Source organism: Solea senegalensis, linkage group LG6 (genome assembly GCF_019176455.1).
Source record: "Solea senegalensis isolate Sse05_10M linkage group LG6, IFAPA_SoseM_1, whole genome shotgun sequence".
In the NCBI taxonomy this organism is placed as follows: Eukaryota; Metazoa; Chordata; class Actinopteri; order Pleuronectiformes; family Soleidae; genus Solea; species Solea senegalensis.
Window position 1 is genome coordinate 14,314,556 of NC_058026.1, and position 576,716 is coordinate 14,891,271.

Below are 576,716 nucleotides of genomic sequence, written 5' to 3' on the forward strand. Positions count from 1 at the left end.
AGTCAAAGAACTGTTGTTGAGTACCTGTTGCTTCAGGGAGTGCAAGTCTCCCAGCATGCCATTCTCACACTTTTTGGCCGCTGCCTCCAGTTGTTCCCTTGTGTAAGAGTGGTGTCTGTTTTGGATTCTACTCACAATCACATCACTCATTCTCATGGATTGTTCCACTTCATCCACACGTCTTTCACTTCCTCTTCATAAATAAATAGAAATTAAACTGCTACACTGGCTCAATCTAATAAAAAAAACAACAACAACAACAACATCTGCCTAACATTAGAAAATCGATTGTACAGAAACAAAAGTGCAAAAATACCTGTTTCTGGTTTTCTGGTAATTATAACTATTATACAACTCTTGGCTTCATAACAATAACATCAATTGTCTTGACTCTCAACATGAATTCACAGGATTAATTAGTATGTTCCCTCAAATTTTGGCAATCTACAGACAAAGATTTTTTCCAAATCTGATCCAGATTACGGATTTAAACTTAACATGGAAGGTCCCATTTAACAAGATTAAAAGCATATATCGCAGCAATATCTTCACAGAGCAGGATGAATGTTGTTATGCTTGTGTAAGACGGTAAAAGATTCTACACAGATAAAGAAAGTCTTCTAGATGCAGTGGGTCAAAATGTTTAAACTACAGGTGCCAGTATGTATGTATGCAGGCACCTGTATGTATTTCTTGTCATAGTGATGTAAACATACAACCAACTACAAAACATTTGCAGCTCACAATGACATGATTCTTATTGACTCGTCAGCTTGAGGCTCCTTGTGGCTACAGCATATTTAACACTTCCAAAATAAATGTTAATCCATATATAGCTCGTCACAGAGCAAGATGTATGTCTGCAGGCTTTTCCTGTGTTGGCCTGACAACAATAACCATTGCTTGTGTTTTTGCAGGTTGTCACAGTAAAAGCTTCTGCCTTCTCACTGGTCATGGAGTCTTTCACAGGAACAACCTTTACAAATTATTCATGTTTGTTTCTTTCAGCACATTGAGGGGGAAGCAGAGTGCACACTGCACCGAGTTGCACAGCTGATGGGTGCTAAAGTGAGTTACTTACGTAATCCCATTTCTAGAGATGCAGAAAAATCCTCTAATAACCACGAGTGATGGGGAAAGAGAGTGAAGTGCAGTTAAAGTGTTTGGCCTCAAATGGCCACACTGCAAACCCCCCACTGGTAGAATTAAAAGTTCAGTGTTTTTCCAAAGTAAATTGGTGGAATAATTTCCTTGCTTCTCTCTCTCTCTCAACACTGAAAGTGTAAAACCCCACTTGTTTGAGTTTAAAGCCAGAGTGTCTGCTTTCTTCCTTTCTAATTTCCTGTTAAAAAACTATACTCTTGACATATAGCCTTACTTTATCTGTCCAGATTTGACTGTTTTCAGAAAAAGAGGTAATGCAACAAGGATAGACCTGTATCGTCACCTCACCTCATCTTGTCACTTTCACAGCACCTCAGCATGAGCTTATTGCACTTGACTGGAAAGCCGCGAGCTGGCTGTGAGTCTGTGGTGATTGTAGGCAGGTGTGTCTGGCTGTGTTTTCCACTCAGTTGCCTTTTCAAGTTCTGTGACAATAAGACTGTGGTGGGTTTTCTGTGAGCTCCTGTTGTGCAGGCTAAGGTCTGCTCCTGTCACGTCTTATTTATTTATTTATTTATTTATTTCGGTCATGACATTTAGATCACTCATCACATAACAGTGCAGTTCACAATTAAGACGAGAGTCGGGCTCCCTTAAAGCTGAAGGTGTCCCAGCAAGAGTATTTGCAACTAGATGAGACGTGGACTCTTAATGGAGCATCCGACCTGCGGCACAGCTGACATTTGGCTTTGGATTTAACCTTTTGGGCAAGATTAGTACAGAGACATGCTTCCCCCAAGTTCCCCTTACAAAACCTTTTAGCCTTATGGACACTTAAGACGTTTTTATTTAGTTTTAGCTTTGTATCAAATAAACCAAAGACCTTCCCAGTCGTGTGATCGTTTCCTTGTGCAGAAACTGATCAGATTTTGTTAAGATGCACGTTTCAAACATGAAGATATTTGTTAATGTCACTTTTGAAGCTTGTGAACTCCACCTAAAACATCCTAAAGTAAGACTATGGTTGACAAAGCACTTTGCCTCCTACTGATTTGGTAAAGAAGAAAATTACATTTGCATAAAAATAGGGATAATAGCAGCCTGTGTGTTTCTGTGCCAGGATACTTAAAGGCATAGTTGAGATGTTGTTTTTTAGTGGTTGCTGACACATTAGCTATATTTACATGGACACATGTAATCGGAATGATTTGACTGCATGTATACGCACACCACAACCGGATCATTTAAATTTTGCGTCCATGTGAACCATGGAGTAGTAGATTCCAGTTAGATTGTGCACATGTACACGTAGCTAACGTCAGTGCTGACCGCTGACTTTGCCAAGGCTGCTGCTGAGTGCACCGTCGTCACAGAGAAGCAGCCGAAAACCAGCCGAAAACGCCAGACACTCGCTCTCACTCACAACATGGCTGCCTGCAGTGACACGAGGAAATCCAGAATTGAGCTACAAATCTGAACAAAGGATTTTATATCTGAATATAATATAATATCTGAACACAGATATTTTGTAGAGGAACTTAGGCGCAGGGAGTGAGTGGTTTACATAGTGACACAAACTTCACTTCCCTGTTTCCAGTCTAACAGGAAAGAGTGGCAGACACAGTCCTAAGATATGAGCAGACTGAAGCTGAGATAGATTTTTCTTTTTATTTTGGGGGCCTTTTGATAATGACTAAACTCAATTTTCCTTGTGTCCCCCCTGGCAGTCATGTTTTTTTTTGGAGTAAGCCTCCATTTATCAGTCTGGTTCCTGGTGCAGGTGGATTGCTCGGGGTGTAGACCTGTGTCATACCTCGTAAGTCTGTATCGTCCCTACCTTGTTTGCTTATCTGACCTGTTCCTGGCCTGAAACCTCATGATCCTCTTTGTGTCTTATTGTGTCCCTTGTATGGGGATCTGTGTTAGTCTGTCTGTGTCATTACTCTCCTCAGTGTCCTTCACCTGCTCCGAGGCTGTCATTCTGTGATAACACACAGTCACTGTGGTGTTCCCGCTGTCCTCGCTCCCCCTGGTCTTGGAGGAGCAGGAGACGCCCAGCTTTAAGTTTGGCGGGTGATCGTGCCTGAGGGTCACCGCCTTGTTGTTCACTATCACAGTCTCTACCTCCGAGGCCCAGCAGCCTCGATCGGGGCAGCGCAAAAGGCGCAGGAAGGCGTCTCTAAAATCGGCGTTGAATGCATAAATGACTGGGTTGAGGGATGAATTGCTCCAGCCGATCCACACAAAAACATCAAATGTTTTTTCATTGACACAGTAGGGGCCCCGCTGTGACCCCGGGGCCCCTGGTCCGGGACAGAACGGCATTGCACAGTTCAGGATGAAGAATGGCAGCCAGCAGCAGACAAAAACACCCATGATGACGCTCAGAGTTTTCAGGACTTTTGTCTCTTTTCTGATGGAGACTCTGAGCTCCCGGTGAGACTCACTTGTCCGCTCTTGCAGGCTGATATGAGACTGCAATGAGTTGGTATTGATTTCCGCGCACACATGAGGACAAAGGTCACGCGCATTCGAGCGGCAATTCTGAGCGTGCTCCGCCGCGCGCTCCAAGGAGGAGATCATCCGGATCTGCATCTGGGCTATCTGGTAGATGCGGCTGTATGTGACGATCATGATAGCGACGGGGATGTAGAAGCTGATGAGGGAGGACGAGATTGCGTAAGTGCGGCTCAGACTGGAGTCACAACTTCCGTCAACGCTCTTACCGTGAAGTTCAAAGTCCTCCTCCTCAATCCGGTCATCGATCTCCGCTCTGTGCCAGTTTAGCTGCACGGGCACGAATGAGATGACCACGGACACGGTCCACGTCACGCCGATCATGACACAGGCCACTCTCTTGTTCATACTCCTCTCGTAGCGGAAGGGGCTGGAGATGGCCCAGTACCTGTCCACGCTGATCACGCACAGGTTGAGGATGGAGGCTGTGGAGCACATGATGTCGCAGGACAGCCAGGTCTTACAGAATCCTCCAAACGGCCAAAAACCGGCCACCTCAGACACAGCCTTCCACGGCATCACCAGCACGGCCACCAGCAGGTCCGAAAGAGCCAGGGACACGATGAAGATGTTGGTCACTTTTGCGCGCAGGTGCCGGTAGCGATACACGGCAGCGCACACCGTGAAGTTGCCTAAAAGCGTCCAAATGATAAGCAGCGCCAGGATGCAGCCCGTTAAAGCTCGGTGGGCTGTAAACTCCTCCCGAACCCCACCTCCATCTCCCACCAGTGCCACGCTGCTCGTGTTATTCATCGCCTGCTCCTGCGCTCAGCCATTCAAAATAAAAGGACCACAATCACAAGAGGGGGAATAGTCAGTGAGCCACTGAGCCTGCTGTCGCTGCTCCTGACAAATCTGTGCTGCTGCTGCTCCAAGTGCAGAGCAGACTTACTGATGCACCAGCAGCTGACCACAGATACTCTGACCACAGAGCGCAGAGGCGCGCAGAGGCGCGCAGGACGCACGGAGTAGTTTTTTAAAGCACTGCTGTGATGTCCCATCTCTTATTTACTTATTTTTCCCATTATAATCCCACTCCGAATGGGAATAAACATAAGGAGGTGGGGAAGAATTGTATACCACCAGAACATCACTATAACATATATACAAAAGTAGAACATCATGTACAATCACATAAGAGCATGCTGTCCCCAAATCAGAGAAGTCTTTACTGAAATGTACAGTCAAGAAGCTGTAGATCAATAGTTATATACTTCAATTTCAATATATGATCTTATGGATGTCCTTGGTCCATTGCCTCGATAATTATAGTAAACAGTATAGAGTTTTGAAAAAGTGAAAACACAAAGCATATGCAAAGTTCTTGATCTTCTTTTTTTCTTGTGAACTGCTTTGGTTAGTTGCATTTTCATAATACCATAAGTGGGATGATTTCGTCTTGAATTGTACAAAGTTGTATGTTCATTTCTTGAGTATATGGGCCACAGGTTTGTGCACAAATGCAGAAAATTCCTGTTTGAATAGATTTAAGTGTTTGCAGGGCAAACAGCTCTGTTACTGGCTGAAATATTTTAGGGTTTTTTCTTCCCTCATTCATGCAACACAGTTTATTTAGGCTGTTTAAACGTGCAAATGTGTTGGCTTTAATTCAAATTTCACAAGCACACACATGAATACATTATTACACAATGTGGTGTATTCTCTTTTAAGAAGCCATGGTCTCCCTTTCCTTCTCATCGTCTTGTTCAGTGGCTCCCAGCAGGCAGGTTTCGAGCAGAGCCTTTATTACACTGAATGGGTCACAGTTGGCAGCAGGACGTCTGTCCTCAAAGTACCCACAGCCCTTGCGAAACACATGGCCTGGGATGCGCACACTGACATCACGACGGCCTACAGCTGAAGAGAATTTATTGAATTCTGAAGTAGTCTTCTGACCGGTGAGGCGTCGTTTGTTGTCAGCGCCACCATGTGGATCGTAGACAGACAGGTGCTGAGAATGATGCTTGCTCAGTCTGCTGATCGCCCCCTCGATGTACCTGCAACATCGACAGATTTAATCTATGCATCTAGTTCCCAGTCCTCTCCACAGCCAACTCTGCCTCAAGCCTGATTTTGAAAAAGAAGTGGGCTGAGAGTTGAATGAGGGAGAGGGGGAGGGAGGGAGGGGGTGTGGTCTAGTAGTAAAATATGTTACAACTGTCAAATGGTGCTTTTACATTATATTTCAGTTCAACATTGTTCAGTTTGATTCCTGTGTCGGACGTCGTGCTCATGACTCTTCCAGTGAGCTGAACCAATACTGTGTCTGTCAACGTCAGACACAGTATTGGTTCAGCTCTCTTGGAACCTTTTAGCAGGTACTAAAAAAAAGCACCAGATACCAGGTACTATGAGCCGAGCCGTGCTAGAACTGTATAGCAGAAATGCTCCACATGAAAATGCTGCTCACACTGTGCTTCATGTGGTGGAAAATGTATAATTTCAATTCTTGCATAAAATAAAATCAGTTTAGAGGTTTAGATACATCATTACATTACTCCACATTATGGAGACTTGTATTGCTAATATGGACGAAGACCAAGTGTCCATAAAACAAATAATTCAGTTGTAATTAAAAAGACAACATTTAATGGTTAGAATTATTCAAAGCTATGAAAACCCAATTGTTTTTATTTTAAAGCAATCGTTCACTCATAAAACGCCATTTCTGAACAAAAGCCCTCGTAAACAGGACCCTTGAGGTTAGGTCTGTGTCCCCTGTAAACTTACTGAAGTCCCCCTTCACTCCTCATCTCCTTAGTGCTGAAGTTGATGTGGCAGCCTGATGTAGCGCTGCTTTCATCAGCAGGTTTCACATCTAAGGAGGCAACAGCATCAAAATCTTCACACACGCGGTGCAGAATGTAACGGGCCATCCACAGATGGTCCCCCAATTCGGTGCCTTCACAAGGGCCGACCTGGAACTCCCACTGATCAGGCAAACAGAAATACAGTGATCACATGGACCAAATAAGACATTCTTCATTCTGGTTTTGTGCAGAATCAACAATGAGGCCTTGAGGTGAGGTTTATCTAGTGATTTGTTTATGCTGGCCTTTATTTGGATCCTTAAAGTGTAATTACAGGCAGGAAATACATAGATGGGTAAGTTACATGTAAAGGCTCTGAGCCAGAATCAGACACTGAGGTGCATATGTTTATAGATCTTAACCACTGCAATATTAAAAACTAAACACAGTAAAATATAAAATGTTGATGTCATATGAATTTAGGGATTGTACCAGTTGACTATGTTCGAATAGCCAAAACTTTTATTAAACCTAACTTTTTGTATTTGTCAAAATGTTGTCTGAGCAGCAGTTTTTGGCGACTCGTGTCTCTTTGGCTGAGAACAATTACCATGATGGTTAAAGAGCAACACTAGAAAAAAAAAATTCATACCTGGGAGCCTAATGTCTCTGAATTGGTGCCACCGATCTTTACACCTGCATACAGACAGGCTCTGTAGTGACAGATAGAGATGTCTCTACCATACACGTTGTCACTGCCCACAGCACAACTGACTGAGAGTAAAACCAGCACAAAAGAGGTTTTGGTGAGGAAACTGTTTCAATCAAAAGTCACAGTCATGATTTGAACTGTTCTACTGAATTTGAATTACAAGTTTTATCATTACACTTAAACTGCTAATAGGTTTTTCTTGTATAACTTGAGTATTCTTAATTTCACCTCCTCTAAACTTCCACCCTTGAGCTGGCTGACCGTACGGCTTTCCATCCGAACCACACAGCATGTACTCCTGCTCCATTCCAAACCAGGGCTCAAACTCTTTCACTTCCTCCCTCACTTTAACACACGGCGAACGCTGACTATTTCCTGTCATTAGAAAAATAAAAACAGTCAAACACGAGGCTAAGAATCATCAGGAGCTGTTAAGTTGATTTTGTGCAGTGATCTCTTACCTGTTGGAACATATTTATCAGTGAGCACTTCACACAGCACCAGTTTATTCGGGTCAAGCGTGAAAGGATCTCGAAACATTCTGACCGGGACCAAAATTTGTTCATTTAAAGCATTCGAGGCAGTGTCCCACTCAGGTATATCTTTAAGAAAAAGAGTCATGTAACAGAAACATGTCTGACACCATATCTGTATAAAGCATGTTTCAATGTTCAGTCTTCTACTGTACCTCTGATTCCTGCTGGCTCTTGTTGTAGAGTCCTGGTTTTACTCAGTAGATTTTCCTTGTCTTCATTAATCCAAACATATGTGACCTGGGACTCTGCACCAAGGGTAAGAGACAGATAGTGCTTTCTGGTTGTCTTGTGAAGACTGAGAGTTTCTGGAAGGAGCGACATGATGATTTTTTTTTTTTCTTCAGACACTTTGAACAGAGCAGTCCTGCTTGCAGACAGATAATCACCCTGGTGTGATTTGGTTCCTAGACATGTATTATTATATATCCTAGATTCATATATTAACATCATTTCTGATGGTAATGATTTTAAAACCTTATCTTAATCTTGCTGTAGGGCTTCATAGTAGTAATGTAGTAATTTATGTTAAGATGACAGGGAAAAGGGGACATATTCTTCACACCAAATTTTTTCAATGACGTACATTAAAACCCAGAAAAATCTCTGGGTAAATGTGAGAAAAGATCAAATTAAAAAACAATCAATTGTCGTCTTGTCGACTTGTCGTCACAATGCTTATCATAAATATCCTAAAGAGAAATTTAAAGCAAAAGTTCAAAATTCATAGTTTCTAATGCCCTTTATGCACTCCCTGAATTTTAACAGCTTGTGGCTGTAACTAAGCACTACATGAATGTTTTCCAACTCAATAGCTCGACAAACCTAATGCCTTTTGAAATTGATACCGTTCAAATCTATAGAAACACAAGATATAAAATGATTATACTCAAATATTTTATTTATTTATGTGTGAAACAGAAACTGGTGGAATCTGTCTCAATTTTTGATATGAATGCCTCTGCTTATTGTACGACAGACATTCATCACAGAGTGTGCTTATTTTACTCACCCCTGTGTATTCTGTTCTGAGTGAAATGGTCATCGTTACGTGGTCGTCTCCTCAGTCAGTCAGTTCATCTATAAAACCATGCTGGGCAAAATTCCTTCATACTTAACTTATTTTTATATACAATGGAAACATGGAGATCATCACTTTTGGTCTTTGGTCTGATTGTGATTTGTTGTTCCTAACGTTCATACTGAAATGAAATGGAACCATTTGCAGTCTGATCTAAACCTTCAAACCCCAGACGCCCAGTGTTTTGCATGAGCAGTGTTTTAATGTATTCTAACTGGAACTGCTGCAACTGTCTTGGCTTCCCTTGTAAAATGATTTACATGCATTTTGACTGTTAAAATATGCTGCCACCACAGTGTAAATATAACACTATTCTTCCTTCAACACCTGAGGAGATAGTGTAGTGTGTGGACAATGGATACATTCTCTACTGTGAAGACTTCCTTGAATGATGAGTGCATCAGGAATCATTTACACGTCAGGCTTTCATGTCAGTGTCAGCACAGAAGAGGAGGATTTTCACTTATACACAGAATCCATTAATTCAGGAGATATTATATTTATTTACATCTCATATCCAGTACATGTCTTTATATTACCTTAACCAAAACCTAATTGTAACCTATGCCATAAAAACTTAGCCTTAATCTTAAAGTCTAACGATATACATACTAGCGCATTGCCTGTGTTCCTCTAAGTAAGATAAACCACCTTAAAATGTTCTTATTCAGGTCCCCACAACATGAGTAAAACACACACACACACACATTTATGGGCACATATGGCTAACGTTACAGCATCAGCGAGGAAGACTGAAATTGTAATGGTAAAAAGTGTTTTGTGTAAATACAGGTTTAGATGATGGAGTCAGAGGCAGAGTCTAAAGCAGAAGGCGGGGAGCTCATAATCAGATTATCTCCCACTATTTTTGTGGATTTGCTGATCTAGGACACACTGGAATTACATCCATTTGTTGAAATGAAAATTGCTTTTCATGTGGCATTCATTTATTTCCTCTCCTTAACTGTGAGTTAGTGGTTCAATGAAATAATAATTGTAATTTTACAATCACAACAGAGTAAAATACTGTAAATGCTGGCAATATAAATATTCATGCCATTACTGCAAACAAATGTGAACTCCAATACTTCCTAAAGCTGCGTTCAGGCCCACCAGCCCCATCGCTTGTGCATATCCAGTCACAGTTGTCAACACGCTGTGTTTCTTTGCAGAACACATGTTGTCTGTCTGATCGCACATCTCTGGACACTTTTTGTCACACTGTTTTTGCAACATAGAGATTTCTTTGAAATATCTTTCTCTCACGCACTGTAGTATCTCCTCCAGCTGTTGCTTGAGACTTTCTTTGTGTGCTTTATGTTTCTCCATCTTCATCTTGATAAGTTTTAGCTCGTTGCTCAGAGCCTCGGTCTTCCTTTTCTCTGCTCTGTGGTTTTCCGTGTGTTTGTCCAGTTCTCGCCGATTCTTAACCCTTTCATTCCTGAGCATGTCCTCCATTCGCTTTTTTTCCTCCTCCTCTTTCCGTCTCTGCTCCTCCAAGCTAATGATGAGTTTCTCCAGCTGTTTCTGCAAAGCTTCCTCTTTCATCAGGTTTTCCACTCTATCCTTTTGCATCTTCTCCTCCATTGCTCTTCTACTTTTCTCCTCTTGCTTAGCTTGCTCCTCCAGGAGTTTTGTAACCATGTCAAGCTTTTTTTGAAGAGCTTCCTTCTTCTTCTCCTCCTCTTGACGTATCTCTGTTATTCTAATCATATCCTGTATCTCTCTCTCCTCCTTCTCCTTCCTGTTATTTTCCTCAATCTCTCGTTTAAAGGCCTCCACTCGTTGTCTTACCAGTTTCTCATCTTCTTGCTTCTCCAGCTCCCGTTTTTTCTTCAGCTTCTCTATCTCTCTTTTCGTATTTTGCAGAACAACTTCCAGCTCTCCTTCATACCACTCTTTTATTGCAGCCTCCTGTTTCTTTTTTTCAAGCTCCTCCTTCTCATTCTGCAGCCTCCTCTCCTCCTGCAGCTCCAGCACCAGCTCTTCCTCTGCTTTTTGGAGAACCTTGCTGGTGTAGTAACTTCCTTCATTACTCTGCATCAGGGCGTCCACTATGGTGAGCAGCTCATGCACCTGCCCCTTGTCCTTGGAGTTGTGGTTGTTGAAGACACAGTACCTGCCCCCACATTCATCCACCAACTCAGCCAGATCTTTGCACCTGTCAATCAGACACTCCTTCACAGATGTTCCTTTCTGCAGAAGGTCGCCATGGGTGAAAACCACAACTGTAAAATGCAGAGCCTTAGAGCCCAACGCCTGTTTGAACTGTCGCACTGCCTCCTTCTCCTCCTGAGTGAACCTCCCAATGTGAATAACAAGTAGGAATACATGGGGCCCAGGATACAGGAGGCTGACACTTCTCCTTAGCTCCCTTTGCACATCCTGCAGAGTCTGATGAGTGTCCAGCAGGCCTGGGGTGTCCACGAGTACCAGGTGCTTCCCACGAACATCTCCATTGACACTGCGACAGTGCTGCGTGACGGAAGAGCTGTAAACCATTGAGTCAAAGGCCTTACGACCCAAGATGGAGTTGGCAGTGGAGCTTTTTCCACTGCCGGTCTTCCCAAGCAAAACTATTCTGAGCTGAGTCGTGGACGGAGGTGGCTTCCTGGCTGAAGAGGCAAAAAATCAGAAAGATTGTGAGAAAAATAAGGTGAAGTTAACATTGTTTCCATAATGTGGACAACTGCCTTTGGCTCCATATGAAAGCACAGCATATACACACAAACACTTCATTGTACTTGACTTAACCCTAACCCTCTTTTAGGCATTTTTTGTGGACCGTAACTAACATTGGTTTAACAAGAAAGAAAGACAGAAAAAAAGAGACATTTACCTGCAAAAGTGTTGGTAGACAGTTGCTTGCCGATGACTGACATTTTGTTTCTGTTCATTCTGCTCCTTGAACTGGGAACAAATGACTGCAGTTCGTCTCTATTTAGATTCTGGCATGGTGGGCGTGTCTGTCTCTGTGAAACACTAAATCCCGTCTAAATTCTAATATCATCATCATTCTCTAAATCCACATGCTCTGCTGCACTGTCTGAAGATAGATCGATAGATACTTTATTGATCCCAAAGGAAATTCAAGTCAAAGACTTTAAATTTAGCCTTGTGGGAGGGGGCTTATCTGAGCAGTGATCAGTGTAATCAACATCCAACAGACTATTCACGGGACGGTTGTATTGTTTGATCTTAGAAGGAAGTTGATTAGTTGTTGATCAAGAGCCGCCAGGTATTAATGCCCCTTTTCCTGCCAGTGTCACATGACTGGACAATAATGCTGACAGGCAAGCACTTGACACTGCTGAAGGATAAAAAATAAGCAATGATGCAAATTTCAAGGATTGAGGAAACTTCCTGAGCAAAAACGACTATTTGACTCCAGACCAGTGTGTACAGATATGTACTGTATGTATTCCACTAGATGGAGGCAAAGTTCAATTCAACTAATCTGACGTGTGATTTGGGGAGAGTCACAAACAAAAATGACCTGACAAACTTTGTTTTACAGAATTTATCAGTTCTTAAAATATACTTTGTACTTTGCTGATATTGAACAATCTCCCCGTATTTTGTGTCCCTTGTGAATAACTGCTTACACTGTACTGTTTGCACTACCCTAGTCCCACTGTATACATAATGTATACACACGTGGATGTCTCTATATTATTTTATATTGAATGCGATGAATTAGGATGTATCTTTTTTTTTAATGAGCAAAGCGAAATAACACCTTGTATGCACTAAAGCAATACTTTTTTTTTCAGAAAAAGCATGTAGACATAAATGAACAATTTATAAGCAAAAGCATTATCGTGTCGTGAATAAAACATGTAAAACTCTGGATACAAGCTTTAAGGTCTAAATGTTGCATTATCAGTGTAGGGCTCTTTTCAAACACACATGAAAATGCCTCTTTTCACTAAATATGTCACATTCACTACTCACAATCATAAAAGACAGAAAAATCGCATACGCTATCACCTGGCTTTAATGTCTAAAGCTTGTGGCGTGATTCACTATTTGGTTACAGCCGGTAGAATGTCTCACTGACCTTTGCCCTGTTTGTTAAATGACCTTCAAGGTTGTTTTACAGGTATTTAGGTTATTCAACTGATGCTATCATTGTAACTGTCTCTGGAAAACAGTTTCTTCTGGTTGCTTTAAATGTAATGTAAATAATGAAATGCCTATAGCTGGATTTCTGGCTGTTGGCTCATCAATAATAGAAAGATCATGCATGTTCAAGGCGAGGCCCAGATTGTCTTACCACTCCAGTGCTCATGACACATGGAAGTAGATCTGACTTTAACTAACTGAGAGCCTTGTGTGATTCTGTTTGTAAATGGATGTGTTGTGTGCAGTGACCTTGTGTCAAAGCAAAAAACAACAACATGTAACCCACACAAGCACACAACACAACACTGGTGTATCAATTGCAAGCTTATTTTAGACAAAAACAGTTTTAGAGTTTTTAAAGTAGAAATGAGGTAACTCTGGAGTAACACTAAGGTCCAGCAACGTCCGGGAATAAATGTTTCAATGAAGGTCAAAAGGAGAGGATTGGGATGTCAGGAGGCCTTGGCAATGATGAGGATGCTCATGAGGAAGACCATAATGAAGAAGATCCACATGAAAAAACGATCCATCACCTTGGCAACCTTCTTCCACTCTGCTACCTTGACACATGTAGCTCTCTGCTCACGGAAGCAGTTGGCGATATATTGGATGTTGCTCACCACCTAAGGTAAAATCAGGCAGATAGGACTTAAAGGACTTCAATTAACTGTGATCAGAAATGTAGGTAAAGCAAGCAGTGGTAATTTCATGTACCTTTTCATGCTGGCGACAGGTACAGCAGCAGGGACAGGCAGGGATTTGATACTTCTCTGTTGGATAAAGGAGCTGCTCCTTCAGCACCTGATTGAGGTGCTGCAGGTTTTGTGGATGAGAAGGGACCTGATGGTCCAGTTCATCTTGTCTGATGTGATGGTAGTGCTTTCTCTCACCCCTCTCCAGTCTGGAAGCGTGGTTGTTATGGTTGTTGTAATGATGATGATTCTTGTTCTTGGCAGAGCCATTCACTTGACTTTTGTGATGCACATTGTTATGATGCACACTGTGGCCATTGCTGTACTTGTATTGGTCATGATTGTGGCTACTTTCATGGAAATTGTCCTCATAGTAACAGCCTTTATCGCCTAAGGGTTCCTCAGGGTACAGTGGTGTCCGTTCAGTCTCTGGTGTGGTGCAGTTCTCCCCCACCTCATAGACGAAGAAGATTTTGGACATGTAGTCGATGATGAGCACCTTGGCCCAGTGAGGCACCGGCTTGGCCTCAGCACCACAGAAATGAATGTTCATAATGAAGATGGTCAGAGAGGTAGAGGCTGTGATCATAGTCATGGTGGCGATGTAGTATTTTCCTTGGGGGAAGAACAGAGAGAAAAAGGTTCTATGAAAGGGAATGGGCCCTTTGCACAGCAGCCATTTTAAACAGCTGACAGTTAGAATAATCGAATGCTAGCTTCCACAGTTTCTGGGTGTGTGTTGTTTCACTGTCACACTGTCCTGCCTGACATTAATCGAACAGAGCCATTGTTATATGATCAGTATCACCTATGCTTGGCCTGCTAAAACATCAGATAACATTTGTATTCTATTTGTATGTGGCCTTATGTGACCCCTTAGCTGAGTGATAACAGCACATATCACATGGGTGATAAGCCCTGAGCAGTTGGTCACTCCTGCTTTCAGAGATCTATTGCATGTCTCTTCCCAATTCTTTCACCCTGTGTCCTGTCTCTATCCCTCTATCTCTCACTGTCTCCATGCAAATAAGTGCAGCAACGAATAGAGCTACAAAAATGTTGGCCTCAAAGCAAGAAAACTCCTAATCAAGAGCTTTTCTTTGTGGAGTTTGCAAGTTCCACTGTGTTCGGGTGGGTTTTGCCTGCAATATGTTGTCACTCAATGTCAACTGCAGCCCCCTCCCCTTCAAACTTCATACAAATACACAAAGTACAATGTGTGTGGATTGATATTACCTCAAAAATATGAGCTACTCAGTCAACATTATTAGATCATTAATCAGTATTACAAGCTTTTAAATCAACGTCATGAGACAGGGCGTAGACATTATGAGCTTTTAGGCCAAGATGGAGATTCATTCTTTACAGGTAGTGTAGAGTCACCAGGTAACCTGATGTTCATGTATTTGGGCCAAGGAAGAAACTGAATACCCAGAAAAAAATAACACGGACACAGGAAGAACATGCAAACTCCATATAGAAGGGCGCGGCCAAGCCTTCTTGCTTTGAGGCAAACATTATGTTTGCTAACAACATCTGGTATATCTGACTTCTTCATGCTTTTCCTGGTACAAGAATAATTCAACAAATATACCAAGACAAATGCAAACCTATATATGGCATGCTTTCTGCAGGAGGCATGCTCTCAGCCACCAGCAACTGGAACACAGTGAGTGCCAGCAGCACCGTGACTCCAAGGGATACCTTCTCCCCAGAGTCGGCCGGCAGGTAGAAACCCAGTGGGGCGAGAAATGAGATGAGGAAGCAGGGCAGGAGCAAGTTGAAGATGTAGAAAGAGGAGCGGCGCTTCAGGAGCAAGGTGTAGGTGATTTCAGTGTAGGGGTCAGAGCAGCAGCCATACATCATAACATTTCTGACTGCAGGCATGCCATGGCACTCCCATTCCACATTGTCCACAAAGTCAGACAAGTCTCCACTGTCCATGCCCAAACTGATGTCCACCTGTATGGAGGATACACAGACAGTGACAGTTGAGGACTTTTCTATTGTATTTAGCAAATATATGTAAACGAGTAGAATGTGACGCTCACAACGCGCTAAAAGAAGTTGGGACAGTTTGCAAGACTCATACAAGTAACACTGTTCTGGAAGGTTCCACAGGTTAAATGGCAGAGAGAAAGGGTGTCGAATGTGTGTGAACATTGAGCCCAAATGTATAACACAGACGTATTCAAGGTCATAAATCCATAATCGAATTTAAAAAAAAAACGCATCTGGGAAATTTCCCATATTTATATTTCAAAATATTTAGAAGACCATTGTAGTAATCCAGAGGCTGGTATGTCCTGTGTGGTGATAAATACTCTGAACGAGTAATGCAACATGGAAACCAAGAAAAGCAACCAAAAAAATATATTGGTTCGCTCTTTTTAGAAAACAAGTGTGTCAGAAAATTGGATTGGTATCTGTCATTAATATACCAAGTTTCAGCAATATACTAAGTATTTCATGGACAGCACAAAAGTCAATCAAGGAGTAAAATGTCATGAAAGTAAAGTTATTTGAGGTTTAGTCATGATTTCCTCTAATTCTCTCCCCACATTACACTGTTTATACGCACTTGGTTGCCATTATAGGTCCAGGAGCCAAAGGTGAGGTTACACTGCTGCCAGTCAAAGGGGAAGTAAGCGACATCCACAACACATGTGCTCTTTGTGATGGCAGGAGAGTCCCAGATGATCTCTCCATTATAACGCAGCTTTACATTAGTGCTGGATGGATCTGACGAGTCCTCATCTGCTCTACACAGACATCGAGTGAAAAAGACACATTTGAAGGTATTTGTCTGCACCACATCACTCTTGTTATATATATACTGTCTATGACTGTCTCATGACTGACTTGTTGTAGAGGACAATGTCCGGCTTCCAAACCAGGTCACTGGGGATGTTGATCATCTCCAGGTCATCATAGTCCTCCTTTTCCCACTTCAGGTAAGCATCGTACCAGACCTTCCTGATCCACAGGTATGTGGTTAGAACCTGGTTCCTCTCATCCTGCACAGAGAGAGATCACGATGATTAAACTGAATAACTTCATATTCCAGTACAGTGAGTGTGATGATAGATAAACTATAAAAACTTTAAACTATGAACTTAAAACATTAAAAATGTTAAAGCTTTACGGAAGGATGGGTTATGATCAAATGAATGGGTTATGATAGAGAGAAAGATATATGAATGATGACTTTATGACAATAATATCCTGTTCTACACAGTGGTGCAGTGATAAAACGTGCAATAGATTTAAAACAGGTGCAGAATATTGAGTGTTTGTAACCTATATTTTTAACCAGAGTTGAATTATCTAAAGAGATATGGAGTAGCATCTAAAGACAGTTGGTATAATATGGATTCAATGGGTAAAAAGCGGTATGTAATTACAAGTATAAATCACAGAGATAACAAATAAGTACTTGTTTCTGATCTATGTTAGTCCGTGAAATGCACAGCATTAAAGTTTCCTCTCTATTCACCATGTCTTTGATCTGTGACAGCGTGATCTGCAGCGAGACGTTCAGGGCTTTGTCTGTATCATCCACGGGTCTCAGAGCATTGGAGTAGTTCTCCATCAAGTCATTCAGGAGTTTGTAGGCATAATGACCCTGGGCACCCTGGGACACTGAGTGAGCAAGAGCAAGAGCAGAGCGGAGCAGAGGGTGGGTACAGCACGCAAAGACCAAACATCAAACTCAAACATCACGCAGAACTGACCTTGCACCAAAAGACTGATCCAAACCATCAGCACTGCCTTCCTCATTTTCAGCCTGACACGAGCTGAGGGATCAATTATTCAGCAAAGCACTCACTGACAGAGCTGGGGCCAAAATCTTCTGTCACTCTATTCTGATCTCCATTTTCTTCCTGTGAGGTTGAGCAAGATGAGGCCACAGAAAATGCTCAAACTCTTACATCCTCTCAGACGCTCTGAATGCTTGAGTGGTTGTTAGTCGCCGGTAGTCTCTGTCACCATGTCTCTCTGTGTGATCGCTGCTCTGGAACAGGACCTGGGGGCTATCATTCACACACAAACACACACACATATAGGTAAAGTGCAGTATCGAATAGCCCACAGGCAGCACAGGATGAAATGTGATGCCTGATGCTCTATCCTCTTGTGTGCTTGACCAGCTGTACAGCACACACACAGGTTTGCACAGCTATCCTTTCAAGGACTTGCACTGACTTGCATTCATTTGGACAACCTAAACAAAGCATTATCCCTGATCTTAACCATATCCGGGTAATGACTAACCCTAACTTTAATCGAACCACAATTCAAATCTTAGCACTAGACTTAACCAGTTCCTCAGAAATTAGGTTCTGCCTCATAAAGACCAGGTTTTGTTTTTCTCCATAGGGTATACTGGTCCTGACAAGGTCAGTGTTTTTGCCAGAAAAGCTCCCTAAAGTTAACAAATACAAGTACACACACACACACACACACACACACAGTACAACACATGCACACACCTTACTGCGTTACACAGTCACACAGTACAGTGACACTTACTTACCCACACACATGTGTCAATGATGATGTGACACATGTCAAACATATCACATGATAATGAACATAACACAGACCTGGGGTCAGGTTTCAGGGGTCAGGTTTCAGGGGTCACGTACACAAACAGAGCTCCTTGATGAAATATGTGGGTCAACTAATGTAATACTGTCCAGCCATGATGACATCACTAAGGTTACAAAGTATCAAACTAGTGTGTGACCTTTTGGGGCTGTGTTGAGTCAGTAGAAAACATGGCTGCCACAGGGACACCACATGCAGTTTACAGTTTAAAATAAATGGATCTGATCTAACCGATGGGAATCTGCATCAACAGGATACATGACTGGATACTCATAACAGCATAATTGCTGTGTCTATAGAGTATTTGTTTACTGTAACTTCACCGTTGTGCCATGTATTACTGTGATAAAGCAGTATTTTCTTAGAAATACTGTGAAAAAAGAAAAAAAAAGTGATAGCCACACATGTGGTGATTTCAAAGAAAAGCACAATTTTGAATTCTCAGATAAAGCCTGTGAAATAATAAAATGTCTACTCATAGCCTGTAAAACTCTGGAAATAATTTCAAGTGCAGCAAAAACGACAAGACAAACAAAAAACAACTAATCTTTTATTTTATAACAGTTTTCTTATACTAATCATTTCAGTGACTACAAAGAATAACTTAAAATCAAAACTTTAAACCTTTATATAGCAAGGAAAAAGTCCCAGCAAGATTAAGAACCTTTTGTCAGTTTAACATATATATGTATACAGTATATATATATATATATATATATATATATATATATATATATATATATATATATATATGTATGTATGTTTATATACTGTATATATACATATGTATCTGCAACATAAATAAGAAATGTTACTGACTTTGTTCACCACTGCAGAGTGAGACACGCAGTGATGTGATAATTTGTCATAGTTTCTGTGGTAGTGAGTGTGCACATAAGACAGGTGTTTCCTGTGTGTGCGTGCATGTGTGTGAGAGAGAGCGATAGAACCAAGTGAAAGAGTTAAAGTTGTCTGTTACATGTGCAGGTTATGTGCAAGACGGACTGAACTATTGTGTTTTTTCTCAAACATTAAGAAAACTAACAACAATTTAAATGTGTCCACTATGAACGAAAGAGACAGTGTGAGTTTGTGATAGATCAGATAGATCAGAACTGTGTGATCTGGTGTTCTTGCAGTAAATGGGGGAGAGATGGGGGCACAAAGGAAGGAAAGCATGTGAGAGTTTCAGAATCGGAGACCGTGTGGGAATCTTACCTACAACTACACATACGATAAAGAAACACATACACATAGGTTAAAGAAAGTTATTAAAAAAAATAATTCCTGGACTCATATCCCATCCATTGATCATAAAGTTTTGTCAAATCTACTTTATTTAAGGTTGTATTTAAGGTTTTTACATTAAAATAAGTACACAAACCAAGCATCTGTTAACTAAATTAATTGAAAGGTAAGAGATTGTTAAATCAACCCCTGTATAGCTTATTAAGCCATCAAAATAAACAAATACATAAGGAAAGAATACTCTCATCTACCAGAAGAGTCATACACAATCAAACAAGTATGCAGAGGAAAAACTAAATCAAATCTATAATCTTCTATAATCTTGATGAGAAATAAAGCAACAGTTGGCTTTGTGGGAGGCCATTATTGAGAGGACAACACATTGTTAGTTTTAGTCTTTAGTCAACCCACCATGAGTGGTACAAGGCTGGGAAGTATGACATGAGAAGTGGCTGCAGAGTCTTTGTTACCAACAGGCAGGAAAAACACAGGTATAGGGAACGATGATGGCTCATTTCAGTTTATTTCTCCATAAATGTGTCCGTAATTCAGTGTGTACGGAACCAGAGCCTTGACTCCTCAATGAACTGCAACAGTTGACAATGTTATTGGTTATAAATGCTCTTCATCTTCTTCTGCTGTGTCAAAATGTCTACTGTTCACTGTACAACACGTCAAAGGTCCTTGAGAATGAAGTGACTTGCTGTTGACTGTCTGTGTGTGTGTGTGTGTGTGTGTGTGTGGGATAAGACATTGTGGTAGGTGTGGGAGAGAACACAGTGATGAGACATGACAGATGTGACCACAGTAGAGGTAGGCAGTCTAACTTGCTGAAGTTTTAAAAGTGTTACATCGCAGAAACAACAACATTTTAAGAGAAGTAAAAATGATTTACTTTTTTACTTTTTATACTGCCTCAAGCTGTACAAAGTTTTTTCGAGGTATCCAAGGTTGCGTAATTACACAAAATGTGTAAGTGTCACACGTATTGAACTCACGAGTGTGTGTGTGTGTTTGCACAAGGATCACTATTTAATCTACATATTGTGTGTGTGTTTATGTGTGCTGGGATGTGGTTTGGTGTTTTTCAGCATATCCTTGAAAAGCCTGTGCTGTACCTCTCATCCTCAGCAGCTCTGAACACCACATGACAATTCGTAGAGAAAGAGCGGGACAACATGTGAGGGGGGAAGGAACAGCTTCTCTAAGAAGAAGGGGTTTTTTTTCTTTGCCAGGCTCCTGCTCATCTTTCAATATCTTTCACTCATTGCGTTAAATAGATTACCTCAAACGGCTCCTTATTTCCTGATGCTGTGCTTTAACATGTTAAACACGTGTCACATACGTGGACACACAATAAATAGTGAACAGCCGGTTCAAGGAGGCTGAGGAGGAAGAGAAAGCATGGCCTCTTAATTACTCACACCAACGCCAAAATCTAAAATGATCATTTCCTCCTAAATCACAACCACATTTACATCAGAATCTTTTACGCTGCTCACAAACAGACATGCGTGGCCTAAAACATGGCCTGTAAATTTGCTCTGAATTATTGAAACCTTCAGACTCCTCTCTCATTTAGGCGTGGAGCACAGCACACATATATATTAAAAAAAAGCATATAATGTTTGATAACGGCATGAAAAACTAACAATCATTCAAGAACCAGTTTGGAACCAATGAAAGTCAGCGATGTGACACTAAAGCCGACGTGCATCCTAGCGTCTATGAGAATCACATGGACAATTTGGATTATTTCGATACAAACCTTTTTGATAGTGCTTAGAGTTCCAGCCTGCTACCTCCACTGTAACGTCTATACTGTCAGTATAGTATATAAACTCAGTATCAGCACACAGCAATTACAGTATATGCTCCTATAGAACAGGAGGTGACGAGGGTGAGGAGGTGAACAATAGACTGAATGAAAGAAAGACAGTATTAGTGGCCGACTGTATCCACATTTTTCTTCTCAACGCAAAGATGCTTCCCATTGTTTCAAAAAGCCTAAAGACTTGTACATGCATATACATACATACAAATATAAATATATATATATATATATATATATATATATATATATATATATATATATATATATATATATATATATACATATACATACCCAAAAAATATACAGTAGACATTACTGTGCAAAAGTCTCAGGGCACCACCAGCTCTGTTGTTTCTATGTCTGTCGAATTCTGTGATCACTGACGTTTGGAGTGAAATAATGTGTCTCATATGTTAGCAAACAATGAGTTTAACTTGTACAACACGTGTATGTGATGCTCAGGCATGTCTTGAATAAACCTGGGATAATTGATCACAACAGATATTTCTGTACAAGAAATAGTCAGACAAACACAGGCTTTACCACTAATGTTAATTAGGGATCCACTCCAGTTTTGAGAGTTTTGACAAGTTTGTGCTATTCACTTTAACTTGAACACTTGAACAATAGCTGTTTTTTTTCCTAAGAAATTGTTATTTATTAGTTATTTCTTCTCCTGGGCATCTTTTTGATATATCATTTCATGGACTTCTCCCCTCATTGTGGATTTCCCTCTCTTTTATTCCTGTTTATTCTTATTTCTAAATTGCATTTTAGTGATTTTAAATGATTGTTAGTGTTTTTAAGCTGCCAATAAATGTAAAAGAACAATGTGCCCATTTCATGTTTTTGGTAATATGGAGATTCTGTTCTATATATAATATACTATATTTCTATGTGTGTATATGAAACAAACGTTTAATCAAAATTAGACAATACACACAAAGTAGACCATATATTCACAAACAAAAAGTATAAATTAGAAGGGAACGCTGAAAGACAACACATCCAATGCAAAAGGTCGCGCACTAAGTTAGTTTGAAATCCACGGCATAAAAAACATCTCTCCCTGTAAAAGACGACAACAGTGACAGTCGCAAATCATATCTTGCTATTCATTTAAGAAAAAAAACAAAACAAAAAAAAAAGGTTTACAGTTCACTGAAAAAGTCCAATGACATGTTTCTATTGGGATGGCTCAAAATTTCATACGACATTATCCATGCGCCGTTATTTCAGGTTCCTCTAACTACAGAGTATATTTCAAGACAAATCTCGAGAAAGTATTTGTTTTTATGAATGATATGTGTTGTTGACAGTGATAACATTTCATTTGAACGTACAGGCACGTTTGTCTGTTCTTGGATGAGTTTATATCAATGTCATCTGTCTAAAATGACTCTTACCCTTGGACTCTTTGTGAAGATAGCCACATTATTGGATTCTTAAGAGCTGACAAACTGCAGCACTTGACTTGAGCTTCTTAGTTCATTAATAGTGATGTATTTTTTAAAAGTATTAGAGCTGAGTGACAATAATTGTCATGGTGTAATTTTCTCCGGTATCAGTATAACAAAGATTCAGTAGATATCGATGCGTTTATGCATCGTTTAAACACAGTTTGAGAAAAACAAGTGTTTTTCATTTTCCACCAACAAAGTTCAAGACCACAATTAACTTGTTTCGTTTCCTCATTGCCTCTTAGATATTGATAATTACAAAAATAGACAAACAATGTACTTTATACATCAATATTAAAGCTTCAATTGTTTCAGTTGTCTGGATGTAATGTATCGATCATGACAAAGACTTATATAAAACATATACAACTCTGATTTCTTAAACCTCCTCATGGCTTCGCTGAGTTGCAACAGCAAGTCACATCATGACAGTTCAAAGCAAGCCCCCAAGTCAAAGGTCAAAAGACTTTGCACTGGTTTATGCTGAACATGCGTCTCCTGGCCTGCTTCCTCACATGGTTAACAGCCATCCGCACAGCGTACTCAAACACCTGCTGCACACCTCGGTTGCTCAAGGAGGAGCACTCCAGATATCCTTTAGCATGGAGTTCCTGAGCCACACGTCTGCCCTCAGCAGCAGAGATGCAGCTTCCCCGATAAGCCCCCACTTCCCGCAGGTCCGTTTGGGTGGCCACGACCAACACTGGCACCTTGGGCAGGTTCTCTCGAACCTCGGCGATCCACTTGTGCTGAGCGTTGGCCAGAGAATTAGGGTTGGCCACAGAGTAGCAGATGAGGACGACGTCGGCCTGCTGGTACGATCTTGGCCGGATTTGTCTGAAGTTGTCGTTACCTGCTGTGTCCCACAGCCCCAGGCTGATCTGAACGCCGTCCATGTACACCTCCACTCCTGTGTTGTCAAACACTGTAGGCTTGTAGGAGTCTGGGAAAGTCTCTGAGGTGAAGCGGACCAGCAGGGCTGTCTTTCCTACGGCGCTGTCTCCGACCAGGACACACTTCACCGCCATCTCTTCTATGCCATTCATGTTTGCCATTGGTAAACTGTAGACGTGATTATTCGATTAAAAGTCTTACTGTACGTTGTTGACGCGGAGAGACACCGGATTAACGAGGGAGTCAAAACCAGCACTGACTCTGTGTTTGCTGTTCTTCCATGTTCTGGTGGTAATTATGGTAAACACTCTTCACATTAGGCTCGCTCGGCTCACTGCACTTTGCGACACAATCATGATGGTGGTCATGTTTTGCTCCTTCTCTCTGTTGGTCTTCAATACTGACATTCTGTCCGGTCTGGTCTCACCTCCCACCATCCAAGAAGTAAATCTGTTTCGAAAAGATAGACAAAGGAAGAAGATGTCAACCGAACAGCTCTTCTGAAGCAGCAACATTTGATTTTGTTAATGTTTTACACATGAATGTGACAGAAAGATCATTCCAAAAAGAACTTGAATTGAATACGGAAGTAAAGATTCATGTGTTTGGGTGTGACCCAGAATTCACAGCTTGATCCTGAAGGCATTAATAACAACACATGTCCATGTGCATTGTTGTCAAGGTCATAGTCATATAAAAGACAAGTCTCCCATCACTTAAATATTTATCTTTAAACACATGAATAACGATCTGGTAGTAGGTGCGCTTTAATGGCAATGATATAGTTTGAAACAAGAATATTATAATGATAAAAACAAACTCCAAAACGATGGTTTCTTACCATGATTTCTTTGGTGCAATAAACAGTTTGATAACTGTATTAAATTATTATCTAAGAGAATAAGACCTGGCCTCAGAACTGCTTGTTAGTCACAGCACAGCCTTCTAGCTGAAATGAGACATTCTCACTTTCCTCGATTGAAGTTTCTACTAGTTTCCTCACGAGAAGAACATGCACTTTAATATTTTCAATCTATTTACAGAAATTAAAAATACAAACATTGATGTAAATGTATAATGTATTATCGATCAGATTTCTGATTATAAACGGATCCAACTCCTCTAGCACAAACCATATGTTATTCCATTTTAAATATTATTGGTAATCGGTTTATTCTGATGAAATACGATAAAGTAAGTGCGGAGAAAATAAAATAAAGACAATTACCTGATTCTCTTGTCAGTGTCAAAGGTTTCAGTCTTCAAAAAGGACGCACGCCTTCAAAAAGAAAACCTCCTTCAAAGTCCTGACTGAGGTTTGCGATTAATTGATGAATAAATTAATTCTTTATTCTTCTGCCGACGATGCCACAACCCTCCATATCCATCTCCACCGTAGTCCAGTTATTAATTAGACCAAAAAAGGAGGCGAGTTGTGTCTGCACCTGCCTGACAAAGCTGAAGATGGAAGGAAGACGAGGGAAGTGAGAGAGAGAGAAAAAAAAGAGCCAAACACATCCGCTCGTTTTAGTGTGAAGGTGTGAATCACTCACTCGCTCACTCGTTTTGTTCGCCTCCCCCACAGCAGATGCGCTTTAACATACGACTGTAATGTTCTGTGTGCGCATTGTGCCATTTTGTTTGCAACTTTACGCAGCAGCAGCAGAGCGCGCAGACACAAGCCCGTGACGACGACAATAGACATGAGTTAAGTTCACAGAGAAGTGAGACACTTTTGTCCTGTGAGACACAAGTTTGGTTTACTTGAAGCTCTTACTTACTTCTAGCTCTTATTTGTACCCTAATGTTTAAATGCACTTATTGTAAGTCGCTTTGGATAAAAGACATGTAATGTAATGTAATGTAACTTTACAAACCACCAAGTTCAGCAGTCCTTGGGTTATCCACACTGACTGAGCACATATGGATGCTTAGTATAGGGGCTACCTATGATAATTTACTGATGATAGTCAATCATAGTCATTAAATAGTCATATATTACATCATGGGGCCCATTGCACTGCAGCCATTTTGATAGTGTGGTAGCAAACCTATATACATGAAAGGTCAAAGTTCAGAGAACAAAAACAAGGAGCCAAACTTGGCTCCGGTGAGCTGGACACACTGGAGACAGGAAAACATGTTCTTAGTGTTCAAGTCGTCTTGGGGAAATGATCCCCCTGAACTTATAGGAAGGTGTTTTGAGTAGAAAACATCTGGCAGAAGATCATGCTGACCCTGTGAAAGTGATGGAGTGGCTTTAGATGTGAGGAATTCCAAGTGACACACACACATCCTCTCACACATGTGCACAAGCTAATGCCATACAAACGCTCACATGGGTGCACTATCATTGAGCTGCAGTATGTGTGTGGAAGTTCAGGAGAGGCTATTTGACTGTTGCTCCACTGCTGTGTAAATTGTGCTGTAAATACTTCACATCTGTCTGCATTGTCTATCATTTTTTCCACAATAGGTGTTACTGAAAATAAGGAAGATAAACAGCCATCATTCATTTGATGATTTACACTCGTCCCTCTCCCACTGGGACCTGTCAAACGGCACACACAGGTATTCATTGGTGTCAGAGTTAAGGTCATGGGTACACATACAAGTCCCTCACTCTGCAAACCCTGTGGTGATCATGTCATCAACCTTCTAGACTTGTGTTTAGATAATCACTCAATTTAAACACTTTTTAAGAAATGGGAAACAGGATTAAGGATAAAAAAAAAATGTCTCAGGCATCTCATCTTGAAACACAACTTCACGCTGTTGTGAGTGAAAAAAGCCCACAAGATAATTTATATCGTCACAAACTACAGATTGGTCCCAAATAATTATGTACACCTACACAATGTAAACAGTAAATAAATCGTTTTATTCAACAACATAGCTTTCTCAGTAAAACCATTTGAACAAATGAATAATAACAATACTTATAAAAAAAATACAATCTTCTCTTTACAAGTCATATACAACCAATAACATCTGCCAACACTACTGTTGTACCACTGATAAAAGCATCACAGGGAGGAAGACAAAGGTGAGTTTTAAGCATCCAGTATAGGCTGGGAATAAAATTACCTGAGTTTAAATACAAATGTACAGTATAAGCAGTTTATCTTGGCCTTTGGCACTGGGCTAAAATATGACAATTGCATGAGTGACTAATGTTAATTAATTGATCATGTGAAACATTTTGCAATGATGGAAAAATCCCTAAAGCAATGCTAAAAGTGTTTCAAAAAAGATCAAACTGTTTAGAATTCTCAAGAACAACAACATGGACCAATCTAAATGCAGGGATCTTTTAAATGTAATTACACCACAGTATAAATCATTTTGAATATAAAATATACTGTACATACATTCTAGCAGACGCATAAAAATACCCTGGCTGTGTTTAACAACAATGCAGCTCTGTTTCATGAACACAAATGAAAAACTATGTTCAATTAAAAACAATTTCACAATATTCACAATTAAGATTATATTTCTGGAATTTATGTGGATGTCTAAGAAGAGAGATGAGTATAAAAAAGTATCATACCTGACTACCTAAGAAACAAGTGTAACACACCGTTCACTGTATATCATAATTACTGTAAATGTGGATGAGTTTAAGAGACATAGTGTTGTTCGTCATAGCAGCTTTAGTTTGGATCCAGTAAACCAGACTCTTTTCACTTCAAAGAGACCAACACGAGGCCTGGCTTCGGCTCAGTGAACCTGGGAGATAAGCAGATAGCAGGAGAGAAAGAGGGAGACGATGAACACATCACGTGTGTGTATATACACACTGTATATGTCTTGAGTGTGTGTACCTGTAGTGTTTGTTAGTGAGGTAGTCTATAACGGCGGGGCGGATGCGGGCCACGCCCCCCTGGCTGTGGTTCCCTCTTCCTGTGATGACAGAGAGCTGAGGTCGACACAGACCCTGCTCACAATCTACACAGAAAGAAGCCATAGAAGAACAAAACACATAAAACACAGAATACGGTTAACACAGGTGTGTATGTACAAACCTTTAAATGGTGCAAAAACAGACTTAGAAGACGATTTTTGGCTGTTGTGAGTGTCCACAATCATTCGGATACACATCACCCACCCTGACAGGAGTCTGGACTCATGCCAGGGATACTTTTATTAGTTGTAAACATCATGCTCAGTATACTCATCATAAAGAGTGATGCACAGAGGTGTGTAGTGGAGAAAGAGAGATTTGGTTAACTGGAGAATACAATTATATAAGTCGATGTTGGACATAAAATACATAGCGCTAGTTTCATCTACTGTAGCTGTTAAAGTGATTGATTTTGTTATTCAGACAGACAGGTAGTAGTGATCTTTCTATGTCCAGTCAAGTGAGATAAGATCAAGTAAGCAAAGTTAGTTGACATTAAAGTATTCATACAGTATCTTCTGAGACATGAGACTGATTTCTTAAATGTTCAATTCTGCCATCTAATAAACAGTGCAAGCAAGGAAGACACTATACACTACATTGTTAAATACCTGTAACTTTCTCCTCCAAGACCTGATCCAGGTGCTGCAGAGCCTCATCTACATGAAGCCCATGGAGGTCCAGAATGTTCTGGGGCAGCAGTGACGAGTTAACCCTCTCAAAGATCTGAACCGCTGCACGGTGATTGGCATCACGCATCTGCTGACCATGTAAGTGTCCCTGAGAAAAAGTTGATCAAAATTAATTCTTTAGTAGAGCATTTGTAACCATGAACAACTGGATGGAAGTACAAAACAAAGAAAGAGGACAATTATACTCAACAAAAAAAATAAACACAACAGTTCTTTTTTTCTCCCATTTTCCATTAATTGAAGTAAAAGACTTTCTAATTGCAAACAAAAAGCCTTATTTCTGTCCACTAATCTGTTCAAATCTGTATAAGGAATTAGTTGACATCAACATGCAAAACACTGACAAGTTTTGAGATGGTCAGAGATCATCCACCCAGACAGCTGATCAAACAGTTTTTACTTCAATTCATTGAAAATGGGAGCAAATTCAATTTGGAAAAAATGTGATGTGGGTGAAAATAGAGCTGCAAGATAGAATCCAAATTGAAAGTGTGTTCCTCAGTGTAGCTTGCCTGCTGTGCGTAAAATGAAGCCACTTCTTTGCGTCCTTGTTTGTAGGCCTCAGCAGCCTTGGCAAAGTTCTCGAGCTGCCTCTTCCTCTGCAGGCAGGCCTCAGCCCTGAAGTCATCATATTCTGGGTCCTCTACATCCTGATAGTTAGGAGGGGGTCGCTCTGGAGGTTTTTGCTTCTGACAAATTAAAGGGACAGAGTTAAACTGATTCAAATCAAATATACATTCTCTTAAAGTACTTTCCATTGTCAATATTTGAGAGAGGAGCAGAGACACAGCACAATGATCAAGCACTGGGCATCAGTGGAGAGAACCAACTACCTTAAGAGGAAGAAATCTTGTGGAAGAACCAAACTTAGCTATTAACTTCTGTCAGAATATTTATCAAGATGGTTGCAATATTGTTTATAGTAGTTTTATATTATAGTCTCCTGTTAGTGTTGTTTGTAAAGATAGTGATTCTTCCTTTTTTACTGCACCTTTTCCCTCTCCTTGCTTGCTGCTCTGTGGTGATCAGACCGAGGAGCCTCCGGGGCGACGACTGTCTTGACAGGTTGTTCATCCAATAGAGAGCGAAGGAACAGCTCAGTCTGGGTCAGGTTGTAACTACACAAGTAGGAGCACACACAGAAATGAGTCTCTCGCATATCTTTTTTGAACCAAAACTAAACTGAAATCTAAATCCGTTTCAGCTAATGTCGGTTGACGTGGATAAACAACTCACTTGTGGTCTCTAAAGATGTCCTGAAGGAAATGTCTGTCAATGTTGGGAAAGAGGGAGAACAGTTTGTTCTCTTTCAACTTGGCAGATCCATCTCGCAGATTGAGGTCTGCACTGCTTTGTCTGGTCTGAAAGGGAAACCGTTGGTGAGTAGTGAAGTTGACAGACAAACAAAGAAAAACAAACAAGATAAGTATTATTCAACCACAGCAGGTACATTAGATGTCTTTAATGTATTACCCTCTCCACATTCTTCTGTAAAGCCTGCTCCTCTTTTATAATATCTCTTAGAGACACACGCTGAGGGGAAGCATTCCAGTGGTCCATGAATGGCAACTGACTGCATTGTTCTCGTGAACCTCGCTTGGCCACCTGTGATTCACCCCTGTGGTCTGGACCTTCAAATTTAAAGTTGAACATTTCATTGTAGTGAAACAAAGCCATTATGTCTCTATTCTCTCATTTATTGTACATATTTGATTAACATATTTAATACAGGCAAACATATCCCCGTAGTAATTTTGCAAGAGATTTAATGTAACTAACGTAACTATCTTGCAGAAGGCAGACATGGATAAAAGAACAAAAATTCACATTTAAACAACTCTGCAGGTTTGTGCTTTAAATTGGTTCTTGTGAATGCAAGTACTACATATTAGTTATGTAACACAGCATTGATCATATATACTATACTATATAAATGCTCTGTGGATCTTAATTTTGTTTCAAGTGTGTGAACTTACTTTCCTGAAGCAAGTGGAACGGAAGTGTTGCTTGGGTATGCCTTTCCTGTAAAACACCATTTAAAGTCAGATGAAGCAACAGAGTCCATCCCGTTACAAGATGTATGAAGAAATCAAAATATCAGAATGGATTAACATTTTGATTAATTATTGATGGTACTGTATCCCCGTCAGACATTTAAGAACTTACCTGAATTGTTTCCTTCCACTTCTCGTGGAGCAGTTTAGCCAGGTTCAGGTCCATCTGCACTGCATAGTCGTCAGTGGAGCATGAAGCTGAATTTCATGAACCAGAGAAAACGAATACACCAGGATAACAGAAAGAAAGATAAAGAATTATTACTGTTACTGGTTCAGCAATTGATTAAGGAACAGCAGAGGCCTGACTTTGCTTTGTCAGATGACCAGAGAGCATACCTTTAGAGTCATCTGGTAAAATGACATTCATATCAAACAGTGACTTGCCAAATGAGAGAAGCTCATGTACAGGCTTAAAAAAACATAAGCAAATCATTTTGTGGCATCTAGTGTTGAAGCTGCAGATTGCAACCAACTAAAAGAAGTATTAAGAACTGTACTGAGGCAGAAAACGTGACCCTTCATGTTAATATGAAAGACTCAGTCTAAAATAATATAAACCATGATTCTGTTTCAGGCAAATGTTCAATAACTAAAACATACTTATCAATATAGTATTCAGTTTCAGTCTTTTAATCCAGTACAATGGTTATTTAAGAGTTGCATTGTATTTAACCATTAAATGTACATTTATTTTCGAGTGAGTTACCTGGGTCTACTCCCACAGGACCAAAAAGTTCAGTTAGCTGTATTGCCAGCTCCGTGGGAAGTTTCAGCTCCACACTTTGAACCTCAGCCAGGCTGGCAATCTCATCCCTGAAATATTCACTGTTCATATCATCATCTTCGCTCCAGCCACAAGCTCCGCCTTCTGAGTCAGGTGCAGATATCACTTTGTGTTCAGTGTCATCACTTTCTCTTGTGTCTTTCTGCAGATCCGTTTCAGAGCATGATGTTGTATCAGGATCATTTCCTTTTCTACCTGGAGCAGCTTCATCTTCATAAGTTGGTAAGTCCACATGATTGGAGCTCTCGTTTGGCTCACTAAGTGCCGCAGAAGGTGACCGCTCAGTTTCCTCTTCCAATCCAGCTGGCCTTCCTTCTGCCAAGTATTTAGAGTGGCACTCATTTGACACATTAGGATATGTGCTCGTTTCTACATCTCCTAAAACACCACATAGATCAGATGTGCCCTGGTCATCTTCATTTTGAGCACCATCATCATCCTCCTGCTCCTCCCTCTCCTCCTCACCATCCTCATCTTTAAAGAACCGCTCCCCAGAGTCCAGCAGCAGGTTGGTGGTCCATTCTAGGTCCTGATGGCATTTGTCATACAGATCTTCTAATGTATCAAAACTAACTAGTTTAAAGTGACGGCTGAGAATGCATAAGCTTTCAAGTCGGTCGTGAGTTCCTCCAAGCTCCTTCTCCTCCACTTGTGTGCCTTTCTCGTGCGCCACTCGATAGAGTATTTCTTTGTGGCTAAAGGGGTGAACTGCAACTGCTGCAAAATCTGCAGAGGTCTGCGCCGGCACAAAGCGAAAGGAGTCGCTATACAGGACAGTGAAGTCACTGGATTGGCTGTGTGCACCAAGGTTGTTCTCATCACAGCTATCTCGACGATTGAGACGCCAAAGAACGGCAAAGTCTTGCGGTTCTGTCTGGGTGAAGCAGCCTACGTCTTCTAGAGGAAGAGGGGGTGAAGGAGGTTGCACCTGTGTGTCAGATTTGGACTCGGTGAACATCTCAAAGTCTGGTTTGAGGTTTAGGCTGGTGTTACAGTTGGGACTAAGGCTGGGTGTGATGTCTATGTTTATGCTATCCAGACTACTGTCCATGTTGTGAGCTGTGGTATTGTGGGATTCATTAGTATTCAATGAAGCACCAAGACAATTTTGAGTGAAGGTGAGGGCGAGTTTGCACTGCTTGCCTGATCGACGACGCTGCTGCTTTCTCTCCTGAGAGGCTCCACTGGCAGTACTGCCAGTGCCTTCTGCTTCCAAAGAACCTTCACTTATCAGACTCTGACACACCTCACTAATATGGCTGCCATCACCCTTGATTCCAGTCTCTCTCCAATCCGGCGTACAGTTATCAGTGTCTAAATCAGCAGGACCTGAAAAAACACCACCTTCATCATTGTGGCTTGTTACTGCATCATGGTATTTACTTATCTCTGGAGTTGTCAAGGTAACAAGTGACTCAGCTGAGATAGCATTTGTACTACTGCTGGTTTCTCTGCCATTGTCTGGCACATAGCCATTCCCCTCTGGTGTACTACTTGCTTCCTTTTTCATTTTTAGTTCCTCTTCATCTCCATAATCAATTCTTGACTCACTGACTCTACAAGAGTCAGCTAGCTTCCAGTCTAACACACAGTCAGGCAATTCACCTCTGCTGTTATTAACGCAACTCACGTCTTGCTCTCTTTCTTCACTCCCAGAGTCCTCTGTCCTGCCACATGCCTCCACTTCTTTTTCCTCTTCAGATTTCAAAGAGAGGGGAGAAGAATGGGTAGAGCTGGACTCAACTGCACTTACACCTGTCTGAATTATATCAAGAGCCTTCTGAAACTCTGATAAATCAGGTCCAGACTGCATTTTCTTTTCATGTTCATTTACTTCTTGAGACACACAGTCATTTTCCTTCGCATTTCTTTCTTTGTGCCTTTCTCTTCTTATTTGTCGCTGATCAAGGGATCCTTGGGAAGGCCAGTCACCTACAAAGTCCAGAATTGTACTCATTTCCCTTTCTTCCTCATCTCTCAAAATCTCAATTGTTTCACCTCTCTCCATTCTCTCATTCTCCGTTTGGTTAGCATCTTTCACCAGATCTGAAGGCTCCATCCTGTCAAAACCAGACACCCTCCTGGGCCTTTCTCTCCTCACCCTCTGTCCAATAGATTGTGAAAAAGCCACAGGTATTTCATCACCTCTGTGATCTTCATTCATCACCGATTCCACAATACAGTCTGGGATTCTTTCATCTCCTACTGTATTATTCATCTGTAAAAGAGCATTCAGCTCACAATCTATTTCCCCAAGATACAGGTCATCATCTCTATTGGATATTTCAGCATTTTCTGTGGGTCTTCCAGAAAGTTGGAAATTGAGTGACTCAGTGGATCTGTAGGTGTCATCTTCCAGCTTTCCCACCTCACTGAATTGACCAATAGATGACACATCAGGCAGGGAGGAACACAGCTGAGAGCGGGATTTTTTACTGCCCTCAGTTAATCCAGGTTCCCCTACCAGATCTGGGCAAGGTGCTTCAGAGGACACCAGCCTGGAGAAAAATGGAAGTATGAATGGTACAAATGCAATAATCAATTACTAAGTGTCTAATATATTGGTCCATAATTTACATTTTTTTACTATAAATGTATTGGACACAACAAGAGAGCTTTATTCTGCAGTAATAATAATAAAAAAAGGAAGGAATTTTTTAATTTTAGTTTATACAGAGGCAAGTCTCCATAAATAAGATAAAAGTAGATCGGTATCAAGAAAAAAGTTGACATTGAAACTAACTGTGAGCTTTTGTTCTCCAGGAGCAGTCGCTGTTTGCTCTCAGGCATGTGTGAACCCATAATAGACTGGACTGTGACAAAGCGCTCATATCCATTAAGCATGCGGCGAATTGTTTCCACTGGCACCCTATGTGAGGAACGTCTGCACATGCACGAAGAAAAAGAAACAAACAAATGAATGAATAGAAAGGCATAAAACTGGAATATACAACCTTTCAACTCTAAAAAAAACACAAAAGGTTTACTTCATAATACTATCATAAACTTGTACTACACTAATGCATCTCTCACCTCTCCAGTTCTCTGGGCTTGTTCTTCCACCAAGTGTCTGGTTCTCGAAACAACACTTTGTATCTATGTTTCAGTGCCTAGGAGAGATATGACCACCAATCATTATTTGCAGTGCATACCTAAATTATGTGAACCAGCAGCATTACATAAAGAAAGTAATGAGTAATAAAATGTGTATAATCCTAACTTTTACAATTAGGCAAGGGCCGAGGTATTAAAAAAAAACGAAAACAAAAAAAATCCGTCATACCATGTCTAACGTCTAATGACAGAGCTGTTTTAATGAGTCAAAGTGAAGGAATTACTCAACCCAGGGTTGGGGCTGTTTTTCCAATGGTAAATGGCTAACGGGGGTATTGTTTTAAAAACTGCAATCACAATATCATACAGTTGAAAGCTCATAATGTCCCAGGCCTATTCACAATGTAAAGTAATCTCAGTTCTTTTGGGTTAATGTATTTATTTTGATTGGCCAGTGCAGCAGGTTGTGGGATGACATGGCATTGCATTTGAATTGCAGTAAAGGGTGAACCAGGTTTTTGCAGGAGGTCCTGCATGATTTACCCCAAGTCACATTTACATTCAAATTAATAGGCAGGTGGTGTTTTTGATTAGTGGATGTTAGTTTGAGCACTGCCAAAACCATTTGCAGTGCTGTGCATTCACAGGATTAACTCTTCTCCAGGGTAATTAGTGTAACAGCAAATTGCATGAGTTATTACCCTGCTGGATGGATTTCCTGAAACCAACTAACCTGAGCCACGTAGGGTTTCATCTCCCAGCCCTGCATGTTGGTATTGTCAATGATGATGGGATTACTGCCTCTCTCAAAAGCGTCCTTCGCTATGTGATAACATTTGCATAAGAGACAAGACAGGGGTCGAACAGATTGCATCCAGAGGGAAACCACAGCAATCAGTTACAGAGATGAAAAATCTTTACAGGTCACAGTGGAATGTTGACTTGCTAGTGCTGCATCATTTTCTTATCAAAAGGTGTGTGTGTTTTATTCACCTCGTTTATGATTCCACTCATGGGCCTCTCCCAGAACAGTGGGGTCAAACCGATATTCTCCATTGCGAGTAAAATAGTCATCAGTGCTCAGTATAATTCCACCTGGGTTATGCTCTAACAAGGCTCTGCAAAAAAGTGGTATACATGCGCCTTTAAATGGTGGACCTGTGGATGCGCTTGCTGCTGTGGTATGTCAATGACGATGTAACACTGTCAATATTTACCTTGCCATAGTTGACTTGCCAGACCCTGGAGCACCACGTATCATCACAAGCACATTCCCTTCCAAATGAAAACGATGGGCAGGAAGCCGTGGAGCAGCAGACAGCGCCAAGGACTTTGGAATAGTTGCTGAAGGTACAAGAGGTGCTTCACTGTAAGGAGCATGGATCAGCCATGGAGAAACTTGCCTAGCTTGGGCATGCCAGTTGGAAGTTGTTTGAGCCCGAGGAGTAATGAAGATAGGACCTTGGTTTCCGGGATAATGTGGAGAAAATGCTGGTGCCTCCAGGTTCCAGGACATATAGCCATGTGATTCCCGACTAAACATGGTCCCCTTAGATCTCGCTCCTCCAACTATCACATCAGAGGGCAAAACCCCTGCAGTCTCTGGCAAACTATGTGACAGGTCTTGTTTTTTATACACCTGGAAAGCTGAGGGACGACCCGAAGCTGCCAAGTCCAAAGGAGGATTTAGCTTGTCTGCTGGCATTGGTGTCATCAGATGTGTGAAATCCACCTCTAACTTCTGCTTCTCAACAGTTCCAACGTGGCTGAGCTGGTTAACTGCAGACGGAGCAGACTCTTCCACACTTCTTTCTGCACATGGCTGCTCGGCCGAGAACCCTGTCGATCTGGGTGTCAGGCTGGACTGAAGAAGCTCGGGAAGAGGCTGCTGTAGAAAAGATGGTGGAGGAAAAGATGAAAGCGGTACACCAGCAGAAACATACTTGCCGCTGTGGTGCTCTTCCATAACGCCATGCGTTGCATTAAGTGTCTCCATCTCCTGATCAACTAGAATGTCCAGCTCATCAGTCAGCAAGTTAACCAAGGGAGGAGAAGAAGGAGGCTGCTGTGATGGTCTGGAGGAGTCTGGGTCTGGTCTTGGTTTATGGAGGTGTGGTGCACTGAGGAGGGCTGCAGCAGTACGATCAAAGCCAGAGATGGGAGAGGGAATAGGGGCTACAACTTCAGCAGCCTCAGACAGCTGCAAGAGGGAGTCCATTGCATTTTCAACTACATAACAAACAGAGAAAACAAACATGAAAATAGGTGAAAAACAACCATTTCTATATCTAACCCAAAAGACTGATGATTCTTGTTTGACTGATGACTGATGATACACTTTAAGACATTCAGCAGGGTTCTTTCATGCAGAAGATGGGAAATATTGAGAATAGCTTTCATGTTGTACTGTTTTTGATTTGTTTTTTGCCTGACTTCCGTCAATCAGGTAGTGATAAACAATAGGAGACAAGACAGACAGACAAATTAATTTAAAAGAAACTAGAGAAAATGGGACACAGAAATTGATGGAGCAGATTGTAAAATACAGCTGAGGTTTGCTATTATGATCATATAGGATCATCTTGTCTTGTGCCAATTACTTTGGACATTTGAATAAAATTGCCCTGTTATTGGATGATTTCAATTTCATCATCTCTTGTATTGATAATCAATTTTACTGCACTTATTTATGAAGGTTGATGTAAAATACAATTGTAAAACACTCTAATTTCAGGGACTTTTTAAAAGATAAACATAAAATTGTTGCAGGAGGAATGTACCCGATGACACTATTGATTTCATGGAGTGTATAAACCTGAATTAATAAAACAGAAACACAGGGAGACACATTTTTAAGTCGTAGATGGTATAAAATACAAGTCTGTTATATGTAATGGGGATCAGGTATTAGTGTTTTCAAAGGCACAACAGGTGGATGGTCCGCGGGCAGGTGAAGTTTTACTGTTAATATTTGCTGGTAATATTGTTATTAATACACACGAGACCTTAACGGAGCAGGAATCTCGTGGTAAAAAAAATACTTATACCTTATCGGACATATACCTCAAACAAGGTACCTGCTCACTTCAGTGAAGGCAAAACAGTATGCACAAAAAAATAAAATCACACAGCAGTTGTTGTTTGTTGGTCAGTTTCCCGTGTTTGGTGCTACCTTTAAAGTCACACTCGGACAGCACGATGTAAATAACTTCTGGGTCCAGGTGTGAGAACATCTCCTGCATGCTTTCAGCGATATGCTCCCTGGTGCCCCTGTCATGACCGCGCGGGAGTATGTTGCCCGTGTTGTAGCCGAGGCTTCCCTCTTCTGACCCGGGCCCGCCAGGACCTCTTGCCGGGCTCTGACTGCTTTTCTTTCTGCGAGGCATTCTGTCGCTAAAACGTCGCAGCCGGTTACTCTCATGGGAGGCTACACGGAGCTAACTTAATAGCCGGGGAGCTACAGAGGGTTGAAAACCTGCTAATGTTATGGCGTTGACATTAGTAAAGTGAAACAAGTAAAGGTAGTGATACTAACCGACAGCACTCCAAGTGGTGGAAATGCAACGGAAACACAAATAATGCTACTGTGTCTTCTTCTTCCTTTCTCTTTGCGGCTCAACCTACTTGAGTTGCATTACTGCCATCTTGTGGTGTCAGCCTACTCTTCAGTCAGTTACAATTTCCATAATGTACACTCACTAGCCACTTTATTAGGTCCCTGTTCGACTGCTTGTTATCGCAAATATCTTTTCAGCCAAATTGTAAGGCAGCAACTCAATACATTTAGGTGCGTAGACATGGTCAAGACGACCTGCTAAAGTTCAAAGCATGCATCAGAATGGAGGAAGAAAGGTAATTTGAGTGGCTTTGAATGAGGTATTTCAGAAACTGCTGATCAACCATCACTAGGGTTTACAGATAATGATGTAAAAATAAGAGAAAAAATATCCAGTGAGCAGCAGTTATCTGGGTGAAAAATGATGATGAGACCAGAGAAGAATGGCCAACATGGTTTTAACTGATAAAAGGGCAACAGTAACTCCTTCACATTCAAGGTCTCCAAAAAACACAAAAGACTCTGAACACACAACCTTGACCCAATTCAATAAATTGTGACACAAGCAAATTTGTGTGTAACATTTCTGACTATTTTACAACAATTTCTGCTAGGAGACAGAGTACATGTTTCATAAATAAATGTTGTGTGTACGGTGACAAATCTTAACAAATTCTGGGGGAAAATTCAACAAATTTATGTGGCAACCAAAACAAAATACCAGTGAAGTCAGACTCCAGTCATCTTAGTAAAATCAACAACATGAGTTTAGCCATTTTAATATTTAATAGCTAAATGGTCTGGATATGTATTCCAGATATCCATAATTAAATTCTTCTTAAGATATAGACTATTGATATTATGGATGGTCATAATTTAATTACAGATAATCATAATTTATATGCATATCTGCAAATGAATTACAGATAACTGTAATGACAAACCCTTAAAAACTGCTGTGTCCTATTTGTAGTCTGCATGCTATCGCCTCCTTTTTCCTCCTCTCTATCTCTGAGTCCCCATTCTGTCATGTCTATAAGGTAATGTATGTATGTATATTTGTATGTATGTTCTACTGCCACTCATTCTCTTTATTGCTCCATTCTTCTCCTCTGATTGTGAAAGTTTCGTTTTGGTGTCTACTCATTTTCACAAAACCTGTCCAGCCGGTTTATCTGCTCTTTTATTTCCTGTGATGCACATGTGGGCAAGAATCCAGATGCATGTATGATAACAGTACCTTATCTATTCACAAAAACTCATGCTTTGTCCATCACAGGGCCTAACACTGGAAATCAAGACAGAGATTTCAAAGTAAATGTATTTCAAAGTAAATGTATTTCAAAGTACTACAAAGTAGAAGAAATTCTATTTAATTGAAACCCCCATTTCTCTCTAAAAAAAACACCAAAAGGATTTTGACACCTGCTACTTGTTCTATTCTTTGTTTGTTTTGTTTGTACCTGCTTTCTTACAATATAAATATTATGTCTGCTTTATTAATGTTTAAAGTTTAACAAAAATGTAACATTTCAAAATGCTGAACATGGTGTAAAATGTGTGACTGTAGACCTTGAGGCATGCACAAACTGAGCTGCCCTTTTGTCCACAGCAGGCAAATTTCATGATCAGATGGACTTTTTTTGGAAGACCCCATATGATTACAGTGACTTTAGTCTCTGCATTTGTGCTGGGTGTCTCAAAATACATACAACTGTATAAAACTACAAATAAACACTCAAAATACAGATAAATATAGCTTATTATTGGAATACATATCAGAAATGTATTGGTAAGAGAAGTGGGTTTGAAAGATTTTAACTTGAGCTATTTTAAAAATTAAATGTTTAACTAATACAGTCATCATGGTGATAATTCTGATGATTAATATTAGTATGAAATATATTTTAAACATTATAAACGGCATACTGCCACATTTACACAATTTATATCTATATATTGGACATTATTAATTGTATATACTGCTGTATTTCTGTATTTATATGTCATTTATTCAACATTGTACCAACATTTGGTGCCCATTCTTATTCGTCCTGTTTGTTTTTAGTGTTATTGCAGTTTGCTGTTAAATTCCGTGCTGCTGTGTCAATTTAAAATGTCCCTGTACTTAAATTAAAGTAATGTAAGGTATTTTTTCCTAGATAAATGAGCATACACGCATAATACCATCATAAAATAACTAAAACTTTATAATTACTTTTAATAAACAAAGGGGGAGAAATGTGCATATGCGGGCGATAATTTAATAATATTATACAAGCAGAGTGGTGAAGACATGGAGATGAAGGAAGACGGTTTTCCTCCCGCCTGAAATGTGGTGCTGCAGTACTCCTAAGAAACCGAGGGGGGCGCTCTGCACCCAATCTTCACACAGACAGAACTGACTGAACGGACAGAGAGCTTTGTGCCGAAAACTAAACCTAACCTGTGTCAGACAAATGAATTAAAACGGCCCACTTGAGAGGTAAATACTAACGAGGATGCATTTGGCAAACATTTTTGAGGTTTCCGCTGCAGTTGTGTATCTGAAAGCAGATCCATTTTGCATTTGCTAGGGTGTTTAAAATCTTCCGTGGGGGCAAGTTGTTGGTGAGAGGAGGGTTCAGGGCGACGGTAGCAGCAGCAGCAGCAGCAGCAGCAGTAGTAGTCCTTCGCCTGTGTGAACTAGCGGCAGTACGGAGCGATGCGTTGAAGTTGAGAAAGACAGTAACAAGTAAACAAGCTTTATTCTTAAACTTTACAAAGTAGTTGCATTTGTGGAAAACCACAGAAACTAACCAGGGACTTGGCTGTTTTATGTGGAGATGTTTGGACTCTTCACTTCCTCTGTGATTGTCTGTAGAGATGTGATGGGTACCAGAGTAGTTTGCGGCCTAGGCTAATCTGTTAGCATGTACGGCTAACGTGTATTAGCCGCTCGCTGCTGGCTATCACGACTTCCCGCAAAATGCTAGCCGCTAGCCAATGATGTTTGCACTGCAACAACTAGCTAGCTGATTTGATAACCTGTGTGACAGTAGACGTTCACACCAGATGCTACCATGTTGATTTAAAGTGGCTTTCCAGCGGTTTAGTTGTCCAAATACACGTAAGGATACCGACAGTGCTGCTGGTCTTGTTTGTGTACACACACAGTGTTCGCTTTGAGAAATGTACGAAAAATAATGGAGCTGGTGTTTAGCTGGGACACTTTAGCATGCAAGCTAATAATATGCACAGTAGAGCTTTCAGTTTGAAGAGTCTTCTGGATGAGGTTGTTATCACATGTTGACGAACAGTTTGCGCCCATTCTGGCGATCGAAACGGACGGTTGGCAAATGGGAAAAGTGTTTATTAGGAGGTTTTTGGAAAGTGCGGTAGCATCGGTGTGTTGAACTTTTGTTTTCCGACCCATAGAGGCCAGTAGAAGACCGTGTGGACTGTACATCAACAAGCATGGAGTTCCCGCAACAGCAGAAACCGGCGGGGGACGCAAAAATCGTCTATCCTCCTGGAGTAAAAGAGATTACAGACAAAATCAGCAATGATGAAGTGGTCAAACGATTGAAGGTATGTTGACGAGGATTCTTGCTGTCATCAAATGTCTCAGTCTGGTTTATGAACCCCTGCCACGATGACATAACCCTTCTAACGTTGCTCTTATTAATACATGTAGATTGATTAATAGTCAGTTCTCTGAAACTTGATAATTATTGTTTTCACGCAGTAGTTCATCTGACGTAGTTATTTGATTACCATGTTTCATGTGTTTTATAGCTAGTTCAGGGGTGTCAAACTCAAACGACCTGGGGGCCAATGCTGTCCAGTCTGGTCATGTGAAAAAAAGTTGTACTATGTGAGAAAGTCATTTAACAAAATGTAGAAGTGTTTCTTGTGATATGGAACAATACATAGTTCACAATAAAAACCAACATATTTTCGATGCAAGATGAAATAAAAAAGTAAAAAAACCTGTTAGGGCTAAATGATTTTGAATAAATATCTAATTGCGGTTATTTTGATAGGAATTGCGATTGCGATATGATTTGCGATATCGGAGGGAGTAGTGCGTGTATATATGTATATATATATATATATATACATATATACATATATACATATGTATGTATATATATATATATATATATATATATATATACATATATACATATCTATGTATATATATATATATGTGTGTGTGTATATATATATATGTGTATATATATGTATATGTGTATATATATATATATATATATATATATATATATATATGTGTATATATACATATATATAAATACATTTAAAACTGTGATTCATATAACCGTAGGTACTATTATTGTTATTATAATAAAAGTATTGCTTACTGTTCATGACAATAGCTAACAATCATATTTAGAATCTAGATACAGTTGACGGAGGTCATGGGCCAGTTCTCATTATAATTTGATCGGGGCATGTCAAATAAAATTAAGTGGGGGGCTGCATGTGGCCTGCAGGCCGTGCGTTTGAGACCTCTGAGTTAGTTTGCGCTGCAGTGTATACACAAAATGCAGAGACAAAACATAAGAAATGGTTATGTTTTGTATTTATGTAGCGCTTTACTTGTCTTTATTTACACTCAAAACTGCTTTTACACTACATGTTTTGCCATTCACTCACACTTTCATACACAGTTTGTATGTGCAGTGCAGTTTTTCTATCATTCATCCTTCATACCCATTCACATGTTGAGTGTCTAGCCCAAGGACACATCTGCATGTAGTTGGGAATCAAACCTGCTAACTTTGCATTATTAATTTTTGTATCTTATTCATCCTTTATTTAGCCTGGAAGATCCCATTGAGATACACGATCTCTTCTTCCAGGGAGTTCTCGTCAAGATAGCAGCATAGATAGTACAGAGAGTTACTGAGACAAGACAATTTCAGAAAGGTAACAAAAGAGAGTAGAAGAGATAGATATAAAAGTGCAGAAGTATGCAGGCCATACCAACAAGATCCTCAATCCAAACCCCTCAAAAAGGTTATGTAAAACATGTTTCTTTCATGACAGTCCATAAAATGCCTTTGAATGTTAAAAGAAGGCAGTGTCTGTCATGAAATTATGTTTTGCAACACATTCCATTTCCATGGAGTATAGAAGGAGAAAGCAGTTTTACCAAATTCTGACTTAATTCTGGGACTTAATGCATTGAAAGACAACTCTCTCTAAATACCATTGAGCTACCGTCGCCTCTCCTGATGTTTCAATAAATCTTGAATGCAGTTATGCAATATTGTGTATCAGATGGCATTATTTAACTGTCATATATTTTATTGGATGAAGGGGAAAACACTATCCCTAGAAATGCCCTATTGGTCGACCTCTAGTTATTAAGTAATGGGAGAAAGGCAGTTTTCCCATTCCTTCATCTTCTCATAGTCTATACAGCAACACAATTACATTATCGCTGCCAGAGTATTTTGATGTTGTCAAACTGTAGGTTAACATATTATAAAATATAATTCATAAATACAAACTTTGAAGGCTTCAGCTTTACCATCTCTTCATCATATTCCCCTGAGCTGTGAAAAGTGGGACAATCCTAAAATGTGATTACATAAAGGAATCATTTCAGCAAGTCATGTTTTTAGAGATTGAGGAAAACATGCAATTCAGTTCCAGTTGATTTTTATTTTTGTAATAAAAGCAGGATTCAATAATTTAAGAGGATGATTAATTGGAGTGTACCAGCTTTTTCAATATTAAAATGTTCATTGGAGAAAGCATTGGGATCACAGCCCTCCACCAATGCAGAAGTTTTGGTCTTTGTCAATCCACTCCTGAATCCAGATACGGATTGCCACCAAAGTCTACTTGTTTCTTTTTTTGTTCATAACTTATATTTCCAGAAAACTTTATTTAATCCATCTGTTAAATGCTTTTGAACAGATGTGTTATACTGTACTCTCTCCCACCATCATCAAAAGGAATATTCTTTGGAAGAGAGTTAGTGTTAAGTGACAAGGAATCAAGGCATATGAATCAATGCTAGGGCACACTGAGGCTGCTCTTGCCAGCTGTTAATGGTTTTTAAGGTCCCTTTTATTGTTGTTGCTTTAATTAAAATTGTCTCTGTCTGTGTTTAATATATCAGTGTCCTGAAATTAGAATCATGACTTGTAAAGGGAGGGAATGGAAAATAGATTAAACATATGTGGTGATATTATATGGCTTTTGAGACCCCAAGTATTTATTTTGTTTTTTAGCATAATATAATTTTTTAACTGATATTACAAATAAAAAGAACTTTTTGTGGAATAGCATAAAAAATATTGACATTTTCACTCTTGCTTACTTTCACTAGAGCTGTTGTGTGAATATATTGCATGATTTTAATACTCAATATTTTTGCAATTCTGTATTGTGGCTTAAATATCTTGATTATACTATATCATGGTGTCTCCGGCGATTTTTCTCAAATGTATGTTATTTCACTGCATTCATCAGCCATCAGCTGCCCTTATTTTGAATTTCTGAAAATTGGCATAGCGAACTTGTTAGCAAGTTACTTAAGGCACAATTCATGCAATTACAGAGAAATTGAATTATTTATTTGGAGTTGTGTTTCTGGGCTTCTAGCTTTTAGCTTTATTAGCCCTGAGGGAAATATCTGGCTTTTTTGTCTGCTAAATGTTTCCCATGTTCACAGTTAGTCACAGCTGTGTTTTTCTGTTAATAAGTGCTGGCCAGGCAGCATACATTGTGTTCACAGGAAAAAAAACAATGCAATGAGAGCAGTGGGAGTGCACCTTGTGGAAGTTGTGATGGAGTAGTTGTTAATTTGTATGATTATTTTGTGAAGTATCCTTTCACAATACAATTGGTTTGATTAACCTCTGCCGTTTACTATCTTGCTGTAATTTGTACACATGAGATCTGTGTCATACCTATTGATCCAAGAAGATTTTTCTTCACTACTTTTGTTGTAAAAACCTTCCCTGATTAAAGGGTTTTAAAGATTTTTTTCTTATCCTGTTTGAGAGTCTTGGATAGAGTGTATATTTTAAACCCCCCTGCTGTGGGGTTATAGTAGTGATATAAAAAGATTGACTTAACAACTTTTTTTTTTACAGTCTGCTATTTTACTTCAGAAAGTCATTGCATTTGGAATCCATTTCTTCTGCAAAGATGGCTTTCAATAACATTTCAAGCAAAGGCCTGTCGATATACAGGTTCAAAGGTGATATAAGTTGCTTGTATGAATTACACATGTTAAGGACAAGTACAGTCGAACAATTTGCAAACAGTGAAAAACATGCCACTCATACATTGTGTTAAAAGTCTTCTTTTGTAAGTCGCTTTGGATAAAAGCGTCTGCTAAATGACATGTAATGTAATGTAAAAAGTGTTTCCCAGATCAGAGATGCATGCACAGCATTACTCTGCAGCTCAACAAGCCCACACACTAGTCTCTGTAGTCTGTGCTGGCTGTGATGTGACTGTTGCTCGTAAGACCAGCAGAAGAGTTTGTGTGTGATGTGTGTGTGCAGGCAGAGTGTGGTGTTATGCAGTTCTGTTGGAGCTGTTGACCCATCCCCCACCCCAGCTGGCTGCCTAGCAGTTCAGCCTGCTCCACTGCTGTGTTTTACCTCTCTGGGTTTATCCATGCTAATACATATCAGACTACATTGACTCTACTTTGTTTTCTCTTTAAAATGCATGCATTCTGTTGGTGCTAGACCTGTCATCTCTATGATCATGGTGTTATACACCAAAAGGGAAACTTCTGAAAATACTGCTATCTTCCTCTTCATTTGAAAAACGAAGGGACTGCTTTTACAGCCTGACCAGGTGGAAACAGAGACCTCTCGTTCACTTGTCGGTCATATCTTGCCTATTAACTGTGAAAGAGAAGCTCTGTTAAAACATAGTTTTATTTTTACAGAAGCATTCACTTTAAAACATTTTTGCCTCTGTTTTTCTGAATTAATGAAATGATTTTTGCTGATTTGTTTCCCTTCTCTTGGTTCTGTTTTTCTGAATGATATAATTTACCAGAAAGATTTTTTGGCCCTATATTTCTGAGCTAATGTGAAACATTTTCTACAAACTCTTCAAGTCCAAAGGTCTTTTATCAGTTTATCATTGAATCTAGAGCTGAAACAATTAATCGATGACTCGATTACTAAATTAATTGACAACTATTTTGATAATCGATGAATCAGTTTGAAGCTTTTTTTCATGACTAAAACAAGATTTCCGATCTTTTAAGCTTCTTAAATGTGAATATTTTTTTTTTATTATTTCTTTGCCCTGGATAACAAAGAAATCATTGAGTGAATCATTTTGGTTTGTGGATAAAACAAGACCTTTGAGAACATCGTAATTTCCGGGTTTGACGAACATAATCAACATTTTTTAAGGTTTTCTGACATTTTGTGGACCAAATTATTAATTGAGAGATTAATCGATTATGAAAAAAATCGTTAGTTGCAGCTCTAATGGAATCTACGTGCCACAGAAATGTTGTGGCATGTCCACAATGTGTGCATGATGCAAGTCTATCTGTCCCTCTTGTTTATACATGGTTGAAAACATAGCCAATTTTTTTAAATCCCTAATTATCAACATCTATAGCAGTATGTCAACCAATCGAACATGAGACATAATAGGAACAACCTTGATAAGAATCTTATCATCTTATTAATATTTCTTTTCAGAATGCTACCCAAAGTACGTAGTTTTCTTTTTTATAAATTGAGAATTCACTGTGTCACAGATCAAGATACATTTTATATTAAATTATATTAGATTAAATCTGCTAATTTATGAGTTAAGTGTGAGTTGAAGACTTTGTAATAATGAAGCTATTTAAAGATTTAAAACACCTGTCCCTGAGGGTTAATGGTTAAAAATAATTAAAAAGAAACTGAAAATGGTTGATTCCTTTTTTAATTTTTCTGTACTTTCTTCACAGGAAGACAACATATCAAAGGACACTGGACAGAATCATATGATTTTATTTAAGCTGTTAAATTGTCTTTTTTGATTCCACCTCTTAAGGTGCTGCTTTTTTCATCTCACCTCCTTTCTTGTTCCTGTTTCCCAGATGGTGGTGAAGACCTACATGGACATGGATCAAGACTCTGAAGAGGAAAAACAGCAGTATCTCAGCCTAGCACTTCATCTCGCCTCAGAGTTCTTCCTCAGGAATCCAAATAAAGATGTACGGCTACTAGTAGCCTGCTGTCTGGCTGACATCTTCAGGATCTATGCTCCTGAGGCCCCTTACACCTCCCACGACAAACTCAAGGTGAGGAAGTTGGGGGAACTCTATAAAATTCTCAAATGACTCAACACTGAACCCACGGAGTTACTATTCAGTAGCTGAGCTGTGTAAATGTGCCATGTGGTCATTGGGTCATTGAAAGTGCTTGCATTTTGTGCAAGAAAGAAGTTCAGTTGATATTTAGGAAAATGTCCCACCACCATTGTGCCTTATGACGCCACCAACTGTTTCATGTGCCCTGTATTGCTTTATGTACATAGACTAGGCCTACGCAGAACAAACATTGAGTCATAATTACTAGTGGTGTTGACACTACACGGCCTCTGGCATGAGATTCCATGCAGAACAATGAGCGAGGAACATTAAGAACATTAAGAGCACAAATTACATGATGTCTGTAAAATGATCTCTGGCTCGCCAAAGGAAATTACAAAGACTGAAGATTATGAAGACTTGCCCAAGATCCCAAGGACAATTCACTTGTCCAAATGCAGATTGCGATGCTACTCAATTAAAGGGGCAAAATGGCTCTTACAAGTTGCTCTCCCATCTTAAGCTGTGTCAGCGCATTCGTTCCTTGAATTTGAGGAAATTGGTCCTGAAAAGTTCTTAAAAGCCAGTGAATTTTATGTCAACCAAGGTGTGGGAACACTGTAGGTAGTTTGAATTGTAACTTGTCATCACCAGGTGCTATACGCTGAAGTTTCAAAGCAAGGTTACTTTATATTTTTTGGCTTGTTTGCAACAGGATTACCATGTGAAGGTGCTGTCCAGAAACTAACTGTAAAACAACAGTGATCCATTGCTTTACTGCAATGTGCATGTGCTGTGCTGGGAGCTTTCCAGAGAGCCAATTTGTTTTTCGAATCTCCATTAACTTGATTACATTCCCAAATGTTCCCCTGTCTCTTTCCTCAGGACATCTTCTTGTTCATCACCAGACAACTAAAGGGGCTAGAAGACACCAAGAGTCCTCAGTTCAACAGATATTTTTACCTACTGGAAGTAAGAAAAAATAAGATAAAGATGTCCTTATTCATCATGTGTCAGAATGTGTTCTCTGTTATTTATCAAAGTATTACAAACCCCTGGTCAGAGAAAAGACATTTTGGGACTTGGGCTCTGTGGGGTAGTTGTTTCCACAATTTTAACCCTTTTTGACATTTTATAAATAAAGCAATTGCAGAATGGAAGCTACATAGTGATTAGAATGAAAATGATAACTGAATTGTTGTCCTACCCGTGTTTTATGAAACGTAGCATGAAAATGCACTTGTCAGCTTATTGAGGAATCACATTTTCTGTTTCCACAGAACCTGGCATGGGTGAAGTCGTACAACATATGTTTTGAACTGGAGGACTGCAACGAGATCTTTATTCAGCTGTTCAAAAGCCTCTTCTCCGTTATCAAGTAAGTCCCCTGTTATCTGCTGCTGTGACCTTGTGTATTCTCCTAGTTGTATGTGATCATTTTCCTTCCACATTCTAAAATATAAATGAATCAGTCATTATGGTCCACCACTGTTCTTCTAGTAGCCCTTGAATCTGTCACACACCTCCTTTTTAACACCTGATGTGTCAGTTGGAAACTGATTGGTTTATTTAAAATGTATTTTGTAACTTTTCCTCAGTAATAATTACATAACACAATTTTTTTTAAATACATGCATTTGCAGGATTTGCATACATAAATTCTTAATATATGTAATCAAACATGAAACTATGGAATATGAATGAGTAGTATTCATTAATATATGCATTAGATAAAAGTAGTAAAAGTACTGTGCAAAGGTTCTAGGGCACCTTTTAGATTTTGTTGTTTTAACAACGCGCTGTTGACCATACAGTATAATTATTTCTCAATCACTTCATTGGAACACATCCAGAAACTAGGGGAAATGTGTTTGCAGTTTTAAAATAACATATTTTTTAGAAAAATGTTATAGTGTCAAGTATTTATGTGACCTACCCTTACACTTGAATAATAGCACAACCCTGTCTCTTAAAACTGGACTGAAACCCTAATTCCTGTTACTGGTAAAACTTGTGTTTTTCATGTGCAGGAATATCTGTTGTGAAAAAGGTCTGTTATACCAGGTTAATTCATGACATGTTTGAGCATTACACACCCGTTGTCTAACTTAAGCTCATTGACATCTTACTAATACAAGACCAATTTTCTGTCACATTATTCCGATCCAAATGCCAATGATCACAGACTTTGACGGACCTAAAATAACAAAGGTGGTGGTGCCCTGAGAGTTTTGCATAGTACTTAATATTTTCAATTTCATCACCTAGCACTTGAGAACAAAATGTTCCAGTCTCAGACTCTCTGTCCCTCTCTCTCCACAGTAACAGCCATAACCAGAAGGTTCAGATGCACATGATGGATCTGATGAGTTCAATCATCATGGAGGGAGATGGAGTAACACAGGAGCTGCTGGATACCATCCTCATTAACCTCATTCCTGCACACAAGGTAAAACACATGCGTACATTCTGAGTTCCACGTGTACAGTGTAAGAGTCACTATGGTTTCAGCCACACCATTCTCAAGCTAATTGTAGGTCTGGCTACACAAGACTCTATCTTACAGACTGAAGATGTTGAAGTTCTATGCATCTGTTCTGACAGTTTGAGTTAAATATCTGTGATTAACTTTCCTCGGAACAGAATTTGAACAAGCAAGCGTACGACCTTGCCAAGACTTTGCTGAAGAGGACCGTTCAGACCATAGAGACATGTATCGCAAATGTGAGTAGTATCCTTTTTATTTTCCCTCCATATCTCAGTTATTCATTTGTACTTTGGTTTCCAATATTGTCTTCAGATGAGAATATATTCCTGTCTTTCTCACAGTGTTTTTTTAATTATTTTCCCCTAGTTCTTCAATCAGGTTTTAGTGATGGGCAAATCATCAGTCAGTGACCTATCAGAGCACGTCTTTGACCTGATCCAGGAACTGTTTGCCATTGACCCGATGCTGCTTACCTCCGTCATGCCACAGCTGGAGTTCAAACTCAAAGTAAATATCACACACAATGATAGCAGTACACCTCACACCTTCAAGCATAGGTTTCTGTGCATGGCTTTACAATATTAATATCGACTATACGACTGCTGAAATACTTGCCGATCGTGTTTATGCCTCTGTGCCTCAGATAATCATTTGTCCTGTTGTTGTGGATGTTTGTTTTGAATTCACTCCTACAATAAGATTAATGGACTTGAATTTCATGGTCAAAGTCACTGTGACCTCTTAAAAATGTTTTTTGCCTCTTTGGTACCACTTTTTTTTTATGTTCACAGAACATAAAAAGTGTAAACTAATGAAATTTGTGATCTTTACTGGTTTGCTAAAGCCCATTGTTATCGGAACATGGACTCTTGCTAATGTTAATACCACTGTAAAACACCAAAGAGTTGACTTACTTGTATTTCTCAGTGTGTTGTTTTTATTTGGAGTTTAATCATGACTGAAAGACTGAAAATAATCATGGCGTGCATAAAATATAGTAAAGCATCCAGTCAGATATAAGAGAATTGTATGTGTATGGTGTTTGCAGAGCAATGATGGCGAGGAGCGTCTTGCTGTTGTACGGTTGCTAGCTAAGCTGTTTGGGGCCAAAGATTCTGAGCTGGCCTCACAGAACAGACCTCTGTGGCAGTGCTTCTTAGGACGGTGAGTTACATGACTGTTGAATTAAAAAAATGTTTTTAATTACAACAGCAATACAATGTGAATTAAATATCAAGTGAAGAACATACCAGCAACAAGCTTAATAGATTGTGTGCCACAACATGATTGTAATGGAGGATCATTTGAGGTAACCAGAGGGGAACTCCCATAATCAGCTCACTGAGTTTACATTGCGAGGAGTGTTCTTATTCAAAAAGAGAGCAAACAAATTTAGAGTTGTCTTCTGAGATGTTTATTTTTTGTGTGGGGGATGGGGGGGACTGTATTATCATCTTTATTATTATTGCTATTTTTATTATTGTTATTATTTATTATTTTGTTTAGCTTTCTCATTAACCGTTTAACCGCTTTTGTTCCAGTTTTAATGACATCCATGTTCCAGTGAGACTAGAGTGTGTTAAGTTTGCCAGCCACTGCCTCATGAATCACCCAGACCTGGCCAGAGACCTGACAGGTGTGCTTTTACTTTACTTCCACTGCACTGCCGTCTTCACTCTCTCCCCCTCGAATCTGGTAATCTTGTATACATTATTGTCTGGGTAATATTGTGATAACTTGTCTATGTCTTCTTTATGCAACCAGAATTCTTAAAGGTACGTTCCCATGACCCAGAGGAAGCCATTCGTCATGATGTCATTGTTACCATCATTAACTCTGGGAAGAAAGACCTCAACTTGGTCAATGATCAGCTGCTGGGCTTTGTGCGTGAAAGGACTTTGGACAAAAGGGTGAGACAAATGTGTACTCAGCTGTGGTACAGATTCAATTATCTGCAAAAGTGATTTTTGTGTCGTCGTAGACGTTTTTTCATTCATATCAGGATTTAGATCTAAATCTAAATCATTAAGATTTAGATTTAGATATTATCAGCAGTCTTGGACATCTAATCTTATTCATAATTACATCTCACATACATTAACTTGTGTACAGTTTTAATCTTTGTGTTTGTCTGTAACTACAAACTGCACAGGAATTTCCCTCAACACTTGACTCCTTCGTCATAAAACAAGTAATTTGATCATCCTCCACCCTCGTTTTCTCTCCTCCTACAGTGGCGTGTGCGTAAGGAGGCCATGATGGGCCTGGCTCAACTTTATAAGAAATACTGTCTGCACCATGAGGCCGGAAAGGAGTCTGCCCAGAAGATCAGCTGGATCAAAGACAAGCTGCTGCACATATACTATCAGAACAGTATTGACGACAAGTGAGAACATTAATATTGAATTTTCCAACTCATTAGCATGCAGTTTGTAGAGAAATCAAACTAACTTTTCAGAACAGAAACTTTCAAAATATCTTCTCTTATATGTAGAATGATACAAAGGATCAATGCACAAATCTTTATCAATAATACATTTGAGTTTATTTTGCAATTCTGTTAGGTTTGTGTTATTTCGCTCTTCATTGACGCATCATTTATTGTAAACTTTTTTTTTTTCCTACAGATTATTAGTAGAGAAGATCTTTGCCCAGTTCATGGTCCCTCACAGTCTTGACACGGAGGAGAAGATGAAGTGTCTCTACTACTTGTATGCCTGCTTGGACACAAATGCTGTCAAGTTAGTAAACCTGCAATTTGACACCACTCTTTTGAAGCAAACGCAACCACACACTTTATACTGTACACATAAATACTGGTCTGTTTATTGACCAGTTTCTCGACACAACATGAAAACAAATGGTTGGCAAATATGCATCACAAGGACAATGTATTGATTGCTTCCTGTGCCTTTGCCCCCTCTCACTCTCTTGTTTCTTATCCCATTGTGTAATTGGTCTTTCAGAGCTCTGAACGAGATGTGGAAGTGTCAGAACATGCTCAGAGGCCTTGTCAAAGAGCTGCTGGACCTTCACAAGCTGCCAGTGGTGTGTTCACACAAATACACATACAAAACACAAAAAAATGCCACTGCTATGTTTTTAATCCGGATATCTCAACATACCTGTGACTCTTTTTCTTTTTGTCATTGTAGTCTGAGGCCAATAACACAGCCATGTTTGGGAAACTGATGAGTATTGCCAGTAAGTTGGGAACTCACTAACATAAACAACCTTCCACTCATAAATTCTTAAAAATAGTAGTAATGCCAGAGGCATCCTGATGCTAGATGGTAAAACCTGATCCTATCTTGGATTTGTCTTTCCAGAGAATCTGCCAGATGCAGGAAAGGCCCAGGACTTCATGAAGAAGTTCAACCAGGTTCTTGGGGAGGATGAGAAGCTCAGAATCCAGCTGGAGATGCTCATCAGCCCGACCTGCTCCTGCAAACAGGCTGAGATCTGTGTGGTGAGAGGATACTGAACATCACACTCACCCATCTGAGCGTTTACAGTCACTCACACTTGGACAGAAAACTCAGCGGCTTTTTCCAAGTGGCAGTTGCATAAAATTTGTATTCTCTTTGTATGTTAGTAGTAGTAGTAAATTATATCATGCTATTAAATTGTCTAAAATTAGGGAAAGTGTCTGAAAGTAGATAATTTATTCACAAATAATTGACACTTGAGCCCCGGCTCACATAAAGCAAATTAAGCAGCATCTATTTTAATTTTAATTTTCAAGTAGGTTATTCAGCTGTTACATCATCATGGTGAAGTGGGTTGATCATTATCTCTGTCCAGTGAAAAACAACATCTACGAAGGCACCTCGTGTTGTGTTAAAATCTAGTTAGTGGAATATGAAACGGCACACATTGGTAATACAATGCCTGGCAAAATCTAATACCCTATCCTAAATCCAGTATAAACACAAGTCCATGAATGTTGGTATTAATACCATTTGTGCTTTCATTTGTGTAGAGAGAGATCACCCGGAAGTTGACGTTTCCTAAACAACCCACCAACCCCTTCCTGGAGATGGTGAAGTTCCTGCTGGAGCGCATCGCTCCCGTCCACATCGACTCTGAGGCCATCAGGTCAGTTATATATATTTTTTTTTTGGTTTAATTTTTTGAGCTTGCTCCTGTGTGTGGTGGTTTTGGATTGTTCCATCTGATTTCAGTGTACTTTTTTAAAATACACCAGAGGCAAACAAACTGTGGGCATTTCCCTTTCTCAGTAAAAGAGAGTTCTAAGTACTCTGTATGTATTATCATTGTGTAATACCATGAAACAGGCTTTTCTCATTCACTGAGACACCTAGTGGGGGAGAGTTGTAACTACAGGCCTGAGTTGGAGCACATATTTAACCCATTGTGCTTTGTGGAAAAATACCATGACAGAGAGGAACTCAAACAAAATCCTTTTTGCTTATTAGTGTTTTGTTGATTTTTTTTCTTCAAAAAGAGGTTTTATGATATTCTGTTAATTTTTCCCTAGTGCTCTGGTCAAGCTGCTTAACAAGTCCATTGAGGGCACAGCAGATGATGACGAGGAGGGTGTAACCCCTGATACAGCCATCCGCTCTGGTCTGGAGCTACTCAAGGTAACGTGTCATAGACCAAGCATAGAGGCTTGAAGATGGCAAAATATTGCTAAGTCATTAAAGCATGAATAACGTACCTCTGTAGAGCTATTCTTTCTAATAGATAATTATTTCTATCTAATCGTATTCCCTCTAGGTCCTGTCATTTACTCACCCCACAGCATTCCACTCAGCGGAAACCTACGAGTCTCTGCTCCAGTGTTTGAAGATGGAGGATGACAAAGTCGCAGAGGCAGCCATCCAGATTTTCAGAAACACTGGACAGAAGATCGAGACGGAGTTACAACAGATAAAATCGTAAGATTGCTTATAAATTATATATAATATATTATTGTATAGTGATATGGTGAATGTTTAGTCTGTATTACTTTTTCTATTACACACACATATTAAACAGTGTGTGTAATGAGAACCAGAATGTCGAAAACCAAAGCAGATGTAGTCTTTGCTTTGTGAAAGTCTCCTTCATTACTGCTGTATCCATTAGGACCCTGATTCCCGTCCTGCATCAGAAAGCTAAGCGAGGGACACCTCACCAGGCCAAGCAGGCTGTCCACTGTATCCATGCCATCTTCAACAACAAAGAAGTGCAGCTGGCGCAGATATTTGAGGTAGGTGATCATTTCCTGATGTAAAAATGTTTTTGTTTTTTTCTTGTTAGCTAGCATTTATTTATTTATGTTTATTTCGGTCATGTCAGTTAGATCACTCATCATCACATCATCTTAGTGTAGTTCACACAATACACATAACCGAAAGAAGCAAAAGCTTATCTAGTCCCGCCCCCATTACCCACAGAATATATATTTTCATTGTACAATACATCATTTTTCTTTTTCTTATGACATTTTGACCAAAACATGTTTCAGCATCAGGTAGCACTCAGAGATGCAGTCTAGAACATACCGCATCCCAAGGAGAGCATTCCAATTGTCATGAATGTGAATATGTACACATCCTCGACATCCTCTACATCCAGTGTGGCAAGGCACATGACTTTCCACTTATCCCATCCGTCCCGAATGTAGCCAGCCATGAAGGTCCCATCTGGGCAACTAGGTTCACCAGAACCCGCACTTCTTGTTGAGAACACTCTGTCGATCGCATTCAGTGACCAGCTTAGCAGTTCCATCTTGGATCAATTGATTCTCCGTAGTGACTCGATTCACAGGGGCAGCTAAATGCTTCTCATGTGTTGACATTTGTGCTTATCAATGTCAGCTGTTGTTTGGGTACATTTGCTTCTTGTTTTTGTACAGTTGCTGCATTGTACAGTATGTCCTTATCTCCTGTTTTTTCCACCACTTTTTAATGACGTTTGTGTTGCTCACATGCCCCTCCTCTGTTTTACCTCACTCCCAGCCTCTGTCACGTAGTCTGAACGCAGATGTCCCAGAACAGCTCATCACTCCCCTCGTGTCATTGGGCCACATCTCCATGCTGGCCCCGGATCAATTTGCTTCACCAATGAAGTCCATCGTGGCTAACTTTATCGTGAAGGACTTGCTCATGAATGATCGAGTATGTGTGGATCAAACTATACAGACACATGTAGTCTTGCCTATTTAATTGCCCACTTTGCATATCTATTTTTATTGTCATACCAGTGTCATGGGAAAGGTTGAGAAATGACTATATCAAGGATTTAACAAATTGGGGTTATTCACATTAAGCAGCATTAAGAAAGCAGTGATGTGGTGCATAATATGTGATGCATGTCTTTGTATCTACAGTCGGTGGGAAACAAGAATGGCAAGCTGTGGACTACCGATGAGGAAGTCACTCCAGAAGTTCTAGCGAAAGTAAGATGCAACTACATTTGGGATTTATTCCTCTTCAGTTTGATGAGATTTTTCCTCTCATGCACAATCATGTGTTGATTCAAAAATTCCAGCTTTGGTGGTGGTTGTAAAGAAAAAGTTAAGGTTGTTTATAAGGGAAAAGAGACCCCGCTTTCAGTAATCATTCATCACCCGTTTTCCATAGGTACAGGCCATCAAGCTGCTGGTGCGGTGGTTATTAGGAATGAAGAACAACCAATCCAAGTCGGCTAACTCCACCCTGCGCCTGTTGTCAGCCATGTTGGTCAGCGAGGGCGACCTCACAGAGCAGAAGAAAATCAGGTAATACTCTGTGATTACTGTGCTGGTTTAGAGCTGGCGAAACTGACAACTCTATAGGGAAATAAATGCTGTCCACAATGTTTGTTTGTTAACACTTTGGAAGTCATAAATATATTCAAATATTTAATTTTCCTTTTGTTTTTCCTTCCTTCCTCCCTCCAGTAAATCAGACATGTCTCGCCTGAGGCTGGCCGCAGGTGGAGCCATCATGAAGTTGGCCCAGGAGCCCTGTTACCATGACATCATCACACCTGAGCAGTTCCAGCTCTGCGCCCTTGTTATCAATGTTAGTCTTACTTTTGCATCCTTTTTTTTCCTTGGCCTGATTAAATGAAAAGAAATATTCTCATACACTCTCCATTTGTATGAGATGTGTGAACTGAGTGTCTTCCTTCATACGTGCAGGATGAGTGCTATCAGGTTCGTCAGATCTTTGCTCAGAAGTTGCACCTGGCTCTTGTCAAACTGCTGCTGCCTCTGGAGTACTTGGCTGTCTTCGCCCTTTGTGCCAAAGACCCAGTGAAGGAGCGCCGCGCCCACGCCCGACAGTGCCTCCTTAAAAACATCTCCGTCCGCAGAGAGTACATCAAACAAAACCCACTCGCTCAGGGTTAGTGTTCCTGTCTTTTGCAAATATTGAAAATGCTCAGACTAAAAACTGTAAGGTGGAAACATAATTGTGGACTTTAAAATGAAATTTTCTGTCCATCAGAAAAACTTGTCTCCCTCCTTCCTGAGTATGTTGTTCCCTATATGATCCATCTGCTGGCTCATGACCCAGACTTCACAAAACCACATGAATATGATCAGCTCAAAGACATCAAAGAGTGAGTTTTGACATCCTGTGTTTTGTGTCTTGAACTTTCCCTGACATTTTACAGCAATGACACTAAAACAACTCTCACATGTAGTCGCATGTATGATCATGACACGTTTATGTTCTGTAGGTGCCTGTGGTTCATGCTGGAAGTACTAATGACCAAGAATGAGAACAACAGTCATGCTTTTCTTAGGAAGATGGTTGAGAACATCAAACAGAGTAAAGATGCACAGTGTCCTGAAGATGCCAAGGCCAATGAGGTACACACACGAAACATGCATGAATACATCAAACCACACAGAGGTTAAAAGAGTTGCTAATGTTAAAAATGCTATGAAATTTCCCTGATTTTTTTTTTTTATATTTTATTTTAACTTTTTAAACTTATACAAAAAATAGAACAAACCTACATACAAGATGGTATACAGCACTTGACATTGCTACATGAAGTAGTTTAAGCAATAAAAGAAAAAGATAGGGGCTATATGAGAATATATACAATAATCAGTAGTCCAGTGAATTTCCCTGATTTTTAACAGCAGACTGTAAAAATGTGACACTTTTTTTTCTAAAAAAAAGGACACTCTATCCTAACAGTGTTTTTTGTGTTTACAGAAGCTTTATATCGTCTGTGATGTTGCTCTCTTTGTGATCGCCAACAAGAGCACTGCATGTCACCTGGATTCCCCAAAAGACCCCATCTTGCCTTCCAAGTTCTTCCTCACACAAGACAAGGCAATACACACACTCCCCATTGTATCACAGTCATAGTTGTTAGATTGGTAAATATCTCAAAGAAACCCCTATTAAACATAAAAACTTTACCTCCAGTCAGTGAACGTTTCAGTTCATGACTTGATCTTTTCAATGATCGATAAATATGAGTGCACACAATAATAGAGCCAGAATTGTGACATCATTGTTAGCGATGCACTCACTTATTAAAGTCTACTGAGAATAATCATTTTAACTAATAGTCAGTGCCAAGAAAAGTAGGAAATATTCATAATAAAAAAAAAAGTCACACAGTCAAAAGTTGGGCAGCCCGTGGCCAAGTGGAAAGTTTCACTACTATGTAGATATTTCACATCGAGCTATTCATGCTAATGAAATGATCTGTCGTGATTTTTCTCAACAGGACTTCAAAAATGATAAAGAATATTTGATGGCAGACATGAGACAAATGCTGCTCACTGGGAAGGTAAATACGCAACACTTTCTGCTCTCATAACCAGTGTGAACTACCCACCAGTGCTGAGAATCCATGTTGAGTTAATAATAATAAGGAGGTTATTTACATTGAATAGAACTGTGTCATTAACGGTTTTCCAGGCTCCATAGAAAAATATTTGTGTACTGTGTGATTGAATGCTGTTTATAAAATATTAATACAGACTTGAGTGAGTTACTGAAGTCCATCATTTTATATCACTATCATATCGCTTTGCAGCCTAAACCGGCTCCAGTGCTGGGAGCTGTGAACAAGCCCCTGACAGTACCAGGGAGGCGGATCTTCACCAAGACCACCACAGCTTCAGACACAGCCACTAACCCCAGCACCATCTCCTCTCCACTGAGCTCCTCCACCATCAACAAAAACAGGTAACAAGCACACGCTCGGAAAACAATGCCATTGCAACCAGGCAATTGTTTGGAAAATTTAAATGCGTCTTGTGTTCCTTAGCAATGCTGTCATTGAGTCGTCAGAGAGTCGGGTACAGGAAAACAACGAGAACCCTACGATCAAGAATGATGAGGGGAAGAAGGCAAGCTAATTTTTTTTGTTTGTTGTGTTTTGAAAAAGCATACAATTGTTTCAAAACATGTATTGAGAATTATAAAGTCTTTGTTTTCCTATTTATTTTCCAATCAAAACACATTTTCATTTTTCAGGAGGAGCCGAGTCAAAATAAGACTTCTGATGCTAGCACAGAAGCTTCGCCCGTCAAACGGCGTGGTCGTCCACCTAAGACGGCTGCCGCTCCTGTAGCGGCCGAAAAAGAGGGAACAGCGGCACCGACGGGGGGTGGAGCTGGCAGAGGCAGGAAGAGAGCAGCCGACCCCAACTCCAATCCATCTGCAGAGTCCGTCAATATCAAGATGTCAAAACAGCAGCAGCAGCAGAATGATGAAGGGACAAAGAGACAGATTGACTTACAAAGGTAAAGGAAACGGCTTTGGCTTGTCTTGACTTCTTATTGTTGGATAGATAAATAACGAGTGATCACTGACACCTTCACAATGGTGCTTTTAACCTTTTAGCTCCACTTTGGACCCTTGTTATTAGCACCTGTCCTCAGTGATCTGATCACATGTGGATAGACTTTTCACACCTACATTAAAATGTTCTATGATCACATATAATCAGATCTGGCTTCATGGCTATTTGCAAGTAAAACAGAGAGGGAAGAAAATATATAAATAACCATTAGAAAAAATAAATCATATGGTGATTTAATATTGTGGCAGTGGCTGCAAAATTTTGTATCGCCAACGTCAGCTGAGGAGGCGGTTTCCTGTCCTTCCTGAGGCTCAAGGATGTGCTCACTTGCGTCCTCCAAGCACCTCGGAGTGTGGTTTCTGTGATCAGATCTATGGTGGCCTTCAGGACACATTTTTCTCATTGTGATCGTCACACATAAATGAAGCAGCTGTTACAGCCAGGTCCAACACACACATTGTCCAGGGTGATACCAAGTACACCATGTAAAGCAAACTTTGTCTTTCAGGTAAAGAGAAAACCAGTGAAGGGGAAATCAAGACTGTAGAGAATGGGCCGGACTCTCCCCCGTAACGCTCCAAACCTGACGCACATGCTCCTGACTCTTAAAGCTTTCCTGTTTCCTGGACACATTATGGACCTTTCCTAAGACACACAAGTATGTATACACAAAGTATACATACATACAGTACATGTACACACACAAACACAAACCACTGACATCCTAGGTTTTAAACACCTTGTTGTCTTGATTTAAATCTCACTGTATGTAGGTGTTATATAAAAAAACGTTCCCCCTTTGTTTGTTGCTCTTTGCTTCTTTTGTGGAGCTGTTTTTTTTTTTAAGAACAGGTTGGACATTTTAAAAACATTTTAATCTGATTATGATTGTTGCTTATTAAATTCCCTGGGAAAAATATTTCTGTCTGCTTACCTCTTCCTCTTTTGTGTCTTACTGTCCTCTGTTGCACAATATTCTGACTTTAAGCTCACCCTTTTACTTAACATTGTTGATTTTTTTGTACATACATGTGTGCAACTTCCCAGATTAACTTTTTGAATATTCAAGACCGGTGACAATTGCAGCAGATAGCTAAAATATGGGAGCACCAATGCATTTAACAAAAGTACTGGCACCAAAATTTTATATATTTTGGTATGTTTAGGTTTCTAACTTTGGTATGTTTAGGTGCTTTAGCTTGGTTTTAGTGTTCAAAGCCAGGTAGAAATTGTCGGTGGCTTCCTTGCTGCCACTTGTAATGCTTTTTGAAGGCCTTCTGATTTATTTCCAGTGTGTTGATGGACAAATTTAATTTTTCAGACATTTCTGGATACTGTGTTCAACCTCTGGTTGCCTCCTTGTTCCTAAACTGGTCTCTCAGTTGTTTTTTTACTGCTCAAAGTCTTTGGAATGCGAACATGATATATTACAATATAAGTATGTGTTCAGGTTTTTGCTCATCTTTTACAATTAAATATTTTTTGTACTTTTCGTCAGTTTTGTTTTTAAGCATCGAGTGAGTGGAAACCTTGCAGGTTGTGTTAAACAACATTTTTTATGTAGTTAAAGTATGCCTATTCATGATCATATTTAATTTTTTTCCAGAAAATAAATGCTTTTTAGATGTAACTGTGTTCTGCGTTCTCTTTCCCCTGGGTTTTAAGTGCAGCAGCTTTGCAAGAGATGACAAACAAACCTGATATTGCCACTCTTTTTTTTTGTTTGTTTTTTAATCAAAGAAACATGACACTGTCACAATAAATAACCATGCTTTATATACTGCTGATGCTTGCTTCCAAGAAAACAAAAAAGGAAAATCTTTCAATCAAAATGGAGAAACTGAGATGCAACAGCCCCTTTTTTAAGTTGTCATCGTGCAATATTGTACATAGTGAGAACACCAGGAAGACGGGGGATGGGGGGGGGCGACTCTTTTTTGTTCTTTCTTTTTCTTACAAAATATAGATTCAGCCATCAATGGTGCACACTCATAACAAGACGGCTCTTAATCAAGGACCTGGCTATTTACACAAAGGGGATATTGTGTGTGTGTGCTCAACCCCCTGACGGACAGTACCTATTCATTTTTTGGTTCTGGCTGGGAACATGATTAAAGTCATATGAGGAGACTGCACGATTTCTCAGTGTCGTACTGTGATGTACCACTGTGTTGTTAGGGACTGAGCGGGGCAAGCATAAGGAAGTTTTTAAACCAAAGATCGACCACGTGTGAGGATGCACAGACACCCCACTTCTTAAGCATTAATTTACAGTTCATGAACCTCGGGTCAAAAACACTGCAGAGCTGCTATCTGCTTCACAGAAGAACAGAGGAGTTCCAGCCTCTTTCAGAAAACCTCAATGAGCACTTTTTTTTGGCTGTGTAGTAAAGCATGTCTGGTAATATAGAACATCACTTATAATGCCTGTACATATGGCCAAAGTTTTTGATTGGATTACGGCTGCACTACCGCTGTGATCAGTGATAACGCTCCTTGACTGAGACTGAGAGGATGAGCAAACCTTTATCCATGCCTGTGGTCGAAACCGACTACTCCGAAAATCCAGAAATAAAAAAAACCACTGCATTGCAACCTCAAATCCTTGGTGACATTCAGACACGCACGTTTGTTCTTGAAGCGTGTCGGATTAATCTGTTCAGAGCAGAGAGAATTTTCCATCAATAGAGAAGGCCGTTTCCCTATAGATGACACGACAAACTTGTGTGTGCTCGAGTTGTTCCAGGAGTCTGAAGGGACTTAAATCAAGCAGACACCTCATCACATATTGGCTCAACTCAATATAAAGGCCGCATAGGACACTTAAAGACGCGTGAAAAGGTTGGACTGTGGCATGTCATGACCTTTATGGGCCTGAGCTGGCGCTGAACTCCGGAGCCATAAGGGCCAGTGTTTTGGCTGTGCCACCTCTAAACATCAATCTTTAAAATAAAATAAAAATATTAAATAAAACTAAAAAAGTCAAAGGCATTTCTTATGGGTTCCAGAAGCATAAAAAGATCTCTTCCATATAACTGTAAACCAGGCATAGATTATATTTAAAATAATTTCTTTTACAATGCCATGTAAGAAAAAAAGTATATCCCCATTGTATTTTCAAATGTACACGCATCTATTTACAGATAACTTGTGTGTATGTATGCGGATGTTGGAGGATGTTGGCGAGATCTTTTTTTTCCCATTCCTACAGACATCTGCAGATGATTGATGCCTCTTAAAAAAAAAAAAATCTGTTACACTGCTCATACAGAACACAATACAGTCAAGTGAATCTAAATCCAGCAATAAATGTCCGTGAGAGAGAAAATAATCTTAACACAAGGTCCAACCTTCAGCTGAAGGAGTAAATGTTGACGTGGTGAGAGAGCAGTGTGAAGATTTCTTTCAAATGTTTCCGTGGGAACATCTACCAGGCAGCGACAGTAATTTGATTCTTCGTGATATTGTTTGACACATTTTAGGGGGAAAAATATTTCAGTTGCCAATGTGTTAAAATGGAATGGAAGACGTGATGCATGACTGAAAGTTTTCGGGGCTTATTATAATACACATTTTGATTATGTGACATCAGCAGAATGAAGGCAGGCAACAGTGTGGTGTGTGTGCATATTGGTGATTGAGGTGCTACCGCTGTCAAATTTGTAGCAAACAAAACGGCTTGGACTGCTGCGGTGAACAGGGTGTTTTTCTGTGCACTGAAAGGCGATGATGGTGGAATGTGCCCGGGGAGGAGCCGATGCTGTGACGAAGGGAGTTTTGTTAGGGATCCTCACGCCTGGTGGTCTCTCAGTTGCTGAGGAGCAGCTCTGTTGCAGTTTCCACATCCCAGGATCTTGAAGACAAGGCTGCTATTACTGCATTCTGTATGAGAGGAGAGAAGAAGCAAAGAAGTCATAATCTGTGTCAATCTGGAATATCAAGCTAGCAAAAAACTGAAGGGACAATTCGTCGTATGCCGGGGTTCTCAAACTGGTACAGGAGAAATACTGTTCTACTGTGTATACGCCAGAGTATGTGATCAGAGTGAAGCTGAGGAATTGTGTCTGAAGTATGTGTGCTGAAGATGATGATGAGAGAGCAAATTATGTTATTGGGAAGAAATCTGCCTCCTGTGAGAAGTCTGTTGCTGACTTTGCTTGGTCTATTTACACAACTGTATTTTAACATTTGTGATAACGGTTTTACTTTGAGAGCTCTATATTTTCTCAGGTGGTACTTGGTATAACACGGTTGAGAGCCACTGCTCTAATGATTAGTAAATATGCAAACTGTAAAAGCTTTTGTCAACAATGCCATCTTTTGGCTAAGTTTCTGTTTGTTGCTGCTATGAGCATTCATCTCATCCTCAGTGATCTGATCACGTCCAGATCCGAAGACTCCCAATCTATTCTGACTGTGTCCTCAGATCCAATGAGAACACCCTCTGTCCTCAGGATGGATTCGAGGTCGCCTCCTCAGCTGATGTCCTACTAATTCCTTAACCAATAACTGAAGCTGTGAGGGTAAGAAGAACTCTGATTCATTTGGGCTCCCCTTGTCTCTTTTCTCTCTCGGGCACTTACTTGCAGGTACACACAGATATTTTTGATATCTGTGCCAGTTTGGACCAGCTCTGCTCAATCTTGTTTTCTTTCTTCAAGGACAAAAGAAGTGCTCACACTTTGGTTCAATGTCACTCTCTCCTACAGACTGTTTACACACTTGGCATGACAGTTTGTCCTCTTTGCAAAGAACAAAGTCATAAAAGACTATTTGCTTCTCAAGCAATAAATTTGGATCTCACCAAGCAAAAATTTCCATCACACCTGTACAGTCGTCTTTGAAAGCATCATTTTCTTCTTCTTACAAACAGTCATAATGTCAGTTTGTATTTTAATACAGGGTGTAGATCCGATTATTTGTGGTCACAGGAGACGCATCCAAGATGTATTTTATTGCCAGGTGTGAACAGTCCTGCTAAGTGTTATCCACATACAATCAGATCTCTGAGGAAAAGTGTTAATTACATGTCCGCACCAAAAAACTGTTCAACTTCATCAGAACTGTTGATTGCTATTTTCTAACAAACTCACCATTTTTTTTCTGGCAAACCAAACCATAAAAACAATACACCTTTTACAATGATTTAGTCATTACATTATTGCAACAAAAACACACAGTGATTCTGACCTTATCAAAGCCCATGGCACAGAGTTTGTCTATTTTACGTGTGTAGTCGGGACTGGAGACAGGAGCGCCAGCATAGACGTGAGACCACAGCCTTGCAGTCTGTTTGAACATTTCTGGATTCTGCTTATACTGAGGATGCAGAGAAAGAAAGAAAAGAAAGATTTTTTTTCATTGACATTGTTTTGTTTTTGTATTTTAAACAAAAAATTACTGTCCCATCTGACTAACAATAGCTGGGGCAGAATTACCATAGATGTCCCTCTCACCTGATTGGCTACTACTGCATCCTGTGGGTCATCTGGTTCTGCTGCAGCAAGAAGAGCCTGTAGAGACAATAGCACCGTCCGCAGTGTCATAGCTGCTGCCCTGAGTGACACAGATGAAAAGTTGGAGCAGATAAGAGGGTGCTTTCACTGGTGTAAATGCTCGAGCACTACAGTTCAGAGAGTTCCAGCGTGTCTCACTCACCACTGGTCTTTTAAAATATCCAGACATATTGCTCCTGTCACAGAACTGATATTTGGGTGCCAGATCTTAGTGATGAAACGAACCTAAGATAGACACATGTGAGACGTTATCTCTAGGTAATTGAGGTCATGGAAAATCTCAGATACACAGGAGACATTTACATGCACATAAACATCCTGATTTTCACCCTCATCCTTATTTTTAGTATATCTGATGTAATCGGACAGTATGAAAGCCATAAAAAAATGTATCTACAGAGATGATTCTGTAACAACGTCTGCTCTCAGATCATCCAAAACAAGGAGCATATAACTGCTTAGACTCTGGCATCACCAATGTTCCAATGTTGCAATGTTGTTTTTGAGGGAACACTGGGATTTAGGTTGCTTTTTTTCTTCTTATTCTTGTTAAATAACAATTGCAGAAATAATAGACCACCTATAATGAAAATAATTGTTTGCTGCAGCCATAGCTGTGTCTTTGAATCCTCAACTTGAATATAAATCAAAGGATATTTTGTTTGTGTGTTTTTGCTGCCAGAAATTTGATTTGGATTTATCCATTTGGTCAACAGTAATCACCAAAGAGTTCAGAATCAATACTATCAACTGTTGGAACACATGATGTGATCAGATTTATGGGTTAACAGCCACAGCATCCTGCTTTCTGCGAAGAGTACATTTTACAAAAAATGGATTAAGAGCATCATATCATGGTTTAAAAATCACAAAACCAAATTGTAAACTCCAAAACCCATGCTTTTAACCAGGATAACAATGTACACGTAAAGGCACTGGTGTGAGAGGCAAAGGAATACAACAGGTACCAAAGAGATTAAGGATAGTGACTCACATACCTTTGGTGGGTTAAAAGGATATGTTTCTGGGATTTTTATTTCAAGCTGATACCTTCCACCTGGAAACCAAAAAATAAAAATTGAATGTTTCATCACAAGTAACCATACAATTAAAGTCTTGCGACAAACAACTCAGTCTTGATGCAGGTGTGTAAAAATACCTTCATATGGTGTATCTGGTGGACCTGCTATCTCCCCCCTCAATTCTGTGAAGTTCTCGTCCACCAAATCAACTTTTATCTGGTTTTTACTCGTCTATAGGTTGAGAAAAAGTGAGAGGGACACAGTGAAACATCTTGAACATAATGAACTCACAGTTCTGAGCCTTTGTCCTGACATGTTAGTGTCAAGCATGAAATCACATTCAAATGAGAAGCTACAGACTGTGCTAAAGGCACATTAGCATCACATGTTTATGACATGCCTGTAGGACATATACAGTGTGCGTATAGTAATGATAAAAACTAAAATAAATCAATTTGAACAGTATAGCATCAAATCAAAATATACAGTACATTACCTCAGTTTTTCGATATACATATGCTGAAGTATATGATGTTAACATTTTTCTGATTTTAATTCACTGCTAACACAGACCAAGACAGTCTGAGCAGCTTACGCAGACACTGGAATACAACACCATTTCTATTCCGACATGGTTCTATACTGGGGGAAAACCTCTTCTACTACTATCTTCTCTCAACAAAGATATCCTTTACTACCTGTAGAGTATAAAGAAGTAAAATCAAGCTGCAAAGTCTCTCACTGCACTTTCAAATCAATCATCTTCTCATTTCCCAGCCCCCCCAAGTCGATGAGCCATGAGGGGGATTTGTCAAGTGTCCTAGGCTGCCATTATGGGAGAAAATGAAACAAAAACATGTCTTCATGGTAAGTTACTGGCCTCCAATTATTACAGTTCAAGCTCTCTTTGGGATATGAATATTTACTGTATAGCGTAGTGTTGCTATAGGTTTTGATATATTGTGCAGCCTTCATTTATAATGACAACAATAATAATAATAACAATAATAACAATAATAATAATAGGGCATTCTTGGTTTTACATTTCTAACAGGATAACAAACTTTAAATTTTACCACTAACTTAAACTTCAATGATTTATGTGTCTGATGTAAGAAAATGTCCCAGTTTTGGAATTAATAAATAAATAAAGTATGTCTATCTATTTCTCAACCATGACAACAACATAGCTTGCTTGTACAGCCATGCTGGCAAAAGTTAACATGAAAAACCACCAAACTGGACACACCAGATACATTACACGCTTAAAAGATTATTTGTCCTTCCACATTAAAACCGACGTCTATTTGAATATAAATAAGTTTGTTTACTGAAAGATCTCACAGCTCAACAACACAAGCTAATGCTAGCTGTGGATGAGATGTCAAAAAAACATTAATGCTAGCGATCTTCTAAGAGCTGCCAAACCGACCTGACAGTCACTAAACGAGCGCCAGTACACATGACTAGTGTCGTCCTTACAGGGATACGGTTATTTTAAGCGAGGTTATTAAAAGCTAGGCGGTATTATTTGTTACAGAAACACTGGGCCTGTCAATATACATCCCCGGTGTTTCCTGCACACGCCCACCCGACATAAACACGGCAACTTCAGCCGCACGCTGCTACAAAGCTAACAGCTAAAGTTGTTGTGCTGCCTGAGGCCTGAGCTACTGCTGCTACACGGGACGTAAGCGAAGGTAATTCAAGTCTGCTGACACTTAAAATGTTCATAGAGTTCAAACAAACAACACAGAATTAGCTGCATTTGGGTGAAAAAACAAACAAATGTGTGATCGCACCTCTTCGCTTTTGAGAACTTCTTTGAACTCCCGCTTGATCCTTTGGACCGCGATGTTAGCCATGACTGTGTCCGCTGAGCTGCTGCTGCTGAAAGGAGTGATAGTCCGGGGGCCCTTCTGTCTCTCTCTGCCCTCAGTGTTGTCTGGCTGTATGGAGACTGCGAGGTCGGAGCTTTCACAATTATACGGTGTCCTTTTGTCACTTTCACATTAGTGGCAGCTTCACCGTGGCCGTCGACTACCTGCCTGCCTGCCTGCCTTCCAGCGGACAGCGTCAGTCAGTCAGTCCAGAACATGCACTCAGTGCTGCGGCTAAACGGAGCACCAACTGGAACTTTTCATTCATGAGCTCCGCAGGCTGGAAAAAAAACGTTTAGGTTCGTGTTCTTTTCAAACTTACCTTCAGGATATTTCATCATGTGACGAATACAATGCATTTACCACAGGCACATTTAAACGCCACGACCTTAAATCTATGTTAATTATTGATTTTAAAAAAAGAGGCAAAAGTTAGAGAAGCAGAATACAGAGCGGTACCACAAAAATATTCTTTGCATTGAATATAAAATGATGAAATCATCATCATCATCATCATCTTCCCCAAACTCTATGATCCAATTTGATTGCAACAGGCAAAGCACACATCACCATCAATACTTGTAAACAACACAGCACTATTAAATAAAATGTGCTCAAATGTGCAAATTTCTTTTGCCAGTGAGGCTTATACAACTGCCTATATCTGGATAAATGATGACCAAGCCAGGGCAAAAACTAAGTATATATTAAAATAAGAATAACAAAACAACAATAAAATAAGTAAAATTAGAGGTCAACTGATATGGGTTTTTAAATATACATTCATGTCTGTTGCATTGAAACGTTCACACACAATGCTGACTCAGCTCAACATGACTCTCTTTGTGTTCCTCAATAAAACTGTTTTGTTTTCGTGTCTGTGGAAGACAGATTAGCATAACAGATACACTAGTACAGTGAGATGGCAGCAGACTTTAGATTAATACATTATCCCCATCCCCGGTTCTCCAAAACATGAGTGAGGTAGTAAGATACTGAAACAAATTTTGAAAGAGAACAGTTCGATCAGAAACTGCTCTAGACTCACCTGAGGCATGGAGGGAAGCAACACTAGCAGTGTATTGGCAACAGAAATGACCCACTATAGCTTTACGATATCAGGGCAGCTGATGGCTGAAGAATGATTTTCATTTTTTTTCAAACATTTGATTATTTTTCTCTTCTTTTGGCTTTTCCCTCTCTACGTGATCTGATAAAATATGACAATTTACAAGAGTCCTTTGATGACTTTGAAGCAAGTGAAATTACTCACTGTCATAAGTAGTTGAATCCCAGGTATTATAACTGCAAATTTCATGGCAAGGTAAGGCAGCTTTATTTGTATAGCACATTTCATACACAAGGGCAATTCAATGTGCTTTACAAAAACAAACAAAATGACTTTGGAAACATTAAAATGTACAATAACCCTAATTACAACATAAATAAAACAAAATACAGAGTAATAAAAAGAATGAAAGAAAACAAAAACAGACTAAAATGGAGCATAGGATATGATAGCCCTGCATACAACAACACTTTTCACTTGTTAAAAGAATGTTAAGTGCAGGAGATTAAAATTTTAAAATATGCCTTAAAGAGTTACATTATAAACATATGACAAAAAACTGTTTTTAACCCAGATTTAAAAATATTCTCCTTTGGTGCTTTCAGTTTGTAGATTCAAAAATCAGGAGCAACAATAATACAAATGAGGATAAAGAATATAAAATAAGGGATAAAGGGAACTATAATGGGGAAGTTGGTAATTTAAACAAAATCATTTCAATTGAAAGAGCAAGTAACTTGGATATGATTTAATTTCACACCTGTTTGGGCAGACCATTCATGTAAATTATTTACTATAATATAATTAATTCTGGGCCACAGGGTGGTAAAGTGGTTAGCACTCTCCTGGAACAAGGGCCTTTCTGCATGGAGTTTGCATGTTCTCCCCGTGTGTGCGTGGGTTCTCTCCAGGTTCTCCGGTTTCCTCCCACAGTCCAAAAACATGCAATGTGGGGATTAGGCAAATTGGACACTCTAAATTGAGGAGTTATGAGATTAGACTATTAGGAGTAGCTGAGATTGTCACAGCACCCCTCGCGACCCTCTGGTGGAGGATAAAGCTGTAGATGATGACTGACTGACTGATAATTAATTCTTTATTAAAAAAAGAATTGATCCCGAGATTTAACCAGCTATATAAATCTTTCCAAAATTGCATTGTGAAGCCGCAAGGATCTACTTCCAACTTGAACCTTGAATTTACCACCATATCTGAGCAGCAAGACAGACGTTGGAAATCCTTTCTGTGACAAACAGTTGGACTGTTTGTTTACTAGGCAGGAGTTATAATCGTGCCTTATTGTGATTGGCTGAAAGTCCCGTTCATCAAACTCGTAGCCCAATCAGAAATGTGTAACCTCGCCCCTCACAGGAAGGTCCCGGATGTCCGTGGTGAAGAATAGCTGGTTCACGTGCACTTAACAAAACACTGACGGTTGACATGTTAGCTGTTTGTCGGTGAAGGCGGAGGACACCCGTGCGGCACCAGCAGCAGATGTTAAGACACAAAGGGTGTTTTTACCAACTACCAGCCTCAAGTAAGCGATGTACCTGTCTCTAATCATGGTTGTTAAGAAGACTACACACGGCTGTGTGTGTGTGTGTGTGTGATGGGGTGAGTTTGTGTACACTACAGGCTGCGTTAGCACGAAGCTACAGCTCAGGTGGTTTTAAATTATGTCGAGAACGTGACTGTGTATAATCTTAAACAAACTGGTTGCTTTATGAGGAGCGATGTTTTCTGTAGACTCGAATTCAAATGACAACTCGATTTGTTTGTCATTATAAAAATAGACAGGCCGCTGCCACCCATGGAAAATATAACGCCCCTAGCAAAACAAGGCAATGCTAATTTATTTGCATTACACTTTTTGTCATGGACAGCTCATTACATCACAAAGAGCTACACATTAAATTTAAAGAGTGGAAGAACATACAGATACTACAATTTATTTAAAACTAATCAATTTCATAAATGAAGGAATGAAAATAATGCTAGAATAACAAAACAACTTCTTTTTTTTTCTTTACAACACATGGGATTTGTTTATCCTTAATGTAAAATGCTATTTTTAAAAAGTTTAAAATACCTTTAATGCATTTATATATAATATATTGTGTGTGAATGTGTGTAGTGTAATATATATATATATATATATATATGTGTATGTATATCTATATATGTGTGTGTGTACAAGATAATGAAGTGAAAGCAGTAGCTTAAAGAGCAGTTTTTACCTATTTTTCAAAACATGTCTTTGTGGGCCAAATTGTAGTGTCCTAACTCAGTCTCCTCCCTTATAATCTATGCGCCAGTCAGACAACAATAGAGCGCAGCATTAGGTTTCTCTTTCTTGTTCAAGACTGTCCCAGTTAAAGACAGTACTTTTTGGCTTGGTTTTCAAGGTGGACTCCATCTGGTGAGAAATGGCAGAGGGAGGCTTTGACCCTTGCGAGTGCATTTGCACCCAAGAATATGCTATGAGGCGTCTCATCAACCTGGTAAGTAATGAAGCTTATCTTAAATCTAATTGACTTGATTATGACAAAGTTGAGGTGCAGTGACAGGTCAAAGTATTGGAGTTTGCTTAAGTTGCGAGAAGGAAGCACATACATTAACAAACAGCATGTAGATTTAAGTCTGTAGAACAGTGGGGAAGTGGAACAACCGCTGAATGACGGAGCCACCAGATCCTGGTTCCTGCTCAGTGTTTATCTTGAGTCAGTACTACCACACAAAGATGTTTCATTATTTCTGTTGTCAGGTTTTCTTTTCTTGGGAAATGTTATCTAGATTCCCTTAAAAAGTGTGTTGTAAAAGATTAAAAATCGTTAGCTTCAATGAAGGATTACAGCTTGTAGTTGTGTCAGTTTCGATGTGACCTCATTGGCTCTTTGTGGACAGGTGTAGCTTGCATGGCAAGCTGCAATTGGCTGACAGCCCAAAGCCACTGTTTTTTTCTTTTCTTTTGTTTTGTTTTTTTGCTTGCAGCAGGAACGGGTGTAGTCTAAATAACTAAAAGAATTTGAGCAGCATACCCATTATACTGTAAGGACGTGCCCTTGTAACCAGGATAACAAACTGAGGCCTCAGATACTGTAATTGTTATACACCATCCCCTTGTATATTGTGCATGATTCACATGTGTTCGTGTGTCTGATGTAATGACAAACACTTATTGTGAATGTCATAAAGTTTTATTTGCAGTGTGATTATAGGTTGGCCACCTGTATTTTCTCTCATGCCAGATGAGGGCAGTGGTACCCAGAGTAAATGAAGAAGTCGTTAATATGACTTTTCCTGCTCTTTATTTCTCCTTTTGATTTGTTCCCTCTGAAATGTCTCTTTCAGCTGAGGCAATCCCAGTCCTACTGCACAGACACAGACTGTCCTCTGGAATGTATGTATGACCACATTCGTCATGTAATAACTGTAGACTATAGCATAGCTTGTGGCAACTTGCCTATACTCAAGCATCTCCTCAAGTCAAGAATACTAGTGTAGGGTTACATTTTTGGCATACAAAAGATGTGTTTGTGTGCAGTGCCAGGTCCAAGTGGGTCAGTGGGTGGAGGTGACCTGACCTTCCCCATGGTCCTGATGGGATGGGTAGTCGTGGTTCTGGTCCTGTTCCTGCTACGCCCATCCAGTCTCAGGCGTTCTCTCCCCTTGGGGAAACCATCTGGGCCCCACAATGTTAGTACTGATCACACTCTCTTTACATCAGAAACAGTATCATCTCAGATGTGTAGCCACTTCCTCACCATGGTTTCTTCAAGGTTTACTAAGGTCAAAAATTTCTCTTTTCTTTTCTTTTTTAACGCTGTTTCCCGGTATACAGGATGCATTGCATTATATATTGATATAAAGCCAGACATAGGCTGTTTCTGTGAACTCATGAAATGTCTTTTTAGAGGCTTGTGCTTCTCACATGATGGTGACAGTACATTCTAAATACTGTGGCATACTCTAAAATGAAAGGGAATATCTACCTTCAACAATGAAATTGCTTATAAATATGGTCAAATTCTGTTGCAGCACAAGAAGGCTGCAAATTGATGAAGAATTGTATTTTTTCAGTATTTCATTTCATTTATTATCTGACATTATATCTATCTAAATAATGGAACAAGGCAATTGGCAAATTGTTTAAGTGTTCTATTTTTGATTTCTTCGACAATTCATACTTATAAGTTATAATCTAATTTTGGTTGTGTCCTTTCGTAATGCTCCATCTTGCTTTCAAACTATAACACAGTAAATAGTATACTTCTGCTTTACTTCAGCTTGAATTACGTCAAATTGCAGTCACAATATCTGTTAACAAAGGGAGTGTAGTCACTCTAATCACCTCCCAAATGCTGAGCCATTAACAACAGATACCTTCCATGATCCTACTGAGAGCTGCCTTCAATGTGTATAACCTTTTAACCTTAGCTGTGGTTCCGTGTGTATTCACTTCATTGTTTACTGTAGTCGGTAGCATCTTTCTCTAACCATATGATTGACTCAGACCCTATATGTATATATACTTAAACTAGATTTTTAGTATATACAATACAATACAATACAATACAAGCAAGGCCGCTCATTTGACTTGATGTCTGTTTGATTTGGGTTACAGGGCCATGGTAGAGAGCCCCCAGCACCTCCCATTGACTAGCATTGGAGCCTGACTACCAGCTCTCCTTCATCTGCTGTGACTGCAGCTGCACAGTTAAATACTAACTGTGACCAAGATGGCTCCATCTCCCTGTCAACCTTCATACACGTATTTTTTTTCTCTTTTTCTAATACCACAGTTTTGCTGGGTATATCTGTCTGTTGATTGTTGTTACTAGAGCCCAGCTGATACATGGTTGATGAGGCCAATGCAGATAGGAAATTTGAAAGTTTAACATTTCATAATAAACGATTGCATTACATCAAACAAAAATCTTAAAAATTGGTTTTGTATATCTGCATCAGTTGGGTTCTGCACTGTGCTTCACCATCAGATGGTGTGGTGCATTCTTCTGAGTCAGTTCCTGATCTCAGTTCTGGTGTTCAGAAAATGAGACGTGAGGTCAAACTAAATGAATGTGTCACATGGGTTGGAGTGTAAGTGTGAGCTAGCCGAGTTTCGTTTGGCAGGTAAATTGTTCCTCTTATTAATCGCTACCAAGTAAGTTTCTTCAGACTCTGAAACATTCCTCCATTTCTTCTTTGAAGTCTGTAAACGGTGCCAGTAATGATGTCATATCACATTTCATAGCACTTTCAAACCAGCACAATTACTTTTCAATTAATTTATTAATTCAGAATTAGGTTTGGTTACCATAACATTGCACATTGATTTCTCATCTCATCGCCTTCCGCTTATCCGGGTCAGGGTCGCAGGGTCAGTAGTTTCAGAAGAGAAGCCCAGACATTCCTCTCCCTGGCCACTTCCACCAACTCCTCTGGAAGGATCCCCAGGTGTTCCCAAACTAGCCCAGAGATGTAATCTCTCAAGCAAGTCCTGGGTCTGCCCTGGGGTTTCCTCCCAGACGCCCGGAATGCCTCCCAAGGGAGGCGTCCAGAAGGCGTCCTGGCCAGATGCCTGAACCACCTCAGCTGGCTCTGTGTGGAGGAGCAGCAGCCCTACTTTGAGCTCCCCCCGGATGTCTGAGCTCATCACCCTTGCATATTCTTTTTTACGCAGTAAAATCAAAAGAGGGCCTTTTCTCTGAGATGAGCTGGCTGTACAACAGCATCACAAAAGCAATGAGAGTGAACCAAAACAGTCAGGGTTTTGGCCAGATGGCTAAACTCTGAGCTGAACCTCGTCATAGCTACAGATTCAGGTGATCATTTTGTGTATGTTCATTACCAGAAACCTCTTTCACACTGTCTTAGTGTCTTATTTTTTGTTTCTCATTATAAGAATGCTGTAGGCACTTTTAAATATCAGATTTGGTTTATCTCGTACAAGTGATGTAGAGGGCAGTATATTTGCAGTACTTTTTATGTGCTATTGTATAAAATTTAAACATTTGATACACAAAACAGTAGAATCTCCTTTTACTTTTGCCAAAATTAAGAGTTTCAGGAAAGTCTGGTTTTAAGAAAGTACAACATATTCTAGTCATGTTAAGATGACTGTATTATAATACTATTACTTAATGAAGAAAATCATTATTGTATATGGACTTTGTAGTACCAGTAGTCAGGTGTCTTTGTTGGCACTTTTGTTGAAGGTGTGTTGTAGAAACTATCTGAAAATGTTGACCATGTGTGGATGAGGGCTTTTTGTCCTCACTGACAATCACAGCAATGTGATAATTGGTAGCAGAGTTACATTTTACCTCACAACTTCTGTATCATAACATGTCCAACAAATGAAAAAGACATTTTCAAATTGTGCCAAGTTATTTTTATGATTCTGGTCCAAGGGCCGATTGATAGAACCCTTAATGTTTGTGAATGAACAGCAATATTTTTACATACTTTTCATTTTATATTTAAGTTGCCAAAGGTACATGGTAAACCCCTAAATATTGTTAGCACTGTATATGTTACAGGATTATGTTATTGTGTTTGTTATTTAATTTGCTAAATATGTGATTTGACATCTAAATTCCAAACATTTCAGTGATGAAAGGTTTTCCTCCAATATGTACTGTATGTAAATGTGAGTATCAACCCCTCTTTGATACGATCTTAAGAAATGTCTCCTGTTTTGTTAGTCACTATTATGTGAAATTCTTCTATGCCCCCTATCATGGAAACAAAATCAACATGTATATCTGGTCTTTCTCTCAAAGGTGTCATTATATCTAATAACTAAAGGGTGTTTTTAAACATGGTCTTCAGTGGCTGACAACTCTTCATTTTCTTTTTTCTTTTTTACATCTTGCTTCTTGACTTTTTTCTAGACTCGGATATGACAGGGAGGAGATGAAGGAAGAAAGCAGTTGTAAATAATGAAGGGGGAAGCCATGCTAAATGGTTGAGATAAACAACTGGTCTAAATGATACCACAGGAGACCTTGATTTACTGTTAATGTTTTAGAGCGGAAGGGCTTCAACTATGCACTTTTCCTATAACAAAACAAAAATAAAAAGTCTTAACAGTGTCACTCTCTTGAGTGTGTTTTGTTTGGATCTTCATTGGAGATGGAGATATGTATCTTTTTTCACCTGCATCTGCAGTACTGAGGGGTTTTAAGTTTCAAAGCAGTTCAGAATATAAAATATATATAAAATATGAGCTGCTTCATACTTATATTGTAGTTTTCACTCTGCTATGCTGACAGCATAATTATTTTTGAGAAGTTGCTTTGCATATTATGATTTGATATATGTTTGTTTGTTTATTTATTTATTTATGTAACCTTGACTTACACATTGAGCTACCTTTCATCCATGATAACATGCTGCTTACAAGTGCAGTATATTCTACTGAAGCATTATTGTAGTACCCTATCAATGCGTGACATTAAATTAACGTATATTAATCTATTTTGAGTCAAAGGTATTGTTGCACATGAAAGTAACAGATAGATAGATATTGCAATGTATAACTTTAACTTGGCCATATCCAGAGAGAGAGAGATACTGAATTTTTATGAGAGACAGGTCTAATACGAGATCTCAAACTCACGGCCATGGCCCCCTAATCAATTTCATGCAGCCTGCAACTTAATAAGTTATGCTTTATTTCTAGCTTAATTTTGCTTCCTAAATGTTTGAAACAAACACTTTTACTTTGAAATGTTAAGCTTATATCACCCATCCCTACTGAACAGTTGTTTTTGTCACTTGACCAGCCACTTCCGATTTTGCATCATGGATTCATTGTTTTGTTCCATATTTGAAACTTTTATTTTGAAGTTAGGCAAAATATCATTACAAATATTGTTAAATTCCCTTAGATGATGGAATTATGTGATATAATGTGTCCCACTACTAAACAGTTGCTATTATCACCAGACCGGCCCCTTTCTGACCAGACTGGACGCTCAGTGCCTCCCAGGTCATTTGAGTTTGACCTCTGGTCTAATACAGCTTTGTTACGCTTCAATGGTTTACGCATGCGCAGGGTTTACGTAGGTTTCCCTGGGTTACCATCAACAAGTCTGTTAGGTCGCTGTAGTTACTTCAACTTGCCTTTAGATAAATACTTTTACAGCGGTGTGTCGTGCGATGAAACAAACAATAGGAATGCGCCAAGCGGACATTTTCCAATGGCTTCAGCCATAATTAGCCACAGAGCTAGGCTCAGTAGCTAAGTGGCGAACAGTGGCTAATGCTAATGTCAGTGTGTTTTCAGGATGACAGACCAAGAGTTCGGGACTTTGGCTTATACAAAAAGCCCGAAGACATCCAAAAGAACAACATTTCAGGTAAAATAAACAAACATATAATTGAGAAGTGAGAGGATTATTAAAACTGACAGTCTGCCTGTGAAGCGTTCTCATGAAGCTGTAATGTCGTCTAAGGATGAACTACAGGCTGCTGTCTCTGCCAGAGCGAGTAAAAGCAAAACACCTCTCTACTCCTACTCCGATGATTTCGATGAAGATGAGGATGGTAAGATAGGAGAGCGTCAAGTCCTCCACATAAACATCTATGTAATAATACTAGATGAAGCTCTCTTTACTGCCTTTACTGTAGCTGATGTTAAACAGCTATACATTATTTTAAAAATAAGTAGCCTTTTTTAAACTAATATTAACTACTAACTTATTATTTTTCAAGTATTCTGTCTTTTGCTGTTTTTTATTTAATTATGGTCCCAATTAGGGATGGGAATTGGTATCAATATCGGTCTGATTGTGGTAAAAAAATGTGATATCCAATACAATCCAAAAATCCAATATATTGCATGCTTTGCTAGGCACAGTCTAAAAATGTAAATAAAAATCAGCTAAAACATTTTAGCTGAGTCATGTTTGGGCTGTTGATTTCTTCTGTTTGGCAGAACAATATTTGTTACTAGTGATGGGACAATACAAACTTGAGTAGATACCGATACCCATATTAATCCGATACAGTCATTTTAGGTCGATAGATACTTTAGTGATCCCTAGGGTAATTAAAATTTCAGACCCTTTATGAATTATGAAGCTGTTAACAACACATTTGTGCTGAGTCATTTCAAAGACACAATTCTCCAGCTGTGTAACAAATATTGTTCTCCCAAAAAGAAGAAACAAACATCCGATACTGACTCTCATCCCTGTTTGTTACACAGTTGGAGAATTAGGTCTTTGAAATGACTGGGCACAATTGTGTTGCTTACAGTTTCATAGTTCATAAATGGTCTAAAGTGAGTGTATTGGACTAATATCGTAGCTGATATTGGTATTGGACACAAAAAGTGGTATCGTACCATCCCTAGTCACAAGTGAGCTCTGTCTTTCAAAAGTGGTTAAATTTACTTAAATAATTATTTATTTAACAAATAGTTGCCAATTGATTGCAGCTGAATCTCTGTTTTTTCTACATTAAACACATTTCTCTATTTCACAGATTTTTTCAATAAATTACTTAAATCAAGAAAAGAGAAGACTGATGCATTTAAGGCCGGAAAGTCTAGAGCCAAAATCAACGACTTTGATCTTTCAGACGATGAAGGAAAACTTCAGAAAACAAAGAAAGTTTCATTCCTGAAAACACAAAGAATCAGCTTTCCCTCAGAAAACACTTCAGTGTCACATGAAAACGAGCCACCAGAATCCCCAATCAGTGGACATGATAACAATAACTCATCATCTTCCTTACAAAGCTCTAGCAACAGCATTAAACATGACACAGGGTATAAAAATAGTGTTGGGGAGCCTGTTGATCCCCAAATCCTGAGAGAGAACTCGAACAAATCTCTCTCACACCAAACCTCAGAGGACACTCTTCTGGACCTTCCTTTGTCCTTACCCTCTGACAGTAGGGAGACAGAAACTCCAGGACCTGAGGAGAAGACTCCACATCTATCAGCAGGTGTGTTTACTCTGTTTTACAAGCCATGTCGATCACAGTCAGTGCAGATGTTCAATGCAGCTTTCCACATAATTGTTGTGATTCAGAGCCACCTAGGCCCAAGCCAAGACAACGGACTCGGGGGTTAAGCTTTCACATTGCAGAGAAGTTGGTTGAGGGAGCTGAAACTCAGGAACTCAGCAGCAGACCCCAGACTTCCTCTGCATCCATTCCCCTCTCCACTGATGCATCCAGCACTGCTGCTGTGAGGAGCTGCAGTCCACATGTGTGTTTAAGTGTTTGATTTTTCAGCATTCTAGAGTTCAGGGTAAATGGACAGCTGTCTCATAAAGGCACATTTGTTGTGTTGTGTTTTCACAGTGGACAGAAGACGATCACCCGATTTCACATAGCCTCAGCAAATCCTCTTCTGATCAGAGTGAGCAGTCACAGCTCTTCACCAAGTCCACGGTAGATTCTGGATCCATAGGTACTAACTGGCATGCTCCGCACAAATTATATTTTTTTTTTATTATAAGTTTCAACTCATTGATCATCCTGATATTTAATTTCTCGTTTCAGCTGACTTTACCCCAGATGACAACAAGGAGCAGGAGAGAAAATACTCTACATCATTTGAAGAATTTCATGTAAGAAACTGTGCCTCATATCAGATCTACCCTTCCTCTCGACCTTATTTTAGTTTCACAAAATCTACGTTTTGTTTTCTTTCAGGAGTGTTCTGTTCCTCAATTCTCACACACCCAGGAAAAATCAACTGACACCAGGTAGGTGCAGTAAATCTCTCAAAACGAGACCATCAGATGCACACATCTTCATGAATAAAACAGGAAAATAACTTGACTGACAATCGTTTTATATCATTTTAATTAGGTCTTCTAGTTCTCTCTCAAAAGCCACTCAGAGGTCTCGGAGTGCGTACCCCAGAAAAGTGGAATCCAAGTATTTGGGCACGCTCAAAGTTCTGGACCATAAAGTTTCATTCCGAGAGAATCAGCCACAGATTGCAAATTCTCTCAGAGCTGCCATTTACCAGGTCAGTGTGATAATGACCATGAATGTAAGGTTATATCATATTATTCTCTGGTATCAGGTACAGAGGACAGGGTTCTGAAAGGCCACTTTGGGTTCACAACTCTTGACTTTTCCCAAAGTAAAAATTTAAATGAAAAGGACATTGGAATCTTGGTCAAGACAGATGTGTCTATGATTGTACATATGTCATTTATCATTGTATTAACATGGTTGTCTTACTCACTTATTGTCTGCCACTTTATCCTCCACATGTCAGTAAACTAAAATACTGCTCCACTCTCCATTCAACAGGAATGGCTTCATAAGAAAAAGGAAAAGTCAAAAGAGAAAATGCAACTAAAGAAGAAAGAGGAAATCCTCCACGAAAAAAAGAAAAAGGTGAACAATATTTCTTTGTCAAGCAGACATCTCTAAGATTACAAAAAGCATGGTAATTGAAGATATACGCACCCTTCTCATAACAAATAGGATGAAGAAGCAGCAAAAAAGGAAGACGCTGCTGTATCATATGAGGCTTGGAAAGAAAAGAAAAAGGGGAGTTTGCAAGCAAAATTCAAAGAAAAGAGAGATATGATGAGAAAGGAGCAGCAAGCGAGTGAAGATAAAGAAGAAAAAAGGCAATCTGCTAAACAGGCATGTGATTGCATTACAGGATATTAAAAGCATCTCTGTGTGTAGAAGGGAGTATGACTTAGTTATGTGAAAATCATTACAGGTGTTTGAAAACTGGAAACAAGAAAATGATCATCTACTCCAAGAGAAGTACAGAAAACGGAAAGAAGCTGAAAATAAACTGAAGCTAAAAAAGCAACAGAAGGAGGAAGAAAGAAAGAGAGAGTGTGTGTCTGCTTATTCTAAATGGTGAGTATAAATCACTGACCTCTTCATGTGTTATTCATTTAAAAATCATGAAATATTCATTCATTTGTGTTTGAACTGGCCATTACTGAAAGAATGGTTAGTGTCTGTTTTTGGACAATGTAAACTTGATTAAATATTTGAAGCACACAAGAGGGCATTCAGGAAATACAGGTTTTCATTGACACTGATCAATCATGAGAATTTAGTGGGATGGGAAAATGCTCAACCACTAGATGGCAGCCAAAGCTTAATGTGTAGCCACGAGTTATAATGACCAATAAATGAAATAAAGTTGTTTCTTTATTTTCTGTAAATGATGAAGGTGTGAAAAGAAGACGGATGTTCTTCATGAAAAAGCCACAAAGGAGCGCAAAGAAGTTAAAGATAAGACGGCAGAGGAGCGATACATGAAAGAAGAGAGAGATAAAACGGCTTTAGATACGTATGAAAACTGGCTGGTAAGTAGATAAACTTAAATTATCAGTGATTAATGTTATCCAGATATGCTTAGTCCTCCTACATCTGTTCATGCTCAAAGAGGTGCTAATAGAGGTCCTGTATGAAATGTTTGTGTTTCTTATCATTGAATATATTTTCTCCCAACAGGCTAGAAAAGATTTAGAACACAAAAGACAGAGAGAAGAAAGACAGATAAAAGAGATTCTCCGGGACAGCCCACCTCCACCATGGAGCCCTCCCAACAAAACTGTAGCATTTGGAAAATGATATTTGAATATTTCCATGCTACCTCATTCAAATTCAAATTCATTCAAATCTGTGTTTTCATTTATAGCTGTTAGATGTTATATTTGAGCCAGGTGTTGTATTAAAGTGTAGTTTTAATGTTATGTACAGGGTGACATGTCATATCAGTATAAAAGAAAAGCTAATGGGATTTTCTGCACTAATAAATTTGGTCTTTTATACCGTATTAACATCCGTGGTTTTCCACTGTTGAATTGCCGTTAACTTCCATTTAAAGTTAATATTTGTCTTTGGGGTTACAGGAGATTACAAACCACGACACCACATTTGAAACAGCTCTGTATTACAACACATTTGTGCTGAGTCATAGTCTCCAACTGTGTAACAATATTGTTCTCCCAAAAAGGAGAAGAAATATAAACAGCCCAAACGTGATTTTTATTTACATTTTTACAGTCTGTGCATAGTGAAGAATGCAATATATTGGATTTTTGGATTGTATTGGATTTTACAGTTTGTTTTTTGTTTTTTAGCTTTTTATTTAGACATTTTAATCATTTTACATAACATTTCTTGACAGATACATAAATGTGACAAACAAATGGCAGGCAATATAGAATACAATAAAAATAAATAAACACAAATAAAATAAGAGTAGTTATACTAATAATAGTGACAACCACAATAATAGCAGGCAGAAGAGTAAATAACTGTACATTTTTCAAAGAGGAATTTAGATGGGCAACCCTTCCCAACATTTCTCTATCACATCATCCCATCCATCAGACCCCCAGGTACCTTGAAATACAAGTCCATCTTTGCACAAAAGTGTCCATAGTCAGCTGCAGACTTCCCGCCATTCGCTCCATCTTGTATACATTTTTCAGTCCCTGGACCCATTGACCTACTGTTGGCGGTTTTACATCCCTCCAGTTCACTGTAATCATTTTATAAAAGAATCCTCAGTAGATATCTCTGATCTGCATTATATATATGTCTTTGGATATAGCTCCTATCATAAACAACATTGGTTCCGGAGTGACATCTACCTCCAAAATAATATCACCAAAATAATCAAAATTACCTTTTTAACATTATCCCAAAATCCTTGTATTGCCAGGCAATCCCAAAAAATTTTTGTGGTGTCTCTGATATTTCCACATTTTCGCCAACATAATGCCACATTGGGGCTTTTCACGTATGAAGAGATGATAAAGGGAGTATTAAAAAATCTGACCTTTACCTTCCAGTCAAATTCTTTCCACAGTTGGCTACTAATTAAGGTTCAGCAAACCTAGACCTCCCTGTCTTTGGGTAAATGAGGGTTTTTTAATCTTACTCTCTGTCTCTTTTTTTGCCAAATAAATGTTGAGATTAGTTTGTCTAACATGTTTAAAGTGGAAGCAGGTACTCTTACAGGAAGGGATTGAAACAAAAAAGGAAGTCTTGGTAATAGATTATTTTTTACTGTTTCTACTCCCACCGCGTCACATCATTTTGTATTTGTTTAATTAATTTGTCGTAATTTGCCTCAACCCAACCCTAACTCTAACCCTAAGGTGTAATAATAATTCCCAAACACCTAAATCCTTGTTTGGACCTGTGTAAAGAGACATTGTCATTTAATTGTGTAGGCCAGGTACCTGAAATCATCATCGCTTCTGATTTATTTTCATTCATTTTACTGTATATCCCGACACTGACCCATATTCATGTAGGCATTTCATAAGTGTGGGGATGGAAAGAAGTGGGTTTTTTACAAAAAAAGTAAAATATCGTCCACAAATAGAGCTATCTTATAAGTTGACCCCCTTCATCCTCTATCCCTTCAATCTGTATATTTTGACGTATCGCCTCTGCCAAAGACTCAACACTAAAGGCAAATGGGCGACAGTGAATCCCCTTGTCTCACACCCCATTCAATCCTGAAAAAGCTAGAGCAGTTAATCCAGGATACAAATTATTTCCTGAAGCCCATTTCTATCAGTGTCTGCCTCAGAAATACCAACTCGTCAACTCGATCAGATGCCTTCTCTGCATCTAAGCTGTGAAGCATCGACGCTTGTTTGTCCTCTGTCGCTATTGCCTGCAGGTTCCTTATGTTATTTGTTCCTTAGTGTCCTAGTATGATAGACATCTGATCTGGTTGAATTAATTTCTTTATATTTTTTTGGATTCTTGTAGCCATTATAGAAATCAGGATTTTATAATCTACACAAAGTAAATGTATTGGGCGATAGCTGGTGCATTGTACGAGGTCCTTCCCCTCCTTATGTATGACTGTTAATATGGCTTCTGACCATGAATTTGGGGGGTCTCCAGATGTTATATAATTTACATAATATGTGAGTGAACTCATTCACAAAGATTTGATAGTATTCTCAAGAGAAACTATCTGTTCCTGGTGTTTTATTGTTTTTTAGTTTGGTGATGGTTTCCCTTTATTTTATTTTTATTCTATTCTCATCTCTTAACTGAGCTGTTGTGAATGTGTGTTTCCCCCCTGGGGCAGGAATAAAGTCATTTAATCAATTCAATATATATGTATATATACATATACATATATATGTATACATATTTTGTGTATACATTTTAATAGCATATACAATTAAGTTGTGGGTCGCAGTGGTTTGTCATCTTTAAAAAGTGGGGCCCATGTAAAAAGCATGGGAAATAAACTGATGCGCGAAAGACTTTATTTTGAAAATATCATAGCGGAAGTACTGCCGGTGAACGTGGCTGCTGCCTCTGCAGCTAGACCTACTTGGATTCTTGGGTTGTTCCCATGTTGTTCCTCCTCCTCCTCCTCTCAGCGGAGGTGAAGGTGGTACCGACTGAAAAGTTGTGGGAGTAGTCAGCGGTTGGTTCACACAGAATTGTAGTTGAGTGAAATCAACAGCTCCGGACTCAGCGTTTGACTCAGCGAGGAACAAGGAGCGACTTCATTCTGCGTTCTCCTCACAGCTACGGACTTGACTGTCGAGTTGGCAAAGGTAATGTAACGTTACTTAATGCGGAGAGGCTAAGACAGCTACACAGACGACCATTCATCTCTGTACCGTGTGGAGTTATTTCACCTCAACTAGAAAGAAAATATATAAAAAATCAAGTACCTTTACTCGCTGAGTAATGCTCGTGTGTGTGGATGTAGTAGCGGCATTCGCTGTGTTCTTCCGCTTATGTTAAGATGCTGAAAAGCAAACGGGACAGAGGGACATTTTTTCATCCTTAGACGTGGCTGAGTTGCCGTGAAAGAAAGACTCTTTTATCCTCGACCAGGCTGTAGCGGTGCGAATGTTGATCGTCACCAGCACCGGAGCTAAAACCATCGAAAAACAAAATCACTTTTTCTGCTATATCTTTGTTTATTTCATAATAAAGGTCACTCTCGTATAAACCTGTTAAATTACATAGGTGATTTATTTTTGTGGCATTTAGGATGCTGGTGCTGTTAAACTGTTATTTTATAGATGTTCCTCTTATTACAGCTTAATAAAATCTGCTGCAACAATTCATTAATCTTTAAATCAACCGACAACTACTTTGAATTGAGTAATTAACTGAATTTATGAATTTTAGTTTGTGGAGTAAACCGTTATTATTGTGGAGTTTTCACCACTTTCTGACATTTTATGGACCATGATTACTTAAGAAAACAACTGGCAGATTAATCAATAATTTTATATGCAGACCTACTTGACCTTCGGACAGGGATGATTTATTGCAGAGCTGTAGATTGCATTATCACTAATCACTAACACTAATTGTGTCTAAGTCACTGCCACTTGGATGAGTGGGAAATGTCCTGTACAGTGCAGCACATGGATAAGAATAATAAATCTGCTAATATGGTAATTAGTCAAATATATAAAGTCAGCAGTGGAATAGGAGATAGGTCGCACATAGTCATAAATCAAAAGTTAACGATCACAGCAAATATTTTGAAGTATCAGACTGGGTGATTGATTTGAGTAGTTGAACTGAACAATTCAAAATGGTAACACAGCTGTTACAAGCAAAAATAAAACCAAATTGTGTATGTTTGATAAATTGATTCAACCAAAATCAGCATTAAATTTATTGTAGGTATTAATTAGTCTCCTATGCACATCATGGCAAACTTTAAATTTAAGAACTGTTTTTCCTAATGTTAATATTTTAATTTTTTTCTTTGGTTTTAGACAAAAGAAGTTGCCTGTTGATTGGAGAAATAATTAATCTGTGTGAATTGGTTGCAGCCCTAGTTTAATGTAACTTCTTATGGATGGAAAAGGATTTTATTTGGAGCTGATCTGCATTGTATGTTTCTAATGTTTGGATTTGGTTGTCCTGTCTTTACTTCCCCAGATGTTTCAGATAAAAAAGATTTGTTGCATTGGTGCTGGATATGTAGGAGGCCCAACATGCAGTGTGATCGCCCAGATGTGTCCAGAGATCACCGTAACTGTTGTGGATGTCAACGAATCCCGCATCAAGGCCTGGAACTCGGACACTCTGCCCATATATGAGGTTTTGTATAAACGCTTTTCTCTACAAAACTGTGTCAGAGGTATGAGGTGTGTGACCTCTCTGTAAAACTTTAACAGGGGAGTGGATTATGTCTTTTCTTTCCTATAGTCTTATCTTACATTTGAGATCTATTAATTGTGAGAGTGTTGAAAAATGTGAAAAACGTCTTTGCCAGACAAAGCCTGTGTTTTGTACACGATTGCTCAATCGCCATGGGCCCAAAAAGAAACTTGAATGAGTCCCATACTTGTAACTCCTCTGTGTCAACCATGACTATGCAGTATTGCGTCATCATGAGTAACTAGAGAAAAGGGCAGTTGATGAAAAGTCACTATGAACTTATGTGTACATAAGCAAAACCATATGTTTTTTTAACTCATTCACTAACACACCCTCTTTGTCTCATTTTTCCACTTCCTCCAACTTCAGCCTGGTTTGAAAGAAGTGGTTGAATCATGCAGAGGGAGAAATTTGTTTTTCTCTACAGACATCGACTCAGCCATCAAGGAAGCAGACCTCGTCTTTATCTCTGTGAGTTCATTTGTTCCCCCTGACAACACATACAAACACTCTTTCTGTGGTTTAAATGGCTACAGATAGAAATCATCATGTCATTTCTAACACATTATGGTTGTACTTGCACCACAGGTTAATACTCCCACCAAGACCTATGGGATGGGAAAGGGTCGTGCAGCTGACCTCAAGTTCATCGAGGCGTGTGCTCGGCGAATTGTCGAAGTGTCCGATGGCTACAAGATTGTCACAGAGAAGAGTACAGTCCCAGTTCGAGCTGCTGAAAGTATTCGTCGTATCTTTGATGCCAACACCAAACCCAGCCTTAACCTACAGGTCTGTATAATGACACCAACACAACTCTCACATCTGTCACTGCACGTTTCTGAAGTCACGTTGCTGCTTTAGGTGTTGTCCAATCCAGAGTTCCTCGCAGAAGGAACTGCTGTGCGAGATCTGAAGGAGCCTGACCGCGTCTTGATAGGTGGTGACGAAACTCCTGAAGGTCAAAGAGCAATCAAAGAGCTGTGTGCCGTCTATGAACACTGGGTTCCCAAAGAAAGAGTCATCACCACCAACACATGGTCGTCTGAGCTTTCCAAACTGGTGAGTGTTAGGCTGCAGCTCGCAATTAGTCAGTTACTGTAGTTTGCATGCATGTTAAAAGTCCGATTTTAGTCAGACTAAGATAATAATTTGTTGTGTTTACATAATAATGTCATGTAAACACGTTAGTCCGACTAAAATTAAGCTAGTCTTAGTCAGACTAACATAGCTGTATAATGCGATTCAGAGTCTAATTACTCAGACTTAGAGTTCTGCGCATGCACCAAAATTTCCTACCTAGTCTTTCACCTGCAAGTAGAAGGAGACGACGTATAAACTTCAGTACTGTTGCCTAAAATCATTTGGTGGTGGCGTCTTTCTTCAGACAACACAGCAACCACAAGAGCCATGTTCCATTTAACCTCTAACTATCACAATTAACATGTACTGCAGGTACGATGCATGATGATCCATCTTACACGGCCAATAAATCGATTTTCTCCTCTGCATGTTTACTCAGATTCTGCAAGTTGCCCTTAGCTCGATTAAACTGTGGATGTAAATGTACTGCGTGTGAGTTCATTGACTTTTTTTTTTTCGAAAGAATCTCTTCGCTGATAATATATATATATATATATATATATATATATATATATATATATATATATATGCTCACTGGAATTTCTCAAATACCAAGATAATGGATTAAGATTGTGTAATCCTATCAACAAAACTATAGATTAAGTTTAGATATTCAGCTCACTATCAGACATGCAGATGGCTGCAATTAATGATAATTTTGTTTATTAAACAAAATAACAGCAGTAACACCTGCCATAGTTTTTTATTGCACAAATGGCTTGTTCTGTCTTTGAAAAATTACCAAAACTCCACAACTAAGTGACTCATCGTGTGGTTCCTTTTTTTTTTGTAAAACAATATCTTGTCTTATTGTTGCATGTCTTTTAATGAAATTTATTTATTAATCTAAAACCCATTGTGTGTGTGCATAGGCCGCCAATGCATTCCTTGCACAGCGAATCAGCAGCATCAACAGTATCAGTGCTCTGTGTGAGGCCACTGGAGCTGATGTGGAGGAGGTTGCCAAAGCCATTGGCATGGACCAGAGAATAGGCAGCAAGTTTCTCAAAGCCAGCGTCGGTAAGAGACGCGGCCAGAACAGATGTATAACAGAAGTGTCTGTGTGAGGAAATTGTTGCACTTCATCTCTCACCTCTGTAACACTGTGGCCAGGTTTTGGTGGAAGCTGTTTCCAGAAGGATGTGCTTAATCTGGTGTATCTGTGTGAGGCCCTGAACCTGCCTGAGGTGGCCACTTACTGGCAGCAGGTTAGAATTATGAAGCCTTGCACCTTATTTTTTACTTGTTTTTTCTCTGTGAATCTGTGTTCTTGAGGTCGCTCTTTTCAATATCGATGTGTTTTTCCTCAGGTGATTGACATGAATGAGTACCAGAGGCGGCGGTTTGCCTGCAGGATTATTGACTGCCTCTTCAACACTGTCACTGGCAAAAAGATTGCACTCCTCGGCTTTTCCTTCAAAAAGGACACAGGTGACACTAGGTGAGTCACATTTGACTGTTTGCTTTCATCTTTAGTGTATAATTATAGACCTGTCATTGTTTGCATGAAAAGTTGTTACGTACAACTTTTGGTGAACTGTGGTCCATGACAAACTAGAATGTGTCTATTTCCATAACCAGAGAGTCGTCCAGTATCTACATCTCTAAATATCTGCTGGATGAAGGAGCCAAGCTGTTCATCTACGACCCAAAAGTCCTGAAAGAACAAATCATGTATGACCTCTCCCAGCCCAACATCTCAGAGGAAAACCCGGAAAGAGGTATGTGTGTGCGTTTGTGTGTGTTAAACTCTCTTGTGTAAAAACATAAAATACATAAAATACTGCAGACACTTTAGAGACGGAAGTGAGAAGACACTTTCAGGAACATCTCCACAGCCAGCAACACTTTGTTTTGGGTCTTTTGGGAGAACAAGATAAAAAATAACTGCCACAATATGAAAACATGAAAAATAAGGGTTTGCCAAACACCTGTTGGAGTGAGAGGACAGCCATTTTCGGTAAGTATTGCAAACAGAGGTGATTGGTTGACCAATACATCTGTCTTCATTTTTAAGCTAAAAAAGTTGTACAATATATTGCCATTTTGTTGTCATGGTAAAGTCAGTGTTTAGAATGTCACTATTGTTGGTTTTATAAACCAAATGAGAGACCATGACAGAATAATCATAACTAAATAAATGAATAAATAAAATAAATTACCCATAGAGAAGACTTGTTCTGTAAATTATTAACTTATTTTTGATTTTTGAAGCCAGCCCTCAACAGGTTGGAGACTTTGATACTGACTGACATTTTGTTGTCAAAGAATTATTCAAGTTGTATCAGTAAAGTTTTTTTTAAGCTGAAATCATCAGTTTTCTGTGTGATTCCCTGTTTTTTTGGAGCAATATATATATATGTGTGTGTGTAAACGATATATAACATGGGAAACACCTGAAAAACCCAGTTCCCCTGAAATGTAAGAGCCTTATTAAAATGCAGGATCAGACACTCTGCTTATAACTGATTTTGTAGAAGCTATGTGATCTGATGTTTTTTTGAATTTACATTTTTAGTGAAGGAGCTGGTGACTGTAACCACAGACCCATATGACGCCTGCCAGAGTGCACATGCACTGGTCATCTGCACTGAATGGGACATGTTTAAGGTCAGAATGAACCTGCCCATCTTTATAAACTGCCCTACCAACTTTAAGAAATCTGTGTATCTGACCTGCAAACCCTTTTAATTCAACTATAGGAACTGGACTATGAGAAGATCTTCAAGAAGATGCTGAAGCCAGCTTTTCTATTTGATGGTCGCAGGGTGCTGGACCATCTCCATCCTCAGCTCCAGAGCATTGGCTTCCAGGTGAGCAGACATAAAACACACCTCACACACCATCCATCTTCTACCACTTTATCCTCCACGAGAGTCGCGGGGGGGTGCTGTGCCAATCTCAGCTGACATAGGGCGATTGACAGGTCGACCAGTCCATCGCAGGGCCAAACAACCATCTACTCTCACACTCACACCTACGGTCAATTTAGAGTGTCCAATTTGCCTAATCTCCTCACACACCTGTTAATCAAAATGAACAAACATGCAATGGTTGTAAATAAGAGGGAAAGTCAGCTGACAGATTTATTTTCCTCTGTGCAGATCGAGACCATCGGTAAGAAGGTGTCGGCAACAAGAATCCCCTACAGCGCGACAGGTGCCATCGAACCTCCCGTCAAGAAAAACAAAGTTTAAAACTTGCCTCACCCCCTCATCTCAGATACACACACACACACTTTTCTCTAGGACATTCACTCTGGTTGGTGTAACTGTGCATCTCTCTGATGTCAGTGTACATCTGCTAATCAAAAAGCTAAACAGTGTGACTAACTGCTCCTTGCAGTGAGTAGGACAAGGTTGTTGAAACCTTTCTGTCGGTGACTGATCAGCAGTAAATCATTCCAAACGCAACCATTAATTTCATGTGAACAGCATTTATAAATCAAACATTTCATTGTTTTCAAAGAAACACTATTAGACGATCTTCTAATGGCATTTACTGTATAATCAAATATTACGATTTTTATACTATTTTTTTAAAAACACATTTGTATGAATCATTTTACTATGCTTTTATCAGTATGTCTCAGCAGCTGTTGGGGCCAATGCAATAAAATGTGAGGTGTGTTCTTAATTTGTGCCAGTTGTGTATTCTTAAGAAGGGGAAAAAATATTGAGTTTTAACTCTTTAAATATACAGCACATTTATAAATTATTATTTTGTCTAGCCAGATACCATATCATTAAAACAAACATGTTGTGATATATCTTTAGACACAGCTACTGAGTGTAGCTGTAAAAAAACAACTTTAAAAATACAATCGTTGGCAGACAGACTTTGCCATTGAACATCTCCTGCAAACAAAGCATTTGCTTAATTAAATCATCATTCCTGAAACGGAGGACATTGAAGTCCTCGTAAACAGAGGTTGATGTTAAAGGTCAGTGGTTCACTACCTCAAGCCCTGAGCCCCCAAGGGAAAGGAGCTGACGGTTGATGTGATTTAGATGCAGACGTGGATAATTACAGCTGTTAACCACTTGTATTTTCCCCCTGTCAGATTGATGTGGACCCTCTACATGTCTACAGGCTTCTTACTGCTCTTTGTTCTCTTTGTTCTCTTCCTAAACTGTACTCTGGATTGTCCCAGGTGTTTATTGAAGAACAATGAGTGCAGATGTTCTTACCAGTCGTTAAGAAAAAGGCTTCCTGTGTTGTGGGTCACATCAGTAAATTGTTGTACTGCAAACCAGCGGAGCTGATATTGTAACTGTAGGGAGGTGGTAAAAAAATAATGTGCAGTGCAGACTACAGGAGCTGTTGGTTTGCTGCTTATCATTCCGATTCAGTGACTTCTGCTTTTCTTTCCTTCAGAAGTTTCTTCAGGAAGAACTCGCCTGTACAAAAAAAAGTATTCTTTTTAAAATAATTTCCTCATTTTCATTTTTACATTATCCCCCTCCTGGTAATAGTGTATTGAAATGTTTATACCTTTTATATAGATATAAAGGGGTAATAAACTCTTACATTAGGGGGAAACACGTCTTGTTGTGTTCCTTCCCTTCCCACAGCCCCACTTCAAAATAGTAAATAACTTGAAAATGTTTTCAATATAATTAAAAATTAAAGACAAGATTAGGGAAATTAGTTCAGGGAAAAATTTCAATGTGCTTGGCTTCTCTTCATTCATATGCAAAATAGTCTTATCACACCTCAGTGTATTGCTCCTAAATCTGTTAGTTCTCTTAAATCTGATAAATTAGCTCAATTACTTTTCCAATCATCTGATTTCATCAGTTTTCCTGATTATGGTGCAGCTGGTTTTAGTCACTTCCTCTCTCTAAACGAGATCTACTTATTACTATGACAATCCCTGAAATCTCAAATGTCAAGTACTGTTATAATGAACAACTTTCAATGACAGAAAAACAGTTTGAATGTCTCTGGATTATCCACAATTACTTTTTCCCCTCATTTTCAAATAAACCCAATTATATTCAAATTCATTACAATGTGGAGAAACCTAAAACCTGAGTAAGACACTCAGTAATCTGCAAAGTCTACTTGAAGAATTTTTATTTTTTTTTTACATTTATTGACCCTTTAGGCTACTGTAATACTCATCTAGCTAACAATGTCAAATGCATAGTACTAGAATGTGTGCTATTACAAGTTTCTCACCTGCTTTGTAGGAGGATCGCACCAGTGGTCCACTGGCTGTGTAAACAAAGCCCAAATCATTCCCAACTTTCTCCCAGTGTGCAAACCTTTCTGGAGTGACGTATTCTTCCACCTGCACTCAGACACACACATACACATCATCATTTTACAAAATGCGCTTCTTCCTGCTGACATGCTCAATCAGCAATCCCACACAGAGTATGAAGTGTTTACCTTTAGGTGGCGTTTCGTGGGCTGCATGTACTGCCCGAGTGTTATACAGTCCACATTTGCCTCTCGCAGCTCTGCAACCACAGTAGTACAAAAGTTCCATCACTAAATTGTTTATGTCAGATTATTTACAGATTATTTGTATGCTTAGTGAGTGTTCACCACACCAGTTAAAGTGTTGAGTATCTGTTGTTCAGTCTCCCCCAGTCCCAACATGATGGACGTCTTGGTGAGCACTGTGGGCGTGACCTTCTTAGCGTGTTTCAGGACACTCAGAGACTGGTCAAAGTTTGCTCTGGGGTCACGCACATACCTGGAAACAGATGGGAAGTAAAAAAAAAAGAAGTAAATGTTCAGGAAAAAGTATAAAACGCAGAGTAAACATGCAAAGCAAATTCAGCAAATCTTTTCAATAAATAACATTTGTCCTGCGGGATCCAACCATGTCCAGAGCACTCTGAAAACAGGTCTAACCTCTCACAAATGTGTCCTGAATGCATCCTCACTTTAGGAAGCATGTGGCCACATTCCTACACCACATGAAGTCAATCCGTCCACAGGACAGATTAGATACCACCTAATGAGCTGACGTCAACTGACCAATAGTAGTTTCACAGTTTCTTTCTTCTTTTCTTTCAACAATATTAACTCTGATCGCCATAGTTTTCTGATGTGAATACTTATTTCTTGTTACAGTGGCACATGGAGCTTTGATTCACTCAAGCTCCTCTCATTTGTTCTCTCTAACCCTAACAGCAGAAACATCTGTACATATTAAAAACATCACAACAGTCAGTCCAAATCACTGAGGATGCACAGATCTTAACAGGGCAAATGTGTTGTTTTCATTAAAGCAACAAATACTTTCATATTATACAAACCGGGAAATAGCTCATATGCACCACCTGCTGGTAAAAATGTGAACCACCATTTTCCTGCTGTGCCACCGTCTACCCCTTTTCTGGCAGAGCTATGACCAATATGACAACTTTGTATTTCTATAAGAAGAGTTTTGCTTCTTCTTGTATGATGTTTGATCTGATGTATGAGCAGCCTTTGATGCTAAAAAGCTGTTTTCACTCTCATTTACTGGATCACAGTTTAACGTGTGTATGTACTGCATATAGGACAAGATTTGAGACCTGCAAGCTGGTAAAATACAGAAACTCTAAGTACCTTTGTAGCTCGCGTACGGTCTCCACATTATGAGCGTACACATCTAACCCCGACAGGGCAATTTTCTCCACTGCTGCCAGGTCACCACGAAAATCGGGGGTCAGACATTCGACCAGGATCTCACGGTTTCTGAATGATGGCAACAAAAAGGTGTTTAATTATTCATTTTCACAAATATGGTGATACAAACATCAAGTGAGTTCAAAAGTGGAGGGAGATTTACCGTTCCTTCAGGTTAGTGACTGTCTTAGCAAAGTGCTCTGCTCCACCATCAGCAATGTCTGCACAAAAAAGTAGTTTGTAAACCTCCTTAAATTGATTTATGGGTCATTTTTTACAGAAACCAGACAGATACAATGGAGAAGGAGGCAGTTACCATCTCTGTCAACTGAGGTGAGAACCACGTAGTCCAGGCCCCACGCAGCGATGGCTTTGGCTGTGTGGAAGGGCTCGTCTGGGTCCAGAGGTGGAGGTCGACGGGCCGTCTTAATCGAGCAGAACCTGCATCCGCGAGTGCACGTGTCTCCCATCAGCTATATACAGAGAAATAAGCAGAAGTATTTATATATGGGGACTAAGGTAAAGGACCTTCTCTGGATACAGAATGATTTGCTGAGCATTTTAAAGCCTTAGGATATAATCCCTGTGGAAATGTTGAAAACTAGACTAAGGGGACAATTGCCGACTGGCGTAGCTGTTATGCTTCCACGCTAATAAATGTATGGATTATGATTTTATTTCATCTTCAATGTGCTATACTTTTTTAAAAATAATAATTAGTATTTTTTTATAAATATAAGCTTGTACGGTCAATTATGCCTGTACTAGACATACAGGGAGGGATATCAAAGTTCTGACTTATTTTTCTATAATTTTTGGTTCAGTCAACTTCACATAAAGAGCCACAGTGTGCCAGGAGACTGACCATGATGGTGGCTGTAGCCGTGGCGTGCTCCCCTCCTCCCCAGCATTCCCCAATGTTTGGACACCTGGCCTCCTCACACACCTGAGAAAACAGACAGGGAGACAGACACATGTCTTCACGGGATGTTTTGTTACCACAGGATGTTAACTAAATTGAATTTAAGACATTTGTAAATATAACAGATGATGCAAATCAGTTACTGCAGTAAAGAAATGGACAATAAACTATAAGGTTCCTGACAACTAAAAGACACAAAACAATTACAATAGCCAGATGTTTTATAAAATGTTAACTTGTCTATAATAAGAATATCAGCTTACATTTTTACATAAAAATCTCAAGTTATAACAAATGGTATATACATACATTCAAGACTTTGTAATGTCTCATCAGGGATCAGATTATTGATATGTGGATAATTTGTAAAATAAAAGACTCATGCTTTTGAATTCTTGTAATGTCAAGATAAATATGTCCATATCAGAGGTAAGAATCCATGTTCTGCTAATGTAAATCACCTGCTTCAAAGTGACATTTTGAAACGTCTCAATATGTTTGTGCACACCATTAGTTGAAAAAAAAAAGAGCAGATGTGTTACTCACGAAGACATTTTTTCACTCACAGACATGAGACTTACTGTGTGCAGGTTGAGGTCTCTCAGTGTGTTCTTCAGCCTGTTGTAGTTCTTTCCAATGGGAATTTCTGTCTTCAGCCATGGAGGAAGTCGGAGTCTGACATGACACAAGAGCAGAAAAGTCATCATCTCGTCTCCAAGCAAGTAGGTGTAAGACGATGAAAAAAAAAAAACTGCTTTTGTGGGAAACAAAAGTAAACATGTGTGGAGATAAAATAAACATATGAGAATGCCAACTTCAGGGTGGAAAAAAGGAAACAACTAAAGTCATAGCTCAGTCAGATGGATGGACCATGAACACATCATGAAAACAATTACTGTCTCTTACTAGTGGCTCCAGTGTTCTTTCTACTTTATGTACTGCATGTAGTTTTTATATCTGTGCTCCTGCTCGGTGCACTTGATTTAGTGTCTAACTAGAGAAAGCACTCCAAACCTCCACCAAGGCAGCTCAGTTTTCCCACACTGTTAATGAGCTCCCTCATCTTGCAAGGCTATACTAGTTGTTATATGGATCACGACCAAAGTCATGTCTTTCCTTGGGACATAACTTACATTCCCAGACAATTTAATCAAAATCTGACCTCAACTGTTTGAGTTATGCCGCTCACAGATAGCGGCTAACCCTAACCCACAAGCAAACATGTGATCTATCTCACCTCTCTCCCTTCTGTCTCTTCAGGTTGCCTCTGTATTCTGTCCACTTGCTTTTATCAGAAAGGTCTCCTGAGATAAAGTCTTGCAGATCAGGCCCCTCATCACTCAGCAGCTCCTTCTTCATCTCAGTTTGGACAGTGGATGATTTGGCCACAGTTGATTGACTGGTGGTGTAAATCTACAGAGGCAGGACTGGTGTTTAGTTCAAGTACAACTGTCTTTCTGACACAATAATAGTCAACATGTGAGCGACTGTGGTATGCAGATATCTGACTATCTGAAACTTAATTCAGGACAATATAGATGTCTTCAATTAACATATATCGCCATACACATGAATGATATAACTGACGTCATCCTGACTAGTAAATCAGGAATTACGGATGCCTGTGACGTCATATTAACTAGAAAAACTGAATTGCGACGACAATACAGAGATTTTCAGGAGGTAAACAGCATTACATTCACTCCAGTAGTTACAAAACACACGACTGTGACTTGTACTTTCAGGCCCGTAACACACAGGCTTCGGCGTCGGCGTTTACCGTGAACACATCGCCCACAACGTCGAGCGACCACGGACACACTTACATGTGGGAAGCACCTGGGACTCAGTCGCAGGTGACGTGTGGAGAATCGCCCCGCGACGCAGCAACTTTGTTTAAGCAACGCCATGACTTTGTTCGACAGGCGACTTGTCATTTAGCAACAGCTCTCGTCTATCTGTTGCTTTGGTCTGGGGCTACATTAACCGGATCATGGAAGCAGTAAATACAAGCAAAACCGGATGTTGGCAGTAATAATGCTCCGCCAAGGATGCCAACCGTTATTACAGTTTACACATCAAAGCGCCTTTTTTCGAAACTTAAAAACAACCTGTTAAATTAATGAAATTACATAATATTAACTTGCATGAGTAGTGATTCGTGAAAGGCAGACACATATGGCAAGCCGTTTTAACATTTAATAGCTAGACTGGATCTGTAATATATATCCGGTCTAGCTATTAAATGTTAAAACGGCCACGTATACCTTTTAAGGATTTAAAGATAAAAGATATCTTGAATTGAATTTTGACTAGGAGAAATAAAGATTTAGATATCTCTATATACAATTTCTACTAGTCAGAATGTTATTGCAGATATCTATAATGTAATTATGGATAGGAGTGTGGTTCGATTAAATGTTAAAACGGCTTGACATAGATACATCCATAAAATGTCCAACTCGTCCTTAAACCTCGTGGATCGGTTTAATTTACTACCCTCTGAAGTCATTACAGGACAAAAAACGTTAAAAAAAATTACAGATTAATATTTTTTCAGTATACATTTCTTTGACTCTCAAACATGCCATCATTTTAAGGACTGTAACCCTCTGTCTTGAATATGTCAACCATTAGCCAAAAACTATAGACTTTGATGCTTTATTAGGTTTTGTGTGGCATCAGATATTAAATGTACTACCCATGGTTTATGGAATTCCACAAGAATTCAGCCTTGCATATCTTCTGTCAATCAAAGAAAATCCAAAGTAACATTCCAAAACTACAGCTATCTCCAAAATACAAAGAAATTCAAAGTATTCAATAACATTTAACTCTCATGAGATCTCCACAAACTTTGTATTGAATAACAGTCCCTTCTGCGAGGGACCATATTCTTCACCTGTCCACACAATGGTCCCTTTTAGTGTGACGTGCACAACTGTCTGGAGCCCATTGTTTGCTCTCTCTCACCCATTTCACCGAGAGCACAATATTGATAGTATTGATCAGAAACTGTTCTAACTACTGTAACTATACTGATGGTTTTCAACAGAGAGCTGTCCTTGTTTTACAAATCTCTGAAACTCATAAAAGAACAGGAAAACCGGAATATTATAGAGCTTTGAATTATTTGGAGTGACACCCCTTTCTGTTTTTGTGGTCCTGTTTAAGATAAGATAGTCCTTTATTAGTCCTGCAGTGGGGAAACTTACATTGTCACAGCAGCAAAGACAGCAAAGATAAAGATAATAAATAATCTAGTCTGCTGCCTGTGTTATGGCTGTTCTACTTTGATAGGTTAAATGTCATCTTTTTTATGTCTACCCAACGTTTTTTTCTAACATATGATAATAATAATAATAATAATAATAATAATAATAATAATAAAAAGAGAGATACATGTATCGAGTCTGTAATTGAATAATTCACCAGTTGGTGGTGCTCGTGCTCTGATAGTTACCATCAGAAGAAGAAGACAAACGAAAGCGAATGAGATCGGCGATCGCCTCTTTATGTCTGATGACGGCACGTACGTGCTCTACAACAGCATCGTGACGTACTTCCTTCTTCCTTTCCTCTGCTACCGGCGAGGTGAGAATAAGCGAAAAATGTTCCCTTGGTTCCATCTAACTCCATCTAAGTCTATTAAACACATTTCGGTGTAGATTTTAAATAATCACACACAGAATAGTGTTGTGTATCACAGCACAGGTTGTATTTAGGCTCGACTACAGGTTTGTGAGGAGATATATTAGTAGTTTTTACGGCTGTCTTGAGTTCAGGCCTGACGATGCTGAGGGCCGCAGCGAGTGGAACGTTATTATTTGGAACATGTGATTTTCAGTCAGGTTGTTACTGCTGTTCGTTAATTAAATCGAAGAAGTCTAACTGGAGTAAAACACACGTGAAACGCTAGCCCGGTGGAGGTAGCTTCACTTTAGCATTAGCGCCAGTGCTAGTTTATAGCTCTGTGTGGCTGTATGGAGTTTGACAGTCAACATGTTTTTATGTGGCTGTTAAGTTTGGTTTGCAACGTTGTACTCCAGCTCTGAATAGTAATCTACACTAATTTGACAAAGATTCCAGATGCTGAAGTTGACACCGAGTTTGTCTGTTTCCATAGAATGAAGACCATTCTCAGCAGTCAGACTGTCGACATCCCCGACAATGGTAAGTCATTCATACATCAAAGTTGGTGTCTGCAGACTGCAAGGTTGCTTCCCGAGACCTTTTATTTTTTTTAAATAACTGTAAATCGTGGAACTTGTTCAGACTTCAGACATGTGTTGTGTATACTCATGCTTTTTCCGTTAGGACAGTGATAAACCTACGTATTTCACATTTATGTGAATCACATCTGGAAATGCGAATTAAATCAGCTTGCTACTGACGCATCTCGGTCAGAATCCTTTGGCTGCTCACATTGGTTTTCAAATGTTAACTTTTAGTCTCAATCAAACAACAACAAAGTCAAAACTGGACCATGAAGTAGTCATTCGCACATTTTCACTGCATTCAATCTGACCTCGATTTCAGCACAGACCATTGAAGTATATTCCAGTGTTATTTCTTGTGAGATGGAGTCTTGTGTTGATTTCTTGGCTGATTATTCAGAAAAGAAAATGATGCCCATCTGTTTTTCCTACACCTGTTTTTCAAAGTCACACCACTGATGTGAATACACTCAGTTGTTGAATCAACCCATGTAGATAAATTGGTTTACTGACAAATAATGGCACAATTTAAGTTAAGTTGGTTAGTTTTTTATTAATCCCCTTAGGGAAAGTATTCAAATTTGCCTGGTTCGAGGAAGGCAAAACCATGAATGTGGACTGAACACTGACGATTGTGTTTTCTTCCTGCAGTCGAGGTGAGGTTGAAGGGGCGGACAGTGATAGTCAAGGGACCCCGAGGCAAACTGACCAGAGAGTTCAACCACATCAACCTGGAGCTCTGTCTGCTCGGCAAGAAACAGAAGAAGGTAAAAGCACAAGCAAAAAGATGGGAAGCCTAAGTCCTTAGTGAATTTGGTTACTGTAGCTAGATCCTCAAAATATTTGAAGTGATGCTCAAAAATACAAATTCTAACGAAATAACCTGTGGTAAAAGGTATTAAAAAGGTGCACAATGAATGTTGATCTGTCACTACTGGACACGTTTAAGTGTGGACTTACGAGCTGTCCACATGAAAACACAGCACAGTAAAATACAAAAGCGTCTGATTTATGATTGCTATTGTTCCAAGTATGTGTGGTTTAAATACATGTAAATTATTTCTTGGATTTCCTGGAGGATGCATTGTATTTTAAGTAAACTTGATTTTCTAACTGGATTCATAAGAGACATTTTCTTAGCCCCCAGAAGCAGAGTAGACCTTAAAATTAATAGCTCTGTGTACTGAATCAAAAAACTTTTGGAATTGGAAATAGTTTATCAAATAATGACCAAAGGAATTGAAATTGAATTGAGTCATGAGATTCTAAGTGATTCACACCTAATAGTACAGCATATTTACCTTTCTGTTTCTTAACTGGTGATTAACTCATTGGAATTGTTTGCAGCCTTTGCTGTTAAAGAGCTACCTCATTAATTGTATCATCACCTGTTCACAAGTAATGAGAAGCATCATCTGTCGTCCTCAGCTTCGTGTGGATAAATGGTGGGGAAACAGGAAGGAGCTGGCTACAGTCCGCACCATCTGCAGCCACGTCCAGAACATGATCAAGGGAGTCACTTTGGTGAGATTCCAGTTACTGACTGACCACAGTCAAACTGTTGAAAGAAACCCTTGTTTATTCCTGATATAACTGTTGTACCTAGTAATTTTGATGCTTTGCAGCTGTAAATCCACATGCTCACTGGCCCTTTCCCCCCTTCTGTTTGACCGCAGGGTTTCAGGTATAAAATGCGTTCAGTGTACGCCCATTTCCCCATCAACGTCGTCATCCAGGAGAGTGGCACTCTGGTTGAGATCAGAAACTTCCTGGGAGAGAAGTACATTCGCCGTGTCCGAATGAGAGCTGGTGAGTCTTGGTGACATAGTTTTGATGAGATCACATCTTTAATATCTTTAAAATTAAATTTTATAAGAGCAGATCTGTTTAGTGCGTTTTTAACTTTTGGTCACATCTTTGACCACTGTGGTTCATACAGTAGTATAATATAGAAGTTATGCACTTCCACTGTACAGTCTGACAGGAATTTTAATGCCACAACTCTATTATATGAATTATTATGCTTTTTTTCTATTCAGTTCAAAGTAGGACATTTTTGTAATGCACTCAATTTTGTGAAAGGTTTGCTTAAATGTGGTAGATTGTATTTTCTTTCTCAGAGTTGACTGAGTTTCAGTGAATGAGAAATAATATTCTGTGAATTATGAATTTAACCAGGAATCGGAAATATATCCCTTTAAAAAAAATTACAACACTTTTTTATACAACACGTAATTTATTTACTTGTACTTGTGTATATTTATTCTTGCCGTTCAGTGCTGTGGGGGTTTGGAGCTCAGGTTAGCGTCTGAATCTGATCCTGATATGGAAGTATTTTTGTGAAAAATATTCATTGTTAATCAGCTTCATTTCCTTAGTATGTGTGCTGGTGAATGGGCAGTTCTGACAGCACTAGTGGGGAGAAAATATTTATTGAAGGTTGGAGGTTCTAGTGCAGGAGTGCAGCTTTTGGTATACAAATGGTTGTATGTCTGAGGACCTTGTCCTCTTCCACAACTGCAAAGCTTTGGGAGGGGCATTGTTCATATCGAAAGAAATATATAAAATCAGTCCAAAATGTACCAGCCTCTATTTCACCACAGTTCTCTTCCAAAACCAGTTGTCTTGTTTTTCTTTGAATTGGCCTTTTCGATTTCCAATTTTATGCTGGGAATGGGAACAGGGACACGTTCAGATCGCCCTGGCCAGCTTGAATCGGACTCTGGTCTGAATGGAAGGAATTCATGCAGCATTAGCTTGAAATTGCGTTATCTGGTGCATTTTATTCTGACTTTGAGAAAATTGATATTACTGTCAGTTGGCTTACATTGAAGTCTTGTTTTAGTCTAACAATCACAGTAGTTTGATTCCCCTCTAATGTCACATACTGAATAATTTCTCCCATCACGCTCTCAGGTGTGGTCTGTTCAACATCACCTGCCCAGAAGGACGAGCTGGTGCTTGAGGGCAACAACATTGAGCTGGTGTCGAACTCCGGTAAGCGCATTTTTCTCAGTTAACTCTTCACACACACGGCACTGTAACATAACTTTATTTTCTCACAAGGTTCAGTAAAACAATCATACCAAACAAATTAACTTACTAGATAAGAGATGTACTTATGGATCACTGATGCTAGCATGTGATTTGTGAAGCCCTGGTATCTCATCTGTAAAGCTAATTTAAAGTTTATTCCTACTTGGTCTTCAGTAATTTGGAAAAATATAGTAAACCAACATAGGAAGCTCAAACGTTAAAATACTTAATCTGAATGAATAAAATCACCACAGCCCCACTGGGAGGACACCCTGAACTGCAGAATAAGAAATATAAACTTGAGTAATGTCAACACATGGCACCATCATTGTCTTCATTTTAAAAGAAATAGCGCTGGTGAACATACATAGCACAGTTTATTTTTAATCTATCAGTCAGATTTTTACAAACAGATTACAAACCATTTACTCCAACTATAGATTTTTAAATGTCACCTTGTTCCTCTTGACTGTACTGCCTGTCCATTTCTGCCCTCCACCCTCCTCTGTGATGTTTGTGATTCCTATTTGATGTGCTACTCATCACCCACACTTCTGTGTTGCAGCTGCTCTGATCCAGCAGGCCACCACAGTCAAAAACAAGGATATCAGAAAGTTTTTGGATGGTATTTATGTGTCTGAGAAGGGAACAGTAGTGGATGCGGGACACTAAAAGTGTCATCTGCAGGTTAGACAACGCCCTCTACTTTCTATATTCTTGGTGTTCATTCTCTTAAAATGCATGTTTTTTCTGTTATCTTGTCTCCAGAGGTGTCTGCAAGTTCAAGTTTTTGGTTTTACATTTGATGTTTGAGGTTTTAGAACTGGGCAGTGTAAACTAAAATGTCTTTTGTAATTTAACAGAGCCAAAGATGTCATTCATATTTATTTTGCACTAATGACAATTTGGTTCATAATCCTTGTATTACTTAAATGGAAAATTGTCATTTGAGAAGGTCAAACTGGCAAATGTCAGGTTTGGAAGAATTACAAATCTTTTTCTTTCTTTTTTTTAACTAGTAGCAATTTGTGTGCCTTAAACATTTTTAAATACTTGGAATGCTGGCTGAGTATGCATCAAAAATCTTGTTCTTTGGCTTTTCCTCATTATTTGCTTCTAGACGTTCAGGCTTTCTGCTCTTTTTTTTTAATGTTAAGCCACCAAACTGTTTCCAAGTGAAAATGTTTCACTCTTCTCACCTCTGTGCGTGTCTGTCTTTCAGCGGCCTCAATCCAGCAGTCCACCACGGTCAGAAAGAGACATCAGGAAATTCCTGGACGATATCTACATTAGTGAACAGTCAACTGGTGGAGCCGGATTCTGAATAAATAAATGTTCACTCTTCTCTTATGACCAATAAACTACCAACTTTTCCAATTAATCTCTGCTGGTTTGTTGCCTTTATTTGACAGTGAATTTTTTTTAGGTATACTTTAGCAAGAGGATGAACTCGTTAAACTGGATGCTTAGCCATGAAGCTTGTTTATATTTATGCCTGTTGCTCTTCTGGGGCCTGTTTCAGAAAGCAGGTTTACTGAAAACTCTGACTTGGTTAACCCTGAGATGAGGGAAACTCTGTTTTTTTCGGATACAGCTGAATAAATGTAATGTAAATCAAATGTAACATGGTAGGACTGCAGCATTTATCATCAATTAATGAAGTCTGTTAAATAATGAAAGAGTGGATTACACTGTAATAGTGTTAATTTATTGACTCCTCAATCCTGTTTTTGAAGATAAATGTCATGGTCACTGGCATGCGTTAATGTTTCTGCTCAACTGGATTAAAATGGAGGCTGTGCTCTTTGTTTACCAGTTGCCATGGTGAATCGTAGTATCAGAGCTCCATTGATGGCTTTTTTCATTCCCAACACACACGCTTAACTCGGTGAACATACTCGGAGTTGATTGAACTAATGCTGATCAGCTGTTCTGAAACCAAAAACTCAGAGTTTGACAGCTCAGTTGAGTTAGTAGAGTTGGTCAACCTAGAGTTAAGGTTTTAACTCAGCTTGTTGAACCTGCTTACTGAAACAGGCCCCTGGTTTGGTACTGAGAAGTAGTTCCTGGCATCTTTACACCCCTGCGTTCAAATTTTGAGTATGTTTCGCACGTTGAAATAAGTCTTTCAGATTTGTATAATGTGGCAATATTTCTCTCTATCCAAAATGTTCAAGTAAGGAATGAAATAACACAAATTAGTACACAAATATTAAAAATAGAACCAAGCTGAACTGCACAAACTTTAAATTACAAAATGACTATAAAGAAATTTGAGTGGTAGATAAATTGGTAAATCTAAATTTACTATAGTGTGAGTCAATGGTTAAATGATTGACTTTGATTGAATGATTATTTTTTCAATGGCCCATATCTTATTCATTATTAACAGATGGAGGACAAAACAGTTTTGGTATTTTAGTGTTGCTAATTTTGAATGTTAATATTTAGAACTTGTGTTGAAGTCAGGGGTAGTAATACAACTGGGCACCAGTCTGGAGTAGGCGACCTTGCGTTAAATTAAAGCTATTGAAATTATTTATTTATATATATTTATAAAATATGACTTTAAAATCCAAGAAGAGATCTGTCCTGTTTGAACACCTATAGCCATGTTAAAATAAGAAGCACTGAAAATGTCTTTGTCTGTTATTTTGTTTTACTGTTTTTTTTTAAGTACGTTTACTTCTCAGCATATAACTTTGTTCTGAATTGTTTTGTTGACTATAGCAGCTCACAACAAAGAGACGCAAAGTGACGTCAGCTGCCGCACGGCTCGCGCGGCGGACGTTCGTCATCTCAGGGCGACCCTCATGATTCCTGCTTCGCGCCAAGCTGCTGCTGTTGAAACGGTTTACTGACTTTCCTGAAGAAATAACCTGCAACTAAAGCTGCGAGAAAAACCATGGTACGTTACAGATTCATGTTATTAACATGTGTGACGGTTATGGACGGAGTGAAGACGACGCTGTGCTGCGTTCGCTGCAGCTAAAAGAGAAGAAACTTGTTCAAAGTGAAGCTAGGACCACATTTACTGCTGTGTTAATTACATTTAAACAGTGGAGGTTTTTTTCTTTGCGACACACGAACAATAAACTAGTTTTTGTTATTGTTGATGTTTGAAATATCTCATGGATTGTGTGACTCCGGCAGAAATACTGATTATTTTTTGTGTTTGTTAAGGTGCAGGATGTTTTGTTATTTGCATATTGACCAGATCTGCTGTCAGTGAAAAATGACTGATAATTAAAATTTACCGACATGGCCACACACATTTTGCCACAGTTCCAAAAATTAAATACATGTATTACACAGAACCTAAACCTAAATCAACAAACACTGCTAAATATTAGGGCTGGGTATCTACTGATTTTCTGAATTTATTAGTTAAGTCAAGTCAACTTTATTTCTAGAGCACATTCAAAAACAACCAGGGTTGACCAAAGTGTTTTACAAAGTAAAAGGCATAACGAACGGCAAGGGTTAAATAATAAAATGGTAAAAATCTAGGTAGACGTGTCAAGGTTGACTATTCTTATCCTGAAGTGACGGCCAAGGAGATTAGATTTCGAGTCAGTACGTCCCGATTTGACTCAATTTGATATGGTTTAATATGGATTCAGTATCATATTCTACATTCAGATTATGAGATTTTAGCATGTGAGATGCTGAAGATCAATCTAACATAAATTTAATTGGTACAAGCTCTTCTCTCCCCCATCTTCCATCACACTGCTTCATAAACAACCGGCTTTATTTAAATTACTATTACAGTATTACTATTGTCTCGTCTATTTATTAATTATGAAGTTTTATCGAAGTCTAAAAATACACAGGTGCACTCAGGTGACTGAATGCACTGTGATGCCAGATCGAATGCTGCTAGTTTTAGTATTATGAATGTTGTTGATTCTGTATGATTGAATGACTGTTTCTATATTGAGCACCGGCCGAAATGGCACTGTTGTCCACCTTTGGGACAATATCATGAATCTTGAAGTTATGACTAAGTTGTCCATCTGAGGGTGCTATGAGCACAGCGTTGTAGAAATGGCAGATATTAAATCAAAGGAACAAAGGAATTGATTAATTGATCTTAAAAATGGAAGGACTTTGGACTGTGGTAAAGAACTTAGTTGAAGAACTTTGAACTGCGCATGTGTTCAATTCGGCAGGTACAAGAATGAAAATGGCTGGGTTTCACAGCAGCAGCACTCTCTCTCCCTCCTTATCTCTTGACTGTCTCTTCCTTCAGTTTCCCTTAGACCTATGTGCTGACTAATATTCACTCAAATGTATTGTTCTTATTTATGTATAACCCAAAATAAATGTATCATCATCAAAGTGCAAAAACCTTGTATATTGTTGTCTGTGGTGCTCGATTTCATTTTGAACTTACGTCATACATGTTGTCTGTGTGTGCTCAGGACATCAGGCGGTTCTTTGCACCGGCTGCAGCCAAACCTGCGGTGCAGAGACCCCAGAATGGAAACCTAAAAGTGGAGGACAAGAAGAAGAGGGACAAGTCTATGTCTCCAGATGAGGAGGTGAAACAGAAAAAGAAAGACAACTCAAAGGCAAGGAAACTATGACACTGAGGATTTGCACATCTGATATTTTCTGAACAGGCTGTGCACTCTCGTTAATTCAATCCTCAATGGATAAATCTAATCTCCCATTTTATCTATTCCATAAATCTGAAATGCATAGATTTATTTATTTTGTACAATTGAGTCCACATTTGAAAGATTTAAGTGAAGATTATGATTTTACAAATGGCACAAAGGTTAACTCTTTATGTCTTCCTGGTGTGACATGCCTGAGTACAGATCTTTATAATGTTAAATTATTTATCAGGTGCAGGTCTGAGGAGCTAATCCTGGACTATAGAGCACCAAACATCACATGACTCCGTTTGCTCACATTGCCATGTTGGCAGGAATAGCTTCTGGAAAAAATTAACAGTTAACTTTGATCCTTACAATACCCCTGGGTGTGTTTCACAAGTATGGGAACAACTGGATTATTCCAGATCTGCAGCATTATGACATCTTCAAATTACTGATAAACCTTCACTCATTCTACTATTATACAGTACAATAAAAGTATGTAAAATAAACCAGATACTAAGAGCACTGTGCAAAAGTCTTAGGGTCCCATCAGCTTTGATGTTTTTATGTCTGTCAAATTCTGTGATCATTGGCATTTAGATTGGAATGATGTGAATGAAAGTTGGTCTTATATACTAGCAAGTTGTCAGTGAGTTACAACAAGATACAACATGTGTATATAATGCTCAAGCATGATTGGACCTGGTGTAACACACCTTTTTTTTTACAACAGACATTTCTCAACACGAAATAGTTGGACAAACACAGGTTATTCAATAACATTAATTAGGGTTTCATTCCAGTTTTATGAAAGCCAGGGTCATGCTATTGTTCAAGTGTAAGGGTAGGTCATAATAACACCTAACAAGTAAAAAACATTCTTATTATAAAACTGCAAAAATGTTGACTGTATTTTGTGGATGTGTTCCAATAAATAAATAGACATTTTGACCATTATAGAATTGCTAAAACAACAAATCTAGTGGTGTCCTATGACTTTAGATTGAACGACGTTAAAGTTGCCGTTAGGATTCAAACCTTCCTGGTTGGCATTTAAGGGGAATCTTGACTGGATGCCAACTTGATGATTTGGTACCTGATATGAAGTGATCACTGAAAGCAGAATCCTTTGCTTGTGGTTTCCCATCACTCCATCTTCTATGCTCAGAGTTTTATAATGACTTTGGTGATCTGGTAAATGCTCTCAGATTAGCCTATTAGAGCTGCAACTAACGATTATTTTCGTAGTCGATTAATCTGTCGATTATTTTTACAATTAATCGTTTGGTCCATAAAATATCAGAAAACCTTAAAAAATGTTGATCGGTGTTCGTCAAACCTGGAAATGATGATGTTCTCAAATGTCTTGTTTTGTGCACAAACCAAAATGATTAACTTTTAATGATTTCTTTGTTATCCAGAGCAAAGAAATGAAGAAAGTACTCACATTTAAGAAATTTAAACAATCTGAAATCAAAATGAGATTAATTTACATCAGTTTTTAGAGCTCTACTGGTGATGATGTTTAAGTATTTTCTTAACACTGTTATGACACTAATTTAAGTTTCCTTTATCCTTTTGTTTGAAATTTTCTTTAATCCAAAAAAACTTTTTATCTTCTGCCTTTGTCATTGTCAGTCAGTCATCATCTAACCGCTTTATCCTCCACCAGAGGGTCGCGGGGGGTGCTGTGCCAATCTCAGCTTCATCGGGCGATAGGCGGGGTACACCCTGGACAGTTCGCCAGTCCATCGCAGGGCCACACACAACTAGAGACAAACAACCATTCACTCTCACACTCACTCCTACGGTCAATTTAGAGTGTCCAATTTACCTAATCCCCACATTGCATGTTTTTGGACTGTGGGAGGAAGCCGGAGAACCCGGAGAGAACCCACGCACACACGGGGAGAACATGCAAACTCCATGCAGAAAGGCCCTTGTTCCAACCGGGGCTCGAACCCGGGTCTTCTCGCTGCAAGGAGAGAGTGCTAACCACTACACCACCGTGTGGCCCCCTTTGTCATTGTAATGATCATAATTGTATTGATGTGGGTTCATTTTGGTTTATTTGTCAGGTCAAAGGCTCCAAAATGGAGGAGAAACACCATGATGGTGAGAAAAAAAGGAAGAAGCGTGCCATCATAGAGTCAGGTAAGGATGATACAGCAGTGCTATGCGACTCCTCAGGAATTAAACTATTAAACTAATGCTTGTCATTTTTCCTTATTTCACAACCTGCAATTTAAATGATTGGTCAATTGATTTCAACTTTTACTTCAGTTTTAATATTTTAAATTTTTTCTTAGTTTTTTGTCCACATCATATCATTAAGCACAGGAATATGATTTAAGGCTTCTATGTTTAGATATAGCATATTATATGTGTGTGTACAGTTATACAGCTACATTCTGTAAATAAGAATGGAGGAACATGATGGCAGAATGGGATGAATGGGATTAGGATGAAATGTGCCTTTTCTTCACCTCATGTGCTTTTGTTTTCTCTCTAGACTCGGAGGAGGAGCAAGTGAGGAAGTCAAAGAAATCGCCCAAAGAGAAGCAGAAGACCAGAAAGGCGGTGCCACCTCCCAAAGAAGATCCTGTGCAGTACGTCTCTGAAACAGGTGATGGTTTGTCAACGACTCCCTGTACACACTGGGATGTTGTTATGGATTTTCACATTGACCAATGATAAGTGAAGTAAAATTGTCTTAAAAACATCTTCACTAATAATTTTCCTACACAGTCAATGTCTACTGAATTCCTTGTCAATTCCACTAGCTTTTTTATATTAAGATATGGTATTATAATAGCAACAATAACCCAGAATGGTAATAAACATAACAAGAAACAGTAGAGATTACGTTTGCTGTATTTACGAGAAGGTCTCTAATTATATGTTTATGTGACTGAATTGTAGACTCGGACAGTGACAACTTTCTATCCTTGAAGAAAGTTTCCAAAACCAAGCAGGACACGGCGTTCAAACAAAGAAAGTCAGGGCCCAAAAAGGAAGTGAAGACTCCTGTGAAGTTGTCGTCTACACAGGGGAAATCTGGACTCAAATCTCCTCCAGTGGCCGCAGCCTCAAAGCTAGTCCAGCCACCTCAGCCCAAACAAACCCCCACATCAGTATTTGACTACTTTGGCAGCGGGAATATTCAGCGCTCAGACAAGAAGCTGGTAGCCAGCACTAAAAGAAAAGCTGTGAGTAGTGACCTAGAAGTCTTCCACACTGATCCCTTTATTTAGTCATCATTTAGTCGGTCTTTCGCCACTGTTTTAAAACAACCATTCATGTTTCGATAAACTGACTTTTCAAATACAGCCAACTGAGGACATGCATGATCTGATCAGTGACGAGGAAATTGCCAGACAGCTGCAGATGGAGGACGACATGGAAGTAAGAGAAATATAGAGTACTTTCCGGTTTTGTTATGTTTACGATTTGGATTATTAAGACATTTGAGCAAGGAAATTATTGTGATACAATGATTCATCTGAAAATAATATAAATTAATATGATTCAAAGAAAGGTTATTGAGGTTTTTGGAAATTTTACTGAAAGATTTGCCTCTGCTTTTCTATTCTCTTCAACTTCACGCAGCTGGAAAAACAGGTCCATCAGGACATGGAATTTGCAAAAACTCTAGCCATGCTGGACAAGGAGCCACAGGCCAAGAAAGTAATGAACACTGTAGCAGAGTGTGATTGTTTGGTTCTTATAATGCAGTAGTAATGTGCGGTATGATCAAAAACTCAGTTCTGATACTGGTGGTTGTAAAATATAAATGTGTGTCCTCAACCAGGCTCGTACAGGCTCAGGTGAAAAACAAGCACTTGCTGCAAATCCTAAAAAGAGCAGCTCAGACTCCGCTGCTGGCAGCACAAGCAGCACAAGCAGCACTTCGAAGAGCCGGCGGAACATGTCAGAGGATGTCATCAGCCCGTCTCCAAAGAAGAAAGTTTCCCCAATCAAAGCAAGCTCCAAACTGGCTATGATGAAGAAAATGGATGAAGAGAAGAACATTGGGCCAAACGTCAAAGCCCACATTTCACCCACAAAAATTAAAACCTCACCCAGAATGGAGCCACTTGCTTCATCGAGCTCAGAAATGAAGTTTACACCCAAAATGGCAACATCACCCACTTCACTTAAAACATCTCCCAAGAAACCAGAGGTGAGCCTCCACTAATATGTTCAGAAAATCTGTTTATTTGTCCACAAAGGCCACCTGTAGCACAATAATCTACACAAGAACGCATTATAAGAAGAAGTTAAATGTCTTCCTTCTTTCCATCTGATCTGATCAGAGCACAAGCACAAGCCCTGACGACGCTGAGAAGAAGAAAGTAAACTCTACAGCATTCAGGAACTACCTCAACAGAGATGGACCACGTGCTCTGGGCTCCAAAGAAATCCCACAGGTAAGACAAACGCACGACAGCTGTCTGACAGTTGTGGGAAGAAGAGTTCACTGTCATTCCTAATCGCTGACTCTGTGTTGTCTTTTTCACAGGGAGCAGAGAACTGTTTGGAGGGCTGTGTGTTTGTGGTGACGGGGGTCCTGGAGTCCATGGAGAGAGATGATGCCAAGTCACTCATCGAGCGCTACGGAGGCAAAGTGACTGGCAATATCAGCAAAAAGACGACCTACCTGGTGCAGGGCAGGGACAGTGGAGTCTCAAAGCTTGAGAAGGTGACCAACGTGGTAGCCAGTAAAAAAAATAAATTAAAAAAATAAAATAGAATCCAATGATCTTCCATACGATTGCACTATGTATTGATGCTGAATGGCATGTTTTTTTGAAATTCTCCAAATACTTCCTGTTTGAGTTTTTCCTCTAATATCTGATTTCGTGCTCTACTCAGGCTGAAAGTTTGGGTACAAAGATCCTGGATGAGGATGGTCTGCTGGATCTGATCAGAACCAAACCTGGGAAGAAGTCCAAGTATGAGATTGCTGCGGAGGCAGAGGTGAGTCCAGGATGCATCTGTTGACCTTTCATGTCTCTCACTGTTCACTGGGTTAATTCATCTGTTAGGTCAGTAAATTAACATCATATGTTTTAGGTTGTTTAAATAAACTGTAAGCATTTTTTTATTTATTTTTTATTTTCACTGTAAATAGTTCAAAAAATAGTTCAGAAAATCTTGTTGTTTGAAAAAGTTTAATTAATTATTTCAACTGGATGATAATTAGATCTTCCTAATTGATGATTCCACTCATCATTTGATCAGAGTGTTTTTATTTTTCTGTAGATTTGATCTGTTATTTCAGCCTTACATGTAAAGATTACTTTTATTTTTTCCCTCCTATCAATTAGAGCAAAACCTCAAAAACGAGGTCTACCCCCACTCAGAAGTCAAAGGTCACCCCCACAGCCCAGAAGATCTCTCCTTCCAAAGGTAATTCCAGGTCTCCTCACACCCCGAGCCCATCAAAGACTGGTCTGACACAAGGTTACAGTAGCAAGAGTGGAGGTGGTGTCACTCCACCTGGGAGAGGCTCAGGTCAGACGGCTCGGAGGGAGCTGGGTCTGTCCTCCACTCGTTTGCCTTCAGCTTCAGACTCTCCATCAACGGCCGGAGAGGATCCCAGTCTGCTCTGGGTGGACAAGTATCGCCCACACTCTCTGAAGACGGTGATTGGCCAGCAGGGGGAGCAGAGCTGTGCCAATAAGCTGCTGCGGTGGCTGCAGAACTGGTACAAGAACAACAGTGGCTCTGCCTCCAAAGCACCAGGTAATGGACAATTTAGCTTTGTTTGTGTCAAAGATACAAACTTAAAATCTGAGCTAAGCTTGTTTCAGTGAATTTTAGATTTGAATCATGTATCTAGCTGATATGCTTTGTGCTGGCTGTTTTTTTTTTATGTACTTTAGCAAGGTTTGGTAAGTTTGGAGGGAAAGATGATGGATCAGGATTCAAAGCTGCTCTGCTCTCTGGACCTCCGGGTGTGGGGAAGACTACCACTGCAGCCCTGGTCTGTGAGGTCAGCCTAGTTTTTGTTGCTGTTTAAGTGTCACATCTCCAAGCTGTGTCATATAATATTTACATCTAAGCAAATATATCCTGATGGCAGCCTCGTTTTGACCTAACTTTTCCTGTGTCTGTGTTGACATGTAGGAGCTGGGTTTCAGCTACGTGGAGATGAATGCTAGCTGTACTCGCAGTAAAAACAGTCTGAAGGAAGTTGTCGCAGAGTCACTTAACAACACCAGCATTGAGGGCTTCTACAAAGGTGAGTCCTCATCATTTCTCTCAATTGTCAATTTGTTTGTTTTTTCCTTCACATTTTAAAGTGGGCACATTAAAATAGCAAGCCATTTTATCAAAAAACAGTTGGATACCAAATCCTTGTCGATGATGATATTATTCTGACTTCGTTTAGTTTTCTTGAACTGAAAAGAAATATTATCAGTCCTGACTGAGGGACTGTTTGTGTGTATGCAGTGGCAATAAGCATTTATTCCATCAAGAACTTTTCGTGTTTCCTGTTCTCAAACATACATAATGCACAATGTTGCTGCCGTCTGTCAGCGTGGAAATGTCTCCAGGTGACAAGAGATGGCTGATGGGCTTAATTATTGTTGGATTAACTCATTTGACAAATGTAACAGACATTTGGTTATATTTAAATGTTGCAAGAGAAGTCATACACAATGATGTTGCCTATGGAATCTGGATATGTCATGTGTCATATTGATAAAGTGTAAAACGTTTTAGAAATTTGTCTCATGTTTATGTATGTGTGTGGTTTCTGTAGGAATGTCTCAGACGGTGAGCAATAAACACATTCTGATCATGGATGAGGTTGATGGCATGGCTGGCAATGAGGACCGTGGAGGAATCCAGGTACAAAAACACTTGTCCTTGTTAGTTGCACCATTTCATAGATGTTAGGCCTTTGCATATATCACTCAGCAAAATGTCACTGATGTAAAAGCTGGATACAAGTTTGTAAAATGTGTGTGTGTGCAAAGGCCTTTACAGTCAGGTCCCTTACATATCTACTTAATTTTGTTAAGGGAAGAAATATGACCAACTGCAACATTGGTCATATTTCTTCCCTTAACAAAATTAAGTAGATATGTAAGGGACCTGATTTGAGATGCTGTAATGAAGCCACAACAAACATTTAGTCTGATATTTAGTCCAACACAACTGTCCAAAGAGTTCACTGCTCATTGTTTTCCTCCACCATGTTGTCTGACCTCCTGTAGGAAATGATCGGCCTGATCAGGACTTCAAAAATTCCTATCATCTGCATGTGCAACGATCGTAACCATCCGAAGATCAGATCACTGGCCAACTACTGCTATGATCTGCGTTTCCAGAGGCCGCGAGTGGAACAGATCAAGGCATGTGCACACACTTAAGTGGGCTCAGAACAACAACAATAATAATAATAATAATATGAATATATAAAAATATAACTATATATTTAAAAACGACTAAGTGAATGTATTTACGTTCCTCTCTCCTTTTCCATTTTTCAATTTTTTTAGGGAGCCATGATGTCCATTGCTTTCAAAGAAGGAATCAAAATCCCGCCCCCAGCTCTTAACGAAATGATCCTTGCTTCCAATCAGGATGTTAGACAGGTAAAGAAGATCAATAAAGGTCCAATGCCTACTGGGGTTATGTCATTGTTTACAACAGTCACTCAATGCTAGTTGTTTTACTGTAGGTGATCCACAACCTGAGCATGTGGTCGGCTAAAGACAAGGTGATGACGTACGACCAGTGCAAGTCTGACGCAGCCAATGCCCGCAAGGACATGAAACTGGGGCCATTTGACGTTTGCAGGAAGGTGTTTGCCTTGGGGGAGGAGACTGCGCACATGAGCTTCATTGACAAGTCCGACCTCTTCTTCCACGACTACTCATTAGCGCCACTCTTTGTCCAGGAGAACTACCCTCATGTTCGTCCAGCAGCTGCTGGGTAAGAGAGAGGCTGGCTATTTGCACCTAAGTGGTAGTCAATTGTCACACATAAGAATCTGAACTCTTGCTTTGGAGATTGGTGATTTGACTGGTGACTATCTTGAGTTTTGGCAACCAGAAGTTCCCTGACATTACCTGCAACTTGCTCGTATATGCCGTAAATTGTCTACGGCTATGTCCTCGACACGAGTATAGAGGCAGAGAAGCCTCGCACACAAGGGAAGAACATGCACACTCCACACATCATGTTCTGTTGTCACCTGAAACTAGCAATCTGGAAATCATGTGAGATATAGATCAAGTGAATATATTCTTACTTCCTGGTCGGCCTCAGCCAACAAACTGGAAGACTCTTTGTGGATGGTTGATGTTTCCACCTGAATTTGGATCGAGTGGATCATTTAATGTTTCTGTATTTTCTTGTCTGTCTCTAAATGCACAGTGGAGATCTGAAGTCCCACCTGGTGTTGCTCAGCAAGACAGCGGACTCCATCTCTGACGGAGACCTGGTGGACAGACGTATCCGCTCTGCACAGAACTGGTCACTGTTGCCCACCCAGGTAACACACACAAGCACAGGTCCACTACACTGACTAAGTCACCCCCACAACCTGCTCATCATCTCCTCCAGCGCCTTCCTTCTGGTTGGTGCTACAGATCACTGTCCAAAAGCAAATGCACTGAAGTCAAATTCCGCTGGCCTTGGTTGTGTGTCTAATAAATGATCATCTTTTAGGCCGTATATGCCAGTGTGTTACCAGGTGAGCTCATGAGAGGCTACATGAGTCAGTTCCCAACATTTCCCAGCTGGCTGGGCAAAAACTCCTCCACCAACAAACATTCCCGAATCGTTCAGGAGCTGGCTTCACATATGAGCTTAAAGTGAGTCGAGCCTTTTTTTGTTGTTGTCGTATTTGTTTAATAATTTACATGTTTTCACACAAAAAAAATATTTTCTTGGCTTCTGCAGGACGTTAAGCAGCAGACAGGCAGTGAACCTGGACTACCTGCACTACCTGCGTCAGGCACTGCTGAGCCCACTTCAGAAGCGTGGAGCAGAGGGTGCTGGAGAAGCTGTGCAGCTGCTGGACGACTACCAGCTTATCAGAGAGGACGTGGACAACATCATGGAGATCAGTGTCTGGGGTGGAAAACCTGATCCCTACTCCAAACTGGACCCCAAGGTCAGGAAGAGCTATAGTTGAATTTTTTAGTAATTGAATTGAAAACAGTGCTTGAAGGAACCGATTGGCTGGCAGGAGCATTTAACTGATACAACAAACATCATTCTACTTCCAGGTAAAGGCAGCTTTCACACGCACGTACAACAAAGAAGTCCACCTGACGCCATACTCCCTACAAATCGTGAAGAAGGGACGCCGTGGTGGAGGTGAAGGAGAGTCAGAGCTGGGAGGAGAGGGCATGGACAACGAACCTCAGGAGCCTGAGGGTGAAGAAGAAGGCCTGAAAACAGATGCTATGATTAAAGTAAGAATGCTCACACTGTGAAACACAAGTTATATTACATCTCCAAAGGTATATGTTTATATACAGTGTTTCCCACAAACCAGACAGCAGCGCCGCGGTCACTGTTGAATTGATCAATCTATGGGAAACCCTGATGTATCATGTTTATCTCATCTGTGTCTTGTTTGTCCCTGCAGCAGAAGAAGGCAAAGGCCACCAAGGAGACGAAGAAGGAGAAGAAAGAAGATTCTGGGAAGGGCAAAGGAAAGGGGAAAGGCAAGGCTAAGAAATGATGGGAGAAAAACAAACTTCCCTTCTGCCTATAACTGCTCTCACAGAATGAAATATCTTTCTCTGCACTTACAAAGATCTTTAAATGAACATTGGAAGGAAGTAACTGAGAGATGTTTTTAACTTCCTGTCAAAACGTTCCAAATGATGCACACAGTCTGCTCGTTGCAGCTGTTATCATGTCTCTCCTCTTGAGTAAGGTGCATCGAATCAGGAGCATTTCGTCAGTCACCTGTGGTCCAGGTGTCGCGGCTGTAAATAATGTGACTGTTACCTTTTGCTAACAACAGTATATTAGTACTTCTGCTTTGGTTCTACGGTTAGCAGCACTAATGACTGTAAATTTGAACTCTGTAAAAATGTCATGAGAATTAATAGATAAATATGTAGCTCATGAGTGTCAACGTGTCTTTGTTTTGCTGTCTCCTCTTGTTTTCTAAAAGAGGTCAAGTAATGTTTATGTTTTTTTTTTATTAAAATCTGATGTCTCACTCACACATTTAATTGGAAAACTTGATAACCATACTCAGTGTGAGCATGTACAAAGACTTGTAGGCTGAACCTAACCAAACCAAGAAAGTCACTAAATAATCTCAATTATCAACAACAGAACACATTTATGTATTTTTCCATAATTATTTTGATTAAAGATTATGTAAAAGAAATGTTAAAAATCAGCCTTAATTTTGTGTTGGATAAAATGATGTCTCTTTCTTTGTCAGGTAGTTGATCATTGAATTTATGATTCAACTTTAAATATAAAACCACATCAACAGTGTTAAAGGGAAGTTAAGTGTCATTCATGCTTCAGTGCTGAATGTCTATACATGTGAGAAAGAAAAGCATTCTTCAAACGATTAGACAAAGCCATTAATAGAAAATGAGTTTTATATGGATGCTGTGTACACACACCAACTGATGCCTCTGGACGCATCTTCAATGATGTTCCTGGAATCATCGGGTGTTTCGGGTCTTTCAACATCATACACCCCCTCCAGGTGACCCAGCCGGGGCTGATCAGACCCCTGCTTGTGTCCAGATGGCTCAACTACCACGCCACCATGACTCACAGCCATCCTATGGCCCTCTCTGCCACTTCGGTGGTACTGTGGATGGCTTTCCTCTTTCTCACTCTCGATACCTAAAATGCTGAAGGCTCTGGCCAAAGAATGGGCTGTGAGGCACTGAGAGGCAACTCGCTCTCCATCCAACCTGCTGGCAGTTGCTGACCAGACCTGCAAACTTGCAAATATGATAATCCGACTGGTAAAAATGTAATTTATTACATATCGATGAATTAAGGCTAACATCTTACAATATAGAAGTCTTAATTTGTGATTTACATCAACTTTAACAATGACATTTTGTTGCTTTTTTGGACGACATACTGTACTATGACGTTTTGAGTGATTTTGGACCACATACTATACTATGACATTTTTGAGTGATTTTGGACGACATACTACACTATGACTTTTTTGTCTAATTTTGGGACAAATTTTGACAACATACTAAACTACATATGATATTTTTTGACAAATTTTGAATGAAACTATGAGATTTTTTTATTAAAATTTTGGACAACATACTGAACTATGAAATTTTTGACAAATTTTTGGACGACATACTAAACTATGACATTTTTGACAAATTTTGGACGACATACTAAACTACTACTAAACTTTTTGAACTGATTACAAGAGTTGGGACTTTTCTCACCTAACTGACATTTTTGATACATAGTAAGGTTTTTGAACAATCACAGTGTAAGTTGTATACTTTTTTGGACATAAGCTGATTTTATAATGCAGGTATAGAAACTGGTGTTTGGAATGGGGAGGGGCTTGTGATCTCTCTCTCCCTCTCTCTGCTTTAAAACTCTGTGTTTTAAAGGCTGTGACCCATGACCCAAATCAATAGGCTACATCTATTCTTGTAAGCTTTTAGTACTATTAGATTTCTTTTTTTCCTGAAAGCTTTTCATCTGCATGCCTTGCATGGTAATCTCTAATGATTGTGTCAGATCGTCCAGATTAATAAAAGCACTCATGCTGCAGTACTCACTCACAGACTGATAAAGGAGGTACGGCACAGTCGGTGCTGCAAGAAAGACACGTGAAACTTTGAGGGTCAACTTGAGGGATTTATTAGAGAAGGGTGGATATAAAGGTATTGTATGCAGGGACATTTTCTATTCTCAGAGCAAACCACAACTAGTCAAACCTCTCCTTCTATATTTATATGCTACACAACTTCCAATCAAGGTCATCATAGTTAGTGATGTATTCATTAAATAAAGGAATTTAAAAAGGCAATACATTTGATCATGAATGTGCTTTGAAAAAAACAACAAAAAAAACGATTTATTATTATAATTATCAGGGGACTAAAGGGATACTACTTGTATGCTGGCACTTCCAGATCTTAATCATGAGTTATTCCTAGCACTACAGGTTAACATTCAAAGTGGAAAAAAACAAACAAAAATAAAATAAAATAAAATATATATATATATATATATCAAGAGGGATCATACCAACATTGATATTTTCCCTTTGTAATACCTTCTCATCTGTACCATTCAAAAATTCCATTCAGACGATTTAAATGTGTATACAAGCAGCCAGCCAACCATGTTAATGGTTTCGCTAGAACATCAACGGCCACAAATGTTTCAAATGACACTCTTCTCCTCCTCTGATATGTTTCCTTTTTCTTTTTTTTTCCCTTTTTTTGTATCTTTAACTTTTTTTCCAAAGCGGTTTTGTGTCACATTTTGGCTCTCACATATTAAGTTACAATAAGACCGATAAATAGTGTTGGGTGTGTGCTGGCAGTCTGTGAGCCACGGGGCACCACAGAGTTCAAAGGAGCCGCAGTGTGGCAGTTTAATATGTACTGTAGTCCTCCTGAGATGTCACCAAGCACACACACACATCGCAAACAGGTGGGTTAACGCAATGTAAAAAGGGGACTTTTACTCCAACTTGTCAGAATCATATTTTGTTGTTTTTCTTGAGTATGTATGACGTTGTTTGCTTAGAAGGAGTCCATGGCCTTGAATTCACTGAGGGCCTGGACGGGGGAGATGTGTTTCTTCTGGGAGCCTCGTCGCACACGTGTCTGACACTCCTCGGGCTTCTCCCGTTTTACCAGTGGCTTCTTCTCAGGGGCCTTCATGCGCCAAGACACCACGGGTGAGTTGACCGCCGCTGTTCCGTACACCTTCTGGTACTTGGTGGAGGCTACATAAGATGCCTTTACAGTCAGCACCACTGCGTTCATTAGGTTCTTGGCCGCTTGGATCAGGGAGGTGGCACTGTCCAGCTACAAGAGGATCATATGACAGTTGGGGAAAAAAATGTCAGTGTCTCTGTTTAGAGAAAAAGTGCAACATTCCCTTGCAGTCAATGAGCACATTAGGGCATATTAGTCACATATAGCACCTAGGAGGTCTGTGCCACAAACTGGCAATTAAGTGGGATAAAAACATGGCTATCGCTATATGACATCTTATTTTAGCAGCCCTTAATTAGCAGAGACAGGGGTCAGGTGTACCTCTGTCTCCCTCTGTTTTGTTTGGCTGACATTTAAGGGTCGGCGGCCAGTGGGCCTCCTTCTACCTCATGCTGAGACGAGTCAACTGTGCAGATTTAATGAGCGTGGAATCCAGCTGGCCATCATGAAAAGGTTAAAATCTCAGCAGGGCATGCAAAACTCATATGAGACAAACTATAATAGAGTGCTAAGAAATTGTGAAGAACAGTAAGATGCATGGCAACTCAAAACAGATAAAAACCAAGTCGGATTTTAATAAGAGGAATAAATCAAACTAAAATGAGAATTTTCTTTTACAGGCAAAACTGTCGGAAAGGCACCGTTTTCCCATTTTATCTAAGGATAGAAAAGCAGACACCTAAATTAAGCATAGTGTGATGCTTTTTTCCCATTGTGTAAAGACACTTCATTCACAATACTAGTGGACATACCTCTGTTTCTTACAAAATATTATCTGACTTTTCTGAAAACGGACAAAATGTGAATCATCTTCTTCAGAGATTCTGAGATAGACACAGTAAATGGAAATTGACTTGACAACCAATCAAACAAATAAAGTGAGTATCAACGCACACCTGATAAAGATAGACACATACACACACACACACAGGTTTGCACAGCTTTTCTTCCATTCATTTAGATTCATTTAGCCTAAAGATAGACAGATAGATCATCTCACAAAGAACTTCACATCTATCTAATATGTTTCAATAGAAACCAAGAGAATTGCCTTCAAGGTAGGACATAAGGCAATTTAAAAGTGTAAACACACGGAGCTGCTAGAGAGGCTGCCACTCGTGTCGGTGCCGGAAGGAAGAAAGTACACCCCTTTAACCTGTTAATGCTTAACACTGACCTTAACCTAAACACAGGTCAAATCTTAGCCCTAAACTTAGGTGATATCCACACAGAAATGGAATGAAACGTGAACAATCTTTTTCTTTGTCGTTTTGACAAATATTCCGTAAACACGGCATTGTTTCAGGAAATGTAGCCGTCCACACGAAACCCCCCCCACGACGACACAAAAAGCTGTAGTACATACAGTCCTGTATGCCAGGTATGTGAGTGGCGCTGTAACGCTGCTACACATCACACATTACACTACACATATCAAAGAATCAAAGAAAAAAAGACAGAATGAACAAGCCAGGGGAAAGGAAGGGAGATAAAAGAAAGAAAAAGCGACTGGTGACACATGTGGTGACTTTCTGGCATAACCCCAATTACTTTCCGAGAAGGAAATCGCAAGTTGCTGCAGACACTCGGAAAGAAAGAAAGTCACTGTGACCACGCAGTCACAGACGAGAAGGAGCTGTGGATGTGCAGTGCAGCTGACTGTGTGCAGAACAATTACTCATCTGTATTGTTCATTCGAAAATAGTGTCTGTAAAAGTTTACGATTCAGTTTCACTGTTAATCTTTATTCACTGTTATCTTTATGTTCTGCTTTACTCCAGTGTCTGAAGTCACTGAGGGCAGGACGTGTTCTTGCGATATCTAGCGTCTTTTCAAAACACAAGGCGGCGACCATGAAGATATGGACAGTGAATGCCATTGTTTTCCCAAAGTTGGGTATTCCTTGTCTACACAAAAAGGCAAGGGGCGGCGTTTTGAAATGTTCCCACGATGGAACCCATTTCCAAAAATGACTAATTCAGGACTCTCAAAATACCATTTGTGTGTGGATGAAACACCAATACCATACAATTCATCTACACTTGTTTCCATGTGGATTGGCCCTTAACTTAGGTTCTGCCTCATTAGGCCCAGGTTTTTGTCACCATGAGGACTACTGGTCCTGACAAAGTCAGTGTTTATGTCAGTAAAGTTCAGAATACACATACAGATAACTGCACACACACATATGTACATATCTCTGGCTATACTGAACAATTAAGAGAGCTTAATTTATAATTTTAATTAGTTCTAAGTTTAACTTAAAATGTAATAAATTATCTTTTTACATTCTTCTATCTTCAAAAATGACATTTATAATGCGTTCAAATACCTTGTGACTACAATATGAGCTGTATGTCATTCTGAGCAGTGATAATAGGCATGAAAAATACAACTGGGAAAAAAAGCCCACAGGGCATCATTCTGGTATCATTACATGGTAATCAATTTGAAATAATTGCATCGTCCTTAATATGTTTGACCATTATCTGGTCTTGAAAGCTTCATTGTGACCTTGTACTGAAAGGTTCTACTTGCAATGCGTTGAAAAAAAGAAAAAAAAAAGCTCAGTCTGTGGATAAAGCCACAGTATCAGTATCAGTAACAGTATCTGCATGGAGCATCAGAAATAAATTAGCTGGCCATTAAATGGTCACATAAATGTTAGATGAAGGCAAACCAGTAACATATCCTCCCCTCCTCCAATAAGCCAATAACCTGCTTTATGGCATCCAAAGAGGTGTGACACAGATAAAGTAAAACCTGTACACTGTCAGTGTATATAGTATAAGCTTTGGGGCAAATTTACCAGATTTGACTGATGTTTTTGATACATGAAGTTGTTTATGTCTTAGTGACCATTAACAGTAGAACTGTGGCTCTCTTCATATACATTTAGGTCGACTGGCCTTGTTACTCTGAAATAACTGCCTGTGGTGAGAATCTGACAAACTTACCCCAGAAACAATGAGCTCCCCGCCCAGGTTCTGAACCTCAGCTTTCACCTTGCTGCAGATGTTGAGCTGATGACAGTACAAGGCAATTCTCTGCAGGTAGGCCAGCAGATCCTGCTTGCATGCTGAATCAGGGCACTGAATAGAAAAGGGACACAAAAAGACGAACCAGTCAGTTTCTATTCACTGTGATGCATAATAGACCATCGTATGATATTTTGAGTGCAATTCTTTTACCATGAAACAGACACACTCTCGTCTGTTTGTATGTTTTCAGACTTATGTTTAATAATGTAGAAGGCACTACCATGCATGCCAGATGTATATATAATATAGTGCACAAGTCTAGTAATAAGGGGGTTATTTAACAGTCTAATTACAGCCAAACATATTTTAGACTTTACAGAATTAAGTATCAATAACACAGATAAGCAGTAGGTCAAATATCCAGAGAAACTATACACACCAACAAAACTGCAACTTGAGTCATTTCATGTTACCACAGGATGACATTTGATAAACACAGAGCTAGTGAAAGGTTAGCTCGCAGACACTATGTGCAATTAATGTATATTATTACAAACACAAAAGCCACCAAGGCATTTGATTTGTCACTGAGCCAAGGAATATGCAGAAAGAGAAGTTCTTGGCTTTATTTCAGACAAGAAACAGTGTATGTTTTTTTCTCCAAAATAAGATTCAGACTTGTATTATCTACCGAACTGGATTGTTATAGGGCTTGTTGATTTTGACAATACTGACAGAAACAGTGGGGTTCTAGTATTTTGCGTTGCCAATTAACACTCATTTGCACTGGAAGATAGTTTCTGATGCAGGTGCCGTTTTCAAAAGCAACTTTCACGCAGAGTGTAATACATTCATTTCCCATGCAAGTTTGTCACAGTGTGAGGAAAACAAATCAATGAACAGTGAATGGACATAAGTCTTTGAAACACATACTTGCTCACGTCAAAGCCCCAAGAGATTTATCTTATGCTTCTTTTTCTTTGGAGAAAGTTCTGACCTGTTCCTGCTGGCCTGTGCTCAGCAGCGAAGATCCAATTCATACAGTGCAGCAAATGGACCAACAGGGAATAAGAGGACAGACTCCTCAGGTCTCAAACGATCACACCATTTGACCCTATTATTCTATCTGGAAGCCTTCCAGGACTCGGCTATGGCCCACTAAGCCTCCAGTGGGTTAAGAACACTGCATCAGCTGCCTAAACACTGTGAGCAGCATTTTGTAGCAACACCTTTCCTCTAGTCATTAATATTAAACGACCCTAACTAGGACATTCAGCATCACAGTGTGGGAAAATGCACAGCGTATTTTGTGGGCTTGGCCAGGGGACGACCGCAAGTTAAATATCAAGCATGTGAAATGAAAACACCCCCTCCAGGACTATCTGCTTTATCTGCTGCCTTCTCTTCCTCTCACAGAGGAAAAGCCTGTTGTGCCAAGACAAATAGTGATAATGACCGGCCACAAGTGGTTTTCCATGCTGGTCACAAATAGCAAGTAAAGCAGTTCCTCTGTTCTCTGTTGACATGTTTGTCCCTCTGCAACCTACAAACAGAAGTGCAAAGAGGCAATTTAAGGCATGGTTTACATTTATAGCTGTGGCCTCTATCAGAGCAGGGCTTTAAACAACACCGTAAATAAGAGCTGCCACCAGGACTGGCTTCCTCTCAATAACTGTCACTGACTGCAGACTGAGGTAGAGCTGCTAGCTCATAGAGCAGCCAGTGAGGCAGAGGGAAGCTGCTCCTTGGGCATTTTATCACTGCACTGCCAGTCCTGGCTAGCATCTCAGCTAACTGCGCTTCACAATGCTGGCATACACACACATGCACTGTTGCCTGAGGCAAGTTTGATGCAGACATGACACATTTGTTCTCTTTTGTGCAGCTGAAGAATAGTCTATTTTTTTTCCACAGACTCCCAGTTGATGTAAATAAACTGTACGGCTCATTACTTTGCCAGGCCTATTGAAAATCTCCCTCTCCCTCTCTCTACCTCCCTGTCACTCTTCATCATTGAGTAGCAACATCCATTATAGAGACTAGTGAGAACTGGTTCACTCTCTGACTTTACTCGGCCTTACTAAACCTTCTCCTGAGCTGGCACTCATTTTTTGGAAAATGCTGTTGTTTTTAGTCTCAAGAAAATGTATCTGATTTGCATAGTTAGACAGAGAATGAATGAAACATGCTCCCCGTGGATAATTCAGGAAGATGGCGTGATCTCTGGTGCTCAGAGGAGGGTAACATGCTATCAGAGTGTGGCAGTCTGTCAAAACAAAAGTCATACCTCACACAGACGCTGTATTTATAAGCAGGATGGGACTGACCTTTCTTAAATAATTCACCCGAAAAAGTGGAAATTTCAGCCCCTCTATATGATTCGCATCTCTGCTTTATTATAAATCCACTCGCAGACGAAGGCAAGGGAGACGAGAGTTATTTGAAATGAAACTATTGTGACAGATTGAAATAGAACATGTTACACACAGTTACACAATAATTCTCCTGGCTAACGGGACCACTACAGTGACACCTGTCAGTTACACCACACTAATAAGAAAGCTGGCGATATACTCATCCAGTCTCATCATATCCAACAGAGACTAAGCATTTCTGAGCAGTTGTACAAAAGGAAATTGCTTATTACATTTAAGTGACTATCTAATGTTCCTGCTTTCCTCCATCCGTCTGTTATATTCCACCATCTGGCATTTTACACATCAGACTTCGCACTTGGTAACAACTGAATGGATCATAAATAAGTAAAAGAACAACCTGGGAGACATGGTTCTCACCATGGACATGGTGAATATCCTACGTTCTTTTTTTTTATTGTTAAATGAAAAAAACTGTGCTCAAATCTCAAAGTCTAAGTAGATTCTACAAACTGCCAATAAATAATGTAAACAAATATCATTGGACGGTTACCCTGTGAAGTGTGTACCTTCAACCTGTGTTATTAGAAAAGTAGAAAAAGTAGAATGTCAACATTAATGCCATAGTAAATTAAACAAGTAGGTGTCTGATATTGGCAGCTTTTTAACAGGACAACCTAAATTACAGATTATTTCCAACATTTGCAGCCTTTCACCAGTTACAGCTTATGCGATGTTGGACTCAACATTCTCCTTTTACTGCTCAATTTTCCAAGTTCACAAGGGAAATAAACAAATGTGGAGAAAAGCCTTGTTTTTGTTTGTGCAGTATACTGATTTTCATTCTGTGACCTCCCCTAATTAATCCAACACAGCAGTTGGGGACCACTCAAGACACCTTGACTGGACTGATCACATTTACAAAATATCGAAACACCAGGATCATCCTTCTAAATTAGCAGGGTGCTTGGCAACTGCACTGTACTAGAAACCCAGTGACTAACATCAGGAGTGGCAAACATGAACAAAATAGAACAACGTTTGATGAAAGCAATGCTGTAATTGAAATCACAGGGTTATGTGTTTCATTAACACATTACATTTCTTTCAAGGTATCAAGGTAAACGGTAAGAATAGAATCCATGCATTAATTTTTTTATATAAAATGAGAAATGAAAAAACAGAAAATGGACTGTTAAATTGATTTTGAAATGAAAATGAAACGCATAATGACAGTTTTTTTCCCAATTTCCAATAGTCATTTCAGTCATTTCAGAAAGTCGTTTTAGTCATGTCCTCTGGTTTCACCCTCTTACTTCCAGCAAAAAGCCTAAAAATTACAATTTTATTGTCGATTTGCAGACAGTCTCAATGTCCCGTATGAAGCTCCCCTGTCACAAGTCACTTCTGGGTTGCGTAACTTGCGTTAGATGGAAAAATCAAAAAAATACAAATAAATGAGTTTCAATGCATGACAAGAAATGGTCAAGAAAATAGGCCTGAAATTTTGGTCTCAAAACGTACTTACTTCATCTTACTAGATGAAATCAAAAATGCATCGTGTTTAAAGTGCAAACACAGCTGTGGTGTGTCCTTGAAAGCCAACAGTTCTCAGATACAGGATTCCTGCAGATAGTTGGTACGGACACCTCCCCAGTCAAGTCCCATTATACTGTACTTTCACTTGTTACAGAGGAGGCCTTTTAATTACTCATCTTTCACACTTGGTTTCACTGTTGTCAGTCGAGCTTTTGCTCTACTTTGTCTACACTCGCGCTCGTACAATGCAACAGGTTTCTACCGAAAACTAAATTGAAACATAGTCAAGATCCTTAGCTTCGTGTTAGTAAGCATAAATAAAAACGTTTAACACTTTTAACTTACGCAAGACACAAGCTTATGTCCAGATGAAACAACAATAATCACGTCCCAAAAAAATTGCACTTTTAAGAATATTTGTATTCACATCTTCTGAGGTAACTGAGTTCAGAGCTGAATACAACGAGGTGAGAAAGTTTTGAGAGATGAGATGGAGAACACTTTATTTTTTGAATATTTGCAGCTTTATGTCTAGCCACGCTGCATGAAGCCATGCTCGCTTTAACACAAAATAATTATACAGACATCAACATTAAAAAGCAAAGCACATTGTTTGAAGTCCTATGCTCCCTTTCTCAGGCAGAGCGACATATACTGTTACACTGTTATCAGCCATGACATTAAAACCAGAGCCTGGTTTCAACTGTTATGACAGATCTGTGTATTTAATAACTTCATTTATGACATATGACATCCTATGGTGAACTTTCATTCTGCCTGTATTTAAACTGTGGCTGAACAATGCAGTTGCTCCCGTTGTACGGATGGCCTCCACTGTTCATGCTTTATTGTTTGTGTGTGTGTGTGTGTGTGTGTGAGGCAAATGTAAAGAATAAAATAGAGTAGGGAAAATGGAGAGACAAATAGAGTAGAAAAAAAGGCATCGCTGTTGTGAAATGGGGTGAGGTGCCTCAAGGGGTTTTACTGCATCAAGTGCTGTGCTTAAATGACTATGAAAAAGCTCGCCATCATTCCGTACTTCCACGCAGAATTTCCCTTCTGCTTCACACATGTTAGTCAATAGGGCTGATGTGGAGTCATAGCAACATGGTTTGCTACTTAAGGGACCTGCCTGAAAGCGGTGAAGCAGCCATTATTCTTATTGTCAAGCCACAGTGCTCTTTACCAATACAGGTTACATACAACAACGTGTGAATGCAAAATACATGTTTTTCCATATATGTATACAAATGTGATGTTATTTGTCGTGCAGTTGCATTAAGATGCAATATAGAAGAGAACTTTTGTTGTTTGTGCTTTATTAATTAATTTCATCTCCTTAATGGCATAGAAAACAGATGTTCTAAATGCCTCACATGGAAACACTTTTATATTAAAATACATGCTGGATCCTCAGGGCCCCTCTTTATTTTCTAAACACAGTTCTGATTTCTCTGGAAGTGTAACAGAAGGCTCTGAATATTAAGTAAATACTGGCCTTAGAAACATTTAAGTGAGAATTAAAAATGGCAAGCCACCTGCTCGTTCATTACAGCAACTGTTGATTCAGAGTTGGGCTCTGCCAGTGATTTGCCATGTGACAGCTTCACTCCCACCTAAACCTGGTTAAACACTGATCATCACTTGGCAGACAACAGGGCAAGAAGTGAATACAAAAGCCTGCATGGATAAGTTTAGGTTTACCTCCTCCTTTCTGTCCTGAATGCACCAAATACTGTGACACAACCTGAGACTACCATTCTGAGACAAATGTTCTTTGTCGAAAAGGCTCAAACACATTTAAAACAATTCTTTTTTTCAGGTGAAAACCAGGAGATATATGGGTATCGCAAAAATGTTATTTGCTGATCCAGGTGCAAATGTGTTGTCATAAAACCCACTGCCTCTTTGGTCAAACACCAGCTACCACACAAATATTGCCATTGCCTATCCTAGTCCACACTTGGATCACAGGTGCAAGCATTTGTCACCCTCTTGTTCAACCAACGCGACGTTCGTTGTCACTGTCACCTTTCTCTCTCCACCTCTAGAAGCGTGGTGTGAGGGATCGCGAGGCTCATGTCACTGAGCACCTCACACGCAGCCTACACTACTGCCCACTCTCCCAGACCTTCTCCTCTCCCTCCCTCAGCTCACAGCCCACTTCTTGGCATTTTTTTTGCAAAATCAAGCATTGGCATTGTTTGTTTTTTTTTTTTTTTGCTTTTTGCTTTTCTTCTCCACATTTGTAGAGACTGTTGCATAACAGACATTCATATCTTAATAGCCTCAAATTAGTTACGTAGAGCAATATGCTCTGGGGAGCAGGACAGTGTGACATGAGAAGATAAGTGACTAAAGGCTTCTGGTCAGTTAAAAAGCTCAGCATACTCTTCAGACACTTGAGATGACAAGCATTCAGTATGTTTACATGCACAATTTAATCGAGCTTAGGCCGTAGTAAGAGTAAGACCGGACAACTCGCAGAGTCCGAGTATACATGCAAAGGAAAAAAAAACGTTTTATTGGCCATGTACCTCTGACTCCGCCTCTGTAGATGGCGCTGTATCTCTCTATGAGCTAGTGCGTATTTAATCAGTTTCCTGATGACTTTTATATCACAGAAAAACAAACAGTGAAAGGCGAGAGGGACGGTGAGATGGGATGTTACATATTGTCACACCAAGGAGATGGATTGAGAAGATTATACAGTATTATAACACAAACCATGTCTTCATTTTTCAGTGTGTACTTTAACCTGAGCCATCTACTAAAAGACACATTTACTGTTGTTAATGTTTAACTAATCATTTAGTTTCTTCACTTTTTGTTCATTTTATTATTACCTGAATATATCAGCAGTTCCCAGCTGAATTAATTTTCAATTAAGTTTTTTTTTTTTCTGTGCAATTGTCCAAATTTAAATATCTATTCCCATTTATTGAAAAACTTTGTAGCACGCAGCATGTATCTCAACAGTGGGTTTTCTGGTCTCACTGCTTTCATCAGCATCCCTTCCAGATACAGCTGGCAGCAATTCTTAGCTAGAACTACTGGCAAATTAATGCATGTGGAGAATGCAGTGGAACATGGTGCATTAGACAGTAAGACACTTTATTTAGTAGAATTTGAGAGAGATCTGAAAAGAAAGTGAACACTGGATTTGCACTGATCTGTGTCTCCCGAAAAATTTAAATAAGTCACTATATTTGGGATCATAAGGTGATGTGCATGCATCTCATTTGTATGAGGAAATATGGCCATTAAAAGTGTAAGATTCATTAAGTGCTTTCAGGTTATAAATATTGCTTGGACAGCTAAACCAGCTAAATCTGTAAGAGACTCACTGGTGGGTTATATATATTGATGCAAAACATGTACATTATAGATAAAAGGGCTTTATTCGCGATCAAGTTTTCTTCAGCTTAGCTACGTTAGAAAGGAGCCCAGCATGTGATGGTGACTCAAATGATACAGTTTGCCAGCAAACAACAAATGCAATTACAATGACAACAGGCCACCTTAATTCATCAATGACTCTACTGTGTTGAGAATTATTCTCACTGCTTATTAGAGACAGATAAAATGAAGAAGATGATTATGCCTGACCAGGAGTGCTGTTCGTGTTCTGAAATACCTCCCACTACATTTGCTGTAGACACACACACATTCTCCCATCTTCCCTCGGCACAGCACTGATTGATTAGATATTGAAACTGGTCTGTCAGCATGTTTTAGAGAGGTACTCATCTGATAATGAATGCAACACCTTGCTTGCAAGCTAATTATATTAGCGACATGACTTAGTTCTGCAGTTCGCTTTCACAGTGATGGTGCCATTGGGAAACAAAGTCATGTGACCACACAGCCCACCAATCACGCTGTGCTTTTCAGTACCAACATTAAAGTCGTCCGAGGAAAAAAACGTGTGGTCTGCAGCCAGCTAGTGAGAGAGTGATTGAAAGTGTAACACTAAAAAGTACAGTAACACACAAATGAAGTTGCTTGGCTACCTGATCAGCAACAGCACGCGCCAATTTGTCCATCCTGGACCCAGCCTCTGCAATCTTCTTTGCCGCATTGATCACATCTGAGGAGTTTTTCAGGGGGCCTTTGCCTCTGGGAAAATGAAAGAGTGTGAAAGAAGGAAAGAGTGAATGTGGGTGGAGCTGAAGAGGCAGGGTTTCCCCTCAAAGACGGGACACTGTGTCACACAAGCTTGTGCAGTTGCTAATTGGCCATGGGTGGCAGCACAACACTACAATTAAAACTGTGCAGATAACGGATGCAACAAATATGGTGTAACATTCAAAGTTTCAAAATACAACTGTTGAAGTATGTTTGCACTTCACTTTTAGTCACCTTTTCTTTTTCTTGTTAAGTATTTTCCACTTAGTTTGTCTATGCCAATCTGAGTCACTGGAGTCAATGCCAAATAAGGCACTGTAGCCAAAATCACTAATGGCTCTGATGTTTATTTATTTAGTTCTTTTTGGTTAGTTCCTTGCCATGATTTTGTTGAGTGGAACACAAATCCATACATGAGACAGATACTCATTGGTTCAACATTAGGGATTTCCCAGATATGTTGAGCCCAGATGGAGTAGATTGTCAATAAAGCTGCTGGCTTTGAGGAAACATAAGCAACAAGACTATACAGATTATCTACTACAGCACATCTTTGAATCACAGAGCCACTATGTATTCTCATTGAAACAAAGGTTATCTGAGTCACTTGTATTTGTATTTACTTGCATACTTACTTGTATTTAACAACATTATGGAGCACTGCTATTTTTTTTTGTTTTTGTTTTTTACGAAAATCCATCTAGTCAATTATTGTACATTGAGATGTTGTAACTTTTTTATAGGTAAATAATAGATAAAAAGTTTACCTATATGAGAAAAGGGTAACTTATATTGATGAACCTGCCAGATAACTGTTCGCTCAGTTTAGCTTTTCTGCATTTGGTTCATTTTTTGTTTTATTAAACACTGATATGGTTCGTTCTCACCACTCAGATTCACTTTTTTTTGGAAGCAGTAGCTGTTTAGGACAAAAACAAAGAAACAAACCAAATTCATTTGGTGGCTGCAAAGTGGAACATTTATCACATTACGATCCCAAATCTCCCCCTCTGAAGTTTGTGAATCTCTGACATGAATAATTAAGCAGCCATTAACTTACATGTGAGAAATATATAAGTGCTTGTTCATGGTACATTTAAAAAAAGAAAAAAATAAAGTCACAGGGGATTGTAGCAGGGTACATGTGTGAATTTTACCTGGTAAAGTCAGTCATCTCCATCATGATCATACACATCTGCTTGGCCAGCACAATGATGTCATTGCCGTTGTCATCCCATTTGGCCACTTCTGCGTCCAGCTTGCACTTCTCCTGTCTAAAGCTTTCCACTTGCTCAGCAATCTTGGCCTTCTCCTCTTGGGGAAGCTGTGCCATGATGGCCTGTTGTAAACATAAGAGTAGGAAGGGAGGAAAAAGCATAGGAAGAGAAGGAAGAGGTTAACCGGCGTGTGCGTTTAGGCAGACAAAATTTCAAACATGGTTCAGAATGTCAGAAATGCCAAAGGAGAATAATTTAAATGAGGGAGATAAGTGTGTGGAGGACAGAATGATAGGAACATAAGACAGGGGGCAAATAAGAAGGAGGATTAGTTAAGCAGAAATAGTATCAAGGGGAGAATATAAAGGGAAGAGCTGTAGCACCATTTGTTCTAATGTTTTACGTCTAGAGTACTTTTTAATCCGTCCTACAAAACTCAAACACCAAGTTTAGTCTGACTATGAAATGCTTCAAAATAAAGTTCTACATTTTACATTCAATGACTGGACCTTTACAAACCTTTTGACGTCTTACACCCATAAAGAGCAAATCCATTTTGCCTACTCTTCTTTGTCCTCTATGAGAATACATTTGCTCGCTCAGCGGCCTTTAGGGACAGGTACAAAATAGTATAAATCTTTTGGCAAGGTCACAGGCGCAGTAAGGACCTGGAATTATTTGGGAGATAAATGTATAATTACCTCGGCTTCTTAGACCAGAGGATGAATAATGCATTCATTCAACATTATGTCAGGGAGGTGATATGGAAGGAAGAGTAACCTGCTGGTTTCCATTAGGTCAATTCTATTGACTCAAGAGGCAGACAAAGGAAAAGGAGTGCATTAAAAAAGTTGCTATTCAATGTTTTTTGAACTCATGTATTATTGACTGTCCTCCATGAATTGCTATTCTCTTAATGAGATAATCGCCCTTGCCCTCCTTTCTCACACCAAAGCTGGTGTGTGGGGGTGTGGGGTGAGCTCAGTGAGAAAGTGCGTCACTTTGCTCATGTCTCCTCCTAGATGCGTCAGAAAGAGAACGGAAAAAGAAGTGTCTTGTGCTCCTGAAGAAAATAAGCAGCAATGGGAGGTTGGACAAAAAAGGAGGGAAATTACTGACAGACATAGAGAAGCCTGTCATTGGAACAGATGTGTCCTTGAACTCTAGTCTACTTAAAGATGTGTGCAAGTGGGTCATAGCCTTGATGTTGTTTCACAGAAATATGTGTGTGGCTGGGACCGAGTATAGTCAAAGAAATAAGGCGAAATAATGATAAAAAAAATCAGCTTCTACTGATTTTTGCTTCTCTGTAACTCTCTGTTTTCACATATCATACACCATATTCCAAATGAAGCTGTTGTCTTTCTGTTTTTGTTGTCAGACCATAGAACAAGTTTGAAATAGTGAACCACTACGTCGCTAACCTGTGGTAACAGTGGCTCTGCAGCAATTTCGGTGTATATACATACAAATCAATCACTCAGAAAAGTCAGCTTCAGAATGATGGCATTTCCAGCTAAAAATATAAAATGGAATAAACAAACAAGCTAAACCTACTCGCTCAAACCTCATATATTTTTCCTCTGCTGCTGGTGCCAAGACACACAAACAACAGAGCAACGGTAAATTCAATTTAACAATGTTGGGGGTGAAAACCCTGCTCTCATTTAGAACAAATTTAGCCTGTATAATGAGGAATCAATATTTTAAAACAGTCTACAGATTTCAGCTGGGAAAATGCTGGTATGCTTGCATGAGTCACCATAAAATATGGTTCTTATACAGTACAGCAGTTACTTGCTCTGGGATACCTCACTGTATTTAATCTAACATAAAACATTTATTTGGTGTCTGCCATTTCACAGGTCTCCGATTTCTCCATCGACTAAGTCACTAACCAGACAGTTTCCTGAATTAAATGATTTGTTATTTATTTGGTTAATAACCACTAAATGAGTTTAATAACCACACGTTAACCACAATATCAAATAAAACAACATGAAGCTGTATCAACTCTTGCTGAGGCTGCTGTTTTCTCATGAGCAGTGACAATGTCAAATGCCTAGATGCCAAATAAAAGCCAGTTGCTTTTGTTAACTTAATCTGTCTAAATACACATAAGTCAACAAATGTAAACCTTAAAGCTTCTTGTGGAGTGTTTTTTTCAAAAGTATAATTTAGGCAATGACATACTGTAATTGCAGTTTCATCATTCCAGTCAAAGGTGAGTGAGTGTGCTGTATGACCTGGCAGATCTCTGTGACCTCCTAATTTGAGGGCAGCTGTTAGCATGGCATCTCACTTATTTGTACCATGACAACGTGCAGTGCGGTAATGATGTCTAAATTCTGGGTACACCAGTGGTAGGTCCAGATAGGTGGAGGCACCTGTCAATGAAAATGGAACTCCATGAGTCCTCTCAGTTTCATATTGGAGCCTGTGTGGTGCATGAACAGTGGGGACTCCACTGCAGCTGGAGACGGACCTGTGAAAAGATGCACTCATTTGGAGACAAATGCTGGAGTGCATCTGTGAGTGAATGTGACTCTTAACACTGGCTAATTGCAACCTATCCTTTCAGGGACACAGGGCAATACTGGAACAACTAAACAGTGGAAAGATTCTTGCAATTATCAAGCTGTTGGTAAGTTGTGATGCTGTGCGGCAAGAGCTGATCGAACGGCCCGACGGGTCAGTTAAAAACCTCAGCCCCGCCACCCAGAACGAGCTCATATGCATTTTTTCACAGCGTGTTCAGCAGGACATCGTGGCTGAAATGAGCCAAGCACCTTTATTATGGATTATGGATTAGGGTGGTGGGCTGCCGTGCCTTGTGGGACATGTTACCTTTTCAAGTCAACCTGTCCTCCAACTGAAACGTAACAATGTGCCGTCTTGGCCAACCCCTGAATGTGACTCATCATTTTTTAGTGCACCAGTATTTTCAACTCAACGACACACAAGTGTTAGTGAGGTTAGGGCTAAAACAAATGACAGGTCTAGGCAGTAAGTTACATCATACCAAAAGTACAATGCTTTCACCACTAAGGGAACTGCTGGTGGAAAATTCAAAAAGATACTTGATGACGACACACTGGAGGTACCAGATTGCTCTTATTTATAGTGCTGCTAGGGGCAGATCTTTTAAAAACCTACCTATGGGTCATAATTCCTACATACCACCCATAGTTACATTTCGTTGGAGGACGGACTCTGTCAAGTCTATCGGATCAGTTTGTATAGTGCTGTTTTTTTTTTTTTTAATTAGTATCATTGTGCTCTATAGACTTTATATTATTATACAATTGTTGCTTGTTGTTTAATATGTACTGTATCCGGTGTGTGTGTGTGTGTGTGTGTGTTTATTGTTAGTGACTCGCATGTACAAGGGCCCGTCATGAAAGCTAGCACTGGGGCTTTCATAACACTTCCCACTTTGTCTGCATACAAGAGCAACACAAAACACAAGATACACATTTCTGCCCAACTGCTAAAGGGAGCAAAAAAGTCTCTTGACACTGAACAATTTGAATTGTACACTCCTTTTCTAAAACTTAGGGATCAAGGGAGGCTGGGGAGAGAGAGTTTGGGATTTGTTTGTTATTCTGATTAACTGTGAAACTGGTGTGACAAGAGAGAAAGAGAGAGAGAGCGAGAGAGAAAGAAGAGGTGGGGGAACTGAATACAAAAGAAAAATGCAGCACAGGGGCAAACATGAGCCAATTGGGATGTCAGGGGAGCAGGAAGGGACTTGCTGCTCGCTCCTGCTCTCTAGAATTCACTTATCCCCAAATCCCTTCCCCTACTTTACTGATAACAACAAGAGCGGGCCTTGGGAGCTTAACATAGAGGCAAAATCCAGCCTGGGAAGTGTTGTGCCAATACACTGTGCGACTCGGCTACGTCTGCGGGGATTAGAGTGCTTTCCGGGTTTCTTCACAGAGCGTGGCGTCTTGAAATGACTTTAATTTGTTTCATTTGAAATAAACTGCCCAGACACTCAGAGTTCAATTTTATGGATGACCTATCAACAGTGTTATCCAATCGCTGTGTTAAGAGACGTGAGGTGTGCGTTTGTATGTGTGTGTGTCTTGAGTGTGCTTGAGGGGTGGGGGACTTTGCGTGTACTTCCTTGTGCATTATCTATGGTGTGCTGTAGAAGGAGAGGCTGCGTCTGCAAGCTCTAATAGAGAGAGACACTATGTACAGGCCTCCTTCCCCTCTGTGTTTTTTTTGCCGTCTCATTATTTATGTTTACTCGAATAACCTAGCTTTTTGCATAAGTATAATAGAAGTGACAAGTGGAGCACCACACAAGGCAAGGCCCTGGGAACAAAGGCTCCTGGGACTGCTCCAGACTTCATTTGATTTTCTCTTTACTGAGCAAGAGGGAGAGGGTGTGATCAAGTAAGTGAGAGGGAGATTTCATGCCTGTGTCTTGTGTGTGATTCCCACCCACTGCAAGGGTTTAGAGCAGGGGTGTCAAACTCATTTTTGTTCAGGGGCCACATACAGCACAATTTGATCTCAAGGGGGCCGGACCAGTAAAAATAGTAAAATAATAGCATAATAACCTATGAACAACAAGAACCCCTTTGTTTTTTCTCCTTTGTTTTACATCTACTGAAGGATAATTTTACAAAACATGAAATTTCTTGAGAAATATAAGTGCAATTTCAACAATATCATGCATAAATTTACTATTTACACAGCACACTGGATCTATAAAGGCACAAACATTTAGTCCCGGGTATGTGGAGCATTTGACATTACGTTTAGATTAGTGTGAAATTTTAACAATTGGACCGATTGGACCCTCTGGCGGGCCGGTTCTGGCCCCCGGGCCGTATGTTTGACACCCCTGGCTTAGAGGGACCATGACTGTAACCCTCAGTGTGCTCATGTCAGCTCCTATGGTAAACCTAGACTACACTTTTTCTTGTCTGAATAGAAACACAGCTCAGGATTCACTTGTCATGACTGTGAGAGGACAGCAAGCATGACACGACAAGCTGAGGCTCTCTTTCCTGGATGTGCTTGCATACTGCATGTGTAAATGTCTATTCTTTGAGGGCACAACAGTGTCTGTGAATGGAAAAACAGGTGATATCAATTACGTAGAGGCTGGATGCCTCCAAATAGGTGCGTGCATGTTGGATGACATTTGCTTTTCAGTACATTACTGAGCATTTCATGGAACTGTGTAAGCCCAAGTGCTAATTGTGTCAGTTAACAATCATTATATTGAGGCATGTCAGCCTTTCATTATTGTATGTCAAAGTATTACAATAAAAAGTTAAGATGAAGGGACACGCTGTGACTTCAAACTGTTTCCAAGAAAAGCTTCCCACTCAAAGCACAGGGGAGTGCCAGGAAAACTAGTTAACAGTTTGGTTCTGTGAAGCTCCTTTGTGTGGCAGCGCTGTTGCATCGAAGCTCAGATGGCCCTGCAATTTGTCTCTGCAGGAGACTTAGTGGGAGTATACATACAACAAACTCAAAGCACTTCACGCCCAGGACCCCCACGGCCATCCTGGAACAGCTATTTGTTCATGGCTAAATTTCAGATCTGACAATGTTGAACTTTTATAACTTGTGTCTTTGTCCTGATGATGAAATGATTAAATAATTAAATCCATCCATCCACTGCTTATCCTTTCAGGGTCGCAGAGGAGCTGTGGCCAATTCCAGCTGACAGTGAGCTTAGAAGTGAGGTAACGACGTAACAATGGTCGGTCAGCTGAATAAAACTGTGATGGGAATATTGAATTTCAGTTGGGATGTCCTGATACAACTTCCAATACCAATATTGCAGCCTTGAGTATTGGCCAATACCGATATCGATCCAATACGATATCAGCACAAATCATACACACTTTAATTACTTATTTTGTAGTGTGGAATGTTAGCATAGGCTTGATCAAGTGATATTACTTGGGGGCAAAACAGATTTCCAAATAGATCCAAATAACAAATTGATCCTTCATTTCTTTCAGGTGTACAAGTGGGTGATATTTTTGTAAAGCTACTGTATGTACTGTCATGCCATATGACAGAGGCTGGGATGGATGGCTATGTCAACAAAGACTGGGATTTCAGCCCTTCACATACCTGGTATGTGTCTTCAGTAACTTCAAGTGTCCAGTTGTAATTTGACCTTAGCTATCGTTCTTGTATATATACAGTATGTAAACACATAGACTACATACAGTGATATCTGTTTGTAAAGCCTTAATGCATTGTTCTTACTTAGCCTAACTATAATGGCTAGGCCTGTTGTCAATGTATGTGTATGAGATAAAGGGAGAGCAAAAGAGAAACCAATACAATTTTAATTTAAGTAGATTTAAGGGAAAATTATTGACTTTTTACATAGCCCTCGGTCCTGAGATGGTTGTTCTTTGTTTTCTCACAGTCAGAACCACCACAATGGAGACTTAAGTTGTACAGAAGATACATTTAACAAAAAGCTAGTTTGGTTATATTTATTTCTCCCTTCTTTGTGCATTACCCCAGACAGTGTAGAGATCCAGGCAGTATAATGCAGGCTTGTGCCACAGAGAGAGGCATTTGGCCAACTCTCACTTCTGCCATCTACAATCCATTCAACATGCAACCCACCTAACCACTAGAGCCTCTGTGTTGCTGAAGGAAACAAGCACCGATACTCTTTTAATGTTTTTTTAAGCTGGGAGTGAAAAATTGCTAATGCACAACAAAGACCAGACCCTGGCGATTTCAGCTAAAGTACTGCACGGTATTCTGTGTTTTGTCTGGCATCTAACGGGAATTTGATAATTACTTCTTTGTTGGTGATTGCAATTTTATACCTACCATCCCCGAACAGTGGTTATTCAAAATAAACCCACTTGTTAGAATTATTTAAATGGATTTTCATGCTATGTAAGTGAAACTAGTTAGAAGAATGGACTCCTGTGTGGCCATGGGTTGGGGAGGTGAATGGGAATGGGATGCAGCTTGCGACTTCACACTGCAGCCATCATATCCATTTTTCTTTGTCAGGTTATGCAACAGAGGGATATTTGCGGTGCAGCACAGAGGGGAAGTAAAGATGTACTCACTCGGGCACTTTGTCCAGCAATAAGCTGGTCATCTTCAGTCTGGACACTAGTCCTACTGCGAGTATCATAGTCCTCCTGCTCAAAGTCAGAGTCGTCTTCCAGCTCCTCTGGTGTCTGTGAGGAACACAAAGACAAAGTTGAGTCAAATAATCAAAGAGTGAGAAAAACAGTAGAAGAGAAAAATAAGAGACAACTCAAAGGGGCAATTTTTCTTGATCTTGGTGCCCCATTGTGTAGGAATCCTGAGTAACAGATAGCATACGTTCCCCTTTGTTGTCATGTTCAGTACAGTGGCTCACTGGGAGTTTTAGTTCAAACTCTGGCAGAGATGTCACACAGTTAAATGAGTCAAATGTCAGACTTAGTTATTCTCTAAACAGTGACAGGTTGTGTAAGTTCCCTCAAGACTCACTCAGAAATGCAATAAAAAGAAGAAATTAGTTGAGTTGTCCAGGTTGATTTTTCCCTCTCCTTTACCTAAGTTCCTCTATGCAATGCCATGCCTTTAGAATGTAGAAATCACAAAGACAAATCACGACAAAGAAACAAAGAACGTTAAAGTAGAGGTAACTAATAACTAATATAAATGCTAGCCTTGAAAAAGTGAATTTGAAATGATTTTTAAATATTCACAGTTATGTCAGACATATGTCATAAGGTCTGGTTGAGTAGCTATAGTTAAATACACATTCCAGTTAAAATATAATAACAAAAGAGTTGTCAAGTCTGAAAAGGAGGTTTAATTTCTCACTGAAGACTGACAGTTAAACTTTTAAGATCATTCTTTTAACACTTTGTCAAAGTTGCTTTATTAGATATTACAGTACATTTTCCTAATGTTCATGTGTCACAGAGAAATATTCAATATTCTCTATGCCTCCAACAAAAACACTTTGACAAAATGTTCGGTATGACCTTATAACAGTATTTTAGGTCCAAATCTGAAAGTAATGTTTTTTTTTTCTATATTGTCACCATGAAACCACACCGGGGCAGAAATTGCTTCATAGAATATCCCACTGTTATGTGTAAAAAAAAAACAAAAAAAACATAGTCAATACAAGTTGCAGATGTTAATTCAACACGATTGCAGTATGTTAGTGAACTTATTCACCAATTGTGTTGTCTGTGTCGATGCTCGTTCATCCAGGTCATAGTTATCCAAAGCACAATGAGACAAGTCCAGTAGCTACTGACAAACACTTTTGGGGGAACACTCTCAGTGTGGCGTGGGAATATGAGAGAACAGAGAGCAAGACCGCAGACTACACAAACCACATATGCTTCAACTTTAGATGCCGCCAACACTAGCTGTTCCTGACCAGTCTACGCCTAGGTTCCACTATGTCAGGAGGCAAACAAGATAAGAGCGATGGCACAGAACCGACTTCTGAATGAGTGAGAGAGAGAGATTCATTTCACTTACTGAAGCCCTGAAACTGAAGACAGAACATCACTTTTACCCAGAGTCCCTCTGCAAAGGGTCACTGTGTTTGTTGAGAGGGCTCAACAAGCTCAATACACCAAAACCAAAGGAGAGGCACACAAAACGAATACATTTTTACCTTCATTAGCAATGAACACATCTCTTCAACATATTGGATACTTTCACTTGGAGGCCTGGGGACACAACCAATTGAGATTGGTTTACAATGAGCAGGGTGGACCTTCAAACAGAGCTTTGTTACTAGAAACTGGCAGGTCTAACCTTGGCAGGAATATAAATTGTTACCCCTCAACCAAATTTCCTTCCGTCCATCGATCTTCTATGCTCCACAGGAGGGTCATGGAGGGTGCTGTGCCAATGTCAGCTGACATAGGACGATAGGCGGGGTACACCCTGGACAGTTCGCAGTCCATCGCAGAGCCACATAGAGACAAACAAACATTCACTCTCGCATCCACACCTATGGTCAATTTAGCGTGTCCAATTTACCTAACCCCCATATTGCATGTTTTTGGACTGTGGGAGGAAACCAGAGACACACATGGGCAGAACATGCAAATTGCTGATTTTATCATTTTAATTATGTCCTATCTTTGAAAATGTATCATGATTAAACACTGCTGTGCAGTGATTGTAATTCCTTAATGTTAACCTTTTTTGAAGGGAGTACTCTATTATGGCAAGAAAAATGCAAAGTTGTTAAATGGCTACACTGGGCTGCCTCATTAATTAAGATTAGTGGGTTAGCCAGTTTACTTTGACAGTGGCTCGGTAATGAAGTTGGTTCAATTTTAACTGTGCTCCAATCACCATGGCAACTGTATGCTGAGTGGCTAACCTGCTGCAAAGCACCAGGTTTGGATCAAAACACGAACATGTGCAAAAATCATTTGTACCTGAAGCTGACATTTAAAAAAGCTGAATTTGTGGTGTTGTTACGGTTATTCTTTAATACGTGCTATTCACAGACTACCACACTGTGATGATTAATTATATCGTAGCTACAATAAATGTTTTACACAAAAGCATCTCTTGCAACGGCCATAAAGATGGACCTCTACAAACCAACAGGTTGCTCGTAGACCATGGCCTATGGCAGCAATGAATTAAATTTAGTAGTACATTGGCTAGCAATTGTGCTCAATGGTGATTCTCAACAGTGATTGATCCATTGTGGCCCACTGATCTCTGATATATGACTTTATGTGAACATAAAATCTGCTAATGGACCCAATGAGACACAGATTGTATAAATAAATGAAAAAATAAAAACCATGCCCAATATATCATAATATGGTGCTGAGCTAGGCAAAAATGGATGAACATCACCTCCTAAACAATGTGTTCAGAACACATGGAATTTCATCAGGCATTTCATTAGCAGTAACCATCAGTTTGGCAGGTATATGATGCATTGTTCTGCCTAAATTCATTTGTAAAAGTTTAATATCAAACATTTCCTTTAATTTAATCGATTACAGAAACAAAATGTTGCTTGGTTTTGTGAGCAATACACATGCATTTCATGCTGCATCACAGGTGTGAGTAAAACCACATACCTTACGCACTGTGATTCTCAGTGTTGTCAGCACTAGTATGCTTTGACTCCACTCAGAATTGTGTGTGGATTTACAACACTCTTTTGGTAAAGACCAAGGAAACACTATGTTTTGCTTTTTTTAAAATATTTCATCATGACTTTCAAGTCCTTTCAAACACTCAGAGAATCAGTTTCCTAATCCATCCACAGCAAGATCTGGGTTAAAAAAAAAATTCAAAAGGAGCATTTGGTTGGCTTAAAAGGGAGAAAGATAACATAGACACAAAACGTTTCCACAAGAAATAAACTATTACATGTAGCAAACATGCTATTTATATGGTAGAGTGAGACAACAGCAACAGAGCAATGATCTTCCAAGCGGTTTCCTCAGAAAGTAATTGAACTTGGATGGGATTACGAAGCCAGCTGGTCCCGGGTAGTTCAAAGCTGCCTGTTTTACATTATTTACCAACATCAAATTATTTTCCATAATTAGATTTTTCCAGAGCTTCACTGGGAAACCTTCCAGCATGCATAATGTTGAATAAATAAATTACATGGTGAAGAGAGTAGGGCCAGTGTGGGTAAAAAAATACAGATATTGTAGCATCAGAATACTTATGTGAGGCAGTAAAGCTGCTGGTGTCATCTTATTATGCAGCATTTTTTTATCATGACATTGAGTAAAATGTTATGCCATCTCTAATGGAAATCCTGTTCACCTGTAGATTTGAATGATGGTTTTACTCACCATTAGGTGAGTAAAACCACCATGTTTGTGTTGTTGTTTTTTCTTTTTTTTTTTCCAGAAAATCTACTTTCATCACTTACAGCCAGCGTCACAGTTTGCTCTATCAATAATGTGGCACAGAGACATCTCAGAGAAAAAAAAGAAGGTATCTGTGCATGTGACAAATTTGTCTCATCACTTAGGGTGATGAATGCCATGAATTGAAAGATTTAACACTCATGAGTATAATGAATCAATTTTCAAATCTTTAAGTGGGAAAAATGTCACTACCTAGTTTTTCAAGTTTGTCAGAGGAACACAAATGAAAAACATTCACCATTGTGTATGAGATGATTGTAAGGCTTAATACAGACTCACTGACTATTCCCCTTACTATGAAATAAGAGAATTATTCAGATGTGTAGATTCATGAAATACCCAATCCAATGATTTTTAAAATGTGGAATAAACCAGAAATTAATAATGTTGGTCTTGGCCAACATTTCCAAACACATTTGTTTACATTTGCACTTTTTCAGAGTGTTCGAGGGGGTACGTTTCTCTATTTACTTTTTTAAAGGAGGTAATGGACATACCCTTATCCTGAGGACACGGATGCAGAGTAAACCAGAAATTAATAACGTAGGTCTATTCTAGTGGATCTTTTCTCCCTTTACTTTTTTTAAAGGAGGTAATGGACATACCCTTATCATGAGGACAGCTTTCCTGATGTCACGGACGCCATCATACACCAGGCGGGATGCATCAATGAACTCATTCTCCTCAAAGGCCTGTGGGGGGTTGGTACTCAGTGCTTCAATAGCTACCTCCACTTGTTCGGCAAAACGGGGCATGACTGTTGGGATCAAGAGGTGACAGAGGGAAAAACACAAGACAAACATGAGAGTCAGGATCAGAACATTTGCTAGAAATTTGCATTTTCAGAAGGAACGAAAAGTGGAAACTGCATGTGAAAGCACAACTACTGCTGTCAAGGACATGATCACAACCCTTTCATCTGGAATTTCTATCCTGCATCAGTCTCTGCTCAGTTGTGAACTTAATGTCACCCTAAACACCCTAAACTATTCCTTACCCAACAAGTAGAGAGTCTATTGGCTGGTGTGTGGGAGTGTGTGACCTGTGAGGACATGGCTGTGTGCTTCAGCGTTACAGTACACGGACACTAACTTGCAAGCTCAGGCAGTCAACTGGCAAAGCCTATGAAGGGAAACAAATTCATCAAAGTCTTTTGAGACGAACAAAAGCCAGGGAACAAAAGAAAAAGTTCCAATTGACCATAAAAAATGGAGGGTTTTGTTGTCAGTATCAACTGGCCAGTCTTTTTTGTGTTTAAATGAATCGTGCTGAATGTGAATAGATATTGTTCAATATTCACACAGACAGGCAGAATGTTTGAATACATAGCAGGTTACCTTTCTATAATAATCTCCCACTGAGTCACAATAATTGAATTTGTAGTTTAAAAACCCCTTTCTTTTCTTTTTTTTTTTTGTTTTCATATGAAGTTTGTGCTGTGGCAAATTATCATAACAAAAGCTGTCACACAGACAGTTTTCACACTGCTTCAACTATTATGGGTTTTTCCATGTATAATAATCATAAAAAATAATGTAATTTTTAATTAAGATTTGTTTTAAAATGATCAGCAACACATACATAGATGTCTACTATGTTAAGAAAACCTCCTTCAGAAGATAAGACAAGACAGGTCTAATGAAGAACAAAATCATTTCACCATATGTGCATATGCTGCATTATATATATATATATATATATATATATATATACATATATATAGATATAGATATAGATATATATGTATATATGCATAATATATATTGTCTGATAAAAACCACAAGCTATTTACTGTAGTTCACCACACATAAAAGGCACTACAAAAGTCTCACCCATTTTCTTTTTCTTTTTTTTTTTAATTCTGTTTAATCCACTTACTGGGGAAGCATAAAATAGGCTCTTGGGAATAGCCGGGAAGGCGTTTAAATAGAAATATTTAAATGTTCTCCAAGCTCTTAATGAGCAAAGTTGCTGATGGTAAGGGGCAATTTCACTCATTCCAGATGAAAAATGATGAAGGGAATTAAATGTGACCATGTAGGAATAGATTTTTTTTTTCATCCCTAGGGCAGGCTTACACATATAAGTAAGAAGTTGTGTAAGTACAATAAATGCTTTAAACCACAGTAAAGACGATGTCCACCAGTGCCTAAAGAGCTCCTGCAAGTGCAGTGAACACAATAATCCAAACAAATTCACAGTTCACACTGCACTTTCCTAAATCCACACCCGCCACACCTAAAGTCGACCAAATGCAAGAAAAGCTAAATACTGAGCATACATGATTTATTTTTTTATTTTTTATTTTTTTCGAAAGTATAGTTAACAAATTCATATTATATTTCGTTCTTCGAAGAAGCACGTTACTAGTTTTGTTCAGGTCGCTTTTAGGGACTCTGCAGTCCCACTCCCAACAGAGTTTCAGAACATCATCCCACTCATTATGTTGCTTTTTAGGCCAATGCCTTTAATAGTTTAGTACACTCTTACTGCTCTTACCAGCTATTTTTAGCAAGAAATTGTTTCAAATGCCAAATGGGAGAAAGATAAGGTGATCATAGTCAAGAAGTTACATTCAGTAGTGAACGTATTGTGAAGAGTTTGCACTGCAGATTTTCTTTCCTACAAACAGTTTGCGCTCCAACATCCATCTGTATCATATTAACTTTTAAAAGCCAATTGTTTTTCATTAAGTTCAAATTCATTTATTTCATTCTTAGAATGCTCCTCTGAGTTGGCGTATCAGCTGTTGTTTCCTGTTTAATGTAACATGCAGTATAAACAAATATGTCAAAGTGGTACTGATCTGTGGGGGAGCAAGGCTTCAGTCTGCCTAACTTTAGCCTGCTTTTTCACTCTGCTCACCTACACTAGAATGTTTTCACATACTTCCTCAGATTGCTACTCTCATAGTGATTTCCTCATCAGCACTCTCTGTCAACTACCACCTCTTTTTCTGCACTGATAAGGACAGCTTACCTCCTCTGCTTGCTAAATGAACCATCCCATTTCACAGTCTGAGTAAAACATCTTTTCCTTGATATTCATACATTGGATACAAATTTTAAGAGTGACTCATCCAAGTCAGCAACAGCGTACGCCTCAAGGTACCAGGAGGCCATTTTGAGTATTAAAGGAGCATTTACTTCCCCAGTTCCCCTGAAGTACAACGTGTTTTTCGATTAGAGGCATCAGCTGTTGTTTCTGATTAAGGATTTTACAGGACATGCTAAATATTTTACGATAATCTGCTGATTAGATTAGCCACATGTCATCAGTATTCTGTCCTCAGATCTATTGTTTTAAAAGTAGACAGTGTAGAGAGTGTCCTTACTTCTATTCCTCATGCTCAAATGGCTACACTTTTTTAGTGCACTTGATCCACTGATTTACTGACATGCCATGTGGGTGTGAGTATGTGTGTTACTGCTCACTGCAAAAAAAAAGAAAAAAAAAGGCTCAATCCCAATTACTGTGGGCCAGTATAATAAGAAGGAGTAATGCCACCCTACTTTTCTACATGGGGCAGTGACTTAGGCCATATATCAGTTCTTTAATCTACCCTATCCAAGCTCCACATTAATGATCAACTTTAAAATTTCTCCCTTTTTTGAGGAGAAGATTAGTTTAAACACAAGGAGTTAGTTGGCAGAAAAGTGTCTCAGGGAGGGGGGAGGGAGAAGGGGGCTTGGGCGGAGGGGAAGAGAGGCCATAACCACTTTCCCATTAGGCTATTGATTTTTCTCCCTCTCAAGGACATGCTTCAATCTGAGGCCCATGTGTAGACTGTCTGTTAGGAATCTATGGCTCAGCTTTACACAGAAGAGTTGTGTGCCTTGGCTGCCTGTATTTGGCTTGGCCATAAATTTGACCACACTCAATATGAGAAAGAGGGATGAGCAAATTGAGACAAGGTCAAAGGGCAGCTGGTTGTGATAGGTGTCCAGTGTGATTGTGGGAGCTGCCAGGAACACAGACAAGTGGCTGTGATTGGCATGAGTGGCCTTGGGCATAAACACAACTGCAATCAAATAAAAACAAAAACAGCCAACTCATAGATTCTCTCTCTCTCTCACACACACACACATTCTCAGGGAGAGTGTTTTACACATGCACACCACTGTGAAAAGGAAAAAAAAGAAGAGGACAACATCAACGAATTCCACTAAAATCCCTGCTCAAATCGCTTAGTGAAATCCTTGGTGACAGCTATTGATTTCTTTGGTTGAGCCTCGTTAATTGGACTCTGTACCCTCTAGAAAGTGTGTGGTCCTGCGGTCCTTTTCTCTGTTCAGCTACACTTAATCATTTTTTCCCAAGATACAGATTTCTCCTTGACTGTGTTGAAATACATAGACATCAACTCTGTGAGGACGGATGGGAGAGGGTGGCAAAAGTTCACAAGGATCAATAAGTGCTTTATGGCCCAGATCAGATGTGCATGGTAGCCCTTAACAACCCCAACTACCACCAAGAGGGATATAGGCAAGGGAAACACAACAGCTTTTCATCAAAGAGAAATATGGAGCAAATGAAACGCTGGTCTAACAATAGTTGCCACTCTCCTGCCGTAACATCTCAGTTAGCAGCCAAAATTGAGTGGACATGAGGCCTCATTAAAGCTTAATGCAGAAGGTCTCCTTAAGGCCATGCAGCTACTGAGACCTGCTGCATGAGAAGAGACAATATCATTGAAGCTCTCGGCTTAAGGTTAAGCAAGACAGGATGCTGGCATTCTGAAAATCTGCTGCTTGTGGGCATTCATCCTCTTGTCAGTTTAATGCTAGGTTTCTTGCTTAAGTATGCTACGGGCCTACTGCAGCTATTTATCTGAGGAGACACTGCTGTTTTTGTCTTAAGGGTGGAGCGACTTCATCCGAATTGAGTTTTACCTGAGAATTAAAGAGAGTTGGGGTTTACTTATAAGCGGAGAGTAGCTTTGGTCAGCACATGGTAAATTCCACCCATTCATTTCTACTACATTTAATTGTTAATCATCACGATGGAAAGAAACAAAAATGGTCCAAGAGACACTTAAAAGAGAAAGAGAAAATAAAATGATATCCATTATCCAAATGTTTACAGTGACTGTGGCACATTTAGTGTTTTAAAGAAATTAAGTCAATAATAAAAAGTTCCTGGCAATAAAAGTGTTGTGAAAATACAGTTGCAGTTTAGTTGAGTGGCAATGCAGTTTTTTAAGAGAGAGGTTTGTGCTACTGGTAAACTGCAAAACCCGTACTGTTTACATTGATCCAAACTGGACAAATGACCTAATCTGACCTTGAATCCTATATCTCCTCTCCTCTCGAATACACTTTTCAGGTGAGGCTTCTTGTGTTTACCAGTCAAAACAACATTGGGATGTATATTTTCAAAAAACAAACATGTGATAAAGGAGAATCAGTGGGCGATCGATCTGATGCTCTGACACGCACAGTTCTCTTTCTGTTAGCTCTCAGTAATGCTGACATCATCTCTCTGGGCTCTGCTGACTATAAAAACAAGCTCCATACCCCATTGGGGATTAATAGAACAGCAGTACAATTACATAGTCTAAGCTTGTGACAAGGTTATGGTCATACGAAATTGACCTTAAGTGTCCATGAGATACGCCACTGTACTTCGTCAATTAATTACCCCAATCAATTAAACTGAATTATGCAATAATAGAACAGAATGTGCTTAAGATAGCATATAACTAGTACTGTAGGTAGTCCATTAGGGTGGAGATGAGTGCCAAAAGTGGGGCTTAGACAGATGGCTGTGTGAACACGTGACTTGAGTAATGCTGTTTGCAAGTTATCATCTAGCAGGGAGGGGAGGAGGTAATTGTGTCTCTCAATTATCCAGGAAGATGAAAGTAGGGAGCCAAACAATAGATACACTATCTCACTACATAGGCTCTAACGGGAGGGACGGAAACTGGGGGGGAGGAGTGGGAGGACGAGAATGAAAGAGAAAAAAGAATGAGGAGGGGGATTAGACGAGGGACTGGTTGACAGAAAATTTGCTAAACATGAACTACAAAATACCGTCAACACAGACCTCTTTGCTTTTTAAATTGTGAATCACCTTCATCCACTCATTCATTGTCTCCCGCTTTTATCCACCACATGAGGGCCAATCCCAGCTGACATAGAGAGAAAGTGGAGTACACGCTGGAGTGGACCAGTCCAGGGTGGACCAGTCAATCGCAGGGCAAACATATAGATGAACACTCAAATTCAAACCAGACATTATCTATCTATCTATCTATCTATCTATCTATCTATCTATCTATCTATCTATCTATCTATCTATCTATCCATCAACTGAAAACAAGTATTTAGTCTTCCGGTTGGAGAACAATCTTTACTTTAAGTGAGAGTCGTGTCTGCCTAAAACCTGTTGTACACCAGGGACAAATTAAGGTCACCTGGAAAGCTGTGACATAGAAGCTGGAAAGTGAGTGGGAAAAAAAGATAATAAGTGATAAAAAAATGCATGAAACGAAAGAGTGGCAGAAGAGTGAACAGGTGGCGTTGAGGGTTTGTATTTGAGCCAAGATCGAAATTGTGGGACACTGGGTAAAGGGCGGTGTGTCTGTAATTTACTCAACAGACTGAGAAGCTAATGTTAGTGCAAAAAATGTGTGTGTGTGTGTGTGTGTCAGACAACTGCTCATGACAGTAGCTTAACTTGCCAAAAAGCTTATAACATAATGTCTGATGCAAGCACAATCCAAGGGTGAAGGAGACTGACTTAATCTACTCCATACAATAAATTAAACTGGAGCTCCTTGTGCCACGGCAGCTTTGTATACAGTGCACAAACCAGTCTCAGACAGAAGCTTGATGGACTCCAGCACACGCTCAGTGTAGACCCCAGGTTCATAGTTTTCCATCTCAGCGTTAATGATGTGGACCACACGAGCAGCTCGGCCCCGAATGGCTCCAGCAGTCCGGTCAAGAGTGTCCACATCTCCCTCTTGCAGAGCAATTACACATTTGTTGACATCCTCAAGGATGTGGTTCTCTAGGGTGAGGCAAAAAGAATGGCAGTGAATGGAACTGGACGGATCTCACAAAAGTCCTTGTACATGTAAATCAGTCATTTCCTTAGAAATGACGTGCTTATGATTAATACTGTGTGATTCATGTTCCTCCATGAAGGTCAATAGATTTCCACAATTTAGCTAATAAAACCATCTCATCTAAACACTATGAGGCAATACACTACCATTTATTGTAGATCCTTCTTCATTTTAGGATGCATATATAGAGCTGACATTGCTTTTTTTTCATGAGACAATAAACAAACAAACGGTAGCTGAGACAAACACATAAAAAGAAATGCTTGCAACAAATGAAAATTACCACCAAAAGCTGCTGTTTCAGGTCTAGTTGTTTAATGTATTGACTTCACCATTCAATATCCCTGTCTTGTTTTGTTATATTATTATTTTCAAATGTTGTTACTGCCTGTTTGAGTCTGTTTGTGTGCCGTGTTCCCTCATACCTGACACAGAAAGGAAGTCATCCACTGAGGTGATGTCATCCACAGCCTCGGTCAGAATGCGCACCTGTTTCTCCCACTGATCTTTGAAAACGTCCATGTTGTCCTGGGCGACTTTGCTTTGAGGGCGCGCCGCAAGAGTGAGTGCAGCATTGATAACCTGGCAAGTTGGAAAGCAAAATTTTAAACCACAGCTGTATCACTATCCAACATGAGATACTGTCAAAGCCATTGGTTAAAAAGTGATTCCGATATCTAATTTCTTGAGCTTTCTTAATTGATGTGATAACATGTCATAAATATGTTTCAGTTGGTATTACAGGTTTTATCAAACATTTCTGAAAGAAACACAAATCAACATTTGTCTGCGAGTGTATTAGCCACAGCCAATACATGTTTGAGGTTTTGAGTGAAAGTACATTTTAAGAACCCATTTATCGTTTATACTGCAGATGATGTCTCTGAAGGATAAGCTTTATCGGAGTGAGACCACATAGGGTTACTTGTTAGTGGGATCACTGCTTTGTTGGTTTTGGTGTCTCCATGGGACACAAAGTGTCACAGTTGCAGATGGCAATTTATCATTTTGATTGGTCCAAGCTTCAAGAGGGTGGGTTTTATCTAATATGAGCAGATATGTAATATGTCAGATGGTAGAAGCTGGAGAGATTTATGAACATATGACAGTTGCGTATTGCACATAAACTTTTTTTGTTGAAGCCATGATGGACAATGATTCATGACCCTCATCCCAGTCCTACAGTGGCTTCAGAACCCTTGACTTGAGCCATCTTTATTGTTGTAGATTTATTTTTAATTTTAGACTGTTTTCAGTTATCCACATTGACATTTTTTTTAAAATATTAATTGTAGATTTATGAACGGTAATCCCCTTATTTTCTAATTTACTTCCAGGCTGTAAAGAAATAGAAACTAACATAGATTTAACACTTGTATTTTTACAGTAGACAGCATGAGGAAGGGACAAGACCAGCCGTAACACAGAGGTTGAGTGACTGAGTGATTGTGTCACAAATAAGATAATATTTGGATGCAACATGGTTGGACAAGTTGAGTACTCTGATTTGAATCTAATTATACAGACATGTACACAACTTAATCAGAGAGTTTTTAACAGTGAATGTAAAGTAGACATGAGTAATAATCAGACTAGTTGTGCACAACACATATTCTATTAGCAATTTGTTTAAACATGTACACATCAATGTCTTAATAAACAGAAACAAGTGGAGCAATGATACAATGGTTATAATCTCACTTGAGTTCACATAAGGTTTGTATATAGTACTGTATATTTATGCTGTGGTCCGCTGAGTAGTTGGTACATCCGAAACAAACTTTGTTTGATGAGTACATGTAGATCCTCAAGACTTAACAAAAACATAAGCCAAATGGTATACATCATAATTTACGATGTGAGATAATGACAAAAGAAAAAATATAGAGCAATAAAAGTCTAAACCTAAAATACAGCACAGATGTGTGTTGTCCAGAGGGTCTATCACACTTTTATACAGCTTGAAGACAGATAATAAAAAGAAAACAGCAAGTATCTTGACTTCAAGAGTCTGATCTGTGTAAGATAGAAACATCTGGCTTCCAGCCAAAAGGAGATCAGAACTTCACAAGGTTTGAAGGTGATGGAAATAAAATAGCTCTTTTAGACATGGGCAAATCATATCAGCAGACTTCCAGTTTTAATATCACTGAAGTGCTGGCATCTGCGCTAAACCATCATTTTTAGTCTCCTCGCTCTTCATCACTTCCTGCTTTCTGAGAGGTTGTCATAGCTACATTAATCTGATGTAGCAAGGAAGACACTACATTCTTGACATGACAGTTGTTCAGTATGTTGTGTAGTGTATGTGTACAGATAAGTACAAGCGCTGGGAATATCTGTTTCACTGCCTCTCTGTTCATTCTTTTCAAGTCACAAAATCTGGGGTGTGTCTTTTAATCTATTTTGAGCACTGCCAAAAGTTATCAAGAGATGGTTTCTCCTCAACTTTTTAAAGTAAGCGCATGTCAGCAGGTGCACATAGTTGGGCCCATGCATTAGATTCAGCCTCCCTAATGCATTTCTCTTCTCCATTACTGTGTTGGATCCCCTGTGAATTAGGCCTACCATTTAACTTGGACACAGTGCATCGATTTTAACTTGCCTGTTGCTTACATCCAGAGAAACAGCACTACACTCCTCCTACACATTACTCACTGCTTTTCCTTCTAGTCTACACTCTAAGAACTGCTTTCTGTTTCTAATGTTTTACAGTGAAATGGGAATCATTTTCGAGTTCTCACCTGTGGACATAAGCTGTCAATTTGGGTGGCAGCCATACGAACCAACTTCACGCCCTCTTCGTTGTTGGAGATGGAGCAAGCTAGGTTGGCCACCTGGGTGAAAGTGAGCAAAAACAATGACTGTTGTTAAAGCCTGAAGCTAAATGCTTTTTTCCAAAAAGGTCATGTGCAACACGTTGATCTGTAAGTTTTGAAACAACATTCATGCAGCTTAAATGAATCAGAGACAATGTTAATGTTATCAGGAACACCAGTTTACTCCATGCTAGGTCTCAAATAAGACAGTTTAGTGAGTATTTTTCATGGAGTGCACGGTATCCAAATTAGAAACACGTGTATGTAAGTGGGCAACCTTTGAGTGTGAATTGAGTCCATGTGCACCTTTCTATTCATGACCCCTGATACTGCTTTACTCTACAGTTTCGCCATTCACCCATTCACCCATTTCCTCACACCTTTTTCTAACACACATCTATCATATCCATTCACATGCTTCCAGAAGCAAATTGGGGTTAAGTCTCTTGCCCAGGGTCACTAAGACTAGCTGAACCTTGGATCAAACTCTGACCTTCAGGTTGGAATCCAAACCACTCTACCGCTCTAACCACGGCTGCCGCAATCAAAGTGCACCACTTTACGTGCGGTTTCTTTACCTCTACTGCACATGGATGTACTTAGTGTGAACACACAATACAGGCAAAGTAGCAAGTGGAAATGAGATGAAAGGAAATTACAGCCCAAAAGTCTGCAATCAGGCCTCACATAATGATTACCATTCCTTCTTAGTTGCCCAGCAAAGAAACACAACGATTAGTATTAAAAAGGCTGTGGATACATTATTTTGACAACAACCTCACATCAGCTGCAGTCAACTCTTCAGATTTAGTCAGTGACATCAGAATTGCACTTCTACATGAAAATGTATACAATGGAATCAGGAGGAGGCAGTGTAAATGGGCTGTTGCAGCAGATTCAATTGTTAGCGTTGGTCTTATCTATAACTCACAGGTTCTGTGCTTAAGTTTATCAGTAGCGTTGATGCTGGAACTTCAACATAAACTCATTACCCAGCAGCAGAACCAAATCTTACTGTTGTGTATAATACCCTGTTCTACATTTCATGTTTTTTTTCCCATAACTTCTTATTAATGTTAATATTAATAACCACTTAACTCTGAACTCTATGAAAAACGGTCTCTTTAATTTTGCTCCACAAAGTTAGTGTTATGCTTACACCAACAGATGGAACAAACCATTACGAAATGGGTTGTCAGGTGCAAAAGTGAAAGTCCCTTTAGCAGAATTTTGCAAAGGGACCCAGGGAATGAGTCTGGCTCTGGGTTTCTGCTCCACCACCTGTCTCCTTTCTCCTCAGTAGATGCCTAATCATGGCCCTGGTGGAGACAGCCTCTCTGCCTCTGTGCCAGATCTAGAGCTAGAGCCTACACAGTAGTCACCAGATTTATCAGCCATTCTTTTCTAAATTCCACAGCTCCCACTTCATAAAACTATAAAAATTGGCAGATCTGATATTGTAATATTGTGCCCTAACATGACAGACATTTTGTATGACCAACAGGTTATGGCTGGGTTGAGATTTACAGGGTGAAGTGACTGCGTATTCAAAAGTAGATCTGTGTCACTTGTAGAGCTGCAACTAACGATTAGTTTCATAATCAATTGATCTGTCGATTATTTTGCAGATTAATTGTTTGGTCCATAAAATATCCAAAAACCTTAAAAAATGTTGATCGGTGTGGAAATGATGATCTTCTTAAATGTCTTGTTTTATCCACAAACCAAAATGATTACGTTTTAATGATTTCTTTGTTATCCAGAACAAAGAAATGAAGAAGCTTAAACAATCGGAAATAAGAAAAAAGCTTCAAACCGATGAATCGATTATCAAAATAGATTCATCAATTAAAAATCGATTCATCGATTAATTGTTTCAGCTCTAGTCTCTTCAGTATGTGGATCTTGATAAAATATATAACTGATATGAGATGGCCATATCAGAATCCATGCAGCTTATTGCCTATACTGGCGAGTAGCGCACAAACACTGAACGCTGTCATAATCGACCCACACCACATATGTGTGGTTGTCGCACACTGCTGCAAACTCCTCAATATACTGAAAAAATTATGGCATAGTTGATACGCTGTGGTTGTGTTGCCCTCTAATTTGTTGTCCCCGGGTGCACACAGTGAAAAATACTATTTACAAAAAAATATACAAACAAACCACGATTAAAGTCCTCCAATCCAATTCAAAATCCAATTCAATCAGTTAAGAGTCCTCTGTAACAAAACCCACACTGAACTCTGAGGCCCACAGCAGCCCCCCTTAAACAAATAGCCCTTCCCATCAGGCTTAATAATACATAAAAGCAGTTTTAAGCTGTTTACACAATTACAATATTCCGTCCATTGTCTACCACGCAGGATGCACCGTGGAGAGTTTGCCAGTCCAACACAGGGCCAACATATAGAGATGAATAACCATTCACTCACACACATAATTTAGAGCGTCCAATGAACCTCTGCATGTTTTTGGACTGTGGGAGGAAACCAGAGAAAAGTCACAGCACACAGGGAGAACATGCAAACTTCACACAGAAAGGCCTGGACTGGAACATGACCTAGGAACATTCTGGCTGACTGTGTGGCCCCACATTTATGAAAGTTTAAATAAAATGATGTCTGATACCTTTGATTCCCCATCTCCCTACACATCTGTTATGATGAAATACAAAAATCTAAAGAACACTAAGAAAGAAACGTGTGTGTGGAAATGTGGAAGTAGAAATGATGAGGATTGACTGATCGACGAGAGGAGGTGGAATGGAGCAGTGTTTTAACAGCAGGTGAGTGAAAATGGTTTGTGTCTGAACCTGATTAACGGTTAAGCCCCACAGTGTACACCCTTTGTTGCCTAAGCAGTTACTGCAGCGAGTGGGTTGCACTCTCTGTTAAGTAATGGAAAAGCAGGAAGAAAGGGAGAGGGGAAACATGTGGTGAGTTTGTGTGTCAGCGTTGCACGTGGTTAGTGACATGTCTCTCAAAAATAAAACAATGTAGGCGAATGCTGTCTTCCAGAGCCTCATCTCACTCACAAATTCACTGCTGCAGCTACTGATTTTAAATCCATCAATAAACATACATCTTACAGTATCTTACTCCTCTCCCACTTCAGTACAAAGTGGTCTCACCTATGACATTTGCTGTTGTTGAAGATGCATGAGAGAAGTTATGTGTGCATGCATGGCCTTTGAGAAGACACTTGCAGTTAAGAATGTGCATGTTTTTTCCTGATAAATACCTAAACTATTTGCAGTTTTACTACTAGAGAGGATATGATGATGACGAGAATGCCTGTGACAGTGCAGAGAATAGTTGAGATGCTTAATTTAATTAATTCAGAACCAAAATAAGCAGCTTTATGAGCTACAGTACCGAGGTTTCAAGCATGGCTGTGCTGCATGACAGGCCTGAATAATCATTAGAGCTGGGGCTGCAAAGAGGAACTTTATTGTATGATTAAAGTGCCAGATGTTTTTTGTGTCTCAAGACAACCCTTCATTTTGATTCATGTCCGTCTTTGTATCCATGTACAGTTTGTTTCAAACTGAATCCTTCAGGACAGACATATACAGTGGCCTATCAAAGTCAATTTAGAGATAATGTGGACACAGAGCAACAGTAATAGCTTAGAAAATGTGTCTGTGCTAAATTTTGTAACCAATAAAAACTCATTGACAACATTTGAAGATTACATGTTTTGACATCTGTAGAACACTGACTACAACCCTTAAAGGGGTGGAAAAAAATAATAAGATACAATGAAATATTCAAAAACCATTACAATCATGTCTCACTATTACAATATATATGTCCCCTGTTGGTGAATGTGTAACAACGCACACACACACACACACACACAAACAGAGAGCCTGCTGTATTCCTACATGAAGTCACATATCTCCACAGCATCATTTTATTGCCCAGTTAGTTTTCATAACTTAAACATAAACTCTATATAATCTAATACAATCATTAAGTTAATCAGATTTCAGCATGTGCCCGGACTTTGAAACCAAACTATACAGACACATGCCTATTGGCAGAATATGGTGCCAGTTTGTATTAGCACTTCCAGTGCTCACATGTCACTGTTTGAGGCAAATTGAGGCAAATCAAATTTGTGTTAGAGGACTCTTGCTTAGAGCTGCGTCTCTTTACTCATGACAGCAATGAGCACATTGATGGATTGCAGTCCTTAATGTGAAGCAGTGTGTGTACAGTATGTGTCGAAATGTGTGCGTGTGCCAGAGAGACACAGGGTGACTTCACAATTTGCATCGGATTTGTTATGATCTATAATGTATGTATATATATATACATATATATATATATATACCTCCTTATGAGTTAGTCCAGATGTTGATTTTTAATTTTATATATATATATACATATATATATCTGTGTGTGTGTGTGTGTGTCGCCGGATTTCAAGACCATTTTATTTCAGCCATTTTACGGTTACAGTGTAATGAAGTACTTGACCAATAAAAAGCAGGTCTATATTATCTTTTGCTCTTTTTTTGGTCTGGCCTTCAGCAGCCCTTTGACTGCTGCCTTGGGCCCATGGAAGGCAAAGGGGCAGAGGTCTTTCTGGAGGCTGGAAACATGCCCAACAGGCACACTCCCACTCCATCTTCCCAAACGCAGGCAGATCTGGATCTGCAATTATTATTAAGGAGGCTTTGTTTTTCTTTTTCTTTTTCTTTTTTTTTTTTATAAAATAAATATGAAAGAAAGAAAGGACATATATGACAACATGACTAAAGACCCTGGTATACCCATGAAGCGCATTGCGTCATCAACGCGCAACACGCAGGCTTTTGGAACCACGCACAAAGAGTAAGTTGGGTGTGAATGGACAGCGCATGTGCAAACTGTATCTCCGCCCCAACGGTAGGTGGAGTATTAAGCCTTGCTCACCAGGCAGACAAAACATTTCGACAACAGAAAAAGTAGTTGCCAAGGATAGTCATCTGAGCCTCGAGCTGGTGACCCACGAACCGCCTGACACCCAGACTCCCCTGCTCGACGGGCCTTTCAGCTGTGAGCAGCTCAAACCATGTTCGAGGGAGCTGTAGCAACGTTCTCTTCTTTTTTGGTAGGAATGCATCCTATTCCCTGCGTCCAGACTTGCACCCAATGGTAAAGTCAGGTACTACAGGACCCTGACGCACGAGTATACCAGGGTCCGTGCAATGGTACATGCTGGTACCAGGGCCTTGATGCTGATACGTTCAAGGATAGTGCAACAAAATTCATAATTCAAGGAAGCTTGGGCATTTAAGTGTGCATGTGCTTGTGTGTGTGTGTGTGTGTATGTGTGTGAGAAAGACAGAGAGACACAGACAGAGACAAAGCTGTTGAATGTTCCATTTTAGCCACAAACAAAGAACTATCGATTTAGTCCCTTTGCTCTGCTCTGGATAATCACTTCAATTCTAATTTGATGAAGGTTTTCCACTGCATTTGGCAAGATGGGCCTTCTCTTGTATGTGATTTGAATCAACTGGATGAAGCTAAATAACTGGAAATGGATCTGATAGTGTAATTTTGTCCAGTTTCATAGACTGATGGTTGTTTTTAAGACACACTGATGATGTAATACAGTAAATAACATTGTAGCTCTGTATCTTTATTGCTCTATTGAATCAATTGTGTGTTGGACCTCCACTGGGATGCTTAAATCTCTCTTTTCGCAAATGACCTTTTCTTTCTTTTGTGATTGTTCTATCTTTGATTGTTCTTCATTGAGTGCAGCCTGACATTACCTCTGGAGGTGAGATTTTCAAGTGGCGTCATTAGTGTTACAGAACATACCTACGACAGATGAGAGCAACAAAACGTGCACAGAGGGTCAGGAAATGTGTATCAGGTGTTTATTATTACTGAAAATAATTCAGCTTAGTTAAGTTGCTCAGTACCCTGCCAGTCATTAATGAGTGTGTGTCATATTCACCAGAGCAAAAACTAAACACAAAACAAGAACATGGGCTTAATGGCTGGTTAGTGACTGCTAAGCTTAAGGTGTGACTGAGCCAAAGACAGGGTCAGTCAGTAGCTCATAGGCAATGTGTTGTGTCTACAGTCACTTCAAGAAGCAAGAGGTGGACATAAAACGGAGAAGAATGGCAGTGGAAGATGTAATCAGTGGAGATGACATTTTAGGCTGCCTGGCTTTGTTCCATTACGTCCATCATCTGGATGTTTACTTTTGCAAGGATGGTGTTAAGGGGGTTCACTGACATAGGATAAGGCACAGTCTTTTATTTCTCTCAAATTCACAAAATCACATGGTTATTTCCTCTCTCTCTGTCTCTCTCTCTCTCTCTCTCTCACACACACACACACACACACACAGAGTTAATAAATCAGTCTGTCAACATAGATGGAGCAGAACATGTAACAGGGGAAGACAGTATGCAGACTGTGAAACAATTACAGTTGTGCCCTCACAGGAGCACCTCTATTTGTTTTAGTGATGAGCTGTCAGCTCCCAGTGGTGACGCCTGCACATGCAATATAGGGACTGGAGGTGACAGCAACAGGTTAAGGTGCATGACATTAGGTAACGCCAGATGTCAAGTCTGTGAGAGGTTCAAGTCTACAGGGGATATCAAGCTGTCAACCTGCTGAGACTGACCATGAACCACACCTTTGAAAATCAATCCCTATTAAGACATTAGACGCGGACTGCTTCAGGGAGAATGCCCACCAGGCTTGCAACATCAAAAGGCATAGCAGCTTACTCAACAAAAAGAAAAACAAGAAGCCCACGATCTAAAAGTCTACTCCTTTTTTGCCTTGTATGGTGTGGTAACATGACCTGAAATTAAGCAAGCTCTTTTGGAGTCCTTTTGATGACAGATTGCTGCTTAATTGCTCCCTCTGCTACCTTTTCCCCATCTTCCCACTCACCCTCGACTGAGAGACAAAGTGAAACTAAATTGTGAGTGACTCTAATGCACTTAGGAGTTCTCTCAACACTTCCTAACTCAAAATGGAAATGAGTTTAAGTCACTGTTTACTTAGTGACAGGTCCACTAATATGTGGCTGACTAGAATACAGCTCTAACCTCCTCCTCCACACAGTCTCCCAGCAGAAGCCTGGTTCATCAACTCGGCTAAAAACAATGGCAGTCGCTGACAAAAATGCAAATGCACAGGTAAATGCACGTGTCCCACATTATTTCGGGAATAATCTTTGAAATAAAAGTATCTGCTTTATCAAAGCCTAAAACAGTAGAGACTTCATCCACCGGTAAACTCTAGAGAACGGGGCTGCAGGATAATCATTCATACCTGATGCTACATCATTATTATTACCATTAATATTGTTATTATTAACGGTAATAATAATGTAAAAAAAAAAAGTATATGAATAATATTATAACACTTTCCTCTCCCCCTTTTTTGTTCCCCTACCTCTCCTCCTTGCTTATTGTGTGAAATCTTGGGTTTATCTTCTCTATTATATTGTATATTTTAATGTTATTATATTGTGAGGTATTGTATGTAAAATTAGATTTTTTAATTTTTTTTTTTTTGGTTTTTTTTGACACACTATTACAGTTTGAGTGGCCATGCTATTTAAAAAATATACCCTTAGAAGCTTCCCGATAACAACATGAAAGTTAAATGACGCAATTTCCTATGACCAGTGAATCCTTCACAGAGCTTCTCCAGCAAAAGCACACATGCTTTGGCTGAACCTGGACAACAGGAACACACACACATAGGTAGCCCTGTGCCATTGTTGACGTAAAAAAACAGTCACTTCCTGTGCCAGTGCAAAAATTGTTGCTGGGTGACACAAAATTAAAAACAAAGAGCATTGTGTGGAGCTGCATGATTAGCATCGCTTGAACTGATTTGGAAGTGGACTGAATGTACCAGACATCCATTTACATTTAAAAGTACCAAAGCTTTCATTGTTTTTTTGTTTGTATTTTGCTGTGATTTGTTTGTCTGCTTTTGCAATCTGCCGCAGCTCTGAAGATCTGATGTGATTTGATTCGATTTTTCTTTTTTTCTTTCTTTCTAGTCTACATAAATTTGGAACCAAATCTGTAGAGAAGAATCATATCATTGTCTCTCGGAAACCTATGACTAATCTGGCATGACGGGCTGACAGGGTGTGATTTACATTGTGAGCTGCGTTGTCGTTTACAATAGAGCCACAGCTGAGGTGTGGGTATTCCTAAAACCGTGGCTGGCTTTTTGATAAATATGATAATTTGCTCCAGCCTGCTGGGGAGGTGAACCAGCACTGCAAGCAGGGGGAGGTTTGAAATGTACATGAGGGAACAGCGGGGGTGGATGACAACACAGATCAGACAAGTACAGACGTTCATATACACACACAACACCATAGGAGAGTGGAAACACCTGATGTAATACAGGAGGAGACGCTGGCAATCTGTTTGTAGCTGTCTGCACTTTGGTTGTTTGCCCTTTCATTTTGTTAAATGTCAAGGACTAGTTAATTATTTGACTGACCATATATACCTGTATACATATATATATATATACTGTATGTATTACACCAGAATTCGAATGCCTAAATGAAGAAGGCGGGCATCTACAGGATTACATCCACAATATAAAATTTTATTGAGCTCAACAAGGGACACAGAGGTAATTGAAAGCAGTATAAACAAATCATAAAGTTAGCTGGACCGAACTGACTCGAGACGAGGATATACTATATGTGAGAGCGTGTCTGCATACGTTGTAAATAAGTGTCTTACAGCTTAAATTTAGAGCACTCGATATTGGATTATCTTGTCCACATTGCTGTAAGTGGCAGGACACTGAAGAAGGAAGAAAGAGGGAAACACATAGCTGACTCACTTTTCCCCAGGCAGAGGGCAACTACTCACACTTCCTACTGGCATTTTAGTATTTTGTAGTGCCTTGGTCTTGAGGAACTGAGGCTTCCTAGAGTGATTTTGTTTCATTTCGCTATGAGCACTGGGTTGCACAGGGTGGTCAGTAACACCAAAAAGTATGTCTCCCTGTAGTTTGTTCAGCTTACATCTTTTACCTTGTGCTCAAGTTTGCATTATAGCTACAGGGGTCAGGCTGCCTCTCTCACACTTCCTCAACATTCCTTTCTCCCCTTAGTATAAAATAAAAAAAAAGAAATAAAAGAAAGGGAGAAGTATTGATTTCCCTTTGCCTTTTCTGTCTTTCTTTCTCTCTCCCTCCTTCCTGCCCTCCTATTCTCAGTGTGCCAGCCAAGCAGTCGGTCTTGGCACCAAAACATAATTATGAAAATGGACCTCTGGGTTGTTTCTTTTAATTTATCTCTACATTCCACAGTCCCTCTGCAACAGAAGCTATTTAAAAATGGTCTCATGGGAATTGGAATGTTTAACCCACAATACAATAAAGAATGGTATACTTATTGGTGACACAACACTGCTTGGTGCCCAAATAACAGAATGCTATTTTTAGCCAGAGGCTCGCAGGGAAATGCTTAAAAGACACAGGTTCGCATTATTTCACACTCACAGATGTTTAACTGTGAGTGAGATTTGCGTGCCTGCTAGTTTCTGTCAAATGCTGGCGTCAAGTTACACCGTATGGCACCCATGACAAAGTGGCTTGACTCAGACAGCAATTGCTGTGCTCTTCAACTTGCACTTCAAGTGCAAGGCCAGTGAAACTCAAACGAATCCAAAAATCAGGCCCGTGTTCAAGACATAAAAAGTCGCAGCACAATGTGAGATACAGTGGCTGCAGTAGCCCGAGTGCTGTCGTGTTTCACTGTAGTAGAACATACATTATATTTAGGTATATTTGTGCATCACTCACACAACATTATTGTTTGATAAATATAAACTGCAAAATGACAGATTATAATAAGGTCAGGCATGGAATGCTTCTGTAGATAATTATAAACCCTCACATCCATTTAGCCCTTTGCAGATTTGGGATATTACCTATCTATTACATATGGGAAAAAGATTCCCGGTAGATCCAAAGGATCTATAGCACCAATTTTTCAATCTCAAACAAAATGTGAACACAACAAGACCTTGACATTTCTCCACATTTGCATCCCTCTGTCTTCTCTCATCTATGTACGGCACAAGAAAAGCATGATTAGTTCTGTTGGATAATAGATGCACACAGTGGGAAAGGTCAGCAGTTGTCAGCCCTTAATGCCTCAACCTTTAAATTAGGGGATGGGTGAAGTGAGATGAAATTTTAAAAAATGATCAGTGAGGACAGGAGTCTGTGACACTGATGATGATAAGAATCAATAATTACTCATTTCATGTCATCCACATGTGAAGCATGGCAGAAAAATGCAAACGTCACCGTACAGGTGCTGGAATAAATCTATAATTGCTTCCAGAGGAAAGAAGAACATGTTGTCTGTGAATGTTAAAATCAAACACATATTAAAGCGGCAATAAACGAGTTTGATTTACTACGCATCACATAATTTTTGCACCTTTTTCTTAATTTTTGACTAAGCCTTCTCCACGCTGAAGCCCTTTAAAAACATGCATCCTCGCGAAAGCACAATCGTATATGGCAGAATTCTTGATGTGATCGGTGTATTTGCATCTCAGTACGTCTAAATGTGCCCGTGGAAATGTCACATTTATTCCTGTGCCTCTGAATTGATGATTATGTGAGTTGTTCTCAACCGAAAGCAAGGAAGTGCGGAGATGTGAAAAGGCCATTATGGCACTGGCTGAGAGCAGAATGAACAGCACAATTAAAAAAAAAAGAAGAAGAAGAAGGAAAAAACCTTTCCATCACCATGGCCATTAGTCCTCCTTAATTCTGAAATATTATTCGTGAGGGGGGTGTTAAAACCACACCATGTATAATGCAGTGTGTGTAAGCAAAAGCTGATATTTGAACAGCTTTATAAGTGTACTTTCTGTGATGATATACAGTATACTGCAGTACACTTTGTATTTAGCATCGCTACATAGTGCATAGTGATGAAGATGTGAGGTGATAAAAGAGTAATACACGAGAGCACATGGAAGGAAAAAGTGATAGAAGGAGCTCTAAAAACTTTTTCTATGAGCTAGTTTGTCTTCGGATAGTTTCCTCCGCTGCCATTTAAAACAGCAAATATCCTAGTAACCCCAGAAATAAATAAATAGATTTTTAAAACGCCCATCCCAGATACTTTCTTTCCCCCTCTACTGCCTTTATGGAGACAAGCATTAATGTGCTGGGACAGTTACTGGCCTTGCACATCTATCTTTGATTGATGTCACCTCTACAAAAGCGTGGTAAAACGTTTCAAATTACAATAGTAATGTCTTGGCACACTTTTTAGTAGAGGACATATACACCAACGTAATAAATGAATTGTCATAACTGTAAGGACCCAGTGACCAGACAAAGTCACATTTGCAATCAGGACAAGCCTCTGATGCAACGGCTTTAGTTAATTACTTCATAAAGGGGCAAGCATAACTTTTGCCCTAGGTTACCAATCACTATGAACCCTGATACTAAATGTGTTGTAGGTGCTTTTTTTTTTTCTTTTCTATTAGGTATGATTAACTATAAATTCTGAGTCCATTTAATTTAGGATCGGTGGAATTGTGCTTTGGGAACTGAGCAAAGTTACACTTATAGACTTGAGACACCAAATAATGCTCACTCTTCATTTTCCACCTTGAAATGCAGTTTGATATGAAGAACACAAATAAACCATGTTGCTATGATCAAAAATTGCTTTGTGACCAGTTAGGGTCCAGCCTGTAGCACTTAAGGTTATTTCCAGAGTAATAAAACAGATGACAGGTTGTCATGGTTACCATGATGGCATATTCACAACTGCAACAGCAGGTTGTCGTTTTGGCTTCACAGTTTAATCTTATGTGCAGATCCTGATTGTATTTACTTTTCAAAGGGCTCCACTAAAACTACTCATGTGAAAGTAACAATGGCAGCTTTTGGAACGTTCTCCTATCTGAGCACCTGCTCACTACACATTACTGCTCCATTGTTCTCCATATTTTAAGTGTTTGAAAAATGTACAGGTACAGGCAACCGGTTGTGACATAAATGCATCCATTTTCTACCACTTTATCCTCCACAGGAGGGTCGCGGGGGGTGCTGTGCCAATCTCAGCTGACACAGGGCGACAGGTGGGGTACACCCTGGACAGTTTGCCAGTTCATCACAGGGCCACATTTGAAGACAAACCATCAATTTAGAGTGTCCAATTTACCTAATCCCCATATTGCATGTTTTTGGACTGTGGGAGGAAGCTAGAGAACTTTGAGAAAACCCTCACACACACGGGGAGAGCATGCAAACTCCATGCAGACAGACCCTTGTTCCTTGTTCTATGATTATGACTACCTGAAATTACCAGACAATCATAGGCAGGTTGTCATAGAAACATGCCATTGTCTCTGAGGTGTTAGTAACACGATTACTGATGCTTGATTGTACAGATATACCTAAATATAAAATTCAAAAAAAGACGTGGAACAACAATTTTATACTTACTTATGTGTAACTTGCTGAATTGCTCATCTGTATGCCAAAAGAACCTTTGTCACCCAAATGAAAAAGAGATACGGGCTAATTGGCTGGATATGGTAGAGCAAAGATATTCTGGATTATTTGCCATGGTAACAGTTGTCTTCTTGCAGAGAAATAATTCAATGGAGCGCAACCTGAATTCTTAATTGAATGAAGTGTGTTGATGTGAATTTTTTATGCAGTGGCAAAGTTGTGGAGTTGCACTTGCACTGGGCTGAGCATTAGGGCAGCACTGCATTTAACAATATTTACAAAGAGCAGTTAATGACTGTGACAAAGACAATTACATGTCATTTTAACAATTATTAAAACAATAAAAGTACATGTGATTTATATAATGCTCTTCACAAACTGAAAGTCGCTTTACATTTAAGAGCACAAGAATGAAAAAAATGCAAGTAATTAATGAGAAAAGAAAGGAGACATACAAATAATATTATAACCCTAACACTACTATTTATAAAAACCCTAACCAGATTATTTATAAAACTGCCATATTTTAAGATATAGTTCTGTAGACATATGGCACATCAATAAGTGCACATACATAATAAGCGGAGCGTGTAACACGACTGAAGTGACTGTCAGTGGAGAACAAAAAATATGTTCTCTATCCAAAAGTAATTAATTCAACAGATGTATGAGAAAATAATTAACGTGTCATAAATACAGTGATAACTTTGTATCTATTGGATGCAGTGTGAATTACAACATATAATAAAGTTAAGTTGGTGTGAGACAGTAGTTCTATTTGCTCTGTCAAACCAAATGCGGTTTTGTGTTAATCAAACTGTAATGACCTCTATCAAATAATTGTACTTTTAATGGGGTGTAAGCAGAGAAGTGTCAAATCGTGCACCATTGGAGGCAGAAAAATCCCCTTTATTTTCCTCCTCTCCCCACCACACCTAAAGTAACGCTCCCCTGGAGAGAGCGAGAGAGGGGGGGGAGAGAGAGAGAGCGATCAAGCAAGCGGAAGGTTCCTTCTGCTCCATTAATCTAATGACAATGCCCCATGACTAAGACCAGCTTAGCAGGCATTGCTCATCCCCATTGGCTCCTCTTTCATTTAGCATGTCATCGATGCACAAATGCAACAGGAGCAAAGACAGTAAAAGACGAGGATGAGGGAAATAAAGAAAGACAGAGTTCTTGCAAACGATGGTCTGATTATATTTCACCGGTGTCCATGGTTACCAGAGGATGTGACAAGCCAGCGCAGATAAAGACTTTGATGAACTTGAGTATAAAAAAAAAAAGTAAGAGGCAAAATAGCATTCAAACATGTCATTTTGCTTTGTCCTTTATATCTTTCATGTTCCTGTCAATAACCCGTCTGTGTGCAGTTATTACATGTTGTTCTTTTAGATTCTATTGAATTCATTCATACCTTTTCGTTATACGGTCTATGGTTGGTCTGTTTGCACTGCTCGACGAATGATAACGATAGGCCTATGTCACCGAGCAGTGACTGCCATACCAGAATATTTACACAAGTATTACTTTTCCAACAGAATGATTGCACAGAACTGCAATCTATAGTTCTACAGCAGTGTGATAACAGTTTGAGGGCAATAAATAACGAGCAACTCAAGACACACCACAAGTACGGCACAGGTTTAACTTAGGCTTTGGGTGACTCTCGCATGCTTTTAGCTCAGGAACATGGACAAGGTATGTGGAGGCATTTCTTTAATTGTGACACAGATGGGAGACACAGTATGAGAACACTCTGTGGTATATTATGCATTGATTGCTGGAATCCACTGGAGCACAAGGCTCTGTGTATGTTAGCTTAGTGTCTCATTGGAGAAATATCCACTTCAGCATGCCCTCTGGGGAAATAGCGACTAGAATTTGGCTGTCAAAGAGCAGAGCTGCTGGCCCAGAATATCATGGGGTCAGTGTGGATAAATAGGCCTCCCACACAACACGAGCAGACACGGCTTCTTAACTAAATGTGAGACAAGCCAACTGCCAAATATTCCTACTAACATTATGAGCCAGCCTGACAGATGTTTGGGTGTGACACTGCCATATAAAACCAAGTGAAACCCAGGGCGATTTACAATTGAGAAAAGCGGTGTCTCAACCGAAGGTTAAGGCAGCTTTATTTATGTCGCAATAATTTACCGATGGAAAATAAAATTACACCTTGCAATCACTGTCACTGGGTCACAGTCCAAACTAATACAGAATAAAAAATGATGAGAAAATAAAATGCTATAAATGACATGAGGTATGGTATAATAAACAATCAAAATTATGAAGTATAGTAAGTGCAGTTTGGTATCCACATTCATATGTGTTTAAAAGCCATAATTGAACCTTTTATGTATTTTATATACCATTATATGTTTTTGTCTTGTTAATTTCAGAGGTGAACAGTAGATTTTCATTTTATTAAATTATTATTACATTTTACATTACATTTTATGTTTATTTATACCCTGATTTACCTGACTTTGCTCGTATGTACTTTGCCTGTGAGGTTAAATAAGCTACCTATGTATCTATGTGTCTAGATGTCTCAAAGTGCCTTTCAATCAATTAATATCATGAGCACATTTTAGGGTTAAAAGTCATAGTGTTGAGTGAAAACAAATGCATCATATTTACCAATGCATTAATGATGAAGGCATAAAGTTTGTCATAGTTCTGAACTGACAGAGCCCCTTGGATGACAAAAATAAATCTTCGGGTCCAGAAGTCTTGTCTTCACAGCCATCAACATCAGATTCTTGCTTCTTTCAGTATTGTTTTGGGGTAGCACAGTCTTGATTAAGTGTTGTTTTATTACCTAGGGGGTTGTTTGTTTCCATGGTGATAGAGAAAGCAGAGGCTGACACAGTACGTCATTACTGACGTGGGAAAAATGAAAGATAATGTGGCATTCTGAATGGCAGGAATGCAAGGATCAATTTGTATCTTGTTTTGTCAATCTATTGTCACTGCTGGTACAGTAATTATGTCATGCAGTCATTATAATAATAACATTAATCTTTAAAATATGTCACAAATGATTAGTATGTTGATGTCACATATTTCAGAATATCATAAAATATAATGAACATATATTTTCATAATTCTTTTGGCATCTAATTAGGACTTCCAACGTGGGTTAAGCAACAACGTGTTACGATTCTGTGTGCCTGCACTGGGCAGAGCTGTTGTAGTTTTATTGCATTTTGAATGTCCCTCTGACAGTTTAAAATGACTTTTCTAAAATTACTTGTGCATTCATTTTAACTTAAACAATGAAACACAAGATAAGACCTTGAACCTGCAAACATTTCTTTCTGCTTGGTCACTAGGGAACGGGGCTGCCATCAAAAAAGTGTCTTCCAGCAATGTAGACGGCAGAATTATTATTATTTTTTGGTCCCAGGGACATTTTCATCTCAGCTTTTATGGTGGGTAGATTGTGTTTCTATTACTTTCTTAACACGTGCACTGGCAGACAAACGTCATGTGAACTTATTTGGATTATTATACACTTATATTTACACTTAATTATTCACACACGCAGATTTGTGTTAGCTTGTGATGTAGAATATTTGATTTTTGACCACAATTACAAATTGGTCACATGGGCACACGACTGACACACATGTCTCTCTCACATTCAAATTAATATCCATACTGGTGAACACATATACAGCGGCGTATATTCCCTGGTGTGTGTATGTGCGCTTGTGTGCCCATGTATGCTTTCTAGTAGCAAGATAATGTGTGTGCCTGATAAACTTGAGTGTACGGTGGTCAGTATGTGTGTGTATGGTACATGCACCCCCCCTCCCAGCTGAAATCACATGTCCAATATCATTGCATTTGATTTCCAGTTCAAATGGTGTTTTGGCTGTGCAAAACATGTGCGACAATGCTGCTTCTGGCTACTTGTAATGCAGTGAGATCAGATCAATGAATGCAATACGGACTAAATGAACCAAAAATAACACACATTACACTCCAAGCACAAACTACATGATATTATATGCATAAATGCATATTTGAGCACTTGTGCGCAAAAATGAATGGTCTGCCTTTAAAATAGTATTAGATATGCCAGTAAAGGATGTTGTCTGCATGCATTATGGGGAAACGATAACGAGGGTGGTGTGGTCTAATGGCGTGAGCAGCTAGCGGCAGCGTGAGCGATTCTTTGTGTGCATGCATTTTGCATACCCTGTGAATTGGATCAAAGCAAGTGTGATGACGAATGTCCTTCCATCCATTCTCTAGTGGGTGGGCCGAAAAGGAAAACAGCTGGTGCTTTGTGGGCCACACACAACATTTTTGTCAAAAAACTAAGAATAATGATAACAATTTGGCCGCGAGTCACAGAGCAGAGGAGAGAGCGAGCGCAGGTGATGTTTTTAGGACCAGCATCCTCAACAGTCTTGTAACCAAACCTATACCCTTGCCCGGACGTTCCATGGCACAAACTGAGCCATGATTTGAATTGTGCCTTTTTAATTTAATGCACTCTTTTAGCACAGAAATGCAGCCATTGCACATTAAACACACTGGTTTGGTGGTTGTACTTGCTGGTAAAGTAAGTAAACATCTCTCTCTGATTCTCTCGGAACGGAGTCCACTTTGTGTCACTTTAGCTCGGCGAACGATATCACGATGCACTTTGTCCGTTCACTTCCAATAACACGAGCGTCTCTGACCTGTGCCCCTCATGGAGAGCATTGTGACTGACTCATGCTGCAGCCAATCACAATCCAGCACCATGTTGCATGCATAACAGACGTCCCCAAATCCGGTGACTGAGTTGCTCTTCTTAAAATAGCTCAGGCCTACCGGGAAATAACCCACGTTCACATGGGGAGAACATGCAAACTCCACACAGAATTACCCTCGGTCGAACCGGGATCCAAACCGACAGTCTTCTTGCTGTGAGGCAGCAACACTAGCCACTGCACCACCATGTGTTTGATAAATAATGTGTGCCTCAGAAATATGTAAATGGCACCAATCTGCTTGTGTACATAATCCATTTAGTCCTGCTCTTTTCAAGCTAATCATGGACACCCTCATCACCTGCTTTAAACAAACCACAAGATATATGGCCTGAAGTCTTGAAAGAAAATGGGGAACGGAGGGGAGAAAATAAATAAACAAAGTAGAAAAAGCACTGGGGAAAGAGATAAGATTACATTCTGTTAGAAAAGAAAGGAAATTAAATTAGTTATATGTCCTGTTGGTGCTTGACTGGATTTATGTTCCCACTTTTATTTATTTCATTTAAAGCTGATATAGACCATTTTTGGCTTGAACTTGTCATTGCAATGTTAAAACTGGTTGCGGGGTGTAATGGAAAAAGAAGGAAAAAAAAAACAACATCCGCGTTTATATTGGTCACCTATAGCCTTGTTTTCACAGAGAAATGACGACTGAGTTTACGATACAAAGGAACGCTGCTGTTCTGCATCAAAACAATGAAGATAATCACTTTCCCCCAGTATCTATCAGAGGTGCTTATTATGCTTATTATAACACCTGCTCTGAGGACAAGTGCCTTACAGTCCTCAAAGGGGTTTTACTGCCGCTACATCTTTACAGCAGTGACGAAACACGGGGCACAGATGATGTCTGTTGCCTCGGAGAAAAAAAAAAAGAAAGAGCTGGCAGTCGTAAAAACGTGGACATGCGAAGATTTGTAGCCAAGAATTTTGCAGGCACAAAAAAGGATATAACTGAACATGGCCCTCAAATCCAGTCAGCATATGAATTAGCTCAACAACAGAAGGCACCATGTCTTTGGTCCAACTGCACATACGACACTGTGCACAAAAACTAGGACAGACATGACAGGCTGAGAATATATATACGTTATATTGAATCTATAGTGAGGTCAGTATATGTTTGTTGTGATATTGCATATGTGTTGCACAGACTGCTTCACAGCTGAAAGGACGAGCCGTTCTTTGAAGCTTTTGGCCTTTGATTATTTAATCCTACGGATGAGGTTTGAACTTCTTTTTTTTATACATTAATGACCTCCTTCCAGCATGCTCTAGAAAAATCTGTTCTTCTTAATCATCTTAATCATCTAAAAGGAAGACTGTAATTATCTATAGTGCTTTCTTGTTCAAGCAATTCATCTCAACCAGTGCCAAAATTCTTTCTTCTCCAGACCCGTCACTCCACATTTGACAAGGAACAAATCCCTCCTTACTCATCTGCTCCATTGTCCTTTGATTACTGAGCAAAATGCTAAGGCTACTTGATATCTTCAAAACTGCTACTGTGATCGGGGGAGGGATTAGGTGAGTGATTTTCTGTCCTGATTCTTGGATACAATATAGGGTCACCCGCGTGCACACCAGACATTCCCGTTTGTGGTATTTAGATAACAGGGGGGCAGTCATGTTTCATAAGGATTTCATAAAGGATCTGCAAACTGATATATTTCCACACATATTTTCCCAAAGGACCTGACCTGCAATATATAGCATTTTACCTTTAATTAGCTATCTGGGGCAAAATTATAGGGTCCTTGTACGTTTCTTCCTCTCACCTGATTCATCAGCAGTAGATGGCGCCTGCCATCACTAACTTGTTTTAGCCTTGCATTTGCACTGCGGTAAAAAGTCATGGCTCTAATTAGGAGAGATAAACTATTTCCCGTAATGAGAATTGATGGCTTTCCTTCTGCACAACCAAGCATTTTTCTTTCTTTCTTTCACTCTTTTGAACTGAAGCCCCCATTCTCCTTAAGACTCTCACACACGCATGCACACATTAGATCTGTGTATGGGGGAAAAAAAAATGGAACACTTTGTGATTAATGGACTTAATTTCCAGCAGATGTGACTTCACGTTGTCAGCCCACTTCACCTCAAAACCTTTCTGATGATTAGATTTAATCCTGTGTCGAAAAAAGTCAAAAGGCTTGCAGAAGAATGTCCACCTGCTCACCGACACGCTGGCATCCTGTCCCTCTGTAAACATTTACTGACGAAAAATATGTCTTTTCCTTTTCATTTCCCTTTGACAGCATGTTTTTTTTTTTTTTGTCAATTGGTGCCTCTCGGGCCACATGATGATAATCAGAAAACACACACACTAAAAAAAGACATGAACTAATAGTATAAAAAAAGGCGGATATGTGTAGCGTTACAAAATTAGACGCCTCGATGAAGCTGCATAATCTATGAGTGTCAGAGCCTCCAGTCTTTGACCACAAAGACGGCCCCTCACTATGAGCCTGTGCTAATGCTGTGTAAACATCGCGGCTGCTGTTTGCCACTGATTTAGCACATGTTAATATTACATGAGAAGGAGAGGCCCTTTGATGATGTAAGTGAACGCTCAAAGTAGGGCTTTCCACCTCAGGGAAGGGGAACAGCTCCTTTGAGATTTTTTCCGCAGTGACACCACAGAGAGAGTGTTTCTAGTTTCATATGCCATCACTAGAGGTAATTATTAACGACTCCACCAATGGAAATCAAGTTCTTTTTACACTGTTAACGTGTAAATATGCTGGTATTATATGATGAAAGACATATCAAGAAATAATAATTAGTGCCATTGATGTGAATTTCCACTTTGTACCAGTGAGTGCGTCCTATACAAATTCCATTTCCACTTTTGAGCACTTTATTCTTATTCTTATATTATTCTTATTTCACTTTTTTCACTGATTACATTTCTTGCAAAAAAAAAAGAAACACTCAGAAAGATTCATACAAGGTCCATAGAGGGTATATTTAGAAACAAACACTTCAATCACAACTTTTTTTTTATGTTTTCAAATATGGTGAATGCATGTTTCACGAATTGTATTTTGCATTTTAAACTATCTCTCAGACTCACAGCGTCTACTTTGAAGTGGTGCGCCAATGGCTTGCAAAGTAATGCAAACTAAGAAAAAAAGTCCATTTCAAGATATCAACACAAAATGGCCTGTGACTTGAAGGATGTCGTTTTAATTGTTTTCCTGCTTTACCTGTGAGGTATATGACCAATGTGGTCAATGTGTGTCTTCTGGGAGACATCCTATGTTGCTGCACCAACCTCTGATAATCCAGCTCCCACAGTCACCAATGCTGTGCACTGGAGACCTTTGTCTCTCTCCCTCTTTATTCATCAATCCACAATTTCAACCACTGACTAAATAAAAGCAAATTTGCCTGTCATCATGTTAACATCATGTTACTCTAAATTTTAAAAGCAGATTTTTTTTTTATGATCATGAAAGCAAAAGTATAACAATCTGAGTATGTACACACACTCTCACGCCACAGTGTCGTGAATAGAGCTGTATCAGGATGAGCAGAATGGGAAGATCTCTTTCAGCAGACAGAACAGACTCTTAATGAGCCATTAACCTGCTGTCGGTCGGGTAAAATGGCTGCAGGATGCGGTTTAATTTACCATTTTAGAAAGAGGTCATTGAATTGATGAGCCACGGGAAAAAAAAGTTACACCCCCAGTTGGATGTATTAGCAATGCTGATGGTGAAGAGGGTGAGCAAGGAACTGGAAGAACAGTCAATATCTTCAATCAAGCTAACCTGTCAGACAATGATTGCTACACTTGCGGTCAAATCTATAAAACTAATAGTATGGATTTGGGTAGACTTCTCGTGGAGGAATTCTCCAATCAAAAAGGGAAATCATTTCACTTCTCTCCCGAGGAATGAGTATTTGTTTTTCACAGATACATATCAGATTTAATCTTTTGCACGTTGTTTACGTTTGTCAGCTGCTAATGTGTTTTTTTTTTGGCGGTTTTCATCATTGACTTTAAGAGTCAGTTGTCAGTATGAAAGAGCTGCCATGAAGTTGCATAAGCTCTCCTCACCATCCATTACAGTAGCTTTATGGATGATGAATTTTTACATGAATAGACAATAGATGGTTAGCATATATCACTCCACCAATGAGAATGAAGTGAATTTGGAAATTGTGAACTGTTTTGCACATACACTATATCTATTCAGACCTTCTTTCTTGGAGAATCAAAAGAAAACTTATGCTGTCCCCTCAAAAAAAAGGTAAGGGAAAACAACAGAATCAGAATTGGTAGTGTCATTGTGACAACGAAACATTGCACAATGAAAATTATAGAAAAATATGGAAAGTAAGGAAATAAAAGATAAAGATAATTATGTTAAACAAGACTAGAGACAGTTTCTATCCATCTTACCATCACCTGTTTAAACGCTGCTAGACTAGATTTTTTGATCTAGTCCATATATGTTTACGGTTTACATAATCACTTAATTATTCTTTCATCCATCCATATTCATCGTTTATTTTCTTACTTTCTATATTTTTCTATATTTTGTAAATGTTTGCACTGGAAAACCTGCACTTTTAATTTAATGCTGTGCAATGTCTCGTTGTCACAATGACAATAAAGAAAAGAATAAAAGTACATTCTAAGCAAATCTAACTGCATTGCTATGATTACTACTATTTTTCCAACAATTGGATCAATTTAATTCCATACACACACATTTATAAATATATATATATATATATATATATATATATATATATATATATATATATATATACATATATATATACTTGTGTGTAGTATAAAACTGTGCTCATGAGAGAAGCATCAAGCCCACTGACATTCTTTCTCTGAAAATAAAATAGAGACAGACAGTAATTAAAGGTTCATCAAATGCAAGCGCAGGTTTTGCTTTGCTGGGTAATAACTCCATTGGCTTTGTGCTTCACCCTGACAATTGTTTAAGAGCTAGTATTTCCATGCTACAGTGTAACAGAGGAGAAAATGTAAAGTCATCTCTATGAGGAAGGACACACGGAGCTTTTTACGATTGCTATATTCCATTCATAAAAGTTGGAGATGTGGGGAATGTTATGGTAACTTACCTTACTATCAGTGTGCTAAAATATAAATGATATGCAATTTAAACTACAAAGAATTCCATTTTTGGTTTATATTTGATTATATAACATCAAGTATATAAACCCGGCAGCTGCTTTATAAGGTTCCTAATGCAGTGGCAGGAGTGGATAACATGTGCTCTGCTGCTGTCGCCCATCTTTGACCTTTTCACCTATTCAGAGATGGCCTTCTGCACAGCTTGAGTGTGTGGTTATTGTTTCCTTTCCATCATTTCAAACAAGTCTAACCGTTCTTCTCCGACCTTTGGCACCAACAACACATTCTTGCCCACAGAACTGCCACTCACTGGATATTATCTCTTTTTTGGACTATTTTCTATAAACCCAAGAAAAGATTTTGCATGAAAATCACAGTAGATCAGCACTTTATATATCTCGTACCAGCCTTTCTGGCACCAACATCCATACCACATTCAATGTCACTTAAGCCAACCTTTTTTCCCACGCTGATGCTTGGTTGAACTCCAGCAAGTCTTCTTGGCATGTCAAATGCAAAATGAATGCATCACATCGAATAATCAAATAATGCTCTATGTGTATAGCAACAATTTATGAATTGTTGAAGAACATGGCACTAAGTTCAACGACATCACCGAATACTGTCCCCACCAGATTTTATCCTAAGAACACATACAGTGCTGAGGACTGGTAAAAATGTTTAAATTAAATCTCTAACTGACTGTCCTTCCTTTTGTAACTGCATTGTCATATCCTACAAAACATGAAGATGATACATGAATTGGGGTAAAAAGACATTATGAGACATCAAAAGTGATATGACTAAGCCTTCATGGGCACATGACATAATTGAGGATTTATGCTGGGCTATACATCATATTAACATTGAAAGTCTACTTATTCAAAGCATGGAAGCATGGTGCTATGTCAAGTCTTATTCATCCTCTGTTTTCACTTTTGTCACATTTAATCTCGTATAATCCACTTAGTGTCATATCTGCAAAACAGGAATTCCACTGCTTCTTGTCATGTGGCACCTCCACAGAAGCTATCCCGGCTCTTAGCAGGAATGCAGATTTAGTTTTTTTTGTGTCTCCGAGCTAAGATTATCTTCATGGCAATTTGCTTGGGCAAGGTTCGGTGAAATGTGTCACACACAAACATTGCAACCAATTCATGCAGCCTGTAAGAGATAATGGACCCTTGAGTTGACTCCCTTAAGCCTGCAAGAAAGGGCTAGGTGGTGGTGGTGGGGGGATCTTTTGTGAATACATGGTTGATGGTGCTATAATTTCCATCTGTTTATCTCCCCTTTCCCCTTTTTGGGACAGTGGAGATGTTACACAAAGAATATAAATGTCAGCTCATGGTTAAAAGATTGGCTGATTGCATCCTCGGGCACAGCTGTAATTTTCAGAAAAGGGCTGATGACCATTTCCCTCAGAGACAAGCTGACTAAATCACAGAGAAATTAACAATAACACCGAGAGGCACATCTGAAGTCAGCATAATTATTACAATCAAAGGTCTCCATATTATACAATAGCCATGTGCATGTGTATTTTTTTTTTGTTAAATTTTGTTTATGTTTTTTTCCTGTTAGCTGTTGAAATACTATTTAGTATATCTGCATGATATAAATAAAACTTGAAACCTCCACAACAAAATATACAGTATCATCCAGTGAGATAATGAGGGATAACACATTTTCCAAATGTGCATTATGTGACCTCGTTGCTCACAGCGTTATCAAAACTTTAAAACTGGCAATTGAACAGTTGGAATACAACACAGTACCACAGTAGCACGGAATAACACAGGGCATGGGAAAAAAACAAAACAAACAAACATTTGAATTGCTGCTTCTTGCAGTGGAAGCTTCCCCATCGATTGGAATTTGCTAGTATCCGTCTGTGGAAGTATTGATCAGGTGAACTATCAAGTTCTCATCACATTATGACGAGCCCAAATACAATGATGTCAGTAAGGATTGCAAAGTCTATATATGTCTCATAGTTTTCAGATCATCAAACTGAATCTTTCCGACCTGATTCTATAAAACTCTCAATATGTCATGGATAAAAGGAAAATTATTATTATTATTATTATTATATTATTATTATGACTTAGATGTTCAGTTAAATATAGTTCAAAAATGTTTTTCAAATCCATGAATTAATCTTCTGGCGCTGTTGGTGAAAGTGCAAAAGTGTCCATTACACATACAGACAACATAATTGCGAGCATTTCGCACAGCTTTACTCTCTTGACTCAGATGTTTTGAATGCATTTCAACATTACCACAGTCTAACTGCTGTTCATCACCGTGTCTCACACATCAGTTCTCATTTAAATCAAGGTAGACGGGATCTACACACTCACTATCTGACCTTCTGTTTGGTTCAAAACAGCATGAGATGAATGGGTTGAAACACAAAACACGACGTTGCTACCTTTGAACGTGGAATTAAATATTGAATTAAATATGTGCCATAGTGAATGTTTCAGTTACTCCTGCCTGCACTGCAATAATAATGAAGCTGCTCAAATGCTTGCCATTCTTCTTTAAACACCTCACGTATGTTTGTTATGCATGCTATTGACTATCAGCTTTAAAAAAAAAGAAAGAAAAAAAATCATTTGGGCCGGACCAAATTAACTCAGTTGAAGTTACGTGTTATCACCAGTTTGGCTTAGCACACACACAACTCCATTACATACTGCTTCACTGATTACCGTTTCCCCCAATCCAGGACAAATAAATAAATCGGAGGTTTTCCTCTGTGTGTGCAGGTGCTTTGAGCATGGTGCACAACTTTCAGCTGTAAGGGTGGTAAACTTTGTTTGGCACCAGTCTTTGATCATTAGTTGAAGAGTCTGACCGGTACAGATGTGTCTGTTGTCTGTATGTGTGTGTCTGAGTGACATGGAGAGAGAGAAAAGTTGTGGGGAGCCGAGTGAATCAAAGCTCTGCTTAAGCTCTTTAAACATGAAACAAGATTCACTCATCTCTTCACCTCTCAAGAAGTGCAAACGCTAGCTTTTAGCGCAGTATAAACATCACTGCGTAATCATATGCTGCTTTTGAACCTATTTTGATGCTCAAATCTTGGGACAGTATATCGCTCAGCCCTAAGTATGGTGTAGTGTATTAACCTTGTCAACACTATGCATGATTCAGTGTTGAGCTAGCAAGCAACCAGATTTTTTTCCTCTTTCTAGTAGTGCCAGTCTAAGTTGTTCTTCTATGTCCTTTGTCGCGAACAAGAGCATTAACTCTCACCGTCTTCAGTGTGATTGGCCAGAGTATATATATCTCTCTCACGCACAAGCTGATTTCAAGTTGAAGCACAGCAGGTCGGAGGTTTGATCCCTGGCTCCTATAGTCTACAAGCCATTGTATGAACAAGAGACTGAAACACAAATTGCTGCTGGTGGCTGTGCCGCCACCTTATGAATGGGCGAGAAAGACGATGTGTGATAGAAATCATGCTGCATTTACTGTAGATGCACTGAAATAACGGATGGGGAGGGGTAAATGGCAAAATATAAATATAGACAATTCACCGTAACAAAGCAATCATTAAAAACCCTGAAAACAATGTGTAGCATCAAGTAATTGAATTTTTTGTGAAGGCCAAGTGCATAAAACTGTACTCAAACCATAAATGGTATGTGGTGGCATTTTACTATCTGATCTGTTTCCTGGCATTTTTCTTTTGCTACACAAGGTAAATCGCGGCAGTGGATTAAGTTGGATGTGATGTATCTCTCTATGAATGTCTGTTGTTGCATCTTCCAAAGGCAGATTCCCTCTGAGGCAAATATCTGAGAATGAAAAGGGAGGCCTGATATTGGCCTAAAGGTTTGGGTCATCACAAACAGATCTGTTCCAACAGTGATCCATCCACTTCCCAGTTAACTGTCCGGTAAAGTGCTTAATGCAGTGGCCCTGAGAATAATATTTACTGCTGCAGTCTGTCTCATGTTGCTGAGCCCTGAAGGCCAATTCAGTATCGGTTACATTCAACTCTGGTATTGATTATGCATAATCACTGATGGTATGTCTTTCCCCTTGACTCGGTTCATGTCCAAAGCAAGGTCACAGCCATAAATTCAAAGTAAGAAAACCTAATGAACTGATGAAGGTAAAGTGAACAGCTCAACTTAATGTAGCCATACACTGAGAAAAACTCAGTGACCACAGATGCAATATAAATATATATCGTATTGCTAAAAAAGGTAATACTGGGTTTGCTGCATTATCCGCTTGGTTGATAAAGTTGCAATTGGAGTATTTGTATAAAAAGAAAATGGAATAAATGCCATTTAACCACAAGGTTCCGTTTTATCTTACAATAATCACAAATATATATAAAGACAATACAGTAATCATTAAGCAACCTCATCTGACATGATACACTGCACACCTTTTTGCCCATGATTATATAACAAAAATACAGAAATATGGTCCAGTGAGAGATAAAACAAAACTGCCTTTGCAAGAGCATTGCCTGTCAAGAGATAGGTACAACATTGAGTCACGGTCAGATGATAACCAACCAACTCATAGTGACATTAGAATAGTGGCGGAGCATAACGTCCTTAAGATGTACAAGACTACTGGCATGTATACACTGTTCTTGCAGTGGCAATAAAAATAAACCATGGCAACTGTAAAGAAAAGTGGATACTGATATTGTGTGTAAATTAAAAAGATCTCATGTTGTGGCTTCAAGTGGTAAAGAGTCAATTGCAGGGGAATGAAAAGGGGGGACAATGATTTTACTTTCATCAGACAGAACATTATATTGAAGGTTTCAATAACTGAAGTGTTTTGAGGAGCAGCATATCTAAATGGACTATAAAGGCTAATATTTTTAGAAAAACCTAATTTCTCATGGCAAAAAAAATCCATTTGATATCTTCATAACGACCATGCAGCTTTTCTCCAGTCGAGGCAGATGGACATATTGGTGCTATACAAATAAAATTGAATATACTGTAATTTTCTGATACACGAACAATGAAGCTTTATAAGAATATATCATTTTATTCCACATGCAAATCGAATGGAGACTTAGCTTCTTCTTTTGCCACAGCAGATGATCTGCCTCCATCTTGTCCTCTGCCTTGTGTCCTCTTCTGTGACACCAACTGTCCATGAAACTTGTCTGTGGTCTGGTCTCCCTCATTTTCTCCAATATAAACACTATTCCTCTTCAATGTGACCTAACCATCTCAACCTTGCCCCTCTTACTTTATCTCCAAACTATTCAACCTGAGCTGTCCCTCGAATATGCTCATTTCTAATCCGGACCATCCTGGTCACTCCCAGTTACAGTCTCAACATATTTAGCTCTGCCACCTCCATCTCTGCCTCATGTCTTTTAGACAGTAACACTTTTTCCAAGCCATACATCATATAGCAGGTCTAACCACCATCTTGTAGACCTTCCCTTTCACTTTTGCTGCTATCCGTCTGTCACACATCACTCCTGAAACTCGTCTCCAGCCCACTCCACCCTGCCTGCACTCTCTTTTTCACCTCTTCTTGATTGTGTTAAACAATCTGGTCAAAAGGTCCACTGCTTTCTCTTCTTGACATCTCCATACCTCCACAGGTCTGTCATCCGAACCTACTGTCTTTCCACTATTCACCCTCTTCATAACTGCTCTTACTTCCTCCTTATTAATCCTTTGTGAGGCACTATCTCTCCTCCATCAGTCCTCCTCTCTCTTACTTTCCTCATTCATCAGCTCCTCAAAATACTCCTTCCATCCACCTTTCCAGCTATGTCTCTCTGTCTAGCCAATCAATACAAGTCTTTCTCTCCTTCCTTAGTGCTCACACCTCACTATAAACCTTTTCCTTTGCCACCTCTCTCTTTGCCGCATGCCTGGACTCCCACTAAACCTGCCCCCAAAATACACGGATGCACTGCGCTCTGATCTGCACATTGACACTGCTAGCGTCTCACGTCCGCCTGCTTCCACGCAGCTGGAGTCGATTTTCTCGTGGTACTTCTTGCACAGCAACACACTTTATATGTTGTAAACACAACAAACAGAGCACTACTTCTACCAACCGAAGAAACAGGAGCATCCGCCAAAAATAGAAGTGCTGCGTATCCACTCTGACCTTCCGCAACTGAGCGGGCCGACAAGCAAAAGTGTACTTTTGACACTCAAATGGATGGGTATCGGCTCCAACACTGGTTGCGCAACACAGTTGTGTTGCATCTCCGATCAAGTGTATTTTTGGGGTGAAGAGTCTGTAGCAACTCCGTCCTGGACGCGGTACAACATTCTTTCGTTTTCATCTTCCACCATTCAATCCTTAAGACTGTTACTAGCACTTAAAATTGCTTAAATAAAACATTTTTCCTCTTTGAATATCAGTTAATTTCAAATTCCACACAAAGACACCTATCAAAAGAAAGCTCTTAAAAAGAGGGATTGTATTTCTGCTGGGTGAGGATTAGATACTTCTCATTAAAGGCAGTCTTGGGAATTAATTAGTCCAAACTTAATTGATTGATTAATGGACCAATGATATAAGGAAAGCTATTCTTTTACCTCTCAAAACCCCGGGGAATAACTAGCTTAGTTTTATCGCCCGTATGCTTGCTTTACTTATTTGTAAAATACAACCTCTTAAACGTCACCGTTAAAATATCACAGTTCCAGAAACACATATTTTGGGTGTTAAGGGTGAAAAACAAGATTTTTTTTTTGTGTGTTACTTAAATTACTTGCGCTGTATGATACGTCTATGATTAAATGGCTCAGCATAAGCATACATCTAATTGACTAAACAGATACATAAATCATGTATTCATGTAAGTAATGGATGTGCAGCAATTTGTTGAATTAATTTTTTTTTAAAAATGGGGGTCAGGGAAAATCATTTACCTGACTATGGCAAGATCACTGCCTTACATTTCACAGAGCTATTTTATGTCACTAGGCACTGACATGCCCAGTTTAATTATCACTGCTTTCCTGTTTCTGGTCTAGATGGTGTAATGAGATTGATTTGATTAGGATAGAGCCCCTGGAATAAACTTGACCCTTCGCTGAGGTAAGCAGAGAACAGTGGAGGGGGAATACAAAATAATGGATAATGTTGTTCCAAAAGGAACACAAATCAAATGGAAATAAATTAGGCATGAAGGAGGGTACTTTTTTTCAACTTCAATGCTGTTGAGCATGCCCAAACTCCAGACTAATGGCTTAAGACAGCTCCTCCCTTCTCCTGGGTGAAATGACTGCAATGACATTGATTGGAATGTTAATTAGTCTAATATAGGAGAGGATCTTGATAGCTGCACTTATGATGACTGTGTCTGTGATGGGACAAGTAATGATAATGACAGTAATGACCATGAAATTGCCAAGTATACTGGATTGCCTCAAGTGTATTGGCTACCTTGCTAGCAGAATAATGAGAATAATGTACATTCTCACCTTAGGTAATGAACAAGTAGTGGGGGAGCAATGCAAACCCTGCACATGTACTGTATCTTAACCAGACTATGCTAAATTGTTTGTACTGTAATGCAACTTCATAATGGCACCACACCAATATTTGTACTAAATGATAAAATAAGCAAAATAAAACATAGATTTTGTCTGTTACTGGTTGCAAATATTGCATTAACATTTATCACAACACCCTTAGAGTATGTAAGATAGGGAATCATTTGATCTGAGTATTGGAGATATAATTGTTTTGTTTTTTTGGAACTTGCTGTCATAACCTCGAGGGAATATAAACTTGTAAATGCATGCTGTACTACATACATTAACTGCAAAACCTACCATTTAACTCATGCCACAATAACATTGACTTTTTAATCTCATCTTATTTTTATTTTGTTTGGTATTTGTTGTTCTTCATCATGCATCATGGTCTTCTCGCTGCAAGGCGAGAGTGCTAACCACTACACCACCGTGTGGCCCTGAGACAATACAGTTTGATTCTATTCTATTTTATTCTAGTCTATTTTATTCTACGTATTGTGAACTACTCAACTGAAGTTGTTCCATATTATTCAATTTGTTCAAAGGTTCCATTGTTGCACTGTAACCAGAAATGTCTCTTGTGAGTTTGTCTTCAAACTTTGGCCATCAACATGTTCCAAGGACATTCCGCCTCAAGATCAAATGAAACATAATGGCAATGGCAAGTTTCTGCTGGGTATTCTTTTAAGTCCAGCAGATAGAGTCTTTTGAATGAACAAGGTTAGCAATCGCTTTTTAGGAATAATATCCCTCTAAAGAGGGACTTTCATGCTGCCATGCTTCAAGTAGAATGTGCAAATTATTTTTTAAAAATATATTAAAAACACAGATTTGATATAAATAAAGTGTGCCCTTGTTATAAATACAACTGAGAAAATGCACCACGCAAAAATGCAAATCAACATATATCAGATATCGGTTGCACATAAATAGTTGTGGGAGGGTCCATGCCTAACAGCACACTGTCAACACACAAGCTGTTGATAAGCCACTGCAGAGCCAGTGAGCTATATTCTGTTTAGACTGGGGCTAAGACTCTATCTCCTTTGCATAAAAACAACTGCTGCGTACGTCACTGTTGCCGCGTGCGCTTGACATATACGTGAAACAAAATCTGCAAAGGACAACAACAAGGCAGCATCTTCCATGTTTTCTTTTTCCTTCATGGGAAGAATAGAATGCCTCTGACTGAAATGTCCTTGGGATAAACAAAGTTCCAGTACTGTTGAATGCAAAGGACAGCTTTTGAGTGCAGCATCAGTCACATCCTCCCTCATCAGCAAACAGCTGGGGCAAAGCAAAAGGGCACGCAAATCACTCATTCCCTTGGCTGATGTCAAAGAAAGCAGCGGTGCTGTTTTAGGCAACAGTATGTTAAAAGAAGCCCACATAAAGGCTTCTAAAGGCTCCTTTGAATAAGCCATGAGAACAAAAGGCATGACTATTCCTCCAATCCCATTACAGAAGGACCCACATTATCATACGCTTATCCAATTTATTTCACTTAGGTCAAGTTACCCACCTGGCTGTTTCAGTAACATTTTCATTTTGGGCCATTCTGGGCCTTGTGCTGTATGTAAAATATGTGTATTCCCAAAATTAAAATAACTGATGTTTGAAGCCTCACGTTGTGGTGCACAGTTGAGGACATGTTTTGAATTGAGATGCACCTTGCTTCTGCAAAGTAACCATGTGGTATTTATTTATTTTTTAACTATTGGAGAAAGCTGTGTGTGGTATTCAATCTGTGTGTGTGTGTGTGTGGGCACAGTTAATTACACATTTGCTTTAGAGTGTAATCAATTCTTAAAATAACTAGAAAGTCTAATATATGTGACAGTATTATTTAGCCGGCTTTTTAGTGAAGAGGGCTGTTATCACTTGGTTAGCGGTGGTTGCATTTTTAATTCATGCGAACAGATATATATGTGGGTATATGCATGTGCCCCCGTGAATAATTCATGACTGACCTCCACCAGTTTGTTGGCATGTTCACGGAACACCTGGGCGTACTCCTTGACCTCCTTCTCATTTCCGCTCTTAGCCGCTTCAATGAGCACCAAGAGGGGGACGTTGGTCTCCAGGAAAGAGTCTGAAATGTGGTCCATCACTGCCTTCCTCAGCTGGAACACAGGGGGGGGGAGATGAGATGATGAAGTCACATTATTAATAATATTGCACTTTTCACTGTATTACATTTGACAGTGATTACATATCACTAACATAAGTGGGCGAGGGGACAGAGAGAGAGAGAAAAAAGACAAATCAAGAGGGAGACTGAAAAGGGGGAGGAGCACTCTCAATGGGCAGAATGTTGTGTGTCTTACCCAAGGACACATCGGTATGTAGACTAGCGGACTGAGCCAGTAACCAAACCCGCAACCTTTCAGTTGAAAGACAACTCACTCTACCACTGACCCAGTGGTTTCAGTGTCGAAACACAGGAGTCTCGTCTTTTACAAGAATTGTAACAGCAATTACTACATAGTTGACAAGACAATTAGTATGAGCAGTGATACCAGTCAAATCCCTTTATTCATGCTACCCTATTAAAATGCCTTCAACACTTTAACACCACAAGCAATGCAAAGTCTGTACACACTGACAGCATACACTGAATATGCACATCACCCAGCGCTTATTCTAACACAGACAGAACCTCTTCTGTCTGGTTTTGGTAATCACTTCCCTTGCATTTGATAGCATTAAAATAAAAAAAATAATAATTAACAACTTGGGCGACAGAGATTTGTTTGACTTTTCAAAACCATCTTTTGTAATTAGGTGTAAAGCAAACATTGGGACCCTATCCCTGCATTACAAATATTGAAGCAGCAAGAAAGAAAGTACAGAGACGGACTAATAGTTCTGACGGACATTAAACCGACAATAAATAAATAAATCAGACGCTAGCGTGTCAGTCAGCACGTGAATAACCCGGGGCAATTACAAGCTTAATTGCCAGTCTGCAGAGGGAAGTGGAACAATGGTGAATTATGGCTATAGGGGCAGATAATTCATGCTTCTGGAAAGCGACGGGGACATGCCAGGCAAACAAATGCTGTAAACAATTCCTTCACTCCTGGAATCCTGGAACACTGATCTGATTTTTGTAACACTAAGAAAACAAACTTGCATCACGACAGCTGTGCAACCTTGTTCTCCCTTCACCTGGTGGCAAGAGTGGGGCGTCACGACAGATAACAATCTTGCTTTGCCAGAATAATCTTCACACTATGTCATTGCTGTTACAACACAGGATATAGGTGTGGCAGAATCCACTATCTTTCTGGCACAGGTGAAATAAACAATTGATCTGAGTCGTATGAACACGTTGCTGCTCTCGCTGTAGTCAATGACTGGGTGGGATTTTGTTTGGCTGTATTTTGTGTGATAACAACTGTATTATTCACAAACACCATTGTGTCATAAATCAAAGTCAAGTCACAATTATTTTGTAGAGCACATTTACATGTCATTTTGCAAGAGGAACTTTGAGAAGCAATAAATGATTAAAGTCAAATTATGAATCTGGGTCAGGCAAAGTAATAAATAATGCAATGGCATCGATGTCCATCACATCTTTTGTCAGTTTCTGTAAAACATTTAACATACATTGTCGGTACACTGCAAAAACAGCACACTATATGACTCTACAGTGTGATCAGAAACTATACATAACCCACACACTATAGAATTAGTTTGCAGGGTCGTATATTTGTCCTGCATAAGCTTTGGGTCCATAGTGATTTAGAAATAGAAATTGAGAAACTGGAGAAGAGAAAACGAAGGATTATGCGGTGGTTGGCCAGATGCTTTTTACTTCATTGTTACCAGTGTTAGTGTTATCTTTTTTTTATTTTTATTTTTATTTATAAAAGGATTAACAGACAACTAAGTGTGAAGTATTAAAAAATAATACCATTGATAATTTCAGCTCTAGTATAAAGGACTTGTGCATTCCAATCCTTCTGCTATATGATCTCTCTTAAGTTTCAAATGAACACGTTTGTTAATAGAAATTTCCTCATGATAACTTACAGTTTAACATTATCTCCTTGTCAAAGATGGATTTGGTTTCAGTATGACTTTTTTTTAAGAGCCTGTTGTCATTTAGACCCTATAACAAAAATGAACTGATAGCACAGGATCTATGAGAGTCCTTTTTAGAAGTCTACAGGGAAGAAGGACTCCTGTGGTTTCTGTTGTGACTCAGGAGTAATCACCAGTTGATTTTACAGACACATATGGATGGGATATGTGTAAGAGGTCTGGGTCTCAGGATACTCATGAATGCCCCAACAGTGAAACTGAATCTGACGGCGGGTTTGAGCAGAGAAATGATACAGACGAGTGATTTCCCAAGTCGCAGTCTCTCTTGCACCATCAGCATTCTAATGCCCACACACACACCACTCGCACAGAAATCCATCTTCAATCTTTTAGATCTCACCTCCCTCCACACTCCACCCCCACTCTCTTCCCCGCTAACACTCCCTCTGTATTTCACTAACACTTAAAGGAAATTAGACCAGGAATTCCAGTAGGTAGCAAAGGCTCGGCTTATTATAGGTTAGTGTGGTGTGACTATTTGTCTCCCCGAACATGCAATGCTACAGTGATTCGAGCTCTGGACGTAAGGGCTCCCTCTTTTACATAGTATAATGTGAGTGTTCTTCATAAGTGTTATGGGTATAGGTAGTTTCCTAAGTTTCACTTGCGGGCATACATTTTATTATTTTCCAGAATACCTTTTGCATGCTGGCTGTCAGCATGCAGACTGAGGAGATGTGGGACAAATGAAACACAGCAGTGAGCCAAGAGTGCTGTCAAGACAGACACAATGATATACACATAAATAGACAGATAGAGAAAGGCACCGTAGGGCCAAAAGGATCAGAACACATTCGGCTATTTTCACTATTTGGGGCTTTAAAATGAAACGGAACATCAGTGGTTCCGTTTCGTACGTGCAGTGGATCATACTTTATTATTTCAAATAACCTGCGCTACTTTTATAACGATGTACGACGTGATGGCATTTACATTGTTGAGGAAATGTTACAATGTCTTCATCAACAAAACATGACTGATAGTTCTGGAAAAGGCCACCTAATAGTGCCTGATTGTGACACTGCTACAAAACCAGTGTTGAAATGCACCCGGAATATTCAGCAGTATTAAAGAGGCATCTGACATGTCTGCTATGCTCATTAGCTAGTTAGATGTATTCTGACTCTGAGTGAATCAATCAAATATTAATCGAATAAATACATGCCTGAGCTCGTCATTAACATTTTTTAAACCTTTTAAAGCATCTCTACTCAGGAGACGCTTTGAGGCACTTTTTTGATTCAAACCCGCACAACCTTAACAGTTGAGATATTCTTTGATTAGTCCAAGTCTCCCGGAAATTTAAATGCAAACCATTTCAGTCATTCTGACATTTTAGTTATAAAATGTATAGTTACCTTTTAAACAAGACAGGGTCACACTAAAAGGCAGTAACCTATTCCATTTATTTTGTTACATTTTTGAACAAAAGTGAGGCTGTTAAAGGTTGAGAACGATCTGAGAGGAAATCTGTGAAGGATTTTGCCTAAATTGTTGTTCTTGCTTTCAGAACAAACGCAAAGCAAATCTGATGTAAACTGATTTGTGAAACTGATGTAGCTAACGAGGACGTCGGGGCCACATGTTTATTAGACTTGACGGATTCATATCAGTGTGGTGAACTGAGAAATCCTCAAAGATGAGGTTCACATCAGTCTAGCACGAGTGTGTTTTATTGGACGGAAAACACATACCTGATCTTTCCCCAAAACAGCTGTATGGGATAAGAGGGAGCGCTGCTTCATCCCGTCTATGACTCACTGTTTGAACTGGGATAAATAACTCTGAACTGCATTTAGGAGCTTTGAACTGCGACGAAGAAGGATGAGAAGAGGATGACTGAGGAGATGAGATAAAAGAACTTCAAACTGCGGAGGGCAGTGTTATACCACTCAGTTTACAGCCTGCCGAAAGTTATCAAAAGAAGAAGAGTGTGACTCGAAAGATCAAAGGAATTCATGAATGTTCAAAGGAGTGCAAATAATACGAGAACACAGAATTATCATGTGTTTTCAAACACAGTCAACATCAAACTCTAGCATCTTAACTTGTTTACTATTCAGAAGAGTCTGAATCCATGCAAAGGTTGAAAAACACAACTCGAGATTTCAAAAGAGCACTGTGGTAGAATTCTGAATGTTTACAGTTGCACTTCGACTTCTATTATGTTTCACTTGTGATTCCAGACACATAGTGGTGGGTACCTTGGGGTCAGCACAGCAAAGTTTCTTATTAAAATGTCAAGAGCAATCTCAGCATAAACGGCTAGAGTCACAGCTGAGGGGAAACAGCCTGTGCAAATCAAAAATTAAGTAACAGCTCTCAGGTAAGATATGTAACGGGGAGCATGGAAAGATGATTGGTGGGGTGAAAAAAATGAAATGGTGGAAGAGGGACTGACTGATCATCAATAGTCTAAGGATAAACATGTTAGATACCTCCTCCTGGAGTCTTTGTTTATTTTGTTTCCAGCAAAGTCAAAAATTTGCTTTGGAAATTGAAACAAGGAAGCAGCAGGAAGACCCAGGTTCGCCCCCTGCAACCCTCATGTTGAGGATAAAACAGTAGAAAATGGATGGATGGATATTCTGAAATCACATAGTGGTGCAGTGGCTAGCAGCGTTGTCTTACAACAAGAAGGTTTGCCCAAGGTTTGTTTCGACCTTGGACAAACCCTCAGTGCGGAGTGTGCATGCTCTCCCTGTGTGCGCGCATGGGTTTTGTCCAGGTGTTCGAGCTTCCTCGCACAGTCCATGCAGATTAGGTCAACTGGACACTCTAAATGTCCACGGGATGGTTGTTCGTCAACTTTCACTGCGTGTCAGCTGGGATTGGCACCAGCCCCTCGTGACCCTCATGTGGAGGATAAAGCGGTAGACAATGAATGATAAAGGACATTCTGATAAAAATGGAAGCAAAATCACTGAACCGTATGGACCAGGTCTATCACTAACAGTCCCTCCCACGACAACACCTTACACAAGATGGTCAAAAGTCTTATTGTATGAAAGGTGTGGGGGTAAGCATAGCCCTGGCAGCTATGTCTACTTATCAGACAGTTTAACTTTGCAGTGAGCAGAGCATTCGCTGTGTAGTCATACATCAGTGAGACAACCTGACACTCTCCTCAACCTTCAGGGCTGTTCCTTCCTTACTGGGTGACTACAAGCCTTTAGCAACATGTTTCCCAATGTTTTCTCTGTCTGACAAACACTCACACACAAACTAGCACACAAGTCTCCTGAGACCCCCAACTAAACATTACCGACCGGATAATTACAAAATATTATACACATGGGATTGTTTTGTGTGTAGAATGTACTGGAATTATGTAGCTTAATTGTGTCTTGGCAACATTGGCTGAGCACATACTGTATGTTTTACCCACATTAACATTCTGTCTTGCAGTAGATTTGCAAGAGACAGTTTAGTCTGTGGCAATGTTGTAATGAATCAGTGAACTGTTGCTACATTATTTTGTAGCATATTGTAATCTTGTAATTTAATTCATATTTATTGCTGCATTAACATGCATATTTGGCCATGTGGGAAATATACATAAGCTGCAAAAGCAAAACTAACATATCATATAGAAGAATGGTGAATTCAAAGCAGTTCCATATTTATATAATAAGCAGATACTTGAACATTTGGAGTCTATCCACCTGGTGAATGTTGGGTCTCATATTTGCCCCTTTTTTCTAACTTTTACTATCTTGTGTGCAACCACTACTGAGAGAATTATTGAGTTCTTAGCTCCTAAATGCTCCAGTGTGTTCACCAGCTTTGTCTCAGTGCTCTTGGTACTGGACATGAATATTATGCACTTGGTTGGGGCATTTTCACTAAATCTGCTGCCTACCAGTTGCTATTGCTCTAAGACCGCAAGGGGAGCTCAGCTTCCTCTAAACTGTTGTCAAATATGGACTGTGTTGTATTTACACTTCAATACTAAACATGAGCCAGAACACAAATAGAACGTATCACTAGTTTGTTCAGAATCAGCTGTTTATCACAGATGACGGATCATCTTTACCGCATTACCGCAGCAGCCTCCGCATTAAAACCACTTGAAGCTCAGCTTCAACTGTTCTCTGTGGGATGGCACAGCATATTATTTCCACTGCTGTGAGCTCAACGGTGATTGGACAAATGCAGCAAAAATGTCACAGAAGCTCGGCTTCTCTGGGAGTCAATGGAGGAGTGGGCAGGCGTGAATGCTGGACCTCAGGATAATGATTGAAAGTAATGTCTGAAAGGCGGAACCAGAAATCATAACCAACATAAAACATGCATGACAGCTGAGCCTTTTCTGCCTGAGTCCTGTGTGTCTGTAGACAGATAGCTGGTCGTTGTGTGTTATTTGCTTGGCGATATAGCTCATCTACTTTTGTACATATACACTGTAAATAAAAATACTAATATGGCATTTCAGTTTTACATAATTATCGTGTTTCCTTGTGTTTCTAGTTGTTCGTTTGCAGAATTCATGTAAAAATAACTGGGCCTGAAATGAGCTCCCCCTGTTGCCACTGCTGCCTACCTGGCGCTGGCAAACAGTGTACTCATTGTATGCACAAACAGCTGCCTGCAGCATTTGGAACTGGTAATAAATTAACCAGAACAGTAAAGTTGCATGTCGTTAAAGAAAATATTGAACTGAAGCATCGGGAAACTGTGGAGTTTGTTGATCTTTCTGTAGATTTGCATTGACGAGTAAGTTATTTCACACAAGTAATCATGTGAATAGCAAATATTCTGATGGGAAGCTGCTTGTTGTTAAGTGTTTTTTGTTCATTCTGTCTTGAGCTGCATTAGTGTTTATCTAAAGCAAATCTACCTTAATTTATGCATGTCCACACCTATTATTTTAGAGATAAAGTTACAATCCCTCCATAATTAGCTGTTAATTTTGAACTTCCTCAGATAACGGTAATCTAACATTAATTTAGCTAATGAAATTTTAATGAACACCCTCAAAACATTTTTTTTCTTTAAGACGGAAAGTATTCGCATATAATTCCAAACTGTTACATAAACAACAGAGTTACAGCTTACAAGATTTGTGGCAGCTGTTCCTCCTTAACATGATAACCCGCAACAATTAAAAACAGCTGCATCAAAAAGCTAATGGTGGAAATTGAAATAATTTCAACATCCTAAAGCACGTAGAATGGCAGAGAAAGATAGAGGAAACTGGTGAGGCACTTATGCTATAGGGAATCCTGGAATCAGCCATCAGTCAAAACAAGGCCCAGAGAGATAACTTGACAGATGCATTCATTACAGACAGGATGACAGGGGGTAGAACACATGGCTCATTTCCAACAACTTTGTTGCACTGGTCACACAGTGAATACTAATTAAAAGGAGGAAAGGCATTTAAATACCGCATTAAAAATACATTTACTCCCCAGATGTGTGCAATAGTTCATATCCTATTTTGATTGTTTTCACTTTATATGCTCACCCCTCCTACATGGTTAAACAAAAACAAACAACAACTTTTGATTACATGGGTGTTTTACAAGCAAAACAAGCTAAACTTATACGAATAATGATAACTGAAATGTGCACATTGTGGCTTTCCTATGTAAAACAAGGGAAAAAGGTTGTATTTGTTTGACAGCTGTAGATGCTCTGTGACTTTTTGCATTGTATGCATTGTGCATTGCTATCCCACAATGTTAATTCATTAACAAAGCAATGAGAGGCCAAATGATAACTGGTCTTTATGCCTAAATAATCATGCTCTGCATGTTTTAAAGAAGCACATTTTGAATAGCGCTTTATTAATAAAAGGTTCACGGTCATTGAGTTTAAGACTATTTTAGAATGGCGCTTTAACTGAATTAATGTAAAAGGGTTAGGTGACTGATGACCTGTTGCTTCACTATCCCTAGTCACAGACTTTTAACAGAGTCACACGATTGATCACACAGGCATTGAACATATGCGATGTGATTTACTCCAGTGAAATGATGTCATACTCATGCATTAAGTGAGCAGGCCTTTACTCTGATACATTGCTCGGCATTGATGTAGATGACTAACATAGACTTCATGACCAGCCTGAATTCCACTATACAGTTCCAGCGCAGTCGTATTATATAGCACCGTATATCTGCCGTGACCTTGCTTTAAACGCGCCACACACAAAATAGTGACTAGTGAAGCAGTTTGTTTCCAGTGCAGTCGCTAAATACACAAGACTCCTTCTGTTAAATAATTTGATTTTAGAAATGACCTTGCTAAATGTTGGCGATTAGTGCAAGTTTTCAGGATTTTGAAGTCTTTTTAACTGATCTACAGTTCGGCATTGTTCGGTCTGATTTCTGTGTTGGACGTCGTGCTCAGGACTCTTCCACTGACGACACTCTCTGATTAATCAGTGACCAAACAATATTTGTTACACAGTTAGAGAATTATGTCTTTGAATGAGCTTGTTATATCAGTAGTGAATGACACTTCAGAGCAGACCATGACAGCAAAGTTTAGAGTGTAGTTTAATTCCAGGACTGAATGGGTGTGGGGCATATTACTAATATGAAAATATATTTATTCAAATTAGTATGTCATTTCAGTGCATATCATGTTCCCTGTTGCCATCATTACTGTGAAGTACATGGAAACAGGACTGGAATACATAAATATAAACAAAAGGAGGTGGTCAAATGCCTGCTACTGTGTAAACACAACAGCCAAGACTGAAGGGGCACTGGGTTGACACTTTATTGCTGATTGAGGGTCTCTTGTCTGGAAATGGAGAAAATTATCACTGTTTAATTGTAAATAAAGACCAAGTGTATAATCATTGTGGGTGAAGGCTGAAGTAACAGGTTACAAGGCTATAATTTTTGAGTCATTAAGATTGAATTAGCGTTTGCTTGTACCTTGTTGAGCTATGTTACGTGGATGAAAAATATAGTGTCACTCTGGTAATCAAACCTTCTCTTTAAAACAATTAAAGTTAAAATTGTGAGCTGCAATGTTGTCCCACATTGCCTCCATCAGACTAAAGTTCTGTGTAAACACGAGCTAAAATGGGAGTGGAAATGACATCCTTGACATCTACAGAGTTTGCCCTGGATAAGAGACAGCTTAGCAATGCATTATATGTACACACAACAGCTTGAAAGAAAAAAAAGCACGTCTCTCTGGCTGTGTTGTCAGAAGGCTTGTTCGGTCTTACCTGCTCCAATTTCACAAACGCTGTCTGACATTTGTGCTCATCTGCTCTCATTTTAATCTCTCCCCTTCAAAATAGGGGAGAGACTGAAATGCTCAAGCGCACCCCGTGCTCCTCCCTCCAGGAATGTCTTGCATATCTACACGGCGCAACTTACTTGCTAAACTGAAATTGTGTTCCCATAATTATGGTATCACAGCTCTACGTAATGCCTGCATGTGTGCAGAGGCTTTGCCCTCCCATCGAAACACAAAGCTCAAACAGACCGCCCATTCTGTCAAGCCAACCCCTGAGTCAATAGAACACCCTGTCAGTGTGAGTACCGCCTGCCAGCCTGTCAGGCAGCTGTACCAAATGCCTGTCGGGAGGGAGAGTTACAGCCTCCCATCTAAAATGATCCCTGGTCTTCAGAGGTCAGAGAGGACACAACCACTGCTACACAGTGCAGGTAGCTGTTATTGACAATTTTGCCAGGGGGTCCTATCTCCTGCAAACAAAGATACTACATTGTTTGACAGGAAAGTACAGTATAGTATATAGTTATAAAATATCACACACACATCATTTAAAATCTTACACTTCAGTAAAGACATGAATGGCAACAGAGTGGTAATAATGGCATATTATTACAGTAATACATGTTATTTTCCAAATAATATTCACATAATAACTGGGTAATGGGCATTACCATCAGTGTACTACCTGCACATGAGGATATTTGAGTATAAAAACAGGTAATTGCTGTATTAAAAATTTGAAATTCATCCTCTCTCATGTCCCACATAATTGAAAATTTCATTATGATGTATGATTTAATTATGTTGTGGTGCATGGACGTTCTGTTCCTGATTAATTCCATGGTACTATCATAAATGCAAACAACCATCAAGAGTGATGCTCATGGGGCTCAGCAGATAGAGTGGGTGATCTTCTAACCAGAGGGTCAGCAATCTAAATGTGATCCCTACATAGCTTCACTAGTCTGCATGCCAATGTGTCCTTATCCCTAAATTCCCCCTGGTGGCTGTGCAAACAGCATATAAATGGGTGGGATGTGTGATCATACAGCTGCATATATACATATGCGCTGTATGAATGTATAATGCATGTGAATGGGTGTGAAACAGGGCATTGCAAAACAGTAAACGGTGCACAGTGTTGCGTGATGTGTGATGGATTGGAAAAGCACTACATAAATAAAGACCATATAGGCATAATTCCCTGTGTCACCATCCATTTCCTACCACTTTATCGTCCACATGAGGGTCGAGGGGGGTGCTGTGCCAATCTCAGCTGACATGGGATGAGATTAGCACAGCAATTGTCCACGGTACACCCTGGACAGGTCGCCAGTCCATCACAGGGCCACATACATAGACAAAACTCTGGAGCGTGCTATCTTTAATCAACTCTCCTCCTACCTTCACTGCAACAACATTCTTGATCCTCTTCAGTCTGGTTTTAAAGCAGGTCACTCGACCGAAACTGCACTTCTTGCTGTCACTGAGCAACTCCACACTGCCAGGGCTGCCTCTCTCTCCTCTGTGCTCATCCTCTTGGACCTTTCTGCAGCGTTTGACACAGTTAACTACCAGATCCTTATTTCCTCCCTTCAAGAACTAGGTGTCTCAGGCTCTGCACTTACCCTACTCTCTTATCTTCAAAACCGAACATACAGAGTAACCTGGAGAGGATCTATGTCGGAACAATGTCCTCTAGCTACTGGAGTCCCTCAGGGTTCTGTCTTGGGCCCTCTCCTCTTTTCTCTATACACCAACTCTCTTGGTTCTGTTATTCCCTCTCATGGTTTTTCCTATCACAGCTACGTCGATGACACCCAACTCATTCTCTCTTTTCCCAGCTCCGACACACATGTAGCAGAACAGATCTCCGCTTGTCTGACCGACATCTCTCAGTTGATGTCTGACCATCACCTGAAACTCAATCTCTACAAGACTGAGTTTCTTTTTCTCCCAGGAACGGGCTCTCCCACCACAGACCTAACCATCACCCTCGACAACTCTGTGGCAACTCCTTCTCATACCGCAAGGAACCTGGGTGTGGCACTTGATGACCATCTCTCCCTCACTGCCAACATTGCTGCAACAGCTCGATCTTGATCAGAAGGATACGGCCTCTTCTAACCCAGAAGGCGGCACAGGTTCTGGTCCAGGCTCTTGTCATCTCACGCTTGGATTACTGCAACTCCCTCCTGGCTGGTCTCCCTGCGTGTGCCATACGACCTCTGCAACTCATCCAGAATGCAGCAGCTCGATTGGTCTACAAATTACCAAAATTCTCCCACACTACACAGCTCCTCCGCTCCCTTCACTGGCTTCCTGTAGCTGCTCGCATCCACTTCAAGACTCTAGTGCTTGCGTTCCATGCTACAAACGGATCCGGTCCAGCCTACATCCAGGACATGATCAAAACCTACACCTGAGCCCGCCCACTTCGCTCTGCATCGGCAAACCGGCTCGCTGCCCCCTCACTGAGAGGATCGCATAGGCATTCGCAGAACTCGAGACTGTTCACTGTCCTCGCTCCCAAATGGTGGAACGAGCTCCCCATCGACATCCAGACAACGGAAAGCCTCCACATCTTCCGCCACCGACTAAAAACACATTTCTTCCGACTCTACCTCGACTAAGATGACGACAATGACGTATACATCACACTTATGACTAGCACTTCATAGTTTGGTTTACTTGAAGCTCTTACTTACATCTAGCTCTTATTTGTACCCAAATGTTTAAATGCACTTATTGTAAGTCGCTTTGGATAAAAGCGTCTGCTAAATGACATGTAATGTAATGTAAAACAACCATTCACTCTCACACTCACACCTACACTCAATTTAGAGTGTCCAATTTACCTAATCCACATATTGCATGTTTTTGGACTGTGGAAGGAAACCGGAGAACCCGGAGAAAACCCACGCTTACATGCGGAGAACATGCAAACTCCATGCAGAAAGGCCCTTTTTCTGACCGGGTTGCGAATCCGGGTCCTTTTTGCTGCAAAGGCAAGTGTGCTAACCACTACACCGACATCCTTTTTTGGAGGATTATAACATTTATAGACAACACAATCAATACCCTTTCCACACAAACCACCTGTGTCAATTTCAGGATGGCATAAAATATTTTAGAGAGAAAGAAAAATCCAGCAACCCACACAGTTGGCAACAGTTAACATGTCAGTTAAAATAGAGAAATAAAAACAAAAACTTTGAAAACCAAAATTTGGGAGAGTGGGAAAAGAAGGGAGAGGGAAAATGAGGCGGAGATTGAAGAAAGAAAGCAACAGGAGGTTATTGGAAAATCCAACATCCCATTGGAGCTTGATGAAGAATTGCAACAGTTCAGTCTAAAGGTACCAACACCAATTGACTATTTTTTGTGTCCACCACACTTTAGGGACAGGATGTTTCAATGTTTTATTATGTTGTGCAGGTGGAAGAAGGCTGTCCTAGAGATGTGCTTTATGTGTGAGTCAAAGGACATGTCCTCCCAGATTTCTTACAATAGAAGGGGAGGCCAAGGTAATGCCAATCAAACTGTCTGTGTATCACAGGTGTTCCAAGGTAGTCACTCTAACCTACCCCAGATGAGTGCTTTAATGTGAGGGAACCAAACAGGTACATGTGATTTTACAGAACTGATTCATGTTCAGTACACAGAAACTACCACAGGTGTTTCCAGCTAAGAAGTCCATGCATTCAACACGTATATGCAATGTCTGCTACTAGGAATCACTCCATCAAAATAATAAAACAAATAATAAAAAGGAAAAAGGAAAACAATATATAGTGATGACATGGGGAAGCAGGATCATGGGGATTAATATCTGGTATTGTGTGGTGCATTTGTGCCTCATGGAGAGAGTTTTTGCAGCAGAGTATGCAGCATTGAAGAGCATTAATAATTACATAACATTGGGTTTCATTTTAAGCAATTTGAATACATTTTATATAATATTGTGAATATAAAATGAACATTGAAACCTTGCAGGTATTTCTACGTTCATTTTCATTACCAAAATATTACTGGATATTACTTTGGAAATTGCATGGCATTACTGTAATATTGTCAACTTATTACCACCATTGGTGTTAAATTACAAATATGATAACATGACCATAATATTAGCTCCCCTTTACATAACTATAACATTGTGCTTACCATGTAAGAGCAATAGCTTTTATTTTCTCGGACTAGAGGCTCATAATATGTATTCTCTGATCTCTGATCCGCGTGTGGTCAACGTTGACTTGACATTTTGCACATTTCTATTATTGTTGTGTTGTCTGTCTGTAACTCTGTGTTGTACTATTGTGATCATCCCTGACAGGTCTGTCTTGAAAATGAGTCCCTGCGTCTGAATGGGCTAACCTGTATGAATAAAGGTTAAAAAAGGAAGAAAAAGAAACATGCACGTACGTGTGCTCAAGTATGTTGTCAACATTTTTGTCTGACTCTGCAGGATCCACTGCCTATCTTATCTTCAGCAAAGAAGAAGAAACAAAAAAATCTATATTCATTTTGAGCACTGACACTGTGTTTCTTTTGGGATGTGAAGTGTGAGCAGTTTTACTGTAGATTCCTCATACAACTCTCTTGGTCTCTCTTGTTTGACACTCAAAAGTAGAGCGGGGGGTCAATATGACTGAATACCTAAAAATGTATTTAATTGCGTACTAAATTCTTTTGGCAGTGATTACTTGGCTCATCGCGTCTGGCTGCATCAAAATGAAATGCAATCTTTGAAAAAAAAATTGAAATTAGAGCATGTAAAAAATGTCCGTGTTGTCGCTGTTCTGGCAGTGACCTGGAGTGAACCAAGCAACATCATGCAAAAATATGCATGCTGCAACCCTGTAACTCTGACGTGACCACAATTTAAACCTGCAGTGGTATAATCTGTTTAACTTTTTTGTGGCCTCGTTACAAAACTATTCCTATTTCTATTTCATCTATAATCTATAATCTTCTAATTAAGTAAGCAAAGCCGGCACACTGCTATTAAATAGTGTTGCATTTTAATCCTGGATTACTATTTGTGTTAAAGCTAAGAAAATGCATCTGTCTTCAGCTGCGGTGTTCCAGTATGGGACATGATTTCTTAATAAGATAAACATGTACACTGCTAATTTGATTCAGCTCATACTGTCCTTGTTCTGGATAGATTTCCTGCCTCAAACAATGAAGGGCAACTTCACCCTGGTTCAGTGAGACGTTGGGATTGAAAAAAATAAATAAATAAAAAATAAAACTGACAAAAAAATTGACGTCTAAATGAAAAGAACAGCCTTACACTGTTGGAAAAGTGGAGACAATAAAAATAACAGGTCAAATTTAATCATAATAGATTCAAACAGGTTTACTGTTACTGTTTTAAGTTTACTCTTCATTTGTGGTAAACACTTGGGTGAAACAGCCCATTAAGATTCAGTAAATACGGTAAGAAACAGAAAGAGGGAGCAAAATGAACACATGCACTCACCTGTCTGCGCAGATCCCTGGTTTTTTTGGTCATTTTATCAATGGCTGAGTTCAGTGGGTCACCTTTCTCTTTCCTTCCAGTCTGTAAAAGGCAAGAACATAACATGTCATTGTAGTTACATAACTTATCAATGCTCATCAATGATCATTTGACTCCAAGTACCCTACTGCCCTGCATATCACACAGTGTATCTTGTATAAATAACTCAAGCAGAGAATACAACAAAAAAAAAAAACACTTCATCACAGAGCATATTTTGCTGTTGCTTGATTAGACCACAATCATTGAAAACAAGATGCAAACAGTTTGATATGTTACCTAGCAACTGGCCTCTCTGGCAACTTTCAATATCATTTTAGCCAATTCCCCTGTCTGCCACACTTTCTGTCACTGCCAACTCCTACTGGTGACTTCAGGAGAGTGTAGTCTACCATGTGTTCCACCTGATGCACACAGAGTCACCAGCTGCTTCTTTTCACCTGACAACAGGGAGTTTCACTGTGGGAGCAATGATGAGCTTCTCGAGTATCCGCCTTTCAAATATCCTGACCAATAGTAGGAACTGCTCAGGCAGATTCTAGGCAAAGATCTGTGGCTGTCTTTTATTCCGAACCAATCCTTGTGTGTTGTGTTCAATGAAACGCCTGAGCAAGCAGGAGACACCACTTTCACTTATGCCACCTGAGTACTATATTTACCACTTACAAGCTCTACTGCTTTTGCTGAGAAACCACGATTGGAGAGAAGAGTGGCACAATCTTTACTTAGTTTATTGGATTTTGACTGTTATTATCTAACTTGGAATGACAGCTTGGATTAAAGGTTAGAATGATCCCGTCAGTATAGCACTGAGAGTCTGAGACTGTGTAAGGGGAGGACTTGTCCTTCTGTAAAAACAAAAAAAAAAAAAGTGTACAGTATGAAACACCCTCATGCTGGCATTAGAGCTTGTCACACAGCCAGATGTGTTAGTATTACACACCACGCCTTTAACACCGAGCATGTCACCGACGACATGTTTGCACAAGTGCACTCTACATTGCAGTACTTCAACAAAAGTGTGTGCTATCGGAAAGATTCCAGTTGTTTCTGAAAGTTGCACATTAAAGCCAACATGTGGTTATTATGGTAATTTCACTCGCGCTGTTTTGGCTTCATTTTAAATTGTTAATACGCTATATTAACATGCAGTAAATTGTAAATAACTGCCAGATATATAAAGTTATTCTGGAAAAATGGGCAAAAGCACTTACTCACAGCACATTTTTTTGTGTCCAATCTATGGTTAAAATAAGAAGCGAAAAAAGTCCATTTTGTGGGTGTTAAAGGGTTAATTTTCCAACAATGGCATGCTTTATAAAATCATCATCATCAGACTTTGTATCCTGTCACTTCTCTCTAGAGAAAGGCATATATATGTGTCTATTTAATACCTCATGGGGCTGTTCTAAATGCACTGTTGGGATAGTTTAACAAAGGTTACCATAAGGTGTTGTCTTGTGAAAGTGATTTTAGCATCGCCATAAATAAGCTAACAAGTATTTCAGGATAAATACAACACAATGTGTTTTATTCAAAAAAAGTCATTAGGATTCAATGCTGTCTTTATGTTGATTCAAATGAGCTGAATTAACAGGCAGCAACGACTCAACTGAAAACGAGTGCAGACACCGGGACACTGCTTCATATGAAGGAGGCATGTGTTGCATTTACTGCTGCGCTGCTCACCATCCCTCAGGTCCTCTCAATCAGCTCCTGAGTCAAGTCAAATGCCACCACATTTCAAGCTGAAGGCCTACAAACAATCATTCATGTTAATTACTTTGTCCTTTTATTTTGACACCTGACAAATGAAAACTTGGGGCTCTTCCATTGTTTGAAAACTATACATAACTATTTGCATTATTGATCAGGTTTGTATGGACGGTGCAATTTATGTTGCACACAAAAAGACAGATATCCAAATCCACTGTATAAATAGCGTCCGGTAGCCGTAGTGTCCTTTAAAGTGGATAGCAGGATGATCAACAGATTGTAAGTCACTGTGATCTTCTGTCAGAGCAGAAGCAGCATACCAACATTAGTTGTGTCGTTGCCAGGCAACCACCTCGCAGTTCTGCCTGGCATAGCATGAGGGCAAACAACCAAAAATTCTCATCGTCCTTTGCAGAAAAACACATACCTACCAACACAAATTCTCAGTGGCCTGTTTCAAATGATGTTTTGAACTGATCACTGCTCACGACTAAACAAGAAAGCGAGGCTTTCAGCAATGTGGATACTTATACAGACTGTGGAGCCTTATCTCCGTGTTGCTGCACTAGTGTCCTGCCCTTTTGATAATTGAGTGGAACAGAACGTCTTGTACCCTGTATCTAAATGAGACCCCATCAAACACCCACCTCACAGTAAACTCAACCCAAGGTTAACGTCGATTGTCACCTTCAGCGCGTTCGTTGAATTGTAAAATGTATTTCAGATTTTCACTGAATGTGCCCTCTAACACAGGGAGAGCAGAGAGGAAACAAAGCTACTGTCTGCTAAATGTCGCATTTGGCGGAGTACAAGTCAAATGCAACTTGTGCCAACCCACGTTCCGGAGTGACCTGGCTGACTGATGACAAGAAAGCAAAATCTTCAAGCATTTCTCCTTATTTTAGAATTCTTTTTTTTTCATATTCCAACCACTATGTTTCAGTTTGGGTATGTGCGGTGCAGAATTCACATGTGTGCAAGGTCACTGATGTGAAAGTGCTCAATGAATTGAGCCTGGAGCCATAAAAACAGATAATTCCCCTTTCTGTCTAATGTATTGCTGGCTTGCCCTTGGCAAAGGCTCATATAGCACGAGTTTTCTTTCATATGGATGTTAAACATTAGGAATGAGTCATTTTTCCTCCTAGCTCAACAGTTAGTCACCCTTTTCTGTAATAGTTATCACACGATGCACGCATGTTCAATTTACTTATGTTTGGTGGAGCAATGTCTGTAAATTCAAGTGAAGAAAACGTGTCTCACCACATGAACTATCTGGAATTACAGTGTACAATCAAGGGAAATCAAACCACTATACCACTATGATATGCTGTATGTGTATGGTTATATCATAACTCCATAATGAATGCTGAAACATGTCAAGAATGTCTTTGTGCCAGTTGCTGATTGACACAGAGGGAATGGAGGAAATGAAGCCATAGTATTCAGTTGCCTTCCAATACTAGAAGCATTCACACCACGACGTGTGCGCACAGACGAGCAGAACGCATAACAACATCAGTCATTGTGCTGCCTACAGAGACTAATGTGTCATTAAGGCACCACAGGGACACACAGGATTAAAGCTGCTCACCACCAAAAAATAAAAAGGGGATTATCTGGAACCTTGCTGAGGACACTTAAATCATATCGACATGATTTAATGTACCAACAACCTTAATTGAACTGGAGAGAAAGAGAGAATGGCCAGACATAAAGAAATCCTCTTATTCACAAGACGAATGAGCTTCAGTTTTTTTCCCCCCACTTTTATCCCAGCTTCTGCAATTTTTGAGTTCCTATTGCTGGTGTGTATATTTTGCCGTAACACCTTTAGCTCTGTGTGTAGTCAATGCAACATGCTTTTGCTAATTCAAGTAGACTACTCTTATACTACAATAACACTGGGGTTGTAAGAGTGTTGTCCATTACGCAATATAAAGGTAGAGAAAGTGAAGTCCACAGTGCTAAAAGTCTATCCCATCTTATGCCCATCGTAATTCATATTATAGCAGTTTCAGTGACTCTGGTGTAGACTGTTGCTGTATATGCTCAGCAACAATCCACAGACCAGGTGTCCAACAGAGGGAGCAAAGGGAGGAGGGAGCCCTAGCACAGACTGAGCGAGGGAGTTGGACTACATGGTAAGATAAGATAAGATAATCCCTTATAAATCCCACAATGGGGGAAATGTACACGTTTTCAAAAAAATATGTGTTTCACTTGACTCAAGCTGTTATATGTATGTTGTTGGTTGTAGGCTGTGGGTCACGTTTAGCATCCGCCGCAGTCCAGTAGCTGCTGGATGCGTTTAGCAAACGGAAATGATCAGCAGAGTGTAGCCCGTGAGTAATGTGAGGCTACTGCTATTGCAAACCAAGACATAATGCTGAAGATAAACAGAGCCTCGAGTAATCTGAGTAATCTCACTCACCATGGATGGGCAGCGACTGAGAGCTTTACGACTTTATCACCACACTAGAATAAATGTCATACCATCGATACAATCACTCCATCGAAGAAAGAATATACAGTGATACTTTTCACAGCTTTACATCCTTAGTCACAACTCCTCCGAGAGGGGCTGGGTTTTCTGCAGCAACACCAAAAAAATACCCATTTAAAAGACACTGTGTCTCATCATAAAGTTTGCACACAGGGCCTGAAATAATGATTCATAGTTTAGCTAGTGTGTCAGACTCCTATCAGCAATCAGTAAACACACTAATAATAATCATGTGTGTGCACATGTGTGTATATTTGGGAAATCAAAAAAAAAAGACACCCTGAGACAAATTATTTGCATCTTCCGCCGATAATGTTTATCATTTGACATTCCTCCATTGCAGGTGTACCCTGTGTGAGCGTGTTATTCTTTGTACTCTCTCACACCCAGTAAATGTTGATTCAACAGCTGCCCATGCGGCAGCACTGACTGCTTATTGTTTAGCTGTAACATAATTAAATGTGCACGCTCAGATTTTGTACTGAACAAGTCCCCTTTTGCAGGCAATGTTTCCTACTGTCCCCATCCATTATTTTCCACCCCTTGTGTGCACTCATTCATTCCCAGAAGGGGAGAGGAAGACAGAGCAGGGTGCTTGAAAATAAGCATCTAGTGTGTGGGGTAGTGGAAGCAGCAGAGTTATTGTTGTTCACTCAGGAGATGGGCTGGTGGACGGTGCAGAGCTCAGGAGTCACTGAGGGCCCTGAGCGTGTTCGCTCTCCCAGGCCCCCGACGCTGTGCTATTCATTGTTGCAGTGTAGCACAAAATGCTTTAATTGCATTTCTGACCTCCAAACAGAATGAGACATTATGGTAAAGTGTCTGTGCAAACTGAATAATATGCAGAGAAATGAGGCACTTGACTGTTTTAGGAATGCCAATTTGACTTTTATCATTCACTTTCAAATGTAAAATAAGAGCGAGTGCTCAAATTTAAGTATTGTTTCTATTACATCGGACATAGAAGTTTATTACATGTGTTTGTAGCTGAATGGTTTTTAGTGGCGCAGGGACACAATACATTTTTATCTCGTGTTACTCTGATTCCTTCATACCGACAGTCATTTATGGTTCAATTTTGTGGTATTCGTGAGCACTATATGTGAATAAGCGTTCAAAGCGCTTATTTTTGGCGACAACATAACAAGCATGCTTAATGAGAAGTTTAGATAATCTATATTGTCTGACGCATTCAAACGTGTCACGGCTCTGCACGCCACCTAAAACCAGTGCAATAAAACTGACAATGGTTAAAAAAAAAAAAGAGCAGAGAAGGAGGGGTGATGGAAGAAGTGAGGCATGAATCTGGTAATTCATAAGCAATAACATGGCAAATCAAAGGAATGAGCAGATGAATCACAGAGAGGAAAATAGCAGACAGGTGGGGGAGAAAAGAGATGAGGGGGGGTTATTGGGGTATAAGACATTCTGTCTTATTGTCTCCCAAGATCAATGTGCTAAATGATATCAATTCCGGCTCCTTGTCAATTCAATTAGGCAGGAGCGAGAGGTACAATTACTGTCCAATGTGGTTACACTGTCTGCAGCAGGCTTAAAGGGGAAGGCAAGCTGATAAGGAAAGGGTGAGAAAGTGTTTGTGCGTGTGCAAGCCGGGGGCTGATAATAGTGGTAACATGTTGGTGGGGTTACCACCAGATAATGGGTAGCTAGATCCTCATTAAGATAAGCTGTGCTCTCTCAGCTGTAGTGCCATAGATGGGCCAATTTGACTTGTTCTCATTAAGTGGAATTTAAAGACGTGCAATGGAAGCTATCCGCTAGTTTGATTACAGGATACTGGAAAAGAAAACACACTACAATGCCCGCGGCCAAGACCAAAAATACTTCAAGATGAGTGGCTTGGTTTTTGTCCCTCGCTTTTTTAAATGAGATGACACAGCATGATAGCACAGACCTACAGATGTCACATCATAACCTCAATGGGAATATTCTAGTGCATAGTGTTGATGCAATGCTGGAGCGAATAAGAACAGAACTAACATCTGCGCTGCAACGTGTCCATGTATGTCTTTATGTGTCCGCACGCACACACATAACAATGTAAGTTTAACAAATACAATGTTTTTCCTTTTATCCATAGGTTGAATGCCAGTCTGTCATATGACATACAGATACACAACCATGCATCCTAACCCATCTTCACCAGGAAGTTCACCTGTATTTTATTCTACTTTACTAAGAAATAATATTGCAGAGTGAGTGAGTTTGTATAAATCCAAAATCCTTTAAGACACTTAATCCTTCTTCTTTCAGCTTCTCCCTTTCTGGGTCGTCCCAGTCTGGCTCCTTCTTGCCCTCTGCCTTGTTTCCTCTTCTCTTACACCATGTCCTCATGTCCTCCCTCACAACATCCATGGACCCTCTCTGTGGTCTTCCTCTTTTCCTCCTGCCTGTGGCAACTCCGTCTTCTCAACATCCTTTGTCACTTACAGGTACCTAATCTTCATTCCTATTGTGTCCAGTGTATATTCCACCTCTCCACCTCTCCATGCTCTCTTCTACTCCTACTCTCACTACAGATTACAATATCATCTGCAAACAACATAGTCCACGGAGACTTCTGCCTGTCAACCTGTCCATCACCACTGCAAACAGGAAGGGGCTCAGACCTGATCCCTGATGTAATCCCACCTTCACCTTGAACCCATCTGTCACTCCAACTGCACACCTCACCACTGTCTCACGATTCTCATACAGGTCCAGCAAAACCCTCGCATACTCTCCATGGTGTGGCTGATCAACTTAATTCCTCTGTAAAACTTATTATATCCTAATGATAAACATAACAACAGTAACCCCAGTGTTTGGGCTACATTTGTGTAAAAGTGTGGAGCATAATTGTGTCACATGGGATGCTTGTTGTTACAGGTGCTGCAAACCATCAATGTTTCTAATCACTTCAAACGCTTGCATAAAATATCTGGACACCAGACATCTTGATGTACTATAAGGGAAGTGATAATGACATAAGGCGAAGGCTTTCAGTCCTTGTCCTTGGGAAGGCTTCCATGTTACATGTAAGTTTTTTTTTTTATGATTCACAAACAAACATATAATTATGAAAGGAGCTCACAGAATGCTGATCCAGCTTATTTCAAAACAAAAATATACCATAAGCATTTGTTTGTGTTGTTATTAAAAACAACTACACTTTTTGAATTGTTGCTTATAATCAAATAAAGTGTATTTTATTTATTTTTCCTGATTATTATATGGATTTATTAATGACAAGGTCTGATTGAGAGGATTTCCCTCATATATTAACACTGTTGCCTAGCAACAGAGCCGCAGCTGAATGTTGCACTCATTTCTAATGGAACTTAACATGAAACTGAAGGTTTTTTTTGTCTTGTTGAGATTGTTTACAACTGCAACAAAATATCTCCAGTGTGATTTTTTGCAGAAATGCAGCCCCTTCACAGGATGCCCCAATAATCGCTACAGTTTAGTGCATGTCTGAAAGGAGCTTGTCACTTTCCAAAGCATTATTTTTTTCTGGCCCACAATGAATCTTAGAATAGGCTGAGCCAAGGGTGATCCAGCAGTAGGTGAAAGACCAATTTGGTGGAGCATTTGAAATGGGACAGCCACGTTGCGGCAATGTGATGCAATCAGCCTTCATATTCGCACTCTGAAGGAGGTTACCCAAGAATTGAGACACAGCTAACGAGGACCCGCAGCTACTGTGCAGTGCCTGAAGAAAACAAGTTCATTTACAACACCCCAAGTGCTTCATACGTCTTTTCTTCTCTCACGTGGCTGCTCGTGGTATCTATAACTCTGCTGTTTGAGTCTGGCAGTCTCCTGTCATTTAGAGTTAATGCAGCTGAGAACGGCACTGCCTGAGGAGGAGTCAGAGTGCCTTCTGGCACAAGCTCTCTTATGTTTAATGGCTGACGCTGTTTGCTTATTCCTCTCATTACACTGGCTCATGTTTAGACTGTGGGCCTGTCAGTGGCTATTAGCATCTGTGGTCAAGCAGGCTGTGGATGAGAGGAAGCATCTGGCTCACTATCAAGCACATCGTAAGTATAAAATGAGCAGTATGTTTAGGATGAAAGTCAAGAATTAACACCCTGTGTGCATGGATGCATGGTTCTAGATACACCGAAGCCTTTAATCATCAACATTAACAAAGATGAATGAACTGATATGTATTATGAAAAGTATATTTAACTAAGTATTATAAGTATTATTAGATGGATCAATACCACTTTTCCGTGTATCATACTGTCACAGAATGAAATATCTACTGATACACATAGGTCACTCATATGCAGGCATGATGTTGGTGGCACATATCTCTTTTTACACCTATACTTAATAAACCAGTTGTGATATATTTAGAATTGTTTGGATTGTTTAGGATTTCACGTTTGTCTTTTTCCATTATCACATCCAATGATTTTGACCAGTATTGGACTGATACTGAAAACCACATGAGCTCATCCCTTATACAAACAGCTGGGCAAGATAAAGGTCTGCATAACAGTGTCCATTCCACCACATGGACACACATCTTAATGGAACATAAGTGAAAGGAGACAGTAAGGGAAGCACACAACTAAAAGCTGGAGCAGAGACAGAAGTATTAGCAGAAACTGAAATACAAATGAAGCAAAGGGCAAGCGGTTGCATGCCGTTGTCTTTTCTGTCGCTTATGATTTCAGACATTATAAGGGCATATGTTACGGCACTCAGAAAAGTCACTGAGAGCATGACCTGGTAGGTTAAGAAAATGGGATTTATAAAATGGGAAAAGTTAGGCAGGAGAGTCAGGAGAAAGGGCAGGTCAGGTGTGTCTACTGGCAAGAAAGGCGGGTACAAAAAAGTCAGCAAAACCATAAAGGCATGTTGTTGTTTTTTTATTCCAGTATATGATAGAAGAATACTCAGACTAAGCATAAAAACACATTTTGTGAGACACATTTAGGCAAAAGTCCTCATTTTGACACAGTAAGGGTTAAAATGTCTACTTGAAATGTCTCAATAATTCAAAAATGGTTGGAAATCTGCCCCAGTATAGTCTCATTGATGTAGTTTATCTATCGTGTGTTTGGTGAAAAAAACAATAAAACTATTTTTAACATTAGAAGATTGAAGTGAACAGCAAGAGTGAAATCGAAAGCATGTTGGGCTGTAAGTCACTGTTTTAGGTACGCAGTTTCAGGAGAATAAGAAAAAAAGTGAGGCAAATGTCTAGTTATCAGACAGACAGAGAGAGAGCAGGGGATAAAAAAAAGTCTAGCCCTGCAGCAGCAGCAGAATGGGGAGCTAGAGCAATGCTGCCTGCTGCCTCCCTGCACTGAATAGCAAGTAGCTTGTGAGGGAGGGACTAAGGGAGGGGCAGCAGAGGAGAAGAGAAGAGATGGAGAGGATGAGAATAGGTTAGAGAGGGTGAGAAAATAAGAGAGTGTTGTGGTGTCTGTAAGAACAGAACTGTGGTAAAAAAGAGAAAACATATAGTCAGAGGGGTGAGAAGGTTTGAGTATCATTGATGTACTTTTGTTTCACTGCAGAACTAAGAAAAAAAACAAAACACTGGATTCATCTCACACAGACACACACACACACTCCCTTTCCTTTACATACATACACAAACATGACATGGCGATATTTGGATGCTTCAGACATGATGAAACACATGTAACAGGGACTCGGGTCAACCCACTTCAAGAAGTCATTGTTAACCAGCAGACATAATCCCATTTCATCATCATTTTTGCATTTCTGCATTGCATCACTCCCACCCCACCCGCATTACCATTGCCTGTGCCACGTCGGATTAGACGACACACTTACATGTCACAAATTACAGGATTTCTGTGAGGTATAGAGAGACATTATTGTTCCCCATGAGGGTCAGTTCTCTAGTGCTTTTCATTTTAATAGAAACCCATGCCAGGCACCTTCAAGTACCTTATATATATATATATATATATATATATATATACATACATATATATATATACATATATATATATCTAGATAGTGTCTCACGTATGTCTCAAATAGTGATTATTAAGTGCAGCTGTTATGCTGCAGAGATGATTCAGTGAGGTATAGCTAGACAAACCTGAACTGAGTTTTTCAGACAGTGACCAATTTCAGTCTCATTCCGTGTTTTCCCACTCTAGTTCATTGCACAGGTGCACACAAACTGATAAATTCAAATAAAACAAAACATGTATGTGTACAGCTTCCAGCCTTTCGCTATCAGTGTGAAGGTGGCAACTGTCAGGGAGACTGATGGGTATTGAGAATGATATATGTGTTTTTGTAAACCAGGATAATGATGACTCAAGCTGCTCTGGTGGGTAAGTTGCTGTGTGTAGGTGGTGCTAATCAGGGATTAGGGTGGTTTGGGAAAAGAGAGAGAGAGAGAGAGAAAAACAAAGCCTCAAGTCTGACAGTGGAACAGAGCTATGAGCGGATCAAATGAAAACATGCTAATGATAGCACGATAACACCAGTATACCTCCTGCCTGTTGTGGCTGAGGCCACTATAGAGACAGCTGCTGTGCACACAAACAACACTGATACTATACAGGGGAAGACACCAGTGTGTTTACTTGCTGTAATGATCCATGGTGCCACGACTTCAAAGACTGCTGGAGCTGGCTGAACTGGTAAATGATTATGTCCCCCATCCTTTCATGTAGGCTTTGTCAGTCCAGCCACGCAACACCACATGCCTCAGACAGAGTTGTTTCTGCTATTAGCTGGGAACCATAAAGCCACCGAATATCTGGACATAATGTAAGTGCACTGTGCAAGGATGGATCAGGGGATAGGACTTACTGTCACAGTGGGTGTTTGAGGATTGATGTCTTTGCAAAGGACATATATTCTCTTCCTTAAGCTGACTTACAAACTATATTCTCACAATGGTAACAGCTGCTTATGTCCAACCTGCATTTTCCAGGAAATGAAAATGACACCATCCTTGAAAATATTGGCTGTCATTCATCAAAGTGTCATGGTAACGGCACCGATTTAAACACCAGCAAAGACATATGAACCTCTCCACGTCTGATTTATTAAACTGTCGCACAACACCTAAATAAGCACTGATTTGATCATGGACTGATAAATTGTTCAGCTCTGGAAACAAGGACATGCTGCATCAGTTGCTTATTTGACACAGCCTAATTTATATGTGTTCGGCAAATCTTGGCCTATTAAAAGGGGTGACTGCCTGGTGCATCTTATTTCCATATGCTATATGACAAAGAAAACACAGCAAAAAGCTCATCTGTAGCGACAGAGGTTGATCATATACATTTGCCTCAATGATGGCCTTGTTAAACGACCATCACGTCTTTTCCATTGAATGAAGTGCTCTACAGAAAAGTAGAAAGATCATGCATCTCCACAGTCAATATAGAATTTATTTGCTGGATAAAAAGCTTAAATAAACTATATCAAGTTTTATGCAGTTTTACAATCACATGTTACTTTGCTAGTGTTGGAACTGTAAATACAGTGCTGTCAATATTGTATGTATCTCCTCCAAAAAACATACTCTGGACTCTCAGAGAACAAAAAAATGTCGGATATTGTTATTTTTAGTATGTTTGCTTTAAAAAAAAAAAGTATTAAATATGAATCACCAAATGACAACAAAGTTTAATATAAATTACTTTATATAAATTATATTTTTATTGGACTCTGATAATCCAGCAGTTGGAAAACCTTGCCAATATTAATACTTCTTTCTGTGTGCTCTGTATGGGAATAATATTTAGGGAGCTGAATAACAGGGTCTTGGGTGCATCACAAGGACAGTGAAGTGTACCCCTGGGCTGCTCGGCCTTATTTTTTAATGCTGTGAAAGGGTCACATCTCTGCTGTGGGTTACCGTCTTAATTATGCATGGTCCATTTGGTAGACAAGTCTCTGGTGCAGGTTTGCAGCTGCAACAGACAGTATAGCTGATAGAAGAATGACAATGAGTAATGTTGATGTCCAGTTTCTACTCCAAGCAACTTTAAAAACAGAGTGATGCCAGAAGTTAGAGAAGCCAGTACTTCATCACTCAGGTTATAAAGACTGAAAATGCAGCCCCGATGAAATGCAATCATCATTTCACTACACAATGTGAAATGACTAAGTTGTATGCTGAGGTTGTAAGTTGTTGGCTAAAGAAAACAAGGGGATGCACAGCATGGAATTTTAGAAAAGCCCCCCCGACATCAAGAGTTTAGATATTTGTCAACACTTTTATGGGTTAATTTCCATGTGTAAAATTACTGGAATGAAGAGAGCAAATTATGCAGTGAGCAGTGAGTATAATACACACATATACACACAGGCAAGCAAAAAGGCAGCAGAGATGGAGACTGTTTTTTTCTGTTTTAATATGGGCTGTAGTCTTATGATGCCATAATTGTATATCTAATTGTATTTTACTACGTAGAAGGTGAGGGTTTGTCATAACACATACTCGCATACTGTACCCTAGATCGACCGCACACTTAGGATCAAGTTATGTGTATATACCTGTGTTTAATTTCGGGATAGATAATGCTAGCTTTAATTGGTTGATATGTTGCAGTGGCGGTTAGTGGCCTCTGAAACAGGGGAAGCTCATTTCAGGCCCTGCTTTTATACATACATTCTTACATAAATTATGCAAATGAACAACTAGAACAAGGAAAAAGCGATAATTATGTAAAACTGAAACGCTATAATAGTGTTTTTATTTACAGTGAAACGAAAATGGGCTAGATCACCGGGCAAATGACACACAACATCCAGCTATTCATCTACAGACTTCCCTCGCAAAACCCACACAAGACTGAGGCAGAAAAGGCTTTGCTGTTGTGTATGTTTCTGCAACGATGTCAATCAAAAACTGGTTCCGCCTTTCAGAGAGTTCTTCCAATCAACATGCATAGGCCCAGTGTCCGCAAACGCCCACCCCCTCATCCACTGTTCATGGAAGCTGAGCTTCCCTGGAAGTGACACTCATTCTGTGTCATCACATAGAGAAGAGTGCGGAGTGCGGAGGCTGCTACGGGAATACAAAGAAACATGTAAGGCGACGACCCGTCATCGGTGATCTAAACGAAGTAGTGACACGTTCTAATCGTGTTATAATGCACGTTTAGAATTGAAATAAATAAATACAAGATACAGTTCATATTTGACGTCATTTTAGAGGGAGCTGAGCTTCCCTTGCTGTCTTAGAGCAATCGCCACTGATGTGTTGTAATGACTTGGGTTAGGGTTAGATAAGCGGGACACAAACTTGAGATGTTTTTTGACTGCACTGCACCGCTTAGAGATTGTGGTTAACATTAATGCATAATGGCAGCAATCAGAGGGAAAAAGGTCAATGGTTTCAATTTGGCTTTAATCTTTCTTTCTTTGTTTTTGTGATTGTATACGGGCAAGGAGAGAGAAAAGCAAAAACAATATGCAGTACAAACAATGTGAGCTGTAATCAAACACAAAAGCAGTAATCACATAATGATCTTCTGTCTTTACTGTGAACATATATTCAACCTGAATAATGAAAATAGTATACCAGCTGCAGCCAGGTGGTACATTGGTTGACACTGTCACCTCCCTACAATTAAGTTCTGACTTTCTAACCTGGTTAACTAGGGCCTTGGTGTTTGATGTCCTCCCTGAGTCTTTGTAGGTTTTCTGCAGCTACACTATTCAAAATGAAATATAGAGGTAGGCTAATTGGAGATTCTTAAAGGTGTTAATATAAGTGTGGATGGGTCGTGTTTGTCCTGTGATACACGAGTGACACGCCTAATGTGTAGCCTGCCTGACACAAAATGTCAGCTGTCGTCTTCTGTGTTTTAAGTGTTTACACAGCGATGCTCCTTTGAAGAGCCAGGAGAAATTACACCCTACATCTCAGGTTTTGTAAGAGAGGTGTCTGAGCATGTTATCATATGTGCCATGTGCAACAGAAAACGACAGACATTCAGGTTGTTCTCACTTTGTGAGGGACCTACTTTATAAACACAGAGTACACACTTGCTATTTAAGTTTTGACACGCTGGTGTCTCGTGCAAACACATGCTTTGAGGACATGTTACTATCAGTCATCCGTGTCCTGAATACTCTTTGCAGACTCTTGATGATCAAAGCAAAGTTGAGTTCTCAAGTCTGACGGGTTATCTGCTGCTTATAAAAAGGCCACTGCCAAGACACAAGGGCTCGGGTTAGTCTTTACAATAAGCCACACAATACAGACATTTTGACTTGTGACAGCAAACAACCATGTAAAATATCAGGACTGTTAAACTGAATGTCAGACATTTTTTTTTTTTTTTTATTATTTGCATCTGTGCTGTGCTTCCAAAAAAGTGACAAAAAGCTCTTCCAAACAAAAGGGCCTATGACAGGGCATGGCTCCTTTCCTGGTGCAGTGGGGCGTCATTTATCACCTGACATTTTACAGCAACAAATGTGAATGTCATTTTGAAGTCTGGCAGATAATACTGTATATGGGTGCATTTGTCACAAAAAAAGTGCCCCCCCACCCCAAAAAAAAAAGACTTGTGATGCATACTAACACATTTTTGTTCAGACACAGCGCAAGTAATTACTGTCAAGGTGAAACTTTCATAAAGGACAAGCTCCAGTTAGCACCTGTGACAGAGATGCGGCAGAGATGGTTCCTCGAATCACATTTCACACCTGACCTTTCATCTTAATCTCATGTTTTCAAACTTTTTGCTTCTGAGAATGAAGTTTGATGAAAATTTATCAAATCAGAGGGCAAATGTACGTGTTGTAGTGCTACACAGTTGTGTGCAAAACTACAGGCTGAATTATCTCCCCAGGATGTAGGACTTAAAACATAATAATACATCTCCATCTGCCATCTGCACCCAAAATGGACTGTATGTAGAATTTTAGATTGCCGAGCTTACCTTGCAGTGATAATAGAGGTAAAGGCACATGTCATTTTCAGTAAAATTTACAAGTGTTTCAGCCTTTTGCATCAGAGACTCTTCTGTTCACTGTGTTCTGCTCTGCTTCATCCCAACATGAGAAAGGTTAGTGGACATATGAAGGATGTGGAGCCTTGTTTGGCTCCGAATGAGGCAATAGGCAAGAGTAGTCAGGACTATCAAAAAGTGAGGACATACTGCTTCAGAGAGCTGGATTTTGAAATGGGCTTGGTGGCTCTCAGTGGGATTTCTGCATCATCTGACAGCAGAACAAAGTTCCTTTGGCACACACAACCTATTCACAGGCAGGGTTTGATGTAGTCTCTGAAGCAAAACCACATAACAAGCAGAACACAGCTGCAAAAAAGATATAGACTAAGTCAAAATTGAGAAACATGCAATTGAATTAAATACTGGATGTAGAAAACCAACATATCAACCTGCCAAATGTAAGTGAAAAATTGGCAGTGGAAATAGCTATCAACTGTGGTGCCAGGTGAAGTATTTTGATCTTGTTTCTGTGTAAAAGGCTGTCCAACACTGGGAATGTTATTGTTAACACCTCACATCTGACATACCTGAGAGTAATTGAAACCCATGTATCCATCTATCGGTTATATATATATATATTTTTTTCCTCTTTCTGTGTGCTTTACAAAAAGAAACTGCAAGATATTTCGTTAGTAGTTTTTCATCTTATAATTTGTGCTGTTGATCTGTATCCCAAGTACACGTATTTCATCTGAGGTATGCAATGACGCATATGTGGTACTAAGCTTTGACTGCATTTGATTGGCAGTAGGTGTTAGTGTCACACATGGGGGTTCCAGTATCTTAGAGGCAGCCAACTACCTGGAAACTAAGAGACACTATGTCGAGTTTAACAAATATAGTGCTACAAAAAGTCAGGAGAATTTCAAATGGACAAAGACAAAGTCAGTGAAATAGAAGGCCACCATGTTCATGGCAACAGTGAGCTCACAGGTACACAGTACCTTCATGCAACTGGATGGAAACGAACACTATCACGATAATGATCAAAACTAAAAGCAATTTTGAATCATGCTTCATAAAGCGAACACTCAATTTTTTCTAATACTTTTTTTCCAAGGCTTATTTTATTTATCTCCATGTGTGCACAATGGCATATGTGAAGCCGCATGTTTATATCAGGCTTGCCATACTTCTTTATTAATTGTTCGTAAGTCAAGACAAACAAAAAAAATGAAAACGTAGGCTAATCGTGATGATGGAATTAAATATAATTTTAATGGTTATTGATTCTGAATCACAGAAAAACATCCTCCCAGTCTCAAGCTCCACTGAATATCACGATGGTATCGCTTACTGTTTTGTTTAACCCAGCTTGCCTAAGTACAAGCACTAATTATTATATTATTGTCTTCTATATTCTATAGGGAATCAGGAATGAATAACACTTCATACAAAACGTTCTTAGTTCAACCTAAGTTGCTGATAATATAATGGAATTATGTCATGGAAAAACTATAATGAATACATGTAATATGAACTCTCTGACCACTTACTGTATGACTCTTAAAAACATAGATAAACATCTATGGGGGTTGCACTCTTTTGTGGAATGATAGCATATGTCATATTCTTACCCATTGCATTTAGTCGCCTGCCTTGTTTTGTTGGACTCACACAGTCGTTCAAGTGCTCAGATTTAATAAATATTTTAATACTCTGCCTGTAATCATAGACGTCTTATTCCAGCACTCAATCCCAAACTGCAATGTTTTGATCTAAAACTCCTTATTATGTAGCGGTAAGATGGAAACTGGGGAAAATAACATTGCATTATGTATTTTAATTTTTTCCATATAAAAATGTAGAATGTTCTTTTTTGAATGAACTTATTTCAGACTGAATAAAAACATGGTTTAGGAAAAGGACCATTTTCTGTCACACAAAAGTATCATTATGTAAATGGCATGCACAAATCAAATCAGACTAAATATTTTGGTGTAACCTCAAACAATTAAACAAATAATAACTATACAGACAGTGAGACAGATCTGTGGCTAATTTGTTTATATTTTGTTTGTAATATGAGGCCCAAACTCAGGCTATGATTGCAGCTAAAAGGGAAATAAAATGCCATTAAAAGCCTATTTATGTGAAACAAAATGAGTATGATTATCTTCCATGATATGTTCTGTTTGGGCACAAGCGTCATGCTCACACACACACAGTCACATACTTTGACCCACACTTGTGCTGACTGTAACTGCAAAGCACAGCGCCAAAGCTCTTAAAGTCTTAAAACTGATGGTCTGGACACTCTCATCTCCTGTTCACTGTGTCAAGTCATTATAGTGCACCAAGTCATTAGCTGATGGCACAGCCATCCATTACAGCTAAAAGGGGATATAGAAAAGACAAAGCAGGGATGATATACACTTCAAGATGTCCAGATCGTAACGATGACAATTTTTCTTGCTTTTGCTCGGCTGCTCAATATATCTCTCGCTGTCAAACCTCCATTTCAAAATAATAACTGAGAAATTGGAAGAGTAATCAAGATGTGTTTTCCAAATCCAAATATAAATGTAACATTAACCAAGAAAAGAGGTTGTGAAATTTAACTTCCTTCTGGTTTTCATGGCAGCCATTATGCTTCTTCATTAGTATTTCTTTCTTAACAACCCCTTAACAAGTATAGGATCAATGTTTGGTGACCATACATAAAACATACATTAAAAACTGTATGTATAATGTAAGAATTGCACACAACTAAATTAGAAGTGCAGTTATACTGGCTGGAAACTAATCATAAAACTACAGATGTATAACATACTGCAGTGAGCCCCCTAGTGGCTGGCTACCAGTCACAAACAACACCGCCCCCTCCTTGATAGCAGATGGGACAAAGGCCAAATAAAAATAATTAATGAACACATTGAATGTATTTTTTTGTGTCTACAAAGATTTTTAGGTAGTTCTCATGCATGTGTGTTCAAGAGTTCCTTTTCCAATGGTTTTGGTTTTAATGGTTTATGGGATGCATTTTATATTTGGTGGAATATCAGAATTGACAGCTAACACTGACTCAACCTCGATACTGCAGCCTCACTCCACACTGACAACACACTGTCTCAGATACTTTGGCTTCAGTTTTATACAATCAGAAGAAGGTGGAGACACGTCTTCCATAGTCTATGCATCAGGATCATCGGGGATGTTTTATAATTGAAAACCCTAATGCATGAGGACACTACACTCAGTAGAGAAATAAAAAAAAAAAAGACCAGATGGTAAAAACATTGGCTGGCATGAGGAGGCATTGTTACAGCTCAATGTCTTTGATAATCACCGAGGAACAATGACAAGGCTAGGACAAATTCCACTGAAAAACAAGATGAGAGAGGGACTTCAGAACTAAAGTTTGAGTTTTATTTCAATGCTGATCGTATGTGGTAAGCAACTGCAAATGTATTCTGTAGTGAATGGATCGTGAAGGCATGATTGGCAATGGCATGGGATGTCTGGCCTCAGGGCAGTTTGATTGAATAAGGGAATGTTCCATATTCCAGGCTTGACTATACTTTATCCTGAATGTTTAGGATGGCTAAACAGTGAGTATTAATAGATTGAGATTCAGCCATTTGCAGTATATTATAGAGTATACCTATATATATATACTGTATATAATTATGTGATTTGGTTAATTTTAGTAGCAACATTTCTTCACGTTTTTTGTTATTTAATATGCGGCTTTTCTTCATTGTTAATATGCAAGAAAATGGCTCTTTGTTTCATGGGTTGGAACTAATATAGGACAGCCTTTCGTTTAATGGGCACATGTTATTTTGCAACTCTGAAATAAATAAAAAAAAACTGCTTTCTCACACAGCAGAGGCACACATAATATCGCCCAATTTATTACAGTCATTGAGAGAGGGAGGAAGAGAGAGAGAGAGAGAGCGAGACAGAGAGAGAGAGAGAGAGAGAGAGAGGGCGGTGTCATTAATGCTTCTGGGTTAAGCCCAGCCCATTCTGAATATGTAAATGTCTCAGGCACAGAGAGGGGGGGGGAGAAAAAAAAAGCAGCAAGAGAAAAGTGAAGAGGGGAGAGAGAGAGAGAGGTAGGAAGAGGAGGGGAGCAGCATGAACAAGCGAGTAAGCGATCAAGGGAAAGAGAGCGCGCGAGAGAGAGAGAGAGAGAGAGAGAGAGAGAGGGAAAGAGAGCAAGAACTCTGAATTGTGAGTGGCTTACGACACTCAGTGAACAGAAGGTGCTTCTGCATGCTCTGTCAGTGCACTGGTCTGCTGCAAGGGATTGCGCGCTCCTATGGTTCCCACATTTACCGCCCTGCCTGCCTACCAGTACCAGCCCTCAGCAGTCTCTTCCAGCTGGCTGAGAAAACAACCGGAGAGGAAGGGAATGAACAAAACCGGCGAGCTACAGGGAATACAAGCGGCTTCTTAACCAAGAAGAGCCATTGAGATGACAAGGAATACTGTTACACAAGAAAACAATGAACAGGGTTCACCTCTTAAAGCCTCTTTTTTTTTTCTCTCTTGCATCCATCACTGAAAGCACGATTACTCGCTTGAATGGATTTAAACATTACAAGGCAGTGATTGCTTCTAATGGACAATAACATGTGTTGACAGATCTGCTGAAACTTAAGCAGGAAGGGGAGAAGAACAGAAAACAGGAGCTATTTGAAAAGATTTTTCCTCGTTCCATTTTTTTTTTTTTTTTTCCTTTCTCCGCTTGTCTCTTCTCCCCTCTGATCATTGCAGCAGAGGACTGCGGAGGAGCTAAAGAGACAGAGCTCATGCATACAGACAGGGGAACTTGCACTTCCTACCATCTCGCTGAAAGCTACTTGAATTCCTTCTCTTTCTGGCTCTTTCACTTGAGGAGAACTAAGACATTGTAAGCCTGCCAAGGATCTGGTGTCCACTGAAAAGGGAGAAGGGAGGGGGGAGAATTTGTACCACAGTGGGGTCTTTTTTAGATTCGCACATAATTAGTGTTGGGGCACAAAGCGAGAGGCTGAATGGAGATTGTCAGCTTTTGGATAGGGGTGAGTAGGAATCTTTTCAAATAAGAGTGAGAACTTGTTTTCACCTGTCTACTATCCACCGACTGCTTGATATCTAATATAAGCACAGAGACTTTTCCTCTATCCTTTGATTTTTTTTCCAAGGATTTCCTTGTTTGACAAAATAAAACAAAAACACAGTACGACTACCTACAGCTACAAAACAAAACCATATTGAAGGGGATATAAATTATTTAAATAAGACGTGATGATAAATACGGTGTGGAGGTGAAGAAACAATATCCAGAGTGGTTCAATGGACATTTTCTCAGTGACATCCCTGGATATTTATGCTAATGGATTTCCTTCTAATTGGTCTGTACTTAAAGTGGCCACTGAAGAAGCCCCCTGGGTTGATACTGTGTTCACTGGGCATTTTTTTAAGAATGATCCCTTTGGTAGAGGGGGTTTGTCCGAGGCTGTGCCGCTGCGACAGCAAGCTGCTGTACTGCGAGGGGCTCAACCTCACAGACATTCCCCGCAATCTGAGCAGTGCCATGGGCCTGTCCATGAGAGAGAACAACTTGACCGAGCTGCGTGAAGGCCAACTGGCTAGTTTGTCACAGCTCACCTGGCTCTATTTAGATCACAACAACATTGACATTGTAGAGGAGACGGCATTTGAAAAGCTGAGACGAGTGAAGGAGTTGGACCTGAGCAGTAACCGGATTGAGAGTCTACCAAATGGTACCTTTAGGCCCCTCCCAAATCTGCGTATTCTGGACCTCTCATACAACAGGCTGCAGGCGCTTGAGCCCGACCTGTTCCACAGCCTTAGAAAGCTCACCAATTTGCATTTACGCTACAATGCTCTCAAATTTGTGCCAGTGCGGATTTTTCAAGACTGTCGGAGCTTGCAGTTTTTGGACTTGGGATACAACCAACTGCAGAGCCTGGCTCGAAACTCCTTTGCTGGTCTCTTCAAGTTGACTGAGTTGCACCTTGAGCACAATGAGTTGGTTAAAGTGAACCTTGCCCACTTCCCTCGCTTAATCTCTTTACGTACTCTGTACATGCACAACAATCGTGCCACAATTGTTGTCAATACCCTGGACTGGACATGGCATTTTTTAGAGAAGATTGATCTGTCAGCTAATGAAATCGAGTACATTGAGCCCCATGTTTTTGAGAGTACACCCAACCTCAAGGTGCTAATGCTAGACTCCAATCGTTTGACGGCTGTGGACCAGCGCACCCTGGATTCATGGTCATCTCTGGACAGCATCACCCTGGCAGGGAATGACTGGGAGTGCAGTCGCAACGTGTGTGCCTTGGCCTCTTGGCTGAGTGCCTTCAGAGGCCAGCGTGACAGTTCCCTGCTGTGTTCAAGCCCTGATTCTGCACAAGGAGAGGATGTGTTGGATGCTGTTTATGCTTTTCAGCTGTGTGATGATCCCCCAGTGGAGGCAACTGCAGCAGGTCTGTACACCTCAACAAGGGATCTGGCCCAGGGTGGCTCTGTGTTCCTGGGCCCTTTTACTCCCAACCCTTATGAAGGTGAGGGTAGTGAAGTGGTCACAAGTTCCTTCACTGTCACAGTGGGCCACGATGACCTGGAGAGCACCATGCAGATTCATAAGGTGGTGACCGGCACCATGGCACTCATCTTCTCCTTTCTCATCATAGTGCTCATGCTTTATGTAGCATGGAAGTGCTTTCCAGCCGGAATAAGGCAACTGAGGCAGTGCTTCAGCAGTCAGCGTCGTAAGCAGAAGCAAAAGCAAAGTATGCAGCAGATGGCTGCAATTTCAACTCCGGAGTACTATGTCGACTATAAACCTAACCACATTGAGGGAGCTCTGGTGATCATCAATGAATATGGCTCTTGCACTTGCCAACAGCAACCTTCTCGGGAATGTGAGGTGTGACCCTACTTTGTGAGTACATCCTTTCCTGCATTTGTCTGGATATACAATAAATCCCCTTCTTTTGGATACACTGGGGAAAGGAATATTATGGGATTGATGGATTAAAGGGAACTTTTGGACAGTTTTTACACAGCATCTCACTGTGATATAGAAGGAGTGTGCTTCATGCTGCTTGACTATTTCAAGGTGGATTTACTGCTACTGCTGTACTCTCCCAATTTGAGACTACAGGGCATAACATGCACCTGACTCTTGGACCTGTTGACGTTCAACAGCAAGGAGAGGAATTCATTAAGAGCAATGAGGCTTTTTCTTCTCATGGATTGATAACTGAGCTTTAATGTGTGTTTCTACTTCAGGACATTTGATTATTGTTTCAAAATCAGTTGGGGACACATACAAGAAAAAGACAAAGGAAAAAAACAAATATTTGTATTATGTAAAGAGAGTATTTGACAAGCATCTAAAATATATATAAAAAAAAACACGTTTAAGTTGAAATAAAACTGTAAAAATAAAAGTCTGTGTAAAATATGTTAAAAGACGAAGTGCAAGTGTGGACAAAAATGATACAAGCTAATCTATTTCTTTTTTGTAAACTACAAAAAAATGTTTAAATAAATGAATTGCTATTCACTAAACTCATTTGTATGTGAGAAGCCTGTCAGAGAGGATGAGTGACAATAGATGCAGTCTTTGCGCTCATGGACTGGAGAGCCATGTCTCTGCAGTGTATTGAACCAAAAAAAAAAAAGGGAATACATAAAAAAAGAAAAGAGAGAAAGGGCCAAGAGAATATCTGCATCTCATCTCCAATGTAAACTCCATGATCTGAATTTTCAATCTCTTCTCTGTTTTAACTTTCATATTTGTTGTTTTATCATTCACTGTGTTGGCTTGCTATCAATGTAGTTTCTCCCCTTCCCACTGCCTGTGTGTGAAACGATTCAAATGATCTATTTCATCTTAATCAGTAAGCATATTTTCATATTATTATATCATTATTTGTGTACCATCCAAGTAAAGAAAACAAAGTTTTAAAGATCTAAAGCTATGTCTCTCATTGTTTCTCCCTCTTTGGCTTTCACAGAGGACTGACGCCTCTTATCACTGAACCAAGCACACTGAAAACAACTGTCATTGAAACCATGCTTATTTACAATCCCAGCATTATTTAAATACTGTTAGAAACAATGGGGAAAAAAACGAAACACCAGCTTCAAGGAAAATTTGCACATACGATAAGCTCCACTGTGTTTTCATGTGACGTAACTGTTTGTTGAGGCCATTTTAAGGTGTATATAAAATATATATTTATATACACATACATAGAGTATATATGGCATATTGTTTTGCTTCCTGTGTTCATTGTGTAATTAGTGCACTGGCAGATGCTGTGCTTCTTGGGTTCTTCGACATTAGCGGTGTGCTGTGCGTATCCCCCTCACATGGGGATACTGTGAGGGAGATGGAGGATCACCACAACTGCAGAGAGAGGGAACAGACTGCTCTCTAGTGTGCATATTCTCATACTGTGGCTGCATTTTACCTACTCCGCACCATATTCTTGCAAATTCAACAGGAGGGGGCAACATCAGTGGACGCATTTGCTGTGGCTTTTTGAAAAAAAAAGAAAAAAAATCAATGCATCAAATTGCAAAGGGTTTTTTTTGTGTGTATTTTCTGCGCTAATTAAAAGACAATGTTTACAACTTGTAAGTTAGCAGGAATAAAAAAATGTTTCAAGAACTGACTGACAATCATTATAGTCCCAAAAAAACACTAAAAAAAAGTTACTATCAAAATCATCAGTATTGTTGTAAATGCAGCTGGTGCTGTGATGTTTGAAACAAAGGGTCAGAGAATCAGGTAAGACGTGGTCAGTTCCTACTTAGAGTGGACTTGGTGAGTTTAAAGTTGGGGGCCATTCAGAGCCTGTGAATGAGATCCACCTGCAAATAACTGTGCTAAATGTTGCTGAACTGTCTATTTGAACTGAGCTAATAATCAGCAGTTCTTAAGGCTGTGATTAATAAAAGAGGCAAACATTTTCATAGGGAAACAAACTGAAATTTGACTTGATTCTAGTGACAATAGTGACAATATTACCGGCTGGATATACATAGTAAATTACACTCCCTTTGCCCAAACAGAACATTGGATTTATTTTTGCTATTCTCATCCATATTAACAGAGGGGGTGTGCTAGAAATTGCATTTCATTAACATTGTTCTTCTTCAAAACATAGTCAATAATAAAATATTCAGTTGACAGCTAAGCACCTAGGATAACAATCATTTTAAACAAAATTAACTTATTTCCATATTTACCACTAATAAATGAACGCTAGATTTCCTGAGATTGTTGAACATGTTTTTTTATGTCCCTTAGGTGACAGGTCTCAAGAGAGTTCTGTCACCATCGCTTAGAAGTACTGAACCATAACACGGGTGACAGAATGTGTCTCTGTATATTTGTATGTATGCTTCTGTTCCAAGCTGTGTTATTAAGTTGTCGTCACACACATTCATTCCCAATGCCTAATTATACTTTGAATTTGAAGCTGGCTTAAGAACTCTGGACTTTCTACAATCATTAACATCAAACCCAATGCCTGAGGAAGTAGCTCATGTTGCAGGAAAAATAAAGTTTCTTTTGTGAGCAATTTGTGAAGCTTCCTCTTGTCCTCAAAATGTGCATCATTATCATTATTATTATTATTAGTATTATTATTATTATTATTAGTAGTAGTATTATTGTTATCATTATTATTAATAATTTTGTTTTACTTTTTGGCTTTTAACACATAGATAAACTGTGGAGCCATGTTTCAGGGAGTGATAATAGCATAACGTTCCTTTGTGGGATTCGTAGTCAATTTCTCGTTTATGAAACCAAGGGTGTCCCACTTTTAGGACTCGCCATAGCTGTTAATCACAACTTGCCGTATCATGTGAATGCAAATGAGTGCTTGAGGTATGGCTGGGCGTCCCTCTACCTCAAATTCTATCTAGTATTTCCAACCCCTTCCAACAGCCCGATCAACACGCAGCTGCAGGGTAAATTTGAGTTTGTGAAGATTCATTTGTATAAATATTGGATGATGTCTGGCAAAGAGGCCAGTGCAGGCACTATTGATTTCATTTCACTCTTTTCTTAAACAAGCAACCAGGGCAAAAGGTGATGGAGAATGGCTTTGAATATTTTAAAAGCTTTGAGTCTAGAGAGCTGACGTTAAACTACTTTAGACGTGTCTCTATTCCTCCTCACCCATCCACCCAACACCCCTCTGTATCCACACTGCAGAGTGGAGAAAGAAAAAAAAAAAAAAAACATCAATTCATCTAACTGACAATAGATCAAATCTCTGCTTGACCTAATCCTGGGGTGATAATTCCCCGTGGGAAGATATGTGCTCTCAAACAGTATCCATTATAAATGCCCTGATTGATGATACTCAGTAAAAATCAATACAGATGAGTGGTAACCAAAAGTATCATAGTGGTAACAGATGTATTCTGTTACACACATTTTCAACTGGGGACCCATTGTTGAGAACAATATGTTTTATCTCTATCACAATTCATGATTATTCACAGAACGATGAGAGCGTTGACATGGTGATTCAGTAAACTAATCAGATGACTGCAGATCAGCCTGAGAAAAAGGAAAGTGTGTGATTCTGCATCAGTAGTTGACCAAGGAAGCATGACATTTGTTTTGTAATTTGCAGAGCTGCAGCTGTTTGCCAGCCAGAGGATATAAAGTGCAGGGGTCATGAGCACAATGCACTTACTTAATAATTTCCAAGCTACATTAGAAAAAATAAAAATGTGGTGAATGTGTTCGGATGCAGTTATGTCTGCGCTTATTTGTGGTTATACATAAGACCAACAGACCAAAAAATGATGTGATTCCTAGTACGGGTGCTATGGACATAGGAAGTCACTAAAGAAAGGTGGATATGGAGGTAGAGTTAATGGCACAGAGCATAAAGGTCATGAAAATGAAATAGGAAAATGCAGAGGGGGGTGTGGGGCACAAAAACTGTGGCACTGTGTGTAGAACATATGACATGGGATTGTGCTAAAGGTCAAACAGTAACAACAGAGACCTGATAAACTCAAACGGTACAGGTTGTTGTTTCCTGAAACACAATTTAGCTCTACTATCAATCAGCAAACACACACACACACACACACATCTAGCCTCGTCCAAGTCGTGACTCTTGCTCAAACATTAAATCGCTCAAGAAAAGCGCACGGACGCCTTTCTATAATGTAAACGCAACAGTGCAATGCAGTATACAACAAATGGTGTATGCATGGCTGTGTCCCCGAGTGTACTGCAGGGTCTTTGCCTGTGCAGTGGAGTGTCTTGTCAGTGACAAAACATCACTCTGCAGATCTTTGGGAAATAGCTTGCATCACACAACCTGCAGTAAAGCAGGGGGGGTTGCCTTAGAAATCTTTAAAAAATAAATTAACCTGGCTTCCTGTGAGGGGTATCGATTGGGCAACATTCTGCCTTCTCATTGGGACAGGGACTGTGCTGCATAATTCACGCTTAACACCCCCTCATAACTGGATGGAGAGCTAAATCATGGGTGGCAGCATGTACTGCAGTAGGCACTAAGGAGCTGGTGATGACTAATGACAATGAGTGGGTGGCTTTTCACTGCTTCTTTTATAACAGGTGGGTTCGCAGGATCAATATTCTAATCATCGTCAACATTACCTTTGAATACAAAACCCCCAGATGAACACTTTTCTCTCCTATTGTTCGTTGCCTTCTATTCCTCTTTTTGGATGCAGGTTCTGTTGCTCGTGTAATAAGACTGCACAGGGGAATGCTACTAATACAGTCTTGGTGTACTGCACATACAGAAACTAATAATAAATAAATAAAGTGCAAATTACACTCACATGTCACATTGTTCAGAAGTATGCCATTTTACCTGGGGATTTAAATGTGAAACAAACACAGGGAAGCTCACAGTTTCCCTCCAAACCGTCCACGTTAAATACATTTACATAAACATACGTCTAACATGATGGTACAATTACAAGAACTACTGAGGCAACAATTCTCCGTGTAGCCCTTTAGCTTTTAATGGCCACTGCTTCATTTACATGTGCCACGCTTAAGCAACACTGAATTATAGTAATGACTGGGGAGTCATTATTCTTACCCACATATGGTTTTATAGGTAGAACTGCAGAGAAAGATGAAACTGGCTCGAGAACAGCTTGAATACGTGTTATACTATACTGAGTCTGAGGATAGACAAGGAAACGCTGGTCTTATCATGAGGGTAATTGCTGCACACCGTCCTGCTTTTTGTTCTGTGGCAGGATTTTATTTTTTTTTTTCCCCTTTTCTTCTTATTCTGACATTTTTTGGCTTTTAACTCCTTCCACATAATACTTCAACATAAAAACTTAATTCGAACTAAAAGCAAAAGTCTGTCAAGGTGTGGTAGAGAGCACAGCGCAACGCCGGGCACACAGTGATACAATAAGTTGTCACAGCATGTCAGCTTGTCACGCGCTGGTGCTCTTAAAGGGTCAGGAGTCAGGTGACGTCATAGACAGCTGTGCTGTATCCTGTCCTCCTCTGTGATAAGTCTCGCTCCTACAGAGGTATTTAATTTGCAATTTGCAATTACAGCGACAGCCCTAATAGATGTCTTTGGATTTGAGATCGATTTCCTACTTTCAATCCCTCATTTTCAACTTCTTTCTAAACACTCATACCAATGTAATGCAGCACGTCAGATTGGCTTCATCGTGAGCAGAGGACAGTTTCTTCAAAAATGGCCTTCTCTAGTTTTTAATATTGTTATTGGGGGTGGAGTGGCTCAGTGGTTAAGACCAGTACCCTCTGTGCGAAAAACATCATGGTCGCAATGGTCGCAAGTTCGATTCCACCCCTCGCTGATTGTATTCAATTCCATTGTAAGTCGCTTTGGATAAACATACATTAAATGACATGTAATGTAATGTAATGTTATTATCATTCATTCGTCTACCACATGAGGGTCGCGGGGGGGCTGGAGCCAATCCCAGCTGACACAGGGCAAAAGGTGGGAGATACACAACCATTCTCAAACTCAAACATACGGGCAATTCAGAGTGTTCATTTAAACTCTGCATGTTTCTGGAGTGTGGGAGGAAACCGGAGAGCCTGGAGGAAACCCACGCACACACGGCAGAACATGCAAACTCCATGCAGAAAGTTGTTATTAATATGACTATTGCTACTGTGCATTTTGTAGTCATTTGCTATGGCTACGTTGGATTGATGGAGAACATAAAAGTTCAGGGACAGCCATTGAGATAATGCCTGGCAACAGCTGGGCCTGCATCTGGGGCTCCATGTAACCTGTATTAAGTGCAAATGTGGGTCAGCACCAAATATTAAGTGTACTAATGCCGGCGGAAGTGTAAAGATTAATTCAGGACTAGAAGCAGGATTTTCTATTCATCTGTCAGTGCAATTCATACCTTTACAGAGACACCCCGTCAAAAATATTGGATATGAAAACCACCACACTATACATGGGAACATCTACACCTCAAAGGTACTTGGTTGAATTTTTGTAACACAGTCCTATCACACATTTATCAATAATCCTACACATGTCCATATTAAATAAAAAGGCCTGGAGACATGTATCCAACACATTCCAGCACCCACACAAGGATGGCAATCAATATAACGCAGCTTTCTGCAAGTGAATGTGTACTGTCAGTGCAAAGAGACAATTCTCTATGAAAGCACAGTCAATTATTTTCAATAACAAATTGTGTTCTGTGGTAATGAAGTGAAAAGAGAGTCACAGTCGTTAACAAATTCAAAAAATAATTGTAATGAACAAAACTACTGTATATTTGCATTTCACATCAAAAAGCTCTAAATCCATTTCTTCCACAGGTGGCTCTGAAGAAATAAGATTAACTACTTTGAAAATTAGACAAAAAAAGGGAAGAAAATGCTTTGGATTTTTTTTTTTTTTCTTGACTTCTAAATTAAGCTTCTTCAGATGAACTCCCCGTTTCAAAAACATCAGATGTGGGCAACAGCAGCTTTTAAATGAACTCAAATGAAGAGATTCTAAGGCAATAGATGAAATATGCAAACTGCGTAATGATTTCAAAACGCAGCCCTCCTCTTTGTGATTGTGACGACTGCTCACTCCTTTACTCAGCAGACGTCGGCTCAACATTTACCATGCACGCTAAATGAGCCATCAGTACGACTGCAACATGCTTCATTATTCATCCCTCAAGTAAAATGAATCCCAAACACTGCTTTATCTGCTTAAAGTATTGTTTTGCAGATACACCACAATAATACTTTCAAAGTATCGTTTTGAATAAAAGTTTACACAGGTTAAGGAAAGTAAAAATGCACAGCATTTATCATTTCCCATTTATCTGATCAGTGTCAGGATGAATAAATGCTATTCTGCCTGCTCTCCTTGCTCCCTCTCTCTTCCCTATCTTTGACCACAGATTGGCATCTTTCCAGTAGCCAATGAGATTGGCTGCATAAAATGGAAATACTCCATTCTCCAAGAGTCAGCTGAGCAAAAGGGAATGTGTTTACTGTTTGCAAAACCATTGTGCTATGCATTTCTGGTGCAGTGAATACTTCAGATGCAATTTTGGTAAAGCTTCTCACTGTGACAGTCAGTGCATACAAGCTAATCCACCCCAGAGGCTTAGCAATAAATACAAGAGATGGACTTACCTGCCATATTCAATGGAGGGCAGAAGACCAACGAATGCATTGAGAATGAAAGAAAAGAGAGAGAGAGCAAAAGAGGAAGACTTGTTAAAACACTGCATACATGATTCTATTTGCATTTAAATTCCTGACATTAAAATAGTTTTGTGAAAGTATTTTCTCATTTCAAGACCAACACGTATTTTCAATTTCCAAGTTCAACGTATTGCAGTGATATTAGACCGTCAGTGGTGGGGTATAATTGCATGTTTGCACTGCATAGACTAAACTGACAGAGCATTAAATGCCCTTACCTGTAACAGGAAGAGCATTAAGACAACTTTTTATTATACTGAACATCATTCTGCTGATCCAACACTGCTGGTTCAAATATAAAAGCGCAGCATAAAATGCATCTGTAAAATGTGTTGAATAAAATGTAAATGTGTTTGCCAATTTACACACACAATAGCAAACCCAACACGTGCACATCATCAAGAAAAGAAGTTTCACACATAATGAATATAGAATGGTCAATTGACTTTGACTGGAGAAGCAACATGATGGATTTGAGTCAGACTGAATGTGCCTTTCTCCAGTGGGCTTTCGTAATTCAGTGATGATCAAATGACTGCATTCTACACATCCACTACTCTCTACAGGTGAGTAGCACATTTCCAATGTGTTCCTTCTTTTCCATTTTTATTTGGCATCTTCTCCAATCCAATAACTTTTGAAAATGAACACAATATTTTGAACAAAATTAATTACAATCATCAAAGCTAATTGTGATTGTGGCAGCGACAGTGTTGCAAGTGGGGTGGTGACAATTGGGAATCCTTTCCATAGCATTGTCAAAAATTCATATGCATATATATATATATACATATATATATATATATATATATATATATATATATACATATATTTATACATATATAACAGATATGGTGCATGTATAGTATATTTCTTGGATTAGTGACTCAATCATGTGGTGAGAAGGCTAAAGGAAAACTGCATTTAAGGTCAGGTATCAAGTATTGTGGTCTGTGGATATTCAGTGGTTTGGGGACTCGACACATGTAAAGACATGTTTCTTGACCATATTTGTGTCTGTGACAAACAAACAAACCACATGTAATGATGAGTGACAGACATACAGCTCTGACTGCAAGAATGAGCTCTGCTAATATGCACGACTAATTAAATCCGAGCTGTAAGATCAAGGTTTGACTGTAGGAAATGAACAAAAAAATGTGTTATGTGTACACAAATGTGTACACGTTTGTCTTTATTGACCTGTTACATTAGTTCCCAACTCAAGAACATTATTGATTTATTATTGACAATGCGGGGTTGCTACAGCAGCGTGCCATGGAGACTTTGGTATCAATCCAGAAAACAATTATGTATTTGCGGCGTGTTATAATCAAACACAGGCATGTTTTTAATTTGTTTTAGACCTTATTTCTGATAAGGGTGGAATTTATAATGAGAACCTATTTTATGGGATTGTGACAAATAAAGGGGTGTTTTTTTTAACACAGATAGAACTGCTTTATGTTCTAGACAATTCCTGCAACCTTAATCCTTTAAGTGTCATCTTCAACAACATTAATTCAGTCTTCCTGACAATCAAAATGGTTGTTTCTGTCCCTGCTGTGTGGCTTAGTGTGCTGAGAATGAAAAGGCACATTGAAATGGGTTGGTGCATACATTCCCCAAAAAAGGTGTTTGCTGCACTCTGCATGCACCAAGGACGCACAACAGTAAGGTCAGGATCACACGTCGGCAGAATACTGAATAAGTCGCCCTCCTGGGCTGGGATTCTGGATCCAGCTCATCCTCTCCTGTACAGTGGTAAAACATCCCATATCTCAAACTCCACTGCCTCGGGAAGCTTGTGGATATTTTTCAACATAAAGCACAAAGTCTGAGGAATAAGAAATAAAAAAAGGAACATGTTTGTTTGCTACAAAAAAACAAAATTCTCTTTGGTCAGCTTATAATCATTATAATCATTCTTATACTGTTACTAGGCAACCACACATTCTACACTACTTTCTTGCTATTTCAATAGCAAGTGACACTGCAACTAAATGAGGAGGACAATTCCGCAAATCAGATACCATTTACTGTGATGAGAACCAGCCAATTCCACCCTTTTCTTAATTGCGTGTAATATATCAGTAGCATTGCTGTATAAAAAAAAAACAAAGACAGAAGAGAGCCAAAACTCTGTTCTTATGATTAAACAGCTGAGAAAAAGCCATAGTGGTGGTGTAGGCCATTTTTTTCCACACACAGCTGAATGCTTTCTAACTTGAGTTAGTACAGGCTTTCATAAAATACATGCAAGGTGTGCTAGGAGGATAAACACAAGGTGCCCTGGATACAGAAGCAGCATACAAAATCCTTTAGATCCACTGAACACAATTACAAAAGTCAGTGTTGGCTGCGTTGTGTGTGTGTGTGTGTGTGTGCGTGTGCGCAAACGTGTGTACGTGTGATCAGCAGCTTTGCCTGCTCTCTGTAAAGACCAAAGTCTTTCATTTCTATCAGGCTCATCCTTTATGTTTTCTCTCAAATCACTTGGATTGGACTTGAAGTTGGCAAAAAACAACGAGTCACTCTACTAAATGTATGACATTGCAAAAGATGCGAAAAGGAAAGGTAGATCAACATTGATTTAGCTGATTACAGTTCGCTTGATACTAAGAGCTTGGGTCTGTTGCACGAAAATAGAATTATGAAATCCAGGGCATCTGAGAAAGCGGGCCATAACCTATGCCACTAAGTTAATCCTTTAAGTCCGTTGCACAAATGTCAAACCAGGTTTTGAAGGCGCAGCTTGGCCAGGCCAGTGTAAGTCTAACTTATACTTATAACTTATAAGTTCACATTGACAGCTCTTTGAAATAGACCCTGAGGTCGATCACAGATTTACAGACACAGAAATGGAGAAGACGTGTGTCACCATGTGATCGACAGCTTTCTAAGAGGCGAAACACTTGATATGTAAAAAAGTAATACAGAGCTCATTTGAGCAAAATAACAGTTTTCATAACAATAACACGAGGTGGAGCTAAAGCAATGTCCCTAAAAGGCCGTTGCATAATCTAGGGTTGCACGATTAAACGGTACAATGTAGGTATCGGCAAACACTTCAAGATCTCTTGAAGATTTTCAAGATTTTATGCTTGTTTATTTTGTACAACAAAGATATGTTATATATACACCTGCTGCAATAAAACAAAGCAATCTTAGTTGTCCGTATTTTGCGAATGACTGCCTCCTGCTCCACCGAAATCATCATATGAACTGCGACCGTAAGGGAAAGTGTTTTGTGAAATCGACAATTCATGTTAGACGCATGTGGCACAGTCACATGCGTCAGGGGAGGTGATCAATATTGGTATAAAGTGACATATGTTTGCTATAGCTGCTTAGGGCCAGTAGACGACGCTGCGGTACTCTGCATATACAGTAGTTATTGATGAGTTGTTGCCTGCATTAAAGTCAGCTGAGTGGAAGATAAAGTTTCTGCACCCTTTTATTGATATCCAAAGATTTCACAAATACATGAGCCACTGACTTTATTGCAGACAGTTTGGAGAGTGCGGCAAATAGTGCCTTATTTAGATTTCCCATGTTCCCATTTGAATATAAAAAAAATGCTGCTTGCAAAAGCAAAAATAACAATAATAATAAATAAAATATAGTCCCTCTGTGGTGACTTCACGGCACCGTGCTGTACGAGGCTGAATTTTGGATAACCATCACTGGATAATCAATGCAGATAATCTATTTGTCAGTAAATGCCAAGGGGTCCAAGCCGTCCTGAAATATGCTCTCCTCCAGTCAGAGAGTCAGTTTAAATATCAGAGCGTTATCATCTAAAACATCGTCCAACAACAGGAATGCCATTGTGACAGAAACACAGATGATATTTGATTGAAACTACCTTCGCAACCTCATCGTTTTCTAATTATCTCAATAACAATAATACAGTATTACGTTAAAAAAAATGTTTCGATTAAACCTCTGACAACCACACAGACATCAGTCTTAATGAAATCCATATAACAACGACTATCTGAATAAAAATAACATTCAATCTCATGTAATCACTGTAATAGTTTAATGCAGGTTAGTTAAACTGAGGTAAAATAAATCAAGAAGATCATGAATAAGTGAATGATGAGTAACCACTGAAGAATTATCAAATCCTTGTTGTTTAGCCTGGTCTGGTCCATGCTATCTGCACAGCACACATCGCCATGGTAACCAATGTGCCCTTGCTTTCGCAGAACCGACTGAAGGCTAAATTCAGCCAGGATAACTGACGTATCCCGTCTTAATCTTTTAACCTAGTTTTGTGCAACTGGCCCCTAGTCAAATAAGAGCAGAACACACAATTCACCTATTTTGTGGAATTTCATTTCCACAAAGCCTTCAGGCAATGCAAGTGTTGCTTCCTCCTCCACTGAAAGCATTTGGGACTAGAGCGTGGGAGTGGGAATGAGAATTGTTGTTTTAAAGCCAGCGCTAATGAAACCCATGGGTCTGCAATGACAATGTGTTTGAAAGATAAAGTATTTGGTCAAATATTTGGTACAGACTGCTCAGTGTTGGCCATGTGTGTCCTTGTGTGCAAATGAATGGGCATGTACGACAATGACTCATAGCAAAACACGTCTGAAACATCAGGTTTTGACATTTCAAGAACTACTGGAAGCTGCCATATGGTTCTCTTTAATGTTTTTTCTCCTTTGAATGTCCTATGTTTTTAAGCATATGTGTTTGGTAACTAGGAATAAATATTGATTGAACTAAAATAACAGTGACCACTGAAAATTGACCTCAAATATATCTAATTTAATATCTATCATCCACACGATAGCTACAACTAATATTTGTGCACCATTAGACTTTACCTCTGTAAAAAACAAAACCATTAAAAGGTACAGTGGGTAAAATTTAGCGACACTTGAAGTGCCTACATTATGTCATAAGTCAGCATCAAAACTTGTAAGATGTTATTGTGTCCATCGTGGGCTATTGTAAAATAGCAGGTGATATAAGAACATAAGATATAAGTATAGTTATTTCATCTTTACTTTATTAATCTGATCTTTAATCAAACCTAATTATGTCAGGTCAAGAACAAAGTCAATACATCTACATCTTAAAGAGACAGTTACATTCAGTGCAGATTTGACTGAAAATGTGGCTGCCAGCACAAGGTAAACAATAAATAAATATACACATACAGTACATATCCACTCAACAAACGACTCACCTAATATGCCTGCTTACGTCTGCATGACCTTGAGGACATGTTTGACACTTATTCTCGTCTTTAACAGGTTTTTTTCCAACTGGAGGCAGATGTTTATGTGGCTTTGAAAACTACTCACTCCTTGCAAGTCCGTGGAGAATATAAAGCATTTTAATATCAAGACAAACAGGAGTTGCCTTGATGCTGTTCCATCACCAATTTCAGATGTGTTATTTGGTGACCGAATATAAATCCTTCAATTGGATTTATCTAAGTGACACAAATTTTCCAAATAAAAGAGGACTAGACCGGCAGCACCCGTGTGCCCACAAGTTTGAACACTGACTTATCTATAAACTTCAGTGTGGGAGAGTGAGCAGTGAACACATGGATATCAAGGACATAAGCAGGTGAAGATTTTATCAGGCACTGTATGTCCTTTTTTTAAGTCACTACTTGTGTCCTTGCTGGCAGCAATGCACAATGACGTCAGCGCCGATTATGTCCTCACGGCAAAAACCTTGGACTATCACTTTAATATTTGAATGTTATATTCTGTCTAATGTACACAGCTCATTTAGCTCAAATGTGTACAAAAACGGCTACAGCAGGACTCAAGCTAAGATGGCAAACAAGCTAAGATGTGAATGTTTCAGCTTCTCCTAAGAGCAAACAACACATCATTTATCGTCATCATTTCTCCACAGTTGAGGTACACAGCATACATTTCCTGTACATACATACTCTGTGTAAAAACAAGGAATATGAATTAGGGTTTAAATCTTGCAGTACATACAGTATTTTTCAGTACATTTGCCTGGAAATAAATAAACTATTTGTAGTAATATAAGTTTATAAGTTTATATATTAATATTCACACTAATAAAACATATCCTGAAATCAGATTCTTCATGCAAGTATCCGGCTTCCAGCAGCTAACCCTAACATAAATCCCATTTAGGGCGCGATTCATCCAAACAATGTCTCACTAAAAGTACATGCTCTCAGCTCCTGTTTATAAAGGGAAGAGACATAAATGTTTCACAGTCTATTGTGTGTCTCACATTGAAAGAAGGTGTGCTTGGTTGCACACAATCCACTTTACAATGGGATTTTTTTTTCTCTTTACCGTAATGGCCACTTCTCCTACATTCAGGACTATGAGAAAACTAATGTCCTATGTCCGTATATTGTAATCTCAAGATGCATTATCCTTACACATATGTATGTATGATGAACCTGAATTTGCCCCATTTTGTATGGTTGCAAGGAAGTGCCTGTTGGGTAAACACAGAAAAAAATTGTGATTTTTTTTTTTTTGTTGCTTATTTTTTGCAGAATAAGCAAGTTGAAATCATAAAGAAGCCACTCCATGCTTCAAATCACAGTATTGGGGGTCTTAACATAAACTTTGTATTTGAATTTAGGTCGTTTTATTGCTGTGAACCGATTCCTAGTTGGGGGTGTGGTGATACCACACCTAATTAGCATACTGAGTTTCACTGGCTATTCAAATGCTTTTATTGTTTTTTTTCGGCCAATCAGCTGCATGTTAAGGAGAACCTACATAAAGTAGGGTAGTAACTGCTACTGAGAAACACACATATCAACATAAAATAAACACTTTTTTAATATTATTATAATAATACATACAATGATTTAACTGGAACATTTTAAATATAAGTATTTAAGTGAACTTTAATGTTCTTTCATTCTAAAATAAAATGCATGTAAATGGTTGTAATGTAACAATGAAACTTTGACAATTTATGCAATGAAGCTTTAAGACTGAAAGTGAGTTATAGTTTTGGAGGGCAGAGAGTGAACAATGCCAAAATCCAATACAACCAGATGCTTCCCCAGAACAAGCATTGCCTATAGCAACCTACACAACCCCCTTGCAATTTACTGTACATTCAAGCAGGGAGCCACACCAAATATGTCCCCCCTCCTTCCACAGTGCTTGCACTCAATCTATACGGGTAAACAGACAGTGTTACCTATAGATGACGTACTGTCTATAGGACTATAGAGTCCATGCTGTGGGCAATCTCAGTTGTCAAAAACATGGAAATGCATACAGATCTTTGAAAAGAAATCACACATTTTGGGATAAAGATAAATGTTGAGTTGGCTTCTTCGGTGAAACCCAGTAGCCTTGTTTTAATTCTTCATTATGGTTTTATTCGCTTAGATGAAATAATCAGTGAAGAACCTTTTTTGCCCCGTTTTTCACAAACCCACGCGCCAACACATCCCACACTCACACATACACTGAGATGAGCTGACGGGCTTGTTATTGGCCACAGTGAAGGAGACTCATCAATCAATCATACATTAATGATTAGGCCATCTCTGGGAACATATTCACCTCTGCAGTCACACAGTCCTGGCCTTAAACATGCATGTAACTCAAAAATCAAACCACAAACAGTAAATTCAATAGCGTTAATCAATTGCTGAATCATTACTGGGGGGAAATAAATGATATGTCTTTCTGTGTCACATGTACAGCTGCAGCGACCAAAGGACCTGTGACATTATCACTAAATCATAAAAATCAGCTTATGGGGATTTTATCTTTTAATGCATTTGAAAACACGGTTCTATTATGTCTATTTAAGACAGGAAGTGAAAGGAAAGTGACAAATCACTTTATGAAGAACACTGGCATTGACGTTTTTGTCCATAGCAGTCATAAGCGGCTCTATACAGACTGGGTGGGAGGATAGGCTCTCCAGCCATTGTTGTTTGAGAGGCCAGTGAGCCTCTTGATCCCTGGGTAATCTCCTGCTATCTGTCTGAGTTATCACCTCTCCTGATTTAGGTCATCCTGGCTGCTTTCAGTTTTTTAGGCTGTCTCACATCCCCCCATGGAGGATATGCACATAAAATCCCACAAGCAGTGGGAAGGCACAGCCATTAATGCACAGTTCCTCCACTAAGACAGACAGACAATGTTTTAATGGCAGATTAAAACATGCCAGGAATTTCAACTATATACAGACACATATATATACATATGTATGTACATACATAGTTGAAACATGCATCTATATATACACACATTTACATTTTATAAACTTTATTCATGTCATACTAAAGTCAATTCAATCACAGTTTATCTGATAGCAAGTTATGCTGCAAATAGACAACTCCCCCACCCCATACTGCCAGGCATATTTCTTCTTTGTTTGCATTTGCATTTATTGCATTGGATCTTCTTATTATTCTTCCAGCTTTTCCCTTTTGGGGTCGCCTGAGCGCATCATCTGCCTTCATCTTGCCCTTATGTCATCTTCTGTTACCCCAACAGTGCTCATGTCCTCCTTCACAACATCCATGAACCTTATCTGTGGTCTTCTTCGTCCTCCAGCTTCTCTCTTTAGGGGTTGCCAGAGTGAATCATCTGCCTCCATCTTGCCCTGGTGTCACTTTCTGTTGTCCTAACTGTCCTCATGTCCTCCTTCACACCATCCATGAACATTCTCTGTGGTCATCTTCCAGTTTCTCCCTTTAGGGGTCGCCAGAGAGAATCATCTGCCTCCATCTTGCCCTTGTGTCATCTTCTGTTACCCCAACTGTCCACATGTCCTCCTTCACAACATTCATGAACCTTATCTGTGGTCTTCTTCTTCTTCTTCCGGCTTCAGCCTTTAGGGGTCACCACAGCGGATCATCTGCCTCCATCTTGAACTGGTGTCACCTCCTGTTGTCCTAACAGTCCTCATGTCCTCCTTCACAACGTCCATGAACCTTCTCTGTGTTCGTCCTCTTTTCCTCCTGCCCGGCAGCTCCATCTTCAACGTACTTTGTCCAATAAAATCACTATCTCTCCTCTGCATGTGACCAAACCATCTCAACCTTGCCTCTTACTTCATTTCAAATCCGTTAATCCAGAGCTGTACCTCGGATATGTTAATTTATTGCATAGAATAATTAACATTTTCAACAGTGTAAACTTTAGGTGGTGTATTAGACAAATGGATGAAACGTATGAGAATTATAATATACATACTGTTAACTTCACTTCCTCACTCATTCTGTTTGTTTACTGTTAGTCTAGCACTCTGTGCTAAAACACTGGTAATACCTAACTCTGTCAAAACCACCCACATTACAGAGGTTTCTACAAAAAATCAACTGCTAAAAACTGAATGTATTTCACATACAGTTACATCCACAGATACATTAGTGGAAGGTCACCTACATATTGTCCAGTTGTGATGTATGGTGTGTTGTGATCCAATAATGATTTGATCAGGTTGTATTTCACAATATAATAAACTCTTGTTTTTTTTTACTCGAGGTGTAAAATAAAGTTCATTTAATAAACACAAATTAACTATCTGAGTAACTAGATGTTGCAAAACTGTTCTCAAATGAATGTGTAATGCATTTGCCCTTTGTTATTCAGATGACATGACTGAACATCTTCATGACTGAAGATGATTCTTTTCTTGATTTATTTCCTGGTTATGTTTTATAGCATTTTAGGCAATATTTGTTTGTTTGTTTGTTTGTTTGTTTTTTTGGCTAAAATGTATATATAAGCTAAGGTTTGTCTGCAACCCAATTCCTCAAACAAATAGGCTGTGCTGAGCCTCATCTTCACATCCTTTCCATTTCCATTCACAGCTAACTGTAACTCACTATAAGACCCACAACCCCACCCTCAGCAACATAGCTTTCTTGCTCCATATCATCTCCTTACAGCCAACACTTCAGCTCTGTGACTAACAGTTCGCTCCACAGCCCTTGAGGAAGACTAATATCCTGTCCTCTGCAGCTCTAATGAAAAACGTGGGCCAGGGAGAGAGGATGGGAAAGACTGGATAAAGGACTGGCTGCTCATGGGTCTGACCTGGGTGTGGTATTTGCTCTTTCTTTTCAAGCAACTCTGCGGTTGTGCAATTTGTACAAAAAGTTAAAAGCTGACTGATTAAGTTGACTTTATTTGTGAAAACTTAGTCTAAATTAGAAGTGGGACTTTTTAATTAAACGTGATACTAATTGAATGGTGCTTTGATATCAAGTTTTTGTATTTTGTATTTGTGACAATAAACTGTTGATTGTTATGCTGGATTCTAATATGGTTTATAAATCAGGGCGTAAGGAAGTAAATATTTGAATAAAACATCATTTAACCATTAATTCTATATTGAGCAGTTCAAAACAATGAATTAATAATTTGAGATAACAACTGCACCTCATATTTAAAAAGCAATATCAACTCACAATGTTTTCAATAATACACACACTTGTAGAGCAGTTATAATATCTGCACAAGTTAATTAATACACAGGCGGACAATGGCTTAGAGTTGTAGATGTAAAGGTTTATAGAATGTTAACATCAAATGAAACATGTTTTTTTTGTCCTCAAACACAAAAATGATTTAAGATTGAAGGGGAAATAGGAAGCCATTTATTCTGAGGAGGCATAAATTCATATTGTCTCCAGTATAAGTCATGACCGACTTGAGAACAAAACCAGTGACACTTTGGGGCACTGGCAGTAAATGCATCCATTGACAAAAGAGGGAATTAGTGACTTACTAGGTCAACCGCAATCTGTCGTCCCAGGCATTATTCCAAAAGCTACCCACTGGGCTAAGTTCCCATGATATTGACCCCTGCATAGATGTCACAGAGAGTAGAAGAAAACAGCATGTCCCCTGCTGCTTTCTAATATATAATATATCACTTTCCATTATGTAGTCAACACCCCAGTATCGCTGCAACACTGAGCCATTGTTTGAGGAAAATGGGCAGCATCAGTCATGGTTAAAAGAACGATTCATCATCTTGGTGACGGCAGCTCTTGACAGCATTTCCCATAGAACCTTTCACAACTGCACACAGGGGTAAACAACATCAACATACTTCACATGTTTTGAGTACTGGAGGATGAGTTAATTTACCAGCTTTATCTCTCCCACCATTCCCGGTGAAAGTCGAAAGGGCCGATATAGAGCCCCAGTAGCTGAAGTCACACAACCAAGGCAATGTCCTCTGGCAGGATACTATGCTGTTCACCTCTATAGACATATATACTGGACAACACATAAATCAGGAGATATGTCAGGCAACTTGTCACTTCGCCGGCTGTTTTCATCATAGAAGTTGGTGTTGTTGGATGTTGTGCACCGGATGCCAAAAAAGACAGAGATAGGCTAGCGCGAGAGCAATTTAACAGATCCCCACAGATCCAGAGAGACGGCGGAGGTGAATCGCTGCCATGAAACGTGCTCACAGCGAGCAGGAGAAAACGGAGTGATGGGAATTTCGTGGTTAACTCTCGGTGAATAATGGACTCAGTCTAACTGAGACTAACGTTAACACGTTGCCCACTGCCAACGCTAACGCAAGACTTACATTTGTAGTGACAACAGCGCTTATCTTTAGCCGGTTTGTCACAAAGCCAGATTGCATCCATTTGTTTCTCTCCAGGCTCATGTAAACTTTTCAGTGACTCTATGGAGTAAGATGAACGGAAGTCAATCAGGAATTTGAAGATGTCCAGATACTGCAGGTCTGGACTAATTTCCACTTTGGCGGTTTCCAGCTTCATACAAAGCACACTGGGGCATTATAAGGATCAGGTTTATTCAGTCTGTCAGGTTTTGCACTATATTGGTGGTTCTCTGTGGATTTAAAGGGTGCAGTGAACTCTGACAGGTTGAATCCAGCACCAGTCCCGTTCATTTTTGACACATCTTAGCGTCATGTGACGTCCGGAGCTCTATTGGATCTTGTGCAAATTCAACATGTACTGTCTTTCAACATGAACGCAAGCAATTTTTTTCAAATATTTAAGAAATGTACATATGCTGTAAAGTAGTGCAGTACTAGTATGATGCTGTTATTATACAGCGTGTACACATCACCTTTGCATGGTATGCATTGCTCTTTAAACTGGCTGTATGATTGGACAAAACATCATCAGCCAACACCGACAAACAAGACCTCACAGCAGTCTGAAGGGGAACTATTGTGGGATATGTATAAACTCAAATATAGCCACAAGAAGGTCACAGCTACTGCAAACCAAGTGAATTACTTAGACTGCAATTCTTAGAAGAAAAAAAAAGAGTGACAGTGTGGTAAGACTGTGTTAGCAATGGACTAAGAAATACTGCGTTGTCAACCATAAATCAATACTTTTGCTGAGCAAGAATGGTGAGTGCAGAGACATATGGTAATTCATTCTGCTCACTGCCAAGTCTGAGTGGTTAATCAAGTTTAATACAGAAAACAAAATGTAGTAATTGCATATCTGGAGCTGACTGTGTGGTCCCGCACCCTGAACTACAGCATGGCCTAATTTTATAGATTCCACATGATGGCTGGCCTGCCTTCCCCTGCTCAAACTCCAGTCTAAGAACCACACTCAGTATAGGAGTCATGTGCTGGCGCTTAGTTATTTCTGAGTGATTTTACCTGATTTAGAGTTTCAGCTTGAATTTACTGAACCTGGATGTAATAGATAAAAACAATTAATTATTCTTTCAGTAAGTCAACTCTAGTGGGAGATCATACCCACTCACCAAAATGACCTAATGTCGTCTTGTTTCAAGTCAATGTTCCATCAAAAATGAGAAGGAATTTTAATACACACACACACACACAATAATAATAATAATAATAATAATAATACTAAAACATTATATAATAAAATTGGAATACATTACTAAAGATGAAGAGTTTGTAACATGTCTAACATGCAAAACAAGATGAAAATACAGTGTAGTGCAAAAGTCTTAGAATAGCACAACACTGGCTCTTTTTAAAATGCAGTAAAACAAACTAATGTTACTGGTAAAATGTTTGTCCTACTATTTTATGTCAATAAATATCTGCAATCCAAATGCCAATGATCACATAATTTGACATACAAACACAAGATCGACACAGCTGGTGGTGGCTTTTGCACAGTACTGTATACATGCATCTCATCTCAGAGTAGGTGGTAATAAGCAGACATGATAGAAACGGTTGATGTTATGTGGATCCCTATCAAAGTTGCATAGACATATTTTGCAAAAAAACGTTGGGCCTTAAGGACCTGACCAAAAAAGGGCAAAGTGAAGCCTTGGGATTTCTTGTCTCTGCATACTATTTACAGAATCAACTGCAGCAGCAAGTGCATATGATTAGATTAGAAAAAAACAAAGTGTTGTGAAAAATAAAAGAAAGATAAAGCTACAATAGCGTCACTCATTCCTGGCTTTGAAAACAAAGCTGTCCACACAGTGCTGTGCTGCATCACAGTCAGGCCATTTCTTTTATTTGTCTTTTTTTTTTATTTTGTCAATATACAGTATATTTCCCCCCCTCTCAGTGGAGAGACTCTAATGTGTTGGATGTGTTGGATGGATGTGTTATGCAGGTTAAGGGGGTGTGTGATGTGGTGTTAGGCAACAACACAGCATTTCATTTTCTTCGCTGATACTTGTTTGTTTTACTTAAAATGTTTTTGCTTTGCTTTGTTTTTGTTACTGGCAGAGTATTGAATGTATTACATGCCTGAAGAATAAAATCTAATCCATAAATGTATAGGGAGGGATGCTATGATCGATCACATCGACAAAACCTTTGGGGCATTATTTTTTTGGATACATGATAGTTAAAGCTGCGGAGTGTAACTTGTGGTGATTTGTTTTGCTGTTGTTCATATTGTTATACTGCCTCTGTTCGGTCTCCATAAACAGAAACAATGAAACATTATTTGTATGCTGTGTCCATCTGAAACCTACTACCACCTCATTCAGGTGCTATCAGACCTGAATGAGGGAGCACTGGTGTGTGTGTGTGTGTGTGTGCAGCTGCAGTGCGGGGGTGAGCAGAGACAAGAAGCATTTATCCAATCCCAAACAGTTGGGTTTTTTTGAACTGCGGAATTAATTCCTGAAAGTTTTCATGGTGTTGCTATTGCCTCCAAACGTCTTGACATGAATTTAATCACTCCCTTTGTGCAGCGCGGACATGTCGCCAATGGACATTTGTCCATGGCATCGAAATTCAAGTGCACGTCAATAATCCTCGATGACAACAGATTGAAAATGTATACTGGTTGTTGGTTTTAGCAAATGTACACGAAAAAGGTAAACACGAGCATTGGATCAAATGATCATCCAAGCTCTTCTGTGGTGAACAGTGGTCTTATTGAGAAATTTAACTGACAGCAGGAGACTCTAACAACATTAAACAAAGAGTAATGAATCACTGTTGTTAATGGTGTTGTTGTGTTAATTGTCGTTAATATTTGAAGGACTAGCTCCAAATATCAATCATTTGGGGACTTTATTGTGGATTCACTTATGCAAGGGCTTAATGATGTTAATCAATTAGTGCTGCTATCACATCGGCTAATCTCAGTGTTGTTAAACACTTTGATACATCAGCCTGGAAATGTTGTACCCCTATTAGCACACATGCATTTCATTTAATTATAAATGAATGTGTGTACTGTGCAACAGTTTCCTCAAAACATCTACTTGTATTAGAAACTTTTGGATTTGCATTTTATTATTGGAAAATTGTGAATTATAATACACATGTACCGTATGTTTGTCTGACCTTCAAGTAAAAGGCATCAAACTGTGGGAGAAATAACCTTTTACTGGCCAAGGGTAATTTCTCCCAACTTGCTTATGAATGATTGATGGAAAGGCCAATGGAGCACTCTAACCAAATCCTGATAGATCCATGATTATTTCTCTGATAGCATGACTTGCTGTGGCATAGAGAGCTCTGTCTGTCTGGAGGCAGTTCAGGGAGTGAAGTTAGAGCACTCTGGAGCTACCACTGTAATGACAAACTCTACAAGTAAACAAAGCTCGGTGACAGTATTTATGTGCAACAATAAAAAAGTGCTCAAGAGGGGTTGTGAGTCATAGCACTGGTTCAGCGTTACTAATGAAGAACGGAGGGGGAAACTGCATGCTTTGGCCAAAATCACATGAAGACATGGATACCAAAGATGATTCTTAGAGGAAAAGCATTTGAAAGTATTAAGCTAGGGGAGCAAAGCACAAAGAAAAAAAAAAATCTGACATTAACAAATGATAATTGTTGTATCATCCTCCTTTGAGGATCAATGTGCAGGCAACAAAGATCCTGAGACAGATGGAGGCCCATCTGAGCAAACCCACAAACCAAAAGGGCCATCAATCAAAGACTGTAGGTTTTTATGGGGATGGGGTGTGATGTTAGTGTTACCATCTCCCCGTCTGTCATCGGGAAAACAATCTCACACACTCCAAGTCACAAAACACACTTCACAAACACAGGAGCTGTCAATGCAACATCAATGTTTGACAGAAGGTTTGACGAGCAGTGAGTGGGAGACCAAATCGACTCTGCAACCTCTGCAGACCATAATCAAGCTGCACATTCACCACAGCCTTGAGAAATCACACAATTCAAGTCTCACGTCCATTGTTTTATGGCTTTTACATTTGGAAAGAACAACACCGCTAGGCACCTGCCAGTTTTTGCAATTCAACATGCCAGAACCCACAGAACATTTGACATAAGTTTTCAGGTTTGTTTTCTTTCTTTTTTTGCCTCACTGCCTTGGGGTCAATGGTTTGGCAGTGCTCTCAAGTTGACTAATTAAAGTCTTAGCAAATGCATAAATAAATATAGATGGGGACTGTAAGTGAGCCATGGGCAACATCGGTTCTAAATGGACTTCTGGACTTACAGTACAGTCATCCAATATGAAAAAAATCATTTGTCTGTGTGTGTGTGTGTGTGTGTGTGTTTGTGTGTGAAGAGAGAGAGAGAAGAACAAACTTGTGTGAAGAAAAAAGAAAGCATAAATAAAAAAGAGAGACACAGAGGGAGGGAATGAATAACAAGCATCCCACAATGCACAGGGATGATTTGCAGAGCCATATTTAGCCCAAGCTGTATGGTATCTTGTCTGAGGCAATAAACTGAGGTCCCTTATGAGAAAGCTGTAAACATCCTGCAAACACAGTTTTTTTTTATGTTTTTATGACTTTTGTGGGTTCCATGTTATCTTTTAGCATGATGACTGTCAGTCTGATGCTACGTCTTCAGCATTTATATCAAAATGTCTCTCTTTTTTTTAAAATGGATTTCTTCCTGGTCATAAATGGTGAAAATGACAGGCTATAGAACTATTGTTGACTCAAATGTGCAAAACAAACAGACAAAACAAACTCGTTCAACACTTTGGGAAAACTACATGTTCTCTCTTTTTGGTGATCAATGCCATTGTATTATTATTATTATTATTATGATTATATGCATGGTAATTGCATTTCATCAAACCATCCATCAAAACAAACACCCCACGATTCCTGAACAGTTTTTTACCTCAGAGCCGTAATCACACACTGAACAATGAACTGAAAAACCTCCCAACATGAGACAATGCAGCACCTTCATGTTTTTCACCGCTTTGTTATTGTGCACTATATTGTTATTTTAGAGTGAAATTGATATTTTTAACTTAATTACCTCTCTCAAATGCATACACCGGCACTGATTGAATAACCATGGTGTTTAATGAATGCATGCTGGAACGTGTAAAATGGATATATTCAATTTATGAGTCTGCATCCTGACAGTGCACCTGAATGTTGTTGTATATTCTTACAATGACAATAAAGTATGTCATCATTTGTGTAACTACTGCACCACTGTGAAATGTCCTCCAATTACATTACATCTACATAGCAGCTTTAAGAGTAAGGTTTGTGTTTGATGCTATATAATGGCTCTTTTCCACTACATACTAGTTCCAGCACGACTCAGCGTGTTTGTTTTTTGTTTTTTTGCCTTTCCATAAGCAATAGTACCTGGTACTTTTTTAAGTACCTGTTCCAAGTGAGCTGAACCGATACAAAATGTGACGCAGTCGTCAATGGAAGAGTGATGAGCGTGATGTGAGACACAAGAATCAAACTGTAGATCAGTTAAATAGACTTAAAAATCCTGAAAAACATGTGTTAATCTCCAAGATATAGCAAATGTCTAAAATCTCAACATTTAACAGAGGAGTCTGGTGTATTTAGTGACAGCACTGCTGAAAGCAGCCATCGCGAGCGGTGAGTCGCATCACAAACCCTGCCGCTATATTTCAGTACAGTGACTGTGTCTTGCAGGAAGTACTGAACTAATCTTTTCAATTAACTGATTCTAATGATTCAGTACACTTAAAACAACTGTTTTACAAGTCACTAGTCAGCAGTTTGTGTGTGCTGCGTATAAAACCACGTCACGGCAGTTTCACGCAGCCATGCTATGACGACTCCGCCCACGTTGAGGAGGTACTATAGTAATGGAAAACAATATCAAACCGAGTAGCGGCGAACCGTGCTGTGTCGGAACTGTATAGTGGAAAAGCATCATAAATGTCCTCCAACTGCATTACATGTATATAGCACCAAACAGCAATAAAAGGAACTTGCAAACACAGCAAGGTCATAGTTAAAAACCCAAAAGAGTTCAAATTACAAAACTTTCTTTAAAAAAAATTGTATGTGGTGCTATTTAAACAAGATAGAAACAATGTTCACACACACATGATCCAATAAGCCATCATTGGCGTGATGGGGTTGAGTATCCTATTACTATAAATCACAGTAAAGCTGCAATTTCTGTTTCAACCACTGCTTCCATTGACACATCTCAGAGTGTGCATGACTTACATGATTAGAAACATCAAAGTGCCTATACCTTCTTAGACCCATCTCGTATGAGACAAGACATGACACAATCGAATGCCTGACGCCTGTGTTATAATGAGCTCGTTAAACTATATGGGGCCATGTGTCTAACAAGAGCCACTAACCAGCCTCTGCAACATGTACAAGTCCATTAACTTTTATTGGTTCCCACTCATTGCTTCCCTAGCCATTAATAGTCAGGGTGGGTGGTGTGTCCCATTACTAAATGCAATCCAACCCTGTTAAAAAGTAAACAGAGCAAGGGGGGGAGAAATCTTATTGCCTACACGTAAGATTTATACAAATTGCTGAAATAGGGGTTATTAAAACAGGTTTTTTTTAGTTTTTTTTTTAGTCTTAAGTGTTGTTGAAAACAGAGAATATTTGGCTTGTGCAGTAGCTTGTGAATGTGCAGTGACGCATGGATTGAAAAATATTATAAATACATACATTCAGATTATACAATGTACTGCGCCTCATGTTGAGTGCCCTTTGATGCCACGAACACCCTGTGCATGCTGCATAATGCTTGTTTATTTTAAACCTTGAAGAGACATAGGCTTTAGGGTTTACACAATGAACACACACAGTTAACCATTATTATTACTAGCAAGCCACGCTTATTCAGGTTGCTTTGGATACGAGAGGCTTGTGAGTGCTTTGTGTTACAATAGAGTTCTTGTAACTACAAGGTCAAAAAAGACACTGGTACAATAACAAATATGGAAAAAAAAAAAGTTGTGCGTTTTGGGACATGCTTAGGCCCGCAAAAATGTTTTTGATTTTGTAGAAAAACAATAATAAGAACAATAATAATAACTCCTTCAGTTTCAATAATATTAATAAAGACTCAGACTTGGGGCCTCACTTGGCGTTCTGCAGCGTGCATTCTAAAAAATGTGACCCCATACAGGATTTTTGTACTCTTGAAAGATTAGATAAGTCCATCAGCCACTCTGTCAACTGTCTTAACACTGTGTTCATTTTGACTGAATTCCAGGTCAAGCCCCGGACTCAGAATACCTAAACAATTTCTACAACCAATTAAAACAATTGTGTGGCCTTGGCAGAGATATGCACTCTGGGTGCCGTCTATTTTCACTAGAGTTATTTTATGTTTGCTACTAGGGTTTGTGCCACATTGGAATCTTAATTCCAAGCATCATATCTTTGTCCTTCTCTTGCAGCTTGTCATTTGCATCCACTGGCTTGCATACAAACTCATACTTGTTTACATTTTAGCCCTGAAGCATGGGGATGATTTGTGTGTGTGTGGAGTGAATACATCATTCACTTCTGTGATTTATGGCCTACAGATTTTTGTGGCTGACAAAAGACAGACAGCTCACTGGCCTGCTCCCAACATGCCCCCAGAACTCATCTCCAGCGCAACTGATACTGTAGCCTCTAAACTTTTCAAACTTAGCATGTAAACAAACCCCCACACACACACACCAGTCTGCAGGCTTTTAAAACCCATGAAATGTAAATTAACATGCCAGCAGTATGGTATCGTAACGGCAAAGTGCCAGAGTCATCGCGATGAGTTATAACTGCCCCCTTATCCCAAAAGACTCCATGTATACCACTTAAGCACATACAGTATGTGTTAATGCGTGGGAAGGTTATATTGTTTAGGCACACAAACACTTACCTACCCATGAGATGAACATGTAAACACAGTCTGAGTCTCAGTATGAGAACAATTGTGCCAATCTGAAATAATCTGATAAACCCACAGACTCAATACACCCACAAAGAGTAACTTCACACCAGGTTGACAAGCAGAGTGTCACTGCCCCCCTGGTTTGTTTCACTATAGTCCACACCAGCGTCCCACAGAATTAAATATTGTATTATGTATTACATTGTGTTATTAAATCATATTGATGCAACACAGGATACAATGTTTGACACAGAACCCTGGGGTTCTACAGCCTACAGTACACCTGCACATCACTGTTGAATGTGGTTGAATATTGCACACTTGCAACCATACTGGGTGTGAACAAAGCTGAGATGTTTAATCTTTAAGATTGTAGTGCTAATCTGTTTAACAACTGTTTTTTATGTCCAACTACATTCATGCAAGTTTTTAAGTCAAATGGACTCAAATCGGCTGAAGATGCTGAAACCCACTCTCTATGAATACACAAGAGATACATGTGACACATATGAGTGAGTGATTAATGTTACGAGAGACCAGTTCTTGTATCACAAATGTTGATCACGTGCATTCAAACGGTGCAGCGCATCTCTGTCACTGGAACAAAGAGAAGCCTGCAGTGAAAAAAAAAGAACTAACTACAAATTCAGTGTAGAACTGGAGCCTGTGCACTCACCCAACCACCTATAGTAGAAGCACCAGTAACACTTTAAGGAATTAAGGATGCCATTCTGAGCAATTATGAAATTTAGTGGTCACATTGTCAGACTGATTTGGCCAGAGAGGAATGATTCAATTAATACATCATGGGTCATTAGCCATTTTCTCCTTTGGCCAGTGGAGAAAGCAATCCTGAAGGTACCGAATGACCAGTAAAGTGGAGCGTAATTCAATTTGATTTTAGAGTTATTAGATGAGAGAGAGAGAGGGAGAGAGAGAAAGGAGAAAGAGACAGAGAGACAGACAGACAGGCAGGCAATCTCAAATAAACAGAGAGAGCAACATAGAGACCCATTCTTCTTTTATTGTTGCCTTCATGGTTTGTTTGTGATTGCATTCCCAGTAAGTATGTGTCCATTGTGGGGGGGGTTATAAGTGTCTCCTCACATCCACTCATAGAGTGCTTTGTACAATGTCACAACTGAGTCACAGATAAATCATGTCAAAACAAAAGATGTAGTCACAAAGTAAAACACAAGGTTCCACAATCAACAGAAAAGTGCACCTGCCAAGGCTAAAACAAACAAACACAACAGGGGGAACATAAACAGATAATTAAGAGCAAATATCCAGCATCCAGGACGTCCTCAGGTGAGTTCAGTGTGATAATTTCAAAATAAATGCCATGCAGTACTGCGACTACTGTATATGCAGGTGATATGAATGTTCCCATTTGAATCAAACACAGCTGTGAGCTTATGTGACCCTCTAAGAGAGGAGGCTCTCTGGTTGTGTTCATTTTGCCTCTGCAATGGAAGGTGCATTATAATTTTTATTTACTTCACGGTAATGTATTATCTTTTACTGTTTCGTTGGCCCTTAAGTGCAGAAGAGATAAGAGAAAGTACAGATTTGAGGGGTTTTTTTAGTGCACCACCTTGAGTAAGTAAGCAATAATTAAGGCCTAGCTGGGCTCAGACTTAGGCTCACATGGGACAGTTAAGCGAATGTTTGAATTTTCAGGGCCACTGAAACCTCTAATTTACCTCCTCAGTCTAATGGCACTTTACATCTCCATCTGCAGAGCCCACGGAGACATCCTGCTAGAGTGACTTTGATTAAAGTAAAGTAATCTTTCGTTAGGGTAGAGCAAAATCTACCTCAAAACAACTGCTTAAAGTACCCATAATATCCTTTTTTTTCCCCCCTAGATTTTATCTTTGTTGTATCTTTGTGTTTTTATCCTCTGTCTATTGTTCACAAAGAGAATGAAAGGTGTCACAAAAACATACTCTAAGACAAAATTTGTTTTCATTTAAACGTAAGGGGGTGGGATTGGGGAGTGCAAACCTTGCACCTTAAAAACCTATATACATTAAATATATGCATCAGCTGGGATTGGCACAACTCCCCCCCCCCGGGACCCACATGTGGAGGATAAAGCTGTAGAAGATGGATGGAAGGTTGGACATCTGTGTGTGCAGAAGGATGGGGGATCCCAAATATCTTAGAGGGAACAGTGTGTCACATAATACTCATTCAAACTTGATTTTTGGACAGCCCTGACACATACTGAACACACATGCCAACATATTCTAGTAAACCCTCAATTACAGTTAAACGGTCCAAAACACTTTGGCACTTTAATTGTAGAGAGAGACTGCGGCCAAATTTTGGACAGAAATGAATCTCTACTTATAGACTTAAGCGGCATCAGAAGGTCTATTGATATTTGTGATTGGAACTGCAACAATGACCAGTGATGACAAGCCTCTCCTCCAACCAGCAATAATACAGTATCTCTGCCTCATGCAGCTGGTGCATGCCAACCTAAAAGTTGGCAGAGAGCTGACGGGTGGCAGTCAACCAGCAGCTGAGGCAATGCTGCTCTTCTTTCTATGGTTTCTAAAATGATGGCTCTGTTGTTTCCCTATTTCCACTTAGTCACCGCTCAGCAATGTATCGTAAATGCTTGCCTGTGATGTTTTTATCTGTCTATTTTCATGATTTCAATCTCATTCAGCGATTAACAAAATACTTAATGCATGTTGTTGCATCATTTTTTTTTTCTACTCTACCCACATAATCCTCAGACCCCCAGTATATCCATTTCCCTGTTTAAACAGCCTGCCCTCTGAGCCAGTTTCCAGTTGGCAAGTATCCTCCTTTTCCTTACTCCTTCCTGTTTCTCTGTGGGGGCCCTCCAATCCTGCTGATGTCTGTGGTCTTAGCTCATGGCGCAGCCCCCTCACAGCTAGAAGCAGCTCTGCCATCACACACATCAAATCAGAGTAAAGAGCAATCGATAGTGTGTGGTCTAATGTTTATCAAAGCAACAGACATCCATCTGTGCACGTGCTACGGCACAGCACTGCAGCTATTGAATGCACACAGAAGTGCTCCTTTAGAGGGAGCGATACTGTTTTTTTTAAATGCATAAAAATACTTATTTTTTTAATTATGTATTTAGTTGGAGCAGGGAATTCATAATGTGGGCTATGTTCGTAAAATGAAAGTGCAATGATAAGTTAAAATGTATTTACTGCCCCCACACAGAAGCATGGATTTGTGAAGTGCTTTGATCTTAGGAAAAGAGCAATTTAGATTAGGATAATACAGTATATTCTCATTTCTTATAGTACAATTATTTGATGGTATGTATGAGAGGAAAAAATCAATGTTGGTCTTTTTACACTTTTGTCATAGATGAATTATCATCAGATTATCCCTTTTCACATCCTTTAATATCATCTTAATGGGTGGTTAAACTGCAAAGGTCAAACTATCATTACTCCCCTCTATTAAGTAAGTATGAAGTAAATGTTGAGTTTTGCCAGATAGTCATGATGCAGTATCTAAGCAACTGTGGCAAAAGCACACGTTGAATTCTCACTGCTTCAACTGGGACTTGGTTTTGTGCTAGCGCTGCTTACTCATACAGTCTCCTCCAAACCAAATCTTATCAAGCTGGAACGGTTCTCGGGGCTTTTTATGCATTCTTTAACCACATTAAAAACAAAAAAAAGTACTGGCGCGCAGACATTCTCACACAGACACAGATTTTGTTTCTGCACACAGAGCAGGTATATAAATATTCAGCAAAATAAATGTTACATCACATTACATCCTGCAGCACACGAACAAAGATGCAGCAGTGCTTCTTAAACAAGCCGACAAAACGGCAGCCCGTGATGGTGGCGGCGACGGCGGGTTTAGCACAACAAAAGCCTCATGGGTCCCAGTCAAGAACCGTTACTTGGCGCAGAGTGCTGTCTACTGGCAAATAACCATACGCAAAGTGTTCATTTTTTTTCTGGTAAAAGTAGACAACTGTGCTATTGGCGTGGGGGTGGTTAAACTCTAGTGTCTGTTTGTGTGCATGCCTCACACATCTGTCCATACGCTGTTTGTTAATAGAAATGCCAAGGGCTCACTTACAGTGGCAAACAGGCCTTTGGTGCAAAATGCACGCACACACACGGAGAGAGAGAGAGAGAGAGAGCATATGACCCACATGGAGAGGTGCTCTCTCTCAACAGCAGACAAAAAGCAATCATTATTTTAGCACTAGCGCGGATTAGCAAGGCTTACCAGGAATTTTATCACTCTCCCATAATGTGGGTATTAGCGTAATGTGAAAAATTATTAGACTCCCCTTTATCTCGGAATCATGTAGGGTAACGACTATATGCAGTTACAGGGACTATATCAAGCACAACCTGTTACACTGTATGTGGTGCTTACATTACCAACTTCACTCACTGCGGATCAGAATTTGCAGTTAGGATACAATAATAGTTAAGGCACAAATGTATATTGTGTATAGTGGGTCTCTCATGTGAAGGAACCACGTTCTTTCATGACATTTTTATAAACACAAAAGCTGTGGACTTGATCAATTGTTGTTGTTCAAGTATATATATTTGTTTTGCTACTGCACATGCTCTTTACCGATGCAGCACTCAAACAATACGAAAACAGTTCATTTGAAGTGAAAATAACAGATTGGAGATCATGGAAATTGCGCAAGCATCTACTGTGCAATTGTAATATTCAGTTGAATTCAAACTATTAATTGGAAGATGAAAGCAGTATTATTTTGTCTTCCTCCTCCTCTTCCATTTATTCATTCCACTTGGTGAATAGATCATTGCATAACATGACGTAAGTGAAGCTCTATGACCCTGCTTGTCAAATTATTTAATTACCTTTAGTGATTTGAATGTGAGGTCTTGGTAGATGAGTCCTTGGTATGATTCTTAAATTTAAGAGCATAATAAATGTTAAGCAGGTTCCACAGAAAATGTGCTTCAGAGAGGACAAAAAACAAACAAACAAAAAAATTCTGCAATGCTACATATGATGAGACTACAATCGCAGTTCTGTCTCACTCACACAATTCTGCATAAGCAAGTGAATTCCTCAGTAATGGTCAATTACAGGGTTTTTTTTTAGGTCACAGTGATCATGAACTTTGAGTCACCCGAAAGAAATCACCTCATTGTGTTAAGGTGTGAAGGAGTTTCCACAAAGTGGCCATGAGATATCAGTTTCAGGAAATTAACGGCCATACAGTACACACAAACAAATGAAAAAAAAAATAAACCTGCCTCTGGCCCACAGCTGATGCCAGCACAGAGGTACAATAAATCACAGGGAAATTACCATTTGTACTATGGGATGAGCTGTTTTATAAACCTGGGGAGACTGACGGGCACGTGTTTCTTGGCTTTGGGATTGGTCCAGACAGCATTTTCTTCTGCTTTGATTACTGCAACCTCCAGTGAGCCTGGGAACTGCTGCGTCTTTGTAGCACAAACTTCTTGTTATATTTCTCGCTTAAAATGACATGTGCATACTGTTACATAAAAAAAAATAACAAAAATGTTGATGACATGGAACAAACAACAAGAGAAAACACAGGGAGATGTTTTCTCTCTTTCTCAACTTAACAACTTCAGGACCTGCTGTCTACTAAGCTTTTATGTTGAGCTTCAACATGCCAACCCTGCACCCTGTTTCCAAGCATAAAATGTAGGTTTCTATCTGACAGTGTGTCTATAAGATTCTTGCTTTGTTACAGTTCCATCCAGAAAGATTTCAGAAAGTGAAGTGTCAAAAAAAAAAAACGGGGTGGGGGGGCAGCAGGGTGACACCACCAAAAATCATTGTGGCAGTTTGAAACACGTGTTTGTAACCATGAAATGGAGCAGAGAAAAGAAATCAAAACACACAGTGGATGCTCTTCTCTCCGAATAAATGTAACAAACACAGTCAAAAGGCATTTTTTTTTTTTTGCTTTACAAGAAGAGAATACTGAAAGTGTTGACATCCACTGAGGGTGCACAGGTTCATTTGCATGTCTTTCAATGATACCAAGATGACAGGTCACAATAAATTGTTGCTCCCTTGTTCCCTTATATGTGCTGTGAATGCTGATCTTGCTGTGTTCTCTGTGATTCTCTGAGCAAAGCTTTCAGAAGACTGTCTCTCCATCGTTTGTGTTTGAATAAAGGCGAGTAGCATCACATATGGCTTAAAGCCACGTCCATAAAAACAGTATTAAAAAAGGTGGGGAGGGTGAGGGATAAACTAGCAAGAAATATGCAGCTTCGGTCCTCACCTTCAGTGTCTTTGTGTCCACCTCTCATACATGGGTCACACTAGAGGATTTTCAAATCTGACTTGTTTTTAAAAAAAAAAATGTGGGAGACCACAGACACAACGAACTTGATCAACAGATTTTCAGTGTTTTAATCCTGAGAAGGCACTGACTGTACATCCAATCAAGACGCAGGACCACACAGTTGGCGCTTAATTAAATGATTTCAGGGAGATCTCACAGAAACTCGCGTGATTTAACGTGACTTCAGAATAAAAACAGACTTGGAGGCAGACTGTCGGCTGTTGTGCGTGTGTGTGATCTGCTTATGTGCGGAGAAGAGCAAAAAACGTAGGCAACACCTATTTCCTGGTCAACTCTCATCAGTTATTGCAGGGTCCTGCTCACACCCCAGTCGCGTCTGTTAACCCCTCACACTACAGGGTAATTTGGCCACATAATCTGTTCCAGTCAGCCTAAAATCGGATGGCACCCACAACTGTTGGAAGGGTCAGTTTGGGGCTGAAATCTGGCCAATTATCTTGTGTGCGGGGCAGGTTTTACTCACACATTTAAACCTTCTTGCCTTCTATTTTGTTTTGTTTTTTTTTCCTTCTAGCATCAGTGTATCCAACAGATGCACTTACACTATCTTCTATACTTTCAATAGAACATCAAACAATATGGAGAACAGGTTTTTTGAGCTTTAGCAGACGCAAAAGTGCACCGATCCATTGTGCACACTGCCTTACTTTGTACTATCAGTAATGTATGATCAGCATACACAAATAATAATAATATCAAAGGCCGGTGGAGCACTGCATTAGCAGCAACATAAATGACTTCTGGCTGTATGACATGACTCAATGCTACAATTGTGTTATTATAAAAATTGTACAGAGGACAACATAACCATCAATACAATATAGTAGAAAATACAAATCTGCATGGATTAGTGTGGGGTTAGAAACCAGGCCAATAGCTCGTTACAGTGCATCGAAGAATACCACCCTGGACCAAATAGTGATTTTCAATATTTTCTCTACAAATCCCCACATAGTGTGCAGTGCATACCAGATGAGTCATGTCATTAAGATGCTAATGGTAGTGAATGGAGTTAAACTCCATTCAAGTGTACTTTATGTTGTTCTTCAGTTTCAAAGCAACTTCCACAAAAACAAAAATGTATCTGTACTGGGAAACAATACATGCATATATATATATATATATATATATATATATATATACATAAATAATATAATAATAAAACATCCGATGGATTTCACTTTCTACATCATAAAGAGGAAATATTTTAGGTTTCATTATTCATGTTGTAAATGATCAATGCAAACATATTTAAGGGAATAAATAAAAGAAAGGCATCCGATCATTCAAAATCCATTAATGAATTTATAAGCTCTCCTCTAAGAAACTAAAACGTTTTTTTTTTGTTTGTTTTTTTTTCACTTAGACTGCTCTGAGTAAAACATATTTATGCACATTTATATATGATTTTTTAAACAAGGCTGCCACTTGTTTCGTAAACAAGGTCCCCCCGGTTTCTCTTATTCACGCTGCAGCAACTGAAGATGATGATAAGACAGATTTTTGAGAAAACAATAAACATTTACACGTACAAAAAATAAGCAGGAAGGGTTTGGTTTGAGGACAAGTCTCAGGTGGGTCTTACCTTGCATGGCATCACAAAAACCAGAATAAATAAATAAAAAATAAATGCACTAAGCATAGAACTCTCAGGAACAAAGGATAAGACGGGGAAGTAGAGAGAAAAGAGAAGAAGAACCATGAGACAGACGCAGACAGAGACAAATGAGGCGGACGTTTACAGAGCGTGGTCAACGTATAGATCAGCTGATTGATTAATGTTTCTTTTGGAATATGAGAGAATATGTGGGCTCTGAAGCCATTTGGTAGTCAAATGTAATGCAATTACCCTGACACATCAATGTATTACTGCAATTAAAGCAGAAGTATTGGTTTAGTCAGGAAAAGGACAGGAGTCGTTTCCAATCAAGATGGGAATCTAGACTCTGTCGCTCAGCCTCGCGCGTGTAACAAATTGTGTGACAGTTTTTAGGGACACAAGTGAACGGATGCGAAAACAGTTCACTTGAAAGATGCTAATAAGAAATGACATTTGAGATCGTAAGACTATTTTCTAAAGATGCCTGTGTCAAAACAGGGTGATCTGTCCTGCATCAAAAGACATGGTAGTTCTGGAATACTGAGGACGCTGCATTAAATGTGCACTCATATAGGGCAACTCCTAAATAGAGGATATAAAACTGACCTTACATGAGTGCTGCAGAGATGAGGTATAAACAACAACATCGGTTAGCTTACTCAGCACTCAACAGACCTTGGACACTGCTGGTGGGAGTGTCATCCACACTGAGGTGGGAGAAGTGGAAAACAGAAATATTATCCAATTCAGGGCCACTGGAGCATGGAAGAGGCTGTACACAAGAAAACAACCAACATGTGGGTCCAGTGGGCATATGTTTGTTTGCATGTCCAAGTTTCTAGCCTGCGAATGATAAGACAAAACTGGAGCTAGGCTGGATTTCTACAAAGCAAAGATATGATCCTTTCCAAAGGTTGAATCTTTCATTTCTTTCTGGAAATGATTTTTGTTCAAAGGCTATCATCACTCTCAGTCAGCTTCCCTTCGATAAATCATAAAATAAAACACTATGAATAAATAAAATAAATAAATAAAATAAATAAATAAATGTGTTGCATAACATGACAGTTTGTAATCCTCTACTAAATGATGTGCTTTCAGTCGGTAACACCAGTGAAAAAAGTGAATCTGGAGCACTGGCATCATTATTATTATCATATCATATTATATTATATTACATGATATTATATTATATTATGTTATATTATATTATATTACATTATTTTGAACCACTTGCAAAAAAAAAGAGGCTTTTTCTTGGAGCTGTCTTTGAGAGGGGCCTCCAGCTTACAGATTTCACATCCATCAGTTTTCACCAGGTGGGTGGGTGGCTCTCACAGTGGGTGTTGAAATGGAGCTATCATGGTAGAAGAATCAGTTTTCCAGAAACCAGTTCCTGTTTTGCACCTCTTCCTTAAGAGGAACTTTAAGAAAGTATACTTCCATGACCTTGCCCTAAGCTGTGGAAGAAAGCTGTCACAGGTAGAGTTTTACTTTCTAAATCTTCTTCTCACACTCTAACTTGGAGTCTGTCTCCCTGCAAAACTTTACTTTTTCACAAAATGTTCATACGTATTTCGATCTAAAAGTGTTAACTCACTGTTATCACTTGTAGGTGTTGTGCTTGGAAGCTGTTCTGACATGTAACAGATTTGGAAAGCAGTCTATTTCATTTAATTATATATATTTTTCCTCCTCAAAGTATGTCTCCAGTTTAATCATTTAGATGATTTGTCTGTGAGGTGGGCCAATGTGTTTACGCTTTCTTAATGGGACAGTAGACAAATATATTCTGAATCAAATATATTGGTGGATTGAATTATTATCTTTTTGTCCTCAAGGAATTTTTTATTGATTTGGCGATGTAGAGGGAGGGGTAAAGAGCAAAGAAAGAAAGTCTATGTGTGTCCAAATACTGCGTCTAATCCCATACATTGGGTGGCTCCAGTGGCCCTGCTTCTTTCCAGACCCAAATGGAACAGGTGAGGAGCCGAAGCCTCTTGGGGCTAACCTCACACCTCACTGGTGCCCACACTTAAATTGCCTTCTTCTCCCGCTGTTCCACACCAGTAATTCCCCTCCCCAACCCCCTGCCAGGACCTAGAGGAATGGACGCAGATAAATAAATAAACAGAATGCCTGAGGGGCAGAGTCGGGGGGGGCTCTGCGCAATAAGCAAACAAGCGGCGTCATAAAACAAACAAAGAAGTATTATGTTTTGACAAAACACGGTGCGTATGTCGTTGGATATCCCAGGATACACTCTTCTAACAGTAATTATTACTCTCTGCTGCTGTCAGGAGAGCAAGATCTGTGATTCCTTCTGTGCCAGCCCTAGTACCAATTAGGGCCTTGATAAAAAAAAAAAAAAACACAATGAATAGTAACAAACCAACCCCAGCGGATTTCTAGCAACCGTCACAACAGCACACGACCTCATCTAAGGTCCAATAACACGCCACGCTGTTAAGTGACTCTAAATCACCCCAGGGAAAATTCAAAACATCAGCCAGTCAGCCAGGTTATCCATTTACCCCTTTAGAATGTGCCTTTGACTTAGACGTGCTGAGTTTAAAGGCCTCTGCCTACACTGCTGACACGCTGTCAAAGGCGCAGAGATTGCCTTTGTCAACTGTCAGAGGGTGACAGACCTGCTGGCGTGCATGACAAAGTTAGGAAAGAAAGTGGTAAAAAAGAGGAAAAGTGAGAGAGAAAACCCATTGCATGAACCATGCCCATAACACTGAAGAATAAAAAAAGAAGAAGTTTAAACTACATTTAGATACATTTAGATTGTGCATCCCTTGTTATGGTAATTGTACACCAGTAACTGGTTTTAACATTGTGACTTATCTGTGTACATCCAAGGTAGACGTGCAACAATTAGTCGACTTTGTCAACAACATATAATGACAGAATTAGTTGCCAAAGGTAATTGTCCATAAGGGTCAGTTGTGTAATCACACCTCTTTTTCACAGTGAGGAGCTGAACAACATTGCTTTTTGCGGGAGTGAGTCATCTCGCTTTCTACCCATCTCTGCTGAGAGTGACACGATGACACATTTGTGTGTGATAACTCCACCGACGCCGTTGACACCACGAACTATGTCACTAACTCTGCTGCTTAGCTGTTAGCTCTGCTGGGAGCTACTTTGCCAACTATGGACCAACGCTTTGGTGTCGTGATTGTCTGCTCAGGAGAACAGTTTAGCGTGTTCAATTGACACAGCAAACAACAGAACATCCCCACTGATGAGCAAATGGTCGCAGGCCAAGCTAAGCTCACGGTGCCCTCTGATGGAAACCTTGGTAATTACTTCAACGAGTCTGAACAAGACGCTCTTTTGAAGGTAATCCAATTAGCCAATTAATTGTTTCAATTGTTTTAGCGACATTCGTGTCTATGACGCATTTGCCACCAATGACACTAAAGTGACTGTGGAAGTCAGCGTATTTCGGCCGTATGTCAACGTTCACAACACCATCCGGAGCTGGACACAACTTCACCATTTACTTCAGGAGTTCCGTATGGATGAGAACTGCTTCCACAGCTGGGATGAAACGCCTGCAGTTAGTATCACTTCAGGAAATCTTGGACTGACCTCAATACAAGCGAGCAAGTTGTCAAATTAGCTGCTTGTCTTGGTTCACATCCATTCCAAGTACGGGATGTCATCTGGAGAATGTCAATGTTGATTGGTCAACGCGATTCCTCGTCAAAGTTTAACATCTTCAAGAGCGCTGGAACGATTTGCATAGCGCCCAGTGTGAACACAGCATTAGTAGTGCTACGTAGGCGCTTACAAATAAAATGTATTATTATTGATGAGTATTATTGTTACTACTACTAACACAAGACCTGAGTTGACTCTGAAATAACTCATACAACTTTTACAATACCAATTATTTCCCATGGCTTAACACAGATCGGCTATACCATTATAAAACCAGTTATCAGTTTCAGTGTTGTGGCTGGTGTATTTATTAATGTATTAATGTTTTTAATCCTCTGATATGGAGTCTGATGTGTCTCAGCGGCCTGTTGTGGGGGAATGCAGCTTGTGTCATTATTTTAATACTGTAGTCATAAACGTAAAGGAGGAGAGTGGCAATTACTGAGATTCAAAAACAGCTCATGTACACAAACTCTAACTAGACCCATGATACCCCAAGACATGTAAACAAACTGCACAGCTGGATGTGAATTATTTCAGCTCTCACATCTTAACATTTTAGTTTAAATCTCTTGCCTGAAACAATAACAACTTGCCAGATAATCGTGTTTTAATCTGCCTCGTGCTCAGATGTCAGCAGATAATGATATTTATATTCACGGGTGTATTGCATAGACAGAAGTCTTCTAAATCAAGGTTTACGCTTAAGCTTCAAGCCAAAAATTCAATAAGCTTGAGAAAGATTGAAGGGACAAATTGGCAGTGTTGCTGGCAATGATGGGATGGGAAAGGGGGTGGGGGTACGATGCCAATTTGAGCCAACCGAGCTCCACAATCTGCTTGTCCAGATTGCTCTTTGTCCCATGTGTCTCTCAATTGAAAAATATATCAGGCAGTGGTAAAAGACTGCGATTTACCTTGTCCAACATGAATGTAAAAACTATAAAAAGAGTTGACACAACTCATTAAATTAATGAGTTGTGTGATAACGTAAAAAACAAAAACTGGACTTTAATTTTAACAACAAAAACAAACAGTGTAGATACAATGTGCAGCAACAATAATGGTGATGTAACTGTGTAAAGCATTGATATAATGACAATTAAAACAGTTACTAGGAGATTTTGAGTTCATTTCAACACCTGTTTTCATTTTAAATTGTATTTTTTCATACATGTATATCATTGTCTTTATAAATAACTTATCAATATGCATGGACAGATTAGATCTGTATTCCACAAGATAAAATGCCCTCAAGCTGATGGCACCAGAAGGGAATTGTGCAAATTAGCAACACGTCTGTTAGATACCTCTTTCTGTATTGATGCCAGAAACAACATTCACTTTTCTTACTCACTGAACAAGTAAAGGTCTGAAAGTCTCATCACCCATCCTCACTTTCTCACAAAAAAAGTGTTGTATTTATTGTGAATTATGTTTATTTTTGATAGTCTCTCCTAAACCGTACCCTTACTTTGCATTTCCAATAGCATAGTACCTGGTACTTTTTTTAGTACCTACTCTGGTGAGGTTCCAAGGAGCTCAGGCGATACTATGCGTGACGTCGCCAGACTGCTGGCCACTGATTGGTCAGAGTGCTGTCATGAGTAAGATGTCCGACACAAGAATCAAGCCGAACAAGGCCGAACTGTAGGTCAGTTAAAACGACTTAATAATCCCAAAAATGTGAGTTTTTATTCACTGATTCTAGTGATTCAGTTACTGAAAACAATTGCTTTACAAGTCACTAGTCACTTGTTTGTGGGTGTGTCGCGTGTTAAACGAAGTCACAGCAGTTTCATGCAGCCGTACAGTGATGACTCTGTGAGCAGTGCTATACTGTGTGTATGGTTACATATTGTATATTGCCTATGGCTCAAATTGTTGTTCATATTCAGGTTACTTAGATGGAAATTATAGAATTATCTTCTCCATAGAAAATACTTAAAATACATTGTTAAATTTGGCCGCATTAATCATCATCTTATACAACTTTTTTTGAATAACTTTTTATTTTTTTAGCATACATTTAATTTGGTGTTATATAGCTCTGTTGCACATCAGGGGAAAAGTGGAAATCAACATGCATGTGTGTATTAGTACGTGTTAGGTTGATCTGAGGCTAGTAATTAGATGTCCTGCTAAATAGCGGCAGACGGTATGAAAAAAGAAACCTTCCCCTCCAGATGGAAGTTCACACATTTAGAGCAGTGATTTAAAATGTGCCAAGGTAGTCACTTTTAAGAACACCAACAAATTGAGATGTGCACGGCATTAATTAGGAGCTTTAGAGGGGTGAGAAGAAACCCACCTCAGCAACACAGTCAGCTATGACTGGAACGCTTTCACGTAAAGTTGGCCGATCAATCAAGGGACCATAACAAGCTAACATTACTTGGATTGCATTGCTTTATAAGTTGAAGGTGCTATTGTAGATAATTAGTTTAGTGATTTATGAGGATTTACTGCAGTTGCAGAGAGCAAAGCTGACAGCTGAAAAGCCAGACTGTGCTTTGGTAAGGTAGTTAAATAGTTTGTTGTTCCTTTCAACATCTGATGCTGCGTTTTATAGCACAACCGAATGCAATCCACCGCGCGGACTTCACGTGTCCACTTGTGTGCCATGCAGTCCCCATAGTGCGTGAATAAAAAAATAATGCAGTCTAAAGGAATAACTGTAGGACTTGCTGTCTTATAATAATGGATACATGTGAAGCAAAAGATAAAAAGGAAAAGGAAAGAGCAAAACACTGAGGCTTGAACTCTCCTTGTTGTGATTTATGTCTTTGCCTAAATTGCTTTTAAAGCAGAAAGAAAGGAACAAATAAAAATGAAGAATAATAAAGGCAGTACATTTAGGAAGGCATTTAGGTTCAGCAGAAGTGAATTACAACAAGGTCTTACTTCAGGCACTTGTCTTTTTACAAGCACGCTTAGAAACATGTATGTTCACACGTGGCCACTTTTTCCTTTATCATCCAACAGCGAGGAACATCCTCACAAAACCTGTCCTGACCTTTCACTCATTAATAACTTTTTTACACCCCTCCATCGGTCTAAAAATCCTTTAATACCCACTAACATCTGGATACAACAGGCGTTTACTCCCGGATCAAAGCACTCTGCAATAGATGTGGGATTTTATCCACCCTGGCTCTAACCAGCAGTACTGCTAGCACATACCCAAGTAAACGTGGTAATTCAACAATCTACTACCTACCAATACTGCGTCATTTTACAATTATTATGTAATACTGCTGGTCTATTCAATTTCCCCAGTGTGGGATCAATAAAGTCTAATCTAATCTAATCTACTCGATTTTTGCAGTGCAGTTGCAGAGCCTGCACACTTTTTCTACCACGACATTGGGATGTTCACCGTTCAAGCTGTGATCTCACTCAAAATGTCACACAGGTATAGGGACTGTCTCGGATATCACAGTGTCTTAACCCACGTCAAGCAAAACGATCACATTTCTTTAGAGAGGGCAGCAGAATAAGGTGAGTGACAGCACCCTGCTGCAGCCCAACAACACATTCTGCCTCCCTTACTCATTCCCTCCTACTCGCATCCGCCCTTCTTCTGGCAGAAAATGATTCTGCTTGAATCTGTATGGCTTGTGGTGGGAGGGCAGACCATGTAGGCAATATTTAATGTATTTGAGCTGCCAAAAAATAAACAGTGTTGCACCTCGTCTATTATTTCAGTAAAACTAAAGAAAACTTGTGCAACTTCTTCTTCAACTTTCAATCATGCCAAGGTCAGGACACACATTATTATAATGGCCCGTCCTGCAGACATGGGGTTTCAAGACCCGTCAGCCCTGAAAATTGATTGTTTTATTCAGTTTATTGTGTCATAGTGAACGGCACTCAAGGTCATGACCTCCAGTCCATGTTTGATTTTATGACGTCTTCCGTCACATCACTGACTTGCCTTCAGCAAGTGCAAAATAAATGCAAACAAAATTGCAAAGGTGAAAGAGGAGTCTCTGAGTGTCTGACAGTCCTTACTGTTCACCTTTTGCAAACCAAGGACACATCCCGAGTTGTGTTTTTAAGTTTATCAGAACTCAACACAGCGAGAGTCACACACACACACACTGCGTCCAATGCCATTGTTGTTGCCTAGACCAATCGCACAACCTGGCTCATTCTTCACCCGACATCCTGTCACTTCCACTATAAAGCCACGTCTGTTGCTCAAGTGACGGCACAAATGAACGGCTCCGAACTCGCCTTATCTGACACTGTGGCCATCATGACAGACAGGAGACACAAATAATTGTGTAGTGTGAAATGAGAATATTTGGTACCAGTGCCATGTTGATGACTGAAATATAGGATTTGCAATTGTGTATCACCCCATTCAGACAAAAGCGGCGGTGGTGGTGAAACTAAACTAAATATTTGCACTCATGTCACAAATCAATGGAATACAGGATGTAAAAAAAACTTATTCTATTAGATTTGGCCCTACAACCTCAACTTTCTCGTTGAGGTTGCAGGGCCAACTCCCATATTTGTCCAGAACTGACTGTACATTTGCACTCGGCCCTTTTCTTTTCTCATTGCAGCACAGAGTCAGACAAGGTCCTCCATCACCCTGACTTAGGTAGGGCGGCTGAATCTACGAGCTGTAACGGGTCGGTGTGTGTGTATGGGGGTTGTATAGCTAAGGAGCCTGGCCAGACACATCTCCCTTTAGATCAATCACATTTCCCCCTTTTGTCCTTGAACCTCCCTCTCGCCATGTTGTTCTCATTCTCTCCTGTCCTATTTAAGGAGAACTGAAGTGTGATGAGAAAGCTTAACAGTATAAGAAAGTGCCAGCAAAATTCTCAGCTTCTGCTGCCTTTAAGTATTTATTTATTTTTTTGTCAGTATAGATGGGAACATCTTTCTGATCCTCTCTTCTCTGTCTTTTAGCCTGTTTTTCTGTGTGCTGTGCGTATTGCTTCGGATGTGTTCATCCTCCACTGACTGGATACAATTAACCACGTGTTATGTGTAATCTTTGTATTTATATTCTAATCTGTTGCTGCATCAATGTCACCTGACCTGACATTGTTGTTTTTCGGTCACTGTTGGGAAGTAGGTTTATTCAAGATGTGTGCACAAGTGTTTACATGCATGAAAGCCACTGTGTCTAGTGTTGCATGAGCAGTTTGTGAGTGATCATTGTTGTTTCGACACACTTCACACTGGAACTGCCACTCTAAAACCAAGGAGCCCTAAAGCATGGTTGTCTGCCTCAAAGCACCTTTTCATCCACAAGCACCCGATACATCACAAAAACCCTGTGATCTTTTACAGGGACCCAGTACATGAGTGGCAGGGTTTGTAATGGTCATGATAGTGTGGCAGCGGTTAGTACAACATGGCACATGAAGAAAATTGTATCCTCACATTTTCAGCTCTATCTGTACTTTATGATGTTCGCAAGATGGAGTGTGTTCAGTGTTGCAAATTAATGATATTGATGTTTGTTCCTTGTGACCAAGATGTTTTTCTCAGAGTTTTCTGGGTTATTAAGCTTTTATCTGTTGTTCTACACTGTAATATGCCAGTGATTATATTATCTCAACACAGCAAAACTTTGTTTTTTTTCATACTATGCCAATTGTTCCAATTCCCATTGTCCAATTTCTGCATATTGTGCACCATTTGTATCACTTATGCCATATTGAACTAATGGGGTTACAACGTTGCCCTCTTTATTGTACGGTATAAGTCCCTTTAAGTTTGATTTAAGAAAAGAAAAAAAAAAAGGCAGCATCTGACCTAAATATTGCCACAATCCCTTAAGTTAATTTACAGTATGGACAAAATATTGCTACACACGATCTCTAGAGAAGGATGAAAATGTGACCACGAGTCGAATAACTGATCAATCCTGCTGGAATACCCATAAGAGATGTGGGTTGCAAAAGCTGCCACCACATTGCAAGGTTCACAGACTACTGGTTAGGCTTGAGATTTTTATTTATTTATTTTTTTTTAACCACCTAGAATTTCAACAAATTCTAATCACCCACTGTGTTGCCAAATGCATATACAAATAACCCCAAACAATAGTCTTTCACCCAGGCCTCTTTTGCTCTAATGACACAGCTGGGGACTGCATTTGCCTTTCCAATTATAACCTTCAGATTGGGCAGCACAGCTGCTTTGAAAGGAGCTATTACACCAAGGGCAACTGTATTTGCCATAAGACTAAGTTACAACAGGAATGAGTCCGTAGGAAGCATGTTTGGTATTATAATTCCATCCATGGATGCCATTTTCTCAATGCAATTATTTTTAAATGATTTGTGAAAACAGACTTTAAATGAATCAACGAACTGCCAAAAAAAAATCTCTTACCATGCACAAGCAATCAAAATGCAGACAGACCGACAGACAGATAAATGGTCAGATGGACAAACAGACAGACAGCAAAACACACAGTGTACTTACCTATGGAAGCATCCAAAGAGATCATCATGGTCCACAGCAGAACACAAGGAGAAAGGAGGAAACAATTACTTTATTGTAAATTAATTGAAAACACATTCAATCAAATGATTTACCGCTAATGTCATGTGCTTCGACAATAGTGAGGTGTGGGACAATATTATTGGTGATGCATACTTTTTTTGTGTGCTATGGACAAATCGCTCGAAAACTACTGACAGTACGCACACACTGCTGTGTTTTGTCCTGCGATGGAAGATTTAGACGGACAACGTGGGGAGAGCAGACGTTAGAAATCTGAAAGATGTGGTGAAGAATGAGTCAGATGTGAACGTGGGGCACCGCAAGAGTACAGTATAGGCTTGAAGAAGTGAGTTGGTTTCTCTCGCTAAATTTGAGCCCCATTGATTGAACAATGTAATCCAGGTCAGAGCCGCTGAACTGGCAGGCACAGATGCTACCCAAGCAGTGAGTCAGTCAGGTTGAAATTGATCCTAGCGGTCTACCGAATCAAATAGAGTCCAAATCCTCTGTGACATGCAGCATGCTGAAACAATCTTCTGTTTGACTGATTAAGGCAAACTGAAGAGGAGGAAGGAAGGAAGGAAGGGAGGTAGGAAGGAATAACTCCTTGCAGAGATATTGTTGGGGACAGGAGTTCGTTAGACCTGCTCTACAGTTGCCACCATCCCCAGTGCAGAGCTTACTACCCTGCAATACACCAGCATTATAACACAACAGGGAAAGCACACAGCAGTGTCTTATAATTTATCTGAAGGGCTTTGTTCTGGCCCGAGATAAGACCACATCTAATGAGGCCACCATGTTCACCACAGCAACAGAGTAAACGCATCAGAACGCATCAGCCTTTTGTGCTGTATTTTTGTCTGCAGGAATATCAGGAGTGAAACAATCCACACTGAGTGCTGTTAATTAAAAAGAACAAACAAACAAACAAACAAAAAACTAGGGATGCACTGAATGGGTCCTCACACCGGCCATGCATTTGAGTCTATAGCAAATGTACAGTAGACCACATCCCTGAACGCCTTATGTACATGAAACTATGTTTCTTACAGAAGGTGCACTTCCTGTTGCCAGTAGGTTCACATGAAAAAGAATAAAGACGGGGGTGACCATGGTTGCCGTAGTAACCTGCATACAGATCAAAGAAAGGCGACGGTGGGCGTCTGTCTGCCACATGGCTAGTGGGAGCACAAAAATGAAAATGTGTTGATAATTTCAGCAAACAAATCCATCAGATCAGAGTTTTTGAGCATGGCAACGCCATAAAAAGAAGAAAAAGAAAAACTCAAAATGACACATCACCATGAAATATTGCTGTGTGTTTGCGCTTCATAATCACGTTGTTGAGCTTTCATTTACATTCTCCCTCAGGCAAAATGATACCGAGGGATGATGATGTTGCAGTACTCAAGAACAACAGGCCTAATGAAAAGACATTAAATATTCATTTCATTTTACATTATAATTATTTTTATTTTACTTATTATTTTTTTGGTCCTATCAAGCGAAGTCCTGAAAGTAAAACCTTCGACGTAGCAACAGTAAAAGCATATAACAGTGTTTGATGTTACTGAGCTAAACAATGACTTCATGGCATAAAGACAAGTGCAAGTTTTACAAAACTGATGGCATCAATTATTCCCTGACCATCAATAATGACCCGTCATATCTTATGACAAAGCAATGACCCAGCACAAAAAATACCATTTAAATACTGAAAACAATACTGAGAATGGTGTCCCTGGCCCTTGTGCTGCCCTTGTTAACTCACATCTAAATGAAGCCTCAAACTCGCAAAATGAAAGTGTTGTTTTAATAAACAAACTCATAAGCGTGCGCCCAGAGCTTATATGTATCATCCTATTAATTAAATATTAAATATTCTCCCTCATCAATACCCCCAAAGAGTTCTCATCTTAATTGCAGTGGATACAAGCGTGAAGACAAAAACGAGGGAAATAAGTGCATATGACAGTATGACAGTCGCAAAAGCAAAACTAAAGCCACATTAAGATCTTTTCTTTTACTGAAACAGTAACAACCATGAAAGCGTCCAAGTGCGTCAGGCCAAAAAGTCAGAAAGCAAAACGCTGTCAACAGGCTTTGCATTATCTATGTTTATGAATTGGTGACTCTGATTACAAGTCTACATTGCACCTCCTCTTCCCATATCGCTGTCACTCTTCCAACAACCCAGTTAAGAACCTTTTGTTTTCTCAAAAAGATCCCAGTTTTGACTGCAACTAATTATTTGACATTATAATTTCTCTACCACTGCTTAATGAACAAATAAATAACATTTTAAAACACCAGTCTCACACTGGTGTCAGTAAAACAGCAAAAGATGAATAATAAGTTATAGTACATTTATGCAACATTCCATTGTTGGTGAGGTTTTATCATTATCTTCTTTACCTCGCCACAGTTTGTATCTGAGTTTTTTTTCTTCCCCAAAATCAAGCAAGCATAAATGAGACTTTCTGATTTTTTTTAGTAACCACTTTCAGTGGCCAGAACCATAAACACTTCAAATAGTGAGTTGTTCGCTTACTGCGTCTCCTTGGTAATTCAAGACTGGACTTGGTAGGGCAAATGAAAGCTATTACTCAACACGGCTGAATGTTTTAAACATATTGCGGTGTTACACTACGCATTGTGTTGTCAAAAGTGTTTTGACTTTTCCAACTGAAAAAGCCCCGCTTTTCTTTATATTGAATTATATATTTGCCTCCCCAGGTGAATCTGTGAAATTGTCTGGCATTCTCCCGAGAGGGAGGTGGTTTAAATGTTTTCTTTTAGCATCAAATGAAGAAAGAAAGTAAGAAAAAGGAAAGACAGACAGACAGAGTTTGGATCCCTCTGGATACTGGTGACCAAAGGTGTCATTTAAAGTGATCTTTTTCTATGTGATCTTTTCTTTCTATTTCTTTTAAGTAACTTATCTTCTCAACACATCAAGTACAACAAAGGCAGTGTCATGGAATTGCATGTGAGGCAGTCTTATGAAAAACAGAACTGACATTTTCATTGTAATGCAGATGACACGCAGCTGTAAATATCCATGAAGTTGGATGGCAGGAATCAATTTGTAAAGCTCCAGGAATGTCTCACAGACATTCAGACCTGGCTGACCCATAACTTTTTACTTAAAGCAGACAAAAATGAAGTTATGGTCCTCGGCCCTTAAACACTTTAGGGAAGCACTGTCTGAACACTAAGTCACCCTGTATGTCATTACCGCCAGTCCTTCTGCAAGGAAACTTGGCAGTTATTTGTCATTCAACTCACACATACAAGTCTGTCTGCAAGTCAGACTTTTTTCACCTGCACAACATAACAAAAAACAGAAACATCGGGTCATTACACATAAAACTTTCCTTTAAGAAAAAGGTTATAGTTAGGGCTGGTTCAAGTGAACTCTGAACCATCAGTTAGTTCTGCTGCCATCGCTCTAGATTGCTGGGGGAACAGCCATTATGCAGCTCGCTCTCTCTGTTTATCCGTCTGCCTCTCTCGCTCTCCTTCTCCCTCGAGCTCCTTCCTCCCCTTCTCAGCACTCACACTTTATCATGACAATAACTTTCTTTTTCTCTCCCTCCATCTAGTTAGTGCTCTTCCTCGTTGTCTTTGTCCACAGCTTCAACCTCCAGTCTTGACACCACAGCTCAATTATTACATACATATATAATTATTACAATTACTATATATCATATAGCTGCTCATTAATGCTAATATTCTTCTTCTCAGGCTTGTCCCTTTCTGATGGTCACATGAGGAGCTAGAACCAATTCCAGATAGTGTTGGGGACGAGATGATGAAGATGATAGAGAGAATGATAGCTATTATTAATGTTATTGATTCTTAAAAATACACTTGTTACACAATCATACTTTGTCTCTATCTTTCCTTTATATTCTTCAATCGTTTCCATTCTTCTTTTCACCCACCTCTCCTTCACTAACAAACTCCCCCTGCTCTCTCTCCTCTCTCTAACCTCAACCTGTCAAGGCAGATGGTTCATTGTCCTCCAACCTCTAGGAGTCACCATGGCAAATAAATGGTGTATTAATAGATATGGTGCTAAGCAAAAATCAGTTGTTGCTGGCTATTATAAAGAACATGGAAAAAACGTCAAGAATCCTGTGTTTATAGATGTTTTATGCTACTTCTTATTCTCAATATATTCTTTTCTTAAGGTAATTAAACATTTGGACCTCCCTCTAAAACTGTAATTTGGTATTTCTCACTTTTCTACTCTTGGGCCTTATCTTAAATCATACACAAGACGACGATACCAGGCGCGATGTAAAGGTCTAGTCTCAGACCAACTCGAATGTTGCAGTACCTTCCCCAATGGCCATGTTTTTTAAAGAGAAAATGTGTTTGCAGACATCTAAGCCTCCATGGCAGGGTCTTAAAATGAGGTTTAGTCAGGGACCTTCTTGGTTCAATCATAAACGGGCAAAAAGCATGTGCTTTTGAACAGCTTCTGAATTTCTGTTTTTTATTTGTACAGTCTTCAGAAAAAACACAACTAATTTAGTTTTCTTGTGCAATTTACTTTTTTGTTGTTGTTCATTTATATAGCACATTGAAAACATTCAAATTTAAACACTATGAACAGTAAAAGTGTGATTTAAGCAAAAAAAAAAAACACACAAGCCAACAACATGGACTTATGGGGAAGTTAAAGGTTTTCAGCCTTGATTTAAATGAGCTGGTACTTTGTGCACACAGGTGTTCATAGAGTTTGCTCCACAGGTGAGGATCTTAGAATCTAAACGCTGCTTCACCCTGCTTGGTTCTGACCCTTGGAACATTGAGTAAACCTTGTCCCAGATGCCCTGAGGGGTTTGGATGTTTCATACCTAACAAGTATAACTCTGAGATGATGCCCAAGTGCCTTACAGACAAGTAACAGGATTTTTTTTAACTGTTGTTGGTCTGGACTCTGGCAGCAGAACTTCAGATGAGCTGTAGCTGCCTGTTTTCATATATATACATATATATACGTATATATATATATGTATGTTTATTTATTTTTTTACTGAGACCTTTAAAATGCAATTTTTACCATAATCTAACTGCGTTAAAACCAAGTTTTCCTGTCTCCTTATTCTTGATATGTTGTTAAGATGGTAATAGGCTGATGTATTAATGGTATTTGGGTGGCCGTTAGAATTCAGGTCTGAGTCCTGAGCTTGGATTATAGTTTTAAGTGTCATTGAATGGAGTTGAGCACTGATCATTAACCTTGCATTTTTGGGACCAGTGTAATGTAATGTAATGTAGTGTTGTGTCGTAAGTGTACATATGGTAAGAGATATTGTAATACTCCATAATCTGAGCCTTGAGGAACCCCACATGTGATCTCTGTTCACTCTGATTCATAATCACCAAATTAAACACAGTTCCTGATTCTGATTTCTTTCAAGAATGATTTGAACCACTTCAGCACCAGAGTACCAGAAAGTCCCACCCACTTTCCCGGTCGATGGAGCAGTATGTTGTGATCGGTGTCTAAATGAGATCTTGTAATACCAAACTGAATTTGTCAATGCATCACTGTTCAGGTCTATGTCATTTAAAACTTTAATAAATGCAGTTTCAGTAATGTTTCGTGGTCACAATACAGACTGGAAAGCATTGAAGGGACTGTTTGGTGAGAGAAAGAAAGTGTGAACCTTTTTAATGATCTTTGATGAAAATGTTAGATTTGGCATGAGCCTGCAATTAGGTATTACTGAGGCATCCAGATTAGACTTCTCAAGAGGTTTGATCACTGCAGTTTTCAAGACCTCAAGAACATGTTCTGACTGAAGAGAAGGGTTGACTATTAAATAAACAATAAACAATGACAAACAAGGCTTTGCTAGCCTATATCGTATTCTAAAACCATGCCTGAAGTTAAAATAATTGAGTAAAATCCAGCAGTAGGCAGGCACATAACACACTTAAATATGACATTTGGATGGTGCACTCGTGCGTGAAGTGAAAATGTTTCCTCTCAAAAGCATTCTCTCTTATCACATAATCTGCTGCAATTACACCTGACTTGTGAAGGTAGTGGGAGATGACACATTCATCGGCTTATTACATGTTTGAATCGAAGAAACATCTGTTACAATAAGTGGCATTCCCTTCAACCATGGGTTTCAAATGACACAGTGACTTCTGTTAAAAACAAAAGTGGATTTGGACAAGGCATAGCGACAATGGAGATAAGTATACATGTGTATATATGTGTATATATATACATACATATATCGTGTGTCTGCTGCATACATGATTTGCAGGTAAGGCAGTGGAGGAGCCTAAAAGAATACACATACTGAATATAAACAAACGTGAAAGAGACAGGTTTAACACATGGAACAGGAACACAAAGTCCTGACTGACATTCAAAGCAAACTCTATAAAGCCTGATGTGTCACTGACTTTGTTGGAGACTTGTCTAAGAAACATATCTTTGAGTTAGTGTGACAGACACTTCCTTAGCTTGACCATATAAAAAAGTCACGTCCAAGCAAATAAAAAGACATACACTGTCTGAATTTTACCGGTAAGGTCTTGTAGCCTCCAATGATGAGTCTGAGCTTGAATATATCTTCACTGCAGATACGCTATTAAGCTAAATTAGGCTTTTGTCATACTGCACATGTGATGTGTGGTTGGTTAATTCCCACTATAATCTAAAGAAACAAAACATCACTTCACTGGGCCAAGACAACTCCTGCACTTTATGCTAATTAAAGTAAGGTGTGTAATGCATCTAAGCCCTGCACATGACATGGTGTACCCACTATTTACGTCAGGGAAATGCAAATATGTCACACCTGTCTCACCTTAAATAATGCAATTTGTCAGTTGTTTGCATACAAGTTGCTTTGACTGTGTTAAAAAGAAAGAGTGACAGTGACAGCCTGATGCAGATACAAAAGTTGACAATGTTCATAAAGGAAAAGGTCAATAAGATAAGAAAGTCTACAGAATCCAGGCCAGTTGGATAAATAGCTTAGATTAAAAGCCTATTCTTCCTGTGCCATAGAAAACAAACAATACAATTACCACCACAGCACTACAAGCTTGTGGTAAACAATTTGACAGTACATAAAGCATAGCTCTGCAGAAAGGAAGAGGAGATTACAGTATTGCAAACAATTACTACACAACACACAATGCACAATAACTGATGTAAATGTAGCTTAACCTTGGGAATTCAACTCAGCAGCTTAATGCTAGACACTTTCAAAACGAGACACAAACACAGATAAACGAAACATAAAACACACACATATCCCAATATCTTAAACTATAACTATGTAAGAAATTTAAATTTGAAGAATTTTAAAGTGCTGCATTGTGCAAAGTGCAGCTTCATTGTTTGTTTATCAATCAATTGCCTTTGGAAAAAAACAATAAAAACTGTCCCTGAGTGTTGTAATGCATGTTTTGTCAGTTCTGTATCGTCTACCAGGGGCCAGGAGTTCAAAAAGATGGTGTCCTTCAATTATGTTTTTAGCCCTGGAGAGGTAACATGAATTTGAACAACAAACTGCAATAAAACGCTCGTTCATATTCCAGAGCAATCAATGCTGCAGAGAGCCTGATTTGATGGTTGGCTATGAATTATGAAATAATTATTACTTGAAGGTTTATATCCTACACTGTGTCGCTTTAAGCAGGCAGTCGCAGAACATGGTTTTCACGTCACGTTCGCCTCATGTCGCTGTTTTTTGCAAGTTTCTGATTTCGCTTTGATCCGAGCAGCTGCCTCTTGTCTCTGTGGAAGCTTATGAGTATTAGTTTCTGTATTTGCATTTGGTATCCGTAATATTATAAGTAGAACACATTATTGTTCATGCTTGACCTTTTTTGATTTGACATGACTCCTTTGACAGACTATATATCTTTCACAACAACTGTCTAATAACCATGTTTGGAAGAAAGAAAAGCAGCAAGTGCAAGCTTGACCTTTAGCTGCAACCTGTAAACATCTGACTCACTTTTCCAACAACTTGTTCCTCTGTCTTTTGTTTAACATGAAAGCATTGACTTTACTCTTAAGAATTTGTATAATTGAATATAAGTATGATTATTTACATGAAGATATTTTTTTCATCATTTGAAAGGCAGTTTTGTCGCAAACAATTACAAAAGCAGCCCTTAACATCCCGATGGGACCGTCAACTGCTTTTTATAATTAAAAAAAGAGCCGTGACACAAATTTTTTGATGAATCGCTTCTCGAGAAAACCATGCACTGCAGAAAATGCCCCTGTGCAAGCTTTGTAAATAAATGAAGGCAAGCTGTGCAATTAAAGAAATGGCTCTTGTGCTGTAGGCATGATTCCATTTCATTCATGAGCCTTTAAGGGGAAAATGCACCTGGAAGGTGAACATAGCTTTTCTGAAAATGTGTTTTCAAAAGTGTGAAACAGCAACACATATTAATAAATGTCCAATTAAAGCCCAGCACATCATCCCGGGGTTATTTGCAACATGTTTGGGCTTTTAAGTGTGAGATTATTTATAGATTAATCGCAAAGGTTGTCACAGCAGGAATCAGAATGAATTCATATTTTTACAAAGGGGTCCAGTGTGTGTGTGTATATATATATATATATATATATATATATATATATACATACATACATACATATACATACATATATATCAGTATCAAGTCTTTTAAAAGAAACAAAACAAAACAACTGGCACTGCAAGTGTATTTGTAACTTGAAAGGTGTATCATTAAAAGTCAAATCATGATTTTTTTTACATTTACAACTTGTTTAAAACTTGCTTCCCATGTTGTGGAATCTCTTATTGATTCAACAAGATTGCAGATCTCTCTAAATGTAGATTGGACTACATGAACATTACATGAACATAACTCTGGAATACTTGCACTCTTGTACTGTACATGTCATTACTTTGAACTCAGTTAGGCTCTCTTAACGAAAAAAACAACAACCATGCAGCCACAGTGGTGGGACCTGATGTATAGAAAATGATGCAGCTCTACGTCACTAAGTATTCCTACTTACCCTGGGTCTTATTCAGTCTATTACATTCATTTGGGCTGACAGGAGGGGAGATGAGAGACTGGTGGAAATAACAATCAAAATTGGAAGTTCTGAGTTCAGCCAGAGGCTGAGCCTCCACACAAAAAAGGGAAACATACACAGACACCGGGACCACTATGGGCTAATTCACGGCTAATATCTGTACAGCTGCTATATTGGCTGTTTGGAACAAATCAACACAGACTATACAAACACTCCAGCAGTCAAATGTACTTGAATAACATGAGGCAGAAATGTGTTTTCTGTCTGAAAACACATTTGCTTATGCGTAAATGACAGTTGCCCAAAAGCAGTGCCCACGCTTCTCTTTGTCCTTCAGGTGACGCTGACAGCAGAGGAAAAAGTCAAGAAGATAGATATGGGAGCTTGATAAGATGCTACAGATAGATGTGTTGTCTTGAACACGTCTGCCCGAACACAGTGTGCAGTACGGTACAAAGGTGTATGGTACACTGCGCAGCTTGCTAAAGGCCTGAAAGGCTCGCAATTGAAATTTATGTAGTTCATCTTTTTTATGTTATTGCACCTATTACAGACATCTGATAGAAAAGAAATCTTTGGGCATCTTAGAGCGTGTGAAAAATATATTGGCGTGGAGAGGAGTGCTCTCATTTTTGTTTCATGGCTTGGGTTTCTAGCTGACTCAGAAAATGCCAAACTTACAGCGGTTCATTTTTAAAGAGAGGCTGTGGAGAGGCTAGCTCTGAAGAATTGTAGCTCAGACCTTGACCATGACTCAAAGCTGACATGGTCACAGGGTAGTACTGCATAGCCTCATTTCCACCAAGTGCTGTAGTGAAGTTTAGCTCACATTTCCATGCAGCATGTTCCATAAATAGAGTGACATCATACCCGACGTGACACAGTGTAGCTTGTCAAGAAATTCCAAAAGACACAGTGAACAAAGGGTTACCATGGAGGACATAAAGCATTCTGTGTTCTTCTTGGCATGTGGCTGTTTATCACAAGAGGAAGACAAGTGAGAAAAGGCTTCAGGCGGCATAGAAAAAAACACAGCCATTTTCCCCATACTGCCGCAAGGAATAAAAGCTTCTCTATTGACCAATTAACAAACTGCAGTGTGAAAAGCTCCACCTCTTAGGAGCTGCACCACTGCACTTGGTGCTCCAATGAAAGGGTGCCAATAGCTGGGATAATACAAATGGCGCTTTTCCACTACACAGTTTCAGCACGACTCGACTCAGCGCGACTCGACTCTATTTAGTTTTTTTTCTGCTTTTCCATTAGCGATAGTACCTATTTTACAAGCCCTTTGTACACGCTGATACTCAACGTGACATCGACAGACGGCACAGGAAGAGTCATGAGTGCGACATCTGACACAGGAATCAAACTGAACAATGCCGATCATGTAGATTAGTTTAAAAGACTTACAAATCGTGAAGACGTGCGTTAATCTTCTATTTAACAGAGGAGTCTGGTGTGTTTAGTGACAGCACTGCCGTGACTGCGAGCCCTTCCGCTGTATTTTTAAAACTACAGCGGTTGTGTCAGACGGAGTCTGTGCTCCTGTCATGCAGGAAGTACTGAACGAGTCTCTGAACAAATCTTTTTAATTAATTGAGTCTAATGATTCAGTACACCAAAAACAATTGCTGTGCAAGTCAATAGTGTGTCGCGTATTTAAAATGACGTCACAACAGTTTGGTGGGGGTTGACTTGGCCCATGTTGAGGAGGTAATACGGTCGTGGAAAACGATACCAAACCGAGTAGTCCAGCCGCGCTGTGCTGGAACTGTATCGTGGAAAAGCGTCAAAAGTGATTATTTTTGGTACAGTACGGATGTGACATGACTGCCCCATCTTAGCTAGTTAACACACACACACACATACCTACACATGCAAGCATATGTTTCCTCTTCCTCTCTTCTTTTTCTTGTTTTGATCAAAGGTGGTACAAAACATCAGTAAATAAATAAATAGATGAACAAACAAAAAAACAAACAATTAGGAGGACACTGTCTGAAATGAATGGCCAGACTGATCAGAGGGGCGACAAGAGGCCACGGTGACTCCACTTGGTTTTACTAATCTATTAAATGCAATGCAAATCAACAACAGGAGACAGTGGCTTAATGTGTTTTCAAAATGATTTACTGGCTGTCATTGGCTAGAAAGGTCAGAAACTCAAAATAGTGGGCACAAAGCACTTACAAACAATGATTGTAATTAGAGGCTGAATCAAAGTAACAAGCACTTTTGAATTTGTTATTATGGCATTATGTTTATTAACGTGTTTATTCTCCAAGCTGGAACACCACATCATGCACCCTGATTATTATATCAAAGATGAATAGGCAGTGCAGACCCTCTTCTTCTACAGCACTGATGAGGGGAGAGGACCAGTTCGTAATCCAGAATAAGACAAACAACCTACTTCACATGTACGCAACAACTTGGCAAATCATTCAGGATGTAAGGGCCCGTCCACGCGGAGACCTGAAACTGACCTTGGGTTTCCGTGTAGACAGCAAATACGCTACTTTAGGAAAACGATGATGTCATATTCCCAGCGCTGTCATTCATTGTCTTATGTTTGGAGATTGTTTGACAGCGCTACCAACTACTGCCAATAAAATGTAACTAAAAAGACGCTAGATATCAGTAGAACACGTCCTGTCCTGTAGTTTATTACACACAGGGGTGAAAAAAATTGTTGAATCGTATAGTTGAATAAACAAAACAGATCAGTGATTGTTTCACACACAGTCTGCTGCACTGCACATCCACAGCTTCTGTGACTCTGTTTATGTGCGCTGTGTGTTTGTGTGTGTGTGTGTGTGTCCGACTCTCCGCCCACAGTGAATGAGGTTCGATGGATCTCAATCGTGTGGCGGAATTGTGCATTTCCTTCACTGTATATGACAGAAAGTCTGTAGTTGCCAGCAGTCTGTAAAGTCGCTAAATATTAGAGCTGCAACTAACGATTATTTTCATCATCGATTAATCTGTCCATTATTTTCTCGATTAATCACTTGGTCCATAAAATATCAGAAAACCTTAAAAAATGTTGCTCAGTGTTCGTCAAAACTTGGGAATGATGATGTTCTCAAATATCTTGTTTTGTCCACAAACCAAAATGATTAACTTGTAATGATTTCTTTGTTATCCAGAGCAAAGAAATGAAGAAAATACTCACATTTAAGAAGCTTACACAATCAGAAATCTTGTTTAAATCACAAAAAAAGCTTCCAAACGATTAATCGATGAATTGTTTCAGCTCTACTAAATATTTACACAGAAACGGCACGAAATGTAAAGAAAACAGACATTATTTCCTTTCTTCCCCTCACTCGGTTCATTAAGTCTCCGTTTCTGTTATTATAGCTGCAATGTGTAAAACGTCTTCTTCTCTGTCTATTGGTGTAGCGTTACAGCACAACTTACAGTCCTGGCATATGTACTCGTAGGTACAAAAGATTGTTTATGTTTTGTCTAAAGCACAAGGAAGGGCAAGAGGTGGTCGCAAAATAACACTTGTTCAAGTTAATTCAACATACTGTCACGAAACAATGACGGTATCCATGCTGATTCATTTACACTTTGATATGAGAATTTGACATTTCACATCACGCTTGCCCAGACAGTGACGCTGAATCAGGCATTCTGCCAGTGTTAGCAGTGAACCAGTTGACTGACTCCAATCTAATGGAAGCTCCACTTTCAAAACAAACTCAATACACACCACCCGTCTGGGACCCCCAGCATACAAAAAAGCAGCAGCTGCCTCAAATCTATAGGGACTCTATTCAGGGGATCTTTCAATTGAATCTATAGACCGGTATAGGCTCTGGCAGGGCGTGTATTTCTTTATTTTAGACTTTGCCCCAGCATGAGAAATTGATATCCACTGAATATACCAGAGGAAGGGTAAGGTATTCAAAATCCCTGAAAGGTTTCTAAATAATAAGTAACATAATGGGATTCATCGCAATCTCACAATCCTGATGCCCCAAATCACAGCACTGACTCAGAAAGGATCTTTTATGAGTGGAATATCAGAGGACTGAGGAAAAACAATAACTGTCAGCAAAATGACTCTACTCGATTTACTGGCCCAAACTTTTCATCTTCTTCTGAAAGACTGAAAAGACTATTTAGTCGTTGTAGTTGTAACACCACAAAAGCACATGAATGAATGAATTACATGCACAAATGTAAGACAAAGAGACACATACAACAAAAAAATCAAATATTTCATGATGTTAAAGCTGCATCTTCAACAGATATTCATTTAAATTAGCCTTCTGGATTTACACAAACTAATCCAGTAGGTTTCTATTGCACACACCTCATCTAATTTCTTTTTGTTTACATTTCAAATATATAAAATGAAGAATAAAATATAATAAAGTCAAATTAGTTATCACTCACCTCAATTTGTATTGCTAAATAAGGCCTGCACTAGAAAACCCTTCACAGCTTAAAGATTTCCCAAAAGATGCCATTTAACTTCCTCAAAAGAAATGAGGCTTCAACTGTAAAACCAGGCTTTCACATGTCCCAATTACTCACCAATATTTAAGTAAAAATTAAATAAAAAATGTCCAAGACCTGCAAAATAAATAAATAAAAAAAGTCCTCTATGACTTTGTTTTTTTGTATTATTATTATTACTTATTTATTTCATGAAAACAGTTATGAAGTTTACGAGCTGCTACCAGTTGTGTGGAACTAACATATCTGAGAGAAGAATATAAACTGGAGAACTGTGAAATTTACTTGGCAGACATTTCTGTTGAATGTGAAAGTCTGGTCACAACAGAGTGACTGTGCATGCTCAAGTAAAACATGGGCTTTCAGGATTTAACTTTGCTGTAAAATGTTACCACTCATCAGCTCAGTATTGTGTGTCTGTCTTTTCTTTCACCCATACATGGCACACATCTAACTTCACCAACACCAACAAGCAAGAGCTGTAACAAGCAACCCATATTTGTTCAACAATCTGCTCTTCCACTACAGTACTCTATCGTAGCTAGGATCATCTCTTGTTCATAGATTTTAGCACCTGATACACTGCAGTGTATGTGGCTTTCTTGGCTCATGACACCAAAAAATACGAAAAACGTAACTGATTTGGTGAAGGTGATGTACACAAGTGACAATGAAGTGTTATATACTATGTTGGCACACTGCCTTTGTGAATAAAGAGGCTGTTACAGGATGATAAACAGTGAGATAACTCGGAAAATGCACTTACCTGTTCATTTGGTTACAGGAGTGGCATCATGTGCAATGTAAGGAGAGGGAGAGAGAGAGAGAGAGAAAGAGGGAAATAATTAGCAAATATCTCAGAAATGCTCATCTACCTGTAACCAAAACATTATGGCATGTTTATTTTATTTATTTCATTCACAAATAAAAAGCAAAGAAAACAATTTAATAGAAACACAAAACTGTCAAAGTCTTGAATGAAAAGGAGCAGAAAGAAGAATAGTCTTATTTATTATTCCCCTTTATCCCAATTAATAAATGAAATACAATAATACACAGACAATAAAACAAGTAAATAAAATAGTCATAGTCCAACACAGCCACTCATTGTCCTTGTTAAGACAAATAAGCAAATTACAAAACTTCAAAGGGAGAGAAAAAAAAAAAACATTTGTTAATACACAAGTTATTCAAAGTTAACACATGTCATTGTCTTTCCTTGAAATACTGGTTTTAAGATTATATTTTTTTATGTAATGCATGTGAGTGTGCATGTGTATGTCAGCCCATGTGTTTATTTAATTTCTTTGACAGATGCTTTAATCTAATGTCCAATATCAACATCAAAACACTTGATACTCACACATCACATCATCACATCAGAAGTCCACTGTTTTTTTTTAGCAAATATAGAAAATAAAATGGCATATTCATATATTTTTACTGATTTTGTTTCTGATACACTATAAAATGTGTTCTTTTCATATACTTTACTGAATAGATCTGCTCTTGCACTGTTCCGGTTAAATAGCATAAAAAAACAGGAACAGGATTATAAAGACATATATTTTGCAGTATTTTCAAGATCAAAGCTCAATATGCCTTTATGTTTGATTTTAGGGTTAGATTTAATCCAGTTTATTTATATGCATCAGTTTTGTTGTACGTGTAGTTAATCTTTCCTTGTTGTTTTTCAATGTGCACTGGTTTTGATGTTCATATGATAATAGTGATTTCTATACCGCCGCAAAATGATCACACGTTCCATCCCCACTGAAAATAACCTGGCTCCACTGAATCTCCAATCAAAATGAATTGATCAAACATACTGAAATATATACTGGAGATATATATATATATATATATATACACTGGAGATAGATAGATAGATATACAACAAAGTGGCTGAAAAAGTTTCAGTACTGCATTAACTTGTTGTGTTCCACAGTCTTTGGAGGACGAATGGATAGTTCATTCAGCTCTTCCCCTGAACGCAGTGATAATAATTGTCGATGGCATTCCCATCGTCACACATAGAGCCCCCGTTTATTAAATTTGCAACGAAGAAAATCACCATATGCCGAGTCTCACATGTGATTCACACCTTTTCAGATGTTTACATCAGGGTTCCGTCCACTGCTCACACACAGCCCTTTGCCCTTCAGCATCCTGGTGCAGCGTTCCGCTGTCGCTTGCGTGCGTTCAGTAATTGCACAGTAGATTTCATGTAAACAGTTTGTAATTATGTCACCGAGTCTGTCAAAAAAATAAATACAATCCTTCACCTTAAGATACAGATCAGAAGTGCTGAATACATGGCTGTAGATTATTATATTTGTTATAATTGTCTTTTTGATTTATTTTGATTTATCCACACAGACATACACTGCACCGCATAGTCTGCCTAGTCCACTGCAGGGGTGGGTGTCACCAGAGATACGATATTAATTCACTCACTCGCTCATCTTCTATGCTGGTGCCACTTGCCAGTCCATCGCAGGGTCACATAGAGACAAACAACCATGCACTCTCAACGGTCAATTTAAAGGGTCCAATTTGCTTGTTTTTGGACTGTGGGGGAGACAACTCACTCCACTGACCACTGAGCTGCTACCCTCAATGAAGCTAATGTTTGACTGTTATAAAAGGCGGACATGAACACAAAAAAACGATCAGAATAATTTGTCTCACGTAACAACGTAGGGAAGGTTAGTACATGAATAGCCAGACTAAAGAAGTAAAAGGAGATGAGAAAGCTATATTGGTTGAACAGTCAGAGTTGCCTGTAATCTCCCCACCACCGTTTCATGATCCTCTTTAACCTTTTGCTTCGACCGCCCTGTCAGTCTAATAAACATTTACCAGTCAGCAATAACCCTCTAATATCACAATCAAATGTGTCACGATTAGACAACTGAAATCCATGCAGAGGATGCATGCACAATACCATCCACAATATTTACAGTTTTTTTTATTGTTTTTTCTTTTTTAAACATCTTAATGTGAAACCATAAACCCAAAGGTTAAAACCCTTGGATTCCACCGATGGAAATCACGGATTGTTCACGGTACCAGAGGAGTTAATATAGAATTATCAAAATCCCCGAGCAGAGAGAAGGCACAGCTTGCCTCTACTGATTCTGTTTGAATTGTTATTCTGGAAACATCAGGGATCAGTGTTCTTGCAGCATTTCTGGAGTATTACGTGGCCCATGCATCAATTAACATAATAATTGGATGGAAAGAGGAAATATGTGAGAGACTATTCAAAGGCTCAAGAGTCATTTTGGCCAGGCCTCTGCAGCTCAAAATGAGTGTGGATCATTTGCAACAGAGCCAGATCATCTGGTTATGATCCAGTTATCATTGCACCGCTTCAGTGAGCACAATTGGCATGGCTGTGTTTATCAGTTATATAGCTCCTGCACAGCATTTGCACTGCACCGAACCAACCTACCTGATCCACCGCTCCTTTTCTCACTCTCTCCTGCCAGCTTTCCACTTAGCTAACAGAAAAATACAATGGAATCAAATGGAATACGGCTCTGTGTGGCAGGGAACGGGATAAACTAAACCGCGCTGATCACAGAGGAAAAACAAAATGGTATCCTATTAATTAGGGATGTCCTGATCCCAATCACACGTATTGGATTGGAGCCAATGTGGGCAGTTTTTAACCTGATCAATGATTGGAAATCACCATGATCACTTCTCCCCCAAGCTTTTATTCCAGCCGCAGAGTTTTACATGATGCACCAGCTCTTGGCTACTTTAGTGAGCAGGCTCTTCACGTACAGTAGCTCAGTTATGGATTGTAGGGTGGCTTTATTGGGTCAGACTCGTACTGCCGTTTATTTCATATTTCCTGTTTGATATAACTGGTCATATCTTAATACGATGCCTCGTTTTGATCCACTGTGCTCTGTTCTCACACACACACACACACTCTCTGGTTTCTATGAATTCAGAGGACATCGTATTGACTTGCATTCATTTCCTGGAGACTAACTCTAACCATAACCATAATTACTACTGGCCTAATCCGAACCCTGACCCTAATCTCAGCCTAATTTTAAAACATGTCTACAGCTTAAAATGCAGTAATTTGCATTGTGGGGAGAGATAATGTGACTGTGTAAACAGATTTAGGTCCCCACAACAAAAGGACCACCATTTACAAAAACACACGCTTTAGAATGGACCAAAGCAGGTGAATGTCACTGAAACTTGATTCATATGAATTGCACTTTTGTCAGGACATAAATATAAGCCCTCTGGTATCAAGCTACCTGTTAAACAAGCATGCAGAGATGTGTAACTCTATATCAAAACATGTGGGTTTAGCAATTTGACTGTAATGCATTTTTGACTGTAACACAATAATTAAACGAGTGGAGGTTCCTCCAGTTTGCTATGTGCCAAGCATGAGTGTCTGTTATTTGTTCACAAGCACTGGCTTGAGTGGCTACTCTATGATGCTGCACTGACTTCTGACCATCCATTTGGATGATCAAACCAAACCATTATCCTAACCTAACCTCAGCTACATCCACTTATTACCTGACCCAACCTTAACACAATTCACATCATAATCCTAACATTAACTAGATCGTCAGGTATGATGACCCTACACACACACACACACACACAAATAAATACATACATTCTGAATCCAGCTTATTGTAGCTGTTGCAAGTGTGCTGAGAGCCAGAGAAGTCTAAGCTCGAGTCAATGTTCTCCTGCCTCTGCCAGAAAGATGTGGACATGACAATCGGAACACAAGGCTGGTGTTAAGTCCCCCCCCCCTCCCTCCCGGATTTATCTGCATCTGTGCCTGACGTCTAAGCTTTTGGCAGCACGGTCACAAAATGGTGCACACAATTAGCAGGCAGGTGTGAGAGTAACGGTTGTGCAATGTGCAGGACTTCGCAGGACACACGGCACCAACTAAAACCTTGACTGAAAATGAGTGAGAGAAATGTGTGATAACAAGCCATGAGTCACTATTATTCATGCACTTTGTATTGTTTACATTACTGGATTTCTTTTTGTTTCCTGTCAGGCGATTATCGGTGCATCCATACAAGGGCAGTTGTAGCGTCTCCACACATAAAAGACATTATACACAGGATACCACGAAGTATAGATAACATAGTGCTAAATATCAGGACAGTACATGAATATGATAAGTAAAAATAATGCATTTTTTAACATCAACTCAACTTAGTTTACATTAATTCAATACTTAGAATTTTTTTACAGTTTAATGGCCCTAAGTGGGGGCATTACACCGGTCTCTTATCTCACCCCAGACCTATTAAACAATGCACGGCTGTGATTTATTGTTTTAGCTGTCTCCATATTTCATGATAAATCACTTTTTGTAGGTGTCTCTGGGGAGTTCTTCGTTAGGTTGTCAGATGCTGCATGGACAGCTACTGTAATGGAAATAATTCGATTTATGGACACACAGCGTGTAGACAAACAGCCCATGGGACTTCCATGGAACACACTCACAACTACATTATTTTAGAAGGATACGTACATGTGATGTTAGGAGTGGGGTAAAAAAAAAAAAGAAAAAAAAACAGCTGGAAGTTTGTTCAAGCAGATGTCAGCTGGTCAGAGGTGAGTAAGGGGCAAGCAGAGTGCAATTATTTACTCCTGGCTGTTTACCCATGACAGAGTGATTCAAGCTGAGAGGTTAATAACTTGGTGTGACCTCAGATCTACACTGACAGACCACTCTCACTGTCTGTTACTCCACATTTCCTCACTTAACTGGCCTTAAAAAGGATTTTTAAAAACAAACAAACAACAACCTGTTTTTGAAATCAGTTTTTGTCTCTTAAGATGGAAACACCAGATGGATCATTTGAGGAATTATTGACATCGAATGCCCTGAATTAAAGTAAAGAGCAAATCATTTCATGTCAGATTTGAGACTTTAGAAATTGTCTCTGGGTGAATTATGCAAAATGTCTCCCTCTCAAATATTTAAATTGGAAATTATTCTACAAAATATTCACTTCCACACTCAAGTTTTGTCATTTTAGGTACATATTGTACATTTGACTTTTTACACAAACAGATACTCGTCGTGAGGTTCAGGACACAGTGGGTACTTCAGCTAATTTAGGAGCCAGGGGCATCTTTATAGAGCTCATAATACATGCAGTGCTCTTCTTAATAATTAAAAAAATGTCAATCTATGTTATTTTGCAGGTGGAGCAGTAACATCTAGTGTCAGAGGTGGTGAGCAGAAAGATAGTTAGAGTATATGAGTGAATAACAGAGTGTTATGGTTATTACCAGAGCTGAAAACCACAGGCGACTCTTTAATTTTAATATTATTATTATTACGCTATGCTATAATTAAAAGTTGTTATCAGTATAATTTGTATCAACACTCTCTGCTCCTGCTTATATAAATTGCATTGTATTGCTATAAACATGTAATCATACAGTTGATCCAGTTGTTGTGTATCTGTTCCTGGTCTCTCTCTCTCTCTTCTGTCTCTACCTCATCTCCCTTTTGTCCTTTCTCTCCCCCCTTTCTGTCCATCACCTCTCCTCTGTCCCCCATTTTCCTCTCACCCCAACCAGTCGAGGCAGATGGCTGCACCTGTCAGAGATTTCTCTCCACTGATGCCAAGTGCTTGCTCATTGTGTGAACTGTTGGGTTTCTCTGCTCCCCTTGATGTTGACTATGTACAGTGCCTTGAGATGATGTGTGTTATGATTTGGCGCTATACAAACAAAATTGAATTGAATTGAAATGAATTTATTTATTTATTTTAATCACCCATGTCAACTCCCTCAGACAGATCCTGGAAGTACATGCTAAAAATCCAAAGTTTTCTTTTCCAACTGTGTGGGATCGATCAATTACATTACATGATCAACCATCATCCACCGCATCAGTGTAACTGCTGCAGATTTTTAGTGCTGACTGTGAAGCCTGTGCCTTCCTGACCTGCCTGCTCAAAATCCATTCTCCAAGAAAAGCCGGCTTGGTCCTTCCTCTCCTTTTGCTGAGCTTTTTTTTTCCCCCCCTCTCTCTCTCGTGCACTGTGACAAAGTGGTACAAAGATCTGAGCTGAGCAATGCATCGGAGATGGCAATAACACATAACCATACACCCTCTAATTTGTCACTTCCTTCCAATGTTCTGCACATTCCAAGCACATCCGACTACACTACACACATTGAATATCTGCGCAACCATGACTTAGCAGTTTGTAGCATTCGGTACTACTGAGTTCATTCATTGATGCAGGAAAAAAAGATTTCATCAGCACCGATTCTGTGCTCTAAACAAGGAGGCTTATTTATCACAGTCTCCATCATTTTTGCAGTTGATATGACTGTTTACTGTCTATCGTCTGACAGCTCATGCGAAAGACAATGTGATTTTATCTGCATATTTTCATGGCCTGGTAATTATAATGAGGTTTGAACATGATTGATACGTTATATCAGCACTTTTGCTACAGTATATCCATGCACTGAATATATATTTGGTCAAGAGATGATATACGTTATCAGAAACTGTTCAGGATTTTTTTTTTTCCTTAAAAATAAGTACAAATAATGCACAAAAGTGAAACATATCAGATTAGATTTGTTTGATTTTACAACACGACTTCCCTGTTGGTTTCATTTTTTAAATTGTCCTTAAGAAGTTTCAATCATGTTTACTGACACTTTAGTGCGCGTTTCCTTCACAATTGAGAGTGAGATTCATTCATTTTGCCCCGGAGCAAAAACGAAAGAGTTTAATTTAAGAAACAAAAAAAAAAAGAAAATGCCTCACTTCACAATTGCTTGTATTTCATGTGTCATATAGCTAATGAAGCTAGAACTTTAATTAATGAAATAAGCAAAAGAGACTTCTGATGATGACTGTGTTTAAGAGCCGTATGTAGACACGGGCTATCTCTGAAAAGGCCACAGCTTAGAGGTGAGTAATCACCCGCGGGGAGTTTGTATGAGAGCAGTCCTCTTAAAGCAATTAATTTAGATTGTTTTGTCTCAGTGCACTCTCCCTAAGGAAGATCACGAGAACTGCAGCTTTTCCCAAACCCTCTGACTTCCCCTTGTCCTTTGCCCCTTGTTTCACCCACTTGTCTCTCTTGTATTGCTCTGCTGGCCATTTGTATCACACAATCTCTCACTTCTGCCTCACTTTGCCCCCTTTACAGATGGCACTTGTTTGACTGCAGGCTCTCCGGGTTGCCCAAGACTCTGGTCTATTCTCAGTGACATGTGCTACTGGCTATGACAGCCAAACAGAGCAGTGTGCTCCGGGCTCACAAGCTTACACATCAAAGAGAGTGGATGCTGTTTAAAGACAAAAATAATGTGCTCAAATCAGATTATATGGACAACCCATTATGGAAATGTATAATTAATGAAGCCACAACAACAGGGGATTATTTATATACTGTAGATATTTAAAACAGCCTTGACAATCCTTGAATATCTATCTATCTATCTATCTATCTATCTATATATCTATCTATCCTGTGTCACACTGGAATTCTTGCACTAAACCCAGGAGCAGTGCTAATCGATGAGTGCTTGAACACTGGGCTAAGGTGACTCCTTCATAACATTTGTATTTCAAATGCCTCTTCATTTCATTTTAACATTTTTTTGTCCGTAATATTATGTAGATTTGAAGTTGAAACAGAAGCAAGCACGTGTACACACATACATTTGCATCTCTGCATTTGCATAAGATCAGGCTTTATATTTTACCAAGGTAAAAGGTTCATATGTAATATATGGAACTATGTAAATACACACAAAAAGGAAAACAGTGCTGTTACACGGTCCAGTTAATCCCATCTATATGCACTGAAGCTCAGTGAGATGAGTGCCTACAGGGTATGTCTCACTGTAACTGCCTGGGCAATGGTATCGCTGAAACAGTTTTTTCGCATGGCTATAGAGAGAAATACGGGGGGGGGGAAGGCACGATAACAGCATTAAGTGAGGAAACTGGATATGCAATTTGAACCAAAGGAGCTCCTTTGGGATCTTTGTAATTATTGCAATGTAAGTGTGAATCTTCTATAGGTGTGCTTGGAATAAAATGTGTCCCATTTGCAAGGAGAAAGGCCTACAAAGGTGTAGATCGGGAGACATTTAGTTGCCTGTGTCCCACGTTTTTTTCTAAAAGACTGTGAACTGGCAGAAAATAAACTGTGGAGGAGCTTAATTGAATGTATTTAAATTTGTTGGATGATATATGGTCAGGATATGCACGTACGTGCATATGAAGATAAACATTATTTATGTATTAGTTCATTCTGTTTTCCACAGGACTTTGCAATCTTTGTTATCTTTCTGTTATGTATAGTAGCTACAAATGTCATTGTTGACTACACTACCGGCAAATTGGACTATTAGTGGATGGGAGCTTTTTTTTTTTTCTGAAAAAGTGAAAAAAAGAAAAGAAAATACAGAAAACCCTAAATAACCATAGCGTTATTAAACAATTTGCTCTTGTGCAGCAGCTGTTGCGCTAACTGTTGTGACACGCAGAGATCAACAAAAGTGATCTCTGCGTGTGCACTCTCTCATCCTTTATTATTCTATCGCATGTTGTTCAGAGACAATGCCATTAGTGTGTGCCAACTGCAGCACCATGACAATTCTATTACAACCGGATATCATTCTACAGCTACAAAAATAAATACAAATCAATAAATTAGCAGTAAGAAATGGCTGTGTTAAGATTCAGGTAAGAAGAATTATTACTCTGAGTTCACATGTGCCAGGATTTTGTTTTTAATTATGCCTAATGGGTTAAACACTTCCAGTGCTCCGATATGCCAGTTTGACTGCCGGCAAATCAAACACCTGGCTTCTTCTTCTTATAATTATTCGTATTATTTATTTATTTTTGCATAGTTGCAATCATCCATCTTGACATGTTCACTGCATAAATCCTGCTGCTGCTGCTACTACTGTAAATACACTCTGAACAGTTAAGAAATCAGTGACGGAGCCACATGACATTAAGTGCATCACACATATGAAAACCTGATCAACCATGTGAGTAAATCTGTTAAATTACTACGTCATTTTCTAGGCGTGCTTCATAATCCCCTCACAAATGCACATTTTAATCACAAATTAAATACGTCATATGGGACAAACCATTTCAACCAGCCTCAAAGTGCACACATTGTTCTTCATGCTATTGGAGCAATGGTAAAGGATGTAGCTGGTCATAGTGTTTAGTACAGTGTTAAACAAGATGCACTAGCACTGGGATTTGAGAAAAAATACTGCTCTACATTCTCTACTGATCCATCTCCACACTGTACACCGTAAAATAGTTATTATGAGTACATGTACACATTAAAATACCACGTTAGAGGAGTGGAGCACGGTAAACAGCCCATGGAAATGAAGGTCAATGGAGCTTGTGACAGGGTAAAAAAAACAACAGGTTTTTATTTGGGAAAATAATTAAGTAATTATTATTATTATTATTATTGGTGTTATTATTATTATTATTATTATTATTAATAATTATCTGAGGAAAACCTTTGTGGTTTGTTCTTTTACTGGTATAAGATGATGTGCCACTGCTCTTGGCCTAGGTATGTTAATATGTGAGTTAAGCTTAGAAACAATGTTTCTTCCATTGGAAAACTATGCTCAAAGGCTACTAAATGAACAGCAACATTTAAAAGCAAAATTTCAAAGTCATATAATCACATATTTTATATTATTCTGTATTTGTCTTCTTCATGTGGTTATATGTATTGTGTAGCTGAGGGACATGAGCAAAAACTCTTGGTTTACCAGTTAATCTTTCTTCTGACCCTTACAACATGAGATTAAATAGTATTTAACAAATGGGAACGCCAGAAAAGAGATTCCGCTTTAAAGGGTATAGCTGGGAAAAGCCTTAGAGTCAAGCAGAGAAGCTGTGAAATCAGAGGGGGAGCTCAGAAGAGAGCGGCTGCTCCTTTGCATCAAAAGGAGCAAGCTGAGGTGGTTCAAGTATCTGTGGTTTAAGAATCTGATTAGAATCTCTCCTGGGCACATTCCTTTGGAACAACTTTGTTGAATCACAATTAAAAGAAGGAAAACTCGCAGGAACTCAATGCAACCACCATTTTGCCACGGTCATGTTTACTTCCACTCATGTTGCGCATGAAGCAACTCCCAACTTTGATGATGTAGGGTGTTAAAATGTTGCTTCCAGTAAACTGGTGTGGTGTGCGGGCTGGTTTGCTGTGAGCACCAAGGCTCCGAAACAGAATAAGAAAAAACTTGGCTTGACTTTTTGCCAGCACGCCATGATAGGTGGGGGGAAAATGGCTTGTCTTGTTATTATAAACATGTTAAAAAAATGGTTTGACGGTCACCATCAAACTGGAGCAAAAATAAATAGTGCCCATTACAGTTATGTAGAGAATAAAGATTAATCAGGCCAGGTATCATTTTTCTCGTCCTTATTTACCTATGCACTTCTGTTGACCTCAAGGATAGACATGAAGTTGTGCTTTGAGAGGTCTTTCTCAACTTGCCACCACTGTAAAGAGTTTTTATCTGAGTCACTGTAGCATCTGATGTCTCACATCAACAATGTGTTTTTCCTTCTGTAGAGCTGTTGCTCAATGGAAGGTTTTCTCCCCCTATTCTAAGTTCTTCAGACCAGCTCTGACCAGCGTGTCCATTGCCAACCATCAAAGTGTTTATGAAAACAATTATTGAAGCTCCTTGGTAGCTCAGTGGTAGAGCCAGTCGTTTTAACTTGAAGGCTGTTGGTTCGATTACTGGCGCTGTGAGTCTACATGGCGACAAATCCTTAGGCAAGACACTAGTCTCCTGACGGCTGTTCCAGCAGTGTGTGAATGGGAAATAAGTGTGATAGAAATCATGTGTGGAGGAATACCTAACGAGATGGCCAGTGATTGTATTTAATCAAGCCAATTAAATGTTTATTCCTATAATTGTTATAAATTATCTATCCATCTATCCACCCATCTTATTGCATTTTAGCACTGTTTCATTTTCAAAAAAAAGACCATATGATGTTGTATATAAGGTCAGTGTAGGTTGCAGGAACCCTTTATAACAACCCTAAAGCCATCCATTGTAAGGGCAGTATTTTCACAGATTGAAAGATTAACACAGGCTTAAGAACATTTTGCAACTCTTCTCAAGGATATTAGATAAAATGGAAAAAAAAAGAAAAAAGACAATATATGGACAAAAGTATTGGGATGCCTGGCCATTACACCATCAGGGACTGTAATAATGTATTCAGATACATATGCAGTACTTTAACTTTTGGTCTCCCTTTTGCAGCTATAACAGCTTCTAAACTTCTTGGAAAACCTTCTCATAAGATTGTGAAGTGTTTCCATGGGAATTTGAGTACTTATGAGGTCAGGCACTAATGTTGGACGAGGAGGCCTGGCTCACAATCTCTGTTCCAGTTTGTCCCAAAGGTGCTCGATGGGGTTGAGGTCAGGGCTCTGTGCGGGCCAGTCAAGTTCTTCCACTCCACACTCGTCAAACCGTGTCTTTACAGTCCTTGCTTTGTGAGTAGAAAAGGGCCTTCCTCAAACTGGTGCCACAAAGTTGAAAGCATAGCATTGTTCAAAAAGTGTTGGTATGCTGAAGTGTTAAGATTATCCTTCAGGTGTGGCCAAATACTTTTGTCCATATGGAGTATATGTTAGTATTAGGGCTGTCAAAGTTATGAGTAATACAGCCGAGATTAACGCGATAAAATTATTTAACGCACATTTGTTTACTTCTGGTTTAATTCTCTGTCATGAAAGCCATAAATTATCCACACAAAACAGTCACTTGTCTGCAGTCAGTCAGATAGGAGAGACTTAGAGATGGTAGATGAAGATGGAGAGAGGTGAGAGATTGTTGGACAGAAGGTGTCTACCTGGGTGTCATGGCACAATTTATTGTCAATGACTGGAAGTTATGATCCTTTGCCTTGACTGTCAAAAACGAGTGGAAAGTAATTGACAAACAAACCACTCTAAGCACTGACACTGCACACTGTCCGAGTTTTCATCCATTGACAGCCCTAGTTAGCATACTTCCATCATATACGGCAAAGGGAAGGAACAAGAATATTGCAAAAGCTTCTTGTGTGGGGAAAGAATCTCCCCACACAATTGACACACAGGAACTATCTCATTTAAACTCAGCGTGAACAATATCCGCTTTAAAAAGTGTGCCGACCAGACCCAGTCATGCAAATGAGTACACTCACATAATACAAAGCCCAACTGTAACCTAGGATCAACATCTTCAGTACAATCAATAAAAATGTTTGGCTGACTTTGAATTTCTTACCATTGAAGCGGCAATACAAGGCAATGTAATTGTCCAGTGCAGTGCACAGCGTCTGCACCACAGATCTCTGACATACGGAGAGGTAGCACTTTGTTCGATGCAAGGAGTGAATGCATTATAGGTGCTTGATAAACACAAACTTCTCTTGTGCCTACAAGTGGCTCTTCAAACACAGACCCAACACGTGCATATGCTCTGATTAAAGGAGCCCTATGTTTTGTTTACATCTTTATGCATCCTGCATTAAAAAGGGACTTTCCTGCATTTGCTTGTGCTGTCTGTACTTTGTGGAGTAAGTGGCCTGAAGAGATTGGTTATAGGCATCTAAGTAGTACTAGTTAAATAAATACCATCTTAACAGCAGCATAAAGCATACAAATCAATCATTTAGTTCTAAGAGACATTAAGGGTAAGTCTCTCTCTCTCTGAGTGTGTGTGTGGGAGGTACTGTGGGGCTCTGGAGAATCCATTAGCAACAACAGTCCAGTCAAACAATACTGCAGCAGAGCAAGTAAACAGGAAACAGAAGCTGTTTTTCTGTTAGGTAAAGACAGATACATTTATGAAAAATTGTCGAATAAAAATTTAAATAACAGAGGGGACGGAATTCACAGACATGAACTGCAAGTGGGTTTCACCAATGTACATACGTGCTTATGCTTGCTCACAAATTGTTCCTAGCTCATTCCAGCGCATGGCAAATTAAGCCAGAACAGAGGACTATATCATGAAATAAATAAACAAACAAACTTAGAAATCAATGTAAAAACACTCTGATTCTGTCCATTTAGGACTTGAACCCTAACAGTGGTCAGGTTTATTTAGAAAGTCATGTTCTATATCCAGCACAGCGACATTTTAAAGCATCCTTTTGTCACTGGCAGCAAAGAAAAAAACGAAAAAAAAAAACAATATATCAAATAAAATTAAGAAATATACATTTTGGTATGCCTGAAATGAATGAATGGTAAAAAATTTCAATTTCACATGCATATCATGTACATTTTGTTTTCCTTGAGACAGCGATCCAAGTCCTTGCTTGGCCTTTAAATAGAGTGATAAACCTCACACCAATCAATAATGTATTATAAAAGAACAGGCTAGAAGTGGGTTTCTATGAAGTCCATGATCTAACGGAACAACAATATATTTCTTTAAAAGGTCAGTGAGCTATAAAGACTGCTCAAATTGCATGCCCCCTGGTCCCCCTCCCCCCCTTCCATTCTTCCCTGACACTACAGTCACTCATATATATATTTTTTTTTTCAATGCTTTGGGGAATTATCACCCAGAAGCCATGAAAAAGCATTTCAGACCTTTTCTCCATCTAAGTAATCACTTTATTAGAGACATGAAGATGAGTTTGTGCTGTTATATGGATCCAGAGAATGTAATGAAATTTGACTCTGCTGCAGAGTAATAAAAAGGGGAGGGAGACTAAGAATCGATATGATACATGCCCCATCTGTTTGCTGGTTTCTCGATGAATGTAATGAGGTTACTTTAAAGTCTTTATTAATCACTAAATAAAATTAAATTGTTTCTATTTTCATATCTTTAAGCCAAATAGACCCAATCCTAATAGAGAAAATATGAAATCCCTTTAAATTTAGTAGTTTGAGGCTGTATGAAAAATATCCCTTAAGAAGTCTGAAGATCTTTACACATCAGTGACACAAATACGGCACAAAATTGTGAATAATTTAGCAGCAAATTCTGATGCATCCTCAGCATGAAAAATTAAGTCTGATGCAAGGGCAAGGAGTCACAGTTAATGTCTAACAATGATGTGCTTGTGCTTAATTTTACTTAGAAGAGGAAGATAAATACCTGGGTAGACTCATTATTGGCAATCTGTATGTTATCTAATAGGAGGGTTCACTCTCTGTTCAAAGTGCCATCTGATTGGTGGAATCGTCCCAATTGTGTGGCTTTAAGCAGAGACCAAAGTAGGGTGCAGAAACGTCATTCTCTCTCAGATCACTTAATTGGCATAAGGCTGAAAGGTTATCATGGAAATTATTGATCAATATTTGTGCCATTTCTTCACACTTCTCTGAGAGCAAACAATTTTGGGAAAGGCAATGAGAGACAGACACATGGACATAAATGCTGCTAGATCAGTGGAAAGTCAAAAAGATAGTAAAATGAGTGTCAAATTGGGAGCAGTCTAAGGACTTATACACATCATCAAAAACTGACAGATAACCCCGACTCTGAGAGCAGATGGCTGTCTTGGCTGAGAAAGGACAAAACTTTATATTGAGTACCCTGTCACTTGACACAGAGAGACAGGAATACAGATCATTTGGAAGGCATTTGCTAATTACTATGTTTTTATAATAGTTGGGCCGGAGATTCTACGGGGTTTTTTTCACTTTTTTGGAGGCATGATGAAGGTTACCCTGAGAAAACTAACTGTTGAAAATGAAAATGTAGTTTATTGTACTGTGTTCACAATATCAAACTACAGTTGTTTGTTGGTGGGGTGAAAAGGATTCTGAAGCATTATTGTGTATCGCTACATATGGATACATTGTATGACTAATACTGTATCTTCAGAAACACCAGTAAACAGATGGAGGGACATGTGTAGGTCTAGGTGTCTTTGTAGGTAACAGAACACAACTCACAGTATCGACAATTAATATAAAGCAAACAAACACCTACAGGATTCATTACACAAACAAGCACATTTGCATAAACAAATGCATTTGCACCCACTGGTATACATGCACAGAGTAGTGAGCACCCAAAGGCACAGAGGTTACACATACAAACAGGCATTTTTCTTGTTGTTGTTTTTTTTCCTTCAGCATATTTTGGCTTGCATGCTTGATTTCCCAAAGTATTTAGCCCCCTGCATCCACAGCCCTAACATATGTAACAACTAATACAGTTAGAGCCCAGGTCTTTGCTTCCATGTCTGCCCACTTAATGATATTACGCTTGATTCTATAGTTTGATCCAGCTATCAGTGTCAATCATGTTAGCGCTCCTCAAAGCAGCAAGCCCTTGAGGGGGATTGGCATCGAGGGAGGAGTAAGAGAGGAGGAGGGTTGGCAGCTTGCTAATGCAATACAGCTTCTAGATCTGAGAGGCTTTTATTACGTTAATATAGGCCTGGATAATTCTATCTCGTCTCCTAATATGACTTACCCTAAAAACCCAATTAAAGTCTCATTTATCCGATCACCTCAATCAGAGATGGTGACATGAGGGTGTTCAGACAGCCATGTGCTGGTTGCTTGCAAACGCCTACAGAGGATTTTGCTCCTTCCCCAGACACAGTGCAAAGCATAATTGGAATAGTGAGGCAGCACTTTCTAAGTGATATCGCAGCCACCACTTACAAAATTGGTAAGTACATGGGCACAGCAGGGGCGGCACCTCAGAACTTGTTGTTATTCAGATACATGAGGAGGTGTTAGACAACTCACCTTCGAGACTTGCAGGGATAAAATATAATGCAGTGTGAGGATTTAAACAATACATGGTGTAATGTAGACATTATAGGACTTCATGATTAAGTCCAAATGACCCTTGGGTCAGCCAGTTTCTTCTTGTATTTCTTTTTTTTTTTTATTCTTAAAGCTCTCTTTAAGATTTATTTTTGGCAAAGAGTTTGACAAACACAATCCTGCCAAATTAAATTGATCTGATTAATTGAAGTCCAACTTTATCTAATACAAATGGTGATAGAGTTAGAAGGTAGTCCATCATGCCCTCATTAATGCTCATTGGGACTTGGGGCATGTAAGAAACAGTTCCTTAATATTTACTTAACTATAATTAATTAATTAACTATCATTTGTGTGTGAGCTGGCCAGGTTGCCCTTGAATTGTCAATTGTTACAGTATAAACACAAGGAACAATGTTGTCAGCCATTCACTTGTCAAACTGAGTAACTTCATACAGTATATTCTGACTGAAGTTCCCTCCCTGAGAGCGCAAAGGGCCTCCTGAGTGTCAGTCTCTTTCTAATACTACCAAGACCAATACTTATCACAGCGTTGGAAAATAGCAGAATCTAAAACTGGCATGTGCCCTTACAGAACACCAGAGACCAACTTACATTTACTGCTCACACAGCGATAGGCTCATTCACAATGACAATGCAGTTTCCTCACCAATCTCAACAATGAAATGTGGAATTTCTTTATAGTTCATATATTGAGGGTCTCTTTGCGGAATCCTCCTCACTACTTGGATTCATTTCAGCGCTCTCTAAAAACAGCCGAGATGGAATTCCATGACTATTTTCATCCACTGTGGACACAAATGCACACCAAAAGGACATGTTTTTATTTTATCTAAATTGTGATTTACCTTTGTGTTGAAAAGTACCCAACGGACAAACATGGGTAACCTGACTTCTCTAGCAAGTCTGCTCATTGTCCCACAGGGTCAAACTTTTCTGAATAATTCTGAATCAGGACATGTATCCAAATTATCACCAATACTGAATATTTGTCTCCTTGGGCCATGCACCCATCCTTTACTTTGTGAGTTATAAATTCCATCCATCCATTGTCTACTGCATTATCCTCAACATGAGGGTTGCAGGGGGCACTGTGCCAATTTCAGCTGATATAGGACGATAGACGGGGTACAGCCTGGACAGATCGCCAGTCCATCAGAGGGCCACATTGAGACAAACAATCATCCCCTCACACACCTATTTCAGGTCAATTTTTAGTGTCCAATTTACCTAATACCCAAATCTGCATGTTTTTGTGGGAGGAAAACTGGAGAACCCAGAGAAAATCCACACACACACACACACACACACACATACAGGGAGAACATGCAAACTCCATGCAGAAAGGCCCTTGGCTACTCAAAGTCAAATGTGGCAAAAAGCATATCTCCCTGCCAGAGGTCATAAGAGGTATTAATCTGACTGTATGACAGCAGCACAAATTAAAAATAATGAATAATACAATATGTCATAAGAAATTACTACATGAAATGATCTAGAACCAAAAACTATGTGTATATAACATAATAATAAATCACTGCTATTGGAAATGTATGTTATTTAGTGTGATAGAGACAAGTTCATTCACCTTTGTGGTCAAGTGACAGCTGTAGGTTTGTAAAACGTTCAGCGTGTTCAAAATCACTGGGGGGAAAAAAATGCAATGACGTATAAAATAATGAGAATGGGGCTAATCCTTCAATTTCATGGGACGCTTAATGAAGGTTTCACAACAAGGGATTTTTTACTTTCCTCTGCGTTGTGGTCTGTCCACAGGGTACTGGCACGGTTATCAGAGTAGGGGACATCTGCCATGGACCAACTGCTTTACCTTTCTTCAGCTTCCCCTTAGGCTGAAGTGGTGGGAACAAAAGAGGGGTCTCACCTACCTTTGGGCCTGTTGGTCAATCCTTTTTTGGTATGTCTTTGAGCCAGCTTTGAATGGCTGAGAAATCGTAGAGTGGTTTGGTGGTGCCTAGTGGATTGTGTGGCATATTAGGTGTTGACAGATGGGAGAGGGAGAGCATGGAACGCCGTGGGGAACCTGTGATTTATAGCTGGGCCTGAGACATTTAACTGGGTGCAAGTACTAGGTCTGCAGGGACAAGGATATGAGGACATTTGTGAAAAAAAACAAAAACAAACAGGGAATAACTAAAAATAGAATGTTGTTCATGTTTGATTAAATGAAAGGAAATCATGATCAACAACTGACTTGACATTGTTTTATACCAGGGTTGCATGCACCAAGCATGTGCCTCTGTCTGGCAAGAGGAGAGCCAAATGGAGGCAAAGATACAAACTATTGATTCGAACTTTGCATTGTATTTGCATTTAAATGACACCCGTGTGACCAAGTGCCTGATTAAATACAACAAAATGGACATAAAGAGTGAGCGTAAATAGCAAGAAAGAAAGAGGGTAGATACAAGGAAAAAAAAAGAAAGATAAAGAGGGGGAGCACACACAATAACACCAGACAGAGGTTATATGGGTTGTGGATTAATATTCTTGTAATGAATATAAAATGACAGACTTCATTAATTTCCACCAGTGGGTGAAAACTACAGTTGTGTTTCACAAATTCAAAACTTATGATTGACTGTATCAAAAACAAAAAGAATCAATATAAAAGATCATATACAGTATATATATTATTTGAAAATGTGTCAAGTGAAATGTTAGACTGCTGTTTGATTCTCTTTCTGCTTTCCAAAGTCTGTCTGTGCTCGTTTTTTTTATTTTTTTTTGTTGAGAAATTGGACAAATGTATTGAATCACACTAAATCTGCATCCATCCAAAGCAAGACATCACATATGTGAACAGGAGAGATATATTCTCTTTGATGATGACCAGAATGGCATCAAATTGATTTCCACTTATATGAAAGCATGGCTGGAATATCTTGAAAATCACTCTTTGTATTTCTCTGCACAGTGTACAGCAGGAGCTGGTCATCAATATCTACTTTGCTGAAATACATCAGTGTGGATGCTCACATAGTTACAATTGAAGTTATGGGTCTTGGTATGAGCAACCCTTTACACCATTATGATACAGTTGGGCTACTGTGTTTATTTTTAGAACACTTTTTTATGTCTAAAAGCATTTGTACCATTGTGTGCCTTGGCAATGACACAACTGCAAAGCAATGGAATGAAAGTGTGTCTCCTTTAAGTGCTGTCAATCCTGATGCTGCCGAACACCTAATTGGCCTCAGATCCTGTCAGGGTAAATTAAGCCTCCTAGCATGCGTTAAAAGTGTACCCATCAGCCACTTTAAAGTGATGGACAGTGTAACACATCAGAGGATCTAACGGAACAAAAAGTATTGATTTTTTTTTTTTTTTTTGCAATAGATCTATTTGCTTTAATAATAAATAATACGATAATAAGATGATGTTGCACTATAACATGACAATCAAGGGCGGATTTTGTGTTTAACGTTGGTATAATCGCTGTGTCATGTTTTCTTAGATTTTTTTTTTTTCTTCATATAGGGGGATTCTGGACACTGATGAACCACACAGAGTCAGCAGTAGCCCACACTGTCTCTTGAAGTCTGGGCTACTGCTGACTCTGAGTGGTTCATCCATCTCGACTGACACTTTCCATCTGAGAACATCTCCTCTCAGAGGAAAGGGGGAAGCCTAAACGCCCACAGGGACTCATCCATTAGTACAGAGATTTCACCTTGGCTTATTTCATACAAAGACATAAGAAGTTTAAGTAGGACAGTTTTACATTTATTGTTTAGGGGGTTCATCAGTATGTTCCTTCTTTTAAACGCGGATGTATCAGCAGAAAAAAATCAAGGTGAAGAAGTCCACAATCACAAGATGAGACCTCCCAACAACTGGATTATCTGTTTTATAAACTTTTATGAACTGAGTCCCAAGATGAACCTGCATCTGCACTTGAAAAAACACAAGATGAGAGCAAGATAGGGAGTTGTATGCAATCATAGCAACAACACAAAAAATACATACACACACCTCTGAGTATGTGATCCGTTATCCCAACTGTTGATTAAGCAATTCTACATGGCAACTCCCAGAGGAGCCGCATGCACAAGAGGACCATCAGTCTCTTCCTAATGATCATCCTACCTCACAATCTCTTTTTTTTTTTTTTGTGCCACAACCAGCTAACAGTGAGATTAGTGTGCTCACTATAACACTCCCTAAATCCGTCTCTGCTGTTCACTGTCTTGCCGTGTTGTCCGATTTCGACTGCCATGGCTTCTGACTATGGCTATATTCTGCCCAGGCTCCCTTGACCCGAGCTGGTAATGCATTACTCCCCAGATCAATTGATAGATTGGCCCTGTCGGAGCTGCCGTAACTAAATCAGCTGCTCCTGATGATTCAGCACCAGCCAGGGAGCCGAGCCTGCTGTCACCAATCACAGATCACCAGCAGCTGAGACAGGTATGGACATTCTCCTGTCACTTGAACCTAATTTATTGCCAGCTCCCACATTGATTAACCTTGTGCTGTGGTTCAAGCTTCCTATATAAATTTGTGTGCTGGGAGGAGGAACGGGAGTTTGACCGAATGAGGAAGGAGGCGGAAACATAAAGGCAACTGGATGTTTACATTACTTCAGTAAACTCTGAACAAAAGCACTTCCACTGTACAGTCGGAGGCAACTGTGTCCGAGTGGCGGCCAAATGTATTTTGCTGGGGTAGAATCATTTCCCTGGATGTTGCTGTGGTACAAAACATCTGTGAAAATGTGCACTGAGTGGGAAACGACATACTTCTCTCCTGTGCAGCTATAATCTAATGACAAACAATACTAATTATCCACAAAATGTCTTTTTCACAATAGATAGTGCATAACTTTATTTTAACACACATATAAAACCCTGTATATAATAGCCGTACAGTTTTGAATTATTAACAGTAAATTATATCGATCTACACTGGTGAATAATAAAGTTCATAAAGAGGTTTGGTTGTTGATTTATCATCATCAAAGAAGCTAAGGTGAGAAGTAAAGACATTTTGTTCTTTTTCTGTTCTTTCCTCGGCCAGCCAGGGGCTGTCAACAATCTCCCAGCTGTAGCCTCTAAAACACTACTCATGGGATTAATGAACCAAGGTACAATTACTTTAGCAAAAAGCTTCCATGCAATAACAGGGGGAAAGGGAATCTGAGTCTTCAAAAAGAAAAAAAAAGGAAAAAAAGAAACAAAAAAAACACATTTAGCTGTTTAATAAAACAGGAGCAGAAAACAAGGAAATCCATGTGGATTTAACACCATTTCTGAGCAAACAACAGCTGCACAACCTTTTTTTTGAATGAAGAACCACATCTATATTCCAAGCACTATAAACAGCCTCCAAATTTAGCATGAGCACAAGACTAGATTTCAGACAACATTTTACCAGTTCTACTTAAACAATACCAATACCATACCAATACTAATACTACCAACATAAAGTAGAATCCAGTTTCCCCAAGTTACATACACACACACACACACACGCCGAAGAAGGGAAGAAAAATACACTGTATTTAATTATGTACATATGTTTTCTCCTCTGTTATTGAAATCTCCATTATCAAGACAAGTAGAGCATCCTGACACAAATGTGATGTTTGAAGGAGCGTTAACGCAGCAGGATAAAACCCAGAACACCAACAACAGAAAAACTGGGAAATGTAAACAAAAACAAACTTTAACATCAAATAAAGGACATTCACCAGAGTATCAGCATCACTCTTGCTCTCATACACACACACAGAAAGAGAGATAATGCTCCATTAGAACCGGAGAGCATCTCTACGATAGGTACCCTTACTGAATGACCTCCATTGTCTCTATGCTACTTTATGAGCACAGATGCCACAACAGACATTATATTTACATTACTAGTCTAAACATTATGGAGTATTGCACAAGCTTTTTGCCAGCAGGAGAACTGATACTGTAGAGATCAATAGAAAACTGGCTTGCCAACTGCTCAATGGCCACAAATGACACTTAATATATACTCGATCGACCTTCAGTGCTCAGTTTCACCAAATTGCACACTCAGGGAATCCATTAGATTAAGATTAAGGTTATGTTTTGGTCAATAAACAACAGTCAAAACACATAACACAAAACCGATTTCCTGATTTTAAATCTGTAGTGTGGAACTTTTAATATATATGTATATATATATGTATATATATATATATATATATATATATATATATATACATATATACATATATGTATATACTCTCTTTGTGTGTTCCTGAGTACTGTGTGTTCCTGAGTACAGCAGCATTTTGAATCTCATGTTGCCAGGCGACACCCCTGCACTGCACAAAGGAACACAACTGACGGAGGCACGACAGCAACATTGTGCTTGTAAAGCAAGATGGCTGCAAATAGGCGTTCAGTCTGGGGACTGAAGCCGAGGTGGAGATCTACTTCTACGTTCTGCTGTACTGCATCCCAACCTAATTTAAATCCTACTTCTATTGGCAAAGCAAAGCTTTAATGACCATCTTGGACCAATGCTAAGTGAACTCAAGTAACTCCCAGCATTAGAGGCCCATTACAGGTATGAAAACTTATGTTTGAATCTGTTAAAGGCATCGGAAAGGGTGATACAGTATGTTCAATATGCCATGATAAATATTAACTTTGGAGTGGATATCAAATTGAATCAAGGTTCTTGATATCAATGTCTTCCTTCCACTAAGACTTATCTTTGGATAGTCTCATGGACCGCCAATTTATTCAAAGCTATAGTTTGTATTGTGCTCATGACATACAGTGTTCACAAAATGTATTAGACCACCTGCCTGCTGTAAGGTTTATGCCACAGCTGCCCCTAAATGAACAGAATCGGAAAATATCTGTAACCAGTATGTAAAAGCTCTTAAGCTTGAAAGGATATTTTTAATGCTAAAATATAATTATTATTGTGCATACATTTCTAAATTCACCGTTTGGCAAAAAAAAAATAATAGTAAAGCACATAATTATTTCTTGACTATTACTGTATTTCAAATTATAGTTACAGTATTTACTTGCATTCCTAAAGAGTAAAATTACTTTTAGTGGTTACATTTAATATATTTGTGTTTTTTTCATACTTATCGTTTATGTCAATTATAGCTATTATGATGGAAATTGTTTTATTGTCAGCATGGCTTGCAATGAAAATAGCTCATCGAATTCATCGTGCAAACACGGCCCATCAAAATGTTTGCAGCAATGCGCCAAAAAAAAAAAAGAAAGATTTGGTTTAGAGCTTCATAAAGACTGATCAAAGATTTAATAGATTGTTTTGCTCCAACTCAATGAAACAATGGCTAAGTCCAGCACAAAGAACTAAGTCACATGTGCAAGGTCAGTGGCTGAGTATCCGAGCGCCCCTTTCTATTTTTTGCTTATGTAGACACAGCTCACGCGGCCCACAGCTCATCGTGCACAAAAAGCAAGGCTGAAGTAGATTATAAATTGCATGTCTGTGATGATTTATCATTGTCTTGGCTCGTCTCATTGCCTTTAAACGGCAGTACTAATCACAGTGGTGTATGGGGGGAAAGAAAGACTCACCAAATGTTGAGGAAGAGATAAGATTACCCTCTCAAAGAAGGAGAATCATTGCAAATATTGATTTATTATTGTGGCGTTATGAGTCACACCATGGCAACATGGCATTAGAGACACATAAGACGGCATTTCAGTCATCTTAAACCTAATGTGGTAGGTTCATTTTCCCTCACAGTGACCCGCGGTACTATTCATTTTAATAACTGTTATAGAAGTGTTACATTTTGTTTGTTGATGTGTTTAATGTTATTCAGTGCTATTATATTATTGAACATCTATGTTTTTTTTTGCATGAACCTTCTGCAGTATGTTTGTGTGCGCACAGATGCATGCATCAAACAATCCGAGAAAACTCACGTTGTTCATGTACTCGCTCAGCAAGTCTTGGAGGGCCTGTCGAACGGCATTGCACTCGGCCACGATGCGCTCGCGTCGATCGTCGCGTGTGCATGAGGAGTCAGCCATTAGCGCGGCACCGCTGATGATGCTCTCCAAGCGCTCCTCCAGAGAAGGTCGGAAACGGGCCTCGCTGAATGTCAGAGGGTCCAAGATGATCTTGTTCTGCAAGGTAAAAAGAAAAAGGACACGTTCAGGGCGGGTAACACACACCTAATTGGACAAGCGTAGGACCAGTTTGCCCTAATTATTGGTATGTAATGCACAGACATATCTTGAATTAATCTTGCGTAAAAGACCTTTTCCACAGCAGATATCTTTTGACATGAATTAGCAGGACAAAACATAGGTGATACCTTTAACATTAATTGAGAGAGCCAGGGTCATTGCAGGTGGATCACACTAAATATTGTGTTTGTTTTTTTCTGAAAATCATACACTTTTACACAGTACAATGTACATGGCTGAATGAAACGTTGCTTTTCATGACGACGTAAAAAGAGAAGAGGAATATGAAGGTTGGTATGCTGCGTATGACATCTGGTGAATAAGGTGCGCAACCTTCAGTAAAAACAGTAAATGAGACAACAGGGTGTAAATGTGCAGTGATCTTTTAAAGCATATTGTGACAGTTGCCCCTGTGGTGCTACACAGAGGGACTAGTGTGGAGTAATATCAAACAACTCAACAGCAACATTATCAGTTGACTACATCCAAAACATGCCAACCAGTCAGTGCTCCACTCCGCTGTGGAATTTTACTGGTTTAAAGAACATACAATGTTTCTATTGGGAATGAGAACAGTCAAAGGTAGTAGTCATAGTATTTCAAGTGCTGTCATTTCAACCACATACACAGTACACAAGTACGCGTGTTAGTGTTCCACCAGAACCAAAGTGCAACATAAAACATAGTGTAAAGTTTTCACAGGGTGCAGATATAAACCATAAATTGCAGCAGACACTAACACTGTAGGAAAGGAAAGGATCTTTATTGTCATACACAACCGATTTATGATGTCAGAGGGAGGGTTGATCAGAGCCGCTGCGCTGCAGCTGAGTGCAAGCCGCCACGCAATAAACCTAACCTGACCGAATGTGTCCAGCATTCATACATGTTTTGATGGTGGGAGGACACTGGAGAGCCTGGATGAAACCCACACATAAACAGAGAGAACATGTAAACTGTACACAGAAAAGTCCCAGACTGGGATTCGAACCCTGCTTGCCTTCTTGCTGTGAGGCAACTGTGCTAACTATACTACCAGTGCTAACCACTAATCCACTGTGAACCCAGGGACACTTAATAGTCATGACACAAATAGTAAAAGGCCAAAGATCAACAGACCAGCAATTTTGCTGTGATGGATATGCACAGACGTACAAATCAACAATAAGCTACCATGACTAAGACAGGCAAAATAAAGAAGGTCAAACACAGGGCAAGATGACTTACAGATACTAAATTTAAAGTGATACTCCATTCAGAATGCCTCTGGTTATAAAAAAACACTCACCCCATGTTGACTTGCAGGGCTAAGGGCTCCATTTAAGGCCTTTACCAGAGGAAAGAACAAAAGATGGTGACCTTAACTCCAAAGTGTTTCTAACCAGGCTAATTATGCCCATCTGTCATTTTAGACCTCATCAATGAAAACACAGGGACATGCCATCTTCAACATAACTTATATTGTTAGATCCCTTCTGTGGCCATAATTGTGTTTTTACAACCTTTAAATGTCTTCCAAAGCAATCTGTGTGACAGTGTTTTTTTTTTTTTTTATTATAAGACAAGGTCACACAAAACCCTTTAAGAAATAAGCTATCAGTGATCCAGTAGCATTTGAGTTGCAGTATTAAATTTCTAGGGAATTAAGAAAGCGTATTGCACATATCTTTGAAACAGAGATACTGAAGTATTGTGGGGAACAGCCCTCATTGAAAAGAGGACAAAACACTTGGGCATATGATTCCATTTAATAAAGATGAGCACAACAGCTCTGTGTTTAAACTCACTTAATATCATTTATCTCCCTATAGTCTCCAGCAATAGGCGATGCTGTGGTAATAAATTAATTTATGCTAATTCACCCTTATGTTATGTTCAATTTAGATATAGAAATACCCATGAAAACATCAATTTATAGAGCAGAGCAAAGTGTGTCTCACAATTTACTGTCAATTGCCATCCATTTACAAGGGGAACACCTATGCAACGGAAAAGTGAGAGCAGTCTTTCGAACCTGAGGTTCAACAAAACCAATTTAATAAAAAGCTTCTTTAGCTTTAACACTTGGCTCCACCAAAGCAATATTCCAGTATCATCTAAGGTGTAAATATATTTAGCATCATCACTGACTCAGTGGGGAAAAGAAGCCTAAAGATGTAGCTCTGTGGCAAATATGAAGAGCAAGTGCTGGGTAATAACACAGAGCAAAGGTGCAGTCTAATCCTGGGGCAGAGTGTCAGACTGTCAAATGATATATAATAACATGTAAGAAAAAGGAGAGGAAAGACCAAAATCAAGCATATGCACCAAGTATAACCTACTTTCCATCTGCAGCTGGTAAGAAAATGTAAATATAACATGAGAGGAAGAAGTTGGGAATTAGGGGCTATTTTTCTTTTTTTTCGTTACAAAGAGAAAACTAAGGCAAATAGAATAATGTCCAAGGCAAAGAGTCAGAAGTGGTTCAAAATGTAAAATAAAATTGTTCCATATAATAACATATAGCTGTACCTTGTTTCATGTTGGAATGAATATGAATCAAAGACACTGTATTTAACTGATGACATCATGGTCAGATAAAAATGGCTATTAGACTATACCTTAAATAAAAGGACTTGTGTTTATCATAAATACAAATGTGCACTGTAATGTCAGTCTTTCTATAGCTGTAAAGATCCAGCTATTGTAAGACAGCAGTCAATTATGAAATACTATTATGAGAAAAGGTACTCCCATAGGACGTGGAGTCAATTATTTTTAATTGAATATGTACCATTGAGTAGTTCCCATCAACTTGCTACAAAAAAAAGATCCTCGTCTTCCCTTTTTGACGAATATCTTCATCAGAAAATGACTGCAACACAACAATGCATTACAATCTGGATTTCAAAAAGATCCAAAGACAAACATGAAGGGAAACCGAGAACGTTCCCTCAGGACTCGACTTAATTGTTATTCAGCACAAGATGTCAGGTTGCAATTACTACTGGAAGTTGAGGCAAGAGTAGAAAGAATGGCAAAGGCTGGAGGTTTCCAAGGTAATTGGCGGTGGGAAAGTATAAGTCTTTACAAGTCAATTCATTAAATGTCTAATATACAAAAATGCAACCGTGTTTAATGATATACCACATATTTCCATCAAATAATTTCAACTCTTAGCCTCCTTCAGAGCAGAGTCAGCTTGAGAACTGTGTGCCTGGTAATGGGATTTCAGTGTTTTATACAAGGATAATTCAGCTTACAGTATACAATACTGATAGTGGAATTTGAAGCAGTTCATTATGACATGTCAAAATCTTAAATCACCTCAGATAAAGACAAAGTAAATCTACTGAAGCATAGTGCTAGATCAAATTCAATCCTGAGTTGAACTAAATATATTGTACAGCTTAATGAAATATGCACCTCTTATTTTAACACAGATTTTTTTTTTTTTTACATGGCTTAGAGAAAATGCAGTTTGTTAGTTTTATTATAAGCTGCTTAGACATACCGTGTTTGTTTTTAACCTCTCCGTTCTATGCCTGGCTTACAGCCCAGAATTCTATATGAATTTAAAGTTTGAGTTTGACAGTGTATCAGGGCCAGAGGCAACCTAATGTTAGTAGTTTGGCGCCACTTTGGGGCATTAGTTAGTGAGACAGGGCACATGGCATATGTCAAAACATGCCTTCCAGAGTTTCCCAGGAAATGATAACAACTATTGGTCCCGATCCTACAGCTGGCGCAAAGCGGTACAAACTGCAGCGCAAGTGTCATGGCTACTTTTCAAGCGGCACAGTTATCATTATCACACCCGGCGCCCACGTCGTGACATGTAGGTAGCAAATGCACTTGCTCACATCAGTTTGCTCGAGGGCGTGTTGGTCTTAAAACGAGGTGTGATCAGGAGGAATGTTGGCGCATCGCTATCTTGAGGCAGCAGACAGCCGACAAAAACCTGGTCTAAAGTCAATGGTGCTGTATTTTCATGCTTATTTAAGCAGCGCATTAGATGTGCCAACATAGGCAGGTACAAATTCCACATACACAGGGGTGCTGGCTGCTGGGACTGCAGCCCCCCCCCCTCCTGTGCGTGAAAGCTCACAGAAAAACAGGCACATCCTTCATCCTCAACGATGAGATTACAGGACTAAATTCTGCTACTGTTCTTCTGTCTCATCCTGTTCTCTATGAGTAAACTGTTACCGTTACTGCTGATTCAGTTGAGAACTGACATATGAACAATACAATGCTATGGATCATCTTGAATGTAAAAACAACAATTATTTGTATCACAGCTGCACATCGTATTCCGTCTACTCTCGCCAACGACTTCTGCCTCTTGTTCTTAACTTCAAACCTGCCTTTGTCACGTTTCTTTTTAAGTTCCTTTAACCTTTCATTTTAACCACCGACTTTATTTATTTTATTTATTTTGTTTTCATTTTGCATGCATCCATCTCCTCAACATAGAACTGTTCACCTCTCCAGTTTCCTACATTTAAATCACAATGTGGCAGGCACAGGCAAACCTTGGCTTAACTGATGTTACAGCCAAAACACACCTACGAATAATTCAGACACTAATACGAGCCCTTTGCACCTCACGCCTCAGTTTGGCCCGATATTATGGGCTTGTGCCACACACTTAAGATGGTCTAAATAGGGTCCAGTGTGTGTCAGGAGTTCAACAAAGTGTTAAACATGCCACTCTGCTGCCTCTGGTTTTCCTGCTGTAGGGTTCAGGCCGTTTGGTCATGATGGTTAGTTACGCAAAGTTAGTTTGACAAAGCTCTGCCCACACTAGCTCAGCAGGGGCATTAATCATAACTGACTTTCTGATTGATTAAGCTAATGAATAGTCTCTGTCCCATAGTTAGGGGGTGAGTAACTAAGAGTTACTCACACTAATTGTCAATTAGAAAAATTAATATAGAGAAATCTAGAAATGTGAGGGTATATGCGAGTTAATTTAGCCCTGTGACTAAACATACTGTGTATATATATATACACACATATATATATATATATATATATATATATATATACACACACACATATATATATATATATATATAGTATTTTGGGTTTTGTCGTAGACAACAGATTCTCCAAGACCGTCTATATTCTGTTCAAATTTTAATTGCAATTATTGATTGAATGTGTGTTGAAGACAGGCGTTTACCTTCATATCATGTGATGTTTCACCTTTTGTAAATGTATAATTTCAGTTGTTCTCTTTTGCTCTCAACAAAGTCTCATAACATCAAAAAACAAAAAAAGAGAGAGTAATTTATGTAACTGTACCATGTCTCTTTTTTTTTTACTCATCCATTAATTAATTCATCTGAGAGTACTTGCAGGTGAATGAATATTTCAAGAGTGAGCTTTTACCACGTCTTAATAGTGTAAAGTAAGGTAAACTAGGCACTGCTAAATCTTTTATTATGCAAAAATAGCAGGACATCAGAACAACAAGACCTCGGTGCTGTTGATCTTCACAGGACATCATCTGCTATCAACTATTCTGAATGGTGCAGTACATAATAATCTGGAGTGTTTGCATAAGACAACATTTATTTGCACAGCATGAGGGCAGTAAAGAATTCCAATATACAAATCCAAGTTCAGACACTACCAGAAGAGCTTAAGTTGTATAACAGCTCTTTATGAAAGGGACCTCTGGAACCGGAACCTCTACTTTGCTTTGCTACTGGAAAAGAAAGAAGCTCAAAGGTTGTACTTTCATCAAATTCATTTTTAACTCTAAAATAAAAAAAATGGTTTGGGTTACTTATTAAATAGGTCATTAGAACAAATATTAGTTACCAGCACTTAGTTATGTTTACAAAAAGCACACACAAACACACAAAAATTAAGACTACGATCCAACATTTTCTTAAACATGCAATTACTGCATTGATCTTAATTAATCTTAAATGTGCCGCTTTTGTTTTCAACCATCACTTAACACGAGGAGGAAATGTGCTTAGAAATTAGCTTCATGTTGGGAAAATGAGTCATAAAATCTTGTTTGCGTCTGATTTAATCCCCATCACATTTATTTCAGCAAGGGTCAAAACCGGTATACTGCACTGCATCTGAATTAAGATCTCTTTGACGATGATAAATGTGACACTCGATAGCAATATTAGTCCGATGTTGAGTTTTAGAGAAACACATTTGTGTACAGTTTTAATAAATGGATTGATCTAATCTGATGTTTTTTTCAGGGTGAAAATCAGATGAATGAAAATAGATACATCTCTGACAATCTCCTACAGCAAAATAAGACCAAAGTGTAATCTCCATGAATGTCCTTTCATATACCATAAACCACTTGAAGAATTATATAAATTAAAGCTTTACCATGTGTGCACCTGTGATTGCCCTAACTTGGTGTATGTCCCTGTGTCATATAAAACTATACACTGAATGCTACATACACCATCACAGTGTGATTCTTAAATTTTTAATCCAGAAAAAGGAAAATAAGTGCCAATTGGAGCAAAGAAAAACAAATATACATGAATTAATAAAATAGTGTAACCTGCAGGAAACCAAGCTAAAAGCATACTTTTCCTAAAATAGTAAGAGCATGACCCATTGACTTCCTGTGTGTATCCTATTCTGTTTCCTGAGTGAATGTGTCTACAAAAAAACAGAAGCAAAGCCCAGGACACTGAATTACTGTACATACTGTACATGTGTAACTCGTCCATACTAAGACAACCACTTCACTAAATTCTACCGATGGGAGTGTGTTTGAGGAATAGACAGAATATTAATGGTTTGAGGGGAAGAAAAAAACAAACAGATCCACAGAAAAAAACATTTTAAAACATTCATGTAGTTTTCTTCATTAAAAATAATTCACACTTTCATAAATGTGGTTTGAAGAGGTCCTCTTGATTAATTAGTTTGTATCGTGCAGCTTTAATCATCAAATATATCATATTCAAAATGCATGTTTAAATTAGTACAGGGGTGTGCAACCACTAGTATGAGAAGAGCTATGTTTTACCCCCCTCCACCCAAATATGATTAATCTGGAGCCACATCATTTAGAAAACATCATGTATAACATTTTAGATATAAATAGACGGTTGACATTTCATAACCAAAGGAAAACACACGCAAAAAACACTGTTGGTACGCGCAGGCCTATTTTAAAATAAAACACAGAACTGCGTAGATACATTTGTGTCCTGTTATTTGTGGAAAATTTACAAAATGAAAAGTAACCCACTTTGAAATAAATAAATCCAAATGTACACTTCCTTCATTGGCTTCCTTTAAGTGTTGGGAATGGCTTTCCAAAACTCCCAACACAGGTTTTTCAATATTGCCTACACATAGGATGGGACACATTTTTACTTGAGGAACAATTTGAAAACAAATATTTATCACCTTGATATCCACATAAGATGTGTTTAGTTTGAAAGTAAAACATTTGAAATAAAATCAAGGCTCCTGAATTAGTACATAAGCCGTCAGCATTCCCTCTTCAGTAACAGTATACCTGCATGACGCCAAGTGTGACATGTTTCACTCAGTTTCCTATAATTAACATCTTATTGCTGTCCCATGACGTTGACATGCTTGCACAGAAAGTGAAAAACTGGCAGCAAACAACAGCACAACAGACCGCTTCACTAATTTAAAGCAATTTCAATTCAAGTGCAACTTAACAATCCATTGCCTGCATCAGGGTTTGTTACCATGGTAACTACTAAAAAAATAACAGTCTCATAAAACAGTGCTTTGAAAGGCTTCTTTCACTTTCTCATGCATTGAGGCTCACCAGTCAATGAACAAATGAATTGCTATTTTACTTTATGCAAAGAGCAGCACCCTGGGCCTTCAAAGGCAATGTCACCAAAACTATGTTCTCTTAACTGATATAATCCTCGGCAGTGATGCTCATAATACTGGAGGAATGATATAGCTTGTATTCAAAACTGCACAGATTAAATTATGAGTGTGTGCCCGAATGTTTATTAATGTAGCAGATGCTCATTGACAGTGCCATAAATCATAGAGTAACAGTAGCACAATAAGGCCAACAAGGCTCCTATTCTGTCCAGGTAATGGTAGTTGGAGCAGTGCCCAGCCTCTCTGCCAGAAGACTGTGACAGCGGACCCAGTTAGCTGCAGGGCGGAATCAAGTGGGGGTGGATTTGGGTGAGAAACGGGGTTTGCCACAGCAGAGTGGAAGGCCGCCAATATTCCAATGCAAAGAGTAATCGTATGAGATTACTGGAAGTTTTCCTGTGGCCCCTTGAATTCAAATTCTTTCATTTTAAATGTTAGTGGATAAGTTATTTGGGTTGGGTGATATGACCAAAGAATGATCATGGTAAAAAGGTTTCAAATAATTTAATATGTATAATTATTACACTAAATAGTAGTAAAATTCCTTATGTACAGACAAAAATGTACCGTATATATTGCACATTTGCAGGGGTGCAACAATGAACAGATTATTAATCAATAACTAAACCACTATTATTGAATAATCTTTTGATATGAATGTGAATATTTTCTGGATGCTTTGGTACATATAACAAAGCTATAATTAAAAAGATATTGGTGGACAAAACAAGACATTGATTAAAAAGGAAAAGATTCATTGATTATGAAAATATTAATTAGTTGCAGCCCTAACCCTTTGATAAATTGATATTGAATAAAACTGTATGGCTATATTTTTTGTTACAGAATTATTGCCCAAATGATTTTGTTTTCTTCTAATGAAAAGATGCTTTTTGTAAACACATTTTTCATTTTTTGTTTTTGTTATTTGCTTGATCCTTTGCCTTGTGTTACCCTGGAGTTAAAGGCAGCAAGGCCAGTGAACAAACAGCACATCAAACCTTTAGTGCAAGTTCAAGCTGCCAGACAATTATCATCCTAATTTCATAATCTCACTGGGTCTCAACATCTCAGTTATTATTCAGTGAACTCACTGGTTTATGTTCGTGAGGCTGTCCATCAACAGTGATTATCCTGGTTGAAGGCTATTTAACCTGTGTGTCACATCTCTTCACAGCCATTTAAATGTTTGCCTTCTTTAGCATATACATGTCTTATCCTGCACGGGGTGAGGGTTCACATAGCAGAAATGATGTCACTGTGGCCTGTGCATGATGTGGGCCACTTACTTAAATGTTAAACACTACATCAGTCATACCTGACAGTAGAAATATGGAATAAAAGCTATCATCTATTTCAATGTAACCATAATATAAATGTATACCAGACAGTATATTTGCAGTAATGATGCTCCTTGCTGACGTGTAGCTTAACCAAAGACTTGTTTCTTTGTACACTGCGAAGCAGTTGGGAGCATACTTACACGTGCCTATGAACAAGGCTTCTCTCTGGCAATATCACAGTCAATTACCTGGCTGTGACTCTCGAGGATAGATTTATTTTGTATTCATTTGTGATGGCTTAATTTTTAAGAAGCTTTACACAAAAGCACATTGATAAACTTGAAGGTCCAGTGTGTAAATGACATCCAATGGTGGGACTGCAGACTGAAACACAAACCAAGGACTCCTCCGCTCCCCCCTTGTATACTGCAAAGGATGCTGTTGTTCTTCATTTCATTAAGCTTCCATTTTAAAACCGGCAACTCACATGTTCCGGTCAGTTTTGTTCATTTGTGCTGCTGATCATGCATGGAAGTCATTTAAAAGGCTTATTGTACAGGAAAGCCAAGCTACTATACACTGATATATTATAATATATAATATTACAGAACCACGTCTGCAAATTGGTTGTTTAAATGTCATTATGTTCATTATCTCTGCATCTATACACTTATAGAATTTAGTTCACTCTGCAGGTTCCCCCTATTAACACTGAATTTGGAAAATCCTGTTTTTCTTACTGTGCACCTGCAACATCTGAAACTCACCACACTTTTATCATTAGGACAATTTAAATCCATAATTGCATCTTATTTTACTTCCGACTGTTTTTCGCTAGACCTCTCTGTTTTCATTATTTTTGTCACTTTACTTGTTGCTTATGTAGTTTTGTGTTTTGTCTCGGCTATATTGTAAATGAGGTTGCTCCTCAATATGTTTCCGAGTTTAAATAAATAAATAAAAAACACGTAGAGTTGTAATCCTATTGGTGGAAGCTGCAGTTGCTCATTTCAGAGCAGTGTGCAGTTGTGTATAAAGGACTCTGCTGAGGATACTGCTGAGGGTCATCCGCAAAGGAACACCTGCCGTCTTCCACTAATCTCATTTGATGTTTTCGGGAGATAGTTGGAATCCATGTTACTGGAAGTCAGGCTATTCCACTACACCAGAGAGTACAGTAAACGGGGAGATAATCACATCTCAGCAAGTTACACAGAAACAAATATCAGAAAATTGCTGAAAACATCACACAAATATGAACCACAAGCCTTAAAATGTCTGAGGACTTCACAATAAACTGTTGTATTACTATTCCTGTAGCATCACTTAGTTTTTTAAACTGTTTTATCAACATCTGTTGCAATAGACATTTTGCTTAAGCTTTGAGAAAAGCATACATAGAGTTGTTATCTTAACTAAACATCAGCATTTCACCAAAAGGAAGCAATTAATAGAAGCCACACAAAGAGGAAAGGTGAAGCGATCCACTGTGACACTGGTACCAATCTTCTGGGTTTTATCTTTGGGAGAGACTCATTGTTGCAGGTGGTAGTGATTATGTCGACCGTCCAACACCAGCAAACAAAACAAGAAGTAATGAACCACAAGAAAAACAACTGCAAAAAAATAATCAGTCTTCCGAGATTCTTGCAAGCTGCCACAGTGCTTGAGGAGAAGAGACAATCATCTGACCGATTGCTCCGGGTTAGTGAGATTGTGTTACCTGCAAGTTCTTGTTGCGGCATGAAAACGCCCCCTCATTCTCAGGACAAGTCTCTAATCACCTGTGACACTGGCCTTCACAGTTTAGCCGGGCCAAGATGTCAATAAGTACTGCTATTGCCATACCTGCCAAACACTGTCTGACTTCACAGCAAGGAGCATAATTCTGAATATAGCCGGGCTACCCTCCATCCGAGGCTCTTTATTTGGCACACACTGTCATCTGGTAAATTGCATGACATGACCTCTTCACCCTGAAGATTTTAACATGCTGGTATAATCTCCATGTTGGGAGATTGCATGATGTGGGAAGTGTGTGTGTGTGTGTGTGTGTGTGTGTGTGTGTGTGGTGGGGACCCTGTGGGGCTGCTGTGACAGGGAAAGTAATGGCTTACAACTTAGAAACACTCAAGGAGATACCATTTTTCAAAAAGGACTTCAAATAGCTAATAGTTTGACACCAAGTAAATAAAGACAACATGGAAATTAATATTAATAATTAATGTGGACATACATAATCTGCCACAACACGAAGCGGGTACGTTTTATTGTTGTGGCAGATCAGTGGATTCTGAATGAGGATTGTATGATTACTTTCATGAAAAAAGAACCCGTCAAACGTCTTGTTTTGCCCACAAAGCAAATAGTATCTCCACTTTAGTGTCCCAGAAGAAAGTATCCACATTTAAGAAGCTGAGCTCACAGATGCTGCCTCAGTTGTAAAAGGCTTCTCATAGTGATGAATCAGTTGCAAAATAGTAGATTAAAGGCTTCATTACTGCATTATGGTTTCAGTTCATTTCTATGACATGCCAGTCTCAGCCTCAACATTAAAATGTGTTTTAACGGTAAATTATCTCAAAACACATGTTGTACTATAGGCCACACACGCTATGACCAAGATATATTATCATAAAATCAAGGAAATGTTATGTTTTGGTTTGTTGCACTGCCCACCACCAACCAAACAATAAGGCAGTGTCCGAAGACTTACTCGAACACAACACGCTGCAGCTATGGGCTACAAATGGCGAACATAAGTGAACCTCCTGAAAAACATGAGTCTGCATTTGAGGTGTTAAAATGTATACAGCTGGAGGTAGAGAGGGCTTTGACGAAAGATTGATGGTGTGGGTTGTTCTCTCTCTCTTATACAATATGGAAAGAAGATTAGGATTTTATTAATTACTCTAAAGCCTGAGTAGACCCTTTCATATGTCGTCCAGGTGTGTGAATTATCTGCATTCTCTGCAGTGACCGGGGGATACAACATTATGCACAGAATACACACACTGTCAGAGTAGGCAGAGTTGTTGCCATGACACCCATCAGACATGCAGACACATAGTAACAAGGGTGTGGTTCAGGAGATAAAGCAGGTGTCTGTGGATTTAGCCCTGGCTGTGGAAGTGTGGAAGACCCTGAACACACAATCTTTGGAGGCGAGCACTATAGACAATGACATTTGTGTGTGAATGGGATAGGTAAATGTGAACTGTAAAGCATTTGTCGAGACAAGATAAGCTCTTTAAAAAGCTGTCCACTTACATTAGATTACCTACAGCCCATCGCTGCAAAACCAAACTGCAAGTCTCTTTATTTTCCAGTAACTCATTTATATCCGACTTAAGTTTCTTCTAAAGTCATGACTTGTGTTATTAGAGCCCCTAGTTTTCGAGAGAGACATGTCGAAGAACTTCAGAAGGACTTTGAGTACAAACTTTGAGATTAATGTACTTAAATAAAATAAATAGCTTATGAAACCCAATCCACAGACAAGACAAGTCACACTCGCTCATGGATCAATTAAATGCAATACCACATGCTCATCTCATGAGAGAATTTCCTCTGCTAATGATCAGTAAAAGTACCTTTTTATCTCAAATAATCAATCAAACTGCAATCTACCTTGAGCACAAATGTATTCGGGTTTTTTTACCAGCATTATAACTCACATTCAGAGTGTTACTTTGCTTCACCTGTGTGCTGGTAGGAAAAATAAAATGAATAAATATACATGTACATATATATGACCCTATGCCTTATGTACATAGCTTAATTTAATGCCATGAAAACCAAATCGAAAACCTGACACGCATTAAATTGAATAGAAAAACAAAGAACCATTGTTACAACAGCAGTCAGTGAGGCAGCAGCGTAGCATGCTTCATGGCTTTGTCATTTGTATTATCAACATGAGCTTCCAGGACACCCCACTGAACCAGTGTTAATAGAATTAAGGGTAGATGCAAAGGCAGCACTCACTGCATATTACCAAAGAATGAAACAGGCAGATTACAGAATGGCCTTGACTTGATTTACAGTCATTTGTTTGATGTGGAGCTATTTGTTTGTGTCTCGCATGATCTGCTTGATGAAAAGAGATGGGGGGAACCGGTCTTGGCAAAGAAGGAGGGATACAATCTGAACTGCTGCAGCTTTGGCTAGATGGTTCTTACAAGAAGCTCACAACATTCAGCCAAGACTCATTTGCTCCTGGACACCATCACTTTATATGAGAATGATTGAACATAACTGCAATGCACACAGTGCAGGTGCTTTGGGCACAATCGCAAGACCAGAGAGGGGATGTAGGCAAAGGATGTGTAACTAATAAGATAAAGACTTGATGGCTGGAAACCAAGAATATGAAAATATGAAAGATAGCAGACAATTCCAATGCTCTTGAGAGGAAAGGGACCATCTTTGCTAAGGACATTCAGAAAGTAGTGTCTTTCTAACTTGAAACTTAAATGCTGAAAGTGTTTTTTTTTCTCCCACAAGGGCTACATCGCTGAGTGAGTGTATGAATGACTGAGTGAGTGAGTGAGTGGTGCTACAACCCTGAAATTTTGAATAATGTGTTATTTCATGACAAACTTTTTTTGCAGCTGAAAATAAAAAATAAATGATCCCATCAGCAACACACCAAAATGTATGTTGTGAGCTAGTATGACTGTTCTGCAGTTGACTGCCTCTGCTGACTAATTTTGTCTTTAATGTCTTCCCCAACGACACACAGACTAGCACTGGGGATCGATCACCAAATTCAAACTAGTTTATATGTGGAAAATAAGATAAAAAAGAGAATAGCAAAGAGAAAATAAGAATCTGAGACAAACAGACTCTGAATCATTGCCTGAAAAACCCATTATTCGAAATAACTACCATTTAAGAAACTCTGCTACTCCTTGTTCTAAACATAAATACAACATGGACATCCTGCTCCATTCAGGAAGTCATAGGGAATTTAGAGAGTTTTTAAGTGTTCTAATGAAACTTGCAGGCTTAGCTTAGCAGTTGGTTGGTTTATCTTGCCTGTATTAAATATCTTTATGACTGCCTAAATTTGAACTGCACAAATCGTCCAGTGCATTGTACGAAGGATAGAGCACTTGCAACTGATGGTTTGTACTTGTGGAAAAGATCCCACCGTGCACTAAAAGGTGTGTTTAATAAATACATATTTGTCACATACAGAACAGACTTTGAAGGTCTAATGAGATTTGTCGCAGCAGTCTGCTAAACCAAATCAAATTCAAGTAGTTACATTTAGTCTGAAATCCATCAAATATTGTACGTTGTTCTAAGAAAAAAAAACAGGCATGCATGTCAGTGTATGTCCATATTATGCAAGTAGTACAAAAAAGGTTTGTGTGGGTGGAAACGCTGCATTGAAAGAAGTCCGACACGATGCAAAGCACTGTAACTTTGTGACTAGCAAGGACAGTCAGATTGCCCTTAAGGACACTGTCTTCCAGCTTGTGTGTGTGTGTGCAAATACATTTTCTGTATGTGCAAAAGACTGCATGCCCCCATATCCATGATGAGAATGAACCGCGTTGAGTGAGCAAGCTGGCATGCAAGGCTCCTACAGAGAAAACCTTGACTTGCCTGTGCCCACTCAAAATTCAACTCCCAGGAGTTTTATGCTGAGAGGTCTTAAGATGCAGTGAAGTAATTCAGTCTGGTTGTCGTGGAGATTTAAGGTGGCCATCCATAAATGCAGAGTGCTTGTACTCTAACCACTTTCTTAATCATCTTTCTATACTTCTAACTTGAGAGTGTGAGTCTAGAAAGTGTTCCCTATAATATGCCATACATGTAATTCTGTCAAAATGCCATAATAGTGATGTGGGGATGTTTTTATGGTATGTTAAATTGTGTCACATAGCATGATAAATGTCTCCTAACATGGAGACAAGTGCAAAAATGACATGACAAGGACGCCAGTCCCTCCAACAAATCTAAATTTATAGCCAGAGATAAACAAGAACATCATTAATTCCTGAAAATGAGCTTTGTGGAAAGGCAGCAGTGAATCTGATTATCACAACAGACCATAAGGTCTCTAGGCTCTGACTATAACTAGTATGGATCTCTGAATCTAGTAACCGGTGACCCCTCCTACTCTCCTTCTGCCTCCACCACAGCTCGTCCATGCCTTATTGCCATCAAGACAAGCGAGGCAGTGGCTAATTACTGTACAGCAACAAACAAACCAATACTTCTCTATCTACCGGTCATGTCCCATTACTTCGGCTTAGTCCCCCTTATTCATATTTCTCCTGACAGGTGCATCTGTCCATGGAGAATGAGACAGTGTTGTAATCGGCAGGCAGAGGATGTTGTGATTAAGAAGTGCACCTCTGGGCGAACACGTGGCTCAGCCAAGGTGAAAATGACGGCAGGAGTGGAGTTTTATTGAACACAACAGGGTTCTTGTCAATACTGCTGGCACTTGGCATTGTGTTCGATTAGTTTATTAATGTTTGGGGTCTGTGCGCATCTGTTCATGATTGTGCATCTGTGCATGTTTTTGTGCGACCTTCCTTTCAAAAAGGTACCGGCGGGCTCAGCGATCAGGATATACTCCTTCCCCCTCAGCCTGATTCTCACAGGCAACCGAAGAATGTGTTCAGCACCCACATGTTTAAACACTGAATCAATGCGAGTCAAGGAGAGAGAAAAATCGAGGCAAGAGAGACAGGACAGAGGGAGAAAAAGGCAGACTGTGTGTGCGTCTGAGCACGTGCGTTAGTGGAAGCGAGGAGAAAGAGAGCAGCAGAGAAATAAGAGAGGGCCTGAAATGAGACAGCATGGAAAGGAGAGCACAGATTGATATAGCAATTACCAAGAAAGCTATCCCTCAGTTAGGAATACATCTACATACATTAGAGTCGGCTTGCTCCCCGGCCACCGTTTCTCTGAGGTTGGCTCACGGTGTCTCATACAAAAATTGAGCATGCGGAAAGGTCAACGCTGGGCATTCGCAGCACATACTCTTACAGTTAAGATCTCATCTACCCTGCAGTTGCACACACAAGAGGAAACCTGTTTCCCCGGCAAACGAGAAGAATCTATTTCAACTCCCACAATAAAATCAGAAGTCTACCTTTATATATAGTACATTAAAAGTGTGAAATCCCAAATGCATGAACATGGCCAGTTACGTGTCACTGCACAGATGAAGCAGTGCAGCATTTGGAAAGCAACTTACACCTACACTGCAATACTTGCAACACTGACATTCAAAGGACTAGCCATCATGCAACACTTTTTTTCCAAGCTGCCAAGTAAATCCAATTATAGTCTAGCCATCATATAGAATGTGTACTTCCCGCGCAGTGTGACTACAGGTCCTGCAATATACAGAGGGGCCTTTTGCATGAAAATACAATTCTGTCGCCAAATGGGCTCAGAGTACACACGCAAGCATGCAAGCCCTTCAGAAGCCACTAGTGGATCAAGATACTTCAGAGAACGAAGACAGAGTAAAAGGATAGACAAAGCAAAAAAGAGACAGAAAGGTGAGGAGTGGGGGCGGAGGGTGGTGTGGTGCTGTTTAAATAACCCCCTGAAAAGACAAAAGAGAGAGAGGACAAACAGATGGAAACACAAACCATGGTAAAATGATCCAGTGCGACTTGACTCTCTGCTGCAGTCTCAAAGCTATAATCTGCAAGTGTGTGCACGTCTGCACTGTGTGTGTGTGTGTGTGTGTGTGAATAAAATGTGATGTGTGAGCATGTGTGTATACACAGCCAATGCACTTCACACTGTTGAGGATGCTTTTATATCAGGTAGCTGGAGGTTTATGGGAGTTATGATGATACAACAGGACTGGGACACTGAAGGTTGCAACACCGGTCGTCCTTTCGTTGCAGGCATGTCAAGAAGAAGAAAAGAACTACTATCCAACATGTGTAGGCTGAGTTGTCAGCCAGACAAGGCTGTATTTGGTAAGCTTTTCATAATAAATTCTCTTTATGAAGCCTAATTGACGGATATGCATACAACACAACATCTAAGCCTCAGATGATGCCTTATTGGAACAAAATTATAAGGTGATGCAGGCTTTTGCTCCGAGCAATGAATGAGCCAGAGAGAAAACCTCTGTTTCTAAGGAGTTGCTGGAAAAAAGGATAAAAATGGATATGATAGTGAGAGGGTGGGGGATAGGAGAGGAATGGCCAATTGATGAAAGTTATTAAACACTGCCATCTGTTGGTGAAAGTATGAACTGACCTACCTCCACATGCTTGAGTGTGAGACTAATGCATTTGATCAGGTGAATATGTAAAAAAAAAAAGAAAAAGTAAATATGACACACAAAGGTCCGAGTGCTGGGCCAAATATGACGTGAAATTCCTTGAAAAAAAAAAGGACTGTGCTATAGTAAAGCCCACTTACAAAGAATTAAATATGAAGTAGCACGAAGCTCAAGGTAATCATTGTGATGCGATCACAAAGCTACATTATGCTTCAACCTCTTGGCTCATCTAATTGAAGGCAGCACCAGCAGAAGAAGTAGAGGAATGAAAGGAAAACCCTGTACAACTCATACTTCACTGGCAGGCTTCTCTGAGAATTGCTTCATAACAAAAAAAAAAAATGGTTTTGATGGGAAATTGTTGATCTAATACATAAAGGCATTATCTTCAGAGTCACATTTAAAAGGCTCTTAGCAGGTGCTTAGTGCTTTTGACTGTACAGAGATAAAGAGGCTCAAAGCAGGAAAATGGCAAGAAGACAAAGGTAGATGTTTTTGGGGTTTTTTTTTATATTAAAATGTGCACAGTCGTAACTAGGCCAGAGAACGAGACTGTTTCCTGCCTGCAAATTGAACTTTACCGGTAGGCTGTTGAACATTTCTCCTTATATCCACCACAGATGACCATGAGTGTATACCTCACATTCTAGGAACTCATTGTACACTTTCTACATTCAATTCACAGTTACGTAGCTCTCTGGGTTCTTGAAATATGCTACACTGTGGATGGGTGCTGTGCTTGTGACCTAAAATCTGTGCCTGTGTGTGTGTGTGTGTGTGTGTGTCTTTACCCACATACCCATTGGGGCTTGACTCCATCTGTCCTACCACTGAGCTCAGATCTCCAAATTAAGACTTCCCTTTCAACATGACAGGGCTTTATCCTGTATAGCAAACTTAAACATCCAGCTATCCACAGATGTGTGTCTACATCTGGAATAATAAAACCAATTTCAAGACTGCTGTGTTGACTTTGTCACTGGTGACTGACAATGCAAAAACGGAATCGGTCCAATCTGATTCATGGATCAGTGGAAATGAATAGCATGCTGAATAATTAGTGCAGGGGATGAAAGGGATCATTTATTTTTGAGACAGGAAAACTTGACCAGATATTGATATTGAGTAACAGATGAGTTGCTCTGGGACATTCCAAAATAGTTGCTTAAATTCCAAACAGGTCTCAAAACGAAATTACAGTAACTTTGCTGTATGTCAGCATATGTATAATAAATGTTTTTTTTATTTGCTTTATTCCTGTGGTTGTTCGGTGCCCCTCCAGTAGATGGCACCCTAGGCGGCCGCCTATATGGCTAATGCCTAGAGCTGGTTCTGCAGTATGTATTAATATTGTATATGACTGACAGTCAATGTTTCCTACATATGCATAGGACTTGACATGCAATTCAATTTATTATCCTTTTTTGGAGGGAAAATAAATATATATTTAAAAGATCCAGACAGGGATTAGCTGCCTCATTGCTATAGGGCAGAAAAAAAAGACTGACGATGATTACAGAATCATCCTTCATTGGCTGTCAGCAAAAAGTAAAGATGTGGTAGCGTCTTCTTATTCATGAGCTGGCCTTTCAGTCTGGCTATAGACCCTGAACTGTGTGCAGCATTTAAAAAGCCTCGTCTCAACTTCTGTGTCACTGTGAGTGTATACTGTGATGTTCAGAGCAACTGAATCCTTGCTACTTTCAGACCATATGAGCCATAATCATGCTTCAAACATAAAGAGTCTTGAGCACATTTATACCCTAACTAAACATGGAATATAATCCACTTGGCAGGGAGTCCAGATGCTTAATTTTCCTGTGTTGTAGTGCTGCTTTTACAAATTATTGCACGTTTTGGCATTACGATTGAAGCGATGATCAAAGAAATGTGATATCGTATATCGTAACACATCAAACTTTTTTTGTCACTTAATGTCCTCTAAAGTGTGAGTGAGACAGGGACATCATGATATCTGCTTGGCAAGGAAAACAACTTCATCCACTCCATCAATGACATGAGTACCATACTTCAGCAAGCTAACATGAAAAAAATGCTTCAATATTCAGGTTTTTATGGAAACACCAAACTCTGCAGCTTTTACGCGAACTCTATTGGCATGTGTCTAACCCATATACACAGTAGTTGCTAATAATGTAACCTTTTTGTCACTCCCTTTTCATAAATGCATGGTTAATGTGTTGTGTTGTGTGTTATGTAATGTGTCACAGCATGGATCTCGAGTGTGATGCCTGCGTTCATCAGGTCTAAATCACCCCGACTATAGTTGTCTCTGTGCATCGCAATAATACTGAACAAAGAGCATGTTATCACATTGAAGTGCTGTGCGTCTACAGAATCAATTTCAAGGCTTTTGCTTTTATTCTATTTTTTCAAAAAAGTTGCTGCTTTGGATTAAATAGGCCACATCCTAATAACGAATAACTACATGTTTAAAATGACCACTTCAATAAAACTACTATCTAATTGTTTCCAACATTCTACAGCTACATAGTGTTTAATTGTTCAACTTGTAGAACAATTGTGTCTGCATTATACCCTGCACCACTTAAGAGAAAATAAACAAAAAACTGCAGTGTCTGAGTATTTCCACAAGGGGTCACTCACATACTGAAAACAGGCTTGAGAAGAGAAGAGAGAACATTAACAAAAAGCATATATTTTTTCATAGACTGTCTGACTGTAAAAAAAAAAAGAAAACTCACCACTGCACTTTGTGACTGCATGTTAAACAAGAAATAAAGGGGAGAGATGCATATGGGCAATGGAGAATGAAACAGTGATACACTCAATACATAAAAAATCCTAAAGTATTTGAGAAGTAACTCGGATTAACACTGTCACCTGTGTTTGCATGTTTTTGTCATGTCAGTGGAGGTTTCCTGTGGTTAATCTGATCCAAAGTCAAGCAGGTTAGGTTAACTAGTGGCTTTTATTAACCTGTAGGGTTGGCCTTGTGACATATTGGTTCAACCTGCCTTTTGCCAAATGTAATAAAACTGAAGGGCAGAAGACATAACACATACAAATAACAGTAATTTCTGTGTGACTGCAAAGGAATGCAAAACAGCAGGGGCAGGAGGAAATAACAAGAGTCTTGCAAGGAAACAATAAAGCAAGGTAACACTTGTTAAAGTGTGTGTGTGTGTGTGCATGTATGTGCGTAAGGCAAGCAATTTAAATTGATTGACAGGATAACTTTGTTCTTACTTGTCAATACAAAGTAACAGATATATGTAATTCAGTTTTAACTCACTTTCGTCATTCATGTCAAGTTGAAATATCTACATTGTCCTTTTTAGATATCTTGAAGTAAGTTTCAGATTTAGGAGTTAGAATGAAGTGGTTGCTGTCTGAAACTGGAATTAGAGGTATGCACAAATTCCCGCAACTGAATTGTAGATCTATAATCCATAATGACAAACCCCCAGAGGAAAACAGTGGCATATAGACCCGAGGAGCCAGCAATTTTAATCTCTCCTTTTTCAGATTACTAATTCAATAACATCATTGGAAGTTGTCTCCATTCAAAAGAAATGCATGGTTACCATGGTAACTGCAAGTTAAATTTTTTCAACAACCGAATACTAAAAAACAGTTGTTTTAGATCTGTCCTCAGCAAAACACTCATCAAGTTAAGAGTCTGTTGCACGAGTTACTGGTGATAAAATACAGTCACTCAAAGACACAAGCAAACACAGCAATCCAAGAATAACAAAGGTTATCTATTCTGGAATCTGTCTCATTGTAGAGGGGACAGCATCGTGGAAAATAACAGGAGGAAAATAGATGCGCTAAACCTTTCGCAGTACACCTGTGTTCGAGTGAGTACAATGAAACCACACGTTGAAGAGAATCTTCGCATAGTCGGCTCCGTCTTTGTCAGCAGAAGCCACTTATCACAGAAGCTACATAGACGTGAAACTATACAGCTGCAGTGTGTAGCAATAAATGGGTATGAGAGGAAAAGCAGGATAAAAGTAGGACAACAAGCTCCGTTCTTCTTTAACCATTTAAACATTGCTGAAGACCAGAGAGAGGATAATGTTGAATTTTCTTTGCCATTTGAATTTGCAGCTTGGGAGAAATTGAGTTTGACAGACAGATTCATCCTTTAATTGTTTTTACTTGTGTGTTTTTACGTCAAACAGAACTCTCCGTTTTTGATAGTCACTATGTTTTCTATTTAATTATATCAATATTTGCCAACAATTGACAAACAGTACATTTAACCAAAATACTCTTTCTCAGTATAAATCTAATTTTACTAACATTAGATTTATACCATCTTAACTAACGTTATGTTAGTAAAGGTGGTCACATTGTTTTGTACTGGAGACTCAATTATTCAGAGTGAGAACAAGTTCAGCCCCCGCTGATTTGAGCCTTGCTGTTGTTTCGTATTGTTCTGTACTTCCTCTCACTTCATTACTGAGTTCCCTTTTATTCCCTATCCTCTACATCTTAAGTGCTTCGCCATCTTACAAATGCAAACTGATTAAGTCAAGGAGCCTCTCGCCGCACCTGTTATGTTTCCTCCTTGATTTCATCCGAGTGTCACAAACTAAGGCTGGTAAAACCAAATACCCTTTTTCTTTGCATCCCTAGTTCAAGTACATCCTGTCCAATCGCAAATGTGTTTTCCTCGAGTGTGATTGCTGACTCAGTCACCATTTCCCTTTCATTCGCTCTGCATCTGTCTGTTGCCTCAGATCTGTTCTGTCAGTCAGATGACATTTTCTGAAATTATACACATTGGGTGATGTATTTAAGAACATTCTATGAAAACATCATTAGTGCTGTCTGTAACTAAAAGCCTGAAATACCACGCTGCCTGGCAGTGCGATGGTTTGTCAAGACAAGGCTTCTCGACCGATGCATACACTTTTTGACACGTAAAGTACAAGCGCTACTTAAAAAGAGTACTGCTATATGTGTATATATATATGTGTATATATATATATATATATATATATATATATATAAAAATGAAAATGTACAGTTGCTTTCACGCCAACATCTATATCATCCCAATGCCCTCATCTCAAGGTATGATCAGCTTAACCACCTCAATTTAAGGTATCACCTTTATAAGAACCATAAGTTCACTATCACCGTATAACCACTAGATGTCAGCAGAGAATCACATTTATAGAGAAAACCCTTTTTAAAAAAGTACAATAAGCACCATAGAGACAAAAAGATGAAAACCAATGAAAACTGACTATATAAATAAGAACTCTGCGTGAAAGATCATGAAGATGCAGCAATAATGACAGATTAAGACGGCGCAGATAACAACTGTTGGTAGTATAGAGGCAAACATTTTGACAGGGGACAGCGAGAAAAAGGATGTCAGCTATTTCATCTAACTTCCTCGGGTTGCTGATTCACTGTCACACACTCCTGACCTACTTAACCTACAACATAACAGATGCAAATGACTGCATCTTAGTAAATGAAAAGAATGATGTCATGCATTCATGGAATAGTTGAAATAATTTCAAAATATTGGAGCACTTCATTTTATTTAAGCACGCTCTTCGCCGTAGTCTAAAAAGATGGAGCACTTGCTATGTAAGTTATTAGATGAGAACAATAGCAGTTGCAGGAAGGGGAAGAATCACCAGTTATACTGAGCACTGCCATTTCCATGCAACGATACACAACGCTATCACATGTTTTCGCTGTAACACTTGAGCGTGAGTGTGTGTTGGATGTGAAAGAGCATAATGAAGGCATGCTGACTTACATCAAATTCATTGAGGGCAGCAGCCAGTTCCCCAATACCAGCATGGCCATGTTTCTCATCAGTGGGTGAGGTGGCCTGAGCAGCACTGGAAATGCCTCCTATCGCTTCCTGCACCTGTTTGAACACGTAGTCTCGGTTGGCACGTGTGGCAGCCACATCTGGGTGGCGCAGGAAAGCCTGTGAGGCCGTGTACAGCATGGTGGCGTTTTTCTTGAGGGCTCCACGTGCAGCCGCCATCTCATCTCGACACTGGGGATCTTTAAGTTCCTGTAAGGGTGACACAGTGGTTCACTTATCACCAACAGTATTTTTCCAAGTCTCTCCCCAAAGAAAAAGCCCTATACATCTTAGAGATACAACTTAAAGTCAAAACTCTGTATTCCTAGATATGCTTGTGAAATTAAAATGAATGACATGTGTGATGATATTACATTGATTTACAATAAAGTACTGAAAATCTCCGGAAGACATAAAAATAATCATCCAATCTGATTAGTTCAAAAACAAATGTGTATATTTTTTGTTGTTTTGCAGTAATATGATAATTATTTTGAATCCTATGGAAGAACAGATATGTTAATCGTGTGTATAATTTGACAAACACCATAAAAACTAAATAGACTGTGACAAACCGATAGTTATACATGGATCATGTCATTTAGTATTTACTCTTGTTTTATCACCTCACTGTGGCAATGTATGCATTTCTATAACTAATAGCCTTAATGACGCTGTGGTCTTTTTGCAGATGAAGCAGATAAAAGAATATACTGTAGAACTGCAATTCTATATGTACAGTATGTGACTATTATTCAACGGCTGAAAATATGGGCCATCTCTGGGATCTTGCCCTCCAGTAGTTCCGGTCATATTTTTTCCCACAGAGATTTTGAAGCATCTATAAATCGTTTTAATTACTCTCAAGCATTTTCTGGATATTTTCTGGGTAAAGCTGTTGTTGCTCAAAACGTATTTTTACCTCATTCATGTGCTTCTCCAATTCTTTACCGTCGCCATAACTCGTAGGAGTTTTACGTGACATTTTCATCTTTTGTTTTGCTGTTCGTCTTTCTTTGTCTCCCTTTATTCTCCATACAAGTGAAATTGTGGCTTTGTTCCAGTAAACCTGCCTGCTTGGTAACTTGTGAGTTAGAGTGACTGGAGTGTGGGCTGTTTCATTATACAGTATTACATGATGGCAAAGATTGTTACACGTTTACACCATTTGCATCTAACACAGGATCTCCTGGTATCTGAACATGACACAGACGTCTGTTGTGGAAAAGTGTCTTACCTGCTGTCTCCGGGCTGCCACATAGTTGAGCTTCACCATCTCCTTTCCAAACTCCTTGAAGCGGTTGGCCAGGTCCTGTTCATTAGTCGCATTCTTTACACCCTCTAAGGCCTCCTCTACCTACCAAGCAGGCACACACACACATATACATAACCTTTAACAGAACTCAATGGACATGTGTATGTGTTGTTTTTTGGTGTTGTTTGTGGTTATTCCTTTTTTAATTTTGACCATGTAATATTTAAGCCAGGCAAGTCAGGAACTCGGTCAGATGTTGCACGGCCCTCAGCCCCGGTTTTATAATGTATTATTTATTGCCAGAGAGGAATGTGTCCTCTCCATTAGGTCAGCTGGTAAGGAGTTAGAAACCAAAAGTCCTGGGTTCGAAACACACCTGTGACAGTCCGATTCTGTCTATTCTGTTATTTGACTCCAGATGTGTGGCTTAGATTTGGTTACATTGACATTCAAAAATGGTAATTGTCACAATGAAATTTTAATTATTATGAAACAGTGCATTTGTATGAAACATTCACTGTTAGAAAAAGGTCTGAGAGGCCACTGGCCACCAGCAATCTTCAACTCATCAAATCTGGCCCTCGTTAAAAAAGGCTTGGACACCCCTGACTTAAGCCATCTATTTGTGCATTTATAAAAGTTTTCCATCCGTTTTGTGGGTTCAAACCTGTTTTCCATTACTAATGAAAGTGCCACACAAGATGTAATGAAAGTACAGAAGAGAGTGAGAGATAACTTTTAAGTGGCCTTTGATGACAGGGATTATTCTGGCTCCAGTTAAGCCCCTCTGTGGATCCACAAGAATGAAGTTGAAGAGAGGACACAATGCGTGTGTGTGTGTGCACGTGCATGCGTGTGTGTGTGTGTGTCTGTGATTGAAGTTGCATGTTGTCAGGAGTTTGTTTCAGATTATAGCAACTGCATATCATTTTCTCTCCACAGCCTTGAGCCTTTTCCAAAATAAGGAGCAAAATCAAACTGCTTCAGAGAGCTGCTCTGAGTGAGCGGAATGTGAATATGTAAATAATAACACCACTGCACTTTACGATATTGCAGTTATATGATACTGATGAAGTACAACCAGATCTGCTGACCCATACATTATCTACTGTACATGCTGATTGTTTCTTTCACACCTGTCTTTTGTTGGAGCGCACTGTGCACTCAGGCAGTCTCAGATCTCATAAAACTGTAATTATGTTAACATGAGCAATTACAGAGCTCCGCCTTGGAGTTGAGACAGCAATGCCGGCATTATACAACACCGTTGGCCCCAATATCTCTCAATTTAATATGGAAAACTAAGCACAATGCTGAACCGTGGGTGCAAGCGATGAAGGCACTTACAATTTTAAGGTGGGCCAGCAGCCTCATGACATCGGCCATGTCAGCGAGGATGAGTAAGCGTGTGACAGCGGAGAGCAGGGCACGGGCAGCCCTCACCATTGTGCCACGTTTCACTGAGGAACATGGGTCATCAGCAAACTCCGATGAGGCAATCCGCATGGTCTCTCCTGCGCAAGGGAAGGATGAAATTGAGGAAAAAGGGTCAAGAATGTTGCTTATCTCAGACTCTTGCCTGTGTGATTGAGTGTATGTGTGTGATCTATAATCAGCATACACCTAAATTTAGTAAGCTAATGTTACAGTGTTCTTTCAATGTGTATCTGGACTGTATATAATGTATATGTGCCAAAATATGCTTTCAAAAAAGCTCCTCCGCATTCTTATATTTATTATACAGCTAGCCACTGGTGAGTAACAGGCCTTGATTAAATAAAAATGTAAAATGTTTCCTGCCAGGTCAATAGCACAGTGGCAGGAGGTCAACACTGACCGTGCCAGCTCTTCACTAAATTAAAAAAACGAGGAAATAAAGTTGTTTGCACTGCAGTGATGTTCAGTGAATCAATAACCCTAACACTACTCATTTTTTTATTTGTTTTTACGAAACTGCAAGGAAATGAAACCAATATGCTGACATAAATACACAGACCAGGTGTCCAAACTGAAAATAAAAATATTGAGGCAAACAAGCTCTCAGGGCATTTATAGCAGTGCCAAAAGTCAGTCTGTCCCAGTAATGAGTGGTTTCAGACTGTAAAGAACCTCGTCTGCTGAATTCTTGATGAGAGTTGATTAGGTCACAGTGACATAGGTCTGATGAGAACTTGTACCTGCTATAAAAGCTGACGTGTTCTGTTAGACCCAGCTGAATATACTCAACGTGGTCCTATGTCCATAACTGTAGTTATTATTATTAATATAGAATATAGACACATGTGACAACAATCAATCTAACAAAAACATTTTTTTCACACAATCAAAAGATGTTAAAAGGGGTAAGAATGTCCACAAGCAAAGAGGTGCTCTATAAAAGCAGGTCATAAACATAGAAGTTCCAATCAATTTACTTGTTTGTCTTTTTTACACGCCTAACAAGTGAGAAGAAAAAAAACCTGTCATTTTCGATGTCAGCTGTGTGTGGCAACAGTCTATTTCATGCCTCGAAAGAGCTGTGTGCCAATGTAGTCAAGTCACTGCTCAACAGCAGCTGCGTGGAGCCGACAGTGCAGTAAGTGGAATGAGGCTACGGCAACATACATTGAGCTCCATTCGCTCCTTCTGCTGTTAATGAACAAGGTATCCAACTCCCATCCTGGGGACACATTAAGATTCACAGCATGGATAGAGAACTTTAAAGAGTTAACAACTGTGATGTTGCCCTCTTAGCATTAGAGAACACTGAGGATACTTTGCTGAAGTCAGGATTTGCATTCATGTTGAAGTTTCAGTGACTTGAAAGACTCCAAATAGTTTTAAGTAAGAGTGGGTTATGGTCAGGTCTTAAAGTTCTGGGCCACACAGTCAATTCCACTAAATTGCAGGGGAAGCTGGCAATGGCGGGACTCACCCTGGACAGGTTGTCAGTCCATCATAGTCATCCCATGCCAATTGTGACAAATAAGAATCAGTTTCATACCTATGGTTATTTTAGAGTCTCCAATTAACCTTAGTCCAAAGTTGTATGGCTTTGGACTGTGAGAGGAAGCCTGAGTATTTGGGAAAGAAGAGGACCAAGCTGTGAGTTTGACGATTCTATCAACAATGCTGACTATAAATAATATAATGGATGGGGGCAGGGAAAATATAACCATTTTGTTATTGTAACTCATCAAACATCACTGTCTAAACAAATGGCTACCCACACAAACGCTGTTAACAGGAGATGGATGTGTTGTTTTGTGTCCACCCTCTTTATTGAACATGTACCGATCAAGCCCTTTATTTATTTGTGACTTCTGTTCTGTAAAAGTTTGATATTAAGGAATGCAGTATAGTAAGTATCCAGTTTTCACCCAAAGTACTTCAGTCCTGTCATGAGATATTTTCAGAAATCCAGTTTTAATCCGGACTAAGAGGAATGGGCTTTCTAAAGTTATAGCGCAGCCTTTCTCAAAGTGTGGTCCATGAGGTGACAAGCAAGTGACATATCATGTTTTAAAATTGTAAATGTCAGGGTTTTAATTTCAGCGTTAGTGTTCAGTGTTTATATATGTGTTGTTTTCAATATCAAATAAACTAGTAGCCTATGTAAAATTTAAAAAAAATATGTTTTGTGGTATTGTCTGACTTGAGCAGTGCAGTGGACCGGTTTCCAACACAGCTGACCACAACCGTTTTGGGGCTAGGTTAGGTGGTCCTTGTTTTTTTTATGGGTTAAGTGGTCCTTGGTCTGAAAAAGTTTGAGAAACACTGTTATAGAGGGATAGGGCTACGGATTAGGAAACCATTAAACCAGTTGGAAACTTCTCACCTTGCTTACGAACATCCTCCACAGCAGCAATAAGCTCCTCCTTGAGGTCCTGGCTATCTTTGGCGATCTGCTCACCCTTCTCCAGAAAGTTCTGGGTAGCCTGCTCAACAGAAACTGCCAAGACATGGGCCTTCTTGGAGCGCCCTTTCTTCTTACTGGATGGCCCTTTGTTGCTGGTGTTCACCAGGGTAGTCACCTGTGCAAAAGAATCAATATCAGTTGGTTGAGTAACATAACATATGATGAAAACCACAGATAGCCACATCCTAATCAATTCCACAACTTATACATTATGTACAATTCATTCAAAATGCAGAATAGCTGCAGACACATGTCTTATTGTACGTAAATCAGAAAAACTGCCTTACCTGAGGCAAAAACATGAAACAATGAATCCTTCAGTTTAAGGATGAAAAGCTTATCAGGCAGTTTTTCCCATTACAAGAAAAAAATGTAATCTATTTTCAGGTAATAATTTCCTTGGTAGACCGTAAAGCACATAATCAATCAGATGTGTTTGAAAACCCTACAAAATGAATCTTTGATTTAGTTGCATTTTTGTTTATCTTTTCAGTAGCAGAAATGGAAAAAGACATTTTTCATTACAACAGCTTCTGGAGTCCAGACGCATTTCTGTATTGGACCACACGGCAATTGATTTTTCCCTACAGCAGACAAACAGTTGAGATGATGACATGCAGAGGTTGTTAAGAGCAAGTATGATGTGCTGATTTAACGTATAGATGCAGTGATGGTGTCTCAGAGTCACAACAGAAAATGGACTAATTTTGGAGGAGCACTCCACTGGAAAGACGTCAGGCAACTACGGAGTTCCTCACAAAAAAAAGCTAATTAACAATCACATATTGCTCTCAAGAACATGCAAGCCTCAGGGATGAGAAGCATCAACACAGAGGAAATCACTCTCTGAGCTTTTGGCTTTTATCCACAAAAATAATGTGGTGGAAAACTGACAATTGAAGTTAAAATCAAAATATCATTATCTAGGAAACCAAAATGTTTCCTGAAAGTAATGAATCAAACAATACAGGCAATGTGCACACATCTGTTGAGGATGTACATGGATAGAATTGCTCATTGCACATTCAAGTCAGTTTGCTGTGAGGAGTATCAGTCTGACAGCAGCCGACCTCTCAAAATGGGTGGGATATGGTTAATAATCAGAGGCTTTTAATTCTACAAGCTGCTAAGAGCAAAGTGGTGTCCTGTCCATGTTGCATCAACCAAGCACTTGTGGTATGAAATAAAAAGGTGAACACGTGTTCTCTCTCAAAATGTAATAAATACCAGAAGAATTATTATCTGTACACACATATACACATAGTACTATCTCATCTGCTCAACATCCCCCATACGTGACTAAACAAGTGCTAAATATGAAGCACAATGATGTGTTTATTCAAACCAAACATCCGATGCTATTAATGCTGAATTCAAACCTGAAAGCACATACACAATTCTGTAGAAAGACTCTCCTCGTAACACTGTTCAACAGCAAACGGAATGCAGAATCAATCCAGTACACACAGCTTATGTATACTACTGTGCAGCCAAAGGCTAAAGGTCAATAGGTAAACAGGAACTCAAAAAATCCCGTTAAAGGGGTAAAAATAGTAATAATTCTTAGATGTGCAGTATATGGATCAACCTTGACGTCAAAACCAATTGAGTTCCAGTGCGTAGTGGATCAGTACAAACCCAAAATCGAAATAATCAGATACTCGGATCCATGAAACAGACAATGAACATGGTCTGAAACATGCTCTAAACCATAGCATATTTAATAATACAGGACTTGGGCAGTGGAACAGCAAATGGTGAGGCTATCGCACGCTTGATGCTGCTTTTCACGGGGGAACAAATCAGTCAAGTCAAAGCTCTTTGACGTTTTGTTCTGGAACAGTGACTTCAAAAGCGAAATGTATATTTAATTAAGCCTGAAATGACCTCACAGCATGCACTGAGACAGATTCAATTTAAGTACCTTCAGAGATATTTCCCCGTGTTATTTTTTTATGACAATGTCATGTGTGTCTACAGATGCTCGAGCTGAATAAGCTACAGGACCCAAACACAATGGCTCGTATTTATCAAATAGGCGTTAGTTTGGAATCATAGTGGACACGCAGTGAAGTGTGACTGTGTGGATAATAATTATTAGATTATACAAATACAATGACCATTCAAACACAGGTGCCCGCAGACGTACAGTTGAATTAGATATTGCACGCAAAATGCTGAATATTGTAATTGTAATAAATAATGATCATTACAACAGTAATGAAAAGTGTACAGCCATATATTCAGCACAAAAATATGTATCTTAAGGTAAAGTGTTTTGGTTTTTTTCCTCGCCAGACTATAGGTGACATACAGTAATTACAGACAGTTTACATTAAGTCAGTGCGCAATTATGCACATAGGAAACAGTGGAAGGCTGCACCAGGCCGCTAAAGGGCATAAGATGTGTGACATAATTTGAGAGATTCTGTATAATAGAAGGACAGAAAATAAACTGCAGCCAGGCGAGCTTCTGTCTGCAGAGCCTTGTCATGGCATGAACCAAATGAAGGAGACAGGACATCGTACAGCACTTATAAAGTGTATGAAATACAAACTTTGGGCAAGAATGAGAAACACACTGCACAACATTCATTTAAACTTATGTTTATGTGTAAATGTTTCGATTTTCATTGCTCTCGTTTAATCAGTAATTTTTTGCAAACAATTTATGTCAGTAATTAACCGACAAACTTCTGCCTGTTTTTCCAGAACTTTAGCTGTGAGAATCATGGGTCTTAGATGTGGAGATGAAGGACATAACCCCTCTCTCAGCTGGTGGTCGCCTGCCTCTGTGAAGCCCCAGGCCTGTTTCTGAGCACTGGCATATGACTCTTCATCTGATTGAAAAGAAAGAAATGTCTACGGTACTACATATATACACATTTTAAGGAGCTCTGTAAATAAAATAAAACAATCTAAATATTCAAAATCTGCAGATGTGTGTTTGTTGTGGATGTGGTACATTTATTTACTATCATCTGGTTCACACATAGCGTATGTGCCACGTCTCCTCTGTCATTTATGCCTGACCACTGAAGGAGACACAGTGACAGGCTGGAGTCTGGCTGAAGTGGTGATTTTGAGGTCCAATGAAGCAATAAGCTTTAATATACGATAACTTTTGCAATATCATGAATGGATACATGTCATTCAATAAAATGGGAAAATTGAGCTTAAAATGGTTTTAAGCTCAATGACATTACATTCTTAAAACGCAAAAACCAAGTTACAAATTAAAGTATTGGTTGAATAAAAAATAAAAAAAATAATAAATAACCTTCTATTGTAAATGTATTTATCTATTGTAATTTATTGTAATTTCCTGGCACATACCTATTAGGAACAGGAGAATTCATGCACATAAAATTATGTATACATAAATACAGCATGAGACTACGTGTATGGCTGGACTTTAGAGACTTGAAATTGTGCCTTTTAGTATCAATTTCATTGTACTTGTGATAGGTCACAACATATCACAAGTACAATAACAAATGTGTGCATGTGGCTCATAGTCATATGAAACCCACTTTGTTTTGAAAAACAAAATAAGGGGGTCATGGTAACTTTGCACATTGAAATGTGGCCCGATACATAAAATGAATTTAGCGTCTTTAGAAAAGCAGCCATGCCCTTTTTTTTCTGCCAGCTAGTAAACAACAAGCCCATTTATTGTGTGAATTAGCATAGTCCTGCTTGGATTTATGCAAGACCACACAGAGGTCATTTTCATACAGCTATATCACTCTCTCAGCTTTGACAACAACGTTCACAATGTTGGCGAGTAGTTCTATAAAGAAATTTAAGCTTAGAACCAAGAGTTACTTCTTTTGAGAGAGATTATTTAATTCTTTGATTTCCACTATATCACACCCAACAACTACTTCTACTAATCAAGTAAGGGTATCAACCTGTGTGTGAGACAGCGAGAGAAAGGAGGGTCATAATCTACACATCTAAATTGTATACGTTGCCTACATTTCCATTACAAACATATTATTTGTTAAACTCATGAGAAAAATGACACCGTTTGCTTTTTCATTGTCATGCCATGGGTACTTACTGTACAGTAGTAGCTAGTTAATACTATGTGAAAGTTCAAAAATGGCAGATTGCTTTTGTCATCACATTTCTCTTGTGCTGAAATAAGTCCCAGTTACTGCAATACTGCAGACTTTTCAAATCCACAGCACAGAAACACGCCAAGCTAGGCTCACGGAGTGGCTAATTTGCAGTCCCATGTTGCCAGCATTTTCCCATCCTCGACTGAACCATGTCCAACTCATTTTAATTCTCACACCTTTGCCATCAGCAGTCACGTTTCAGCAGAATATTCATCGACTTGGTGAGCTGCTTTCGAGCACACAGGGTTTTACACAATTCACATACCTATGCAAGTTCACTGCTGATTGGACAACAAACATTTTCACCTCCCTGCACACTGGAATATTCTCCCGGGAACAAAATGTATTCATCCATTTATTTATTTATTCAGTATGTGGGTGTTTTCTGCAATGCTGTATCGGAGCCTGATGGTTGTGGGATAAGGCTAATGTTCTGACGAGCAGGTAATACACAAGTGATTGTGCTGCGACAATATAAAGATAACCTTTCATTTAGACATAAAGAGTTGTAGTGGCTTGCCCTCCCATTTTATTGCAGATCAATAGTATGAAATGGCCTTTCCCCTCCAGAGCACTGGTCAGTGGACTCCTCACTCAGTAAATCCCTGTGGCACCGCATAGCCACTCAATTTTCCGCCTTGAGCCTCTGAGACTCGCATCCAACAGATAAGAGATGCACTTTAAATGTTAAACACTAGAGAACGGTATGTGCATGAGTGTTCACATGTGAATAAACACACATAATACACACACAATGCAGTTTAATAATTTTTAACACTTCGTCTGACAGGATTTGTGATGCCACTTACAATAAGCAGTGCTGTCACTAAATACACAAGACTCCTCTGTTAAATATTGAGATTTTAGGCATTTCCCCGGTAACTGTCGGACGTCTCTTCCTGTGACGGCACCCTGACCAATCAGTGGCCGGCAGCGTGCTTGGAACCTTGCCACAGCATGTACTAAAAAAAAAAAGTAACTGGTACCAGGTACTATGCTAGTGGCAACACAACTTAACCGTGTTGTGCCGAGGCGAGGCAAGCCGGTGGAAACATGCCAATACACACACACACAAACACACGTCATTGATAATGTCACTGAGACCAGTGTGTGTGTTACCATGTGTTACACACATCCTGACATTCTGTTAACCTTTGACATCCACCTTCATCTTCACTCCCCCTATTGAATAATTAATGAAGGCATTTGTACCCTTGTGTAAAGAACATAAATGCTCAGGGGACTCGAGACTTGTACATTTTCCAGGTGAGTGAATCATAATGAATCATGACCCATTTGCACAAGATGGCCACTATTATGGCTTCAGGCACAAAGTGTCACATCATTAAACAAGACATAACACTGTTTAAGCTCCAGCAACATGTACACACACAAAACTACACAAAAGCTACATATAGCCGAGGCAGTTATATAGAAAATGTGGAGAACTCTGCACACTGATGTATGTTATGTCATTTTCTTTTTTCTTGAAAGCACTGCATAAATGCACACTTGTTACAAATACCTTTGTAAAAAACATTTGAAGCTAACAGGTGCTGAAGTCCAACGCATAATTAGTGTGCATTAGTTCCTGAATGGGTTACTGAATGGTTGTTTCTCATGCTGATTAACAACCATATTAATACTGAATACTGAAAGATTTATCCCACTTTTCCCAGAATTGTCACATTCATCCATAGACCTGCAGTTTTCTTTAATTTTGTATTTGTATTTTTTAATATAACTAGGTGTTTACTACTGTACAGAAGAATGAGGGCAACTGTAGTGCTTTAATTGCAAGATAGAATGTTTAAGGGCAATGTTAATTTGCTCTGCTTTGGAAATGTGCAATAAACATTTAGTTTCCCCAATCTTCCTCATTAGTTACCCTCATAGGTATGTTTCTAATACTCAGTTTGATCCTCCCACTCCTTCATTATTATTCTCAACACAAATCTGGGTTCACTCACACTAAAGGTTATTTGATTAATTTCCAAGGCCTGCCGAAACATTTTGCTTCACAGATGATAGAGCTATACAGTATCAGTTTATTCTAACAGTGTTTTACATGTGGATATTGTTAAAATTGCATTGTTTAATATTGTTGATATCTGTGTTGTACTAAAAAAATAAATATCCATGAAGGAATTGTTTTTGTGTGTTCTGAAAATATTGGTTATCAGACAAAAACAGAACATTTGAATATCAGTCTTTTCACCTGTCAGACCTTCAACTTCCACTTAAAATACAACAAAAAGGAATTTTCTTCTTGTTGTTGCTGTTTTTTTTTCCTTTTTCCTGAGTGAAATTGCCATGACATCACTTGACTGGGGTTTATTTTTTTGCATGCCTTGAGGTTTTTGCATAATGTTCATAACAAATGGCAAATGTATGTGCAAGTGTATGCCATCTGAAATGTCTTACTTCAAAGACAAACCACATGAAAGCTTTCTCAAGTCTCATTAAGAAATGGCTTCAAGTGTGAGGCATAGAAAGATCATTGTCAAAAAAAAATTGTGCAGATCAAGAGGGAAAAAAAACTGGCTTCAAGAAAGCTGGTGCATTTCAAACCCTGCAAGTCTCATTCACCCAAAGGACACAACTCTGAGGCCAATAAAGCTATGTCATTCATGCAGTGCAATGTAATGAGGACTGTCCTGAAACTTATGCAGGGATTGTTTGGTTTCTCCGATGTAAAACGCTTGGCACAGCTCAGAAGAGCCAGCTCAAATGGACAGGAATCAGCTGTCCACTTAGAAGGACAAGGGACACTCTTTTTGATGATGTGAATGTTTGCATTTGTTGGAAAGGAGTGAAATAAACCTGGAGACCTCAACCTCCAACACAGTAGGTGACCTAAGACACCAACTATCAGATAACAACATGCTACCCTGAGCTCTTTTCCAAAAATGATCAATACTCCCACACATAAAACCCACAGGTAAACTCCAACACTGACACAATAGCAGACTCTCTTTCACACCTTGAATTCGGTGAAACTGAATTATTTAACACCTCTTGGATGGAAGGTGAAACGTCTATATAACATAACTCTTCTAACTAATGAAGATGACATGGACGCCTGAGAACCTTCACAAATACGGTTTCAAGAAATATGCAAGAATATAAACAGCATATTAAAGTTAGGACTCTGGATAAATGGAGAAAATAACAGAGATCAACAGACAATGGGCATCACTTTACCACCCCCTTAAACCCCCTAAACTCTTCCCAGATTTGACAGTCAGTGTCACATTCAGTACTACTCTCCAGCTGCTGTCATTTAGATTTATTTTTTTTGTTGTTTTAACTATATCTTTTGATGTGCAAAGCCCTAAATCAAACACCCGTGCTTCAATAACTCCCACACCATGAGGTTGACACACCGAAACATCAGTCTCCTCTTAGTTGTCTTAACAATCCTCCGATAATACTATTTATCCTAACTGATAGAGTATGTGTAGCCTTTGAGGAGCAATACATTGGACACAAAAACAAATTGTATCGATAAACTGTACTTCACGATAATCATAACTACAAGTTCAGGATCCCAAGCATTATGACTGACTTGTGAGCACTGTATCTATAAAACTGTATTAACTTGTATCATTGGTTACTTATAATATATTATAATATTAAAAATATTCTACACCGCTAAACTAAGTATACTGAACTAAAATAATTCCACTGCTCAATTCAATTCAAGCAAAGTGATGCAACCTCCAACTTAATTTACCTAACATTGGACTATGGGGAGCCCTAATGGAACTTTATATTGAACAACAAATGTGCCTCTGAGCAAATCCTGAACTCAGGAAAGGTAGACAAAACTAGAGGGAGTGCTGTTTAAAAGCAGTTTAAAGGACCCTAGGAGGAACTTGGTGGGTAAATTATTCATGGATATGGCTTTATCATATTTTCTACATTCTGTTGAATAGTAACACAGTGTTCATCAAATCAAATCAAATTTAAAATGTGTCGGGGAATAGGATGCCAGTCTGGAGAAAAGCAAACAAAACATTTAAAAAGCTCAAATATATAAAAGGCTCAATCAAGAAATGGCAGATGCACCAAACCTTTTTCGTGTTATTCATATTACATCTGGGTTGATCTTGCTCAAAGTTAAATCACAGAAAGTTTACCTTCTCTCCCTTTTATCCTCTCTCTCTCCAACTCTCTGTACATACTTGCACTTGCATAACAAAACACGAGAAGCAAAACTCCTGCTGGCTCATTGGCAGAGGGCTCTGAAGATGTCAAACAGATCAGCTATGTTCCACTCATATCTGCTCAGAGTCTTTACAGCATCGGCTGCATGGCATTATGTCACAGTCTTATCAATTCAGGACACTGCACAGGGTTAGAGCGTAACCTACATCTGTGCATTGCTGCTGTTCAGAACCCTTGGGCAAACCATATGCTGACATAGTACGCTTTTAGAAGATACAAGTGGTGATCTGCAGAGTGACACAGCTGTCATCATCGCCCTCATCATCATCATCATATCACTACATAAAAACAAAGCATTGCACATCTTTCTTATGTCACCTTTCTTAGGTCACTGGTGTTTGTGTCACTTTTTCCAAAAATCATGCTTGAACAAATATTACACATTTAAATTGATTGTTAAATTAATAATGATTTATCATTAATAATTTAAAACCAGCCACACGGTTGGTGTAGTGGTTAGCACTCTTGCCTATGCAGCAAGAAGACTTGGGTTTGAGCCCTGGTTGGAACAAGGGCCTTTCTGCATGGAGTTTGCATGTTCTCCCTGTGTTTGCATGGGTTTTCTTGCTTCCTCCCACAGTCTAAAAACATGCAATATGGGAATTAGGTAAATTTGACACTGAGAGTGAGAATGAATAGTTTTTTGTCTCTATATGTGGCCCTGTGATGGACTGGCGAACTGTCCAGGGTGAACACCGCCTATCGCCCTATGTTAGCTGAGATTGGCACGGCACCCTCCGCTACCCTCCTGTGGAGGATAAAGCGGTAAAAAATTGATGGATGGAATATAAAACTAATTTTTCAGGCACCTGCAGTATTCACAACCCTCATTTTGCGCACTTTATGCAAGAAGTGAACACATGCACCATATACGCCTGAGTAGAACCAAAAGGCCATAATAATGACTTACTTCCACAACAAATTTAACAGCAGTCTGAATGCAGATGGGAGCTCCGGAAACCAGAACTGCTGAGATCACTGCCAGATTAACAAAAAAAAAATATGTACTGGCCAGCTGCAGCCATTTCAGTTCAATTATGAGGGTAAATTATAAGGTTATTATGAGAATGACAAACATTAGTCCTTTCTTTGCCAAGAAAAAAACTCACTAAATGAAAAAGATGGCTCTGCACATTAAGGTGTAACTATACAGTGATTAAGGCTTATCTTTTTGGCAGTACATGTAATCATAGTAAATTCATGAACCTATAAAGACATCATCCAGTGATTACACTGATTGATGCATTTTGTACTTACAACAGTTCAAGAGAAAATAAAGTCATATTAAACAAAAAATATTTAGAGTAAGAATGAAAGCAACACCGTGTACCGTGGACAAATTGGGCAAGAATTGGGCAATAAAAATGGAATCAACAGTTGATCACACGAAATCTTGCAGAATCTGTCATGATTTGATTGAAATTTCCCTTTTTCTAAGAGGTTGGGACAATTATGTGTGTGCGACCAGTGCAACTTCCCTTCACAACAATATCTAAGCATCGGAGACAAACATGCCCTCTAAAAAGTTGCAAAATTCAAAACTAGCAATTCAATTCAGAGTGGAGTTAGGAGATGTTGTTACAGAACAAAATTGACTAGACAGCATGCTAGCAGAAGCCCGCCTCTATAAAGCACCATTACAGCATTACAGCAGATTCAAGACGAGAATTTGTCAAGGACTTTGTCGCTGTGTGCACCAAGTCAAACATTTATGTAAAAAAGGTAAAGGAGCTATGTATCTATGAATGTCACCAGTATCTAAAGCAGGATTTTCTCAATCCTGGTCCTGAGGACCCACTGATCTACTTTGTATCAGGGACAATATGAAACCATTCTTTTTTTGTTTTTTCTTACACAAAATGAGTTAATGTGTGTGTTTACTCATTTTACATTCAATAAACATGATGGAGCATGTCGGGGAGACAACAGAAATATCAAACACCTGAGCTAATGTCTAAAACTCATTAGAGGCTGGAGGACCAACTGAGCTAACAATGACAGAAGCACAGATGTGTCACATGCCAAAGTCTAACTTTTAAATATGAATTTCTGCTAGATTCAAGCTCTTGCCAAATGAGTTCACATGATGCTGATTAAGCCTACGGACGTCCATGTTTTTGTCAGCTTGAAAACGAATTCCCCCACTTTGCCCTCCAACTTCAGTTGAGAATTGCTTGCTGTAGTATGGCAAGTGTCCATTGTGTAGCATGCCAGGAAACAGGGGTTCCAGGCAGTCTATGAACATCACTACCTCTCACAGGGTTCAAAGCCTCTTAGCAATTCTGTCATCCAAATTCAAACGAGGGATAGAAAAGAGTGCAAAGAATGGAGAAGCTCAAATCCCAAGAGCCCCTCCGCCCCTTCTTGTTTCAGTACTCAGTTTTCGAAAAGTGGAAGATGTGTTGTTATATTTTTTTCTACAGTGATTTCAAGATAGCACTCTGTATCCTCTGAAAATGGCTTCCCTGCAATCTGACACAAAATCATATCAAATCATCACTTTGTATTATTTTGTGTCTTTTTCTGTTTTTCACTGTACAGCACTTTGGTCAGCTTATGCTGTGTGTAAATGTGCTTTATAAATTAAATTTACTTACTTACTACTTACTAAATTTAGGACTACCGTCTAAACTTAGTTTACCTCCAGTATCCAAAACTGCCACAACTTTGATAGAAACTATACAGTGAAAACTTTGAGAAGTATTGCATCCTTCCTTGCCTCCTAAAAGTGTCTGTTTGAGGTCCAGGATTCATCCTTTTCCGCTAGCTTAATGGATTATGACAGTGATGCAGCATGAAGCCTTAATCCCCATGCTGCTGTGGTCTACCCTCCCTTTATGTTAAGCCCCTTGACAAGAGTGTGCATGTGTCTTGTGTGTGTAAGGTGCCAACCAATTCCGAGAGAAAAACTTTGGCCTCAGCCAATGTCCTAAAACAAAGACTGTTAAAGACTCCACTCCTGATGGCCAACTAAGCCATTCAAGTGCCCAGCACAACCACTGTATTATCAGGCTGTAAACTCAAAAATAGATTTTTATTTAACTGCCAAGGAAACCAAAATAAATCAGAATATTTCCACAACATTTATCTGGTGTGACCCCAAATCCTATGGAAGAATATATTAATGTCAGTATTGGCCAGCATGAAGAGACAGGGTCTTGCTAATGTTGTTCTGTCAGTCAATTCACTGGATGAGTGCTGGATGAGAATCACCTGTGCATGTAGACAATTTCACCATCGTGCTCTTTAGAGAAACAGATTATACATAAAAGATTAGCGCTCAGATCAAGCATTCATTAAAAGGAGCAAGTTGCATTGGCAAGGTTGCAATTCATGCTTAAGTAAAGCAGTCACAGGAGCCAGAGGCCCCCTGAGGATAAGAAAAGTTAAGACGGAAATAAATCAATAGTCCTTCTCTGTGTTGCGGCAAAGCAGGCAGTGAAGCAGAGAACCTTGTCCTGACATCTCATGAAGGAAGAATGACATGTCATTGTCAATGTCCCACATCATGGAGATCCCATCCAAGATGGGGGAATTAGGAAGGAGAGTTGAGAGGCTAAGTTTTTGTGTAATTCATGTCACGTTTAATCCATGTAAGAGCACACACTTTTGTATTTGATTTATCAGGAGGTTTTTTTTATACGGGTACTGATTAGGGCTGTAAAGTCCCAGATCGATAAATTCTGATTGGTCGACTATTTGCGACGTTAATTTTATACAGTCTATGGTTAATTTGATTTATTCTGGAGGAATTTTGAGTAGATGAACAAATCAGTATTGGCATATTTCAATATTTTAGTCTAATAATCGTTGTTTGTTTTATAACTGCAGCCGCACTCACCCGCAACAACGGCAGCAGTCTATTTGTGTCTCAGCCGCAAAACTGACCTCCTATGTTCAGTCTCGCTCTGTGCGAGGACATGCACAGAGCCATACAATCTAAATATTCCTCAATATCACAAGTTGACATAGTATATTTTCGGAAATCATGGGCTATGCACGTGATGCACAACATTTTCAACACCCACCCCCCTTGACTAGTCAATTTTGAGTCGAAATTTCAGGGCTTCAGTCGACCAAGAATTTCTTTGGTTGATTACAACCCTAGTACTATTGAAAAAGTGCAATACAGAGGAAAAAAATACATAATTTTTTGTTGTGGATCGTGTGCATCCAGTTATCTACATACATGACCTTATTAAACCTAAACCTATTGTAGATACAATGTAGGTCAGATATTTCAATATGTTGAAAAATCAATAGATTAATCTAGACATAACTAATAGGGCTGCAACAATTATTTGATTAATCAATTATTAATTGCCAACTATTCTGATAATCGATTAAGCATTTTGAGGGTTTTAAACAAGTGTGGGTTTGTTTCAATAATTAAAACAGCTCCTTAAATGTGAATTTAACCACTAACTGTCACCAATTTGTTTTTGTTTTTTTTACAGACCTGAAGATGTTTAGTTTGAGGCTAAGTTGAGGTTGAAAAACGGGCATGTCTGGGTTTGTGTCCAAGCAAACAGTAATAGTTCCTCATTAAAGGCTTTGATGTAATGTTAATAATGTACTGTATGTCCAAATCTCATAACATTTATACAGGCAGGGACAAGGAGATTGTGATGTTCAACAGCCAACAACAAATGAAGCTCAGAAAGCTTAAGAAAGTAAAGTGGCTTTTGAAATTCTTGCTCATATTCAATTATCTCTTAGTGGGCCCTTAAATTTCTTGAGTGCGATGCTATATGGAAGTACAGAGTGACTGGATACACCTCACTAGAAACTAATTGGACAATGAAAATAGTGGTACTTTTTGCTGACAATGTACATTATTTCCCTATGATGCAAAAGATCTTTCGGATGTTTGGGTGATTTTCCGCAAACATAACTTTGTCAGTGGAAATGGAAAAGCGCAAGATAAGGTGCTTTTATAAAAAAAAAAAAAAAAACAGTTTTGTTTTGAAACATGATGAAACCCTTTTCCTGTTTGCAAGGCTGGAAGTTTTATTGTTGAGTTCACCATTTTTCTAACACCATACATATCCTTTCATGTGTCTACACAATCGCTTTTTGTATTTTGTTGCTCAGTGAAATGTCTCAGGACTATTCATGTGTTACTTAGACTCTTTTGCTTCAAGTAGCAGATAAGAGAAGATAAAAAAGGACTACATACTGCTGTTGTAACAGGTAAAGCTGGAATAAAAGCCAGTAAAACTAAAGCATTCTCTAGAGGCCTGAAGAGTAAATAGACTGGATGGCAAGTCTTAGACGGGTCAGCCAATACCTACAACAAAGCAGCTGTTTTAGAGGAAATGTTGCTAAAGATGTCTGTACGGAACAAAAAGCTCCACCCAATGTTATACCGTTTTATAGCATATTTACATTTAGTATATCCTTCTGTAATACTGATATAATACCATTGCCCCAGTTCAAGCCACACTGATGTAAGTGTAGTAGTAAAACAACTATTTTTGCAATATCTGACAATGTTTTTGTTTGCAAGTCATCATCCCATGTGTCACACGCAATCTTCGAGACACCTCATCAGGTCTCAATAGAAATGAAACAGCAGCATTTGTGCCTTGAAAAGGTTGGGAGTGAAATGGAATGTCTCTTTAAGCTTCAGCCTCTGGCTGAGGGCAGGATAAAAGGATAAAAATGTGTTACCTGTCACGTAAACTAATGAAAAGATGTTCTCTGCAGCTGACACTGTCTTGTTATTGCACTCCTACCATTAACAGTGGTTCTGTTTCTTACAATAAGCCACGACAGCATGACAGCGGGTCAGCACACGCAACTCCACGAGACTGAAACCTGAGAAGCTAAATAGAATTCAGCCATCAATAATTGTATCCACATTGGTGCTTTTTCAACTGTGCTATGTCCAAATGTGATAAAAGGATCTACAGGAGATCCCAATTTAAACTTATTACGGTCTGCTGAGTTGCATGTGACACCTAGAGGTAGTTTTTAGAACAACGCTTGAGGTCAATGTTTGTTTTTATATTGAACCAGTTTGAAAAATCTTACATCTTCAAATTGTTTTTTTTTTATATTGCGTCTGTAAAGAGTGCCCTAAATATACCATTATGCATGAATGGAAGGGGAAACAAGGCTGGGGGTGTTTTGTATACGAGGACATTTTCTATCTGAAGAAAGCAACAAAAGGGAAAACATCACTGAGCATAAGCCAGCAAATCAAAACATCAATTGAACTGAATAAATAGAAATAACCACATTCAAGAAATGAACATAAAACACAAAGCCATCAAAACAAAATGTAATGCAGGAGAGGCAAAATAATGAAAGCATTAAATTAAAGCAGACACGTGTAAAATGGATTGGATGAAAATAAAAACCACACTAAAAAGCTGATTAATATTTAGTTCTTATTGTTATATTAAATGAAAGTAAACAACTATAATTTGACATTTTAATCACAAAATAATATTATGCTTTTTTCAGTGCTGTATAATAGTAAAATTGAAAATTTATGGAGTAATAATTATAATTTTGCATCAAATATATCATTTCAGTTAAAGAACTTCTACATACCGGTGTATTAACCATTACAGAAAGATAATTATTTAGGTATGGAATAGGGAAGGCTTAATATCACTTTTTTGTGTCCAATACGATACCAATATCACATCATATATCAGTTCAACATAGTCTTTTTGCCTCTTTACGCACATTTGTGCTGCATAAACCACCTGTACCACCCACCTACAGGTCATTGACACACTGCTCTAAAGGCACTGCAGATATTTGCAGCCCTCAAACACACTGTCACAATAACCCATGTTTGGTCATCTGTTCCACTTGAAAACAAACAAACAAAATCAACAGTGGCAATGTAACCCGCTATAATACAGTTTACATCTTTATAACAAGTGATCCAGCCAAGGTGCAACAAGCAAGTAAATCGATGCTGATCTCACATTGACCTCACAAGTATCAGGGATGCCATAAAACATCAGAACCATCAATCAACATCTGAGGAAGAGCATAGGTTCCAGATACGTTTTAAGCTTATTGGTATGCCAGCTTTTTTTGTTGGTTTTATGTCAAAGAGAAAAAATAACTACCTGTGTCACCAGGGGCTCCAAAAGCCTCTCCACAGTCAGGGTACGGATTTCAAGACTCTTAGGATCCCATTTCAACAGGATGGGGGAAGTGGCGGTCGTCATGGTTTCTGTTGGGGGGGGGAAAGTGTATAATTGGTTAGAAAAGGTTAAGAAAAGCTATGACAGAAAGAGCTTAATCTAGCAGAGCAGAAATAAACCAGGGAGAAAATGTGTCAAAACAGTTATGTAAATGGAACAAAAGTGAGGAGGAAATCAACTCAATCAGCTAACGAGTGGCTTCGGGGAGCCAAATGTTTTAGTGAGTTGCATCATCAAATGGTTAAGTCAAGGAGAAAACTTTTCAGTTTGAAAACCATATACTTTAAGTTGCTGTTTTCTTTGTCCTAATGTTCCTAAAGTAATAACTCAGTGAGTGAGCTTGTTTGTTTAGCTTTGCCTCATTTGCTAATGTCAGCATGCACTTTGAAAAACAACATATAATGGGCTTTTATAGATTCTGTAAAAACAGAGTCAAACATTATGTAAAAAAAAAACCTAAATACTCACAATACACAATTGCCAAACACGGCGACTAAACCATTAATCAACGACTGCCCACTCCCCTGGAGAGAAGTACAAAACATTTGTGTAGCTTGTCATAATTAGGTGCATTTTTGTCATTTGATTTATTTGTGTTCTTTCTTTGCCCACATTTCTTCAGACCGTTATTACTTGGTGATAGTGATGTGCTGGAGCATTACACGAGAAGGAAAGGAGTCAAGGGAATAAAAACTTGACAAAACTTTAAAGTACAATAAAACTTGAGTTCCATTTATTCAGCTTAACTGCCAGCCCAAGAACCTCATTCCTGGATCAGCAAAACCAAGTAAAACATACACTGTAGAGATAAGCTCAGCAACATCATTTGTACACATATTTGGACAACCCACTCTTTAATTAGAAATATTTAATTTCAGGATTTTAAAAATTATCTCAGCGGGGTTATACTGGGTGAATGTGAGAACCAAACAGCTGGCGAGAGGGTGGCTGTCTGTTGTTACTGAGTGGATGGGTTTCTACAGTAAGCAATTTCCGAATGGGCCAGCTGGGACAGGCCTGGTCTACTGCCAATGTCAATGAGGCAGAAGGGAATAAAGAACGTGAACTAGAATGACAGATCTGGGCCAGAGACCTCTAATATAACACCCCGAGGGTTACGTCAGATGAACAGTATAACTAGCAACCTGGAACTACTGATGAAACCACAAGTCAGACATTAGTTTCCTCAACAGAATACAAACCTCAATCTTGAAAATATGCATGTTCACTTATTACACTCTGGTATCATTGCATTTTTGACTCCGTCAATGTGGGCAGGTATAATTCAATCAATCTATCATGCTCAGGAAACATTAACAACAACATTACTTGCACTGTATTACACAGTGGAGTGAGGGTGTATTGCATTTGTGCCGCAGCTGCTATCAATGCGGTGAACGAAATAACAAGTTTTTCTCGAAAGGCTGATTAGTAGATACTACTCACTGTATTTTGGATTTAAAAAAAAAACATAAAAAACATGTGAAAGTGTGGGCTGCTGTCTGATAAATGCACTCTACAAGCCACTGTTCATAATAAACTTTTTCTTGTCATTTTCTTCATTTAGTCATCAATTGTACATACACTGTATATTCCCATGTAAAATTAGCCTTTAAAATTCTGCTGTTCAGAATGGTGAGTCATTTTGCACACACACCCACACAGATGCACAACTGTATCCTCTGTTGTGGGGGGGGAAAACCCTGCAATTTATGCACAAAAACCTGCAAGAACATGGCAGATAAGCAAGATAAAATTCAGGGGAAAATGTCCCTGCATAAGGGAGTTTCTCACAAAGCTAGAATGAAAACACCTAAGAGACCATCATCTGTCAAAGGGGCTGTCGTCAGTAATGCTGTTAGTCAGCACATTCAGCTGCACCATTTAACAGCAGATGTGACAGTAGTGAAAGCTTTCTGGGGATATATATCTGAAATAAATTTGAAAAAGTCTCTCCACCATGTATCACTGATGGTACCTCCAACAAATTAAGTTACTATTCATGAAGAAGAGAAAAAATATATATGTATGGGCAACAAAAGTGTACAGTCACACTATGTTTGTGTCTGTGGTTTCAGATATCAGCTCATAGATGGTTTACATCTGACTTTATTCAGTCTGGAGTGCACACAAACACACAGCCAAATTCATGACATCACCGCTGTCCAAAGAAATTCACAGCACATAACGGAGTGTGATCAATTAGTTTGACAGGCAACGTGCATCATGACTGGCAGTGCTGATGAGTTAGTTTGTGTTTGTTTTTTAACCAGACAGCACAGAATTGTTTAAAAAGCAGACACCAGTTTGACCCTTAGAACACAGAACATTGAGGCTGTTTTTTTCCCATTACTACATTACAATACAGAGGCTATAATAATGTGCGATATATTGTCTTTTATCCTATTTTTTTAGCATAGCCTATAGGCAATCTCATCTCAAATAAAAAGAAAATGTTTCTATTTTGTCACAGCACAAGTATCACTACTCCCTTTTTTTTCTTTTAAATATGTGATATAAAATGAATCATAATTTTGACTCAACAACAAAAAACAACACGAAAAAAAACACATTTTGTAAAGCCTGAAGATATGACCTATAAACACACACACCCCCAGGGTATCCATATAAGGACATGTTACTAAGGGTGTGCCTGTGGCACAGATCTGCGCCGCATGCGCACTCAGGGTTAAAAGTAATATGACTAAAAATCAAACAGTTCAGCTCCCATGTCCATTTGTAACAGAAAAACCAATCGTCCTCAATGAAAGCTCAGCAGCTCACTGAGGCAGATGCAGTCTTTCTCCATCAGATCAGTTCAACTCCACAAACATGTTTTCGTGAAGAATGTGAGTCACATTTTTTGATGCCTTGCCATCTGCTGTGTACAACTGTGTGAGCATGTTCACGAAAATGAAGAAAGAAGAAAATATTTATTTACTGTGCGAGAAAAACAAAATCCAAATACTCAAATTGAAAGGACTAAAAAAAAAGTTTTTCGTAACTATGCTTTCCTGCTTTGGCAGTGAACACCTTCGAACAAACATTGTTTACTCTCTTGCTACGGTCTATTTTCCAAATAACCCTAACAAATGTTGTTTTGTTTTTTTTCTGCCCTGGGACAGGTTTTGGTAAAGGGTGGCTGTGGTTCAGAGGATTTGGAACTAATACAATGCACAGGGATTAAAATTGGCATCTGCTTGACATTTTCTAGGATTTATATCGTAAACAACCCCAGCATTCCCATAAAGATTCTAGTTCACTCAAATTAAACAAAAAAACAACATATACTGTAGGCAATAGATTCATGCATTTTTAAAATAAAGTTAAGAAAAACTTATGAGACTTATGATGTACTATAGCATTTCAAATACTTTGAATGTTTTCTGGTTTTATTGTCTTATGCTTATTCATTGCTTTAGGTTTAATAGTGGAAAATCCACTGTGTTTTATATTAGGGGACGGTGTGTTGTTTTACATGTTACTATGGTTTATTGTGTGGTGTTTCAATCACACTAGATTATTTTCACAATCGATTAATCTGTTGATTATTTTCTCAATTAATCCAGTACTTGTTTGGTCCATAAAATGTCAAAAAATGTTTATCAGTGTTCCTGGAAATGATGATGCTGCCAAATGTCTCGCTTTGTCCACAAAACCATTTACTTAATATTAAATATTCACATTGAAGAAGCTGAGAAATCACAAAACTTGTTTTAAATATTAAAGAACAAACAAAAAGAAAACAATCCAACTGATTAATCAATTATCAAATTATATAGTAATTGTTGCAGGCCAAAAGGAGACTCTATGTTAATTAATAATGCTTTCCATTTGTCCCACATATCACAAATGTAGATTAATCAAAAATTATTTTATTTTAAATTTAAAAGACATAACATTACGATTAATTGTTCAGCCCTACACAGAACCAGCCCAAACACGAGGAGCAGCTTGTATCTGGAGTAAATGCTAATTCATTTACTTGGTAAGAAAAGTCTGACATGGAACAGGAATCAGAGGAAGGTCCCCAAAACAGACCAAAACACCATCAACTTCATGTAACACTGCCACATTAAGTTAACAGTATTATCACCTGGATATGAACAAATTAAATAAGATGAAGTGAGATGGCTTAACAAAACACAGCGCATTCATTTTGGCACATTTTCCAGCACAGGCGCTACTTAATCACATCACTTTCCATCTCAAAACACTATGGGGCTCTCAAAGAAGACTGTTTTCCCCCACCGCCTGTGTTTTTGTGGGACAGAGTGTCTCCCAGTAACAACAGACAACACTTCACCATCACCTTGGCAACGTCGGCCACTCCTGCTATAAAGTTGGCCTTGACAGACAACTGCTCTGGTAACTTCCGATAACTAACTCCAACACCATGAGTCAGACGTGTCAAGCGTTATAGCGAGACATACAAATTAACTTTTAACAGTATATAGAACCCTACCCTGTGCCTCACTATCTAAAAATATGCACGTGAAAATGTTTAGATACATATGAGCCATTAGCTTGTAGATCATGTGAAATCTTGTTTGGAAACACTCTTCTTAAGGAATAACTACACAGATGCAAGCACAGGTGGTCAGCTGCTAGCACAGCAGGCTCATATGGAATGTCTAATATTTCTCTCTTACTAGTTCACACCTGGTGTTTTAGTTTTCACCCTGAGGGCGAGTTTAACCGGACTCTAACTTCTAAACGTCCTTTATATCTGTGAATGTGTGAGACTGTGAGCTTGCTTTTCAACCGTCTTTCCATGAGTACAACAATTGGGACGGATTATGATACAAACAAAGAATGATGGAGTTTAAGATGGCATATTTCACATAAATTACAAAAAACAATCACATAAAGTAGCTGAAACATAAATAAAGTGCTGACAAAACCAGAAAACCTCATATAAGCTTCTCCGGTCTCACAGGTTTTCCTGCATTAGCAACTTCAAAGCTGTACTGCATCTCTGCCCTTTCTACCCACATTCTGCACAACTGTGGCAGACTGTGTAAACTCAAGTCACTGCTCAAGTTAAGAAGGCTAAGATATGAAACCAACATAATTATCTACACAATTTGTTGTGGCTCTAATTGCTTTCAATTCATTTGATTTCTGTTTCCTCAAAATTCTCTTTTCATCTCATGTGAGCCAAACATCCATTAGGGGATTTGAACTGTGAGTGTTTGAATGAGACATAAATTACATACACAGAGAATGAGAGCACAAGGACAAACATTTAACACTCCTGCCATGTCTGACTGAACAGCATCGGGGTTTTGTTATACACTGTTAAACACATAAACGAAGCAGGGGTAACTGTGGCATCTGTACAGAGATCACCATTGCAGCTTTTCCAATAAAAGTTAGCTTATTCTTCACAGAATGTTTTCGATTTTTTTATTGGCCATTAAATAATATTAGGGTTAGGTCAGTTCTGCTTCTGTCAGCCATTTCCAGAAATAATGCTGATCACGTGGCAGAGGGAAAACTGCTAATGGATGTAAAGTAATTACCTCGGTCGACCAGGTGTGAGCTGTGTACATGTTTGGAATATGTGATTGTGTGCGTGTGCATTTGTATTTATTATCTCTTAAGGACCTTTTCTGACATAAACAGTGACTGTCAGGAACAGTAGCCCTTATGGAGACCAACACCTGGTCCTACTTAAGGGCAGAACATCAAAAGTTAAAGGCTAAGACTTGAATTGTGGTTAAGGTTAAGGTCAACTGCTTACGGTTCAAGTTGAGGATAACACTTTGTTTAGGCTGTCCAAAGGAATGGAAGTAATCACAGTGTGCTAAAAAGAAAAGCTCCACAAACCTGTGTGTGTCTCACAGTTTGAGATGTCTTAGATTATTTATCACACTGCAGGACTTTTGCAGTTTAACTATATATATTTCACCAGTAAAGTACAAAAACTGCACTGACCAAATTAAAATGCCCCCCTTCATGCCACTATAATGAATGAAGTGCTGCCTACAAGAAATGATTAATTCCATGATTGATTAATCAGTCTTCTGTTTTCTCAATTAATTAAATTGTCATGTTGAAAAATGACCATTACAGATATTTATAACCCAAATGTGAGACCCAAAAATTAATCAGGAACAGAAAAGAAAAGTTTAAAAAAACATAGAGATTATATTTCCATTTTAATAAATACAATTTACTGATAATCAAAGCAGAAGTCGAGGAATGGTAATGTTGGCAGGTCCTAGCCCTGTAAATTTTGTAGTGACAAAAAAATAACGGTATTCAATCTAGTGTAAACTCCCACTAACGTATGAGCAGATTTCATTTAGAAAGTGAACAGTGCAAATTGAACGGCAAGTACTAAAAGGAACTGACACATGCAGACAAGGCCTCGGACAGCTCATTAAGATGTCCATCCACACAATTACATAAATCATTTCAGATCAGCCGACACGCTTGCATTTCATACATGGACATGTTCATGAAAAAAATAATAATAATACTCGTCCAATCATCAATCCAGTACATGAAGCACTCTGACAAAATAGTAAATCAAGTTTCAAGTTCAGATTACCTCAAGAAATGTGTACTTTTGCACCGCAGCTTGGCAGACTTGACTTCCTTCTGGCTAAGGCTGAGTTCTACCTGGGTTACCTTTACATAAAGTACTGCTATGCACAAATCCTAAAGGGGAAAGTGGCAGAATGTTTTTTAAGACCACAGGGAGCATTCCTGACTCGTATACAGGACCGGAATGTTAGTCCGCCTGCCATAAATAGAGAAAAACATACTGTGATATACAAGTGGAGCAAGTCTTTTGATCATTTCTCACATTAAATACATGTTCCTTTAGTGCATCCGATTGGTGGGTTTTTAGCTCATGCCATTATAAAGCCGCTTTCTATGATCTTGACATTCAGAGTCAAGCTACTTCCAGATGACTATTCATTTTAAATAATACTCTCACTTATGAGATATTTTGAGGACTTGCACATTTATTTTTGGTCGTGTTTTCTTTCTTTTTATTGTCAAAAGTGACTGACTGATGTATGGTGGTCTTAATGGAAGTAAAAAAATAAATCCCAGGGTTGTCACGTTGATCATTTAGGATGCCTCATTGAAAAAAAAAAAGCTGTGGCAGTTTGATCAGTGAACCTCAACAAAGCAGGCAAACAGCAGCAGTGACAGTTAAGACAGATATTCTGCTGAGTCAGAACTTGGTTTGTAAGTCTATTGATTGAGCACCTCTTATACAGAGTCACCCCATACAGCGTCTGCAGGCAACAGCAAACAAAGGGGGGGAAGAAAATGGTAATAACTTTTACTGTGGGCCCTACAAACAAAAACAAACCCCTGCTGTCTTTGCTACATGTGATGCCTGTGGCCAGTCTTTTTCCCAACCTCTAACAGGAAGTCACATACTATGTATACTGCTTCAGGAAATTAGCAGATTTTTAATTCTAACCAGGCAGCCCTTAAGTCAATTGTTATTCCAGCTTTTCAGTGATGTTGCTAGGTCCACACGTCGTGTCCCTGACACATTCAAATCTAACAAGAACGCATGCATCCCATGGATGCATCGCATTTATGAGGAGTGACATATTGTGCAGCATTTTCTCAGCATAAGTCTCACCGTGGCAGCCTGTGTTGAACATGACACAAAGTGGACGAATTAGGTGAAAAGAACAACAACATGACATTGTACCATGATGCCTTGTTTTGATCAGCTGCTTTTCTCCAGATGCACTGTGCTGCTCACTCACGCTTATAAAGTTTACAGGAAAAGTTTACAGGACCTGGCTCCATACACTGTACAAGTGTGTGAACTTGTGCAAACCCAAGTTAGCAGCAACGACAGCTGTCGCTATTTATGCAGAAATGTAAAATTAAAGCTATAATATCAAACCACCTGTTCAACAATCATGTAAAGAAGAAATATTTTCAGCACTGGTCTGTCATTAATTCTGTTCTTTAACTGCAAACCTCACTTAGGATGTTTACAGGATGTATAGAGAAAATCAATCATATGATTGATTTTACCGCCATTTTGTTTTCAGAGACACAATATTGGGTTAATATTAATTGTAGCTGCTATAGAGACAACATTTAGTTATTAACTCTGATATTTTTAATAAACAACATGTATGACCATTACGTTGCTTTTACATTTGTTTCAAGTATATAATTGTGTAAATATTCAACTAAATACTGTCACTTTTAAAGTCACTTATTTTTAGTTTCTAGTGTGCAGCTTAAACTGCCCACAAACCTATCAACATTACTGATGGTTACCCTTTTCACCTTAAAATCCCGACTTACTTACATTTGTGTTTCAAGGTTATTGAAGGTTATTTTACATTTTATGTAGTGGTCTAAAATGCAAGGACCAAGACTTTTCTCTAAGTCTGTGTTGGCATGGATTACAATCACTAGATGGATGTATTAACAAATGAGGTTAATACATGATAAGCATTCAGGGAGCAGAGAAATAAGGCCACATCAAGAGCAAACACAAGCAGGGTTGTTGTTTTTTTTTCTTTTAACATTTAGCTACACCACAAAATGTAGGACAAAACTTGCTGTCATCAAACAGTTAATTGTGTCCAATTTGCCTAATCCAAAAATCTGTGTGTTTTTGGACTGTGGGAGGAACACACTGACTTGGGAAAAAAAAAAAAATGTTTGAAAAGCATTATCTCTGGCAAACAGACACGCCTTGAGATTGAAAGCCTGTTAATATTTTACTTTTGACTGATCAAATCATTTTTTGCAAGATCTCTTCATAGGTTGACATGATCTTAATTCTGCAGGAGAGTGACCTCCAGTGATTCAGTTTGTTCATATTAAAGAGAACTATTTGAACACATTTGTCACAGATAAAATCATTTGAAGATTTAAACACAAGTGTTGCTTAAAATGGGACTCAGTGGTTATTTACAATATAACTCAAACTTTAAGACTAAAATCCCTGTCATTTGTTATTAGGGAAAGTTTATATTCCAACACTGCACTGACCTAGATTCAGAGCAAGCTAAGCATGCAGATTTTTTTTTTGGTAGTGGGGGAGTCTCTAAAAGCAGAAGTCAAGGCTCAACCTGTCATATCGCTGCTCCCTAGAGTCGTGTGCTCAGAGTGGCCAAAAGAGGCTGATCAAAGTAGAGCACAACCTGTGAAATTCTTCAAGCAATCATGTTCTCTTAGGAATTAAATTTAAAAGAAGAAAAAAAACCTTACAAATCACATTTAACTCATCCTCTGAAAAACACTGGCCTCTGTTTGGAAGATGGCTGTCCATGAAGAATTCTGTATCAAGACACCTTTAACAGGTATGAAATACACTGTTCAAGCAGCAGTGTATTTCAAACCTGTCAGATCATGTGTTTAACAACATCTTTCCAACCCCAGTCTCGTCCTCCTTCGTTAAATTAGTACGACCTATAATCCGTCTTGTTCTGTTCATTTCCTTCTCTAAATAACAGACCTGACTTCAGTATTGTCACAACGTGCTTAGGTTGAGCATTTATACTGTCGACTGCTCAAAGTGCTTTCATTCCCCTACAATAATGTTTTATTATTAACTCCTTTGGGATATACTTGATGTGACATGACAGTCTATAAACAAAAACATAATCTAATTCCTTAGCACAAGTTCTAAATGTAAAAAGCAATAAGATTAATGCATACTTAGTGGTGTGCGATGGCTGGATTTAGCAGCCAAAGTATATGAAGAACTCTTAAATACATCCCAAGTTCTTCCCAAGTCCAAAATGCATAATATGCTGTACAATGTGAGGGGAAAAAAAATATCATCCCCACTTCCCTTTGGAGGGCTATTGTAGCCAAATCTCTTTTTGACCACAACAATTCATCACATATGGCCCAAGCAGATGCCAGAGTAATTACACGACATGTGTGCCAAAGCGATCCATTGTGGTAAATATTACATTAGTCCCCCCAAATTTTAGAGAGGAAGCAAAGTGCTAAAGATAAAACCTGTAGCGTTGTAAAGTACTAAAAGTGCACACACACCTATACATGTGCATTCTACTGATCAAGGTTGAGAGCAAGATTAAATAGTGTGTACATAAAAAGCAGACGGAAGATGACCGAAGATAATTATTATACATATATACAGTATATAAGTAGGGATGCACAATATTGGACTTTTTGCTAATATATTGGGAGTGGTTGGGCCAATACCCGATACTGATATATAAGATAAGTATTTCTTTTTGCCTAACTCCAGAGGTTATTTAGTATCTTTTGTAGTGAAATAACCTCATATTTTTCATGCATAATGTGTAAATAAATTATCTCATCATCATCATCATCATCATCATCATCCTCCGCTTATCCGGGGCCGGGTCGCGGGGGCAGCAGTTTCAGTAAGGGACCCCAAACTTCCTTTTCCGGAGCCGCATTGACCAGCTCCGACTGAGGGATCCCGAGGCGTTCCCAGGCCAGAGTGGAGATGTAATCTCTCCACCTTGTCCTAGGTCTACCCCGAGGTCTCCTCCCAGCTGGACGTGCCTGATATACCTCCCTCGGTAGGCGCCCAGGGGGCATCCTTACCAGATGCCCGAACCACCACGCAGCGGTTCTACTCCGAGCTCCCCCCGGATGGCCGAGCTTCTCACCCTATCTCTAAGGGAAAAGCCAGCCACCCTCCTGAGGAATCCCATTATTATACATTATACATAATAAATTATCTTTATTGTGCAAAACAAATAAGCATAAATAGCTGTCAGGGCTCTAGCATAGAAATCAAGGAGGTTTTTTAGCCTACTACTATTTTGGTCATTAGTCATATCTGCAGATCATGGCCGATATTGTGCCAATAATATATATATATTATTTGCATGCATTCCGAAATACAAGTTTTGTATTCAGTTTGCAAATATTACTGGCGGAAAGACTCCAAGCAGTTTCTTCTAAACACCACACAACATGTGAACATATTTTGTTTCGAAGAAAACATCAGCAAAGAAGCTAAAACCTTAAAGTTCTAAAGGTTGTGTCATACTGTATGAGCGAACTGAAGATATACAGTTTTTCCATACCCATTAAAAAAATCTAATTAGTTTTACCCATGAATCAATTTGTTCATCTCCATCCTTGCAGTTAGGCCTTTGCTTTTCACATCATTCAATGCAGCCCTTTCAAGCACCATTTTAACATCTACTTTAACACCATTGATACAAGTCTATTCTGCCCTGTGACAGTTGCAACCAATTTCTGTTAAGTCAAAGAGGTTTCTAATAGCTGTTTGAAACAAGTGCTATGACAGGATGATAAAGTGTAAATTGCCATCAGTAGGTGTAAGTGTGACAATATACAACCATGATTATAGGTCTGCAGGAACAGGTCTATTGGTCATGACTTATAACCCTTTTAACCCAAAATGATGCTTCTCTAAAATGTTAAATGTGCCTACACATTACAGTGGATTTCATTAATCCCCCAAGGTGACAAAAACAGCTCTGAGCTCACTCATCCACCATAATGAATATCTACTGTTAACAATGACTGCAGCATGAGCACTTTTTTAAGAAGAGAAATAAGGCAACCTATGACTACTGCCATGGGATTAAGCGATGGTAGTATAGTCATCAATTCACCAGTGTCTTGAGAATAAACTCTGATACTGGTCTACTCTAAATGGGTCAAAAAAAGAACAAATACAGTTGTGTAATTCCACTACATGGGGTGGGTATGTAACCACCTTTGATGTTGCTCTCAGTAAATGCTAGGGTTTTCTTTTTCAGCTCTTACAATCAGCCTTCTGTTCTGCTTCTGACAGTTTCTCAGCTCTAAAAAATACAAATGTACACCAATCCAAACTTTGCCACTAATATTAAGACACACTTCAGAAAGTGTTAAAATAACACCAAACGCTTGCAAGAATTAAACAAACTTTACGACTAAGCATCACTGCTTGGCAACAACTCAGAGATAATTTCCACTAACAGAAATCAAAGAAAAGTTCAGTGTCGAATGTTGTATTACAGACTTGCAAAAGGTCTAGCCATTTAAGGGTTTCTAATTTTTAAAAGAACTTCTGGTTTCTTCTGATTTAACGTAAGAACAAAAATCAATCAATCCTTCCATCATCTCACATTTGTCATGATACTTATTGTGTCATTTTGCACATATGGCCCAGCTAGGTAAAATATAAGATCTTGCATAAAACAGCAGACATTGTCAGATAAAGGGGTTTCCATTAACAAGTAATATAGTCTCTGTGTACAGTCTCTGTGACTGTGCTGTCAAATCAATGAGGTCACAATCTATTATACATCTGTAACATTCAACCCAGTTCACTCTGATGTATATTATGAGGGAGAATTTAATGTCTGCTTATCTCTTGTTCTTTTGAGGGGACACAATATTGAGTTAAAAGTGGATAGTGAGTGACTGTATAGTGAAAAAATAACAAAATGGGAAGCAATCTATAAGGATCATTTGAGAGAAAATGGGGGAAAACACTGAAAAATGTATGCACCCTTTGTGCATTTGTAAGGCAAGCATTTCAATGAATATCAGTGAGTAGCTGGCTTATTGTAAGCTTTTAACACCCTTGTTTCTGGTTTATTTATAGAAAAAGATCTGCCTCTTGCCATCTTGACTCATGAAATGAATATTTGACTTCATAAAAAAAAAAGGAAAAGGAATTCTATGTCCACAGATTTCAGCTGAAAGCTTGTGTAGGCTAAGCCCTGGACGTCAAATCCTGAAATCGCCCCTGGACAGAATATAGATTTTCTGTAAGGCTAGAGAAGAAAAGCAGTCACCTAACAATGGAAAAGTTAATGCACCAAGACAGAGCTTACACAATGTGGGGGAGAAGCTGGGGACAATACTTGGAGCCCTTACTGGTCCCTGATGTTGTCTGTGTTGGGGGGTGGAAAGAAGAGTGAGGAATAGGGAGGTCCGGAAATTTAAATGGCCTCTAGCAAGATATTTCTTTGTAGCGTAAAAACGATCAGTTGACAATAAAAAAGGACAGAGTCACAGAGAACTTTCTAGGAACAAGAACATGGCCTCTTGTGGCTAAAGAAACCCTAGATGGTGAGAATGATCCTGGATGTTTGCATAAGAATTACCCTCAGTTTAATAAACTGCATTGTTTGTGCCCTTTCGTTTATCACCATATTGCCTGCTTCTATGGAAGTAAGAATGATGAACAAAAAAAGTACCCACAAATCTACTTATTATTCCATACAATATAGAACAATAGTAATTTTATTTTTTGCCAGAATAGAAATTAAGAATGAAATCATTCTATATCACAAAAGAGAAAATCAAATAAATAACGTAGCAGAATGTGTAATGAATTTCCACTCTATATTCGTACTGCATAAAAAAAAATACTGATCATTCTCACTAACATGACCGGAAATAAATCAGTTTCTTATCATGGCTATGACTTTCAAAATGACATGGACATGCAGATTTTATACTCTCAGAAGACGGCCTTTGATGTTCACAGTTCAGACCAAATCTGCTCAAATTCCATGAATACTTAGAGTGGCATATCCCACTATTAAAGGTGACATAGAATGCTTGTATCACACATATGTTAGTTATGGAGGTCTACTTACATATATTAACTTGTTTTCATGATTAAAAACCTCCTAATCGCTGCAAACGAGCCAATCAAAATATCTCCTCACTGTTTCAGACCAAAACCACACCCCCAGAATGTGAACTCTTTTGTGATTAGCTAGCCAACGAGAGCTTTCCCACTGTCCTGTGATTGGCCAGGTACCTGGAAGTGACGTAATAGATAGGCCAGCTCTCAGATACACAGCTCCCCCTCTGGCACGGTGGATGCTCTGCATCTCAGCAGCTACAACGAGAGTAGTTCTTCTTCTTCTGCGGTTGAATGTACGCAAACCGGATGCGCCCGGACTAGTGCGCGGAGTGGTGAGGATTTCTGATGACGACATCAAATTAAGGAAGTGCCGATCCGCTTCACAGAGCCCAGAAAAACAATACAATACAACACTATTTTCTCAGCAGTAGCTGAACTGTTTGTTCTGAAACTTTAGGGTTTCATAAACGAGGTAATGACGCAGATACACATACAAACGCAGCGTTAATTGGAGCTTCCGGTCTATGTGGGCTTTAATGTAATGATCCAATCCACATCAGCTCGATAAATGCTTTGTTGTCACTTCATACACTAAGAACTGAGAAAACTGATAGTCAAAGTACAAACAAACTATTGCTCTGTCATTCTTTCTGCCACTGGTACAACTAAAACTATACCAGAGGGAATTGCGCCCCTTAATCATGTTGTAGTCACAGGGTAACTTTTAGGGGTAACAATTTTTTAAAGCATAAATACTGTAATGTATTTCTCAATACAATACATTCAGTACATCAATAAAGGTTCAGAATCCGATATAGTAGTATAATTGTTTCAAATTATAAGCCTTTTAAGTTTTCACTGCAAAGGTAAGTTTTAGATATGATGCCAAATGCCATCATATGAAAAAGTAACCGCATGCACACAGGCAAAGTGACCGTAAAAAGAAAAAAAACACACATGTGATTGGTTGACCTGGGCGCTACATCAAGTCAACATCACAATCCACATGATGACATTACACCCCTAAACTTCAGATCTGTTAGGAGCTTTTGTTGGCCAATGATTCTGAGATGCCATTAAACATTAAGCTGCATCCGGCATGCAAGATATGCTCTATATGAGATATTACATTTTGACTGAATATTTCCACAGAAGGCAAGCTGTGATGAAGGAAACACAATTATGAACTGTTCATAAAATGTATTTTTTATCAGTTTCAATAGAGACAGACCGGGGATCAGCCTGAGCTCTGCTGATTCGAAAAGCTCTATGAGCAGTTTCTAAGTAACAATGATTAAAGTCGCTGCTCAAGACGGGTATTGGAAATTAGCAGCTGCTACAAATAGAGTGATGTACTGCATGGGATTATTACTGTGTGGTTCTCTATGAATTATCTGACCCCAGCAAATAAACATAATAATAATAAAAAAAAGGTACATTTTGACTGCAACAGCCATTTTGCTGAGCACCATGGGTTTGTCAACAAGACATGCTGTCTCTGCAAGTATTGCGAGTAAACGGCACATTAAGCTAACAAATCTAACATATGCCCATGCCACAAATTGTTGAGTAACTTACAATACCAGGTATTAGTGGAAGTTAACCAGTAATATACTATAGCCTTGTTTTACACCAAGTAGTACAGTGCAGTTCAGCTCGCCAAGGTGCAGCTTGAACAGAGCACCCTGGTGTGTCTTGCGTGGAGACATAACTTACGTAGCTATTGAGGTAATATGAAACAGCATAACGTCATTCCAGTGCAACACAGTGTAGCTTGCCAATAAATTTCACAAAGAAGAAGAAGAATGCAACACAGTAAGCAAAGAGCAACAGAGAAGGACACCCAGCATTCCTTGTTGTTTCTTCTTGGCATATGGCTTTCTTATCACAAGAAGCTTTGTTTCAGAGACAGCTGCAGGCTGCATGGAATAACACAGATGTTGTCCCCATATAAGACAAGATTCTCTATTGACAAAATTGTACGTGCTGCAGTGTATCTACCTCCGCCCTTTAGAAAAGATACCACTGGTTGGTTTGGTACTCCAAAGGGAATGTGCCAAAACTCTTTTGGTTATTCTGGTACCCTTCTCAGTGTTTGCCAATGTAAATATAATTAACTGCATGAAGTACCACACTGAACTGAATTATAACACTTGGTGGAAATAAGGCTAAAGAGAAGACATTATATTGCCTTGAAAACATGAAGAAATACATGTGCAAGCTACAAATGGGTGCTAAAAATCATGCTGGCAGCTGGTGCAGTTCCACATTGCAGCATAGGGTAATACAAACCCCGGGGGTTAGGAGAGTTAAAATTGATGTGGTAGATGTGGCGGCACAACTATTGATTGCTCTGTGTTGTTTCTATTGCCTCATCTCTCATCACTTAACCAGTATCAAATATTTGTGCAAGAGCTGAGAGAGAGAGAGAAAGAGAGCCAGAGAGGTGAAACAATCCTGTTCCAGTTAGTGGGGGTGCCATGGCTACCTTACAGATCTGCTTCAGTACAACAAACGGGGGGTTCCATGGTGTTCAGCCAATATCACTTCCTCTCCTGGGAGACAGGGAACACAATGCACTCTTGGCTACCATTGATTGAATAGTATTACCCATGAATTATGGCTTTTCCTTATGTGATTCCTTGGTAACACAAACAGGCGTTTTATTGCAAATGGCATGTAGTAACTATGCCAAAACATTTAGATGATTGCACACAGGTGAGTGTCAAGGCCTGTAATGTGCTTCTATCTCTGTAACTCAAACCAAGTTGTTTGTCACCATCTGGAAAAGTAATTATAAAGCATGCTCTCTATTACTTATGCATACATAGCAATAATAGAGCATAATCCAGGATATGGAGGCAGCCTCGTGTAAAATGACAGAAAAATTATCCCAAAGGTTAAACAAATAGGTCTTGCAGACAAGATGGCTTTAAGCAGATGGCTCAACAGTGAAACACATATGCAGTTATTTCCCAAAGGGCAGGGAAAAGTCTGCCCGCACTTGGTAGTTTCAAATCATGATTCACAGCTCTTGCCTTGTCAGCCTCTAGTTAATATTAAGGACATATTGATTATTTACTATAGGTTACTTTAGGTTTTGTTAAGCTACTTTCCTGCAATTGCATGGTAAAACGCATCATGACCAAGTGAGAAAAAGATAATAACAATTTTGATTATTATTTGTCTATCAAAACATTTCAGAAGCAAGTTGAGTTATGAGTTGTGAGTTATTATTCTGGATGTTACAGTTTTGTATTATTGTAAATGTAACATATTTAAGTTAAATACTAATGGTGAGACAGTCTGAAGCACTTTATAGAAGTCACCCAGTATTCTACGTAATTCTGTCCTGCACTAAACACTTACTTTCAATATAGAATGGACAAAATGTTTGATAAACCAAAAAAAAAGTCTTCCACAAATGTGTATATATAAATATAATCATTGGTTTCCTTCATGACAGGGGTATGATCGTAAGATTATTTGTGCCACTCTGTTCAGTTTGCAACATATTCCACATGTGTTGTTAGATAACATTTGTGTTCGGATTACAAGGCAAACAGAACCTAGTGTATTGAATGCCCTGTCCTGTACGGAACTTTATAAAAAGTTGGCCTAGAAATATAGGCAAAAATGAACTCATCCATATTATATTACTCTCTGAATGCTTTTCACTAAAACTCAATGATTCAGTCAACTACACACAAAGATAGTGGTATTTCACTAAAACAGATTTCAATCACCTCATCCTTTGCAGGCTGCTCCATCGTCCTGCTAACAGACATATGGAAGAACAGACATGAAGGAAACACCATACGCCCATGACAGTGGGTCCTCGCATTCCTTCTTGCCAATCATAAGTTCAGATTCTAAATACAGACACTATGACCTCTAGAGGCCTCTGGGATTCCGTATCTCCAATTACACACACAAGACTGTGGCACAGTAACAAACACTGGTATAAATGCACTGGTTCACATGAGCTTGCGGCCATACACACACTGTTGAATGCACATGTGAAATGAAACATCCAAGCATGCAAAGAATGCAGGATGTGATGACTTTACAGTTTTGCTACAGTTATATAGGAGCAATGTGTGACATACACTTACCAGCCACTTTATTAGGTACACATGACGCCTAATAAAGTGGCTAGTGAGTGGACTTATCACTCAACAGCTGTGTACACACTTACAGCCAGGCTATAGAGAGATTTTATTTAAATCCACCAACTTTGTTTGCGCACAATGTACCGCGATAAAACTACAACCTTCCGGATTAATCTAAATTCATCAGACTGTCACAGGAGCAAATGGAGAACTGACTGTCAAGTGACGTTGTACACGCAGGGTGAGGCGAGGCAAGGATGCGATTGTGTACTTCGCTACTTTCAAATGTATTCATTGAGTCAAGATATGAGGCAAAAAAACCAACAACAACCAACATTTCCCAAAGACTGACATGTTGTGTGACTCAGCTGCGGTGAAACAATTGAGCGGTGAGTTTATTTGGACCGTGCATTTGAATGTCAGTTAAACAAAGAGTAGAAATGATTAATGGTACTTACGAGGGGATTGAGTAGAAGCTCAACGGGTATTACGCGAAGGAAGAAACTGAAGGACAACGTACCAACATCTGGTTAATGTCACTGGAGCAGGTGCGGTGCGACCGCGTTTTACTTGCACAAAGTAGCCGGTGTTAGTTAGCTTTAGCCGTTATCCTAGCCTAGCATCTTAGCTTGTCTATGCCCGTGAGGCTCGCAGACGGAGCAGGCTTTCAGCACTCGGCTCACTGGATAGCAGAGCTCTGTGTGCGGTTAAGAAAACATTAGCAGAGTGGGAGGTGGTTTTAGCTCGGGGGAGAGAGGGGGGGAAAAAAGCACAGCTCAGCAAATACAAGCAATAAAAAGCTCACAGTGGTATAATGGGCTGCGCTGTATTTGGCTGCAGTGATTTCTTTATTTACCCGTGTATAGCTGGCGCACAATAATGAATGAGAACCCGGACCTCGCCTATGAGCTTATGATAGCAACGCAGCGGGTCAGTCAGTGAAAGCGTAATGCTACCGGGATGCTAGCAACAACAAAAAAAAAATACAACCACCCCAGTTAACCACGACATCCCCCTGACTACCTACCTTTAACCGTTTTAGAAGACACTTCCTGCAGGTCCACAAACTGTGTACAGCGCTTGTTCTCACGGAGTATTCCCCCAAAAAAGAAAAGATGCCCTCCTGCTCGGTGAAGCCACACTGAACAGTGAGAATATGACTGGAAATCTGGACGCTTTCCTCAACGGTGTGGTGCTGAAGCTGTGCCTACACGCTTCTGTCGGCGTCTCGGAAATGCCTCCTCCTCCTCCGAATGTCCCCTGCAAAATAATGGCTCCTCCCGACGCTCCCACCACAACAGCACAGTAGGCAGGTGCAGATAATGATGCGCTACTAGCGGAGTGCCTTGCAATATAGTGGGCTGTATGGTGGATCCCAAGACTGTCAAATCCGAGAAGAGTCTTCTACGCATGCGTGGTTCGTGGCGTAGGGATGCACCCCCATGATACCATTGAATAGTACAATGTGGAAGAGAATGTGCTGATTATAGTTGCCAATAAAAAAATACTCAACTGTGGTAACACGCAATTTGGAGAAAAACACATTCAAATTAGACAGAAACTGAAAATGATAATATAAATGATAAATGTGAGAATGTGAAAACTTCAATTCTGGGTTTGTAACTTGCACTGAATGTTTAAAGAAGCACTGGCAGATAATGGGTTATTTGCACAGCAGCCATTTTGACATTTTAGCAAGAAAAGCACACGTGTTACTGATCACATGAATGGCTCTGTTCAGTTTTTGTACGCTTTCATAAGAGAGGTTATAATTGCTGACAAAAACTGCATATCAGTAAGGTTTCTGTCAACTATATCAATATAATGGGAACACACACTTGGTGTCCTATGAAGAGGTGAACCAGTTTAACCGAACTTTAACGTTTTTTGTGAGATTTTGATACATGGAAACAAGTAGGTATTTTTTAAAAAGTATTTTCAAATGTGAATGTGAAGTTCAGTCTGTAACTTCAGAATAGCGTAAAGACATGTTGTAATTTGCACATTATAGTCATTAACAAGACTAACTAAGTGCATTTGTGAATGTTTTTTTTTTCTTTTTCACACATGCAGCAGCATATTATTTTAATTTCTATCACCATTTAATCATTTCATATCCAAATGTTTTTACACAAATATACAATTAGATCCATTCATTCATTTTTTACTGTTTATCCTTCACGCTCAGGAGCTGTAATATGGTAACTTAAGGGACACATGGCTGATCACTAACATTGTTAGTGACTACAGGTTGAATTTTAACAAAGCAATGGAAAATTGCTTTTTTTTTAGTAGTTTAATCTAAAACACCACTCAATCCAAGCCATCATTTGTAATGATTTTCACTGAAGGATTTGGCTTAAAGTAGATGAACCATGTAAACTCAAAGACAAAAGCTTGACTGTAAATCATCTGTAAATCATGACAATGTGTTTGTTTCACAGCATATGTATTATTATAACTTACAGTTGGTCCATGTTTTACTTTATTTCATAAATATGCACAGGGCTTTCCTCTCCCAGCCTAATAGACTGTAAAATGAATGCTGTGATACAATATGTAGCAATGGCATTTACAAGGATCCAGCACAATAAATCACCCTGCTGTGAGGAGGCAGATAAAGTTATTGGATTTGTTGAAAATTTCACTTCAATGGGAGCTCTGTGCTCTTGGATAGCATCAAGAGCACTGAAATCATCGGAAATGTCTAATGTCACAGACTTTGGTTCGGACCAACTTTGTGTCCAGTCCAGGATGTAAAACATCCTTCTTCTTCTCAGCTTTGTACTTCAGCTTTTAGTTAAACCTTTATTTATTAGTTTCCCTGTTTATGTATACATATTTGACAGTTTTACTGATATATTCTATTATAAGTGGGATTGCAAAAGAAGTGTATTTATGGTAAATCGATTGTCATAGTAGTTGAAATCAAACGTCAGTCAAGTTGTGGTACAGAGTAGTGATAGACACAGCACAACGTCAGAGTGACACAATACATTGTCACAGCATGTCAGCTTGTCACTCACTGATGCTCTTAAAGCGACACAGCACCTGTTTAACCACCAGTGCAGTGGCCATTTCGTGTTAAAAAGAGGTGATGCACGGTTGTGCAGTCTTCCTCAGTATGTATTCAGATTTTGGATTTATTTGTCACTTTCAACACCTCATTTTACACTAACTTCCAACATAATTCTAGATGTTCAGACATTCAATTAGAACATTGAATTTATCATTTCAAATTCTCATTCACACTAATTCTGTGTAACATGCCAGATTGGCTTCAGCCTGGACAGAAGGCAGCAGTCCCACCACCATTTCTTCAGAAATGTCCTCCTCTATTTCTGTCTGATATTTTTACTGGGTTGCTTTTATTTTAATACACTCTATATCACCGGGTTTTATTTTGATATAAAATGTGTCTGTTTTTTTTTTTTATCTATCACTTTCTCATCTCGCCCTGCGATGGACTGGCGAACTGTCCAGGGTGTACCCCGCCTATCGCCCAATGTAGCTGAGATTGGCACAGCCCCCCCCGCGACCCTCTGGTGGAGGATAAAGCGGTTAGATGGTGACTGACTGACTTTCTCATCTCTTGCAGAGTTATTTCTAAATGTTCCCATATCAAATGCATACATAGATTTACAAGTTTTCTTCAGTTTCTGAGTGGAGGAACATACAACTCAACAAATATATAAATGCAACACTCATTTTCCATGAATAGCAGTAAAACCTGTAAGTTGTAAGTTTTCTACAGGAAAACAAAATGCTTTTCTTCGCCAATTTGGTTCACAAACTTGTTAAAGTCTGCATTAGTAAGCACTACGCCTCTACTAAAATAATCCATCCACCTGGCAGGTGAGACGTCAAGAGGTTGATTAAAGACCATGTTTATTGCACAGGTGTGCCTTAGACTGGTCTACTCTAAAATGTGCAGTTCATTCGTGCAACACAATGCCATGGATCCCACAAGGAAGTTTTGAGGAAGTGCAACTGGCACACAAACTGCAGGAATATCCATCAGAACTATTGCTAGAGAACTAAACATTTATTTTGCCAGCATAAACCACTTTCAAAGTTGTTTCAGAGAATTTGACAGTACATGCGACCGTCCTCATAACAGCAGACCACATGTAACCACATCGGCACAGGGCGCCCCATCAGATGTCTTCATCTGAGAGATGGTTTGAGATCAGCCACTCAGAGAGCTGGTCAAACAGCAGTTTGTATGGATGTAAAAGCACAAACTGTAAGAATCCGTCTCAGGGAAGCTCTGCTGTGCAAAGCTGAAGCCTTGGATCGACGAGTACGACCGTGGGTTCCAAATACTGCCAATGCCCAGCGACTTTGCAAAGTCATTGAGGAGGAGTGGGCCAATATTCCATAGGACACAATCAATAACCTGATCGACTCCATGTGAAGCAGTTGTGTTGCACTCTGTGAGGCAAATGGTGGCCAAAAAATGCCCTATGTTAAGCTTTAGTTCTGTGCTGAGTAAAGTTGTTTGTGGCCTTTATTGTGACCAGTCCAAGGTTCACCTATGCAATAATCATCCTCTTTGAAATGCATCTTTTTCTGTGTCACCTGCCAGTTGGATTGATTATTATAGCAATAGTATATAACTCACACATACAGATTTTGAACACATTTGTGACCCAAAATTTGAGAATTAAGCCTTTTGTTTTGTTGGAAATCTTGCATCTTTTACATCATTACAATTCATGGAACATGAGAACAAAATTATTATTGTGTAAGGGTTTGTATTGCTTCTATGTTTTAAAACACATAGGTTGTGTATTATAAACTGTACAAAAAACAAAATGTGATTCATATTAAACCATACATTCACCTTGACATGTTTATCATTATTCACCACTCATCTGGCTCTGAGTGGGTCTCTGTTGCAGGAGCAGATTTTCCTTCAGACTGCTGTCCTCCAGCTACACTTTAGGGATCACACAACTTTCTCAGGTTAGACGAAATATTTTATATATGTTTATTCTACATGTTCTCGTTGTGCTCCAAGGTTACCTTCCTGTTGGACGTGGCCAGAATTTATCCACAAGCAGGATGTCAGGAGGAATCCAATCAGATGCCAGAATGCTGCTGGGACTTTTCTCTGTTGAGGAAACAACGGAAAGATTAACTCTGAGCTCTCTCCAGTTATCTGCAGCTCCCCACTCTGTGCTTATGGGTTAGCCTGGATGCACCATAAAGGAAAATCATTGTAACCAGAGCTCATAACCACAACATGGCCTAGTGGGTATAATCATGAACTTTGCCTTCAGACTCAGCTTCCTCTTCACTTTTGCAGTGCTTGTGTAACCACAGGTGCATCATCATTTTGTCTTTGAGTCGTCAGCTCCATCTTCTCTTTACTCCAAATATACCTTTTCATTAATCTCAGTGAACTCAGTGAGTGGGTTTAAGAGGCAAATGTATGTCACTTAAGTTATGGAAAGATAAAGCAGGAAAACTTAAGCCTACCTGCAGGTCAGTCTGTACATTGTCATGTATAACATGTTTAACTGTGGTGTTAATCTAATGTAACTTACCTCACATAGTCAAGTAATACACACATCAAGTAATAAGGAGAAAAGTAATATTTCAATGGTAACATGAATTTCTCACTATTAATATGTTATTGCTTCCTTTGCATTGTCACTATTTATACAATTTAAAAAACAACATATTTAATTAAAGCCCACATAGACCGGAAGCTCCAATTAACGCAGTGTTTGTGTATGTATCTGCGTCATTACCTCGTTTATAAAACCCTAAAGTTTCAGAACAAACAGTTCAGCCACTGCTGAGAAAATAGTGTTATATTGTTTTCCTGGGCTCTGCAAAGTGGTTCGGCACTTCCTTAATTTGATGTCGTCATCAAAAATCCTCACAACTCCTCTCACCACCATACCGCCTCCTGGTGCGGGCACTAGTCCGGGCACATCCGGCTACTACTCTCGTTGTAGCTGCTGAGATGCAGAGCATCCACCGTGCCAGAGGGGGAGCTGTGTATCTGAGAGCTGGCCTATCTATTACGTCACTTCCAGGGACCTGGCCAATCACAGGGCAGTGGGAAAGCTCTTGTTGGCTGGCCAATCACAACACAGTCCACATTCTGGGGGTGTGGTTTTGGTCTGAAACAGCGCGGCTGACGAGAGCGTCGGTGAGGAGATATTTTGATCGGCTTGTTTGCAGCGATTAGGAGGTTTTTAATCATGAAAACAAGTTAATATATGTAAGTAGACCTCCATAACTAACATATATGTGTGATACAAGCATTCGATGTCACCTTTAAAAAGAATAATATGCCAATTATAGGTTGTGCTCAAATGCATTAATAATAATTTTAAGTGACAGCAACACAAAAATAAATACTTAATAAAACAAAACACTTGTAAGTGTAAGAATAAAAAGCTAACGTTGGGCAGTTGAGTGATGATTAATCATGTATATAGTGAGAAAATGTGTTGTCTATTCCCCGCTCCCTGCTTTTTGTCTTGAGAGAAAACAGCTGGAGCAGCAACCCATTGTCTTCCATCTGCTTGTATTTTCAGTGCACAGCAATAACCCAGCACGATGTCTTAGCAAGCTATTCCTCATTTGTCAGAGAGGGGACCATGACTGGGTGGTTACTGTAGAGAAGTTGTCTCACAGTGTATCCCAGCACAGTGACCTCATCCATCTGGAGCATGGCTACACAGAGAATAGCTTGACGTGTGAGCGGTTGTCAAATTCTTTATTATACTGAGATCAAGGCAAGCGGCAAGATAATGAATATTTCATTGCTTGTAAAGCTACACATCTTTACGCTGACAAGACTTCTTCTCTCATTTGGAACTGTGCCCTTGTATTACAGTACACAAGGGCATGGGATAGTAGTTCAGTCCGGTCCAAAGGAGTGGCTCGCATAAAACCTTGTCTGTCTACAGCGTATATTCACATTACACCAGAGAGCTGGACTCTCCCCACAACCCAGAGACCATGCATTCCAGGGAGCGTGATCACAAAATGTCCCAAGACTGGTTTCAACCACTCCCTTAATATCACACCCAGCCTGCTGTACCTCACAGATGAATAATAACGTTTTTGCAGTCTCTTGTCGCATCAAGAGCTATGACTGCAGATGCAGGGCTGCTGCTGTTTCTAAAAACAATCATGGGTGGTACATATGCCAACATCAGAGGCAAAAGAGTGTCCCTCATTTAGCTGAGGGAAAACAAAATGTTTCTGTGGATCTCTTTTTTTCCCCCACTGTTGCATAACATTTATGTCAAGTTACATTTCCTTATTGTGAAACTACAACTCAAGCAACGCTAGTGATGAGAACATACATACCAATTTTCAAGGCCTGTATCCTTCAATCAGGACCATGGTGATTTTCCCAATAGCACAATCAATTGAGATAAGTTTCCTTTTTTGATGATTCTGGCCCTGGGGGATTATTTTCATTAAGGCTAACTTGTTCATACACATCTTTCAGTCCAGTGAAATATAATGATCGGAGCAATCAGCATATCATTTCTTCCAACTCTATTCTCATCATTCTGGTCATCATTATCCTCACACCAACTACTGTATGTATTACTTGATTTGGGGTATCATTGAAGCTTGGGGAGGGTGGGGTGCTTGTTGAATGTCACAATCAGATAAGATATCTAAAAGTCCTGTGTACAACATTTTGTCAAATGAGTGAGAGTGATTACATTTTAACGAGTACGCTTTACTTCACATGATAATTTTACCTCCTCCTTTAATTACCTCCTCTCTTTCAATCAGGGAAAATAAAACTGGGCAATTAGCTTGCTGAACGTGTCTTTGTCTGACCTTGTTGCCTTGATAATTTAAGATTGAGCCTCTGATGATTTGAACATTTCCATATTGCTTGGTCAGGTAACACTCACCCACTTCTTTTGTTATCCATTTGCTATACCTCTTATCCTTGAGGGCCGTTAGGTTGGGTAATCCCTCCTGACGGAGACAGGTTACACACATACACATTGCAATTACACAACCGAAAGAGAGAGACCAACAACTCTTCTTGCTCACATCTGCACAGATGTGCAATATAGGGCCACAAGTTCATTTGAAGACTGAGAAAAGACAAGCTCTTCACACAGAGACTGCCATGCAGATAAGTGGTTTGAACCCAGAACCTTGTAGCAGTGAGGCAACACTGCTAACTGCCATGCTGCCTATGCCTTTGATATAACAAAGAAAAAAGAATCTTTAGAAGTTGGTGTTCTCAGTTTTTTTTTTCTCTGTATCCTCCCAAGTCATGAATTATAGACTGTTCATTATTTACTAAAACAGGATAAAATGAATCATTTAGACGACTGTCAGGCGAGATGTATTATAAGGTATAATTTTAATGGCCTTTTTTTGTCCATTAAAAATATTTGAAGTGATTTTGCAGGAATTGTATGGATCATGAGTATGTGGAGCTCCAACAGCAAAAATACACAATAACCTTCCTTCACGGCTGATAATATTACTGCTTAGTTGCTTACGACGCTGTGGCAAATGGATTGCATTAGAAAACAATTCACCTATGTAATACATTTTTTCCATCCTCTAGTGTTAATGTAACGGCTTCATGAGAGTCAACATGCTCAAGGGTGAGGTTGTCGCATCTGCGTGTGTCCATATTCGTTTCACCGAGAGCTGAAATACATAAGCTTGATAATGTAATTTTTTTTTTACTTACCCACCTCTGCCTGACAGAAAATTAAGAAAAAGAAAAAAAAAAAAGCACTGGAATATTTTGCAGTCAGGTGAACGTGGAATATTTGTAACCATGTTGGCCCTTCTTCATCACCCAGTGGCCTGCTTTGTTAGCATCCAAAGTAGTTAGAAGTGTGTGGGGTAGATACGCTTGTGTGCCGTATTCCAGAGATGCACACTTGACAATGGAGGCATCCATCCACCATTCACAAGAAAGGCAAGGACAATCGAGGAAGGAGATACCATGGTTCCTCAGAGCTTTGTGTGTCTGTTGTAGAGCACAATGACAAAGGGAGAGAAGGAAAAGGGTCAGTAAAAGACAACGAGGCATCAATTATTCATACATCCAGCAAGTGTTTGGAGGATGTATATTCAAACTAGAAACAAGCCATAGCAAATCATCCTTGTTTCTATTTTATTTCCACAGTGGTTAGAACTTCTACTACAAATTCATTACTTTGACTAAGTGTACAAACAAGGCCTTAGGGGGTGTTATAATTACTTCTCTGGCTTTTGTCCAGAAAATGCAGCCAAATGTCCTTGTGAAAGACCAAAAATAGGAGGAAAGCGAGAACTGTCATTTCCATCAATAAAGAGCAGTAGCCTACACAAGCGTGTGTCTGTTTATTTTACATTTTTAAAAAAAATGAAAGGGTCCAAATGTGTGGGTACAAATTGAAAAAACTAACTCCACTACTAGTACTCCCCTCCCTCTGTGTACCTATGTGTGTGTTTTCTACAGGTCCTCACAACTTCAAATGGCTTTTTGAAGATTAAGAGAGGATGCAATTAGTGTTTGGTTATAATAGTTAAGGTTAAAATGCACACGCACACATACACACAAAAATGATGCTTGCTCAGCAGTGTACCACCAATACCCACACATGTATAAATAACCTTTCATGCAGGTTTTATGTTGTATGGACTATTAGTGAATTTTTTTTAAAAAGTGCTGTTTTTATGTGTTTTCCCTTTTTGCTGTGCTGCTTTACTGCAGAGGCTGGGCATACTGGCTGGAGGCTCCTTGGCTGTACACCTGTGATTCATTTCATCAGCAACTGCTTATTAGCTTATCTTTCCTTCACTCAGCACCAGAATATTGTGCGCCTCCATGACAGTAAACAAACGTTGCTCAAAAACTATTTCATCACAAACTCTATAATCTTTGTGAAGGTCTAATATATTGCATGAGCATTTGCTTTACTGTGGTGTACATTAATGTGTTATAATTCAACAAAAGGTGAAGCTCATTATTGCACTACATGAGGTTCCCTGCACTGCAGGAGGGCCATGGGAAAGATTCAAAATGTGTTTACTTCCGAGTTTGGACTTGATGTGTCACTCACTCACACTTACACACAATCACCTAATGTGTAAATAAGGAAATCAAAATAAAAATGCCCCAATTTGTCCTGGATGATTCAAATGACCAGTGGTGCATGAATGTACCATTACCAACTTTCCAGCTGTCAAATTAGTTCATGACAGCAAGATCCCACAAGGAAACGATGATCTCACTCGATAATGCTGATTTGTCTTTGCCATAGCGTCTGCAACAATTACGGTAAGACTGACAATTAGCTTCCTGGCCTCATAATCTTGATAAATGTTAATCATTTGGCTCACAATCCTGACATATTGAGATACTCCAAAGATGATGAATTACTAGGATTTATGTTTGCATCCATCCACCTATGACTAGTTTGGAGTTTCCATTTAAACGCTAATAAGTTCTGTGGAAGGACATAGAAGAACACACTAAGACAAGGTCAAAAATATAATCAATCTGAAACTCATTTCATCTTTATATTTCTATTGACAGCCCTTGTTAGTGAAGCGAAACATATACTTGTTTCTGTCACAACTTTATTTGTACTCTTAACACAGCTGGCTTGTGTTTAGCCGACACCAAAGCAACGACCTGAGAGCAAAACGCAGTACTCCCGAAGAGTCATCTCGTACTTTATCAGAACGTAACAATTCACAAGAATGAATCAATAACACAAATCAGAACTTGTTACTCAGCCTGCTACAACATACTTTACTATGGTTCACTCTCATAATCTCTCTTGTCTGTACTTGCTAAGGCAACAAACCAATCTTTTAATCTGCAATTGAATGACACTCCCCACCCCACCACCCAAAATCAGATTTTCCATGGAAACCAGATCACCTGCACTTGTCAAAATGAATAAATGTCAAGGATTTCATACCAAGCTTGAAGTTTTTGCTGCACTGCCTAACAAAGCCAGAGGCAAATGAAAGCTGAAGGACAAAGATAATGCTAACAGACAGCCAACCAGACTGGAAGCTACCAGCCTCGAGTACAAGCTGTTTTATTATGTGTGTATTTTTTACAGAGATGAAAATATATATACAATATAAAATATACACTCTTACAAAGTCCTGTTCAATGACTTTATAAACAAAGCAAAATCTCAAGAAGTGTCTCAAAGAAAATACTTTGCCCAAAGAAATATGCTTTGCCCAGAGTGCAATCTTGCTTACAGTTTATAATGAACTCCGAGAAAGTATTACTTTTATCAGACGACAGTCTGTGTGTCTGCACGCATGTTAAAAGTCTGATTTTAGACGGGCTAAGACAATCATTTGGCTCTCTTAATGTCATGTAAATACGGTAGTCCTGATAAAATCGAGTTAGTGTTAGTTGGACTAACATACCTGGATAATGCAATTCATAGTTTGATTACTCCTGCATGTATACGCTTAGTCCGGCTGGATTCGGACTTGGCGTTCTGTGCATGCTACAAAATTTCCTCCCTGGACTTTGACCCTGGAAGTAGAAGGAGACGACATATGAGCTGCAGTACTCTTGCCAGAAAAGAGCAAAGAACATGATGGCATCAGTGAAAGCTTCAGAGAAGACTTTTGAACGAAACCGCAGCACGATCCATCTCGCTGGTAGCTGTTTGTTCTTCTGTGACGTAAAAAGGAAAACTGATTCAATACGCTCCTAGAGCGATACAGTGCACATGGCCAATAAATACATTTTCTCCTCCTTGTGTACGGTATACTCTGACTCGACAAATTGCCCAGCTGCCTGTGTTAGTCCGACTACTGCCTTAGCTCTGTGTCCCCTGCGAAAGAATACTTCTGTACTCCAATGACAACTAAATGTGTTTTGATGAAGATGCATTTCTTGTGTTGGTTAATCAGCACAGACAAAAAAGAAAAGAAGAACATTCCTGGAATCCATCATTCTTGATGTTATGTGGAAAGGCTGCAAAATGATAAACAGTACCTCCCCTCGACAACACCAGTGGGAACAAGGCAAAGCTTTGTTTGGGTGTTTTTTCCCTGTCTTTCGTACAACAGGGAGATTATTCAGAAAGATTAATTTACTACCTTAATGCCTCTTTCTATCCCCAGTCAATAATATAGTTCTACACAAAGGCAGATGGATTACTCTCAAGCAATACACAAAATGGCAGAACTCTTGATCATTGTCTTGGAAAGATGATGTTTCCGATATTACAGGGAGAACAACACAATATACTTGAATTTCCTGTTCAGTTTCACAAAGACTGCTGTAAAAGCTACTTTCTTGTTCCCTTATACAGAGAAACACAGAAAGATGAACAGATAATCATTCATTAAACTTTTTTTAAAATGTTCAATTAAAGTCATTTTTAACAGTTGAGACCAAATAATTTAAAGTTTATTCCCATGTGATATTTGGATGCAAGGTTTAATAAGACAAGGAGAAAAGAATCAGTGACAGGATGCAAATCCCTGCCTAAAATGTCCATTTACATTGACTAATAAATGGCAATCTACTAACTACTACTAGTAACTGAGCACTGCAGAAACATGTGATTTAATCTGAAAGTAATTGCAGGATACACTGATCTGAAAAGACATTTCAAAATGCTTATCCTCCATCTTGATATTACAGATGCCAAAGAGCCTATTTTTCTATCTGATGCAAAACAATAAATTGCCTCCAAGCATGATGCTAGTGTCTCGCATGGTCCAAATATCACAGTTTCATCATTCAGCTTCCTGAGTATTAAACTATCTGAGTGCTCATGCTTAGGGGTTGCCAGCTGTTCCGTAAAATACGGATTTGTTCCGTATTTGAAAGACAAAAGACGGTTGTTTCGTATTGAACAGATGAGGAACAGTCAAATCAGTCCAATCAGTGCAAAACCATGACAGAAAAATTACAGATTTGTCCATTTATGAAGATTGGTATGAGGGAAAATAAAATCCTCCTCCTGCAATATGTATTTCAGGGGGTGCAATATGTGAATAGCGGGGACCTGCTGTATGGTGGCAGTCTGCTCTCGTTGTGTCTTTGCCCAGGCCTGTTTAAATTACCAGGCTACAAATCCATGGTTCTCCTGAGACCGGAGGATGCCAACGACAGTTGTATTGCTTGCAAGGGATGTAGAACAAGCATCTAAAATTGTAAGTACATAAAATGTTGCAGGAGTTATGCCAAGAACTAATGACAAGCAAAGGATACAGTCTGATGAAGATGAGATGTTCTGCAGTGAGTTAAAAAGCTCTTGCTAATTCCTGATCTAATTGCTCGACTATCCCTCATGGTTGTAAAACTGTGCATTTATAATGCAGGAGTTGGATGATTGCATCATCATTATTTTTCATGTTGAATTATTATTTCAGCTGCGTAAAAAAAACCCAGCTGCTTTATGCTAATACCCAAATCGTTTGTCTACTGAGGTCAACTGTGTTTTCTGACCTAAATCTTGTGCTGCTTATAAAACTGAATGGATTGTCTGGTCTAACAAAGACATAATTAAAAAAAAAAAAACCAACACTTTATTATAATGGAAGAATTGCAAATCACAAGATTAGAGCTTACCAAATAACAACATTTTTTGCTGAAATAAAGGTTTTGTAGAACACATGAGAAATACAACAGTGTTGCGGTGCTGAATGATGAGGTACTCTGGTTTCCTCCGACAGTCCAAAAACATGCAGAGTTTAATTGGACACTCTAATTAACTCTAGACTGAGGTGTGTGGAGGGGAGTAAATGGTTGTTCCTCTCTGGATGTTGACGCTGCAATGGACGGGCGACTTCGCCCCATGTCGACTGGGATTGGCTTCACTACAAAAAAACTACATCGTGAATGAGGAATAATATAACTGATATATTCAGTTGTGTCCTGCAGTTGTGGACTTGTCACCAGCTCCCTCAGGGAGTTCTGTCTTCCTTCCTGTCAAAGACAGCAGATGACACACAGCAGCTGTCCCCACTGTAACACTTTCAACATCAGCCAACATCAACAGCGCGTAAAAAGGGAAAAAGCTGTGAAATCCGCGAAAGTCATTCTCTTTAAACATCTTGGGACGACTGTGGCCACACACAATGAAGCCATACACACCAAGCCATTTGCAGAAGAAATACTCAAGAGGCTGAGGGACAAACCTCTGCATGTCCAGAGCAGTTTTCTGAGCCTGCTGAGCGCCACCTTGTCTGGTTGTCATGGTGATATTTTCACCCTGTATGCTAGAGAGAGATGCGCAGAGACACAAGGATGTTTTTCCCTAATTATTGCTTCATGACAGGTCACTGTGGAAACCAAAATGTAGCAGTAAGGTGGGGTTGTGTGGAATATTTTGATATGCTCTTCACAGATTTGGATATATTTCAATTTCTTTAAAAAAATGTGCGACACAAGAAGTTTGTGTCGAACTAGAACTAGAAGAGTTTATGGAAAAAGAAGAGATGATTATACGAGAAGGACTAATTTGTGACGGGAGAAACTTGTTCCACTTAGTGTTGTTTTTCAGTGTGTGATTGAAGTTACTTTGGTATTTGGATCATTATGTTAATACACATTAGCTGATTTCGAAAGAGCCTGGGAAGATAAGCTAATTCCACCTGGAGAGGTTTCTAACAGTCTCAGAGTCAAATGACTTCCCCATTAGCATGAACATTGCTGCTAATCCTCTGACTCATTAGTTTTTTGAGTTAGATCCAAAAGAGTCAGAACTGTGGACATCCTCTCATTGAAGTGCTTTCCGAAAAAAAAACCTGCAGGACAAGATTTCCTGAATCTCATCAGTTTAACAACCAACGTTTCGCAGCAGCCTTCAGTCATTGCTTCGTCGCTGCAGCTCACAGGGGAGCACACCTGCACCGAGTGAGTACAACAACTCAGAAAAATGCAAAGTTAATGTGTATTATAGTTTGAAAATATGCTGCAATGCTGTTAGCAAGTCACCTCCAAACCAGTTGACATGGTGACGTTTGCCTGGAATGCATTTTGGACAGAGACATGGAATATGATCACATAAACTGAAATGTGCTATATCAGTGAAGAACAGCAGCCCGACACAGCTGTGAGAGGAAAGAGCCAAACCTATCAGCAATTCTAACCCTAATGCTAAAACCAGGTCTTACCCCTGAAAAAGCCATTTAAAGTTGTGGGCCTCAGACAATGTCCTCACAAGGTCAAAATGTCCTTACAAAGACAGGTTTTTAAGGTTTTTTGGACCTCACACATAAACACATCTCATGTTTTTTATCTTGCGTCATGTTTTATTAAGTCTAATCAACTCAAATATGTTGTTTTATAAGTGATAAGTCGTTGTTATCAGTCAAGGCTGTCTCAATGTTTTCCTACCACTGACATTTTCCCTCAGTATTAGAAAAAGTTATCCTCCTGCAATAATAATAATTATTATAATAATAACAATATTGAAAAGAAGAAGAATATATACTAATACTATACTTCCACTGTATGCAAACATTCATTACCTCTATTAAATCATGTTTTACAAGTATATTCCTGTTCCAAATGATCTGACCCTGGATATTATGGCAGTAACCTACAATTACAAGCAATTTAATATGGCAGAACTCTGATTGCGGTGATAGGGGAAGAATTCAGACTTGCCTGAAACAGCAAATATAATTCGCAGTCTCTCCAAAAATATGTGGTTTGCCTTGCACAAAAAAAAAATGCTCCTGTAATTTCTTTAAGCCAGTGGGGAAACTACAATATACATCCCCCCATCTTCTATTCTGCCATATACTTAATTTCCACATCTTTCTTCTTTTGAAACTAAAAAAAAAAAAAAAAAAAAGAATGATCCAATAATCAATTCAGCCATAGCTGTGGGGGATCTGTGTTCTGCTATTTTCAAAGTCAGATTACAAGCAAAGTAGAAAACAGTGGACATATTGTGTTTGTTATTTATTGATTGATCTTATTAGGTTTTCAAAAAAAAAAAATCCCAGATGAGTGAGAAAACTCAGACCATCTGGAATCAATCCTGTCCACCAATCAAATTCTAAGATGTCATACTAGAAACATATTTTTTACCCTCCCCTCACAAACCTGTGGGTTAAAAAGCAATTAAACCAAGATTAGATCCTTAAGAAATACAATATCAGATACATTAAACACACGATTAGTGAGTGAGAGCAGCAAAACTATAATATATAAAAAAAAAACGTTCTTGTTTTATTATCTCTACTGCTTTTGGATTCATATTCAAGTAGCAGTAAACACTATATTGTGTATGCTGCAAAATTATGGAGCCCAAATGACAGGAGCCTCAAGTGGCGTGATGTGGAACAGCAGGTTAACTTAGTTTGTGTTATTATGAAGTCTGTCTGAAATGAACTGAATTCATTTTGGGAATAAGAGGATTAACACAGGAATGGACTAGTGATAAAAATCTTTTTTTCTTATGTAATGAGTAAACAATACAATACATTTTTAGAATTTGATAATGTGGATTATGTCAGACTGAGATTGTCTTGGGGTTTCTGTTTAATCTCCATATGCCAGTTGCTTTAGAAAGTGTACTATTCTAATAGTCTAACAACATCGTAATCCATGACATCACTATTAACTCCCTTGCATATTGCCATTCTCGAGACCTGATCAAAACCCCAAGGATTTTCTTTCTCATTATTCTGGATATACTTCCTTCTATTAAGATTTCACTGACTGTGTTTGCTCAAGTGTTTGTCCATGAGCCAAGGTTTGTGTATCAGCACAGTCAGGGACATGGTAGTCTGTAGAGATAATGAAACAGGCAAGGGAAAAGTATTAATTGGTAGAATAATATATGTATATTACAACCTCATTTTTATTCGAAAAAATAATCAAATCAAGAAATCAACACATTTTCCATTTGATCAATAAATAAAGGTGCTAGTTTGAAGTTTGACATAATTTTTGGTATGCGATACCATTATGCATACATGTATAGAATGTGTATTTATCATCATTTCCTTTAGTGACAGTGTCATAGGAAGAGAATCCTCAAAAATGTCTGACTGTGTCACTGTGAGCTGTAACTGTGCATCGCTGCACCCTCTTTGCAGCTGCGGTGCGTGTGTGCAGTTTTTCCACTAGGTGGTAGACAAAAATCACACACAATGCATTTCACTCCCAGAGAAAGAGTCAGATTCTACATCCAGACCCTTGTGTGTAATCTAACTTTCCTTTTGTAGTAGGTTTTCATTTCAGGCAGTTTGTCACAGGAGGAGAGTGGATTTACACATTTTGCTGAAATCAACAACAAACACACGCCAACAAGTACAAGAACCGTTCCAGTAACTTATCGATCTCAGGACTGCTCTTCATTACAACCATCGCTGATTTTAATCTCGACGAAAACTCCGATTGATTTGCGCTTCTCCTGAACTCGAGTACTTTGTATTGATCAGTTCATCTTGTGAAGGGTGACTATTCTGAGGTTCAGCACAATACAGCAAACTGGATAATAAATTATTGTGGTATTACACCAGGGGGCAGGAGAGCGTTGCTGAAGTGTAGTGCAGTGCATGCTTACAAATGGAAGGAATATGAAAAGGGAAATAATCATGAAATATGCATTGATCTAAATGTGCTAATGTGCCGCGTGTCACTGTCAGTAACCCTCTTTTGTATTTTATTTTCAAATAACATAAAACAAAGAATTCCAAAGGGAGATAACATCTGTATTAAACCTGTCTGATTTTGTCTCCACATGGTATAAATGAATAAATAAGTAAATCAAATTGTATCAAAATGTAATCAACAGAGGGAACTGGGCAGACTTTATTTATACTATATTTGTTCTGAGTAGTGATTGTGATTAAAAATAATGTTTACCCCTGAAGGGAAGAATGATAATCAAAGCTGGAACAATGGCTATGGTATTTGTTCTACCTACGTCCTGTCTTTTTAAATGAAATAAACCTTTTTTGTGACAGTTAATTAAAGCAGCCTACCTTCTTATCACAGATGATATTTCATTTTTTAAGTGTCAAGGCTTTTAATCGAGTGCTCCTCTGAGATTCGATCCGAGATTTAAAGCAGCACCTTTCATTAGATAATGTTTTAAAGCAAATGTTTCCCAAACATTCTCAATATGTACAATGTGTAACTTGTGTGATTCATGCAGTTATTTGTTTTGGGGCAGAGGCGGTAAACTATGTTAGTGAGAGGAAACAACGGTGGAGATTTATTTTGTGTGTGCAGAGCTGACAGATTTATGAGCACGACTGGGAAGAATACTGAGGTAAAATGACCGCAAATTAAAAGTTAGCGAAAGTAAATATGTACAAAGTCAGTCAGTTACTGTAAACTATACTCTTACGGTTTAAAAGGGGGAAGGAGGTTAATTATTGACAGAAATAATGATTGAAGATTAAACTAAGAGGCTTGCCAGATACAAGTACTGGTATTTCAATACACATTTATGGTGACCCTGAAGATGAAAACACAACTAAATATATGTATATTTTTAATGTTGCCATGTTGTAATGTCTCCAAAACATTGTGTTTTGTGAAATTTTGTTGTGTTTTTTTGAATGAGTGTTTCCGAAAATGTTGTTTTGACCTTTTTCCAGGTGAAAACATAACCAAAGGAAACCACAGCAGGGGCTTGCAGACTGTTTGGGGCAATATTAAGCTACTTTAACAAGTAGTCTATCACTTCTCATACAGAAAATAACAACAGAATAAAGCGACAGAAAAGGCAAAGATGCACAAATGAAATAAACACAGACGTGAATGGGCAGCCATCATATAACTAAGAATTGAAAAACATCCTGTCAGCCTGTTCACTCACCACTTTCGTTCAAATTGAAGTATCTCCATACAAAATTTAATCATACCCAGACTAACATGTAAGACATTATTCCAGCTTGTAACCAATGTAAGCATCGTTTTCAGGGCCAAATTTAAAAATCATTGCTTCCTGCACTGTTTTAGTCTGTTGTATATAAATTCAACCAGCAGTGAGTTATTGGGTAAGATTTACACTGATGTTTGTTGTGTTAATCAAATTTAACTCTTTGGGAAAGCACACATTTTTTGACAAAAACAAACACCACCCGGCCAAATGAGACAGACTTTGCGTGCCAAGAGAGCATGAATTATTTTGGCCCCTGTTGAGAAGCAGCAGTGGCGAGGCCTTTTTGTGACATATACTTGGACAAACCTGTGCTATATGGCTGTGACTTTTACAATAAATAGAAATTAAAACTCTCCTCTGAAGGTAAACAAGTATTTCCAAAATGGAGAGCACACCCTTGAGTTATAATCATCTAATCAATCAACTAAAAAAGAAAAAAGAAACATGTCATGATAGCAGGGCAAAATATATGAACCATTAAACTAGCCCTCTGGTATATTAGGGTACACTATACATCCAGACATGATTCATGCTTTTCCCTCAGATTTATTATGTACAGCATTTTGTGACCCTTTGATAAAGATGTATAACATTATGTCAACCATCTCCAGACAAAGAATATGAAATATTTCCATTCATTTTAAAGAACTACTTAAATTCAATCATAATGCAAACTTAGCCTTTAACACACATTTTAATACTGTAATATGTATTTGCATTATTATACATTTCCACAACTCACAAAAGAAGTAGTCACAGGAACAACAAATACAGTCGTGAATAACCTGCCACTGTCTTTCATTGAAAATGTATGTGCAAACAAGACCGTGGTCATTTTTTTGCAATTTCTGACAGCAGCAGAAGTTTTAAATGAAATGTTTTAGTTATTTTTCATCAGTGATAAATGGGGATGTGTTCAACAACAACAATAATAATAATAACAAAAAATATTATTAATGAGGTCATTTGTCCTGTCTCTCTTTTGGTATCATGGATCACCTGCATCGCAAAATAATTGCATCATTCATTTGTAACATCAAAAAGGTTCCCGTTTATTGTTTTCATTTTAGAGTGAATGAGCTAGTGAATTGTACATTGTGTTTCTAGCCTTACAATCAAATGTAACATGGACAAAAAAAACTGAAAATCACAGTAAAATTAAGGAAAACTGTCGTGTTCTCCTTTTGTCTGGAGGGGATTTATTTAAAAAACGTATAATAATAATAATAATAATAATGTGGATGGTAGTGTTGCTACGGGGGTACAGCCTACGCAATATGCAAATCTTTCAGATCGTGGCTCAAATTATTTTCACCTCAATGTCAATGTCTGTGAGGTAACTGTGAACTCATTTGATGCTGCAAAACATCACATTTAACAGTGCAAGTTAAACCAAGCTTAAAGGAAAGGTCTACAGTGGACTCATTAAAACACACACTGTAAAGGTCTAGGCTCTTGCTGCTGAGAGAGAGATGCCCCTTCTCCTTTAAGGCAAATCCATTATTTTCCGTGGCAATGCACATCTGACTCTCTCACACACACACACACACACACACACACACACACACACACACACACACAAGAATGACGTGGTTGCAGTGTGCACCTGTTGCAATATGCCTGGGTTTTTGGGGGGGGCGTATATATACGTCACAGTGAGAGGAAAATCTCAACCACCAGCAATCTCAACTTTTTTTGGAATCCACTTTTTAGTGTCTTTCAATATTCAGGCCAAAGAAGTGGGTCAGATTGGTATTAGAACCAATCTCTGAACTACGCTTTTGAAACGCCATCATTCAGACACAAGGAGTGTTTGCACACACAAAGCTGGGGAGCAGGGAAATTGACACTACTAATAATTTTGGGCTTTGATTTCATTCGTTTTCTCCTCATTCATTTAGTGAATCTGCTGCAACTTAAATCATCCAAGCAGCTCCCAGGTTTTGGTTGCATAGTTAAAACAGAGGTGAGAGAAGCCAACACTATGCCAACTGTCCCCCAACTACTGCCGTCTAGTGCAGGCTCTGCCCAACTGTGATTTGTGGGTAAAATCGGGCAACAAAATCTTGTCCTGTCTTAAGAGAAAGTTTAATTTGAAGGTGAATATTCATCTGGGTGTCTTAACTAAGTATAGCTCCATGATTTGCATCCCAGACAGAGTTCAGCTGTTGACTAAAGTTTCTGCTTCATTATGCATATGCAGGCTTTAAAATGTATGCCAACTTTCATGAACATCAAACCTGTTTTCCACTGATCTGCAGGCAGGTCGTATTTTCACATATATTTTCACATAACGACTGCCATATTGGCCAATATGGCAGTCGTTAACTTTTATATCTTTTAGAGAATATAACAATATCTTCAAAACAATGGGAACAAACACATGTAATATTGTTGTGATATATGGTATATTAATATATCACAAGTTGTAATATTAACCAACATAAATGAAATATCTGGCTTCTTATAGAATTAAGCAGCAGAGTACAGCAGCACATGACAGACAGGCAGCGGAGATATTGTTGATATGCTCCATACAGTGTGTGCACAGTGAAGCTCAAAAAGAAGTGCTTTAAATCCAGCTCACTGCACTCCTCAAGTAAGTAAGTTCTGCTGTCACAAATAAAGGATTATTAGAAGACACAGAAGTGAAATCAGAAGTTTACTTTAGCATTTAACGTGTAGACAGAGAGCCGGCGTGCGCTATGGTCATGCAACATGTCAGGGTCTGACTGCAGACATTAAATTAGTGATTTGTTAAAGCAGATGCAAGAGCTTTCTTCTTTGCAGAAGGAATACCAATTACAACCATGGCCGAATGATGACACGATCCAGTTTTATAGCACAGTTGAACTTGGACCAGGTGCAAATATATGGCTCGCACACACCGACCCTCATTTAGTAAATGTTACGTTACAGCCTAAGTAGACCGTGACTGGAGAGCAAATCCCATCTGAACACTGAGCTCTGCCCTCCAGCATCCACAAACCACGACGCAGCTGAGACACACTAGTTTCTTCTCTGCTGCAGACACACACTAACACACACACACACTAAAACTCATGTGAAGTGCTAGACAGCCTGTGCCACCTTTTGCATTTGATTTCCGGCCCATTTCCCCTGTAGCATCACGGTCCTATCTCTTGCCCTGTATGACTCCATCTACAGTTTGAGATTCACTTTGCATCAAGAGAGATACTAAAAGATGTAAGAGCTGGGGAAACATTGGGGCAGAGCAGGGCACAAAATGGGATATTAAAGTTTTAAAAGTCCAGAATTAAAATAAGGTTTTGAATAAGGCTGTATATATTTTTTGAAATCTTATCTTATGCAATATATGAAATACCTTGCAGAAAATTGTATGTATAATTGCAGCAGATAGTATGTAACTTCCCATTTATCAGCCCTTTTTATTTTAGGGTTGTTACTTTAACTTCTCTGAGGTTTGTTTTTTTAACCCCTTCAGGCTTTTTTTTTTTGAATGAATGGCTTTCTAAATAAACACAGCAATCAAGCACTTGACTGGAGATCAAATATGTTTTGCTCATTGACAACACAAACCAACCGATGTTTTTCTGCTATCGTTATATGTCTGCACCACTCCTCACTCCTCGTCACCCTGGTATGGTTTACACAGTGGAAAGTGCGACTGGAAAGTGGGAGCAGCGTTTGAAATAAGAGAGCATTTGGTGATCCCAGTAAGTATTGATTTGCCATTGGACACAGATATAACTATAAGGTTCTTCAAGGGGAAAAAATACAAAAAAAAACAGGTGACAAGGCAGAGAGAGAACAGCTTCGGTGGATGGAAAGCAGACAGGAACGTTGGAGTGCAGAGCCCTTTTATGATGGTCTGCTGGAGTTTGCTGTGTTTTCACCTGTTGCAGTTAATTGAAGAAACAGAGCCCCTGGCAGTAACATTGTGTTCGAAATACCATTTGTTTGTTTGTTTGAGAGCTAGGTAGATACTACTCTGCAAAATTTAGCATTTGTCTTTTAAATCCGACTGCCTTGGCATAAAATGGGCAGTTATTCTAATAAATACACACTATATTATTACAAATTATAGTGTTCCTTTCCTGCTACTAAGACAGCTAGACGGTTTTGTGGCAAGATGTCTTACAGCAATGAGCTTTTTCTTTAAGCTGCAAAGAAGAGAGTGATGACATTAGGAGGGGATGTCTGGGTAAAGAGAAGATCCAGACAGCCCTATTTTATGTCATTCATACAGATAAATAGAAGTGGGTTATTAAAACACTTTATAGAGATTTTTACCCGTCTCAACAGAGCAGTTATTTTCTCTCTTCCTGTGACTGAAATGGATAGAAAATCTACTCAAAAGCTATACTCGTTTTTGTTCGAAAATGTAATCTTTAAAACCTTTTCACTGTACATTATGCAGAGGATGATTAATGGCAGGTTAACGCAATTTTGAAATAAAGATGTAAAGATGGATCAGGTCATTACTTCTTTGCTTCTGCAACCGACCAGATTGTTTTTGCCGACTTTGAGGGGTAGGGGGGGGGTGTTGTTGTTTTGTTTGGCTATTACAATACATCGACCCTAACCCATCGATGTATTGTAATAGCCAGAACAAAACAAGAAAAAACTCAGAAATGTAGTAGACATTGCCCTTGGAGGATTATGAAGCCAGGGCAGTGGAAGAGTGATGAGAGATGACTCAGTCTGAATAAGCTGAACTGAGCTCAGCAGGAAGAATACCATTTGAGAGAAAATACTGTGACAATGAGCCATTCAGAGACACCGAAAAAAAAAACACATACAGACACAATATTATGCCTGAACTTCATCCACACGACCTTTATGAACCACGATAATCAGGTTCATTATTGTTGAAAACTGAATACGAGTTGACCTGTAATGTGATGAACAGAATTAAAGCCCACAGTCTCGGCGCAAATGAGATATGACTATTTTAAGCATCTTCTCAACTCTGTGTGGGAGTGTATGGACTAAGATTGATGGGCATCTCTTTCATTCTGCTCAAATGCTTTGATATGAATGTGACATCACTGATAACTCAAATAAAACTCCAACCTGATCAGACCATTGTGAATGTGGAAAACACCTGTGTCTGTGTGGGCTGTTAGACTGAAGTGAAGGGGTTTTATTAGCCTTTAAGTCAATTAAGCTGTGATATTTACTTTAAATGAAGAGCAGGTTTGCCTCAAAACATTCACAAGAGAAACACAAACAGTGTGACGGTCATCATATGGTCAGTATGGTTTTACGCTTCTTGAAAATGTCTCTGCTTCCGCTTTCTCTGTGTTGAACATCCAGTGTTTTCTGGAGTGTAATCTGATATCACAGTGTTCAGTAAGTTTGCTTGAGCACAGAGCACATTATAATCAAAACACAGACATTGTGTGACAAACTGCTGAAAATCCCCCAAACACACATGGAAATGCAGGAATAACACGAGGAATGTGTGCAGACACAAAAACGTGACAGTTGGAGACAGAAATTGTAGCGGTGGAATGAAAATAAGCAGAAATATTAAACACATTTATAAAAAAAAAACAAAAAAAACATCCAGATCTGGCAGAGGATCTACTGCAACAAGTAGAACTGATGCTGTGAATATTTGTGCTGATCAACAAACCCTGGAGTTGACTGACCTGCTCACACTTTTTTCTGCAGTGCTGCAGTTTGTGTCATAAAAATCAGACTTTTCTGAACGCTTAAGATTAAGCAATAAAGTCTACCTTTTTGCCTTGGAGACAGGACACTTTAGATAGAGGAGCACAAACTGGTCAATTCTATAGTAGTGTAGGACCGTGGGTAGAGGAAAATGTTCATATTAATTCTCCTCAGGGCTTGCTACAACATTTTTAACCGGGTCAGCTATGTAATGAGGCCTTAATTGAGTTTGGTGTTTAATGCAGCCTCAGAATTATCAGTATCCTCAGAGGAGCTGAGCCGCCACCTTGTGGTAATGTGTTGATGACTAAATATCCCGCTAATAAAACATCAATCCTGCCAGACAGACGCCATAATCTCACAAATAATACATAGCCGCCTCAACTCCTGATAGAAATTCAAGCAGAAAGCATAAAATAAAATAAAGAACACAGAATCTGGTAATAAATGCGTAGCAAGAAAAAGGCAATAGTCCAACAGAGTAATGCTGCACATGCAGAGCAATGTGTTTCTGTTTTGAGTTGAAAAGATGACCTCTTCAAACCAAAACAAGACATACTTTGTGCTCATCATTCAATACTCTTGATGTAAAGCTGTGACAGTGCAACGAGAAATCAACAGGTATAATATAATGACTCCTCTTGGCTCTTCTATGGCCTTTGGGCTGCCTTATTTGTCAGTTCCCTCCGAGTGATTTTCAACTATCGTCTTATTCTCTTATCGCAAGACTTTGTTCTCAAAATAGACTCTTTGCTTGTTTCACTGAGCAATCCAACCAATTCTCTTCATTCCAGACAGATGATTTGCTGTCTTGTGGCCAGTGCAACGTTTATGATTCCCTCTCAGCCTCCAACACAAACATCCCAGAGCTATAGCCTATAACTATACCACCACTCACTGCTTCATACAGTACATACATGCACACATAAGCATTTATGAAACAACCACTGTGGTGATTTCCTGTATAGTAACAGTGTATTGTTCTGTGGCGAGAGTAAGTAACCTAACTAAGTAATAGATTTTAAAGTTAAGGAGCCGACAACGCCACTTTGGGACTTTCACCCAAAGATTATTTTATACCAATTAAAAGGACACACAAGTAAGTTCTACTCATAAAAATGCAGGAGACATGATTCCAAATGTTAAAATAATGCACACTTTAATAGATTGTTTAAAAGCACAATGTGTTCACTCAAACCAAAAGAAATAAATCTGTTCAGGCTTAGGCTCGTGGTGAAATGCAGCTAGTAAGAGGAGGAGTCTAAATTAAAATACTCAAATCACCAGGTCATGTGACAGGCACACACACACACACAGTGAATACCCAAATCCCAGGGGACACAGCACACAGGGAAAACGGACACCTCCACCACCACCACCAGCCTTGGCACTAAAAACAAGACACAGAAATTAATTACATGAAAACTCAGGATTACAACAACAACAACAACAACAACAACAACAACAACAACAATAAGACTGGGCAAATTATGTTACTAAACTAAAACTAAATATAAATTGCCCAGAATAAGACAAGAAAACAAGAATATATCACTAATCACTCAAAGAAAATAACCAAATCAAACACAATAAACTAAAGAATTACAACTGGGCAAATTATACTACCAAAAATAATTTACATATAATTCCCCAAAATAATAAACATATAACACTATATAAAACACACTAATATGCCCCAAAAATATATGTAATACCGCAGTTAATGAAATCAAAATAACCAAAAATCAATCTCAGAAATCAAAACAAACAAAGAGGACAGGTGAAATAACAAAATCAAAATAAACAAAATCGAAGTGAACCTAAACTAAAACATCAAAATAAAACGGCAAGCACAGACAGCGGCCTCGGGAGAAGCCGTGAAGCGACACGGTATGACGTCAAGGCAGGGCAGACTCAGATCGAGACAAAGCAGCAGGGGACAGCTGATCGTGACGTCATTCAGTTCACGTTTTACTCAGCCAGATGGCCAACATTCATCTAAAAAATATACAAAATTAGCACTCGTATTGTGGCGCTAACAATAATTTAGACGCGGCAATTAAAAAGAAAAAAAAACTAACCTTGTTGCCGAGAATGATGCACAACCACAGGGGGAGAGAGCGAGACTCACGCCGCTACCGGCATTCACCTGCAACCACACTGTGTTAGCCGTGAGGCACCAAACAGTATGATGCAGAGTGGGAGGACACTTACCACCGCAAACTGGAGAGACAGCGCACATTGAGCGTGGCGTGTAAGCCCAGCCGCTCTGCAGTACAACAAACACACTCCGATCAGCACACAGGTGAATGGGCATTAGGTGCGTGAAGCAGCGCACAGTCCTACTCACCGATAGCTAAACACTCCGACCGGAAGTGACGTGTTCACACGAGTGCGGAGAATGAGAACCGGTAGAAGAATATGCCGCATTTATAATCCCGTCCACCTACAATGCATAGCTACCATTGGTGTTCAAATTAAGGCCGTCATAGTGCATGGAGCACATGAGATGGAGCACATCCATGCTGCTACAGTTACATATCAGTGTGCAAATGTACCATTAACTGTGCATCATGCAGAGTGCACCACTGGTAATACATGGTCTAAAGCCCAGTTTGCTGTGTGCCCTGTGTGGATGTTTGTTGTACTGACAGATTATTATTTTTAGGTACTGAATACGAACATTCTTCATTGATTATAACTGAGTTATAGCCACTGCCAACTGTTTTTGCTTTCCATACACTGCCATTAATAAACAGCCCCTGCTGCAGTCTAAAGCATGGGCTTTGCATTCCCTATCAATCATTAGTGGATATCAACAAACGCTGCTGTAAATTGCACTCTAATTGTAGAGTCAGTCATGCATTTAAATTTGTATAAACCTCTGCAGAGACAAAAGGCTGCTGGCAAGGTTGGCTTTTTGTTGTCTTGGGACAAATGTGTTAAAACCCATCATAAAGAGATTAAAACATGCAAATGACTTCTTTCTGGAAGAGAACTATATTAATGTTGAAGACATTATGCACTAAGGATTAAATGTGACAGAGGAGCTTTAATAGATCCTCTGAAAGAGTCAGAAAGACTAATGGAGAACAATGCAAGAAAGGCTGAAATGGAGACAATGAACGAGGCTTTAAAATTTAGTTTTGCTCTTGTTGAAAAGAAATTTACCTTCGGGGCCAAATGTGGAGAATTCAGAGTAAGTAGATGGCCATACAAGACTTTGGCAAAGCAACATGTGTCAATGTCTTTGACATGACTTGTGATGGATATTTCCACAGTTAGACAAAAAAGCTGAATCTATCATGAGAAGAGTTGTTGACTTGTTATACAGCAGTTCAGCAGCATCAGTAGTACATGTTTTAATGGTCTTAGACTTAGCTCACTCGTAGGATGATTCATGCAAAAGTTACCACTTTAAACAAACATGCCATTTTTTTTCTCCAATCCATATAAGTCAAGTCAATGCAACAATAATCGCAAATTTGGTCTTGAATAAATGAGAAGAAATGAATGTGATGGGAAAGTGTCTTCTCAGTTTTGATACCAACATATCTGTATATTGATTATAATAAACAATACACTGTTGCACTGATGCAGAATCAAGTGCAATTAAGAGCTAATTCTGCAGCTAAAAATTATTAAAATTATAGAATTAGAGTATCTTACCTGCTATAATTAACTTCAATGGCAGTTTAATTATCGCCTTGGGGTTAAATGCCTTTGCCCAATCAGTGGCATGGTTAGAATCCCCCTTCTGTGCCTGAGTTATGGCGTTAAATAATGGCCAGTGTTGTGACATGTTAGAACTTACTTTATGTTCAGTAAACCGCAAAGTTGACCTTTTGGATAAAATGTCACCATTTTATGATTTTATCGAATAAGAAACCTGGCATTGTTGCTGAAAAAGTAAGCACATTCATTATTTAGTTATGTACACGTCTTGAGGACACAGTGACCTTTGACAACCACAATCTTATCACTTAATCATCCAGTCAAAGTTTGTGATGTTTGTGGTGGTTTGACAAACTCCCTCCAGGCATTTCTGATGGATCACATTGACAAGAATGCAAAGAAGTCACAGGTAAATTACACCTTTGACCACCTTTGATCTAATCAATTCATCTAATCTGAGTCCAAGTGAATATTTTTTGCCAAATTGAAAATAATTCCCTCAAGGTGTTCCTGATATATAACAGAATGGATGGACAATTGTACATATACATGGGAGGACACAAAACGACTGAAGCTTTATTTGGTTCAATGACTCCCAAACCTTTTCTGCTGGTACTGGTCTTTTAATCATTAAATAAACCATAACCATATTTGGTCTGAGTGTGTTAGTATGTCAGAGGCAACAAAGCATCATTTAACACATGATATAGTGTAAGAAAAAGGTATTATCAAGTAGTTTCACAGGCCTATTAACAGGATAAACTGACTGAAATTTTACAATTATGGGGTTGATTATGGGTTAATATCCTTTTGTTGGGGTGACAGAGTGAAGTTCAATCGATTGCTGTTCTAAATGTGAGTAAGTTAGTGAGTAGATGGAGTAGACGTATTAGAGCAGGGGACTTTAACTGGTCACATCACTTAACTGGTTTTATTCATATAAGTTTTCCGCAGCTATACTCTTCTTAGGTCACTGCAGTGATGTACATTAAGTTGGTCAGCCTAAATTAAGCATTATTTAACCACAACTAGTTAATGCCTAACCCAAACCTAGCCACAATTAAAATCTTAGCCCTAAATTTTGAAGAAAATGAGTTCTGCCTCATCAGTACCAGTATTTGTTCTCTATGATGACTACTAGACCTGACAAGGTCAATGTTTATACCAGAAAAGGCACCAAAAAGGTAATAAATGCACAATCTATTATTGAAGGAGAAAGGAGATGAATTTAAAAAAAGAAAAAAGAAAGATGAAGACATTTTCTGCATATCTGAAATTACGATTTTATGTCAAGACTTTATTAAATAAAGCATATTTTGATAGTTTCATTTTACACATGTCCTTTACAACAGACACCAATATTAATCTGTTTATGTGTGTGTTATTGGGTTGAAATTTGCACTTCATTCCTCTAAAAACATCTAATCTCCGTTCAGGACACTGGAGACGCCCCCAGCTAGAGACACACAGTGATCTGAAAGGAAGAGAAAGCATTATTAAAGATTAGTTCCCACAAGCTTTGACTTAGCCCCTGAACCTCCTCGATCCCCACAGCTTTTTGCGCGAGTGTGACTGAGACAGTGTACAAGACACTGAGGGGGAAAGACCTGCAAATGAAGTCGACAGGAAAACACACAACAACAGAGTCCATGTGTGAGTGATTCCTGTGAGGAGCATGCAAAAAGGAACTGAAAGAATATGTACCAATGAAAAAGTTCATGAGTCTATATGAAAGACATTTTCTCATCTGATTCATTTGTCAATAAGGGCTGCTCCAGGGCGTTCAGTGTAAGTACAACATTTATGAGAAACAGAGTGAATGAAGGTGTAAATTAAAACCAGTGCACTACCCTGATTGAGGTCACCAGAGACGAAGCGCATAGAGGTGCTCTCTGGTAGTCTTACTGCTCGAGAGATTAGAGTGAATCAGATCGTCATAAATCTACAACGAGGAAGAGACGTTTAAGAAATCGTGCAACTCCACTTGCGTCATAATGACACCACAGAGACGTGATGTGAGCATGAATTTGAGCTTTGTTCAGGGTGTAAAACAAAACGTTTGTTTCCTGGATGGAGAAGAAGCCCACTTGTCCTTTTCTCGCTGCGGAGGTGAAACATCGGTAGAAGAAAAAAGATGTGGAATGATCAATTCACATCAAATATCAAATATTCCACGTCTTCTTCTGCTGTCAGGGTCCTTTCCCCACAGCACTTGCCAATTAATCCACACGCATGAGACAGCGTCGCCATGCTCTCTTATTGTTACAGGAACATAAATTATGTACTAACCTTTCAGATGGGAGCAGTGGCAGCAGACGTCGCTGAAAGGGTATGTCGTAACCATTCTGATCTATGAGTCATATAAGCAAGTTTTACTTGAGAGATTGCCTGAATTAAACCCCTCAAATTTGATTGGCAGCCAATTGATTCAAGACGACTTGTCCAAAATAAAAGGATTTTAAACACTCAAGCATAAGGATATTTGCGTGAATACACCATAAATATAGAGTCCATGCATAAAATAAAATGACTCTTTATACTGGAAGACAAGCCACAAACAAATAACATATTGAGAAACAAGGGGCTGTGATTTGTTGACAGAATCTAGGACAATATGTCTTTCTATAAACAACGGCTCAATTATCGTAGTTAACCCTGTGTATTGACCAGCACACACAAAGGGACACAGTATCTACACCAAAGTCATGAAGTAATAAACATTTCTATTTGAAGTCTCACGTTTTATCTCTCAAAATTCATTTCTTTAGGGTGATTTCATTTCAAGTGAGTAAATACATGCAGTAAAGGAGGGTTTTTTTTTAAGCTGAGGGGAGTTTTTCTCAGTTTAGTCCCAGTTCCAGTGATAAATCGTCACCACTCTCAGTCTTGTGCTTCCTGGCTTCAGTTGCTGTGCTCTTGACAGAAGTTCTCTGTTGTGATACAGTGTTTGGTACGGTGCCATGTTGGCTGACCTCACTCCTCACTGGTGGAGCAGAGCAATGAAGTGACATTAGGCTACATGGACGAAGCACAGAATGATAGATTAATGTGTTGATACTGGAGAGGCGCTTTGTTTATGGATAAAGCAGCAATTGGGTTGAGCCTGAGGTTCTACTTCATCCTTCCGCACTGCCAGAGGCGGTGCTTTAAGCACTGGATCTTCCCTCTTGTGCAGGCGTAGGTCAAGTATCTTATACCAACACCGGACGACCTGGGGAAGTCTTATCTTACAGTGTCAGCAGAGGAACAGTTCCTTTCCATCTTCTCACAGAGTAGGTCTATTGCTCTAAAAGCATTTCTCTAATCAGCTACTGCTGGTAGCCTCATTACTATTGGTTGGAGCGATAGGTTACTTTTTCTGTTTCATTGGGGAACACAGCATGCCTGCAAGTTGCTCTCCACAGACCGTCCTTATCAATGCTTGTTAATAACTCACGGTTGCAAGGTTTCATTTATGTGTGGCCGTTAGTGATGGCATTTAGAGATAGTATGCTATTTATCCTGAGGCTCTAACTTGTTGGTAGGGGCACCTTTTCCGCTGTTGTCTCCTTGGTTACAATTGAAATATATTGAGTTGCCCGAAAGAAGTCGTATGTGTTTATTTCCTTTTATCCTTGATTAGTGTGTGATGAGCTGAGATGGCCCCACTCCAGTGTTTGTGTGCTTTAGTTTTTAAAGCGTACAAACCCCCCCCAGTGCGCAGTGGTGTGCTGCCAGCTTTCCCATGCCATTGTTTCATAAGCCCTTGCAGGTGACAGTGGTGTTTCCACTGCCCACTCCCTACATGTGGTGTGATTGCTGTCTCTTCACAGGCGACAGCGCTCTCTCACTCTCGCTCTGACTGCCGATTACTGCTCTCTGGCTGGTGAAAACAGCACTTTTGGTTCCTTCTCTCAGGATTTAATTTACCTCCAGCTAAGCCAACCCGGTCATGGCGTAGGACCTATGCAGAATGCTGCTGCGGCTCCTTCCAAAATGAGGGTGAGATCTGAGAAGGGTAAAGTTTCCTCTGGAGTGGAGCAACTGTCGGCTGAATTAGCCCAGATGAAATCCCTCCTCTTAAACCACTGTCCTGACACTGGGGCAGAGGTTGGAGAAAAACTGGTCCTTCCGGAGTCTGAGCAGTGTAGATGTGGACGCTATCTCATTGGCAGCATCAGCCGCTCTTTCCCATGATGATTGTTGTTAGGGACCACTCTACCTCCTAAGCCACAGCCACCATAAAGTTTGGCAGCAAGAGACAATATGCTGTGTGAAAATTCACAACGTCACCTATCATGTTCAACACAGATTTAAATGTATAAGAAATAAAGGCAATCAAGAGTGATGCTCAAGGACTTGGCTATGATATACCCAGTTTCTGATAAAGGGCACAAGAGAAACACTTATAATTCAGAACAGATAATGTTGTAGGCAGCAGGTGAGCTTCATTACTTTTCGTTTTCCATCAAATGCCCATTCTGTCTCTCTGTCTCTCTCTTTCTCTCTCTCTCACACACACACATACACACACACGCACACTCACTCTCCATCATTACATAGCAACAGCATGTAATCATTTGGTATGAGTCATCTCCCTCAAGATACAGCCCTCCCTCCACTCTGTCAACTCACAATCCCTGCTTGACTGTGCAGTGACACATTTCAACTTAATGGTATTTTTCCAGCATTTTCACCTCGAGCCTGATATACAAAAAGGAAGGTAGGTAGGACAAATGAGGTGAAATTAAAGCCAGCCAAAGCAAGCAACCAGAAACATTTGCCTTAAATAATGAGAATGCTGAGGGTCAAAGTGGGACAAAAACACGGTAACAAAAGGGAAACGTGCTTCCTGCCACAAAATCAAAAGATGCTTATCTTTACCTATTCTACTGTTTGTTTTTTTACAAAACTATGGTATAGTTTAATATACACAATCCTCTATATGCAGCTCAATGGTAACGTCCTATCTCTACACTCTACGCCAGTAAAGATATCTGTAATATGTCATATTTCTGAGACCTTTTTATTTTGAATTTCTACTAAGATCTCTTCAAATTCATATGACTTTTCCTTTTCATATCCCAAGGCTTTCAATGTGTGCTTTTTCAACTGCTTCATCCGTGATTTCATTTCCTCTCCACTGTGTCTTAAGTCACCTTGCCTCATCACTCTTTTCCTTTCTAACTTAAAGCAGTCGTCCTCTTCAAAGTTTGAGAGTTCATGACAACGTCAGCAGTGACAGAGATATTCACTTTCATCTATATTGCTGCCGGTTGCTGATCAGCATCACTCACAGGAGTGGACTTTGAGCTGTGGCCACTGCTGTTGTGCTATAGATGCCTGTCACATAGAAGTCTTTCGTACTATGTGACCTTTATGTTAACTAAAACCTGAGTGAATATTTGCAATAGGCATGTTTTTTTGTTGAGGATAAAGAGGAATCTGTTATCCAGCCAAATGCAAGTATAAATAACAATCAACTATCGTGATTTAGTGAGCTATACACAGCATTATCTTACCTTTAAACTCTTTCAAAATAATAAATCACAGGAGAAACAGTAGTTTGACCTTTAAATGCAAAACTTTGGGCTCCATAAAACAAATACGCTCAGAGATATACAACAATTCTATAGATAGACAGGGAACAAAAATATGTGTCTTTCACAGATGAGAAAGTGTGTATCTAGCACTCCATGCACACAGTGTCAAACTACTTACACTTCAATCACTTCAGTTGTTTGGCTGTTTCTCAGACACAGTTTTTGGCGATGCACAAGACTATTATTTTTAAATTGTTCCTTACAAAACTGTGGTTTGCAGCACAATAAACAATGGTACCCGTGTTTCTGGATGCAATGCTAAGGAAACGGCAGAATTGGGTGATTAATGTTTTAATAACATTGCCATGAGATGACCTTGATCCGATGCCCTCATACTGATCTAATACCACCACTACATGCAGGATGACTACAGATGAACATGAAACCTTTTATATAATGTTAATTGAATTTTTCTGTTATGAGAATTATTATTGCTGTCAACAGAGGAGGTTGCGACCATGTTAATACCACTTATATGTCATTTTCCAGATATCAATTTGAATACAGTTCAGGTATACATGGCACGGTCAGAGGCTTCTACAAATGTGAATACAAAACAGTGAATATGGTGTCAACCGGTTAAGAATAGGACGGCGTCCATCATATTTTCAAATGCACATGATTTAAATGATGAGTCGAAATCTCAGAAAAAGATCAAAGAAAATGATTTATCAAAGTTAAAAAGAGTCCATTTAAGCATTTTTACTCAACAATACATCTGCAAAACAGTGCCACAGCCACAAGTGAGATCATGCAGAAACCTTCATTGTCAACCTTCACCTTCACATTAGCGGAGAATGTCCATTAAATACAAATATTGATGATAAAACGCACACATCGACAGCTTTAATGGATCCTTTGTGTGAAACCATGGTGAGGCAGGTAATAATAGGGATGTAAGTTGGCATAGAAATGAAAGCAAAACGATTCTCCTTTTTGTTTCCATGCAGTAAAATCACAAGTCTGGAATCCAATTACTGAGACAATCATTTACTCCTGCATCGAAAACATGACTTGATGAATGAGAATGTGACTCTATCTTGTGTCTGAATTAAGAAAGATTACTGAAAGCTATGACAATGGGGCTCCACAAAGACACTGCGCAGTCGTTCCAAAATTAATGATTTCAAGCGATGATATTTATTCAATTAAAATATATTGCTGTAGTATAGTATAGTATAATATAAGTTGCTCTGTCTGTCTCAATCCCAAAAATGAGGAGGGAGTGTGTGGTTATAAAGCAGTTTTATGAAAAACGCGTTCAAGCTCCTTTAAATCCATGATACTGATATCTCTATTTTGACAGAAAAGCATGCTATCAGTGTATCTCTAATAGCAGGATTAGATTTTTGCTCATGAGGCCCAGAAGCTGAATTGTAAATATTGGTGAATGATTAAAGATTAAAAGTTGTATAATATATCCTCTTTATATAATAAAGAGGATGAACCCTAACAAGGATGATGATGCCCCACTTCTTCTGACTGGTTAAATACAGACACTGTTGCGTCACGTTGTTCTAATGCGATTTACTGTATATGCAAAGCAGTCAACTCAACTCTTTATATTTAACTATTAGTGTTATTTTAACACTAAATTAGTTCAATTTAACACAAATCAATTAAATAAATCAAATCACTGCATTGTGTGAACACATGATGACAGTGGTTTGTATGCATAAGAGATAGATGTTTATATCTAAAAGTTAAACACTACAGTTTTATAGTATTCATTGCAATTTGTAAAACTCATTGCTTCATGACAAAATACTCATAGTTGGAGACTGAGCCTTTCGACTCAAACCTAAATTAGATACACACCACAGAAATTGTATTTGTTTTTCTAGATCCGATGATTTTCTCTATTTTGAGTCCATCAAACAACACCAGCTGAGCATCTGTCTCAAGATCAGTCTGAATCTTTGCAGCAGCAGGAGTCTGTTTTTATCGGGCATCTTCGATAGAGGCATTCATCAAAGATGCTCACAGAAACAATACTGGATGTATCACAAACCATTTGGTTTATTTGGAGTAAACACATGAACGTTATGGCCCTTTTTTACTACGGGCCCGGCTCACCACGGCACAGCACGGCACGGTTTAGGTTGCATCTCCACTACAAAAAAAGAACCTACTCAACGTGGGCGGAGTCATCACTGCACGGCTGCGTGACACTGATCTGTTTCTTAAAGCACATTTTGTGTAATGCATTGGGAGATTTTGTTGATAACCAGGTGTGTTCTAAAACAAAAGTCACTCAAGAGAGAGAAATAGAGAGAATAGAATAGAGAGAAGAGATCAACTTACTATGTACTATGCAATAAATAGTTTTATCAAGTATTTAAATAGGGCATCTTGGCCACTCACATCCATGGAAAGAACAGGTAATTTGACAGCTAAAATTGCTGCCATTTTCTGTAAACATTTAGCCAGCTATTATACAATCACACATATGTGGAAACTAAGTGGAACTGAGAAGAGAGCCAGGAGCATTTTTAAGAAAAAACAACACAATTCAAAACTACTTACAGGGATTGACATGATTTATATATTCAGTGTGACTGGTGTTAAATATAATAAATCTATGTGCCACAGAAGACAACTACACATACAATTTAAGGAAAGCAAATGTATTAAAATGGTAAACTTAAGTAAATTGTGCATACATTCACACACACACACACACACACACATTGAGAATGTTTTGGAAAACTGGCAAGCAACTGAAACAAACCTTTTAATGTTATTTTAACGTGTTGCTCTTGATAATCCCTGATACTACCAGTAAGTAGAATATTTATGCAGGATGACAGGTGATGGATTGTGCACATAGTACACTAGTAAAGCTGCAGACTCAAGGTCACCTTACCGAAGCAATTAAATGTAAAAAAATAAAAAATAAAAACTGTAGTAGGGAAATGCAGAGGGTGAAGAATGAATTATTATCATTATTATTATTATTATTGTTATTAGTCTTATTAATAATAATAATAATAATAATAAGACTAATAATCATAATAATAATAAATAATAAAAATAACAATAGGGGCCACACGGTGATGTAGAACAAGGGCCTTTCTGCTTGGAGTTTGCATGTCCTTCCCGTGTGTGCATGGGTAGGTGTGGAGATTAGGTAAATTGGACACTCTAAATTGTCCGTAGGAGTGGGTGTGAGTCTCTATCTGTGTGTGGCCCTGCGATAGACTGGTGAACTGTCCAGGGTGTACCCCGCCTATCGCCCGATGTAGCTGAGATTGGCACAGCACCCCCCGCGACCCTCTGGTGGAGGATAAAGCGGTAGATGATGACTGACAATAACAATAACAATAATAATAGTACTATTTATTCATGATAATAGTATGTCTCCCAACACAGCCTGTAAGTAGGAGTCAGCTATTTGCAGCATTACATTGTGATGCCTGTGCGTGCCTGGAGTATAAAGGTTCTAAATGACTGTGATGTCAGAGTTCTTCTTCATCCACACAATTACACTGACAAAAAGCCCCATGTTTTAGCTCAGGTGAGAGGTTCCATTGTGAAAACAACTTCCTCTTCTGATCTTCTTGTAATGAGTCTACTTCTGTGACACTGTTATTCCATCCCATTCACAGCCTTCACCCTCTTCCTGGAGACACGTCCATCTCTCTTTCATCCATCCACCCCCCCCCGGGACACCATCATCAATCAGCTTTTAGATGCCCCAGATATCGACCTCCATTCTGATAAACTCAGTGATGCATGGGTATGCTTTGTTTGTCAAGTGCACTCAGTCGTACATAATTAATGCTTGTGACAGTGCTGGTTCCTATCTGTTTCAATCTTGCTACAATAGCTGTTCTGTTGAGCACGGTGGAGATTCCTGAATTAAATGCTGCCCTCTGTATCAATTATGCAGCAGGCTATGATTGAAATAATGACAGCGATGTTTTGGATGGCAGATCTGCACCCAGTTTGGTCTCAATAATGCCTTAGTTTATTTTATTTTATATTTTTGCAACGGTGAAAATGTTTGATGTTTTGCAAAACAACATCATTTCTAACTGGACTAGACTAGACAATGAATAACTAACTAAACAGATCACAATAAATATATGGCACACAGGCAAAGCAAAAAGGCTAACACCAGCACTAATGCCCAACACTAAAGTCTTCATCTAATTAAGTCAAATTACACACAACAACATTCATGGACAGAGTGACACCATGGTTACAAATTCACATGAAACCACACTGCCCATTGATTCTCAGTGCTGGCATATATACAGGTGTACTGATGAGGAGATGAAGGAGGATTGGGCAGGTGAGCTGGAAGTGAGCCAAACCAATCACGGTGCTAGAAAGGTGGATGTCCGAGGGACGCAGGTGGTGGAAGAGAGGCAGGGAAACAGGAAGCAGGAGCACCAATAGGAAAGGAGGGATGCCACACAGCAATCTGCATACATGGAGACTTCTACAGGTGACACACAGGAAGAGGAGCATAACAGGTGACACACGAATCACTGATGTGTACATGTGGATCCCTTTTGATGATACCAAGATGTGCAAAAGTAGCTCTCTGTGTTAAGAAGTGTTATTCAAACATGCTCAATAAACTATTTAGCTAACTAGCGTGAACTCAAGTCGAGAGCCTCTGCAGACCATTGGTTAACATCGGACCCCCCATACTCCACAAGTAAAAATGGAGGTGGAGGGGTTGGTGGTGGCTTGAAAAATGGCGAGACATTCACCAAATATCAAGAAACAGTATGGACCCCAGCATCAGAAGATTAGTTGCAATATTATAAGGAGATTTGTTGCAGTGTTATGTGTTTAATGGATTTTGTGATGCTACGTGAAAAAAAAAAACATAACGTTTTCTTAGGCCTAATGCGGTAGGTTTAAAATAAGTGATACTGTTATGGATAATTAAATCCAGAGCAAGGCAGTAGTGCAACACAGACACCAAGTGCCCTAAAACACAGAACCAAGGAAACCATATATCCCTAACTATGCAGAAAGTGCAGAGCAGCAGCAGTAGCAGCAGCAGCAGTCGCAGTAGGTTTTCTGCATTCGTCTTTGTTTGTACTTCAGTTAGCTTCCCTGAGTGAATTAATTTATTTTGTTTCCGCCTGTCCTCTTCCGCTACGACGCAGCCGTACAGACTTACCATTCCAAACATGCACACATATATCAAGATAAAGAGATCTTGAGAGAAGAATAACAGTCTTCATTGTCATATGTACAGTACTGCACTCGTGTGCATTCATGGATTTAATAAAATGAGAACAAACAGAGGCATTTAGATGAATGCTCTATTTATTCATATCACAGGGAACAACATTAAGTTATGCTGTGAAACCTCTTTATGTCTGAAAACAACTGTGCATTGTAGACAGGAACACAACATGTGCTATGCGTTTACTTCTTAATGCCTAAACCAAACTGTAGGGAAACAGTGATTGATGAGAGTTTGACCATTTGCTCCACGCTTGGTATCAAAATCAAACCCACCGCCAACCTCAAATCGCTGTTTGACTCCAGGGTTTTAAAAGGTTCTTAATATTTCCTTTGCACAAGGCAAATATGTATTTGTATTTTTCACAGTCGATCTTTGCTCCTGCAAAAGTTTGCAGCACATGAAGGAAAGCACAAAAATGCCCCTCAAGTTAATCTTAAAACTTGCTTTGCTTTTTTTTCCACAGACATTGCTGAGATTTAATTCCTTATACAAACAATAAATGTACGACACAACCCATGCAATCTCGAGGAATGCCTTGCTTGGCAAACACACTTTCTCATGAAACACAGCCTCACTTGTTATTTGTTGTTTTAAATACCATAAATTGTGTAATATCTATGTCATATTTTCTCTAAAGAAAGCAACAACCGTTTCATAATACCAGATGGATAGTCAGAGGGAACTATAGTTGTAATGGACTGTATGCACACAAACACAGATGTTACTCAAAGGTGGTCATATACAAATATATATAAAGCGAGATAGATAGATATGGAATGCTGGTTACATAATTTTAAAAGTATTTAAAGCCTGTAATTTAATAAATAGCTTACAACAATAGATCCCCCCATGCAGTCACCTCCTGGTGTTGTCTGGGAAACTGAAGGGCCAGTATTCTCATATTGCAGATTGTCAAGTGCAAGTCCCAGAGAGGGTCCCAGGGGGTTCCCGGCAAATAAAGAAAATAGTTTAATTTCATGGTTATTGCATTTTTCTCAATGCAGGGGCTGCAGAGGGAGTCTGTAACCATGAGTCCTGCAGGACAGACACAAGCGTCATGGATGCAATCATGCGTGTTGGAAATGCTGGGAGGAAAAATTGTCATCCGTAGAGAATAATGAAATAAAATGTATAATGGTTTTTGACAATGATCCTATAGCTCATATGCTGATACCAACATCAATTTGGCCCACAGGATCATCTGGTTGTGTATTTTTCATCAAGTAATTAATGAAGAATGATGTTTTCAGCTTGTCCTGCTGTTCATTCATTCATTCATTCATCCAACTAGGGTTGTTGCAACACTTTTATGAAGACATGAAGAGACGTTTCTTTGTGAGATGACCATGACATCAGTCCCCTTGTATGCCTTTACAAAATACCACAGGTATGGCTGTGTTTTAATGATTTACCTGCTTATATAAAACCATTATTTACAATAAATGATAATTAATCCCCTAATAGGACACATTTTTGGACAGTGGAAAAGGGGGCAGATTATTAGCTTGATTTAGATCTTTGAAACATGTGAAACTTTCCAAAGACGATAACTACCATCTAAATTGCCTAATAATCCACCATAATCCACCAAGAAGTGTTTGGCCTGATATTCTAAAGCACTGCTTTTTCAGGGGGGACTTGTTCCAGAAATAACCTCAAAATCTCAATTTGAAAGTATTCCCCGAGGAGAGGATTTGCTGTTATGTTGCAGTTTAGTTTCTCTCTTGTGTTTATTGGCTCATATTTCACCACATTTGCCTAAAATTATAGAAAATGATGGGCATCTGAAACCTCTCAAGGTTGGCCAAGCCCAGTGCCCTGTGTTTGTGCTCTGTAGTAATGCAGAGGGTCTTGGCAGCTTCAGACCACAATGGTCGCCCTGGTGATGTGTTGTAATCAGATCATAGGCCTAACGGTCCGCTCTCTGTTCTGCATACGTGAAAAACAACTCCGAACTGTGTGATGGACTCATGATTAACTCATTTCGGGTTCTGACCTGCTTTATCCAAACATTTGTACAGGATGGAAAGCCACAGATGTAAGAAAAGATGCAAAGGAGGCGCTTTTCTCCAACTTTCGGACTGATGCATCAGAGTAATGTCAAAGCCAAATAGAAAATACACAGCCTTATTTGGCATTGAACTTGATCATTCACTGTTTACTTAAACATTATGTCTTAATTGCTTACTGATGGTTGTGACTGATGACAATTAGTGAAATTAAAACATTGGAACAGAAAGCAAAGCAGACGTTTTGTATCGGGCAGTTTCTCTCTTGCTAAAACTTGTTGCTCTGACGATTTGTTATTTTTAATTGCAATAATTCTTATCATCTGTTTTCATTCTTTTTTTTTTCCACCTTTAAAGAGAGTGGATTTCAGTAGAACCCATTGCAACATCTACTCCCCTCAGTTCCTGTAAAATGTGAGCATTAATCATCTGTTTTTGTTGATTACAGTAGCTGATTGTAATGACTGCTTTCCTGTGCAGGAAATTTAGTTCAGCGTGACATGAGTGTTTGTTTTCACGATTTGATTCTGTGGATGAAAACTTGCATCATGCAAGATTTGGGACTTGCTGCTAGAACATTGGCATTATTAGAAGTAAAAATAAAACACAATTGGGATCACACAGTGGTGCACGTGGTTAGCACTGTTGCCTCACAGCAAGAAGGAGGCTGGTTCACGGCCATTCGTTGTGAATTTTGCATGCTCTCCCTCTGTGTGAGTGGGTTTTCTCTGGATTCCTCCCACATTCAGACATTAATTGGACCCTCTACACTGCCTGTATATGTGACTAAATGTTGTTTCATCTCTGTACCTTGCCTTTTGCCCTATGTGAGCTGGGATTGGCACCTGCAACCCCCGCCATCCTCAAAGTAAACCATGATTATACAGTAGCAAGTCTTTCCAAGATTTGCTTGCTTTCAATTGCACACAAGTGCTTGTGGACTTCCATTCTCTAATCACAGTTAACAAACAAGGATAAATAGAAACTATCATTACTTGTTAAACAAGAAGTCAATTACACTCTCTTAAATTTGCTCAGCGGTGGTGAGTCTCAACAATTCAATGGTCAATGCCCACACAAGTGGGATTTAATGGGGGACTAATAAGGTGGGATCTATTTACAGTGACTCAGTGCACATGCATCTTGCCAATCTGATCATTGAAATAAATGGTCTGTGACTACACAATAAGGGCGATTCAATAGGCTCATGTTGCCATGAGCATGAGCAGCATCCTGCACATTAGTTTGTGTTGAACAGCAAATTCGGCAGCCGAAGAAAAGCTTGTGAAGTAGAAGTGCTTTTGTTTGTAATTTAAGGAAAATCCGGTGCTCCAGGAAAAAGCAGTACAATACTATTACAGTGACCTTTTTTTTTTAACTCAATGTTTTGGCCATGAAATAAGGAAGCTGATGATATTTGTTCGGTTCATGAGAGGGCAGGGCAGAAATGTGTCTGACAAATGGTAATACACTCACCCAACAAACATATCCAAAGAAGGTCAGCAACCATTGACCAGAGAAGAAGATAATCCATCATTAATGACAGAGTAAAGGAATAAAATAATGAAAGGCAAAGAAGTTCAATGTTTCTGAGCTCAAGGCAGAGAAAGGGGCACGATTTTTGCCTGAGTATAATCATCTAGGCTCATTTACTTCAACTGAATTAGAGGTGATTCCAGTATTTGTTTTTAGTCTTGTCTCATGTTGGCTTCCGCTTATAAAATGAAGAAATGTAACATAAGATAGATGATATTTATTGGATTGGATTTATTGAGAAGTACTGTTTCCTGACACTTTCTGTGTAAGGCCGGAAAGAGGAAGCTTACCCTAATGACATCTAAGGAATTTTCCCACAGCTGAAAGAGAAGGCAGCCAGGGGATTAATCTCTTTTACATGTTTGGAGTCAAATAGACTGATGCTGAATCCCAGTGCTCCTACCACCTCCCAGTCCTGGAGGTCACCACAACGCTAGACTGGAAAAAAACAAACAAAAACATCTTTACCTCCTCTTCTTCTTCTTGAAATGTAACACAATTCTAAAGTTGTGTGTTTCTTTAATGAAGTTGTATATTTCATCAATGCAGTTCTTTTATTTAAACGATTCACTGTCTCTGTTGTTCTTTTTACTTGTTATTATACTTCAATGAAGTAATATTTTAAGGTGTAGCTACTGTATGTATCTATGTTGCGTTTATGCAGACAAATTCATCGTGACAAGTTGGCCGTGAGATGTAAGGACTGACAGGATGAGCTCATGCTTTTCTTGCCATCTGTCTCGCCTCTGTGCCTGCCTGATGCTCTATCCAGTACTTGGCAACTGCTGAATCTCAGATTACCTTGCTTGTGTAGCGGGATGACGAAGCAAATCCTACAGGGTTTATGTTTCTCTTACATGTCAGCATAAAGGGGAAAATAGCGCGACAGACATATAACATGTGGGCTTAGAAGTGTTCTCCTGCAGTGATTAAATGAAGCACACAGGGAGGTTGTTTCATGCTTCACATGTTCGCACAAACCACAGATGAATCGGCACAATTGCTTGTGGGAGCCTGTGTATTCAGCCCTGTGCCAGATGTTGAAATTAAGTAAATGCATTGCTCACACACAAGTGCTTCATTAGTGCGCTGCACACTGTGTACGCGTGTAGTAGATTTACATTGCAGGTTTACATGGTTGCAGGTCTGAGGGCTGACACAAATGGAACATTGGGGAATTTCTCTATAGGGCAAATTGGAAAATGATTCTCCTTAAACACGGATCTTTCTGAGATGAATCTTTTAAACTTTCACTAATAACAGACACAACTTGCCACTCTGTTGGTTTTTCAATTGCACAGCAGCTGTGGGGACACACAGACGTGTCTGGCACAGACACCAGAACAAGCACTGAGCGCTGGAAGCTGTGCTCCAAGCATCCATCACCTCATCGTCACCTCAATCTGAGGAACACTGTGTATTCACACACAAATGGCTCCTGAATTTACTGACAACTGTGACCACACATGTGTTACTTTGAAGGTATATGGATCCCTTATTAATGTAAAAGTACCAATAATGTAAAAATACAACATGACATTCAAAAGTGTTGCATGGGAAATACAACTTCACTAAAAGTAAACAACGTGAGAATTGGCAGAGAAAATGTGTTGGAGTCATAGAAATTGAAAGATTCTCGCTCTAAATGTAGAACAAGTGAAGGCAGGTAGGTGTAGTGACAAAGATTTATTTTGGAATAAGCACATGACTGATGACTGACATGTATAAAGGGTTCACTCAAAGTGCTGAAAAGGACAGGGATCACAGAGACTGAATACACAAAGCAGGCAGAGATGATTGGTCACAGGTTAAACATATCAAGACCAGGGCAAACTATTTTTTTTTCGTCAGAAGCCAAAAGGGTTTGGAACGTCAGGTTAATTTTTAACAGCCTGTTTTGTTTTTAACACTTATTATATTATTCATTGAGAAAATGTAGTTATTTAAAAGTACGTAAAGCTGTCAAAAATATCAAAATATTTAGCTGAGTGGAAGTACCACTAAAAATGTACTAGAGTAAATGTACTTTTATTTGCTAGCTTACATCACTGACATTGTTGTGATGATGTGATTACCAATGTACACTATTGAAGGATATAAATATGAATATGAATATGCTATAATTTTAAGTATATACAGGCTAAAAAACTATAGTAATGTACAGGCTATGAACAGGTTATGCACATGGTTACCGATATATCATTAAATATATCGGTAAAAGAAGCACACACTGACTTTCGCTGCCCTACTGTAGCCACTCCCCCTCTCACTCACATAGTACTGTGCTACCTGAGAGGATAAGCGGGCCTTTTGGCAGAATTGAATCCGCAGGTAAAAAGTTAAGTGAGTGCAAGATGAGTGGGTGATTATTATGTCTGAACTCAACAATAAAGACTCCCTAAATGCCGTGTGCCTGCATTACAATGAGTCAGCGGGTTTCACAGCAACACGCCAACAACCAGTGGCTGCATTCTGAAATGCAGTGGCAATTCAGAACTATCTAAAACATGATGTGCAATAAACTGACACTTTGAATAACCCCGCACACTTTGGACAGTCTTTAGATTTTAAATAAACAAACCATAATTCCGACTGCAAGTTTCCAAATTTAAACAAGCGATATGTCAGTATCAGTATTGGCTTTCTATAATACACAAATCAAAATGTCACTGAACTTTTGCTGTGTAATAGTAACAATGAGCACCAAACCAACAATTTATAAAAACACACACAAAACAGATTTTGTACAGGCACTGCACTAGTTATTACATGAATGCATATTGTGTGCAAATATCTAACACCATGCAGTATAGTTGTTAATATAACTATAACCACATTTGATAGATGATACTTGCATTCACCTCCAAAAGCTTTACTTGAGGTATAAATGGGAATTTGATTGCTCATTGTTCATTTCTTTATTCTTCATTAGCATGGTGGTGAGGCTTGAGTGTAGCTACTCTGTCCTTTTAGAGGAGAAGCTCTTAGAATACGAATCCATAACTTCACATCATTTATTTAAACCTCCCCTGGAGCAGCAGGCACACATTGGGAGACATATAAAATAGCTTATTAAGGTTTCACAATATCTTGTGAATATCAGGGTGCCTGACACACTTGACTTTCAGTATGGAAAAGAAAATAACTTCCATGGTATAATAATGAAGTATTTAAAAGGTCCAATATGCAATACTTGAGGGCCACTCATGGTCACAGCTGAGAATGCATGTTATACAGGAAATCCTGGACTCAGAGCTTTCAGGAAACTTAAGCGTTAAAAGGTCATGATCATGACACTGGATATTCAAATGTCTCATGAACATTCTCAACATCCCCATTTGAAAGGAACATACATTATTTGTCCCCAGGGTCTGATGTTTACCAAACTACCAAAACACTGGCCCCAATAACAAACTTTCTGCTCATGACGTTTGTTTACTTTTAAAGACATTCTGTCATTCAGAGAGAATGTTGCATATTGCTAATGTTCTGCACTTGGAGCCACTCCCACCCTCTGTCAGTCCAATGTTCCTTTCTAAGGGATTTCTTTCCAAGACTTCCTCTATGTTGCTTATTCTTCTTTTATATAAAAGTGTCTGCTAATCGCTTAAATGTTATTAATGATAAAAACTCTTTCAGGAGAATCCAGTTATAAGATACATTTTGATTTGGATCTTGGTTTGACAGTGGGCCATTTTGAGTGGAATTTGCATGTTCTCCCTGTGTGCAAGTCATTGGGTACTCTAAATTGACTCTGTAAGTGTGAGAGTGAATGGTTGTTCATCTCTGTATGTTGACCCAGCGATGGACTGGCGACCTGTTCAAAGTGTGACTCTGCTTTTCGATCTATGTCAGTTGGGTTTGGCTCCACCCCTGTGACCCTCTTGTGGAGGATAAAGCAGTTGCCAGTGCAGGAGTTACTGTTATTACCACTTTCAGAGTAAATGGCATAAGCATCAACATCCAAGTCTTAGTTGTGACTGGGAAAATCAATTATTCAATAACACTTGTATACATCTACAACAAACAGCAGTGCTTCACATTAGCCAAAGATATTACTATTGGATATTATGCTAAATGGCCAGTTTACAATCAGCTCTGCAGTCAAATGAACATCTTAATTCTTCTGTAAGAGTGAAACAATTTTACAAACTGAATCCACAAGGTGAAATCATGAGGCTGCAAAGTTGGACACATAACCCTACATAGGGCAAGTGTTTGGGGCCATCGGCTATTTCATAAGGATGTCTTTGGTTGAATGATGTTGTAGAATAGTGTGGCCATGGCTGTACCTTTTATTTAGTCTATACTTGACAAGATGGGTTGGATAGAACCTTTTGGACAGTGGTTCCTGTGCTCACAGCAATACTTGTTATCTTCCTCAAGGGCTTGACTGAAAGAACTCAACAAGTCTTTAAAACAACCATTACAACAACTTAACAACGTAATACATTGCCATGTGTTGTTTGGGGTTTCTGAATCTTGAAATAAGAAAGAGGGGGGAAAATAATAGACTGAAGTGTCACCTTTATTTCTCTTTCTGTTTGCCTCTTGAGTTTGTTGAGCAATCATGTCCCTTCAATTTGTCACATATAGCTGTGGATTGAATTCACAAAAGCAAAACAAACAATTTCAAGATACAATCACAGTTCAACTGCAATCACGAGCCTGTTTTATTTTCCAGGAATCACTATCTCATTATTCGAGAGGGGTACTGAGGAAACTGAAAGTTTATTGTTTCATAATGCCTTTTTTTGTAAACCTAATAATACAAAGTGGTGCTTCGTTATTGTTTTTGATGCAGAAATGAAATTGAGTCTTGCTAGAGATTCCCTACATGTCCATTAAGGCTAGAGTTGTGCCATGTGGAATTTCAATGAACTACCTGAGCTATTTTTAGTTACACTTAGAATGATTTGTCTTTTCCACTTAAGTGTACCGGCGAAAAAAATAGATGAAAGCATGCACACACGGACAGAAGTATCCACAGATAAGAGGCATTGTCAATTACCTGTCAGGACCTATGAAGCATGTGCTTCTCCTAATCCTTAGCCTTATATCTAATCTCTTTTATTCTACCTCACATGGACTACATAACTACATAGAACAACTGAACCACATTGAAGAGGCACAAGTGCCTTAAAAGAAGGGACAAGTGCTCCTTCCACCCTCAGCAGTTCTCTTCAGCTTAAGCTTTATACTGGAAAGAGGAATTGTGTCACCCATTTAGTGACAGCTGCAATAAAACTCCAACATACAGAGATTTTCAACCTGTATCTCGTGAAAAAAATCCAAAGTGCTAAATGGACACAAACATAGCTAACTGCTCAGAGCCATAACCACATACAGCTACTGAGAAGAGGACAAACATTGAGTTCCTCTGCACACATCACTGAGGTTATGTGAACCGACCTGTGTAAACGCTGCGAGGCCAAGAGTATAGTAACCACAAAGGCTTTATTCTTCCTCTGTAGGCTGAAGTTAGAATAGATAATTAGCCTGTTTGTTATTGTTAATGTTACACAGTAGAGAAAAGCAAACTGCTGGAAGGAAAACAACAGGAAAGATCAGCCGTTTCCCATAAGTGGGAAGTCTTTTTTTTTACAACTAATATAAAAGCATAAATGCATGGATCAATCTGCTTCTGCCATAATATCAAACAACATTGTTCACAAACCTTTTTCAGATAATGTCAGGTTATGTCAGGTGATTGAGGTTAAAAAAAACTCAATCTAATATGTTGCACAGCACATGTAAGAGAGACAATCCAACTCCATAAAAAGGTGGTTCCCTCTGCTTGTGAGTTTTGTGTCTAAATAAATCTGCTCTCTCACTAAAGGCATTCATGACATGATGAGAAGGGAAGGGAATTCTAATGACAGCAACAGACAGGAAGTTAGCCAAAAGACAACATCACTGATAGCAGGTTGAGTAGAGTTAAGAACTCACTTGGGTACTGTGTTTAGTTTGATGCAGTGTAGATGGCAAATGACTGATGCATTGTTTTACCCAAAGGAAAACCATCTCTGTGTCCGCTTACTGCTGAGACAGTTCATTACCATGACACAATTCTACTATGCACTTGATTCATTTTGACTTGAACACGCTTGTGCTGCCTAAGATTTGCCAGATGCATCCATCCATACTGGATCACAGAGGCAGCATGCTAATTAAGGTGTTCTACACTTCCCTTTCCACAGCATTATCCTCAAGCTCCTTCCCAGGTCAGATGGATACGCCTTCCAGTGAGTTGTAGGTCCACACCAATACATGGACTGGTAAATAAAAAGCTTTGCCTTGAATCTCAACTCCCTGTTTTCCCCCGACGGACTGTTTCAATCCCTAAATTAGTGCTAACACTGAAAGAATTCACCTGTCCATCTCCTGCTCTGCCTGTCCCTCCCAAGATCCCAAGATACTTGGACTGAGTTTTTGTCAATCTGACATACAGAGTCCTGCAGCCACAAATAAAGCAATAACACACACGAGGGAGTGCTGACGGAGCACAGCTGATATTCACTAGAGTTAGGGTAAAACTCAGTTTTAATACATGTTGTGGGGTTTGGTTAATATTCCTGAAACTAGCTGCTGAAGCAAACATGCCATTGACCCAAAAGGAAGCCATGCACAACAGTCAGGAATTCTGCTTTAATTAAAGAAAAAAAAATATTTATTATCTTTATCTTTACTGTCTTTGCTGTTGTAACAACATACATTTCCTCACTGTGGGACAAATAAAGGACTATCTTATCTTATCTTATTAAGAACCTATAATAGCCTAACTGTCTGAAATGATATATAACATGTAATGGAAATTTCCATGCTGCTTTGTGTTGGTGATCAGACATTTAACCTTTGTTAAACCAGAAAAAAACACATCAAAAATATATTTTCCAAGACATGATTATTCATGACAGTTGAAAACATGGTGTCATCATGTCGTACAATTCATTAAAAAAACAGTTGAAAAATTCAGACATGTACTCATACACTGTTTGTAGGTCAGATGAAGAGGCTCAGGTGTGTAGACAAAGAAAAAAAGAAATTACATTTCCTTCAATTTCTGTGTGGATAGAGCTTATCCTTAACCTTAACCCAACCACAATTCAAATCTTAGCCCAACACTTCATCAGAAATGAGGTTCTACCTCATTAGGACCAGGCTTTGGTGCACATGAGGACTGCTTGTTCCAAAAAAGTGTTCATGACAGAAAAGTGTGCACGCACGCACGCAGTCAAGTAAGATTTACAAAACACTGACTGCACACCAACATGACAAGAGCATGTTTGTGTGTTCAATGGCATTTTTGTGACTTGATGTTTACTTCATCTTTGTACTCATACACACACACACACACACACACACTCAACAAAGAGCATTTAGCGTGAGAAAGGCGCTGTAGGGTGCCTGTGTTCTGAAGGACACTCAGAGTATACAGAGCAGGCCTCGGGGGAGATGTTTCAGTGAACTCAGTCGGTGGCTCATTATAAATGATATTTACTGAGTGCTACAATACGGCTAACAAAACAAGAAGGCAGATTAAAACACATTCGGGAATGTGCTGAATACATCTTAAAGAGGATAAGCTAAAGGAGTAAATATTGCTCATCTCTTAAATGTTTTAATGGAGCTACTGTTCATTGTATATGTGGACAACAGCTAAAGAGTTAAAGTTAAAGAGGAAGACCACAGAGAAGGTTCTTGGGTGTGATGAAGGAGGTCACGAGGACAGTTGGTCAAACAGAAGAGGACACAAGGGACAGGGCACAAGATGGAGGCAGATGATCCACAGTGGCGACCACTAAAGGGTAGATTGCTGCCACGCATGTGTATCTTTGGTTCCTGCTTTCACACAAAATGCATTCAATGACCACATTTTCCAACATTGTTTTCCATCCATACACCACCACTAACATTACACAATGACATTTTCTCAATGTGCTCTTTCAAAACTGTTAAACAAAACAAGATTATGGCAAATTAAATAGATTCCCTGATTAACCCCAATGAAAACATTATTTGTTTAATAGAATTTTAAAAAAACTAACTCAAAACACAACCACAACTTTGCAAATTCCTCTTGTCACTAAACAGACATTAGGTCATGACGTCAAAATGACTTTGTTTACAATAAATGCATGGGTTTAGGAAAATACAGTGATGAAGAAAGAAGAGAATTGAAAAGTAGAATACCCAGAGGACTAAGGAAATAATGAGATGTGCATCACTGAATTTTATAATACAGTAAAATACAGTGTATATGCAATACAGTGACTTCTAATGCCATTTGGATTATTCTGTGGTCTGCTGTAGGATCCAGAGGTTGTTTGCACATCTGAAAATATCGCAGAAACACAGGAAACTATTATTGTTGACATAGCAAATGGCAATAATGTCAGAGATATTTTCACACATCTAACCAAATAGTTAATTTGACCTAATCTCAAGTTATCTCTTCATGGAAACAACATGCTGTGTTTTCTGTCCTAGGACTCTGAAGCCAGTTTAGTAGGTTAGTGAGCTAACGTGTGCAAAATCTGAGTTTTCAGCATCAAAAAAGAGGCTCTCTTTTAACCCACTTAACTGAGGCAGACGCTGGTTGTCAAAAATCCATTATAATATTTAGATTTGTTTGTGTTCAGATGTTTCGGTCTCTCTTGGCTATATTTGCAGAGCATCTGACCTGCCTCAGCATTGTTCTGTCCCACACGTCCCCTATGAAAAAACAAATAGTCCTCCCAAGGTCTGATTTGCAAAAAAAAATCACAATACTTTATTTCACAGCAGTGCTGTGACAACAGAATCTAACCTGCATGCTGACTATTTTCTGTTGCACAACTGCCTAACTTTGCTTTGTTGAGTCATGTATTGATTGACCTTGAATGTGTGTGTGTGTGTGCGAGAGGGAGAGAGAGAGAGATGATGAACTGAGGAAGAATTCTTTTTTGGGGATTTTACAATAATTCTTTTTGTAAAGACATTTCTCTATTTTAATCATTAAGTTTTCAATCAGCAGTTTCTCTAAGTTCATTTTGAATGCACAAATGAACAAGTTAACTGCTAATTGAGCCTGCATATCCGAAACGCAATCTTTTCACAACATTTTCCTGACATTAATCGTAGGAGTTTGAGTTCTTATGCCGCGACACACAGGATTTGGAAAACCTCAGTCCCTGTTTTTTACATTGTATGCCCACCAATAAAACCAATCAGCTCCTGAGGCCTCTGCAGTTGACAATATAGCACATCAATCATAAAACGAAAGAAACTGGACTCAACTCAGTCAGTCAGTCATCATCTAACCGCTTTATCCTCCACCAGAGGGTCGCGGGGGGTGCTGTGCCAATCTCAGCTACATCGGGCGATAGGCGGGGTACACCCTGGACAGTTCGCCAGTCCATCGCAGGGCCACACACAACTAGAGACAAACAACCATTCACTCTCACACTCACTCCAATGGTCAATTTAGAGTGTCCAATTCACCTAATCCCCACATTGCATGTTTTTGGACTGGACTCAACTCATTTGTTGTTATTGTTGTTATTATTGCTGTTAAGTTGTAGACATTCATAATTTCTAGGGGACAAGGGAAACAGTTACAATAACAAAAGTGTTTCTCCTTGTAATGATAAAGTATAATGTATAATGATATTTCACCTGAGCAGTGGCTGACACTGCTCTAATCTAGATGGGGAATCTAATCGCTGGGACCTTGGTACAGAAGATAGAACATCATTCATTACATTTGTAACGTGACTTTCCAAACATCATCTGGAACTGTGTAGCTCATTGCTGATTTTTTAAATTTTTTTCTTTGGAATCACATCATTCCAAGTGAGTCAGACTCTTCTCTGCGTACGTGCCAGTACTTTGGTCTGTTAGGTTCAGTGCCATGGCCTCAAGAGCTCAGACATACAGAATAATCTCATAACATGCCAATCCAAACGGAAAATCATAATAGAATTTACATTCCACAGCTGCCATATCATGTCTTGTTCATTTTTCACAGACATGAAAAAACAAAAAATAAATCAAGATTGAAATTTCCAGTCAACACTATCAACAGGATGTCACAAAAGTCAGTCAGTCAGTCTGTCATCATCTAACCGCTTTATCCTCCACCAGAGGGTCGCGGGGGGTGCTGTGCCAATCTCAGCTACATCGGGCGATAGGCGGGGTACACCCTGGACAGTTCGCCAGTCCATCGCAGGGCCACACACAGCTAGTGACAAACAACCATTCACTCTCACACTCACTCCTACGTGTCCAATTTACCTAATCCCCACATTGCATGTTTTTGGACTGTGGGAGGAAGCCGGAGAACCCGGAGAGAACCCACGCACACACGGGGAGAACATGCAAACTCCATGCAGAAAGGCTCTTGTTCCAACCGGGGCTCGAACCCGGGTCTTCTCGCTGCAAGGCGAGAGTGCTAACCACTAGACCACCGTGTGGCCTGTCACAAAAGTATAATAGTAAAAAGATTTTCAAAGCCACAGCAGAGAACATTTTCACTATAAACTATGGTAATTATTAAGATGTCCCCAATCTTTCTGTTGTGGTATTAACTGAGCACTCACTAAAAATGCTAAAATAATAATAAAAAATTGTCAGTGGTCAGTCAATGGTGGAAGTCACATTGCCAGTTAAAAACTGTAGCTCAAGACTTTGTGATGCACAGTGCACCCAGACCCAGCATCCAACTTTGCAGCAGAAATCTGCTTTATTTTTATTTCATCTCCATGAAGGAGTGTTCATTTTAACTTTTTTTTACCTTTCCACTGATCAGATTTGAGTCTTTATAATCTTCTTTTTCTTTGGTTGTTGGATTCATTTTATCTCAATGGCTGTGTTGTGTAGACACCAAACTTGCCCTCTCACAGTTAGCTCAGTTAGAGCTGTGAACACCCTGTACTGTAACAACATTAACGCATTAGTCAGAATTTAACAAGCTAAAGTAATACATTCATAAAATAATCACTTACAAGTACTGTGGAATGATTGATGCTAATCTTAAATGCCTTTATATGGAACAATTAAAACAATTAAACCACAATTCCTGTATAATTTTCTGAAAAGGACACTGACAGACTTCTCTGTGCAAAAAAAATGAATAAAACCCTGTCCTCTCAGGTATGACCAAACATTGGCTCCGCATGTCTGCTGATTTAGTCCTCTCATAAAGAGGAGCAGGTGGGCTGGATGTGGTTGCAGATATGCTGTAAATGCAATGAGGACAGCAAAGCAGACTCGCCATGACTTGGTGCGACTGCCCACAGCCAGGGAACTGACTCCACATGAGACCTAATTGTTTTTGCCAATGTAATGTATCACATGTCCTCTTTAGCTAAATTAGTGATGAATGTGGTTAGATGGACAGTCACCATGTCTGTCCAGTGGATACTGACATCTTTAGAATAACTGGATGGGACATTGATTTAAGTACAGACACTTAGGGTCTTCAATATTATTTCTAATTAATGTTGCAAATGTGTCAGACTGTACTTTCAAAGTATAAATCTGTCAAAGTGCTGAAGAAAGGTGAGTTAAGTTCTGACGGGCAAGGGTCAAGTGATTACACCACTCACTCACTCACTGCCTACCATTTTATCCTCCACATGAAGGTCGCAGAGGATGGAAACACCCTGGACAGGTCACCAGTCTGTCGCAGAGCCAACATACATTTAAATGTTAGACACTTTTATCCAAAGCGACTTACAAAAGAGGAATAAGCTACACAGACTGACAGAGGGTGAGAGTGCAGAAGTGGATCCAAGTGCAAAAGGAGATACTGCAGGTGAGGGGGTAAGGTAAGTGCTAGGACAGAAGATGCTCTTGGAAGAGCTGGGTCATCAAGAGCTTCTTGACGATAGACAGGGACGACAATCCTTTGATGAACGGTGTAGTCGAGGGGTAACATATGCCTTTATGAGAGTGTTTAAGTAGGTAGGAGCAGACCCATGAAGCACTTTGTAGGCTAGCATCAGTGAGCTAGCATCAGCTGGGTAGCCTGTTGGGTTAAGTATGGCCTGATGTTTCTTATATTGAAATATTGAATTGTACCAAAGGCAACATGATCTGTAAAGGTCATCTGGTCATTAACTCTCTCAATAACACCTTCGGTCAAATTTGAGTGTCCAATTAACTTCATTTGCATGTTTTTCGGACTGTGGCAGGAAGTTGGAGTACCCATGAAAACCCCACCTTGGTTGAACCAGGTTTCCAGGCAGTAACCTTCTTCCTGTGAGGCATTAATGCTAGCCAATGGACTACTATGTGATGTGCAACATTGCTCGTGTATATATATATATATAAAAAAAAGTCAAACTGGAAGTGGAAATATACTGAATAAGCCACTTGGAGCAACTTAAATGGCTGCAAACAGAATTCAAATTGAAAGGAATTCTTTGGGAAAATTAGACTACTTGAGGAGCTAATCAATTAAACAATCTCAATTAATAGTTTCCTCGTCAACAGATCATGTCAGTTTTGTAACTTAAAACAGCCAATAAAGTACAGCGCAAATGAATGCACACTAATGTGATTGACAGCAGGTTTCGTCCAAAAGGGACCTGGTTGCAAGCGATGACTCGGATCTCCTGTTGCCTCCTGTGCAAAAATGTCATAATTTGGCCCATTCTCGAGGCTTCAAACGGGAGTTCAGATTCTTATCGTGTGTAATCTGTATCCCTGGTACAGAACGATCTAATATTAACTGTAGTCACTGTTGGTGGTGGCCTTTTTGCAGTAGCTGACGTCTTTATAGTTGCATTTGTGCCTTCATCTTGTCTTTCCTTTGCTGCTTCTAAACCTTGTCTGTCCTTTGTAAATAAGGAATTGAATTAATGTGTAACAGTACAAAGAAGGCCTACATGGCAGCTGGGTGGTTCTTGATTATTTTTCACTATATTTACTATATTGTTATCCACCAGCAGTAAAGTCAGTAAAAAAGATGGGGCTATATATCACATTATAGCGGACAAAGCAATAGTGCAACATCTTTAGCTGATGTTTTCCCATGTGTGCCTTATTTGTCCACTCAGTGACTCTGCCTCTTGACCTTTCCTATCCTTCAGGCTCCCTGGTGAGTTGTGCAGGCCTGTCCTTTTATTTAAGCTATGCACACTCTAGCCTGGGGATAACAGCTGCTGTGTCACTGGATAACTTCATAGCTTTGCCTGAAGGCATTCAGTTTTTTAACTGAGGCGGTCACTGCTGGGTTGACAGCGCCTGGTGGCAGTTTAGATAATCTGACTGATGTTGCTCAGTCTTATCTTTGCAAGGGGGAATAATAGACACTTTTTGAGGTGACTGAAACTGATACAGAGTGTTTTTCTTTTGTTCCTTTTTAAAGGTGACTATTTTGCATAAAACTACAAGACGTACACACTACTGATGCAAAAACCTAAGGCATTTAACACTTTTCAATGAGAGAGGTCTTTTCATAGCTCGATTTAAAGGCACGCTCTCTTGTGGAGACTGTGAATGCAACAGTGTGGAGACTGTGAATGTGATTTGTGGGTGGAGCTGTAGGTTGAGACCTGCTGTACCAGCTCTGACTCTGATATCAGGGTGTTGTTACACAGTATGCCTCCAGTGGAAAACCACTGCATGAAAGAAATGGACAAACATGTATTCTATTTTTTGTTTGTTTGTTTGCTTTTATTATTTTTGTTGTTGTAAGTAAAAAGGTGTTGTTTTTTGGAGCTGTCTGATTTTCCAGACACCACTTGCCTAATCATGCATGCACATGCCTGCAGCTGTAGCCTATTGCCTTTTTATTTAGATTTTATCTATATTCTTCACTTGACCTGCAATTTTTTGACTGTGAGGACGCCCGTTTATTTGTTTTTCTTCCCACTGGAAACTGACGTGAGAGTGAAGACAGCGTTGACAATGCTTTCTTTCCTTTCAAACTCCCTCTAAAGTTCTCTTTATGGCTTTCCAAAATGCCAGAACATAATTTGAACGACAGCAATCATGGGATCTTTTTTGCTCCTGGTTTAAATGGCTCCATTTCGTTTCCAAACGACAGCATCTCGACTTGTAGGAACTTCACTTTGGACTCGCAGGTTGTCGGGGTCGGCATCTTTCTCTCCGTTTTTATCTTGGTCGCGATTGCTGGAAACATTTTAGTCATCCTGTCTGTGGTGTGCAATAAACATTTGCAGACAGTCACAAACTTCTTCATCGTGAACTTGGCCATCGCAGACCTGCTGCTGAGCACCATTGTACTGCCCTTCTCTGCATCTTTGGAGGTGATGGGATGCTGGGTGTTTGGACGCGTTTTCTGTAACATCTGGGCAGCGGTGGATGTGCTCTGTTGCACCGCATCCATCCTCAGCCTCTGCATCATCTCCGTCGACCGCTACATTGGGGTAAAATACTGCCTCAAATACCCGAGTATCATGACAGAGAGGAGGGCTGTGTACATTTTAGTGGTGGTTTGGGTGTCATCCACTGTCATCTCTGTCGGACCGCTGCTGGGCTGGAAGGAACCGCCGCCTGTGGATGAAAGCATCTGCCGAATCACGGAGGAGCCGGGCTACGCGCTCTTCTCCTCTCTCTTCTCTTTCTACCTCCCGCTCTCGGTCATCCTCATCATGTATTTTCGGGTGTACGTGGTGGCCCGCAGGACTACCAAAAGCCTGGAGGCGGGCGTCAAACGGGAGAGAAACAAGTCGATGGACGTGGTTCTCCGGATACACTGTCGCAGCGTGCTTGAGGACGCGCGCACGGCCAGTTCAAAAACCAGCAAAAACCACCCGTTCCGAAGTTCGCTCTCTGTGCGTCTGATGAAGTTTTCCAGGGAAAAAAGAGCGGCCAAAACCCTCGCCATCGTCGTGGGGATGTTTATTTTCTGCTGGCTGCCCTTTTTCTTCTTTCTTCCAATGGGTATGTCAAATGACTTTATTTCTCTGATCTTCTGTGTGCGCCTTTCCCTGGCATCAGGTGCACTTTACATCCTAATTTATGTTTCCTCAAACAAACCGATGCCTAAACACAAGTCGACAGCATGTTTTTCGGATTCACTCTTGGCCTAATGATGATGGTAGATGTAAATTGCAACAATTGAATTGTGAATTAGGAATTCCCATGTGTAATTTCTGTAAACACTATGCAGGAGCAGGCCAATATTACACCAACTGAACTAAATTAACAATAACAATTTTTTATATATGTATATATATATATATACATATATAAAAATATATATAAAGATATATACATATATAAAAATATATATACACATACATACATATATATATATACATATACATATGTGTGTGTCCCTGGTATGTTGCAAAAATCCCAGCTGTTTGTTGATGTCTTTGCAGAATTATTACATCAAAGGACAGGAGGATGATCAGACAGAAAGTGAGATTAAAAACAAATAAATGATTGCACTCACTATAGATAGTTAATAGCTCGTAAAAAATAGTTAAAGTCCTTTCGGTGGGGATGGCCAGTGTGTTGGCTCCATATAAATCAAACTGAAAATGCCACTTGCATATAAAGCTGCATGTGCAGTCTTCACAGACACACACACGCACACACACACAAATCACTAAAGATGGCCTCATGAATTTTCATCTTGCATACATTTCTCATAAGTGACCGTCAAAGCCATTATTAACAAACGGCCCACATCTTACTGCACCCTCATTCTTGCTGCACCTCTGGATTTATAGAATAAAAGCAAAGCCTACGGGAAATACAATGGATGCTAATTATGCATGCTGCAAAGGACAGCTTTACTTGTAACAAGGAGTCCACAACAGTTAGAGGCTGAGTGAAGACTTGAATAGGTTTTCAAATGCATTTAAAACACAGTTGCCACATTACATTCCTAGTCACCTGCCAATAGGTACACACCAAGTTTTGAGCATTTAGCATTAATTACACCACTGTTTCTTTGGTGACATGAATCCAAACAGTACATTGATTTCATGTTTGCAATTTCAAACTGTTTTTTTTTTTTTTTAAATATGAGAATCAAATCTATATTTATTATTATGTTTACAATTCAGGAACAATGAAGATATTTTGTTTTTCAATGTAAATGTAATTAAACTATAATTTGGTAGATTGATCCTGGTATGTGGGGTTTCAGATACATCGTTGTCAGGTATTGTGGTGAACCTTTTTTCAAAAAAAGTATGTTAGTACTCTGCCATTTTTTTAAATAGCTGTAATGTTGGTGGGTGGCCATTAGAGGGCACTGCTTCATCACTCTCGACATGAGAAGACTCTCATGGACCTTTAAATTGAGACTAATAGCACAGGCACATACACATAGAGAGAGAACTAGCCACTTACCCTAACATGAACATCCACAACTAAATACCTTATAATCACTATCGCTCCTCTGCACATGACCAAATCATCACCTTGTTTCTCTTCCTTTATTTCCAAATGTTAAACATGAGTTGTCCCTCGAATATGCAAATTTATAATCTTGTCACTCCTGGACACACCCAATGAAAATCTCAGTATCTTCAGCTCTGCCATCTCCACTTCCACCTGTCTATCAGAAAGTGCCACTTTCTCCAAGACATAGATCATAACAGGTCTCACTACTATCTTGGAGACCTTCCCTTTCACTTATGCTGCTGTCCTGTCTCACATCATCCCTGACACTCGTCTCCACCCACTCCACCTTGCGCGCACTCTCATCTTCATCTTCCCTGTGCACTGTCCATTGCTCTGGATACTTGACCACAGGTATTTAAACTCATCCACTGTCGCTACCTCTACTCCTTACATCTTCTTTCCACTCTTCATCCTCTTCCGAGCTGCTCTCACTTCCTCCTTAGTAATCCTCTGCACTTCCTGAGGCACTATCTCCCCTTCAAATGTTCTAAGCTCTCTGTCTCTGTCTCATTTTCCTAATTTACTCATTCATCCTCAAAGTCTTTCTTCCGTCTTCTCAACACTGTCTGTTTTCTTGTTAGAACATTTCCATCTCTGTCCTTAGTCACTTGCTGCACATCCTTTCCAGCTCTGATACAAGTCCTTCCCACCTTCCTTAGTTCACAGCCTTGCTTACACCTTAGCGTAAGCCTTTCCCTTTGCCGCACACCTAGACTCCTAACACTTCTTCATCTCCCTGTCCCACTTTTTCTCTGCCATCCTCTTCCTTTGGATACTTTCCTGTACTTCCTCATTGGTGCACATATTCACTGAACCATAGGTCCTTGGCGGTCACACAAGCTCACAGTCCTCAGTTCTGTAACTGAGGACTGGTCAGGATTCTGTCGGTTTGTGCTCAAACAGGAATCGAGTTTCGGTCTTGGAAATCAGATAAATCTCGACACACCACAATAGTTGTCACTTAGTTTCAAAGCATTAATTTGTTACTTGACTTTATGATTTGTGGATGATTTAGGATGAGGATTATGTTCCAGAGATCAGACATAAAAATGACTGTTATTAAAGGCAATAAAAACAAAACATCAAATCAAAATACCTGTTGCCATGATTGAGCGTCAGATTAGAGAATCACTTGCTGTTTGCCTTTAAGATAATGTCATTTATTCTTATTGCACAAATAATGGATGTGAACGTGAATGTCCAACGATCATGATGCTGAGAAATGTATGTACAAAAAAGCATAATATGACACACAAATTTGAGTCAGACAGCAGAGGAGCAGTTTCAGGATCTCCTTAAAAATCATTTTATATATATATATATATACACTCCTTCATACTATAAACCTAAAGATGTATACAGATGTCAATTTAACTGTAGAAATATGAGTTATTGGAAATATTTGTAAATGTTCTTACCCAAATTAGGTTCAGACAAAAGTATTTTCTTGTCAAAGCAATGAGCTGATTTCTAGAATTTATTATAAAGTTTATTACCTCCACCAATGAGGTAATGTATTTGACCATGTTTGTCTGTGAGGAGATTCCTTCAAAGGGTAAGATATTCCCACATGGGGAAATGTGCATAAAGGATAGATTTGGATGAAATTATTATAAGATATTTATATTTATGACTATTTATATATGACTATTTACCCTTGTGAGATTGACATTGTAGGAAACTGAGCAGCCTTGGTGGTGGAGGATTGGATATAGGTTGGTAATTTGAAAGGTTTATCTGATTTAATATGGAGCCATTAGTTAATGGAAAAACATCCTTAAACAGTTTAGTGGGGATGGGATCTAACTGGCAAGTTAATGGATTGGATGATGATACTTCTCATCTCATTTACTCAATAATCCATACTTTCTACCTCCACAGGTTCATTCTTCCCAACACTGAAGCCATCTGAAACTGTGTTCAAGGTGGTGTTTTGGCTGGGCTACTTCAACAGCTGCATCAACCCCATAATCTACCCCTGCTCTAGCAAAGAGTTCCAGAGGGCTTTCACTCGGCTGCTCAAGTGCCAGTGTCACCAAAGACGCAGAGTTCTTCGTCGCTTCTATGACCAGCGGTGGAGGTCATTCAAGGGAATGACAAGGGATCAGAGAGCAGACTATAAGCCTGGCTACGCTGTGCATGATTCCTGTGGAAATTCTCTGTTGCACAAAGGGAAAGGGAACTCCGTTGATTTCAAGAGATGGAGCCTGTTTCCACCCCTGCAAAAGTCATCTTTCCAGCTTAAGGAGAAAGTGAATAATCTGTCAAATAAAATCAAGGGAGGGACAGGGAAAAGTACTCTACCTGCAGTGGACCAGTTTGACATAGTCGACACAGTTTCAATGGGGATTTTTAACTCATGTGAACAGAACAGTTATCCATTTTATGATCTGGCAGACTGCTATGGCCTGAAAGAAACTGACATTTAGAGGGTGACTGGAGAATGTTCTATTTATTTTTCAACAGGCCGTAATGGACCAGCATGCAAGGAAGACTGAGAAAGGGCATAAAAAAAATCTGAGAATCAAATGTTGATGATGTTGAAGTTATGAGCTGAGATAAGAGCACTCACGCCAGCAACACTTCATTTAAAATCGTCATCATCATCATCATGTTTATTTCAATAAGACGTCATGTGACATGATTTAAGCCACATTTTGGAAGTGCACACTGAAATGTTCAACTCCTTTTGCTTTATTTTACTGTTGTATTGACATTACACACTCAACATTTGACAGGTTTTCACACTTCTGGTGAGATACACGAGTGTCATTACTACTGTTTTACTTCCTGTCAGTCTCCTTGTCTTCAAGTCTCCTTGTATTAGCCAGCACTGAATGGTTGTTAGTTTTATGTCATCTTATTTCAAACATAAAAGTGCAATTATTTTGATTGTTGATTGAATTATTGTACTTCATCTGACATTTGTCTATTGTGACAAGGCATTATAAAGATAAGAGGTCAGTAGAGATGCTGCATAATATTTATTTTAGCAGTTAACTTTATCTCAGTTGATATGCTCACTCGTTGCAATATCATAAGAAGTCTACTTGGCCACCAAATTATTACTTACATTATCATGTGAGTGCTAATGTAAAATAAGTGGGTTTTTTGTACATTTTGATGTTATGATTATGTCAAAGAAATGTAATAAAAATCAATTCAGCCAATAACTGTTTTCACTTTGATGGTATTATTAATCACCTACCCCATAGTGACCTTTCAGCATAATGTTCGTTAAGTAATTTGAGCGAGAGAGAGAGGGAGAAAATGAGAGACAGAATGACATTTCCACTCTCGCTCAACTCCAAAGTCCATATAGAGAAACTCAGCATTTTTACATCATGGCACACATGAGTTGTTAATACTGCTGCCTCCATCTTGTGTCTTTAGGCTTAGGTATCTTTTATTCAGGTGTGACACAACAATGCAGCAGTAACTCAGCAGCACCTGTGTATCTGCAACAGAAAGCCGCAAATATATTCTTAAAATCTTGTGGATTTAAGCAGGCTGTGCTTTTGGGAAGTGCCTTTATTGAAAGATCAAAATGTTGCACCTTTACGGACATGCACATTATGCACAAGGCAGACTAAGATTGTGTAATTAGTACATATAGCCAACCGTAAAACTACACAGATTGTCATAGTAAATAAAATGAAGCACAAGCATATGTGTGTATGATATTCATTCAATTTAAAAATGTACAATTAAAAACTGTGCTCTCAAGTGTTATCATCTATATACTTTTGCCTTTTGTTGTGTCCTTCTGAACAAATTGCACATTGTGATATTTTTGTGACACTGAAACATCAACGACTTTTAAAATGAATTGACCTTTGCTGTTAGGTTTTGCTGTAAAGATTGCGCAGCAGAGACACATAAACGTAAGAGAGTCACTGGAGTTTATTGTCCCAAAAACTAAAGGAGGTGGCAGGGGGCTGGCTGGCTTATAGAAGATAAGACACAGAGAATACAAAACATCAAAGGCATGATAAGGCAGCCTGGGAACAAAAGAAAAGAAAAGAATTGCAAAGAAACACTAAAATAGTGAAAGAAAACTGGCAAATAGTTGCATCAACAATATAGCGCTGACAGACAGAAGACACGTGGCAGTGAGTGCTGAAGTGATGAGCAGGCTTTTATATGGAGGTTGATGAGGAATAGGAAACAGGTGTGCCTTGTCAGCTGCCACGCCCCCCTGCAACACATACCCTGCAAGAGGAAACTGAGAGCACAAAACAAGAGAAGAACACAAACTCTACAAAAGTCTTTCTTTGTTTACCTGTTTTGACACGGGCACCATGCTGTGTCACCCTCTAGTTATTTTTCAAATGTGCCATTTAGCTTAATTATAGCAATGTTCCATTAAACTATTCAAATTTTAGACATAAACATATGAGGAGATTGATCATCTTTGCTTTTTGGAGTTGGAGTTCGGAGATGAAGCTCTGCACAAATGTTACAATAATGACGTTGGTGTTACAAAGTGGAAATGTTTTTGAACACATGTATCAAAAACACAGCTTCAGATAACATTTATTATATTATGTTTCACCTTTTTGTCTCTAGGAATCAGTTGCAAGAGCCTTCTGTATGTTAATGTCAAGCATGGCATAAAATTCAGCAAATAGATCAGCGTGTGCAGTCACATCAAGGCAACAAAAAAAACTCACTCAATAATTGCTTAATCTGAGATAGTAGTCATCTACTGTAAATAAATACAGCATCTTAGTTTTAGCCAGCATTATGAATGCATTTGATTTCCAAAGATATAAACCCTTACTGTTAATCATGCTAATCTTTATATGCCTACACAAAATTTACAAATACAATTATTATTATTATTTTATGATTTGTCTGCATGTTCATTTGCCTCTTTCCTTGTGTGAGATAGCTCCATACCAGGGGAAGATCCAGACAGACATACTCTGCAGCCTATGAACATGAAGAACGCCCTACGGAAAGAGCGATTGAAGAAAACATACAGGAAGGGATTCAGGGATGAGTTGATATATCCTAGCCATAAAAATATATCCCAGACAACCACTTCGGTGCTGTAGTCAATAAATGGGTCCACAATGTTGACTGTAAAGAAAGGCATCCAGAAAATTAGGAAAACTCCCATGATGATACCCAACGTTTTTGCTGCCTTTCTCTCTCTCTTTATATTGTTTCGGTGTCTTTGTTTCTTGCTCGAATCTTTGCCCACACCAGCAGCCATCTGGCTTTCCATGGCACTGATCTGTCGGGCTTGCCTTTTGGCGGCTTTGAAGATCCTCCAGTATGCTACTAACATGATAGCCATTGGCAAGTAAAAGGCTACCAAGGAAGCCATTACAGCATAAATGCGATTGACCAAGAACACGCACGCGTCTTTCGGGAGTAAGATGTCCACACCAGCAACATGAAGATCTAGCATTATGGGGCCAAAGGAAATAAGCATGGGAACAACCCAACATACAACAATGAGGAAAGCTACCTGCCTGCTGGACATCTTTAAAGCATAAATTAATGGGTTGCAGACTGCATAGTAGCGGTCAAAGGCAATGCAGCTGAGATGGAATATGGAGGCAGTGCAAAGCATAACGTCTAGGCTGGAGTGAAGTCGACAGAAAAGGGCACCAAAGTACCAGCATCCCTCTACAGTCCGAATCATACTGTAGGGCATCACAATGAGGCCAACGAGACAGTCAGCCACTGCCAAAGACATCACAAAGGAATTTGTGGGTGACTGCAACTGCTTGAAGTAGGCAATAGACAAGACCACCAGGAAGTTTCCCACCACTGTGCAGGCAATGCTGACAAAAAAGAAGGCATAAAGAAAAACACGAGAGGCCTGGGTCCTCAGGGTTGTACAGGACTGAAGTTGAATCTGAAGAGACATGTTAGTATCTCTGAGCAATTCCAGGCTGCTGTTGTCCATTTTCTATTGAAATCTGTCAAAACAAAACAGATACAGTTGTAAGTAAGAAGTGCATGGCTTTTACAGCTGCATCGAACGATTATTTTCACAATCTGTCTATTATTTTCACGATTAAGCAAGTAATCGTTTGGTCCATAAAACATCAGAAAACTTGTGTTCGTCAGTGTTTGTCAAATCTGGAAATGATGATGTCCTCGAATGTCTTGTTTTGTCCACAAACCAAAATGATTACATTTGAATGATTTCTTTGTTATATGGAGCAAAGAAATGAAGAAAATATTCACATTCACAAGATGAAAAAATCTTCAAACTGATTAATCGATGATCAAAAGAGATGACCATTATTTTAGTAATTGATTAATAATCGATTCATCGAGTAATTGTTTCAGCTCTATTTGTTTTGATATGGCAGTAAGAAAGGCAATGGAGCATTTAGCTTGGGCCAATTTATGCGACATTAGCATTGGAAAAGTGAAAAGTATATGTCAGACTCATTTGCTGCATCATGGCTATTTGGCATGAGTTCATTTCAGAACTATGAGCTTTAGTTTCATGTGCAATTCATGTAAGAGTGTGGTGTGGAAAGGCCTTTCTTCTGACAATCTTATCCAAAATCTCATCTCTTTGCCTCATTAAAAAACAGATGTTCTTTTCATTACACAGATCTTGATGCTCCTCGTAGAATATCACTGGTTTTGCATATCTTATAAACCAAGAAAAAATAAATACAAGGAAGTGCCAAAAAACACCTAATGTTGCTTGAGAGGTCAAAGACTTCTCCAAACAAACATGAGACCTCACTGGGGCTTCATGGAGCAAAAGTTTATGGTACAGTCACCACAATTACATAATCGTAACATTTCCTTTGTGAACGATTAGATATTCATATTCATATTGTACCGTTTCTGTCCTTTCATGTGTCACATAGCAGAACACACATGACGGCAATGAGCTGAATTATATGAAATTCCAAGTGCCCGTGGTGTAAACACAGAGTAGTTGTTGCAGATGATTTTAATGAACACCACAGGGACTGAGTAGTGACAGCTGTGTGACGTTGTACTGCACTCAAGCTTGCAAGGTATTGAGAGTGAGAGTAGATACAAATTATTCATTTCAACTCAAAACATGTATCCTCACGTATCCACTTAGTTTACAGAATCATTTACATGGTTGTTTATGTGTATCATTTCTGCCACAAAGAAAGCAGGTTAAACTGGCTTTTTCACAACTGGGAGGTATCGGGTACTTTGTCGCTGAGGAAAAATGATAATGGCAGGAAATGCCTTGTCTGCAAGATACACACAGAAGCTTACAATTAGGCTTGAAATATAAAATTCTATTGCAAATCCATTTTCTGAAAACCAATTGCCCGATTTCCACCATCCTTTTTTACAAAATATCTACATGATGTCTTAATAAAACTGCAATTGTTTATACAAATTGTGATCATGTTTGCCCATATTTGATACCAGTTAATAATATACAATGAATACATGTAGCAAATTGATAGTAAACATAATAAGTTATGATACAGTTATCAACTACTGCTTTTGGTTCTGTCTTTTAAACTATTTTCATTTAAACTGAAAAAGTCTAATTTAAAATTAAAAAACAGCAGCATTAGTAGCATTCTACGTTATTTCTACCTAGAGCACATCAATAAAAGTGGGGGAAAACCTCAAACAAGATCCTTTAAAATACAAATGTTTCTATCAAATCCTATCAATATCATTTATCTATCAGTTTGTATCAACCTGTACCATTATACAGTATCAAAGAAAAATTGTGCAAACAATTAAACTCACCTGTACAGAAAGGATGAGCGCCTGTTCTCATGTCTGCGTTACACTGCAGGTCCGTCAACCTTGCTTTTGCACAGAGATGAAAGGGATATGAGAGGTGGGAAGTGGCCTGTAATAAACCCATGCTACAGTACTCGCAGTACAAAAGACAGACACGTCTGCTACCTCCCATACCAACACAGCCCACACAACTACAATGATTTTGATGATGACATTCTTTTACTTGTACTGCTTTACATGTTGAAATCACTTTGAAAGGTGTACATGTGTGCAGGGGTGTATGGAAATTAACATTGAAAGAAAGTGCTGTACATTTGAAGTCAAACCTATTTAAATACCTAAACGTGTTATTGAAACCATGGGCTACTGTATTTGATACTGAATGTTTCTAATCTGATGGATTAGTAATGTTCAATGTTGACATTCACTGTCCCCAGAGGATTATTTTGACACCATCTCAGTAATTGTTGATGGAATGACATATTTTTGCAACAGATTGTGAGGGTCACAGTGAGGAGCAGTTCCTATGTTAGACAGCTGACATCTCTAAATGTCTTATATAATATAAGACATTTAGACTCATAACCTGTTTCTGCCAACTCAGGTTATGAGTATAACATGTGTATTTTAATTTAAAATAGATTTACATACTGTAGGTGTAGCATTGTGCATATGCCAGACACAAATCAAAATCCCTTTCATGTGTCACAGTGTGCAGTGGAGCACCACTTGCTTGAATACCTTGGGCCTCAGCCAGTGACAGATGCATCTCAAGTGTGGTGGATGTGCTCTAATTAAACATGGGGGATTTTTAATAAGGGGGGTGCAATAAAAGGCACAGTGACTCAAAAACGTGTGTTTTTTCAGACCGACCATTCAAATGTGTAATGTGAGTGTGCTTTACAGATAGGGGAGACGGGCAGCACATGTGTTGTTTTGTTTCCAAATGAGGAGTGAGCAGAGGTTGATCCCGTGCATTAATGTATTTACAAGAGGACAAATAGAGTGACCTATCTCATATGATTACACATTTCATTATCACAGTGCAATACTGACTAGAGGCACTAAACAATAATACTTATTGTCTTTTATTCTGGAATGAATTTGCAAGCCTTTGCCCTTGAATTTATGTTCACACAAAATTATGTTTTGAAAAAAACGTAATGCCGTCCATATGAATGTACATGCAAACATTTTATTTTTTCCATTTTTAAATTACAAAGATTAACAAAGGTAATCTTTATTACTGGTTCAACTGATGACCCTTAAAGAAATAGCCCCTTGAGTCTTTAATTGTTTTTGAAATTAGAGATGGTTAGTGATATTGTTTTGTACTTGTATTCTTAAATATATATGGAAAGATTTATAATAAATACACCTAACCAAATTTGAACAGGCTTAGATACTGGGTATTTGGTGTGATACAAAGGCAAAACAAAGTGTTGACTGCAATGAACACTTTTGCCAGTGAATTTTATTAAAAAGGGAGAAGGTCAGCAGATCTATCAAGAGAAGGTAAATGTAATATTCATAATAATGTTTTAAAACAATGAAATTAAGAACTGGCCATGTATGGGCATGGTTTTGGGTCCAAGCAAAAACAAAGGCTCAGATACAGAACGTTTTATTGAGCTTATTAATTGCAGTACATTTAAGGTTGCAATTAAGAAGTTTAAAAAAGTTTAGCCTACAACATCAATGCAAAGTACCCAGTCGCAAGTGCAGCCACAGCTGACGTTAGCTAGGTATTGTTCCCAGAGGTGCCAATTGGTATTTTTTTTTCTTATTTTCCAATGCTGTAAATGTTTTTTTTTATTATTATTTTATTTAAATATCTATTGAAGGGACAGATTGCACTTGGTTTTACAGTTTCTTCGGCTACATGAACAGAAAGTACAATACCTAAAACTTAAATACACCGCATGAATAACAGACATTTCAGATTATATCAGTGAAAAGAATACAGCGATCTGAAACATCCTCATGTCAATGCAGCCCTCTTCTGGTGTATTTTCCCCATTGCATGTACAATACCAGAGCATGACAGCTCATTTTATCAACTAACTGTACACTAAATGTATGCAACATTTTCTATATGTAAACCACACAAATCAGGGAGTATTTTATTCAGATTAATAAAACCCCAAAACCCCTCACAATCAGTCATGACTGATTAAACTTAACATCAAAATAAGCTCTAAAAGAGCACATCATAAACATTTTTTTTCTCTATCTCAGATGCCGGATATGTGCAAATTCTATGTATTACCCATTCAGCTAACTAAGACTTTTATGGGATAGAGACCAATCAAGAGCTCACTTTTAATCCAGTGGTTTCCAATGTGGGTATCACATTGTGTGTTGTGTTGATTTGGTTAAATTCCTTTTAACTTTGCACTTTACACAATTACAGATTCACCCTGAATCTCTTCTTTGACCCTTAAAGGAGGAAATTACATTTTATAAATGAAGAACTTTAGAGGTCATTCAAGGTAAGTTTTTAATTATTTGGTAATCATCAATTATGCACAACTATAGTATCATCTTCCTCAAAAAAACACAATAATCTCCAGTACTCTGTTATTGTTTTAAAGATCATCTGTTGATGTTCATTATTCCATTTTCCTGTGTGATATGGTATGCTAAAATCTACGGAAGAGTATTAGGGCCACATGTAAAAAAGAAAAGAAAGAAAAAAAAAAGAAAACAGCATGAATTATGAGGGAAAAAAGAATTCGAGCAGACAGTCAGACTTTCTTCTCATAATTATGACTTTTTTCAAAGAATTCTGACTTTAGTCTCATGTCGTTTTATTTTTTGTTGGCCCTAATACTGTTCTGTACAAATATATATATATATATATGTATATAAATATATATATATATATATATATATATATATATATATATAGATATATATATATTTATATATATATATATATATAAATGTCCTTAAAAAGGTGATGAAGATCTGGACCCATGTATGTGTAGTCACAGGTATTAACATTCACATTTACAGTTATGTTACTTTCAAATAAATACTTTGTACAATAACTGAATGGCAACTGCAAAAGGAACGCTTTTTGTCATTGTTAATCTAAAAATTAGTACCTCAAATACAATATAATACAAACACAAATACTAAATATGCCCTTAATCTATGACACACATTGGTAAATGTCATAATGTGTACTTAGATCCTTTATTGTTTTATTCATTGGTACTTTAACCACACTTATTCCACATTTAGCCATCGTTTGTGTCAGCGTATCTACTGTACCTCTGATACAGGCTAGAAGTCAAAGAGCATCTGCGTCACAGTAAGCAGTGTCAGTGCAATGACAGCCAATGAGCCCATGGAGGGCAGAGGACTGCATGATGAGCCTGAAATAGGAGAGCAAGCATAAGCACTCAAGTCAGGATTAAAATTAAATCGTAACAGTTAATGTGTAACTTCAAAATGAGGTTCAAAATACTTTTACATTTGTTTTGAAAAACAATTACAAGTGCATTAGTTCTATACAATACTACATGGTTTGGAATACTTAATAGAACAACAAGTCTTAACCAAAAACTAATTCATTCAAACTGTGACATACTTGCAAAAAGGCTGCCTGCTACAAGATCCAGGTCGGTAGAGTTGTCCAGTTCTTTGCTGAATAGTATAGTTGCATTAAGTGAGGAAGGAACTGAGCTTTGGTTTACGAACACAGCAGTCGAGTCGACAATCACTGATCCATTACTACAATGAAAGAAAAAGCAATAGATTGTAAAGGAAGTGGTGGCACATGTTTTGCAGAAATTAGTCAATGATTTAAATGTATTCTTACCTGAATGAGTTAACAAGGGCACGTTTGTACAATGGTCCATACAACTTGTTACCCGCCTTGTTGAGCTGAAAAAGAAAGTTATTTTCAATTGCAAATAAATAAATAACAAATCACCACTAGTCGCTGATGACATCGTGTCACAACCTGACCCAGTTAAGGATTTTTAGTATCAGCCTAGTCAAGGTGGGAATGAGGGTGGTTGGGCACACTTGTCTGCTACTGCAACTTCTGTGCTGTAAGAGTTCTGTGGCTGCAATAAGGGGCATGTTTTGCAGTGGGCTGTGAATGATTGGTAAAAAGTAAGAGAGGTATTGTGTGAAACATGAAAAGCTGGGACCGGTAACAGAGGAAAAAGTAAGGCAATAATGTGTCAAGTTCTGTGCCAGTAGGTTACGGCTAAGCCTGTCGATGTGTGTAATGATAAGGGTGTTTTGGCCCAAAATAGGCACATTTTTGCCTCAGAAAAAACAATCTCCCCTGCACTGCCCCACCACAGTTTGGGAGCTCAATCGATTGTTCAATTTAGGTGATTGATTCCCATTCAGATATAAATAATTTCATTTAATTTCCTCGTGGCACATTCTTCCTAGTCACCTTGATATTATTTGAACAATAGTTCATGACAGCCTGTTATGTTGTGATTATATCAGGACATTTAGGGTTCAACCTGAAAAGACCCCTTAGCAGTGATATAAACACAACATACTGTGTAATGTAATGGTGTGTTGTAAAGCAAAATTTCACACTGATTGGATATGTCATGTTTTATTTTAAACTGATCAGATGTAGCATACTGATGACCAATTTCCCTCATAAAACATGACACACTGGACACTTTTACAATGATTATGAGATTTTCTTTCTCCTCTGATTATTATTGCATTTAAAAAAATGTACGCCGGATGCCCTCCCTGACGCAAGGCTTGGGGATTGGGTACCTTCATTTGCTTTTTACAGATGAGTCACTTTATGTGCAGTTTGATGTATGTGTTGTTTAAACAACTTACCTCTGTGACCACTGTTGTTGCTAAGGATTGATACCCTGCTGAGGACGAGTCAGCGAGATCTGATGTATATGTTCGATTTAGACTGAAGACAAGGGACAATGTTCCTTCACCGGCAGATGGTGGATCCGTTAATGGAGCTGTGGTGGTTGTCGTAGTTGTCGCAGTTGTTGTAGTTGTCGTAGTTGTTGTAGTTGTCGTAGTTGTTGTAGTTGTCGTACTAGGGGAGGTAGTTGTTGCAGTAGATGGAGTTACTGTAACTGCAGGTGAAGGGGTTGCTGTAAAAAAAAAAGAAACAGTCAAATTGTTAGGGGGGTTTGGAGCAGTAGTAATATGTTTGATAAAGAATGAAGGTAAGGATCATTGTTCCCTCACTGGGTGTAAATGGAGTGGTGGTTTAAGTAGTTGCTGTATTATATTTTTTTTTTATTTTAACATTTGGATCAGTAGTTGGGGGAGCAGATGTATCAGTAGGGGCTACAGTTGCAGGAATTGCAACTTTGCCTGTACCTGAAGTTGGAACAGGTGTAGGTGTATTGAATCCTGTTACAACAAATTTCAGGTTAATTGAGAAACTTCAAACAATTTCAAAACAATATTTAACAATAACTGAAAACGGATTGCACAATTTTACAGCATTTATAGTCATTTTTCTGGGTGTTAATGCTGCCTTAAATATCAAAAACACTCCATTCTAACCCATAACTTACAAAATAAAAACAATGGGTGCTCCTTTGTTCCACTTTAAGTAAATTCAATATACATAACCTTTCGGTTATGTATATTGTGTGAACTGCACTGTTGTTTGATGAGTGATCTAAATGTCATGACCGAAATAAATAAATAAATAAATAAATAAATGAATGAATAAATGAATGAATCAAGTAGTTGCAACTTTGTCATAGCAATACCTGAAGGTGGAATCCTGGAGGCTGGCGGTGAGGCTGAATTGGGAGGTAGCGAGTTCACGTGTATTGTCGGTGAGGCTGAATTGGGAGGTAGAGAGTTCACGTGTATTGTCGGTGAGGCTGAATTGGGAGGTAGAGAGGTCCTGACTTTTGGCGGTGAGGCTGAATTGAAGGGTAGAGGTGTAACATCGACTGCTTTTGAGGCTGAACTGAATGGAGCATCTGTGTCACATGATAATACTCAATTAGTATACAATAAAGACATTTCTTTGGAAACATTGGCAAACATATGGGGTGTGTTAGCTGCAGAGAAAAATATTGGGAATATGTGTATTTATTATTTTGTGCCATAACAAAATGACAATTTTGGAGCAATGTTGCATGTTTTGTAAGTGGTAGCTTCCATGTCATTAATATTGATGAGAAGAAAACATGCAGTGAGGTCCATGATTATATTGGTACTTTAGTATTCACATGACAATATCTAAAACCCCTAACCACAAACACTGTGATTGTCATATTCTTTTATGTCATGTGGTAAGTAAAATTGTTTTATAAAATTATATCAGTTAGAATTTGTAAAAAGGCTGTTTTTATGTGTCATCACTTTATCACCAGGAAATCAGTCACTAAAATTAGTAACATATAATCCACTTTCCAGGTTTTTTTTTCTCACATGACTGATTTAAGTTTTAGGTGCATTTAAAACAACATTCTGGCCATTTTCTTCAGAATGGATTCATTAACTTATCAATACACTGCAACCACTGGAACATTGTTTAAAATGTTAACCCTTAAGAACACTGTGTATTTTACCTGTTGTTGCTGTTGCTGTTATTTCCACGAGACCTAGAAAGGCAAAATACAAAGTATGTCCAATTCAAAGTTTTATTACAAATATAACAAAATTAATCTCCCATACCCAACCCGTGTGTGTGAGAGACATGTGCAAGCACATGGGTGAACAAATACCTGCTAGTAGAAGAAGTATTAAAGGATCCATCCTCCAATATCTGGTATCTGTGAAATATGACGAGTTATGAATATACAGTATATGTTTATTACTTTTTTGTTAGGAAAATTGGTGTAATTCAAATAAATGTTGCCTTTCCAGTCAATTTATATGGGTGAGATTTCTAAAAACAGGTCAATAAAATATTAGAACATATAAGAGTAACAACCAATTCAAAAGTTAGGTTGATTCAACTCTTAAAATATGTTATATATGTTAATAGGCACAACTTATTGCTGCACCAGGAAGTATCACGTTCCAATAAGCAAGTCAAACACAACATCAAAATAAGAGTGATTTGGAAATTCATTCTGACAAAAAAAGTCTTAACAGAGAAAAATTAACTCCGAGTACAAACATTCTGTAGAAACAAGTTTGTATTGCGTTCTTATCTGATGAAGAATCATTACATACCTCTGCAGTTTAGGATTCCAGTCAATCCCTTATGTTAATTGCTAGTGACTGCATGGTTTCTTCTTACCAGTTATGTGGGAATACTTGTCTAGTGTATCTCTACCTGACTTGTAATGCCAAGCTGAAGCTTTAATTTAGAGATGAATGGCAGCATTTTTTGGATGTTATATATTTATATATTTTTCATATATTTATGAAGAGAAGTGATCCTGTCTAAGTTAACTTAAACTTTCCGTATCAAGTTAAGACAAAACGATATTTGAAGTCCTTGAACCAGTAACAATTTCTCTAAATAATGTGTGTATCAACCACTCAATCTGGTCAGGTTAGAAGCAATCTTTATATTTTATCATTGTTAAGAATGGAATGTAAAGATCAGATACAGCAAATATTTTTACCAGGGCTAAATTAACTCATCTTCTTATCATATAAACTAAGCTTCCATTAAACATAGCTAACAGAGCAATATGATGCTCCCATAGCAGCCACACCCTGACAAGCCAAGAAGTGCAATCCATCAGTGTCAATGATATACTGTATGGTAAAGTATCACAAAAGAATAACAAATATGCACTTGAGGTAGCACACATCCAACATACAGATTGCAGAAATTATAACAATTATGGACATAAATAATTTCAGACTGAACTGCATTGTAGTGTGTGCATATATGTATTCAAATGTGGGGAAAAGCCTTAACTGTGACCCACATTCATCTATTTTTATGTAAATCTGTAGATAGACATAGATGTTATTTTTTTTAATATTTAAAAAGCTCAGTTGTATATTCAGTTATAAAACAATGCCAGTATTAGCAAAAACAAAAACAAACCTATCTTTGATGTCTTACCTCAGCTGATTCCCAAGTCCTTTTTTATGTTAACAACAGCTGCTCAGTGGATAGTAAGAGCTTACACTGCACCAGGCACCTTAACTTCTTGACTCAAGAAATGGAAGTGGAGACAGATATTTTTGTCTGAGACAAGAAATTCTGGCTTTATCAAACACCTGACAGAAGTTGTGGGACTTGTTTTGCTGTACGTCATTTGTGTTGGTGGGTGGGGAGTTATGACTCTGACGAGGGTGCGAGTAATGTCAGTGTAATGTCAGAAGACATCATTGCAATTTCAAACATACATACATTAGGTGTCATATAATATTCTCATCCTGTAATAAAGTGCACCTTAGTGTGTGTAGGGGGGGGTTGTCTTCCATATAAGCAGGGAAGACAACAATTGACCGTGGGTGGACAAGGACATTGCTCCACTGCCATTCCGGTGGTGATGGCAGCATGAAAGGCGGCACCACTCCGCCGTATCCTCCGTTTCTGTATCTTCCTCGCAATTAAAAGAAATGTTGCACTGTGGCTTCACATAACCATTTGGGACAGAAACAGTTGTACATATTGTTTTGTTTTTTTGTTTAGAAAACTTGTTTTTCCAGGGCGTGGCCTGTGACTACAGAAATCCATATGCAAGACTAGACTAAACTATGTCAATATGGACACATTTCTGATCTGATCACTTGCGATATATAATGTGAACAGTTGGTCAGGAAGATCAGATTCTGACAGGATGCTTACAAATCCGATTTGGGCTGCAGTCTAAACAAGGCCTTATTGTCCACACAGGGACATTTTCTAGGGAAAAAGTGCTACAACTGCAGAGCAATGTACAACAAGATATAAACAACAAAGAGCACAAAAAGGACATTTATCCATAGAATATAAATAACATAAAAAATGAAGGGGAAGGTAGATGTAGTGTGATAGATGTTATTATATGTAGTGTGATAGATGTTATTATAAATGAAAGCTTGAGACAGAGGTTTTACATTTGCTTGCTCCATAATGTCTGCCTGGAGGTAACAGTTGATTTAATTGTAAAACATTTCATATCTAGTCTGAAGGGAAGGATTATCTTTTATTCGATCATCCTCTGAGCCCACATGTGCACAGTGAAGTCTGTCATTAATAAAATGGGCTCTTTAATAATGAATTTATTTCCAGATGTATGGCAGTCTGTCTTCCTCTCTCCAAATGAACACTCAGACATTTTCCACAGAGGATAAAAAATGGCTGCAGGCTAATTTTAACAGGATATTATTTACAGCATCCTATTTGCACATTTTTTTTCTTCTTCATACTACTGGTGAGAAGAATATAGGGATACAATTCAGAAGGAATTGTAGGATTTCAGTTATAATGGTCTGTATTCCTGCTATGTTCAGCTGTTTGACTATACTTAACCTCTGACAGCCAGATGCAAAATGATCTTTTCAAAGAGCCAAAGAGCTGGATGGAATAGAGACACATTTCATATTGATAATATCGATAATTTCACATAATCGTCTATGTAAATACAAATTATATGTAAAGCATCCAAACCAGACCATCCAATATTTCAAGGCGCTTAACATAGAACGGCCAAGACTTTATGATGTCATAGAGAGAATGTACATCAGAGAGGCTTCATAATCTGTACAACTTTAAAAAACAGATGTGGTACAAAGATACCAAGAGAGAAGTTGATACCAGTACCAAGATACTAAAAGTCAATTGTATTTATTTGCAGATATGAGAAGAGGAATAAACAGGGACAGTGAGATCAATAACATCTGAGTAATGCATCAAAAGGACGCCAAGAACTAAATCTGGGACAGCAGCCTGGGGCACATCATGGAGAAATGCTATAAACCCCAGAGAATCAACAAAGTCCTTGACATCTAACCCTAATATCTTAAATGGCAATTTAAAATGTATACAATGAACAAGTTAACCTAATATTCTTCTTTTCTTCTCCATGAGATACTACATAAACACCTGTGCTCGTAGGTAAGCATTGCAAAAAATAGACAGGTATTCAAATAATCTCAACACAGAATCCTGCTTTCCCACATTCTGAAGAGACAGGTTTGGGCGACTGGATGAGTTTCACAAGTTTAGAGGCTTTTAAATATTCCAACTCAAGTCATATAATCAACACACACCAATAAGAAATAGAATAGAATAGAATAGGATAGAACAGAATATTTAGTGTCATTGCACATCCATACTCAACAAAATTGAATACAATACAGTGCAGCGTCTAGAAATATATGAATATAAATTAAAACATGTACAACTTTAATGTCTCAAATTTAAAAATGTAAATACATTTAGCTGTATTTGGTGCATTTAAGGCTCGCGCATATTCAAGGTGGGATAGATCTTGTAAAATATTCTGGGGCTATTGAGGCAGTGGGAACTGTACAACTCTTCCAGGGAGAGGGAAGAGAATCTGAGGATCTTCTGGACACTGGTGACAATCCACTGGAGCCCTTTCCTCTCCGCTGCTGATCAGCAGGCAAACCACATACATTTGAAGTACAATAAGCAGCAGTAGATATACAAGCAGTTTGTGTTTGAGGTTATTTTTCCTGAGGATCCTCAGAAAGCAGTGTTTCTGTTGTGCCTTCTCGGTCACTTTTGTGCAGTTAGCACTTCAGGTCACGCCCTCGTCTATGTGCCGGAGGGACTGGACGCAAACACTGCAAACACTATAGAATGAGTCATAATAAGAGGGGTGGGGTTGTGGCCTGGAACACTTGTGTAAAGTTGGGCTTGAGCCAAGTGTGAACAACATCATTCTTGTATAGAATGCATCTTACTTGCATCTTATTTTCTTGTCAACTTCATCTTCTTTGGTGTTTTAATGAAAGTTGGCATATGCTATTTTCTTCTAAAACACTTTTGAAAAGATTAATTACACGGACAACCTTCATAGCTTTTACGTACTTGTCATACCAACTGCATTATGTTTTGTGGAGTTTACGCTCATGGGAATTCCAAACACAAGTCTGGTTTACAAGAGTTGTGTGTTCTAACAAGTTGGAAACCCCCAGCCTTACCCTTTCCCTAAACCCTCCCCTATCCCCACAGAAATTTGTTCTGTTTCTATTCCTGGCCGCCAACACCTCTTCCTACAAGTCAATTTGACTGATTACCTGTTCTTTTGTCTGGTAGCTAAATACTTTGTGAGAAAAGAGTTTTTGTCAAACTGGATTAGATACCAACAGTGTTCCACACTTCCACAGTGACCTCACAATAAATTACGTGTATTTTTTGAATATAACTGACAGTAAGAAAATAAACAAAAAAAGCTTAAATGTGAATGATGACACCCTAAGCCTGAGTGACAAATAAGAGAAGAAATCTTGTCCACATTATTCATATATAGTCAAAGTTACTGAGGAAAAAAAAACATGTACAAGCGCACTCGGGTAAAGGCAGCAATTCAATATAATTAGACAGTGAAGTTCAAAGTGTGTACGTCACATCAACGTCAACAAACCATTAAAAACAATAATACAGTCTGTCGGACGGAGTTTTAATTATAACAACAGTTTCCTCTTTTGTGTGAGAAACACACTATTGCAGTGGCTTCGTGAATCACCCAAAGAATGTTGTCAATAAGTAGTAAACGTAACACGCATTATGACACAAGGAAAGAATATTTCTTTGCCAATTCAGACATGGATTTAACATCTGTTTTTAGCAATTCCCAACTGCACGACTCTAACTATGTCACGTCAGTCCTGTTATCAGACTGTATTCTGAATTCTTCTCCTGTGACCTCATGGTGATCAGATCTTATATTCCCCATACTTAATTTCTGTTCACAAAAACCAAATTATATTTTTATTAGCCCGTCTGAAGATACAAATGTATCAATTTTCAGTGTGTTTATGACTTCCTCTGACAGTGTGAGGAGAGCTCGAGAGAAAAAAAAATGCCCTCAACACGTTGATCTATCCTTTACATTTTTATGCAGATGACACCCAGTTGCATGTACCACTGAAACCCTCTGACCCCTCCAATCTGACTAATCTTTTTTGCTGAATTTTGCACAGAGACATTGATGGATGTCTCACAATGTTCTTAAATCACACAGACTGCAAAGAGTATATGGGTCATCTTTAATTCTAATCTTGTCTCTTTTTATGAGTAGATTAAAAGTGTTGTAAAGTCCTGTCTCATTTAACTGAAGATGAACTTGAAAGCCATTTTTCTCTACCCTACATTCATTGATTCACATTTTCATTTACACTAAACTTGATCGTAATTCATTATACGTGTGATAACCAGTGGGGTTTAGGACCAGAACACTTATAGACTCTGAGCAATGAACAGATTCATTTAATGGGGATAGGTTGGTAGGAAGGGGTAGGAGGAAGCTAGATATATAGGTAGGATATGGCAAAGCAGTAGAGGGGTCCAGAGAATTCAGAGTAGCTGAGACGTGGGGAAATGATGATGGCAGGTGGAGGGTAGCAGTGAGGAAAGCCGGGAGTGGAGCGGGTCCAGGGAGGCGACGAGCTGGCAGGAGGATTTCTGAAATAAGGAAACACAGAATAAGTTCTCAGAAGCACTGGGAAGAAGCACTGTGAAAACTTCAGCGGTTGGCCTGACGTAGTTTACCACTTTGAAACTGCAACAATCGGGCAGCGAGTGACTGGACAGCTGGAGTATTTAAGCAGAGCCTTGATGATTGGCACCAGGTGTGTAACCTGCAGCTGCCTGAGCCTGGGACCCGCCCCTAGGGAGAGAGCGACACACAAGGAAGGGAGGGGAAATACAGGAAAAAAGAGACTGCCTGGCATGAATATGACAATACTGTGGAATCAGTCAGGCTTTCCTGACTTAAAGCTGGTCCAAAAACGCTGCCGCTATGCTAATCACTAGAACAACCAAATATGAGCACATCACTATCTACTGTATATCACCAAAACTATAAAAGATACATGTTCCTGCTCAAGATGGAGACCTTGCTATTAGAGCTATATAAATGACATGTATTATTGTTATTAATATTACTAGTATTGGCATTATTAGAATTACACTGTACACACTACTGGCTGCTAATGATGGTACTGTTAAGACGTGTGCTTGGTACAAAAAAGTGTTGTTGTTCAAACTGCTTCAGATTGCCCAAACTCTGAAGTACCTACATTTATTTTTGCCACAGTTTCCATAAGAAACATTTAATAACATAGATAAAAAACAATTATCCTGCCAACAGTGCTTCTCCCAATCTTAGCCACACATGGACTCATTAGTTGGCCAGGATTTAAATGATCTAAAAAACCCAATACACAAATAAATGAAATATGGCTCATACGTGTGTTTTGCTTTCACACTGCTAAAAACACATGACGACATGTGTGTCATCTGAGTGATAGAATTTTAAATGCTGCTTCAATGGATCTTGAGTGTGCTCACACCTGGGCTTAGAACTGTACACTTTTGATCTGATCACCAGTGGCAGAAGTTAATATGTGGTCTATATGTGTGCATTTGACTGTGAGGAAATAGTGTTAACATTTTGCCGAAGTCCATGCCGTCTCTTGAGCCACACTACAAAAAAAATACAAAGGAATGTAGAGCTGATGTATCCTCAGTTTCAAGTCTCATGATTTACAATAACAGTGAAGAGGAATGCGAGAAGATGTTGCCAAAAGCACAAACAAAAATAGACACACCATTCATCATCCCAGGTCCAGCAGTAGTCAGAAAAATAAGGTATTTTGATTACTGTGGCATGTTTCGGCCACCTCCCGTTGGTCTTCCTCAGAAGGGTCACATGATGTTGCATGAGACATGTCTTGCTTCCTGTTCCATACAGATGTGTCAGACTATGCCCCCTGCTGTCTGACGTCCTGTTGAGGATGTGTGATGTAAGATGGTGTGTGATCATTTAAATGATGAACATTATGCATTCAATTGCATACACATTAATTCCAGTGCTTACACCTAACGATTATCATTTTTTTATAAACGATATCAATGGTATTTTACTCAGTGATTATATGGACACATGCAAGTGAGGTGAAGTGAAGCAGCATGTTGGTGACCACTGACCTAGAAGATTACCTACAAACACAGACAGAAAGCTAAATAAAGGCAGCTGTTTTGTTTTTTTAGCTGCACATAGTTTGAGATTTTTGAAATGAAATGGCTGTATGAGTTAGTTGTGACATATCATGACATTCATAACAATGAACAAAGATGTGTGCTTACATATTTAGACATTTCCAAAAGTAGTTTTCATAGGATACAATGTACTTTTATTTATTTTAAATTATTTTTTAAATGATTGTGATTTTATATCTGTTTATATCTATAACTATAGTCTGTGCATAGACTATAGTTAGTATGCATACTTGTTACACTTGTGTACACACTGGTATCCAATGTGGGTATCAACTTACCACTGTTTTCTTATATATATATACATATATATATGTATATATATATACATAAATATGTACATATATGTGTATATATATACATATATATATATATATATACCTTACCTATGTGTGTGTAAAGAATGCTGATGAGATATGCAACATAACCAGTAGTCCAATAATTTGTACACTGCCATAATTTTTCCCCACGTTTTCAGCCACAAATTTCTAACATAGGAAGAGAATCTCTGTATTTGCTTTACAGTTTTTAATTGAATGGTAACATAAATGCTAAATCATTTGTTTTTGGTTTTTTTATTACTAAAGTGAAATGTAATCCAAACACAAGGACGGAATAAGTTCATAGTTACACAGTACAAATCTTTACCATTGCATTGGTAAATGTCATAATGTACAATGTCTTTTTGACTTTTGGTTTAGTGGTACTTGCATTATTCCACACCTAGCATAGCCCAGTAAAAGGTCAAGTCTGTCTGTCTGCCTCTGATATACAGTAAGCTATAAGTCAAGGAGCATCTGCGAAGCAGCAAGCAGTGTCAGTGAAATGACAGCCAATGCGCCCATGGAGAGCAGAGGAGGACTACTTGATGTTGAGACTGAAATAGGACATAAAGCAAAGGCACAAGTCAGTGAACGTCTTAATACACTAACATGGCTTTAACTATTTTTAACTTTAGCTATAAGAACATCAAATATAAACAATAAATTCATTAACCATGACAAAAAATTAATATACTAAATAATAAATAATAATAAACTTACTCGCAAAAACACTGCCTGGTATAACATCCAAAGTGGAATTGGTAAGTTCAGTTCTGAATAGTATAGTTGAAATGTCTGTTTGGGGAACTGAACTTTTGTCTTTGAACACAAGAGTTGCGTCGACAATCACTGATCCATTACTACAATGGAAGAGACATGAATTAATTAAAAAAGCAAGTGATAGAAAAACAAGGCAGTCAGAAACGGCAGACTTCACCCCATTCACACAAATATGGCCATATTGGCAAGTGTGGAAAAAGAAACAGACAGACAGACAAACAGATCTATCATAACATGACAGCAGTGTGACACCCAGTGGACACATAGGGAACAGCAAGTGTGGAAACACAAACAGACAGACAGACAGACACACAGAGCCACTAAAAACAATACTTTACTCCCAGGAAGTAATTAACCACAATTGGCAGCAACAGTGAACATCTGCCTTGCACGGCCCACATAATCCTTCCCACTCTAAGGCCATGTCATTCAAAAGAATCGAGCTGCTTTGTCCAATGACAATGTAAACAAACTCGTCTGCCTTAGTAACTGGCTGAATGTAAAGAAAGACTAAGCCAAATTGTCTCTTTGGAGTGAAAAATAGTCAATTTTTTGAGGTTTTTTATTTGCACTGTGCATATGTGCACCTTTTTGAAATCGAACCGGCACAACGATGGAACATGTGTATTTTTGTTATTATCATTTATGTTACTAGTTCATATTAGAAATAATTGCCATATCTAATTTGATTGGCCTTGGTGGTTTTGATATTCAACCTGCACTAACATGGGCCTGGGTTCTGTTATTATTTTTGTGAGTAATCGTGATTAATATATGTATGTATATATATATATATATATATATATATATATATATATATATATATATATATATATATATATATATATATATATATATATTCATATAGCTTGTTTCCCACTTTGTTGACCTGAAAAAACATTACTGTCAATTGCAACTAAATACTTAACAAATGGTCACAACCTAGAACAAGATAGCCCAAGGAAGAGCTGTATATTGTGGAGACAGGAAAGAGCTTGAGTGACACGTGATAATTACTGCATTGAGTATGAATTATAAAAATGTATAGATTTCATTCTTTAAAAGTTGATATTTTGCCAGAATATACACTTTATATATCATGCCCACCAACCAATCACATAACTTGATTAGAGCTATCCACTTTAAACAAGTAGTCTGTTATGTTTAGAGACCATGACAACATATTTTTCATTTTCATCATTTGACTCTGTCCATGATATATGACTAACATTAATTTATTTTTATTTTTTTAAATACATGATTTATTTGTTGTTAAAACATCTTACCTCATAGACCACAAATGATGCTAAAGTTTGAAATGCTGTTGAGGATGAGCTGGAAAGATCTGGTGTATATGTTCGTTTAAGACTGAATATAAGGGTCATTGTTCCTTCACTGGGTGTAGGAGCATTAGTTGATGGAGTGGTGGTGGATTCTGCAGTTGTTGTAGTGGTTGTCATCGTTGTTATAGTAGTTGATGTAGTGGGGGAAGTGATTGTTGAAGTAGTTGATGTAGTGGGGGAAGTAATTGTTGGTGAAGTAATTGTTTAGTGATGTTTGCATTGTTGTAGTAGCAGATGCAGTGGGGAAGCAGTGAGTAGTTGTTGGGTAGTTGATGTAGTGGGGAATAGTTGAGTAGTTGCTGTAATGGTAAAGTAATTGTTGGGTAGTTGATGTAGTAATTGTTGGGGTAACTGATGTAATGGGGAAGCAATTATTGAAGTAGTTGATGTAGCAATTGTTGGGGTGATGTAGTGGGGAAGTGATTGTTGAAGAAGTTGATGTAGTGGGGAAGCAATTGTTGGGGTAGTTGATGTAGTTGGGGAAGCAATTGTTGGGGTAGTTGATGTAGTGAGAAGTAATTGTTGAAGTGAAGTTGATGGGGAAGCAATTGTTGGGGTAGTTGATGTTGTGGGGAAGGTTGAAGTAGTTGATAGTGGAGTAGTAGAAGAAGCAGTTGTTGGGGTAGTTGATGTAGTGGGGAAGCAAGTTGTTGGTTGGTAAACTAACTGGTAAGTGGGGAAGTGTAGTTGATGTAGTGGGGAAGTAATTGTTGGGGTAGTTGATGTAGTGTAGTTGAGTTGATAGTGGGGAAGTAATTGTTAGTAGTTGATGTAGTTAGGAAGTGTTGGGGTAGTTGATGTAGCGGGGAAGTAATTGTTGAAGAAGCTGATGAATGGGGAAGTAATTGTTGGGGTAGTTGATGCAATTGTTGTTATGAAGTAATTGTTGTAGTAGATTGTTGGGGTATTGAAGTAAATTGAATTGTTGTAGTTGTGTAGTATTAGTGGGGAAGCTGTTGTAGTGGGAAGCAGTTGCTGGTTGATAGTGGGGAAGTGAGTAAAGTTGGGAAGTAGTTGATGAAGTGGGGAAGCAATTGCTGAAGTAGTTGATGTAGTGGGGAAGTAATTGTTAGGGTAGTTGTTGTAATGTAGTGGGGAAGTAATTTTTGGGTAGTAGATGTAGTGAAAGAAGTTGATGTAGTGGGGAAGTAGTTGTTGGGGAAGCAATTGCTGTAGTAGTTGATTGAATAGTAGTTGTGGTAGTTGTAGTTGTAGTGGGAAATAAGTTGAGTGGGGAAGTATTGGGAAGATGTTGAATTGTTGAAGCTGGGAAGCAAGTGTTGGTAGTTGATGTGGGGAAGTAATTGTGTAGTTGATGTAAGTTTGAGTGGGGAAGTAATTGTCGGGGTAGTTGATGTCGGGGAAGTAATTGTTGGGGTAGTTGATGTAGTGGGGAAGCAATTGTCGGGTAGTTGATGTAGTGGGGAAAGTAATTGTTGAAGTAAGTTGCAGTTGATATTGTTGGGGTAGAAGTGGGTATTTTAGTAGTTGATGTAATGAAGTAGTTGTTGTAGTAGTTGATAGTGTGGAAGCAATTTGTAGTAGAAGTAGTTGTAATGAAGTAATTGTTGGGGTAGTTGATGAGAAGTAATTGTTAATGAAGTAGTAGTTGTAGTGGGGAAGTAGTTGTGTAGTGGGGAAGCAATTGTTGGGGTAGTTGATGTAGTATTGTTGTAGTAGTTGATGGAAGAGTTGTTGATAGTTGAAGTAGTGGAGGAAAAGTTGTAGTAGTTGATGTAGTTGTTGTAGTAGTTGATATAGGGAAGCAATTGTAGTGATGGGAAGCAATTTGGGGTAGTTGATGTAGTGGGGAAGTAATTGCTGGATGTAGTAGAAGTAATTGTTGATGCAGTGGGGAAGTTTGAAGTGGGGAAGTAACTGTTGAAGTAGTTGATGTAGTATTGTTGAAGTTGTTGATGTAGTGGGGAAGAATTGCTGAAGTAGTTTGATGTAGTGGGGAAGTAATTGTTGGGGTAGTTGATGAGTGTAAGTGAAGGTATTGCTGAAGAAGTTAATGTAGTGGGGAGGTTATTGTTGGGGTAGTTGATGTAGTGGGGATGAAAGTTAATGTAGTGGGGGAAGTAACTATTGGGGTAGTTGAGGTAGTGGGGGAAGTAATTGTTGGGATAGTTGATGTAATGAGGGAAGTAATTGTTGAAGTAGTTGATGAAGTGGGGGAAGTAATTGTTGGGGTAGTTATGGTGACTAGTGTTGAGAGGTTCATTGTAAGTGGTTGTAAAATTGAATTGATTGGTAAAGTGGTTGTGACAGCTGGTAGTGAGGTTGCAGTAATTGGTGGAGAAGTCATGTTGGCTGGATGTGAGGTTCCTTTAACTGTTGAGAGGGTCATTGTTAGCGGTGGTAAAGTTGAACTGATTGGTAAAGTGGTTATTACAACTGGTAGTGAGGTTGCAGTAATTGGTGGGGAGGTCATGTTGGCCGGTTGTGAGGTTGCATTGAGTGGTGAGGATGTCATAGTAACTGGTGTTGTGGTTGAAGTGGGAGTTTGTGAGGTGACTGGTGTTGTGGTTGCATTAAAAGGTGGGGATATCATGGTGACTGTTGGTAAGGTTCCTTCAAGTGTTGAGAGGGTCATTGTAAGTGATGGTAATGTTGAACTGATTGCTAAAGAGGTTGTGACAACCGGTTTTGAGGTTGCCGTAAATGATGATGAGGCAACTGGTGGTGAGGTTGCATTGAAGAGGGGGGATGTTATTACAACTGATGTTGGTGTGGCACTGACTTGTAATGACATCCAGACAACTGGTGTTGAGGTTGCAGGGTGGGTTAGGGACGTGTTGGTTACTGGTGGTGAGGTTGCAGTAATTGCTGGGGAGGTCATGTTGGCTGGATGTGAGGTTGCATTGAGTGGTGAGGATGTTATGATAACTGGTGTTGAGGTTGCAGTGGGGGTTTGTGAGGTGATGGTGACTGATGATGAGGTTGCAGTAAATGCTGAGAGGTCAAGTTGGCTATCTGTGAGGTTTCGGTGAGTTGTGATGATGTCAGAACAACTGGTGTTGAGATTGCTGTGGGGGTTTGGGAGGTCATTGTCACTGGTGGTGAGGTTGCACTAAATGGTGAGGAGGCAACTGGTGGTGAGGTTTCATTAAAGAGGGGGGAAGTTTTTACAACTGATGTTGATGTGGCAGTGACTTGTATTGATGTCATGACAACTGGGCTTGAAGTTGCAATGGTGGATGTGACAACTGGTGGTAAGGTTGCAGTAAATGCTGGGGAGGTCAAGTTGGCTAGCTGTGATGTTGCAATGAGTGGGGAGGATGTCACAACAACTGGTGTTAAGGTTGTAGTGGGGGTTTGTGAGGTGATGGTGACTGATGGTGAGGTTCCTTTAAGTGTTGAGAGGTTCATTGTAAGTGCTGGTAAAGTTGAACTGATTGGTAAAGTGGTTATGACAACCGGTAGTGAGGTTGCAGTAATTGGTGGGGAGGTCACGTTGGCTGGTTGTGAGGTTGCATTGAGTGGTGAGGATGTCATGGTAACTGGTGTTGTAGTTGCATTAAAAGGTGGGGATATCATGGTAACTGGTGGTAAGGTTCCTTCAAGTGTTGAGAGGGTCATTGTAAGTAATGGTAATGTTGAACTGATTGCTAAAGCGGTTGTGACCACTGGCAGTGAGGTTGCAGTAATTGGTGGGGAGGTCATGTTAGTTGGTGAGGATGCATTGAGTGGTGAGTATGTCAAAACAACAAGTGTTGAGGTTGCACTGGGGGTTTGGGAGGTGATGGTGACTGATGGTGAGGTTGCAGTAGTTGCTGGGGAAGTCATGTTGGCTGGATGTGAGGTTTCATTGAGTAGTGAGGATGTCACGATAACTGGTGTTGAGGTTGCAGTGGGTGTTTGTGAGGTGATGATGACTGATGGTGAGGTTGCAGTAAATTGTGGGGATGTCATGGTGACTGGTAGTGAGGTTACATTGAGTGGTGAGGATGTCAAAACAACTGGTGTTGAGGTTTCAGTGGGGATTTGGGGGGTCATGGTCACTTGTGGTGAGGTTGCAGTAAATGGTGAGGAGGCAATTGTTGGTGAGGTTGCATTGAAGAGGGGGGAAGTTATTAAAACTGATGTTGACGTGGCACTGATTTGTATTGATGTCAGGACAACTGGTGTTGAGGTTGCAGTAAATGGTGGGGAGGTCATGTTGGCTGTATGTGAAGTTGCATTGAGTGGTGAGGATGTCAGTACACCTGGTGTTGAGGTTATAGTGGGGTTTTGGGAAGTGATGGTGACTGGTGGTGAGGCTGCAGTAACTGGTGGGGAAGTAACTGGTGAAAAGGTAGCAGTAAATGCTGGGGAGGTCATGTTAGCTGGATGTGAGGTTACATTGAATGGTGAGGATGTCAGGACAGCTAATGCTGAGGTTGCACTAACCAGTGGAGAGGATATATTAACTGGGGGTGAGGTTACATAGAGGGCTGAGAAGGTGAAATTGAAAGGAGTTAATATATCACTGAAAGATGAGGGTGTTGCGGAAAAGGGTAGTGAAGTTGCAGTAAATGGTGGGGAGGTCATGTTGGCTGGATCTGATGTTGCATTGACAGGTGAAGATATCAGGACAACTGGTGTTGAGGTTACTGTGAGGGTTTGGGATGTGATGGTCACTGGTGGTGATGTTGCAGTAAATGGTGGGGAGGTTGCATTGAAGATAGGGGATGTTATATCAACTGATGACATTGGTGTCACGAGTGGAACAGATGTTTTTCCAGGTTGTTGTGAAGTTACTCCTATGATAAGCAAAACCAAATTCATTAAAAAAATAAAACAGTTTACTTACTTCTGACCAATAGATGCTTTTTTTCCCTCAACATACCTACATTTTTATAATTTGCCCTCAGAAAGTTTTGACAAATTAATAAAATACTTAGTATTGTAATACTTACAATACTATTACATAATATACTTAGTAATAGTAATTTGAACTCATAAACTAAAGGCTCTATCCTGTAGCTTTGGCAACAACACATAACTTACATGTGACAGCATTAGTTGAGGTGTACACTGAAAGGGATCTGTTGGAATTGTTGGTTGCTGCCTCTGTTTGTGCCGATGTTCCTGATGTTGGTGGGGAGCGTCCAAAGACTAGAATTACATAAAAGAATATTTGTAGCTACACATTTTTAATTACTCTATGTAAAAAATCTACTTCACGAATACCAGATATCATAATTTTATGTTATATGGTTTGAAAATGAAGGAAAAATTTGTCATTCCAAGAGCATGAACTGTGAAGAAAAAAAATCCTGAAATGGTGATAGTAGGAGGCGTACTAAAAATCACAGGTGGCCAGGTCCTGCTAAATGGTGGTGATGGTGGTAAAAAGTGCTGGGAGGGTCAGTGTGAGTGGTGGTAAAGTTGAACCGATGGGTAAGGAGGTTATGACAACAGGGGATGAGGTTGCAGTAACTGGTGTGGTGGTCAAGTTTGCTCGCGATGATGTTGCATTGAGTGGTGAAGATGTCAGGACAACTGGTGTTGAGGTTACAGTGGTGGTTTGGAAGGTCATGGTCACTTGTGGTGAGGTTGCAGTAAATGGTGGGTAGGTCATGGTTACAGATGATGAGGTTGCAGTAAATTGTCGGGAGATAACTGGTGGCGAGGTTGCATTGAAAAGGCAGGATGTTATTATGTCATGTCTTATGTCAACTGATGTCATGACCACTGGATTTGAGGTTGCAAAGGTGAATTTGGAGGTCACATTGACTGGTGGGTAGGTTGCATTAAAGAGTGAAGATGTCATGACAGCTAAAGCTGAGGTTGCACCAACAGGTGGAGAGGACATGTTGATTTGTGGTGAGGTTCCATTAAGTGTTGGGAGGGTAATTGAAAGTGGTGGTAAAGTTGAACTGATGGGTAAAGATGTTGGGACAACTGGGCGTGAGGTTGGAGTAAATAGTAGGGAGACAAAGTTGGCTTGTGGTGAGGTTGCAGTAAATGGGGGGATGTCATTTCAACTGATGTTGATGTGGCAGTGACTTGTATTGACGTCATGACAAGTGGTGTTAAGGTTGCAATTGGCTCTTTGGGGTGATAGTGACTGATGGTGAGGTTGCAGTAAATGCTAGGGAAGTCATGTTGAATGGATGTGAGGTTGCATTGAGTGGTGAGGATGTCAGGACAACTGGTGTTGAGTTCGCAGTGGGGGTTTGGGAGGTCATTGTGACTAGTGGTGAGGTTAAATTGAAGGCTGATTAGGTAAAATTGATAGAAGGTAAGATGGTACTGAAAGAGGAGGATGTTGAGGTTGCAGTAAATGGTGGAGAGGTCAAGTTGGTGAGTGGTGATGTTACATTTAGTGGTGAGTATGTCAGGACAACTGGTGTTGAGGTTGATGGTGAGTGCTGGTGAGGTTGCAGTAAATGGTGGAGAGGTGACTGATGGTGACGTTGCATTGAAGATGGGGAATGTTATTACAACTGATGTTGATGTGACACTGGGTTGTATTGATGTGATGTTGACTGTAGGTGAGGTTACATGGGGATGAAGAGGTGAATTGATAGGAAGTAACATCGTACTGACAGATGAGGGTGCTGTGGAAAAGGGTTGTGAGGTTGCATTGAAAGGGGCTACTGGTAATGTTGCATTGAGTGGTGAGGATGTCACAAAAACTGGTGTTGAGGTTGCAGTGGGGGTTTGGGAGGTGATGGTCACTAGTGATGAGGTTGCAGTAAATGGTGTGGCGGTCAAGTTGGCTTGTGGTGATGTTGCATTGATTGGTGAGGATGTCAGGACAACTAGTTTTGAGGTTGCAGTGGTGGGTTGGGAGGACATGGTGACTGGTGTCGAGGTTGTTATAAGAGGGGGGATCTTATAACAACTGATGCTGAAGTTGCATTGAGTTGTAATGATGTCCTGATAGCTGGTGCTGAGGTTGAAATTGGGGTTTGGAAGGTCATGGTAACTGGTTGTGAGGTTGCATTAAAGATCAGGGTTGTTATTTCGACTGATGACATTGAAGTCATGAGTGGAGCAGATGTTTGTCGAGATTGTTGTGACGTAACACCTATGATAAGCAAGACCAGATTCATTAAGCTATGGCTTGGCCCCCAGCACAAATTAAAACTGTTTGCTTACATAATAAGATCAGACCAACAGATGCTTTTTTTCACAACATATCCACATTTTTAAAATTTGACAATTTAATATATAATGATTGTTACAATACCATTACATAATATATTCAATTTAGTAATTTGAACTCATAAATAAAGGGTAACAACACATAACTCACGTGTGACAACGATAGTTGAGGTTATCACTGGAAGGGAGAAGTTGGAATTGTTGGTTGCTGCCTCTGCCAGAACATGTCTCACTTTAAAAGGTTCTGGCACAGAGCTTGCATTTATGAACAGTAGCTCAGCATCTACCAGAATTGAACCTTGACTGTAAGAATAATAAATATTAGTAGTCCTAGTTGTAGTAGTAGCAGTAGTGGGGACCAGAGTCCACAAAGGTCTTGGTTCACCAGTGTTTGTACAGAATACAGACTTAAATGCTCCTGTGTGGAGCCATATTTTTAGACATGCCTGAAACCCTGAACAGAGGACTGAAGAGAAACTATTTTTATGCTTTGCTCGATAATTCTTTATTAAATAGGTGTTACTTTTTCCACATTTTCTAACATATATAATGTGTGAGGAAAACATACTCTGTATTTGCTTTCAGGGAAAAACATACACATCTTTTGTAACATGGGGCTTTGCATAATTGTGTGAGATATAAGTGAGATAGGACCATGCTATGGCCGCTTTAAGGTTGGTGAGGTAATGATGACTGGTGATGAGGTTGTATAAAATGGTGGGGACGTCCTGGGGACTTGCATTAAATGGTGTGGAGGTCATGATTACAGGTTTTGAGGTTGCAGTAAATGGTGGTTGGAGGTAAAGATCTCATTATATCTAATGCTGCGGTCAGATGAAGTGGTGGAGAAGTACTACTAAATTGAGGAATGACTTTTCCCATCTGGCAAAAAACTATTCCATAAAATTCTACAAAAGACACTTAAAAGATTATTTAACGGTTGTTTTGTAATTTGCTTTTTTTTCATGTCTTGTTCATATCTCTGTGTTTAATTTTTGATTCACACATGCTCAAGAAATCAATAATTTAGGGGTATAAACCAATATTTCCCTCATGGAGACACACACATAGATACACACTCGCATACATTACACACTCATACTTTTGTTTTTACATTAATGTTTGTTTTTTGTTATTATATATAATTTGTGATTATTAGTTTGTTATCACTTTTATATAGTTAGATGATTCTTGTGTATGTTAATTGTGTGTTTTCTTTTAAATATTGTCAAATTTCAACATTAATTAGGTAGAGGCTTCAAATAAGCCCACTAGGCTTTCTGCCTCTTCCTGCACTGTATGTTACTTTGTATTCTTTGTCAATCTTGTATTCTTTGTCAATTTTATATTTTTTTTTTTCTCCTTTTAAATTGTGCAAAATAAAATAAACAACAAATAAACAACAAGTCATATTGACTGGTGAAGAGGTCGTAGTAAGGGTTGGAAGGGCATGGCCTGTGTTCGGGAGGTTGCATTAATGGGTGAACAGTTGTGATGTTGCATTTATGGATGTGGAGGTTATGGTGACTGGACAGTTGATTGGGATGTTGCACTGAGTGGTAAGGATTTTGTGATTGAATGTGACCATACAACGGGGGATGGGGAGGCTTTGTTGACTATAGGTGAGGTTGCATAATGGGTTGGGGAGGTCATAGGCCGTAGATTTGAGATGATGTTGAAGTAAGGGTCAAGGACCTTGTGATAACTGGTTGTGAGGATGGATAAAGGGATGGGGAGGTTACTGGGGCTGTAACACTGACAGCCGTTGAAGTAATCATTAGAGCAGATGTTTGTCATGATTGCCCCCACACAGTTCTTCTCTCCCTCCTTCAATCACCTACCAGCCACTCCCTCCTCATCAGCTCAACTCCACTCACCTGCTCACAGCAGCTGCACCTGATCACTAATCAGCCCACTATACAGTTGAAACCAGAGGTTTACATACACTATATAAAAATACACAAATGCTTTTTTTCTCACTGTCTGACATGAAATCAGACAATTACTTTTCTTGTTTTAGGTCCGTTAGGATTACCAAAATTATTTCTATTTGCTAAATGCCAGAATAATGAGAGACTTCAAAGTCAGAAGTTTACATACACTAAGATTATTATGCCTTTAAACAATTTGGGAAAGCCCAAATGAAGATGTCATGGCTTTGCAGCAGTAGTAAATGAACATCTTTTTAGTCTTTCTTAAAATATAAAAAAAGGCAGCTTTGTAAAATATCCCAAAAAGAAAACAACATATTTCAACCATTATCAGAAATTGAAAACACGCACACACACAGACACATACACACGCGCGCACGCACACACACAAACACCTGTGAACAAATACCTGCTAGTAGAAGGCATATAAGAAGATCCATCCTGTGAAATATGACAAGTTATTAATATATACTGAATACATCTTAATATAAGGACAAAATAGTTTTTAAAAATGTACAAATTTACATGTATACTGTCAATAAAATATAACAACCAACAAAATGTTAGTTAGGTTGATCCAACCCCTCTTGTATTAACTGGACTATATGTATTATAAGCAAGTCTAACATAATACCAAATTAGAGCAGCAAACAGTCATGACTAGTTCATCACAGTGTTGATGTCTTCATACAATAACTGAATGAACCACAAGGGGGACACATTTAGCTGTCTCTATATGGAAGGGCAGATTTCAAAGTGCTGTCCTGTTATTTACCATTTCCCTATGCTTCTTCGAGACAGCATAGGAATGTTGATCATTTGTTCCTTTAAAAGATTGACTTCTTCCATAAGTTGTGCTTAAAGTTATTATGTCCCATAGACTGCAATAGTAAACATGAAAGCAGAATTAAAATACTGTCAATAAAGCAATATTTGAGGGTACATGTCTGGAATTCTTAACACCTCATCAGATATAATAGTTTTGTAAATATTTTGTTCTTAAGTATTTTGCAAGCATTTGCAACTAGGCTTACTGCACCGTTTACAGGCAAACATTGGCTTGCACTGTATTATATATGTTAAGTGCATTCTTATATTTTATATTATATATTACATATCATATATATATATAGAAACCCAGTGAAGTTTTGTTTTTTTCACATTTGGTACAAGGAGGCGTGTACTGTTGAGTGCTACAGGTCAGCTGCAAAAATGTCACGAGAAGATGCCGTGGTGGAGGATGCAGTGTTTCAGCATATGATTAAAGTACTTGAGCTGCGGTATAATATTCCATCCCGCCGTCACTTCAGCAACACAGTGCTTCCTGAACTTTATGAAGAGACACTACGACGAATTGTCAAAGAATTGTCTGACAAAGCTCCGTTTTGCAGACCCGCCCGCTTTATGAAAGCCACACAACTGAGCATCTATCTGATGCACTGACACAAGCACTGACAGAATGGAAACTAGAATAAATATATAAACGTGTAAATGCGGCAATGTCTCTCGTCTTACAAAAGTTTCAAAATCTCTGGATTGGTACGATGATGTGCTTCATCCCTAATCAAGCTGCCTCGTTATTTCAGTTTTTTATTTTTCTGCATGAGAAGTTGAATTTCCTCAGAGGAGCAATTAAAGCTTAAAGCAGCCATGGCCAGGGCCTCACACTATCATAGTGTAATTGAGAGGGGTTGTGAGTCCCTGTTACAGCTGCCTCTGTTCCAGCTTTTTTTCCCTTGTGTGCTGAAGGCATCAATTAAAAAAAAAATCAATGAATTCACAAGTACAGATAAATTTGTCAGTAAAAACACGTAAATCTGTTCTTCCTTTTGTCTGTTAAATAAATGTCTTAAATAAATGTTTCCCATGTGTAAATGGAGTTTGTCATTTCTAATATTCAAAAGGTTCAATTGTATAATCAGCTATAAAGCAATATCAATATAAGCACAAAAAAAAGAAAAATAATGACTTACCTCAGTGGACTCCAAGACCTTTTTCTTTCTATTCTATTCTATTCTATTCAGAGCTTACTATGGGATAGCACCACACACCTTAACTTCTTGACTTAAAATATGGAAATGAAGACTTATCAGTCACAAAGGTTTTGTCTGACAAAAATGTCTTGCCCAGACACCTGACAGAAGCTGCAGGACTTGTTTTAGTAATGCTAATGACCATACAGTATAATTATTTCACTGTATTTTAACACAGGAAACGGGCAGTTTTAAAATAACAAAAAAGTTTCTGCTGGTGAAAGTGTCAAGAATTTAGTGTGACCTACCTTTGCACTTAAACAATAGCACAACCCTGGCTCTCTTAAACCTGGAGGAACCCTGGTTGTTATTGGTAAACACCTGTTTGTCCTGCTATTTCATATCAGCTGTGAAATAGGTCTATTAAGATAGGGTTGAGAAAAAGTCATTTTTGATCGGGTGCTACGCCCATCAACAAAGCAGACAACAAAATAATAATAAACGTCTGTCAAACATAAATAATTAAATATAATTATGAAATTGTTACATTATTTTCTTTGTAAATATACATTTCTAAAACACAGACACCTTGGCTGTGAAGGCTGCTATTCAAAATCACTCCCCTGATGTCCAATCCCAATCGTGTAAATACAGTAGCTAATCCTGTAAGCGTTACCCGAATAAACTCTTATTCCAGCAATGAATAAAATAGCTGGATTACGCCAGTATTATGTTCAGACATGTAAACATCTGACTCTGGTAACTACTGGGACATGCTCTTATGTCCCAGTTTTTTTTTTTGCTTTTTTGATTCATAAACAACTTTTTTAGCTAGCTTACTATGAAAGCTGCTAATGTTAGGCTCAAGTGTCAAACATGAAGAAATCTATTATGCATCCTTGTTGTGCAACTGCTTATATCTATAGATCTTTTACTTATTGTACATCACAGGTGCTTATTATAATCCCCCTTTTTTAAGGCTATTTTTTAAGTTATATCTATGAATAAAAAAATTAAAATATATTTTGTTCAACTGCAACAGGGTAAACAGACTATGTCAAGATTGCACAATTAGGACATTACTGATTGTATTTTTGTATTTGGAGAATATCCGAAATCTTCAAGGTTTTTTGCACATTTTCCTCTATTAAAAATAACTGAAAAAGCTTCTTACTAGTTCCGCACAAAAATTACACACAACTTCATTCAAGCATCTTTCAAGAGATTGAGACATTGTTCACAAAATGAGGGACTTTCATTTCAATTCAGCTCTTTAACGACCTTCACAGATTATTCACAGTTACAGTAAAAACAAATTTTGCCCATTAAAGTGGTGTGTGTGGAGTGGAAACAGGTTGTTCCAGTATTTCAATATTTCTCTTCAACTTGCTCTCCACTTCACAAATGTCTCTTTTCATACATGATTTTCTACTAGAACGTAAACAAATGTCTCATAAATGTTCCTACCAAAGCACAGTGACTTACACAAATTGAACTGTGTCTAAGAGGAGAACCATCCAGCTTCTCCATAGAGCATAGCTGAACTCTCCCACAATTCGAACTGCTATTTCTCATTTCACATTTTTGTCCCCATCCTCACAAAACCCAGGGCTTAACGCTGACCTTTACAAGACAGAGGAGAGGGATCAGTGCTAAGCTAAGCTCTAGGCGTACAGTATGTGAGTATATGTGTGAGACAGTGAGTTAGCGAGAGTGTCACTAAAACATGGGGAAGCGTGTAATGAAATAAACAAAACAGCGGACTGGTGATCACAGGGGCCACACAGTGGCTAGCAATATTAGCCCACAGCAAAAAGGTTGCTAGTTCACATCCCAGTCCGGGCAATCTGTGCGTGCATGGGTTTTCCTAGGCTTGTAAAAATTCCCATAATTCACATGGAAAGTGCCCAATTTGGAATATTTCTAAAATTCCTGATCTAAAGTTCCCAAACCCATGGAGAGGAACGTTCTGCCCGTTGCAAGGTTTTCTGGAGAAAAACATGTCGAGGTGTGAGTGAGTGAAGTGAATGATTTTTCATCTGTATATGTTGACCCTGCTATGGACTGGCGACCTGTCCCCACCGTTTGCCCAGTATCAGCTGGTATTCGTACCTAGTACACGCTGGTCAAGTCGCCAGTCCATCACAGGGCCACATAAAGACAAACAAACATCCACTCTCACAACTATGGTCAAATTAGTGAGTCCAATTTTGCCTAATCCCCAAATCTGAATATTATTGCACAGTGGGAGGAAACTGGAAGACCTGGAGAAAACCCATAACACACATGGAGACATGCAAACAAACCCTGATGTGATATTTACACCTGAATCTGCACCATTTTCTACGCAAATTAGATAAACGAGGGAAAGTGAACCAAGAATCTTGATGGCTGAATGGGGAGAGTGATAAAAAGGCTTGTCAAATAAATATTCCATATATAATTAATGCAAACACTCCCTGATTGCTGCTTATACATAACCCAGTGTGACTGCAGTGGTTTCTAGTGGCAAAATATTAAAAGGTTGAACTTGATCCAAGTGACACAACATTGCAAGTGACTGTGTGGGGTTGAAATTTGGTGATCAAAAGTAGTCACAACAGAGTCACAGCTGCTTGTTGTGAGCCATGCTAAAGTCCTGACTTGTGGTAAGGAAGTGTTGAGTGTCTCTGGATCCTTGTGACATCTATATTTATTGACGTATAAATAAATATTGATGGCCAACTTTCACCATCTTATGAAATGACATTTTACAGTGACACACAAGTGGAACAAGGCTGCAAACTCACAGCTGCTGGGGTTGAACTGTTTGCAAATGGACTTGAATAAAGTAGAGGAACAGAGATTAAGATTAGATTTAGAATCAATAGAGGTTTGAACACAAAATGTAAATGTAATGTTGACCAATGGTAGATAATGATAACTAAATGTTACGTTAGAGAAACATTATTATGTAGTACTAGTTTTAGAATTGTTATGAGCAACCACCTATGAAGCACTTTGTGAAATACAAAAAATAGGTACAACAAGAACTAAAATGAGAAATGACTTCATACCTACAAACATCTGAATGAGTCAGGAGTGGGAAAGGGCTGATGTGGTGGACTTGAACTAGAGTTGCACTTATATATCAATACTAAAAAATGACATACAGTTAGAACTGACTAGAGCAGAGGTGTCAAACTGGTGGCCCGCTGGCCGCATGCGGCACCCGAATCAATGATATTAATATTATGTTACAGTGAAAACATGGACCGCGACGTCCTCTTCCTTTAAGCACATGCAGTGTGTGTGGCTGATGCACAGTTTCCAGCGAGGTGATAGTATATTTACAGAATATAATACTGAATATATTTACTTGTATAATATTTTGGTTATAGTTATGTATTATTAAATTCATTACATTCAACATTAAATAAATATAAACTGGTGGGTGTTCTAATTATCATTGCCAAGAATCTCTTTTGAAATAACTTCCATTTATAGATATTAAATTATTTTTAAGAGGCAACTGTTGCACAATAATCCCAGAGCACACGTAAAAGGCTACTTTAAAGAGCTATTACGGATGTTGTGAAATGTTCAATTGGTACCCCTCTTTAATTCTCAGAAGGTGCATGCACAATCGGCTTTCAGACAGCTAAAGCTGTTATGGAAATGTCAAACATTTTAGCAGCAGACGTATGACAACACATTGTATAGGCCTGTTACTAGATGTGAAAAGGAATATCAACCACAGTGTAAATTTGTGTTACAACATCCTGAAATTACATCAGTCTTCTAGTATATTGAGGAAGAGACTTTACGATTCTTGTATTTCTTAATGAATGGTGTCAGTTTTACTTAACATTTGATATTTACTTTAAAACCATAGCTGCTCTCAAAATCAGACCACTGTAATTTTGACACTTTCAGGGCATAGGTATTCGGGGACAAGACATAAATCAATACACAATTACGAACAGTGGAGAGTGTTTATTCAGAGAAACGTCATCCAATGTATCTATAACCGTAAAAAATATTAACCAAAAAAACCATCAAAAGACTGAACTACACGGACTACTGTCTCAGCCTGCGCACACTGAGCATACTAACAGCAGTAAAAGTGGGAATGAATGCAAATGAAAATTCCAAGCATAAGACCCGTTCACAAGACGTGTGTGCTCTAGCGAGGTGGAAAACCCCTGTGTAGCCCTCCCCTTCCCCTGAACCCTCCCCTGTCCCCACGAAAATTTGGTCGGTTTCTTTCGCGGCCCCTGTCTCCACCTCTTCCTGCATTTGATCCACCTCGTCCTCCTCTGGGTGCACCACCACCGCGGTCTGACTTCAGCTTAGCAGGGGGAGATTTGGGCCTCAGCCTCTCTATTTCTTCTGTGCAGCCAGAGAGATGGGTATTGGGCACACCAAAATGTGAGGCATAGGCCTCCGGGTTAAAGTTACTGTTTGTCAAAGTAGGACCCACTGTCAACCAGCCTAAAAAGAGGCGACAAAACAAATCAGCAAAAGCGTGGGTGTGCAGAAACAAGCAGACAGTTTTACACATTTGTTACCCAAATACAGCAGATCCATCGTTTTGTGTATCCATCTCACCTGGTCTGATGGTTGAATCTCGCCCAAAAAGGTGCAACCTCCTGCGGCCCAAACAGAAATGCTCAATGATGTGGAATATTTCTACAGGCTTCTCTACGTTTCCCATCTCAGGCTCCTCCGTGATGATCAAATCAATGTCCACATTGGCATGGATAAAGTCACCATCAGTACTCCTACGTACTGTTCCTTTGATTCCCATTAGACAGTGTTCCTGGAACGAATATGCTTTATTGATCGCTGTTCATTACAAGTTCGAGTTCATTTCAGATTAATCGCTGAAATTAGACCAAGAATGTTACCACACAGTCCAAAGAAAAAGAAGAAGCCACACTGCAAATCAATGCAAAAATGATGTATATGATAGGTGGAAAATCTCACAACAAGTTCCCTCGAGAGGGAATGTTTTAATTCTAAGTCTGATTTCATATTTAAACATCAATTACAGCTTCAGTATACAGTTGAAGCCACGCAATTATTCACAATTAATCATAGCAAATGTTATCTGTAATTCATTTATAAGCTCAGGGGACCATTTCTATTTGGAAACCATTTTAACAGTTTATGTAGCACCACACTTTTAAACTTTTGATATTATGGCTCATTACACTGGGTTAACTAAATTCTGCTTGTGTAGGTTGGTGGTGTAAAATTTAACATCTAACATTACATCGACTATTCAAGGAAAGCAAACCTCAGGGTAATTACATTGTTTAATACAGATTTAGTCTTTTTTCCCCAATTTCTAGTGTTTGTGTGTGTGTGTGTGTGTGTGTGTGTGTGTGTGTGTGTGTGTGTGTGCATGCGTGTACTGTACTTTGGTCCTCTGAAACACTGCTTTTGGGTCCAGTGCCTTGGTCTTGCCTGGGTTGTTTTTGTTAGTCTTGATCCAGCAGATGTCCTCACATCTTCTAAAGCCCCACTTCCTCAAACACTGTAATGGGTGAAGTTACGATAAGGATCAACATGTATTACAGTGCCTATGAAAACCCCCCTGGTATTTTCCCCCCCTTTATTGCTTTTCTAATTGAAATCATGGTCAACATAATTTGGCCATTGTGGTACTTATAAGAACACTTGGGGAAAAAATATATCAGCACTGTATAGACAACATTGGCCTTAGTTATTTTGCAACATGATTCATGTAATAATTACACACCAACACACCCAGAAAAGGGCTTTCCCTGCCAATCTACAGTGTCACATTAAATAGCAAATCATACATTATACCAGTTTAAAATTGTAATTTCCTGCAAATAATGGGGAAAACTGACTAATCTACACAACACATTAATTTTATTTATTTATTTCACCTTTATTTTACCAGGCAAAACAGTAAGAACAAATTCTTATTTACAATGTTGGCCTGGCAAATGCCAGAAAACCCTTGTAGTGGTAAGGGAAGACCACTCAGTTTACATAGCATATCACATTACATAACATATCAGTTTGGCTGGTTAGCTATTATTTGTGGGACTAAGCCAATCAAATCACCACTGTATAGGTAATGGGGCTAAATGTAAATCTTTCAATGTAGCCCAGGTTGCATTTGCATTTCCACTGCTTAAAAGAATGTAACCAGCAACTCTGATAGTGATCTGAATGATGGGATGTCAAATGCTGCATCTTGAGTGCACTCACACCTGGGCTTGGAGCTGTCCCCTTGTGACCATGTGAGGCAAATATTAACATGAGGTCTGAACAGGGTTTTAAAGTGTCCTTTTGACTGTGTGAGGGATAGTGTTACCATTCTGCCCAAGTCCAGGCCTTCACCGGAGCCACACCACAGAAAAACAAAGGAACGCAGGGCTGAGATCTCCTCAATTTCAAGTCTCATGATCTGCAATAGCAGGAAAGAGGAATGAGTGAGTATGTTGCCAAAAGTAGAGTCAAACAAGAATGAATACACCATTCACAGAATGCATACATCATCCCAATTCCAGCAGCGTTCAGTCTGGCTGATGCCTGATTCTCTGTAGTACTCTTCTAAGGGTGGTTCGAGCAAAATAACATCAAACTTGCACTTCAAATCTTGCAGGTCAAAGTGTTCAGGATCAGCTTGGAGGTACCTAAAATCAAGAAGCAGATAACATAAGCAAATGTTTTTTTTAAATAGAGAGTGTCTTCAGAGGTTTCCACCACATATTCCAGGACTTATGATACCAGGAACTAAATGGTCCCTGCAAATATCAGAGAAGATTATGAAAATAGTATGATATTAAAATACACTCAAAAGCCTAGTTTTTTGTTTGTCTTTTATGTGGCATGATTTCAAAGAGGCACTTTATTTAAAGCAATCCCAACAACCCACAATTTTAGTAATAACCAGTATTGTGGCTGTAGAGTAGAGTCGTCTTTCAACTGGAAGGTTGAGGGTTCATTCCTGTATACTGATGCCGTATGAACGTGTGAGTGAATGGGTGAATGGCAAAACTGTATTGTAAAGCAGCTCTGCTTGGTCATTAAGACTAGGAAAGTGTTATATAAATACAGACTATTTATCATATTGCTTGACTGTTACAGACTAAAGTGTACCGGGTGGCGGTAACAATGTCACTATTGTTTACCAAAGAAAAATGTGTGGGAGGTGATGGAGTGATTGCTCTGTGAACACAGGCTAATGCTCACAAATACACACAGTATGAGTCCTGTGAGTGTCTGCTTAGGTGCTGTGAAATTGATATGGGTAGAGTTTGTCAAGTTCTGCCTGTTTGTGGAGGTAAAAAAACTGTATATTTCTCAGCAGAGGTGAGGATAAAAGACAGACAAGGGAGAGAGAGACCTGTTGGATTGTTCATGTGAGGACATTTTACGAACTGTTGTGGAGATTGGTCACCTCAAGTAAAATGCTAATGCACAACAAGGTATTTCATTGCTGCATAAATGGTTCAGTTTCTCACAACAACGGCAAGAGAATTAAAATGTAACAGTTACTCCAAACAATCAGAAATCTAGTGCTGCAAGCTTCTCTCCAATGATACCTAAACTATATGAAAGTACTACCCCTCAAGCAGGGCCCCTTTTGGGGCAACAAAATGGCCCAGCATATCCATTCAATTCTTGAGTCGTGCAGTGAAAGTACACATAGTTCCTAGGAAAGTCTAAATATAGAGTACAAATATGTAATCTTCAGTTCACAAAACTTACATGGGAGGTGTATTGGTGGTGGAGATGAGTTCATCCTTTAGTCTGATCAACTCTCGGAGTTTGGGGTATTCTTCAAATCGATCAGCCAAACCTTAATCGGACAAGACAAAAGGTCAGGAACGCTCACAAGAATGTAAAAGTGTGCAGACTCTTCCAGACATTTCAGAAAGTTTTTTCACGGGAACAATGTATATTTTTTTGTTTTCAAATACTCTTCCTGTTTAACACATTTACAATCTGGAATTTTGTTTTACCTGTTATTACTACATTTTATTGGAAGAAAATAAAACAACTTATTAGTCGGATAAATTAGGCCATGGAATGCTATGATCTCTGAATGTCACCACTGACCAGGGGAAAACTCCAACAGGTAAAAAACACACAAAGACAAGTATACTCACCCACATCTCGAATAAAATTTTGTGGCCTGTGTCCTGTGTCCACAAAGTGCTGACAATAGTCATTATGAGGGTTCAAACTTTGAGTACCCTGAGAAAAAAAAACACAATAAAGATAAACAAGGAGGAGCATGAAAGAGTGTAATTTGACAACAAAACAATTTCAGCATTGTCTGACATGAACATTTTGAATTTGTAGTTATCTACATAACAGAAACCTGACACTACTGACTTTCTTAGGCTGGTTTATACATTAAATCACAAACTTGGGTACTCACTTTAATTACAAAGTCCATTCACACCCTTGACTGTAACTTCTAAATCTAAATCTAAATCTTATACTTTATTAATTATTTCTCTGCATTTTACCCATCCTAGAATTAGGAGCAGTGGGCTGCCACACTTGGGTGGTTGATGGGTTGGGTACCTTGCTCAGGGGTACCCCAGCCCTTTTGACCTGGTGGGGACTTGAACCGGCGACCCTCTGGTTACAAGCCAAGCCAGTCTCTAGACTGAAATCACACCCTCACCCCATACCATGTACTTTTTACAAAACTGGTTCTAACCTTAAAAACAGCTTATGAAACTTCAATAAAACCCATTAATGTCTCGCTAATGAAAACTGAAAACAGCTGCAGGAGCACAGACAAGCAAATTGCTCCTTACTTATTTCATGGGTTGGTAAATGGGAAAGTGAGTTTTTTGCTAAAACATGGGAAGGGAAGAGTACAGTAATTGAAACAGATTATGTATGTATTCTTGTTATAGATTTAGAAAACATAGGGGAAGGTGTGTGTCTGTTTTGCAGAGCAAATTGTGGGGTGCACCACATACATTAATTTTATACCCATTATTCCTTATAATGGATGTTTTTACATGTATAAAATGTACATCTTTTGTATATGTACATTTGATTTTTTTTCCAAAAATGCAGCCATCAATGCAGTGACCATTGCTTCTGTCTGAACCAATATCAGGATCCCTCAGGTCCCAAGATACTGTGGTGGAGTATCCCCACTATCAATTGAGCAAGTCACTGGCTGAAAAATAGAGTTAGAGGACAGTGACTAGGGCAGAAAAGTCCCAGTGGACTGGTCGATTTATGAGTCGATACGTTCTGGTTCAACTGAAATTCTGATAAGTTGACTTTTTGCTGTGTTAATTTCATACAGTCTATGGTTAATTTAATTAACCATAGAAGACCCCACTTGTTTTTAGTATTTTGGATTAGCCCAACTCACAGAGACAGATAGATTAAAGAACGTCCGGTGGTTTTATTTATTTTGAACGTTTCGTTTTAGGCAACAGTCAGTCCTCTAACGTCCATGTCATTTAGTTCTCACCATGTTATTATTTGAAATAGGAATGCCTAAGGGTCATCTGATGACGGCCCCATAACAAATAGATGTATCAAAACCATGTAACTCACATTACATAGATGACAACCAACTATTTTAAACGTAAGCACTCATGGTCTCTAAATCCACACCATAATAAAACAAAATATCACCCATTAACCCAAGCACAAATAGTGTCGGGACATTTATCTTATGCTGCACTCATCACCTTAAGTGCAATGTAGTATAAAGCCTGTGGGTGGCAGCAGAGGTAAAATTACATAATGCAGGGCACATCTCAACACAATCACTCATTGCCATTGCTGGGAAAAGATGGGAAATTTCCAGACCTTAAGGAATGTACTTGAGTCCTTATACACCTCCTCATAGGGGTTGCTTTCATCCAACTGCTGCACCTCCACTTCATCCTAATACATAAATGTGCACACACATATACACACACACACACATACACACAAGACCACAATGAGATTTTATGTCTACAAACAAAACTTTATCTGCAAGTAAGCGGCATAATTAATACAATCGACTAATAAAAAAAAAAAACATGAATGGAATTGTGATGTAGATAGTTACAGAAGTTAGGTTTTCAAAGTAAGTGGGGGATATTGCAAGTGCCATTGCATGATGAAAATAACATTTCTGGCTGTTAGTGGCAGCGCTGGTGTAATGTGACCACACTCACCTTCGGTTCCTCCAGATCTTCCTCTGTGTCCTCTCCATCTGTTTGTGCCTTTCTTTTGGAAGACAGTGTTGAGCTATCAAATGAAGCTCTGCAAAACATAGTAAACAAGATAGAGGAGCCATATGAGCAATGCGGGTGGAAAAGTAATTCAATAATTTTAAAATGCTTAACAAGTGCACAAGAGGGGCCTTAAATGATGAGGAAAAACTTTGATATGCTTGAACTGACACCGTTTCGTTGCTGCTCCCTGATGTGGTGCACATTAGTTAATCCCTCACGTATTTAACCTCCCAGTCTTTTCCGTTATTAGAGACTAATTTGTCACATTTCTATTGTCGTGGATTAACAGACGTCTCACCTGCATGTTTCTCTTGTTTCTTCTATCTCTTTTTGTTCATCTTTACTGTTTAGGACAGCTCCAATGCTGTCTGCACTTTCAGCTCCCAACTGTGGACAGACACAAGAAGAAAATACTCATATTTTCAGCTTTATAATACAAAGCAAAATATGTGAATACATTCAGGGATATTTCCCAGAGTAGTGAATGCTGAGCATGTTACCGCTATAGTGTTAAACCATTTACATGTAATGCAACGAATTCCGGTCATGTTTGCTTTATGTGATCATCCTACTCGACAATAAAATGTTTCAAACAGCGTCAACAATTCGATGATTGATTTACATGTGCTTACTTGTGATTCGGACCACCAGTCATACTTTATGTAATGTGTGCGTCTTATATGCATTTTAACTTTATTTTGTCCCGCAGCTTTCTGGTTATGCCGTTAGGTTAGCTTCTTGCTAACAACACCATCTACTTACCTGTTGTGCCAAAAGCTGGCGCCTCAGCTTTTGTCGTTCGCGGATTTCTTGCAGTCGACTGTTCATTTCGTCCCCTTATACACATATACTTGCAAACTCTGTTGTGTATAAAAACCCAGCGATATGATTTGATATGTGTAGCGTGTTAGCTAACAATCTGCTGCTAAGGCATGAATGGGACCGCCGACAAAAAAAACACAGTGGATGCGCTCGTTTTGACGACCGGGGCTGTCAGTATAGATTCATTTCCGTAGAGTAGGTAGAGTGAGCTGCTTCAGTTCCAGTTGTAATCAGCACAGTATATCTGTGTGTTTTTTCATGTACGCCGTGTCTAAATGTATTTATGCGCTACAATCTATAGGGACCACTTTTGCTGGCACCGCCAACCCTGGGGAACTCTGGTGCGTACCGGCATACATAAAAAACGCCTTTTCTTCGACGCTGCGTGATGATGTCATCAGGGAGGACGCTTTCCAATGACGCTTTCATATTCCTCGTCCAATCAGAGAACACTATGTTGTCGACTCTGCACGTAAGTACGCCCTATTTAAAGTTGGAGAGATATAATTTCACATGATGCTTCACAGGTTCTATTCAACGAACTCTTATTTACAAAGACTGAAAAGAGACATTGATGTAAAGTGCACCTTTTGTAGAGAACAAACGCTAGCACATTTATACTATGCTTCACACTGTACGGATAAGGTTGTAAACTAACACGTTTGGATTCACTCAACACAGTAACAATCTCGCAATTTTATTTTTATCAACTTACTACCCAAATTTTCATTCATCAAACATTTTTCTGCCAAAAACATTCCCTGAGCCTTCGGCCTATATCACACAATGTTTGGTTGTTGTTGTTTTTTTTCAGTTTCAGACACATAACACAATTGTTCCTGTTTCTGCAATTGTATACACTTACTTGTTCAAATAAAGTTTTATTCCAAAAATAAGCCCTATTTGTGCGCACTGTTCTTTCTATCATTTGGCTCAAGAAGATATATGTCTTATATTTTGGTCTTGCCCACACTCACACAATTTATGGCAATATATTTACACATTTATTTCCCAATATATTACATCTGAATTTTGCCTGTCTTATGAACATGTATTGTTTGGTTTCCTTTCTTACTCTAATACAAAGACCAAGTAGTGCGATTGTGTGACTTGCTAAATCATGCATCCATAAATCCAAATATGTATATGAAATAAAGTACCAAACATTATTATACATAATAAATGAAAAGCATGAATAAAATGAAATAAAATACCCTTGATGAAACAGTACAATATGTACCAGATAAAAACATTATCAATAAGATAAATAAGCAGCATGATAAGCCACCCATTTTTATTGTTGAGAATAAAAACAAACAATATATTCAACAAAGCAATCTGAACCCTGAATGTATTTTCTCAGTTTGAGATATTTGAGAGATGATCGATGAATTATTAACCTTGTCCCCTGGCTCTTTGTTTACTTTGTCATTTTGTTTTACTTTTTCAAGAATGCATTGTATGTATGTTTTTGCCAGCAGCAACCGGTAAAGCCCTTTTCGGCTGGTGAAAAGGTAACTATTACATGGGTGGAGCGAGATAGAAAGCTAATGCATTTATAACAATTATAAATTACAAATTGTTAAATTACATTAATGTGGCTATCAAAGGAGGATCCATAAGTTTAAAATGTTCCCACATCTAAACCTTTCTTAATTGGATCAATGTAAGAATGTGATGAAGGTGAATAAGGCCTACTATTTACAGTTATCAGCTGTGAGTTAATTTTCATAAAATATTGCCTCCTACATAGTCTTGAATTCAATATTTGCCATTCTGTATTATTGCCATTTACACAGACACTGGTCTACGGTAAGTCTGTCTGTCATCATATACACTCTGGGGATGCTAATGTATTCTCATATAATCATTTATAATTTTTATTTAATGGAATACTTAAACAACACTATTGTGTGATACTAAATGATTTTTTATGTATAAGAGAGTATAAGAGAGCTACTATACCTTTATTAGTGGATTTAAGGTCAATAAACCTTTATTTAAAGGTTGGGTAAAAATAAAACAGTATAGGTCATAAATAGGCTATTTATGCTATAGTGTTGTTACTATATGGTCCCTGCATGTAAATGTGCTCTATGCCAATGGTTCTCAAACTATTAGTGTCACCTTATCTACTGCTCCATCTTCATCTAAATTGTGCTATCAGTGTATGAAGTGAGGAAGAAGAAGAGGATGACGAGAGAGCAAATTATGTCATTGGGAATAATGGTGTAACTTCGAGACCTCACTATTTTCTCAGGTGGTACTTGGTATAAAAGGTTTGACTCTGCGCTAAAATATACACCACATCATTTATGTGAGTTTATTTATATAATTATATACATTCATAGTCTTAAAGGTATAATCTTGCAGACACATGTGTAAAGCATTAGCTAAAAACCTAATTAATAATGTTTATCACGGTAAACATTTTAAATGACACTCAGACAGAGGGTTGTTTTGCTGCATTAACAAACACAGTGACAAGAAAATAATATTAAAGAAGGCTCAAGATCAATAAAGATCAAAGCAGATTCACTCTCTGAAACGCAGAGATATAACATGACATGTAGAAACACGTGATCATTTGTGCATGATAAACTTTTCTTCTGGGATCCATATAAGAATTTGAAAAACAATGTACTCAATGTCTAACTAAAAAGAAATTATAACCAATAAATACCAATTTACGGTGCAGTGTAAACACCAGGGCTGGTCATTATTTGTCTCTTAGAAGTGATGTGACTTTATTGACATAAAATCCATACACAGTCTTGACTTAAATGGTATACAATCGCAGTAAAGGAGGGGGTGTGATGGGGTATGCGTGGGGAAGCTGCCTGCCCCACGCAGACATCGCTTTATCGATCTGCGTCGTTTCTCGGGTCTCACTCCTCGTCCCACGGCGGAGCGATGGTGACGCTGGCTTGAGACGTTCTGTTGGGCTGATGAGAGAGATGAATGCGTCTTATATCCTGCCATCAGCTGCAGAGATCAAACATGAATTTGACATTTCTCGCTGCAACAGTCGCACTTTTGGCTGCGATCTGCGACTGCGGTTCCCCCGGCAGCTTGCCTTCATTCATCCTGCCGTTAAGCGACTGCGTTCAGAGCCACGGGAGAGACGGTTTCTACCGAGGAGCGATAGACATCACCGAGTCCGGCGCCCGGTGCATGAACTGGACCGACGTGGCCGGCTTCAGGGAGCGCTACCCGGGGAAAGGGATCGGAGAACACAATCACTGTCGCAACCCGGACGGCAGGATCCGACCCTGGTGCTTTTTCAGAAACAACAGGGGCAGAGTGGACTGGGGTTACTGTGACTGTAAACAAGGTAAACATGCAGGCCCATTGACTGTGTAGGTTACACTTGTACTAAGATCCTTCATTTAATATATAGAATTAAATAAATTGGACTGGATTCCTATGAGTTGCAATCAATTAGTGAACAGATACAAACCAGTGCATGCTGTCACACTGTCTACTGTTTTCAGTAAGTACTAAACAACAACAAAGTGTGTCGGCGGAAATATTACTTTTACAAATTTAGACACACACCAACCTTGTGAAAAGTAAAGGTAAGAGAACAACGAAAAAAGAACAGAGTGGGATTTCTTTCTAGCACCACAAGACCACATATGGTATTTTCTTGCATCTGTGTTTGTACACCATATGTAAATGAACTATATTGAATTTTCATTTATTTGATCCATAATATATTTGGACATTTGCAGGTATAATGTCTGTACAAAGTCTGATCTTTTGTAGAATATGTGACACATGATGAGGCAGGTTAAGATGAAACAGTTGAGGTTGTACATCAATATTTGGGTGTGTCATTGGTTTACTAATCTGTTGCTCAACAGATAGATAAATAGATAGATAGATAGATAGATAGATAGATAGATAGATAGATAGATGGATAGATGGATAGAGAGACTTAAAGCATACACCTCATATGTCCATAAGCATTTCTTTCAAACAAGATTTTTATACCCTCTGATCGGTTCTCTTATCTAGGTTCAGTGCGTCTGCAAGGAGGCCGCTCCAAGCTTGATGGCAGGGTGGAAATCTATCTGTCAGGAGTGTGGGGGTCTATCTGTGGAGATGACTGGAGTGACAAAGATGCTGCAGTGGTTTGCAGACAGCTGGGCAAGGGGTGAGTGAGAGCGCACATTAGGGCTCAACAATTCATTGGAATTATATATCGAAATCGCAATACGACCTTCTGCGATTTTCAAATTGCAGGAGGTGCAAATACACAAACACACACGCTTGTGAATACACAGTTTGCTCCTCACTATTTGCCTTTTCTAATACGCAATCAGACACAGGTGCAAGTACAGATCTAGCACGTGAAGCTGTCTACAGATGTCTGTCAGATGTTTCAATGTAATGATTGGATGAATGGATGGGAATTGTTGAGCATGTCAGAGTTTCAAAACACTGCTGACATATGTATGCAATCATGCATAAGGTTCCCTTCACAGTCTTTGTACTGTTCTTTAGTGACCCTAGCATTCCACCCTCCACCCCCAGGGTTTTTTTTAAATTCCATTAGTGCTCCGTTATTTACTCTGTCACCAGCTCTCTCTCTGCCCCATTGTCTCTTTATCTCTCGTACGCACATGTGAATGTGTCTTGTGGTTTTGACTTTGAGATGCAGTCAGATTAGAGCTCGCACGGGTTTGCAGGTCTCAAAGTGTGTATGGGCTGAGTTGAGTTCAGTTGGGAAAGCGTGTGATTTCCCTGAATAAACGGAGACGTTCTGTCCACGTACATGAGCATCAGTGCTGGCATAAACACATACCTGTGTTGTGACCTCTACATTTGAAATGAAAGAGGGCAAAAGTCAGCCATATGTAAGCTGGAATCATTGGTAATGACTCATGGAAAGTTATGAAAAGCTGCTGACCATACTGGCATGCAAAATGGCAGATCAGGATCATGGTTTCTGCCACTAGGCCACTATTTTTTCACTCTGACATGGGTTGCTGTAACCCACTTACAGGATTTACAGTGAATGAGAGGAAATAACAAAAATATTAAGTAACAGTAATCAATATTTAAAAAAATAAAATAAATACATCTCTAAACCTGTTATCAATGAGTCAGGCTCTTCTAGTTTAATTGTGCAAAGAGTACATTTTCAAATGAGTCTAATAAATTAATCTTGCAGAATCTCAGGTCGTGCACGTGCCGTTGCCCTGGTTCGTTCAGGTATTGCCAAACTCCACTGGAGGGCGGTCCATTGCCAGGGAGAGGAGTCAGACCTGCTTCAGTGCCCCAAAACTACCTGGAATGGAGGAGAGTGCTCCTTTGCTGCCACTGTCACCTGCACTCAACAGCAAGGTATAGTCATACAGTGGGGGGATTATTGTCTGTGATGGCTGGATAGAGGTTTACAATAATCTATCAACATCTGCAACATAACAAGTTTTTAAATTGTTATTGTTACACATTTTGAAATATTAACAGTCCCTGTATTTTGTGAAAGCCTCCAATACTGTACGTCCTCTGAGTAGGTTACGCTCAAATCTGCTTGTGTACGTGTTTCACCAGTAGCAACGCTCCCTATTCGACTGGTGGGAGGTCGATCGAAGTCAGAGGGCACAGTAGAGGTTTTCCATGCGGGGCAGTGGGGCTCCATATGTGACGACCAATGGGACAACAGCGATGCAGAGGTTGTGTGTCGCCAGCTGGGGCTGAGGTAAATAGATAGCAATAACAGTAATAGTTCCCATGTAGGAAATATGTCTGTGAGGAAAAAACATGACCGATGGAGTAGGAAGTTGAGATGTCTTAATGTGGGTGTCTAGCCATCGCTCTCTCTGTCTCCAGAAGTATGAGAAGTATTCTTTCCATTCAGACTCACAGAGAGAGGAGCAAACAGTAAAGAACATCTGGAGGTCAGACAGTGAATCAGGCTCATTGTTCCTGCATGAATTTTAGTACCAGAGAGAAATGCATATTTAGCAACAGTCAGCTGTAAATATCCATGTGGGCATTTTTGGTGTATTCCACTGTGGTGTTTCAGTGTGGGAATATGCATAGTCTTGTATGATTAGCAAAATTCTAATGAAAAAATGTATTACATTCACCCTCTGCATTCTGTATGTCAGACATAGACAGTATTTGTATTTGTGCTTCATATCATATCGTTTACATAAAAGCCAAGCCTTATTCTCTGGTACTGTGTCCTCCGCTTGTAGTGGAGTAGCAAGGGCATGGGGCCAAGCACATTTTGGGAAGGGATCAGGCCGTGTGTGGCTGGACGAGGTGCGTTGCACTGGCAATGAGCTCACTCTGGAGCAGTGTCCAAAAAGCGCTTGGGGGGAACACAACTGTCTGCACACTGAGGATGCAGGAGTATCCTGTCATGCTCTTACAGGTAGGCCAACTCTTCTCAACATGCAAAATATATTCAGAAAAAAACATGTAAGTGAAAGCCTAGAAGATCACTCTTCCTGAAGTACCAATGTGAGAAGATAGTTTTAGTTTAGGGCATTCTAAAATGCAAATCTACAATAATTTAAAACATGTAAGGTAAACATTATTATAGGAGGAAAATTACTCGTTCAAAAAAAAAGGTTGACGGAAAGTCAATAAAAACATACACTGGTATGTTCATAAGCAAGAGCATTGCCAAACGTATGTGTCCTGTCTGTCTCTCTGTCCAGATGGTACTGTTCGGTTGGTAGGTGGCACAGGGAGCCACGAGGGACGTTTAGAAGTTTTGTACCGTGGTCAGTGGGGGACAGTGTGTGACGATGGCTGGACAGACTCTAACACTAAAGTGGTGTGTGGACAACTCGGTTACAGGTAATGCAAAATATGCATGCCACCAGACAAACACAGACAAATAAACACAATTACATCTTGTGTCTATGTGCAATCTGAGAGCATTCGTGTGTGGATTTGTGTGTTTGTGTGGATCTCTACTTTGCAGATTAGGGGAAACTCTGCCTTCTGAAGGACTAGACATCACCCCAGTCCCACGCTTTGGGGTGGGTTCAGGTCCTATTCTTTTGGATGATGTGAGCTGCACAGGGAAAGAGTCAAGCTTGCTGCTGTGCAACAAGAGGGAATGGCTCCGTCATGACTGCACACACCATGAAGATGTTAATATCGCATGCAGCCCCGTGCACAGTGGAGAGAGTCTTCCGACTAGTAAGAAAGACTTAACTGTTAGACATATCTAAAAAGTTCCAGTTACCACAGACACCGCACTTCAGTATATAGTATGTGACATTTAAAATACTGGTTGTGATTAGATACATATATACATATGTGGATGGGCTCTGTTTTTGAGAATTTAAATGACAGAGTGGTTTCCATAGTGACAAATTGAAACCATGTGGTGGTGATTTAGTATAGAAATGGGAGGCTTGCAAGTTACTAAGTTCACATGTGGGCAATATCTGAACCTTTCTGGCTGTGATTCGTTGTGGCACAGGTATTTGACTTTATAAATTTAATTGTGGTTTCAGAGATGGTCATAGCTCAGAAATTACAATAATGAGGTTCTTAAAGTTCTAGTTCTAGTTGTAGTCTTTCTAAACTAATTGTGTATTAGGCTTTTAATACTATTTGATTTGGAATACATTACATCAGGATCCAGATCATTTAAACAATAAAATAGTTTGTAACTTTTAAATATACAACATATTTGTTCATATAATATTCATGATATTCATATAATGCTGGTTAAATCTATCAATACCACAGTATAGCAGGTTTAGGGTGCGACATTCTCAGCTCACAGAGTGACATATTTTAAGCGTCAATGAACGTACCACAAGTGGATTCTATTGCTAAAAATAAATCTAGATTTGAACCATTATCTGAAATATAATAATGATGATGACAACAGCAATGACAACATGACCAAAATGAAAACAATAGTCATAATAAAACATTAAAAGTGTAGCATTGCCTCAAATGTACATGACGGTGAACAACAAACCAAATGATTTCTGTAATTTCCCTTCACATCAAAAAACTAGGTAATGGAAATATGAGCCAACCGGAAAATTGTTTCAAAGATCTCTGCCAAAGAGAACCTGCAGTCAATTAGATCTCATCTTACTCAGAAGAGGAAAGCCTTCTCTAAGAGATGGATAAGGGATAATGTAAGTCATGCTCACTCTAATAGGCACAGCTGTCGTTTGGATTTCCCTGCCTTATTAACTGGATTGCTTGTAAAGTCATCATGTCTAAATGGACCTACTGCGAAAGCCTTCAGTAAATTACAAAAGCACACCAACTTTTCTTTTAGTCACCGCTTAAAAAAAATGATGAAAACCAGGCACCAATTAGACGACCTGTCATTAAACAATACTCAACACATGATTGGTGTTACAAAAGATGCACTTTAGGTGGGCGAGTCAGGTGAGCGGTGGCAGCAGTGACACTGCATGTTTTACTGCGTGCTGAAAGAGAGGGGAAGGGTTAAACTGTAGCTCTATGAATCAGCTTATGCTTGCAGCCTCCAGACACAAATAAATGTGTGGAGGGGTGGAACTGAAAGGTAACACTCGTGCCTTAGATTTAATTTACTGTACATATGTGTTGATTTCTCACTATTGAATTCTCACTACATGAATCTGGTGAATGTTACAAAAAAGTGTTGTAAGTTGAAAGAGCATGACTTTTTGAAAGGAGAGCATATACTATGGGCTAAATAAGCCAGTTTCATTTGTTTGGTTAAGATAGATTATAATGTTTGGCAAAAGCCTCAGGGACACCCTCACCCCACAAAACACACACTAAAGACTTATGTCATTATCACATAGCATTTGTGTTTGAGTGTTGTGGGAGTGTACACCCCCCCCCCCCTTTCCTTCATAGCATGCCAACTGGGAGATTTGGTCAGTGTTTCTTTTGGAAAAGGAGAAAAACAGATAAGTAAGGCGCTGCTTTGAAGAGTCTTTCTCTTTTTTCTATTCTGTTGGCAGAGACCGTCACAACCTTGTTTCACAGCAGTGTGTTTTGAGGAAGGCTAGAAATGTGTTTGTGTTTCCAAGCAAGAGGGAAAAGATGAGCATTTCCTCAATAGTGGTGATGTAAACATTCCCACAATTAGCTCCATTTATCGTACCTTACTCCCCCCACTTCTACAGCTCATACAAACTATTTCTGAATGTGTCAACCTAGGATTCCTGTTAAACAATGTGGAAAGGTTTCACCTTAAAAACACAAAATGAAATGTCAAAGAAATATTCTAGTTCTTATGACCCCTGTCTCTGGCAGCTCAAGCATGTTGGCAAATAAAGTACTTATTGAGCTGACGCCTGGCAGGAGTGTAAGCTGATGCTGAGACTGTTCACACATGGAAAAGGCATTAGTATACACTTAAATGAGATTAATGTCTGCGTGTGTGTGAGAGAGAGAGAGCGCGTGTGTTTATGTTTGCTCGTCTGAGCTTCAAATGATGATGGATTGTTTAAACTTAAAGCTCAGACAAGCTCTCTTAATTTCAGTTTAAGGATACTCCGGGGTTGAGCACATGAAAACACACAGGTGTTCCAGCTACTTCCTTTGAAGAGAACATGAGTGCACATGCCCCCTTCACGAGACAGTTTAGCCTGGAGGATCAAGTTATGTGGTTAGACAGTGTGTGTGTGGAGATTTCTACAAACAGGGTCCATATGGGTGTGTGTGTGTGTGTGTGTGTGTGTGTGTGTGTGTGTGCACATTCTTCAGGTGTGCCAATAAGGCTTGTGGGAGGAGAAAGGTCCACAGAAGGCCGAGTGGAGCTCTATCTGTCCGGGCAGTGGGGGACTGTGTGCGATGATGGATGGACAGATCGTGGCGCTGAGGTGGTGTGCCGACAGTTGGGCCACAGGTATGTAAGTGTTTGTATCACACATCTATCATACCCATTCACATGCTGCAGACACAGCCATCAGCAGCAACCTTGGGGTTAAATGTCTTGCCCTGCGTCACATGGGCATACTGTAGACTAGCAAAGCCGGGGATCAAATCCGCAGCCTTCAGGGTTGAAAGACGACCAGCTCTACCACTGATCCCACAGCGGAGTATGACTTTTCTCGTTGCAGACTATAACAAAGAAGGCAGTTTTTAGCTTGCAGTGTGTGGTACGTTTCATAATCTGAAATGAATAAATTGGCCACCAGAATTCAGCTGCCAGATTATTCACAGGGACATGAACATATCATCACATTACTTCAACACATCAAGATATATTTCTGTTAGTTTTTAAATTATTGTATGGTTCATCTCTCCAGTTTTCGTCCTGCTCGCTGACAACCATCCCATCAGACCTGTCAGGTCATCAGACAGTGGTTTTCTGGTAGAACCTTGAGTAAAATCAGCAGCAGGTAAAATTGCATTTAGTCATCAGTGTGAACCTGCCCTCTCCAATGCTTTACCTCATGTAATATCATCTTCAAATACTGTTTACACATTTAAATCCAAGCTAAAAAGGATTGTTGTTGTGGCGGGCAGACAGTGGTGTTTTAAGTTGTATCATGGATGTTGACTGGAAGTTGTTTCATTTTTTAAAGTAAAGCCCATTTGGTGTCTTTGTGATGAAAGTCAGTCAGTCAGTCAGTCATCATCTAACCGCTTTATCCTCCACCAGAGGGTCGCGGGGGGTGCTGTGCCAATCTCAGCTACATCGGGCGATGCTCCCTAAATTCATTTGCCTTGACTTCCTCCAACAGTCCAATATACTCACTTAATGGAGAGCTGCCAGTATTTAGATTGAACTCTGCTACAAATCTTTCCATTATTTTATTCTTGTCAAAATGCCGGATTTTGGAAAGGTTGTCAGATTCTGGAGAGAAAGATGTGAGCAGTTACACTGCAGTGTGATCACTCTGGACATTACATTCCCTTTTTTTAGTGGATCCAGACTGCCAACTTTATTCTCGCAACCAGTCACCATTTCTCAGATCTGGCACATTTGTCTTAGATTTGCACCCCTTTTTTATGTCTGTTTTTCATTGTTCCAACTTTGAGGCCTTCTCTGTTTCCACTTTCCACTTCATCACCATAGACTCACTATAAAAAGTGGACCTAGCCTTCTGGTTTGCCAGGTGAAGCTAATGAGTAAGTACGATTATATAGAATGCCATTAGGGGGGCGTCTCAGAAAACAGTGTGATTGACAGCTGGTATCATCCAAATAAGGGTCTGGTTGCAGGTGATGTCTGTGAATTGGCCACTAGTTCATCACACACACACAGTGGACAAATTGCTTTGAATTGTTTAAAATTGCAATGGTTAGTGAATTAACCTTTTAAAAAAAGATCATGGTCTTAAGTGTTTGGGCAGATATCTATGTGGTTGTAGTGTGCTGCCATGCACGTTTGTTTTAAGCATTTAGTGACCTTTTGCAAAGCCAATATAAATATCCAGATAAAAGGCAGGGCAATTGTGTTAAATACACATTCACAGTGAAAAATGCACCAAAGAGAGGCAAACTATCTAATCACATCCTCTCTGCATTCCATAATCCTTTCCTTTGAGACTTTGAGATTTTCCAAAACAATGGCTATGATATGGCAAGGGAAAACGGTACCATAACAAACTGTCTCCATTTTCTTTCTCATCACACCTCAGTGAAGAATATCCGTCCCGCATAGTCAACCAATTCTTTCCGACACATCTGTGTGTAGATAAAAAAAACACATCTGGAGAGCATAAGTGTGAGAGAGAGGGGAAGCGTGTTGGAGGCGTGTAAAAGCCATGTTAGGATCACCATTCTGTCTTGTGGCAAAAGGTCATTACATAGCAAGCCCCCAAGGTCTGGAGGTTGCTCTGGTGATGGGGATATGTCGACACACACAAATTATATTTAGAGTCAACAAAGAGGTCCTACATAAAAACTTGTACAGCACAGCTTGGTCCATAAAACTTTACTAGGTAACAAAATGATGATCTAAATGAAGCTACACTGTGATGAAGTCAGTAAATCCAAAGCATATTTAATACAAGCAATCTGATATGTTATGATATCTTGACACTGTACTGTGCACATGTGTAGTTGCAGTATCCACACATTTTGTTTCTGTATTACACAGAAAATATTTCTAAGCTCGAAAGCATCGTGGATATTCTGTCTGACCTAAGTTGTTTTACTTGCATTTCTTATTTGAACCGGATTCAAACCTGCTTGTGTTGCCACCCTTTGACGCATCACTCAGAGACACATGGATGCAACACTAGATGTCGTAATAAGATATATGAGATTCCCTTTGGATCAATAGGACAAACAAGACCTGTCACCCACGGAACCCCAGGGTAGCAACATGAAATCCTTGCTCTCACTTATCTTTCACTCTTAATTAAAATCAGCCCACAGAGAGCACATACACAACCACATCCTACACGCCTATGTGTATTAGTTGTTTGCTAATCAAATCAGAGTGCAGATAGTTATACAAATACTGTTGCCATCAGATTGTGAAAGTGACTTGACCTGGTTTGTGTCACAGCCTGAGAATGTCAAACCATAACATCTATCTATTATCATCGCCTACGAGACCGAAATATGCAACAGTTCACTCTTTAAAACTGATACTGATACTTTTTATACTTTCTAATACTTTCAAAACAAACTCAGCATGAAGAGATACTGCGACTAGAAAGTTTAACCTGTCTAATAATGCGTAAAAGAAACAAAAAACATAGTAATTACTTTATTTGAATTTAGGATTGAGTGTAAATTACTTTATTATGTCAATGTGTTGTTTCTCTTGAGCTTAGGACTACTGCGCCCTTTTCATTTCTTCAAACTTAAAACATGTTGTAATGGGAAATGGTGTGAAAACATCTACACCTGTGTATCCTCCTCAGTGGATCAGCAAAGGCCCGGGTGATGGCATACTTTGGGGAAGGAACAGGCCCCATCCATGTGGACAATGTGAAGTGCAGTGGTGAGGAGCGTTCAATAGCAGAGTGCATCAAACAAGCACCCGGTACACATAACTGTCGCCACAGTGAGGACGCCGGGGTCATCTGTGACTATGGTGAATCTCAGCCCAGCAACAAAGACGTCAAAGGTCAGTCAATTAATCAAGATTGATTTTCGTTTTTCTTTTATTGCTCTGAAAAAATAGAGCTTTTGAGTTACTGGGAGAATTGACGGTATGTGTTTAGCAAACAGTTCCAGTACGTCATTTACACAGAAACATTTAAATGTGAAACAAATGACTTTGTCAGAAGGTAATGTTTTAAAAGGAAAGCAGAGTGGGCTTCACTGTGTGTGTATATACATATATCCAGATGGTAAAGTGGTGAGAGCAATGTTATTGCTTCTGTCACACTTAAGAGCAGACTCATACAATCCTTTCTTTTACCAGCACATGTGTTATTACTTATTCACTTGTCACACACACATGCTGTGAAGAGTCAAACTAATACAAAAACCTGTTTTTGTGTCATCAGTAAGATCAATTAGATTGTTTTGAATAAGCCACTGAGCTTTGTTTATAGATTTCAACACACACTATGAAAATGATCTCAAGCTTCATGTACTAACAGATGACTTTTGTAATGTTTGTTGAACCTCAATGTATGGTTTAACAATCATCACCCTCCCTTGGACACTCTCACATACACATACCTCGTTCCTCTTGTGTCTCTGTCAGATCCTGTCAGCTCAATTTGTGGTCTGCGGCTCATACACACTCGCCAGCGCAGGATCATAGGAGGAGAAAACTCTCTGAGGTGAGCTGGAAGGGACAGCAGGGATTAATAACAGCAGACAAAAGCCTGCCAGAGACATATAGAGTAAAGAATATTGGAAGCATTTTAAGTCCACAGACTTCAGATGGAAAACAGCTGATTTAAAGCTACAGGCAAATAGACACCCAATTGTGTGCAAGTGCACACAAATGTTTTTCATATGCAGTTTATTACAGCATTTTAAATGATATTTGCACTTGTCTCTCTCTGCGTGTGTTTATGTGGTTGGCTGTGTCTTCTGAAGGGGTGGCTGGCCATGGCAGGCTGCGATTCGTTTGCGTGGCTCTCGAGGGGATGGGAGGCTGGTGTGTGGAGCAACTCTTATTGACTCCTGCTGGGTCCTCACCTCAGCACATTGCTTCAAAAGGTCAAACGCATGCACTTACGCAGAAACACATCCACATTTTAAACTGTCACTTTAAACTTGCACAGAAATTAAGTTGTTTGTATGGGAGAGAGGGAGGTAGTCAGGAGCCACAATTGCTTCATTATCTATTCATGTTAAATACGTCTGGTCTGGGGGGACATGGCACCAAGATAATATCCATCACCTAATAAATACAGCTGAGCAGGCAGAGAAAAAAAAGAAAAAAGAGCATTAAGGCAACATTTGTGAAGCACTGAGACAGTTGAGTTGAGTCTTGGGGCAGACGCTATAGTATCTGCATTTTATACATACACAGTGTGGTGCCAGACTCAATATGGAGATAAATATCTCTTGGTTGTGATTCCAAGTCTTAGTTCCAGTGTTTGAGTTTTTGTAGCTAATCCAGAAGTCTGCACAGGCCCCATCAGCTCAGTCACGACAAATCATGATGTTTCCACATTAAATACAGACAGAAATCATTCACAGAACCTTTCCTGTACTAATTCTCCAGCAATTCCCAGGCTTTCCCGGTTTTACTGCATATACAGTAACTTCAATTATGTGATTTATCGTCTTTAAATATGACACACGACAGAAGCACACAGCTGTGCTGCAAATGAAAACCATTTGCGATGCCTCAACCAGGACTTGTTGGACTGGTTATTGCAAACAGTTGACACCAGGATAATCATAGACTGAAATGGCAAGTTATTTAAAGCAGACACAGTAAGCATTATAGTGGCCAGAATACTTAACCTTAAATACAACAATGTCTTTAACAGATTATTTCTGTTTCATAGCTTGATTGTACAAAGACAATGAACTTGGGAAAATGTATAGTTTATTTGCATTGCCATAGTCACACATACTGTAACAGTAATTTCCAGAGACAATGGCTGGTTTACGTATTGAAAATAATATAGATATACAACACATTACTCATCGAAAAAGTCAGTTTGTACAGCAGAGGGCGATGTCAATAGGCGATATAACAGAGCCTATTGTTTGCAAATATACACAAAAAACAAAAAAAATAACATTCTACCACTTGTCTGTCTGCATGTACTGTACATATCACTCTTCATGTTAGTATTGGCTCTGACAGCTTTGAAAAGTAATTTATTACCAAAATATTTACTTCCGCACTGACATTGTCAGCTTTCATTTGACAATAATGCAGTTGGCATACAGGCATGACAACAACAATGATACAGAAAATAATTATACAGACAATAAAAAGAAGAGAATCAGCTATTTGTTTATGTCTTTATTAGTAGATTCCTAAATATTGACCTTAGATCAGTGTTCACATCTCCAGTCTGTTTATGTTGTAGCTTTACAGATTGAGGGTTGTCAGCAGTAAAAAGACACTAGCAGATTTTAGATTGCTTTAAAGGCAAAAAACTGTTCTGGAGATCTTTCTAGCTAGACCACCAGTTGACACAGGGAATTGGCTCCATGACAAAACCTCCTCCTCTCATTTGTCTTACCCACCCTCTCCTTTGTTCTTGTCTTTGTCCCTGTCTCATGCTGTTCCTCCTCACTCCCTCGCACCTACTCCATTTCAAAAAACCCAAACATATCCAACATGAACCACACTTCATTATGTCAACCTATGAGTCAGATATGTGCAGAACACACAAATGCAGTGACAGATTTATTACAATCATTCCTGCCTACACCAATTCTCAGTCCAGGTTTTTATGTGCTTAGCCCCTAGACTTAGCCTGGGAAGTATAACCCCTTTCTCAGTAATGAACAATTAATCCAATAAATGTATCATAGCACTGCAAATTTTGGGAGAGTAGAATGTGGGCACAGGGGAGAGGAGGAGATCATTTATAGCTGACAACTTACTCCAGGAAAGCTATTAGGGCTAATAATGTAGCATCTAAAATATTTCATCAGATGAAAACACAATAATATTTATAAAGTAAATTTTTTTTTTTTTTTTACAAAGGGTCACCCTACAGTTCAAAAGGAATAAATTGATAAAAGGATAAAAATGAAATAAAGATGTTTTCATCTGCATCAAAACAACATTCTAAAGATAACAACAACTGACAGTTCAGCCAAAAGAGGTTGAACTGATCAGGAAATGCAAATGCTGCAGGTAAATTGGACACTGTAAATTGACCATAGGTGTGAGAGTGTGAGTGGATGGTTGTTTGTCTCTATATGTGGTTCTGGGATGGACTGGCGATCTGTCCAGGGTGTACGCCGACTCTCCCTATGCCTGCAACCCTCATGTGGAGGATAGAGTGGTAGAAAATGGACTGAAGGATGGATGTAACCACTCCATCACGATCTTGGTTCATTCACTGGCCAACACATACAAACCAACAACCATTTACTCTCACATTCACACCAATCAATTTAGAATGCCCAATTAACCTCTGCATGTGTTTTGGACTGTGGTAGGAAACTGGATTTGGAGAAAACCCATTTACACGGGAAGAACGGACTGGGTCTCCTACCAGCAACCTTCTCACTGTGAGGCTAGAATGCAAGCCACTATGACATCATGTATAATCATATAATCTCATTGGGTGCAATAGTTTTAACAGTATTAAACCTTAATTGGAGAATGTGATTGCATAAATATATTTTTGTTGTTTCACCTCAGATGAGGTGAGCACAAACGTGTGAGCACAAATGTTGAAAAGGGACCATGTGCATACAGTGTACAAGCATGTTCTCATGCACGCAAAGTAAAATAATGGGTAATGGAATGAATTTGCAAACTTGCACAAGAACCCTTCACTTTACTCCTTTGTGCATTTGGTTTTACATTGTGTCATGTAATAAGGAGGTTGCTAGTCCTAGTAATTACTCAGGTATTTTCATTTATATCCAGTCAGTATTCGTGCTTTCGTCAGTGCTGCTTAACATTTGAAAAGACAGGAATTGACTTTGCGTTTCTGAGTCATCGAAAACAGTATGGCTTATGGCATGTTTCCACCAGCTCTACTCGCCTCACCTCACCTTGCCTCGGCATGCCACAGTTAAATTGCATTTCCGCTAGCATAGCACCTGGAACCAGGTACTTCTTTTAGTACCTGCTCTGCAGGATGTCTTAAAGACGTTGTTTAATCTCCAACAATTACCTGGGGAAATGTCTAAAATCTCAATATTTAACAGAGGAGTCTGGTGTATTAGCGACAGCACTGCCGATCGTGACCGGCGAGTGGCGTCACAAACCCCGCCGCTGTATTTCAGTCCAGTGACTGTGTCAGACGGAGTCTGTGCTCCGGCTATGGAGGCATTGCCAAAAATACAATTGGAGAAAAACACTGTAAGCCTTAAACATAAAAAAGAATCCTGGGCACCTAGCACAGATTTAATGTGTGCTCAGTGTAACCTGTTGGTACTTGTTTGGTTCTAGATGAAATGTTGTAGAGGGAACCTCTGCCAGTGCTTGTAATATTATTGTTCTTGGTTCAGCAATGGGATTGCTAATGCACACACACCCTCTTTTTCCAATAGCCTCTCTCGATTCTTTACTTTATTCCTCTCTGCAGATATGGAAACAGCACCAAGCAGTACAAAGTCAGAGTGGGAGACTACCACTCCCTTGTCCCTGAGGAATATGAAGAGGAATATGGCGTTGATCAAATTGTCCTCCATCCAAGCTACCACTCCCATAGCAATGATAACGACCTGGCCATGGTTCGTCTATCACCGGGGGCAATGGGACAGTTTCCAGGAGAGTGTGTGTCATTCAGTCGTCACGTCCTTCCCGCTTGTCTGCCTATGAGGAAAGAGAGGGTGCTCAAACAAGCCAGCAACTGCCACATTACTGGCTGGGGTGACACAGGTGAGGATATACTGAATATAAAAAAAGGGGCCCAAAAACAGAAATTTACTTGCAAAGTTAACTAGAGTTGAAACAATGAATCGATTATTAATCGATTACTAAATTAATAAACACCTATTTTGATAATCGATTAATCGGTTCAAAGCTTTTTTCATCATTAAAACAAGATTTCTGATTGTGTAAGCTTATTTTCTTTGCTCTGGATAACAAAGAAATCATTCAAAGTTAATCATTTTGGTTTGTGGACAAAACAAGACATTTGAGAACATTATCGTTTCCAGGTTTGACGAACAACGGGTCAACATTTTTTAAGGTTTTCTGATATTTTATGGCCCAAACGATTAATCGATAAAGTAATCAACAGATTAATCCCTTATGAAAATAATCATTAGTTGCAGCTCTAAAGGTAACAAAGGCAGGCAAGGATCAAGTTTAGAGCGGCATTTCAAATGATCAATACTGAGAAAGTTGCGTCAACAAGCAACCAAGGTTAACATACAGGCAACAGGCAGTAACCAAATATGACAGTGCACAACAATTATGAAAACACAAGGCTATAAATATATTACTCTGAATGACCTAAAATAATACAGGTTGAAAATGGTAGATACAACACAAATATATGAAATACAATTAAATTAAATAAAACAGAAACTGCAACACTGAAATCTTTGCTGTGGTTAGCAGACTGTGAATCAGGGCTGTTAATACATTCCAGATGATCACCGGAAGCATGTATCTGTGTGTGATTAAAGCAAGGGCTTTAATAAATGTAAAATATTTGGTTTATATAATGCATATAATGTAACTATAACACATTTTTGTACAAGGTTTTGCACCTCAGGGTCATGATATATGAGAAGATGCTCGGTCTATCAGCCCTTAGAGGAAACAAAACTGATGACTTAAGAAGACATGCAAGTTTTATTAGGGGTGTTTTTCATGCTCTTCATGACAGACATGCCTGCAGACTAAGAAAAAAATACAAATATTACAACACAAGTAATTGCAAAGTGTTTTTAAAATAATGTGTGTAAAATATTTGCACTCGTTTTGAGTTATTACTGTGTATCTGTGTATCTCTAGCAGGTGGGTGCCAAGTGTATGAACACTTGGCACCCACCTGCTAGAGATCTTCAAATTCTACGCTGTTCCTAGCAACTGAATCGCAAAAGGCTTCAAAAGGTCACAGTAAACATGTAGAAATATGTACCCACAACTGGGTTTCCCCTTAATATCAACTGAATTAATGTGCGATAATAAAATGCTGTGTTTGTGCTGGTGGAGGAGAGTGGGGTTTTTGTTTACTGTGATGATAACAACAGAATGTTGACATTGCGTGCTGGCTGTTTGACTTTACCAAATGTCTGTTTTGCACAGCTGCTTGCACTTGGCTATGTGCCACTTTGACACACACACACACACACACACACACACGCAAACACATGTTCCACACACACCATACCACTTTAAACTACCATGGCGAGTAAATCACATAGAGTCACCACAATGAGAGTCAAGGAGGAAAGTAACCCAACACTGTACAGTAGAGGCTGGAGTTCAGTTTTCATCTGTGGTTCTTTCTCTAGCTTGGTTCGACAAACACAGTTGTCATGAAGAAGGACCGTGCCTCTGTGATTAATAGTTAGTGGTTTAAACCTCTGCACACATTGTTGTCCTCAGGATGAAGCTCTAGTAAGTAACATAATGTTTAAGGCCACACACCTCAGAGAGAGAGAGACATAGATAGGAATGTGATCAAGAAGTCTAAATAAGCCACATGTGGCACTATACGAGTGGTCAGGTGATTGCATTTGAACGGATCCATTTCAAACTGGCAGTTGTTGAGGCAGAATTGGTAGAACGCAGATATTTGTTCCAAATTCTGCCAATTTAATTCTACCAGTCGTTCAGTATGTGATAATTACACTTGAAAACTTCAACTATAAACCTTTTAACTCTACCTTCTCCATCTCTCTCAGGTCGTTCATACTCCAAGACCCTACAGCAGGCCCGGCTCTCAATGCTGCCCCGACGTTATTGTCAGGAGCATTTCCATGGTGCGTTCACAAACCGCATGCTCTGCGCTGGTAGCACTCAGTCTGAGAGGCGCGTGGACAGTTGCCGTGGTGACAGCGGAGGTCCACTGGTTTGTGAGCGTCCAGGTGGGGGCTGGGTGGTTTATGGGGTCACATCCTGGGGTCATGCTTGCCGGACACAACAGTCACCTGGTGTCTACACCAAAGTGTCTGCTTTCAGCGCTTGGATACACAAGGTGATAGGACGTACTGAGAAAAAGCCATGAAAGACAAATATCAAACAACTGACCCCTTTGAGAAGGAATGTTGACTTTTCGAGACCTCAAATTTTAAATGAAAATTACAAGAGGGCAATGTTGGAGGGTTTTTTTTCTCTCTTGTATTACATTTTTTTCCCTTAGTCATGTCATTAGCACTTATTTTAATGATCTCATTGGGTGCAAGAGTTTTAACAGTATTAAACCTCAGTTGGAGAATGTCATAAATATCTTTTTGTTGTTTCACATCAGATGTATTCTGTGTAATTTATGAAACGTGTGAGCACAAATGTTGAAAAGGGACCATGTACATACAGGTATACCAGCATGTTTTCATGCATGCATGCTAAGTAAAGTAATGGAATGAATTTGCAAACTTGCACGAAGAACCTTTCACTTTACTCCGCTGTGCTTTTGTTTAACATTGAATTGTGTAATAAGGAGGTTGCTGGTCCAAGTAATTACTCAGGCATTGTCATTTATATCCAGTCAGTATTTGTGCTTTTTGTCAGTGCTGCTTCACATTTGAAAAGACAGGAATATTGTGTCTCTTAGTCATAGAAAGCTTAGTGTAGATCTGTTGACGGTAATTTTGTTACATGTGTTGTCATAGTTCTGACGTCGTCAAAAGAAGACAATCTGGTACACTTGAAAAACACAAAAGCATAAACTGCACTGCCTCCTTGTGTGATGTTTACTGACTGTGTTATAATACTGTAAACTTTCTACATACCATTTTCTATATAAAAGTTGACATTTGTTGAAATGGGTGTTACAAAGAGCATAATCTGTTTCTGTAAACCTTTTAAAGTTGACAGCAGTCAGAACAGCAGAGTTCTGTTGGTTTCAAAACTGTCAGCACCACTGTGTTAAACAAGTGCGTACATAGTTTCACTGGTATATCAAATGGGTCCATTGGAATGGCAGCCATTTTAAAGGTTGTTCTCACAAAACCAAAAAAGAAGAAGAAAAAAACCCCGCAGGAAATGGGACCGGCTGTTTCATTGTGAAGCTTTAAGAAAACAAATACATATTCTACTGGCATTTAAAATGTTTAATTTTGAAGTATAATGTGTTTCAATAACATGTCAAATGCAATTGTTTTGTTGTTCTTTACTGTATTGTTATATATTTTCTGGATTGATATATTTTTTTGCTTTTATCTCAAAAGTCATTTATGTATTTATGGCATAGTCTACAAACATAGTCTCTGCATATGGTTGCAGTATGTATTCTTGTACCTCAACCAACATTTGCATTTATTCAGGATTTGTATCTCAATGTGTTAAGATGATAATATTTGAATGCATTGTCAACTAAGGGATTTTAGTTAGTAGTATCTGATGTAAATGTGTTATTAATTATGGAACAATCTGAAATAGCATACATTTTACTTAGACTTCTGAACCTGCGCTCCTTTTTTTTGTTCATTATAAAGCTGAAGGCACAACATGCTGTATTTGGATCTGTAAGTATAAAGTGACACATTCTATTATGTTTTCTTCTACTAAATGGGTGTCCTTATTGTCAAGCAGCACCCCCTTGTGGCCATTGCTACAAATTACAAAATGTGGGGTACAACCAGCTCTTAAAAGTATGTTTGTGTGGGTTATTAAGTGCTTTGTATGTGAGGAGGAGGAAGTTAAATTCAGTTCTGGACTGTACATGGAGCCAGTGGAGAGACACTGAGGTGATATGATCTTTCCTTATAATTTCTTTCAGAAACTGGATGGTTTTAACAGACCTGTTGCAACATCCAAATGGTACAGAATTACAGTAGTACAATTTAGATGTAAGAACTGTTTTGTTGATAGAAGAAGGAGTTTTGTTTTATATGTGATTCATCTGCTTCCTGTGTGTGTGTGGTTTTTCTCTGGGCTCTCCGGTTTCCTCCCTCCCTCCGTTTTTTTTGTTTGTCTCTATGTGGCCCTGTGATGGACTTAGTGCCCTTTCCAGGGTCACCAACTTCCACCTTTTGCCCTTTTCCCTGCTGGCATTGGCACCAGCGCCCCATGCTACCCTCATGTGGAGGATGAAGCGGTAGAAGATGTGATTCAAATAACATGTCCTGGTAAAAATAAATCCAAGGCTCCTTACTGTGGAATTGGAAAGGAAGTCATCCAAAGTGTCAATATGGTCAGATTATTTTCCTTTAAGATGTTTAGGGCTGAGTTGAAAGGTAAAAATGTTACAGGTCATCCAGGACTTTATGTCTTTGAGGCATTTGTGGAGTTTAATAATTTTATTCATTTCATCTGGCTATAATATATAGTATTCTATTATAATAGGCTTCCATCGTAATTTATTAATTGTTACCATTTTGTGTTATAATTGAATCTACAAAAATAAATCAAGTTACTAGTTACACAGATATACCTCCTGCTGAGACCCAACAATCAGAGAAGCCTTGTTGCTGTTTTAGATGTGAACCACTGGATGGCTCATAACTTTCTCCAACTAAACAACTCCGAATCGGAAATAATACTGTTTTACCCACCAAACACCATCTCCAGTCCCATCAGTCCTGGTCCGTTGTCTGGTAACATTAAGCCCACTGCCAGAAACCTAGGTATCATCTTTGACTCAGACTTCACCTTCACCCCTCACATCAACAATGTTGTTCAGTCTTGCTTCCTCCACATCAGAACCATCTCAAAAATCACAGCCTGACCTAGGAAAAGTATATTCACCCGTTTAATCAATAACAAATTGATGTTAGGCTTCTCACCGGTTTGAACAGACAACAACACATTGCTCCAATCTTGGCTTCACTCCACTGGCTCCCTGTACATTTTAGAATTGACTGTTCGCAGCCTTAGACCGGCGGACGGTTCACTTTTACGTATTTCGAGGCCAAGGCTCAAAACCAGGGGTGACCCTGCCTACTCCGTCAGAGCGCCTCAGCTTTAGAGCGGCCTGCCCACGGAGATAAGGCTTGCTAAACCAGTGTCATCATTTAAATCACTTCTTAAATCTCATTTTTATAGACTTGCCTTTATGTGATGCTGTCTTTTTTACACTTTTATCTCATTGCTTTTCTTTCTTAAATCAATTTACTGATAAGCTAATAATAATTTCCTTTGTCCTGTAATGCTGCTCCATCCCCCCCTTTTTCCATACCATGATGTGTAAATACAGCCATTATTATTATTTGTTTTGTTTATACTGTATGTATGTGTGTATTTTTATTTGTGTTTGTCAAAGCACTTTGTAAATTGCTGTTTTTAAAGGCGCTTTTCAAATAAAGCTTCACTTACTAAATAAATGTAGGTATAAAATGTTACGTAAATTAGAAAATGGAATTTATTTAGCAAATGTTCTTTTTCTAATTGATGCAGCTACAATCAAAGCTACATCCCAATACAGGCAGAAAATAGAATCAGTCTTGCTAAAGGATGTCACTTTGTTCTGAGCCTTTTCCTTCTTGTCACCATCTGGTTTGCTGCATCCATCCTCAATGACCACTGTGTTGCAAAGCTGTTTCTTCTCAGCTGTGATTTCACTTGTGACGGTTTCACCTGTAGCTTGCTTGTTCTTATAGCTCCTTTGATAACAGGTTAAGTGTCCTGTATGTCACCAAAGACTGGATCTGAAGTGATTCTGATCTGGCGCTCAATGAACTTCACAATGTCTGAGAATCATGCTCTTCGACCAGTTTTCTACAGTATCTCACATGCCTTTGTTCTCCACTTGTCTCTGAGTTTATATGGAAGCTTCTGACTCAGAATCTTTATGTTTGCTGGCATGTTAAGTTCCTCCAAGTACTGAAGATCATCCATAGCGTTGGAACACTCATGGAGGAAAAGTCCATAAGCTTTGAGTGCTTTGGTGTCCTCAGCTTTGATACTTGGCCATCCTGTGACCTTCTCCATGTAGGCTGCTGTTAACTCATTTCCAAAGTGCTCTTTGAGCAACTTCTTGGCAACAGCAAATCTTTTATCTGCAGTCATATGAAGGCAGCTGCGTACAGTATCCCTTGGCTGGCCCCTACTGGATTGTTCTCACCAAAGTTATACTTTCTTTCCTTTTAATAAGTGCTTATTTTTTCCAACAAAGCTTTGGGTGTTAATTTAACCACACGTTTTTCACTAACAGATTTTACCCCTGCACCCACACCAAGCTCAGTCTCATTGGCCAAGTTCCTCTTCAGCCATAATGACCAGCAAAGTGAATTGGCTTATTAATCAATACGCCCACAAATAGTTTGTGTTGGGCAACAACTCAGTTATTTTCAGACGGTTGCGAGTCTGCTACCAAAGCATTGGGTTTAAGTGTACACACAAATTACCATGGCTATTCATAATATCAGCGCTGATCAACACATACCCCAATCAAGCGTTGGCCGGCTCTGCTGAATGGTCTCCCGGTGTGATGATGTTGGTATTCCGCTGGCCCTGTAGCTCGCTCCGGATCAGCTTCAATTAGCGATCGGCAACTCGAAATATTTGCCCACCTCACATCCGTGGTTTCCGTAAATCCACAATCCACAGATCCGCGTCCCCGTCGGAATCGAACCCCGGTCTTCCGCGTGACAGGCGGAGATACTGTACTCCAAATCGAAGCAGTTTTTCGACCTAAATGTACTGGCTGCGTCCTAAACGAAGCAGTACTGGTTGCTAATACGGAGGATTTAGATTAAACGTCCGCCCTATGCGCTCGAAAATAGCAAAACGGAAAACCGGGTAATTACAATTACATTACAATTATCTCATCAATCATACAGCGGGAATAACTTTAACTCGTAATACAGGTAACAAAAACAACAAACCGAATTGCTCACTACATCAAATCATAAAGCAGTAGGCAGAGCCTATAAACTGTTTGCTTCCCAAATCAGCAACACCTGTGTTTGGTTTCCCTTGGTTAAATGGCATAATTTGGCTGACTCGAGGTCAACTGAGCCACACAGTAAATACAGCCCCCCCCTAGTGGCACGGAGCAAAACTACATGAAAACAATACAAAATGAATATGGCTCATACACTTACCTTGGACGGCAGTCAAACAGTTAGAGAGCGTGCAGACATGTCCCTCCACACAGTGTAAATGTGTGTTGGCTTGCTCATTAAAAAACAGACAAGGTGTCAGTCATATCCATTCCTTTAATTTTGGTTTCTGTGTTTGACATTTAGGGTTTTTTTTTGCATTGAAACTGAAGCTAAACAATGTAGGCCACTGGTTTTAAAAAGGAAACAAAAAAGAGGTTGAGACTGAGTTGAGACACAAATGTAAGCAAGTACAGTTGCTATTTAATGAGTCTTGGAATTTAGTGTCATATCCTTTAGAGTCATTTTGGTCATTTTCTTCCCTCAGACTCATGTCTCCTCAGTCCTTAGCGCTGAAATCATCAGCACTCATGCTCTGCTAAACGGGCACAGCGTCCTCCTGCATGGCTTGTCACAGGAAAATAATGAGCAGGCAATGCATCTTAGGTTTCGTAAATCATTTCCAGTCCACACTGTCCAATGAAAACCTTGGGTGACATCTCTAAGGGTGAAAAAAAGTTACCAGATTTACCAGGAAAAAAACAAACAAACAAATCAAAAAACATTTACAACTTATACAGCCTGAAACTCACCCTGAGTCTATGCACTTATCTCGCTCCCGTATTCTCTCTGTCCACGTGATATAAATTCTTTAAAAAAATAAACGCAAACCATAAAGGGTGCATTTGTTTTGTCTTGAAGAAAAACGGAACAGAACTTAGTGCAAAGTCATTTCAATGGGAACCACACACAGCTGACCAGCGCTGTTCTGGGAACATAAATTAAACGTGGAAATTAAAGTAAAATCAGAAGAGAGAGTCAACCACAGTCACTTCAGATGTGTACGAGAGTCCAGCACAGTTCAGGGCAGGGTTTGGCCATCAAGACTCGCCATATGCTCCTTGTCTTCAATAGTTCTCTTCATCATTTTAGTGCCACTTTTACATAGAGCTGAAAGAAACACTGGGAAATTGTCTCTCTAACCATCCATCTATCCATTCATCAATCCATCCATCCAGTAGTGCAGTTCCGGCACAGCTCTTCTCCATTTTGGGACTTCTGCTCTCTCTCCTTCAGCAGTGTCCAAGTCACTGAGAGAAACAAGGCTCCTGGTCTTCACCTTCACCTCAGGATTCACTAAAAGACAGTGCATCTGATGGCTCCTGGTCATCCCCTGGTCTTTGACTCACTGACAGTTAACCCCGACTCATGGATGCAAAGGTTATCTAACCTTAAAAAAGAGGTGCAGAGAGGGAAGGGATTGAGTAGGAATCACATAAGGGAGGAAAATGAGAGGGAAAGTGGCATTTAATTACATTTAGTTCACTTTGCAAACCATAAATATAAGAGAGAAAACACCAGTGAATCTACTGGCAAACCTAAGCAGACTTGTCAAGAGACTCCCGCTGTAGAGCTGCATAAAGACGCATGCTTAGATGCTTGGATTAAATTAAAAATGTACTTTTAACACAATGAGGTCATGTGAAAAAAAAAAAAAGAGAATTGTTTTTCTCGCAGTAAGCAATCCCAATTTACTCTACATTCCAACCTTTTGTTTTATGCTGCTTACTTAATATAAACTGTGTATATCACTGCGAGAGTACTTTCTCTCTTAGTTGCATATCTCATTAGATTGTGTGTGGGCCTCAGCTGAAAAGGTGAGGTCATAAATTTCCATGCGCCAAGCAGCATTTGCATCAAATTTTAATGATTTCATGGATTTGTATGCTAATTTCTCCAGTGCGGTTGATCGCTTCCTGACAAGCCACACTCACACTGATGCAGAGTAAAGTAGAATAACCAACATCAACCAAGTTTGCATCCCAAATTTAACTTTAATTGAATTCCATTTAGTCATTTTAATGACATGCTCAATAATTCAGCCGTACCAAATTCACTGAAGCAAATTAGTTTGGAGATTTCAAAATGCACATGCTGTGAAATGAGTGCCATGGAGTTTAATGCTGCTGACCTTCTGCAACTCCTCTCTTAGCCAGGAAGGAAGCGGCTGTCCGAGGCGATGCAGCAGCTTTGACAGCTCCACGTTGTGCTCCCTGTAATACCTGGAGAGATATGCACGTGCCTGAGGAGAGGAAAAACAAAGTTTGAAAGAAGGAAATCTTGAAACAGGTCATTAAGGGAAGAAAGGCATTTGCAAGGAGTAACACTCGTATGGTAAGAGGGAGAGAAAACAAGGAAGAAAGCACGGGAGTCAGGGGCAAACAACAAATATAGCAAGATTAATGATGTGTCACCATATTTAGATCTAGCTTTTTCCTGCTCAGTAGGGACTTGGGGACCACTAAATGCAGAGCGGTATGAACACAGCTAAGAAAAGAGTTTAAAGGGAGGGAGAACATTACATGAAGGATACATGACATCCATAATATCTCTACCCTCTGTTAGAAGTCCCACCTCCTCCCTCTCTCCTTTCAGGAGCTCTCTCCATCTCCTTTCTCCCCCTTTGTCCACTCATTCTGTCCCTCTCTTGAAAACTGCAATGCAGTTTAATTACAAGGGACATTGAGGTGCAGCTATTATCCATGTGTGAGCACATGGGGAAGGTCAAACTCTTCTGTGAAGTCAGCCACCAGGGCAGAGATTTGTGAATTGGATATGCTCCTGGTTTGTACCTCGGCTCCTCCATTAATCCACCCATCATTTCTCTGTCACTCACAACTAAAGCCTCGTAATTAGGTTGTATGTCTCTGGATGGATCAGATTGCCTGAAAGTCTCCAGTCATACCCTGAGTCCTGAGGGAAATTAACTGTCACTGTCAACAGTTGTTGTCTTTTTTAAACATTTCATTCAAAGCACACACATTTAAGTATACATAAAATACAGGTTTTACCTCTGGGTCCATAGGTGGGTACTTCCTCCCTTTGCTCTTTCCCAAACATTTTGTCTTTCCTCCCTCAAGGAGCTGACACCAAAATCCTTTCTGAGGGTCAAACCTGTACACAGAACAGAAAACAACTAATATAGACCGAAAGACAGAGAAAGGGGAGGGTGAAAATAATCTCAACAATAAAACATTTTTCCCTGGCTTTGCAATAAAAGTATGACTGGTAATGTGAATGTGACTGAAATATGCAACTATTTGAATCTGGTGGCATGGGTGGATGACACTTTAAGAGAAGTGGTTGCCACTGCTTTAGTTTTACTTTGACAGGAGTCAGAACAAGAGAACGCACAAAGAGAGGGATTAAATAAAAGGGCTCCAGTGTAGAGGATCTGTCAGACTACTGAAGGAGAATTAGATTAGGTTTTAGTAGAACGTGTTCTCCACACTGGACACGGACACACGCACGCGGACACACACACACACAGTGCTTTCTTATGATTCTGTCGAAATGCATCGCTTTACAAATTATTTATATTCATGTGGGCTTGTGATTTGCGACGGAGGCACTTTCTGTCCCAATCTGAGCGAAGATTTCTGATGTCCCTGTCTGGCGATTTCAGGACTTGCAGGCAGATTGCATTGTGATGAGTGGGGGCTTGAGAGGTAAACCGTTTTCCACTTCAACCAAAGTTTAAGATCGCATGCAGCATTTCTAATGAAGCACAGGTTGAGGTTGAGCTGAAATAGTTCAAACATTTTCCTGAGATGTCGACCGTCCCCTACATAATGTCTTAAACTGCCAAAGTCAGTGAGCAATTTGTGGTGCCTCAGTGTTCTAGTGAGTGTTTTGAAGGTTGATCCATGACTTAGGGATTACTGAAATTAAGTTTCCCTATTCTAATCTAATCTAATCTAATCTTAAATTCTGAACATACATCTTTATCACGTATACATCTCAACATAAGCATTTTGCTTTTAAATGGGGCGATGGTAGCTCAGAGTGAGTCGTCTTTCAACTTGCACGTTGTGGGTTCAATGCCAATGTGTCCTTGGGCAAGACACTTAACCCCACATTGTTTCTGGTGGCTGTGCTGGCAGCGTGGGAATGGGTATGAAAGATGAGTGATAGGAAATGTGCTGCACATCTATGCACTGTATGAAAATGTGAGTGAATGGGTGTGAATGGCAACACTGTCGTGCACAGCAGCTTTTGACTTGAGATTAGGAACAGCACTATATAAATACCAACCATTTTTAGCATATAAATCAGTGCACCTTCTAGTGGCAAATTCTATTTATGTTGTCTAATCTAGTTATGGAGTGCATCATTTGTGAAATTTTGCCTATAAAATTGAAATGTCCAAAATGATGATGCTAACAAAAAATACCCAATATTTTATTAGTACATCAGAACACTTTTTTATTAATTTTCCATGCTGCCAAATAATTTCTGTCCTGCCTTCTATTCCTTACTTTGACAGATTTCACATGAACCTAAGGACACAAATGAAGCTGTGATTATTATTGTTCTCTTTTTCTTTTGTGGTGCCAAGTGATGTCGCCATCTATGACACCACTGGCTCGAGGGACGGAGACGGCCAGTAGATGTCAGGCTTCACACAGATTTAGGTTTAGAGTCCTGCCACCGCTTGAGTCTGTACAACTATTCTATTTCTTTTTAATGGAAACAAGGTGAAAGGTGCTTTTACACTTGGATACTTGGAGGACTGTGGACACCAGGGACAGCTTTGAAGCAGAGACTGACGTTTTGTGTGAAAGACACTTACGTGAGGGCCTGCGAGTAGTTCAAATGGGGAGTGACTCCCAGGAACTTCTGGACGACATCCATCACTGCTGCAGGGTCACTCCTCAGCTGATGGCCATCTATGATCATCACCTTCACACAGATACATTCATACAGTTAATAAATGGTCAGGGCATTACCATAAGCAGTGAATAAAAATAAAAGCACAGCATACACTTTTTCAGGGTAACCTCATTCATTTTTAAAGGCTTAACCTGAATTAACCTGGAAAAAAGAGCTTTGACAGCAATGTGATGTATCCCTTGACTATTGTATTGACTTGTGACTTGACTTGTCTGCCAGGTAATGTGCAGAGAAATGAAAATAAGATATTAGGTAAATCATGTTCAACAGTGCTGTCATAAAGGTAACCTTCAAAGGTTATTTTTTATTTTTATTTACTGATGTGTACATGAAATGACAGTATGTGTGTGAGATGTTGTACACTGTATATTATTAACGGTGACCTGAGTGCTAAAACCTGTTTGTGGTATTACAGTGCTTTATCTGTCTCTGCATGCACATACTTGGTTAGCAGGGTAGTACGTGAGCCATCTCTCTAGGTGTGTGGAATAGAGACCCGGGATGAGACAGCGGGTCTGTAGGGAGCGCAGCTCAGCTGGTGCTCCCAGCCTGGCGCTGATGACATCATAGAAGGTGAACTGCAGGGCAGCGTGGTCCTCATGGGCTCTTTGATGCTGGAGAGGTTAGCAGACAGCCAGTTTGTACTGCGACATAACATTTAAGCTGTGATGTTGCTCAGATTAAATTCTCATTCAACTGATCCTATGACCTTATTCTTGACCTTATACATGAGTGTGCGTGAGTGACGGCGAAAAAACGACACATGTACAGTTAGTGATGTCTAATGTATTCTCTCTGTGTTTGTCTGAGCACAGTATACCTGATACCAGCTGTAAGCCCTGTCAGCGGGGTTGATAAGCAGGGTGATGATCTTGGCCTTGGGCAGCAGGGCAGCAGCTCGCCTCGGAGACTCCTCTGAGGGGAAATAGTTCGCGCTCTTCTCAAACAGAAAGTCGGTGCTAACATTAGATGGCACAGGGAAAAACTCCATATACCTGAGGCAACAGACAAACATGGACAACATTGAGAGGGAATCATGAACACACTTGCAATGTCCGCCTCACGCAGTACACGGAAACAAAATGATTACTGCAACCTCATGCACATGACTAAATTCTTACTCATTTTCTCAAAGTCATGCACGACCTCTAAAGTTGTTGTCTCTGTTTAAACAGTGAGTCAAGACTTTGTTATGAAGGCCCCCCCCCCACTTTTTGATGAAGAATATGCTGTGTCATGTCTTTGCTGAGTGACTTTAGATAATGCACCAGCTGTGTCTTGTCAGCTAAGTAACCCAATTTAGGCAGCCATATGTCTGTTGACTTCCATTTACTGGCTTAAAAGATAATTGTTATTTTAATTTCAGGTTTTGAGAAATAAAAGACCCAACAAAAGAATGAAAGACTGTGTGTTTGTGTGTGTGAGAGTGTGTGTTATCACCAGTCAATTCCTTTGTGGTAGTTGTTGGTGTTGAAGAACTGGACCTCCTCGTACGTCTTTGGACTGGGAAAGTTACTGGAGATGGATGGATGCATGAGTAGGAATAGATAAAGTGCAGTCGTTCCTAAAAGAATGGACACAATTCATAACTGGCTGGTTAATTCAGTTCAGTAGAGACTACTGTGTGCGTGTGTTTCTACTCAGTTATAGACAGAGTGGAAACATATAACACTCTCATTTCCTTAGAACCAAAAAAATATAATGTATCACATATGCACTTGTTAGAAAGCCTCTCCAGTAAAAGACTCCCCCGGGGCTTTAAAAAAAGTATTTCTGTTTCTGATTTGGTTTATTCAGTTAACCACTATAAGTTTTTCAGGCACTCCAATGAACTCAAATTTAGAGATGAAAAACATCTGCAACACACTGTCTATGATAAAAGAATTGAACATAAACAAGGATGGATTGTTTTGGGTACTTATGAGCTGGGGGAGATAGCGATGGAAGACACTTAAATTAGTGTCAGCCTAAAAACGAATGCCTAACACTATATATTCAACATATTTTCCATATCATATTTGTGTGTATGTGTGTGTGCCATTTAGGTTTCCCACTTTTTGGTTCTTTTCCCTGCTATCCTGTTTTCTATTGTTAAATGTTACTATGGCGATGCAGACTTTTGGGGGAAATAAAAACCTGTCTGTACCAGATATGAGTTGTAAACAATACTACCTGCTTGGTAGATAGACTGTAGATAGACGTGACAACATGAACAGCCAGCCCTTAAATTCAGATATGGTCTCTTCTTCAAGGGTCAAATATCTATGCCTTCAAGGGCATATGATTTTGCCCTTTTATCAGATTTCATGTCTCATGTCAAGTCATGACTTCATGACTTGAGCATGTGTGTGGCATAGGCTATGTTGCTTTTAATAAAGTTATCTTAATACTTCTAGGTCCAGTGTTTAAAAATGAGTGACATCTAACAGTGAAACAACAGACTGCAACAGATGGAAGAATCCTCCGTGTAGGTGAACTACGGCAGCCTTTACATACTGTTCAACGGTTCAAGGTGCACTTTATTGTCATTCATCATGTTTGTGTGCGTTTCTGTCTTGTTTGTCCATTCAAGCTGTTGTAGAAACATGAAACAAGGCCCTTGCTAAAGTACATATGAAAGGCTTATAAGGGTTATATTTATATACAACTCTTTACATTTTAGAGCAATTATACACTTATACAAACACACTTATGGGCAGTAAATACCTACTTTCCAGTTGGTTCATACCCACAAACAACTAGTCAGCACTACTGTGCTGGGGGATAACACAAGAAGTGTGTGTAAAGATTATAGGTTTCCCCATGAAATGATTCAAAACCATTTTACTCCAATCAGTGCCGAGGCTTTGGTTGTGCCCTCCATTCACCCTCAACATCTCTCTTCTTGCTCTGTACCTCATACTCCTGTTTGATCTTCACTCATCCTGTTTCCTATGAGCTTTAACATCTCTGACACCCTTTGATGAAATGAGAAATGTACTGATGTAGTGGCGTGTTCTCGTGTTACTATAATGACCCTTATCCTCCCGTTCAGAAAACGATCACCTGGTTAATTAGCAGCTTTATGGATGCTCCTCACCAAATAACACCACCACCACCAACAACAATAATTAAAATCCCAGCATATGGAAACAACACCCAGCACCTACGTAGTGTATACAGATGAATCATCTTAATAATGTCTTTTTCGTCAAAGTAAGAGTAAGAGTGAGGAGGAGGGTGGTAGCACAATACAGTATCGCTGTACATCTAAAGCTGGGAGTATGTGGGTGGAAGAAAGAAGGTGAAAGCCTCCTCCTTTGTCTCCCTTTGACAGCACCAAAGGGCGAGGGGGATTAAATGAATGGGCTCTGATGTGGAGTACCTACACACCTGGGCATACAGAGGGAGTTTCTTTGTTGCATGTGCATGTGCATGTTTGAGTGTGTGTGTGTGTGTGAGTGTGTGTGTGTGTGTGTGAGTGTGTGTGTGTGTGTGGCTCACCTGTTTTTTGTGGCCCTATAACCATGAACTTGGGTAACCTATCACAGGTTTTTTCTTTCGACCAGATGTCTTTATGTCGTTTGTCATCACATGGGTTCTGCAGGATCAGATGCAAAGTGACGCATAAATAGACAGTGGAAGTTAAAGTGCATGTAGATCTTGAGTTGTGTAGAAAAAGGCAGTGCTATTAATGTAAAAGTAAAAGAAAACATGAATCCCTGTCAAAAAATTTAAGTGGTGTAAATCCTTGTTCACATTCTGTTGGTGGCTCTTACAACAAAGCAAACCAAATCACATTGGTACTTGTTTTACTCTCTTTTACTTTACTCTTATTTTTTCACGCAGCATAAACAATAAGATCTTAGTGCATAAAAGTGCACAGTAAAAATGTACAGACTTGTGTAGAATCACACATGCCCATACATGTGGGCAAATACCCATGCAAACACACCTGCCAGAGAGGGTTCCTTTGTTCTGGGAAAAGCTGGAAGTATTTGTGAGCGAGCTGCAAGGGCGGAAGAGTGTGGAGTTTCAGGTTCGTCCATGAACGAAGAAAGGAGGCCAGATGGACAAACGTGTAAAGACCCAGTCGATCATTGCCATAGTTTGACAGGTGAGTCATAAACACACTGATCTGGAGTGGAGAAACAGATACACAGAAGGGTAAAGGAAAGCAGCCTGCTTACTGCATTGTGCAAAAACTGTGATAAAGTCAAAATCTTATTTCCCAAGTTCCAATGAAAAATGAAAACTGAAGACAGCACAGAAAATGTAATAACTGCTGCTGGGGCTGCAGTGGAAAGCAGACGTCTTATTTCTCAGCGTGTGATGGTTTTAGAGTTGCAAAGTGAACAGCAGTTGACCTAGTCTCAATATTTGCTGTCAATTTCCAGAGTCACACACTCACTTTTGTTATGTATGACTATGCATTAACTTTCAGAGCAACAATTTCAAGTACAAAGAGAGAGAAAATGAGATAAACAGAACTTGATGTATTCACAACTCTGAACAGATAAAGCAGAGGAGGCAGCATGATACTCCTCATAGCCACTGGGTGATGGGAGAGATGCAGCTATACACAGTGGAACGTGTTTTCCAAGTGCACTGGAGTGTGTTTATGATAGTTAAAGTGTGTGAGAACGAGAGACTCAGTGAAGGAGCGTTAGTGTGTTGGTCCAGGCTATCTGTCCATGCCCCAGTGCTTTCATCGGCTGATCAAAGAGACAGGATAAGATAGCTACCACAGGGCAATACACACACACACACACACACACACACACTTCTTTTGTGATTGGAGGGAGCTTGAGAACGTGAAGTATCTGGATGAAATGGTAACATCAGCCATTACGGTATTAATTATTTGATGAATGTGAGCGTGCGTGTGTGTGTGTGTGTGTGTGTGAGCCGAGAGGAGAGTGTCGGTGCTCCTCTTTACTGCTGAAGGTTGCCGTAGATACAAAGCGACACAGTGTCAGGGTTTGATGGATCAGCGTCCGGCGACCTGTAAAGCTGTTCAGAATACTGATCGTCTCAGAATACTGATGATGGGTGGGTGGGTGGGTGAGTGAGTGTGTGTGTGTGTGTGTGTGTGTTTGACACTGTGGGAGGGAGGAAAAGGAACAGACATGCATGTGGCAACTGAAGTGTGCCTCTGTGACAAAGAAGGCAACAAAGAAAGAAGTGAGAGGAGCAAGGGTATGCATGTCACACTCGTTTTTTATGTGTCTCTGGGTGTGTGTGCACGTCAGAGGGATTGTTTATGCATTCGTTCATTTATGTGTGCCAGACCAATTTTGCGCATCTGCCACTGCCTTCTTATCTCATGCTCTCTTTCTAAGCAAACTAGGCGCACACCAGCCACGCCTGCTTCATATCAATCGAACTGATGTTCGAGCAACAGTGTGGAACCACTGTCAAAGCGTCACCGAGCTCTTAGACACTCGCCAATAAAACTGTTTGCTTGTTTATCTTGTTCACTGAATCATCATGTCAAAAACACAAAACTGCTCCTGTTGAAGTATGAATTGTGCACTTGAAGCAATTTGGAGTCAAACATGGTGAATGTGAACAAGTCTGACCTAAGTGAATATGATGCCACCATGTTTGCTTTGTGCTATTATATGCAGGTGAGGTGATTAAAATGTGATTCATATCCCCACCAAATAATTCAGCAACCTATGTCTTAAATAAACAGTGCAGAAATAGTGCATAGGCCTCTGTACGTGTATGTGTGTGCGCACCAATCTGCAGTCAATGACAGCGAGGAAGACACAGCGGGGAGAGTGACACAGACGATCTGAGTGTTATTCAACAAGAAAACAGTCATTATGGAACTTAAGCAACGGCTGCCAACTCAAACAATGGCAGACTTGAAGATGATTTGTATTTTAGAGCACTGAACGAAAAAGGCCACTACAAAAAAAGCACAGATAGGCAGTTAACATAGGGAAATACACAGAGAGACAATCTGGAAATACAAAACAAAAAAGATGGCTACCTGAGAGAATGTTACTCATCAGACACTGTGCAAGCCTCAACCCATTTGGCAGGTAAATATTCAATTGACTGAGCTATGTAAACGCCACATCTGCGCTCCTGAATATTGCATTATTTTGAGCACCCCACATGCTTTTGAGAAAGAATAAAACACTTATGATTTAACACCAGAATTGGGCTCAAATCATTCATGAAACCAGCCTGGGAGAGAAGTGTAGTCATAAGAGAAATAATTCCAAGCCCACAGTCTCCCTCTTTTAATCTTTGGCCGTTGTCCTTGCCTCTCCTTTCTCCTATGCAGCTTCAATTTCCTCTTTCTTCTCTTTTCCTTTTAATGACTTGGGCTCACTCTCTCAACTTCAAAAAAAAAATGTCCTTCCCTTTCCTATCTCATGTTGACCTAGATGTGCTGATGAAGCATGGCAGTTCAACACGCAGTGATGTTCTTTAAAACCATGTACAAACACACAAACACACACACACACAGTGTCCTGGAAGATTATAAGAACGTTAATCATGTATTTGAGTTTGTTACATGTTGGAATCCCCTCTAACATGATTGCATTTTTGAATAACTTATTTTGGTGCAGGTCTCTATCTGTCTGTCTGTCTGTCTGTCTGTCTGTCTTGTTTGCCCTTGCCTTCTTTCTCTCCTTTAGTGTGTAGCTGGTTAGTTACGCATACATTTCCACTTGATTACCTCGTTATTGCTGCTAAAAAAAAAAACCCTCCCCAACCAGCTTTCCCTTACCTCACTGCCGTTGTCTATCAGACCATGGCAATATATCGATATTATATCTATATATCGTGACATGAGACAAGAGATCTTAGAGGTCTTAGATTTTGTATAAGGTATGTGATAAGGTATCTGTGATGACATTTGCGTGTTTTGCAGGCTGTTGCATAGAAAAATCATCACATGTATTTCGTTGAATACACTTGTGAAATACTCTAAATAATATAAATTAAAGATTTGCCAATGTGTGTGTGTATATATATATATATATATATATCATACAGATGTATCTGTTTGTCTGTCTATCTATCTATCCCTCTACATATCTGATGTCTGTACTTGTCTTCTTTCTCTCCTTTAGAGTGCAGCTGGTTAGTTACGCATACATTTCTACTTGATTGACCTGTTATTGCTACTAGTTTGCTCCCAGCTCCCCAACTCCCCTCACCCCCACCCGTCCACTCTTGCTGTGACTCGCTTCCCTCTTCGTTCTCCCACAGTCAGTCAATCTCGCTGTCTCGTTCTCATCAGTGGATAATTGAAAACTGAACATCAATACAGCAAATGATGTCAATTCAATTATTTTTGTCTGCTCCATGAGCCCTGTATTCATATCTTTATGAGGACCAAAAACAATCCTCACAAGCCAACCTTTGTGAGGACATTTTGACCTTTTTGTCTGGTCCACACAACTTCAAAGGGCTTTTTCAGCAGTTATGACTTTATTTTAGGGGAGTTTCAGGGTTAGAATAAGGTTCATGGTTAGGGATAGGCACTTAGTTGTGATGGTTAAAGCTAGGGTAAGGGGCTAGGGAAAGCATTGCATGCACTAACATAAAAACAAGTCAACAAGCCAAAAATGGCAACCAGAGCCCTGGAAAGGAGAGGAAGTGTGAGGGATGTGAGGATTTACAGAGGGCTGGGAAGGAAAGAGATTGTGCTGATATTTGTTGTTTGCCTAATAAGCTTAGTGGCAGAGCTAAGCGCTAAATGTCAGCCCTGATATATGTCTACAGCTCTGCTCATGTCAGCTAAAAACACATTGATACAAATATACACATACACACCCTGATACTGGGACGCTGATACACAGATGCATGTGTGTGTGTTCCTCTGTGTGCATGTGGGTCTGTATGTGCATCACTTCCTCTCAGTATGTGTCTGGATTCACAAGTGACACAAGATGCCGTGACCTGAAAATTAAATCTCAATCTGTCTGCCACCTTCTCACCCAGCTCTTAGTGTCTCTCCCCCTCTCGCTCGCCATTTATTGGGGAATGACTTGTGCCCTATTGGCTGTTTGCAGAGTCTAGGTCGTCCGATCGATTATTGAGCTTATGAGAGATGGGGAGCTCGATGACTGCTGATGTGGCCCGGAATGATGCAAAAGTAACCAAACACACATGATTGAGTGCACACACACACACCACATTCAATAAGTTGGTTGTTGTTAGTGGTAAACTGTAACCACAGGCTGAACGTGCTTTAGAGTCATTGAGAATGAAGCGACAATGTTGCCAGTGTGCAGATCATCAAACAATAGGAAATCCCTGGGGGACTAAAACAGTGAGCTACAGAAAACTATTGATTTACCTCACAAAGTGCACACACACTAATAAAAGCTTGTGTGTCTGATACAAGAGCAAACAGAAGTGAAAAAAAAAAGAATATTTTTTCTGTTTGTACATATGTATGCACTCCCACCCAAATAACCAGGTCTGCTATTTATTTTATTCTGTTATTACTTATATTTTATGTGTTTAGAGCAAGCACAGCATACTGCACAGTCCATTTCTTCTCATAGTTGTTGTTATTTTGTGTACTGTATGTGCTTATGTGCTGTTTTTTGCGGTTGTGTATGTTGCGCGGCTGTTGTAGCACTTTTGCTATTTGATTTGAATTGATTTGATGCGTGTGATCGTGTATATATGTGTGTGTGTGTGTGGACTTAGGGGTATGTCATGGCAGATAGATCTCATTTAGTGGCTAAATTGCTATTATGTTTAATAGGTCTCTTCATTAGGAGATACAAGAGGAGAGTTTCATCTTTTATTACATTGATTAATAAAGGGACAGAGGGAGAGAAAGTGGAGACAGAGGGAAAAATGTAATTAGCCTTGGTGTTTCTGGCTTTCAAGAGGAATGTCAAACCCGTAATGAGTGTGTGTGTGTGTGTGTGTGTGTGTAAGTATGCTGCGTTGTGTTGAGGAGTTTGTACCCTGCAAGTGATTACTGCTACTAAAAGGGAAACTGGAGAAACAACAGGTGACATTTTTGAGGTCCTCTGTGGGTTGTACCATAAATCAGGCTATAATTAGGTCCAAAACTCATTTTTAAATTTATACTCTGCATACTCAGCACTGCCTGAAAACATATTAGTGTGGACATTCATTCAGTCACTCAAATAAATGTGTGCTTTTCCCCCACACACTTCTCCACAGTGTTAATGGATTTCAGGCTCAATACTAAAGGAACTAGTGTGAATAAACTACTTGAGTAGCTTTTGTAAGGCAAGAGAAACAAACCAAGGTCTGAACTTCACTCAGTATTAAACTGGACAAAGACCTGGCTGACTGACAGGTGCTCATCAGCCAGCTGAAATGTTTTGAGGTCACTACTATCCAATGTCCCCGGAACAGATAGCATACACTTAATGCAACTGTTATATATCTGCTCTCTCTACCTCACCTTCCTTTGTCCTTTTCTCTCCCCCCTTTCTGTTCCCCACCTCTTCTCTGTCCCCCATTTTTTGTTTCACCCCAACTTGGCAAAGCAGATGGCTGCACATGATCTTTGAGTCTGGTTCTGTGAGAGATTTCTTCCTTTCTCTCCACCGATGCCTTGTGTTTGCTCATTGTGTGAACTGGTGAGTTTCTCTTCTCTCTATATAATATCTTATCATCTTGTTAAGTGCCTTGGGATAATGTATGTTTTGATTTGCGGCTATACAAATAACATTTGAAGGACTTTTTCTTATAAGTCACATTCATATCAATATCATTTCTTTCATTTAATGTAAACAATACATCAGAAGGAAAATCATTTGATCCCTTAGATAGAAAAAGGTAAATTACACTGCCTCTAATGTTTACTCTATACAAAACCCCCACAGCGTTTGACTATTATTAGAAAATCATTGTTGCTGCTAGGGAACATTTGAAAAACACTTTGTGTAATATGTGGATCAGAGGAGTTAAGGGGAGCCAAATAGAGCTTAATTCTTATTATTTTGAACTTAATATAAATTGAATGAATTTGTGTTTAATCCACTGCCAGATAAGTACAACAAGCTTTTCTATGTATATGTCACTGAGAGACACAGGATAGACATAATGAAAAAAAAAAGTAAGCTACTAAACAGTAAAGAATGGAGCACAACATGAAATCAAAATTGAAAGACAGACATTAGAAATGAGCCAAAAAATAATGAAAGAAAACAAGGAAGGAATGAGAAACAAAACCAAAGAGAATGACAGACAGAGACAAAGTGGTGAAGAGAGAGAAGAAAGGGCTAGATGGGGTTGTTGTGTGAAGCAGCACTCGACTCTGTGATGTTCCTTGAGTTCTGACAGCTCCTCCGGTTCTGCACTCCCCTACCTGACACTCCAGTGTTGCTGACTCCCGCTCCTTGAGCCTCTTTGTGTGTGTGCATGTGCAGGGTTTGACTCGAGGAGAGACTGTTTGTGAATAATTCTTGTGAATGTTCTTCTTCTTTTGCCTTTCACAGTGGGCATGTCAGGGTGAGCATCTCAAATGCCACCAAAAACCTTATTCTGTTGCTTAATTCAAAGCGGAATCAAGTTGAGCTGACATACGCAGCAGGGGAAGGGTGAGGAGGAGGGTGTGTGTGTAAGAGAGAGAGGGAGAGAGAGACAGTGAGCCCCCTGTGGTGAGACCTAATTTAAAGTGGGTAGATGAGCCCAGCTCTACAGTGAGAAAGTGAGAAGCAGTCCATGACAGGAAAAATGGCATGTGCGCACACACACAAACTTAAGCATATGTATGCACACACACACAACAAATAAAAAAAAAGAAACAACCAGACAGAGGAGGTTACCTTTACAGTGAGATAAAGGGAAACCCAGTTGCTTCCCATTTAAGGTACAAAACGCTACACAGTAAGTAACATTCGTCCAATTTTCACACTGTATGTTTCCATTTGCATGTGGAAGAGTGTGCGTCTGACTCACTGGGTTCAGCAGCACAGTGAGAAACAGCTCTCCCCCACGGATGCTTTTATCCAGTTCCTTGGGTCCACCAGGATATTCCTTATAGTAGATGGTGTGAGTAAACAAGCCACATGTCTGGCGAGGCAGCACCTGCAAACGCACACACACACGCATAAAAACACGCGTCTTCAGTTTACACAGTGCATGATCAGCGGGTACACATTTCTAAGACAAGGGGCATTTTATGGAAACAAATTAGTTTTCAATGACCCATTAAACAGTACTCCACTGAACGATAACAGCCAGGCATTTTCACAGCCTTCTCTCAGCTCCGACTGAAGCCCCAAAAGGCTTAATAAAACCTTTTTCTCGCGCGCATTTGTACACCCAAGACCTGTAAACAGAATTTCATATGTAAAACCGGCAGAGTTTCCCTTTGAGGGCAAATGAAATCACCCCAATTTAATCATTTTACACTAAAACGGAAACCAAAATGCTGGTTCAGTGTCTTCAGTGTCAAGCCTTAATCATGGCCAAAGTGTAAACAAAGCAGATACGTAGAGGAGAGAAAATAACAACCATGATTTTAAGCAGCAGTGTAAAAGATGACAAATATCCAGTGAAAATGCATAATGGTATCATAATGATAATGATAAATATTACAGTATAGTAGCACAGGTACCTGTTCTACAGATGGTTCAGGTCACAGTGTTGGCGAACAACATTTTCACCACTGGCACTGTGACTTTTCATATGATAAAAAGCACAGGCCTACCATAAATGATGGCTCTGCTCCATTCCGTTGCTCCAGTGCAATACTATGTTGTCCAGACGACAGCCGCCTCACTGACGCAGCTCACTGGGACTCTCCAATGGAGAGGGGTTCATAATTAAATGTTATTAGTTCCAACTGTGATGACAAGTCAACAAGTTTTCAGTGAAAAATGCCTGCTAGCATCAAATTACGGTTGTCAAAGGACACACCAATTACTGCCTCTATGTCTACTTGAGCTATGAGTCCTCTGTCTGGACCTGCCCGGCAGAGATTTCTATCACGACAGCAACAGAGACCCTACTTTCTTGCAGGTGCATGGCACAATGCTTTAATTTGCACTGGCGAAGTTCAATCTCAAGGCCCTCTTCGTTTTTTTTTTTTCTCTCCCTCGCCTACACCTGTTTGATATTTTTGGTGCCTCGCTGTTTACGAAAGCAGGAGCAGTAATGGATTACTTTTAGCAGCAGCACAAACAGGTGCACGGTGCATTCTTGGTCATGAAAATACTCCAGGCAGTACACGGCCACACCTTTTTCCGTGAGTCGCATAGTCAGAGTACCTTGACGGATAAAAGTTGCTCACATTCTCTTTATTGGTACAAGTTAATCTTAGTCTTTACAGCTTGGTGCAGCTATACTTGAGCATTGAGGCCAATGTAGATTGATATTTCATAATCTTAATAATCATACTTGTGCTGACAATATATCCTGACAGATCAAGTGCTAAGTAGGTGATGAATCAGAAGAGAAGAGAAGAGAAGAGAAGAGAAGAGAAGAGAAGAGAAGAGAAGAGAAGAGAAGAGAAAGAGAAGAGGTCTTTATTGTGAACTCCTTGTGGGGCACTTCTGTGTGTGAAGAGAGTAAAGGCTGGAAGCGTAGATATTGGTTTATCTATAAAACACTGTGGACTCATTCGCACTCACATGAGAGAGGGAGAGAGAGAGAGACAGAGAGAGAGAGAGAGAGAGAGAGAGTGAGAGAGAGAGAGGGAGAAGGCCATCAGAGCCACAGACACTCAGCACTATTTCACCAAACCAATTATCCACAGAGCTATAGCTCAAACTGATATAGTACATTTTAAAGAGAAATGTACACGTACACACACACACACACACACACACACACACACACACGCACACGCACACACACACAGAGCACTCCCCTATTTCTCAGTCTGATTTGTTCCAATACTGTGGGACCAGTGGGTGGCTCTCAATCTGCTGACAGAGACGCACAAACAACAATTTTACAGCCTTCAGACAACGTCCTGTCCTCCTCTGTGCAAACAAAGATGGAGAGAGGCAGAGGGGAAGGAGATTAATCGACAGAAATTGCAAGAAAAAAATGTGAAAGGTAAAGAAAATGGGAGGGAGGTGAAAGATGTCCCACGGTAACTTTATGAGGGGTCAGGAAAGTAGGTAACTTGTCAGCAAAGCTCACCGGTTCATGAAGAAGTGATTTAGACGTTTGATTCAGCATACATGTACATACAAACAACCACACAACTGACTCTCAGAAAAATGTTCAAGCTTTTTTACGAGCCTCCAATAAAAATAATAATTGTGGCTAGTTGTTATATTTGTTAATACAGTTTTCATCCTCTTGCGTTAGCTGTAGGCACCGGGACCAGCTTGCTTAAAGCTGAAGATGTTTCGCCATTCAAAAAGGTAAAACTGTTCTTTTTCGCTTCCATCAAGGCCATGAGGCTGCTGTGTACCTTTCAGTCATATCACAAATCATTTGGTCAGCACATGGTGAAGCTGATAGCTGTTATGGAATTACAGCTGTTTACGTCTCTGATATTTAATCATGAGCATTTACCAGCCATGTAAAAATTAATAGCTTATTTCTGACCTTAGAACCAGATGCTGACAAAAGTAATTAAACAATATTGCCCTCTTGTCATAACACATCTAAATTAGAATTTTAATACCTACAAATAATATATAGCTCTCTATGAATCTAAGTAGAATCATCAACAGTGCTGTCATCAGCTGATGAATACTTACTCGCAATTAATCTGATTTGCACTTGCATGTGTTCTTGGCGCTCGTTGCTGCGCGAACAGAATTCCAATCGGAAACTTGAAGAAATAGAAAAGATTGCTGCCACATAAAAAGAAGTCGATAGTTTCATTTGAAGGAGATTTGGAACAAAGGCTTCAAAAACAGTGTTTCATCCATCGTGGGGTTGTTGCTAAAGCTTGACAGTAAGTTTTGTCTGGGATTTAATTTCAGTTCAGTCCCTGCTTGCTTTTTTTTTTTTTTTTTTTTTTTAAAAAGTTTTTTTTCTTCTTGTTGTTCCTTGTTGTTGCTTCAATGCAGTGCCTTTTTGTGACATGTTAAGTGTTAAATACTGCATTGTATTTTCTTTTGTTTAATATTTAATTCAGTGATTTGCTGGTGCTTCTCAATACCTCAGTATTGGAAATGTATAATATTAAATTATAGCCTGTCAAACTGTCAGCTTGGCGTTGTGTTGGAAGGATGCTGGATTAAGTGGCTTTTTTAATGACACTGTGACAGGATGACAAGAACTAAAAGCAGACTTCAGGGACTGATTAGGAAATTGACATTGCTGTCAGTACAAATTGTTTTGCTCAAGACCCAAATACAGCAGAACAATATAGACTGGTAATTTTGGTGTCAAATGTGATTGGCTCTTTTGTCAATAAGAGAGCCGTTGTGCACGGTGACAAAGAGCCTTGACTGACAAATGAAAGAATGAAGAGGAGGAAGAGGAGGAGGACAGACAGAAGGAAGGGTGAAGTGAGGTGAAAAGAGCTTTATTCTACTGCTGTCTCAAACAGCAACTGATGAATCATTTATCTAAGCATTAGAAGTGTAAAAATGCTCTCATTACCACATCTTTATTTGGTTACACATATCCTGCTTATATACCGTCCAAATGCATGCACCCACATACACATAGAAAAGCATGCTCATACATTGAGAAGCCATTAAATATTAAATCAACAGGGATCTGAGCAGGTTGTGGTGAGACAGGGTCAAACAACTTTGTATCTCACACACACACACCAGTGCAACTACTGTACACAGAGGTTGCACACAACAAACAGTGCTATTGATTTTTTGTTTAAGACCACAAGAAATAATCAGCACACAATTTACTCTCCAGCAAACGCTTGCACAAAGAGCAGATAAAAACTTTTTTTTTCAAAGTAAGATAAGAAAGGAACAGAGCCCCAAACCGGTCTCTTGTGAGTAAATGATTCTGCATTTAGGCTTGCTTTGATTTCATTTCTGGAACAATTTATAATTCAATGTTTTAATTTCAGTCACATGAATTAAGCAAATCATTTTTCCTCCTGGCGGGCAAAAGCACGGCATAATTTGCTCCGGGTGTTAGGTTTGATTTATGATCACTGCAAGATCAGTGTGGGAGAAACACACGGGATAACTTCACAGGAGCACTTAGCTGTGATATTTATAACACATTTATCTGACCAACCGACTCAGCTCTCATTTTCAAATCAAACACACCACGTGCCCTCCATCTGTCAGGCCAAAACATCTCACCAACACTGACTTGTATTGACAGCGATAACCGCAATAATAATCAGAAAGATATTTCCCTGTGAAGTCAATTTCAATAATAATTGAAACCATGAAGATGCTAATCCATTTTAACATATGTTCAGAGATAGGAGCGCTGATCAAAGTACCTAATGGATATGAATGAGAATGAGTACATGAACATGTGTGTGTGTGTGTGTGTGCTGAGGATTTTCACAGAACATGACGAATGCTGTCTCCTCACCATGATGTTGCTGTGGATGAAGCCCTTACGGTAGCGGGCAGGCTTAAGGTGGGGGTACTCCTCGGTGCTGGTGACTCGGATGTTCCACACGCGCCTCCAAGCCTCATACAGCTGCATGTGCACCGGGTACACACCTGAGTGGTGAGGGGCCACAGCGTAGCCCATATCCACCGGGATGTTGTGCTCCTGTAGAAATACAGGAGGGTTATGTACATAAACAAAAAAAGTTATAGTACATTTACAACTCTGGCAAAGGGCATGATAGCACATAAACACACCACAACCAATAGTCTGACCTTGCAGAAGAAGCGTACGGTTTGTGTTGTGTTTGTTATGATGCTGGCCTTCGGGCTAGAAATTAAACAAAAAAATAAATAAAAAATAATTTGTGTACGCATGTTTGTGTGTGTGAGTGCGAGGGTGGATGTCGCTGGGTGCATCCCGCAGACTGATGGTGTTGTCCTTGGCTCTGACACACACCTACACACACTGTCAGAGCTAAGCATTCACGGCCAGGGGATGAGGGAGTGGCATACGTATGTGTGTGTGTGTGCAATAGAGGTGAGGAATCATACTTTATGAGCCCATTCGCCTTCAGCAACTCGAACCAACGCCCCCTTATTGTATTCTATGCGCGACATGACACCGTCATACAACTCTGACATACACACGCACACATATGTACGCCGTGTAAATATGTTATGCCAGCAAAACCGAGTAGAGCAGAGCAACAAACACACTTGACCTTCCTTGTGGACTTCAGATTAAAGAGGCTCAGGTGTGCCGATCCAAGTAAGTGCATCACTCCGCACTGGGATATTTAACTTCAATTTGTTGCAGAAAATTAACACAACACAGTAAAATCTCTAAGTTCAAACACACAGTTTTTGCTGAGGTGTGAAAAGTTATTGGTCTTTTGTACATTTGAGTGTGCCCAGCACACATTACTCACAAAGCATATTAATAAAGGTTATGCTAATATGTTGTAATCTGTATGCATGGAATATATCAGGAGTTAGAGGAGTTAGTGGTTCAGACCAAAGCGTCTATAACATTAAGGGTAGTAAGGCTACGTAAACGAGAAAACTCAAGTTCATGCTCAAAAAAGCTGCACTTTTATTAACCAAACATGCAGCAGAAGACAAAGCCATGGTCTCAGGCAAACATTCAAAATGCTAATTAACAGCACATCAACAAGTAACCACACTGTGGCCAAGTGGCTTCTTATACCCTTCCTAGCTCCACCCTAATTGGACTGGACTATTGCGACGGTAAAAGTAGGTAAACAGCAACAGACACAACAAATCAATAATCCTGTAACAAAAACGTGTAAAATATGAACAACAACACTCAAAACCATGCTTTGAATGTGTCTGTGTAGTAAATCACACACACACCGCTTATCAGCCTCACTCTGAGGTCAGGTAACCACCCGGCAGGTGGCTTCACTGAAGTGCTCTAGGTGAAAAGGTAGGAGGGAACCTTTTCACACTGGCCTTGGGCAAAACATTGAACCCTCTGCCAAAATGTGCCAACAGAATGTAAATAGGTGTGAATGCTGTGTAACAGAAAATAGGGCTGAATAAGCACTAAATGTGTGTAAAGTACTTTGCCCAATCATGATCAAGTCAACTCAACTGGATATCAAATAAAACAACAACAGCCAAAAGCATTAAATCCAATACTATCCAAAATCCCTTAATCTGATTGAACTGCTTCACTAAACAAACAAGAAAATGTCTGCTGTTTATTTTCGTCTCTATGGGAAAACAGAATTTGTTTTACAGTTAAAGCTTTGTGTCTCAGAAATGGCAGTGGGTAGGTGTGTTGTTAACTGCTTAGTTGTTTAAAAAAAATGTAAAAACAAACTTTATCAGACTGATATAGGTGTTGGTTGTAAACTCAAAGTTTGTGGTTTCTGACAACAAAAATATACGTTGTTCTGTTACATAGCCATGTTATACATGGTCACATCAAAAGAACTTTTAAAACATCGATTCTCGACTCATCTGTTCATACTGCTTTCTGGATCCACACATGTCCCAGCTTGTTCCAGCAAGTGAATATTAAGAAAATATGTTTGGTGAAATACCTCTTGTTCTAAACCTGTAACACATTTCCGAGAGAAACCGAACAAAACGTAAATGAGTCTTTCAACAGTTTTCATGAATGTCATGTTTGTTATTTGCCGCGACAAATACATTTCGGTTACATGTGCAAAACAGCAACGGATGCCCTTGAAGAAAATGCAATTACGGGGAGCGAACGTGAAAAGAACACACACAGAAGACAGCAACAACAGAATAGACAGCTGCAACAAACGTGTGCACATCCATCTCACCAGAGCAAACTCCTTGTTGAGGACCATCTGCTCCAGCAGGGACGACTCATTGTGGAAGAGGTGAGGCTGCATGTGGCTCCACATGTGAGGAAACCACCAGAACTCATCCACATATTTCAACAATAAATCGTCTCCCTCATCCTCCTCTGCTGTGCCTGCACAAACCAAAACCGACATGCACAGGGAAAAAAAAGGACAAAGAGGACAAAGCGTGAAACTTGCACAGATGTACGAGTTTTAGTTTCAGTTTTACACAGCTTCTCCCTGGTATAGGCTCACAGTATGTCTGGGTTGTTTTAGGGTAGCGGTCTGATACCATGGTGATGAAAAGTGATAATAATAGATGTGTTCTATTCAACATCAGTTTTTTTTGTTCTTGCAATCATGTCACCTCTGTCGTTCTGTAGATGGTGTCCTACTTTTTTTCACTCTTGGTGCACATTTAGACACTTAATCTAAAATCACAAAAATCTGTCCTTGGGGCCACAAAAGAACTTTCAAGCAAACATGGGAGCATGTTAGAGCCGGTCAAGTATGAATTAAAATTGCACCTAGAAGTATGGCATTTAGAAAGATAGAAAGACTATAACCAGGAACATTTCTCACATATAACGTACACACACACAAACAGTAATTGCTCATTTTGGATGTCTACAGAAAACCCCCTAAAATGAATGAAGTGGAGCACAAATCATTCAGCTTTAATTGGAACTGGATCCATTTTATTGAAGGAGAAATTAGCAGTGTAACTGCAGAACTGCAAACATGACAGCCTCTCAACTTTAAAAATCAGTCTCTTCCATCATTTGGAGTTTCGTTTTTTGCGTCGTCCCAGTGTGACGAGCCATGAACCGCAGCTTGTACACCATACGTTATCATAAGGTAAGAACAAAAAAATGCAGTCATTCTTTAGCTAAGGAGTGAAGCATATAAACATTACAAACCTGTGTGGTAAAACTTCCCAGAGAAGCCAAGATTGAAGGTGAAGTTGGAGATCTGGGAACGCAGTTGTGTCTGAATATCAAGGAGAGCCTGTAGAAAGAAAGAAAGAAAGATGAGTCGAAGAACTACACAGCACAATACATCAGGTTTGTCTCTCCCCAGCCCACACTTGCACAGACAAACACCTGATCTGAGTGATTCTTATGTCTCTCTCTTGTATATTATAGTGAACTCTTATTCACCAGAGAGCAAACTCCTGATGGCACCAGTCACCAAAATGTGACTGGTGCAGCGAGTCGTTTTTCAGTTTTTTCTTATACTTGTTCTAGTGTCTGTGTCTGTCCTTAAAGTTACCTCCCTCCACCCCTGGTTTCAATACTTGAATCAGGATTTTCTCCACTTATTTAATGACTTCATTAGTTTACTGGCCTTTAAACAAAGACTCTGTAATGAGTGTTAACTAAAGAGAGTTGCAGAGTCACACACACCAACAGTAATGCGAGTTAATGAAGGTCAGTGCATTAGTAGCCTCTGGAGGGTGGGCTAATAACCCCCCCACACACACTCCTCCCTTCTCATCATTCTTTCCATCCATCCCTAACATTACCCCTCTCCCTCCCTCCTCTCCAGCAGCCTCCTCTCTTTTTGATTCCCCCTCTGCACTTCCTTCTTCCTACTTCTGAGAACCTGCGGTCGCCTTGCCCGCCCCCTGTCTTGCAACCCCCTCCCTCTTCTGTGAACCTCCATCTCTCCCTCGCTTGCTCCGTGAAAATGTCACATTCTCAGGAGATGGGGCTGTTCTAATTTGAAAAGAAGGCTGAAGCAGCATGCAGGAAAGATCGCTCGCTTTCTTTCTTTCTACTTCTCTCCCCTTGCTCTTTCCCGTACAATCTCCCAACCCCATCTTATCGCTCTCTATGCTCTTCTCACTGTTTGCTCTCGCACACATATTATGTTTATTTAAAAATATCATTACACTCCGTGTGTATTTCAATCTGCTTGTTACCAGTCCTTGTCATGGTGCTTTTAATCGATCCCTACGAAGCATCCATGATTTACAAGACCTGAGCAGTTGAGTAAGGAATCAGCTTCACCTCTCTCTCTCTCTCTCTCTCTCTTTTCTCCACCTCTGTCTCCATAACTAACAAATATACAGACACATGCACAGAGTCTTCATTATCTCTAATCTAATGGTGTTGAAGATGGCTGCATGCTGACAGATGTGCACAGCTCCCTAATCTGATCCCCTGTCTCCTCTGTTATGACATCCTCTACATCTTACACACACAAACACACTCTCTCACACACACGCACACACACACACACACACACAAGCATGCATGTGGATACAAAGACGTATGAATTAAAATGAAGTTTGCAGCTGAGTGCTTTGCATTATAACTCAATACACACTCCCTGATGCACCTGGTGGAGAGGCATTATTAACGCGTGTGTTGGTATCTGTGAAAGTTGGCATAGGTGTGGGTCCAAGTGTGCAGTGTATTAGCTTAAACACCTCATTTGTATTCTGCTACCTAACATCCAAAGCCCGAACGCAGAAGAAGAGTCAGGCGGGAATCTTTAGCGATACCACGGAGCTGCCGCTTTTGCATGTTTTTCTTCTGGCATCACAGGCAACATTCTACCGCCTGGATTTCTGACACTACGAGCAATTCAGATATTCTGTCATTTGATCGAAGGACTTCACCTGATAAGCCATGGTAATTTAAAACCAGGCAACCAAAAAAGCAGAACATAGTGTTTTGAAAGCGATAAGTTGAACTGACCATTTATCGGCAGCTTTCTCTCAAATTGTACAGATCAGAGACCAACAACGTTTTCTGTTCCAGAATTTCACCATATACTATGGTATTTGAAAAGGACACACAAGCTGCAGGTTATATAGCTACCATTTAAATATGAGTATAGAAAGGTACATTTTCAGACAGTCATTCAGGAATTCATTACACTTAGTTATTTACCTCAAAAACAACATCAATATTTGTTTGGAAATTGGAAAAGAAAGTCACACAGAGGGTGTCCCACTTTAACACAGCTGACTATTTACGGCATGTTAGATCGTTGATCCCAGTTAATCTAATGTTAGAAAGGTGTATAGAAAGCTATTCAGCCACAAAGATATAAAGCAGACATCAGGACCTCTCAGATTTAGTAGCGCAAACTCAATATGTTATCTTGCCTACTCGGTGTGAGCGATTCTCCAGACAATAGCGTTACAGCTTCCTTGTAAGTTATTGTTTCAGGCAATAGGGTTTCATAGGCTGCAGCCATAGCACAGGATTTTCAGATAAAAATGATCTGCATCCAGATAAGTGTTCAAGCCCAATTGCAGAGGTAATCTGTGTCCACACAGACTGTGTCACATGACCACTTAGGTGCACTGGCCATGCGCATTCCAGTGTCAACAGGAAGTAAGAGCAAGGATTTCTGTTACGAGACAGGCAACGAGGTAGCCTGGGTAAACTCAGCCAAGTCTGGCAGCGACTTAACTTCGCTCTTTGGACACGTCTGGCAAGGAAACCAACACACAAAACTGAGGTCTACGATATGAGACCACTAATATCGATCACCATCAGGAAAATAATGAACTGTAAGTGAAATATGAACCCAGAAATTAAAAAGGAGTTGACATCTAGGACAGAAACATATGTCAGAACCATGACTTGCCGCTTTTTTTTCCTGTTGGTAACAGCAGCAGATCTAGGATACCGGATACTGAGCCCAAGGCTGAACATATGGTTTAAAAATGGGCAAAAAAAACTACCTCACAAGAAAGACGGTGGCTTTAGATTAACAGTAGTCGGGACTATGTAGCATGTGAGATCTTGACAAGCCTAGTGATGAAGGTAAACACACACTGGGATTAGCCATCAGTAATAGCCTTTTTATGGGCTATTTATGTGTCCAATCCCACAGCTGCCTAGTGTCAGAAGTACTGCCAGTATGTTTCTATGTGAAGGCGACAGCATGTGAGTGTAAATTTGTATGTCCCTGCGTGTGTGTGGGATAAGAAGTGGAAGAAGTGCCAGCTAGATGTTGGGTTTCAAACAGATGGGAGACAGGCATCTGGGCAGCTGGCATTCACTGCCTTTTACACACCCTCTACACCATCCACCTCTCCTCCCTATCCCCATTCTGTCATTCTTGCCTTTGTTTTCTTTTCTCTTTTCAGCATTAAGCCAGGCTAGGAGACCTGAAATAACAAAAGTGATGATGTGAAATGTGAAGAACTAATTCGTACAAGGGATTTTATACGGACAGATGGTAAGGTAGGTTTAGAGGAACAAGGAAATTAGGCATGTTCAAGAGGGTTTAAACCGTGTATAAAAGCAGGTCACAGTTTTTGAATTCTACAGGACTGTCTGTATTTATGTGTGCATGTATGAACACGAGACCAATAACTTTAACTGGGTCAGGCACAGGGTTGGGAGTAACGCCTTACAAAAGTAACAACAGAGTAATACGTTCATTTTTGTGGTAACAACGTAATATCATTTTTGTAAAATAATACTTTTACAACAACATGTAAATTCATGTCACTGAAATGACAGAAAAAAAATAAAGTAGTCCTTGTTTTGGTTGCGTGCCACTGCAGATATGAGGCTCATATGGCTTAGATCACGGATAGAGGCAGAATGTGTTGCTGCGTCCATGTGAAACGATGTCACTGATCATTTCTCACATCTCTAACCAAGTAGTTATTATTGCAAAAAACTCAACCAAAGTGCCTTCTAAAATAGACGTAACCTATTACTTTTAAACACAAGTAAAAAATAATATGTATAATATACTGTATATATATCCGTCACTGGTCAGGTATCTTTATTTGGCGAGCAGAAGAAGCAGGTTGCCAGTTGATGCCAGTCTTTGCTTACACTTTCCTTTTGTGTCTCAATTCCATCCATGCTTGTCACATTTGAGTCAGCACAGCTTTTGGAGCATTTTTACAAAATCATCTCTTCACTTGCGTTTACAGATCCAAGGTACTTGTGATTGCTTTGGCATTGCTATGCTTACAATAAATTCTACTTTGGCAGCTCTTCAAGGGTTTTGAGCCTCAGTGATTGCGAAGACCGCAAAACCGGTCTCGTTTTTGTGAAATGAAAACGAGTGCCTCATTTTCAGATTTAATTTGGAGTACAAACCTAGGAGTGCCTACAAAAACGTTATTGAGACAATTCTCTTTTTGACAGATGTTTTCTTTAGGTTATTCGTTACAGTGACACTACAATGCAATATCATTTTAACTCAACTTTGGGGGTTAGGGTTAGGGTTACTCAACTCAACTCAACTCAACTTTTCCTACCCTGCAGGGATGACTATGATATAATTTCACTTGTTCAGATCAGATGAGACAAGCACATATCAGGAAGCACCATGCTGAAAGTAATATCCTCTCCTCCTCTGCCATCCTATAGATAGGTTATTCCATTCTTATTCTATTCTTCTTTCCTACCTGCAACTGTCATGTAAAAAAAAACCACACACACCAGTGCAGCCTCCAAGCATGAGAATGATGACTACAGATGAGTACAGTTTACAATTTAAAATAACGGGAAGCTTCTCTGTCACCTTTCTAAAGAGCCACCACTCTCAACCTAGCACTAATTACTTAATACCCATACCATATTAAGAGTGCCAGCCTTTGCCATGTGAATTATGCCGTGTGACAAATTAAAAGAAGGAGACTGCGTAGCTATTTCTCTCGTGACAAAACGTCTTTTTCTTCTTTTCTCCAATTACTGCGAGACGCAGCTGTTTGTATCTTTCCTTCATTACTTTGGTAATAGCATTCAGCAAAGTAATAAACAGATATGGAGTGAGCTCAGTTCCATTGACTTAATATACATCATAATATATTAAGCTTAAAGTTTAACTCTAAGTACACTGCACAATAAACACTGCTCAATCCCAAAAAACATTCAGTGAAGTCAGAATGTTGCCATTATACAAGTTATAAACCAAGGTGATCACCAAAAGACGAAAAAAGCTTTAGCCAGGACATTAATGCTGAAGTGCCATCATACAATTCTGGATGAAAATAACTACCTTGTAGGTGGATACAATATTAAACAAGCTTTGCTGTATGTTCCCTACTCAAGGCAAAATAGCATATAATAGCTTATTACATGAAAGTAGTGATTATTTGACTTGCCAAATTGCAATTGAGTTTCTTTGAGTTTCCAAATTATTATGGTATACGGGATGGACTGCCACAATATTAAAAATGCAAGTGTGGGGAATTTCCTCCAAAATGACGACAAAAACATAACAAGACAATCTAACTTGAGCTTTCACAAATATGTAGGGAGAATTTGCACTTAACGTGTACGTAACACATGCATATGCATATGCATGTGCTATTTCACCTTAGATGACACCACTTAGGAAAACACCACAGGAAGGAGAAGAATACAAATGGGTTGAGCGAGAGAGGGGTTTGGGAAGGAATACAAATAGGCCGGAGATAGTGACCAATGACTCAACCAAGGAGGGGTGAGGTGGAAGGTGAGCGGAGGAGGAAGACAGGGAGAATGACGGTGGCAATGAAGAGGGATCTGAGACCACTTCATGACCACTTCAAGCCGGAGGAGAGGAGCAAACCTACACACAAATTAAAAAACACAAGCACCAACGCAAGCACGTCATTGATGGGAGTTTTTGACAGGCATCATCCCTCATTTTGAAAAATGCCATCCGTTGGGTGCCTCCCTGTGAATCATTTTAATAGAGGAAATACAGCTGTGTGTGTGTGTGTGTGTGTGTGTGTGTCAGTATGCGTGCAGACACGAGATGGTGTAGGTATTGTTTGTCACCAGATGAACTCATAGGGTGAGTCTAATGAAGAGTGCAGAGAGAAGGAGGGTGGCATTTTAATTGGCCTCACTCTCTCCCGCTCTCTGGATCTCTCTCTTCTCCTCTCAGCAAGAACAGGAGATTGAATGTAGGCTTTTTAGAAGTAAGAGGGGATTTATAACTGAGGCAGTGTAAGTGCCTTGTCTTACTAATTAGTAAATAACACATCCTGTTACATACGTTGACGCAGTGTTGCACATATGCTATGCTTGAAGCATGATAGGATAGGAGAGATTCTGTGAATCTTTGACATGAAAGCACATCTTTTCAGCTGTCACCTTCACTCACGGTGAAAGTACAGTACATTTGACACGTGGTCATCTAATATGAGTCATCCTTTCAACAGCTTTTCACTGATGATTTGCTGGAGGGGAAAGACTCTCTGAAAACTCACTACCTAGAAACTAAACAGTCCCTGCATCACGACAAAGGACACTATTAAGGAAAGAAGAGTAAAATGATGTGGTTTTGATGCCCATGCACATAAATCAAGCCCTCTTCAAACTGTAATCTGAAAACTCTAAATGAGGCTCTTCATTTCTGAGTGCAGGGCTGTTGCAAATCACCATGTTCCTGCTCCTGCACCTTCCCCATTCCCCTTGAGCATTTTGTTTCTCAGAAATCACAACGTTTGCTGCCAGCACCCCCAAACACCATACTCCAAACTTCCCTCTTCTCACCCTCAAAATCCAAATCCTTTCCTCTCTGTGATTGCCCACTGTCCTGGAGGAGAAGAAATATGAAGGGGAAATATGGAGGTGTTAGTGTGTCAAATGGCATCACTCTCTTTTAATGCCCCTCTCTCGATATGTCTCTCCATCTGGGCCTCTTTGCCACACTTCCATCCACATCTCCCTGTCCTTCTGTTATGGCACTGGTTCACCCTCATGTATATTTATGCCATGAAGCAGAAGAGTCAGACAGACTTAAAATGAAAACTCAAACGAGAGAGTAGATGTGTGCTCATTTTGTGAACCCGCATGTGCACGGGTGAGTGTGAATTGTGTGAGCGTGTGAATATGCACTCTTTTATCCTTTTTGGATACAAGTAAGTGTATTCAAATGCAAGGATGGAATTGCTCTCCACTTGACCACCCGCCACACTCCTGTTCTCTCAGCTTCACTTTCAGCCACAGACAGGCTGTGTGGTCGTTTTTGTCACTGTCTCATGGGACAGGTGTCAGCCACTGATGGAAAGTGACATTCTAATCTAAAGTGCTGAATCAGAAAACACACACAAACACACACAAACATGTACATCCCGTGACTACGGTGACACGGGCAGATGCCACTGGTCTCAGCTCATGCATGTCACCACACAGCAGGATGGCCTGATTGAAGCTGCAGTGGGAGAATGTAACCAAAGATCGTTCTTCTTCCCTCTTATAAGAAATGTTGAAATGTTTACATGCATATGAGTGGGTGCACATACGCCTGTGTTAAGTGTACGTGTGTGTATGTGTGTGTGTGTGCATGTTTGCTCCTGCAAGTGTGTGTTGAAACAATGGATGTCTTGAGAGGCGGGCTGCACGGCTGACTCTCCTTTAGTTTCTCTAAGAGGAGGAACGTGGGAAAAGAGAAATAAGTGCATTCATCTTTTCACTGGCTCATTCACAACCTCTTTCTCTCTCTCAGCCTCCCTTTTCTCTCTCTTCCACCTCACTTCTTTGCTCCCTTAAATGGCCTCTTTACTTCTGGCTAAAGCTCCATTTGAGGTAAACACTCTTTCGCACACATATCACAACACATATGCATTTGGCAAACAACACATAGACATTACACACACCCACACACACACAAAAGCTGTCTGAAATGCCCCTTCATGGCGACAACCCTTCAAACTACACTACTTTACTTTTTTTTTATTTACTGTGCAAAAAGTAAACACATTTTATTGTCATCACGCACACGCACACCTTCACTTGGTGTTATCACAATACTATAAGTAAGACTTTGATGCAAGACTCAAATTAATATTTGAGGCCACTACATTCAGAAAATGAATGAAACAACAGGTGACCATGAACGGCAGAGAAACTTGCCCTCAATACATTTTATCAGTTTTTACTAATCAGAAATCCTCCGACAAGGAGGGAGAGTGCTTTATTGCACTCGTGTAACGTGCAGGCTTCTAAATCACTATGAACTGCCAGCTGTTTTATTCATGAATTTCATGATCAACAATATAGTTCTATGCTCAGTTCAGGTCAGAGCTTTATTGTCCCTCAAGGGGAAATTGGTTAATTCATGTTATGTGTCTTGGGTCACACGGCGGATTTGTGGCGAGCACTGTTGCCTTGCAGCGAAAAAGACCTAGGTTTGTGACCTGGTCTGACTGAGGGCCATTCTGCATGGAGTTTTAATTGGACACTCTAAATTGATCATAGCTGTGAATGTGAGAGAAGATGTTTAAAGCTTTAAGATTGTATGCTGTCCTGTGAGAGTATATGCCTCAATTGTTAAAATTATTATTATATATTATTAATATATTACATATAATACAGCATTTCATAAGATTTTATAGTGTGCCTATGTGGCAGACATCTGTGCTCTACTGTGTGCATGAATGTGCATGAATTATTACTGAAAAAATATACATGTCATTGATTATCAATACTGACTGGAGCATTCCTAAGTGTTCAGAGAAGCTCAGAACAAAGCAGAGCAGTGATATAATAAAAGTCAGAATATGAGGAATATGATTCTCCCTACCCCATACTCTCTCTAAAGCACAACATCACACACCCATCACTCCCAGTACCTTCACATCCTTGGCGTTCATGCGTGTCCCTTCCTTCCCGACGAAAATGTCATCTATATCCACCAGTATGTGCCGGTCCAGACCCAAGGTAAGCTTCCTGTCAGTGAGGTAGGAGATGGCATCCACCAAGATGAGTCTGTGGAGCCAGTAGCCCAATCCCTGACCAAATAGTACCCTCCGTACCCCATCAAACAGTCCCATGTCCTGAACCACGGTGGCTTGGAGGCCTAAACTGAAGCCCAGCCCTGGATTATCACCGCTCCCTGCCCCAGCTCCCTCCTTGGACCTTGCATGCAGCACAGCCTGGTACGTCGAGTGATTGGAGGAGAAGGACGTCCATTCCTCCCCAGGTAAGGCCCCTCGATCCATGCCAGGCTTTGTAATGTGGAGGAGGGGAGAGCTAGACACCACACAGCAGTCCCAGAGTGCCTGGTTTGTCCGTAACACCAGCGGGAGACCTCTGAGTTTAAGAAGAGGTGGGGAGTTCTCAGTGGAGCGGTAGAAACCTATGATGCCCACTCTAAACTCGGTACAATATTGATGTAACAGCTGTCTGTTCCATGTGTCTGCATGTGCATACTTTAACAGATTCTCATAAATGATGAGTGAATATCGTCCACGGCCCTTTTCTGTCAGTGGCGGAAGGTCGCCCTTCCCCGAGGCAATCTCCATGCGGAACTGGAAATGTGCTGACTCCAATATAGCTACAATGTCCTGACCCAGCTGTGAGTACTGGGACTCCACCATTACCAGAACAACTGGATCAGTGTGGACATGTGTGTGAGGGGGGTTAGGTGGGTATGGGTAAGGGAGTTGGCGATACGGAGACATGGAGAGGGGCTGGGAGCACGCAGGTTCAGGAGATTGTCCAAGCTGCATGGAAGGAGAGGAGTTCGTAAAGAGAAAGTAAGCAGAGAGGAGGAGGGAGAGGAGACAGCAGGAGGCCAGCAGGAGCAAGAGCCGGCGTAAGTGGCGACGAAATCGCACGGCCACCGTCATCGCAAACTGGTGAGGTGCTTTGCGTAGGAGTAGGAGATGTCTTTTTTTAGTATGAGGAAGCCGAGCAACAGTGTCTGTACAGGTTCCCGGAGGTTGACAAGCCCAAAGGGTCTATGTCTCGGAGAAAGCAGCAAAGCCACTCAGGAGGGTGTCATGTCACCATGGCAGATGGAGAGGAAAGCTGCGCCGGATGTCGGGGAACAAAGGTCTTCATTGAGGTTACGCAGTCGACTCTTTTCCCAATTCACCCACAGGGATCACTTGAAGATATGGAGCGAGTGATGATTAATGTCTGCAGATAAAGAGAACAAGGAGAAAAGAAAGAGTGAAACCTGTTGGTTGTTGGGCGAGGTTGAATAGTATACATTTGTTCTCTGCATGTACGCTTGTGTGCGTGTGTGTGCGCGTGTGTGTGTCTAGGTTGTACCACCCTGGGGAACCTAAGGGCGCAGCTGGTAACTACAGAGATGATTGAAAACAAGTTGCATCCTTGGGGCTTATCCAACCTCTGGCACACACAAACAAATACACACAATCTCACACACACACACAGTGACATCACAGTTAAAAGCACAAACACAACGCAAAAGTCAATCCACACAAATAAACAACAGCTGGTTGTGCGTTCATATGGCAATGTGCAGAGATAGATGGGAGCTCAGCTCATCAGTGCCATAAAGCTCTACAAAGAATTACTCTAATTGTGCCATATTCTGTGCACTTCTGTTCAATTTCTGAGCCTATTCAGCTGTAATACCACTAAATTAGAGTTGGAATCCTTTTGCCAGGAGCACTAATCTAGGGAGAGCCCAGGACAGTACAGAGGAAACAGCAAGTGAGAGAAAACTACAAGACTGAAAGCGACAGATAGAAAGAGTACAGAGAGGAACAAAATACAATGAATTACAGAACGGAAGAGCCAAAAAAGACCAGGATTAGCATCTTAATGTATGTGCCGGGAGTGAGGAAGAAGAAAAGATCCTACAGCATCCCTCTCTCTCTCTGTGCCTCTCTCTGTGCCACTATGACCCTTCTGTCTCGCTCCATTTTCTTACTACATCATAATGTTTTTTCATTATGTCTGTTTAAATATCAATTATTTTCCTCACATTCTCCATCCTTCTCTCCTTGTCCCTCGCCTTTGGAGAACACAAGCAAAGAGAAGGTCATAGTGATGGAACTTCAGTCATATTCCATAAATGCGCTAATGGAAAATGAGTAGGAGGAGGAAACTGGCTCTTAGCAATTTCATTCATACCTGTTGAAACACAAATGCAGTATAAAACGCATGCCATCGTGATTGGTACCGTGATAAGAAAGCAAACTGCTAAATACCTTCTGATGTGATTTTACTTGTTCTATTGCACAATAAAACAACGTGAAGAGTTTTGTCTCATGTGCCCAGAAGATTTTCACGCACTGCCTCATAAAAGGTTGTAAAAGGGGTTTAGAGGGATTGATACAATTTTTAGCCAAGAAAAGAATAATTAAATACTGCATCTGGCAGACAAGAAGAGTGTTGGTTGAACCTGTTGTGCCACAGGAGGGCGCTGGCACTGATTAAACGAGATTTCACAGTTTTGCCTTTTACTAAAATAACTAGTATTATTAATCAGCTAGTCTTGTGTCAAGATTTTTTTTTGTAAAACGTGAAAAAAGTTGTGGAACCATGAAAGCTTCAAATCCAAATATAAAAATAAAGATATAAAATCAGCAGTTCAATGTCATTGTTATGTTTTTGTTTGTTTGCTTTTGTCCACGGTAGCCTAAGTGTTATTTCTGTCTGCTAATTGTTTCTGTGTTAAAAAAAATAAAATAATAAAATATATATATATATATATATATATACCCGCTTAAAATTAGGTTAAGAAGTATCCTGGTGTTAACCATGGGATAAACGTTTCAACGTTTCATAAACGTGGGATAAAAGAAAACTGTTTCGTTAAACCGCCGGTGAAAATGCACACGAGCAGCAGATGATTACAGATAGTTTAACATCCTTGTGCCGCTAAAGTTTACGTTACGGAGGAAAAACACCGACTCGACCACTTACCGTTAACCGAGGATGAGGCGCCGCCGCGCGCGCAAGAGGCGTGACAGGAGAGCGGTGGATGTGACGCTGCTTCGGGTGGGTCCGGGGCTCCGGTCTCGGTGGCGCGCCACTCCCGTGTGTTTTGGATGCTGAAGCTCTGTTCCATCTCTCTCTCCCTCCCTCTCTCTCTCCCTCTCTCTATTAGAGAGACAGGGGCGGCCAGGCGGAATGATCCGCTCTCCTCCCCCCTTTCACCATTCTTCCCTTCTCTACTCCAGTCGCCCCCCCGCTGTCTTCTACCTCCCTCCCTCCCTCTCTCTCTCTCTCTCCCCCTCAAAATCCACTTGTCCCTTTATCTCTGCTCTTTAAGGTGGAGATTTAGCGGCGAGTGAACGGAGGAGCACCGGTATCAGGATGCCTGATAACGAACCGCCGCCGTGCGTAAACGCACCGATTTAAGAGTGCCTACACAAGTGGAGGCGATCGAGGGAGAGGGAGGGAGAGACGAGGAGAGACAGAAGAGGGTGGAAGGGGGGGCGTTTCGGTTTGACTGACACAAACAGCCTTTTTGCCTGGCATCAGTGATCACGGGCCGGTAAAAGCTTAGGGACCGTTAGTTGTTGTTAGCCGGATGAGGGTACGCACTGGTACAAGTTAATGGTGCGCCTTGCTGATTCACTCCAGCTCCTTGCTTGCACATGTTTTTCTGTGCTCAAGAATATAAAGAGGACGAGGAGGAGGATGAGGAGGAACACTGAAACTGGTGGTGGTTTAAAAATACCAGTAATGACAATGAATACAACACATTTCAGACTCTGCCTGCATCAGCCTGTCAATCACAGTGTTTTAACTTGATTAGATGTTCCCCTTTATGCCTTGCAACTACTTCATCAATCTCCATAACCTATTTGCACTGACACATACTCACTCACACACATCTTATTGGAGCTGGTGGGCCTCTCATTCACATTGTAATGGCCCTACAATGGAGCTTATTTCGTGTGTGTGTGTGTTAAAGAGAAAAACTATGAAGAAACCAAACAAACCACAGAGAGAAGACCAACACACAGGTGTGCTCTATGCCCATGGCAGGTTCTGTTGATAATGCATATGCATACCTACATATGAACATAATGACCACAGAGCAAAAAAAAAGAAAACCGCATTTGCATACTGTATGACCCTTTTAGTTATACTGCACTTAGTGTGAGGAATTTAAACATTCCTAGGGCATATTCTGACTGGAAATGTCCTTATTTGCAGCACTTGGTGGAATGACTAAGCAGCGGTGCTGAGAAACAGAGCTTCAGTGAAATCTATAAAAGCCAGAATATTGTACCTTAAAGAATGGAATCCACAGATAATGAAGGTTTGAATTGGAGTGGGATTGTGTTTGTATGTAAATCAGTGTCAGTGGGTGAGGTGTAATTATAGAGACTGTTCACCCATTTCCTCCAAATTACAAGCTAAGAACCACTTCTGCTGGAAACAATAAGCCAGAAATAAAAAAACTAGACAGCTGCGCATAGGCTTCAATAAAGTTTTCAGTGCGTATGCATGCGTGTGTGCGCTAATTGCAAAGGTACACCACAAGTACTGAAGCAGGTGTTTGCCACAGGTGTATCTGCCTTTACAAACATTTGTGAAATAAATGAGTCAGTTCACTAAACTGTTAGTGAGGCACTGTAAAAGGATGTTGTCTTTTCATCAAGTCAGTTTGGAGTGATGTTAAGCACGCTGCTATTGGCCTCTGGAGCAGTGGAAATGTGTTTTGAGGCGAGACGAATCACACATCTCTATCTGCCAGCCTAATGGACAAGAACTGCTTCTGGCCAATGCCAGGAGAATGTTACCTGCTTGACTTCATTGGGCCAGCAGTAACATGGAGGAGGGATAATGAGGTATGAGGTTGTTTATCTGGTGTGGTCGTTGTTTATCTTGGCCTGGTTTAAACTGGACGCATGGCACGTTGTGATCGTGATCGTGTGTGTGTGTGTGCACTGTAGTTTCTGATTTATCGCATGATTTTGATGGACAAAGAGAGAGGATCTGGCCTTCACCTGATATAATTCTAAGCTATGTAGGGGTCTCCTGTAGATTTAGGCTCCACCTTCTCCACATACTGCTGCTAAAATATAGTTTCCAAAATATAATGTGTATGTTTTTTCATGTGTTCAGATTTAGCCCCGACAATAAAACTACTTTGGTGTCAGTTGTACGTTATATTGCTGTCTTTTCTCAATCTTTTCTCTGTCTATATTTACTGGGAACCCGTCACACATGAAAATAGGTGAGACTCCGAAACTGCATTGTGAACACCCTTAAGCTGATAACACACACCATGCATCAGGGAAATCTTAATATTTCAGCTTAACAAGACATTCTGAACAATTCTATGCCTCATGAGTTGTGGGAACAATTTGAGGAAGGCCCTTTTGTGTTCCAGGATAATAGTGACCCAGTGCACAAGGTCCATAAAGGCATGGTGAGGTGATTTTGGTGTGGGAAGACTTGAGTGGCTGACTTCAAGCCCATTGAACACCTTTTGGATGAACCAGAACGGAGGCTCTCTCGTCCATGATCAGTGTCTGACCTTATAAAATGCTCGAATGGATGAATGGGCCAAAATTCCCACAGACACACTCTAAAATTGTGAAGAGAGCTTAAACTCTTCCCAGAAGATTGGAAGCTGTAATAGCTGCAACTCCTTATTATTGCATGTAGATTTAGAGTCCGATGCCATAAAAGCTCCTGAAGGTGTAGGTGGTCCATTATTTCTGTTCATATAGTGTAATTTTGGAGACTCTCATTGTGACAACCAACTGAACGATATTGTCTGAGAAAGCTATGGGCGTATGAGTGTACACACGCTGTAATACATTCACAAAAGCAGTATATAAAACTCATGTACTGTCAGAAAGGCGGTGGTGCAAATACACGAAGCGCACACACAAGTGCGGAGACACAAGCAAGCCCATATTAGACACACACACACACACACAGATGTTCACACAGGCACACAACGTGAGCGTACACACAACAAAGGACAGGAGATGTGAGAAAGTGTCAGAGCTGCCATGTTCAACTAGCACCCTGACTGTTAAACAGAGGAGAGCATGAGACAAATGAGGGGGAGCAAGAGAGAGGCACAGAGTGGGAGATGGAAAATGCTTGTTGTCTTCATCAGAGGCTTTTGTTAAGTGAGAGATAAGAGAGGAGGAGCGACCGATTCCCCCTCTACTCTCTCCCTGTTGAGAGCTAAATGGTGGCTTTGTGAGTCTAGGGGCCTAAAGAGAGCAAATGGAGCTCGAGTGTAAAAACAGGAAAAGACATTATCATCACGATGCATTGCATCATCCCAGGAGTCAGGGCACTGTTCACAGTTCCTCTCTAATTAAAAACAAAACACTGGACAGACTGTTAGGTACTCGTACTGCATAGCACAGACAGTGATACGCTCCTCTCCTGGCTGCTTCCACAAAGGTCTCTTGCTTAAACCAGCAGCTCTCGAAGATGCATCAGCTCTTTGCCTCCAACGGTGTAGACAACAGCGTGGTCGGGCTTTGCTAAGGTGTGCTGGCTGCTTGATGCTGTTGCTATTTTAATGATTCCTGCTCCTACCCACTCCCGACCCCTCCCAATGCCTGGAAATGTTGATACATAGATGTTGTCTTAAGAGCTCGGAGGCTAAGTGAAAGCTGTCGCAACCCGCCCACCCCCACGCCTCGACCCCCCCATTTCTCATCCCCAAGCACATTAGAGGAAATATCTTTTGGCCAATCAATACAGTGCTAATGATTGATAGGGCAAGGATACTACATTCTCAGCAGTGCACACATGTATACACAGACGCACACAAACACACAAACAGACAGAGACATTTTCATCTTCCATCTTTAGAGTCTAGTGTATAGAATATCCTGACCAAAAATCAATCTATTACTGGAATGGTGCCAGTAGCAGGATTACTAAAGTGATATACTGCACACCAGCAGTAAATAATATCAACTCTCACGATGTGTCAGGATTGTCGGAATATTAAAAATGAGTTCAAAAATGTATCAAAGCGTCAAAGTTCAATCAAACACATGTGGTGTAGGATCGTAGTGGTACGTTTTTGGTACGTGTGTGTTTCTCTGTGTGACTCAATGAAAGACAGGATGTGGTTTGCCAGTGAGAGCATAGTTTTTTGTTTTGTTTTTTGACTTCTTCTGGAACACGATTGCCTCCACACAAACAGAACCACACATAAAGGTGCACACATACCCACAAGATCACGCCCAACGCTCACACATCTCGGTAAACAACCAGAGACTCCCACACTTTTACAAAACACAAACACTGGCAGGTTTGTTGTAGTGCACCTTAGTTTCATATCATTTTAACACGATACAAAAGGTGGCTGACACATCATATGGTACGAGGATTTCGAAGATAGAAAGTAGGAATGAGTGGGTAGAGAGAGGACGGAGGAGGATGTCAGAAAGCACAACAGTGATCAGATCACACAGCACTCAAGGGAGGGAGGGGGTAAAGTGATCTATCTGTGTCTCTCTCTGACCTTGTTCACTCTCGCCAAAAATCTGACTTACAACCCCAAACTGAATATGATACCGTCTCTCTGACTCCCCCTCTCTCTCTCTCTCTCTCTACCGCCATGCTCTCTCTCTGGTAATAAATCGTGCTGTAATTACCAGGCAGGATCAATAACAGCCACATCACTCCTCTCCTCTGCTCATCTCCCTCGTCTGCAACTGACACTAACGTGTTCATCCGTCGCTGTGTGCCACTTTTAAAGATCTGTCAGTGACAGATCACATCCTGTTTCGCCTGTACACACATGGAAACAACAGCAATGGAATCAACACCACAGGTGCACATTCAAAAACTGCAACAACAAAGACAGAACGGAGCTAGACGTGGACACTCACACAAACACAGGGAGGCTGGGTGGCAAAAGGAAGAGGACGTGGGTCTCATTTGCTACCAGACTCATCTCTTCAGCTGAGCTGATCAGCACAGAGTTACTGCTCTCTCCCAGAATAACTCACATGGCCACACGTCTAATGAAATGGGGACAACGATGAGCATCACATGAGCAGTCACACAGTGTGAACACGGCAAGTTTGTATCTGACAGGGAGAAATAGTGTGTCTTCTGCGTTTGTGTACATTGTGTGCGCTTACACGGTGTGTGTCTATGCACGTGTGTGGCTGTGTGTTCTGAGCATTATCATGTGAGTCATGACGCTTAAAGGAAAATTAAAAATATCCCAGATCGCAAGAGACAATTTTACACCTAAAAGTTGCTGACTTTTAATATTCACTCACATCCACACTTCCATGCTCATTTGTATGTGTGTGTGTGTGTGTGTGTGTGTGTGCATCTGCATGACAGTATAACTTTAATTTTGCAAAACTCTATTCACAACTTTAAACTTATATTTTTTAGTACAGGTATATACAGGTGCACCCATGGTAAATTGCTGTGGGAGTAAAACATGACACCTTATATGGACATCCTGTGGGTGTGTATTTATATTTAGGTCTCATCTTCTTATGTGTTGGTTATTAAAAAAGTTCATTTTATATCACATTTTTTGGTAGTGACACATAGTAGCAGTAATTGTGCAGAAGTCACAAAATAGACGTTTTTCACAAATTCAATCCGAATTTAAACATTTTGAGTACTTTTTTCTCATGTGTGTTTCTATAGTTGGTGAAAATTATATTTTTTTATCAGATTGTCTAGGTTGTGCTGAAAAAAGGATATAAGACACTCTATATTGCACATTCTCATAGCCTCTGTACATTTTAACATAGTGATGAAAAAAAGCAGCCTCAATGCTCTGTGTTCTAAGGGTTATCAACACCGCAATCACAACATTCTGATTGTGTTGAACTGCAAGATTTAGGGTTTAAATGTATTTGTTCATTTAATCTAACCAATTTCACCGGTAAGCCATGACGATGAGAGATGAATAAGGGGTTTGAAGTAATAAGAGGTCATACTTTACTGTTGTGCTTTGACTTTGGTGGAGTTGTGGAGTGGTGGCGGGCAGTGCACAGACAGGTGATGCCACAGGGACAAAACTCTGTTACTGATGCTTCAAACAAGGATGAGGTAGCAGGACAGGGCCGGGTTTGAAGTAACCTTTATGGCCACAGAAATGCTGGGACTGTCCTTGATGTTTAGAGGCTGCAGTCTCAGGATGATATAGGTGTGTTTGTGTCCTACTTTTTTTAAATTTAAAGGTGACATAGAATGCTTGTATCACACATATATGTTAGTTATGGAGGTCTACTTACATATATTATATTAGTTTTCATGGTTAAAAACCTACTAATCGCTGCAAACGAGCCGATCAAAATATCTCCTCACTGACGCTCTCGTCAGCCGTGCTGTTTCAGACCAAAACCACACCCCCAAAATGTGGACTGTGTTGTGATTGGCCAGCCAACGAGAGCTTTCCTACTGTCCTGTGATTGGCCAGGTACCTGAAAGTGACGTAATATTAGATAAGATAAGATTATATAAGATAGGCCAGCTCTCAGATACACAGCTCCCCCTCTGGCATGGTGGATGCTCTGCATCTCAGCAGCTACAACGAGAGTAGTTCTTCTTCTTCTGCGGTTGAATGTACACAACCGGATGTGCCCGGACTAGTGCCGCACCAGGAGGCGCTATAGTGGTGAGAGGAGTGGTGAGGATTTCTGATGACGACATCAAATTAAGGAAGTGCCGATCCGCTTCACAGAGCCCAGGAAAACAATACAACACTATTTTCTCAGCAGTGGCTGAACTGTTTGTTCTGAAACTTTAGGGTTTCATAAACGAGGTAATGACGCAGATGCACACACAAACGCTTTAATCTTATAAATAAAATATTTGCATGCAGGTAAAGCAAATAATGTGTCCATTTATTAGATACATGTTTATATTTTAACTCTCGTACCCTGAGAACTATGTTGGGACAAATCTACATGTCACAATTTAAATGTATTTACCAGATTTAGTGCAAAAAAAAATTAAAATCACTATTTTCTTTGTAACAACAATGGTGAAACAAAGTGGAAAAGTCCATGATCATCAGTATTAATATAACTGAACAAAATGACAGTCATGAATCATTTGTTGGCATTGCACATACATATGTGGAATAGTGCTGTCACTGTCTTATGTTGGGGGCTTTAATTTAAAAATCCTCTGATTTTGATATTTAATAGTTTTCCCATTTTTATGAATAATTTCTCTTGGTGTATAAAACAGCACATTAACCGTGGGGTTGCAGTCTATGCACTGATTTTGATTGAGTAGTCGTGACTTGTCAGGTTGCATCTGTTCTGGCTGACTGTGCCAATAAGGGCCACTTAAAAGTGAACCAGCAGACTGCAAGTGACACATTTTGCACTGCATTTGTAGTTTCATGCATCAAAATCAAGCATAAGCCAAGTAAGTTCACACTTCAGTTTGCAAAGATAGATGAATTCACAAAACAACAACTTGGCCATCTTCACCGGGGGCCTCTCACCATGGGAAACTGTGCGTAAATACTTATATAACGCCCTCTGTAGCATATCTCAGCTTAGTCTTGGAGACCACATCAAAAAGCCTGGGCAGGAAAGTGAAAGACGTGAGAGCTCAGGCACAGAAAATCAAACAATTAGGGTTAACAAGTGCCATTTTTGGGGGTGTAACATCTAGGCCAACATATTGGGCTACCGTTTTGTATGGTTTCAATAGCTAGTTAAATCTGGGCTTAGCTCTATATTGTTTAAAAAGCATAATAATCAAAATGGTAAGGGGATTTTTCAAATTAGAAGTATACCTTTATGTTACTATTTTATAACAATCAACCAATTTCTTGTTAGTATTTTTAATTCTCACATGGTTAAGATATGTGAAGCAAAAAAAAGATGACATTCGACAAAATACATTGAAAATGCAGGCGGAAAAGATAGATCATCTGTCTTGCCCAAAATGAAGGTGTACATCTGGACACAGATGTGCACACACACACAAACACATGGGATGAGACCTGCAGAGAGTGTTTGATTAACTGTTCTGTCAGAACCGAGAGCTCTCTGGGGCGGGAAGGGCAGCTGAGGGGAGGAACGGAGCAGGGGAGAGAATGAATTGGAAAGGGATGGAGGAGCATTAGGAGGGAGGCTGAGGTCTCTGGGGTCTCTGGAGGGAGGTCTCAAGGGTTTGAGGAGGGAAAGGTAGAGCCAACTGTTGCACGGATGTGTGTTGCTTTGCACAGTGTGTGTGTGTGTGTGTCCCTCTCCCATGATACTGCCACTGAACTCTCGTTGCAGACTATCTTCCTTGCAATCTATATGTAGAGCAGATTGGCCACTGCAGCACAGATACCGTTTATGTGTGTGCACGTGTGGCCCTTATTGCAATTATGTAGTGCAATAGAGTCAGAATGGATGACTGAATGTCCCTTTTTTCTCAACAAATAATAATTGCAGATGCGTCACAACGGACACGCACACAGTGCGACGCATCCATTTTCTCCAATTGGTCACAGGGCTTATTGTTCTAATGCCACAGATAGGTTTGAGATCAGGGTCCCCCTGCTCGACGACTGTGCTCATAATGACAGGCCTCACAACATTTCTAAAAAAAGAGTGGGGGACATCCACAAAGGAAACATATACTTTGTGAATAAAGATGCGGCTCCATGTTGTCAGGGTAGTTGCATGACTATGAGGTTTTACGTTTGGCAGCTGTAGAGCTCAGAAAGAGAAGGGAAGCTAATCTCTGGAAACCTGCAACAAGCAGAGAGCGAGATTAAGCGCATGCATGCATGCACTCACACCCACATATTAAACAACTTGGTGATAACTTGGTGTGGCCATCACCTACCTCTTGCTTCCTCTTTTTCTCCCTCTCCTTTCTTCCTCTCCAGTAGAGTGTTGTCTTGCACAAAATTACAAACCTCCAAAACACTTCACCCCACTTCATGTGCCGACCAGTATGGCCCTACATGGTTCTTCTAGTTGCTGAATGTTGCTCATGAAAGGGTATTGTTTGTCCACTTCAACTGAGATAGCCATGGAGTTGTAAATTACTGGTTACTACTTAGCTAACTAACACACCATTCAGGAGCTGGGCACAATAGATCCACAACACATTCATTCATCCATTCTTCCACTCCCGCCCTGCTGCTATTCAACGCGTTCACCCTCTTACTTTTTCCTCCCTCCCGCTATGCTAAGCTGTTTCTCTCCTTCCCCTTCTTTCTTCTGTGTTTCTCCCCCACAGTGTGTGAAGTGGGAAAAAATAGGTGCCAGTACTCCCCTTATCCATGTGAGGCATGCATGTCTGTCGGTACTACAAAATCGTTACACTAAAATATTACATTTCCGTCAATAAAACATATCACAAGAAACTCTAGAAACAAACATTACATTATCATGTGGTTGAGCGGGGGTGAGCATCATGTTGTGCACCCTGGGAAATGATTATTCAGGGATATAATAATGAATGCATTGGACAGCTAACCTAAACAAAAAGTACTATAAAAGGACCAGGACCAGGACTCCATCCATCCATTATCGACCGCTTTATCCTCTACCAGAGGATCGCGGGGGGGGTGCTACGCCAATCTCAGCTGACATAGGGCAATAGGCAGGGTACACCCTGGACAGTTTGCCAGTCTATCGCAGGGCCACACATAAACAACCATTCACTCTCACATTCACACCTACGTATTTACCTAATCCCCATATTGAATGTTTTTGGACTGTGCAAGGAAGCCGGAGAACCCAGAGAAAACACACACACACATGGGTAGAACATGCAAAGATGGATGGGGATACATGGGGATTTCCATGCAGAAAGGCCCTTGTTCCAACCGGGGCTTGTGGGTACTCTGTAGTGGACAGTACTGGCCCTTTTCAATCCACCATCACGTCCACCACTCCTGTTACTGATGTGGTTTAGCTTTTTGCAAGGGCTAGCAATTTCCCATGCCCCTGCCTGGTTGTAGATATGTTGTAATGGGTATTACACACACACACTATGACTTATACTGTGGTCATACGTTCCATGTCCACATGTCTGCAAAGGTTCGCTAGGGTGTTCGTGTTTTGTAAACCATCCATTTCCATGGTTGTGTATGTGAGTCCATGTGAACGATATGCGACAACTATACTTGCTCCCTGTAACACAGCGCTTTCCAGTACAGCAAGTGATGCACTCTTTTCTGGTCAAAAAAAAGAAGAAGATGGTAACCATGGACACCTACCTCAGGTTATGTGAGGAGGTCCACAAGAACCCACACATATGCGACTCAGCGCTCAAAGTTTTGAAGGACATTCAAATGAGGGCAAACCTCTGGTGGGAAAATTATTACTGTTACTGGAAATGAATGTGAGATCAACTACATGCATGGAGGCAGTTCTCTACGGACATGGAAGCATGTGTAGTATGTATGTTCCAGGCATTCATTCCTTCTCTCAAAGATGAATATTTTTCTTTAAATTTCTTTGACACAAATGTGTGCCATTGTTGTGTTTGCAAAGGGTCTGACACACACACAGGAATCCAGACTGCACCACCGAGACAAGCATCACTTCTGATTGGTCTTGACATTTCAACAATCTTTTCTGATTGGCTGTGGCACTTCCAGACCATGCATTTTCACTCCCTATCGGTTGGGACTGAAAACAGTGATAACCACACACAGAGACTCACATGAGCACACAAGCATGCATGCAAAGAACACCAGTGCTAACTGTCAGGTGCAATCACCTCAAAGTATGCTTTATGTCCATATAGCAGGTAAGAGCATGAACAGATGGGGAAGGAGCAGAGAGAGAGAGAGAGAGAGATGCCAAGTGGTGATTTATGGCCTGAAAAGACAGATTAAGTCCACTGCCTGCCTAACTGGCCCTGAAACAAGCTGAATTACAGCCCAGACCAGGAGGAGAGAAGAAGTAGGGAAATGGAGGAAGAATGAAACAGAAAGGTCAGTAGTATGGCAGAACTGAGAGAAAGTGTAGACGACAAGATGGAAGAGCAGATTGGTATCGAGGTACTGAAAATGAAAAGGTCAGAGGTAAAGAGGAAAAGATAGATTGAAGACTGCAGGGGGAAATGGAGATGGAGAGGACTGGGTCCAAAAAAGGATACACTAGAAGATGTGGATTTTGTCTTTGGCTTTTTGTTGAACTCTATGAAGCTTTATGAATCGTATCAGATTCTAATTCCTTGATATAAACTAAGGCCTGAGACTATTAGAGAGAGGAGAAGGGCAGGACACAAAGACAGAAGAGTTAAATCTGTCACATTCTGGAGAAAACTACTATTTTTGCAAACATTCAAACACAGTCAGGGACTGGTCTTGTGACACTGACTCACACAGCAAAATACATTAAAGCAACACAGACGCCATCACACAGTTGCAGCTGACTGAAGTATTCAAGGCAGTTTTTATGGACTGGTTATTCTGTTCCATGAGAGAACCACAGAGAATCATACGTGATTAAGCTTCAACAACGACTTATCTTGTCATACACATACAACTGCTGCTTGTTAGCTGCTGAGGGAGGAGCAGTGAACTTTCACTTTCAGCAGTGACTTTGGGTCTTAGTTGTGTGACACTCCTGTTGAGGTAAACACTATTTGTTACAATACATTAATGAATAATACTGGCAAACTGCACTCTGAGGCTCAGATTACCACTCCCTGTGGATTTCCCATTGCTGGAAAAAGCAGAGACATTGACTCAATGCCTTTATATTGAGTGTATTGATTGTGCAGGGTCAAATTCAAACTTCAGATGTCATTCTGCCAAAGGTGAGGCGGTACATTCTCTTACGTTTGATCGTTGAACACTGAAAAGGTCATGGCAGGGGCTTTGATATAGATACTGGATTAGAAACTCTATAAATACCTAGTAGACGAAGTGTTTCTTAGTCCTTTTTGGCCTTTCACAGCCCACTCCCCCCTTACACATGTTAACTAAACTAGCACAAACAAATGACAGAGACAAGGCTGTAAACCCACGCAACTACCTCTCACAAAGCATTCAATAAGAGCTGTTGACAAATGAAGTAGCTGTTCACCAATTGCCCTAGGTCCTGTTAATGTCTCTCAAGTTTATTAACTTACTGCTTTTATGGTTATCCTCTGCTGTATTTCTGCATGCAGACACACAAATACACACCTAGTGACACGTCTTGTTTCATTAAGCGTGAATGTGTTTATGTGCGCCTGTGTGTGAGTTATGTGACCAGTCGCTAATTGCAGACAAATAGCTTTGCCGCACACAATCATTCCTGTTTTTTTGATGTTTAATTTCACCAGTTGATTACCGGCGGAGTTTAGCACCGCCATTCCTCTTCCATCGCCACCAGGACGACTCATCCGTCTTCTCACACTCACTGTTGCGCATACATAATGAGCTTGCTCTGATGAACAGAGGGATGGATTTCATAAATCATGCTCTTGTTTGTAACAGCTTTCATCTCTATCCCCGTCTCTCTTTCCCATTCGATTAAAGCAGCAGAGCCCATTCTAAATGTTGAGTGCCCAGAGATATACAGTCCAAGTAAATTATTTCCTGTATAGTTTTTCGATTTGAAGGTATTTTGTTGCTCCTCTCCCAATATCCTCCTCAGCAGTCTGCCAAAATACACTCCATATGTTTAGATGGGCTTTTCACTCACACAGAGTCTCTTTCTTTGTTCACTTTCCAATAATAACTCCATAAAGAAATGGGACTATAGACAGCACAAGGACAGCACTGAGCCAGGGATGGACCTTTATACATGGTTTAGATTTGTGCACATATCAAAGTATATATTTTGTGTTGTTAAATGGTACACAGTAGGCTTCTGTTGTGTATTTGTTATGACACTGTACATCTGGTAAATAGAAACTCTCTCTCTCTCACACACACACACAAATGCTATATGGACAAAAAATGAAAAACGCAAGCGAAGCTTAGCATTGGGGTAATACAATTTTTATTACTCACTGCTCTCTATGATCGGAAAATAAATTCAGCAACCAAATTGATTTATTTGTTTTTATTTCTTGCTCTGTTGCTCAACCCCTCCTTGTCACAGATTGGAATTCTGATATAAACCCAAGAGATACACATTTTTACAACCCAATTTAAAGAAATGTTCAAACAGGCAGGGGGTGTGGAGTGGGTCTGTGTGCTAGTGTATTTAATTTAAGCTTAATTTTCTTTTGTGGCATGTTGTCTTTGAGCTGCACCCTCTGTGTTCTCTCCCCGGGTTAAGGAACCAGCTTGTTCTCTTGGGGTGTTTGTGTCTCTCCCTCCATCTCCACTACCAGCAGGTTCACTCTCATCAGCTAAATAAATTGCACCTTTCACTATTCCTATTAAAAGCACCCCCAGGCCTCACAGGTTCAGTTACACAGTATATCTGTGCACATGTGTGCATGACACTCTTTGTTGTGGCAGGAAATACAGAGAGTGAGTGGCTGTGTTTGTGTGCAGGCATGCGCCTTCACTCTTGTGTTCCAAATGATGTGGTAAGCGCGCCCTTGGCGCGAAGGAAATTGGTGTTCGATCCTTAGCAAGGCTAGTGTGCCTTCAGGCTAGCTATTAGCCTTGTGCTAAGCTAAAAACAATGCATATATGGGCTCAGGGTCAAGCAGAGGATCATTAACAGGCACTCAGCCTCTTCAATTATACAACAGGTGATGCATGGCAACATTGAAGGGATGCGTACATCAATTGTTCCTCAATAAAGCTCCGGTGACACACTCACTTACCAAGCGAGAGGTCAAGGGAAGTGCACTCCACTGAGAATATTCTGAGACAGAGAACTGACACTGCAGGCTATGATACTATAAGCCTGAATTCCTTGTATGATGTGTCGCTCTCATTTAGAGATAATGATAAGATCGAGACAGTGTGCTCTTTCAAGAGAGTTTTTGAAATGGATGAGGGAGCTCTGTGCTATTCAGAGATCACAGGCTTAAATACTGTATCTAGTGCTGCCTGTTACACGGGCTTTTCCTTTGTAATGGCTTCCCAGAAAAACACATATGTCACTAGATGGTACGAGGAATAAAGCAACATTCAGCTTTAATTCCAGGGCCACAATAAATCATGACGGAGGTAGGTATTGACCACCTTCTCCTATTCCAAGACTGCGGGATTTTTCTTTCTTGTAAACAAACAAAATAGAGCCTATGGTAAATACATGCATGTGCAGTGTCAAAGCTTGTGGCCACTGATGTTAATTCACCCCGACAGTGTGTGTTGTGAGCACTAATAGACTCTTCTGTGTGCTGGAAACTCCATGCGCAGCTGCGACTTTCTGTAAATCTCTCACCCAAATTTACCAACCTTATGATGTTCTCACTTGTGAAGTGATTTCTGTGTGTGTTTGTGCGCGTGCGCGTGTGCATGTGTGCGCAAGTGCACAGTTAGAGCTGGTTGTTCCAGTGATTCCCTTTTTGCTGACAGGAATGAACACACTATTGGGCCGGGAGAGCAGTGAGTCAAGACCGTGGAGGAAGCTTGTGGAAGAGAAGGAGAGAAAGAACGACAGGAGAGAAGAAGCACATCGGACACCACCTATTTATCACACTGACTCCCTCTGTCCACTGCCAAGGAAAGAGGGGGAGAAGAGGGAGAGGTGGGCCAGATAAAGACAGTGTGAATGAAGCAAGAGAAATGAAAACTAAGGTAGAAATAGAAAGAAAAATACAAGCTACTGGATCTGTATCTCAACTTTAAGGCCTCTCTTTATGCTCCAGCCCATCCCCACTAGCCCTAAGCCATCACCTCCAGCTGATTTGGTATAGCAGCAGAGGTTGAAAAGAATAGGAGGGGTTTGGGGGTGGGTTAGTGGTAAGGGGCTCCCCACAGAGACAGCTACTGTTACCAAGGAGGGAGTGAAGGAATGTGGATTTAAGAAAAGAAAAAAAAAAAAAAAAAAATCATCCAGTGGAACAAAATATCAAGATAGGGATTTTTACTTCCAATAAAAGCTTGATGATAAACTGGTCGATATCCTACAAAACGATGCGGTCTCCAGACACAAAATTATGCATTTAACTTCCATATCCAAACTCAGTCTTCACACCACATTGGGTGAGTGTTTGTGTGTGTGTGTGCGCCACAGGGCACACAGATTTTTATGCTCACAAACCAATTTGAGCCCTGAAATGAGATCTAAAGTACCGGCTCACCACGCTCTCATAATTAATTGAAAAGAACTAAAATAATGATATCTGAGGAGAGAAATTGATAGCCATGGTTTCTTTCTGACAGCTTGCTCATACTGAGCCCTGAAACACTTTTTTATTATTAAGTCAGAAAGAACAAAAGATTTCAAATCCCCATGGCTGCTCAGCATGCCCTGACTTTTTTGTCTGGTTAGACTATATTTGCTGCTATTGTCAGTCTATGGATAATGAGAGAGAGGGAGGAGAGGAGAGGAGAGGAGAAGGAACAGAGAGAGGAATGAAGAAGTGAGGCAATGTTGTTAGTTAGTCAGCAATGAGGCTCTGTTTGGAAATGTTTTGCTTGTTCCTTGTTATAGCTGTTGATTAGTTGTTTATGGGGAGAGAGAGAGAAAGAGAGAGAGAGGAATTGTTCTGTGGACAGTTGGACTAAGGCAAAGGTCCACACCACCAGTGGGGTGATAAATTGCTTGCCTAAGAAGAAGGGACACCTGTCAGCTAGTCCCTAACCAGACCAACACTACACAAGAGGAGAAAAACACATGTGGACTCACACACACACACTCACACACAAACACAACTCCTGTGCACAGATCTCTCACATCACACAGCACCACATTGGAATGATTGGAGGTAGCTGTCACCTTGAACTGTCAATTCTTTCATCCAGAACATGTACTGAGCTGCCAGAGTGCAAATTAAGTATTTGTTATGAACCTAACGGTCTGTGAGACTATGTGTGTCTGTGTGCAGTGGCATGCTTTAGTGTATATTTGTGTGTATCTATGAGCATTTATGTGTGAATGCCTTTTCACTGAGCTGGTCAGATATGTCAAACAGGTAAAAAAGCGGTGCAGAATGTGGTGTTGGTCTGTTGATCTGTGTAATGCTCACATGTAGTACATGCACGCACAGACTGGTGTGAACGTTGATTTACACAAATAGAGACTGGCGCGGATTCTAAATAGCTCATTTTCATTCAAAATAAATTAGCCACATCCAGCCCATGAAATCCCAACACCGTTTTCTGATCTGTTGTTTTTGTAACAGTGGTAACTATACGTCCCGGCCCCAGAAACACTGTATGAATAGAACTCAACTGGGTGTGAATAACACAATTAGAATATGTCGCTGTTGGATCACAGCTTCCATTTTTGACTTCTTTGAAAATACAGATATTGTTGTTGTTAATTGTTGTTGTATTTAAATCTGACTTTAAGTTTACGTTAACATGCACAGTTTAATGGAATTAAGGCTGTAGTCTGAGACTGAGTCAGGCAATCGGACAACTTGCAGAGTCTGAGTATACATGTGGACAATCGATTTATTGGCCTTGTATGTCTGACTCCATTTCCGTAGGTGACGCTCTCTATTTCATTATGGGTATTCAATTAGTTACTTGTTGACCTTTACATCACAGTAAAACAAACATTGATGGTGAGATGTTACAATGAGTTGGATCGTGCCATGGTCCTAAACCATAAATCTCTACGTCAGTCCAAACACCTTTGTGTTTGTTCTTTTCCAGCAACAGTACTGCAGTTTATACGTCGTCTCCTTCTACTTCCAGACTGGTTACAGACTGGGGAGAACATTTTGGTGCATGCGCAGAACGCTAAGTGTATACATGCAGGAGTAATCAGACTACAAACTGCATTGTCCAGGTATGTTTATACCGTTTAAGACTAGCTTGATTTTAGTCGGACTAAATTGTTTACAAATTATTGTCTTAAAAAAAGTCAGACGAAAAGCCCCGACATTTAACATGTATGTAAATTTAAATAAATTTAACACTGCCATTATTGGTGACTTTAATATTCATGTCTGCTGTGAATCGGAACCTTTTGTCAAAGAATTTTGGAATCCTGTTGACTCATTCTTTTAACGTTACTCAAGTCAGTGACTGGCCTGACAATGACACATAAAAATTGACACAAGTATGTATACATACACACATATACGACACGTTTACTCTTCCCTTTGTCCCTACACTGCTCCCTCTTTCAGGTTGAGGATTTCCACCTTTTTAAGGTGGAGATCATCATATTGTTACCTGTTGGTTGAGAGGCACTCGGCTTATAATGATGATCCTGTCAGCGCTGTCTCTATTCATTACAGCCTCTGCTCACCCACGCAGGTGTTTTTAATCACTCTGACTGATTAGACCCAGTCAGGCCGGAAGTGGGTGGAGCTGTGCTGGGAATTTATGATGTCACAAAAGTACCAGTGAAACTGATAACAGGTTAAAACGTCGTCCCGTCCAAACAAATGTCACAAACATATCGGGGGAAAATGGATGGACTATTAAGAGTGCAGAGGCCGTAACCATCCATCCATCAAGTCAAGTACATTTCATTTATATAGCCCAACATCACAAACACAGTTTGCAATGAAGGGCTTTACAGACTGTACAGCAAGTGACACCCTCTATCCTTAGACCCACACATGGAATGATCCATCCGTCCAGTTGACAAGGAGGACAAGAGAGATCAACAGCCTATCACAGTATGAACACACAAAACCATTCACGCCACTAGGTGCCAATGTGACTGTGGGAAAAATCCCACACACTAACTGGGAGAATCCACAGACATGACATAAAAATTAGTGTGAAAGAAACATTTCTGAATTTATAAATAAGATGGCCACAAAATATGTGAAGTAGTTAAGTGTCGCTGTATGTTTATGGGTCTAAAATGGATAATAACAATAATGAGTTTGTATAGTTTAGAGCAAAAGAGAGGGTATGTACTTTTGTAGTGTTCCTGTAAATGTTTTAAATAGTGTTAGTTGCATTTAATACTAGAATATATTTGAATTATGCATGAAAATAAAAGTATGTCAGATTTATTGGTTGTTTCAAATAAACCTGAGGTTTAGAAAAAGAAGAAGACCCTGTACGTTTATATCATTCCATATTATTTTATGAAATACCTCCCAAGAATTCATCACCACAGCTTATGATACATGACAGAGGATTTCATTCATTTAAACACTGTGCAGTAATCCCAGTGGAATTGTTAAACATTTCCACATGTCCCATTCCATTTTATCCCGCTAATCCACGCCACAGGATTATTATGGGTGAGGGACTACAAATAATGAATTTGAAACTATATGATTACACACAAACAACATGGGCTTAAAGCAGCATGCAGCAAGTTGTTATAAAATATAAAATGTGAGATTTAAAAGAAAATGAGTTAATTGTGTTAGTTTGGCATATGTGGTATTAGGTCTAATCAGATTCATTTTAATTTGCAAGCAAACAAGAAGGGAGTCATGATTAAAAACATGTATTTATAGTGAGAGCCCGTGACTATAGATATCAATTGTCAGAAAAATATTTCAGAAACACTTATACAATCTTCAATCTTCACAAATATACACACATGGAATCGCAAATTGCCCCTGTGACATATCATTTCTCCCGTAGCAGCTGGATTTCAGAAGTAGTTCTGTTAAGTGTTATACTTAATGCCATAAACAGCAGGAAGCAGCTGACAAATTAAAGGTCCTCTGACAGACACACGCAGAACACTGTGTGAAGGCTGTAATACTGCCACCATATAAGGGGAAAGCAATTAAGTGAAATGTGTTTGAAGAAGATGCATAAACCACAAATTATTCATGCATCACAAACTCCGCATATGTGGTAGAATGGTTAATAACAACATTCAGTTAATTTATGGTCACACTCTGTTCAACCCACAGGCATTAGTTCACATCAAGGAACCTGGCCCTCTCTCTCGTTGTCTCGTCCTCGATTTGGATTGCCAAGAAGTAACATGAGCCCCACAACAAATACAAAATTAATAGAAACATAATTAACCATCAATATCAACAACACAGAACGACAAAGCTGGGCATAATGTGGGCGAAAAAGTGGATGAGGAGGTAAGTCATGAGGAAATTGAAACACAGACATATTAAAAGGGGCATAGGGGGTGGACGGAGCAGGTAATCAGAGCAGGAAGTGAAGATGTGAAATCAAGAGAACGCAGAATTACGACAAACTAGAACAGAAAGTGCCAAAAACAACAACTTGTCTTTACGTCAAGGCGCAAGACGTAATACAGGATCATGTCAAACAATCTTGGAAACAGACCCTATGCTTATTTTGGTTTCTGGTGCCTTAGGATAATTCTGTATTATGTATTTTAGGCAAGAGCCCTGCTTTATGGAGGCTGTCGTCTTGCACTGTTTCTACAGCAGCCCGAATGGAATCAGCTTACTGGACCTTTCAGAGTGGGTTTATGTTTGAAGTCAATGGGGTCTTGCAGGTATCTGGAGGCTTGATAGTCTCTGTATAAATTAAGTAATGCAAAACCTGATGACATGATCTCAACAGTGCCAGATTTGTGTGAATGCAATGGCACTTTTCCACTATACTCGGCTTGACTCAACTCGTAGTTTTTTTTGCTTTTTTTGTTTTTTTATGGAGCAGTAACTGCTGCATTTTCAGTACCTGCTCTGACGAGGTTTCCAGCGAGCTGAGCCGATACTAAAATGTGATGTCAACAGACTGCCGGCCACTGATTGGTCAGAGAGTGTTGTCACCGGAAGAGTCATGAGCGTGATGTCCGACACGAGAATAAAACCAAACAATGCCAAACTGTAAATCAGTTAAAAGGACATAGAAATCCTGAAAACATGCGTTGATTTCCAATATTTAGCAAGGAAGTGTCTCAATATTGAACAGAGGAGTATTTAGCGACAGCACTGCTGAAAGCTGGCGACCGTGGGCCAAATCACAACCCGTTCAGCTGTTCAGTGACTGTGTCAGACGGAGTCTATACTCATTTATAGGGTCAAGGTAACTTTATTACGGTTACACAGCTCTATATTTTTATAGTTAAAAAGCTCTGAATGTGGATTACATATAGATTCTGCTGTTTCTATTGTAACCTCCATTATTGCTTTTCTTGTTACATCAGCTGGAGGTCTGACTGAGCAATACGTAAAGTTGTAAAGAATGCATGTAAGTGCACTATATACTATAACATGACACTCGAGACACAATAGGCAGAGGTAAAAATAGCTTCATATGGAGAAACCAAGCAGACACAGGGAGACTTGAGAAAAACATGTTGGAAGACAGGAAGTACAAGGCCATGCTGTCATGCTTTTAGTCTTGTATGACCTTCATTTACAACATTTTTTATATATATATATAATTATCTTCCTCTCCTTTCCTTTGTTTTCCCCAAAGTTAGTAAATCATTTAATAATATTACATTGGATATACGCAGATCTTTTGACCTCAGAGAAAAAGAAGAACTTGGAGGTGAGAAAACATTTGTTTTATAAGTCAGCAGTCGATGCATTCAACAACAGTTTTATTAACAAATACAATTTAATGAATAGTGTCATAATGGGAAGACTGAACCCACAAAAAGAACTGTCCACTCATAAAATTTACCACTACTAAGCAGTGACTTCCATTTGCGGTCTTGTGAGTTTTGAGGGGAACCTTTTTTTAATCAAGTTCTCCCCTCCTTTACACCCACTCTCCCTGTCTCTTCTCTTTACACGTTTATTAATTGCTCTGCTTGTCTGTCTTTTTCAAGCAAGAACTTCCACAATTTTCATTTTGACTAATTTCAAAGGTATTACTGTTGCAGCAGTAAAGATAAAAGTGTCTCAGAACAATTGTGTGCGTGTGAGTGTATGAGTGTGGTGCTGCAAAGAGATAGATATCCTTGTCATTGGCAGTTGAATTATCTCGATTAATAATTCAAATTCAGATGATAACATACCCACGATTCCCCCCCTTTTCCTCAGCACTGTATATTCATTTTCATTTAATATTTTATCACTCCATTTTGAAGATTTTCTTGAAAATGTGCCTTCATCACAAGTTGCAAACAATGATATCTGCATTCTGCTGTCGTCGCTGATTAAACACAAGCTAAAACTGTGGCAATTCTGCATCCGTCATTTACTTTACTCCTATTTTTCTTAAACTTACATATTATTGTAAATCGTTTATGGAAATAATACACAACTGTGACAATAGAAAGAGCAGGATTCACGTTTCAGCAAATTGCCTAACATGGCAGTGAAGTCACACAGCAGTGTTTAAGCATATTATGCTGGTATCTGTGGTTACGGGGTATGTTGCCTCCTCATGAATATTAGATGTGCCACTGACAGATATATGGGATCAATATGACAGCCATATTGAATGACTTTAATGTCTCATAATGCCTGCTTATCTTGGGTTAGCCTCTCATAAATGTGACAGATACCAGAGTACTATTTTGTTTTTAAGTTCCCCTTGTCTGAGTTGTTTTTGGAACATGTTATCAAATTCAGCATCTGTTTATGAAGTAATTTATCTCTAATTGTACGGGAACTGAAGTACAAACACATCTAGACACGGTGGTTTCTCTTTGGGCTGGAATGGTGCCTCCAGTTTTCTATTAAGGGAGAGAACACTATTTTCCGCTCCATGTCTACCCTCCAACCCTTCCCAAGTGTCATGTTGTCATGCCAACATCTTTTCTAAACCAGGAGACAGCATAACACACACGAAAGCATGCACACATGTGCACACACATGGACACATGCATAGCCTGAGCAAGTAAAGGCGAAAATCCAAAGCCACCATCTGTACGTAACAATACATTTAATAGATTTTATACTTTAAGCTGTTTTAAACCATTATATAACAAATTGGCAATTTCACATTTGAGATTTGTGATTTGTCCTTAGCTATTTGAACGACTGACTGACAGTGAGTTGGACCTTATTAAGTGCTTCGGTTTATTTTTATATATTTTTACATATTATATTCTGTTACATGGTAATAATGTAAAACTGATAATAAACTGGCAACAATATCGTGATTCCGAATTTCTAAAACTCCAGCTTTAGTCCCAAGAGTACATCCATTGTTATGCCTTCCTTAATGGGAATTGATGTGGTGACTAACTATTCTTGTGCATATTTTCAGAGACGCTTAAGTTAGTAAAACTACGCCACTGATATTTAATATTGATAATTAAGTCACATGCAAACGGAGGGAATCACATATTCATTAGTCTTCAGTTTCCATCGCAAGTTGTGGCATTTTGATTTTCTAAATGTATTAATATTTCCACGTCAAGGGACTATATGTTGATTTGTTTGATCCGTTTTTTCGGTCACTTTTCTGAACACACGATCAAAAAGAGCTGCTGGGGAGCATTTGGGGGTTAAGTACTCAACATCTGACACAACGGAATCTAGAAACTCCATCATACCGATTGACCCAATGAGCCACTTATCAGATATTTTATGTAATTGAAGTGAAAGTGCAACCATACATCACAGTGGTACAATACAGGGTTTGTAGTTGATGTGGGTGTCTGAACCATCTAAGAATGTTTTACCAGACGCTAAAATAGCGTGGGTTTATAACAAATAGCGTTCAAAGTGTCAGCTGAACAGTTAAAATAGGTCATTCGTGTTAATGCATCATAATTGTGTAAAGCAACACAGCTTCGGGCAAAGGATATATTGTAGTTTTCAAAGTTTTGATATAAACATCATGACGGACATACATCTAAGAACCATATAGTAAGGAAAGAGTAAAATGCAAAGCCTGTGTTACATGATGAGGCAGACAGTAACGTGAGACATCAATGTTAAATCAAGGTTGTGCTGAAAATCCCTACTAGACTTTATTTGATATAGGACGGAAGTGGGAATGTATTGATGCAAGCACTGGAGAAGGATGGGACAAACATACGAAGCACAAACAGGAAGCACAAGGATTTGATGGTAGAATTCGATGATTTGACAAAGCAGATTGTTAACCTCTTTTTTGAATAAAAAATGCTTTGAAGGTATGACTTAAAATGGAGTGCAATCTCAATTTCCTGTCATCCACAAAGTAAAGAGTGAGGAAATAGAGTGGGCGAGAGATGTTTGTTCAAAGAAAGATCTTTTGGCTTAATATGAATGTATGAATAAAAATATGTTTGCCGCACTTTATACAAAGTCACAGAGCTATTTGTGGTGGAACAGTGTAATTACAGACGTGTGGAGAAAAATCGTCACTAGTTAGATTATATATCTATTTCAATTTTAAAGATCCTCTATAGTGTAACACATAAGAATTATTATTGCATTTATCAGGGGGAAAGTATCCAAATGTATTACTTTTTAAATGCATATGTTTAGCTTTAATTTTGCTGTATAAATTAGAATGAGAAAGTTATAAAGTTATCTTGAATCTTGAACAAAATTTTAAAAAAGAATAATACTCTTTTTCTGAGGTTTCATTGGCCGCTATACTGTGCTTAAATGTACAGGGTTTTTGGGGTTTTTTTCTTGAAAAGGTAGCATTTTAATCCCATCCTCGACAATAAACACAAGCTGTAAAATGATAGTAGGAGGGTATACGTACAAATGTTATTCGTAACAGAGAAGATGATACTGCAATTTTGAACACGGGAGCAAAGCAAAAGAGGTGTGTTATTCTGAAAACAGCTGTACAAATACATACTGTACATCCTAACAGAGAAGAAAATAGTTTAATGAGTGAGTTTAATGAGTGAGATCTAAAATGATCTGAAATTAATGTTTTCTTGTACCACACTGTTTACATTCCTGTAAACAAAGTGTGGTACAAGACAACTGGTCTATGAAGAAGGGCCGATGCTCGTGCTGTGCGGAGTGCCTTTATTTTTCATGACTCAGGTTGGGTAGCATATCAGGTTGGGATCTATACGCTAACTCCCCAATATTTGACTCATCACAAAGGCCCTTCTCTCTATCTCTCTCGCACTCTTGCTCGCTCTCTACTTCTCTCTCTCTCTCTCACTCTCTCATACACATTATCATGAATCAGCTGATGGTTAAAAGCAAAAATTATATTTATGACTGCATACACATCATTCCAAAACTCATTATTCTAAGGCCTGTCTTGGCAGGATTAATATAAGGTCTTGCTGTGTGTGTGTGTGTGTGTGTGTGTGTGTGTGTGTGGACTTTGTGGCGTTATGGACGCCTGATTGATTTGATAAAAATGAAAGCCATTGATTCTGTCATGAATTTACAGCACCTCATTTACATAACTCAGAAAGCTGAGTTGCATCTTAGTGCTGGCATCACTGGACACAGTGCTCTTGCAAATGCGCGCGCACACACACACACACACACACACACACACACACACACATAATGCTGTTTACATAGAAAAATCCACCTACTGTATGCTCATCTGAGCACACGTGTGTGTATTGGTCTGTTGTGAGTTGATCAGGTGCTTTGTTCGTGCATTGATGTTTTCAGGCAGTGGAAAATTGCACAAACAAAAAAGTTGGTGACACAACATTTCATTAACCATTAATTATACAGATATGCCGTATTAGCAGGATGATAGAAATCTGTGTACATAGGTGGGTACACAGTGAGTGCACTGTCGCACAAAGAAAAGATCCACTTGGGTGCTTTTTTTAAAAAAACTGATTTCCTGGCAAATCTGCCCTGATAATAGAAGTCTGCCAAGGTGCACCTGCATCATCTTCAGTATATTCAATATAAATGCACACCAGGACTGGAAAATTACCAATTAATTATAGGCTGCATTTAATAACCCAAAAGATTAATGCACAGTTGATGAATAAATCATAGAAAGAGCACGACTTAGTCAGCGATCTTTAAGCCCCCACAGAGAACAGAATACCCGCTTTACGACAACAGCCAATTTCACAAGTCTTAGCTGGCTCCCTGTAACATTTAGAGTTGACTTTAAGCTCCTCCTCCTTGTATAGAAAGCACTTCATGGGCTTGGGCCAAGTTACATTGCCAACTCTTTGTTAGCTATGTACAATGAACACTGCGATCGTCCACTGCTGGTTTATTGGAGGTTCCCAACAACAGTTGAAAGTCTAGATATTTTTAAAAGAAGACTTAAAAAAACATAACTTTTTACTCCAGCCTTCAACTAGATCCGTTTTTAGTTTATTTTAAAGTTAAAACTTGGTTTTGTGTGTTATGTTTTATTGTTGTATTTAAGTCCCAATATTGTGAGTGTGTAAACAGATTTAGGTCCCCACAACATTAGTGATACGTGGACCACACTCACACACTCACACACACACACACACGGTCAGACTAATATCGATTATGTATAATGTCATCTTATTAAAAATAATAACGTTCAAATGAGGGATTCCAACACCTCTTCTCACCTAATAACCACACATTGAGGACACACAGTCTCGTAGAGTCCACAACACTTTACATTTATCAAAAGCAGCTTCACTGTAACTGTTTTGACACATTTGCTTCGTCGTTACTTTTGCTGCACATTTAATTTTGCCACATGGTCAATATCCATCCTGGGGTTGAAAACTAACGCTAAAGGATGATGTGGTTAAAACCCTCACACAGGTTTGCCGTTCCAAGAAGTGAGGGGTGAGGTGTAACATTTGGCATTAGCCTGCTCCTGTTTGGTAGTGATAATGTCCTGGAAAGGATCAGTTCTCTCTCTGCCAAAACAGACACAGTGTGTACCTGCCACACGTGTGTTGTTACCCACCAGTAGGTCCTGGATTTGCAAAAGGGTCTTTGCTGCAGCGAGCGCTGTGATGAGCTAAAGGATTAACTAGGTTGATGTTGTTGTATCGTTTCATTGTTGGCAGGTTTAAGATGTTTAAAATGTGAATGATATGATTTGAAAAATGTAAAACAGGTAACACTTTATTGTGATAGTCCACTCTGGACTCTTTATTAGTAATCAATGCAAATTCAGTAACCTGTGAGCAGATAATCAAATGGCACTTCTTCACATGTTAAGTGACATATAATTAACTAACTGCTAACTAACCAAGTTGTGCTTCAGTGTCTAACCCTAACCCTGTACGAAAGTGCCTATAAATAGTATTCTTGCAGTGTTAATAACCATCAATTAACTTCTCTGATTGTGTCAGCATCTTCTTAGTTGAGGACCATTTCAACATACGATCACAGTTATGGTGAATTCTTAGTTGACAAATAGTTGCTTATCTGTTGACAGTCAACTGCCCTACTGTGCATTGGACGATCACTTATCTGTTAATGTGTGTTAGGGCCATCTAATTAAAGTGAAACACAGTAGATATAAATAAGTCTCAGGTGATTATGTGTTGACATAGCATGAATACCTGTTGATTACTCATAGAGTCAAAAATGTACTATTAAATTAAAGTCATATCGAAAAAGCATCTATTAATGTACATAAACATAAACATTCATTGGCCATCTAAACATGTCTGCAAACATTGAGCACACATGTTTATAACAGTGGAATTATTTTTAATACTTCCCCAAAAGGTTAACAAGGTGAGCTGGATTTAAACTTGATTCTGACATCCTATGATGCATGACCACAACATCAAAGGCTTTCTGCGAACCATTTATCAAGTTGTTGTATGTATGTTAAAAAAAATAGACTAATTAATAGTTAAATGACCATTAAATATGATGTTATATAGTGTTATGCCCCATAGGGTAGGCCGCGGCATAACAAAAAACAATACTCATCTTCCTCAATACTCAAAGAACAGCCACAAAACGGGTGAACCAATTAAGTGTGTTTTATTTACAATTATTAACCCTTAACAGAGTATTCCGGCTGCTTTTTTCCATTAATATGTTTAAACATACATTATATACAGAGAGTATAAGAATGTGCAATATATTTGGTCTTATATCCTTTATTTCAGCACAACCTAGGCAATCTGATAAAAGAAAACTATATAAACAAACCAGAGCAAAAATGTTTAAAATCGGATTGAATTCGGGAAATTCGGAAATACGTCACAGTTCAAAGTTCACTCGGCTCATTTTTATGAACAAAAACAAAAGAAAAACAGTTTATTTTGTGACTTCTGCAGAGTTACAACTACTTTATAACACTAGTAAAAATGTGACATAAAATTACTCAAAACTTTGACTCTATTTCTTGACTATTTTGCCATATAAGTCACATTAAGTATACTGTATATAATAATTGAGCTCTTTCGTCTGAAAATAACATAATAAAAGAATAAGTTTTTTCTTGCGTACAATTTAAAAAAAAAAAGAAAAAAAAGAAAAAACACAATCTGTTATTATTGTTCTCCCAAATTGTTTCTTCAGTTGTTTCGAAAAATTGAATAACCTGAGGCACCAGAAATTGCACTGCAGCAAGGACAGGGTGTTATGGTCACAGTTTACTGCGACAGTAAATCTCTCCTGGTGCTGCATTTCTCTGTGAGCAATTTTCATTTTGCGCTGTTGTTTTTCGCACAGCTGTTTAATAGGTTGAAGAGAGGTAATGTGATTGGCTAAGAGTTTTATTGTTTGTTTTTGCAAACACCACTGGTGTGCCTATAAACGAATGGAAATTGTAAAGTGCATTTGAATATGGTCTTAGTGTATATGTGTGTGTAACAGCATTGCGATTTGATTGGGTTGGTCTGTGGGATTGCAATCACACTGTGGAATGAAGTCCATTTAGCTTTAGGCCAGTGAAGATGCGGGTGAATATATCAAATTAAATGAATGAACGTGATTCTTGTGAATTGTTCAAATGTTTTTTTTAAAAAAACACACAATAAAATAAAATGTCAACATTTAAAGATGTCGATGAAAATGAAGAGTTTCACTTTGAATTTGAAAAATTGAAAGAAAACCAAGTTCAGTTCTTTGTGGCGACTGGATTAATACAATCAAACCACATCAAGTGTATATCTGTTCTCATATGTGTTACCTCTTTAGGGCCTTTGCTGGTATGAAAACTGACTTTCTGTGGGACCAGTTGACTTAATGCCCAGTTAAAATTAGGATTAATATGTGAATTGTGGTTAGGTTAAGCTTAGAGTTAGGCCTTAAGTGTAATCCTCAGTGTAAATCCATAGAGCTATGTATTTCCATTCAACAACTGTTTTATTTTGGACGTGGTGGTTTGACCGTCCCTGCTACAACATCCGGCCCTGCTGATTGGTGTATGTTGTCTTATTTTTCTTCATTTTATTTTGTGTATTTATCACTAATGGATCACGAGCACTCATTGCATTCTGCTGCCAAACCTCTCACGCTTTAGGGGGAACAGGAATTCACACAATCCCGCAACAGCTTCCGGCTTTTTTAAAACGAGGTCTTTTGTTCTTGTTGACCTCTAGCAGCAGAAATGGGAAAAAAAGAGGACAAAAGGGAAGTGATTAGAAAAGGTAGTGAGGTCGAGAGATGGATGAAGACAATCTCTGCAGACTAACAGTGAGAAAGAGGGAATAAAGGAGAGAGATGCAGTCAGAGGCAAATAAAGGAATGAGGTAGTGTTGTCATCCAAAGGATGAAGTCATTTTCTCCAGACATAGTGTTCCTGTTGCTGTTAAGCATCATGGGAAAGAGCTGACAGAGTAATGGATCACTGCTTGCACAAAAATAAAAACACTCACTCACTCTCTCTCCTACACACACACACACACACACACACACACAGCTCCACCAGCTCTAGTTTTGCAGTGGCTTCGTTTATCGTGCCCACCAGTGTTTGTAAATACCCAGTGTTTACAAGGTAAGTGACTGCTAATGACAACAAGCTGGATCTTGAACACTTTAGATCAAATACACCATCATAAACACACATTTGGGCATTTGGGCAAAGCATTGCTTGATTTTTCAACCAAACCTGCACACTGATTGCTGTTTATCTGCAGATAAAAAAAAAACACCTCCACCCTGCCAACATCTCTAAACTGACTGTGTGAGTTTCTGAGAAACCTTAAACCTCATGTGTCAGACTGAGGTGCTGAGGTGTAGCTGTCAGTGCACACTTCGATCCCCCAGCACAGCGATCGCTGTCTCAGGAGACCTCATCTAAATTGTCTGGAGAAAAGATAATACGTGACCAGGTTGCGTAGCTCTGTCATGTCGGCTCTGGGCAAGGTTTTAATCCCAGCTGTTGTTCTCTTCCGAAGTTTCATGTTTCCCTCTCATCATATCAACAGAAGCGATGATTTTTAAAATTGCTCATAGGTTTCAATTTGTTTTGTCTGTTTATGCATTAGCCTGCAGTGTAAACAGACCGTCTGGAGTGTTTTCCTACCTTCCTGACGATCGACTCAAGTGCCCCTCGTGACCCTGAGACAAAGTAAGCGAGTATGTAAAAAAAATAATGCTGCCTTCGCGAACTGTCTCGATGAACTGCTTTGGGCTATTATTGTTCACCCTATGCTTGTGCTCGGTGAGAATTGTTTTGACCTGCATTCATGCTCACAGCCAATATACAACTAACTGAAACTTTATCAACATGCTTACGGGCAAAATGGAGGTCAGTGCATTTCACAAAATTTGTGCTTCTTCCATTCGATAATGATCTTATGACACCGTGAACTGTATTCAGTCCATCTTCTTTGTGTACAACTCAGTAACTTGCGATGCAAGATTATTTAAGTTTAAGTTTATACTTGTTTTTTTAATATAATTTACGTTTGTTTGGGGAATGAGAGTCTGCACTCTGTGGAAGAACACAAAAGTATGTGAAGGTGTATTTAAGGAGAGTTGTCTTGACTCTGTGTCTCTTGGTTTGTCTGTTTTTAAGGTGTACTTACATTATGTGCCATAACCAAAGTTGCCATCTGTGTCACTGCTTTTGATCATTTTGTGAAGTGGCTAACAATGAGCCATTTGGATTCTTGGGCCGACATTATCTCCTCGTTGACGAGGGCTTCTAATGCAGCCCTGTGAATCTACAGTCCTTCCAGCTCAATGTGTCTGTGGGTTGTCAGCTGCGTTCCCTGAGTGGGAGGGAGCAGCCACATATAGACAGCAACCAGACCGAAGCACATAAATGACTCAGATGTATCCATGGCAGTATGTGGAAATGACGTGATTTACTTGTTCTAGTCCCTCAGTGTATCCTACCAACAACTGCACTTGTAATTTTTATACTTACAGTAATTCATACACGGATATCAACCTTTTTAACAGTGCACATATTTGAAAGCTGTTTTCAGACGTCATGAAAGTACCCGGTATAATCGGTAACAGAGACATTTTGGAGTGTGACACTCCAAAATGAAGAAGAAGAACATCATCTGGGTCTGACATGTTTACAACAACACACAACTCAGAACATCCAGGCAAGGAACGGCTCCTGGGTCGAGCATGCAGCAGGCAGGACACTCACTCAATATGAAATATCTTAAGTTTTCCGTGTGTGTTTTTTTCACCGTAAATTTGATATGGCGGCTGTCTGGAAAACATCTGGAAAATGGACAGAGTGACATTTGCACATACTCACATACAGCCCTCTGAGGACAAATTTCAGTGTATTGTGTATGTCTTGAAAGCAGCTTGTGTGGAGAACAATGACATTACCTTCTACCAGTTACAGAAACTGCAATGCAGCTTGGAAGACTAAACCTATATGCTTTTAACCTTAAAACACGTCAGAGGTCTTCAGCCGCATGCATTTACTTTAGATTTATTCCCTGATTTGTTGCGTCTCCACATTTTCTTTTATTACCATTTTATCTACAGCAGCTGCAATCCATCGTCCCTGGTGAGAGTTAAATGCATTTATCTACTTTCAAAATGAAGTCATAAAAGTTATTAAAATTGTATGGGTTGTTAAACCGTACACACTGTAGATATCGCATGCGTTCAGCACATAACAACCCAGGTTTCCATAGCATCCACAGACAACTATAATAAGAAAGACGAATGATGTTATCTGGTTAGGGGAAGCAAAGGCCAACAGATGGACAAATTGATGACAGAGAAGCTGGCAGACGGACTCTCTGATAAACTAACCACAAGACTGATAAAAAAAAAAGAGAGCAAAGGGCAAAGAGTAATCGGCATGCATATGCTGGACAAACAGATGGACAGAGTTTGAACAGACAGACAGATGTACACGTGGTGCTTCTATTAGGAAAAGTGGGCTTTTATGAGATGGACTAACACACTATCAGACTGTCAGACGTACAGACAGACAGAAACTCCACTGGGATGCACTAAATGGGCAGCATCAGGCTTGACATTCTGATGCTGAAATGGGGGCAGGTGAACAGAAAGATGTATCTCTGAAGACCATCAACCTCGGGAGGGACTCTTCTTTCCTGTGTGTATGCAGATATGTGTGTTTGCTCGCACACCACTGTGTGTGTGTGTTGTCTGTGAGTCTATAAGTGCTCTCTGCCATTACCAAGGCACTAGATAAAAGTAGTAAACACGCTGCCAAAACAAGGTGCTAAAAGAGTAAAAGTACTAATGGCAGAGGATTTGTGCACGCACACACACACTTCGACACAAACACATGCACACACACACACACACACACACACACAGTCTCACAGCAGCAGAAGGACAATGGGGACATCTGCTCCACAGTTTTATCTTATTTCGACAATAGCGCTTTCACTGTGGTGTGGGAGGGGAGCAAAACATGTTGGGAGAAAAAAAAAGTCAAGACAAGTTTTATTCACTTAGTTAATCAAAGCCACATGTGCGCACATTATGTAATAGATAAGGGAAGCAATCACAGGGGAATTAGGGAGGTGGAGTATATTTGTGGCTCAGCGTAAAGTTTTTTGACCTTGCTAAATTTTGAAGCGTGTCATTTTTAGGCCTACTCCTATTAAGCAAAAGCATAAACATCAATTTGACGGCTTAATAGGGAGTGATGGAGCTACTACTTGTGTGGTGTGTGTGTGTGTGCGCGCGTGTATACCACGTCCCCCAAAGGCCCTTAAGTGGTGTGTATTTATAGAGACTGTGTCTCTCCAAGGCCCAGAGGCTGGTTATACGAGCCCTTTCTAATGGCTAGTAGGAGAGGAAACATTTACTGCCATGTTCCCACAAAACAGACACACGTGCATGCAAGACATCAACAGACATACACGTAGATGTTCGATAAGGAAGTTAGAAGTGATGTTTTTCTGTGCTCTCTTGGATAAACTTTAGCCTGTCCCCAGTGCACCTGTCTGGCTGTCTGAAACTGTCTGAAATTAGTGAAATGCAAGTGAACAGGATAGGTCCACACAAAAATGCAACTGCACCACTGATAAGATGAGGAATTTAATTTAATGTCCTAATTTAATCTCCAACCTTCTTCTCTCATCCTGTGCAGCTGAGGGTGGAGTGCTAGTGGCTTTCCAAAAGCAGGAGGGCAGCGATCATATGACTTATTCTGGCTCATTGGCTGTAGGCTGTACCGTACGTCTGCCATTTTGGAAACCACTTTTGTCACTGGAAACGATACTGTATGAGCTGGCAAAAATGGTGTAAAATGGTTTTGTGGACATGCAATCGCACAGTTTTTTACACAAGGTTTTGCAATGGTATGTGTGTGTGTGTGTGTATGTGTGTGACATTTTCCTTCTGCTTGATTTGCTTTTTTAATGACAGTAATTGACTCCCTGTGTGCAAATGTTCCACCAAAACAAACTTCCCCCTGGCACTTTTTTGCAGGTGCGTTGTTGCTGTATCCAGGACGTGCATGACCAGGCTGACGATGGGTTGTGAATATGATTGCTTTAAGGACCAGCGAGCAGGATTTAGTGGAATTTTATTGGCATAATTGCAACCATTTAAATATTAATGGGAACAAACATGGAAGACTCCATGGAGGAGGACCCACCTGTGTAGAGGGTTCATTCCATGGCAACAAAAATGGCTTTTAATGAAAATATATTTTTAAACATTGATTTGAATTTCTTCTAATCATCCAACACTGACACAACATTGTGGAAATAGGTCTGCCGATGTAGGACTGAGGCTGAATGTGGTCCCATGTGCACCTCTCTTGTGTACAGTGCCCTTCAAAGTCAGGTGTAGCTGGTTCCTCTTGGGGGGAAGGGTTACATACAGTAAATGAAAAAAGAAGGCAGCCATATGGCTTTGTTTGAATTTGTACACAGGCCAGGCAGAGCATGTGCAAGTGCGAGTGCATGTGCGTGTTTGAGCTGAACGCGAGCCAGACAGCACTGGAACAGCAGCAATTTAACTGATGTTCGCACCATATGGTTGGAGTGATAGCATTAGAGAACCTGCACTGAACCTGAGACTGAGCGAGGGGGGTGGCGGGGGGGGTATGGGTCGATGGACCAGAGCTAGAGGCCAGGATTTGGGATTTCAAGAGCGGCTCAATTATGGTACACAGGTATGCAAATCATGCACACAAGAACACACACATTACATAATGTTCCTACAAATGTGCAGGCACGTAAATGCAAATGAAAGCGTGTGATCACCACCCTAACCAAAGAGGGCTTGCAGAAAAATACTCACTGGCTCTTGTGTGTGTGTGTGTGAGAGAGGAGCGAGAGAGAGAGAGAGACGGGGCAGAGTTTTTCTCCGTGTTTCAGCAATCTGGGTGATTTATGCTTTGAATACTGCAGTGTTTTAGGTGGGATCTCAGGGAATTCACAGCCATATGTCCTCATTTCTCCCTCTCTTACACACACACACACACACACACATACACACACACACACTTAAAATGTACAGCGACAAGCATACACAAGCTGGCATTCATATACATACACACGCACACACACACACACACACACACACACCACTGCTTTCGGCTGTAAAGGGCAAGGACAAAAAAGGAGTGTGTGCAGGTTTGGGAGTGCAAGTTAAAGGGGGGGATTATACACAGTTGGAATTTTCTGCTGCAGTTTTAGGGAAATTCTTGGCTCCTGCTTTGGCAGAGAGTGAACAAGTGGGTTGAAAGGATGAAAGAGAACAACATGGGTGCTAGTAAAGTGGAAAAATTAGTAGAGAATGCACAAGTGTTTTTAAAGCTTATCATTCCTGGTGCGGGGAAGTTCTGAATGTTCCACTGAAAAAGGCTCCAATCAAAGAGAGAACAAACGACTTAGCTTTAGATGGAAAAAAAACAAAAACAACTCTAATTTGAAAAAAGTTAAATACTATAATAAAAAATACAATATGAATATGATGACGTTTCTCTCAAACAGACTATTTAAGGATGTATTTTCTCTATGGTGCCACATCATGTTGTCCTCATAAAAGCTTCTCCTTTATTCTCTGAATGGATAATGCAATCCAAATAGTGGAAATCCAGCAATAGCACCCTGAGTTGCTGGTGGTGGAAAACATTATATTTTCAATACAGTCCTCAGTGTAGTAGATTGCATCTTCTGTCACCTATACATAAAAGATTTACCCGCTTTCGTCGACGGAAATTAATTGATTTTAGAAGATGCCAACATGTCAAGCTTTTAGAGAGATATATGCTAAATGTTGTTTTATTTTATTCTATTTTATTGCTGAACTAAAACTCGACGTATCCAAAACCCCATTACATTTATAGTTCGACTAAAGGTTTATAAATTCAGTAACTTCCTTTATCTGGTTCCTTAAGGCTTGATGGATGGATAGAGAAAGGACACAGGACACAGAAGGAGGAATAATCTTCATCTGGTGTGATTCATTTCACACTTTTCCAGGCAACACAATAAACACTGTCTTTAGATGTAGATGCATGCATAAAACATGAACAAACCTACAGAAACTCACATCTACAGTGCTTATTTTTTGTCCCCCTGTTTTCACCATTGTCTTTTCTCATTGGTAGTACTTGGTAGTACTTTCTGAAAGTAAGCACACAACTGGAAAGGAGAGAATCTGCTTCCTGTGTACTCTGGCGTATGCCTAATGTAACTGTATGCTCACATATACAATTTCAAGTGAGTTAGTAGGGATGCATATTTCAAAGCTGAACTGTGCATCTGGACGCATATTGTTTCCTTATTTGAAGATTTTCAAGTCAAGTCGTAACCCATGGCTCATTTTAAGATAGCACATACAGCAAGTACACTTGAACTGGTCTGCAATAACCTGAACCAGCTGAAACTAATCCATATCAGTACAGTATTGCAAATGTCAAAAGTCACTGCAGACAAGTCCGGAGCCGGATACTCTGGATACTGTCCTCGTGAGAACACAGCAGGAGAAGCTCCAGATAATTCACAGCAAGCAAGAGGGCAAGTGTCCATTCTTATCTGGATGAGCTAAACAACACTGGAAGAAGAAGGAAATGGCAATTTACCTGAGCCACACAACTAGAATTTAATAAAACCTCTTACAGATTAGCACAGCGACGACCCCAGGTTATCATTTTACATTCATCCTACAGCCCTTCACTCCATCCGTGTCAGGTTGCACATGCAGATGAGGATTATAGTTCAGTTCACTTCCGATCTGTATTGTCCCTGAAGGGGAAAATTGATCTGCAGTAGAACAAAATACAACCACAAGTGGAAAGTAATGAAATACATTAAGTTACTGTAACTAAGTAGGTTTTTTTGTGTACTGTACTTTGCTACATTTTAAAACACATCCGTTACTGAGTAAAAAAAATGTTGACCTGAATTAAAAAAATAAAATAAAATAAAAATCAATCAATCACACACTGGGAACTTTGGCGGTGAAGGATGAGGACAGGTGAATTGGCGTTAATTAAGGTCCCTGAGTGAGTGAGAAATTAAATTAAATTAAATTAATTAAAAATAATTAATGTGAAATGTGTGTCCCCTTGTTCTTTTTGCACAACACAAGAAAGAACCTTGTTATAAAAGTAACTAAGTAACTAATAGCAATACTTTTACTAGTTAAATGTTATTAAATGTTATCAAAATAGTGGTAATTTACTTGAGTAGAATATTTCAGTGATAACAACATAATCATAACTGTAACAAAACAACCTCAAAGATAAAAGGAATAAACAGAATGAAGAAGAACAAGATCTTCTGTTTAAGTCACTGTTCAAGTCGAGACTGCATTTATTGCACTAGGGACAAACCTGTTACTTTTCACCATGCGGTACCTGTATCTCCAGCCAGAAGGGAGAAGAGTAAATTCTTTCTAGAGTGGGTGAGCAGGATTTGCCAAGATTGATTGCACTTGTCTGTCATAAATAGCTGCCAAAGAAAGCTGCCGTGTGCCAATAATCTTGCCGGCTATTTTAACAATGTTGGACAGACGAGTTTTGTTCTGCACCATGAGGTTCCCATACCAAGAAATGACGCAGAACGTTAAAATAGACTCAATAAAAGATTCATAAAATAAAACCATCAGAGTCTTGTCCACACTGAAAGTATCCAGTCTGCACAGCACATCTGTACAAAAACAGATGTTCCAGATGATCTATGGTAATGTTTCTGTGCGTACACAACCCAGGACCAACACATGAAATCACTGCCTTTCTAAGCTGTAGGCATCTTCATTTGAATTTCCAAGTGCTCCAGAGGCTCCATGATGTCAGATTATGTTGTCTGTGTGTGTCCTCAGAGGAGCAAGATGGATTAGTCCTCAGTTTAACAAACACAACATGACAGCGAGCCTCACTGAGAGGAAGAGCTTTGAGGTCAAATTCTATTACTGATATTGTATCCCGTTTTATTGAAATTGTATCCATATCTGAGAGCCATCATCTTTCATCTCCATCTCTTATTCTATCTTCCTGTTATTTTCTACCTCCCCGATGTTATATACTCAGAGTGTCAGCTGGAGAAGACAGAGAAGAATTTATTGGCGGGGTGTTGACAAGAATAAGGAAAGACAGAGAACTAGAAGGGGTTGAAATAAAAAAGAAGAACAGCGAGAGGATGAAAGATGAGGAAAATCACAAAGTGGTTTCTGCTCATCTATCTCTGTGTATTCCACTCCCCCTGAATTGCTTTCAGCCCTCCCCACCTCTGTCCCTCTCTTTTTCCCCTTCCATCTGAAGTCTGAAATCCCTCAGGAAGTTCACTCATATGCCCTAATTTATTTACCACCACCACCGCTGTAGCACGTCGTCATTAATTTACCAGTGTCACATTAACGTGTGCTACTGGACACACTTCAGCTCCACAGAACATACACGTAGCAAAACTCATCCATAAACATGTGCCCTATTATTACTGCTCCCCACAGACGAAGGCATTTGGTATGAGCCACTAATGAGCCCCAGCCTGACCTATATATTTAAATCATAAATGTACTTCTGCTATCAGCTGTTTTGCCCATTTCCGTGAATCTGCCTCATTTGCTATAACACACTACAACGTGAGACTAATGTGTTATCTCCGTTTGTTTTACAACTAAGTGAGATGATTTCCCAAGCATGGGAAGTAGGAAAGTAACCGTTAGTATGTAAAGTTTGGGTTTGCGTTCTGATAATTTACATAAATGTATGCACCAAACACACACACACACACAGAGGTTTGCACAACTATTCCTCATAGAACACTGTATTACTTCAATTCATTTGGACAACCTAAAAAAACAAGCAGTTATCACTAACCATAACCAGTTAATGTCTGACCCTGACCTAAACCTAAGCACAATTCAAATTCAGCGTGTTTTGGTGCACAGTGTCCAAGTCATCATCAGTGCTCCTCTGCCTCATTAATATTCAGCCTAGTATTACATTTATTTTGCATCACAAGAATATGTGTTCATGTTCTCACATCAGACAAACACGCTTTCATGATGAAAGAAGACGTTTAAGACTAAAGAGAAAGCTTTCAGTGACTCCGAGGTATACAGGAGCAATGGGACTTGAAACAAATGTAATTTACTAACTCATGCGTGCAACGTTTGTTAAGAGATTTAAAAAAAATAGCATTGACTATTCTTCTTTTATTATTTTTTTTAGTATTGTTGTCAAACGAGCTTCAGGAACGAGGGAGGAAAGTAAATGACTTCATGTGGCTTTCCAAATGATATCAAGTTACAGTATACTGAGTCATTTCTGTATGGGTTTTTTTAGTAATAGATTCATTTTGCATCGTAAATACTACTTATAATTATTGTGTACTAAACATTGCTGCATATCAACACAAACAAATTGATTTTGAACTTCTCCAATATAACTTTAATAAAAAAATAAAAAATGGCTGCTGCACTTGACTCTTAGGCATTACTGTTAGTTCTTATCCAGCACACATGCAAGGCACTTGATCACAAACAGAAAAAGTCTCATGCAGTATAATGACACAGAAAAAAACAGAACAATTAGCCCTGCAACAGCTGGTGCTACTGATGGCAACACTGTGGGATTACACAAAGAGACAGAAGACACTGACGCAGACAAAATGCACAGAAGGAAACTTCAACAGTGACTGCAGTGTGTCCTTGAAAATCCGTGCTAGACCTGGGATAACAGGGCAAGGCCTTATCACACTAAATATTGATTTAATATTAATTTATTTTAAACATATTAAAATGTCCGCGTGTAATATATTCAGGTATTCAATATTTAGGGCTTTTATTCACAGAAATTGAATGTAATGCCCTAAGTAGGCGATGTCTACTTAAGGCAAGGGACTTGCTTAACTTTTTGCTACAATAGACTATATTCTCTTTAGGTATCACCAATTCTGACAAACTCCAGCTTTACTTTAGTGGACACGGGTTAGTCCACATGTGTCAAAGTCAAAGTCACATGTGTTCTCTTTCAGCTTTATATGTCTAGTACAGCAAATGAGTGGCTAAGATACACGTGACTACGACCCCTTTATAAGCCGTTTTACTGAAATACAGCAGCGGAAGTCAGGTAACACATAACTATGCCCAGTTCAATGGAAAATCATTTACCAAAATGATTACTGCTCTTCTCTTCTACATTCTTTCATGACAACACCGACTGATGCATAACTTTGAAACAGATGTCCAACTCATTGCAAGAAAAAAGTACCCGTCGTGCTCAGACATACATCTTAACCCATCAACACACCTTTAACCTCAAATTTGATCTCTGAGTTCTTTCTTTATTTATTTAATGTTTAAGCATAAATTTTATATTATTTGACCTTATCAGGCCCTCGACTTGGACAGAGTTTTCAATATCGCCCTCCTCCGTAATTGAGTTTGACACTTGGTTAGAGGCTGATGTGCTTTACAGGCAAGTGGTTGACTATCCATCCATCCATCCGTCCATCCATCAATTCACATTTGCCATCGGACAGGTGTCGGGATACACACTGGACAGATTATCAGTACTATGGAAGCAAGAGGAAACAACACTGAGAAGAACTCATTTGTATTGAATTTGGTAAGTCTTGGTAATTACATTTTATTCGTTGTTTTAGTGCTGATGAGCAGTGAGCCATGGAGAATCTAATTCTGGAGAAGCTAGTCTCCGTTAATTAAAGATTAATTACACTGAACTGGTTTTTGATCAACAAACAAATTCACACATGTATGAGCCAACCTTCCTACCAGCAGGAGTGATTCCACCAACTGCCGGACAGCTTTAATGGCAATGTGTTCTGCTCAGCGCGTCCATTCCCCCCCCCCAACATTTGCACTTGTTAGTTGAATTTTGAGAATATAATCCGATTACCACAAATAAACTGTGGTTACCTTTTTAACCTGCAGGAAACACATCAAGTACAATTTTGCGTTTGCTTACTACACCATTTAAAATCCATTCTTTCATTACTTACATCATTACATTTACTTCACTCTAACAACCAAACAACTGGGACTAGTGGAATTTATGAGCAAAACACTCTCTAATTGCCTCATCACTTGTTACAGACAGGAAAGTGGTTCTCGTCTGTGTGTGTGTGTGTGTGTGTGTGTGTGCAGTATGTGGAGGTTTGCCAAGAAAGAGGAAATAATAGAGAAAAAAGTGAAGACCTACCATTCCGGATTGTCCCAGTCCATCTGTATATGTAACCACATGAATGGGCTTTTCCTGTGAAAAAAACAACAACATAGAAATGTTATTTTGCCTGTGAAAGGTTTGCTTTTTTTGACATATTTGAAGTAAATTGTGTACCACATAAATCCTACACACTGCTCATAGTATGTTCACTATAGTTACAATCATTAACAATTTCACAATTGTTAATGATATGGTTCTATTGTATGCATATGTTTTTTCCTCATCTTTTGAGAACACCATTTCCTCTATGTTTTAAAACCGTCTACTCTCCGGACAAATTCCGTTTCATTTGCTACGGCTAATTATTTCATTGTAGCGCTGTCCGAGGTAGCTGTTATAAATTACCGGAGAGAATTTTTTTTTTTTCGGAATCCATCCCACTTAACTGCCTTGGGCTTTCTACGTAAGACAACAGTCAATACAGCTGAGCGAGTGTTTGTGTCACAGAGGTGAAAATCTACATTTATACCACAGAACATTTTTAACTCACGGTGAAGAAATGCCAAGAGCGTCAATATTTTCAGTACATATAATGTAAACAGATACAGGCAAGCACACAGACCCATACACACCAGAACTCATCCAACAAATGATGCACTTTAATAAAATGTCAACAAACTGTGCTTGTTTTGTGTCTGAGTCTGGCGTATATATAAACCTCGAAGGGGACTTGAGCAGTGCTGTTTTGCCTCCAAAGAAAATGTGTCACTAACAAAAAATACGCAGTGTATTTCAAACAAACATGACTAAGAATGTTGTTGAACTGATCTACTCATTATTGACGAATTGATAGCTCTTTCTCGATTCCGTGGGTGGTGGCGTACGGCCGTTCTTAGTCGGTGGAGCAATTTGTCTGGTTAATTCCGATAGCGAACGAGACTCTGGCGTGCTAAATAGTTATGCGGCCCCCCGTGCGGTCGGCGTCCAAATTCTTAGAGGGACAACCTACCCACACCTAGATGCGCCGTATGAAAGTGTGAGAGAGTAGGTGTGAATGGCAAAACTGTAGTGTAAAGCAGCTTTGAGTGGTCATCAAGACCATTTACCATTATTTACATAATACATAATATTCATTATTATAATCATCGTGATAATAACAACAGTTGAATATCAATTTAACAATATTGTAAAAGGAAAAGTCATATTTTGTCTTTGTGACAAACGTGGGCCCCTTTGGCCCTCTAACTTTCTCACGTGCGTCCCTGGTCTGAGTAATAGTGCCTGCCAACATATTTTGTGTGTGCGTGCAAGTGTGGGCATAGATGTCACAGCAGCAGGCAGAGTGATGTTGATAACTTATTTGGCATTTTGACAGTGATAAAGGACATTTGTTGCCCTCAGCAATGGAGGAAAAAGTCATGCAGGCATGCAAATACACATTAACACAAAATGTATAGCAGTCATATTTTTACAGAATGTGCGTAAAGATCTGATAAACATCTGTATGGGTGATAAAAGCAATTCTCTACTTCACCTGTATGATTTTGAAATAAGTCGACATGACAGGAAGCAGCTACAGCAGGACAAAGTAAGCCCCCAACAGCAACATCTCTCTCACACACACAAGCCCATGCTGTACACAAATATTGATGTGCACAAAGACAATCACTTAGGCATGTTCTAGCATGCATAATCGTCCCATCCTCTGGGCAACAAAACAATTAAACAGAAGGAGATGCTTCATAGATCACAACTGCTCCTGTAGGGCCGTAAGGATGGATGCAAATTAAGCTTTTCAGCCTGCGCACTGAATGTTGTGTGTGTGTGTGTGTCTTGTGTACATATTTGGGTGTCACTGTGAGCGAAACGGGACTTCAAGGCTCCCCGCATGTCTGCAGAGCATTAAACAGGAGTGACGAGTGTATCGTGCCCAAATGAAAGCGACATCGGTGACAATGGCACCACACGGCACAAAAAATACACAAGCCTGCAGCCCACACACATCCTGCACGTGAGAGGCGCATAATGAGAGATGTTTATGGGGAGGAGAAAATGTTAATCAAGAAAGGCAAAGGTAAGTATGAGCTATAATATTGAAGAACAGGGGTACGAGCCCTGATATTTCACCCCAGTGTTTATATGTATAAGCCAATACAAGTGCATGCGTTTGGTTTTTTTTAAATCAAGCTATTTATTTTATTTTTAATGAGTATGCAACCCCGGCTCCTGAAGCACTTGCTTTTAATTATTATAGAGAGGTCGTGTTGCAGTCAGACACAGATAACCAGGATCCCATTCTCCTCCTCCTCATATTGCGTGTGTTCACAGAAGGTACAGCGTGTTATTCGCTCATTATACGTCAAGTTAAATCTAATTAAAGTCCAGTCTTTACATTTTTGTGGAGACATTTCCATAATTTATTTTTTTCTGTTCTGTTCTGTTCTTCTTTCTATCAATGGTTGTGTGTCTGTGTGGTTCACTTATCCACCTCCCCTGTTGATTCTGATCTGAGACGAACCCTTATCTGATTGGATCTTTCTTGCTCCCGGAGGGAGGGTCTGGAAATAGGCTTATCCTCTGATTGGATCGTTTGCCCCTGAGGGAAGGGTACAAGGGAGGTCAAAAAGAAAACTCGACTGTCCTTTGGCTGGCACACACAGACGGGGGGTCCAGCTTTAACACATACATGCGCACACGCGGACATTAAATGCATCAAGGTCTACGGGGAGATTAATAGTGGAGTGTTTGATGACCCCACAGAGAGAACAGCAAAGATGTGTGTGTGTGTGTGTGTGTGTGGTAGCCTGCACATACAGTGACATACACCAAACTTGTTGTCCACAAACAATAGCTTTCCAGTCGATCGATCAGCGGTGTGTTGTTTTGAGGACACTAGAGCAGGATAGGATGTGACTTGGGCTTTGTTTCAGTGTTTTGCTTGTGTTGCTTTGTATCAAACAATACTTAGTCGTTTCCCCCTTTTTCTCTCCGCCTCGTCACCTTTCTCTCTGTCAACATTGTTGGTGACAGATTAGCTTCTGGCAAAATAAGATCAGGTGTTAAAACTGATTATTCTTAATGTGGGAAAAGAAAAAAGAAAAAAGAAAAAAAAGTCCATGAACACAGTTAACACGTCTATTTTCAAGAAAGCTGCAGTGATTTCACATCAAATATACTTTATTGTCCCTGCATGGATATCTGTCCTGGGGAAATGTGTTACAGCGGCTGCACAACGATGCACAACACGACACAGACGACAAACAGTCAACAAAGACATAAATCATAGAATATAAATAACGGAATAAAAACATAAAATTACCGATAAAAAGATAATGTGGCACCAGTTTAAAAATGAGCAGACCGAATAAAAAGAAGCTTAATCAAACCAGATAACAAAGTGCAAAGTGTACAAGAGTAAAGTGACAAAAGTGCAAAGGGAGAACATGAAATGAACCTGTGTCCTTGTTGAGTTGAGTGATAGATATTAAACACAAAAGACAGCTTAAGATTTGGGCTCCACTGATATATTATCAACTGCAGGAAATTTAGGTAAACATGTTTACCTAAACATGAGCGCTACACACAGCAACATTGCCACTCGTGTTTTCTTTTAGCTCCTGAGGGACACATCACTTGTCCATCACCACCTTCTCGTCTCTTTTCCAAAAGTTTTGTTCTCTCTCATCTCTTTGCTCCCGTCACATCCTGAATATATTTCTGCCTGTGGAGACGTGGCGCCTGGATCTTTGATTGCAAACCACCTACAGTCCCCATGAACCCACTGAAGGCCCACTGTGACAATTACTGTAGCAATATTGTGCCATGTTCTCTAGAAATAGTCAATGTGGGGAAAAATGCCCCGAGGTGACTCCAGTTATGACCTGGCACCTTATAAATGAAACTGACTTGACTTAAATGCTCCATTATGTTCCCCAACAACATCCACTGACTCTGCTCTTTGGTTCTGGGCAGGTAAATACAAAAATAACCAAACCGGTATAATAACATACTGTATATACCCTTCGAGGATTGAGCCAGATGGACAGCAACTATGCTTCAGACTTGATTAGTGAGTGTGTGACAAGATAATATGCGTTGACATAAAGAGCTTCCAGCAGCTTAGAAGGCTTCTCGTAAATGCTACAGGTCATTCTAACTCCAAATCAATACAGTTCCCGTAACCATTAACAACTGGACATCGTCTATAAGCACAATAACACGTGAGGAAGAACTTGTTCATATTAGAAAGCTGGCATTGCTGACTGACGCCCACCCTCACTGAGGACTTGCAAACATGTGTTGAGGAGCTCAACACGAGAATGAATCACTTCTAACGAACAACTGCTTATGTGATCATGACCGACAATGTGTCAATTGTCATGACAATCAGAACAAAGTTGATATTATCTTGATGTTGGTCTGTGGTGCTGTTTGACTCAGTTTTATCAGTT

At 39.4% G+C, this 576,716-nt stretch overlaps 20 protein-coding genes and 2 long non-coding RNA genes across 31 annotated transcripts in view; 9 read left to right on the forward strand and 13 right to left on the reverse strand.

Annotated features, from left to right (window-relative positions):
• The window catches only part of LOC122770487 (D(1) dopamine receptor-like), a 5,270-nt gene extending 896 nt beyond the window's left edge, over positions 1-4,374 (reverse strand). The window contains exon 1 of the mRNA XM_044027367.1: positions 1-4,374. This exon is cut by the window's left edge and continues 896 nt beyond it. Coding sequence (XP_043883302.1) covers positions 2,998-4,374 — 1,377 coding nt within the window. The 3' untranslated portion in view covers positions 1-2,997.
• Positions 4,375-12,412: 8,038 nt separating this feature from the next.
• Positions 12,413-17,149, reverse strand: chrna9a (cholinergic receptor, nicotinic, alpha 9a). The gene is made up of 6 exons (XM_044027366.1): positions 17,011-17,149; positions 16,377-16,531; positions 16,096-16,276; positions 15,125-15,476; positions 13,537-14,129; positions 12,413-13,445 (listed from the first exon to the last, which is right to left on the reverse strand). Exons 1-6 carry the CDS (start codon positions 17,104-17,106, stop codon positions 13,275-13,277), a joined length of 1,548 nt encoding a protein of 515 aa, XP_043883301.1. The 5' UTR covers positions 17,107-17,149; the 3' UTR covers positions 12,413-13,274.
• A 4,960-nt stretch (positions 17,150-22,109) lies between these two features.
• On the reverse strand, positions 22,110-25,082 carry rhoh (ras homolog family member H). The gene is made up of 2 exons (XM_044028879.1): positions 24,790-25,082; positions 22,110-24,011 (listed from the first exon to the last, which is right to left on the reverse strand). The coding sequence occupies exon 2, from the start codon at positions 23,720-23,722 to the stop codon at positions 23,126-23,128; it is 597 nt and encodes a 198-aa protein (XP_043884814.1). The 5' UTR covers positions 23,723-24,011; positions 24,790-25,082; the 3' UTR covers positions 22,110-23,125.
• Positions 25,083-26,421: 1,339 nt separating this feature from the next.
• On the reverse strand, positions 26,422-37,607 carry n4bp2 (NEDD4 binding protein 2). Its single transcript, XM_044028809.1, has 16 exons — positions 37,228-37,607; positions 35,273-36,284; positions 35,049-35,173; positions 34,789-34,877; positions 34,035-34,111; positions 33,745-33,885; positions 30,924-33,499; positions 30,327-30,412; positions 30,137-30,182; positions 29,634-29,791; positions 29,397-29,521; positions 29,152-29,278; positions 28,673-28,849; positions 28,080-28,248; positions 27,389-27,512; positions 26,422-27,293 (listed from the first exon to the last, which is right to left on the reverse strand). The coding sequence occupies exons 1-16, from the start codon at positions 37,439-37,441 to the stop codon at positions 27,248-27,250; spliced, it is 5,292 nt and encodes a 1,763-aa protein (XP_043884744.1). The 5' UTR covers positions 37,442-37,607; the 3' UTR covers positions 26,422-27,247.
• A 2,390-nt stretch (positions 37,608-39,997) lies between these two features.
• On the forward strand, positions 39,998-60,804 carry pds5a (PDS5 cohesin associated factor A). 4 transcript variants are annotated; one of them, XM_044028795.1, is made up of 33 exons: positions 39,998-40,096; positions 41,029-41,181; positions 46,703-46,906; positions 47,801-47,887; positions 48,196-48,293; positions 49,238-49,364; positions 49,559-49,639; positions 49,770-49,910; positions 50,452-50,567; positions 50,945-51,039; positions 51,168-51,313; positions 51,638-51,789; positions 52,031-52,144; positions 52,370-52,451; positions 52,559-52,607; positions 52,733-52,872; positions 53,386-53,501; positions 53,905-54,010; positions 54,147-54,307; positions 54,498-54,621; positions 55,373-55,531; positions 55,744-55,812; positions 55,997-56,133; positions 56,296-56,419; positions 56,539-56,743; positions 56,846-56,960; positions 57,081-57,213; positions 57,569-57,688; positions 58,092-58,154; positions 58,404-58,555; positions 58,638-58,719; positions 58,847-59,115; positions 59,683-60,804. In XM_044028795.1, exons 2-33 carry the CDS (start codon positions 41,068-41,070, stop codon positions 59,684-59,686), a joined length of 3,885 nt encoding a protein of 1,294 aa, XP_043884730.1. In that variant the 5' UTR covers positions 39,998-40,096; positions 41,029-41,067; the 3' UTR covers positions 59,687-60,804. The 4 variants fall into 4 exon arrangements, with proteins under 4 accessions (XP_043884730.1, XP_043884732.1, XP_043884729.1 ...); XM_044028797.1 differs by lacking the exon at positions 59,683-60,804 and adding an exon at positions 40,188-40,345 and having other exon boundaries at positions 58,847-59,119; XM_044028794.1 differs by lacking the exon at positions 39,998-40,096 and adding an exon at positions 40,213-40,345.
• Positions 60,805-60,927: 123 nt separating this feature from the next.
• Positions 60,928-68,073, reverse strand: ube2kb (ubiquitin-conjugating enzyme E2Kb (UBC1 homolog, yeast)). The gene is made up of 7 exons (XM_044028800.1): positions 67,515-68,073; positions 65,850-65,943; positions 65,689-65,747; positions 64,833-64,915; positions 64,631-64,730; positions 64,365-64,493; positions 60,928-63,056 (listed from the first exon to the last, which is right to left on the reverse strand). The coding sequence occupies exons 1-7, from the start codon at positions 67,575-67,577 to the stop codon at positions 62,982-62,984; spliced, it is 603 nt and encodes a 200-aa protein (XP_043884735.1). The 5' UTR covers positions 67,578-68,073; the 3' UTR covers positions 60,928-62,981.
• smim14 (small integral membrane protein 14) lies at positions 66,539-75,758 on the forward strand. The gene is made up of 6 exons (XM_044028801.1): positions 66,539-66,579; positions 70,033-70,198; positions 71,067-71,162; positions 72,013-72,061; positions 72,206-72,357; positions 73,286-75,758. Exons 3-6 carry the CDS (start codon positions 71,088-71,090, stop codon positions 73,322-73,324), a joined length of 315 nt encoding a protein of 104 aa, XP_043884736.1. The 5' UTR covers positions 66,539-66,579; positions 70,033-70,198; positions 71,067-71,087; the 3' UTR covers positions 73,325-75,758.
• Positions 75,759-75,982: 224 nt separating this feature from the next.
• On the forward strand, positions 75,983-81,448 carry map9 (microtubule-associated protein 9). Its single transcript, XM_044028798.1, has 13 exons — positions 75,983-77,027; positions 77,124-77,214; positions 78,157-78,621; positions 78,708-78,886; positions 78,982-79,090; positions 79,183-79,250; positions 79,336-79,388; positions 79,495-79,657; positions 79,948-80,034; positions 80,125-80,289; positions 80,372-80,517; positions 80,840-80,975; positions 81,124-81,448. The coding sequence occupies exons 1-13, from the start codon at positions 76,956-76,958 to the stop codon at positions 81,241-81,243; spliced, it is 1,854 nt and encodes a 617-aa protein (XP_043884733.1). The 5' UTR covers positions 75,983-76,955; the 3' UTR covers positions 81,244-81,448.
• A 2,484-nt stretch (positions 81,449-83,932) lies between these two features.
• ugdh (UDP-glucose 6-dehydrogenase) lies at positions 83,933-90,567 on the forward strand. Its single transcript, XM_044027909.1, has 12 exons — positions 83,933-84,215; positions 85,570-85,731; positions 86,161-86,262; positions 86,380-86,580; positions 86,653-86,850; positions 87,804-87,951; positions 88,045-88,139; positions 88,242-88,372; positions 88,513-88,652; positions 89,450-89,541; positions 89,634-89,744; positions 90,036-90,567. The coding sequence occupies exons 2-12, from the start codon at positions 85,570-85,572 to the stop codon at positions 90,126-90,128; spliced, it is 1,473 nt and encodes a 490-aa protein (XP_043883844.1). The 5' UTR covers positions 83,933-84,215; the 3' UTR covers positions 90,129-90,567.
• lias (lipoic acid synthetase) lies at positions 90,352-96,465 on the reverse strand. The gene is made up of 11 exons (XM_044027910.1): positions 96,310-96,465; positions 95,721-95,896; positions 95,065-95,158; positions 94,427-94,507; positions 93,878-94,034; positions 93,725-93,782; positions 93,502-93,630; positions 92,493-92,638; positions 92,329-92,399; positions 92,116-92,227; positions 90,352-91,331 (listed from the first exon to the last, which is right to left on the reverse strand). Exons 1-11 carry the CDS (start codon positions 96,418-96,420, stop codon positions 91,270-91,272), a joined length of 1,197 nt encoding a protein of 398 aa, XP_043883845.1. The 5' UTR covers positions 96,421-96,465; the 3' UTR covers positions 90,352-91,269.
• Positions 96,466-98,054: 1,589 nt separating this feature from the next.
• rpl9 (ribosomal protein L9) lies at positions 98,055-103,117 on the forward strand. Its single transcript, XM_044027911.1, has 8 exons — positions 98,055-98,077; positions 98,610-98,656; positions 99,352-99,467; positions 100,129-100,224; positions 100,377-100,509; positions 101,617-101,697; positions 102,302-102,423; positions 102,959-103,117. The coding sequence occupies exons 2-7, from the start codon at positions 98,611-98,613 to the stop codon at positions 102,406-102,408; spliced, it is 579 nt and encodes a 192-aa protein (XP_043883846.1). The 5' UTR covers positions 98,055-98,077; position 98,610; the 3' UTR covers positions 102,409-102,423; positions 102,959-103,117.
• Positions 103,118-104,540: 1,423 nt separating this feature from the next.
• rfc1 (replication factor C (activator 1) 1) lies at positions 104,541-116,555 on the forward strand. Its single transcript, XM_044029073.1, has 23 exons — positions 104,541-104,644; positions 106,164-106,313; positions 108,425-108,500; positions 108,859-108,972; positions 109,269-109,555; positions 109,677-109,751; positions 109,956-110,033; positions 110,158-110,529; positions 110,663-110,776; positions 110,869-111,048; positions 111,222-111,326; positions 111,677-112,094; positions 112,235-112,344; positions 112,479-112,593; positions 113,119-113,207; positions 113,576-113,713; positions 113,861-113,956; positions 114,043-114,296; positions 114,741-114,858; positions 115,035-115,180; positions 115,269-115,482; positions 115,598-115,786; positions 115,963-116,555. Exons 1-23 carry the CDS (start codon positions 104,642-104,644, stop codon positions 116,056-116,058), a joined length of 3,537 nt encoding a protein of 1,178 aa, XP_043885008.1. The 5' UTR covers positions 104,541-104,641; the 3' UTR covers positions 116,059-116,555.
• A 2,255-nt stretch (positions 116,556-118,810) lies between these two features.
• Positions 118,811-368,277, reverse strand: ctnna2 (catenin (cadherin-associated protein), alpha 2). 3 transcript variants are annotated; one of them, XM_044029247.1, is made up of 18 exons: positions 367,939-368,258; positions 349,143-349,249; positions 333,611-333,806; positions 331,141-331,307; positions 329,776-329,895; positions 328,482-328,748; positions 305,027-305,230; positions 199,062-199,142; positions 184,225-184,377; positions 152,251-152,343; positions 149,932-150,088; positions 149,248-149,448; positions 143,037-143,188; positions 138,616-138,729; positions 131,474-131,655; positions 130,202-130,307; positions 122,251-122,385; positions 118,811-119,383 (listed from the first exon to the last, which is right to left on the reverse strand). In XM_044029247.1, exons 2-18 carry the CDS (start codon positions 349,242-349,244, stop codon positions 119,096-119,098), a joined length of 2,718 nt encoding a protein of 905 aa, XP_043885182.1. In that variant the 5' UTR covers positions 349,245-349,249; positions 367,939-368,258; the 3' UTR covers positions 118,811-119,095. The 3 variants fall into 3 exon arrangements, with proteins under 3 accessions (XP_043885182.1, XP_043885184.1, XP_043885185.1); XM_044029249.1 differs by lacking the exon at positions 367,939-368,258 and adding an exon at positions 367,370-367,598; XM_044029250.1 differs by lacking the exons at positions 118,811-119,383; positions 122,251-122,385; positions 130,202-130,307; ... (6 more) ...; positions 184,225-184,377; positions 199,062-199,142 and adding an exon at positions 228,219-228,969 and having other exon boundaries at positions 367,939-368,277.
• Positions 218,476-222,963, forward strand: lrrtm1 (leucine rich repeat transmembrane neuronal 1). The gene has a single exon (XM_044029251.1). It carries the CDS (start codon positions 219,637-219,639, stop codon positions 221,212-221,214), a length of 1,578 nt encoding a protein of 525 aa, XP_043885186.1. The 5' UTR covers positions 218,476-219,636; the 3' UTR covers positions 221,215-222,963.
• A 54,766-nt stretch (positions 368,278-423,043) lies between the features above and the next one.
• Positions 423,044-428,961, forward strand: adra1d (adrenoceptor alpha 1D). Its single transcript, XM_044027603.1, has 2 exons — positions 423,044-424,341; positions 427,702-428,961. Exons 1-2 carry the CDS (start codon positions 423,396-423,398, stop codon positions 428,247-428,249), a joined length of 1,494 nt encoding a protein of 497 aa, XP_043883538.1. The 5' UTR covers positions 423,044-423,395; the 3' UTR covers positions 428,250-428,961.
• A 1,705-nt stretch (positions 428,962-430,666) lies between these two features.
• Positions 430,667-431,752, reverse strand: LOC122770966 (5-hydroxytryptamine receptor 4). Its single transcript, XM_044028203.1, has one exon. The coding sequence runs from the start codon at positions 431,741-431,743 to the stop codon at positions 430,667-430,669; it is 1,077 nt and encodes a 358-aa protein (XP_043884138.1). The 5' UTR covers positions 431,744-431,752.
• Positions 431,753-433,557: 1,805 nt separating this feature from the next.
• LOC122770656 (cell wall protein DAN4-like) lies at positions 433,558-441,650 on the reverse strand. 3 transcript variants are annotated; one of them, XM_044027629.1, is made up of 9 exons: positions 441,566-441,650; positions 440,262-440,309; positions 440,106-440,138; positions 439,293-439,511; positions 438,385-438,659; positions 437,378-437,442; positions 437,147-437,289; positions 436,828-436,931; positions 433,558-433,614 (listed from the first exon to the last, which is right to left on the reverse strand). In XM_044027629.1, exons 2-8 carry the CDS (start codon positions 440,290-440,292, stop codon positions 436,840-436,842), a joined length of 858 nt encoding a protein of 285 aa, XP_043883564.1. In that variant the 5' UTR covers positions 440,293-440,309; positions 441,566-441,650; the 3' UTR covers positions 433,558-433,614; positions 436,828-436,839. The 3 variants fall into 3 exon arrangements, with proteins under 3 accessions (XP_043883564.1, XP_043883565.1, XP_043883563.1); XM_044027630.1 differs by having other exon boundaries at positions 433,565-433,610; XM_044027628.1 differs by lacking the exon at positions 433,558-433,614 and having other exon boundaries at positions 436,479-436,931.
• A 3,326-nt stretch (positions 441,651-444,976) lies between these two features.
• LOC122771569 lies at positions 444,977-446,399 on the reverse strand. Its single transcript, XR_006360619.1, has 2 exons — positions 446,174-446,399; positions 444,977-446,086 (listed from the first exon to the last, which is right to left on the reverse strand). It is a non-coding gene; the product is annotated as an uncharacterized LOC122771569 (long non-coding RNA).
• Positions 446,400-465,090: 18,691 nt separating this feature from the next.
• mettl14 (methyltransferase 14, N6-adenosine-methyltransferase subun) lies at positions 465,091-472,522 on the reverse strand. The gene is made up of 11 exons (XM_044029307.1): positions 472,128-472,522; positions 471,664-471,752; positions 471,306-471,393; positions 470,950-471,027; positions 469,266-469,353; positions 468,865-468,955; positions 467,645-467,786; positions 467,465-467,557; positions 466,535-466,651; positions 465,721-465,931; positions 465,091-465,603 (listed from the first exon to the last, which is right to left on the reverse strand). Exons 1-11 carry the CDS (start codon positions 472,191-472,193, stop codon positions 465,296-465,298), a joined length of 1,371 nt encoding a protein of 456 aa, XP_043885242.1. The 5' UTR covers positions 472,194-472,522; the 3' UTR covers positions 465,091-465,295.
• Positions 472,523-475,083: 2,561 nt separating this feature from the next.
• On the reverse strand, positions 475,084-497,097 carry LOC122770696. The gene is made up of 3 exons (XR_006360541.1): positions 496,709-497,097; positions 485,781-485,889; positions 475,084-475,465 (listed from the first exon to the last, which is right to left on the reverse strand). It is a non-coding gene; the product is annotated as an uncharacterized LOC122770696 (long non-coding RNA).
• prss12 (serine protease 12) lies at positions 475,179-494,232 on the forward strand. 2 transcript variants are annotated; one of them, XM_044027710.1, is made up of 13 exons: positions 475,179-475,521; positions 476,208-476,346; positions 477,367-477,539; positions 477,750-477,897; positions 478,400-478,578; positions 478,868-479,009; positions 479,137-479,357; positions 481,893-482,034; positions 485,012-485,217; positions 485,806-485,884; positions 486,147-486,269; positions 489,791-490,086; positions 492,069-494,232. In XM_044027710.1, exons 1-13 carry the CDS (start codon positions 475,188-475,190, stop codon positions 492,389-492,391), a joined length of 2,505 nt encoding a protein of 834 aa, XP_043883645.1. In that variant the 5' UTR covers positions 475,179-475,187; the 3' UTR covers positions 492,392-494,232. The 2 variants fall into 2 exon arrangements, with proteins under 2 accessions (XP_043883645.1, XP_043883646.1); XM_044027711.1 differs by having other exon boundaries at positions 477,753-477,897.
• Positions 497,098-497,463: 366 nt separating the features above from the next.
• ndst3 (N-deacetylase/N-sulfotransferase (heparan glucosaminyl) 3) lies at positions 497,464-532,688 on the reverse strand. Of its 2 annotated transcripts, none has more exons than XM_044027707.1 (15): positions 532,512-532,688; positions 529,460-530,750; positions 520,824-520,911; positions 519,880-520,034; positions 517,539-517,724; positions 513,006-513,134; positions 506,035-506,217; positions 505,584-505,680; positions 503,541-503,664; positions 502,921-503,095; positions 502,544-502,714; positions 502,000-502,109; positions 500,219-500,321; positions 499,339-499,449; positions 497,464-498,592 (listed from the first exon to the last, which is right to left on the reverse strand). In XM_044027707.1, exons 2-15 carry the CDS (start codon positions 530,456-530,458, stop codon positions 498,563-498,565), a joined length of 2,661 nt encoding a protein of 886 aa, XP_043883642.1. In that variant the 5' UTR covers positions 530,459-530,750; positions 532,512-532,688; the 3' UTR covers positions 497,464-498,562. The 2 variants fall into 2 exon arrangements, with proteins under 2 accessions (XP_043883642.1, XP_043883644.1); XM_044027709.1 differs by having other exon boundaries at positions 497,464-498,597; positions 532,512-532,686.
• Positions 532,689-576,716: the final 44,028 nt, after the last annotated feature.

Bases quoted from the DNA above. Each gene is read 5' to 3' on its own strand.
- chrna9a (XM_044027366.1), bottom strand. From the start codon at position 17,106: ATGGAGAACTACTCCAATGCTCTGAGACCCGTGGATGATACAGACAAA. The intron at 16,277-16,376 runs GTCAGTCATGAG...ATGTCTGTGTAG, and splicing joins GACATTGTCCTCTACAACAA to AGCAGATGAGGACTCGTCAG. The intron at 15,477-16,095 runs GTGCGTATAAAC...TCCTCCATACAG, and splicing joins GGACCTATAATGGCAACCAA to GTGGACATCAGTTTGGGCAT.
- rhoh (XM_044028879.1), bottom strand. From the start codon at position 23,722: ATGGCAAACATGAATGGCATAGAAGAGATGGCGGTGAAGTGTGTCCTG.
- n4bp2 (XM_044028809.1), bottom strand. From the start codon at position 37,441: ATGCCTCGCAGAAAGAAAAGCAGTCAGAGCCCGGCAAGAGGTCCTGGC. The intron at 30,413-30,923 runs GTAACTCACTCG...CATGAAATTCAG, and splicing joins TCCTGTGGGAGTAGACCCAG to CTTCATGCTCCACTGACGAC. The intron at 29,792-30,136 runs GTAAGTTCACAC...TTAAATTTGAAG, and splicing joins GTTCCACTTGCTTCAGGAAA to GTCCAGACCACAGGGGTGAA.
- pds5a (XM_044028795.1), top strand. From the start codon at position 41,068: ATGGAGTTCCCGCAACAGCAGAAACCGGCGGGGGACGCAAAAATCGTC. The intron at 52,452-52,558 runs GTGTGTTCACAC...TTGTCATTGTAG, and splicing joins ACCTTCACAAGCTGCCAGTG to TCTGAGGCCAATAACACAGC. The intron at 58,556-58,637 runs GTAACAAGCACA...TGTGTTCCTTAG, and splicing joins TCCACCATCAACAAAAACAG to CAATGCTGTCATTGAGTCGT.
- ube2kb (XM_044028800.1), bottom strand. From the start codon at position 67,577: ATGGCTAACATCGCGGTCCAAAGGATCAAGCGGGAGTTCAAAGAAGTT. The intron at 64,731-64,832 runs GTGAGTGAGACA...TGTGTCACTCAG, and splicing joins GATATTTTAAAAGACCAGTG to GGCAGCAGCTATGACACTGC. The intron at 63,057-64,364 runs GTCAGAATCACT...CCTCTCATACAG, and splicing joins GTGCCATGGGCTTTGATAAG to AATGCAGTAATAGCAGCCTT.
- smim14 (XM_044028801.1), top strand. From the start codon at position 71,088: ATGGCAGAGGGAGGCTTTGACCCTTGCGAGTGCATTTGCACCCAAGAA. The intron at 71,163-72,012 runs GTAAGTAATGAA...TGTCTCTTTCAG, and splicing joins TGAGGCGTCTCATCAACCTG to CTGAGGCAATCCCAGTCCTA. The intron at 72,358-73,285 runs GTTAGTACTGAT...TTTGGGTTACAG, and splicing joins AACCATCTGGGCCCCACAAT to GGCCATGGTAGAGAGCCCCC.
- map9 (XM_044028798.1), top strand. From the start codon at position 76,956: ATGACAGACCAAGAGTTCGGGACTTTGGCTTATACAAAAAGCCCGAAG. The intron at 77,028-77,123 runs GTAAAATAAACA...ATGTCGTCTAAG, and splicing joins CCAAAAGAACAACATTTCAG to GATGAACTACAGGCTGCTGT. The intron at 80,976-81,123 runs GTAAGTAGATAA...TTCTCCCAACAG, and splicing joins ATACGTATGAAAACTGGCTG to GCTAGAAAAGATTTAGAACA.
- ugdh (XM_044027909.1), top strand. From the start codon at position 85,570: ATGTTTCAGATAAAAAAGATTTGTTGCATTGGTGCTGGATATGTAGGA. The intron at 86,851-87,803 runs GTGAGTGTTAGG...GTGTGTGCATAG, and splicing joins CGTCTGAGCTTTCCAAACTG to GCCGCCAATGCATTCCTTGC. The intron at 89,745-90,035 runs GTGAGCAGACAT...TCCTCTGTGCAG, and splicing joins TCCAGAGCATTGGCTTCCAG to ATCGAGACCATCGGTAAGAA.
- lias (XM_044027910.1), bottom strand. From the start codon at position 96,420: ATGACAAGTCGCCTGTCGAACAAAGTCATGGCGTTGCTTAAACAAAGT. The intron at 95,897-96,309 runs GTAAGTGTGTCC...CTGCCTCTGTAG, and splicing joins GTCCCAGGTGCTTCCCACAT to ATTTACACCACCAGTCAATC. The intron at 91,332-92,115 runs GTGAGAAACTTG...TTTTTTGTACAG, and splicing joins GCGATCCTCCTACAAAGCAG to GCGAGTTCTTCCTGAAGAAA.
- rpl9 (XM_044027911.1), top strand. From the start codon at position 98,611: ATGAAGACCATTCTCAGCAGTCAGACTGTCGACATCCCCGACAATG. The intron at 98,657-99,351 runs GTAAGTCATTCA...TTCTTCCTGCAG, and splicing joins TGTCGACATCCCCGACAATG to TCGAGGTGAGGTTGAAGGGG. The intron at 99,468-100,128 runs GTAAAAGCACAA...TGTCGTCCTCAG, and splicing joins TCGGCAAGAAACAGAAGAAG to CTTCGTGTGGATAAATGGTG.
- rfc1 (XM_044029073.1), top strand. The intron at 112,594-113,118 runs GTGAGTCCTCAT...TGGTTTCTGTAG, and splicing joins CATTGAGGGCTTCTACAAAG to GAATGTCTCAGACGGTGAGC. The intron at 115,483-115,597 runs GTCAGGAAGAGC...TTCTACTTCCAG, and splicing joins ACTCCAAACTGGACCCCAAG to GTAAAGGCAGCTTTCACACG.
- lrrtm1 (XM_044029251.1), top strand. From the start codon at position 219,637: ATGCTAATGGATTTCCTTCTAATTGGTCTGTACTTAAAGTGGCCACTG.
- ctnna2 (XM_044029247.1), bottom strand. From the start codon at position 349,244: ATGACGACCGCCACTTCCCCCATCCTGTTGAAATGGGATCCTAAGAGT. The intron at 131,656-138,615 runs GTGAGTACATCT...TGTTTACAACAG, and splicing joins TTGCTGGACAAAGTGCCCGA to GCCATCATGGCACAGCTTCC. The intron at 130,308-131,473 runs GTAAAATTCACA...TCATTTTCCCAG, and splicing joins GAGATGACTGACTTTACCAG to AGGCAAAGGCCCCCTGAAAA.
- adra1d (XM_044027603.1), top strand. From the start codon at position 423,396: ATGCCAGAACATAATTTGAACGACAGCAATCATGGGATCTTTTTTGCT. The intron at 424,342-427,701 runs GTATGTCAAATG...CTACCTCCACAG, and splicing joins TTTCTTCTTTCTTCCAATGG to GTTCATTCTTCCCAACACTG.
- LOC122770966 (XM_044028203.1), bottom strand. From the start codon at position 431,743: ATGGACAACAGCAGCCTGGAATTGCTCAGAGATACTAACATGTCTCTT.
- LOC122770656 (XM_044027629.1), bottom strand. From the start codon at position 440,292: ATGGATCCTTTAATACTTCTTCTACTAGCAG. The intron at 440,139-440,261 runs GTATTTGTTCAC...TTGCCTTTCTAG, and splicing joins AATACTTCTTCTACTAGCAG to GTCTCGTGGAAATAACAGCA. The intron at 439,512-440,105 runs GTAAAATACACA...CATGTGACACAG, and splicing joins AACAGCAACAGCAACAACAG to ATGCTCCATTCAGTTCAGCC.
- mettl14 (XM_044029307.1), bottom strand. From the start codon at position 472,193: ATGAACAGTCGACTGCAAGAAATCCGCGAACGACAAAAGCTGAGGCGC. The intron at 471,028-471,305 runs GTGAGTGTGGTC...TTTATGTATTAG, and splicing joins AAGATCTGGAGGAACCGAAG to GATGAAGTGGAGGTGCAGCA. The intron at 468,956-469,265 runs GTGAGTATACTT...TGTCCGATTAAG, and splicing joins AAATTTTATTCGAGATGTGG to GTTTGGCTGATCGATTTGAA.
- prss12 (XM_044027710.1), top strand. From the start codon at position 475,188: ATGAATTTGACATTTCTCGCTGCAACAGTCGCACTTTTGGCTGCGATC. The intron at 475,522-476,207 runs GTAAACATGCAG...TCTCTTATCTAG, and splicing joins TTACTGTGACTGTAAACAAG to GTTCAGTGCGTCTGCAAGGA. The intron at 482,035-485,011 runs GTATGTAAGTGT...TATCCTCCTCAG, and splicing joins TGCCGACAGTTGGGCCACAG to TGGATCAGCAAAGGCCCGGG.
- ndst3 (XM_044027707.1), bottom strand. From the start codon at position 530,458: ATGACGGTGGCCGTGCGATTTCGTCGCCACTTACGCCGGCTCTTGCTC. The intron at 506,218-513,005 runs GTGAGTCAGACG...TCTCCACTCCAG, and splicing joins TCACTGTGCTGCTGAACCCA to ATCAGTGTGTTTATGACTCA. The intron at 498,593-499,338 runs GTCAGCAGCATT...TTTTAAGGTTAG, and splicing joins TAAGAGAGGAGTTGCAGAAG to ATAACCTTTGCATCCATGAG.